Source organism: Grampus griseus (genome assembly GCF_964374135.1).
Source record: "Grampus griseus genome assembly, chromosome: 12".
NCBI classification, from domain to species: Eukaryota; Metazoa; Chordata; class Mammalia; order Artiodactyla; family Delphinidae; genus Grampus; species Grampus griseus.
In genome coordinates, this window is record NC_139006.1 from 71,231,500 (window position 1) to 71,755,138 (window position 523,639).

Consider the following 523,639-nt stretch of genomic DNA (forward strand, 5'->3'; position numbering starts at 1 on the left):
CAATAACTTTCCTTAAAAAGGAAGCCCAGATGGGAGAAAACTAAGTGTCTTCATCATTTTCTTTTCTTTTCTTTACCAATGCTCCTATTTGCCTCATCCAGGGAGTGAGCGAGGTGTCCCATCTCAGGGCACCACCTCAGTACAAGTCAACTACAGCCACTTTTTGGTCCTCTTGGCCCATCCTGAGGCTTGATAGACATTGACAATCGAACTTCCTGTTCATTTATTCAGCAAATATTTATCGATGCACCAACAGCTGAGGCATGTAGACTAATTATCTACGAAAGGAGAGAAGGAAGGAAACAAATGAGGAAAATGAGAGCCATAAATCTAAAGAGAGATGGGCTTTCATGGGAACACCCCGAAAGCCAGGCTATTTTCTAACTTCTCCATCGCTGTGTGGGTCCTCTTTGAATTTGGCAGTGCTACCCGTCCCCCCTTAATGGGATCATATGTAAAGAGTTAAGCATCAAAGAGGTGTCATGTTATAGAATGCATGAACCTTTTATGGGCTTGTGCAATGGGAATATTAAAAAAAAAAAGAGAGAGAGGAGGAATTCTCACACCATATCCAGCACAGCCGTGTCTCAGTGCAGGATGGGAAGGAGCGAATCAGTCCAGGTTGTGGCTGACCTGCCAGTTATTTGTACTCTGGGCCCCATTAACTTATACTAGCAATTTTGCAGAAGTAATTTCTGCTGCCAAATGGCAGCCCGGAAGTGACTCTTGGTGAGGGAAGAAGTCACCCCCCAGGTCCTTCCTGGCCATCCACTGGGGCAGCCCCCTTGCCTCACCCCACAGCCTAGAGGCTGGGTGGTAGGATCCACACAGACTATGATTGACTCATCTCCTTCGCATGACTTGTTTGTGAAGGTCACTCACAACAGCAGCAGCAGCAGGGTCCCAACTCCACTGTTGGTACGTGTCAAAAATGAGTCAAGATAATAAGGAACACTGAAGGAACACCTACAGTTGGGTAGGAGAGGAAGCAGTGTTTGTGACCGGAGGTGATATTCAACTGAGCGCTTCCATCTGCTCTTTGGAGAAACTTGACCCTTACAACAGAATCAATTCTTGGTTTACTGCTAGTTACTCAGTTGAGACCACAGACTCGTATTTACTCATGACTTTGCCAATCGTGATGACACCCACATCTTCTGTCAAGTTGATAGTGGGCCGGCCTCTGGTTCTCTGGGTCTCCTTGGTGCTGTCAATTATGAGAGGCAGTGAGACAGAGGCATCCCCAAACCTCAAAGCCAGATTAATCCTAATCCGTTCAGAATCTCAAAATCATCGAGAAGAAATGAAATAAAATAAGAATCAGAAAAGCTCCTAAGTGGTGATTTGTTCGTTAAGGAAGACATATCATAAAATAAAACAAAAGCAGACTGTCACTATCTTCTGTTGCAAACAAGGCTTGGAGTCATTCAAATAGACACAGAAAGAAGTAGTGGGGAATTGTTTGGAGAGATTTCCTCTAAAGTTGCGATGAACAGAGAGTAGCTCTAGAGGATTGTGGGGAATAATTTTCCCAGTAAATGATTCAGAAACTCATAGCGGGAGAGGGCAGCTGACACTTGTTAAGCGCTAACTCACGTCAGGCAGTATGTGACTATACATATCATCTTATCTAGTCTTTAAAAAGTCTTGTTTGGTAAATAGTATTATTCGCAGCTCGTAGATAGGAAAATTGGGGCTCGAATTTTTAACGTTATATGTAATATATCATGTGTAAGTATGGTGAACATTTGGTGAGCATTCGCTCTTTTTTGGCTCCCTCACAACCCAACAGCCTTACCGTTTAAGAGATCCTCCCCTGGGTGATTTCTGATGCTCCTATGAAAGCAGCCGCACCAAAGGAGCCATACATTCTCTCTTCTCCCCACTGGCACACAGAGCACAGGAAAATGGCAGGTCCATCCGAAGCTCCAACCCAGGACTCACCCCGTGAGTGTAAGACACAGAGGTACAGAGACAGCTGGAAATCACTCCCAGCAGTAGTGGCAGAGTGGAAAGCCTAGTTACAAGGCAGCATTCGGAATTCAACTGCAGAAAAAGTAACTAACAATATACACGGTGTATGATGAAGTACCTTGTATGATTAAGGCAGTATAGGAGATCAATAGTGGGAATTCTGAACTAGAACTCTCTGTATGGGTTGGAATAGTCAGAGGAGAAGTTGCTGGAGAAGCTGGGGCTTTGATCACACATTGAAGTATACACAGGATTTGGAGAGGGAAGGTCACCTGATCACCTGTCACCAATCAAGGCGAGCCTGGGTCTCCGGACTCTGAGATGAAACTAAAGCAAATGAGTGTGCTCAGGTCCACAGTGGGAGCAGGATCTATGTCATGGAGCTGCGCTGATCCCCTAAAGCAGAATAACTGCAGTACCGAAACATCTCCATTTTCTACTGGGTGACAAGTGAACAGATCACAAGAATCAGCTTCTACTTCTAGCCAGCACGTCTCTGACCTGCGTATGTGCTGATAGAAGTTAAATGAAGCCAGAAAAAAAAAGCTACAAGACTGTTGCAGGGCTTCCCTGGTGGCGCAGCGGTTGAGAGTCCACCTGCCGATGCAGGAGACACGGGTTCGTGCCCCGGTCCGGGAGGATCCCACAGGCCGCGGAGCGGCTGGGCCCGTGAGCCGTGGCCGCTGAGCCTGCGCGTTCGGAGCCTGTGCTCCGCAACGGGAGAGGCCATAACAGGGAGAGGCCCGCGCACCGCAAAGACTGTTGCAAAACACATTCGAAAATCCATTATTCCAGATTTGTCCATTCCACTCATCTGGGCAGATCATTGAAAGCTGACTGGGTTGTAAAAGGAAAATAAAGTATTGAGCGCTGTCTGTTGCTGCTTCCAGGCAGGGCTGATGGTTTGTGAAATGTACAAGGAATTTCCTTCCTTCTTCTATCCTTCCTCCCTCCCTCCCTTCCTCTCTTCCTTCCCTAACCTCCCTTCCTTTTTTCCTGACTAAAGAGACATGGGAACCAAAGGCAATGTGTGATTCTGCACTGGATGCTTTTGCTATAAAGGATGCTGTTGGGACAATTGGAAAAGCCTGAAAAAGGTCAGAAGATCAGATATTAGTAACGGCTCAGTGTTACCTTCCTGATTTTGATGGGTGTATCCTATCATGTTGGAGAATGTCCTGCATTGTAGGAATTACACACTAAAGTATTGTAATTGGAAGCCATAGCACACTGAGTCCGCAACGTACTTTCAGATGCTCTAGAACCAAAAACGTTCTTTATACTATTTTTATGCAACCTTTTTTTCAGTTTGAAATTATTTTAAAAGAAAACAGAAAAACATGAAAGTAATTATATTAATAAAAAGAAGTTAACCCTTGAGATTCCCTGAGTGTGCCCATCCCACCAGCCCTTCTATTCCTATTGGTGTTGATCTCCCTAGGGTGTCAGAGCAAAGCGGGTGGTCCACACAGCTCTCTGAACTGTCACAAAGTCCCTCCCACATAGCCTGTACATCCCTCTCCCCTCTCCACTTGGTCCCTACCTCTCAGGATTACAGCTCAACCAGGGGTCTTCATCAGAGGCTTGGCCCTCATGCAAGCCCAGCTGCCTTCTCCCAGCAACCACTGCGTGCATCTTGTTTCTTTCTTCATGAACATTTCCATTCCTGCACATCCCTGGGCCTCCACCTTTTATGGATCCAAGATTCCCCATATACTATCCCAACGGATTTTTCTCTCTCCTGGCTTCTCCTCCATTAATCTCCTTAACAGATGCTGGGTATCAGCACACTGCTCCCTGCCTGCATTCCAGACAGACCTTGGAGTCCTCCTTATCTGGAATGTTCTGCCCCTTTGGACCTTCCTCATCCTTCAAGGCCCATTTCAAGGGCCACCTCCTCCGGGAGCCTCTCTTATCCTCTCCAGTCCTCCTCTGACTTCCAAATTGTGTCTCACTTGGCTCTAAACTCAGCTGGCCCCCTACTGCAATGTTACCTTTCTCTATACACCTTGACTCCTCTATGAGATGAAAGTTTTTTACAAAGCAGGCATTATTTCTCACACCTCTTTATACACCCAATCTTAACAACCACTGGTTACTAAGAACAGACTGACTCAAAAAGTTTCTCATTCGTTTTCAACATCCTTCCCTCAGATCACTAACATCAATTGTCATCACTTATGGTGGGACCTCCCCCCCCCCACCACATACACACACACACATACTCTTCAGCCAAAATGGAAATCAACGGATGCGCCCTTCTTCCCACTTCATTCTCACACTGAGTCAATTTGATCCATTTTGATCTTTCCTATACTTAGAAAACAAAGCAAAGCATTTCATGAATCCTTCCCTCTGATTCAGTCTGAAACCCTAGTAAAAACTATGAAGCAGAGGTTTTGGAATCTTTCTGCCACCTGTACCATTACTCTTTTTCTTAAAGAAGACCCATTCCAATCCAGTTCCCTCCAGAAGCTTGTTCTCCCAAGAACAAGCTGGTCCACTACCGTTAGCAGCTGGTTAAGATACTAGTTGTAAGGTGATCAGCTCCCAGGAAAGTTTTATGATAAGAGAAAACTAAAAAATGGAAAATCTACAAAGGGCCATAAATGGGGCATGTCAGAGAATGGAGCAGGTAACTACTTAAGGCAACTATTTATTCCACTAGCTCATTCCTGTCCACACACTATATGCCAGAGATGGGAGCTAGTTGAGGACCAACTAATTAACAGAAAGAGAAGGGGAAGAATTTTTCAGAAGGCAGCCCAGAAGAACCTGAAAAATTGGGAAGAAAACTTCGAGAATGCTTATTACATTAAAACTTCTATTTTGATGGGAATTCCATGGTGGTCCAGTGGTTAGGACTAGGCGCTCTTACTACCATGGCCTGGGTTCAATCCTGGTTGGGGAACTAAGATCCCACAAGCAGTCAAAAACAAGACAAAACAAAACAATGTCTATTTTGAAAGAGCTCTAAAGAAAAGAATGATTTCACAGCTTGGGAGTATGAGGATGCATAATGAAGCCTAACCAAACCCCAGAAGGTAGATTATTGGGAGAATCAGCAAAGGGAGAGGCAAAGATGAACTATGGGAGCCCAACCCACAGCAGAGGGGCGCCCCAGGCGGGTACAACAAGCTCAGAAGGACACAGCTGTCCCTCTTGGCAAAGGGCAGCATTAGCTAATGCCATCTTCAATATCTATGATGCTAATTCAGGATTGCTCAAGGAAAACCACCACGTTCAGACCCATCTGATATCCCAATGACTATATTCTTTGCAGATTTAAACACAATTTCCAATACAAAAACTTTTTTAATGTACAAATCCATAAAACAGACCCTTAGCTATACTCTAAATTAATTTGATAATATTGTATATGTCATTGGCTTAATGGTATATGTGATGACCTGGGAAATGATTTGGTCACATTCTGATGTAATCACTCTGTAGGGCATGAAATCTTGAGCATCCCATTATATTTCAAAATCCTTCATAAAACTGGTCATTTGGCGACTGAAAAGAGTCTGGACACCCTTGCAGAAACATTTTCAAAGCTCATTCTGCCCACTGGCTTTTCCCAGAGTCCTGCACACCCGTGTTCCTTTCTGGATGTTCTTACCCCCTTTCTCTCACGCAAGAGAAAATAAGTATCCAGCTATTCAGATCAGACCCATCAGGTCAGGAATGAGTCAATGTCACACCACATCAGGATTCCAACTGGCACAGAGATGACTCTTCCCAGACTACAAAGTACTTCCATCTATATTATCTCATTTGAGCCCTGCCATTGCTCTCCCAAGGGGAAGGAAAATAAATACTTAATGAGCCACATGCAAAGTACGGTGCTGGGTAAAAACATTTTTTCTTTTATTTAATCTTCACAAGAACACAAAAAAGCAGGTGTTTAAATTCCCTTTCTTACAGATGAGGAAACTGAGACTCAGCGAGGTGACCCGTCTGACATGTCCCATAGCTATTAGTGGCCAAGTCAGGATGCACAATGAGATCACCAGGCTGCAAAGCCCACGCCCCTCTTTCTGGTCCACGTGCATCGGCAGCTATCTCTTTGCTGCTGCTGCCGCACAGTCTTGCTGCCTCCTGATGGGGCTTCTTCTGGGTCTTTGGATTAGTTTGGTAAAAGAGATCAGCACTGCAGGCTAAGTGTCCCCCTCCATTTTTCTGACCAGGGGGAGAGGGGGTGGAAATGCTGTTCTAATAACATCATGCTAAATTTTGTGAGCAAGGGGAGTGGGGTGGGCAGTAGGAAGGGACAGGGTCTTTCTGGCAAACAGGTTGGGCTGGCAGCCACGTTTGGCCCAAATGCCACAGGTTTCTGAGAACCTGTGTCCCAAAGCCACTTTATTATTCCCACTGAGTGCCTGCAATATTTCAAACTTCTAAGAAAAATGTATACCAATAAAATCATATTTTGTATATGTTATAGATTGAGGACTTATGTAATATTTACTTATGTAAAAAAAAAGATATCTGATGCTCTTCTTTTTCCTTCCAGTTTTATTTGGGTGGTTTCCAAATGTCTCAATACAGCACTGTATAAGTGTAAGGGGTACAGCCTAATGATGTGACTTACATACATCGTGAAATGATGATCACAGTAAGTTAGAGACCATCCATCATCTCATAGAGACACGAAATTAAAGAAAAAGAAAAGTATATTTATTTCCTTTTGATGAGAACTCAGCATTTACTCTCTTAACAACCTTCATCTGTAACATCCAGCAGCATTAGTTGTATTCATCACGTTGAACACTCCATTCTTAGTACTTATTTATCTTATAACTGGAAGTTTGTACCTTCTGACTGCCTTCAACCAATTCCATCCCCCCACTCCCACCTCTGGTAACCACAAATCTGATCTCTTTTCCTGTGGGTTTGTTTGGGTTTGAAATATAATCGACCTACAACACTATGTTAGTTCCTGGTACACAACACAGTGATTTGACATTTCTGTACATTAGAAAATGACCCCCATGATAAGTTAACATACCATGTGTCACCATAAGCCATTCCGTTATTATCAACTATATTTCCCACACCGTACACTTCATACTCATTGACTCATTTATTTTGTAACTGGAAGTTTGTACCTCTTAATCCCCTCACCTATTTCTCTCATCTCCCCATCTCCCACCCCTCTGGCAACCACCTATTTGCTCTCTGTATCTATGATCCTGTTTCTGTTTTATGTTTGTTCTTTAGAGCAATTTGGCCACAGGATGCTGGAAATGCTCACACCCAATGACCCAGGAATTCCTCTTCTAGACATATTGACCAAAAGACTCTCTCACATCTGCACCAGGAATCATGTACAGAGGTATTCACTACAGCAGCAGTTGTAAAGTGGACATTTGGAAACCACCCAAATATCTATAAATGCGAATGGATAAACAAGGTTGTGGTGTCTTCATAGAACAGGATACGCTTAACAGCCATCAAAGTGAACCAAGACGAGTAAATCTCATATGAGATTGTTGAGTAAGAATGGGAGTTGCTCAAAGACAAATATCATGTGATATCACTTATATGTGGAATCTTAAAAAAGGTACAAATGAAGTTACTTACAAAACAGAAACAGACTCACAGACATAGGAAACAAACATGGTTATCAAAGGGGAAAGGGGAGGGAGGAATAAATTAGGAATTTGGGATTAACAGATACACAGGACTATATATAAAATAGATAAACAACAAGGACCTACTGTATAGCACAGGGAACTATATTCAATAACTTGTAATACCCTGTAATGGGAAAGAACCTGAAAAAGAACATATATATTCAGATATGTATATATATATATATATATAACTGAATCACTTTGCTGTATACCTGAAACGTTGTAAATCAACTACACTTCAATTAAAAAAAATAAAAAGTAAAAATAAATTTTTTTAATTTTCTAAAAAATTTAAAAAAGGAAGTTGTCAAATAATATCTATAAACACGGTGTCAAAATTTAAAACCGTAAACTGCATAGATTTTTGTAGGTACAGCCTGTATTTGTTTTATTCCTCCAAAAAACAAGTGGCACAAATTGGCCTAATGCTGAGATTTTGACAAATCATAAGGTTAATATTCTACTCTTGTCTTTGTAATATTTCATGATAATGCTGTAAGAGATAAAAGAAAGTGTTTCTTAAAATTACAAAAAACAAACAAACCACAAGAGTCCTATTCCCTTGAGTTCATTAGTTCCTGAGTCTCTTAAATGTTTTTCGGCCGTTATTCTGTTCTGACCAGGGACCATGCAAGGTGTTGAGCGCACGCGCAGCAGGCCTTATCTCATTTCATCCACAGGTCGGCTCCTCCGGGCTCTGTGTTTCCAGAGTACACTTTCCCCTGATCCTGCATGCATCCATCCCTCCTGCCACTGTTCCTTCTCTCCTATTCAACAACTGAATGTCTGCGAAGACAGATGATGCCTTTGTGTTTGAGCAACAGAAAACTGGGACTGTTGGGCTCATAAAAAGATAATTAAGTCTTTAACCATTATTGAATGTGGCAGGGGGGAAAAAAACACAGAGCACTTACCCAGCCTTCACAGAGGCCACGCTGGGAGAATGAACAATTCTAGGAAACCTTAGGCCAGACAGGGATGGATTTAGACATCGTTACTTCTCCGGGCTTCTATCAGGATAGAACATTTTTCAATCTTGCATTTTTACATCACTACATTACCACGTTTTCCAAAGGGAAAATGTCTCTCATGAGGGGCCCTTTTCACATGACTAACACAAAATGTAGGACTCTTGGACTGAAATTCAAGACCTGAGTTATTGCACCCTTTAATCCTTTTGCTCCAAAGGCCAACACTTGTTCCCCGTATACACCCTACGCTACTGCCCTTTCTCACGTCGTTCCTTCGGGCTTAGATTCCTTCCTGCTCTTCTCTGCCCAGCTGCTTCCTACACCTCAGGCTGTGCAAGCAGGAGCAGCTCAAATCTTGCTTGCTTTTCAAAACCTTCCCCACTAGAAGTAATACTAAACTCTGCTTGCATTCTGCCTCTACATCTCTCGTGAATCAAAACAGATTTTGCCATGTATTATTGGGATTCATTTTACTTTTATTTATTTATTTTTTGCTGTACACGGGCCCCTCACTGTTGTGGCCTCTCCCGTTGCGGAGCACAGGCCCCGGACGCGCAGGCTCAGCGGCCATGGCTCAAGGGCCCAGCAGCTCTGCGGCATGTGGGATCTTCCCGGACTGGGGCACAAACCTGCGTCCCCTGCATCGGCAGGCGGACTCTCAACCACTGCGCCACCAGGGAAGCCCCATTTTACATTTTTTATCTTTCCGGTCATACTAAAAAAAACAGGGAGGTGGTGTCTTATTCATTTTGCAATCATTCATATTATCTAAAACAGAGCACATATTACATGTTTAATACGTATTTTTTAAATGAATAAATATTTCAATCTTTATTTCAGGCTACTTCATTTTCATTTTAGCAATTGGGATATGTTGACAAATTTGCTATGTAGGGGGAGTCAAGATAAACTTTTTGCTTTCTGGTGACCTAAATAGACCTCATTATAGAAATCAAAGGACAGAGATGATGGAATTGTTAACATATTCTCTTGACCAGTAGTTCTAGACCCTGGCTGCATTTATAACCACTTGGGGAGCTTTGAAAAACTACCAATATCGAGACCTCTTTGAAGCAGTTAATCTGGGATAAGGCCTGGATATCTGGAATCCAAGTCCCCTTCCCTTCCGCACCTTCCCCCCCGCCCCCCTACCGGAATTCTAATGTGCAGACAGGGCTGGGGACCAGTGCTCTGTAGAGCGGGGCTGAGGTTTGGGGGCACCAGCTTTGAAAGGAAACTTGAACAATGTAATAAGCAAAAGGAATGTCAACCCTATTTGCATCAAAGACCACAAACTGCTTAAGCACCACCTTCCCAGCAGTTTTTATTCAAACGATGGATGAGCTCATTTGAAGCACATCTTATCTATTTGTTAAAGCACTTGCAGGATTCTCTTAAATGCATAGGCAACTTTCACTTCTCCTTGTCCTGTCAGCAGTTACTGCCTGAATTTGAAAGTCATAAAACTCCTTTCCTTAAATAAATTTTTTAAAAGTTCTATAAACTATGTATCTCCTAAAAGAATATGAGGGCTGGACCATGTAGCTATAAGCAAATATGGACACAAAATCATGTCCAGTGAAAAGAGTGGAATATAAAATAGTACTAGATGCAACTGTATGCAAAGTAATGCAACTATTGGGTACTTTCATGGAATTTTTTCATTCATCAGGTACAACATACGATGAAGATTCCAAATTATTTTAAAAGTGTTCTATAACTCAGACATTTTCTAGAAGGTCAATTTAACACTAATTAGGGCATGTATTCATCAGCATTTTTGACGTTTTCCAGGCAAAAGCTACCCTGCGATTCTGTCTCAAATGAGTTTCTTTCTCAGTGGCTCTATTTTGGTGGTCTCCTGACTTGGGGTCTTTAGAGGGTTTTAGTTAGGTGATTGCTTTTTTAATCCTTCCCTTGAAAGCACCCCTTCTCCCTTTAGTGACATCACATACTTGGACAACTCTGGAACTACAGTCTTGCTCATCTTTTAATTCCTTGCAAACTGAGTACTTTTGTCAACCCACCATGGTGAAATGACACGCACTTTGCCTTAAAAGTAAGTCCTTTAACCTTGAAAAAATTTTATTTCCCTTTTGTCTTCCAAGGAAATGAGGTCACAACCTACATTCTTTACTTCACAGAACATGTGTTTTTTGAAAAGCAGGCATCAATCTGCTTGCATATTAAAACCGAAACCTAAAATTATGTCATTGGTAAGGGAATACGTTTTTTCTAAATAAAATTACTGCCCTTAATTAACACGAATAAATGTTATTTTTATTTTTATCTTTAACCTAAGCTATAATTCATTTTAATTCGAGTGGAAAACATCAATGTTCCAAGTTGATCTTCTTAACATGAGACCTCTTCAAAAATGTCGGACAGGGCTTCCCTGGTGGCGCAGTGGTTGAGAGTCCGCCTGCCGATGCAGGGGACACGGGTTCGTGCCCCGGTCCGGGAAGATCCCACATGCCGCGGAGCGGCTGTGCCCGTGAGCCATGGCCGCTGAGCCTGCGCGTCCGGAGCCTGTGTTCCGCAACGGGAGAGGCCACAACAGTGAGAGGCCCGCATACCTCAAAACAAACCAACAAACAAAAAATAATACTGACGCTTGCTGAGATGAAGAATGGAATCTGGAAGAAAATTAAGTAGGATCCTTATACCTCATACTTTAGAACAAAATGAATCCCACGTATATCAAAGATTCAAGCATTAAAAAAGAAACCACAAAATACTTGAAGAAAACATGGGAAAGTTTGTTACAATCTGGAAGCAGGAAAGGGACTTTCTAAAGAAAGTATAAAACAACCTAGAAGTCATAGAGTGTAGGTAGATAAATTTGACTACAACAAAATGGAACATGTCTAAGGGAAAACAAGACCTCCATAATCAAAAATCAAGACAATAACAAACTGGAAAACAATATTTGGATTTCATATTACAAAAAAACCCCTTATTTAATACAAAAAATCTTTACAAAGAAGTCTAACAGTTCAAGAGAAAAGTGGGCAAAGGATATTATCACAGTTTGCAATAAAAGGAATATGTGAGTGTCAGAGAGCAGGCACGCTCGCTCATAATGGTAGGAGTGTACACTGCTGGTGAGAATGTAAAATGGTATAGCCACAATAGAAACAGTACGGTGGTTCCTCAAAAAATTAAGAATAGAATTTCCCTATGGTCCAGCAATCGCACTTCTGGGTGTATATCTAAAAGAACAGAAAGTAGGTTCTCAAAGAGATACTTGTACACCCATATTTATAGCAGCATTGTTCACAATAGCCAAGAGGTGGAGGCCACTCTCGTGTGCATTGGTAGATAATTGGGTAAACAAAATATGCTCTATACACAAGATGGAATACTATTCGGCCTTAAAAAGGAAGTAAATTCTGACCCATGTTACAACGTGGGTGAAGCCTGAGGACATTACCCTAAGTGAAATATGCCAGTCACAAGAGAGGCAAATACTGCATAATTCCACATAGATGAGGTCTCTAGGATAGTCAAATTCATAGAAACGGAAGGTAGAACAGCAGCTGTTAAGAGGTGGGGGGGAGGAATGGAGAGTTTCCGATTAATGGGCACAGAGTTTCAGGGGTTTTTTTTCCTTTATTTAAAAATATTTTATTTCACATTTGAGTATAGTTGATTTACAATGTTGTGTTAGTTTCAGGTGTACAGCAAAGTGATTCACTTATACATATATAGATACACATAGCTATTGTTTTTCAGATTCTTTTCCCATTCAGGTTATTTGAGAATATTGAGTAGAGTTCCCTGTGCTGTACAGTAGGTTCTTGTTGATTATCTATTTTATATATAGTAGTGTGTATATGTTAATCCCAAACTCTTAATGGGCACAGAGTTTCCATTTGCAAGATGAAGAAGTTCTGGAGATTGGTTGCACAACAATGTGAATATACTTAACACTTCTGATCTGTACACTTAGAAATGGTTAAGATAATTAAGATTTTATTTTACCACGGTAAAAAATGTTGTAAAGATATTTAAAAAGAGTAGGAGTGTAAATTGACACAACTTCTGTTATGAAAATTTAGCAAATATCTCTTTATAAATATATAATACTGACAAAATTTTATATTCACATACCCTTTGACTTAATAATTCCACTTATAGAAATTGAAACTACTAATACACCTGCACATGTGTAAAATTAGGTACCTAAGAGGATATTCACTGCAACTTTAACACAGCAAAGAGACTGGAACGTTTAAGTCATCTGTGAGACCTTTAAGTAATACATTGAAAGAATGTCCTTAAATAACGTATCTTTGAAAACATTCCATAATAATTTATATAAACTGGTACATCCGTAGAATGTTAAAAGGGAAAAAAGGGGAGTAGCTCTCTATGAAGTTTTATGGAATGATCCCAATTACGTTGTTAAAAGGAAAAAAAAGCAAGGTACAAGTATGTGTTTACGGAACGCTACATATGTGGAGGAAAATGAAGATACAGTTGTATATCTGTGTACGCACATCTCCATCAAGATACACAAGAAACTGATAACTTAGTGCCTGGAGTACAGACTGAGAGGAAAATATACTTTGCAGGATGTATTTTTTGTACTTTAATTTTGTATCATGTGTTTTGAATTTGTATCATAAGATATTGGGCCTCAAATATCCGAGTCCTAAGAACAATTTTGCTGTCGAAATTCATTGCCTTTACCTGCTTCCTTCCCTCCCAACTCCCTACCTGTCTTTGAGCCTCACCCCTCACAGACACAACCTTGTCTCACCAAGTCCCAGCAGTTTGCGCATCCATTTGTTTCTTCCACAGAAAAAGGGTAAACACTTAAATATTCCATTTTTAAGAGTTTCACAAGAAACTGTAGTAAATATTTTCATTGCTTTCCTATTACTTTGGATGCAGGATCAATATTTCTTTGAATGCAACACAATACCAGAAGGGACCATGAAGGAGTGAGGCTTTATATATGGGTTCTACGTGCATAAATATTACCTTCTCTGACACACTCATAACATTAGGAAAGGGGATTGGTAATAGCCAGCCCATTTGTCATCAACTCAAATTCTTTCCTGTTAAATAATCAGTTAATATACTAATTTAAACCTTTAAAATAATGAGACAAGATATAGAGGATTAAGTATAAGGTCCAAAATTATAAAGATAACCAAAAGAATGAAAATAATAATATAAATATCAAACACTTGGACTTCCCTGGTAGTCCAGTGGTTAAGAGTCTGCGCTTCCGACCCAGGGGGTGTGGGTTCAATCCCTGGTCAGGGAACTAAGATCCCGCATGCCTCGTGGCGCAGCCAAAAAATTAAAAAAAAAAAAAATCAAACAGTTGGAGGAAGGAATTAGTAAAAATAAGGTAAATTCTCAATTTTCACAGAGGAGAGTCAATAATATTGACTAGTCTAGTATAATAATAAATTCAATAATATTGAATAGTCTAAGGTAACAAATCAAGAAAGAGCTGTGCAGGCAGATTATCTACGCTGCAGTTATGGAGACAACTAGTAATGGAACTGAAGGCTGAAATTGGTGCTAAGAAGTGAATCGAGAAACTGTTGCTTTCTATTATAAGCTCTTCTTTATTATTTGATGTATTATATGCATATTTTTTAATACATTTTTGAAACAATTTTTTACTGAAAAAAGTCTATTATAAGCCTACAACTTATAAGGATATATAAGCCTACAACAAGCATAAGGATACCCCCGAAATAGATTAATAAATAAAATTAATTTTAAAAATTTAAATTTGAGACATGGACTCTATCCTCAAGGAGCTCATGTTCTCATAGGGACAACAGTATTTGAATACATGTGAACACACACACATGTATATACGTCTACATATATATACACATGTGTGTGTGATCATACCTAAGAACTGAAATAGAACATTGTTTAGGGGCAGAGGAGACCCAGAGTTGGGGAGTAGTCAAGGGAGACTTCACTTAACAAGTGAAGGATGGCTGTTCTAGGCAGTGAGGACTTGAGGTTTGGTGGAGCAGGACACACCATGAGTCACTGAGGTACCTGAGTGGGAAAAGTGAGGTTGGTCTAACAGTGTGGAGATGATACTACCACTGAGAGAAGAGAGCCCAGGGTGCCAGGTAGAAGTAGGTGTGAGGTGATGATGATCTGCTCTAAGGGAGGAGGGAGGGAAACGGAGTCCTCCCCTTTACCCTGTGACTCTGACAGTCTGTAGACCCCAGATGGCAGCTCAGGATTTTGTATTTTTATAGAGCTAAATGTAAGGGGTTCTGATGCCAGCAAAGGTGATATTCCCCACCCTTCCTACAGACAGATGCCTCAGTGTCACATAAAGAATACTAGCAGAGTCAGTGGGCACAGGTTCAAACCCCAGCTCCTCCACTTACTAGTATCACAAGTGTTACTTAATCTCTCAGTTACAGTTTACTCATTTACAAGATGGTGGCAATAATGACTTTCTCATAGGAAGGGTGGTTCGCATGGGAAAATGTGAACAAAGCCCCTCCTACATGCACTCCATACACTGGAAGTTCCTTTCTCTGGCGCCTAGCAACCACTCCCGGGTCTGTTCTCAGTTCCAGTGTTTCACTGGATCTGACTCCACCCCTAATTCCAGGGCAGCCATGTGACCCAGGCCTTAGCCAATCAGCACATTCCATTCTCCTTGGCTGCCTGCGATTGGCTCAAGGGTGAGCATGTGACCCAATTCAGTTCAAGGAAAATTTAGGCCCAGGATTTTTTCATTGTTCAGCTGTTGGAGGAAAGTAAGCTATTTACCCACAGACAGCAATCTAGATTGATACTGGCCTGGAGGTAGAGGCGACTATTGTGCCAACATGTGGAGTTCAAGAACGAAGTAATCATGAAGGAGAAGAGAATGGAGAGATGGAAAGATCCATATTTATTATTGAGGCCCTGGATACACTTATTCCTGTAGCCAGGCTGTCCCTGACTTTTCTAGGGGGGAGCCTACCCATTTCTTTTCTTCAGCCATTTTGGGTTGGTTTTTCTGGCACTTGTAACCCAATGTGCCCTGTTAAATATTCTTTCCATCTCCCGCCTCTCAGTAACTATACAAGTTCCCAAATTTAAGTACTTCCGTGCAAAGGAAAAGGAGTTTTTCTCTTTGTCTTCCCTCTTCCCAGCAATAGAGCAACACACCAGAAACAGCTTGCCAAGTGGCTCGGACTTCCCTTCCCAAACAAGCACCTCTAGGTCCCATTGGAAGCAAATCCATCTAGCGTCAAAAGCAACCACCTGCTTTTCTCTTCATCATTCTTTTCTCATCAAGTTTCTCTACTACACCCACCCCCTCCGCCCCCGCTCCGGTTTCCCAGTCAATGAAGGTCCCCATATGGACACGCTGATTCTTTCCGCATCCATCTTTCCCAGTCTTTTTATCCCGCAGTGTATGGCCTCAGTAGCTACTGCCATACGTTTCCTCTCCTCCTCCATATTTCAGGGCCGGAAAACGCTTGGTAAACATTTGCTCCCAACACCTACCAGTGGATCTTCTTTTATTAAGGAGGGAGCCTTGTGTGGTGGCGAGAAGGTTTCAGTCAACCTTGAATTTATAAATAGCTAACACTCCAATTGGTTGTGAGCCTGGCAGAACGGGTAACATATGCATGCCCCCCATTTGAGTGGGCCCAGCTTATGTTATGTTGAGCAATTTTTTTCTAGAAACGAATAAAAATTAAATTATGACAAAATGCCTTCATTCCCTGTTATTCATCTCAGATGTTAGTTTTTAATCATGCACTCCATAACTTTAATCAGAATCCTCATCGTTTGAAGACTGATAGCAATTCTCTTTCCATAGAAGGGAGCTGCGAAATATACAGGTGTGCCCTGTAATTTGTTACAATGTAATAAAATTGTGGTTTGGGTTTACTTTTCCCCTAAAACCCTGAACTAAAAACAAAATGACCAAACATAAAGCAAAATGAATCCTCAAAACTGAGAACATTTTTACCAAATTTATTTTCTCCTTACTTTCCTTAAAAATATCATAAATCCTTTGGAAAATCCCACCAACCTTGCTGTAATTCCTGGTAATTAGGAACAGAAAGAGGCTGAACAAATAAGATTCCCCATCCACCTCACCTTATCTGTCCGAATTAATCTCCTCTCATGCAAAAAACAAAAACAAAAATCATAACTCCTAGGGATAGCCAAATTGACCAGCCTTGGGTTTTTCCTCTTCTCTCAGGAAGAAATGGCATCAGAGAAGCAAAGACAGAAAGAGAAAGTGAGAGTTGTGGCCACAGGCCTGGATAATCTACTCAGTTTCCAAACTGAAAAATTGGTTCCCGGACAGGTGACCTGGCTGATCTGAGTAGCTGATTAGCCCAAAGAAGAACATGCGCACAGACCTTGAGAGAAGCTGCAAGCAAGCCACAAAGGTTCTGTGACAATAGGGGGAAAATTCACCATCAAGGCGAGAAAGTCTCCCTTTTAAAAAAAAAGCATTTATTCTGTCTCATAATCACAGAGTGCGTGTTTCACTACCTGAAAGCTAGTTATTCCTATAGTCACGAAATGCTAACTGCCTGGGGTCACTCAGCTACTTAGTGACCACACTGAGGCAAGAGTTGGCCTCCTGACCTTATGGGTGGATGGCCCCCCATGATCTGCTCTTCCTATAAAATTTTTGCAGCGTTTCCAGAGATTGTCTTGAGTGGTGTGCTCTGACCATTCAAATATTTCTCTTTCACAGGAGCCCTCAAAGTGGATCAGAATGAAAAAATGGAGGAGAACGAATCTCCCAGAGAGAGCACTGGCTCAGGAGTCATTGGACCCAGTTCAGTGGTGGTTCTACAAGCCTGGCTGAGAATCACCTTCTCCTTCTCTGCTTTGCTCAGCTTTAAAATTAGGATTCTGCCATCATTAAAAAAAAATCTACAAACAATAAATGCTAGAGAGGGTGTAGAGAAAAGGGAACCCTCTAGCACTGTTAGTGGGAATGTAAATTGATATAGCCACTACGGAGAACAGTATGGAGGTTCCTTAAAAAACTAAAAATAGAATTACCATATGACCCTGCAATCCCACTACTGGGCATATATCCAGAGAAAACCATAATTCAAAAAGACACATGCACCCCAATGTTCATTGCAGCACCATTTACGATAGCCAGGTCATGGAAGCAACCTAAATGCTCATCGACAGACGAATGGATAAAGAAGATGTGGTATACATATACAATGGAATATTACTCAGCCATAAAAAGGAACAAAATTGAATCGTTTGTAGATACATGCATGGACCTAGAGACTGTCATACAGAGTGAAGTAAGTCAGAAAGAAACAAACAAATATCGTATATTAATGCATATATGTGGAATCTAGAAAAATGGTATAGATGATCTTATTTGCAAAACAGAAATAGAGACACAGATGTAGAGAACAAATGTCTGGACACCAAAGGGGGAAAAGGGGAGGTGGGATGAATTGGGAGATTGGGATTGACATATATACATTACTTTATATAAAATAGATAACTAATGAGAACCTACTGGATAGCTCAGGGAACTCTACTCACTGATCTTTGGTGACCTAAATTGGAAGGAAATCCAAAAAAGAGGGGATATATGTATATATATAGCTGATTCACTTTGCTCTACAGTAGAAACTAACACAGCATTGTAAAGCAACTATACTCCAACAAAAATTAATTTAAAAATAAATAAATAAAATTAGGTCTACTTTCTCTAGCTCATGAGAATGGCCTATGGGCAAAGAACACAAGCTTACAAAACATTCCCAAACTTACAAAACATTCCCAGTGCTCTTCTTTGACCATTTTGAAATTTGTTATTAAATTTAACAGCCTGAGACGCAAAGCAAAGGGCAGTCTTTATATGCAAGAATATAAAAATAAAGTTCAAATATAGGCTCATAGTATAACTACTTATGAAAACAATACAAATGTTGTTCCATATTTTTGGTTCATATATTTTCATATATTTTAGTGCTAAAACCAACCAATGTCCAAGCAGATGATATATTTTCTATTTATTTCTTTTATTTATTCTGTTTCTTTCTTTTCTCGTTGCTACCCATTTGCTCAACTAAGACTCCTATCTCAGCAGTTTCAGCATAAATGCAAGATTTGTGAAATTGAAATATAGTCAGGAGTTACAACCATTCTTCAGTGTTCTTATAACCAAGTAATGAAACAGATCTTCCAACAAGTAGCCTTAAAAATTGTCACATATTTTTTTAAAAAGTCAGATGTACGGGGATGCAATTTGTGAATGGGCTAGGTTATAAACATTAATGACCTTCAGTCTTTGGCCATAAGAAAAATGTTAAGAAATTAAGATATTGAATCTAAACTCCTTCAAACCCATTTGAGAAAGAAACAGGCTATATATAAATGCACAGAATATATATATCAAAACCGATTCCCTTCTAGACTTCCCCATGTCTGCCAGTTTTTTATTTAAATCTGTTCCTGACTCTGCCCCCTGCCCACCCTGCCCCAAATCCCACCACCACCTCGACTTCTGTCCCCCTCTCTTCTTCACGTCCAGACAGGCGTGCGACATTGCCTAATAGTATGGATTCTGGAGTCAAACTGCGTGAATTCAGACTCCAACTCTGCCTTGCATGGTGTGACCTTGGTCAAGTTATATAACATTTCCAAGTCTCCACTGCCTAATCTATCAAGTGCAAATAATAACAGTATCCACTAATGGGGTCATGGTAAACAAATGTGAAGTGTGGATCACAGTCCTTGATACAGAGAAAAGATCCAGTAAGTTCTAAGTATTGTGGTGGCGGTAGTGACGGTCCATGCTTCGACTCCTCCCTGGCATTCATCTCTGCAGCCTCTGCCCGCTTCAACCCCTATGGGGCCTTTTTGCCAGACCGTCTCCCTTACAAGATCCATGTTTCTTAGCCCATCGAGCCGATGGCAGCGGGAACAAGAGAGGTCCCACGTGGACTGTCTTTGGGCCATCTCATCTCCCGGGAGACACAGGCAATGAATCACAGAGGACCTCGAACTGGCAGAGGACACTGGGCAATGGCTGTCAGTGCAGAGCTGAGTAGCAAGGGCAGCTGGGCCCCCGCCTACACCCCAGCCCCCCTCTGCCCCGTCCTCCCCCAGCCCTGTCTCGTGTGCCTCTAATCTGGCTTCCGAACATTCAGCCCAGCCTGTCACACCACATTATTGACTTCTTTTTTCTTTTAATATTTTGGCCAGGCCATGCATCAGGCAGGATCTTAGCTCCTTGACAGGGATTGAACCCTCGCGCCCTGCAGTGGAAGCACAGAGTCTTAACCACTGGACCACCGGGGAAGCCCCTTGACTTCTTCTTCTTAGAGAAGAGCCTGTAAATAATCATCTTTGAATTGAATTAGAATAGGAGGCTCTCGAATCAGAACTTGAAACCCAGTGTCTAGTACGGCCCCTTCTGGAGCACAGTTCGTTCTAACTGATATTCGAGGCTCCTAAAATAAGCCATTCTCCCCAAAGACAAGGTCTTTTGAAAAGGTGGAAAGAGCCACAATACATGCTAGAGAAGATCTCTCATGGCCCTCCTTTTTTTGGAAATGAGGAGATTCCGGCCACAATAAGGTCATGATTCTCTTGAGGTCATGGTGGTTAGGCCCCTCCCAGGAAAGTCCATCTTGATTTTCTCTCACACGCAGACATGCATGTCAGTCAATGCCCAGCAAGTGACTGTCTTGTATAAAAATTCTCATTACTTTTATCGAGTAGTAATAACATAATAAGGATCTGTCTCTATCTTTTAGTCCTCTCTTCTATTTTGGGTGTGTTTTATTGTAGTTGTTTTGTTTTGCTTTTTAAATAGACTTACAGGGTCTAGTAGATACTCCAAGTATATCAGTAAGTTATGCTTACCAGTTTGTAGCATTTGTCTTTTACTGCTACTTTTTCATTCTTAAAGTTATAACAATTATTTTGCCTGGTAAACATATATATTAAAATATTTTTGAAATAAGCTGCATATATTTTTGATATAGGCAGATATTCATGCTATAATGTTGAGTGACAAGAGTGTACAAAATAATAGATATTGGGCTTCCCTGGTGGCACAGTGGTTAAGAATCCGCCTGCCAATGCAGGGGACATGGGCTGGAGCCCTGGTCTGGGAAGATCCCACCTGCCGCAGAGCAACTATGCCCATGTGCCACAACTACTGAGCCTGCGCTCTAGAGCTCACGAGCCACAACTACTGAGCCTGCGTGCCACAACTACTGAAGCCCATGCGCCTAGAGCCCATGCTCCGCAACAAGAGAAGCCACCGCAATGAGAAACCTGTGCACCACATTGAAAAGTAGCCCCTGCTCGCCGCAACTAGAGAAAGTCCACGTGCAGCAACGAAGACCCAAGGCAGCCAAAAATAAATAAATAAATAGATAAATAAATAAAAATAATAATAGATATTGTTTGATTTCCTATTCATTCCTTTTTGCACATTATAAAATCTGGAAGATTGGTCGTTAGAATACCAACAGTAGTTATCTCTAGGAAGGTAAGATTACAAGGGTTTTTTCCCCCTTATTTCTAATAAATTTATGCATGTTGTTCAGTTACTAATATAATTGAATACATTTATATTTTAAATAAGCACAAAAAGAATGTTCCCAAAGCATGTTTCATACCACTTCTCTCTCGTTAATTTCCTGTTAATGTCCTTTCCAGTTGGAAGGATGAGTCTTGCCCACCGCACAGAAGACCTCTGGCAGCCCGCTGATGTCATCTGGGATAAAACCCTGCCCCTGAGAACAGATTCTTCTTTTCCAGTCCCTCAGAATGAAACGTGGTAATGTATCTGTCTGCCTTAATCACTTCATGCCTCTGCCTGTAGGCTGTTACCTGCAACTCTTCTCTCTGAAGAAGAAAAAGATTTTCTGACTCTAACTGGCCATGATTACTCACTCACCCTGCAAGGTTCTGCCTCCCCGCCCGTCTGTGGCTGCTCTCTGCCCCAGCGGAATCAACCACCTCTTCTGCCCTTGCTTCAAACCTCTAGTGATATATTGAGCATGGCTTGCCCGTCTGCCTCCCCCATCTACATAGAAGCCCCTTGAGGACAAGGCCTGGGCCCTTGGGTTGAGCTGCTTTACGCCCTCCCTCCCAGCACAGTGTGTGGCCACAGCACTAGCTCAGTCCCTGTCGGCTCAGTGAATGTTCTAGATTAATGAACCAATCCAGCAGAACTTTCTCAGCTCCTCAGAGTAAACCTAGTTACAGGTGAATAGCATCTGGCAGGAGGGAAGGGTTAGATTCGTAAGACTAGAATCACAAATAATTAAAATCACGCTTCAAAATCCCCCAAATCGCCCATGAATTTAGTATACATGGTTTTGTGAATAAAACCCATTTCATAATACAAGGGTATAAATTTATAATATATGTGATAACACAAAGAGTACATATGAAAATATAGTTGTAGAGCATATTTAAGAAAGAGGAAGCAGACCATGCATGGTTTGACTTGTGAAAATTAAATATGATTCTGCTGTATGAATCCCTGTGCCCCGGTAGCACCTGGAGCATTCTAATCCGGTGGGTATCACACTGTTTTATAACTGATCATGTGACTGAGTGGAAGGACCATGTTTTTCTATTTGTCCTCAAGAGTTTAGCACGGTACCTACCCCACGTCATTAAAGATACCTAAAGCTTATTAATATGTGTCAGGCACTGTACTAGGTGTTTGTACATTATCTCATATTATACTTCAATAGTCCTCAAAAGATTATTATCCTAATCTTATGGAATGATTTAGTTAATTTGCATGAAGGGACCCAAGTAGTCTGGGAAAAGCCAAGATTCAAATACAGGTCTTATCTGCCTCCAAATCCTATTCTCATGACCATTGTCTTTACCATTATAAAGAATGTGATTTAGTGAGCATTTACTAATTCCTAATTACTTACCAGAGAGGCTGGGGACATGGCTAAGAAAATTAACAACAAAGGTGATCAATTAGAGTACAGTAAGAAGACATTATTGAAGTCTAATCAAAAATAAGAATAACATCAGAAAATATAATTCAGGAAGAAGATAGTCAAAAACCTGATTGCCCGCAATCCTTTGGTAACACATCCACTAGTTGAAGCAGAGAGTTGTATATATATGAACTACAGCTACTGTAGGAAAAAGCACAAGTTCAAGGGGGGTGGGATATAAGATTTAAGGTGTATTAGAAATGACTGAGTGGTGTAGGTATATTCTGTTTATGTCCCACTGTGACAGGAAAATGGTAGGTGGCATCAATCAAAAAGAAAAGAACAGAAAAGAAAGCATCAAGGTATGTTACTAATGTGTTTTATTTTCAGACAAGGAAGGAGCCAACCAGGAATTAGAAGTCAGAAGTGTAGGGCCCCTTCTGCCTCTAACAGTTAACTCCATGACCTTGGGCAATCCCTGAAGTTCGGGTTACCCATCTGTGACCTTGGGATAAATTAGAAGATGCAGGGTTGTTTGTCGACAGCCATATGCTTCTTTTCTCTATGTGCATCTCCAGTGGTCCTATCACAGGAACCCCAGCGTACGGCAGAGCACGGTGGAAAGCAGCCCAGCTCCTCCGGCCACAGCTCACCTGCATGAAATGTATGCAGGGGTAATTGAGTTTCCTTGGAAAAGGACGCTGGCGAGGTGGCTGGTGTGCTTCTAAGATGACTCACGTGCAAAGCGTGGAGTGCGTGTGAGCAAGCAAAAGCAAGGACTCACTAAAACAAGTATTCATATACTACATGTGCCCATTTATTAAATATAGATGACATTAAATATGTGTGCTATACACCCTGCAGTGCTCTGGTGTAAGCAAAAGTCACACCTTCTTGTGTTGCATACTTCATGCTTGGGTGAATTGGCTAAACAGAAAAAATGTTCAAAAATATCTTCTGGATCCACTTGAAAGGCACTAGAGGTCTGTACTTGGCTGGGGCAGTGACTAGAATACAGAAACCGGCAAAGGAGGCCACGTTCAGGGACAGCCAGGAGCCGGAAGGAACTCCTAGGCTCCGGGGTCACGCCAAGGCTGAGACTCCAGTCTGAGGGTGTCTCTTTTTCTCTTTCCCACCTGCTGCCTCTGCTTTAACTAGCGGACTCCTTCTCAGCATGGCAGGGAAAGGAAAAGAAAGAAATTGAAAACCACATTGACCAGTGTTGCTTTTCGTTGCCAGTTGTGAGAAAGTATTTAAGAGGGGGAAAAAGAAGAAGTTGAAAGTTCTAAACATATAAGCGTTTGCAGACGATTGGAGAATTTAGGTACCTACGCTGGGCTTGATACTCTCAACCTAGACCCCGTTTTGCAGAAAGGTCGCTGAGACATCAGGATCTATGCATGGCCTCCTCTGTCAGTGGAGTTCTCTGGATGTGTATTGGTTTAATGCCACCTCTTAAAGGCAGCCTGTCCAACAGTTCCCTAAAATGGCGGGTATTTGAAAACATATTGACGGTTAAGAAGGTTAAGAATGTTCGTGAATCAGAAGTGCATCTGGTGGTCCGGTAGTTAAGACTCCGCACTTCCACTGCAGGGGTCACGGGTTCGATCCCTAGGCAGGGAACTAAGATCCTACATGCCACACGGCGCAGCAAAAAAAAAAAAAAAGGCAGGGCATCCGAGTGGACAGAGAAAGACAAATGTCATATGATATGGCTTATGTGTGGAATCTAAAAACATGATACTAATGAATCATTTACAAAGCAGAAACAGGCTCACAGACATAGAAAGCAAACTCGTGGTTACCAAAGGGAAAGCGGGGGGAGGGATATATTAGGAGTTTAGGATTAACAGATACACACTACTATACATAAAATAGACAAACAACAAGGACCTACTGTATAGCACAGGGAACTATACTCAATATCTTGTAATAATCTATAAGGGAAAAGAATCTTTAAAAGAATAGATATATATGTGTATAACTGAATCACTTTGCTGTACACCTGAATCTAACATAACATTATAAATCAACTATACTTCAATTAAAAAATTAAAAAAAAAAGAAGTGCATCTGAGTGAACTGATTTAAACTAGTAATTCTGCAGATGTGCTCCTGACTAGTAAGTAAACTCAACTCCACATCTTTGGGTTTATTAATCATGCATTCATTCAGCTGCGTCATTATTTACCGAGCAAGCATGTTGGGCCAGTCGGTGTGCTTGCATCACACAGCAGCTTCCATAGCCACCTAGTCAGAGAAATACCCCACCAGCTAAAGAGGAGCTCAGAAACCATGGGGTCTTCTGTGGATACACGTTTGGGCAGGAAACTCTCTACACGAAAAGTAGAAAATGAGAAAATAAAGCTCATGCCAGCATCTGGGACACAAAGGGTGACCTCGATTCATGAAACGAGTACTGACTTGGGAGCAGTGTTATTCCACCACCCGTCTGCTGGAGCTTTGAGTAGGTTAACTTGTCCTTCTGCCTTAGCTTCTTTATCTGTAAAATCAGAGGGTTCATTGTACATAGTTCCTTTTTACCGATTATTTACCGCCCCCCCCCCACTTACTAAGAACAAAGTTCTGTGTTAGTTGGTGGCAAAGATTCTATTAAACTTACATGAAAGCACTCAGAAAAATATTCAAAGGTGCTCATATTGTTAAATAGTTAAATAGAATGCCAGAACATTCTATGCAATCTGAAGGCATAAAGAACACACTCCATGTGGCCGGGGAGAAACAAAGCTGAGAATGAGTGAGAACCAACGGGAATTTTCCTGGGGATGACAACAGAGGAGACTTTGAGGTGTCACAGCTGGATACACAGATCAGGGGGAGAAGAAGAGGATTCAAGTTTAGAGGCTGGCAAAGGAGAGAAAACTAGAAATGCCCACAGAAGAGCTTGCAGCAGTTTCAACACTGCGCTGCGACGTCATTGAAGCTTTTTAGAGCTGGAAGTAACTTTAAATTTTCCAATGGTCCAGCTCTTTTACTTAATAGATGAGGAAACTGGGGACCAGAGAAATGAAGTGACTTGCCCAGAAGTGGCAGCAGAATGAGGCCTTGAATTCAGTCACATGTCCTGACTGTCAGGCATCATTTTCCCAACCTGCAATAAACCTGCAATAAAATCTTAATACTTTCAGAGAGATGTTTATCATTTTATTATACATTGCTGAGCTAGCATTATTGCCCAACCCAAGAAGGCAGTGATTTTCATGTTTTTTTCTTAAACGGCAGGAACAAATTCTAAAAACTACGAGTAGAGCCATACAAACGTTATAGCAAATGACCACAGCAGTAAAGTTTTAAGTCATGGAGGCTTCTAAAAAAATCACTTAGATGGAAAAACAGGAGGTTACGGAAAGCCTTTTGGCAGGAAGGAAGAAAAATGGGTATTCTTTCTCCTACAAATATCACTGCTGCCATTTAAAAAACAACAACAGGAGGGACTTCTGGGAAGATGGCGGAAGAGTAAGACGCGGAGATCACGTTCCTCCCCACAGATACACCAGAAATACATCTACGCGTGGAACAACTCCTACAGAGCATCTACTGAACGCTGGCAGAAGACCTCAGACCTCCCAAAAGGCAAGAAACCCCCCACGTACCTGGTTAGGGCAAAAGAAAAAACTAAACAGAGACAAAAGGATAGGGACGGGTCCTGCACCAGCGGGAGAGAGCTGTGAAGGAGGAAAAGTGTCCACACACTAGGAAGCCCCTTCGCGGGTGGAGGCTTCGGGAGGCGGAGTGGGGGAGCTTGGGAGCCGCGGAGGAGAGCACAGCAACAGGGGTGCGGAGGGCAAAGCGGACAGATTCCAGCGCAGAGGATCGGGCCGACCGGAACTCGCCAGCCGAGAGGCTTGTCTGCTCGCCCGCCGGGGCGGGCGGGACTGGGAGCTGAGGCTCCGGCTTTTGTCGGAGCGCCGGGAGAGGACTGAGGTTGGCGGCGTGAACACAGCCTGCAGGGCGTTAGTGCACCGCGGCTGGCCGGGAGAGAGTCCGGGGAGAAGTCTGGAACTGCCGAAGAGGCAAGAGACTTTTACGTCCCTCTTTGTTTCCTGGTGCACGAGGAGAGGGGATTAAGAACGCTGCTTGAGAGAGCTCCAGGGACGGGCGCGAGCCGCGGCTAAAAGTGCGGAGCCCAGAGACAGACATGAGACGCTAGTGCCGCTGCTGCCGCCACCGGGAGGCCTGTGTGCGAACACAGGTCACTAGCCACACGCCCTTCCGGGGAGCCTGTGCAGCCCGCCACTGCCAGGGTCCCGGGATCCAGGGACAACTCCCCCGGGAGAACGCACAGGCGCGCCTCAGGCTGCAACGTCTCGCCGGCCTCTGCCGCCGCAGGCCCGCCCCACACTCCGTGCCCCTCCCTTCCCCCGGGCCTGAGTGAGCCAGAGACTCCGAATCAGCGGCTCCTTTAACCCCGTCCTGTCTGAGCAAAGAACAGACGCCCTCCAGCGACCTACACGCACAGGCGGGGCTAAATCCAAAGCTGAGCCCCTGGGAGCTGTGAGAACAAAGAAGAGAAAGGGAAATCTCTCCCAGCAGCCTCAGAAGCAGCGGATTAAAGCTCCACAATCAACTTGATATACCCTGCATCTGTGGAATACCTGAATAGACAACCAATCATCCCAAATTAAGGAGCCCTGTGGATGAAAGGCTCTTGGTGCTGCAGCCAGGAGTCAGTGCTGTGCCTCTGAGGTGGGACAGCCAACTTCAGGACACTGATCCACAAGAGACCTCCCAGCTGCACATAATATCAAACAGCAAAAATTTCCGAGAGATCTCCATCTCAACACCAGCACCCAGCTTCACTCAACGACCAGCAAGCTACAGTGCTGGACATCCTATGCCAAACAACTAGCAAGACAGGAACACAACCCCACCCATTAGCAGAGAGGCGGCCCCAAATCATAATAAGTCTACATACACCCCAAAACACACCACCAGACGTGGACCTGCCCACCAGAAAGACAAGATCTAGCCTCATCCACCAGAACACAGGCACTAGTACCCTCCACCAGGAAGCCTACACAACCCACTGAACCAACCTTAGCCACTGGAGACAGACACAAAAAACAACAGGAACTACGAACCTTCAGCCTGCAAAAAAGGAGACCCCAAACACAGTAAGATAAGCAAAATGAAAAGACAGAAAAACACACCGCAGATGAAGGAGCAAGATAAAAACCCATCAGACCTAACAAATGAAGAGGAAATAGGCAGTCTACCTGAAAAAGAATTCAGAATAATGATAGTAAGGTTGATCCGAAATCTTGGAGATAGAATGGACAATAGAATGGACAAAATGCAAGAATCAGTTAACAAGGACCTAGAAGAACTAAAGATGAAACAAGCAATGATGAACAACACAATAAATGAAATTAAAAGTACTCTAGATGGGATCAATAGCAGAATAACTGAGGCAGAAGAACGGATAAGTGACCTGGAAGATAAAATAGTGGAAATAACTACTGCAGAGCAGAATAAAGAAAAAAGAATGAAAAGAACTGAGGACAGTCTCAGAGACCTCTGGGACAACATTAAACGTACCAACATTCGAATTATAGGGGTTCCAGAAGAAGAAGAGAAAAAGAAAGGGACTGAGAAAATATTTGAAGAGATTATAGTTGAAAACTTCCCTAATATGGGAAAGGAAATAGTTAATCAAGTCCAGGAAGCACAGAGAGTCCCATACAGGATAAATCCAAGGAGAAATACGCCAAGACACATATTAATCAAACTGTCAAAAATTAAATACAAAGAAAACATATTAAAAGCAGCAAGGGAAAAACAACAAATAACACACAAGGGAATCCCCATAAGGTTAACAGCTGATCTTTCAGCAGAAACTCTGCAAGCCAGAAGGGAGTGGCAGGACATATTGAAAGTGTTGAAGGAGAAAAACCTGCAACCAAGATTACTCTACCCAGCAAGGATCTCATTCAGATTTGATGGAGAAATTAAAACCTTTAGAGACAAGCAAAAGCTGAGAGAGTTCAGCACCACCAAACCAGCTCTACAACAACTGCTAAAGGAACTTCTCTAGGCAAGAAACACAAAAGAAGGAAAAGACCTACAATAACAAACCCAAAACAATTAAGAAAATGGGAATGGGAACACACATATCGATAATTACCTTAAATGTAAATGGACTAAATGCTCCCACCAAAAGACACAGATTGGCTGAATGGATACAAAAACAAGACCCATATATTTGCTGTCTACAAGAGACCCACTTCAGACCTAGAGACACATACAGACTGAAAGTAAGGGGATGGAAAAAGGTATTTCATGCAAATGGAAACCAAAAGAAAGCTGGAGTAGCAATTCTCATATCAGACAAAATAGACTTTAAAACAAAGACTATTAGAAGAGACAAAGAAGGACACTACATAATGATCAAGGGATCGATCCAAGAGGAAGATATAACAATTGTAAATATTTATGCACCCAACATAGGTGCACCTCAATACATAAGGCAAATACTGACAACCATAAAAGGGGAAATCGACAGTAACACATTCATAGTAGGGGACTTTAACACCCCACTTTCACCAATGGACAGATCATCCAAAATGAAAATAAATAAGGAAACACAAGCTTTAAATGATACATTAAATGAGATGGAGTTAATTGATATTTATAGGACATTCCATCCAAAAACAACAGAATACACATTTTTCTCAAGTGCTCATGGAAGATTCTCCAGGATAGATCATATCTTGGGTCACAAATCAAGCCTTGGTAAATTTAAGAAAATTGAAATTGTATCAAGTATCTTTTCCGACCACAACGCTATGAGACTCGATATCAATCACAGGAGAAGATCTGTAAAAAATACAAACACATGGAGGCTAAACAATACACTACTTAATAACGAAGTGATCACTGAAGAAATCAAAGGGGAAATCAAAAAATACCTAGAAACAAATGACAATGGAGACACGACGACTCAAAATCTATGGGATGCAGCAAAAGCAGTTCTAAGAGGGAAGTTTATAGCAATACAATCTTACCTTAAGAAACAGGAAACATCTCGAATAAACAACCTAACCTTGCACCTAAAGCATTAGAGAAAGAAGAACAAAAAAACCCCAAAGTTAGCAGGAGGAAAGAAATCATAAAAATCAGATCAGAAATAAATGAAAAAGAAATGAAGGAAACGATAGCAAAGATCAATAAAACTAAAAGCTGGTTCTTTGAAAGGATAAACAAAATTGATAAACCATTAGCCAGACTCATCAAGAAAAAAAGGGAGAAGACTCAAATCAATAGAATTAGAAATGAAAAAGGAGAAGTAACGACTGACACTGCAGAAATACAAAAGATCATGAGAGATTACTACAAGCAACTCTATGCCAATAAAATGGACAACCTGGAAGAAATGGACAAATTCTTAGAAAGGCACAACCTGCCAAGACTGAATCAGGAAGAAATAGAAAATATGAACAGACCAATCACAAGCACTGAAATTGAAACTGTGATTAAAAATCTTCCAACAAGCAAAAGCCCAGGACCAGATGGCTTCACAGGAGAATTCTATCAAACATTTAGAGAAGAGCTATCACCTATCCTTCTCAGACTCTTCCAAAATATAGCAGAGGGAGGAACACTCCCCAACTCATTCTACGAGGCCACCATCACCCTGATACCAAAACCAGACAAGGATGTCACAAAGAAAGAAAACTACAGGCCAATATCACTGATGAACATAGATGCAAAGATCCTCAACAAAATACTAGCAAACAGAATCCAACAGCACATTAAACGGATCATACACCATGATCAAGTGGGGTTTATTCCAGGAATGCAAGGATTCTTCAATATACGCAAATCAATCAACGTGATACACCATATTAACAAACTGAAGGAGAAAAACCATATGATCATCTCAATAGATGCAGAGAAAGCTTTTGACAAAATTCAACACGCATTTATGATAAGAACCCTGCAGAAAGTAGGCATAGAGGGAACTTTCCTCAACATAATAAAGGCCATATATGACAAACCCACAGCCAACATCGTCCTCAATGGTGAAAAACTGAAAGCATTTCCACTAAGATCAGGAACAAGACAAGGTTGCCCACTCTCACCACTCTTATTCAACATAGTTTTGGAAGTTTTAGCCACAGCAATCAGAGAAGAAAAGGAAATAAAAGGAATCCAAATCGGAAAAGAAGAAGTAAAGCTGTCACTGTTTGCAGATGACATGATACTATACATACAGAACCCTAAAGATGCTACCAGAAAACTACTAGAGCTAATCAATGAATTTGGTAAAGTAGCAGGATACAAAATTAATGCACAGAAATCTCTGGCATTCCTATACACTAAGGATGAAAAATCTGAAAGTGAAATCAAGAAAACACTCCCATTTACCATTGCAACAAAAAGAATAAAATACCTAGGAATAAACCTACCTAAGGTGACAAAAGACCTGTATGCAGAAAATTATAAGACACTGATGAAAGAAATTAAAAATGATACAAATAGATGGAGAGATATACCATGTTCTTGGATTGGAAGAATCAACATTTTGAAAATGACTCTACTACCCAAAGCAATCTACAGATTCAATGCAATCCCTATGAAACTACCACTGGCATTTTTCACAGAACTAGAACAAAAAATCTCACAATTTGTATGGGAACACAAAAGACCCCGAATAGCCAAAGCAATTTTGAGAACGCAAAATGGAGCTGGAGGAATCAGGCTTCCTGACTTCAGACTATACTACAAAGCTACAGTAATCAAGACAGTATGGTACTGGCACAAAAACAGAAATATAGATCAATGGAACAGGATAGAGAGCCCAGAGATAAACCCATGCACATATGGTCACCTTATCTTTGACAAAGGAGGCAGAAATGTACAGTGGAGAAAGGACAGCCTATTCAATAAGTGGTGCTGGGAAAACTGGACAGCTACATGTAAAAGTATGAGATTAGATCACTCCCTAACACCATACACAAAAGTAAGCTCAAAATGGATTAAAGACCTAAATGTAAGGCCAGAAACTATCAAACTCTTAGAGGAAAACATAGGCAGAACACTCTATGACATAAATCACAGCAAGATCCTTTTTGACCCACCTCCTAGAGAAATGGAAATAAAAACAAAAATAAACAAATGTGACCTAATGAAACTTAAAAGCTTTTGCGCAGCAAAGGAAACCATAAAGAAGACCAAAAGACAACCCTCAGAATGGGAGAAAATATTTGCAAATGAAGCAACTGACAAAGGATTAATCTCCAAAATTTATAAGCAGCTCATGCAGCTTAATAACAAAAGAACAAACAACCCAATCCAAAAATGGGCAGAAGACCTAAATAGACATTTCTCCAAAGAAGATATACAGAGTGCCAACAAACACATGAAAGAATGCTCAACATCACTAATCATTAGATAAATGCAAATCAAAACTACAATGAGATATCATCTCACACCAGTCAGAATGGCCATCATCAAAAAATCTAGAAACAATAAATGCTGGAGAGGGTGTGGAGAAAAGGGAACCCTCTTACACTGTTGGTAGGAATGTGGATTGATACAGCCACTGTGGAAAACAGTATGGAGGTTCCTTAGAAAGCTACAGGTGGAACTGCCATGTGGCCCAGCAGTCCCGCTGCTGGGCGTATACCCTGAGAAAACCATGGTTCAGGGAGAGTCATGTGCCAGGGTGTTTATTGCAGCTCTGTTTGCAGTGGCCCGGAGATGGAGGCAGCCTGAGTGTCCATCATCGGATGAATGGATAAAGAAGATGTGGCGCATATATACAATGGAGTATTGCTCGGCCATAAGGGGAGACGAAGTTGAGCTGTTTGTAATGGGGTGGATGGACATGGAGTCTGTCATGCGGAGTGAAGTAGGTCGGAAGGAGAGAGACGGATGCCGTGTGCTGACACATATATATGGAATTTAGGAGAAGAGGGATGTCATAAGAAGCCTAGGGGTGAAACGGGAGTGGAGACGCGGACTTACTAGAGAGTGGACTTGGGGCTATGGGGAGGGGGAAGGGTAAAAAAAAAAAAAAAAAAAGAAATAATTATGGTAAAATAATTTATCTTATGACATGAATTTTGTACTCCTTTCCATAGAATTTACATAAATGTAAAAGCTCTACATTCTTTGCTTTGGTCACTATGTATGAAACTTGTAACAATTGTAAAGTTACAAAAATTTACTGTCATTAAAATATTTTTCACTAAAAACAACAACAACAACAACAACAACGACAACAGACAACCAGTTGGAATGCTAGAAGGCTGGAGTTCAGATTTTCTACTCTGCTACCAGTCATTTATGGTGCACCTTGGGGAAATCGTGGTCCCAACAATGGAAACTGTAGAAAGAAGGAAGCTGGTCAAATGCCCAAAGGTAACCTGGAAAATAAATCTAGTGCCATCAGTGAAAATGAGGAGAGAGGGGACCAGAGTGACAGCACACTGGCCATGGCAATGGCGCTCTGCCTGCTGGCCTAACTAGTAGGAAGAAAGCAGACCCCTCCCCTTCGTCCTTGAGCAATCTGGGAGTAGGATCTACAGGGTCCTCCCGTGAGAAGCGGCTCAAGCACAGGATCCCACGTCCAGATCCCAGCTCTGCCACTTAAGCTGTGGGACTTGGGGCAGATGGCCTCAGTTTCGTCAACGACGGAATGAAGATAATAACTGCCTACCTCATGTAGCTGAGATGAAGATGTTTTTCCATGAATGTGTGTAAAGCACTTAGAACAGGGCTTGGAGTATAGAAAACATTCAGTCAATTGTAGCTACGATTATTAGTTCCTGCACAGTCCTGAGCGTTTCTGCTCCAAACAATAACCAGTTGCAGTTCTATAACCAGTTACAGTTCTTAACTTGGACTTTAATTGAATTACACGACAAGGATACAACCGTAGCTATTGAAGATTGTACTTGGCAGTGAAATTGAACAAGGAATTGCAGGATTCTCTACATAAAACCATACGTTTACGGGTAGGATTGTGAGACCCAGTTCCTTGCAGCAAAGACGTGTCATCTCACACCATTTCTCCCAGTGTGCATGCCTGGGCCTCATGTTGGGGTCACTGGGGCCCAGGAGGATATCTTAATCCCTGCGCTCGCAGAGGAACTTGTACAAAACTCTCAATCCCCAGCCACTCAGACGGATTGCCTCTGTTGTAAATGCTTGGACGCTCACGCCCTCTGCTTCCTACTGTACCACACCGTCCCTCAGGCTGCTGCTGCTGCAGCTACCCCAACGGCTATGTCAGAAAAAAGGAATCGTCTCTAAGCATCTCAGCTCCCCTGGAAGAGGATCCTATTCCAAGGAACAGAACCCTAGAAGAAAAGGGAAGGCCTTTCCCTGCGTGTTTCTCCTGCCCTCTAGCCACCTCTAGCCAAATGCCTGGGGTCATTCATACAAGTTAGGGGCAGGATCCTGGGACCCCTAAGACAGGCCCAGTTCTTGCCCTCTTGGAGCCTACAGTTTAGTTTGGGGTAGAGATGAGATGCGTAAGCAGGCAATTACAGTGACACGTCCTAAGTGCCACCATGGTCTGGGGGAGACCTAGGGACTCGGGGGAAGGCTTCCAGAGCAAGGTGATTGTTAGGCTGAGGTTGAACGCAGTGACTGGAATTAGCCAGCCCATCGATTTCTGCCCCTCTCTTTCTGGCCCCTTTCATATTTGGGCAGAAAAGAGCTGGCTGGGGACAGTGCCACTGAGAGGTGATTTCACCGGGGGAAGAAGGGCCCAGGGGACACCCTCACCTACCCGTTCATGGTTCCATCATTCTTTTCCTTCCCCTCCTGAAAGCAAAGCAGCTGAATCTCACAGCTGAGACCCGAGAGTGGGCCCAGGGCCTCTGTCCAACCCGTGACCGTCCACTCCACATGCCTTAGAGAAGCAGGGCCACCTGACAGATTTTCCCTTGTTTGAACACAGGCTGATCTGGCCCCCTTACGGCCACCATGTGGCTACCTGCGCCTCTTGCAGCCAATCAGGCCGCATGTGGCCCCTCCCCAGACAGTCCCGTGTCTCCCGTGGAGGGCAGATGTCGCTGTTCCTTTTTAGACCTTGGCTCGAGGAAGCAGATTGGGATGAACAGGCCTCCCATCTCCTGGGGCAACACCAGGACCTGGGCTGCCTCTGTGCCTTGCCTCAGCTTTGGCTCTGAGTCCTCACAACTCCTTACAGCACTTTACAGTTTACAAGCTTCTTGCTCTCTTGCAGGCTGAAAAGCTGGGGATTTTGAGAGTCTGAAGTGGCAAAGATCACACAGTGGATGGGTGGCAATCTGTCCTGTAACCCAGCTCTTGTTTTAGTCCACGCAGAATGCACAGCTCTCAGCAGAACTAGAGGACGCATGCTCTAGTGATCTATTTTTTTCAATTAATTAATATTTTTATTTTTGGCTGCGTGCCAATATTTTTTATTTTTTAGGTCTTCATTGCTGTGTGCAGGCTTTCTCTAGTTGTGGCAAGCGAGGGCTACTCTTCTGTTGTGGTGCGCGGGCTTCTCATTGCAGTGGCTTCTCTTGGTGCGGAGCACGGGCTCTAGGTGCACAGGCTTCAGTAGTTGTGGTTCACGGGCTCTAGAGCGCAGGCTCAGTAGTTGTGGCACACGGGCTTAGTTGCTCTGCGGCATGTGGGATCTTCCCGGACCAGGGCTCGAATCCGTGTCCCCTGCATTGGCAGGCGGATTCTTAACCACTGCGCTACCAGGGAAGTCCCTAGTGACCTATTTTAAAGGAATAAACTCTAGAAGGCCATGATTTCTAAAACAAAAGAGGCATGTTATGTATACACATTCAGTTATGAGAGCAATTATATTTTTTAAAACCCTTAGGAGTTTGAGGGATAGAGATAGAGAAAAGAGTAGGGAATGGTAGAAAAAGAGAAAATTTAACATTTGTTTGATCCTCAGTGAAAGCTATACCCCTCATGCTTGACACACCACTGACACCCAGTAAATATTTATTGAATGAATAACTCCATTAAACATATGCCACATATAATAGAATTAGTATATAGTTATTTTGGCTGAGGCTTGACTATTAGGTCATGTTGACAATAAGAAAGACAGTCAACAAACTCATGAAGTAACTCTCTACTTCTGTTTTTATAGCTCAGTTTCAACAACAGTATACTTATATTCCTCTCTATCCCTTCTCCTAATATAGTTCAAGTTTGAAAGTCACAGCTGCGCTAGGCTGCCCAGTTATATATGACCCAAGAAATCAAATATCTTTCCTAACTGCTAATGTGTTTTTATACCTTAGAGGTCACTTTGGGTCTGTAATCAATGCAGAACTTGTCAGATAAACAAAAAGTTATCTCCTTTGCTTGAAGTTTAAGTGTAGACTAACAAATCAATTTATTATTTGTTCTCCATTGCTGTCAGCATTTGGTCTTTAGCTCTGATCTATATTAAAATCTACTGTGTGAATGGTGTGTGTGTGTGTGTGTGTGTGTGTGTGTGTGTGAAAGAGAGAGAGAGGACATGTAGCTCTTATATTCACTACAGAGACAAATGCAAACACATACAGCATAGTTTTGATTCCTGGGCTCAGTACTGTACCATATTCTTACATAGCTATTGAGATGAAACACACATACCCTAAAATTTGTACAGCTTCTCAGTAGGGGAAAGCTCCAGAAGCAGCATGAAAAGTCACACCAGCTGCTGAAGAGGAAGCTTCCTGGGCCTTGAAACATTGCTACAACTGGGCTAATGTCTCTGATATTATGTCATTAATAAAAATCTATCATCCCATCCTTGTGCATCTGAATCTCATTTTCAAAATGTGCTTTTAATTTTTGTCCCCAGACTAATCGGCATCTCCCAGGCCTTGTTGAATTCTGGGTGGAAAAAAGGGAAGAGACGGTTCACTCCCCCACTGGCCCAAAGTCCTCCAACACTTAGCCATTTTGTCTAGTTAAGAATGCAGGCAACAGAGCTACCTAAGAAAAAGACAAAAAGACTGGAGTGTTCCAGATCGTAATAACTGATGATACTTTATAGGTTAAAAAAAAAAAACTGAAACTTGTCTTTTATGAGCAGCTAAAACTCATCTTGTATTTAAGAACATTTTGAAATTTGTCCCTAGAATGTTTTCAATTAGAGGCTCTCTCGCATGTGCTGCATCAAGGGAAAAACAACACTTCGGGTTAGACCGAAGGTACTCATGGAGACAAATATGATTAATGGGATAATCTTGTAGATTACAATAGTTATAGGCTGGTCCCGCTCTTCCCTGCTCTCCAAGGACTGGGACTACTCACTCCCAGGCAAACAGCTGCACAGTCCTCAATACCATTATTACCCAATGCAAGGCTGCATTCAGCGTGCTCAAATTCCTCTAATATCCACATTTGGCAACTTCCTATTGTGCAACTTCAGTTTCAGGAGTTAAAGCTTCGAGTTCCATGTGATTACTTGATAGAGTTTACAAACGGAATTGAGCTTCTAAAGCGTTATTAAAGGTTGCTTTGCAAGAAACCAGACAAAAGAGTGCCCTGACCCGCAATACAGCTTTTATGTGGCTCATTGAAAACATAAAGGGCAGTCCTGTCATCTGCCAGTCAGTCCCCCAGAGTCCCCCTGAGGGGCAGGTGAATGTTTTTATTCCTGGTTTACAGGGAAGAAATAGCCAACAGAGTAGTTAAGAGAGTAGCCCCAGGGCTTGGTTGAACTGATGGCCGAGTTAGGATTAAGAAAGTCAAGTTCCCTGTCTCTGATGTCCATGCTCAGCCCACCAGGCAAGACGTCTCCTTCTAAGACAATTGCTGAGCCCCACAACGAGATCCAATGAGAAAAGCATAAATTCCCCTGTGTCTCTAGAGCAGATGCAAGCCATAGAGATATTGGTTGGAATTTGAATATAACCTTTTTCTTTTTTCTTTCTACAATGAGATAAAGCCTTCAAAGGATCCTTAGTAAACTTCTGGACACACAATAATTCCCTGTTACTTTTGTCCCATTCCGTTTCCCAGGTTAGGGTCTCTTCCTTATTATTAACATTTTGGAACGCAGTGACTAATCTTCACTTTTTCAACTCTAAGCAAAGACTCCTCCTTGTTTAATATGTTGAATCCTTCAATATTTTTGCTCTTTGCCCAGGAGTTTTTAGCCTCTCGACACTCCTCTGCAAATTGTCTCAGATGAACAAGACATAAAACTCACCCAGAGTAAAATTGTAACTCGAAGGAGGTTTGTACTTGGTGCCCTGCTCCCTCCTGGTGGCACTATCTTCCTCTCAAAAGCTGGAGAGATCCCTCCCGACCTGAAGGTCAGCGTCTTGAGTCCGTTTTTCTAGTAAAACCAGAAAAACATGAAACTGTTCATACTAAGATATAAATAACTGATGACAGCTTAAAGTGCTTGTAGGCATTTGCGTCTTGGAAGATCCATAGCTCTAAACTATCGCCAAGATGTTAGTCTGATGAAAGTTCAGGTGTGTAACAGGTGGAGGGAGATTTGAATGGTGTGGAGGGAGATGAAGGTGGGAGAGGTCTGGTAGAGCCTGAAATTATCATGTATATCAGTGGTTCTTAAACTTGAGTGTCTATCAGCATCACCTGGACAGCTTGTTAAACCACAGAGTGCTGGCCCCATTCCCACACTTGCTGATTCAGTAGGTGTGGGATGACACCCAAGAAGTTGCATATTTAACAAATTCCCAGGTGAGGCTGGTGGTTGGTGGTCGATGCTTGGAGTAGCACAGACATTGACGTTGCATGTTCCATGGACCCTGAAATACAGTCCCATCAAGAACTGTTCATGATGCCCAGAATCAAATAAATTAAGCTTTTAAAGAAAGGGTTTAGTACCCCAACTGGAGAAGGTAAAGTGACCCAGGAGAAGGTGGGTAGATAGATGAAGATGTTGGCTGAATGGCTTTGCTTTGTAATTCTTTCTGACCCAGGCCATCCAGGAACTGAGACTTGTGAGCTGGGGGCACTTTATCAAGGACAGCTTTGCAGGATGTTTAGCTATGAGGATTGTTAGCCAGCACTCTCATTGACTTCAGCTGTCACAATGGTACGTGGAGATGTAGCTTGGTACCCAGGGATCAACCGTCAGGGCTTTATAGATCAATAGCCACACCTTGAACTGCACTTGAAAGCAAATTAAAAGCCAGTGCGGACTGCACAGTGTACAACCCAACGTGTGAGCAATGATTTGCAAAAATTCTTTAATTACAGTCAGTAGAAAATGTCTCTTGCCTTTTTTTCTTCTATCCCACCTAGGTTGCTAGTGATTTTCTTGCTCTTTAAGACATCACAGATGTTCTTTAGAGGGACGGTGCAACACTGAGGATCAAAAAGCTGAGCTTTTATAAATTTACACAAATTGGAACCTATTACCACATGGGAAACATGTGAGTCAACTTATGTAGTACAACACCTAAGTAGAGAAAACCGTGACTAAAATCCAGCTGGTCTTCAACATGGGTATCAGTGATGTCTCTCAATGTCCTTTTTACAAGGAGGTTATACTGAGAGAGAGAGAATAAATATACAGGCTTCCTCCTTACCTCGCCACCTGTAGAAAAATAAACAACATGTTATTTCCATCGTGTACAGTGAAAAAAGTGAAGAAGAAATGTGAGGTTCACTTTCAGTGTTTGTGGTAGGTCCTTTGGTATAAAACACGTCAAAATTAATTTTTTGTCTCCCATGGAGCTGGAGAGCGCATCCTAGGTGTTTTGAATTTGGAAGAACATAGCTTCTTTCTGCTCCTCTCCCTTCAACAAAAAACTTCCTAAGGAACTTGAAAGGTAGGCTTGGCTTTGACTTCTGTTTAAATACACATCTAGAGTTTTGAATGAATATAAACATCTTCATTACATTTGTTTTCCTCTTTTATTCTTGCTACAGCTGCCATGGTTTCAGGCTTCTCAGTGCCAAGTGAGCAATCATTTTCTAAGTCAGTTAAAAGGCCTTTAGGTGGGGCTTCCCTGGGGCTTCCCTGGTGGCGCAGTGGTTGGGAGTCCGCCTGCCGATGCAGGGGACACGGGTTTGTGCCCCGGTCCAGGAGGATCCCACATGCCGCGGAGCAGCGGGGCCCGTGGGCCATGGACGCTGAGCCTGCGCGTCCGGAGCCTGTGCTCCACAACGGGAGAGGCCACAACAGTGAGAGGCCCGCATACCGCAAAAAAAGGCCTTTAGGTGAAGCAGTAATCTAGACTATAATTGTCTGTGGTGGTTTCCCAATACAGTCCTATAGAAGAAAAGAAAACATATCTGTCCTCTGAAAGTTGGCTTCTTTTTCCAGAGCCCAAAGTGCATTTTAGGTTCCTTACACAATGATTATACCAGAATTATACAACTGAGTGAAAAATTCAATCAATTCCTTTCTTTTATATATTGTTCATATTTTGGAAAATAAACAACTTCCCTTGTCTAAGCTGGGAAGTGTGCAAAAACGAATTGATACGTCAGTTTGTTTTGGGTTAAAATGTTTAAGTTTCCTGAGTCTATTTAGACGTACAAGTTAGAGTCAAGATCACCACCATCAATTCACTCTTGTAAAAATCCTTAAATGGAACCTTCTCTTCCTCGCTGACTTCTCTAAGCTAACATTCATTTCCTTTTGGAGGGACGGGGGCAGGGGATTGAGAAGATTTAAAATTCGAGTTTCCTGAAAATTATCATATAGTACAGCAGTCCTCAGCCTTTTTGGCATCAGGGAGTCTTTGATGTCTTTGTGGAAGATAATTTTTCCATGGACCAGCAGGGGGGTGGTTGTGGGGAGGGGATGGTGCAGGCAGCAATGCGAGCAATGGGGAGCGGCAGATGAAGCTTTGCTCGCTCACCTCCTGCTGTGCGGCCCGGTTCCTAACAGCCTGTGGGACCACCACCGGTCTGCGGCCCAGAGACCCCCGGTAGAGCAGTTTAACAGCATTCAGGAAACTGAACCCATTTAACCAAACAGTTAGTTGAGGACCCATTGCACGCCCAAAACTATGTTAGGTACAGGTGTGAAATTCAAAATCATTTAAAGAGACAAAATTAACACAAATGCAAATACTGGAGAATAATGAAAGATGGCATCTGACTATACGTTGCATTGTGAGATGCTGATTATAAGGAAGAATACAAAAGTTTAACCAGATAAAAATTCTGGGGTTTGTATCTAGAATCTTCCTTCACACTCTTATTTCTTACTTGGCTAAGAATGAATGAAAAGCAGGGTTGCAGGGTGGAGAGCGGACAGGTTTGACACTCCCGGCTCTAGATGTGTAAACTTGATCGAATTCCTGAACTTCTGCAAGCCTCAAAATTTTGACCCATACAAAAGAGATCGTAATACCTATCTTCCTACCACATGGTGTAGTGAGGATTTAATAACTCAATTAAAACCCACAGTATGGAGCTCACAATAGAAAGTAAGTGGTAGCTATTGTCATTATAATATTGTGATCCAATCCTTCTCATCATTTGACCCAATTTGCCTAGGGCAAAGAATATTATACCTCCCCAGGCACTGCTGTGGATACCCTGTGTGGGTCAAAAGACACAGGACTTTACCATCCTCTTCTGCTAAGTTGTTCCAGTTTGGATTTTATATACCGAGCATTCCATCCTTCACTCCTTTGCATATTTCTTCCTCAGCGCTAGATTCAGAACCTCCCTTCACTCTTTGGACCATACATTTAATCTTTGAAAGAAGAAAGAAACATCTTACATTGGAATGGGATGTCTAACTTTCCAAAGAGCCTGTAGGCCTCATCTCATTTAACTCTTATAAATCCTTGTGAGAGAGGTAAGACCTGCACTAGCTTTTTCATTTATAAAGTGGGAATAGGAAGGCACAGAGGAGTCACACAACTTGCCAAAAGTCACACAGTGAGACGCTAGCCAAGCCTGGATGACAGCCCGGTTCTCATCCACAGTTCTGTGCGATTTACCCAAAAATGTTGCATCTAGAGCTTATTGCATTATTTCATTACTTTACCTGGAAACCCTTAAGATCATAGCCTGATGTTGTACAGAATGTAGCACAGAATGTCTTATGTTCATTCATGTTTTCCCTCAACAAATATTTTTTGAGCACTAGTCACGTGCCAAGCATTCTCCTAGACACTAAACACTGCAGTAAATAAAAGAGACAATGATTTCTAACCTCATGAAGTTTACATTCTGCTGGGGGAGACAGAGAATAAACAAGTAAAATATTTGTGTTCTTAGATATTGATAAGGAGAAAAATAAAGCAGGGAAGAGGGATGGAAATTTAGGAATTGGTGTTGGTGAGTTCGTGGCGGGGAGAGGGGTGGCCAGGAAGAGGGCAGTGAGAAGGTGGCACTTGAGTAAAGGTGGAGGAGTGAGGGAGCTGGGCTGTGAGACATCCAGGAGAAGAGAGTTCTAGGGAGTAGCCAGAGCAGGTGCAAAGGCCCAGAGTTGGGACTCTGCCCCTGGAATAATTGGGAAAGAGCAGGTCGGCCAGTGTGATGCAACCCAGCGAGTTCAAGACAGGAGTGTGAGACAGTCAGAGGAACGGGGGGGAGGGTGGGCAGGAGCAAAAGCCACAGTGGGGATTGGAGGGTGGAAGGGCTTGTGAATCACTGTGAGGACTTTGCTTTTGCTCGAGTGAAATGCTGAGCCGCTGCAGAGATTGGAGCAGTGGAGTGTTAATGACGTTCCCAGCTGCTCCACTGAGCATAGACTCAAGGGGGATGGGGCAGGGTGGGAGCAGGGATGCAGGGAGGAGCTGTTGCCATAATCCAGGTGCAGGATGATGACACTTGGGTCGTGCCCTCACCTCACACCAGTTCCAGGATGAACCAAGGTTAACTCAGAGAGTGGTATTAATGAAGTCAAGGCCAAGGAATCTTGTGAGTATCCTTTGGGCCAGTATTACCAACCTGAGCTTCCAGATCTCTGGAAGTCCTCTACTGGTCCCTACACATCAATACTCCTAAAGGAAATCATTTCGAATGTTGCTTAGGCTAAACACCAAGTTTCTGTGTGTGGGCTTGCGGCACCCTGGCTTTCTATGCTGATCAGAAGGTTGGGTTGATCTCAATGCCTGTCTTGAAGGTTAAGTAGGAAAATAAATGAAGACAAATGGGGTTTCTTTTATGGACCTAAGTTTTCAAAGCATGGGGCCCACAGTGGGGGGCAGTTAATACATTCATTTCTTGGTGGGTAAAATAGGAAATCCACTGAGATAGAGGGTGGCAAAGCGATCCTATTTCAACTCCTAATCTGAGCGTGGCATCTCTGTTCTTGATTGCCCAGAATCTTGATTCTCTCTCCTCCTAGAGAGGAGACGAAGGTGTGCGCCTGAGTCAGGGCGGGTGTTTCTCTGCACTTCCAGAGTACACTCTCTGGAAAGGAGACAGTGGGGGGATGGGGGACAGGGAGCCTTCAGTCAGAACAAGTCACCGGGGCCTCAGTTTCCTCATCTGTGGAACTAAGAGATTGGGTTAAATAATCCACGTGGTCCACCCCAGCTCTAAGCATCTATGATACTGTGAGTGGCCCTTGTTCGTGGGGAACGAAGGAGAAAGGATTTCATTTAACACCTGGGCCAGGTAAACAGTCTAGCATTTAACTCTTTTGCACGCCTAGAAAACGTCAGCATGTGTAAATCTTTTTCACTCTTGGCCTAACAAGGAAATTTTAAACCCATCTGACAATCGAATCATGCGATGTCTTACCAAAGTCTGAATTTAGAAAAATGTTATAAAACCTGCTTTTTATTGAATGTATTTGGATCAACAATGAAGTCATGCTCCTGATTTATATTAGGGTCATGCACTATACATCAAGGTCTTGGGTGGGCTTAAGTTATATCTCAACTGTATTCCTTTTTTTTTTAAGAGCCAAGAATATGTGGAAATACTTTGTTTTGTTTTTATCAATCTCTGGAGCTCACGTGATATACTTCAACGGCCAGCCGTACTCTGGGGCTTATCCTCTTGGCAGAAAAGGCAACTGTTAGGAGGTCAAGCAAGGGCTCATTTCCTCTCCTATAGGCCAGTGGAGACCTTCCCTTCCCAGAGAGACTTTCATTCCTTTCGTGCAGCCTGAAGGCATTGTTCCCTAATAAAATGCAGCACATTGGGAAGATTGTCACTTGAGTTACCCCCAGATTTACTATTTGAAGACTGAGTCGAGATCAACTCTTGGTTAGGAGAGGAGAAGCAAATAGACAATGAGCATCTCGGATGGCGAGGACTGAGGAACCAGAGGCTGGAAGCACAAGAGTCCAAGGGTCCTTTCTTACCAGTGTTTCCCAGGCAGAGTCCTGCAAACCAGCACAACCATCATAATTCCCATATGGGGCTTCAAGAACCCTATTTTCCTTGGTTAAGTAAACTTAAACATTTATTTGGATTTACCCAAGCACACATTCCCAACTCTTTTCCTGCTGCCTTCTTGGTTGTTGAATGACTGACATCACTGAGTGTAGAATTGTGGCTCTGACACTCTTGGGTAAGTTATCACCTAGTCCAGCTTTCCACCCCAAATAGAGATTCTCTCTGGCCCACTGAGGGCCTCTGTCAATCCTTAAATCTTTCTGGTGATGAGGACCCCACTACTCCATAAGGTGCTGTGTTTAAATAATGTGCTATTTTATTTTTAGGAAGTTCTTCCTTATATTGAATCAAATTCTCTCTCTCTTTAAACTTCACCCATTCCATCCAGTCTTCCACAATGACTTTGATTAGTGGATCTCAAAGTCTAAATTCAAACATTCTCCCCTGATCATCAAGGCCCTCCCTTTATTGTTTCTTTCACTGGCCTAGTTTTAGGAAAAATCCTATGAAGTCTTGGTGACAGCAGATCTGACAAGCCATGCCTATCTCAAAAGGAAAGGAAGGCTGGAGGATCCAAAGCTAAGCTTAGTACAGAGCAGATTTTAGTACGGCTCTGCTACTCCATGTGGTGTATGACATTCTCCCTGGAGATATTCCCAGTGCTTTAAGACGATCATTTTCCAGATTTGATAACTGATCACATTTTCTAATAGTTTCTAATTCTTACTTAAAATTAATCCACAATGAATATTTTGACACAAACCCCCGCAAGGAAATTACTTCCTATCCAAATTAACTACAAAATCAGGAAAAACTTTAAATGGTTCTGTAGCCCACTGTGCTCAGGAAGATTGCTTACTGTATTTCACTGGGCTCTTCATGACATCTAGTGGTAAAGTCTGGAAGAGCCTACAGCTACTCATAAGGTGGGGAATATTCTTAATCTTATTTAACATTTATTCTTTGAATATTTTATTTTGTAAAATTGTAAACGAAATTCATTTTTCCATCCACTATAACGATATACTCATCTTTATTTTAGGCATCTTTACTACTTTATACCTTTTCTATCTGGGCTTACTTTGAAATCAATGAAATCTATTTTTTCACAGATATAGAAAAACAATCCTCCTTTTAAAAAAAATTATTTTGCGTGTGTGTGTGTAATTTTTACTTTATATATTTCGTAAAGGCATAGTTGATTAACAATGTTGTGTTAGTTTCAGGTGTACAGCAAAGTGATTCAGTTATACACATACATGTATCTGTGTAAAAGAGGCATTTTGGATAAGCATAAATAACTCAATTTTGGTCTGGAAGCATACTACAAAGATGTTTTGCATAAATGTATTCATCTTCAAATGTGGTTTTTAGACTTTGGATTCCTGTGAAATCAGAGTCATTTATAGCTAACCTTGAATGTATTGTTATTCACAATTAGAAGTAGATACATTTCACAGGCAGAGAAGCTGACAAGTCTTTAAGCCTTCACACTCAGTTTTGCAGGAAGAACTGAAGTTAATTAGAAGTGATTATACATACACTGCCTGTGTGTGTGCATTTGTGTTGTGCACACGCACCACAAAAGCCTTGGGAAGGTTGCATTTTTTTACGTTTTAAAAATAAACATAATCTCCTTCCCATGTGTTGCTATAAGCCCAGTAAATCTAGGAAGCTCAGCAGGATTGAACAAGGTCATTTCTTGTCAGGACTCCAAGGGGGAGCAGGAAGCAACCCACAGCATCAGATGCTGGCATCCTAATCCCTGCTCAGCACTGGCCTGGGGGACACGCTGGGCCAGCTCGACCTGCTGGCAGACTGCAGCTTGGATGCGAGCACAGTCAGAGTCAGGACTGTGGTCAGGACTGTGGCTGTCTTCCTACAGGGCCCCTTGTACGATGGAACGATAGCCCCGCTCTGCTAATAAAGGCAAAATCCCAACCAAGTTTGCTCTCTTCTTAGTTCTGGTAAACAGGAAAGTAATTGTGAGAAGGTATATCCAATCACTACCTTAAAATCAAAGAGGCTTTATTGATCTGTTCTGGGTTTTGTTGGGTTTAAATATATATATTTAATATAGTATATTTTTAATTAAATGTAATATATATTTAATTCAATGTCAAAGCCCTTCATCAGTTGGCTGGTCCAGAGACTCTGGGTGGACCATCCGGTGTTGTCCACATGGCGGTGGCCAGGGGGATCGGGGGAAGTGGAGGACCTGTTGCTCGAGTCCGTGGGCGGACAGTTCTGGTCCCCGGGTCAGCAGGCGGGGCAGGCCTAGTGCCTGAGGTCACAGAGACCAGATCAGAGCTAAGGAGAGCCTAGAGCCTGGGCCCGGGGAAGTTGTGCCTGAATTTGGGTCTGCCACGGGAGTGGCCCTGGAGCCTGGGTCCACGGGAGCTGGCCTTGAGGTTGGGGCTATGGGGACTGGCTGGGCGCCGGGGTGGGTGAAAAACCTGGGTCCGTGTACTTAGCCTGGTGCTGGACCTGGCTGGACACCTGGGTTCGCAGGCGTCCGCCTGGAGCCTGGCGTCACAGGATCTGGGGCAGATGGGGGCCCAGGTGTGCAGGAGCCACGGGAACTGCCGGAGGCTGCTGGAGCCAGTGGGCACCAGGGTGAACCAGCGGCCTGGGTCCATGGAAGCCTGCGGGGAGCCACCTGGCGCCACCGGTGTCGGCCTGAACCTGGGGCAGGCTGGCTGTGGGGCCGATGCGTTCACCACAATTCTCCTCCTCCCACAGGGACAGTGTCTGTCTCCACACTGGGCTGCCCAGGCTTGGGGGAGGGGAAGAGGGAGAGGGAGAGGGGAGCAGATAGCATGAATCTCTTTCCCACCCGCCTCAATGCATCTTTTCTTAGGTCTGCGCTCTACCCAGGTGCTGTAATCCTCACTTGGCAACCTTAGTTCCTGTGAAGGTATTTTCAAGTGTGGATAGTTGGGGGGGGGCGGGGGTGTGGAGGTGAGCACTAGAAATTCCTATGAGCCATTTTGCTGACTTCGCTCTAGCTTGTATTAGGAACACACAACTCAATAATAAAAATACAAATAATCCAAATTCTATTTTTTGGCTGCATTGGGTCTTCGTTGCTGCGCACGGGCTTTCTCTAGTTGCAGAGAGCGGGGGCTACTCTTCGTTGCGGTGCGCGGGCTTCTCATTGTGGTGGTTCCTCTTGCTGCGGAGCACAGGCTCTAGAGTGCACAGGCTTCAGCAGTTATCGCATGTGGATTCAGTATAATCCAATTTTTAAATAAAGTGTCCTATACTAAAGACATTTCTCCAACGAACTGGCTAAGAAGCACATGAAAAGATGCTGGACATTATTAGTCATCAGAGAAATGCAAATCAAAACCACAATGAGGTATCATGTCATATCTACTAGGATAACTAAAATCAAAAGTCATATAATAACAAGTTTTGGTGAGGATATGGAGAACCAAGAACCCTCATACACTGCTGCTGGGGATGTAAAATGATGCAGCCACTTAGGAAAAGAATCTGGAGTTCCTCAAATGGTTAAGCATAGAATTACCATATGAACCAGCAATTCCACTCCAAGGTATATACCCAAGAGAAATGAAAATATATGTCTACACAAAAACTTGTATATAGATGTTTATAGCAGCATTATTTATAATAGTCAAAGATGAAACAGCCCAAATATCCATCAGTAATGAATGTATAAATGAATGTGGTATAACCATACAGTAGAGTATTACTCAGCCATAAAAAAAATAAGTACTGACACATATGGGTGAACCTTGAAAAGATGCTAAGTTAAAGAAGCCTATCACAAAGACCATATATCATGTGTTTCCATTTACATTAAACATCCAGAATAGAGAACTCTATAAAGACAGAGAATAAATCAGTAGTTATGTAGGAATGAGAGTAATGAAGTGATGGGATGTTAACAGCTAAAGGGAGTGAGGTTTCTTTTTTGAGGTGATGAAAATGTTCTAAAATTGACTATAATGATGTCTGCATTACTTTGTGACTACACCAAAATCCACAGAAGTGTACACTTCAAATGAGTATGGTGGGGCTTCCCTGGTGGTGCAGTGGTTAGGAATCCGCCTGCCAATGCAGGGGACATGGGTTCGAGCCCTGGTCCAGGAAGATCCCACATGCCGCAAAGCAACTAAGCCCGTGCACCACAACTACTGAGCCTGCGCTCTAGAGCCCACGAGCCACAACTACTGAAGCCGTGCACCACAACTACTGAAGCCCACACGCCTAGAGCCTGTGCTCCGCAACAAGAGAAGCCACTGCAATGAGAAGCCCGCGCACCGCAATGAAGAGTAGCCCCTGCTCACCACAACTAGAGAAAGCCTGTGCACAGCAACGAGACCCAACACAGACAAAAATAATAAAATAAATACTTTTTTTTTAAAAAAAGAGTATGATATGTGAATTATATCTCAATAAAGCTGTTGTGTGGGGTTTTTTTTTAAGTATCTTTAAAAGTTTCTCCTATCTGAATCCATTCTATCGCTAAATAATATGTATCTTTCTTATTTTAATATTTACGTTTTCTTGAAGATTTTAAAACCCTATTTTTCATGAACATACATTTTTATCAACATAAATGCTGGTTAAAATATAGCTAGCACAGAGGGACCTGACTCAGACTCAAAACTATTTTTTACCATGGACTAAGCAATCTCAGGCACAGTCTATTAAAAAAAAAAGTGCCTTTATTCAAAACTTTTACTTCGTGTAATGACACCCTAGGTAATTCAGATTAGCGACCCACTGATAACAACTAAAAATGCTAGACAAAATTTTTAACATATTTTTGAAAGTATCAAAAGGTTAGCCCAAATCAACAAGGCCAATTTGCCCCCAGGGCATTTGCCAATCCTGGGGGAGAAGCTATATAACTGAATTGCATTTTTGTACCCTCCTGAGGAAGTAGCTATGAAGTTTGGAGCATATCAAAGGTAAGAACAATGAGAAACCATCCCCAAACTTGAGCAGGAACCACAAAGACGTGGTCCTTGGAAGAGGACGTGAAATAGAAGTAAACTTACTCTAGTCAAAAGAAAGCTAATATACTACATTAAAAAGAGACAAACTCGACTTTAAGGCAAAAATGCATGATTAGAAATTAAATTCACTCCCTAAATATAAGGGTTCAACTTACTAGGAAGATACAGCAGTTCTAAATTTATATGTATCTAATAAACTGATATCAAAACTAGAAATTAAAAACTGGCCAAACTTCAACAAGAAACAAACACACACATGAACTTGACCTAATAGGCATAAACTGTATCCAACAACTACAGAATATTCTTTTCAGGCATATTTTCAAAAACCACATTTATAAAACATTTACCAAAATATGTATTATTGTAACTAATTATATTAATATAAATTATATTAAATAATTTTATGTAAATGTATGTATTATTATACATACATAGGGCCATAGTCAAATTTCAACAGATTTCAACAGCTAAGTCATGTAGAATATGTTTTCTGACCTCAATGTAATTAAGCTAGAAGTCAAAAACAAACATATCTGAAAATCTCCATTTGTTTGGAAATTAATGGATATACTTCTAAATAGCTCATGGGTCAAAGAAAAAATTAGAAAACATTTGGTCAAGAGAGCAACAGATCTTGTGGTATACAGTTAAACCAGTTCTTAGAAATATAGATTTAAAGCATTTATTTTAAAAATAAAGCTGAAAAGTGAGATGTCTCCACTACAAGAAGTAGAAAAAAAAGTAAAATAAATATAAAGAAATCTATAGAAAAGGAAATATAAAAACATAAATTAATGGATCAGAAAAAACACACAAAATACAGACTCAATAAAACCAAATTTGTTTCATTAAAACAGCCAATAAAATTGATAAATCTTCAGTGAGACTGATTAAGAACAGCTCAAATTCTGACCAACAGGTGAATGAATAAATTTTGATATACACAATAGAATACTTCTCAGCATTGAAACAGAACAACCTGTAAATATACACAAAAACATGAGTAAATCTAAAAATAACCAGGTTGAAAAAAAATAAGTCAGAAAAAAGAGGTCATACTGTGTGACTTTTCATGTCTCTCCTTTCCAGATGATCACTTCTTTCTCCCTTTTCATGACACAAAAAATCCTCAGCAAACTAATTTAGCTAATTTAATCCAGCAATATATGAAAATAATAATACATCAACTACAGTTAATGCAAGGAAAAGGTTGGTTTAACATTTGAAAATCTATATGATTCACCATATTAACAGAATAAAGACGGAAACACACATAATCATCTCAATAGATGCAAAAAACTACTTGGCAACATTTATCACCTATTCATGATTTTTTTTTTTAATTCAAGCAATAGAAATAGAAAGGAACTTTGTCAGTTTGATAAAGGACATTTCTCAAACTAAAATCACTTAATAGTGAAACACTAAGTGCTATCCCTCTAATTCAAGAACAAAACAAGCATGTTTATTCTGACTACTTTTTAAAAAATATTTTTTATTTATTTGGCTGCGTGGGGTCTTAGTTGCGGCATGCAGGATCTTAGTTGTGGCATGCAGGATCTTTCATTGCAGTGCACGGGCTTCTCTCTAGTTGTGGCGTGCAGGCTCAGTAGTTGCAGTGTGTGGGCTCCAGAGCACACAGGATCAGTAGTTGTGGCACACAGTCTCTCTAGTTGTGGTGCACGGGCTCTAGAGTACGCGGGCATAGTTGCCCCGCGGCATGTGGGATCTTAGTTCTCTGACCAGGGATCAAACCTGCGTCCCCTGCATTGGAAGGCAGATTCTTAACCACTGGACCACCAGGGAAGTCCCTACTCTCACTACTTTTATTTAACACTGTACTGGAACCCCTAAGCAGGGCAATATGGTAAGAAAAAAAAAAAAGATACAAAGTTTAGAAAGGAATAATTAAAACTCTATTTGCATATGATGATTGTTCATATAGAAAATCATAAGGAATCTATTTTTTTAAGTCATTAGAACTAATAAGGGAGTTCACGAAAGTGACAGACTACAAGGTCAATATACAAAAATTAACTGTATTACTATATGCTAGTAGCAAACAATTGGGAAATGAAATGTTTAAAATTCTATTTACAATAATGTCAACAAACATCAAATAGCTATAAATAAATCTAATGAAAGAAGGACCTCCAGGGCTTCCCTGGTGGCGCAGTGGTTGCGAGTCCGCCTGCCGATGCAGGGGACACGGGTTCGTGTCCCGGTCCGGGAAGATCCCACATGCCGCAGAGTGGCTGGGCCCGTGAGCCATGGCCGCTGAGCCTGCGCTCCGCAACGGGAGAGGCCACAACAGTGAGAAGCCCGCGTACTGCAAAAAATAAATAAATAACTAAAAAGGACCTCCATATTGAAAACTATAAAACATTGCCTTGAGAAATTAGATCTAAATAAATGGAGATATACATATTATATAAATATGTACTATATAAATATACTACATACCATGTTCATAGATTGGAAGACATTATATTCAAGGCAATCAATCATAAAGCTTTTTTAGATAAGATGATTCTAAAGTGAAAATGCAAAGAACCTATACTAACAACAAAAAAATCTTGGTTATGAAGAAAGTTGGAGGAATTATACTACATGACTTCAAAACACAGTACAAAGCTAAAGTAATCAAAACTGTTATACCTAACAGTAGACAAATAGATCTACGGGACAGAACAGACTGTCCAGAAGTAGGCTTGTACAGTTCATTATTTTCAACAAAGGTGATAAAGTTATATGTCCATAAAAACAGGTAACTCCTGAAATGGCATGCATGGATTGGAGAGTTCTGATAACAATTGCATTAGGGTACTCTGAAAAATGAGTATGTTGGACCAAAGTTTTTAGCATTCCCGAATTCAATGGAGTCTATATTTTGATTAGCAAGTTAAGGAAGCAACAAAGCTTCCTCTTATATAAACTGTGGGTTAAAAAATTTTAACTCCAGGAATTTTTTTCTTAAAAAGTAAAAACGCAAACCAAAATGTGAACACCCAAATATCTTCTCCTTGCAGTGCTAGACTCAAGTAAAAAATCAGATGAAGTGACGCCTATTCACCTTACCTTTTAAGGGACACCTGTTTACTTCTGTACAAGCCTAGCCCAGTGGTTTGAGTTGGCCTGTACGCTTACCCCAGGCCCCCTGCCAATTACCCTTTTTTGAGTTACGTACCCATTTTTAAACTTAGAAGTCACCTGTAGTCAAGGCTACTCCCTCCTAGAAGCATTCCTAATGCTGTCAATGTGTTGACTCTTGAGGGAATTGTGTGGTCAGGGAAATGAAACTGCCCCATTATTTTTACTGTCCTTGGTCACGGGGAGATTATAGGGACCCAGTAAAGGAGTTCTCTATTACTGACTGGAAAACGCAGAAAAGCAGGTTTTAACCATTTGTACATTCAATATTACCCTATAAAATTAGAAATCTTATTACTAAGGAGTCTGACAGAGGAATTACCTTTGTAAAATCAAAAACTTTTAAGAGAATAAAAGTAGTCACGAAAGAATGTGCCAGAATGACTGATGGGACAAAAGTTATAATTACAAACAAAATACAGGAGAAAAAGCCCCTGATTATAAGGAAAGACTAAAGCCTTTAACAACATCTTCAAAGCAGTATTTCATATTCTTTTATGGAATGTTGCCACCAATCTCCATGCCTTGCTAATTGTCATGTAAAACTGTGTTCAATGATAGACTATGAAAGCTTCGCAATTCCTTTGCCGGAAGGGTTTCAGAATCCAGCTGTCTGCTGATACCACCTTCAACCAAAAGATTATTAATATAATTAATGATTCTAATAAGCACTACAAAGGTTGTTTCCACAGCTTAATGGATTGACAACTGGATATCCTTACTAATTTCACTATTTCTACATTTGATAATGATGTCTACTCCCTCTTGAATTTGTTTAGCACCACTTTACTAACTCCTGTTTTTCCTTCCTACTTAAGTCTGCTCTCAGGCTCCTCTTTAGCTAATTCTATATATTTTTTAGTTTTCCCTAGTATTTGCTCCTTAGTTTCCTTCTCCCCCTTTATATTCTCTCTAGATGCTCCCATTCATATACCTATTTCAACTTTCATGACCTAAATGACTCCTAGTTCCCTAATTCTAGCCCTAAGATCTAAAACCACGTTCCTGCCTGTGTACCTAATAGACAACTCCACCTTAAAGCCAAAAAAATCATGATACATTGCTCAAGGCAACGTTGTATCCAAAACTATATTCATCTTCCCCTCCCAACTTGCTGCTTTTCCTAAGAACCAACATTTCTACATATAAAAGTGAAACACTTTTGCATCATTGTGGACTCCTCTCTGCTTCCTTCTCTTCCCATAAACTAAGGATAGCCTGATCTCTTTCACAAGAAGAGCTTCATGCCATGGTTTCTACTTGCTCTTCCAGCTTCATCTCCTCCCTCACCTCAGAATTCTCAGCCTTCTTATGTACACAGCATGCGCTCTTCCTTTACTCTGCTGAGCTCTCTTCCTTACCTTGCTAAACTGCAGATTCCTACAACCTCTCAGATTTACCTCCAGCATCCCCTCTTGGAACCTGAGAATTGGTTCGATACTTTACTGGTGACAGAGACCAAAGTAACTTTGGTTTGGTACTAGGGACAAGTCCTGGCATTACTGCTGATAAGCCTATAAATAAGACTACAAATAATTACAATGCAGTTTGCTATGTACCAGGGTGCCAGGGTGCTGCGGCAGCAGAGGAGGCTTACACAATCACTATGTGTTACTTCTATCCGTTTTTCTTGTACTGAGCCTTGTAGATAAGTAGGAATTTGTCTGGTGGACAAGTTAGGTCAGAGGAAGGCATTAGATATCAGAGTACATTCTGGTAACTGCACCACACACGGGGAAATGAGTGGGGTTTGGGGGATAGAGAAGGATGGAGAGGGAGGGCTCACAGGAAGACCTCAAAAGGCGAACTAGCAGCCATGTGGAGGACACATTACAGAGGCCAGGTCAGAGGCTAGGAGACAACCAGGAGGCTACTGCACTACACTTAGCAAAAAATGATGCCCCAAAGCTGTGGCAGCGAGATGGGGGAGCAGGGCACAGAAGACAACTCTTTATCCTTGATCCAAAGTAAAGCCATTTCATCTTCACAAGAAGCCTAAGAGGTAACGTTCCTATTTTTAACTCGAGGAAACTCAAGCTCCTAAGGATGTTGCTCGCTTGACATGACACAGCTTAGAAGTAGAAGCAGAGATACAAACTTCAAAGATGCTGCTCCTGAGTAGCACGTGTCAGTATCTTAAATGTATGTCCGAGTATAAAACAATAAATCATGTTTCACAACTAATTCTGGCCTGTTCAACTTACCAGGATTCCTAAGTAAACTTCCTCTTCCCATGGAGAAGCATAGCAAGTATATAGAGGAAGGAGAAATACCCGAGCAGATTTAGGGTTACATAGCAAGATCTTAATATTATTCTAAGATCTGTACAATTTTAGTAGAATATACAAATTCTAAAGTTACCTTATGGGCCTAGTTTAGTGCTACATTCTCCAATTAATAATTTTGCATGGACCACAGAGTTGAAAAGTAATTTTATTTGCCTGTAAAATCTCCACTCTGCCCACTTAATCTTATAGAGGTAGGACATATTAAAAAAAAAGAATATAAAAATAAAACAATATAGAAAACAAACTTATGGTTACCGGGGGTAAGAGGGGGGAGGGATAAACTGGGAGATTGGGATTGACATACACACACTACTATATATAAAATAGATAATAAGCACCCACTGTATAGCACAGGGAACTCAATACTCTGTAATGGCCTATATGTGAAATGAATCTCAAAGAGTGTATATATGTATATGTGTAACATTCACTTTGCTGGCCACCTAAAACATAACATTGTAAATCAACTATACTCCAATCAAAATTAAAAAAATAAAATTTTAAAAATAAAAGAAAAAATCTAAAAATAAAAATAAAACTTGATGTGAAAATATGCTTAAAATGACATCAATATTCTGCCTTAGGCAATAGGCTTGAGAAATAAAATATTCAATATTTTAAAATCACTTACTTAACAAACATGCTACATGTATATTACAAAACAATGTGTTTGGCAATCTTTCTAAAATACAGAACATCACCTCTAACCAATGAGATGTTAAAGCTAAGTGAACACGATATTCCTCAAAGTTCTCCTTTAGTGTTCAGGGAATAGATTTCTTATTCTAAATTACTTTTCTAAAAAAAAAAAAGAATCTAAGGTTAGAAATGACCAATTTCAGAAGAGATATACACCTACACAAAACGTAATCTACCAAACTATATAAATATTAATACAAGCAATATGGGTAACTCCTAAATTTCTTTCATTCTTTAAAACTCACAAAGGAGAGAGTGTAAGTTTACTAATCTACTTAACTCCAATGCTTCCTTCTCATTACAGAATTAAAGATTTATGTTAGACATTAAGAGGAAGATAGGAAGATTTGAACTGTTTTAGGTTAAAAAGCACCCTCGCCATGTCAAGTGTATTGATGGCAGCTATAAATAAAATACTGAGCCCAAATGTACAGTAACAGCACACCTGTAAATGCTGCAAGAAATGTAGTATACATCCTCAGGCCTTGAGACAAAGACAGCAGACAGGTTTCAACTCACACGTCTGTCAACTCCAGCAGATTAAGTAGCTACCTACAACAAAACGAGATTGGGGGATAACCTGACCAAAATGGAGCATAAATGTCTTCCGTGGGCATAAGAGTATGGTAGCCTGCGTGCTACTCTTTGCCCTCAGCCTTATGCTGACAAAGACTCTGTACTGAAATATTTTTGTTTCTATTATAGGTAGGCTATTTCATTATTGTTTCACACCAGATAATGCATCCTGATGTAAAATATAAGTCAAATCAAGAGAAAAGTTTTGTGGGGTATTTGTGGTTTTGTTCTGGTTTTTGCTATGTCTGACAAAACAGACAATAAACCTAATATCTGTTTTCTAGAAAATACTATGTAATGGATGGCTACAATTACAATACAATAAATGCTCTTCCTATTCATCTGGAAAATTCAGTGTTACATATAAATATGTATATGTGTGTGTGTGTGTGTATACACACACACAGTTTTAGGAGAAAACATCAGCATTTCAGCTTGGTAACTTAAATAATGTTAACTATGCATGTTTATTTGTAAAACTTCCCATAGTGAAACATGTTACAGTTACCTATAAACATTCATTTCTCACTACTTACAATTTGAATAATTATGAAATGTTTGTATATTGCAAGCAAGTTATAGAAAGTCACATAAACAATATAAATCTGATGCCCAGTCCTTTACAGATATGAAGTTATTTTCACTGGGTTTTCAAATTGTCAAGTATAAATAGGATGAGGTCACCAATACTTAAGATGAGGCACTTGAACAATTACCCAAAAAGGTTGTTAAGTGTACAAAAGTGTAAAACAAAACTTTTGATATTAATCTTACTCAATTTCAGACGTGATAATCTGAGATGGTCTATATTAAGAAGTGTTATAAACTTTTATTTTATTTCTTGCCCTTCTGCTTCCCCTTGACCCAAGGCAACATAACTGTGAAACAGACATCACCACAGACCAGTTAATGTGCTTCCATACAAAGAAACGAAACATTATTTAATGACATTGGGGTTTCAGAAAGTGACTATTTTACCACAAAAACTTGTGCATAATTTTTTTCAGACACATGGATAAATACACTGGTGACTCAAAGGCAAATCAGTATCTTGACCAAGTCCTAGACAAATAGGTCCTCAAATTTATTATCAACTGAATCAAAATTTTAAGTCTTATGTACTCTTTTTAAACACTGAATTTTTAAAATACTGAGAAATTTAAAAATTTAATTTTAAAAATAGAAAAATTAAAAAATTAAACTTATTAATATTTTCTAGATTACAGTTTAAGATTTAAAAAATAAGGAACAGATGCTTTGTCTTGCCAGCCTTTTGTGAAAGACCTTTTAAACATATATATGTGGCTAATTCATTTTCAACCTTAACATGTTCTCTGTATATTTACACTGTATCTTTTGGTAGTTAAAATATTAAACGCTTGATTAAAAGAGATCAATTCCTGTTGCTTCATGAATTCATAGTACTATATTTTTCCCTACTGTCAGATTTCAACATACCTCTACTAGTAAAGAAAATAACTCAAATTTTAAAAGTTTATCCAATAGGGTTTAAAATCTGTGGTCCCATTAACTAATAGTTTTAGGTGAGAACAGTTAAATCTCATTAAACTTATTTAATTCTGATAGTTTATAATTTGAGTAATTTCTATAGCCCAGATACCCAAATGCTGTTTAACAAACATATGAGTTAGTTACTCACTGGAACATGGTTAGCCATTCCAAGTCCACTTATCAAAATCACTTCCTGTGTGTGTGCACATGAGCGCACATACACTCCTTAATTCCCTAAAACAGTTCTGCTCCTCTAAAGAGAGAAACTGTCTTTTGATCAGTATGCTACCAGACACCTATGTCTCTGCTAAAATCAGAAGATGGCCAATTTTCAAATAAATGGAAAGGGAAAATACTTATTTAGAACAACAAAAATTAAGCTTGGCAAAAGTAGTTACTTTTATTTACAATTGCATGTATTAAGATTACAAGAGAAACACTAGTGATACCATCTGAACAAAAGCAATGATTTATTGGTAATGGCAATGAACGAAATATTGAAAGTCTCTGGTGAGAATCAAGCAATTATCCAGGAGCTGTAGATCTGACTGCAATATGGTCTTCCAGTGTCTTTTGTACCTTAGTGGCTTTCTCCTTTTTTGCCAACTACCTAGGAAGAACAAAAATAACTTTATATGTACTTCTTATTGATTTAGAAATATGAGTTATTTTAAAAATAATATTACAAATTGTAATCATTTTTAAAAGCTGGTATTAATTTTTATCTTTGCAATTTTTTGGCATGCAGTATTATCTTCATTGTTGAAGCACACTGTGACCCTCCCTCCCTTCCCAGACTCTAGAAATTAAAAATAAAACACATGCAGGCTATTTTTGGTTTCCCACACTGTTTTAAGAAAAAGTAATGCAATTTTTCAAAACAAGGTTGACAGTTTAGAGAAGTTAATAAAAAGATGATGCTACATGAGTGAAACATATTTGGCATACTATTTTTAGGCAATGAGATATCAAATGCCTGCCGATCATAAAATAATGTACAATTAAAAGAGTATGCTAAACTTATGTCTTCATGCCCAGGATGACAGGTTTCTAGACTTTTCTATCAATATGCAGACATGCAATGAAAACAGATTAAAAATGACTAATTTGGCCTAGTTTCTATTTTTAAAAAACCCTGATTGCTACAATGTACTACTGAAATGATAAAGAATAAACCTTGTTTCAGGCAATGACTAGAAAAATTCTCTACTGAAGGGTTTAAAAAATGTTCTAGTTGCTATAAATGTAGCAGATTAAAAATATAAAGAATAAATTTGGTTTCTACCAATAGTTCTAGAAAACAAATCCTCTGTGGGAAGGAAGGCTCTAAAACTACATTCTAATCAAACAATTTACTTTAAATCTAAAGTTTATAACAATGTATTCTCATGGCAGAAATTCCTCTAAGGAAATCTACTTGCAAGCTATTGAACATATATTTGTATACAAAAAAATTTCTATGTATGTCTGTAAATATAATTTTCATATTTTAAATTGATTCTGGTCCCAACGGTAGTAATCTGAATCAAGTAAAACTCACACAGGTCTTCAGTACAAGTCTGGTCTAAAATAGAACATGGCTGGGTCAATGTCATTCATGGGAAAAGATTATAAAAACCCTTTCCACTGAATTCCTAATCACGTGATGCTAGAAATGCTGTTTTCCCCATCTTGAGGAAAATCACTTTTACTACTTTAAAATAACTCCTCTCTGATCCAAGGAAACCATGTGTTAAAAAGCCCAAGATGCCAAAAAGATACAAAAGGTAGTCTCATAAAAGAGTACGTGGATGAGAGTTAAGAAATTTAGATTTTAAGAGCTGGGGGGAGCTTTCCTAAGAAAGAAGGGGAGGGGGCACTATCTGTACCACAAATGGATTTAAGCAGATAAACACTGAAAGCATTATTGATCATTATATCCCTTGGGAACACACAAAACACAGAGCTATTGGATTAAGCAAAAGAAAACAAAAACAACTAATATTAAAAATTTAAATTTTAACAGATGTGACACAGTAGAAGACATGAATCTGCATACTGTTTCACAGGTTGATAACTCTCAACTTGCCAATGTGTATTCTCTGTAAAAAAGAAGAAATTCAGCATTCCAATATGGAGTTTCTCACCCCAAAAGTAAAGCTCTTTTATTCATTTTTAAGTCTTTATATTACACCTCAGACAAACAAAAATTTTGGTACATCAAAATTAGATGTCAAAAATATTTATTCAGTAAAGAGTCCATTGATCTTCTATGTTAATATTTTAACCCAGCCTAACATCCAGTCCATAAGTCTTTCAACTGGCCTTGATCTCACTTGTGTTGGCAAAGCACAGGACATGCCCACAATTAATCAGCAAAAAGATTTTGGGGCTACAGTTCCAATGAGAAAATAAAACCCACGTCTCTCAAATTCAGCCTAATCAATATATTACACTAGTACTGATATAAAAGAACTTGATGAAACTGCTCGTATTTGATTTCCAAAATGATTCTATAGTTCCTAAAAAATAAAATTTAAACTTCAGATCAGATTAAAACATTAACTAGTTAAATCTAAAAACATTTACAACAATGTAAGTTTTATTGCAAAATTATTTCTCAAAATGTAGCACAAAATTAAATGAGACAGGAGAAAGTAAATTAAAAAAAGTAACAAAAAGTTGGGTGAGCAACCTGGTATGGTAATGAAATTAAAGCACCTAGTTGCAAGCCCAGAACAAAAACAAATAAAAGGCCAACTGAGAAACATGACTAGAATGAGATCTGAAGAAGAGACAGTTGAGGAAATTTAGGTAACAAGAAGGCTGATCCAGATGATAGAAGCTGTAGAAATCTTGCCCCAACAATGGTGAGAACATGAGAAGGGTGAGAGCAGACAGGTGCAGAGAAGCAAGGAGGGGAGTAGAGTGAGATAATGTCAGTCTTTATATTACTTCATTTTTAAAAATCTTCTGGTTTTAGTTCATTTGAGTTGGATTAAAAAAGCTGAAAAATAAACAGACAAAAATGTTACAAAAATAGCTGATACAAGTGAATGGCCAGTTAAGAAAAGTCTATTTTTATTAGTCATAGAAAATCTGCTCTGCCTTTCAAATGCACCTCATTCCCTAAGAAGCAGAAGCCCCTTCATTTTTGCTCAGTTTTGTATACTTATATTATTTTTGTGTTCAAATAAAGCAATCCATGTAAAGAGCATATTTTAGCAAAGAAAACATCTACTTCCAATTAAAATGGCGAGCTTTTTTCACGCTGCAACACAAAGAATCCATTTACAACAGAAAGCCTAAGTATATATTATAATCTGGGCATAATGCTTCTTTTGAGCCAAAAACAGACCAGTGGAAGGTATGTTCTAGTCTCCAAAATCTGAAAAGTATAACCTTCTAAAGCTGTAACAGCATGCAAGGTGGTCTCAGATTTCTAGCCACATCCAAGATTCACCAGCATTACCTTAGCTCTGTCATCTTAGTGACATAAGGAGAAGATCAATGACATTCTGAAAACTAAAATTATCTGGAAACAACTCATACAACATAAAAATGTAAACTGAAAACGCTACCAAATTCTATTTTATCATCCATTAAAATCATTTTACACAGCTCTCTTCACTACACAGAGGTATCAAAACTTTCCTCTCTGTGCTGATAAAATACATGCCCAATCTATATTGAAATTTTAAATTCCAATTACTATGTACAATTCCTTTAAAATTCAGACTGACTAAATAAAGGAAAGAAGTGCCATACTTGACCCATCCTCGAATGAAGGACCTGCACCTTCCCACTTCCATGCCCAAGGTTCCTGTTTTCCATTCTACCTAGAGTGCCCACTGCTATCTTTTCCTCTATCCATTTCTACTCCCACAGCTTAGTTCTAGGCCCTTTTCCTCCACAAAACATTCTGATATTTTCCCAGCCATTCTTGGGAAGAAGGAAATATCACCAGGCTGGGAAAGGATGAGAATACTCTGTAGAGGAAGAGAGCCGTGAACTAAAGCTTTGATTAACTTTGATTAGCATTCCAAATGTTTGTGCATTACCCTTTAACAATATAAACTCGTTACTGGCAGAGCTTATGACTATACCTAGCATAGTACCACAGGGACAACAAGTACCATACCATGTATCGTTTATTTCCTTTACTAGAAACACCAAGCTCACTGATAGTTTTTAATTAAGTGACTCTACACAAGGCCAATTTCAGTTAAACATAAGCTAGCTTTTTAATTGCAGTTTTCCTACACTGAAGTTGTTGACTTAGCACAACATGAAGAAAACTGAAATATTAGCTTACTCTTGAAGAATAACCCTAGAGTTCAATGAATGACACGAGAACAAAACTCATTTGGAAACTACTGAAAGAAAATGTAATATTAATATATATAAGAAAGTCATTCAACCAATTAAAATTTATCAAACATTAAAAGCAATGGATTAAGAAGTCCAGAACACGAAGAAGGGAGTCCATTATAGCATTACATTATTTTCACAGCAGTTCTCAGTGTGGTCCAGGCTGGGCATCCCTGAGACCCTTTCATGGAGTCTTCAAGGTCAAAACTATTTTCATAATAATGCTAAATTGTTACTTGCCTCTTTAACTAACTCTCATTGTCTCACAAATGTACAATGAAGTTTTCCAGAGGTTACATGACTTACTATAGCAAAACTGACTGAATGCAGAAGCAGATATGAGAATGAGAGGATTCTATTAAGCTAGACTATAAACAAATTGGTCAAAGTGTAAAAACAATGCTCTTCTTCTCACAAAATTAGTTTTTGTTTTGAAATATATATATTTTAAAATATTACTTGTGTTAACAGTGATTTTATTTGTAAATAAATATTTTTTAAATTTCTCAGTTTTAACTTCTAAAATGGTAAATATTAGATAAATATTGGTCCTCAATAATCTTTAGTACTCTGAAGGGGTCCTGGGACCAAGAAGTTTTGAGAACTATTGTTCTGCCATAATTTTCAATAAGGTAAATAGCATTTTAAAACAAACACAAATACTCTCAGACAAGAAAAGAAAAATACCTTTGCTATCCTGAAGACAGTCCAAAAAAGGTAGTTTGATAGTCAAAAAAGAGAGAAAATAGGCTAGAAGGGATGTGAGGTGGGATGTTAAAAACAAAGAGGTGGAGACATCCTTAGATGGACAATTATTAATGCACATTAGAAAAACTATAACTGAATGGCAGGCTGGTAAGAAGATGGACAAGATAGAGTAGGGGTTACCTAAAGGAAAAATGGAAATCAAGTAGCATAAGCTGAGGTGAGAAGCAGGAAACCAGAGCCGAATTAATGATATGAGAAAATAATAGGATTTAGAATAATAGATCTTAGGAAAGAACTGAGCTAAAAAGAAACTATGCAAGGCATGGTTAAAGCCAAATCCAATGGCATTTAATTCAAACAAGCAAAGTAGCAAAGCAGGTGGCCAAAACGACTCTGTTGCTCACAGTTTCCCAGTGCAGCATATTTCATATCATAAAAATGTAGATGTTTAATCTCTGCTTCTTCTGATCTGTCATTATGTGCATGTCAAACATTTGACATGACAGATCTAATAACTGTTTCTAAACCTCCCAAAAGTTAACTATGCTGTGAGACAGAAAGATAGCAGTTGGAAAATGACATTAAAATATCTATTGTCAAGGTTATCAATTTTGCAAAAACAGCGTACAATTTTATAAGCTCATCCACCGTTATGAAATTTTATGAATTTTTCTGTTATTGGATTAAAATTATATCTGCAGTGCCATCAAAAAGAATACGCTTTCAGGGTGTTCCATGGCTCCAATTCCCCAAACAGGGCTCTAAGTTTTAAGCCAGGTGCCTCTTCCTCCAGGCATTGACAGTGCTAGGGAAACTCTTCCTCTCTTATAATCACCCCAAGTTCTAGACTGCCCGCCAGATGCAGCCATCAGAAACACAAGTAAAACCTACATCTACGGTGCTGCTGCACATTTAGTCTGTGTACAGCAACCGGGTTCTGTACTGATAAATACATCTATGATCTGTGGTTGTATATTTTAAGAGTCATCCTAAATGAACTGTTACCAATTAGAAGTAGTTCCAAGAATGAAAAAAATGTTCTCTTTCCGAAAGGTCCCATGGAACTTATAAATTCTTTCACAAACTTTGGGACTCTGTCCTCAAAAACAAAAAACAAAAAAATTCACTGAATACATACATATATGCCTGTTCACTGAATAGTTATTTGCTGAAATGTGTTCTTTCAGCACGAAGACATGGTTTGAAAGCATCTCAGTGTAGTAAAACTGAGTCCATTCTTTTTGATTAAAATTGTCATTTTAAATATGTTTTCATCAGAAACAATGATAATCAAAATCTTAATATAAGCAAGCAAAGTTCTTAAAAATTCATTAATAATGATTTAACTTACTACTACTATTTTTCATTATTCCTAACTACTTTCTATAACCAAACAATAATTTTTACCCCTCTTATTTGGATGCCATTCATTAATAGACACTATAACAGTAGGACTTATTTTTATTAGAGATTTCGTTTAGTAAGAAATCTAAAAATGTGATTAGAAGAACCTACTGTTCTGTTTAACCTTATAAAATTTCATGACATATGATTTTGACAGCTTTAAAATTATTTCCTTAAAATTGTTATTTTTATTTCTCCTAGCTATCATTTAAACAAACTTACTCGTTTGAAGTCATTCATATTTGTTGCCTGGACTGGAGTCCCAATAAAAGTAAAATATGAAATTCTTGTTGTTTCTTCTTCACCCTGATTGGACTGAACAAATATCTACACACACACACACACACACGCACACACACACACACACACACCAAAAAAGGAAAGAATTTTTACATTAATGATTACACTCCTTCTTTTATAAACATGCTTTAAATTTAATCAATTTCCTTAGGTTATTAATAAAAATACCTTCCATTCTTTGTAAGGATTAATCCAAATTACATTTAGACTAGTACTCCTATAGCATTATTAATTCTATTGTTTGCCCAGCTATTCTTACCTTCTCCAGGGATGTCATGGCAAGACACTCACATACACAAGTTCTTGATGATTTAGTGTGATGGTGTAGAAGGGTCATAGTTAAATTATTTACAAAGAATGTTGAAAGGGTATGAAATTCATGATTACAATGGGCAGAGTGTTACTGAAACTTTACTAAAATTATAATTTTTCACTGAGAAAAATCTCTGCAGTTATATTCTTTCTGATAATCCTTCATTCATTCTATTTCCTACAATTTTAAAAGAAAAAAATAGTACTGGAAATAGGGTCCTAAAACTATACTGTGGCTTACATGTTTTTTCAAGTTTGGCTCTTTACCCTTTCTATTTAAAAACTCCCCTCAGCACGTTAGGAGACAGAAACTTTACTCATAGATCCTTTTTCAATATACTTTTTAAAATTTGCTCTATTAAAAAAAAATAATACTCTACATGCTGTCTACTTAAGATTATTGCCTCTCTTGAATTCAGCAACATACTTTTTCCATTCTCAGATGGCACTAAGCAATCAGTTTTTGTTGTTTTTACAGGAAACCACAGATTCATCTCAAACTGAGCTATTCAATTAAAAACTCTAAGTCTATAAGTGGACTATTAAACTAGCTATCTATTTATTTGCAATGCTTTTTTAATCTAAGCACAACAGTTTATATTTACTGCTTTTAAAATCCATCTACTTATTCTGATTAGACTTCCTGATCAAAGCTGTCATTTCAATTTCAATTTTATCACCAAAAAAAGTGACAGGCATGCTTTCTCTGTCGGGATTTAAGTCTGACTAAAATTTTGATTTTGATAGGACACAGTGAAGACTGTTAACCTATCACAAGATAACTATGTTCAATGATTCTCAAAGATAGAGGAGATTATATTAGGATCTCTGGGTTTAAAGGGCTTTTCCAATAAACAAATGCCTTCCTCCCATCACTAAATAAAGTAACAGGTGTTATTAACTGAATGTTACAAATATGAGTAAAGTCAAAAAAATATTTCATAACCAGTGTTCCAGTATAGTATAACCATTTTCTGTAATTTCATCTCGGTAAAATATTTCAACTACTGAAAACTCAACTTTATATAATCTTTCATCTTACCACCATCTTACCATCATATACGACAAGTATATTCTGTGAAATTCTACTTTCTGAAAACCTCGTAAAATGAACACATGCTATGGCATTCTAATTTACAAAAACCAGAATCCACTAACACAAAGAAATCACATTAGCTTGGCATGCCTTGTTCTCAAGTGACTCTGTGCTGGTTCCTACTCCTTTTTCTAGGTATTCTACTATTCTTTTATAACCCTCCTACCCCCTCCTCTGAAGGAACGGGCTAGGGTGGACAGGTGGTTTAGGAGCATGTGTTGGGTTTTAATACTAAAATTCACAAAAGCAATTAATAACTGCTAAAAAGCTGCTGCTTTCTTAATGTAAATTAAGATAATATAAAACTATCTTTTAAAAGCCATTTTTACTGAAATCGCGGCCACTACACTATTAAAAACTCTATATTCTAGAAAAGTAAATTGGACTTTACAAAGGTATCATCACTCATCACCAGGTATGAAGGAAGCACAAATATCTTCTATTTAAGTATAAATGTTCTAGAATAAACTTTTAACAACAGTTGCCAAAGATGTATACGTAATATATATATATGTAAACTGACAAATCCACAAATTAAAAAAAAATCAATCCGTCTTTCCTCTTTAGGGCACACAGATGAATTAGAAAGAAGAAAATTCAGTTAGCTCATTAGACATGTTTATGCATTTCAAACCAAGTGGACAATTATTACTTTTAAGGATCACTTGGAATCAGCTAGGATACTAAAGATGGCATGAACTGTCACCCACAACCCGTTAAATATATCTGAATGAAATATTACTTACAGTTACACTGTTAACATTCTGAAACTTTACATAACGAAGTGGGACAATACCATCTTCTTTAATATCATCCTCTGTTAGTTCCAGAGCTTGAGTTGGCTCACTTCTTTCTGCCTCTTCAAAATCCATAGACCGGGGTAGATTGATAAAAATTTTTACATACTTAGGACCCTGACCTATAAAATGGTAGAATAAAATTAAATGCTAACGCCAAACATATTACTGGTATATTCTTGGCCTGCTAAAACTATACTAAGTACTAGGAATACTAGATGAAAACACATACATATATATGTGCATGCATAACATATACACAGAGTTCTTGCCCTCAACTATAAAAGACATACTATGATACATGCACAACTCTCAGTGAGGAGGTACAGGGAAGGTGGCAGTGGAGTCTGACAGCACATGCAGGCTGACAGAAAGTTTCATAAAAGAAATAACATTGACATGGGTCTTGCAGTTGCCATCAGTTGGTACATTTTGTTATTTAGGAGGAAAGCACTATCAGTGACAACATTTAGCCAGAAGGAAATTAATTACACAAACTACCAAAATTCATCTTAGGGATTAGGATGTGCTCAGTGGTAAAATCATATTGATAAAGTGTCTTAGTCCTTTTAACTTCAAACCAGTGTTTTGTGACTGATTAAGGAATCTTAAGATGGTCACACTGCTTAAATACTCATTTCTATAGCATTTGCTTTTATAAGTACTTTGTATTCTCAGAATAAAGAAACAATTTTATTAGTGAAAAGTCATTAATACACGAAAATTTAGAATAGCAAATGATAAGGGAATGCTACCTGATAAGCGTACTGCTTCTCCCCACCAACTAAAAAACCAGAATCCTAGTCCCCACTGCCCACCCCATGCCCCCACCCCTGCCCGCCCCAACCAGCAAAAAACACTTCAGTAAGAAACAGAAAAAAGGGGGTGGGAAGGTGAATAGCACAATTCTTTATTTAATGAAAAGAAAAATGCCAAGTTTGTACAATCATGTTTACAGCATCATAATATGTATAAAGAAGATGAAACTATAATTAGAGCACAAATAGGAAGATCCAGAGCCTGTCTTATCACCTATAACAGGAGGAATGTGAAATAATTCTCCCAGTTCTGATCCTGAAAAACAGCTACCTCAACCCTAGAATCTTTAGTTGGAAGAAAGGGCTACCTCGTTTTCAGATTAAAAGGGAACTTAAATTCTAAAATAAAAAACTTTGGAAAAAGGGTAAACGTTTCTTTTTTTATTACTTTCGGTCCAATAATCTCACATTATTTGCCCACTGCTTTGTTCTAAGAACAATTTCACTCCTTCCCAAAACAAGAAATCTTTACCTCTATTTAATAAAAAGTTTTAACCTAAGTGTCCATCAACAGAATGGATAAAGAAGATGTAGTAAATATATATACAATGGAATCCTACTCAACCATAAAAAAGAATGAAATTTTGCCATTTGCAACAACATGGATGGACCTGGAGGGTATTATGCTAAGTGAAATAGGTCAGACAGAGAAAGACAAATGCTGTATGATATCACTTACTTATATGTGGAATCTGAAAACTACGACAAACTTGGGAATATAACAAAAAAGAAGCAGACTCACAGATAAAGAAAACAAACTAGTGGTTACCAGTGTGGAAGAGGGGAGGAGGGAGGAGCAAGATAGGGGTAAGAGATTAAGAGGTACAAACTTCTATGTATAAAATGAATAAGCTACAAGGATATACTGTACAACACAGGGAATATAGCCAATATTTTAGAATTACTATAAATGGAATAACCCTTAAAAGTTGTGAATCATTATGTTGTACACTTAAAACTTACACAGGAGTATATATCAACTATACCTCAATTTAAAAAAAAAAAAAGAAAAAAAAGAAAAGTTTTAAATATGTGCTAGCAGGTCTACAGAGCAGAAAGTTAAAGAAAAGCTGCCCATTACTCACCATTATCCGGCCCTTGAAATTTCATTGAATAAAGCTTGACAGGCTGATTGAATGCCACGGTAATAAGTAGCTGTGAAGAAAATAATAGTTTCATTTTTAAAGGACTGTTGAACACCTTAAATAACACAATAGCTAAGGAGATTTAAATAATTAAGCAGCAGACAAAATTTAATTCATCTAACAAAACCAATGTAATACAGAATATCAGTAAGTTGAAAGTAACTTGATTAGGTTGACATTTAAGAAATACATTAATGTATTATTCGTATAAAGAAATAACAACAAAATTTAATAGAATTAACTAAAATTATATGTAAGAACCTAAAGTCTTGTAACCTAAAACTGATAAGCAATCTGCTTTCCAAAAAAACAAACAAAATCCCGAAATTAAAATTTAAACTATATATTTTAGCATATTAAGCTTATTATTTTGCAAAACAATTTATTTGTGGAAGCATCCACCCACGTCACTTGACAATTTGGAGACAATGCACACAGGCTACGTGGAGAGACTAGACCTCAAATGAACTCTATTTGATCCAAAACTCAAGAGAACAGGACTCACAGCTCTAACAGTAACCTCCAAACCTCCATCTTAAATTTATCTGACTAACTGAATCTGAAAAGCCAGGTAAGGGAGCTGGAACACAAAACAATGCCGAAATGCCTATCTCTGACTCATTCACTCAATCTTCTTTCCAGCTAAAATTCTGTCTGATGTAGGTACCTATGCTTCTACCCTGGGAGGAAGATTTCCTTGGCAGGAAGATTTCAGGGAAGCTGCAGCCAGTCCTTCTGATATGCATCACCACATTATTTCAGGGCACCATTTACAAGGAGCACAATGTGAATGATATTCTCAAAGCTATACAGTAAGGTAGCTCTGGCTGGAGCAAAGAAAGATGGGATTTGGATTTATGATTTCAAATCACTGTGGTCTATTTGCTTAAGAAAATACTTAAATTACTCCCTTTGGTTATATAAGTACCTTTTATACTTGACCTGTAATTGTGTGCCAGAAAATAAGCATGACATGCTTAGAGACTTGAACCACAGGTGAAGAGGATTATGAGAGTAGAAAGCTAGAAGCAGATAAAGTCAGCAAGAATACGACACCTTCTTCCTGAAGTCACTGAAGAACCATTTAACTCTTTTAAGAAAAAGAAGCATGATCAGATTTATATTTTAGAGAAATAACTTTTGTGAACATGTAAAAGATGAACAGGAAATGGGGACAAAGCAGAGGCAATGGAATAGAAATTAAATTAAGGAAAATAACAGTCAAGATGAAGACAGAGATGGCTTGATAAAGGCAGTACTATACTACACTACTTCCTCTGGAACAATAATGCTGGGAATTATAGGGAAATACAACGTTTACATCTGGGAGTGAGGACTAGACATACAGGGAGGGCTCATCTAATTAGTTTCTATTTCTCAGGGACAAAGTCGTGTAGGAAGTATGAAGGCAAGTCAAGAATGAACAAAAGGACTTAAGAAGAGTGAAGGCTCAACTCAGCCTTTGGGGCAATCCAAGAGATCGGTGATTCTCCGCAGTGCAGCTAGCATAGAAGAACAAAGAAACGAGGGGGGTCTGCAGGGTCAAAGGACAGGGGTGAAGTTATAAAAAGGAAGAAAGAAGTGAGCATCTGGAAAAGAGAAACATGAAATCCTGAGATGGAAACCTGAACAAGAAACAAGAGCAGGCATAAATACTGATAATCCTTACAAGCCTTAAGCATTCGGTTACCTGTTCATCACAATCAGATTCCAAGAAGGTCATGTCTTTTCGTAAACAGTTGTCAAATCCATGCTCGTCACTTTCATTAAGACATTCACAGCCAGCTTTGTTAATAAAAGGCATTAAATCCATCTGAAAAAAATTAAACCAAGACTTTAGGCAAAGCATTTGGATTTGGTATAAAAATCTTAATAAGAAATGTAAATATGTGATTCTTTTTTTTATTGTACAATATTATGTTTCCGGGGTACAACATAGTGATTAACAATTTTTAAAGGTTATATTCCATTTATAGTTACTATAAGACACTGACTATTCCCTGTGTTGTACAATACATCCTTGTATGTGATTCTTTTTTTCCTAAACTTTTTATTTTATATTGGAGTGACTCTCTCTTGATTAAGCAATTTTAAAGAAAACTTATATCTCATTTAAAATAGTTACTAAAACTTTTATAATAACCCTTTCATTTGAACTTCTAACTGACATCTATCACTAATAATTAAAGCCAAATTTAGGCTTAGCCCACTTAATAAGAATCCAAAATCAAGTCTTTAACACAAAGATTATTAAATGTTGACTTATACGTTTTTTAATAGCAGTGTTTTGAAGTGGAAAATATGCAAATTAAAATATCTACAAAATATCCAAAGAAAGCCTACCTCCCTCTTCTAGTATTCATGCACTCTTTACCTATATCCGTGAAGAGTTTAAAGATGAATAGCAAATAACTATTTAAAAAATTTTTATCATGGAAAATTCCAAACATACACAAATAGACTAATACAGTGAACCACAGGTATCCACCTCCCAGCTACAATAATCATCAACTCATGCCCACTCTTATCTCACCTTTACCCTGTAACCATTCCCAACCTTTCTCCCAATTATTTTCAAGTAAATTTTAGACATTTTTTTCATTTCATTCATGAACATTTCAGTGTGTTCACAAGAGATAAGTACTCAAAAAAAAATCCTCAGTATCATTATCACAACTAAAACAATGAATAATATTTTAATATCATCAATATCAATGTTCAAATTTCTTCAACTGTCTCATAAATGTTTTACAGTTGAAATTACTGAGTCTCAGAATAAGAATCCAAGAAAAGTACAAATACCATATTTGGTTAATGTCTCTTAAATCTCTTTTAATCTAGTCATTTAGCCTATAGATTTCTTATATTCCGGATTTTGCTGAGTGCTTCCCTGTGGCGTCATTTAACATTTTCCTGTATGTGTTTTGGCTAATACTTCCAACACAACGCCATAGAGCTGCAGTGACAGTGGTCATCCCTGTCTTGTTTCTGACTTCAGTGGGAATGCCTCCAGTACTTCCCCATTAAAATTTTATTGAACACTTTAGGAATAAATAGATATTGCACTCTGTCAAATGCTTTTTCCCCATATTAGGAAATCATGATTTTTCTCCTCTAGATTGAATTTTGTTTACTAATATTTTATTTAAGATTTGTACACCAATATTCCTAACTGGAACTGGTTGGTAGCTTTCTTTTTTGCTGCAAACTTTGTCAGATTCTGGGATCAATGTCATAACTTACTTCAAAATGAAACTTCTAAGTTTTCTCTCTTTTTATACGGTCTTGAGTAGTTGCAGTTAACACAAGACTACCTGATCTTTAGAGATTTGGTAGAATTTCCCTGTGAAGTCATCTTGGTATTTATGTAAGAGCTCTTTTACTATCTTCTCTACTTCCTCAATGGTGATTGGTCTATTTAGGAGTTCTGCTTCTAGTGGAGTTGATTTTGAAACTATTTTTCTAGAACAGTATCCATTTCACCTACTAAACAAAAACTGTTTTTAAAGTTTACCAAGTAATTTAAAAAAAATAAAAAATAAAAAAATAAAGATTACCAAGTATTCTAAGTTATCAGATACATGTTCACCATTCTATCAGTCTTCATTACGAATACTAATACACATACTAATACATGTGTATATAGTTCTGAAAGACTAAAGAAAACTTTACATTTCAAATAATTATCAATATGGTAATAATCCATTAGAATATACCCTTAATTATTCATAGACTAGCCTAGATGCTTCCAAAGCCAAAATATTCTTTTCTATTATATCAAATGTTACATTGCATTAGATGTTAAATGTATTACTCAGGGTAACATAATGTAGCCAATTCAAAAAGGGAGGCAGGAAGAAAAGGAGCACTACACAGCTAAGTTCTACTACTACAGAATTATTCTGAACTTCTTGAACATTTGCCTTGAAAATGTGACAAAATCTTTCAAATATTTGCCTACCATCCTACCGAGATGCCTCTTCCATACTATATGCAGGATCAAGACCCCAGGCTTGAAGACAACATTGCAGTCGTACTTCCAATACCTTAATGATGAAAATAAACTAAATAGGTAAATAATTTAAAATTGCTTTTTAATTTATCATGGGGCACACAAAACAAGTATCATATTTGAACAGTTGCATTAAAGTGCTCTGTTTTACAACACTGTCTGGGACAAACTGGCATAATATTGTATACTTGACATAACCGCAAACTGACATATTTGGAAAATATGTAATTGGAAATAAGTATCACTACTTATGCAATCAACTTGCCAATAATGAGGAAAGAATCATGAGAACACAATCAGACAAATCCAGACTGTGGGACACTGTGTAAGACAAATGGTCCAGACCTGCACTGTACAATGAGACAGCCATTAGCCACATGTGTAAATTTAAAACTAAATCAATTAAAAATAGATAAAACTAAAAATTCAGTTCCTCAGTTGCCCCAGTCACATAAAAAATGCCACATGTGCCTAGTGGCTACTACAGTAGACTGGCGTTGCTTTAAACTTTAAAAAAAGGCAGTCATGGGACTTCCCTGGAGGTCCAGTGGTTGGGACTCTGCGCTTCCAATACAGGGGGCTCAGGTTCGATCCCTGGTCAGGGAACTAGGATCCCACATGCCACATGGCACAAATTAAGAGGCAGTCATGAAAGAAAAAAGGCAGAGAGAAGTTTCTAGACTAAAGAACACTAAAGAGATTGACAACTTAAATGCAATGCATGACCCTTGATTTGATCCAAGATTGGGGAAAAACAACTATAAAGTATATTTTGGAGATATATTAAGGAAATCTGAATATAGGCTGTACATTAGGGATAGATATCATATCAATGTTAAATTTCTTAGAAGTGATAATGGTATCATGGCTATACAAGAGAATGTCCTTGTTCTTAGGAGCTCCATGCTGAAATATTTACAGATGAACCATCTAGATGCCTATAACTTACTCTGTAAATGATGCTGCAAAATATAAAAGCAGATAAATACATATCAAGATAGAACAAAAACAGGGAAATATTCACAACTGATGAACACAGGTGAATGACATGCATGTTTATAACACTACTCTGTCAACTAGATTTTTTGTTTGCTTGAACAAATTTCACCTTTGGGGGGAGGAGGTGAGTGGAATCCAACATGAGACACACAGGAAGTTAGAAAGTTTTTGGTTAAAGAAAAATCTGTCCTACCTACTACATAAATTAGGGACATTTAATGTTTATTTTGATGAATGTGACATATTTGTAGACCAAAACCTACAGGTCAGAGGTTGGAACACTGAAATACACTAATAAGTCTCAAGATTTAGAACACATGTAAATACAAGTTTGATTCCAGAGTGCCTAGACTGCAAACTTCTAGAGAGGAAGACTTGATATTGATAGCCCCCTCATGTGATTTGAAGCCATACTAGGTACTCTTATAAAATATGGGATTGTAAAGCAATTATACTCCAATAAAGATACCTTTAAAAAAATAAATTATGGGGGCTTCCCTGGTGGCGCAGTGGTTGAGAGTCCACCTGCCGATGCAGGGGACATGGGTTCGTGCCCCAGTCGGGGAAGATCCCACATGCCGCGGAGCGGCTGGGCCCGTGAGCCATGGCCACTGAGCCTGCGCGTCCGGAGCCTGTGCTCCACAGCGGGAGAGGCCACAACAGTGGGAGGCCCGCGTACCGCAAAAAAATTAAAATAAAAATAAAAATAAAAATAAATAAATAAATAAATTATGGGACAGGAGGGGTGGGAGGGAGATGCAAGAGGGGGGAGATATGGGGATATATGTATATGTATAGCTGATTCACTTTGTTATAAAGCAGAAACTAACATACCATTGTAAAGCAATTATACTCTAGTAAGGGTGTTAAAAAAATAAAATGAAATAAATAAAATTTTAAAAATAATAAGTAAATTAAAAAAAGAAAATAGGGGAGAGAAAAAATAGAATGTTTAAAACTTTCCCAACTTCTAAAGAGATACTTGGGGCAGAGACTTATTTTTTTCTTTCTGGCTGCGTTGGGTCTTTGTTGTGGCATGTGGGAGCTTTTTTGTTGTTGTGGCGCATGGGCTTCTCTCTAGTTGTGGTGTGAGGGCTCCAGAGCATGCAGGCTCTCTGGTTGAGGCACACGGGCTCAGAAGTTGTGGCGCTCGGGCTTAGCTGCTCTGCAGCATGTGGGGTCCCAGTTCCCAACCAGATACCGAGCCCGCATCCCCTGCATTGGAAAGTGGATTCTTTACCACTGGATGACCAGGGAAGTCCCAGGGTGGGGAATTTATAGCACTAAATGCCTATATTAGGCAAGAAGAAAGGTCTCAAATTCGACCTTAAGAAACTAGAAAGAGAAGAGCAAATTAAACCCAAAATAAACAGAGAAAAGAAAATAATAAACATCAAAGCAATGAAATGAAAAACGATAGAGAAACTCAATGAAATCAAAAGCTGGTTCTCTGACAAGATCAGTGAGTTAAGAAACATCTAGCCAGAGTGGTCAAGACAAAAAAATCCCAATATTAGGAGAGGTGACAGTACTACAGTTTCTTTAGATATTAAAAAAATGAGAGAATATTATGAACAATATTTTGCACGTAAGTTCAACAACACAAATGAAATGGACAAATTCCTTGAAAGACACAAACCACCAAAGCTCACTCAAGAAGAAATAGATAACTGGATTAATTGTTTACCTATTTTTAAAAATTAAATTTGTAGTTAAAAGTCTTCCCACAGGGCTTCCCTGGTGGCGCAGTGGTTGAGGGTCCTCCTGCCGATGCAGGGGACGCGTGTTCATGCCCCGGTCTGGGAAGATCCCACATGCCGCGGAGCGGCTGCGCCCGTGAGCCATGGCCGCTAAGCCTGCGCATCCGGAGCCTGTGCTCCGCGACAGGAGAGGCCACAACAGTGAGAGGCCCGCGTACCGCAAAAAAAAAAAAAAAAAACAAAAAAAAAAACAAAAAAATCTTCCCACAAAGAAAACTCCAGGAACAGCTGGCTTTACTATTAAATTCTAACAAATATTATAGGAAGAAATAGTACCCATTCTACACAAACTCTTCCAGAAAATTGAAGAGGAGAGAATATTTACTAATTTAATGACACCAGCATTACCCTGATACCAAAACATACAAGAAAGGAAACTACAGACCAATGTCCCTCATATACATAGAGGCAAATATTTTAAACAAAATTTTAGCAAACCTAATTCAACAATATATTAAAAGGATAATGCATCATAGTCAAGAGTGGCTAGAGTATGCTAGGTTATGGTAGGTTGGTTTAACAGGCAGAAGTCACTCAATGTAATTCACCATGTTAAGAAACAAAATGTTGAAACATGATCATCTCAATGGACACAGAAAAAAATATTTGTAAGAATCTAATACCCATTTCTGATTTTAAAAAATTCTCAACAAATTAGAAATAGAAGAGAATTTCTTCAACCTGATAAAAGGCATATATGAGAAACTTCCAGCTAACATCATACTTAATAGTGAAAGACTGCATGCTTTCCCCCTAAGATGAGGAACGAGTCAAGGATGTCTGCTTTCAATACTACTGTGGAATAAGTCACTATAGTAAGATAAGAGAAATAAATAAAAGACAACAGAATTGGAAAAACAAAATTTTTTCGAACTTCAATAAACATATTAAAAACTCAAAGTCATGATGTTTACAAAAACACTGTATTACTTCCGATTTTTGATTCTTAACCTTTTGAGTATCATACCCTACATCTTTTGTAATATCTCAAACCCCTCGAAGAGAGATATTTCTTTCTTTCACTCTGGCTCCAGTCAAATCAGGAGTTTCAAAACTATAGGATGTGTGAAATCAATAATTATATAGCCTTTTAGCATTTAAACGTAATGAGAGAAAGTCTTTATTCTAAGAAACCTAAAATTTTATTTTAAAATTGTCAATACATTTTTGTAATACTTATATTTAAATCTACTTTAAGATACAGGTTTTCATTCAGTTTCCATTTGTGTTGTGAAAACAATGCCGTTCTTGGGAACACATTACCAGTTTTAAATATTTAATGACCCTATAAGACCTATAGTTCAAAACTTTTAAAGTCTTCATTGACACCTGATGGAAAAAAATGAAAATGTTTTTAACAGCTTTTTACTTTGTATTCATAACATCTGGATGAAATTAAATGTCTTATTTCCTAAAACGTCATTTTTCCCTGCTTATTTCCTACCCAAAGCCAAAACCCTGATATCACACTTAGCTGATGTAAAGAAGTATCGCTGCAGCTAAGCAGCCAAGACTGTTGTGCCCATAAGACTTTTTCATGCAAAAACCCTTACTAATAAAGGAAAAAATACAAAGAAGTAAACACAACTGTTTACAAATGATTTCCAAAATTTTCCAAAAGGCGTCATAACCCTGACTTACACATGTTCACACTTTCTAACTGAATATTACCATTTCAAATTATCATATAACAGTTCTATTTTAAATAAATATTAATTATTAAGTCCTTAACTTAAAGTAATTAATGCCACTACCACATGTTAAAGACACTTTCTGAAGACACAACTCCCCCTCCACCCATAAACACAAAAAGAATCTCTCATATATACCTGACTACAGGTTCTCCTTATTCAACATGAATTTAAGGGCCTTACATAATGACTGGTAGCTCCATGGCAGGCCTGTTTTAATGTACTTGGTGGACTTCCCTGGTGGTCCAATAGTTAAGAATCCTCCTTCCAATGCAGGTGACACAAGTTTGATCCCTGGTCAGGGAACTAAGATCCCACATGCCGTGGGGCAACTAAGCCCGCGCACCACAACTACTGAGCCCGCAAGCTCTAGAGCCCGTGCACCACAACTAGAGAATTCATGTGCTGCAACTACTGAGCCTGCACACTCTGGAGCCTGCACACCACAGCTACAGCCCACATGCTGTAACTTCTGAGCCCACACGTTCTAGAGCCCACGCGCCACAACTAGAGAGAAGCCCTGACACCACAACGAAGAGGCCGTGTACTGCGACGAAAGATTCCGCATGCCACAACTAAGACCTGACTCAGCCAAATAAATAAATAAATTTAAAAATTTTTAAATGTACTTGTTACACATGCTTTCATATACTAGCTTTAACTTGAGGTAACACTTTTAAAAAAAATCATTTTTAATCTGCCAACACAATAACTTTATAACAAGCAAAATTAAAAAATATATATACAAATATTATTTTGGTAGGCAGGTTTTACCAATTTGCATAAACAAGTCAGCTACCATGAAGTGGTACTTCTGAATTTTACTTCCTTCCTGAATAGCTCTCATATGATAGACACAAATTATGACTATTCATATTATATAGTTTTCAAAAACTTTGACATTCTTAAGTCTTCAAGTTACTATTTAGAATAATAACTCTTAAAAGTTTGAAAAACATATCCAGTACTAAAGTCACATTTGGTTTTAAAACAAAATCAATAACTAGGGTTTTTAAATAGATACATTTAAAAAGAGGGAGAAAACTTTAGAAACCAGCAGAAAAGGGAGTTCAGTATGTAATGGTCATACACTAAAATTTACATGCCATTTTACACAATTGTCAAAAAGTGAAAAATTTTTCCAATGAAAAGTTTTTCACTTTGGGAGGGAAAAAAAGTAAAAAACAAACGTATAAAAATGGCTTTTGGGACTTCCCTGGTGGCACAGTGGTTAAGAATCTGCCTGCCAATGCAGGGGACACAGGTTCAAGCCCTGGTCCGGGAAGATCCCACATGCCGTGGAGCAACTAAGCCTGTGCGCCACAACTCCTGAGCCTGCGCTCTAGAGCCTGTGAGCGACAACTACTGAGCCCACATGCCACAACTACTGAAGCCCGTGCACCTAGAGTCCCTGCTCCGCAACAAGAGAAGCCACTGCAATGAGAAGCCCGTGCACCGCAACGAAGAGGAGCCCCCCATTCACCGCAACTAGAGAAAGCCCGCGCGCAGCAACAAAGACCCAACGCAGCCAAAAATAAAATAAAACAAAAATAAATAAATAATTTTTTTTAAATGGCTATTAAAATAGTTCAGAAAGCAGATTAAAAAACAAGTGGCAGGGCTTCCCTGGTGGCACAGTGGTTGAGAGTCCGCCTGCAGATGCAGGGGACACGGGTTTGTGCCCCGGTCCGGGAGGATCCCACATGCCGCGGAGCGGCTGGGCCCGTGAGCCACCACCGCTGGGCCTGCGCGTCCGGAGCCTGTGCTCCGCAGCGGGAGAGGCCACAACGGTGAGAGGCCTGCGTACCACAAAAAAATAAATAAATAAATAAAAATAAAAAATAGTTTATGATGGGGGCTTAAGGTTATAATACACACAACACAGACAAAATCAAATAGTCAGCTATTACATTTACTTTTGAAGTTCTTAACTGAAAGTATTCTTAACTAGCAAAAGACAAAACATGAAAACAGTGAACTTCACTTCAACCAAATAATGACAAATGCAAGACACATCATGATTTCACTTTTAATTCTACATACATAGCCTTTTGGAATATCTGTGTCCTCGTTGCTTCCAGGGTCGTTTTCCAAGTGCTGCTTGATCTTTTCCTCTAGTCCCACAGCGTCTGCTCCTTGATATTGATCAATTCTCACTTTGTTTCGAAAAAATAGAAATGTAGGTGTTGCTGATATATTGTTGGTGGCAGCTGTTCCCTAGAATTGTCAAGTTAGATAGCATTATAAATCAAAACTAATCTTAAACCACTCTGAATATTCACTCTACATCTCTATGGAAGTTAAATATCACAAGCATGAACTAAAAACATGTAAAATAACTTACTCCTAATTGTTACTTAAGAAAAAACAGGCCTATTCTTAAGGGGCACAACTATATTACCCTTATGTCCGCAACAAAGAATAGCCCTGCATTTTTGTTTTGGTGTTAAGTGCTTCATCCAATAGAACAATCGGCTTCTAACACAGAAATTGCACTTTACAACACCAGACAGTTCTCTCATAAGTACAGACTGTTTCTCAAATGGAGAACCCCAGAAGGGTATTGAGATATGTCAACACAAACCACTGCTACTAGGAAAAAGTACACATCTGAAAAAACAGTAGCCCATCTGTCCGTGAAAAGGAGGTAACATCCTTTGCACTGCAATCCTCATCTAGTTCTACTCTTTTTTTTTTTTTTTTTGCGGTATGCGGGCCTCTCACTGTTGTGGCCTCTCCCGTTGCGGAGCACAGGCTCCGGACGCGCAGGCTCAGCGGCCATGGCTCACGGGCCTAGCCACTCGGCAGCATGTGGGATCTTCCCGGACCGGGGCACGAACCCGTGTCCCCTGCATTGGCAGGCAGATTCTCAACCACTGCGCCACCAGGGAAGCCCTAGTTCTACTCTTAAAGAAATGACTTCTGGTCTTCCATCAAAAACACCACAATGGGTATCTTTTTAAATTCTGCTCCAACTCCACGAGATCATAAGACTAGCTACCGAATGAAAATTAATCAGTCACTGATTCATTAAACTCATTAAACTCTTCATGAGCAGTGTAAAGAAAATAGTAAAATAAGTATGTCACCTTGCATATTCAAACACTAGGAAGAGGTACCACTATATTGTTTTTTTAAAAAAAGCATAAAGTTTACAGAGATGTCTTCTCTAGGCCTCATTTAAAAAAATGACCTTTTAGAACAGTGCTGTCCAAAAGAAATATAATACAAGATACAAATGTGAGCTACACATGTAATTTTAAATATTCTAGTATCCACAAGAAAAAAGTGAAGAGAAACAACTGAAATCCATTTTAATAATTTATTTTAGCAAATCCAAATATGCAATTCAACATATAGTCAATGTAAAAAGTTAATGACATACTTTACGTATTTTATTTCATATTAAGCCTTCAAAATCCTATGTGTATTTTACAGCACATCTCAATTTGGACTTGCCACACTTCAAGTACTCAGTACCCAACCACATGTGGTTACTGTACAGGACCACACAGCTCCAGAAGACAGCACTTCCAGATCAGAGACAGTGAATACCTAAAATAAGGCAAAATAAGGCCAGGGCTGCTGTCCAGAAGTATGCGATATAAGTACTAAACAATAAACGTGTAACATAGAGTTTGCACCAAATCCCCAAAATACTTATCTGCAAGCTATGTAACATTCTAAGATTTTTTTCCAACCCAGAAATGTATCAAAGACAAAAGCTTCACTGGAAAAAAAAAAAAAAAGTTACAGAGCTGTTATTTATGTATGTCAAAAGACTACATTTTTAGTGTTGGAAGAAGCCTTCAAAAAATTTTTTTCTCTAACAATTCCTCCATACATCTAGATATGCAAATGCAGAACTGTCACACAGCCATGCTGACTAAGTAACCAGGGCAATCTACCTACAACACTGTGGCTCAATCAATAGTAACCAACATTTTAAACTTTCTGCTGAGTAAGCAGCTTTGGAGCTAGGGTTATAACTGATCAATTCAAAACAAACTATATCCAAGAATTCTCTGCCATGGCTTTCTAATCAACCAGTGTGTCTGTAGTACAAGATATAATTTTAGATTTACAAAAAAATAAACAATGAAATGTAAAACACAGAACTGCCAGGTGACCTATTAACAACATAATATTAGTTTTGTACCAGAAAAATATTAGCAAACCCAGAAGCAATTAATATTGGACTACCCTTCTTAACTAATGCAGCCATAACAACATTTGTAATAATTACATTAACATAATATTATCCTACCTTCAAAAAAATAAGTACTTAGTGCATAAAGAGATAAAGGATGAAATTAATGCTGAATTTCAAATCAATTTATAAATAAAAAGACATTTTTTTAAGGACTCTTTGCCTTACCTGACACTGATGTACATCTACTTCCAAGAATACTGCTTGTGGATACTTATTACTCATAGAACTGAATGCTGGGGCAATCCTTAAACACGGTCCACACCTGTGAGAAAAGTAAGAGATGCTTGGTAAAATAACACCCAAGATTGTACTAATTTATACTCTAAAGATCTTGTCAATTAAAACGCAGAATTAAAAACATTCTGATGAACCTATCTTTAGACTTTCTTGTCTTTTCCACTGTACTATTTAGATACACTTGCATCAGTACCACACTGTCTTAATGACTACAGATTTATATTAAGTCTTTAAGTCTAACAGTGTTGTCTTCCAGCTTTCTTCTCACTGAACGAAATTAAAGATCTAAATAAATGGAGGAATATACTATATCTATGAACTGGAAAACTCAACACCGTCAAGATGTCAAGTCTCCTCAATTTGATCTTTAAAGTCAATGTAAAATTCCAACGTTTGCTTGGAAAAATTAACAAATTTAAATTCTAAAATTTATAGGGAAATAAATATCAAGGATAGCCCAAGCATTTTGGGGTTCAAAGCTGAAGAAAGTACATTACTAGATATTAATAACTACCAAAAAGCTTTATAAAATTAAGAGTATAAAGGATAAACAAACTCACCAATTTTAAAAGAAAAGGGTCCAAAAACAGACCCATCCCATACACAGTAACCGAACTTCTGAAAAAGCTGACACAGCAGTACAGTGGGGAAAGGATGGTCTTTTCAATAAACAGTGCTGAGTCAATATGGATATCCACATGGGGGGGAAAAATAATAAATCTTTACCCCTAACTCACACTGTACACAAAAACCAATTCCAGATGGATTATAGATCTAAATGGGAAAGGTAAAACAACAGTTTTAGGAAAAAAATACAGAGGATACTTTCAAAACCTTGGAGTAAGCAAAGATTTATTTCTTAAAACACAAAAAGCACTAAAGAAAAAAGGGAAGAATTGATATGTTGGGATATACTTGATAAGCTGGAAAATATTAAGGTTAAGACCTTTTGTTCATCAAGATACCACTTAGAGGGTGAAAAGACAAACCACAGACTAGTAAAAAATATCTGTAAAACATATCAAACGTAGGACTTATACCTCTAATATGTAAAAAAGCCCCTACAAATCAATAAGAAGACTGACATTCAAAAGAAAAAAGGGTACTCTCAAACTGGACAAATGAGGTTATCCAAACAGTCCATAAAGAGAAAAAGACTTCCTCGGTCACTATGGAAACCAGGGAAATGCAAATTTGGAGACACAAGAGGGAGGAGATATGGGGATATATGTATATGTATAACAGATTCACTTTGTTATAAAGCAGAAACTAACACACCATTGTAAAGCAATGATACTCCAATAAAGATGTTAAAAAAATTTTTTTAATTAAAAAAAAATAAAACTACTCCCACCAAAACAGCTAAAACAATAGAGAAGGAAGTACTGTCAAGAACTTGGAGCAACTGACCTGTTAGTGACAGTGCAAACTGGTATAACCACTTCAGGGGGTAAGAAAAGAAACTGACAGTATCTGCTAATGCAAGATTTATGCCTACTTATGACCATTTCTAGGGTATATAAAACAGAAATGTCTGTATATGTTTGCCTTAGGGTTTTTGAAAAAATATTGGTAGTAGCAATATTTCTAATGGCCAAAAACTGGATACCACCTAAGTTCCTTTCAACAACAGAATAAGTAAACTAACTGTAGTTACTCACATACTGGAACACTATACAACAATGAAAATGACTGATGTAAAACCTCATGCCAAAATATGGATGAATCTCACAAATAACACTGAGAAGAGAAGTACACTATATGATTCCATTTATGTACAGTTCAAATACAGGCAAAACAAATCAATGGTATTATAAATCAGGACAATGGTTACTTTTGTGAGTTAGTGACAGGATAACGGCATGAGAGAGATTTCAAGAGGCTAGAAATGTTCTAATTGTCCAGAAGCTGATTAAACGTGCATGTATATTCAGTTTGTGTAAACTCTCTAAACTATACATTTATAATTGTATACTGTGTATATCTCAATAAAAGTTCCAAAAAATGAGAAAAACCTTGGCTTTAGCAGATAGGAACACAAGGAAAAGCCAACTCTAAAATACAAGATTTTCAAATTCAAGCTATGATTCTCTCTCCATTCTTAACATTTTAATCAGCATTTTCACCTTTTGCCATCCTTAAGATTCATACCAAAAAGTTAAGAAAGTAACTCTTAATTTCTTAAATATTAAACTTGATCCTTCTGAAAGTAAATTTTTGGATCTAACAATGCTGAAATAGGGCCTGAGACTAAATTTTAAAGGAACAAACATTTACAGTCGACAAAACCTATGTTTAGTTTAGCAAAATACTTCTGGTTATTAATAAGTCTTAAACACTATGGATGGGAGTACAAATTGGTAGAGCCTTTTTGAAGGGCCATTTGGTCATTATCTACCAATTTTAAATGAACACAACCCAAGAATCAACAATCTCACTTCTAAAAGTCTATCTTATCTTAACACTTACTCAATTTCACAATAATATGTATAAGGAAGTTCAATGCAATGTTTGAAATAGTAAAAATAATAATAATAATCTAAATGGCAATCAATAGAAAACTATTTTTTAAAGTTATAACATATAAAATAAGTTACAAGGATATATTGTACAATACGGGGAATATAGCCAATATTTTATAATAACTATAAATGAAGTGTAACCTTTAAAAACTGTGTATCACTATACTGTACACTTGTAACTTACATAATACTGTACATCAACTATACTTCAATTAAAAAAAATTATGACACATTCACACCAAAGGATAAGGATAATTTATACAGTTTAAAAGAAAACTAAGTCTCATGATAAAATATTTTCTATGACCACGTTAAAAATATGTATTTATATATGTATTTATATGTTATATATGTACATAAATATATACTGAAAAGTTAGGTGGGTCACACAATAAACAATTACTTCTGTAAAGTGGGACTAGAAAAGGAAGGGAGTTTAGGGGAGATTTTTAAAACTACTTATACTTCTGTATCCTTTGCTTTTATATGATAAACAGGTATTTTCATAAAATATTAAATTGCAAATAGAGAATTGAATGTTAACTGCATTTAAACAGTAGTCATGGATGAAGCACAGGTATCATGCTGTACCACAAAATATACCTGGTATACACACAGTATCAGGTTTTCTCATTCCCGAAAAACCTTCTTTCTGCAAAAGCGTGCCTTCGAAAATAAGAAGGCTTATGGAAAAAATAAAAATTTAAAAATAAAAATTTAAACCCATGCAACTTTGTAAAAACATTCCTAAGAAAAATAGTAACTAGTATTCAGGAAATACCTGGACAGACAGACAGGTGGCTCAGACCTAGAGGCTACACCTCAGAGGATATTTAAAATGTACAAAAACAAACGAGTGGAAGTGCCCGCTTACAGGTGCTGTGAGTATCCAGATGGAAGGGGAGCTCTGAGTCCACGGGGCTGCCATCCAGGCAGGGACAGGAAGAAGCAAGCACAACATGAGAATGACTCCCGTTGGGGACCAGGAGCTGGCTGCAGGAGCTCAGATGTAATTTTATTAATTTTGACTTTCTTAAAAGGAACCTGAAAGGGAGCCTGCCTCTGTGGCTGAGGGCTTTTCTCCTTCCTGCTAAAGGTTCTATTTCTATTCCTGCTCTTCACTACCTAAGAAAAATAGAATATGAACCAACCTCACCTCCACACTGTACTGACATAATCACTCTACTCATCAATCAAGTATGAGCTACCTGGAGTTAAAGAAACTCTTCTTGAAGCTAAAGAGACTGTACTAAAATAATGGCTACCTTGAAAATAAGTGTTCCCTTTCAAAATTTAACCTTATCTAGATCCTTTGTTTAATTTTAGTTAGCCATCATAGGTTGGAACTTTAGTCAAAAATCAAAATAAATCATAGAACACAGAAGCATAGATATATACAGCAGCATACTTTCACATTATAATCACTCAAATGAACTGATTGGTTATTTTAAGTAAGATGTTTTCCTAGCTTACCCCTAGCATTTAAAAGTAAACTTAAAGTTCCATTTTTTGCTGAGATCATGAACAAATTATTTGATTTCTCTGTATAAAATGAGAAGGGACTAGATTCTTTAAGGACCTTTCCTATCTCTAAAATATTTTTCTCCAAGTATGCCTAAATTTCAGGATTGTACTTTTTTCTCTTGCACAGCCCTTGATTTGCAGTCTTTAGACAGTACATAACCTCAGGACCTTTGAACTTGTTGTAAAAGAGACCAGACCATCTAGTCCAGAGGCTTAAATAAGAAAGAAAGAAAGAAAAAAAAAAAGTTCTTTTTCCACCTCTGAACTTCTTTTTGATGGAAAGCTGATCTGTTAGGTCCAATATGTAAGAAAGATTCTGACTTATGCTTTTTGAGAAAAACCTCAGCAGACAACCCTCTAGCTATCTGCAAAACGTAAAGAACCAAACCCACAAAACTGAAACTTTAAAACTGACCTAACCTAACACCATTATTCAATAAATGAGAAGTGAAGACCAGAAAAGTTGAACGACTTGATCAAGGTCAGACATTCCAGTTAATGGCAGGACCACAACTAGAAGAGTCAAGTCCTAAAGCCAATCCAAGATCAGCTTTCTTTGAAAGCACCACGTTAGGTTCTTAGTAAGATCTGTGTTTACAGTTTTTCATAGTCTGCTGAATTAGGTATTATTTATTGATAAAACCTAAATACATAAAGGCTTTATATCAAACTAAAGATGTTAAAAAACCTAGCTGGGACAGAGAAAATGGAAGGAAATTGTTAATAGGCATGTCATTTTCGGTTATGAAATCTATTTTTAACTTTTTAAGTTATAGAAAAGTCACTATGAAAATTCTTCATTCCTGTCTTCTGATACAAGCACCTGGTACCACACAGCTACCATGAAAATATTCTGTAAAAATTACTTTTAAGAAAAACTCTGCAGGATAAACAACAAGGTCCTACTGTACAGCACAGGGAACCACATTCAATACCCTGTGATAAACCATAATGGAAAAGAATATGAAAAAGAATGTATATTTATGTATAACTGAATCACTTTGCTGTAGAGTGGAAATTAACACAACACTGTAAATCAACTATACTTCAATAAAATAAATTAAAACAAAAAAATGTGTGTTTACTGTCATAATATAAATAGATTTTATTTCAAGAACTTGCCATTCTTTCCTATTTGCTAAAGTAGTCAGTGCTCCACCTTGAGCAGTAATATGTGTAAACACATTCAGCTGGTGTGGGTGTGGAAAATGTATGTGCTTTCTGAAGACATATTTTAAGTTTATTTTTCTGCGGGGCGTAACTTTAAAACAGGTAATTTCTAGATGTCTTATATTTACTAATGGACAGGCATAACCATAACTGGTCCTATTACTAACACAAAATAGCTAACGTTCATTAAGCATTTATTATATGTTAGGTGACTTATAAAACGTTTAAATTCATTTAAGCTTTACCATTCCTCATTTCAAAGACAAGAACAATGAAGTACAGTGCTGAAATTTGATCACAAAACCCAACTCTTAACTGCTATTTCAAAACCCCCAAAACAGTGGCCTACATTGTGCTTTTTTTTTTTTTTGGTTGTTATTTCTAAATTAACTGCCAAGATTAAGACTATTTATATGCTCTTGAAAGGAATCCAGACAGATTACATACTATATGATACCATTGTTATAAAGTTCAAATACAGACGAAATTAGTCTACAGTGTTAAAGTTCGAGAGTGATGAGAAGGAGCCTGCAGGAGGTTGCCGGGGGTGGGGATGTGACTGTGCTACGCTGCTATTCCTGACCTGTGTATTGGTTAAACAGGTGTGATCACCGCGAAAATTTATCAGACTCTACACTTAAATGATTTGTATACATTTTTGCGTGCCTGCTATACTTTTTTAAATAAAAATATTTTTTAAAATTCTCTACATGTTCTCTAGGGCCTCACCATTCGCTAGTTATCTTACAGCCACCCACCTCACTCCCTAATATTATCTGCCCAGTCCTTATGAACTGTTGGGCCTCCTAACTCTGTATTATGGTAAAGTACCTTCAGTCCACAACAATTTTACAATATATAATTAATACTATTATACAATGTATTATTGGGACAAACTAGCATAATCGTTAGATTTCACCATCCTAACGTACACTGACATTCTAACTGGATGGTAACAATAACACCTAACCAACTACAAAGTAAGACCTGCTTTAAGAAAACTGAGAGAACCTACTGTATAGCACAAGGAACTCTACTCAATGCTCTGTGGTGACCTAAATGGGAAGGAAATGCAAAAAAAGAGGGGATATATGTATACCTATAGCTGATTCACTTTGCTGTACAGTAGAAACTAACGCAACATTGTAAAGCAACTATACTCCAATAAAAATTTTAAGAAACCCAAAACTGAATATATGGTAAACATATCTACAAAAGTGGTACACTCATGAATTCAAGATAAAAATCACTCATTGCTGAGTTTCACAGGAAAGAAAATGCATATCCTTTTAAATTTGGCATTTACCCATCAGTGATAACAAAACTAGCACTGTTTATGACCACTTAAGTGTATCCGGGTATATTTAAGAAGTAATAGTTTGGAGATACCAGTTACAAAAATATGTTACCACAGTATACAATGCACATATATAATTTCATTCTCTAAACGATATGGTTAGTCTACATGTTATTATTCCCACTTTACAGGTAGGGAAATGAATATCAGAGTGTGAACTGAACTAACTTCCATCAAAGGATTTTGCAGGCAAAGCTTATTCAAGGCAACATTTACTGAAAAATGTCAGGCTCCATGCAATACAGAGGTGAACTTGCATGTCCCTTCTGCTTAGGCTGGGAAGAACAGGACAGCACTTCACAACCCAAAGAGTACATTCAACACTGGGACCTTAAACAAGTCATTTAATCTCCTTCTGACTCAACTTCCTCATTTGTAAAATGGAGATAATTTTAAACATTATTTTGAGGACTGCAGAAGTCAATAAGTGCTCCAATAAGTCCCTTACACAGACCAAATTTGATGTGACAACTATTTTAATTGCTTAAAAAAATACTGGAGAAGGGTGCCATTCAATGGGTGAAAGACAGTTTTTTCAACAAATGGTGCTAGGAAAACTGGATATCCACATGCAAAAAAATGAAGTTGGACCTTTACTTAACACCATATATAAAAATTAACTCAAAATAGATCGAAGACCTAACTTAAGAGTAAAAACTATAAAATTATTTGATGAAAACATAGGGAGGAATCTCCATGACACTGGATTTGTCAATGATTTCTGGAATATGAGACCAAAAGCACAAGAAACAACAAAAGAAAAAACCATAGATAAATTGGACTTCAGCAAAATTTTTAAACTTTTGTGCATCAAAGGACATCATCAAGAAACTGAAAAGGCAACCAATGGGAGAAAATATTTGCAAATGATATATCAGAAAAAGGATTAAGACCCAAAATATATAAAGAACTCCTAGAACTCCACAACAAAAAAACAAACAATCCAATTCAAAATGGGCAAAGGACTTGAAAAGACATTTCTCCAAAGGCAAATAACCAACGAGCATGAGAAAAAATGCTCAAAATTACCACTCATCAAGGAAATGCAAATCAAAACCACCAGATACCACTTCACACTCATCTAGGATGGCCACTAAAATATAAAAGAAGTTGGTAAGTAGAGAAATGGGAACTCTCCTGCATTGCTGGTGGAAAGGCAAACTTGTGCAGCCACCGTGGGCAAATAGTTTGCTGGTTTCTCAAAAAGTTATATACAGAATTACCATATAATCTAGCAATTCCACTCACAGACATATACCCAAAAGAACTGAAAGCAGGGACTCACAGAGATCCTTGCACACCAATGTTCAGAGCAGTATTATTTACAATAGTCAAAAGATGGAAACCCAAATGTCCATCAAAAATATGCGGTATATACATACAACAGAATGTTGTATGTGTATATACATATACATATATATATGTACATATACATATACAACAGGATAATACTCAGCTTTAAAAAGGAAGGAAAATCTGACACATGCTAGAACATGGATGAATCTTAAAAACATTATGCTAAAATAAGCCATAAACAAAAGGACAAATATTATATAATTCCACTTAAATGAGTTATCAAGAATAGGCAAATTCATGGAGACAGAAACTAGAAGAGAGGTTACCAGGGGCTGGGGGCAGTGGAGAGAAGGTATGGGAATTACTGTTTAATGCGTGCACAGTTTCTGTTTGAGATAATGAAAAGATTCTAGGATATGGATGGGGTAATGACAGTACAACATTGTGAATGTACTAGAACTTCCCCGGTGGTCCAGCGGTTACGACTCCACGCTTCCAATACAACGGGCGCGGGTTCGATCCCTGGTTGGGGAACTAAGATCCCACATGCCACGCAGCGCGGCCAAAAAGATTAAAAAATGTGTGTGTGTGTGTGTGTGTGCAGTGATTGTACTTAATGTCACTGAACTGTATATTTTAAAATGGCAAATTTATGTTACATGTATTTCACTACAATTAAAAAACAACCGAAATACTGGAGAGCCACTGAAGATTCTTAAACAGAAGAATGACAATCTGTATAGTGTTTTAGTAAAAATAATAGGATGGACAAAGCACGGCAGGTGAGAATAAGGAATAAGGCTTCAAGTAGGGATGGAAAGGAAATGGAAAAACAGGTGGTTGAGAAAACTATGTTCTTGGCCTCAAGTGGGATGACAGTAACTTTTCTCACTTCATATAAATCATGTATTACTCTTCATCTCTCCCCCTGCTATGGTTAAGGGGAAAAGAGAGTATATCATTGAGGCATAAAAGTATAAACACTCCCACTAACTACAATTAGAAAAGTGAACTAAAAATGAGGTTCGTTGTTAAAATCATCTCTTCCTTTTTCCAACTTCCACCTAGGACTTAACAAATGTATATAGGTATTCCCTCATATTAAGAATGGTCATGATAAAATCAACAAAACTGGGAAGACGAACCTTAAAATCTAATGTATCCCCCCGTTTCCAATTCTGTATGAGAGAGATTGGTCCCAAGGTAAGTCCTAACTTGTTTTCATCTCTACCTACATCCCTCCATCCCCTAAACCTAATCTAATCCTAATGCCACCATCTGTATATTCAACATTTATAGAATCACGTTCGATAGGTTTGAATCACTTTTTGCTCTAAGACTCAAAACACTGCCTTATGTCTATACAGTTACCTGGACAACAAAATGTGTTGCATAAACAGTGGTATTTGTAGTAGATTTCTCCAAGTTAGTCTAAGTGTAAATAACACCAGGGGGTCAAGGTAGATCAAGAGGAGACTTCTAATCCTTCCCACTGGACACTGACATACACAAGGGGAGGTAAGCAAATACACAAGCTCGCTGAAATCTTGGTTCTGAATGTCTATTTCCAGCACGTCACTCTCATACAGGGACCCAACATGGAAGAGCCGCCAGCTCTGCGACCTATGAATTATGTTGAGATTTACCAAAGCCAGATAACATCTTTCAAGTGCCCTATCCTCTTAAATCATCAAGTCAAAAATGGAGTCAACTTGGTCAAAGCCAGATATCTGGACACCTGTCTACGTGTACTGTATATATATACCGACTATAATTTCCGTGATCAGATGCAACTTACACAAAGTGGCCTAACTTACAAACTTACAAATCAAATAAGTAACAGAAACGTTAAGAAAATTAAAAAGCATCCTGACCCAACATTAACTTAATTTAAAATACATTAGCTTTAGGTCTAAGCACTCCGCGGATTAGTTGGGTAGCTGAATCTTCCTACAGTTTTCCACATATGCAGGTGGTGAAGAGAATCAAATCATTTGGGTAAATTAAAATTTGCAAGTTTCTAAGATGCAAGTGACAGCTGTATCCCGGGAAAGAAGGGGACAGGCGCAAGCAGGGGCGGCTGTGGGAGACTCCCACAGACAAGAAGGGAAAGAGCCGGCTCACCCCCAAGAGCAGACCCCTTCCGAGGACTCAGAAACAACGGGCGGGGATCTCGCGGGCTGGGGAATGCGGTCGGCCAGGCCTCCGAGCCTACCAGAGACGCCCCGGTGCACAAACGGGGGTTCACACCCAGGAACTGAGGCCTAACCGGGCAGTGGCCTTGGGCTGCGGCCAGCGCCGGACATTCCGCAGCAGAACATGACCACAAGGCAGGCGGGATCGGGAAACAGAGAAAGAAAAGCACAGACAGCCGGGACTCACTAGGCTCGGGCCCGGACTCACCCTCGCATGGTGAACTTGACCACAGCGAGTCTGGAGCCCGCGCCGCTCAGCTCCGGCTGGAAATCCGGGTCACTCCCAACCGGCTTCACACCCACCATTCTCAGAAGTCTGGCAGGGCCGCAGCGAAGCCACCGGCTTCAAAACTGAAGAAGACCCGGGAGAGGAAGGAGGGAGGCTCAGGAAGGCCGAGGCCTGGGCAGAGGAGGTAGCGACCGCGGAGTCTTCTCCCGGGGCTCTCAATGCCGAGTCACGCCAGGGAGCGGAGCGGCCGTGGGGGCGGGGATGGGAGCGGGGGTAAAAGGCAGAGGCGAGGAAAGGGAAGGCGTGCGGCACCCGGCAGCCACCGCGCAGCAGGGCCGCCGGCGCTTACGCACCTTGACGTCATTTCCGCGCCGTCCGTTTGCTCCCACTGTCCAATCCTAAAGCGCAACCCGTGGCCCCACCCTCGACTGAGGAGCTCCTCATTGGCTGGAGCGGCGCAGGCGCAGAAGAGGAGCGGTCACAGGCACAGGCGCAGGCGCAGATTGCACTTAAGTGCGTGTATTCCTCCGCGGTTCGGAGACCAGGGTGTTTCACCGAGGAGTTTCCCTGTGGGAAAGTGAGAAAAGAATCGTTTTTTCTCCGGGGTTCTTGGCTGTTGCCTAAGGTATTAAGTTCCCTCCTGGAAATACTTTGAGTATAGTCCTGTCTCATATTCGGGACAAGTCGCCACACTAGACAAAGTAGACTTTAGGAACATTTATTTAGGGATCTCATTACACTTGGGCGCTCTCTGGATAGTCATGCGGCAAATACTAATGTTATTCACCTTTCACTTGTGCCTAAAAACATGAAAACACCGTCTCTCCTTTAGGAACTCACAGTCTGGTGATAGACGCAAACAATAGTTACAGTAACAAAGAAGTTTGCAAAGGAAACGGTGGAAACAAATGAGATAGGATGGGGCAGGATAAATTTGCTAGGCGATGTGACCCCTGAATCGAATCTTGATAAGGAAAAAAGAAGGGCATAGCCAGATGGTAAGAGATGATAGGGTACTCCAGACCGAGAAAGCAGCAATGCAAATGCAATGCATGGGTTGAGAGGGATGGGGATGATGATGATGATAATAATAATAATAGTTAACAAATTATGTGCCAGGCAACATCCAAGCTCTTTATGTGTATTAGCTCATTTAATCCTCACAACAGCCCTAATTTTCCAAAGTTCACACACCTAATGCAGAGTCAAGCAGGTGTTCAAGTTAAGGCGGTCTAACACCATAGTGTTCATTTAAATATTAGGCTAGGAGACAAATCAAGTAATTTACCTTTGCTTTTAGCTGGGGTGATGAAATTGAAGAGGAAGGTGAAGGTCAGATAATAACTAGGAAGGAATTTGTATTTTAACATGAAGACAATGGAGTGGTCACTGCAGGACAATTTTGTGGTTACAAGTGTCTTTAGAAAAAGCACGGGAGGGCTTCCCTGGTGGCGCAGTGGTTGAGAGTCCGCCTGCCGATGCAGGGGACACGGGTTTGTGCCCCGGTCCAGGAAGATCCCACATGCCGCGGAGCGCCTAGGCCTGTGAGCCATGGCTACTGAGCCTGCGCGTCCGGAGCCTGTGCTCCGCGACGGGAGAGGCCACAACAGTGAGAGGCCCGCGTACCGCAAAGAAAAAAAAAAAAAAAAAAAAGCGCGGGAGGTAGCAGTGAGGACGAAAAGCAGTGGAACTCCACTTTAGGAGTTCACTGTGGTACTCCAGAAAATGACGTACAGGAGCAGCTGCAGTCAAATGATATACTTGAGAAACAATTAGAAGATAAAAACCACAGGGTTGAGTGAGCAGTCAGACCAATTTGGTGAGATGACAAAGGAAGGAGTCTAGGATAATGCAAATATTTCAGTCTTCTGGCTCTTTTTACTGATATGAGATGCCAGAAGGACATCCAGGTGAGGTGTATGTTAGGTAGTGGGAAGGATGAGTCTGAAAGTAAAGAAAGGAGTAGGCTAAAGCTGCAGAGTTGAGAGTCATCAGTTTGGGTGGTAATTGAAGCCCAAGAAATGTGAAAAGAGAAGCCTAAGTGTGCTGCAGAAACATAATTATTCCTAACTGAACACAGCCAGAGCCTTAGTAACTCTGTTCCTTTCTCATGTGATACCAAAACAGTGTAATGGCTTTAGACTCAAAGAGACAAAATGTTCAATAATAAATCTCTGCTACTTATTATTTTGTGGCCATGGACAAGCCACTAACCTCTCTGAACTTCACTTTCTTGTCCATGAGAATTGGATTAATAATACCTACTTTCTAGGATTGTGAAGGTTAAAAGTAATAGTAGATGAGGTACATAAAGAACTAGAATATAAGGTGCTCAATAAAAGATATTTATAAATAGTGGTGTGTTAGGGCTGCCATAACAAAATGCCACAGATGGGGTGACTTTAACAGAAATTTGTTTTGAAGCTCTGAAGACTGGAAATCCAATATCAAGGTGTCAGCAGGGTTGGTTTCTCCTAAGGCCTCTCTTCTTGGCTTGTAGATAACCACCTTCTCACTGTGTCCTCATGCACACACACAAGCATGTACACTCCTGATGTCCCTCTTCTTATAAGGACACCAGGTCTATTGGATTGGGGCCCACCCTCATGACCTCATTTAACCTTATTACCTCCTTAAAGGTTTTGTCTCCAAATATGAAGGCTGGGAGTAAGAATCACTCCTGCCTGTTAGTAGAACTCCTAGCCTACTGAGGCTGTCCTTGGAGAAACACACTGCTGTAAGAGATCCTAACACAATCCGGAGATGCAGGCCAGGTGACAGTTGTTGTCCCTATTCTACTGATGACAAGACTGACTTTCGAAGAAGTATGTAAGTATTATACAATTATGCACTGCTTAGCCCTGTCAAGGTTATGCTCAACATTATACAGAAACAGACTTTATATATGTAAATGGAAACATTTAGCAGATGTTATTACAAGGTGATGCTCTTAGGGGTGATTTTTTTCTCATCAATATTTTCTAAATTTCTTCACTAATTATAAATAGTATATGTAATAATAAAAAAAGAAAAAGGGCACATCTAGAAAAAAATCCTACACGAGAATTCTACAAAGGTCCAAGTTTCTTCCTTGCCCTATTAGTAATAACTAAAACAAAAATAATATTCACAGTTAATCGGTCTCCCTGTGTCATTTAACTAATGCTTAATTTCATTAAGTAAAAGAAGATTTTAGTGGATGGAATTTTCCCAAAAGATGTTACTGTTTTTCTTCTAAATTTGTATATGCCACCCTGAAAATCTGGAATTACCATGAAAAAAAAACACAAAAAACCCAAATTACAAACCCTAAAACCTCTGCAAGAGTGACTTGTGATTATCCTTATCTCTCCATTCCCGAGATTAACATATTCAGAAATGTCAAATATGCTGCACATAAACTCCTCCTACCCCTTCCCTGACTTGGCCATGGCATACACCACTATTAGAGGCTACGGTTTCCCAGAGTCTCTGCCTCAGAATTGCGTTTGGCCCCCATTACCAGAGTCAGCCCTCAAGATAAAATCTGTTTGCCATCCCACTCCTTATTATGACTGTCATACCCTGAAATTCATAGTTCTCAAACTGCAGTGAATTCATTAACATGTGGGTTCCCAGTTTCACAGCCAGAGATTCTGATTCAGTAGAGCTGGAGCATGGCCCAGGAATCTAAATTTTAAAAAGCACCCAGGGTAGCTGATGCAAGGGGTCCATATTTTGTGAAACATTATTCAATGATGACTTGTCTACTATTATATAACATTTACCATTCACTTACTATGTACAAGGTACTGTGATGATGCTTTTTTTTTTTAAACATATTTATTGGAGTATAATTGCTTTCCAATGGTGTGTGAGAATGCTTTGAAACACCACTCCTCCAGGGACATCACAAGGGAGACAAGACATTTCTACAAAAGCTAAAAAGGTAGTAAGTGCCATAGCAGAAATATAGATAATATATCATAGTAGTTCCGAAAAAGTAGAGAAAATTTTCAGCTGGAATGAGTATATAATGCTTTATGAGGGAAGGTGTTCTACTAGTCAGACCTAGAAAAACACAGGAAGGAAATGCATGAACTTCTTCACTTCACAGAAGTGACTCGTGACTTTCCTCTTAACTCATCAATAATATAATTTGCTTCCAACTCACTTGTTCTTACCAAGTTCTGCCACTCAGTAGAGAAAGTCTTTCTGTCATGACTTGTAGCTGCCATGGTTCACTTTAACTGATTTTACAAATACATACGTTAAAGATATATCATACGTGGCTTTATCTCTCCCATAGTCCTTTGCACATAGTAGATACAAAATAAGTATTGGTCAAATGAATGAATGATTAGGAAGCATAATGAGTATGAATCTCAGTCCACAAAAATCAGGTGTACAAAAAATATTACTTTGTGTTGTATAACTCAATTTCATTTTGACTCTTAATTCCCGCTCTCTCACCACATCCAACTAGAACAAAAACTTAACATTCTCTACTCCTCTGCCTACATCAGAAATTGTACCAAATTTCTGGGTTTCGGTTGGGAGTGGGGCTTTGGAGTGCAGCTCTCTAAAATCACTCTCTCTGTCTGCTTACTCTCTGCGGGTCGAGCCCTCCCTGCGTCATGTGACCACTTCAGCAAGCAGGACATTTGGCTGAGGCTGCCTATGGACCCAACTGCCTGGATACACCAAGGTTAGGGTCAGGGTTAGGGAACGGGTACGGTTTAGGGTACAGGTTAGGGTACGACAACGGTTAGGGTTAGGGTTAGGGAACGTGTTAGGATACGGGTTAGTGTTAGGGTACAGGTTAGGATTAGGGTACGGGTTAGGGTAAGGGTTAGCGTTAGGGTTAGGGTTACGGTTAGGTTTAGGGAACGGGTACGGTTTAGGGTACAGGTTAGGGTATGACAATGGTTTAGGGTTAGCCTACGTGTTAGGGTACGGGTTAATGTTAGTGTACGGGTTAGGATTAGGATATGTGTTAGGGTAAGGCTTCAGGTAAGGGTTAGGGTTAGGGTTAGGGAATGGGTACAGTTTAGGATACAGGTTAGAGTATGACAACAATTTAGGGTTAGCATACGTGTTAGGGTATGGGTTAGTGTTAGTGTACGGGTTAGGATTAGGGTACGGGTTAGGGTAAGGCTTCGGGTAAGGGTTAGGGTTAGAGTTAGAGTTAGGGTTAGGGTTAGGGAACGGGTATGGTTTAGGGTACAGCTTAGGGTACGACAACGGTTTAGGGTTAGCGTACGTGTTAGGGTATGGGTTAGAGTTAGTGTACGAGTTAGGTTTAGGGTACGGGTTAGGGTAAGGCTTTGGGTAAGGGTTAGGGTTAGGGATAGGGTCAGGGTTAGGGAACGGTATGGTTTAAGGTACAGGTTAGGGTACGACAATGGTTTAGGGTTAGCGTACGTGTTAGGGTACGGGTTAGTGTTAGTGTACGGGTTAGGATTAGGGTACGGGGTAGGGTAAGGCTTCGGGTAAGGGTTAGGGTTAGGGAACGGGGACGGTTTAGGGTACAGGTTACAGTATGACAACGGTTTAGTGTTAGGGTACGTGTTAGGGTACGGGTTAGTGTTAGTGTACGGATTAGCAGTAGGGTATGGGTGAGGGTAAATCTTCGGGTAAGGGTTAGGGTTAGGGTTAATGTTAGGCTTAGGCTTAGGGAATGGGTATGGTTTAGGGTACAGATTAGGGTACGACAACAGTTTAGAGTTAGCGTACGTGTTAGGTTACATGTTAGTGTTAGTGTACGGGTTACAATATATTTAGGAAAAGCCCCATTCTATGTATTGGTCAAAATTTTTCAATGGCTTTTCATTGCCTTTAGAATAAAGTCCAGAAAGCTTATAAGGGCAATGAAGGCTTCTTGTCATCTGAACTTATTCTATTTCTTTCCAGGTTATTTTTTATTACTGGGTCTAGGCCCACTCTGATAAAGACTATATCAACCTAAGAGAGAGCTCCAGGGCAAAGACTGCCTGTTGAAGGAGTCCTTCATGGGGCAGAAATAGCTGAGTCCTAATATCACATTTTCTCGTTGTGTACATCTACTTTATGTCCTCTGTACTTCCCCTAAATTTAACTTTCTCTTTATTGTATATACTCATGTTTTACATTTCAATACTAGCAACAAAGGTGTTTTCCTTTCCCAGTTTTCCTATTCTAAATCCTACCCATTTTTCTAGACTTCCATAAAATCAAATGTGATTATCCCTCCTCACCACAACCTAGAAGCAATTTACCTTTCTCCACTATTTCTGCTTCTTATTATTTTTTTTTTAAAAAATACATACTCTTTTGCTACTGGTCTCCCTTTTTAAAAAATTAATTAATTAGTTTATTTATTTTTGGCTGCATCGGGTCTTAGCTGCAGCACTTGGGATTCTTCATTGCGGTGTGTGGGCTTAGTTGCCCTGTGGCATGTGGGATCTTAGTTCCCTGACCAGGGATTGAACTAGCATCCCCTGCACTGGAAGGTGGATTCTTAACCACTGGACCACCAGGGAAGTCCCTCTCTGCTACTTCTTATGTTGTGTATTGGCAGCACTATATTACAGCCATATATTGAAACCTTGGTGGACATCTGTCATTCACTTTAGCTGCCCAGCATCCAAACACCTTCTGATGTTTAGGGAATTCCCTATTTTATGGGAAGCAGAGCCTGCCTTCCTCTGTAGAAATTAAACCTGCCAAATTCTTGCTTTCTCATCTTGCTTTTCAGTTAGGGTTCAATAAATATTATGTTGAATCAAAATTTTTGATTATTTAAATGTTTTAAGATTTTGTGTAATTCCTCCAGGGTTATGGTTAGGTTAGAGTATAATATTGAAACGATTAGCATGCTGAAGGCAAAAATCTTAATTTACAGGAAGATTAAATGTGTAAAACATATATATGTGTGTATAAAAATGTGTGAATTTTTCTGAACTCATTAATATTTGAAAATTTATTTTAGTCTTGTGGCTTAGGAGATACACACATATATAGACTTTGGCAATAAATTTTGCAAACTTGGTGGAGAGGGGCCAGAATGTTAATAGTCTGAAAGCTTCTCATTAATGTTCCAATTAACCTTTGTATTCCTAGGAAGGTATTTGAAACATAATGTGTTCAATTAATATTTTTTGAATAAAAGAGTCAACTTTATCTAGGAAAGAGAACTGATAGATTTACTTTATAAACCAAACAAGCTTTAATGTAGCCTAAGATTATCCTTTGGTAAGCACTCTGTGCTTCCTATATTTCCAAAAAGTCCTTATAAAGTGTAAAGGGGATTATGAATTAAACAGCTTAAATGTATTCATCATCACAACAGATAGAGTAAGTATACTGGACCCAGCTGGCAGAGGAATTAATTTCTTCTAGTTAACAGCATTTCCCTCTTCCCTGATGTGATTGCCAGGCAGTTAGTCAAAAGTAAAAGAAAATCACAGAATTCCAATTTTCAGTATAAGACAATTTCAGAATTATTGATTTTCAAGTGTTCCATTGACAACACTCCCTTGGTCAATATTATGATTTAGTTTTTCTCATTATGGTGACAGCAGAGCTGGTCTCTACAAATTGACAGCAACAGCATATAAGAAACAACACCTGAGACCTAGAGGATGCTAAATGGCCTAGTGAAGGAAAGGGAGGTATGCCATCTAGGACACTGATGGGTCTGTAATGTGTTGCTGGAAGGAGGATGTCTAAGATGAGGAGAAGGGAGGGGGAAGTTTGCCATTAGCAGCAGTAAACAAAAAGAACAAAGAGTCTCTCTAATCATCCAGTTATACAAAGGGTTAAGTTGCAACCCACTGTAGCTGCCCACAAACGGTGCACATTGAGGGGAATTCAGAATGGAGAAAAATAGGATAAAGTATTCCGTTTTGGATATACGGGCCCCTAGGTAGTTAACATGCATACCTAAGGAAGAATTTCACTGACACCCAGACTCTTGCATCTTCCCATACTTAGAAAAGCACTAAAATCATTAACTTGAGATTATCGGGGGTGTGTGTGCCTGTGTGTGCATGTGTGTGTGTGTTTAGCAGTAATCTTTTTACCAAGATGTATGTTTAACTACATGTATTCCCAGCCAAAAAATTTATATATAGATATGTATATATATATATATACACACACATACATATATGCACTTCTTCCCTTCTTCTTTGGAGCAGTCCCCTCAGAGTTACACAGAGGTTGTTTCCTGGACTACAGTCCTCAGTCCTGTCCATGAATAAAACTTAACTCACAACTTTTACGTTGTGCTTTTTTCTTCCAGTTGACAGTTTTGGTGACCACAAAGGGTCCTAGAGCTGACTTCTCTCCTTTGCCTAAACTCTACAAGGGTCTGAAGCCTTGCTACCAGCAAGGGCCCCTTGTGCCTGTTCACCTCTTAGGTGAGTCCACATGATTCGGTGAGTTTCTCCTGGTCTTGGATTTCCTGTCTTGGTTGATGATCCTGATTCTTCTTCTGTGGTGTATAAACTCCACATTATGAGCTAATAGTTTCCCTGAACTTAAGGTAGTTCAGGAAGGAGGTACCTTGAATTCTAAGTTGAAAGACACTGGGAAGATTTTGCTCAGTTGAAAGACACTGAGGGGATTGCTCAGTTGAAAGACACTGGGGAGGTTTGGATTGGGTGATTAGGTAGGAGACTGGTCTATTCTTTTCCTTGAATTGGTTACTTTAACAGAATTTGTTGGAATAAAAGTGAAGATACCATATGAGAGCTTTCAGTTCTGAAGATAAGGGACAGAACTCCTCCTGGCCAGTTTACATCTTTCTCAGGCAACTGGGAAACTTGCGGGAGTGGTAGAAGCAAGTCTTCATATAGTGCAGCTGTCCCATAGTGAAACCCATTTATTAATTTAAAGAAACTTGGTTGTCTGGGGATGCACACATAGGTCTGGCCATCCAGTGCTCTGAGCACCCATGGCAGTTTTCTACTACAGGAGGGAGAAACCAAGACATGTAAAAGAGCTGAAACAATTCTAGGTTCACACCTAGAGGTATTAAGCTCACAAACAGCACAATGACCCATTACACAGCTTTCAATAGTAATTTTATCCAAACCTGACATAGGGAACAAAGCTTTGAAAACAGAAAAAAGAGGGGTGACAGATTGCCAACCTCCAACTAACAACCCAGAAAAAAATTACACTGAGATAACCAACCAGAAATTGCTTGGGGGCAACAGTTAAGCCAATTAATCAAGTTAAAGATAGACAAAAAGCCTGGTTCCCTTAGCTTGACCCCTCACTGTGGACCCCAAAAACCTTTTATACAAAAATAGATAAAATGGCTGGGGGTTAAAAAAGGAAAATTTCTGGGACTCCTTGTAAGACCAAGGAGTCATGGAGTCCTAATGGAGACTAAGGTTAAAGGTATAAGAGTTGATAGATGGGACTTCCCTGGTGGCACAGTGGTTAAGAATCTGCCAGTCAATGCAGGGGACATGGGTTCAATCCCTGGTCTGGAAGATCCCACATGCCGCGGAGCAACTAAGCCCGTGCACCACAACTACTGAGCCTGTGCTCTAGAGCTTGTGAGCCACAACTACTGAAGCCCGCACAACCTAGAGCCCGTGCTCTGCAACAAAGAGTTGCCACAACTAGAGAAAGCCAGAGCGCAGCAACGAAGACCCAACGCAGCCAAAAAAAATTAAAAAGATTAAAAAATAAAATTCAAACTGCTGGAAAGGCTCCCTCACCCAAAATCTAATTCAAAGCCTCCTTAAGGTTTTGCCAAGGATGAATGCAAATCTTAAAAGTCTTTTCTGGGAATTCCCTCGTGGTCCAGTGGTTGGAACTCTGCGCTTTCACTGCTGAGGGTGCAGGTTCAATCCCTTGTCAGGGAACTAAGATCCCATAAGCTGCACAGAACGGCCAAAAATAAAAAAAGTCTTTTCTGCAAGTAGCAAAAAGCCTTAGCCATTTGAGCTGATAAACTTAACTTATTCCACTGTTATTTATAAACTGTAAGTTTTATATTGTAATACATGTTTCTTGACTAAGTTTTAAAATGAAGCTGTGAGATCTCTGGTTACAGCTGTTTATCTGTCTCTACCTCCAGATGGTATTACCAAATCAATTTGTTAAAGAGCTCTATTTAATTTACTTAAAAGTAGATGTTTATAAATTAAATATTTCTAAATGTTATACCAACTAACCTAAATGAATTTCAACTTTATGTGATCTGGGAGATATTCAATATTAAATTAATATTCAGTATTAAAGATTAAGCTTATTGGTTTAATTAATACAGACATGTCTTACTTGTAATGAACCTAGGTTTACTAAAAGTTTTCAAATATTATCTCTGTTATGAAATTTATTGCAAGGAGAATAGCTTGGGATAAGGGCTGACTTGGTCTAATATCTCATGAAATTTTCATGCATAAGCTAAACATAATTGTTGGGAACAAGTAAATTAAATAGATATAAATGGGGTAAGAGCTTTTAGGTGAACTCTTTAAAAGTAATTTTGTTTTATGGCATTGTGTACAGGGAATGTTGCCTGCCATTCCAGTAAATAAAGAATGTGGCTTGCCATTCCAGTAAACAAGGTTCAAGTCATCAGCCACTGTAGCCCCTCGAACCCCTCCCCCCCAAATGGTGCACCCTGAGGGGAATCCAGGATAGAGAAAGACAAGGAGCATTATTTGCTTTGGATACTGGCACTAGATAGTTAAGATGCATATCTAAGGAATAATTTCAATGAGCCCAGATTCTTGCATCTTCCCATAGATAGAAAAGCACTAAAATCATTAACCTGAGGTGCCTATTTTTGTGATTAGCTGTAATTTTTTGATGTTTGACTATGTGTGTTTTTTTTTTTTTCCCTCTAGCAAAAGACTCTTATATATCCTGGCTCTTTTCTTACTTCTTTGGAGCAGTTTCTCAGAGCTATTTGAGAGGTTTCCCCTGGGCTAGAGTCCTCAACAAGGTCCCCAAATAAAATATAACTTGCAACTTTTAGGTTGTTTTTTCTTCAGTCAACAGTATGTCTACTTAAAAATACCTTCTCCAGATTTTTGGTAACTTGAAACCTTAAAGTTTAGCTAAGTTCAGTTAAATGATAGAAGTTTATTAAATATATAGATGATTACCAAGTAAAATAAGATACTGAAACATTAATTACTGAACATAGGCTTCCTTTTACAGAGAAACTAAAGATATTCAGGACTGTTTTTGTTTGTTTGTTTTATGGCCGCACTGCGCAGCATGCGGGCCCTTAGTTCCCTGACCAAGGATTGAACCCATGCCCCCTGCATTGGGAGGGTGGAGTCTTAACCACTGGACCACTAGGGAAGTCCCAGGGCTATTAATAAGTATGTTTGGTGCTGCACTGAGAAATTTTCTATAAAAATTTTTTTTTAGAAATCACAAATAGTAATTGTAAGTTTGCCAATCTATAGAATGCGAATGTAAAAGACAATTCATAATCACTTATTTCTTAATTTTCGCTACAAATTAAAGTTTTTAAAGGTTAAGAACTCTAATGTCTAATTAATTAAATTAATAAGGAAAACATCTTCAGATGCAAGGAAAAAAGATATAAAGAATAGAAATGCATTTTGTTAAGGGAAAAGAAAGTGATTTTGTCTTAAATCTGGTTATTTCTAAATGGGGGGAAAAGGGACGGACAAATAAAGACATAAAACATTGTAAAAGGTTTGTGAGAAAGAAGGAATCTTTAGAAAGTAATTCTATGTGGTCAGGACTGGCTAAGAGTAGAATAAATTTAAGTATGTAAATAAATTTTAATAATAAAGGTAAGGTGGTGCAAAACTAGAATTTGATTTTCTCTCTTTGTTAAAAAGAAAAAAATTTCTTAAAATATTGATCTGCTTTTTGATAACATATTGAAAAAAGTTTCTTTGCCTTTTAAGTGATGTTAACTTTCTGTATTTTGCCTTTAAAATCTTTTATTGTCACTTTGGTTAACTGAATAAGTATTGTTTCACAGTGAACTATGATTCTACTTGACAAGCTTCCCCAAATCAAATTCTAAATGAATTTCTTTTGATCTCTAGCTCACTTTGGGATGCTTCAGAGGGCTCCTGAAACATCTCAAAGGGAGATACTACATAATTAGGGCATATTTGGTATGTTAAATTATATAGGACACATTGTCAAATAGTGATGATAAATCTACTTAGTTTATATTGTGTGGATAAGTGTTATTATATGAAATTACTAAAATTTGGATATGTCCTGGTATGTTATCAATCATAAATCTAGTTATTATCTTAATGTATTGTGTCTCACAGAAATAACCAAATTTCCCTGTCAATTGTATTGTAATTAGATCTTTAACCATGCCATTTTCACTCTTCTGTCATTTATAGACAGTTGTTGTTTTACTCTGATGATTTACAAGACTGAAGATCTTCAGGAAGATTCATAAAAAGGACTTTTTGACACATATAGGTTTCTGATAATTTTTAGATTATACCACTGAACTGAGTAAGAAATAACAAAACTGTAATGGAAAACCTGATGGCTTGTGAAACTACTAACAAAAGACCTAAATCAACAAGAATTAATTACATGTGACTGAATGAACTGATGAGTAAAATTTACAATTTTACGACTTTTTCTCTTAAATATTACTGGCTCTTACTATTTTTTTTCCAGATAAGAGTAAAACTTTCCTCTTATGCCAACTATGATGAGCAGCAAGTTGATAAATTATACCTTTGGAAATGAAGATAAGACATTTATCCTTTTCTCTCTACCTGATCTTTCCAGAATTTGGCTTCTCTACCTGGCTCCCCTCTGGATTTGTTGGCTTATTGCGATCCTGATTACAACTAGTTATACTAATCAGTGTTTTAATTTTTTCTCTTTGTTGTTTTCAGACGTTTTGTGTCTCTCGCTGCTATACTATGACCTTATTAATGCTACTACCTATATTACTTATATCCTATTTTATAAGATAGTTGTTCCTTGTTGTTCCATTACTTTATGTGTAACCAGATCTCTGACAAAACAAATGATGGCTAATTGTCGTGAGGCAATTGATCACATATATAGCTCTATACAAAATTACCTATAATAGTACAACTCTAGTTATAGGAAAAAGCAACAAGGGAGAAACAATTCCTGGATCATAATAGACTAGTAAAAAACATAATCCAGAGAATTTTTAGGTTATTAACAGGGCCTAATCCAGATATAGCATTTGAATAGCCTTTCAACAAAATCCTTGCCTGACCCAGGAATGAGCATTCCTAGTGCTGTGGGACAAATTGGTCACAAAATGCCTCCCAAAACATGGTCAACTTTATGACCAAAAGGAGGGAATATCTAAACAAAAAGAAGAGTCTTGGGGCTTCCCTGGTGGCGCAGTGGTTGAGAGTCCGCCTGCCGATGCAGGGGACACGGGTTTGTGCCCCGCTCCGGGAAGATCCCACATGCTGCGGAGCAGCTGGGCCCGTGGGCCATGGCCGCTGAGCCTGCGCGTCCGGAGCCTGTGCTCCGCAATGGGAGAGGCCACAACAGTGAGAGGCCCGCGTACCGGAAAAAAAAAAAAAAAAAAAAAAAAGAAGAGTCTTGCTCATCATCCAGTTATATTAAGGGTTACTATAACCCACTGCCCTGAGGGGAATTCAGAGTGGAGAAAAATAGGATGGAGCATTCTGTGCTTTGGATGTATGGCCCCTAAATAATAAAGATGCATTTCTAAGGAAGATTCTTGCATCTTCCCATACATAGAAAAGCACTAAAATCATTAACTTGAGATACCTTTGTGTGTGTGTGTGTGTGTGTGCGTGTGTGTGTGATTAGCAATAACCTTTTAGGAAGATGTATGCTTGACCCGTGTATTCCCCAGACAAGGTGCACTCAGCCACCCCTCCACCCCCTGTCCCCCGCCCCCCTCGCTGCATAGCTTGCGAGATCTTAGGCTTGTGCGGTCTTAGTTCCCTGACCAGGGATTGAACCTGGGTTATTGCAGTGAAAGCACCGAGTCCTAACCACTGGACCGCCCGGGAAGTCCCCAAAATTTCATTCTTATAAACGCTACTCCCCAACCTCTTAGGAGCAGTCCCCTCAGAGCTACTGAGAGGCTATTTCCAGGTCTATAGTCCTCATAAGTTCCTTGAATGAAACTTAACTCACAATTTCTACGTTGTGCATAGAGCAGGAATAACAAAACATTCCTTTTGTTGGTTTTTGACCAAACCAACACTTAGCTCTCTTTTGGTAAATTAACAAAGAAATGATCCAGTCTGAAGGAGTTGTTTCTCTGTTCTGATGCCTTAATTGGCTGCTTCAGGGCCCATCCAAGAGGACTTTGCTAATCAAGGTGTGATCCAAGGACCAGCAGGAATGGGCATTACCTGGGAGCTTGTTAGAATGGGAGAATCTCAGACCCCACTCCAGACCTACGGAATCAGAAACTTCATTTCAACAAGCTCCCCAGGTGATTCATACACACAGTAACTTCTGAGGACTGCAATAGAATTCTTACTTGTCCTATAAACCCATTAGTGAGATTACAAAGGAAAAACAAAGCCAGGGAATGAATATATTGTCTATCTTTTTAACACAACTGACTGTTGGTCACCAGCATAGCACGAGTTTTTTCCTTGGTTACCATTCATTCATTCACTCATTCACCAAATATTTGGGAGGCAGATAAGCAAGCATAATAAGTAATTAACATCTATTGAGCTTGTTTAACCTTCTAGACATCCACGAGGTTATTATGCCTATTTCGTATGTGGGGATATTGAAGAGAAAAAGCAAGATGCCCCAGATGACACTAACAGTGTGCAGTGGAGGAACCGGGATCCGAATACATGCCTCTCTGAATGCAGAACTTACGTCCACCACTCTTTGCCGCCCACACGAGTGTACATTCATTCTCTCCCCTGTACAGGAATGTTGCACAAGGTCAGACTTTCCCTAGTTAAGTAGCCGAGTTCCTCCTCTGGCCCTGTGCATCGGGGCCAACAGCCAAGATCGGGGTCAGAGGAAAACAGTAACCAAGTCCCAGAGCTAACACTTTCCAGGAGTCTGGACCGAGTCTCGGGAGCAGAAGACTAAATCTGCAACATCCTGGTCACAGGGCAACATCCTGGTCACAGGACACAAACACCTAGACTTGCCATTTCATCCATCCCTCCATCTTGGTCCTCCCAGCATGGGACTCCGAGGCGAGAAGAAAGCCTAGACAAGCCTTCCCATAACAAACATGGCTGCCATACACTCCCTGCCCACAGCTGACATGGTAGCCTCCGTTTGGTCTCCATGGTAACGCAGGCCGCTCTTTTCGAGCCGGCCTAGGCCAGGCTTGTAGGGAAATGAGGGGAGTTTCCCTCCCCCTCATTTTTGCGACAGTTGCCGGGAAAGTCACGGCAGTTGGCTGGTGTCAGCTGATTTACTGCAGCGGCGGTGGCGGTGGCGGCGGCAACGGCAGCTTGCAGCCTCTCTGGAGAGACGGAGGCTGGGCTGGGGTTACTGTTCAAAGTTTTCCCACGAGGATTTGCCCACCCCACCTCCTCTCTGGATACGTCCTCGCCTTGTCCTCGTTGCCAGGACGCCTGCAGGTGGTGGGACAGAAAACATCGAGGCATAAGATGAAGCTGTGACAGGTAAAGGGCTTTCGAGCTTCCCCGGGGCGGGGGGGACCCCAGCGCGGAATGTGCCCTTAACGTGAAGGTCAGAGGCCGGGGTTCAAGGGTCACAGCTCCGCTCCAACTGGGGGCGGTGCCAGCTGTCAGAGCGCAGCTGCTGGAAGCTCTGGTCTGTGCGGCGCCTGCAGGTTCAGGCCCACGACTAGGCTCCTGTGCCTGGAGCGTGGGTCCTGCCAGGGGTCTCTGGGACTCCTTGGCCTAGTGAGTGACATTTGCTACTGGTGACACTGGCTTTGGTCTTGAGACGGGACTGCCTTGCCCGCAGTGGCAATCTAAACGGGGTGAGATGCTTAATGTTGATGGGTGGGTGGTTCTTAACAGTGCTTTTGGGAAATGCTGTGCTTGCTTTTGGGGTACACATAGCCTCTCCTGGTGCTCTTTAGTTTGCCCTTGCCTAAGGTACTGAGACGTCTGTTAGTACACCTGCCCACTCTCATCCCTTTGCCCTAAGACTTGGTCTAAGAGGATTCCTGCTATGCCTGCTCCCTTACTAGTGGGTCCCAGCGTTCTGAAACTATATGTTTGGAGTTAGCAATACCCTGCCTTGGATTCAAAAATTGCGTTTTATGTTTTGATTCACTTGCTGTGTCAGTTTCTCAGGTCCTACAATTTGAAACTATGGCAGCTACAGTTGCATCACAGACAGCACTGGAATTGTTGATGCTGCTGATTTAGGGTTCAGTGAGAGCCACAGCTTGCTTTTGCGTTAGCATTTGCCAGGAGCCAAAAAAGGCAAGCTGTGACTCTTTCCGACGTTTATTGTTTAGGGCTTTATGGGCAGGATGTCAAGAATTGCCTGTTATATGAGAGAAATTGATTGAGTTTTTGAAATATACACACACACTTCTTTATAAGTAATTTGTGACAGTATGGAGGTGGAGGACAGCTTAAAAGTGAAAATAATGTGTTGAAATGCCTTTATTATTTCAAATCGGGCAAACAGAACAGTATAAATACGTAGTAAATGCCTTGTTAATTTCCTTTTTTTAAAAAATGTATTTTATTAAGGGACTTCCCTGGTGGTCCAATGGTTAAGACTCCCTGTTTCCACTGGAGGGGGCGCGGGTTCGATCCCTGGTCGGGGAACTAAGGTCCTGCATGCCGCGCGGTGTGACCAGAAAAAAAAAAATTTTTTTTATTGAAGTACAGTTGATTTATAATGTTGTGTTAGTTTCTGGTGTACAGCAAAGTGATTCAGTTGTACATATATATAATAGTTTGCATTTGCTAATCCCAAATTCCCAATCTATCCCTCCCCCCCCACTCTCCCTCTGTGCAATCACAAGTCTATTCTCTATGTTTGTGAGTCTGTATCTGCTTTGTAGATAAGTTCATTTGTGTCATATTTTAGATTCCACACATGCCTTGTTAATTTTCAGAGATTATTGTGAGAAATTCATTTAAGTGTCTATATTTTAAATTTTGTTAATTTTCAGAGATTGTTAATTTTCAGAGATTATTGTGAGAAATTCATTTAAGTGTCTATCTTTATTTTAAAAATACTTCAAACCCTACTTAACAGCAAGACCGGAGTGTACACTTTGTTTTTTCTTATTGCCACCTGTAGCTAAATTTTAAAAGATCTTGATAATTGGATAACTCAAAGGGACTGGGCTTTGCCTTGTTTGAATACCACTGTGGGAACTTAAATTTTGAGATAGTTAGCCTTTTCTTTTTTTTTTTTTTTAATAGGGGGGAATACCAACCTTTATTTACACTTGGGTTCAAGTTCAGAGCCTTCTTAGTATAGCGAAGTGGTAAAAAGCACAGATCCTGGGACTAAGGTTCATATTCCAACACAGAATAATAAGTAAGTGATAACTGGCAAATGTTACCCACAGTCTCTTCAGTAAAGTGGGGAGAGCATCACCCCAGCTTCTAGCAGCTATCATGGCTGCCTCTGCCCCAGTGTCCACCCTGGGTACTCCACCTCGGAGGCAGGTCAGCTAAGAGAGTGTGGGCTCTGCAGGTCTCAGCTCAGAGATTAGGGTGGGACTCAGTGAGTTACTGAACCTCGGAGGTAGCCCCTCACTCCAAGACATTTCACCAAAGGCAAGAAACAGGAACGTGGACTGGTTCAAGGACTGAGTGAGATCTTACAATTTCCTTTGGTTTTCATTTGGATATAAGCAGTGTTTTGAGGCAGAGGAAGCGAGGTGGTCTATCTGTGTGACAGGCTTAGCATCGCAGACTCTAAAGGTAGCGAGCTGGTTTTGTGCCTTTGCCATCGGAAGGTAGGGTGACATTTAGCCTTAGTGGTGTCCTCTATGTTAGGTGAGTCCTTAAAGTTTGTTTTGTACCTCAAATGCAGAGGATTGAGTTAATTTCTTCAATTCAGTCATCATCATTGGGCTGTTCAACGTGTATCTCCGGTTTTTTTCCATTCACTGTCTTTTACATCCGGTTTCCACTCCCTCCCCTTGCCCACCAACCCGTAGACAACCATTCTGACATGTAGGATGTGTATCCTTCTGTTGGTATGTTATTAAATGTGTGTTGTTTTGGGTGCCCACATTTTATATAAATTTATTTAATTATTTGTTTATTTTATTTTTGGCTACATTGGGTCTTTGTTGCTGCGCCAGGGCCCTCTCCGCCGCGGCGAGCGGGGGGTGGGGGGGCTGCTCTTCATTGCGGTGCACGGGGCTTCTCATTGCGGTGGCCTTTCCTGCTGTGAAGCGTGGGCTCCATGTGCGTGGGCCTCAGTAGTTGTGGCTCGCAGCCTCTAGAGCACAGACTCAGCAGTTCTGTCGCACGGGCCTAGTGGCTCTGCGGCATGTGGGACCGTCCCGGACCAGGGCTTGAACCTGTGTCCCCTGCACTGGCAGACCGACTCCCAACTACTGCACCACCAGGGAAGTCCCCCTGGGCACCCAAATTTTAAATTTATAGAGATGATATCATGCATGATCTCATTAAAGTTTTTTCGCTCCCTACTCTCTACTATTTAAGGATCTATTTGTGTTGCTGTCCATTGCTTCTAACTGATACACAGTACTTCAGAATTTCCATCTACTACAGTTTACATGCCAACTGTCCTATTTGTGGATACCCATGTAACGTTCATTTTCCTACCACTGTAGGCAATACTGTGATAAACATAACTTTTAGACCTCTGTGATGCTTTCTTTGAGATACATATCCAGCAATGTGATTTCTGGATCATAGGGTTTTCATATATTTTATTGAAGGATTGCCAGATTGTGTTCCAGAACAAGCTGCTGTGGTCTCTACACCTGCAGGTGGTTCAGGAAAGTTTCTGTATCCTTGTAACCCCACCAATGCTTAGTGTTATCCAGCCCTCTGCTTTTTCCAGACGAATGGATGCAAAGTGAAATCTCATTTTAAATTACATTTCACTATTACTCATGAGTTTGAGCCTTTCTTCATGGGCATTTTATCTTTTTGGGTTTTCCCTTTTGTAAAATTGTTTATTCCTTTACCCATTTTTATTCTGAGGTTTCACGCCTTGTTGACCTTCACAAGCTCCTTGTATTTCCTAGATACGAGTCCTTTAAATATTGTATCTGTTCCTATTCTGTCATTTGTCTATAACTTTTTTTTATGATGTCCTTCATTGAACAGAAATTTTCTACTTGATATAATCAAATTAAAAGTTTTTTGCCTATGGTTTGTGTTTTGGGGGTTTTGTTTAAGAAATCTTTCCCCAGTTCTGTGTCACAGTTACCTATTTTATGTACTACTAACTTTATAGTTTTCCTTTAAATTTATAGGTATTGAATACATCCAGAGTGTCTTTTTACATGTCACAAGGCAGAGATCCAGTTTATTTTCCATATAGTGTGCCAGTTTTCCTAGTGTCATTCTCTCCTTTTCCCGCAGATAAGGGGTACCACACTTACTGTATATTAACCTCTCATAGAAGCTCTGAAAACTGCCTTCTGTTCCTTTGGCTTATTTGTTTGCTCTTGCTCTAATATCATGCTGTTTTAGTACTGTGGCTTTGTATGGTTATTTTTTCCTACATGAGTAAGTTTTCCTATTTATTTTGTTTTAGCTTTATTTTGAAATAATTATAGATTAAAGAAGTTGCAAAACTAGTACAGAGAGGTCTGGGTTCCCCAATGGTTACATTTCATATAACTTCACCCAATTTCCCTCAACTGTTACATTTTATACAACTATGGTGAAATAGCAAAACCAAGAAATTGACATTGGTACAATACCTGTATATAGTTCTATGCCATTTTATCACCTGTGTGGGTAGATACCTGTAACTACCACTGCAGTCAAGATACAGAACTACTCTATCACCACTAAGACCTCCTTTGTGCCACCCCTTTCAAGTCAGTTCCGTCTCCCTTCCTCTATTATCTCTAACCCCTGTTCACTAGTCAATTTTCCATCTATACTTTGATCATTACAGGTGTGCTGTATAAATGGAATTAGACAGCATGTGACTTTTTGAGATTGAGACTCATCTGAATTGTTGGGTGAGACAATTTTTGAGACTCATCTAAACAGTTGTGTAATTTGGGTAGTATTCCATGGTATGTATGTACCACAGTTTGTTTAAACATTCACTGGGACATTGGGGCTGTTTTCAGTTTTTTGCTATTACAAATAAAGCTGCCTATGGACATGCTTGTACAGTTTTTTTTTTGTGGATATATTTTTTCACGTCTTCTGGGATAAATGCCTAGGAATGTGATTGCTAGGTGGTATGGTGAGTGTACGTTTAGCTTTTGAAGAACTTGCCAAACTGTTTTCCAGAGTGGCTGCACCATTGTACATTCCCACCAGCAATGTATGAGAGATTGAGTTTCTTTGCATCCTCGCCAGCATTTGGTAATTGTCACTATAATTCACTGTGGTCTTAATCTATGTTTCCCAAATGGCTAATGATGTTAAATTTCTGGTAAGGCAAGTTTTCCATTCTTTTTCCATTTTCAAAGTTGGCTTAGCTATTTGTGGATTTTTATTCTTTTCTATATATTTTGGAGCTAGAGTTTCTAAAGACAGCACAACTAAAATTTTGATTTAGTATGCATTGAATTTATATGTTTATTTTGGGGACAATTGACATTTTTATAATACTAGATCACCCTATCCAAGAGCATGGAATGGCTTTCCATTTATGACTGAGCAGGAAGAAATTCTTTGCAGTTTTAAAAAATATCGTGAATAGATACTAATTTAAAGTACATTATTGCTGATAGAAGAAAATGCTACTGATTTTCATATATTGATATTCTACCTTTGTGTGTGTGTGTTCTACTAGACAGAGATCAAAATCCATAGTATAAATCTTGAAATAGTTTTGGTACTTGTAGAGTTAGGCCTGGAACTAGGTAGTGCTTTTATTCCTGGTTTATCTGTTACATTTCTCTGTGACACTGTTTTGTTTGTTGCGATGGATAAACTCAATGATTAGAGTATGGGGGTTTATAGGTTCTAGTCCCATTTTGTCCATTCATTGTTGCACTTTACAGAGAGTTCGTAATCTTACATATATGCATGCCAGTGATCGTGGGCAAAACCAACTGAGAGCTTATGTATGGCTCAGTGAGATCCTGTCATCAATAAGAGGATACCTTACCTTTCTACTTATAGATACTATGATTGTGATGTTAACTTAGAATTCGAACTCTGTGCACATTCGTTTGCCTTGATCTGTATCTGATACTTAAAGCCACTTTGCTGATAAGAGCACAAAAGCTATTATTGGAAGAAGTCCTACACCATGACTGCATTCAGAAAGTCCTGTCCAAGTGGAATTTTTTTGTTTTCTATTAAGTAACATATACACGATATTCATAAAATAGTAAATATTCTAAATAAAATTAGGCATCTTTTCCAAAATGTGTTGGTGATGTTTAATGAAAAGGTAGGTTTTTTTGGGCTGATGGTTTCTTGTGTTAGTAGTCGTCAAAAAATGTTGGAACAATAAAGTGTTAGGGCCCTGGTCAGTTCAGGGCGGAGAAAATTTCTGAAGTACTGGGAGTTATTCTGTAGGCTCTTGTAGAATAGAAAACTACTGGAAAGACGTGGCTTTTTAACCACTGCCTCCCATTCAGTTAGCAATTGTAATTTATGACCCTTCAAACTCACTGAAAACATTTTACTAGTGTTTTGCACATACATATTTCTCTCTGAATGTTGGTAGTTAGTATATGTCAATGATAACAGATTGATAGAATGTGCCAGTTACCTTCTGTTCTCACATTCAAGTTGTTTATTTGGCTGTCTTCCTTAAGGGCTCTTCTTTTTTCTAAACATTTCAAATACAAACAAACAGTAAAAAACCACCATTAATGGGAATGAAAAGTTCGCTCTAATGCAATATCAGTTTACTTAGTTTGAAACAGTTTTGTGATTCCCCAACAGGCCTTGGTGAGTGTGGTAGCGATTAAAGTAAACCATGTTAGGTGATTTGCTGCATAGGTCCTAAGACATGTCTTGTTGTGTATGTGTCACAGAGTAAAAGAGGCTAGAATATAGGTGCAACCTGCAGCTGGGGAAAAGCAATTAGTACATTAACAGGGAGTTGATTAAGGAGACTTGTGTTAATTGTTGGCACTATTATAGAAAAACTCATTGAAAAGAAACTCTGAAATCCGATGCATGTAAAATCAAGATGTATTTTAATTTATTGATGGGTACAACATTTTTAAAGCCAAGCAAATGAACGTCATTCATTACTTTGTTCAGTTATTCAGTAAATATTTGGGTACCTCATATGTGGCAGAAATTCTAGGCGCTGGGAATACAGTATAGAACAAAACAAAAATCATCACCTTCTTGGAGCTTGTGTTATAGTGGCAGATTCAGACAGGCTATAAATAAGTATGACACTTGGTATGTTAAATGACTGTAAGTGCTCTGGAGAAGTATAATAAAATACCATGGGAGTGGTGGAGTTTGCAATTTATGCTGGTCAGGAAAGGCCTCACTGAGAAGATGACATTTTAGCAGAGACCTAAAGTGGTTGAAGGAGCTCTAAAGATGGACTTGCCATTACTTGAGATGCGGAAGACTGTGGGAGGGGCAGATTTGGGGAAGAAGACCAGAGACTCACTTTTGAACATGTCAAGTTTGAGAAGCTTATTAGCTATCCAGACGGAAATGTTGAGTAGGAAACTGCATATGTGGAATCAGAAGAGAGCCACCAGCTAGAAATTGGGAAATTGTTAATGTATAGCTGGTATTTAAAGCTGCGAGGCTTGGTGAGATCACTGAGGGAGGGAGGGAGGGAGTATTGCCAGAGGAGAGAAGTCCAAGGACTAAGCTCTGGGTATGCCAATATTTAAAGGTCAGAAAATGAGGAAAAATAGAGACTAAAGCCATGGACTTTAGCCTGCTACTAAAGGTAGCAGGAAAGTGTGAAGACTTGGGGGCCAAGTGAAAAAGTGTTTCAAGGAGGAGGAAGTATGAACTATGCCAAATGCTGTTGGTAGGTCAAGAAAGATGCGGATTATGACTTGACACTGGGTTTAGCAATGGGGAGGTTTTGGTGACCTTGTCAAGAGCATTTGTGTGACAGGTGGAAACTTTTCTATGATCTATGCATTGATATAAGGAGGGGGATAATGTTACAAACGAGGACATTCTGATTTGGAAAGAGGTACATATTTCCTTAAGGTTACAGTTAATAAATGGGGGAGCTGGGTCTGCCCTAGTTAGTGTGACTCTCAAATCTTCATACTTACTCAACACAGCTTACTGATCCCCATATTGTGACAGTTCATCTTCTATTTGGGAAAGCATGTTTGTTTTTTCTTCTGGGTATTTTAATTTATGAACAATGAGAAGCTTCAGTGCTCAGTTTAGAGTTTTGATGACAGTGTGAGGGAAAGCAGTAGGAATGGTTGGGGATGGAGGTGAGATTAGAGGTGGTTCGGGAGATAAGGTTGAAGTTGGTTCTACCAGATGGGATCTGTTTACCTAAAATGTAGGGACTTGGTGGGCATAGTTTGCTTTTAGGTTAATCAGTAACTCTTGAAACTGAGGCAGGTTGGTGATGGATAGAGCATAATTAGCTGCAGAAATTTAAAACGTGATTCATATGCCTCAAAATCTATGAATCATTTTTAAAATTGTGATTTATTTTTGACCAGATAGCTCTACAGTTCTTCAAAACCCAGCTCTTGCTTGCTCAGGGCTGTCTTAGCAATGAGAAGTAAGTGTAGTCTTCTGTTGCCATCTGCTCATGCCACATGTTCTTTTGAAACAGAATACTGGAACTTCCTTTAGCAAAGCCATCCTGAAGTGTCAAGTTCACTGGGAGGAGATTTCTTGCCATTCAAATAAGAGAGGATTATCTTGTCAACTTAGCGACAAGCTTGGTGTTCAGAAGGTGGTGTCCCTCACAGCTGTTTAATTCCAGACACCCTTTGTTCTGAGGAAGCAGCTCAGTAATTCCTTCATGCATTTTATGATCTAGCTATCTCATTGCATTATAATAAACAGTCTTCATTACCTGATTCAGTGTTTTCTAAGTCTTCAATGAGTTGATAGCAAAGGCACAAGCACAAAGAAAATTCATAATATTAATGACTACTTCCTTCATCAAACCATGAATTTGACTTGAACACTTTTGACAAATGATGTAGGGATGTTCTGAGAATCTGAATAAACCTTTAAAGATTTCTTTCTTCATTCATTGCAATGGTGGCAAGTAGGTTTAGTTGTTTAGTCTGTAGTCCCTGCTTTTCATAATCCCCATTGGTAGGTGGGTAGTGGAGGCCTGCTTGCTCTTGTTTATGTGTGTCTGTTCTCATGAGAGAGAATTTGAGTTTGTTTTTGTCTGCAGGTCTCAGAGGGCCTGCCTTGGGGCACAGGAAGCAAACAGACCAAGACAGTATTGACTCTCTGGTGAAAATGCCTGTATTCCTGGGCTAGAAATACATCTTGCTTTTGCATTTGAGCATTAGAAAGGCAATATAGAGAAATGAACATTGATCTGATACTAGATTTTTCATATGTAATCTTTTTTTATAGCTTTTAGAAATCACATGGGATACCAGTATCCCATGAGATTTTGCGAACAGTATGGTCTTATCAGAGTATCACTCCATAGGTTATTCATGGTTTTAAAGGGGAAAATAGCCTTAGTCAAGTGGTCATAGGTGGCATCACTGATAGTGGGACAGTGTGATGTTACGTCTCCTGTGGTGATGCAGCGTGAAGTGTACATCACCTATGAAGGATACTTGCCAAACATGTTTCACTTGAGTTCGATGATGCCTTTAGATCCAACTTCCAGTTTATAGGAAGAAGAGGAGATAGATGAACATGTGATAAATGACATTGTAAATAAAATCAGACAAATATAAAATCTGGAACCTTCTACAAGCAATTGGTTTTGTTTATTTAAAGTGAATATGAAGAGTGAAAGTTAATATGAAAAATGAAGTAGGACTCTTCTAGAACTAAAGAGTAAAGAGGCATCACAACCAAATGCAGTCAGTGAAACGTGAATATTTTACTTACTGGTTTTAAAAAAATTATAAAAGATATTTTTTAGACAGTCAAAGTAATTTGAATATGGACTGGATTTTAGATACTATTAGAGGATTATTATGGTATTGATAATGGTGATTGTGATAATGGCATTGTGTTTATGAAGGAAAATGTTCTTATTTTTAAGCTTGGTATTTAGGGGTGAATTGTCATGATATGTGTAGGTTATTTTCAAATGGCTCAGCAAAAAAAAATCTCTCGCTTTATATACACATTATTGACAAAGGAAATTTGACAAAATATTATTTATGGAGTGATCTTGAGTGATCTTTATACTATTTTCAAACTTTTTGTATATTCAGCATTTTTTGTAATAAAACGTTGGGGAGAATCACAAGGGGAAAAGTAAATATCATCTTAAGCCTTTTATTAAAAGAACAATCAAATTTCAAAAATATTCCCTTGGGGGACTTCCCTGGCAGTCCAGTGGTTAAGACTCTGCACTTCCACTGCAGGGAGCACAGGTTCTATCCCTGGTCCGGGAACTAGGATCCCGCATGTCACACGGTGCAGCCACAAAAAAGGATTAATCTCCAAAACATACAAGCAACTCATGCAGCTCAATATCAAAAAAACAAACAACCCAATCCAAAAATGGGCAGAAGACCTAAATAGACATTTCTCCAAAGAAGATATACAGATTGCCAACAAACACATGAAAGGATGCTCAACATCATTAATCATTAGAGAAATGCAAATCAAAACTACAATGAGATATCATCTCACACTGGTCAGAATGGCCATCATCAAAAAATCTAGGAACAATAAATGCTGGAGAGGGTGTGGAGAAAAGGGAACACTCTTGCACTGCTGGTGGGAATGTAAATTGATACAGCCACTATGGAAAACAGTATGGAGGTTCCTTAAAAAACTACAAATAGAACTACCATACGACCCAGCAATCCCACTACTGTGCATATACCCTGAGAAAACCATAATTCAAAAAGAGTCATGTACCAAAATGTTCATTTCAGCTCTATTTACAGTAGCCAGGAGATGGAAACAACCTGAGTGTCCATCATCGGATGAATGGATAAAGAAGATGTGGCACATATATATAATGGAATATTACTCAGCCATAAAAAGAAATGAAATTGAGTTATTTGTAGTGAGGTGGATGGACCTAGGGTCTGTCATACAGAGCGAAGTAAGTCAGAAAGAGAAAAAAAAAATACCGTATGCTAACACATATATATGGAATCTAAGGAAAAAAAAAAAGGTCATGAAGAACCTAGGGGTAAGACGGGAATAAAGACACAGACCTACTAGAGAATGGACTTGAGGATATGGGGGGGGGGAAGGGTAAGCTGTGACAAAGTGAGAGAGTGGCATGGAAATATATACACTACCAAACGTAAAATAGATAGCTAGTGGGAAGCAGCCGCACAGCACAGGGAGATCAGCTCGGGGCTTTGTGACCACCTAGAGGGGTGGGATAGGGAGGGTGGGAGGGAGGGAGACGCAAGAGGGAAGAGATATGGGAACATATGTATATGTATAACTGATTCACTTTGTTATAAAGCAGAAACTAACACACCATTGTAAAGCAATTATACTCCAATAAAGATGTTAAAAAAAAATAAAGAGCTCATCTCCACTTTTGTAGAGCAGGAGGGTGAATTTGGAGCTGAGAAACAATAAATTGATAACTGGCACTGGGGAGGTCTTTTGATGACACTTGTATCAATTTTCATCTGAAAGTTTCACCCCCATTCTTGATAAAAATTTTGCTGGGTGTACAATTTATTTTTTCCTCAGCACTTGAAAATATCATTCCATGGTCTTTTGACTTGAATTGAGAAGTCAGCTGTCAAAAAAAAAAAAAAAATTCCCTTGGGAGTTCTGTGGTTGCCTAGTGGTTAGTATTCTAGGCTTTTACTGCTGTGTCATTCAATCCCTGATAGGGGAACTGAGATTCCACAGGCCGCTGCAAGGTGCAGCCAAAAAGGAAAAAAAAAAAAAAGTCCAAATCTAGTGAAAAACAGGGATGAAAGATCCTCCCTTGTTCCTTGAAGTTTTCTTAGAGCTTTCTAGGCCTTCACATAGCTAGGCAGAATAAAGCTGAAAAAATAGGAAGAAGATAATTGGGAGAGTACGCTGTACCAGAAACCAAAGAGAGAGGGTTGAGAATTAGCAAATGATCAGCCGTGTCAAACTAGTAGCTGTGTAAGACTGAATATAATGTAAGGACTGAGTAAGATGGTTAGAAAGAGTAGGTATCAACAGTCCATTAATGTCAAAGAATCCTCTCTTTCCTCACTTCTCTCCTAAGGCCTTGCTTCTCTCTGCAATATTGGAGAGTTCTTTCCTGGAGTATCACATTAGAGAAATGTTGACCTCTTCATGTAGAGGGAGGGCAATCTTGAGCAGCCTTAGATTAGGTGTGTTTGAAGATAGAACCTAGATTACATGAGGCCTTTTGTAGTAAGGAAATGGAAACACTATGTTTAAGACCGTGGGTTTCAAGATGTTGATTGTAATTACAGTGAGAGAAACAGAGAGATAAAATGAGAGAAAGAATGAATGAGAGAGAGAGAGAGAGAGAGAGAGAGCGATTACTAGATTTACAAGCAGAGGCTATTAACAAGTGAAAGTGTTTTGGACAAAAATGAGATGTGAACATGTTTGAAGGACAAAGCCTAATTTAACTGAAAGACAGATGAAATGGTAGACAGTGAAAGGATAATTAAGGGAGTAAGATCCTTCAAAGAGTCCAGGAAGAATTAGATTTAGCAAAAAAGATGAGATAGTCCTTCCTCAGAAATATCTTGCTTGGCACACAGTGAAAGCTTAATAAATGCTAATTATTGTTATTCTCTGTTTTTTCATTCAGTAAGTACATATTGGTCACTAGTAAAAGTCTGTAACTATTCTAGGTGCTGGTAAGTCACCTCAAATCCCAGTGAAATGCAGTTTGCTTGATAATGATTAAATAACAAAGATGGTGGGCTTATGTCGATGATTTGGTTTTACTCTTCAGGGAAAGAGATTTTAGTGGAATGGATGCATTTGTAAACAAATAACTACACACAAAGTAACGAGTGTTCTGCACCAGTGTGTAGAAAATCTTGTGAAAACGTGGTTGCAGGAGCAGTGAATCACAGGTTTGGGGACAGGGCACTCACAGCAGAGAGGAGCTAGTGTTGGAACAGGTTATAGGCTAAAGACAAATACTTGTTAAAGTTAAACGGTTTTTTGAAAACTCCATGTTGTGTGTGTATGTGCATCTTTAAAATAAAAGAACCTGGTGAATCACGGCCATGGATTTTATTTTATTTGTTTATTTATTTTGGCCCTGCACATCTTGTGGGATCTTGGTTCCCCTACCAGGGATCGAGCCTGGGCCCCTTGCAGTGGAAGTGCGGCGTCCTAACTGCCGGACCACCAGAGAAGTCCCGTGGGCCATTTAATTTATTTATTAAACTGTCTTTTGGAATACAGTGAAATACCCAAAGGCCGGGGGAAAAAAACCCCTTAAGACCAAAGGATTTATCTTGAGAATCAGGATTCCCACACAATCCAGTCTCTTACTTCTCTTACTCTTCCTTTTCAGAGGTAGTTTTCATTACTTTTTTTTTTTTAAATTTGGTATCATTACAGAATTATTCTAAACGTTTGTGTGTGTGTGTATTACAGATGTGTGTAGATACATATATATATACCCCTTTTAGAACCTAAAATGGGAATGTATTTTATACACTGTACTGCACCTTTTCATCCCACTATATATTTTGGAGATTATTTCATATCTCATGCTGCAGTGTTCCATTGTAAGACTCTAATAATTTATTTAATCCCTGATTTATGGACACTAAAGTTCTTTCCATGTTCCCATTAACAATTAGAGAAATTTTCAAGCACACAAAAACAGTAAGAACAATGTAATGAACACTCTTGTACTAAAAGGAACCTCAACGTTTATTTTTACAGTTTGGGTTCCCTGGCAAGCAGATTCTGAGATGGAGATTAGCACTGAGGTTTCTAAGGGAGTGCTTTTAGTCCCGACACCTGGGGAAGGAAGCAGGTTTGGCCAGAGGGAGAAGTTGAGCTGTAATGAGTCTCAGCGGAAGGAATCTCAGTTGAGCCTGGGGGTAGTTCCAAAGATGGAATGACCCTTCAGAACTATACTGAATTGATATGAGGGGGCCTGGCCTTTACTGTTTATCCCTGGATTGATCAGTTGTTGGATGTGGACTGTCCTACTGGAAGGCGGCAAGGTGTCTCCCTTTGGCTGGGGCAGTCGTTAGTGGGGGCTGACAGCCCAGTGCTCTCAGTGGCTGGGGTAATAAGTCCTTTATTCCCGAGGTGCATCTGGATGAGTACCACCCATCACACTTATGTTCCTGTTTCATCTTCATCCCTTCCAATACCTCTTACCCCCTCTTCCCCTCCACCATCTCTCACATGCCAGACCCCAGACATCAGATCATTTCATCCCTAAATACTACAGTTCTACTTACCTTTGAGTAATGTGTTTTAGTAAAATCTTGATTAACCAGATTGACTGGAGAATGAAGTTTTCTGGTAAATGGAATTTTGTGGTAAATGCAGACAACATAGAATAAGGAAGGGTATTTACTTCATTAGGAATCAGGAGGTCTGTGTGTGCCTCTGAGCTCTGAGATGAGTTTGCAGTGTAATTTTGAGAGAGTTGCTGAAGGACCTAAATGTGGCGGGCGGGAGGAGGGGCTCAGCGGCCCCTTCCCATAGTGAGTAGTTATGTTTAGGCAAAACTTTGTAGTCTTCTTTCCCTTTTATGGCAGATTTTGATAAAACTGCGAAACAGGGTTTAATTTTCTTTTCTATCAGCTTTGAATTTGGAAAATGTGAGCAACTAAGCTCTTCTGTGCCTATTTAAATTAAGGGAAAAAAAATCCACTAAGGGGATTGCCGCTCACAGAACCTGAGAATAAAACCTCTTAAAGTGGGGTTTGCTCCAGGGGCTGCTAGATAGGTTTACCGTTCTGGCTCCCCCAGGCTTGGAGTCAGCGCTGATGTTACAGTTTCACAGTCCAGTCACCAACACCTTCCTTGCCTCTTACCCTGGAGCCAGTCTGTTCTTGGTAACAGTGAGAAGTCCGTGTTCCCACTTTAGTGACACCTGGGTTGTTTGTTAAATTATCTTTAAGGAGGAAGGGCCCCATTGAAGGGTAAACTTGTAATAAATTGGAATTTCAAATATTATGTACTTGTGTTTATAAAGAATAAATAAATAAATATCCACTCAAATAGATCTCTATAAGATAGTAACGAGCTATATACTTCTCTCCATTTCTATATTAGGAAGGCAGTTTTTTTTTTTTCGTCAGTTACAAAAGCCTTTCTTTTACAACTGCTTAAATATCAAAAACAAAAGCAAAACAGCAGGAGGTTGACCCATATTTCATCAACTTTTGCAATGACTTGGTTCACTGATACAGGCAAAGGGTGATTGGATTTTTCCCGTTCACGTGGGACGATTTTTGTTGAGTTCTCTGGTGCCATTTTGTGAACATATTTCCTGAGCTCTAATTTCTCTGAGACCAGATTATGCCTCTGTTTCTCTGTTGCCTCATTACGTTCTTATTTTCCTCTCTCCCTCCTCCCTCCTCCCCCCACCCCCATGCTTGCTTACTTTCTCTTATCACTCTGCTTCGAAAGTAATGTTGCCTAATCTGGCTCCCTGTGCACCAATGCTGAATAAAAATACGGAGACAGAGAAATGGAAGATAAGAAATAGAGAGGCTTTTTATTTTCTTTGCCAGGCAAAGGGAAGGCATAGCAGGCTAGTGCCTCAAGAACTGTGCCCCCCGCTTCCTGGGGAATTACAGGGATTCTTATAGGGGAGTTCTGATAAGGATCAAAATGGTGAAGGTCTTGCATTCTTCTTCTTGCATTATTTCAAAACAGTCATTGCTGGAGTCAGGCAACCTGGTAATTGGGTCCGTTAGCCTCTGGGTTATCGGTCTACATATGACCTCCTTTTTGAAATGCAGACAGCTACAAGGGGTTATTTGCTACAAGTTTATAGGCAGAGTAAAGAGTAAATACCAGGTGCAGGGTGTAAATTACCTAAATTACACAGGATTAGGGGTGACAGGTTAGTTTTGTGAAGGACAAATCTAACTATAGACACTACAGATTAGTAACAGTTAAAATAAAACTAGGATTGATTAACTCATGCCAGTTTATGTTTCTTCTCTAGCCTGTTCACTGTTCCCTTTATTTTCCTGGTTATCAGGAGAGGAAAAACCTCATTTCTATTTTTGTTGCAACAGTAATAGTCATTCATGTCTTTTTCTTGCCTCACGCCTTACATATTTCATCAAACCCAATGATTTACTGTTCTGCTATAATGCCTTATATTTTCTTTTTCTTTCAAAACTCTCATCATTTTAGCCAGGTTCTTATCACTGCAGCCAGGCTTATTGCAGTAGCATCCCATTTGCTTTTCCTGTATACTATCTCAAATAGTCTTAGCATACTGCTTCTCTGCTTAGATGGATATATAGTTATGGGACCATTAAGTCTCTTTAAACTCTGGTCCTGCTCAAGACCATTGTGAAACCTTGTAGTATCTTCTTACTTCTCAAAACCTAAATTTGTAAATTCCGGTTAGGTGTATAATAATTTATCTCACATATGAGAATCTGAAATTATTGATGACTTCACTGGGCATCAGTATCATAATAATAGTGCCTATTCTTTATGTAGAGGGCGTTTAGTATTTTAAATTGTTTTCTCTTTACTTTTGTTCATGGAGTACCTTTGTGTAAAAAAACTGTATCGAAATTTATGTTGTGTTTTTATCAATTTGGTGTGTTGAACACCAAGTCCTATCTATTGTATATCTAAAATAGCTCTCATATTCATCTTATTATTACCATTTTCACCACTGCTACCCTTCATCATATATTTATTAAAGACGTCCCATATGGCAGACACTATGCTCCATCCACATCATATGGTGGTAAATACATCGATGTGGTTCTTGTTCTTAGGGAGCTTAAAGACTAGTAGGGGAGACAGCCATTAGACAGAGAAATCCAGAAATAGTAATGAAGTTGTGATACATTTAGGCACCATCTCTCTTACCAGCAGTACTGCAGTAGCCCCACTGGTCTTCAAACCCAGAGTTTTCTCCCTCCCTTTTGTATTGTAGCTAGAGGGATCTTTCTGAAAAGCTAATCAGATTTAAAACAGTTGACCTGTTTTCCATTGCTATCAGGTTAAACTCCAAATTCCTTGAGGTGGGTTACCAAGTTCTTATGATTTGGTGCATGTGAGCTTGTTGTTTCTTGTCTCATTCTGCCTTTGTGCTCTGAATGCCAGCCCTGCTATTTTCACTGTCCAGAAAGAACTGAGATCTCTCACCTTGGGGACTTAGAATATGCGATTCCTTGAGCCTCTTCCTTGGGTAATTACTACTCATTCTCACTCATCATTTCTTCCAAGAACCCTTCCTGAAGTATAGGTTAGGATATCCATCTTTTGTGTCTCCATTAGGTCTTGAGATTCCTCCTGTATCACACTCTGTGGTAGTTGTTTGCATGTGTGTAAGCCCCATTGTGTAGGTCCATGTGTCTATTTTATCTCCTGTTGTAATTCCATGGTATAGACACAGAATGGAAACTTGGGAAATGAGATCAGAATTTAATTTGAAAGCTGTCTTAGTATTGGGATTGGAGTTTGTAGTATTATTTCTAATAACGTCATGCAGAATTGAATTGTCATATTTGCAGATAGAATTGTTTGACAGGCATATACAGTAGTAGTACTTTTTTTTTTTTTTTTTTAGTAGTAGTACTTTTATATTGTGTCAAAAAGTCAGTGAAAGATAGTAGCCTCTTGAAAAGGTACAACTTTATTAAATGTTAAGCTACAGTGCTGAAAGAAATCAGTAGATGTGGAAGCAGCATGTGAAGAATAGCAGAATCTGTGTTTTAAAAAAATTAATAGTTGCTGATCATCTGCCATGTGATGGATATTTTACTGGTTGCATTACATATATGATCTCTCTTAACCTTTATGACAGCTTTCTGAAAGGAGGGTATTATCGTCCATCTTTTACAGATGGGGAAGCTGAGACCTAGAGGGGTAACTTTTTCAAGATTGCATAGAAGAGTCAGGATTTGAATATAGTTCTTCTGACTGTAAGTTCAGTGTTTTTTCAACTATTATTTTTGTTGTTGTTTTTAACTGAAGTATGGTTTTATTTCTGTATAGAACTGAGAAATAGGTGCAATTAGGTGAAATAGAAATACATGAAATTAAGGTAACCAAAAGAGATGACTTGATTTTTTTATCTCTCAGACCCCTGCTCTTTATGATTTGATTTCTTTGACTTCAAAATGATTCAAAGTTAATTTCATAACTACCTCTTGATGAGAAAACCAAGCCTCAGAAGTGAGATGATACGCTCAAAGCCTGCATGGTTGGTGGCAAAATGAGGGGTAGAATCTAGAACTTCTATTATTTGACTCTAAAGCTTTTTCAGTAAAAGAGTTTTATTTAATAGCCAATGTCTAAATATAAGTTTAAGTCAGATTTGATACAAACATAGATGAAAATTGAATGTTCTTAGTATTCTTCTGTTTTTAGGAGTATCTAGTCGTACAGCATATTTATTTATAACTCTAAAATTTGAAAGGTGGTATTTCCCCTTAATGTATTAGTTACAAAATATGAGTATATTGTACACAATATTTTGGAGAGTTAGTAAGAATTTTCTTCAGAGTTTCTATTACAGTTAATACTATATGGCACTAATCATTTATTCAGTCACTTTTGATTTGGGCCTTTTCCAGAAAAATGTGATTTTTTTTTTTTTTATCCCAATGAATCCCTAATGTCCTTGGATATAGAGCAGTGAATTTTGAATTCGATCCCCCCTCCCCCCCACCTTGGTTGGACAGAACTTCTTACCTAATTCCTCAGATAAGCAGTTGTAATAGCAGATAAGCTGATGTAGTATGATCCCCTGGAAAAGATATAGTGAAGTTCTGTAACATTATTTCCTAAGGGAGAATTGCTTTTTGGATAATTAATTTTAGGCTATGTTCTTTTATTTTATTTATTTTTTTGCAGTACGCGGGCCTCTCACTGCTGTGGCCTCTCCCGTTGCGGAGCACAGGCTCCGGACGTGCAGGCTCAGCGGCCATGGCTCACGGGCCCAGCCGCTCCGCGGCACGTGGGATCCTCCCAGACCGGGGCACGAACCCGTGTCCCCTGCATCGGCAGGCGGACTCTCAACCACTGCGCCACCAGGGAAGCCCTAGGCTATGTTCTTTTAAAAGGACATTTCCCTGCTATGAGTTGAATTGTGTTCCCCTAAAATTCGTATGTTGAAGTCTTAACCTCTAGTACCTGAGAATGTGCCCTTATTTGGAAGTCTTTATAAAGGTAATCAAGTTAAATGAGGTCATCGGGGTGGGCCCTAACCCAACATGACTGTGTCCTTATAAAAAAAGGGAGAGACGTGTACGTAGGAGAACACCATGTGAGCATGAAGTTGGCCTTCTACCAGCCAAGGAGAGAGGCGTGGATCAGATCTTTCCCTTCACAACCCTCAAAAGGAACTAACTGTGACACCACCTACTTTCAGACTTCTAGCTCAAGAGCTATGAGACAACAAATTCTGTTTTTTAAGCCACTCAGTTTGTGGTCAGGGCAGTTTTTAGGAAACTAACACAATGTATTCCCTTATGAAGATTGTTAATTGCCCTTAATGAGAATTCTTCTCAGATTCTGATTGACTGTCAGTTCCTGATTTTCGTTAGAATGTGGATTTGTTTTAGTTTCTGGAGAAGCTGAGTTAGAGATGGATGTGTCTTCTTGTGTTTTCCAATACCTTTATCATGTTATGGGCGATTATTTTCACTTGTTTTAAGAGCTATGAAATGTATTCTTCTTCCAGGTTTCCTTGAGCTCCTTGTCACTTGAATACCAGAAATTTCTTTCCTGTTACATCAGAACAGACACGTCTCCCTGTCACACACATATTCCTTAGTGCTGAATCTGTGTATTTGCATTCTCTTCGAGCTAGGCATATGCATCGAATACGAGTGCTCAAATATCGAGATAAATATTCTTTCCAGATCTCACCATATTGTGTTAGATGCTGTGAGCTTATTTAATTGAGAGAAATCTTTGGTGATATAGCTTAAAAATGAATGCTGTCACCATGGAAGAATGAACTCCTTCCAGATTCTCTTTTTGAGAAAGTCACTGTTGGATATGTTATTCAGCCAGGAACATGCTGTACCAAATTTGTTAAAGTTGGCTCAGTGCTTTGTTTCATTTTCTGATATTAAATAGGAATATGGAAAGAATTGTTAATGTCATAGTAGTCTATGAACTGCTGAACATGATACATAAATGGTTTTATAAATAGGAAGGGAACTTGGAATTTTTCCCAAGTTGTAGCAAACAACTTTTACCTGTAGCAAACAGATGAAGTTTTGGGGGAGGCAAATTGATGAAAGCCATGAATTCTAACAAAAAATAAAAGATGTAATATACATAGACTGCGTTTGGTAAACATCATTCATAATGTTTTACTTGCCTAATTTTCTTTCCAGGGAAAGGGATTTTAGTTTTAGTTTTATTTATTTGTTTAAAGAGTGTAAGTAGTGGATTAAAGAAAAGACTTTTGCTAAAAGCAACCAGCAGTAGGACCATGGGTATTAAACTAGTTTCTTTCATAGAAAGTGGTTACTCCTTTAAGTGTCTCTGAAAATTTCTTAGGACAATCTTAGCGTTCTAAAGAGTCTACATTGTATGTATATCTTTTGTTGCCACGTAGAAACCAAGCCTATGAGTGACTCCTAGTGTCTCATAAAGTCTGGCAGAGTCTCTGTCTTATATGGAGCCCTCTCTGATTATGCCAGTTTTCATGTCTCTTGAACTTCTCTGAACTAGTATTTAAGTCTTTAATCACACAGTTTGTAACACCTAAATCTAGTCGTTTCACTAACTAGATCTTAATTTTGTCATCTCAAATTTAAACGCCTTTACCAGAACTAAATTTTTATTATTCAGAAATGAGTTTAAAGTTCTTTATCCCTCAGGTTTCAGAGTTTAGAATAAAAGACATTTGTGACTTTGAGACATAATAGGTTTGTACTAAATATGGTGAATGAGTTTCTCAGTGGGCAATATTCTTTTTAATGTTTAGGACACTGTCAAAAACTCTCAGTTTTTCTTGGACATTGCTAACTATTATTGGTTTGGAGACTTAACAAGATTTGGAGACCTCACTTGCCTTGGTAGCGTAGCAGGGTGAGTAAGACCCCGGGTTCTAAGTCAGGCTGCCTGGGTCTTGACTGGGGCTCCATTTCTTCCATTTACACTTTGCAACTCTTTATGACTCACTGTCTTTACATGTGAAAGAAGAGTGCTAATAGTACTTACCGTGTGATTTGTTGTGGGGATTAATTGAGATTTTAATTAGATTTTATATACTTTTATGTATGTGTCTGTTTTATTTATATATATAATGTTTAGAGGAATTCTTGGCACTTAGGAGGTTCAAGTTGGCTTCATAAGAAAAATGTGTAATATGTTTTAGAAGGAAATATAACATTTGACATTATTCTTATAACATTTCCAGGTTTGAAAGCACAATGGCAGGAAACAGCCTTGTTCTACCCATTGTTCTTTGGGGTCGCAAAGCACCAACCCACTGCATCTCAGCAGTACTTTTAACAGATGATGGGGCCACGATCGTGACTGGATGCCATGATGGGCAAATATGTCTCTGGGATCTTTCAGTAGACTTGGAAGTGAGTGTTTGAAGTGCCTATTGTACTTTTCACATACAATAAACTACTTAACAAAAAATAACACAGTTCCAGAATAATTTGACCTCATAATATATCTTCTGTGAGATATATTTTGACTAAAATTGGTATTCAGAATGATTATTTACATGATTCATCAGAGTTGACTTCTGCTGGCTTTTGGCTTGATTTTCAATTATAATATCTATCCTACCTGGCTTAATATGTTACATTTAACATTTTTCAGAAAATTTCTAACCATATTGAAGGAGGTTTCCAAAAAAGATATTAAAAAACAATTTTGAGCATTTATACCTTCTAAGGTCAATGTCTTGAAGAGAGCAAAACTTTTTGTAAAACTGTTTGTAAATTTTGTCATATTTATTTTAAAAGTCGCTGTGTATTTTTTGCCATCCTTTCCTGGTGTGGAATGCTCAGTGTGCTCTGCTTCTGGGCGCTGGCTCTCTGTGGAGAGACTGTCTTTTTCCATATTTTAACCTCCAATCTCTGACAACTCTCCCCAGGAATTTTTCTGTAAGGGGGAACAGAGAAAATGGGGCGGTAGCTGGCATGGAATGTAGAGGCAAGAAAGTTGATTTTTTTAACTAAACATTTTTTTTAACAGCCTTATTGAGATAAAATTTACACGCCATACAATATACTCTTTAAAGTGTACAATTTAATGTTTTTTTACTCTGTTCACAGAGTTGTGCAGCCATTACCACAGTCAATTTTAGAACATTTTCATCACCTTGGAAGCAAACCTTGTACTTTGTAGCAGTTACGCCCAATATACCCCCATGTCCCCTGGGCAACCACAAATCTATTTCCTGTCTCTATAGATCTGCCTATTCTGGACACTTTATGTAAATAGAATCATTTAGTATGTGATCTTCTGTGATTGGCTTTTTTCACTTAGCATAATATTTTCAAGGTTCATCCATGTTGTAGCATGTATCAATATTTCATTTCTTTTAATGGCCAAATGATATTCCATTGTATAGGTATACTGCATTTTATTTGTCTGTTGATCAGTTGATGGGCATTTGGGTTGTTTTTACTTTTGACCATAGTGAATAATGCTGCTTTGAACATTTGTGTGTGAGTTTTTGTGTGGACATATGTTTTTGTTGCTCTTAGGTATTCACCTAGGCATGGAATTGCTAGAACTGAAAAAATGATCCACACACTTGGATGACATGTCAAGGCTAGGGTTACAGTTTGGAAAGTGACTGGAAATGAGTGTTGTAGAACGTGATATGCCTTCAGGATTGATAGCAAACTAAATAGGAATCAGCAGTGTAGTGATGAGGAGAACAAAAGCCCACCACATTTTATTGGAGTTATTTGAAGCAATAAGATTTACTTGTAAGATCTTAGAAACCATTCTTTTACTGAATTTTTTGCATGGATTTCACTAGAATGTTATATTTATTTAAATTCAAGTAAGAGGGATTAAAGGGGGAGAGGAGACTGACTAGGAGAGAAATACATCCTTTGAAAGATACTAAGAGAATTGGACTGTTTACCCAGGGGAAAAGAAGGCTGAATAAAAAGTGGCTTGGTTATTGTCTTTTGATTCATATAGAGGGCCTTCTTAATGTACTTTATAGCAGTCATTTATGCCTATGAAGGACCAATAAGTCATATAACATACAGAGTGGGGAGGGCACAAAATACCTTCTCTTGAGGTCATGGTGTCTTCCCTTCTTTTGTTAGGAAAGGATTCAGAACTGTAGCTAGAACTTTTGCCATGCATATCTTGGTCTCCTTTTACCTGTGGAAAAGGGCAGCCTGGCCTAACATGGTGGCAATAAAATATCTGAGAGATATTGCAGAAGCAGTAGTTTAGTGAGTACCTAGACAGATGGTGATAAGAGTAAAGGAGGGAACCTGTTAATGCAGGTATTGTCTACAGTATAGTGTTTTAATGCTTCGACTACCTATAAAGCTGTAATTGCAGAGAATTAAACTATAATTGCAAAGAATAGTATAATACATGGCATTAATGAACGAAGTGAAACATTGTGGTAAGAGCTCAGATGTTGCAGGTGGGTGAAGTTGGCTTCATTCTTGGCTCCTGTAGTGTCTAGCTGTGTGACTTTTGGCAGTTTTTAACCATTTGATGTCTAGGTCTTGCCATTTTTCAAATAGGATCAACTACACAAGGTTGTGGTAAGGATTCTATGAAGGAATGTGTATTAAGCAGTTATCACAGTGCTTGTACATGGTAAGGATTTAGTTAATGAATGTAATTGTAGCATCTCAGGTAGTAGAAAGAAAAAATTGCTAAAGGGGGAAACAAAAGGAGTGCTGATTGTTGGCTGACTATAGAACTAGTAGCCTCAAAGTTCCAGATTGGAACATTGATGTTAGTGTTTACTCTTAAGAACTGACACATCACATCATTTTATTCTAAACATCACACCTTGCCACTGATAACTGTCACTTTTGAACTGTGGTCTTTGATGATGGATGGTTTTTTGAATATGTTGAACAGATGATCTTTGTACTGATTATGTGTGAAATGTTTATTAGTTAATAACTACGACATAAATTTTTATGGGATATGGTGAGATATAGATAAAAGGTATAAATGTAACAATATGCCATATTTTTATTTTTCCTCCAGTTATATTAATACTTACTGTGTGAAGCCTCCAACTTTGTTCTTTCTCAAAATTGCTTTGGCTATTTGGTGTCTTTTATGGTTCCACACAAATTTTATCATGGTTTTTCTATGTTTCTATTTCTGAAAAACACCGTTGGAATTTTGGTAGGATTGCATTCACTCTGTAGATTGCTTTGGGTGGTATGGACCTTTTAATAACATTAATTCTTCCAACCCAAGAACGTGGGACATCTTTCCCACGTTATTTATTTCTTCTTCCACTTCTTTCATTAGTGTCTTATAATTTTCAGAATACAGGTGTTTCACCTCCTTGGTTAAATTTATTTCTAAGTAATTTATTCTTTTTGATGCTATTGTAAGTGGGATTGCTTTCTTAATTTCTCTGTCAGATACCTTGTTGTTATAGAAACAACTGATTTTTGTATGTTTATTTTGTATCATGCAACTTTTCTGAATTTGTCCATTAGTTCTAACAGTCTTTTGGTTGGAGTCTTTAGGATTTTCTACATATAAGATCATGTCACCTACAACAGAGACAATTTTACTTCTTCCTTTTCAATTTGGATGCTTTGTTTGTTTAGTTTTTTGCCCAATTGCTCTGGCTAAGACTTCCAGTATTATGTTGATTAGAAATGTCAAGAGTAGCTATCTTTGTCTTGTTCTTGATCTTAGAGAAAAGGCTGTTAGCTTTTTACTGTTGAATATGATATTATCTGTGGGCTTGTTGTATATGGCCTTTATTATGTTGGGGTACATTCCTTCTATACCCAATTTGTTGAGAGTTTTTAATCATGAAAGGATATTGAGTTTTGTCAAATGCTTTTATTGCCTCTATTGAGATGATTATGTGATTTTTATACTTCATTCAATTATTTTTGTTCATTTTTCTAGATTTTGGTGGGAATACAGTCAGTTCTAGTTACTCTATTATGACTGAAAATGGGATTTTCTAGCAAAGCCATGTACATTGAAAATAAAACTAACAATTGGTAAATTTGATTTTCTTGGGAGAAATTAAAGAATTGACCAAGAGCATTTTTTTTTTTCCCCCAGTGGAGGAACACAGAGTCTCTGTATAGAAATGGGGTTGGATGTCTGAGAAAATTTTGGATGTATGAGAAAACATTCTAGGCCTGTTCTAACCATAAACAATGATTGTATTTTTCTTTTAATTATAATTATGCAAAATAAGGCTAAAGTGATTTTGATTCTTTGCAAAATGGATATCATGAAAGGGGCTTTAAAGGTATTAATCATATTCCGTTTTTTTAAACTGGGTATTGAGTATGTGGTTATGTATTTTTTTTATGTCTTGTACACGTGTTACAAATATTATTTGTATGTATTAAATGTTTAAGAAAGATATCCTGAAATTACGTAAGGCCTTGAAGTAACCTGAAATGATAGCTTGCAGTTTGGTACAGAGTAGATGAATTTGGGGGCTGATTGCTAGACTATTTTAGAATAGTGGGTATTAAGCCGTCCTTTCATAAGGCACTGTGGCACTAAATCATTAGTCTGTGAAGGTCAGTCTGGTTCCTGATAGTCAACATTGATATCAGCTTTTGGTAGGGTACCTATTCTCTATTTTTTGTGTTTGGGGATGTCAGTCTAGAGACTCTAAATGTACTTTCAAATCATGCAAAGTATTATTTTAAAAATAGGTGAGGTTAAATTATTTTATATACTAATACACATTCTTAACCTGATTTCTCAGTGTATTGGAGCTTAGTGCTAAACGCTGCCCTGCTTTAAATCCTGGTTCCATCATTCTCTGCGTGATACTGGGCAAGTAATATCACCTCTTGGTTTTCCACTTTTGACTTTAGAACTACGTGGTGGGATGATTGTGCGCATTAAATTGGTGGGCGTCAGTGTTTTGCAGCTCTTAGTTTTTGATGTTCTGAGCAGTTCTTCTCAAATCTGTATCTATATATTGTACTGAATATTTAACAGGATTCCTAAAAATGATTACTTAAAAAATTTGGTACTAATATCAACATATTTGTGTATTTCTAGGTTAATCCTCGAGCACTGTTGTTTGGTCACACAGCTTCAATCACCTGTTTATCTAAAGCTTGTGCTTCTAGTGACAAACAGTATATCGTGAGCGCATCTGAGAGTGGGTAAGTATTTTCATATTCACTTTTCTCCTCATAAGTCTGTACTGCAAATAGTACCACTGTATTAGTAAGTAGGAATTTTTGTTTTTCTTTTGGGGTGTCTTTTAAATAAATGCCTCAGTTGTTTCAACATAAAGATATTTGAAATATGGTTTTCAAAATGAATTTTATCTTTATTAATGATTTTTATAATACTTTGTATTTTATTGTAATTTATGATTATGTTTTTGCCTTGCTTTTGAGAAACTCAGAATACCATAAAATTTAAAGAATGATCATTAATCCCCAAGGCATTTTTGCTGAATTGGCCGACAACTCTGAGAGTTTTAAAAAACCTCAGTGATGCTAGGCTAGCATAAATTTGGAAGACGAAGCCACGCAAAAGTTTAAACAGTTATATTGATGTACATTAATGCACTAATATGGCTACATGTATTCCTAAGGCTCAGAATAGAGCTTGCTTTTAGAGACGTAAGTCATTGAACAGTATTTGTAGGGTCTAGAGTGTGGGGAATTAAAAGAAAAAACTTTTAGAGTGTTTAGAAAATTGTATATTTACACAATATGTTATTGAAGGGAGTTGGGGAACTGGAAGAGAATTATTTAAGAACTTGTCCCTTCTACTCCTCATAATTTATGAATTTGAAAAGAACCTTGTATAACTGAAAGGCAGCAGCAGGTGAAAATATAGTACCTTTTGGCCAATTAAAGGATAATTCATATTAGAGTGAATATTCTAAATAGATCGGGTGAATTTCCTTTGAAAAATTTATACCATATGAGATATAGGAAAAGACATCTTAAAGAATACCCTAATATCAGGATCATTACATTTTATTAATGTTGTCTTCTGTTAAATAAATCTTAAATTTATTTCTTTAAAATACAAGGCATATTGACATTTCTAATTTCAAATGTTGTATCTTTAGTGTGAGATAAAGCTTTTTTCTTTTGGTATGCATGCAATAAAACTTCTGCAATAAATATGGAATTAAAACTGGAATATTATATTTAATTTGCAAAGATTTGGAATTCAGTTGACCTTAAGTTTTGCTTTTTGCAGTGCTAAGTTTTCTAGTAGGTTGATAACCGATGGAAAATTGCTGTGGTTTAAATTAAAAGTTTATTCCTAGTTTTTGCCACTTGCCCTTCATATATCACTTAGGGCTGTGCTCTGCTTCATAATTCTCCTTGCTTTGAGGCTGAGGGTGAAGGAGCCGCCGCTATCTGGTATAGAGGCAGAGGAGGAGAGTTCTGGAGGGTCTCATATCAGTTCTGTTCAGAACTACTCAGAAGACTCCACCAACTAAAAGGGAGCCAGGAGGTGTAGTCCTCCCAGGTGCCCAGAAAGAATGTGGATCAAGGTGGGGGTGGTTAGGTTGGAGGGGAGTTTAGGACGGTGGGTGGGAGGACCCGAATTTTTGATGAACAGCAATAATGACTATATACTATCAATACTTTTTCAGAAATATGTCAGTTTTAATGGAAGATTAATTTTCAACCACTGTGACAAAGTTGAACAGTGCTTCCAAAACTCAGATTTAAAGTCAGCTGTTATCTTATTTTATAGAGAGATGTGCCTCTGGGACGTGAATGATGGCAGATGTATTGAATTTACAAAATTAGCTTGCACACATACTGGCATACAGGTTAGTATCAATTTCTGTAACTGGCCAAGTCAGCACAATTTATTATAGGTGTACAATTGAAAAAATGTTTTTTAAACATTGAGTCTATATTTTTATATGAGAAGTGGGTGGGGATGGGTAATAGGACAGGAAGACTAGAATTAGAGTAGTAAAAGTATTTTTCATAAGACAGTGTAGTGGGGGAGGAAAACAAAGACGAGGAGACTAATGTTGAAAGATGTAACGTAAGCCATTGTCACTGCTGCTTCTGCTCTCTCTATCCTGGTTACCCAGGTGAGAGACCTTTTACTGGTTGGGTAAGTGTTCTAGATCCTAAATAATGGAATTCTCTCTTGCTAAAGCCTTGGTAATTCCACTCATGATTGACACAGTCCATTTTGGGGATGATACCCTTTTCCTTGCTTGTGCAGTTGGTTCTTGAGTTCGTGTTTTGACTTCACAACTCTGTAAAAGAAAGGACCATTTCATATGACTGGCTGACACAGGAATTTGCACAGGAATTTATAGCTTCTCACTTACATTCCTGGTATTCTTCCTTATTCTTTCATAACTGTCAAATTCTTTGTGCTTCAAATTACTCATCATTTACTGTGTTGAGTGTTGGGAAATTACAATGTATATAGAAAAATGTGATTTATGTTCTCAACGGGGAAGAAGAGGGAAGAGAAGAGAACTCACATTTATAGCAAATATTATATAGATGTTTCTTGTATGGTTTCTCATTTAGGCCTCCCCACATCCTTACAAATTAGGTAAGAGTATATCCTTTTATGTATAAAGAAGCTGATAGCCGGAGTGATTAAATGACTTGCCCCAGTCTCACAGTGAGTCATTCCTGGCACTAGGATGCCAAACCAGCTTTATCTGACTCTAGGGACTGTTCTTTCTGTTACATCATACTGCCTCCCTTAAAACAAGTAAAATCATTTGTTGAGAAAGAAGACCTTCTGTGCTAACACAAGTTAGACAAGCAAAGGAAAATTTTCACAGATGGTTAGTGTGATATAAATCTTTGGTGACTACTTATTACCCTGGCAAAGTCCTTTTAAAAATTGCTTCTTCAATGCTGTTACGGCATATACTTTTTATTTAAAGGGCCTGTAGTATTTATTTTTTATCATATGAAGAATCATCAAGATTTATAAAGAGAAAAGGGATAATAAAATCATTTAGATTCATTGACTTTATAAATAATTTAATTGGAAAATTATACATAAGTATCAAACTCATTGGATATAAATATTTTAACTGTTGTATAACTTTATGATTTAAACACTTTCGGTTTATATTTTAGGAAAAATTATCTTTATTCAATATATTTTCAGTGCCTGCTATTTATCGGATCCTGTATTAGGCCTTCTGTATTTAGATTGGCAGCCATCTCTAAGTAGAAGATGCTTTCTGGCATTTACTAATGTGTGTGACAGGTGTTTCCTGGGTGATCCTCACCCTCTCAGGTTCAGAAGCAGGTTTTTTTTAAAAAAAATTTGTTTATTTATTTCATTTTGGCTGCGTTGGGTCTTCATTGCTGTGCGCGGGTTTTCTCTAGTTGCGGCGAGCGGGGGCTACTCTTCGTTCCAGTGCGCGGGCTTCTCATGGCAGTGGCTTCTCTTGTTGCAGAGCACAGGCTCTAGGCACGTGGGCTCAGTAGCTGTGGCTCGTGGGCTCTAGAGCGCAGGCTCAGTAGTTGTGGCGCACGGGCTTAGTTGCTCCGTGGCATGTGGGATGTTCCTGGACCAGGACTTGAACCTGTGTCCCCTGCATCGGCAGGCAGATTCTTAACCACTGTGCCACCAGGGAAGTCCCCAGGTTGTTCTTATATATGTAGAAATGATGAACCTTGATGGCATTGGCACTTACTGAAATCATAAGGAAGTGCTAGCTTATTAAATTATCATGTGGGGGTGTCCCTTTTTAATATTTGGAAAACCTGTTTCTCCATTGGGGCACCTTTCTTGCCCGTATCAAAGTGTCTTGGAAGCTAAATCAGCATCCGGAAGATGGTTTGAGAATATAACTTTCAAGCAAAAGTGAGAGGCATTTAGTCAGGCATATCTAATAAAATATCCCTGCCCTCAGGACAGAGCTCTTCTCTAGTGACTGCGGTGCACGTGGCTTTCCTGGCTGGTGCTGAGTGAGCGCTGACAAAGTTTGCTTACATGCACCCATCCCTTTCTCCTTCACACATCCTCCCCTTCTGTGGGTCAAGGCTACCTATGGTCACATTATTATATGCATGCGAGAGCCTGGCAATCCCTGGGAGCCCAGATCGTGTGTTATGGATCAACCTGAGATCTAGAGGTCCCTCCTATGATAGTCTACATTTTATTAGACCCCTCTCTGGGGTTTAGTGGTGCTACCTTGCACTTAGTTAATGTGCTCCATGCTCAGTGCTCATGTTTAAGAAGTTGTGCTCCTTGTGCAGGGGACTTCATAGTTGAGAAAAGATTGTCTTCCTTCACATGCAACGTTGAGCTCTGAGCAGTGGGTGGATGAGTGTGGGAGCAGGCTGGACCTGGGTTTCTTACTTATCTCCCCAGTTGTGGAGTGGTTACAGCATTGCCCCTTGTGCGGTGTCTAGCTTGCCCTCATGTGATTTATATAAGGTCCAATCCCTTGGAAAGTAGTAGTCTGCTTTCTAAAAATCCTCTAGGAGAATCATTCCACTAAGAGAGTCACTTTTTTTTGTTTTTTTTGAGGCTAAGAGAATTCAGAACCTTTGATAAGTTGTTGGTCTTAGAGTCATTCTTTCTCTGCTCTTTGCTTGATGGAAACTCATCTTATCCTTTTATCCTTGGCATGAGTAACACCATTGTACTGGTTCTTCCTCTATTTTTCTTCCACAAAGTATAAATGTGCTCTATGAGAATGGTTTATAATGGTTGTTTCACACTCTAATCTAAAATAACACACTTAGATTACTCAGAATTTACTTCAGAGAATATTTGAACAGAATCATCCTTGCTTCTAAATTTTATTTGGTCATAACTAGTAATTATAAACCTATACTCACTGATTCTCATTCATCTCGAACTCATATTATTTTTGTGACCCACATGGGCTACACTTTTGCTTTGATTTGTGAAGCTGATTTTATTCAGGTGTTTTATTAATTCATTCAACAACTCTGTTTTAGGTGCTACAGGAGGACAAAAAAGAATTATCATGAATTCTGCTCCAAAATAGTTCAAAAAGGAAGATAAGATATTAGGAAGAAAATAATTTTGTTAGATATTTTGAAATATTAATGTAACTTGATGTCTGCACATGTGTAGACCTGTGTATATGTAGACGCATGTAATATATACCATATAGTACATGTCTGGAAATATTACTGGAGAAATTGAGCATCATAATAAGCTTGGTGAATCCATGTGAATCAAGTATCTCAAGTAAAGAACATTTAAAAATCTTCTTCCTTTTAGTTCTACCAGTTCTCTGTTGGAAATCAGAGAGAAGGAAGGCTTCTGTGCCATGGCCATTATCCTGAAATCCTCGTGGTGGATGCCACCAGCCTTGAGGTGTTGTACTCCTTAGTATCAAAGATCTCTCCAGATTGGATTAGCTCCATGAGTATTATTCGATCCCATCGAACACAAGGTCAGTGTGCCCTTTAGGAGTTTCTACACTATGACTGAATGGTTAGTTTACTGTAGAGTTGTATGATGTGTCACATGTTAATATACTTTGTTATATTCTTAGGTTTAAGAAATGACTTCTCTCATGATTTATGGTCTGTCTCTACTTTCATAAAGGAGTCTGATTTAAGTCTGAATTAAGATTTAAAGTGTTACATTATCTCCATTCCATGGAATAGATCACTAGTTTATGGCTGTCTTAGAGTGTGTCAGTGATTTTCTGAAGTGGAAGAAGAATGTCTTAACCCCTTGGAGGTATGGTGGGAGGAACTGTAGTTTATCTGTGTATTTCTTGGGCCCGGTTTTGTCACTTGCTGAAGAGGCATAGGAAGTGTTTCCATTTTTTGTGGAGATGATGAAAATGGAGGGGATTACACACAATTAAATTTAATGAAAGGTCCTGGTAAGTGCTTGGTGTGTAGTTGATGCTCAGACAAATACAAGTATGTTTTCTTCATTTCCGTTGAAACCTTTCAGTAACAATTGTGAGAACGAAAGTAAAATTGTTCAGGACAAGAACAGTAATTAATACTGAACATGTATATTCCTATATGTCTCTTTTGGAGCATTTTTTTCCTCCCAAATGCCTCATAGTTGTGTGCTCTTCTGTAAAGGCTGACCTGTAATTAGCACCACTGCCACCGCCGTGAGACTTCATTTACTGAGTGCTCACAGTATCGGGCGCATGCTGAGTGTTTACATGTGGTAACAGTTCTCACAGCACCCAGTGGGATAGGTACAGTTGTCTTAGGATGTGTGGGTGAGGAGATGGGTGAAGTGTAGCATGGTGGAGTCTTTACTTAAGATCACAGAGCAAGTCTGTGGCTTACTGGTGCCCAGATGGACCCCAGAGCAGTTACTTTACCACTGTGTTACACCACCTCCATTGGTGAACTGCCTTCAGTTTCATGGGAGATTTCCTTTATTATCTCTTATGGTTGGAAATCAGCACATAGCTTTTTATTCAACAGCCATTCAGCAGATATTTATTGAGTGCCTACTGCCTTCTAGGCACGAAGGATTGAACTACTGAAAGGACTCAAATTCTAGTAAGGGAGGATGATATATAAACAAATGGCAGTTCAGGGTGTGAAATGTGATGAGATAGAGAAATAGCACAGAGGCTAGAATTAGTGAAGGCAGTGAAGGGGCTTTGAGGGCAAGTAGGAAGGCTGCCCAGATTAGATGAAGTCTCTAAAAATAGTTTGTACATAGGTACAAAAAGCATTACCTAGGTATGTGTGGGAAATATCCACATGTGAAATATACATGTACACACTGGTCTGAATAGGATAGAATGTAACTTTAATGGAAAATTTTGTGCTGTGCATGCATTTCTAAGTGTTGTCAGTTTATAATGTTGCTAACATACACAATTTTTAATCTGCTTTACCCTATTCTAGTGTGTAGATATTTGAGAATTTTAGATATATTGGTATGTTGCACTTTTACAGTAATTGACAGACTTGTGAGTAGTTGTTCTAGCTTCTTCGTACAGAGATTGTGGAATTGTAATCAGTGCATTTCAGTGCTTTACCTTGCCTATGGAGCCAGGCAGTACAAATAAAGTTTATACTGAAATGTAGCAAACACTATTTTTTAAATAACAGTAATAACTTATTTTTATTGATGTGTTGAGGGCTATACCTGTGGTGTGTCTTAATTCTCATAACAGACCATTAACGTAGGTACTGTCATTACTTTATTCATTTACATTTGCTTACAGATAAGCAGATTGAATTTAGGATAGGTTAGTTAAGTTATGCACAGCTCGTTGGTTAATTAGTGAAGAAAATGTGATTTTAACGCATACTCGCTCACTCTGGAGCCTGCATTAGACTGCTATCTAATGCCCCTCCTCTCGGAGTTCACGAATATTACTGTCGTGCTGTGACTGCTCCCTCACCCGAAGCTGATGAATTTGGGTTTTATGTCATGTCTTTCTCTTGATCATGGCCTATGGAGGGTGTGGTGTGCAATAAAATGGCGGGCAAGGGAGGTGGGGAAAGGGGAAATGTGTGCCCTGAAGAAAGAAAGTGACTGTGCTCCCCCATGACGAATAAATAAAAGTGAACTTTGAAGAATAAAAGTTGTGTGTTTGATTTTTAGTTTATTAAATTCTTAAATTTTTTTTTAAAAAGTAATTTTTTAGCATAGTAATCAAGAACACTTGAAATTATTAAAACTTGTAAGTTAGAAATAAATGAAGCAGCTAAAAAAAACTTTTCCTTGAACTCCAAATTTTTGATCATCTTCATTAACCTGTTTTGAAATCAGTTCTCCGTTATTTCTTAAAATATAGAATTAGGTTTTCATGCTAATTGTAAAACATGCTATTATTTAATTTCATTAAAGCAAACCACACAAGGGAATCCCCATAAGGTTAACAGCTGACCTTTCAGCAGAAACTCTGCAAACCAGAAGGGAGTGGCAGGACATATTTAAAGTGATGAAGGAGAAGAAACTACAACCAGGATTACTCTACCCAGCAAGGATCTCATTCAGATTTGACAGAGAAATTAAAACCTTTACAGACAAGCAAAAGCTAAGAGAATTCAGCCCCACCAAACCAGCTTTACAACAAATGCTAAAGGAACTTCTTTAGGCAGGAAACACAAGAGAAGGAAAAGACCTACAATAATAAACCCAAAACAATTAAGAAAATGGTAATAGGAACATACATATTGATAATTACCCTAAATGTAAATGGATTAAATGCTCCCACCAAAAGACATAGATTGGCTGAATGGATACAAAAACAAGACCTGTATATATGCTGTCTACAAGAGATCCACTTCAAACCTAGGGACACATACAGACTGAAAGTGAGGGGATGGAAAAAGATACTCCATGCAAACGGAAATCAAAAGAAACCTGGAGTAGCAATTCCTGTATCAAACAAAATAGACTTTAAAACAAAGACTATTACAAGAGACAAAGAAGGACACTACATAATGATCAAGGGATCCATCCAAGAAGAAGATGTAGCAATTGTAAATATTTATGCACCCACCATAGGAGCACCTCAATACATAAGGCAAATACTAACAGCCATAAAAGGGGAAATCAACAGTAACACAGTCATAGTAGGGGACTTTAACACCCCACTTTCACCAATGGACAGATCATCCTTAACACCCCACTTTCACCAATGGACAGATCATCCAAAATGAAAATAAATAAGGAACCACAAGCTTTAAATGATACATTAAACAAGATGGACTTAATTAATATTTATAGGACATTCCATCCAAAAACAACAAAATACACATTCTTCTCAAGTGCTCGTGGAACATTCTCCAGGATAGATTATATCTTGGGTCACAGATCAAGCCTTGGTAAATTTAAGAAAATTGAAATCGTATCAAGTATCTTTCCTGACCACAACGCTATGAGACTAGATATCAATTACAGGAAAAACTCTGTACGAAATACAAACACATGGAGGCTAAACAGCACACTACTTAATGAGCAAGAGATCACTGAAGAAATCAAAGAGGAAATCAAAAAAACCTAGAAACAAATGACAATGAAAGCACAACAACCTATGGGATGCAGCAAAAGCAGTTCTAAGAGGGAAGTTTATAGCAATACAATCCTACCTTAAGAAACAAGAAATATCTCAAATAAACAATCTAACCTTACACCTAAAGCAATTAGAGAAAGAAGAAAAAAAAAAAACCCCAAAGTTAGCAGAAGGAAAGAAATCATAAAGATGAGATCAGAGATAAATGAAAAAGAAATGAAGGAAATGATAGCAAAGATCAATAAAACTAAAAGCTGGTTCTTTGAGAAGATAAACAAAATTGGTAAACCATTAGCCAGACTTATCAAGAAAAAAATGGAGAAGACTCAAATCAATAGAATTAGAAATGAAAAAGGAGAAGTAACAACTGACACTGCAGAAATACAAAATATCATGAGAGATCACTATAAGCAACTATATGCCAATAAAATGGACAACTTGGAACAAATGGACAAATTCTTAGAAATGCAAAACCTTCCGAGACTGAACCAGGAAGAAATAGAAAATATGAATAGACCAATCACAAGCACTGAAATTGAAAGTGTGATTAAAAATCTTCCAACAAACAAAAGCCCAGGACCAGATGGCTTCACAGGCGAATTCTATCAAACATTTAGAGAAGAGCTAACACTTACCCTTCTCAAACTCTTCCAAAATATAACAGGGGGAGGAACACTCCCAAACTCATTCTACGAGGCCACCATCACTCTGATACCAAAACCAGACAAAGATGTCACAAAGAAAGAAAACTACTGGCCCATATCACTGATGAACAGAGATGCAAAAATCCTCAACAAAGTACTAGCAAACAGACTCCACAGCACATTAAAAGAATCATACACTATGATTAAGTGGGGTTTATCCCAGGAATGCAAGGCTTCTTCAATATATGCACATCAGTCAACGTGATACACCATTTTAACAAATTGAAGGAGAAAAACCATATGATCATCTCAATAGATGCAGAGACAGCTTTCGACAAAATTCAACACCCATTTATGATAAAAACCCTGCAGAAAGTAGGCATAGAGGGAACTTTCCTCAACACAATAAAGGCCATATATGACAAACCCACAGCCAACATCGTCCTCAATGGTGAAAAACTGAAAGCATTTCCACTAAGATCAGGAACAAGACAAGGTTGCCCACTCTCACCACTATTATTCAACATAGTTTTGGAAGTTTCAGCCACAGCACTCAGAGAAGAAAAAGAAATAAAAGGAATCCAAATCAGAAAAGAAGAAGTAAAGCTTTCACTGTTTGCAGATGACATGATACTATACATAGAGAATCCTAAAGATGCTACCAGAAAACTACTAGAGCTAATCAATGAATTTGGTAAAGTAGCAGGATACAAAATTAATGCACAGAATTCTCTGGCATACCTATACACTAATGATGAAAAATCTGAAAGTGAAATTAAGAAAACACTCCCATTTACCATTGCAACAAAAAGAATAAAATATCTAGGAATAAACCTACCTAAGGAGACAAAAGACCTGTATGCAGAAAATTATAAGACACTGATGCAAGAAATTAAAGATGATACAAATAGATGGAGAGATATACCATGTTCTTGGATTGGAGAAATCAACATTGTGAAAATGACTCTACTACTCAAAGCAATCTACAAATACAATGCAATTCCTATCAAACTACCACTGGCATTTTTCACAGAACTACAAGAAAAAATTTCTCAATTTGTATGGAAACACAAAAGACCTCGAATAGCCAAAGCAATCTTGAGAGAGAAAAACGGAGCTGGAGGAATCAGGCGCCCTGATTTTAGACTATACTACAAAGATACAGTAATCAAGACAGTATGGTACTGGCACAGAAATAGATGTATAGATCAATGGAACAGGATAGAAAGCCCAGAGATAAACCCATGCACACATGGTCACCTTACCTTTGATTAAGGAGAAAAGAATATACAGTGGAGAAAAGACAGCCTCTTCAATAAGTGGTTCTGGGAAAACTCAAAAGCTGCATGTAAAAGAATGAAATTAGAACACTGCCTAACGCCATACACAAAAATAAACTCCAAATGGATTAAAGACCTAAATGTAAGGCCAGACACCATCAAACTCTTAGAGGAAAACATAGGCAGAACACTCTATGACATAAATCAAAGCAAGATCCTTTTTGACCCACCTCCTAGAGAAATGGAAATAAAAACAAAAATAAACAAATGGGACCTAATGAAACTTAAAAGCTTTTGCACAGCAAAGGAAACCATAAACAAGACGAAAAGACAACCCTCAGAATGGGAGAAAACATTTACAAATGAAGCAACGGACAAAGGATTAATCTCTGAAACATACAAGCAACTCATGCAGCTCAATATCAAAAAAAAACAAACAACCCAATCCAAAAATGGGCAGAAGACCTAAATAGACATTTCTCCAAAGAAGATATACAGACTGCCAACAAACACATGAAAGAATGCTCAATATCACTAATCATTAGAGAAATGCAAATCAAAACTACAATGAGTTATCATCTCACACCGCTCCGAATGGCCATCATCAAAAAAATCTGCAAACAATAAATGCTGGAGAGGGTGGAGAAAAGGGAACCCTCTTGTACTGTTGGTGGGAATGTGAATTGATACAGCCACTATGGAGAACAGTATGGAGGTTCTTTAAAAAACTAAAAATAGAACTACCATACGACCCAGCAATCCCACTACTGGGCATATACCCTGAGAAAACTAGGGGGAAGCAGCTGCATAGCACAGGGAAATCAGCTCGGTGCTTTGTGACCACCTAGAGGGGTGGAGTGGGATAGGGAGGGTGATGGAAGAAAACAAAACAACAAAAAAAGCAAACCATGGTCCATGTCACTGTTGTAACCATATTATTGTTTAAAAAGAAAGCATGTTGTGCTTGTAACTGGCTGCTTCTTCCTTCTTGGTGTAGAGGACACTGTGGTGGCGCTCTCAGTGACGGGCATCTTGAAGGTGTGGATTGTTACCTCGGAAATAAGTGGCCTGCAGGTGAGACAAATGAGGCTGGAAGTCAGTTCTCTGTTTCTGTTCTTATGGAGTCTTACATTTTAGGCCCCTTCTCTTTTTTACTTAAAGAGGAAGGAAAAAGCTATTCTTTTCAATAGTCTTATTGACATAGTATAGAAGAGTCCCCTAGTATGCTCTCTCTGTACGTGAATTTTTTTTTTCCCTTTTGAAGATAGATATCTGCCTTATCAAGGATGCAAAACAGAGAAACATGCAGTGCAGGATCTGAAGTAGAGAAACACAGAAGAGGATTTTCCTCAACTGCTTCTGTTTAAATTTGAAGTTAAAAGGTAGTTTGCTTGATGGGGAAAAAAAAAGCAAATGACCACAAAGAAGATATAAAGCAGGTTTTAGTCCTCTGAGTTCTTTGGACTTGAATTCCTTGTTACTTTTTAGCAATAAGAAAGGCAGATCAATTTTCTGGCAATATAGATAGTAATATCTTCAGTTAGGGAAATTTTAGACATTGAATCTGGGAGAAAGTGCAGGAATTGATGAGTTTTTTTTAACCTACAAGCACATGTAACTATAAAAGTTAGGATTGACTCAAATTTTTATCATCTGTCATTGCCAGTGATGACACTCTGACTCACATTAGTATTTTAATCTTAAGTAGCTTTGTAGCAAAGATGTTGTACCCAGATGATTTTAGAGTATATCTTTGCTGCTTTTTACTACCTTGGTTCTCACGTGAGGGGCTAAATTGATGAACATATCAAGAGATGCCTTTATTTCATTTTGTTTTCTTTATCATTGTGTGATAATTTTCACTGACGACCCAGCCAATCCTAAAGTTTTACAGATCTTTCTCTTTTCAGGATACTGAGCCAATATTTGAAGAGGAGTCCAAACCAATTTATTGTCAGAATTGCCAAAGCATCTCTTTTTGTGCATTCACACAGAGGTCGCTTCTGGTTGTGTGCTCCAAGTATTGGAGGGTAAGATAACTACATAAGTAAGAAATTGTATTTTTGCCCTTCGTGATATTGGTCTATCAGACTTCCGAAGAAAATTGTAAGGCGGAGCTTGGTGTTAGAATATTTGAGACATTTGGTCTGATTTTGATATCATATTTTGAGGTATGGAATTTGGCTGTATATAGTTGTCTTTTTTGTTTTGGTTCATAGAATGATTCAGTTAATGGTTGTTAGTTCTATTGATTTTAATTTCTGCCTTTTGCTACCATATTTTTCATTGTCTTGTCAGTACAGCATGGGCCATGGTGGTGAGTTTTCTGCAAGTTGGCTGTATCTTTGTAGGTTGTTATTATCCCAATTGCCATTCTTTTCTGACATTTTGGAGTTGGCAAGGTCTTCTTCTGTCACTAAAGAGCTAATGATGGAAGGTATATATTACTTTCACATTGCCAGACTTTAATATTTCCATAATAGGAAAAGAGCCGTCAAGTATTGATCACTTGCTCTGCTCTGTGCCTAGCATACTTTTCAAAGCTTTCCATGTATTATTTGGAAAAAACTCTCCAAGGGGTGGTATATTAGTTATCTAATCCTGCGTAACAAATTACTTCAAAAGTTAGTCACTTAAAACAACAAATATGAATCATCTGTTTTTGGTCAGGAATTTGGGTTTCTGTGGGTCAGGAATCTGGGCATGGCTTGGCTGGGTACCTCTGGCCCAGGGTCTCTCGCAGACTGTGTTGAATATTTCGACCGGGATGACTACCTCATCCCACGGCTCACCTAGGAGAGGGTCCTGCTTCCAAACCTACCTGGTGGTTGACAGGCCTCAGGTCCTACTGACTGTTGGCTGAGACCTTAGTTCTTTGCCATGTGGGCCTCTCCATTAGGACAGCTCACAACACAGGAGCTGCCCTTCCTCAGAATAAGTGAGTCAGAGTGACTTCCTTGGTGGTCCTGTGGTTAAGACTTCATGCTCCCAATTCAGGGGGCACAGGTTCAATCCGTGGCTGGGGAACTAAGATGCCACACATGCTGCACAACGTGGCCAAAAAAAAAAAAAGTGAGCAAGAGAAGGTGTAGCCAAGACCCACCTAATCTTAGAGCTGAGATCCCATTACCTCTGCCACATTCAGTTCTCTAGAAACCGTCACAAAAGGCCGCCTGTACTCAAGGGAGAGGACTACCTGAGGATCCTAATACTACCAGGAGTCAGGGATCGGTGGGGCCGTTTTGGAGGCCGCCTGCCACGGCAGGGATTGTGGCTTTGCCCATTTCGCAGATGAGGCAACTGAGGCGTAGAGGGGATAAGTAACTTGGCTAAGGTTATACAAGTGGTGGTGGTTGTACAAGTGACTAAGGTTATACAACTCAGGCAGCCTGACTGCAGCAGCTGCTCTCATTACTACTGCGCTATCCTGTCTCAGAGTGGACAGCCTTACCATATGATTGTTGTTTGGGAATAAGATTAGAGAAGAAAAGCTAGCAGCTGCTTAGTTGTAGTAGGCCATATGGGATCCTTCCTTTGTCTTAAAACTTAAAACACATCCAAATAGAAATAAAACAAAGTGCAAGAGGATACAGTGAAACATATACACCCTTTTCCCCCAGGGCACTTCCCTTCCCCTCCCCAGAGGCAGTAGCTAATACCAGTTTCTTGTGTGCCCATTGTCACCATTTTATAATCATGTGAGATCAGCCTTCTCTTAAGTGCACACACAAGAGTGAAAAGACTGGATGAATGGTACAGGGTAGAATGCCCAGAGATAAACCCACGCACATATGGGCACCTAATTTACGACAAAGGAGGCAAGAACATACAATGGAGAAAAGACAGTGCTTCAATAAGTGGTGCTAGGAAAACTGGACAACTACATGTAAAAGAATGAAATTAGAACACTACCTAACACCATACACAAAAATAAACTCCAAATGGATTAAAGACTTAAATGTAAGACCAGATACTATAAAACTCTTAGAGGAAAACATAGGAAAACACTCTTTGACATAAACCACAGAAAAATCTTTTTTGACCCACCTGCTAGAGTAACGGAAATAAAAACAAATATTAAAAAATGGGACTTAATTGAACTTAAAAGCTTTTGCACAGCAAAAGAAGCCATTAACAAGACAAAGAGACAACCCTTAGAATGGGAGAAAATATGTGCAAATGAAACAACAGACAAAGGATTAATCTCCAAAATATACAAACAGCTCATGGAGCTCAATATCAAAAAAACAAACAATCCAGTTAAAAAATGGGCAGAAGACCTAAATAGACATTTCACAAGGAAGGCATACAGATGGCCAAGAGGCACATGAAAAGATGCTCAACGTCACTAATTATTAGAAAAATGCAAATCAAAACTACAATGAGGTATCACCTCACACTGATCAGAATGGCCATTATCAAAAAAGCTAGAAACAATAAATACTGGAAAGGGTGTGATGAAAACGGAACCCTCCTACACTGTTGGTGGGAATGTAAATTGATACAACCACTGTGGAAAACAGTATGGAGGTTCCTTAATAAAACTAAAAATAGAACTACCATGTGACCCAGCAATCCCACTGCTGGGCATATACCCTGAGCAAACCATAATTCAAAAAGAGTCATGTACCACAATGTTCATTGCAGCTCTATTTACAATAGCCAGGAGATGGAAGCAACCTAAGTGTCCATCATCAGATGAATGGATAAAGAAGATGTGGCACATACATACAATGGAATATTACTCAGCCATAAAAAGAAATGAAATTGAGTTATTTGTAGTGAGGTGGATGGACCTAGAGTCTGTCATATAGAGTGAAGTAAGTCAGAAAGAGAGAAACAAATACCATATGCTAATGCATATATATGGAATCTAAAAAAAAAAAAAAAGTGGTACTGATGAACCTAGTTGCAGAGCAGGAATAAAGAGGTAGACATAGAGAATGGACTTGATGACATGGGGTGGGAGGGTGAAGCTGGGGCGAAGTGAGAATAGCATCGACGTATATACACTACGGAATGTAAAATAGTTGACTGGTGGGAAGCAGCAGCATAGCACAGGGAGGGAGGCTTAAGAGAGAGGGGATATGGGGACATGTGTATGTATATGGCTGATTCACTTTGTTGTGCAACAGAAACTAACATGGTATTGTGAAGCAATTATACTCCAGTAAAGATGTATTAAAAAAAAAAAAAAAGACAACCAAAGAGTGAGAGAAGATAGCTATGGTGTACACTCTGATGAGGGACTCGTCTGTTATTGATAAAAAACAACTTCTACAGGTCAAGAAGAAAAACACCGACAACCCAATAGGAAAACGAACAAAAACATTTCACAAGAGAGGAAAGCCAGGTGACCAGTAAATGTATAGAAAGGTGTTCAGTTTCATTAATCGTCAGGGAAATGCATACGAAAACAACATGTAGATGGTATTGCAACCCACCAGCATGACTTTCTCAGTTACTGCCAAAAAGAGGTTTTCAGTTTTTACATGGTTAAATTGTCTTATTTTGTTTTATGGTTTTTAAAACGATTGCGAATCTCTTATTCCTCGTAGGTATTTGATGCTGGGGACTACTCCCTGTTGTGCTCAGGTCCGAGTGAAAATGGACAGACGTGGACTGGAGGTGACTTTGTCTCGGCAGATAAAGTCATCATTTGGACTGAAAATGGGCAAAGTTATATTTACAAACTACCTGCCAGGTATTCAATAAATAATGTTAGGACTTTAATTGAAAGCAAAAGTTTCCAAATTTGGGGTATAACCTGAAAGTATGAAAATGTAGAAAGTATAAATATTTAATTTAGGTAAAAAACTTGAGAACTTAAGTTAGATTTGTAATTGAGGTTTAACTTCTAAGCACAAAAAATTAGGTGGAGTTTTTATTTGAAGTAGGGTATGTTAGTAACATTAATTATTTAATTTCACGCCGATACTAAATTAACTATAAAACATCCATATTTTGTCCATTGTCAAAAAAAGTCATCATATGGTATGATAAAATAGTTAATGTCAGTATTTTTACTGAATGTTGTAGTTTTCTCATTTTCAGTTGCCTTCCAGCTAGTGATTCATTCCGCAGTGATGTGGGGAAAGCAGTTGAAAATTTAGTTCCTCCGGTACAACATAGCCTCTTGGATCGAACAGATAAAGAGGTAAAATTCTTCAGGTATCATTTATAATTGGTAGTTATGTTGAAAAATTTTTACAACTATATTTATTGGTGTCTTTGGTAGCTAAGCATTTGAAAGATTCAGTACAATTCAAGGCTGTGTGTTAGATACTCTAAAACATTTTGACATGGTCAGTTATTATAAGCACAGTTTTCAGATTTGCTTGTAATACGCCTATAATGTAGCAGTCACTTTTCTCCAGGAATAAAAATGGTCTTATACTGATTACAAAGTGGCAATGACTTTTTGATAAAATTCATATTGATGGTATAAATTGATTTTATACTCATGCAGTTATAAACATAGTGAGAGATGTAATTTTAGAAGCACAAAGATAAGTATGTAATAATGCTGACTGATTATTATTTGAACAAGGTATTACAGTATCTCCCCAAAACCATGTAGTGATTTAAATCATTAGGCATTAGAAATAAAGAAAAAAGACATTTTTTCCCCTATAAAAACCAAATTTATTATGACTTCTAAGAACCTACTTAATATCAATTTAAATTTGAAATGCACTTAGTACTGGGTTTTCAACTCTCTATTCTTTGAGCATTAAGAAAGAAGCTTTGGTTTTGGAAATAAAGTTTCCTTTACTCAAGTTGTAGGTTTCCACAGCTTTTTCATTCTGAACATTTTGTTCCATCTTTGTGTGGAGAGATGGCGAGGGGAAGGGAATTAATTTTTACGTGAATATTTTGAATATATAGAATTTATATATCCATGTACAATTAAGATCCTCTATGACCTGTCCTTTAGTCTCTTAACTTAAACTCCTACTTACTGCTCTCCAAACGAGATAGTCACTTCTATTTAAATCAAGAGATAATGACTTATGTAAAAAACATACATGATGGGATTTCCCTGGTGGTCCAGTGGTTTGGACTCAGCACTTTCACTGCTGGGGCCTGGGTTCAGTCCCTGGTCAGGGAACTCAGATCTTGCAAGCTGCTTGGCCCAGCCAAAAAAAAAAAAAAAAACCATGAAACAAAACAAATACATGCCATGTTTCTTTATGTATCAGCTCCCCAATACATTTTAAATTAAAATATATGTACTGTGTGGTGTTAGATACACATTGAAATATGAAATACTGGTTATTACAGCTGTTGTAGCAACTTTTCCTAGTTAAGCATGTTGTTTATCAATTAAAACTTTTAGTAATTTTCAGGCTTTAAGTTAAATCAAGTAATTAACTATGCTTAATGCATATAATTTCTATAGGATAATGCTTTTTAGGAAACAACTGATACCGAATACGGATTATCTGTTAACAATATGTTTAAACACTGAAGTCTATTTTTTTTTTTTTGCGGTACACGGGCCTCTCACTGTTTTGGCCTCTCCCGTTGCGGAGCACAGGCTCCGGACACGCAGGCCCAACGGCCATGGCTCACAGGCCCAGCCGCTTCGCGGCATGTGGGATCTTCCCGGACCGGGGCACAAACCCGTGTCCCCTGCATTGGCAGGTGGACTCTCAACCACTGCGCCACCAGGGAAGCCTCCTGAAGTCTATTTTTTACTGCTTTTTAGGATGAGCTTCTATGCTTTAATGCTCCAGTTTTAGTATATTAATAATCTAAACTTTAAATTTAGGAGTCCACCACTATTTAGTATTTTCAAATAAGTGGTCTCACTGAAGACACAGGATCTTTAGCAGAAAAATAATTTGTTTTAAAAATGAAAGTATGCACAACACCCTAATGAATGGTTTTTGTTCCTAGTAGTTTATAGCAAACATACCAGGCTAGGTTCAAGTGGATTATGTAAATGTCATCAAGTTTCATGCCATTAGTTGAAAAATATTCTCATAAAAAAAAAAAAGAGTCCTCTAGTTGTACAAGCTTGGTAGTTTAGATTTGCATCTACTCTTGGAGACTAATCAGGGATGGGCAGAAAGCTCAGATTAGCCTGTTCTCCCCTTTTGACCTTTTAAGTGGAGAATTTTCTTTTTGGTAATGAGGGGTATATCTTTGTATTAATTGCTTAATAGCAGACAAATAATTGCATTGTGGTTTTTATAAAGCGGAGAAAAAGAATAAAAATATTAATTCTAGAGAAAGACTATAAATTTAGTTTTCATTTGTGTTCTATGTACCGGATTTGGGTATTAGTTGATATGTGTTTCAGTGCTACAAAATTAATTAAAATATTATTGAATACTCATTCTATAAATGCACTTTTTTTTTTAACTCTGGTACCGAGGCAAAGTACTTAACACCCTAATCTGAAAAAATGTTAATGTGTGGAATATTTTGTTTAAAAAGATATCTAAGGGTATTTGAACAAATTTTTTTTTTACAGTTGCTAATTTGTCCTCCTGTTACTCGGTTCTTCTATGGATGTAAGGAATACTTCCACAAACTATTGATTCAGGGTGATTCTTCTGGAAGATTGAATATTTGGAACATATCAGACACACCTGATAAACAGGAAGGTACAGGAAGTACTAGTAAATCACTTGCAGTAATTTCTCAATTTTTTAAATTTAACAACCTAAATACCGGCCACTGTGTAGCAAATTCATAATGTACATATGTCAATTTCTTCTTAGAATTATAGTTGATGACAGTTATTCTTTGGTATATTACTGAATCATCTGTAAGCACATTTATTTTTATATGTTCAATGTTTTTTCTAAAATACTTAAATGTTTTTCTTTTGTACCAAACAAAACCTCCACAGAGCTGGAAATGACAACTTCTGTTAGTTTGCAAGAGGCATTTGATAAACTGAATCCTTGTCCTGCCGGAATTATAGATCAGCTGAGTGTCATTCCCAATAGTAATGAACCTCTGAAGGTGACCGCAAGTGTGTACATACCAGCCCACGGGCGACTCGTTTGTGGCCGTGAAGATGGAAGCATCGTTATTGTACCTGCCACGCAGACAGCCATAGTGCAACTGCTGCAAGGGGAGCACATGCTCCGCAGAGGTATCCTGAAGATCTCCTAGTGTCTAAAGTGTTTTGAGAACTCTGTAACCATGAACTTGACAATGTCTACACTCTTTGTTTTTAACAAATACAATGAATCCGTGTAGTTGTTAGTGTGCAATGTAGTTGGGAGAATTTAATGTGCAGTTAATAAAATACACTCCAGTTGACCCTTGAACAACTCGGGGGGTTAGGGGCACTGACCCTCTGCACAGTTGAAAATCTGCATGTTACTTTACAGTTGGCCCTCTGTATCCTTGGATTCAATCAGCTGCCCCTGTGTAGTACTATAGTAAATACTTACTGAAAAAAATCTGCATATAAGTGGACCTGTGCAGTTCAAACCTCTGTTGTTCAAGGATCAACTGTACTTAGTGTCTATTATTGGAATAAACACCATGTAATGACTGTAAATAAAGAGGTATCTAATTTTATCTCTTTGATATGTGTTAATAATTCCATTTATTATTGGGTACCTATATAGTGTAGTAGTAATTATCATATTATCAGTAATACTGGTAATCTTTTGGAACAATGCTGTCCAGTAGAACTATATATGTAACAATATAGGTGATTTTCTAATAGGCACATTAAGAAAAGTAAAAATGAAGCAGGATAAATTAATTTTAATAATATATTTTCTTTAACCTAGTACAGCAAAACTATTTTCATTTCAACTTGTAATCAATATAAAAATTACTAATGAGATATTTTACATTTTTTCGGTGCTAAGTCTTTGAAATCTCATGTATATTTTACATTCGTAGCACATATGAATCCACTCTAGCCACACTGCAAGAGTTCAGTAGTCTCATGTGGTATGTAGCTACTGTATTTCTAGAACTACAGAGCAGTTCTAGAAAACTAGAAGCCTTTTCAATGATAAAATGTATAGCTAAATCCAAAACCTCGTTCACAGGTTGGCCACCTCACAGGACACTCCGTGGTCATCGGAACAAAGTCACATGTTTGTTGTATCCGCATCAGGTCTCAGCTCGTTATGATCAAAGATATCTGATATCTGGAGGCGTGGATTTTTCGGTCATAATTTGGGACATTTTTTCTGGAGAAATGAAACACATCTTCTGTGTCCATGGTGGCGAGATTACTCAGCTTCTGGTTCCACCTGAAAACTGCAGTGTAAGTTGATCATGAAAGATTATTTCACTGTGGTAGAGTCAAGTTGTGTTGCTATCAGGCTTAATATAAGTGAAATCCAGAGTAACTTAAAATGTGACAGGAGAATTAAAAAATCCTTTTAATTTAAAAACTAAACAGTGGTAATGTGATGTTTAGACAAAGTTACAATTATTACCATTGGGCACATAGACGTAGAAGATGCACATAGTTTTTTTCCTGTTATTAGCTCCTAAATAGCTTGTCCCCGAAATGTAGTAGTAATTTAGAATATGTTTACTGAAGTTTCAATTTTTTGTTCTAAAGTAGTTTAAGTATCCCCAAAGTCATTCTCTAATCTCATTATTTTCAGCTTCATCTGAGCAAAAAGATAGTAAACGTATACTTTGGTAGTTTGAAGCAAAATACTTCTCATTACTTATAAATAGAGTTCGTTTATTTTGATATTTTTTTGTGGCTGCGCCGTGCAGCTTGTGGGATCTTAGTTTCCTGACCAAGGGTCAAACCTGGGCCCCGGCAGTGAAAGCACTGAGTCCTAACCACTGGACTGCCCGGAAATTCCCTAGAGTTCGTTTAAATAAACAATTATTGTGACAAGAGAAAGTATAACAGGCACTGAAAATGATTTTGGAAAATTTTGTACATACCTTTGTGAAAGCAGATTGCTTTCTTAGTGATGTGCGTGTAGGTTAGGCCATGATGTCAAATATAAACAGCCTAATAATTTTAGAAATAGGAGATTTTAGGAGAACTTAGGATGGATGAATAACAGACCCATAATTTATATTACTGTTTGTTAATCATGAACTTGTTCATGTGATTAGCCACTTCTGTTGGCATCATCACTATGCCCACACATTCACACGTGTGTGTGCACACACATACACAAACACACAGACACCGTCTTCTTGCATATATATTTCATGCTTATCATAATCCCTACAGCATCACCAGTTATGGTTTTACTGAAATGAAAAGCATTTGACTTCTGTATCTGATCCAGTATTCACAAGGAGTCTCATTTCAAAGCTCAGAAAATCTTCCTTGGCCTTTCTACTTACTTAATCTTCCTGGTAATGTGTGTTATCTGCCATGTTCTGCCAGTGCTAGATTTCATTTGACTTGATCCTGGTGGTGTTATAGGAGGTTCTAGTACCAGTGTCTCTCTCTCTCTTTTTTTCCCCTGCCAGATTTGAAAATTCAGATACTTAATTATCCTCTTCCTTCTTTTTAAAATGTTTTTGCCTTTTTCTTGCTTCCCAGTTGGTTGTTCATTTCTTCTAATCTTCATCACTGAGAAAAATTATTGTGTATTTATTTAAATAACCAATTGTATGTCTATTTTAGTGAAATACATATCATTGTCATTATACTAAGTTATAGCACTGTTAGAACCCCTGCCCTAAACTTTATTTAACACTACTTAATGCCCCATACTAAAACATGAGTTTTTTGATCTCTGACTGCAAATTTGGGGAAATATCTAATTTTTTGATGCTGACATTGATAACTTAGATTATTTTATTTCAGTTTAGTGCAACCATTTCTAATTTGGCTGGTTTTTGTTTTCATAAGAATAAAACACTGAAAATTAACTAGAGTATGTGTGTGTGTGTGTGTGTGTGTGTGTGTGTGTGTGTGTTTAATTACAGGTATTAAAAGGAAAGTTTTTTTGAGTGGTTTCCATAAGGTCATGTTTTCTTTTTGAACTACATTAATATATTTTTAAGCTTACATATTTATATGAGAACATTTTCTGGTTTCTTTTTAAAAATTTTCAAGTGGGTATTTAATATAATAAATTTTTTTTGATCAACTGTATTTAGAAATAATCTGTAGTGAGTAAAAGCTACCTAATAGACATACATGCAACTAAATAGAAAATGGTCTCCTTACTAGACTAGGTGCTCACCAGAGGTGCTAGTTGCCTGGGAAATACGAAGAAGAGAGACACAGACAAGGAAGCCTGGTACTTGGAAAATAATTTACTCATTATAGGCTTAACAGTAGAATTTTCTTGTTTTTAATTAACTTTCAAAAGTACTGATTAAGACAAATTTGCTTTTAGCTTTGTGATAATTTGACAGTAAATAATGCCTGCCTAGTTATTAAGCTGTTCATTTAGCTGGTAGTTTTAGGTCCAGCAGCTAATATGTTTGAAAATCAAAGAGCCTAACTGATTAATAAAAAGCTAAGAGTTTGATATTTGCTAAATGTTTAGCAGATGACTATTTTGCTGAGATTAGAGTTAACATCATATGCTGATTTTAATACTAGAATTGTCCTCATAAATTGATCCAGTGTCATTTTCTTTTAGCAAAAAAAACTTTTACTTTAAAATGATCTGGTAGTTGGAAGATTATAAATATTTACCAACTGTAATGATTAAAGATAAATACTGAAAAGTTTGTCATCTGCTTTTTTGATTAGAATAGGGTTTTGGTTTTTATCTTGGGTAGATTGGGAAAGAAGTTGAGTTTTGATTTCTTGCAATTTTTTTTTTACCCCAGGAAAAGATGTTCTAAAACAGAGAAATGTTGGTTGCGTTTTAAAAATGACTTAAATTGTAATTAAGAATGTACAATTATGATGAATTTTTCTTTCTTAATTTGTGGTCGTTTCATGTTTACCAAAATATAGGAAGTTGTTAAGACTGAGCAAAATCATTGTCTCCTGGCTTTGGTAGACAGTGAATGAAAAATGAAATCCTGCCTGCTGGGTAGAAAGGATGCTGCGGCTGGAGATGAGCTTTGAGGACAGACTATACGCCCTTTCACAACTCCACACACATGTACATCTTACTTGTCTACTGTCTAGGTGTTTCTTTGTCATCCTTTCTTTCCCCACTCCTTCATTTTTGTGCTCTTTTAGCATTTTTTTACCTGAAATCTTTCCAAATTCTTGCTATAGATTAGTATTACTTTAGTGCCAGACTCAGTGGTTCTATACACTTTATTTTTAATAAACTATTTCTCTATTCTTTTATTAATGGGAGTTTTAATTATTTAAAAATTTTGACATGTTCATAGATGATAAACATTTCCTGTAGTGTTATGTAGAGTACCTGCATTGAATAGATTTTGTGTTTATTGTACATTGAAGGTTTTTGTTTTTCATTTTTTAGAGGAATTTTATTTATTTTTTCCCAAATAGTAAAGCTCCATTTAGTCAAAGTGCTTTGAAATTGAGTTTGATTCCCTGAATAGTTGACTGAGATTTAACTTTCATATGATACAGATTATTTTAAAGAATTAAAATACAGTAAGAAAATTTAAAAGTTTCCTGAAAATATCCTTTGAGATAGGAAATATTGAAGTAATTCAGGATTGTATAGTGCCAAAGAGTTATTGACAAAAATTCTACGAGTTCTTTTTGGCAGTATTACTATCTGCCAAGTAATGCATTTCAGTGTTCCAAGAAATATGAACTTATATTTTAGGAGGAGAGTCAGGCAAGTATTTAAGTAAGCCTGTTACAAGACTGACTATAAATGGTAAAGGAGAGATCCTAACCAAATGCTTTGGTGGATAAGGGCAGGGGCATATCATAGGTACTCAGAGAAACAAAGAGCTTTGGTAAACTCTCAAAAAATCCTGTGAGATTTGACTAACTGTATATTGACTTCATGAGGGGTGGTAGAACTTGCAGTTTTGAGGTCTCTGTTATTAGGCTATGTGCTGGCTCTGTTTCTTTCTCCTTAAGATTATGGAATGTAGAGGAAAAAATTAAGTTTGAGGTGGCTTTTTTTTTTTTTTTGTGGTTCGGTTTCTTAAGAAAACAAAATGTACTATCCATACATATGAAAGAAATATATACATATAATGTATATAGGTATGAAAGGTATGTGTACTATATATATATATATATGAAATATATATGAAAGGAAACAGAAGTGAAACTATCTACTAAAATAGTATTTGAATATTATATAACAATACAAAATATATACTATAAATATAAAAGAAAGTTCTGTGCCATTTTTGTTTGTCATTCCAAGTTGTGCTTATTGCTTTTAAATGAGTGGTTTTGATCTTATATATTGCTATTCAGATGTGATGGTTCTTAGGCAGTTTTAATAGGATTCAAATTTAAAATGGAACCTTCATATTATTATTAAATAAGACTGCCACTTCAAATACTCATATAGAAGACTTTTTAGAAAATTCTTTTTAAAAACAGGCTTGTTAAAATTTTAAGTGCTTTACTGTTTTCAGTTTTCATCTGCACTTGGAATATTATTTACTGTAATGTCTTAAAATATTTTATAAATAGGTATATAAAATGCAAACGGTATTAAAGGTTATCAATAAAAAGCAAGTCTCTTTTTCCCTCTTGTTCTCCAGCTATGTCATTCCCTTCATCCTGAGTGTAATATTTTATAATCCTACAGAGACTTCCTATACTGTTTTTTAAAAATTTTAAAATTTTTATACAGTTTTTGAAGGTTACTTTCCATTTACAGTCACTACAAAATATTGGCTATATTCCCCTTGTTGTACAATATATGCTTAAGCCTATCTTAACACTCGATAGTTTGTACCTTCCACTCCCTCACTCCTATATTGCCCCTCCGTCCCCCTGCCCACTGGTAACCACTAGTTTGTTCTCTATATCTTATACTATTTTTTAAAATATTTATTTATTTGTTTGGTTGCGCTGGGCTTAGTTGCGGCAGGTGGGCTCCTTACTTGTGGCTCTCAGCCTCCTTAGTTGCGGCTCACGGGCTCCTTAGTTGGCATGCAAACTCTTAGTTGTGACATGCGTGTGGGATCTAGTTCCCTGACCAGGGATTGAACCCAGGCCTCCTGCATTGGGAGTGCAGAGTCTTAACCACTGTGTCACCAGGGAAATCCCTATACTATGTTTTAATACTTCAGAACTATAGCATTTTAGTTTAATCTTATTCTAATAACTGAGACATTTAAGCAACACTGAGAGGTTAGAGATAGAATGATTTCCAGATTTGAATAGCTGTCAGAGGTAGGCTTGGGTGAATTTCCAAAATCTGAACTCTAGGCTAGGGGAGGCCAAAAGAGTGTGCCCAATGCCTGCGGAGTCTGAGGAAGAGAGCAGCTGAAAGGGAGGGCAGATATTTTTAAGGCTGCTGGTAGTAAAATTATTAAAATTGAATTGGAAAGATAAATACCAAATTCAGATTCTGTTTGCTTTTGAGAGTGACGGGAATGAGTACTGAAGGGAACAAAAAATGTGACTTTTTAAAGTGTTGTGTTTTATTTACTTTTAGTAAATATATATCTAATATTACTTCCCTCTCCCATTGGCATGGATGATTAGATTATCACAGCTTTTTGCTGCTGCTAGAATTTTATTCAGAACAGAATTTTTCAAAAATGTTTCAAAATAAATTTTGAAGCATATATAATATATATGTTTCTCAGTGTGAACATATAGCCTAAGTTCTCTAACAGATTAGTTAAAAATGATTACTTTTCATTATATCTTATTAAACTTGTATTGTCACATGCCTCCAAAATTTTCCAGAAGGGGGCAGCATGGGTTTGTGAAAATGGGAATATCAGGCACCTAACCTGTTTGTTCCTTCATCTGACAATGTTAATAAATTCCTAGCTCTTGCGGCAGCTATGATAATATGTATGGTATATGTGACTGTATGTTTGTTAGTGCGTAATGTTCGCTGCCGGTAAGAACAATTAACAAATTAGGTTTTCTTTTTAATATATTATCCTTTCTTTCTGAAAAAGTACCTAAGCTTCTGCCTGAATTAGCTCTTATCTTACCTTTTTGAATTTGGACTTGTGTTACCAGTTTAATTGGATGTTACATTTAAAAAGCAATGTCTAGAATTATGGCATAGTCTCTGAAGCCAGAGTAAACTTTGGTGATGTAAAGGAAACAAAAGCAGAAAGCAGAAGTAATCTTTTTCTGAAATATATCACAGTGTACATAATGTTCTGTAATATTCTTTTTCCCATAACACTTAATTCTCTTAGATTTTGAGACTACTTTCATATGTTTTATATATGCAGCATCATCTTTTTGAAATTAATTTTTATTTTAAAAAATTACATAACACATTGTTATGGAAAATACAGATATTTTCTAAAGATGGTCTAAGTGTATTCCAACATTTTTAATGATAGTCTGTCATTTAATTTTATTCAGAAATGTCAGAATTTTACTTTCTAATTTTTTTTTCTCTTATCAACCGTGGGGGTTGAGAATTAAGATAACTAAATAATTTTGCACATCTGGAATGATTCTTAGGGTAAATTCTTAAATGTGAAATTGCTTTATAAAAGGGCATATTAATTTTTAAAGTCTTTTGAATACATATTACCAAATTGTCCTTCAGAAGCTTAGGAATAGGTTTGTACCACCTATTTACCTTCATAATTCTTCATCATCCTGTTTGTAATCTTTCAAATGTAGGTAACTTTCTAGACTTATAAGTAGCTGTATGAAGAGTATGTATAAGCGTATAGCACTCATTCTCATTTTGAAAGCACGAATGCTTTAATATACCAAGACTGTATTGGTTATCCATTGTGATTGCTGCATGTTTTCCAAATTTTTACTACTGTCATATTTTATTCAAGATAAAAAATTAATTTTTCCTATTATGGATAGTGTCTAAATATTCAAATATCATAGTACACCCTGTCTCTCGTGTAGGAAGCTAAGAGAGTCAATAATATACCAAGAGACTGTCAGTGAGGATCCCTTCAACAGTAATGAGACAGATTGCCTCCCTATTCTGGCTGTGCTAATATTGTGTCAAACATTTTAGAAATTCATTTATTTATTACCTTTTTTTTTTTGCCTTAGGTTTATAGCAAAGTGACTCCGTTTTTTTTTTAAATAAATTTATTTATTTATTTGTTTGGCTGCATTGGGTCTTCGTTGCTGCGTGTGAGCTTTCTCTAGCTGAGGTGACCAGGGGCTACTCTTCATTGCAGTGCGCAGGCTTCTCATTGCGGTGGCTTCTCTTGTTGCGGAGCACGGGCTCTAGGTGCGCGGGCTTCAGTAGTTGTGGCTCATGGGCTCTAGAGCGCAGGCTCAGTAGTTGCGGCGCATGGGCTAAGTTGCTCCGCGACATGTGGGATCTTCCCCGACCAGGGCTCAAGCCTGTGTCTTCTGCTTTGGCAGGCGGATTCTTAACCACTGCACCACCAGGGAAGTCCCCAGTTTAAAAAAAAAAAAAATATATATATATATATATATATATATATACAAACATACATATATACATATATATGTATGTATATATTCTTTTCAGATTCTTTTCCATTATAGGTTATTACAAGATATTGAGTATAGCTCCCTGTGTTATAGAGTAGGTCCTTGTTGTTTATATATATAATAGTGTGTATACGTTAATCCCAAACCCCTAATTTATCCCTCCCCCACTCCACAGAAATTTAGATATTCCTCTGTTTGGAGAGGTTTCTTTAGACCTTTAGTCATATTCTTGGTAGCAAAGAAGATTACATTGGGTATGAAATTTATTTTTAGTAATAGAAATGATTTGGTGCTAAGCATTGTAAATGAAGTGATTGATTAAATTGACTCAGTGGTTGAAGAGAGTTAGTATGGCACAGAGCAAAGACAATTTTTCTTCAGTAACTTAATCATAAAGCAATTTTAAAATGAGTTAAAATTTATTTTAAGATGGCAGAAATTGTTAGAAAAAAATGAATGACTTTTTAAGGTGACTGTTCAATTAGATGCAATATATATCTGAATGCCGACCATTTTCCAGGTGCCTTCAAGAGCCGGGTGTATAATAGTGGGGGTTCGGTTTCTCTTGTGTTCTTTGATATAGACTTAAAAAGCAAGCCAGCATCCTTTGTAAACAAAGAGGTATTTTTAGAATATATATTCTAGTAATTTATCTCTAGGAAAGATACACAGACTCTTTCAGTTAGAAAATCTCTGGTTAGAAAAATGGGGACAGTATCAACCCGTTTGTTTTCATGAGAAAGGAAAAAAATGATATTCCATAGTTATGTCAGAGGTATTGTAAATTCAGTGTTTATTTCTTGTAAGGATACTGGTATGAGCGGAATAAATAGGTTGAAGCCAAGCAGGCAGATTGAGAGTTACTAGGTCAGATGGATGGGGCCATTCAAATTCAAAGTAGGAGGTAGAAGTAGAAGTGTGGGACCAGCAGCCACTGGGAGTCGTAATTCAGTGCATGCTGAGAAGTGAGGCCCTTTGTGATAGAAGATGTTAGTCCCTGAACGTGTGCAGCCAAGGTTTGGGTGTGGGGTGGACAATAACTGGGGACAGCTGACTGCTGTGGGGAGAGGGTGAAAGGGTAGCACTTTTGAGTTCCTTAAAAAACCTTAGACTATCTTCAGAGTCTGCAGATATGACTATCTCAGTCTCTAAAAGCCATAAATATGTAATTGAAATTAAAGAAAGCACTTTGATGTTTTAAAGGCATGAAGTAAAAAATTATCAAGTAAATTCAATGGAAAAAGATGTGTGAGGAAATATTCAGGGAACAGTGGAAGGTGGTCACTGAGTTGTTGGATTGAGAGCTTTTATTGACTCAAATTGTTAAAAGTGCTAAAAACTTCATTAATGTGATTTTAAGGTAATACGTGAGTGATGGTAATGATCATGTAGGTGGAACTATTCAGATTAAATTAAAGCAGAGCTATTAATATGAGAAGAAAACATTGAAAAGGGGAAACTAACCTAATAGAAAAATTATGAATGTCTCCGTATTTCCTGGTGAATACCTAAACGTTGGCAACTCCCTCAGAAAATGATACAACTACATTATAAAAAGTAGAATTTATGGTATATAATGACATAATACTAATAATGGTAAAGAGAATACTAACTACCATCATCTTTTGTATGCATGATGTATTAGTCACTGTGCTGATTTCTTTACATATATTTCATTTAATTCACCCAGTGCTTCTGTGAGGCCTAGTAATTGCTGTTAACCTCATTGTACAGAGAGGTGAGGCTCAGAGAGGTTAAGTAGCTTGCTCAAGTCACACAGTTAGCAAGTGGCAGAACTGGAATTTGATCCTAAATAGTCTAACCTGAGGGCCTGAACTTGACCACCAAACATACCACCTCCTACTAGGTGTAACTGTGTATTTAAAAATAGTTGCATTTCTCCAACTTTGACTATATATGTTTTATTACTGATTTACGTAAGTAAATATGATTTTGATACTTAATTTTAAATACCTAATTTATTTAGTATCTTTCAATTTGTAGATCAAAACACAGCCATTCTTTTCAATTCCTGTATTTCAAATTTTTCTTTAGAGAATTGTGCATGGCTCAGTTCTTCGGTAATTTATGTTTTAGTTTTTCATCTTTGATTATTTAGGTTTGGATTTTCTTAGTTTTAGCTCCCTTTCATCTTCTTTTACTTGTCACACTTTACTTGCTTTTAAGAATATGGTGTAAGATTTAACTGCAATTTTATAAATTTAACATATACACAGTTAAAATTTTTTGAAAACAGAGGTAGCTAAGAAGGTAAAAGGTCACCTGTTACCCTTCTACATAAAAGAGAAACACAGTTAACATTTTGATATTTTTTCCTCTAGCCTTGTAAAATTCACTTACTATGCACTTGTGATTATATTGTATAGTTATCTATGCACATTGCATCTTCATTTAATATTTTAACAAATACTTTCTCAAGTTATTCTTATTTGTGAAAGTAATTTTTAGTAATTATATAACATTACATTATGTGAGTATACAATATTTACTTAGCAATTCTCCTCCTTTGGATGTGTAGATTGGTCCCAATTTGAACTATTGTAAATAATATTGAATATCTTTGTAAAACTTGTTTTCATTTATGATTATTTCCTTGGGTAGATTCCATGAATATTTTTTGGATTAGAACCTCAGAATTTTGGGGTAATAGGTTATTAACATTTTTAAGTCTGTTGAGATCGATTACCTAATTATTTTCTACCCTCAGTGCCTATTTCATTGTCCCTTGCCAACACAAGATGTTTTTATTTACTTCCATGACTCAGTTTCCACATCTGTAAGATGGAAATAATAATAGTATTTACTTCAAAGGGTTGTTGTGAGACTACGATGAATTACTGCCAAGTATTTAGAATAATAGCTGGCACAGAGTAAGAACCCAATAAACGTTGGTTGTTTCGTATTATGTAATTTCTACAGTCTTTGGCTAAATTGATAGGTGGAAAGAGTATTTTATTGTTCGAATTTGCATTTCTTTGATTACTAGAGGTAATGAAGTTTTTCTCTGAGGATTTTAGTGAGTTTGTTTGTTTTTTTCATTTGAGACATAGATTGTCCTTTGCTCATTTGTTTCTGTTGGGGATATTAGTGCTTGTATGAGTGCTTAACTTAATTGAAATATTAAGCTTATGTGCTTTCTATTACTGTTGTTGAAATTTTCTTCTGGTTTATTATTTACTTTGATTTTTTAATCTACAGATAATTTACATTCCTATGTAATCTAATTTATCTTTTTCCTATTTAGCTTCTTTCATATTTTTGAATCCTGGGATCTTACCCGCCCCCCCCAGAAATTTGGTGAAATTTGATTAAAAAGCAATGGCTGGATTAAAACAAACATCAAATACTTTAATCTATCTGAAATTTATTTATGCATGTGGGGTGAGGAAAGGATAAAAATCATCTCTTCTTCCCTAAAGTAACGGATTATCTCAACATCATTTATTAAATAAAATTTTCTTTGATAGGTAATGTCTTCTTAATCTTACATTAAATTCTTCATATTTATTTGCTGCTTTATTAAGAAGGAAGCAGTTGAAGAAAGATGGAGCCCTGACTAGCCCGCTATTTCTTCACTGTTGTCTTTTGTATGTAGTGAATGGACGAAGATATTAAAACTGGTCCCTAAAAGTCTTATTTTTATGTAGAACATAACTATCCTAATAGATGGTTAGTAAGTGTTTTGGTTGGACCACATGGTCTTATTTTCTAAAATAGCTATTAAAGAAACAGCTGTCTACCCCACCCCACCCCCTTCTTTTTAAAAGAAGGATGAGCTATGGATTTCTGAAAAAAAAAAATTTTTTTTAATCTAGTTTTGTGAAAGTGTGGACACGGCATTAACATTTGTAGGCTCTTTTTTCCCCTTCAGGTAGAATATTTAAAAGTGATAAATGATGCATCTTAACTGCATATTTATGTTCCAGAGAAGGAGTTCTGAGAAGTCAAGAAATAATGATTAAAAGAATAGTAGGATTGATTTATGAGTGAAAGAAGCTGGTCATTTATAGCTTGTCTAATGATGGGCATATTTAAAAGGAGAGACAATAGTTAGTGTTCATAGATTTAGAGAATATTCAAAGAGAAACATTGTTTTGGGCAGGAGATTGCTCCTGGAATGATATGAAGAAAAGAATAATTTAGTTTAGGAAACAAATTGGCAAAAGTAGAAAAATATATATATATGTATATAATTTACACTGGGAACTGTTGGAAAGCAGAATCATCTCCCCAGAGAGCTAGTGTGTGGGATAAACTAGCTGTCTCTAGTTTCTGTAATTCATGGCAAATGCTTAGGAACAGGTTACATAAGAGGTTTCTGGGAATGGTTTAAAATGAAGTCTTGTAAAATGTGTAAGGTCAGGCTGGATGACCTAGGTGGTACATTCTGACTCTGTCAGATCTTGTGATAGCTTGTGGCATTCCCCTGCTCAGCACTAATGTACCGTGAGGATTATTTACTGGCAAATTCAGTGAGTGCTTACTTGGTTGAGGATCAGAATTGCTTGAAAAATAATAATTGGTCTTGGAATGTATTTGTTTTGATCTGGTATCTTCCTCACTTTCCCTGCCCCAATTAATTTTTTCACCAAATCAAAGTAAATATTAAATATGGTTAAATATTCTGTTGCTTTTTATTTCTCCTGCTTTTAATTACCTTTTGATAACATTGGTGCATTTTCCTTCTAGGGAAGAACTAATACAGTGTTTGGAACATGATTTTGAATAATTTTCACCTGTAAAGTACTGACCAAGTTGATCATATGCTCAATCCATGCTGTACAAGTTCTGTTCCATAACAACAAAAAAATGTTTTTAATGGTATATGTATGTTACACTCTTTAAGTCAGTTGATAGCAGTGGGTGTTAAAGTGGAATCTGTGAGACAGTTAACTGGGACCTGGGAATAAAATATTAAAGCTCTTCTTTCTTTGTTTTTAAACCTTAACAAATTGAGCTTATGAACATTTACTAGATGGAAGGACGTTGGTGCCTCACTTGCTTCATACATCAGATGGGCACATATCACCTGGGCCAAGAGTGGGCCTGCCACCTCCAGGAGGGCGACCTCAGTGCCCTCACCAGGTGTGCTTCCAATGAAAATATGTTTGCTTCGGAGAGTTGCAGATTATACTGTATAGGTCTTAACCTAACCATCACAAAATGGGCAGAGAAAATAGTAATGGAAGTCTTTCCGATGAAAATGAAATATCTTTTCATTAACCACGTAACGAGGTTCAAACAATGATCATTTGATCAATCTGGCAAGAAGGCAGCCACAAAATTCATGATTATATAAAATATGTGTTTACATCTACTATTGTTAACAGTGAAAACTTTCTAAAGATACAGTGCTTTGAGGTATTGGCTAATGCTAATATAAAGTTATTAACATTAGCAAGACATTTAAGAAAATATTTCATTTTATCTTAAATTTGTTTATTTAAACTGAGTCATCCTTTTAAAGTATATATTCTGTGCATGTTTTACAATGTACATGATATATTGGCACAAAGTACATATACAATGTATAAATATACACATAGTGAGAATGTATTACAGAGTTTTTTAAATGAATAAGTGTGTGATTGAACAAGTTTGGAACATAAATACTTTTCAGATAATTTAGTTAAAGATATGAGGTTCACATTTTTTATTTCTTGTATTATTATTCTAATTACACAATTTAAATGTCTTATAAAAATATCCTCAATGTTACGTCATGTTTAGGTAACTTTTTCAGGTTGAGATGGAAGAAAGCAAAGTAGAATGGAATTAATCAAATTATAGAATCAGTCATTGTGGGTGAAGTAAGTGTTCAGTAACCAAGATGTCTAGAATTTAATAATTTAATAATAAAAGAATTATGCTAATTCAACTCATTTGTGAGGACGCTGCATCTAAATCAAAGAGAGTTTGGTGTTATCTAATATTCTTTAAGAAGTGCTTCTTCAATAGTTTTGAGCACAGATAAGGAGAAACCAAGTTAATTGTGTTTCAGCAAATCTTTTAAGTGCTTTCATGTAACAGGTAGCTGAGAATTATTTATTACTCTGTTCATTGTTTGAATTAAAATTAATACCAAAGTGGTGCTTGAGAATGGTCTTTTTCCCTTTTACATTTAAATAAGCTAGACATTTGCTTTGTTTATACCATTAATTTGTTTTCACAGAGCCTGTGAAGGTAACCATCAACTCAGAATTAATTAGGGGAATCAAAATTAATGAGGATTTACTGTATTGGGCCATTTCCACTCTAGGCCAGTTTTCTTCACACGAGTTGGACTAGCAGTTTCTTGAAAGAAGAAAAATTAGATTTATTTAAATCCATATTTAAAAAGCAGAGAACCATCTTTTCTTGTGAGTTAAGTACCTCTAATAACTGTGCTTTCTTGGACTTAGTAATATTGATTTTTTTTGTTTGTTTCCAGTCTTGATTATTTTGGCTATTTCCAGACCGTTGTTCATTACAGTAAAGCTAGACTTAACTCTTCAGATGCTTATTTTCATTTACATGGAAGGTATAACATTTTTGTTTGGGGCCAAACATTTTTTTGCGGTTGAGGCATGTCATTTGTCAGTTTTCATCATTATTGCACTATACGAATGAAGAACAGAACTATTCTTTAAAAGATATTGATGTAAATATATATGTTAGAAGAGAACGCGTCATGTGGGACTGAAAAGCTAGAATTTTTGGAATTCATTTTTTCCTTCAGAAAATTACATCCCATAATCTACTTTTTAAAATACACCCTATAATATTATTTAATATTAGCTTTGTATGTTCTTTGTTTTTACTAATAAGAGAGAGAACATGAAGTAGAGCTTTTCAATCTTTTTATGAGGTTGGATTGCATTTTCTTGAATTTTAAAAAATTATCCACCTCATATAAATGGCAAGGGTGAAAGTTCAGACGGCGAAACTTATGAGGAGTTGATGCCGGAGGTCAAGTTCCTGGTGGGAATAGGGAAGCCTTTTTTGTTTGCTTAAGTCTGCAGTCCTCTCTCTGGTAGGTTATAAACTGCAGTATGAGATATTTGGCAGAGAGAGAACGCGTGGGTCAGTGCTTCTCAGTGGTTTTGTTGTCACCTCAGGTGTTGAGATCTACCAGCAGAACATAATTTGAAAAACACCAAACATAGTGAAGAAGATTGGTAAAAAATCACCTTTTAAAAACAAACAAACATCACCCTGACTCATGCCTCGTTTTCTCTATGAAAAGGAATGACAAGAATTATGTGAACATTAATGAAATGATTGTCAACTTGGGGACTGGCAAGTCGGCTAGTTAGGTCTACCGCATTAATTAAGGATTAACTCATTTTAAAGATTTCAGAGAGCTTGTGAGTCATAGTAGCAGAATCAAAAGTAGTGACAGGGGTGAGTACTGTGGCAGATCAGTGCCTGATTAAAAGATGTGAATAGATGAAAAGGAATGCCGTTTAGGACTCATTCTTTTTAGTGACTCATACACAGAGAAAAAGATTACTATTAGATTTATTTCTCTGATGAGAAAAATAAATAAAATGACCATTTTTTAGCAGACTCGTGTTGGAAAATAGAAAATAGTTAACCATTAACGTAGCAATCATCCTTTTTTGTATATTGAGTGATGGATGTATATGATAAATACAAAGTCTGTATTAATGATTATCTGTAGAAATGCAAAGCCTCCATTGTATTAGACTGTCTGTTATCCTTGCTTAGCAACGTACATCTGGTGAAACTCAAAAATATTTTTATTTATTTTAATATTTATTTTATTTATCTATTTTTGGCTGTGTTGGGTCTTTGTTGCTGCACATGGGCTTTCTCTAGTTGCACTGAGCGTGGGCTACTCTTCATAGAGGTGTGCAGGCTTCTCATTGCAGTGGCTTCTCTTGTTGTGGAGCACGGGCTCTAGGCGCGTGGGCTTCAGTAGTTGTGGCACGCGGGCTTCAGTAGTTGTGGCACGCGGGCTGAGTAGTTGTGGCTCTCAGGCTCTAAAGTGTAGCCTCAGTAGTTGTGGCGCATGGCATGGGCTTAGTTGCTCCGCGGCACGTGGGATCTTCCCGGACCAGGGCTTGAACATTGGCAGGCGGATTCTTAACCACCGCGCCACCAGAGAAGCCCACTCAAAAGTATTTTATGTGGTGTGAAGTATAATAACTGAAAATAAAGGCATCATGTTATATTTCTGCCATGTTTTATTCTAACATTGCCTATATTTAAGTGATATTTTTGGAGTTTGCCACTTTATTTTGACTTATTGCTTAATTACAAAGCAAAGTTTTGCATGCCATAGTCAGCTACTCCTCAGTCCTTAATGTCTTTTTAAAGAAAGAAATCATGTTTTATGTTTCCATTGAATGCTTATCAGGTAGCATGAAATAAATAAGCTTAACAAATGCTTAAGAAAATTCTATATGTTGTTTTAGTAAAAGTTTATAACATGATCTTCCTGAACTTAGTTTTCTTAACTTTTAAAATTAATAAATACCTACTATGCTGATTATAGTTTTTAAATCATTATGAAAGAAAACGTACAAGCTAACAGAACCAAAGATTAAAACACCTGAATTTAAGAACAAAGTAAATAGTTAAATCTGACTCTCTTTTTTAAAATTAATGCTCTGCCTCATTCAAAAATTGATGTTAGGTTGTTTACAAAAATAAACATTATTCAGTTAGTTAAAAATAAAGCTAAATCATGGTGAAGAGAAAATGAAAGAAAAAGTAGACAAGACCACCTAGAGTCCACATTCAGAAATGTATGCCCACGCACCCCACAGTCATGGATAGAAAATTCAGTCCTAAGTTTCTTAGTATCCAAAACATTGAAGGAATCCATTGTAGCAGCTTTCCCCAAAGTCTGTTCCTCAAAAACTACGTCTTAGATTATGATGGTCTTTATTCCTGTCCTGCCCTAGACAGGAATAAAGATGCAGATGTAGAGAATGGACTTGAGGACACGGAGAAGGGGGAAGGGTAAGCTGGGACGAAGTGAGAGAGTAGCATCGACATATATACACTACCAAGTGTAACATAGATAGCTAGTGGGAAGCAGCCCCATAGAACAGGGGTGGGATAGGGAGGGTGGGAGGGAGATGCAAGAGGGAGGAGATATGGGGATATATGTATATGTAGCTGATACACTTTGTTATACAGCAGCAACTAACACACCATTGTAAAGCAATTATATGCCAATAAAGATGTTACAAAAAAAAGGATTATGATGGTCAAATGAAATTATATTCATGTTAGCATGTTAAAGTTTCTTAGAAGTTCTATGGACAAAAACAACTGTAACGTGTTTCCCATGCACATGTGGTCACACAAACACGCCCACCCCCCACCCCGCCCCACTCTTTTTCATCTGATACCTGTCAACGTTTCCCATTGAGATGGACCAATCAGGGAGATATATCATTCTTTAGCTAAAAAACGTCTGCTTAGGCAAAGCCCAGCTGGGTGACGTTTGAGAAGTTTCTCCTCTGGATCCCACAGAAGGGGTAATATGTATGTGGTGCCGTGGGCCTCATCCTCAGTAAATAGCCACAATTTACACAGTACGGAGCTTCAGATGGCTGTTTTCATATGGTTTCACCTCAGTGTGATCCGGAAGCACAGTCTAATAAATCACTACAAAGTTGTAAGTTGCTTGTAAATTGTCTTCCAAACCTATAAAGACGTTAATTTTTAATTTTCTAGGTTATGGATTCAGTTCTCTGATGCTAGTGAAAATCTTTACCATCTTTGATTATTTCTATTATATTCCATCTTGTTCTAAAAAGGAATGGAAGGGCGCAAACTAGAGATGAGCAGGAAGTACAGAGCAGGATGTTTATTGGGCTCTTGTATGTTAGCTGAGGTGGTGTGCCTGCTGGCATTAGAGACAGAAGCTGTGAAACACATCTACAGGTGATACAGACTATCGGTGGCTCTTAAGAAATGATTGTGGCAGAGGGACCTTGAGGGTATTGTTTTTGAGCAAAGGAGCAGGGAAGAGCATGGGTCTAAATGATAGAGTCACAAACAGAAAGGAGCACTGCAGAAAGCAGCTCTAGCTGCTAGCACGGGGAAGTTCAGACAGTGGAAAGGGAACACATAATAACAGATCAATTTTTTTCCCGCTTTGCCTGTTCATATATAGCAATTATTTTTAGTAAGGTCGTCTTCAAATTTGAACAGCAGATTTTCCTAGGCGTCTTTCTCTTCTTTAATCTAGTGTTAATTTAGTATTTTTCAAAGTGTTGTGATGATTGAACTAGGCGTTTTATGTATAATGTAAAAGAAGAAAATTGTCGACACATCCTAATGTCGTGGTTAGTGTTTTCAGCAGCAGTGAATGTATAATTAATTTTGATTTAATTGAGGACAAGATCCATTTTCTTCTGAATTTAATCTAAGTGTAATTAAGATTTATTCTTCTTTTCAGGCAAGAGTGCAGCACTGCATCTGCTCTGTAGCCAGTGACCACTCGGTAGGACTTCTAAGTTTGCGAGAGAAAAAATGCATTATGCTGGCATCTCGTCATCTTTTCCCCATTCAAGTAATCAAGTGGAGGCCTTCTGACGATTACCTAGTAGTGGGATGTTCAGACGGCTCCGTGTATGTCTGGCAAATGGATACCGGTAAGAAAAATGTTGAGAGAGACTAGAAAATTAAATGAGTATATTTGACTTCCTAAATGAGAAATCTTTTATATGAGGAAAAAACCCCTGAGATGTCAAAAGTTTGCTACTTTTATTTCTCACCACTGCTTTTTATAAGTGTTCTTATCATTATCAACAAAGAAATATTTAGATGTCCTCTTATTTGTTGTACTATCTGGAGCACTTGTAGAGTAGTTCACTGATCTTTAGAGGAATGTGGTTGATGACAGTATACAGATTAGGACAGGCATGCAGACACCAGACAAGTAAGTGATTTCTATATAATTCATGGGCAAATTGTAAGATCAAGGAACCATTTTTGTCTCAAGTTCAGAAACAGTGGAAAAAGATAAAATTATCTTCTATTTGAAAAGCAGAAAAACCATACAGGGCCGTTAATAGAAGGAGGTAATTGAAATGAAAGTTTTAAGTTCTAGAGAGAACATTTAAAATTTCAAGGTTCAGAAATTTTATGTATGTGGCATGATACAGAACAAGTAATGTTTAGCTTAAAGGTATAGGCCATGATATATAAGATTTATACACAGAATCTTCTGGTTTTCCCTGAGAAATTTTAAAGTATGTAACTAAATGTTTATTAGTTTGGGCTTTTAAAAACACAGCTTATTCTAGTTTTACTATCCTGAGTCATCATCTATCAGTGATTAAAACCTTTCTTTACATTCCTAATTGTGCTATATAATATTTCTACTATTTTTTTCTTCATGAAGCTTTTTTCATTTTTGTTTTTAAATAGTCCTTTTTGAAATCAGAGTATATATATATTTTTGCTTGTGCTGTGGTGCAGGAGGGAGTGTTCCTAGGTCTTTTTGGAGCAAGTAGCCATAATCTTCAGGTATCTTTCATTTATAGTTCTGGTTTTATCTGGTACTACGTAGGCAATTTTGACAAGAGGAAGCGTTCTTGAAGAGTGTCAAACTTCTTTGCTTTTGTGTTTAACATTTCTTTTTCTCATCTGATTGTAAAAGAGTTTCTTACTTTTTTGTCAAATTTTGAAAGCACAAAAGTGTTAGAAAAGAAAGATGAACTCAAATCCCATTACTCAGTGGTGAATTTGGGCATATTTCTCTTTAGTCTCATTTCTGTGCATTTTTAAAAACAGAATTGCTGTCATATTACATGTAAAATTTTGTATCTTACTTTTGTGTTCCTTTTTGTTTCATCCTGTCTGCTGAGCAGCACCATTTCATGTTTGCTGGTTTGGTCCACCCTACAAACTAAATACAGTTGACCCTTGAACAATGTGAGGGTTAGGGCACTCACCTTCTGCATAGTTGAAAAACCGTGTATAACTTAAAGGCGGCCCTCCATTCCCATGTTTCCTCCATATCCGACATTTCCCATCCTTGGATTCAAATGACCGTGGATTTTGTGGTACTGTAGTATTTACTGTTGAAAAAAATCTGTGTGTATGTGGACCCGTGCAGTTCACACCTGTGTTGTTCAAGGTCAACTACATACAGAGTTTGTCTTGGGCTCTGGAGTCAGACTCCTTGGTTTGAATTTAAGATCAACCATTTGAGGGCCTTCCCTGTTGGTCCAGTGGTTAAGACTTCGCCTTCCAATGCAGGGGGTGTGGGTTCCATCCCTGGTCGGCGAGCTGGGATCCCACATGCCTCATGGCTGAGGAACCAAAACATAAAGCAGAAACAGTATTGTGACAAATTCAATAAAGACTTTAAAAATGGTCTACATCAAAAAAGAAAAATATCTTTAAGATCAACCATTTGATAGCACTGTGATCTATGGCAAGTCTCTCAATTTACTCATCTGTAAAATAAAGATAATAATAGTTGCCATTTTATAGTGTTTCTGGGAGAATAAAATGAGAGAATATTTACCTTGTGTATAGTAGATGTAATGTAAATGTGTATCCATGTATGTTTGCGTACTTTAAGTTCGTGTGTATACTTGCATATGTGTATATTTCCTATTATTGTTATTTAACAAATATGCTTGTTACTTTATTGAGCTTGGGGATATGACCTTACTTACAAAGAAATATTTTCTATGAGAATTAGTATTAAAGAAAGTAAGTTATAGTGATGATAGTTATAAAACACTATTTTAAAATACTATACATATTAAATTAGCAATTGATATATTTTAAATACAAGAGTGTGGTAAACATGTGTAGGACTTAAAACATTAATTAATATGATAAAGGAAGAGTATCATTTTCCTGAATTTCTTAGGTGCTTAAATATATGATACTTGACTACTTCAGATACTTTAAATACATCTACAAAGAATATGAACTTCTTTACAAATGAGACCTTACTGGAAGACAAAGTTACTTTTTCAGTAGTTTCCCTAGTAGGAAATGACAAATAGCTCCTGACTGTATGTGTACTGGAGGATGTTATTTTTATAACCAGTTTATTATAATTAAGCCCAATACATAATATTGCAATTTAACAATTATCTTCTGACCTTCAGGAGGATTTTGGTAAATGATCAGTCAGTAATGGCATTCTTAAATCAAGATAAAGATAGAGAAGCAGAATAAATTTTGGACTTCAACCATAATAGGAGGTGTACACTATTTTTCCTTCTTGCTGTTCAGGCTTTAGCTAGTGATATAAAGGTCCCTGAGGAGCCAGTAAGGCACATCCTGAAGGTATTGACATTATTTATTTATTAAATAAATAAAAAATGAAGCAAAATAAATCAGATTTGGCCAAGGTTTGATGTATGAAATGTATTTAAACTCTGAGAAGATACTTTGCCCCTCTACTTAGTGTTTTGGGAATGTATTTTTACAAGTGAAGCCATATTACATTAAAATTACACATGCATTTTGTGCAGTTTTCTGTTTGCCATTTTGAATTATACTGATGTTTCTAGCTTAAAAACACTTAAAAATGTCTTGACTATGCTTTTATGCAGCATTTTCTTTTAGTTGTTTTTCCCTTCAAATGGGTAGTTTTTATTTTCAGTGTTTATTTCCTAATGACATGAAGTTGAAGCTAGTAATATAAAACTTAATTACAGAGGTAGAGGTCCAGAGTCTTTTGTTCTTTTATTGTACCATCTTAATTATATGCAATAGTGCTAAATAGTGTTGTAGAGGCCATGGAAATTATTATTCTTTCACGTCTCTGGGTAGTTAGAAAATTAGTCAAACAACTAGCAACAAGATTTGGCTGGCTGGACCTTTTGACTCCTATTTAGGAACTTATTAAAAGTGGGTCAGCTGACCTAGATAGTGGCTGCTTCTCCATGGAGTTATGTTCTGTAGGGATCAACTCTCCATTCTTCACATTTGATGTTCCCAGTAAGCATGCAGTGGTGTTCTCACAGGCCTATGACAAGGTCAAAATCTTGTCTGTTTGGGAAACAGTGGCATGCTTTAAAGTAATGAGTGGTGCTACAAGACGTTCTTCTTATATGACTATTTCCAAGCCTTAACACCATTCTTATCTGCACATTTTTATCATCTTTGCTACATAATAAAAGTGATTCATCATATACCTATTCCTAGAGGGACAGTTATTAGGTGTTCTTGTACAAATGCAAACACCAGTAGTGATTGCCAAATATTATTAGAAATTCGTGTATGAAGTCTTAACCAATTTACTTTGTTCTGTTATCTTTTTTCTTTTCATTTATTTTCTGTCCCTCCAAGTTTTCTTAAATATTCCTGTTTTTGCAATAACTTCATGAAATATGTGTTTGAATCATTTTTTAAAACTTAGTTATACAATAAAATATAACAGAGAATATGAACTAATGTATATTTGTCTACTGGCACAACATGTATAAAGCAACATATATAAAGCATGGATATCAAAAAAAATTAATTTTGATTTATTTATATTGATGGTTTTGTTACTAAAATAACCAAAGAGAATCAGGAGGTGGTACTTCAGTCCAGTCTTTTTTTATTAATAAAGGGTTTAGTAGCAAGTATTTTCTTCACATATTTGACCTTTTGCCTGCAGGGTTTAATACAATAGAGATTTGATTTTATGTTTCTGTTTCACAGCATATGGCATTACATCATCAACTTTTCTATATCTTCTATGTTTTTGTTTTTCATTCTATTACAACAATAACATAAGATAGGATAGGCAAAGACACAAAGGCTGAAATGGTTAAGAAAAAATAGGTACTTTTCTAAAATCTCAGTAAAACCTAAGTATAATCAGTTTCTTTTCTCCCTTTGGATTCACTTTGAAATTTTGAAGGAAGAGGTTGTTAGAGTGGAAATATGACTATCTTTTCTACTTTCCTCCTCATAAGTCCTCTGTGCAGTTAATTACTAAGTCCTTCCCATTAGGTACTCCTCCCCTCCCTTTTTTCTTTCCAGTGTACTATTCTTATATAGGGCTATATTTTTTCACACCTAGGCTATTTTTATTGGTTTCTCTGTCCTCTATTTCTACCTTCTAATCCATCCTGTACTCTGTTGGCAAATTAATCATAGGAAATAAAACAATAACAATCACACTTGGTTCATGCCACGGTCTTAATGAAAAAAACGTAAGTAATTTTAGTTCACGTAGCCTTTAAGAAAAGGCCCTCCACAGTATGGTACACTCCTACCTTTGTCTTATCTCTTACTGTTCTTTTACACAGACATGTTACTCTGTGTGAAGAATAGTTCTAATCAAGAATAATTGGGTCACTGTCTACCACTTCTTGTCTTTTGTACCACCCATATTGTTGCTCATGGTTTTCATTCATTTGGAACATTATTTCTTTCTATTTGCTTATTTGTTTAAACAGTATATTATCTTTTAAGGAAATTTGAATATAGAAACAAAATTTTACATATTTTCCCCTGTAGTTACCATTTCTGTTGCTCTTCATTGCTTTGTGTAGATCCAGATTTCCATCTGGAATGATTTCCTTTTTGCCTAATATTTAATATTTCTTGTAGTGCATGACTGGGTGATTCTTTCAGCTTCTGTATATCTGAAAAATTTTTTATTTCACCATCATTTTGAAGATTTTTTTTTCTGGGTATAGAATTCTAGGTGGATAGTTTTTTTTTTCCTTTCAATATTCCACTATCTTCTTGCTAGTATTATTTCCAGTAGAAAAAAAATCTGCTGTCATCCTTATCTTTGTTCCTCTATATATGCTGTCTGTTTTTTTCTGACTTTTAAAAGTTTTTCTCTTTATTATTAGTTTTGAGCCATTTAGTTATAGTTTTCTGCATGTTTCTTGTGCTTAAGGTTTGTTGTACTTCTTGGATCTGTGGGTGTATAGTTCTCAACAAATTTGGAAGCTTTTGGCCATTATTTATTCAAATATGTTTTTGATGTTTGATATCCCCCCTCTTTTCTCTCTTTGGAGACTCCAGTTATATGCCTACTAGGCTACTTGAAATTGCCCACAACTCTAGGATTATTTTTTCATTTTTAATGTTATTTTTTCTGTGTCTCATTTTATAATTTCTAGTCTATGTTTTCAAGTTTACTGAGCTTTTCTTCTACAATGTCTAATATGCTTTTGTTCCCATTGAGTGTATTTTTCATCTCAGACATTGTAGTTTTCATCTTTGAAAACTACAGGTTTGATTTTGGATATCTCCCATGTCTCTCTATTCAAACTTTTTGAACATCTGGAGTACAATTATAATAACTTTTAATGGTTTTGTCTGCTAATTTAAAAAAAAGATCTGTTTCAGTGGTTTTTATTGATTTTATTTTTCCCCTCATTATAGATTATATTTTCCTGCTTTTCTCCAGAATAGCCTAAAGGTGGCTCTAGGGTGGAAGCAGGGAGATTAGCTTGTATGCTGTTGTCCCTAGGCAATAAACAATGGTGGATTATTACACTAGAGTGATGGCAGTGGAGCTGGTGAAAAGTGGTTGAAGTATGAGTATATTTTGACGGTAGAACCAGCAGGATTTGCTGATAGTTGGATGAGGAGCATAAAAGAATGAGATGGGCCAAAGGTGACTCCAGGGTTTCAATCATGAGAAACTTGAAGGATGCAATTCATTTTAAGATATTGAGAAGCCAGAAGGAGGAGTAGAGTTTGGGAATATCAGGAATTCGATTTTGGATATATTAAGTGGAGTTGAATATTAGATATTCAAGTAGAGATGTTGATTTGTAAATTGTACAGTTGATGCTTGAACAACACAGGTTTGAACTGCCTGGGTATTTTTTTCTATAGTAAATACCACAATACTACATGATCTGCAGTTGGTTGAATCTGCAGGTATAACTGTGGATACGGTGAGCTGACTATATAGTTACATGTGGATTTTCAACAGCATGGAAGGTTGGTTGCCCCTAATCCTTGTGTTATTCAAGGGACAACTGTATATATGAGTCAACTGTATATATGAGGGTCAACTGTATATACGAGTCTGTAGTTCAAAGGAGGGAAGTCAGAGTGGGTGGTACAAATGTGGGAAATCTTAGCATATAGAAGATATGTAAAGTCATGACACTGGATATATCACCAAGGGAATGTAGGTTGATAATGGTTGGGGCACTCCAGGGTTTAAATGTGCTTCTGTGATGTAAAAAACCAGCAAAGGAGACTAAAATGGACCTGCCAGAAAAAAGAAGAAAATAAAGGATATGGTTGCCTGGAAGCCAAGTGACAAAATGTGTTTCAAGGTGTGGAGAGGAAGATCGAGAGCTGCTGACAGTAAATGATAGTAAAATGAGGACTGAGAACTGGCTATTAGATTTAGCAATGTGGAGAGTAGGTTCTGTGCACATTTGGTGTAAAATCTGATTTGAGTAAGTTCAAAGGAAGATGGGAGGAGAAAAATTTGGAGGTGGTAAAAATAGGCAGCTCTTTAGAGTATGATTATGAAAAATGGGATACATACCTAGTTAACCCACCTGGCTTAACTGTGTGTGTGTGTGTGTGTGTGTGTGTGTGTGTGTGTGTGTGTGTGTTTTAAACAGGTGAAATAATTGCATGTTTATAAGCTGATGGGAATGATCTGGTAGATAGGGAAAACTGATGAAGAGAAAGAGGAGAATTGTTGACATGGTGTCTTTTGGCAGACAAGAGAAGGATGGGGTGTAAGCCACAGGTGTGTTAGGTAGGAGCCTGGATAGTTCATTCATAATTATTGAGTAATGTGACTGGAGATGTGGTAATGGGAGTTTGTGGAACTTCTTTTTTAATTGCTTCTTTCTCTGTGAAATAGGAAACAAAACTTTCATCCAGATGAGGGCAGGAAATGGAATGGTGGGATTGGAAGAGAAAGAAAGTGGAATAATGAACTAGGAGAGTAGGAAAACGAAAGGTCTGTGGAAATGTGGTCACTATTAAGGGCCCACCAAGATCAGTGGTCAGGAAATTCAAGTGGATCTTTTAGTATGTTCATCATTCATGTCCATCTTCATTGTAAGGTGCAGAGTAGGTGGAGAGTTGAATTCAACTAGTGTTGAAGTGATTCTATAAGATTGACATATAGTTTTAGAGGAAGGTAAAATTATAGAAATTGCTGTTTGTAATAGACTAATGATGTGGCATGATCAAGGAGATCATCTTGGAAGTGGAAAGAAAGTAGAAAAGCCTGGAGGAAATTGTTGAAATCTTGGCTCTGAACTTGAGTTTATTGGGAAGTTGTGGTAGGGCCTTACGGAAAAGGAAATGATTAAGGTAATGCTACGTGGAAGATCATTAGAGGAAGGAAATAAACAAGAAAATGTTTCTGGGAGGCACTGATAAAACATATTCCTACATTTAAAAATGTCCATGCATTTTCCTTTCCTAAAAATTGACTTAGAGTCTTCCAGAGTTGTGTAATGATTGTGAATATATATGTCTTCCAGGTGCACTGGACCGGTGTGTGATGGGGATCACAGCAGTAGAGATACTGAATGCTTGTGATGAAGCAGCTCCCGCTGCCGTTGACTCACTTAGTCACCCAGCAGTCAACTTAAAACAAGCTATGACACGACGTAGTCTTGCTGCTCTTAAAAACATGGCCCATCATAAGCTACAAACTCTTGCGACTAACCTCTTGGCTTCTGAGGCATCTGACAAAGTAAGTTTTGTATGTGGGCTCATGTCCATTCAACTTCATTTAATAATGCAGCTTTGGCATGTCTTAGGGAATCATTTTTGGGAGATGACACGGGTGAAAAATAAGCTTCTGGTTTTTATTTAGGTTTTCCAACACAGTTTTTAAGTATTTCACGTATTTGGCAGTCTGAAAAAGTGACTTGTTCTTACCATTCAAACTGTTTTAAAATGATTACAACAGACTTAAGTGACTTCAGTTTCTGAAATTAGAGCAAACGTTTTATGTATAATCTGTCTTTCTGACAGTCTTCCTGTAGAAAGGTTGAGCACGAGCTAATATCTTCAGGAGGAAAAAGTAACAATTTAGGCATAATTCGGATGTTTCTAATTGTGGCTTATCTTTTATTTTAAAAGTACGTTCTGATTTTATTAAGGTGGGGCCATTTAAAGACTTAAGAAAATATGTGAGAGTAAGTATGGTGAGGTTGCACAAGTGCTGGCATTTTTCTGCAAGACTGAAACTCAATCACACTTTCCTTACTGACACTTAAAATCAATGCATCTGTTACTTCTTCAGTTAACAGAAGATTTTCCTACTAAAAGAAGAACAGTCAACCCCACTTCGTTAATTGGCTACTTGTGTTTAGTTTTGTAGAGACTAGTCACTATTTTGTTTGTGGTATTTGTGTTCTGTGGTATTGTTAGAACTAGTTTGTCTCTGGTAATGGATAAATGAATCCTAGAGACCATCCCAGTATTTTATCTGAATCACTACTAAAATTCCTACTTGCATCTTAGAATTCATTAGAATTATGAATGGGTAACCAAATACCTTTATTTTCATTCTCTCTTCTGATTCCTATTTTTTAGATGATGAGATGTGGAATAAATAACAAAGAGGTTGAAAGGGTCATCTACAAACTTGAAAATTTGCCCATGAATTAGCGAGTGCTAATGACATACGAAATACTATAGGCAGCTCCACTGACCCATATCCTCCAGTAATTGGCAGTAATATTTGATCATTCTGTCTTTCCCCCAAATATTAATGTTCTATTGGCTTTGTTATATTGTATTTTCATAGATTAGAATTGTGAAATCCTTCTGTGATATTTTTTCGTGCTTTCTGTTCCATGCTCTAAAGTTTGAATAGAAATCAGGCTTAAATGCATTTGCCATGCCTATAATTTCTTTGAAGAGGTCATGTGGATGTTCCCTAGGAATTCAGTGTTCATAGCACATTGTCTGATGTTCTATATAATTTTAATATTGAGCAAACTTATAAAACATTACATTCAAGCGCAAGCATGTATGTTTTGTAATTCGCAAATTTATTCTTTTTCTTGTTGGTATCCCCTAGAAGTAAAAATTTGGAAAAATAATAATATAACTAGAAAATTAAAGAAAAATAAGTGGTACAGTAACATTTATGAATGGCTTTTGTAAGTGGTCATGGTTCATTATGTGATTTTTACAATCTTGTTTGTCCCTGTTTTAATAGCACATTTTATAGTGCAATTAGTGATAAAAGCACCAGATATCAGGGACAGTACACTTATGTATTGTAAAACATATTGCTCGTGAACCTCCTCAGTCTTGTAGCAGTGGTAATTGTTGCCTGGCCTACAAGGAAAACAATTATAGGAGGGGAAAAGGCTTAGGAAGCTGAGGCTGCAGGAGGATAATCACTTTATGAAAAATGTATGTTGGCTGGACCATTAGGGATTTCTCTAACTATTTTCTCATGTTGACTTAGAGTCTCCTTCTGAGGGGAATATTTAAAGAGCCATCCTCTGGATGGCTTTCTAACCTCAAGAGAAATGAAGCCCATGCAAAGTTAAAAAAAAAGTAACCAAACATAACTAAGAGCCTCTCTGTGGTACAGGACTTACTCTAGGGTATTGGATCTGATTTTTTTTCATGGGTCTCTCAACGGAAAGTGAAACCTCTATGGGAATACTCTATATAAAGTATCCTTGTTTCCCTTGTTAGAGTAGTGTTAGCAACTGGACTATTTGGAAACAAATATTTTACATTGTTAGTTAGGTTAATTATGCCAGACATATACAGCTTTACAAGCAAAGATAATTTACTGTCCTGTGATTTTTTTTTTTTCTTTCACTGGAAGAGCAAGAAGGTGTTAAGTAGAATTATCCTTTATTATTGCATCTAATCTTTGGAAGGTGTGTGTACTCAAAACCCTGTGTACTCCACTTATGACATGTATCTTATATTTCTCCTTGTATTATAATAACATATATACTTACCTAATTCTCCCTACTGAAATCCAGTCTTCTTTTTTTTTAAATTAATTTTTATTGGAGTGTAGTTGATTTACAATGTTGTGTTAGTTTCAGGTGTACAGCAAAGTGAATCATTTATACATATATACACTCTTTTTTAATTTTTTTATTTTTTTGTGGTACGCAGGCCTCTCACTGTTGTGGCCTCTCCTGTTGCGGAGCACAGGCTCCGGACGCGCAGGCTCATGGGCCCAGCCGCTCTGCGGCATGTGGGTTCCTCCCGGACCGGGGCACGAACCCGTGTCCCCTGCATCGGCAAGCAGACTCTCAACCACTGCACCACCAGGGAAGCCCTACACTCTTTTTTTAGATTCTTTTCCCACATAGGTCATTGCAGAGTATTGAGTAGAGTTCCCTGTGCTATACAGTAGGTTCTTATTAGTTATCTATTTTATATATAGTAGTGTATATATGTCAATCCCAGTCTCCCAATTCATCCCCCGCCCCTTTCCTCCTTGGTAACTGTAAGTTTGTTTTGTACATCTGTGACTCTATGAAGTCCAGTCTTCTTGCAGACAGGAATTACGACTTATTTATCTCATCTCTGTGTTTTCCCCATGACATCTCATAGCAGCTGTGCAATAAATATTTGTTGAATTGGATCGTGTGTAACAGAAAGTGCTGATAGCCTCTGCTTCAGCCTCTTTGCCCACCTCTTCTTCATTCCTCTCACAGTTGATTGTTCTGACTTGACAGTCAAATCTCTCCCTATTCATGAGACTCTAGATGTGGAGTGTTTATTAGGTACTTTGCCCTCTGTTCAGTTTTGCATTCTCTCCGTTTGGTTTTGGTGGGCAAGTTGGTCCCAGCATAACTCATTCTCCTTCCTTGCCATCTCTGTATTTTCAAACATCCTGAAATTATCTCAACTTCCACGCCCTCCTTTACTCCTGTTTCTTGTGGCTCTAGGCTAGTGTTGCTTAACCCCAGCACTATTGACCTTTTGGGCTGGATAATTTTTTGCTGCGGCGGACTGTCCTTTGTATTGTAGGATGTCAGAGGAGTATTTTTCCTTTATCCACTGCATGCAAATAGCACCCCCTCTCCCCTAAGCATGACAGTCAAAAAGACTTTTAGACATTGACAAATGCTTGCTGGGGGGCAAAATTGCCTCTGGATTAAAAGCACTGCTTTGGAGAAGAAAAGTTGAGAAATGGTAAAGATCCTACATCCTCTTTTTGTGTCTTTCTTTTCCCCTCCTCAGTTTTCTTCTTTAATATCTCTCCTCTTTGTGAATGGTGAAGTCAGCCTCAACCCTCATCCCTTCTGCCCACTGTGGCAGAAAGAGTTCTTGCATTCTCTCTGGGCTCACACCTTTCGGTTCAGACCTTTCCTAAAACACTTCACTTTGTGTGTGGTATTTTTTTTTTTATTTTTTTTTTGTTTATTTATTTTTGGCTGCGTTGGGTCTTGGCTGCTGCGTGCGGGCTTTTCTCTAGTTGCGGCGAGCGGGGGCTACTCTTCCTTGCGGTGCGTGGGCCTCTCATTGTGATGGCTTCTCTTGTGGAGCACAGGCTCTACAGCGCAGGCTCAGCAGTTGTGGCACACGGGCTTAGTTGCTCCGCGGCATGTGGGATCTTCCCGGACCAGGGCTCGAACCCATGTCCCCTGCATTGGCAGGCGGATTCTTAACCACTGCGCCACCAGGGAAGCCCTGTGTGTGGTATTTTTTTGTTTGTTTGTTGAGCTTCTTGAGGACAGGAGTTGAGTTTCTCCCCCTTTTATTTCCAGTGCTTAACATCGTATATGGAGCATAGCAAGTACCCAGGAAATGTAGTGTGAAGTTAGTTTGCAAGTGTAGATTGGAGTCATGTGGAATCAACTCGAATGCAAAGCCGAGGACTTAACTCAATGAGTAATGACACGATATTGGGTAGTCTTAAAAGGAGATATTTGTTTGTTTAAGAATGATTTTCCCATGTCTGACACTTATATGCAGACCACTTTATAAATGTTGACTTGGGAAATGAATTGTGATGTTCCTGGGATGATATAGTGAGAGGTGTGGGAACTGGAAAGGATTAGGCAGTGCAAATGTAGACGAGGGATAACTTGTAAGCTGTTGTTTAGGTTGAATAAATAGGACTTCACAAATGAGCAAGAGACGATTTGAGACATAACAGGTTGATTTCCAAGATCCAAGCCTAGGTAAAGGGAGAATGGTGGAGCTGTTAACAGAAATAAACAACTCATGGCATAGGCTTTGAAGTTGATTGTAACAGGAGACATTTGCCTCTTCTGTGTAGTGTTGAGAGATGGGGTACATGTGGCGGGAGCAAACAACCTCCAAGAAAGGAATGATATGATGCTGGGGTAGAGTAGGGATGGGATTTTATTTCCTAAATGAACACTGTAATGGAGTGCCTGAACTAGACTGCAGCTGACATTTTGGGGTGCCTACTATCATTAGATTATTCCAGATATGCTGTTCTCCTTAATTCTCATTACAAATAGATGAGTTAGTTATCCTCAGATTTGCAAATGATGAACCTAAAGGACATTTGGTTAGAACAGAGATTGGCAAATGTTTTTCTGTAAAGGGTTAGATAGTAAAAAAAATTAGGCTTTGTAGACCATATTGCTCTGTCACAATGATTCAACTCTGCCATTACATTGGCATTAAAGCAGCTATAGACACTGTAAATGGACTGGCTCCCAATAAAACTTTATTTATGAAAACAGGCAATGGGCTGGATTTGGCCCCTGGGTCATAGTTTGCTGACCCCTGCATCTGAAGATGGCATTATTAATATCAAGGTTGTGGGTACAGTTCCCCCATGGAATGGCCTTTGCTTCATTTTTGAAAAGTAGTTCAAAGGAGTGGTTTAGAGCCCAAGTTCTAGTCACAGGCGTATCTGTTGTCCAATTGCATCTCTGTAACTTCCTGCCTGTTGGTGACCTTGGACAAGTAACCTCCAGTGGCCTAGCTTACACATATAATTGAAAACAAATCTTTGTAAAGGAAGTAAAGGTTGACAGTTGATCAGAGCAATGAAATAACATCAAGACTTGGGGAATAAAAAAGAGCGTATGGAGTTAGTAAAGTCATTGGTCATCATTAAGAGCTGTTTGGGTAGAATTAGTTGGGTCAGAAGTCAGGATACAGCGAGCTAGGAATGAGCATGAGGTGAAGTGGAGGCACAATGTGTGGAAGAAGTTTGCTTTTGGAGAAATAAAAGATTAGTAGCTTCAGTGGCTGCAGGGTTAAGAGCAGAGTTTATGCTTTGGGAGCTCACTGAACACTTTTGTTGGTGGAGGGAGTGATTGGTGGGGCCATGGAAGAGGACATGGTGTTGAGAATAGAGTTGGAAAGTTTACCCTTATTAGAAATGTTTCCGTTTAATCCGTAGTGATGAAAAGAGGGAGGTGAATATAACAAATTATTTTCAGTGGAAGAAGAGAAGAGTAGGCTGTGTAATCTGTTTTAAAAAAAGGAAGTGGTTATAATCCCTTGAAGGTAGAGTCATCTTCTTTTCTTTTAATCCCTCATTAAACTCAGAAGAAGTAGTATATTGGATTAGAAGTTTGAGGACTTGTAAGATATAAATGACTAGGAGATCATAGCTGGCATATCATGGCATTTGAGGAATGCATAAATGAATATGTCAAGAAGAATGTCTGGGCATATCAGGTGATCTTTTTGACAAGTTTTTCTACAGAGTATTTGCCAGACACTGGTTCTTGGTGAGGAGATCTTGGTGGATGCCTTGGGCCAATGGGATTTTAATAGTAAAGCTAGAAAGCCCTTGCAGCCATGGAATTCATTTTTTAGGCCTACTGTGTGTAATTTTTTATTGGGCCGGGTTACATCTTGGGCATTGTTGTGTCAATAAGAATCAGCCTATTTATATTGAAAAATGATGAGGTTGAAGAAATTGAAAATTGACCAGGATGATTTATCTTTTACCTTCCATTTCTCTCTCTGTCGTCTAATTAGTCAAAACCCTGAAAAAAATGGACTATATATGCAAAGGTCAGTGACTTTGTATTCTGTGTAACTAGGCAAGAGAATGGAATTTACAAGTCAAATATAACCTGCTGAGAACATACTCTGTGTTTTTTGCTTGCAGAATTCACTCTGTTAAAAAGAAAATTGTACTGATTGAACTGACTTTATGATTCACTGTGAAAAGGGCACTTATAAGGTACAGACGGAGACAAGCCAAATGACGTTATGTACAGCGTACCAGGCCTTGTCTGGTGAACTGTTTTCAGCCTTAGAAAAATTCTTATGATAAGCCTGACCTTTGAAGTATCAATTAAACTTGCTTAACATTCTGCTCCAAAAGTTTAATGAATATTTTAAAAGAAAATATGAATATGTTAATGGTATATTTATTATATACTTGGAAGTATATATGAGTTCAGTTTTGGATTCTTCTAAATGGTTATTAAGACAAAAATTTTATATTACACTAATTGTTGTCTAATTGTTAATAAAATTAAGGAGACTTAGCTAAGCTGCCAGGCCTTAAGAAAACAAAGGAGTGAATGTCTCTGTAGGAGGAGAATAAACGTTTATTAAATGCCTTTGTGACCAGTGATTCCCTTTGATGGAGGATAATAATTAGAAACTGAATCCAGATGCTGTGTGCACTCATTGCTCCTGGGATGACGTTGCATCCGGGCCCTTTCAGTAGATAGAGCTAGGTAGTATTAGGTATGTTTACATGAATACACACTTACATAAACATGTACGTCTTTAAGTGTCTCTCTATCTTCCTAAATATATTAAATACCTTGGGTTAGCACCATTACCTCCAGTTCCAACCAAACACCACAGTGTTGGCTGTAGCCTCCCCTCCTGGCTTGTTGTAACTCGCTTCTTCACCTGTGAGAAACCTCTCCCAGTATTTTCAGTGTATTTATTTGCTCGGTTCCCCCTTTGTGTAAACAATTTCCCCTTCACCCCAAATCTCTTTTTAGGTGTGCCCACCAAAAGCTTGCCTCTCACAAAGGAAAAGAAGTTTCATTTCTTTTTGTTAACATTTTCTTTCTTTCCACCTTCTGCTTCTCTTAGGCATTATGAATTGTATTCATTCATTTTTGTGTTTCTTTCCATTGAAGCTTCTTTACTAAAGTGATGTTTTCTTTTTATTTTTAATTCTTTTTTTTAACATCTTTATTGGAGTATAATTGCTTTACAATGGTGTGTTAGTTTCTGCTTTATAGCAGAGTGAATCAGTTATACATATACATATGTTCCCATATCTCTTCCCTCTTGCATCTCCCTCCCTCCCACCCTCCCTATCCCACCCCTCTAGGTGGTCACAAAGCACCGAGCTGATCTCCCTGTGCTATGTGGCTGCTTCCCCCTAGCTATCTATTTTACGTTTGGTAGTGTATATATGTCCATGCCACTCTCTCACTTTGTCCCAACTTACCCTTGCCCCTCCCAGTATCCTCAAGTTCATTCTCTAGTAGGTCTGCATCTTTATTCCCATCTTGCCCCTAGGTTTTTCGTGACCAGTTTTTCGTTTTGTTTTTTTTTTTACATTCCATATATATGTGTTAGCATACGGTATTTGTTTTTCTCTTTCTGACTTACTTTACTATGTATGACAGTCTCTAGGTGCATCCACCTCAGTACAAATAACTCAGTTTCGTTCTGTTTTATGGCTGAGTAATATTCCATTGTATATATGTGCCACAGCTTCTTTATCCATTCATCTGTTGGTGGACACTTTGGTTGCTTCCATGTCCTGGTTATTGTAAACAGAGCTGCAATGAACATTTTGGTACATGACTCTTTTTGAATTATGGTTTTCTCAGGGTATATGCCCAGTAGTGGGATTGCTGGCTCGTATGGTAGTTCTATTTGTAGTTTTTTAAGGAACATCCATACTGTTCTCCATAGTGGCTGTATCAATTTACATTCCCACCAACAGTGCAAGAGGGTTCCCTTTTCTCCACACCCTCTCCAGCGTTTATTGTTTGTAGATTTTTTGATGATGGCCATTCTGAGCGGTGTGAGATGATACCTCATTGTAGTTTTGATTTGCATTTCTCTAATGATTAATGATGTTGAGCATTCTTTCATGTGCTTGTTGGGAATTTGTATATCTTCTTTGGAGAAATTTCTATTTAGGTCTTCTGGCCATTTTTGGATTGGGTTGTTTGTTTCTTTGATATTGAGCTGCATGAGCTGCTTGTAAATTTTGGAGATTAATCCTTTGTCACTTGCTTCATTTGCAAATATTTTCTCCCATTCTGAGGGTTGTCTTTTGGTCTTGTTTATGGTTTACTTTGCTGTGCAAAAGCTTTTAAGTTTCATTAGATCCCATTTGTTTATTTTTGTTTTTATTTCCATTTCTCTAGGAGGTGGGTCAAAAAGGATGTTGGTGTGATTTATGTCATAGAATTTTCTGCCTATGTTTTCCTCTAAGAGTTTGATGGTGTCTGGCCTTACATTTAGGTCTTTAATCCATTTGGAGTTTATTTTTGTGTATGGTGTTAGGCAGTGTTCTAACTTCATTCTTTTACATGTAGCTGTCCAGTTTTCCCAGCGCCACTTTTTGAAGAGGCTGTCTTTTCTCCACTGTATATTCTTGCCTCCTTTATCAAAGATAAGGTGACCATATGTGGGTGGGTTTATCTCTGGGCTTTCTATCCTGTTCCATTGATCTATACTTCTGTTTCTGTGCCAGTACCATACTGTCTTGATTACTATATCTTTGTAGTATAGTCTAAAGTCAGGGAGCCTGATTCCTCCAGCTCCGTTTTTCTTTCTCAGATTGCTTTGGCTGTTCGGGGTCTTTAGTGTTTCCATACAAATTGAGAAATTTTCTCTTGTAGTTCTGTGAAAAATGCCAGTGGTAGTTTGATAGGGATTGCATTGAATCTGTAGATTGCTTTGGGTAATAGAGTCATTTTCACAATGTTGATTCCTCCAATCCAAGAACATGGTATATCTCTCCATCTATTTGTATCGTCTGTAGTTTCTTTCATGAGTGTCTTATAATTTTCTGCATACAGGTCTTTTGTCTCCTTAGGTAAGTTTATTCCTAGATATTTTATTTTTGTTGCAATGGTAAATGGGAGTGTTTCCTTAATTTCACTTTCAGATTTTTCATCATTAGTGTATAGGAATGCAAGAGATTTCTGTGCATTATTTTGTATCCTGATGCTTTACCAAATTCATTGATTAGCTCTAGTAGTTTTCTGGTAGCATCTTTAGGATTCTCTATGTATAGTATCATGTCATCTGCAAACAGTGGCAGCTTTACTTATTCTTTTCCAATTTGGATTCCTTTTATTTCTTTACTTCTCTGATTGCTGTGGCTGAAACTTCCAAAACTATGTTGAATAAGAGTGGTGAGATTGGGCAACCTTGTCTTTTTCCTGATCTTAGTGGAAATGGTTTCAGTTTTTCACCATTGAGGATGATGTTAGCTGTGGGTTTGTCATATGTGGCCTTTATTATGTTGAGGAAAGTTCCCTCTATGCCTCCTTTCTGGAGAGTTTTTATCATAAATGGGTGTTGAATTTTGTCTAAGGCTTTCTCTGCATCTATTGAGATGATCATATGATTTTTCTCCTTCAGTTTGTTAATATGCTGTATCACGTTGATTGATTTGCGTATATCGAAGAAGGCTTGCATTCCTGGATAAACCCCACTTGATCATGGTGTATGATCCTTTTAATGTGCTGTTGGATTCTGTTTGCTAGTACTTTGTTGAGGATTTTTGCATCTCTGTTCATCAGTGATATTGGCCTGTAGTTTTCTTTCTTTGTGACATCTTTGTCTGGTTTTGGTATCAGAGTAATGGTGGCCTTGTAGAATGAGTTTGAGAGTGTTCCTCCCTCTGCTATATTTTGGAAGAGTTTGAGAAGGATAGGTGTTTGCGCTTCTCTAAATGTTTGATAGAATTCGCCTGTGAAGCATCTGGTCCTGAGCTTTTGTTTGTTGGAAGATTTTTAATCACACTTTCAATTTCAGTGCTTGTGATTGGTCTATTCATATTTTCTATTTCTTCCTGGTTCAGTCTCGGAAGGTTTTGCATTTCTAAGAATTTGTCCATTTGTTCCAAGTTGTCCATTTTATTGGCATAGAGTTGCTTGTAGTAATCTCTCATGATCCTTTGTATTTCTGCAGTGTCAGTAGTTACTTCTCCTTTTTCATTTCTAATTCTATTGATTTGAGTCTTCTCCCTTTTTTTCTTGATGAGTCTGGCTAATGGTTTATCCATTTTGTTTATCTTCTCAAAGAACCAGGTTTTAGTTTTATTGATCTTTGCTATCGTTTCCTTCATTTCTTTTTCATTTATTTCTGATCTGATCTTTATGATTTCTTTCCTTCTGCTAACTTTGGGGTATTTTGTTCTTCTTTCTCTAATTGCTTTAGGTGTAAGATTAGGTTATTTGAGATGTTTCTTGTTTCTTAAGTTAGGATTGTATTGCTATAAAGTTCCCTCTTAGAACTGCTTTTGCTGCATCCCATAGGTTTTGGGTTGTTGTGTTTTCATTGTCATTTGTTTCTAGGTATTTTTTGATTTCCTCTTTGATTTCTTCAGTGATCTCTTGCTTATTCAGTAGTATATTGTTTAGCCTCCATATGTTTGTATTTCTTTTTTTTTTAATTTTTTTTAATTTTTTTATTTATTTTTTTTATTTATTTATTTTTTTAACATCTTTATTGAGGTATAATTGCTTTACAATGGTGTGTTAGTTTCTGCTTTATAACAAAGTGAATCAGTCATACATAAACATATGTTCCCATATGTCTTCCCTGTTGCGTCTCCCTCCCTCCCACCCTCCCCATCCCACCCCTCCAGGCTGCCACAAAGCACCGAGCCAATATCCCTGTGCCATGCGGCTGCTTCCCACTAGCTATCTACCTTACTGCGTTTGTTAGTGTGTATATGCCCATGACTCTCTCTCGCCCTGTCACAGCTCACCCTTCCCCTCCCCATAACCTCAAGTCCGTTCTCTAAGAGGTCTGCGTCTTTATTCCTGCTTTACCCCTAGGTTCTTCATGACATTTTTTTCTTAAATTCCATATATATGTGTTAGCATACGGTATTTGTCTTTTTCTTTCTGACCTACTTCACTCTGTATGACAGACTCTAGGTCTATCCACCTCATTACAAATAGCTCAATTTCGTTTCTTTTTATGGCTGAGTAATATTCCATTGTATATATGTGCCACATCTTCTTTATCCATTCATCCGATGACGGGCACTTAGGTTGTTTCCATCTCCGGGCTATTGTAAATAGAGCTGCAATGAACATTTTGGTACATGACTCTTTCTGAATTTTGGTTTTCTCAGGGTATATGCCCAGTAGTGGGATTGCTGGGTCATATGGTAGTTCTATTTGTAGTTTTTTAAGGAACCTCCATACTGTTCTCCATAGTGGCTGAACCAATTCACATTCCCACCAGCAGTGCAAGAGTGTTCCCTTTTCTCCACACCCTCTCCAGCATTTATTGTTTCTAGATTTTTTGATGATGGCCATTCTGACTGGTGTGAGATGATATCTCATTGTAGTTTTGATTTGCATTTCTCTAATGATTAATGATGTTGAGCATTCTTTCATGTGTTTGTTGGCAGTCTGTATATCTTCTTTGGAGAAATTTCTATTTAGGTCTTCTGCCCATTTTTGGATTGGGTTGTTTGTTTTCTTGTTATTGAGCTGCATGAGCTGCTTGTAAATTTTGGAGATTAATCCTTTGTCGGTTGCTTCATTTGCAAATATTTTCTCCCATTCTGAGGGTTGTCTTTTGGTCTTGTTTATGGTTTCCTTTGCTGTGCAAAAGCTTTGAAGTTTCATTAGGTCACATTTGTTTATTTTTGTTTTTATTTCCATTACTCTAGGAGGTGGGTCAGAAAGGATCTTGCTTTGATTTATGTCATAGAGTGTTCTGCCTATGTTTTCCTCTAAGAGTTTGATAGTTTCTGGCCTTACATTTAGGTCTTTAATCCATTTTGAGCTTATTTTTGTGTATGGTGTTAGGGAGTGATCTAATCTCATACTTTTACATGTACCTGTCCAGTTTTCCCAGCACCACTTTTTGAAGAGGCTGTCCTTTCTCCATTGTACATTACTGCCACCTTTATCAAAGATAAGGTGTCCATATGTGCATGGGTTTATCTCTGGGCTTTCTATCCTGTTCCATTGATCTATCTTTCTGTTTTTGTGCCAGTACCATACCGTCTTGATGACTGTAGCTTTGTAGTATAGTCTGAAGTCAGGGAGCCTGATTCCTCCAGTTCCTTCTTTCGTTCTCAAGATTGCTTTGGCTATTCGGGGTCTTTTGTGTTTCCATACAAATTGTGAAATTTTTTGTTCTAGTTCTGTGAAAAATGCCAGTGGTAGTTTGATAGGGATTGCATTGAATCTATAGATTGCTTTGGGTAGTAGAGTCATTTTCACAATGTTGATTCTTCCAATCCAAGAACATGGTATATCTCTCCATCTATTTATATCATCTTTAATTTCTTTCATCAGTGTCTTATAATTTTCTGCATACAGGTCTTTTGTCTCCTTAGGTAGGTTTATTCCTAGATATTTTATTCTTTTTGTTGCAATGGTAAATGGGAGTGTTTCCTTAATTTCACTTTCAGATTTTTCATCATTAGTATATAGGAATGCCAGAGATTTCTGTGCATTAATTTTGTATCCTGCCACTTTACCAAATTCATTGATTAGCTCTAGTAGTTTTCTGGTAGCATCTTTAGGGTTCTCTATGTATAGGATCATGTCATCTGCAAACAGTGACAGCTTTACTTCTTCTTTTCCAATTTGGATTCCTTTTATTTCCTTTTCTTCTCTGATTGCTGTGGCTAAAACTTCCAAAACAATGTTGAATAATAGTAGTGAGAGTGGGCAACCTTGTCTTGTTCCTGATCTTAGTGGAAATGCTTTCAGTTTTTCACCATTGAGGATGATGTTTGCTGTGGGCTTGTCATATATGGCCTTTATTATGTTGAGGAAAGTTCCCTCTATGCCTACTTTCTGCAGGGTTTTTATCATAAATGGGTGTTGAATTTTGTCAAAAGCTTTCTCTGCATCTATTGAGATGATCATATGGTTTTTCTCCTTCAATTTGTTAATATGGTTTATCACATTGATAGATTTGCGTATATTAAAGAATCCTTGCATTCCTGGAATAAACCCCACTTGATCATGGTGTATGATCCTTTTAATGTGCTGTTGGATTCTGTTTGCTAGTACTTTGTTGAGGATTTTTGCATCTATGTTCATCAGTGATATTGGCCTGTAGTTTTCTTGCTTTGTGACATCCTTGTCTGGTTTTGGTATCAAGGTGATGGTGGCCTCGTAGAAGGAGTTAGGGAGTGGTCCTCCCTCTGCTATATTTTGGAAGAGTTTGAGAAGGATAGGTGTTAGCTCTTCTCTAAATGTTTGATAGAATTCGCCTGTGAAGCCATCTGGTCCTGGGCTTTTCTTTGTTGGAAGATTTTTAATCACAGTTTCAATTTCAGTGCTTGTGATTGGTCTATTCATATTTTCTATTTCTTCCTGATTCAGTCTTGGCAGGTTGTGCATTTCTAAGAATTTGTCCATTTCTTCCAGATTGTCCATTTTATTGGCATAGAGTTGCTTGTAGTAATCTCTCATGATCTCTTTTATCTCTGCAGTGTCAGTTGTTACCTCTCCTTTTTCATTTCTAATTCTATTGATTTGAGTCTTCTCCCTTTTTTTCTTGATGAGTCTGGAAGTGGTTTATCTATTTTGTTTATCTTCTCAAAGAACAAGCTTTTAGTTTTATTGATCTTTGCTATTGTTTCCTTCATTTCTTTTTCATTTATTTCTGATCTGATTTTTATGATTTCTTTCCTCCTGCTAGCTTTGGGGTTTTTTTGTTCTTCTTTCTCTAATTGCTTGAGGTGCAAGGTTAGGTTGTTTATTCGAGATGTTTCCTGCTTCTTAAGGTGGGCTTGTATTGCTATAAACTTCCCCCTTAGAACTGCTTTTGCTGCATCCCACAGGTTTTGGGTCGTTGTGTCTCCATTGTCATTTGTTTCTAGGTATTTTTTGATTTCCTCTTTGATTTCTTCAGTGATCTCTTCATTATTAAGTAGTGTATTTTTTAGCCTCCATGTGTTTGTATTTTTTACAGATCTTTTCCTGTAATTGATATCTAGTCTCATGGCGTTGTAGTCAGAAAAGATACTTGATACAATTTCAATTTTCTTAAATTTACCAAGGCTTGATTTGTGACCTAAGATATGATCTATCCTGGAGAATGTTCCATGAGCACTTGAGAAAAATGTGTATTCTGTTGTTTTTGGATGGAGTGTCCTATAAATATCAATTAAGTCCATCTTGTTTAATGTATCATTTAAAGCTTGTGTTTCCTTATTTATTTTCATTTTGGATGATCTGTCCATGGGTGAAAGTGGGGTGTTTAAGTCCCCTACTATGAATGTGTTACTGTCGATTTCCTCTTTTATGGCTGTTAGTATTTGCCTTATGTATTGAGGTGCTCCTATGTTGGGTGCATAAATATTTACAATTGTTATATCTTCTTCTTGGATCGATCCCTTGATCATTATGTAGTGTCCTTCTTTGTCTCTTTTAATAGTCCTTATTTTAAAGTCTATTTTGTCTGATATGAGAATTGCTACTCCAGCTTTCTTTTGGCTTCCATTTGCATGGAATATCTTTTTCCATCCCCTTACTTTCAGTCTGTATGTGTCTCTAGGTCTGAAGTGGGTCTCTTGTAGACAGCATATATATGGGTCTTGTTTTTGTATCCATTCAGCCAATTTGTGTCTTTTGGTTGGAGCATTTAATCCATTTACATTTAAGGTAATTATTGATATGTATGTTCCTATTACCATTTTCTTAATTGTTTTGGGTTTACTATTGTAGGTCTTTTGCTTCTCTTGTGTTTCCTGCCTAGAGAAGTTCCTTTAGCATTTGTTGTAGAAGTGGTTTGGTGGTGCTGAATTCTCTTAGCTTTTGCTTGTCAGTAAAGATCTTAATTTCTCCATCAAATCTGAATGAGATCCTTGCTGGGTAGAGTAATTTTGGCTGTAGGTTTTTCTCGTTCATCACTTTAAATATGTCTTGCCACTCCCTTCTGGCTTGCAGAGTTTCTGCTGAAAGATCAGCTGTTAACCGTATGGGGATTCCCTTATGTGTTATTTGTTGTTTTTCCCTTGCTGCTTTTAATGTGTTTTCTTTGTATTTAATTTTTGATAGTTTGATTAATATGTGTCTTGGCGTGTTTCTCCCCTGATTTATCCTGTATGGGACTCTCTCTGCTTCCTGGACTTGATTAACTATATCCTTTCCCATATTAGGGAAGTATTCAACTATAATCTCTTCAAATATTTCCTCAGTACCTTTCTTTTCCTCTTCTTCTGGGACCCCTATAATTTGAAATTGGTGTGTTTAATGTTGTCCCAGAGGTCTCTGAGGCTGTCCTCAATTGTTTTCATTCTTTTTTCTTTATTCTGCTCTGCAGTAGTTATTTCCAGTATTTTATCTTCCAGGTCACTTATCCGTTCTTCTGCCTCAGTTATTCTGCTATTGATCCCTTCTAAAGAATTTTTAATTTCATTCATTGTGTTGTTCATCACTGTTTGTTTGTTCTTTAGTTCTTCTAGGTCCTTGTTGAACGTTTCTTGTATTTTCTCCTTTCTATTTCCAAGATTTTGGATCATCTTTACTATCATTATTCTGAATTATTTTTTGGGTAGACTGCCTATTTCCTCTTCATTTGTTAGGTCTGGTGGGTTTTTACCTTGCTCCTTCATCTGCTGTGTGTTTCTCTGTCTTCTCATTTTGTTTAACTTACTGTGTTTGGGATCTCCTTTTTGCAGGCTGCAGGTTCGTAGTTCCCATTGTTTTTGGTGTCTGTCCCCAGTGGTTAAGGTTGGTTCAGTGGGTTGTGTAGGCTTCCTGGTGGAGGGGTCTAGTGCCTGTGTTCTGGTGGATGAGGGTGGATCTTGTCTTTTTGGTGGGCAGGTCCACATCTGGTGGTGTGTTTTGAGGGTGTCTGTGCCCTTATTATGCTTTTAGGCAGCCTCTCTGCTAATGGATGGGGTTGTGTTCCTGTCTTGCTAGTTGTTTGGCATAGGGTGTCCTGCACTGTAGTTTGCTGGTCGTTGAGTGGAGCTGGGTCTTGGCATTGAGATGGAGATCTCTGGGAGATTTTCATCGTTTGATATTATGTGGAGCTGGGAGGTCTCTTGTGGACCAGTGTCCTGAAGTTGGCTCTCCCACCTGAGTGGCACAGCCCTGATGCCTGGCTGGAGCACCAAGAGCCTGTCCTCCACACGGCTCAGAATAAAAGGGAGAAGAAAAGAAAGAAGGAAAGAAGAAGATAAAATAAAATATAGTAAAATAAAATAAAGTTATTAAAATAAAAAATAATTATTAAGAAACAAATTTTTTTAAGTAATAAAAAAAAACAAAAAGAAACAGACAGACAGAACCCTAGGACAAATGGTAAAAGCAAAGCTATACAGACAATATCACACAGAGAAGCATACACATGCACACTCACAAAAAGAGAAAAAGGGAAAAAATATATATATATGTCGTTGCTCCCAAAGTCCACCTCCTCAATTTGGGATGATTCGTTGTCTCTTCAGGTATTCCACAGATGCAGGGTACATCATGTTGATTGTGGAGATTTAATCTGCTGCTTCTGAGGCTGCTGGGAGATACTTCCCTTTCTCTTCTTTGTTCACACAACTCCCGGGGCTCAGCTTTGGATTTGGCCCCGCCTCTGCGTGTAGGTCGCCTGAAGGCGTCTGTTCTTTGCTCAGACAGGACGGGGTTAAGGAAGCAGCTGATGCGGGGGGCTCTGGCTCACTCAGGCCGGGGGGAGGGAGGGGTACGGATGCAGGGCAAGCCTGCGGCGACAGAGGCCACAGTGACATTTCACCAGCTTGAGGCGCACCGTGCGTTGTCCCTGGGTCACGGGACCCTGGCAGTGGCGGGCTGCACAGGCTCCATGGAAGGGGGTGTGTGGAGAGTAACCTGTGCTCGCACACAAGCTTCTTGGTGGCAGCAGCAGCAGCCTTAGTGTCTCATGCCCGTCTCTGGGGTGTGCGCTGATAGCCGCGGTTCGTGCCCGTCTCTGGAGCTCCTTTAAGCTGCGCTGTGAATCCCCTCTCCTCGCGCACTGCGAAACAATGGTCTCTTGCCTCTTAGGCAGGTCCAGACCTTTTCCCAGACTCTCTCCCGACTAGCTGTGGCACACTAACCCCTTCAGGCTGTGTTCACACAGCCATCCCCAGTCCTCTCCCTGCGATCCGACCGAAGCCCGAGCCTCAGCTCCCAGCCCCGCCCGCCCCGGCGGGTGAGCAGACGAGCCTCTCGGTCTGGTGAGTGCTGGTCGGCACCGATCCTCTGTGCGGGAATCTCACCGCTTTGCCCTCCGCACCCCTGTTGCTGCGCTCTCCTCCACAGCTCCGAAGCTCCCCCCTCCACCACCTGCAGTCTCTGCCAGTGAAGGGGCTTCCTAGTGCGTGGAAACCTTTCCTCCTTCACAGCTCCTTCCCCGAGGTGCAGGTCCTGTCCCTATTCTTTTGTCTCTGTTTTTTCTTTTTTCTTTTGCCCTACCCAGGCACGTGGGGAGTTTCTTGCCGTTTGGGAGGTCTGAGGTCTTCTGCCAGCGTTCAGTAGGTGTTCTATAGGAGCTGTTCCACATGTAGATGTATTTCTGATGTATTTGTGGGGAGGAAGGTGATCTCCGCGTCTTACTCTTCCACCATCTTGAAGCTCCTCCCCTTTAATTCTTTCTTGAGTTCAGTCATTTCATTTCTGATTTTTCTAATTCTCATTTGTATTGTTCTTTCATGTTGAGTATCATTTTTAAAATGTTCTTTAGCTTGTTTTGAAATAGTACATTCATTTCGATCTGCTGCTTCAACATGTCTGTTTTTTTTCTGGTTCGTATTCTGTCTCTCTCTTTTTTTAATAGAGACCCGATTTTTGTTTAAGATCCGGCATGCAGGATCTTAGTTCCCCATCCAGGGATCGATCCCATACCCCGTGCAGTAGAAGTGCAGAGTCGTAACCACTGGACCTCTAGGGAATCCCCATTCTTATTCTCTTTTTACTTGCAATAATTTTGACCTCAATACTTTTTGTTGCTCACTTTGTGAAATGATGTTTCCTGGATTTTTTTAATGATTAATTCAGAGAGCTTTTCTAACTTCACAGAACTCCTTCTGTTGTTTCATGTGGTTCAATAATATGGTGGCTTGCTTTCTGATAGTTTCTGGCACTGTTCCTATCCTCCCTTTTTTATTTATTTATTTTTGTTTTTTAAATTACCTGTCAATCTTGACTGCATTCTTAGTAGTTTCTCCTTATTGCGGGATCTCTTCCTAGAAGGGAGTGTGGATACATCAGTGTGGTAAGGGCCCTGGGAATCTGATGTGCCAGCCCCCTCAGATCTCACAACTGCAGGCCCTTGTGTTCACTTGCTGTTGAGGTAGGTAAGCTCCTCCCGGGTTCAGCTGCTGTTTTCAGGTTTAATTTTTGGTTAAGTATCTGTTGGCTCTTCTAGAGTTTTCCTGTCAGAGCTGTCAGATACATTCCTGCTTCTCCTTCCTCCTTACTACAGGGATGCCTGATACCAGGTGGATTTTGTAGCGGCTCTTCTAGAGTTTTCCTGTCAGAGCTGTCAGATACATTCCTGCTTCTCCTTCCTCCTTACTACAGGGATGCCTGATACCAGGTGGATTTTGTAGCTGTTGGTGGGTTTTCCCATCCACTTGAATTTCGGGATTTGTGGGTATACTTCATCACTTAATTTTGTTGAAAATGTTCTCAGTGGGTTTTGGTTATGCTGCCTAGTTGCTCTGTCTCTTTTTATGAGGGGGTTTGGGAAAATCCAGTAACTATGCTGGCGTTGTTGCTATGATCTTCCCTTTGGGTCTCTATAGTCTCAATGTTAAGTGTAGAATTCAGTGAAATGAATTAGTTAAGGAGAAATATTAAACATTCATTTAAAAATCATTCATTTAAAAATCTTACTTACAAGTAAGCATGTTTACAAACATGCTTCATTTGCCCTAGATGAAGCGTGTTTGTAAATATCTGTCGTTTTTCTGGATTACACTGGTAAGATACCAGTGTGGGTTTGAACTGAAAGGAAGCGTACTTTGTTTATGCAAGAAGATCCTTAACCTCTTGGCGGGTGACAGTTGCCCTGAGTCCATCAGCCTGGATTGAACTTCTCCTCCTGTGCTGCCGAAATCTCATCACATGGTGGTTAGTGAGACTGACTTTTAAGGTCTACGATGAGCAGTCAGTGACTTTGTTTTGCCATTACTTCCCTCTCTGTTGTTTGTCATTTGGAACTTCAAAAGTTCTAGAATGAAAATTTTAGAATTTAACATGAAGCTTTGGTAAAGAGATTCCTTAAGGAATGAGCTTAAGAGAAGTTTTTTGGAACCACAAATGTAAAATTAAAAGATTTAAAGTAATTAAGGAGGCACAGGTATATAGGGCAAGTAATAGGGTTAATTTCTGGATGTACATTATTGCATTAGTTGCTGTTATCACAGACACAAGCAAACACAGAGCAGTCCATGAAGTCCTGTTGGCCTGCCTCTCCGCCCCCTCCCTCTTTTCCTCTCTTTCTCCATCTTTTCCTCCCTTCCACAGGCTATTCATTATATTAAATTAATCATTCATCCTCATCTCTGTAAAAATGGTTCACATTCCTCTAATGTATTTATGTCCTAATTCTGTTTTTCTTTCTTCATATTTGCCTCACTTTCACAGTACTCTCACACGCACAGGAAAGTACAGTGTATGTAGTTTGTAAGTACATGTGCTCCTTGGTGTGTGTGTGTGTGCGCGCGCGTGTGTGCACTCACCAGGCACGGATATTTCATAGAGTTTGGGATGAATGCTTTGAAGATTTCCAACTGGTTGATTTGGGGATGAATGCTTTGAAGATTTCCAGTTGGTTGATTTTCTACCAACTTTTTCTCCAGTTTGGGGGAAATGAGTGTTAGGTTACTGTGAATATAATACGACTTATTCCATTAAGGAATGAAACTAAACTCTCAAAACTAACTACATATTTAGTTCATATTTACTAAATTTTTTGGTGACTACAGGGTTTTTATTTAGCTCTCTTTCCTTTTTAAGGATTCTTGAATTAGAAACAACTGGATTTATGGTGATCATTGTATAACACCTTCGAATAATGACACATACAAGGGAACTTGCCTTCCTGAAACTTAACCAGCCCCGTGGCTCTAGTGCCTTATTGGCCCTGTGCCTTGCGCACAATAGGTGTTCAGCGGATTTATAAATGGAATTCATAGTTCATATTAAATATAATTCATCATATTATTCTGAACCAAGAAAAAGCCATCTTGTTCTGTGATGGTTTTAAATTCTGAACAGTTTTGTTTTTCCTTGGAATGTGAGAAACAGCAAAGGAGAAATTTCCTTCACCATCATTTCCCCATCATTTCACTATCTCACATAATAAATCCAATGGCAGACTGCTGAGAGAATAGGAACACTAGCTAGATCAAACCCTATGACCTCGGCAGCCAGAACTTTCTAGCCCTTGTGTGTGGTACTTTATATCTAACTCTTATTTGGGAACCTAAAGGTATTTTGAAGTAATTTGATAGAAGTGTAAAGATTTGTGACTAAAAATTAATATGTTAGTACTCCTGGTAAGAAATAATTTCTTCTAATGTGCTTGAAAAATCTGCTCTTTATTGGACCATATAAAAGATTTTCATACTTCCTGACTTTTATAGCCTCTGTTAGAAAATAATTGAATCAGTCTAGTTCAGTAAACATTTATCGACGCTTAGGTGCTGTGTTAGGCCCTTGAGAGTCCAAATGAATAAGACATGATATTTACCCTCTGGAGATATCAACAGATAAATACGATGCAGTGAAGTAAGTGAGGTGGCTGAGGAAATGCAGAAAGTATTGCAGAAACCTGGCCTAGCGTGAGGTGATCAGGACTGGACTCTTGGAGGAGGAGACATTGAAGATGAGTGGAATATAGTCAGGTGGCGGGTGGAGGTGGCTTACAGTGTGTTCTGGGAGTAGCGGGTGGCGGATGCAGAGAGGGAGCAGGGGAGTGCCATGTGTGCTCTGTAGGGCTGGAGGGTCAGCTGAGGAGAGACAGGCAGAGGCGGGAGGTGAGGCCGGTCCATGCGTACCATGTGACGGCGCTAAAGCATTCTCTCAGTGGCTTTCAAACTTAAAAAATTAGCATTAGAATTCTTCCCTCAAAAAGAATTTTATCTGGAAGCCGGTATGTATAACAGATATGAGGAAATGTAGAGGAGAGTTTAAATTGAAGAATTGTTTGTGAGCCATATTTGGCAGGACCTAATGATTCATTAGGTAGAGGCGGTAAGGGAGGCTGACTCACAGGCTTTCTGACTGGATGACTGACTAGAAATGGCTCTCTCCAGCGTGAGATTGATTGTAGGGACAGGTTTTGTGTGGGTGACGATGAGTTGCTTTGCATACAATGGAGGGGGGACTTGAGGGAGGCTTGTGGTGATGGGTCTACAAATTGAGGAATCCCCAGCGTACACCTGGCATTTAAAACCATGGAAGCACACAAGATCCTTCAGAGATAGCCAATGGGCTGAGATAGACTCTCGGGATACCACCTGAAGGAGAGGGAGAGGAAACGATGCAGAGAGGAAGTGGTGTGAGGAGACCCAGGAGGATGTGCTGACTTGCAAACAGGGAATCGGGTGTTTCAAGAAGGGTGGAGCGATCAATTGTGTCAAACGCAAGAGCTGAATGTTAGAAGGATTGAAACGTGTGTCAGTGAGATCATCAGTATCCTTTTTCAGAACTGTCTCCCCACGATGTGGGGGGCAGCAGCTTGACTGTGGTGGGTTAAGGAGTGAATGGGAGGTGTGAAAATAGAAGGAGCCAGTGTGGAATACTTTTGAAAAGTTGGTATGATAAGGGAAGTAGAAGGAGAGTAGCCAGAGGGAAATCCAGTCTTGAAGACAGGTTAAAGTGTCTGTGGATCAAGGGTAAAGAGCCAGTGGAGAGAGGCAGGTTCATGATCAAGGTGGGGAGGAGACAGCTGATGAAGCTGGGCTCCACAGCGGGTGACAGGGTGGCAGAGGGAAGGCACTTGGCTTTGACGTGGAGAAGGACAACTTCATTTCCTCAAACTGAGATTTAAGGAAAGAAGCCATCTCCATAAAATAAAAGTGCAAGTACTGATGTAGACGCTGCAGAAGGTTCTCCAGATCATTTGCAAAGGTGGCTACACTAAACGACAGACTTCCAACACATGAAACAGCCTTCTTTTGGAAGAAGACGTCATCTAGGACTTTCATAGCTGGAGAGGAGAACTTAGTACCTTGGCTTCAAAGTGCCAGAGGAGGACTTCCCTGGTGGCGCCGTGGTTAAGAATCTGCCTGCCAATGCAGGGAACATGGGTTCGAGCCCTGGTCCAGGAAGATCCCACATGCCGTGGAGCAACTAAGCCCGTGCGCCACAACTACTGAGCCCACGTGCCACAACTACTGAGCCTGCGCTCTAGAGCCCGTGCTCTGCAACAAGAGAAGCCATTACAGTGAGAAGCCCGTGCACCGCAAAGAAGAGTAGCCCCCGCTCACCGCAACTCGAGAAAGCCCGCGTGCAGCAGCGGAAGACCCAACACAGCCCAAAATAAATAAGTAAATAAATAAAAGTGACTACAGGCATGTGTTTTAAAAAAAAACGAAGTGCCAAAGGACAGGCTGATTCTCTTGATCGGGGCTGGTGCAGCTGGTGACTTGAAGCTGAAGCCAGAGCTCATATACCATTCTGAAAACCCTAGTGCCCTGAAGAAATAGGCTAAATCTACTCTGCCTGTGCTCCACAGATGGAACAACAAAGCACCTCTGTCTACAGCAAGGTTTACTGAATATTTTAAGCCTGCCATTAAGTCATGTTGCTCAGAAAAAAATGATTCCTTTCAAAATATGGCTGCTCGTTGACAGTGCACCTGGTGGTTACCTAGGAGCTCTGATGGAGGTGGACAGTGAGATTCATGTTGTTTTCATGCCTGCTAACACAACATCCATTGTGCAGCCCACGGATCAAGGGGTAATTTCGACTTTTAAGTCTTATTATTTAAGAAATACATTTTGTGAGGATATAGCCGTCACGGATGGTGATTCCTCTGATGGATCTGGGCAGAGTAAATTGAAAAGGTTTCACCATTCTAGATGCCATAGGACGTTTGTGATTCATGGGAAGAGGTCGGAATATCAGCATTAATAGGAATTTGGAAGAAGTTAATTCCCACCCTCCTGGATGACTTTGAGAGGTTCAAGACTTCAGTGGAGGAAGTAACTATAGATGTGGTGGAAATAGCAAGAGAACTAGAATTAGAAGTGTAGCCTGAAGATATGACTGAATTGCTGCAACCTCATGATAGAACTTCAGCAGATGAGGAAGGAGTGGTTTCTTCATAGGAAATCTGCTGGTGAAGATGCTTTGAAGATCGTTGAAATGACAACAAACGATTTCGACTAGGACATACACTTAGTTGATACAGCAGCAGCAGGGTGTGAGAGGATTGACTCCAATTTTGAAAGAAGTTCTGTGGGTACAATACTATTAAACAGCATAGCCTGCTCCAGAGGGATCGTTAATGGAAGGAAGAGTCATTTGATGCAGCAGACTGCACTGTTGTCTTATTTTAAGAGATTGCCCCAGCTGCCCCAGCCTTCAGCAGCCGTCACCTTGATAAAGTCAGCAGCCACCGATGTTGAGGAGACCCTCCACCAGCAAAAAGATTTCGACTTCCTGAGGGCTCAGATGATGGTTAACAATCTTTTAGCAGTAAAGTATTTTTAATTAAGGTAGGTGCATTTTTTAGACACGCTATTGCACAGTTAATAGACTACAGAATAGTGTAAACATAAGTTGTATATGCACCGGGAAACCAAGAAATTCATGTGACTCACTTTATTGTGATCTTATTCGCTTTATTATGGTGGTCTGGAACCGAACCCACAGTGTCTCTGAGGTGTGCCTGTATATTCAGAGATCTTTACGTTGCCTTCCACACATCTCTCTCTTCTTAGTTTGTGTAAAGATACCTGTTTTTCTTAATCACAGTCACACCTCAATAACAATCACCTAGCAGCAATTAGCCTTGGTGAAACTTACATTTTCTCAGGGGAGTGGATGGGTATAAAGGAAGAGGTAGAAAAAAGAGACAAAAGGAGGGGATTCATCATCATAAATCAGGATTTTAGTTTTTTACAGTCTAATGTAAATTGGTTCCCAGTCTTTTTCACCTGTATTTCAGTAAATGTAGTATATACAGTTGACCCTTGAACAACACGGGTTTGAACAGTGTGGGTCCACTTATATGTGGATTTCTTTTCAGTCGTAAGCACCACAGTACAACACAATCCAGCGTTGGTTGTATTTGTGGACATGGAGGAACTGCAGATATTGGAGGGCCGACTATAAATTACACGCAGAGTTTTGACTGCATGGATGGGTCGATGCATGTAACCTCCGAGTTTTTCAAGGTTCAGCTGTACTTACTATTTGTTGTGTCTGGAGTGGCCTTGTTCCATGCCCCCTGCCCTCTGAGCCCGTCACCTAGCTAACTCCCACTCATCTCAGGAACCTCAGTTCTATGACCATTATCTCCACAAAGGTCCCGAATTTTTTCAGGTAATGCTGCTAAGTTTAGCAGAGTCAGTTGAATCTTCTCAGATTCTCTGGCACTTGGCTTATGTCTCCATCCTGGTACTTATTGTCTTGCACCAGTATATGGAAGCAAGGACATATACTTGTTTACATGGCTATTTCTCTGTATCAGGGTTTCTTGACTTTAGCACTACTGACATTTTGTGCTGGATAATTCTTTGCTCTGGGGGCTGCCCTGTGCACTGTAACATGTTTCTCAGCATCCCTGGCCTCTACCCACTGGCCATTAGCACCCTCTCCTAATTGTGACTAACAATGATGTCTGCAGACGTGGCCAAATGTCCTTTGGGGCTGGGGGGAAAACATCACCCCTGGCTGAGATCCACTGCTTTATATCAGACTAAGAGCTCCTCCAAGGACCATTTGATATTCCTCCTTGTGCTTCCAGTGCCCAGCACAGAGTGTTCACTGAACTACTGTGAACGAAGCAGTGTTCGAAGGTTGATTAATGTCGGGTGGACTCACTTTTTCCCTCACCCCCACCCCTCCATCTCTAGAGTCTCTACAGTACGAACGCTGAGAACCTCTTGATGTCTAGAATCAAACGTCAGGCAGATAGAGGAGGACCTGGGCTTCCTCCCATAACTTAACCATTGACGAACTATAAGACCTGTGTGACTGACTGACCTCTGAGCTTCCATTTGTTTTTAACTTTAAGGTGGGGAAGGGGTGTAATAAGGTTGTAATGAAGTTAAATGAGCAACATGTTTGAAAACATTTATCTCAATAGGTATTCAGCACACACTTGTTTAATACTCTGATTGATTGGCTGCATTCATTCAGCACATACTGAGTGTGTACGATAAACCGTGCCATGCGTGAGAGCAGTTGGAGAGTGCATTAATCACACCCACACCCACCAGACTGTGGTGGAGTTCCTGCTCTGATGTGGGGGACAAGCGTGCGGTTCATTGTGGTGAGCGCTCGACTAGACTGTATGAGCTGAGTGCGACAGAGACCTAGGAAGACGAGCTGACCTGCAGAGTTGTTGGGAAGGCTCTTCCGAAGAGCCATTTGTGTAGAGGCTTGACATCAGGAAGCAAAGTGGGCAAGAACATCCCAGGCAAAGACAACACCACGTGCAGATGTGGGTGGGGATGGTGTGTGGGCATAGTGAGATAGTGCAGCGTGTGCCGAGGCCAGCAGTGGTGGGAGAAGAGGGTTAGAAACAAGCTAGGATCTGCTTGAGTGTGAATACTTCTTAGTCCCAGGGAACTATGATCCCACCAGCTGCACAGTGTGGCCAAAAAGAAAAAAAAAAAAAAAAGAAATACAAAAAGTGTTTATATTTAACACTTATAATTAACTTTTGAGTAATTTACATTTCATTTATGTCATATGAAATAAATTACCGTACAGTATAAAACCTTAAAACCTCTCAATAGCTAAACTACCTCTCTTTGGTTTATGCTTATTAATGTACTTGTTAATGAAAACACATGACAGGAAGTGAAATAACGTCAAATCTAATGAGTATATTGTAATTCATACCTAATCATAAAATCCTTTTCTATCCAAAATCAAATATTTAGAATAAGTATATTGTCTAATTCCATCTTAAAAATGGATTCTCTGAGAGAGCTCATCTCGCTGTGTTTTCCTAACCATTAGTATTCAGTAACAGCAGTATGGCAGCAGAGGGCACCAAATATCCATTTCAGTCTTAGACATTTTCTTGATAGTTACACTTTTTGTGTTTCCCTCTCCACTCTCCCCTGCCTCCTTCTCTTCTTTATTCCCTCCCTTCCTTCCTTTTTCCTAATACTTAAAATCATTAACATTAAAACCATACTTTTTTTTTATAGCAGATGATGGGATTTTTCCCCTTAGCTAATTTTAGAATGTTTTAGAAGTACATCAAGACATCAGTGTGTTTTTATTTGTTGAAATTTAACATTATGCGTCAGAATTTCAGAAGTTCTTTTAAAGATTCTTATTCAATAAAATATCCTATCCATAATCAAGAGTAAAATTATTTTTCTTACCAGTATATTTGTAGGTAATAAACTAGTTCTTTACACTGTACTTAGGAAATTAAAAATTATTTAGAACATGCATTATAAATGATATCTACCTAATTATTTTATAAAATATTATTTAATATTTTTCAATACATATTTTTTCTTGTATTCTATTTTAGACCTCAGTATTGATATTTATAGAAGTGTGTGTGTGTGTGTGTGTGTGTGTGTGTGTGTGTGTTAGATATGTAACATTTCCTAGTCTTATTATTAGTATCCTTGATCGCTGTTTTCAAAGCGGATTCAGATTTTTAAAAAATCATCCACTTTTCTTCTTTACACTTTAGCATCAAAATCAGCCGATATTTAATGCTCACTTCATAAATCAACTTTAGGTAGAGATCTGAACTGTTTGGTATTTCATAAATCAACTTTAGGTAGAGATCTGAACTGTTTGGTATAATTATAGGTTGGTCTCAAGGCTCTTTAAGGAAAAATAATAAAGTATTTTACCAGGTAACCTTAAAAATAGTCCCCGAAACTATGGCATTAAAAAACAATTCAGAAATAAGTAAGCTTTTAAGTTGGGACCATTGAAGTGAATGGTGCAAGAGTAAAATTATTGCCTATGTTTTAAATATCTCTTAGTCATTGGATAAGATGAAATAAGGCTAAAATATTATTGTAACACTGGTTTTAGGGGACAAAGCTATCAGGTGTTTCAGCAGACATGACTTAACCTAGCATGTATTCAAATATTTAATAACAATACATGCTGTAGCAAAGCTATATCAGCCTTTTCTCCTCTGCAGATTGTATGATATCGCTTTGTTTCGTTTGTTATTGTTGCTGGAGGCTTCTGCCTATGCTGCGCATGTGTGTGCGTGTGCTGAAAAATACCCGTGCTTGAATAAGGACTAGTCTCATGATCATGGTTCTGTCACTTTGCTTGGGTTTTCACTTGAGACACAATTTTACCTGCTACTCTTTCTGTGATTGTCACAGGTTCACTTTCAGTGATGAGCAAGTAATCCAATAATTTTTTCCTCTTTTTGCATTTCTGTAATATTTTAAGTCAGGTTCCTTATTTAGTATCTGAAATGGCTAAATCTGTGTTTTCTTCTACACAGAAATCATAAGGTTAGAATAGGCTTAGTACTTGCAATGAAAATGTCAAATATATCTGTCTTATTAGCTTCTAAAGTGTGTGTATATGTGTTTTACATTTACCATTGAGTTTTACTAGCAAATTTGAGACCATTTCATTCGTATATACCTTATGATTTAGCTTTTCTGCTGGCCTTTTTCAAGTAAGTTTTTAAGTTATAGCCTTAAGTACAGAGGCTTTATTTTCTCCCAAGCATATTGCATAAAATGGGTACTTCACAAATATTTATTGAATTGAATTGAATCTTTCTCCGTGATAATGCAAACATGAGTTTGTGAGCACACATTTCAGATGTTCTTTAATAAAGGTGGCAGAGCAAATATACTAACATTCCTGTTAAAGAATTTCCAGGATCAGATGGCCTGTCCTTGAAGTTGTTAGGAATATAAGATCATTTGAATGAGTTAGTTTGCTCTAGATGTGTATATCTTATGATTAAGCCAGGAGACCCTTGGAGTTTGGTAGATGTTTCTGTTCATTTTCCATTAGCTAATCTTAGTGTAACATACTAGATACCACACATATCAGTGATCAACTCTGTCATCTTCATGTATGTAGCTAAAATGTTACCCTCACAACTTTGCTGGATATCTATATTTTGTGGTAATGAGACTTTATTATTGTGAAGTCAGTAAAATCCATTGTCAGGCATTACAGGTCATATGCAGGAGTTAGTTAGAAATTATAGTTGACCTACAGGACGTGGGGATGAGACATTTTCTCTCCTTTCCTTCAGTCTCCCTCTGTTCTCTTCTCATCTGCTTTCACTGTTGTATTCCTTCTTTCTTTCTTTTTCCCCTCTCTTTTCTGGCTGTGGATTGCTAATAGATACATTTTTTGCCCCAGTGACACAATCAGTAGGACCAAGAGGCTGATAAGAGGAGTTGCACACAGTCACACCCAGATACCGTGGTACCAGACGCTAGATAACCTTTCAGTTGTCTGAGCACACAGGCTGTCTGCTGGCATACCTCCCAGAAAGAGGCGGACACCTGGGGTGATCCCGGGGTGCTGAAAGGGGCACACTGTGGTTGACGTCAGAGGAGGGAGCTTAAAAGCCAACCTTGTGTCCTCACTCTGGCCTTTTTTTCTTCAAGCTACTCTTGCTGCTTCAATAATTTCCTTATCAAACATGTCTAATTTTTTTTACTCTTTGGTAGTAATGGTTTCTTTTTCTCCTAAAAAAATTTTGTAGATTTTTTCTGGAAAGACAGTATTTACTAAAGCACTGTGTTTACCTAATGTTGTTGTTATTATTCCCTCAGACCAAGTGTCATGTCTGTCTACCTAATATTTTACCCTTTGCTGTGACATAACCAACCCTAATGCCTAGCATAGTACCTAGGTCATAGCAACAGATTAGTATGTGGCAGCTATCATTGTTAGTAATAATTTTTATATTAGTAGTATATTAGATATAATGTATTTATTATAAATATATAATTTAATGTATCATTCAGTCCAGTTAGTGTCAGCAGGTACAAAGCATTAAGCGTAGTGTTTTTTGTTTTAATAAATCTTTATTGGAGTCCAGTTGCTTCACAATACTATGTTAGTTTCTGTTGTACAACAAAGTGAATCAGCCACATGCATACATATGTCCCCGTATCCCCTCCCTCTTGAGCCTACCTCCCATGCTCCCTATACCACCCCTCTAGGTCATCGCAAAGCACCGACCTGATCTCCCTGTGCTATGCAGCTGCTTCCCACTAGCTATCTATTTTACATTTGGTAGTGTATATACATCGATGCTACTCTCACTTCACCCCAGCTTCCCTCCCTCCCACGCCATGTCCTCAAGTCCATTCTCTATGTCTATATCTTTATTTCTGCCCTGCAACTAGGTTCATCAGTACTTTTTTTTTTGTTTTTTCTTTTAGATTCCATATATATGCGTTAACATATGGTATTTGTTTTTCTCTTTCTGTCTTACTTCACTCTGTATGATAGACTCTAGGTCCATCCACCTCACTACAAATAACTCAATTTCGTTTCTTTTTATGGCTGAGTAATATTCCATTTTATACAAGTGCCACATCTTCTTTATCCATTCATCTGTTGATGGACGTTTAGGTTGGTCCTGGCTATTGTAAATAGTGCTGCAATGAACATTGTGGTGCATGTCTCTTTCTCAATTATGGTTTTCTCAGGGTATATGCCCAGTAGTAGGATTGCTGGGTCACATGGTAGTTCTATTTTTAGTTTTTTAAGGAACCTCCATACTGTTTTCCATAGTGGTTGTATCAATTTATATTCCCACCAACAGTGCAGGAGGGTTCCCTTTTCATCACACCCTTTCCAGCATTTATTGTTTCTAGCTTTTTTGGTAATGGCCATTCTGACCTGTTGAGGTGATACCTCATTGCCGTTTTGATTTGCATTTCTCTAATAATTAGTGATGTTGAGCATCTTTTCATGTTCCTCTTGGCCATCTGAATGCCCTCCTTGTGAAATGTCTATTTAGGTCTTCTGCCCATTTTTATTTATTTATTTATTTATTTATTTATTTTTTGCGGTACATGGGCCTCTCACTATTGGGGCCTCTCCCGTCACGGAGCACAGGCTCCGGACGCGCAGGCTCAGCGGCCATGGCTCAGTGGCCATGGCTCAGCGGCCATGGCTCATGGGCCCAGCCGCTCCGCGGCATGTGGGACCCTCCCGGACCGGGACACAAACCCGCGTCCCCTGCATCGGCAGGCGGACCCTCAACCACTGCACCACCAGGGAAGCCCCCCTTCTGCCCATTTTTAAACTGGATTGTTTGTTTTTTTGATATTGAGCTCCATGAGCTGTTTGTATACTTTGGAGATTAATCCTTTGTCTGTTGTTTCATTTACAAATATTTTCTCCCATTCTGAGGGTTGTCTCTTTGTCTTGTTAATGGTTTCTTTTGCTGTGCAAAACCTTTTAAGTTTAATTAAGTTCCATTTTTTAATATTTGGTTTTATTTCCATTACTCTAGCAGGTGGGTCAAAAAAGATCTTGCTGTGGTCTATGTCAAAGAGTGTTTTTCCTATGTTTTCCTCTAAGAGTGTTACAGTGTCTGGTCTTACATTTAAGTCTTTAATCCATTTGGAGTCTATTTTTGTGTATGGTGTTAGGCAATCTTCTAATTTAATTCTTTTACATATAGCTGTCCAGTTTTCCCAGCACCACTTATTGAAGCGGCTGTCGTTTCTCCATTGTATGTTCTTGCCTCCTTTGTCATAAATTAAGTACCCATATGTGCGTGGGTTTATCTCTGGGCATTCTATCCTCTACCATTGATCTATATTTCTGTTTCTGTGCCAGTACCATACTGTCTTGATTACTGTAGCTTTGTAGTATAGTTTGAAGTCAGGGAGCCTGATTCTTCCAGCTCCGTTTTTCTTTCTCAAGATTGCTTTGGCTATTCAGGGTCTTTTGTGTTTCCATATAAATTGTAAAATTTTTTGTTCTAATTCTGTGAAGAATGCCATTGGTAGTTTGATCGGGATTTCATTGAATCTGTAGATTGCTTTGGGTGGTATAGTCATTTTCACAATATTGATTCTTCCAATCCAAAAACATTGTGTATTTCTACATCTGTTTATGTCATTTTTGATTTCTTTCATCAGTGTTTTATAGTTTTCTGAGTACAAGTCTGTCGCCTCCTTAGGTAGGTTTATTCCTAGGTATTTTATTCTTTTTTGTTGTGATGGTAAATGGGATTATTTCCTTAATTTCTCTTTCTGATATTTCATTGTTAGTGTATAGGAATGCCAGAGATTTCTGTGCATTAATTTTGTATCCTGCAACCTTACCAAATTCATTGATTCGTTCTAGTAGTTTTCTGGTAGCATCTTTAGGACTTTCTATGTATAGTATCATGTCATCTGCAAACAGTGACAGCTTTACTTCTTCTTTTCCAATTTGTATTCCTCTTATTTCTTTTTCTTCTCTGATTGCCATGGCTAGGACTTCCTAAACTATGTTGAATAAGAGTGGTGAGAGTAGACATCCTTGTCTTGTTCCTGATCTTAGTGGAAATGGTTTCAGTTTTTCACCATTGAGTATGATGTTTGCCGTGGGTTTGTCATATATAGCCTTTATTTTGTTGAGGTAGGTTCCCTCTATGCCCATTTTCTGGAGAGTTTTTTTCGTAAATGGGTGTTGAATTTTGTCAAAAGCTTTTTCTGCATCTATTGAGATGATCATATGGTTTTTTCCCTTAATTTGTTAATGTGATATATCACATTGATTTATTTGTGTATATTGAAGAATCCTTGCATCCCTGGGTTAAATCCCACTTGATCATGGTGTATAATCCTTTTAATGTGCTGTTTGATTCTGTTTGCTAGTATTTTGTTCAGGATTTTTGCATCTATGTTCATCAGTGATATTGGTCTATAATTTTCTTTTTTGTGTGATATCTTTTTCTAGTTTTGGTATTAGGGTGATGGTGACTTCACAGAATGAATTTGGGAATGTTTCTCCCTCTGCAGTTTTTTGGAAGAGTTTGAGAAGGATCAGTGTTAGCTCTTCTCTATGTTTGATAGAATTCCCCTGTGAAGCCATCTGGTCCTGGACTTTTGTTTGTTGGAAGTTTTTCAATTATGGTTTCAATTTCATTACTTGTGATAGGTCTGTTTATATTTTCTAATTCTTCCTGGTTTAGTCTTGGAAAAATTGAACCTGTCCAAAAATTTGTCCATTTCTTCATGGTTGTCCATTTTATTGGCATATAGTTGTTTGTCGTAGTCTCTTATAAACCTTTGTATTTCTTCAGTGTCAGTGGTGATTTTCTCCTTTTTCATTTCTAATTTTATTGATTGGCGTCCTCTCCCTTCTTTTCTTGATGAGTCTGGCTAAGCGTTTATCAATTTTGCTTATATTTTCAAAGAACCAGCTTTTACTTTTATTGATCTTTGCTATTGTTTTCTTCGTTTCTGTCTCATTTATTTCTGCTCTAATCTTTATGATTTCTTTCCTTCTACTGATTTTGGGTTTTCTTTGTTCTTCTTTCTCAGGTTGTTTTAAGTGTAGGATTAGATTATTTATTTGAGATTTTTCTTGTTTCTTGAGGTGAGATTGAATTGCTATAAACTTCCCTCTTAGAACTGCTTTTGCTGTGTCCCGTAGGTTTGGGGTCATCGTGTTTTTGTTGTCATTTGTTTCTATGTATTTTTTAATTTCTTCAGTGATTTCTTGGTTATTTAGTAGCTCACTGTTTACATTCCATGTATTTGTGTTTTTTACAGTTTTTTTTCCTGTAATTGATTTCCAATCTAATAGTGTTGTGGTCAGAAAAGATGTTTGATGTGATTTCAGTTTTCTTAAATTTTCCAAGACTTGATTTGTGACCCAAGATGTGATCTATCCTGGAGAATGGTCTGTGTGCACTTGAAAAGAAAGTGTATTCTGCCACTTTGGGGTGGAATGTTCTATAAATATCAATTAAATCTATCTGGTCTATTGTGTCATGTAAAGCTTATGTTTCCTTATTTATTTTCATTTTGGATGATCTGTCCATTGGTGAAAGTGGGGTGTTAAAGTCCCCTTCTATTATTGTGTTACTGTCGATTTCTCCTTTCATGGTTGTTAGCATTTGCTTTATGTATTGAGGTGCTCCTGTGTTGGGTGCATAAACATTTATAATTGTTATATCTTCTTCTTGGATTGATCCTTTGAACACTATATGTAGTGTCCCTCCTTATCTCTTGTAACAGTCTTTATTTTAAAGTCTATTTTATCTGATACGAATATTGCTACTCCAGCTTTCTTTTGATTTCCATTTGCATGGAATATCTTGTTCCAACCCTTCACTTTCAGTCTGTATGTGGCCTTAGGTCTGAAGTGGGTCTCTTGCAGACAGCACATATATGGGTCTTGTTTTTGTATCCATTGAGCCCGTCTGTGTCTTTTGGTTGGGGTATTTAATCCATTTACATTCAAGGTTATTATCAATATGTATGTTCCTATTACCATTTTCTTAATTGTTTTGGGTTTGCTTTTGTGGGTCTTTTTCTTCTCTTCTGTTTCCTGCCTAGAGAAATTTCTTTAGCATTTGTTGTAAAGCTGGTTTGATGGTGCTGAATTCTCTTAGCTTTTGCTTGTCTGGAAAGCTTTTGATTTTTCCATGAAATCTGAATGAGATCCTTGCTGGGTAGAGTAATCTTGGTTGTAGGTTTTTCTCTTTCATCGCTTTAAGTATATCCTGCCACTCCCTTCTGGTCTGCAGAGTTTCTGCTGAAAAATAAGCTGATAACCTTATGGGGATTCCTTTGTATGTTATTTTTTGTTTTTCCCTTGCTACTTTTAATATTTTTTCTTTGAATTTAATTTTTGTTAGTTTGATTAATATGTGTCTTGGTGTGTTTTTCCTAGGGTTTATCCTGTATAGTACTCTCTGTGCTTCCTGGACTTGGGTGACTTTTTCCTTTCCCATGTTAGGGAAGTTTTCCACTATAATCTCTTCAAATATTTTCTCAGTCCCTTTCGTTTTCTCTTCTTCTTCTGGGACCCCTATAATTCGAATGTTGGTGTGTTTACTGTTGTCCCCGAGGTCTCTGAGATTGTCTTCAATTCTTTTCATTCTTTGTTCTTTATTCTGCTCCTTGGCAGTTATTTCTACCATTCTGTCTTCCAGCTCACTTATCTGTTCTTCTGCCTCAGTTATTCTGTTATTGATTCCTTCTAGTGTAGTTTTCATTTCAGTTATTGTGTTGTTCATCTCTGTTTGTTCTTTAGTTCTTCTAGATCTTTGTTAAACATTTCTTGTATTTTCTCAGTCCCTGCCTCCACTCTATTTCTGAGATTCTGGATCATTTTTACTGTCATTACTCTGAATTCTTTTTCAGGTAGATTGCCTATTTCCTCTTCATTTATTTGGTCTTGTAGGTTTTTACCTTGCTCCTTCATCTGTGATGTATTTTTTTGCCGTCTCATTGTTTTTTTAATTTTTTTTACTGAGTGGGATTGTGTTCCTGTCTTACTCGTTGTTTGGCCTGAGGTTTCCAACACTGGAGTTTGTAGGCTGTTGGGTAGAGCTGGGTCTTGGTGCTGAGATGATGACCTCCGTGAGACCTCACTCCAATGAATATTCCCTGTGGTCTGAGGTTCTCTGTTAGTCCAGTGGTTCGGACTTGGAGCTCCCACCTCAGGAGCTTTGGCCTGACCCTCAGGTGGTGAACCAAGATCCCGCAAGCCATGTGGGGTGGCAAAAAGAAAAAAAAAAAAGAACAATAACAAAGTAAAAAATAAAATTAGTCTACGAAACTAACAGATACGTTAGAAAGAACATAAAAATAAAAATGTATACGAATCAACAACCAGAAGGTATATTGGTGCCACAATAGTAAAAGAGAGGAGGGAAATTTAAAAAAAAAAGGAAAAAAAAAGTGTTTTAAAAACAAGGGGGGAGGGCTTCCTTGGTGGCGCAGTGGTTGAGAGTCCACCTGCCGATGCAGGGGACACGGGTTCGTGCCCTGGTCTGGGAAGATCCCACATGCCGCGGAGCAGCTGGGCCCGTGAGCCATGGCCGCTGAGCCTGCGCGTCCGGAGCCTGTGCTCCGCAACGGGAGAGGCCACAGCAGTGAGAGGCCCGCGTACCACAAAAAAAAAAAAAAAAAAAAAAGGCGGGGCGGGGGTGGGTGGGAACGCCTTGGCTGTGGAGGGCAGGGTGTAAGCAAGGGTGAGGTTTGGTGGTGGGCGGGGCCTATGCTCCGGAGCCACAGGGCTGGAAAAGACCCTGGGGGCTGTTGGGGGTGGGGGTTAGGCTCAAGGAACAGAACGGGCCCAGGTGTGCCCCCCACCCCTGGTCTCAGTGCGTGGGAGGACCTCACCTGGGAGACCACTAGGTTTCCTGGGCTGGAGTGGGCAGGGCAAATGCCCTCCACTCCTCTCCCACTCCTCCGGGAGGGCCCCTCTCCCTGCCTCTGCTGATCTCTCTTGCCTACCTCCTGTGCCCCAAGGGACCCACGCGGCCTGGGTGGGGCCTTGGAGGGCAGGGGACCAGCCTGGGAGCTCAGCAGGCTCCCTGTGCCTAGGTGTGTGGCGCAAACACCCTCTGCTCCTCTCCCACTCCTCCTGAGGGCCCCTCCCGCCTGCCTCTCCTGATTTCCCCAGCCTCAGGGGCACCAATCCTGTCTGGTCTCTCCTTCTCCTCCCCATTCAGTCCCCCATTTCCTACCAGTTCACTTGGGGGTTCCTCCCACTTCCTTGGGTGTCAGAGTTCTCCACCAGCGGCCGGCAGGCGCCCTAGTTGTGGAGAGATGCTAACTTGGCGTATTCCCACACTGCCATCTTCTAAACGTAGTGTTTGACATTACACATTTAGTGTTTGAAAAAGGAAATACTAAGCATGGTAGTGTGAGAAATAAAACATTAGCGTATGCGTCCTTCAACCCATCCCATCTACATTTTCAGTACTATTGCGTACTTTTATCTTCCCTCATCTGGATGGCTTCTGTTTCCTCCAGGTTTATATTCATAATCCTGATCTTGCTTCTTTTCAGCCAACATTGCTGGTGGATAAATAGTTATAAAATTAAATTTGATCATGTTACTCCCCTTATTAAAGCCGTTAGATAGGAGCTCTCATACTTTACTGTATAAAGCCATCTAGGGTTTCATTAGGCAGATTCTGATCCATTCCAAGAGACATTGATTCAGGTCTGATATCAGGCCCAGGAACCCGTACTTTAACAAGCATCCCTGGTGTTCTGAGAGAAGCACTGTTTTAATGGCTCCTAAGCCTGCAAGAGAAAGTTCAAAAGCCTTAGTGTGGACATCTGTGCTCTCAGTGAACCATGCCTTGCATTCTTTGTCTTGGTCATCAACATCAACACCCATCCTGTGATGTTTCCATTTATCCTTTTTCACATCCTGCTGTCTTTCACATCCTGCTATCTTTCTGCCCTTTCATACCTCAAGTTATCCCTTTGGTGAGGTTCTCCCTGATCACCCAAGGTGGAGCTGGTACTTTCTCTTTCTCTGTTGTGTTTCTTTTTGTTTTTTGGCTGCATCAAGTCTTCGTTGCCGTGCACAGGCTTTCTCTTGTTGCGGTGAGCAAGGGCTACTCTTCGTTGTGGTGCGCAGGCTTTTCATTGCGGTGGCTTCTCTTGTTGCAGAGCACAGGCTCTAGGTGTGTGGGCTTCAGTAGTTGTGGCGTGCAGGCTCAGTAGTTGTGGCACATGGGCTTAGTTGCTCTGCGGCATGCGGGATCTTCCCAGACCAGGGCTCGAGCCTGTGTCCCCTGCATTGGCAGGCAGATTCTTAACCACTGAGCTACCAGGGAAGTCCCTTTTTGTTGTGTTTCTTATTGTACCTTCCAACTACCCTTTATTTGTAGCACCATTCATCCTACATAGTAATTTCATTATTCATTAGTTTTGAGTTGCATGACTAGAAAATCGTCTTATTTATCTTTGTATCCTTAGTGCCTTGCACAAACATAGGTAAATGTGGAATGAATGAGTTAAACAGAGGAATGAAATTCAGAAAGTCTTGATTTTTTTTTTTACTTCATATTTTGTGTAGTGTAAATTGATCTGTGCTGCTTATGCACCTTAGGTTCTTAAGCTGTAGTATGGAAATAATATTTATTTTCTACCTTCCTTTAAATACCATTTATTCAATTCAGAGCAGAGGTTTATACGAAGGAAGCAGAATTAGTGGTAATTCTGGAAATAATTTTTGAAAGAGCAGCCACTTGAGATACTTCTTGAAGTTTGAATAGAAGTATGACTTGAGTGGCAGCAGTGAGAATGAGAAAGGAGCATGATCCTGGCATAAGAAATGCAAAGGTACAAATGTCTGCAACTGCATGGTTCTGGAAGGCACAAGTGGTTTAATTTGGTTTCAGTAGAAGATGCAGGGTTGTGGTTAGACATGGAATTGGGGGAGTCGGCAGCAGTCTATTTTGGAGGCTGTTTTGTACTTTGCAAAGAAGTCTTTGCAAAGATTTTATCCTTGGGTTATAAAATGCTGTTGAAGCCTCTTAAGCTGGAAAGGAACATAGTCACATGGGAGGAGGACTGAGACAGAAGATAGACCATTTAAAGGGACTTAGTGTAATTTTACGAGTGAAGAGTTGATTAGCCACTTAAAATAATTTTATGAAGATTTTTATGTTCTTTTTTCATTCTGCCAGGTACTCTGATACGCATGGGGTTACACAAGATGAGTAAGGTATAGTTCCTGTAGAGTACAGGAAAATGTAAATACATAAAAGAACTAATTATATAAATATAGCCAAGGCTTACAGGTTTGTGATATATAGTACAGAAAACGTTATGGGAACTGGGATCATTGTGGGCTAACTTTCCTGGGAGAATTAGGGTCTTGATGGAAGAGAAGGGATTGGAGTAGAGCAAAGAAGAATATTTTGGGTAAAGAAATAAATAAAGGGATTAATGGGTGAGGGAGTGTGGTTATGGTGCTAGAGCCTGTTTGTTATAGCTGGAAAATATCTGGTATCAAATTGTAATGGGCCTTGAATGTTGTGCTGAAGGATTTTGTATTTTATCCTAGAGCATTATTTTCTAATTATGAAAATAATACATATTGATTATATACAATTTAAGAAATATATGGAAATATGAAGAAAATGTAAATCTGATATGACTCCATCACAAAAAGTGGTTGCTATGAACATTTTCATGTATTTCTTTCCAGTGTTTGTCACTGTGCTCAAATGCATACTTGGGCATTAAATAAATGAAATCAGAATTATACTCTGTTGTATAGTGTGTGTGTGTGTGTGTGTGTGTACGTATGTGCACATATGTAATCTTATCTCACTTAAAATTGGAACATGGGCATTTTGCCATGTGGTTAATCATGCCCAGGAAGCATGATTTATAGTGATTACAATATTTATTACATGGTTATGCTTATTTATCTCTTTATTGTTGGATTATTTAGGTTGTTTTCAATCTAAAATAATGGACACTGTTTCACTGAACGTCTTTGTATTTCTGACTATTTAGGATAGGGTTCTAGAAATAAATGTACTGGATCAAACAATCTTAAGGGCTCATGCTGTATTTTGCCAAATTGCTCTTCCAAAAGGCTCTATTTAAATTCATGCCTGCAGTGTGTGGGTCTGACTTTCATTGTACTCCTGGCTAAGTATTTTTTGTGTGTTTACTGTTTGCTAATTTTACAAGTGGTATCTTGTGGTTATTGTTATTTCCTCGACAATTCATTTGAGTAGGTTTTTCCTTATATTCCTTGACTATTTGTCTCTTTTACTGTGAATTGCCCTTGACCTTTATGGTATTTTTCCCTTTTCTTTTGGTATTACTATTTTTTATATAGATTATAACTTCATTAGTCCTATTTCTGGCACATTTTTCTTCCTATTTCTTACTTGCCTTAACTTTTTATAGTAGTGAATTTTAAATTTAAGTGTGTTTGGCAAGTCCTTTCTCATCTTGAGATCTAGTCACCTATACTTTGATTTAGTTTTAATTTTGTATTTTCCATTTCTCTTAATAACCCATGATAATGGCAGTGTTTGGCAGAAGAGCGACATAATTAGATTTGTTCTTCAGAAAGCAGTCTTGTGGCCTGTGAAGGCTGGATGGGAGTAAGGAGAGACTAGGGGCAGTGACGTCTGTTTAGAGGAGAGGAGATAAGGGTCTGAACATAGTGATGGTGATGGTGGGGATAGATTAGAAGAATGATTCTCAACCAATGATTTGGGAGATGCAGCAGGTTTAGTGGGAGGGTGGAGATTAGGACAGATTAAGTACAAGGTTCTATGGGACATCCAGATACAAGCAGTGGGAATTGTAGGATTGAAACTCTTTCAGGAGCTGGTCTGGCTGGTGATGGAGATTAGGGAGCCACCTGCATATAGGTGATAGTTCTAATATGGGAGAAAGAATGAGTTTTCAGGGCAGCTGACTGAGAAGGGTGGTCAGAACTAGAAGGCTCATTAAGAAGGTGTTCTCTGGGAAGCTCTTTTTATACTTTCTCTCTCTTTCTGTCTCTCTTAGCAAAATCAACAATGTCAGAGATTATGGATATGGTCAGAGATACTGCAAAGAGATTAACGAGGAGAGGGACTGAAAAGTTTCCACTGGATTAGTCTACTACTTTCCTTAAATGTGGCTAAAAGGGGCAGTAGACTGGGAAAGAAATAGAAGAAGGAACATGGTCAAAGGATAACACTTTTAAAGACTCTAAGTAGACTTGAACATGTTCTCTATTGAGGGAAAAGAATTTATGGAGAGGGAGAGATTGAAGGTAAAGTAAAAAAGGAGGAATTTGATGGTGCAGCAACTTAAAAGGATGAGTAGCTGTGATGAATGCATTATTCTTTCAGGTGGAACAAGTAGTATTACATTCCCAGAGATAGAATTTGCATATAAGTTATTGAAACAATTTTTAATCTGTTCTATGAGTAAAAAGACTCCCTGCTTCAATAATTAACTTTCATTTTCTTTTTTTTAGAAGATTAATTGACAGTCTTATAATTGTTTCAGCGTAAAGTTCTTCTAATTGTTTAAGTTCATATCTTTTATATGCTGCTGATTGGCAGAGTTAGTGTGTCACTTTTAATGATATAGATACCTAAAAAGGCAGCTTAATAAGCATTTAAATCCCTTTGATTATTTATTGTTCATTAATGAATGCATGAAATTAAATACTTTGAATTATAGCCATCTTTTAAAAATATTTGTTGCAGGGAAATTTACCTAAATATTCTCATAACTCCCTGATGGTTCAAGCAATAAAGACAAACCTAACAGACCCGGACATACATGTGCTTTTCTTTGATGTGGAAGCGTTGATTATTCAGCTCCTGACTGAAGAAGCCTCTAGGCCGAATACTGCGCTTATTTCCCCAGAGAATCTGCAAAAAGCATCTGGCGGTTCAGACAAAGGGGGCTCTTTTCTAACTGGAAAACGAGCAGCAGTTCTCTTCCAACAAGTGAAAGAAACTATCAAAGAGAACATAAAGGAACATCTCCTTGATGATGAAGAGGAGGATGAGGAGATAATGAGACAGAGGCGGGAAGAAGGTGATCCCGAATATCGGGCCAGCAAATCTAAGCCGCTGACCCTGTTAGAATATAATCTGACTATGGACACAGCAAAATTGTTCATGTCCTGCCTTCATGCCTGGGGTTTGAATGATGTTCTGGATGAAGTCTGTCTTGATCGCCTTGGAATGCTGAAACCCCACTGCACAGTATCGTTCGGCCTCTTATCGAGAGGGGGTCATATGTCACTGATGCTTCCTGGTTATAATCAGGCTGCTTGTAAACTATCACATGGGAAAGCAGAAGTAGGAAGAAAGCTGCTGGCGACGGAGGGAGTAGGAAAGGGAACTTACGGAGTGTCCCGGGCCGTCACCACACAGCATCTCCTGTCTATCATATCTTTGGCAAATACCTTAATGAGTATGACCAATGCAACTTTTATTGGTGATCATATGAAGAAGGGCCCTACCAGGTGTGACCATGATAGTTTGATTTTATTCTTATGTTTCAAAAAAAAAGAAACCTGTTTTATTTTTGTCACTTCTTACTACCTTTTTTTGGGGGGTGGGGCGCTCTACACACCTTGGCATTTTTGTGTCATCTCAGTGTTTTCCCTTTAAATTTTAAATACAACATGCATGACAAAATATTATCAAATTGTACAGTTTTATCTATACTCAGACATATTTAGTAGCTATTTAAAAAAAACTTAGAATGAGGGAGTAGGTCAGAGTTTAGCTTTAACAAATCATAGACTAGCTCTTCAGTAAATATAATCTTAGATTGTATCTATTTACAGTTTGCACTAACATTTAATTCAAATTGTATATTTGGTTAAAATGTGTGACCCACGGTGATGAATGGTAAGTGTTCAGCGCCTGGCTTCAGCATTTTGTGAGAAGTATAGTCAGAATTTCTCTGGGAAAAGAGGAAACAACTTTTTAAAGTGCAGGAGAGTATTCTTGTAATATTTCTACATAGTTAACCTGAGTTGCTATTTCTCATTTTCCAGAAGTCATGAAGACAACTTTCTAAACTCTGGTTTTATTATACTTTATTGAGAGCCGACCACATTTAGGATTTTTTAAAATCTAACGTACTAAAGTAGCACTTACCTAGTGTCTGGCTCTGTTGTAAGCACGTTACAGATGTTACCTCCTTAATGCCCTTACCCCTATAAGGTAGGTACTTTTATTATCCTTTTGCTACAGATGATAGAGCTGAGACACAGAGAGGTGAAGTAACTTGCCCAGGGTCACACAAGTAGTAAAATGGTAGGGCCGGAATTCAAAAGGGGACAGTCTGCCTGTGGAGTGGAAGATTTCTTAATGCCTTATTACCTTTTTCAGATTGTAGGGCTGAATTTTTTGAAACTCAGTATATTGTTCCATAAGTTCATTTGGACCAATGATGTGGGGTGGGCTGAAATATCAGCATGCTAATACTGAAGAATGAAGGGTTAATTATGATATTTATCTGTCAGTGGTAGTAGATTAAAGTGTTCGTAAATATTTCTTAAACTAGTTTAAAGCATAAACTGTAGATGTAAAATTTTTACTTGCTATTTGTTAATCATTTAATTTTCTGTATTAAAATCTGAAACGGAAAATGTTAATAGGTACAAAACAAAAAACCCCTATCTTTTTGGAACAGCAAATTGAAAATGTTCTGTTATGTGTTTCTTTTGCAATTCATTTGGAACTAGAAAGCTTAATATTTTAAATGGCTCTGGAATTATGAAACTATGAATGTGTGTATATACGTGTATTTTCTTCTTCTTTTTAAAGGCCACCTAGACCAGGCACCCCAGACCTTTCTAAGGCAAGGGGTTCTCCTCCAACTTCCAGTAATATTGTGCAAGGACAGATTAAACAAGGTAAAATTAAATCTTATTAAGTAATTGACATGACATTTCAGCTCTAGAAACTGAGGAGGCATAGCTAATGTATAATCATAACATTTTGTTTGTCTCAGGTTGTTAAATAGAGAAAAGTTGTTATATTCCAGATGTAAATATGGATAATTAAGATGTTAGTTAAAAATAAATCAGATTTATTTAGAAATTGATAAATGAGCGTATTTCACGTAATTTTATTGTACTGTCTTTGGCCTAATTTTTATGCATTAGGGGCACCTTAACTTGACAACACTAGTGCCTTAATGTGTGTATCTTGAGTCTATAAGTTATGTCTATTTTTTAAACTACATTTAGAAATGTTTAAATTCATACTTCCATACTATAGCTATTCTTGTGTCGTTTGCCAGTAGTTCATGCATTGTAATCCGCAGTGGAAATAGTTTCTTTTTATTTAGTCATTATATACTTTAACTTTTTGTTCATAGCTTTTGTTTTGTTAGGGGATAGAAGAAAGATTGAGTTTTTCTTCCTTTATTTTCTTTTACACTCATTTTAGGACTTGACAAGAGAGTTCAGGGGGGAGTCACTTCTGCTTAGAGAGCTTTCCTTTAGGCTAAGTTGAAGGTTGTGCTTGTAAATGGTGACATTGTAGGATGTTCTTTTTTCAAAAAATTTGTTTAAGGTGTTAAAGAGTCAGTGAACGGTTCCACAAAATTTGTTTGGTGAACAATAGGCCTCCAACTTCATGCCTACAGTTTTCCTCTTTCCTAGAACAAGTCCTCTGCTCTCTTAGCTGATTGTTTGTCCTAACTTTAATATCGTTAAATGGTATACTTGGTTTTTAGTTTTAGGTACTGTGTCGTAGCTTCTCATTATGGAAGATAAGTTATCCCACTCTCTATGCCACTCCTATCCTTCATTTCCAGCCCCATGTGGTCACCTCTCTTATTCCCCTGTCTTCTCATCAAGCCTTTATACTCATTTTATAATAGTCTATATGAATATATATAAAAGTTTTAATTAGATAACTTTATACTTGTGTATGTGTGAAATACACACAGAAAAGTGCACAAAACAAATATGCAGCTCAGTGATTTTTACAAGCTGAACACCCATGTAACGATATCCCTGGACAAGAAATAGAACATTGCCAGTACTCCTGAAGCCTCCTACATGTTCCCTCCCAATCAGTATACCTTCCTCTTCCAAAGGTAACTACTATCTTGACTTTTAGGAAATCATTTCCTTGCTTTCCTTTATGGTTGTACCACCTAAGTTTAAATCCCTAAACACTATGATTTAGTTTTGCCTGTGTTTTGAATTTTATATGCGTTCAGTTAGTCATGGAGCATGCATTCTTTTGTGTTTGGCTACTTTTGTGAGATTTATTAGTGTTGTTGCACGTGACTATAGTTTGTTCATTTTCATTGTTCATTTTATTGCCGTATACTATTCTGATGAATGAATAGACCACAATTTTTTCATCCATTTCTTGGTCAATAGACACTTGGATTACTTCCAGTGTTTCATTTTCATAAATAATTCTGCTATGAACATTCTTGTATTTGAATCTTAGTGTATATTAGAAGCGTTTCTGTTGTGTATGTAACCAAAAGTGGAATTTCTGCATATATTTATCTTCAGCTTTAATTGTGGATAATGTTAACATGTTTTCCTAAGTGAGAGACATATACATCCATCATACTGGCTAAGGGGAAAAAGATGGAAATTGTTGTGTTAGCTGGGATATGGATCAGTGAGACCTCTCATATATAGCTGGTAAGATATCCTAGCCAACACTTAATATTTTCCATGTTTTTCACTTTAGCCATTTTGGTATGGCTAGTATATCTGACATATCAGTATTTTCATTCCTGATTAATATTTTTGTGTCCTATTTAAGAAATTACCCTGATATTTCTACTCTGATATGAGGATATTCTTCTTTATTTTCTTTTGGAAGCTTTCTTATTTTACCTTTCTCATTTAGGTTTATAGTCTCCCTAGACCTTAATTTTGTGTATTATGTGAAGCAGGGGTCCTGTTTTGATTTTACTTCCATATACCAAATTGGTACAGCATGATTTATTAAAGAGAGGATTCTTTCCCCACTGCTTTGCAGTGCCATTTTTGTCATAAATATAATGTCCTTATATATGGTAGTCTATTTCTGAGCTGTTTGAGCACTTTGATTTGTTTGTGTATCATTGTGCCTTAATTACTGTAGCTCTGTAATAAGACTTGATATTTAATAGATCAAGTCTTCCCACCCATTCTTCTTAAAGAATGTCTTGACTATTCTTGTCCTTCTGAATTTCAGTATAAATTTTAGAACTGTTTTATTATTATCACAAAGGCCTATTGTGATTTTAACTTCGATTTTATTGAATTTGTAGATCATTTGGGGGAGAATTATTTTCTTAATGGGGTTCACTCATTTAATCCATCAACTTGATATATCTCTACATTTATTTAGGTCTTATTTAGCTATCATAACTCTGTATAGTTTTCTATATAGAGGTCTTATATTTCTTTTGTTAGATTTATTCCTAGATATTAGATTTTTAAAATACTCTATTTAATATCTAATTGATATTAAATTTCTTCATTTTCTGTGCCCCTGATATAGAAATGCAGTTGACTTTTGTATATTGACCTTATATCAAAGAATCTTGCTAAATTCACCTATTAAAGGTAATACTTTTCTGTAGATTCTTTTGATCATATGGACAATCATATGGAACAACTTTTTTATTTCCAGTATCAAAGGGAGAACTTTTAAGATTTCATAATTGTGATAATTCCTATATGCTTTTACAGATAATTTAAGAAATTAACTCTTCTGTTCCTTTGCTAAGTGTTTATCATCAGTGTATGTTGGATTTTATCATGCTTTTTCTGTATCTATTGAGGTGACTATATAATTTTTTTTTACTCTATTAATGTGATGAATTTACAACCCAATTTTGCATTTCAGAATAAAACCAATCTTGTGATGTATTATTATCTTATACATTGTTGCATTTAACTTAATATTTTTTATTTAGGAAAACGTTTTCTTCTAATATTTATGTAAGGTTTTACTTTATTCAAGTTTCGGCAAATGGATTGGGGAATCTTCCTTTTCCATTTTTAGGTAGAATTTGTGTGAGATTGGCATTAATTATTTCATAAATGTGCAGTGGAATTTGCTGGGGTTAGACCTAGAGTTTTCTTTGTGGGGAGTTGTAAAATTCTGGGTTCAGTTTCTCTCATTGTTATAGAACTTCAAATTTTCTGTTTCTTTTTGTGTCAGTTTCATTAAGTAGTACATATTTAGGGATTTTTCTAGTTCTAAATTTTCAAATGCGTTTGCATTTGAAAAGATAACATCTTATCTTTTTAATTTCTGTAGTATCTGTGGTGATGTCTCCATTTTTATTCCTGATATTAATCATTTGTAGCTTTCTTTTTTCTTGATCAGTCTTACTGGGGCTTTATCAATCTTTTTAATCCGTAGTGCCTTTGTTTATCCTTTCGAATGCATATTTTTTCCTGTTTCACTAAATTCCGCTCTTCTCCCACTTCCTTGGGATTCAATATGCTGTTATTATTAATTTTTTAAATAAGTTTATTTATTTTATTTATTTCTGACTGCATTGGGTCTTTGTTGCTGTGTGTGGGCTTTCTCTAGTTATGGCGAGCGGGGGCTACTCTTCATTGCGGTGCGCGGGCTTCTCATTGTGGTGGCTTCTCTTGTTGCAGAGCACGGGCTCTAGGCACACGGGCTTAAGTAGTTGTGGCTCACGGGCTCTAGAACACAGACTCAGTAGTTGTGGCACACGGGCTTAGTTGCTCTGTGGCATGTGGGATCTTCCCGGACCAGGGTTCAAACTCATGTCGCCTGCCACTGCGCCACCAGGGAAGTCCAGTTATTATTAATTTTTAAAAACTTTTTACGATTGATGGTTACTTACTGATGTTGAATTGAAGTTAGAGCAGACATCCTTGCCTCATTCCCAATCTTAGGGATAAAGCATTCAGTCTTTTACTATTAAGTATGATGTTAGCTATAAGTTTTTCTTAGATGAGCTGGATGTTGAGGAAGTTCCCTCCTATTCCTAGTTTGCTGAGATTTTAAAATTATGAACGGATGTTAGATTTTGTCAGATGATTTTTCTGCATCCATTGAAATTATCAAATGAATTTTCTCCTTTATTTTCTCAGTAAGTCCAAGAACATTGACTTCTGAATTTTAAGAAACCTTGCAATCCTGGGATAGATCACACTTGGTCATGATGAATTATCCTTTTTATAGATTATTGGATATAATTTGTTAAAATTTTGTTAAGAGTTTTTATGTGTATGATCATGAGGGATTTAGGTCTAGAGTTTTTCATTTCAATAATGTGTTTGTTCAGTTTTGGTAACAGGATAATGTTGGTCTCACAGAATGACTTAGGATGTTATCCCTTTTCTTGTTTTCTGGAAGGGCATGCGTAGAATTGATACTATTTTTTACTTGTTTGATCTGTTTCACCAGTGAAAATATGTGGGCATAGGGTTTTCTTTATGGGAAGATTTTTTTAACTACAAATTTAAATGCTTTAATAGATACAGAGCTATTTAGGTGTTTTTTTTTTTTTTAAATTCATCTTGGGTGAACTTTGGTAATTTGTGTCAAATTTATTGGCAAAAAGTTGTTTAATATTCTCTTATTTTCCTTTCAATATCATATCTGTAGGATTTGAAATGACATCCCCTATCTCATTTCTATTATTCATAACTTATGTTTTTTCTCTTTTTTCCTGATCAGTCTAGCTAGTAACTTAGCAGTTTTGTAGTTCTTAACCAGCTTTGGGTTTCATCAGTTTTTAATGTTGTTATTCTGTTTTCTATTTCATTTATTTCTGCTTTGCTTGTTATTATTTCACTTCTTTTGCTTTAAATTTGCTTGTATTTTTTTTTTTTTTTGTGGTACGCGGGCCTCTCACTGTCGTGGCCTCTCCCATTGTGGAGCACAGGCTCTGGATGCGCAGGCTCAGCGGCCATGGCTCACGGGCCCAGCCGCTCTGCGGCATGTGGGATCTTCACGGACCGGGGCACGAACCCATGTCCCCTGCATCGGCAGGCGGACTCTCAACCACTGCGCCACCAGGGAAGCCCTGCTTGTATTTTTTATTTTTATTTTTTTAGAGTAGAACCTGAGGTCATGGATATAAAACTTTTCTTCTTTCCTAATATAGGCAGTCAGCACTACAAATTTACCCTAAGTACAGCTTTAGTAGCATCCCACATATTTCGATATGTTTTCCTTTTCCTTTTTCTTTCGACTTTTTCTTTTATCCCTGGGTAATTTATTATTGAGTTAAATTTGCAAACATTTGGGAACTTTCCAAGGATCTGTCTGCTATTGATTTCTAATTTGTGGTCAGATAATATACTTTGTGTGGTTTGGATTCTTTGAATATTGAGACTTGTTTTATGGCCCTAAATATGGTCTTTCTTGGTCAGTATACTGTGTGCACTTCAGATGACTTTGTATTCTGCTCTTGTTGGGTGGAGTGTTTTATAAATATCAGGTCACGTTGCTTAAGAGTATTCAAGTTTAGCATATATTAGCTGATTTTTCTGCCCACTTGGTTCTATCGTTTAGATAAGGGTATTGAATTCTGCAGCAGTTGTGGATATGTTTATCCCTCCCTGCATTTCTATCAATTTTTGCTTAATATATTTTGAAGCTCTCTTTATTGGGTGCATAAACCTTTAGAATTGTTATTTCTTATTGATCAACGATGCATTATATATTTCACCACCATGATGATATTGAATTTGCCCCCTTGGCCAGATCTGAGGATTTTAAAGTTGGAGTGCTTTAATGTTGCTCCTCTCGGAAAAGCCTTGAGTCTTGAGAGCAGCGAAGAAGGAACTAAAAATTGTCTTTTTCTAAAGCATTTACTTAAGGTGATAGATTTAGGAATTTCCATTTAGAACAGCACAGACGCTTGTCTATATAAAGTAAATGAAGGTTAGCAATCTGTACTGAGAATTACATAGTAAAATGCTTTAGGATGGCATTATAAAACTCATTTTCTATTTGAATATTGAAATGTAATATTTCTTTAACATATATTTGTTAAGCACTTTTGTTTTTCCTCCAAACAACTCTATTTGGGGTACAGAGGGATTAGTCTAGTGTATACTGTCTTGAATAGTTTATGTCTATCTAGAAGATAACACACGAACATAACCAATGTAGGGTAGGAGGTGGTGCTGTACAGATAAAGGGCTTTGATTCCTTGACTGCTCTTCAGCAGGGTATTATTTAGTCTCATCTATCTACTCTGACTTCTTTTACACTGGTTTTCTTTTAAACATTTTCATCTTTCCTTATGTTTTCTTTTCCTGACTCCCACTGTAGCCCACATTGACTCACAATCTATTTTCAAGTTGGATTGCAAACATGAATATGCTTCTTTTCGATAAACTGTCACTTTATGTTGGTTAATACTTGTTCAGCTCCAAAATAATCTATATGGAATAAAGACTTTAGCTGGGAATTGGACCTTTTACAGGCATTTGGGTCTGAGAATAAAAACGATATAAATAGTTTTGCTAACATAATTTCTCATAAACAATATCAGGGTATTTCATGGGCAAATAATTTCTTCACAAGAAGTTTATTTTGTCTAGCAGTTGGCTTGTTAATTCAGTGTTTTACAATAATTAACATTTACTGACAGTCGTACTTTTTGATAGAGACAGTATTGATTTATTAGATACTTGATTTTGCAGTTTATAAAATATCTCACTTGAGGAAGGGATCAGAGATGTCAACCAAGTAAATTTTTGTTCATGGTCATACATCCCTGAGTCTGCCCATGGCTTTAGGCTTTTCTATATTCTGACATATTGTACTTCTCTTTATCAATTCAGTAATTTCACAGCGAAAGTCTTTGGTCTGTGCCTCTTGTGCTTATCTTGACTGTGACCATATCTTTATGTTAATGGTTACATCTTTACTCAGGGGTAGGTGTGGAGGTAAGTCTAGGCAACTTAAAGTTATGTTACATTATTTGCAATTTTATTTTTAAGAAGTGGATCCAATTTAGGTTGTCTAAACTTAGAAGTAAGAGGTAGTTGTTCCTAAATTATAACCAATAGTTACTCACCATCCTTTTCCAGGATCTATAGCAAAAAACTAGGAGTACCCATGTCAGGCTAACGAAGAGGGCTGCGAATCCCTTAAAATTTTGTGTTTGAACTTATGTGCCCTTTAAAAAAAATTGCTATAGCTATAATTTAATTGCAGAAGCTCTAACTTTGGTCTGCTTTGGAAGCTCAGAGGGCAAGGCTGTTTTTTCTTTTTTGTTCACTGATCTGTCACAAGTGCTTGGAACAGTGGCTGGTACATAGAAGGAGCTCAGTAAATATTTGTTGATTGAATGAATCTATAGATACCTACTCTTTATGCTTCTAGAGTCAATATGTCAATAACTAGGAGCTGAGGCTGTAAGGGCTGACAAGAGATCCCTGCCTTCAGGGAGCTTATATCTAGTGGAGGAGATCAGAGGAGTGCAGTTTATGATTTTAGCTGGCTGCTTATTTGCTTTTCCTACCAGACTCTGAGTACTTTGAGAGCAGCATCTTGGTCTAATCTTTATGTTTTTATATGCTTAGCTTAGTACCTGGCATGGAGTAGGCACTGATTACATTAATCAAATGAAAGAAAATTTTGATAGCCTTCATACGTCTAATTCAAGTTAGTCTTTATATTATAATTTTATCTTTCACTATACTGAACTCTCTCCACATGTTTTTTATCTTGCTCATTTATTTATTTTGCATGTTAATGGAGACCTTTTACAAAAGGTTGCGTTTCTTTTGGTTTTTCTTTGTTTTGACTCTTTGATTGAAGTTATAGGCCAACATAAAACTATCACTCCCTCTGAACTTACTCCAATTCTAATGTAATCCAGTGGTGATCTAGAGGCAAGTAGTGTTACTGTATTTTTTAAACATTATCAACACTTTCGTATTTTGCCTTGATGCATATCTGTCTGTTTGTCAGAGTACCATCCTGGGCTGTTTACTCATTCTGATTTACGGTAGCTCCTCCTCCTTTCTCCTTCCTGGAGCTTTGTGTTCCCTTAGTGCCCTTAGCTATTCGTGCTCTTCTCTTACCATGTTTTAAGGGTATCCTTTTTTCCTTATGATGTTTGGTTAATGATTTATCCTAATGCTTCATGTTGATTTAAAAGATGATGAGAATGCCTGTCTACCTAAGATAAAAGTGTAGACATAAAAGAAGTTTACAGAAAGGCAGATGTTGCTCTGAGATCTCTGTATTAGATGGCATACCCAGTGTGGAAGGCCTTTGTATTAAGTACATGGTGATTGACTGTGTTTCCTCATTTCTGATTTTTTCATGTTTTCTCCTCCTCTATCCTCTCCCTCTCAAAGCTTCATGATTCTCATATAACACTTCAGATAAAGTGATTCATTGTAAAATAATTTTATTTATCTTTTTAGTGTTTAGCTTTGAAAAAACTTCCTTTTTCAGCATTGCATTTGGTTTTCTGTACCTTCTAGGCTATCTTTTTTTTTCTTCTGAAAAGTGTATTGAGAGGGCTATTTGTGTATATCTGCTGGGAGGGTAATGAGGTTTAGACCAATATGTAGGGAGCACTTGCTACCAAAAGTATGTTTGCTTTCTTCCCTATATAGATTTTTCATATCACAATGGCGATTGGCAAAAACGGAGCTTAGATTTAGATTTCAAAGGAAGACTGAGGTAGACCTGTTCAAAGACAGAAACCATGGCTATTGTCATTTTGAGTACTTCTATATATGCCATTTAAAGGGAAACCAGAGCATATGTGTGCACATATATGTTGTCACACATGTTTATCTTCATCTGTCTTTTCATGTGAGAGTAAGCCGTTGTGAAGAGGCTCTTAGCTGCAACATTACCTAAAGAACTTTCTCAGGTAAAATAAGAGAACTTGTGTCAGTTCTGTCACCATTTTGAAGCTGTGCTGAGACTATTTTCCCTTGTGTTTTACTGATCCTTAATAAGAGGAGCACATTGGTAAGAGGAGCAAAAAGTTGACATGGCAACTTTTCTATTTCAAGAAATTAAATGCTTGCTTATGTTTTATGGTATAAATCTTCGATGTTCAGTGCCATACATAAATTATTCAGATTTATTTTGTGTCATTAAATCTTGAGCTTTTTATTATGGTAGTGTACTTTTTTCTTCTAATTTCTATTGCTGACTTTTCTATACGTGGACAGTTTTTAAAGCCGTAGTAGAGTTTAATTTCAGTATTCTCAATGAATTATGAAAACAGTTCTAGATTCTGCAGTTTCAGTTATGAGGTAGTCTGAATAAAGTATTTCTTGATGATGATGCAGAGATTTTTAAAGCATAGTAAATCTGATTCCTTGATTTCTATTACAGTATTTTTTTTTATTTTAAGTGCCCACAGAATTTATTAAAGGAAAGTGTAAAAGGCTTTTTCTACATTGCAATACCATTTAAACAGGACTCCAGAAATATAATACTCAGAGCATCTGTTTATTTCTCTCATTACAAATAAAGCTATATACATTGAACATTATTCTATTAAGACATATTCTAGCAGTTTTGCCAGTAGCATTTCTAGTGTCCTTTCGCCTTGTGATTTAGGGAAAACATTATAGTTTAATCCCACTCCTTATTTGACCTAGCTAGGGAAATGATCACTCATTCCTAAACTTTGGTTTGTTTATATTGAATTTTTTCACCTTACCATTCTAGTGTCCTTTCAGAATTAATGATAAAGTCAGACGAAGTTAACCCAGACTTTTCAGGAATAATAATTTCTCCTTTATTTAAAGTGAAATTATAGAAAACCCCAACTGTTGGAAACCACCAGAGGAACTTGCTCAACAATTTTGGTGGCATGAAAGCTAAAACCTGTAAATTTACTCCTTGCCACCAAAGGCTTACCAACTTTTTGCATGGGGAATTGAATATTTTATAGGCCATAATTACTGAATTTGTATTTAAAAATGATTTAAAAATGAGAAATTATTCAATGGAATATGTAGAAATATTGCGGATTTCTTTGCAAGATTACAATGGAATTCTTAGATCTTATGAAATATACAATTGAGAGTAATTCTAATCCTATCATAAGTATAACATTATAAAGTACTTGTAACTTCATAAGGAACAAAAAACAGGTCTGTTATAATAAAAAGAATGATAATTTCCCAGATAAAATTTTCATGTGTGCAAGAGGTGCTTCTTAGGGTTTATGGAGTTGGATTTTCTGTTTTTTATTACTGCTCATATACTTCTTTTAGTTCTCCGGTTTACCTCACACGTGTCTGATTGACATTATGATGCATTCGTGAGGAAATTATGAAAAGTTGTTTTCATGCAACTGTCCTGTAGTTACAAAAGAACTTCACTGCATGAAAAGCAAACATATCATTCAGCAGACAATGCTTAATCTGTTCAGGAGCCCAAACCTATTGCTGTTCAATGACAGAAGAAAGGAGAGGGATTAATTTGAAGATGCTTGTGCATGACATATGGTAATTTCTCCATAGGAAGGAAGTGTCAAATGGTGACCTCTAAATCTTAACGTTGACCTTCAGTTGTAGAATGTGTGCACCATACGGTCCTTTTGCCTTTTCATGTGATAATTTAAGCTGAACATTTTCCTGGTAACATAACTTTTTGGGGGGAGGGTGGGTGTTGTTCCACCTATTCTATGAGGATTATAGCATTCACAGTAATTATTTTAGAATATAAAGCATTTGTATCATAAAAATATTTTTTAAACTGAAGAATGGAGCTATGTTAGGAGTCTTCTAACAAGAGTTAAGTATATTTAATTTAACTTTAAATTGTTATATTTTAAAAGTTGTATTTTACAAGTTGGTATAATTTAAATTGAGTTTTTATAAAATGAGTAATAAGTTGAAATGATCTCAGTGAATATTGGTTGGAGAGATTACAAAATAATTTAGGCATAATGTTAGGAAATAAATTATTAGAAAAAAATGACAATCCGAAGACCAAAATAAACTTTTCATCATGTGATACATTTTAAACATTGAATTACATTTTTGTGAATTCTTAATATGTTTATTGTCATTTTTTTCATTGTAGCCTTAGTTATTTTAGAACTTCTTTTTATATTAGATGACACATCATTCAACTATAAATAGATTTTGGTTTGAACTACACTGTGATTGCTATTCAATAAAATATATCATTTTACTGCCATAATCCTTAATGATCATACCTCTCTGATTAAAGCATCATTTTTCAGTTCTACATTTACTATATTTTGCCAACCTTGTTCTTTAGTATTCACTAACACTGAGCTTTTTTTCAGAAACCGCTGTATCTCAATTCTCTCCCCTTTTATTTCTTCTATTTTCTGCTGCAAGTTGCTGCACCTGTCGTTTCTGCTCGGTCTGATGCTGATCACTCTGGCTCTGACCCTGCTTCTACTCCTGCTTTACATACCTGTTTCTTAGTAAATGAAGGTATTCTCTCTCAACTTTCTAACAACTTTCTTTCAATCTGTGCTTTATTCTAGTATATGTTCTTTTTATCTAATTTATACATTCATCTGCTTTGTTATGTGTGAGATCCTAAAGTTTCCATTTTATAACTTGATTTGCTAATGTCGGTAATAAGGGTCGATTATAAAAATGTAATGTTATTCCTGGTTGGTATAAACCATGTTTCCTGTAATCTAGAAGGCTATTAAAGGAGTGCAAAGATGCTAATCTATGATATGAAGTAGGCATTAAAAAGGGGGTTGGTTTTCATGATGATGTTTGCCGTGTGATCTCTGGTGTTAGAGCTAATTAATTTATTTTACATGTATCATTACTCTGTGACAGACACTCTTTATTCTCTGTACACAACATGTGCCCTGGTTAGAGGGGAAAGTATTTTTGGAGCTCTGAAAATGTTAATGGAATCTACAAATCTTTATTCCCCAAGAGCTATCTAGGATTATTTATACTGACTGGAAGCTTAACGGAACTTGTGAGCTGTGAGTTATATCCAGTCTCTTCATTGTGGGCTCAATCTTCACCAGTTTATATAATATAAAAATGAGTAAATTTACAAAATCTCATATGTAACCCAGAATGATTCTAACTCTTCACTAAAAGCAATAATACCAGTCTATTCAAACAGAAAGAATGATATAATATCTACAAAATACAGAGCCCATGTTCTAAGTATCATTCCTTCGGAAAGAAAACATGGTACCATAAAAGTATAACACATTTTTTGTTTGGTTTCCTTGTCATAGACCTGTACTAAGGTTTGTATGTTAAGATTGGATTTTAGCAAAAATAATTAGGGTCATATTTGTTAAGCTATTGTGAAAGGTAGTAATTCGTTGATTCAAAAACAAGCTGTTGACTTTGGACCATGGTGAGAATCATCTTCATATTAAAATTTAGCTCATTAATACACTTCATACTTTTATGAGACATTAAAACATTTAAGACGTTACTAGGTAGTAATTTTTTTATATATATTTGTGTATGTATGTATGTATATGTATGTATATATATTCCTCTGTTGAAAATAAATTATAATCTAAAATGTGTGTGCTCATCACCTTAATTAACGTAATTATATATTCTTAGTTGTTGAGAATTTCCTTACTGAAAAGGTGAATCTTTACATAGGTAGCTTGTCTCTCTCGCTCTCTCTCACTCATACCCTCTTTAACAATCCCAATAATCATTTTGAGTTCTAGGGTAGGGTTTTTGTTGTTTTTGTTTTAGAATACTACAGCTTAGATTATTTCAGAACACTGATTTGCTAAAATTTTGTGGTCACAGATAACTCACCCTGTAATATGAACACTTTTAAAATAGGGTGGAAATGATTACTTGAGAATGTCTGGATACTAGTTCTTTTAAGTATTGCAGTGGTTTACATTGTTATCTTTATATAATCAGTTTCCATATTGTGGAATAGAATTTTGGAAAAAACAACTTTTGTTCCCATAGATTAGAGTTAATGATACTTAAAATTTTATAAATTTTAGATTGTTTTTATTTGGGGGAATGTAGGAATTCATTTTTTCCTCTCAAACTTGGTGTTAGTTTACTTAAGTTATGATTGTGACTAAACTTCTGATTCATTTTGTAAGAAAAGGGATCAATAAGTACGTTAATTAAAGGCCCTCTGACAGAGAATAGAAAACATCTCTGTTGACTGATACGAAGGTAATACCAGATGGCCAGGCCTTAAGTGACATGAACTTATCTTTGGATATCTGTGTGAGGGCCCTTTTAACTGTCAGTAGGTTCAAATCTAGAGCTCTGGTATGTGTTTATTTCTGTGCTTTTCTAAACCTGAATATATGTCTTATTTTAGAGGGAATGTTTAGAAATGTGTTTTTCTTGTGGAATTGGTATATACTTAATGTGGAAATTTATTTTTATTTTTTTTAAAACTTTTAGAGTTCTTAGAGCTGAAATTCGAGAGGAAATACATTTAGAAATGAAATACATTTGTTATATCTTTGTACAAAATATCTAATAATAAATTGAAATCATAACATAATTGAGCAGATCTCCCCTTTTGGGTTTAGGTTTGGTATACTTACATGCAGAAAAATATTGGAATTAGGGGGAATACCAAAGCATTTATAATATATTACATTTTAACAGGATGGAGTCAGTTGGCTGCTATGCACTGTGTTATGCTGCCAGACCTGCTGGGATTGGACAAATTTAGGCCCCCGCTTCTAGAGATGCTGGCTCGGAGATGGCAAGATCGATGCTTGGAGGTAATATCGAGGTGATGTGGATAGAAAACAAAAACATTAAAAAGGCACTGGGCAAGTGTAAATTTGAAACAGAAATGTTATTTTTATCTAACTTCTTATCACCTGTTTATTATGTGATAGAAAATATGGATCCAATGATTCTAAACAGTAATGTTTCAACTTGCATATTTGTTTACTTTTTTTTTAATCTAGTGAGTATTTGACCAAAAGTTTTATATACTTATGGAACAGTTTCTTAAGTATTGATTTCTGTACAGATCATACACATACATACACACACACATACATACAGCCCACCTCCCCCCCAGATTGCACATTCAGGTATAATCACATCAATCAAATTCTAAGTGAATAACCATAGTCCAGTGGAAGGTCCTGTGTTATAATAGAAGGGGAAGGTCTTTGGAATTAGAACAGACCTGGGTTTAAAAATCAGTTCTGCCAGTTATTAACTTTGTGACCCTAGGCAATGTACTTAACCTATTTGAAGCTCATTTGTAAAGTGGGGATAATAATATATTCCTCACAGGATTGCTGTCAGGATCAAATAAGATAATGCAAGTAGCACAGTAAGTACAGAGCCTGACACATGGTAGGAGCTCAGTAAATGGTAGCTGTTATTTTGTGTTAATGGACTTGTGTGGTATTAGATATTGCTTGCAATATAATATCACCAGGGATTTGGAAATGTTTTATGGAGATTTTGCTTATTATAGCATTTGACCCGTATAGCTATAGCAGTTTATGTCATTCAAAAGTTTTAATTTACCAAATTTAAATCATCCTGTCCCTTCCCTCAACTCCAAGTGGAATTGCAGCATACTGAAATTTTCATGGTTTTGCATTTGAATAATGTTTGAATTCACTTCAAAAGTTAGTTATAGTTAAAAATAATTTTTATTTGAATTCTTATCAGGTGCTACCGAGTTATCTCTTCAATTATAAATACTCAATAAATTGATTGGTACATACCTTGACAGTTGTCTAGCTTCTTTGAACCAATGGGTGTGGCACTTTGGCCAAAATAAAACAAAACTAAACTAAAACTGCAACATAAAAGTGTGTGCCATGTTGAAAGAAAAATTGAGATAATATAATTTTGAAAAATAGTTTCCTTTTATAGAATTAATGCCATTTCATAGGAATATATTTGCTTGTTTGTTGAAAACAAATTGTTTAAGCCAGTCTTAGGTATACGTGAATTGTGTGGATTAATACATATATGTTTGTGTAAGCAATATCTATTTAGCATTATAATAGATAGAAATCCACTAGACAATGTTAAATTTCTTCAGGCTGAAAGAGAAAACATTTAATAATTCTAACAGTGATTTTTTAACAATAATATTTATATGGAAATTAAAAAAATTTAAAACGCCAAATTAAAGTACAAGAATATTTTTGTGCAAGCCTTGGAAAATGAAGTTTTAAACCCCAAACTGATTAAACGTTCAAACATTATTCTATTAGTGTTAAAGTATTTTTAAGTGAGATCATTAACTGAAAATCTTTGATTTGCTTGCATCCAGTTTATTCAACTTTAGTACTTACTTCATTGTTTGGTTAGTAGTGTTTCTCATGTAAATAAATGTGGTTTGTATATTTTCTAGCTTTCTTTCATTATGAACTTGCTCGTGTTTAAACACCTCACTCACTGGTCTGCTTCCGTTTTTTGCATTTGGTTCTGTGGTCTTAGGTCAGAGAAGCCGCACAGGCCCTGCTTCTAGCAGAACTGAGAAGAATTGAGCAGGCGGGACGGAAGGAGGCCATTGATACCTGGGCTCCGTACTTACCTCAGTACATGGACCACGTCATGTCACGTAAGAGCTCTCATGCTTTTCTACAAAGCTTTTCATGCATGTGTAAGAAAGTACCAAAACTTGCAGTTACGCTTGCTACTGCCTATTACCAAAAGTGAATCATTGACCTTAAGGTGAAAACAGGGGATCCTCAAATTCTGCTCATTCATTTTCTGAATCCTTACGGTTTGGAGTTTGGTTTTGTAAAAAGTTATGTAAAATAAATATCTAAATATTCACAAATTCACTGACCCTTTATAAAGTTAACCCTGAATTGAAAATTCTACCCTGTTAACACTAGCATCTGTCTCTGCCTATTTCATTATTATGATTGTGGGTACCAACTTTTTAGATATTGATCTGATATGTAAGTACAAATACAAGGCAGATCATTCCAAGTGGAAGTTGGAATTGTGAATCCTTAAGAATCATCTGGTAGGTTTAGACCAGTTGAAAAAGAGAAAAATAGCAAGGATTTTGACTGAAGAATCTTTCAAAAGAGTATAATTTCAATGGACTGGGAAAGATCATGGGAAAAATTGTTGAAATTCTGGAATAGCTTTTGTAAAGTAAAACCTTTGCAATTATGCTGCTAGGTCTAAAGTGCATTGAAGAAAAGTTACAGTGCACTGTGATAATTTTTTTCTTTTTAGGAAAAGTATGCTTCATTCCCAACTCATCATTTAATTCGTTCTTTATTCTTCTAAAGCAGAATTCAGAATTAAAAGTTTAGCCTGTTATACTGGGTATAAGATAAATCAGTTTCACTTTTTTAAAAGGATAAAGTCTCAATGAATCTTTAAAAAAACTTTTTTACTGTGGAAATTTGTCCTGGGTATAGGTGCATTCATTTTAAGTGACCTTTTGTCCATACCAGTTATTCTCATTTATGAGATACTCATTATACATGTCAAGACAAACAATACATGATTGTATAAGATAGAAAATGAAAATAAGATTCAAAAAGGGTTATAATTGTTATAACTGGTATAAGTCTACCAGGTGTTTGCCAGTGGTGACTATAGTGGTTGTTTAATTTAGTATGTGACCTTGGACACTTAACCTTTCTTCAGCCTCAGTTTTGTCACAGATGAAATGAAGATGATATAGTAGGACTTTATAGGATTATTTTGAGTATGTAGTGAGTGAATCTTTGTTAAGCACATGGAACAGTACCTAAGCAGTCGTAAGCTCTATATATTTGTTAAATAAACACATTTATAATCTATAAAAATGCAAATATATATTTCACATATAACCAAAGCATCACACATTAACAACTCTAGTTACAAATTCTTTAACCTAGATAATAGGTAACAGACTGTTTACTGAGAGAGTATTGGTTTTTATTTGCTTACTGGGAACTTTTCTATTTTAATAAAAGGAAATTAAGTTAAAAATCCCAGGGTCTTTAGACATATGGACTCTATGTAAGGTATTCGGCTTAAAGTTCTTATTTAAGTATGTATAGGTTTAAAATTTTGTAGAATATAAAAAAAAAATTGGGATGAAAAAAGCTCTCCTTTTGAGTATTTGGATAGTCTGGCTGGTGCTCTTTGTTCAGTATCTTGTGGCTATTAACTTCATAGTATTCGAGAAAATAGAATTAGCTCATCAGCTCATCATAAACCTTATTGAATATAAGATGCTCAAATTTAAGGACAAACTATGAGTATAGTACTGTAAAGTAGACTGAGGATGAAACTAAATAGCAAATTGCTAGAGATTCTTTTAAGAGGAGAACACTATGGAAATTAGGAAATATGGAGAAACATTTTCAAGACCCTTTATTTAGAATGGACTAGTGTAGAGTGGAAGATTGATTAAAGAAGAATAAGTAGATGGGAGGCTGTTACAGAAGGGGGGATATGGGACCAGACCAAAATGTAGATAGGGGAAGAATAAAAGACAATTCTAAGCCTAAATTACAGATTGCATATAAAGGTCTAAGGAAAACATGAGAGGTTAGTACAGTGTTGTATTTTTGACAGTTTGGGAGAGAGGCGCCATTAGCAATGGTGGTGGATGCCATTTTATTTTATTTTTCCTGGAAAGAAGAGAGTGGTTTTTTCATCACTGTTTAAACAAGCACAAACTGGATTGTTCTTATGTCAAATTTAAACCTTTCCATTTACGTAAATTAAAGTTTTTGGTATTTAGCAACAGTATCTAGGAGGACTTTATAAATTAACAGAAGGCTGGCTAACTTAAAACTTTAATCTTATCACTTACTATAAAATTGTATTTTTAGTGAAAGAATAAACAAATAGGCATTCTGCATGTAACTAAAACACCTCATACTAACAACCCCTGCTATAATATGTTAGTCTATTCTGGAACTTTTACATTGACTGAGTGTAAAATTAGTCTTAGTTTGCTTTACTGAGAGCTTTCTATTTTAATAAAAGGCTGTCAAGCTAAAGGAGTAGGGATTCTGAATGTGTGAAAGGAGAAGAAAGCCTACAAAAAATGAGGAATGACCACATAGGGCTGTTGGACAGATTTGCTGTCCAAAGGGATCAAAAGGTTCTGGAGCCAGCTGGTGGACAGCCCACGCCTGCCATCAACCTGCTTGTAGCGAAATCGCTCTACCACGGCCATTTATGTTTGAGGAAGTGATTGCTGTGGCAAGTGGCAGCGTAAAGCGTTCTTTAGAGACTGAACGCCTCTTTCTAGCACAGAAATCCTTTTAATCACTGAAGTAGGTAAAATATTAAGCAATACGTCTGGTAAATACACCGTACATCAGATATTTTCTTATAATTTAATCATCCGAGCATTAAAAAATATGCATTAATTGCCTAAGCAATATGGACAGCTCCTAAGTTATGACCGAGCTTGGTCTAAGAGTCTCTTTGTTAGATGTTTGTCTGAAACTCAGAAACTGCTTTTACCTGAAGAGCGGAAGGTCATCCTGGGCTGATGGACTGTGATAGCCCTTCCTCTTAGAGACCTGGCGTCTGGAGGTAGTAACTAAAGTGGGTAGGAACTTGCTCTGACTTCACACTCAGTAGGTGATTGAGCTGGGACCAAGATGACAATTCAGATCAACTGGGCGTTACTGACTGGGATCTTCTGGAATTTTATTTAGGTATATGATGCAGTAACAGCCTTTTGTAGGTTTGTCTGAGAGCCTAAGGAAAGCAGTGGGTCAGAAACCAGTTGCTTTTCTTAGGACTGTTGAGAGCATTGGAGGAGAAGCTCTTTGTAAAGCATACAGCACAGTACATGAAACATGTAGTGAATGCTGGTTGGCGGTCCACTTCTCTTTCCTGTATTGGTTTCTATAGTTTTGTTCTCCTTATTGTCACCACCTCAGAATTCACTCTAATTTATATTGCCCAGGGATTCTGGCAGTAAACCAACAATCACTGGGGAGGAAAAAGAAGCAATACTCTGCCTTAACTGAAAATCCAGTTCACAAATTTTTATAAAAGCCAAGTCCTAATTGAGTGATATGAGAATTTTGCTTCCGATAATGAAGCTCTGTCCTTGAACCTGTTAGGGAACATTTTATCCCTTACAAATGCAGACAGGATGTACACTTTTTTCTCTTCAATTTATTTACTTTGGTTGCACCAGGCCTTAGTTGCAGCAGGCGGGCTCCTTAGTTGTGGCTCACCGGCTCCCTTAGTTGCGGCATGTGTGCTCTGTAATTGCGGCTCGCGGACGCCTTAGTTGTGGCACGTGAACTCTTAGTTGCGACATGTGTGTGGGACCTAGTTCCCTGACCAGGGATCAAACCCACGTCCCCTGCGTTGGAAGGCGGATTCTTAACCACTTAACCTTCGTTGTGGCATGTGAACTCTTAGTTGCGGCATGTGTGTGGGATCTAGTTCCCTGACCAGGGATCGAACCCACGTCCCCTGCGTTGGAAGGCGGATTCTTAACCACTGCGCCACCAGGGAAGTCCCAGGATGTAAACTTTTTTTTTTTGATTTATTTATTTATTTTGGCTGTGTTGGGTCTTCGTTTCTGTGTGAGGGCTTTCTCTAGTTGTGGCAATTGGGGGCCACTCTTCATCGCGGTGCGCGGGCCTCTCACTATCGCGGCCTCCCTTGTTGCGGAGCACAGGCTCCAGACGCGCAGGCTCAGTAGTTGTGGCTCACGGGCCTAGTTGCTCCGTGGCATGTAGGATCCTCCCAGACCAGGGCTCGAACCCGTGTCCCCTGCATTAGCAGGCAGACTCTCAACCACTGCGCCACCAGGGAAGCCCCAGGATGTAAACGTTTGATGCCTAATTTCTGATTGGAAATTTGGGGATGAGTGCACTGTGATTCTTATTCTGGTTACAGGATCAGAATTCTAAATGCTGCATACATTCTTGTGATAGTGACTTAAATAAATATTGTAAATATTTTCTGAGTTCTCACTCTTCAGCATGTATTCGTAACCACTTTTAAGTTCCAGAACACTTTTAAAACATTTTACTGATTGTTCTTACTAAGGACGGATTACTGTTATTTTGTGAAACTGTTGTATTATGATGCAGGTGAAGGTAAAATGTTATGAGTTGTCTCAGATTTATTTTGAAGGGAAGATATTTTGCAGAACCCAATTTTATAGTTTTCTTATTTGTGACATTCTACATGTAGTGTTTTGATAATTGACTTTTTTTTTTTTTTTTTAATGAGGTCAAGCACCTGCTAGTTTATGAAATACACCCACACTTGCCCTTCATTCCGGGCAGTGACTACTTGGAGGTAAATGCTGATGCTTCCTGATTTCCTTTGGCCTGTGTTTCAGGGTGACCTTACAGGGCATAAGGTCACAAGCGTAATTATTTCTTGTACGTTGTGTTCTGCTTGCTCACAGTGGCTCATCTCCTTTAATTTCAGAAACATTAAACACCTAAAAGTTACTACCATTATATAAATCAAAATCTTTTCCAAAGAGGGTGCTATTGTAATTTTATGCAGTTATGGCTGGTGTAGTATTAATTTGTAAATTTATCATCTCAGATATTGATAAAAGGATGTGTAACACATCGTGTTTAATATGTATTGATGTCATCAGAAAGAACAATCCTTTGTTCTTATCGAGTCCCTGCCTTTTTAGCTTCCTTTTGTGTTAAGGTTACCAGGGTTAGGCTAGTCTTTTTATCCCCCTTGGAAACAGAATAGGATTTCTTTGTTCAGTGAAAGACACTCCTAGTAAATGTTTTGGGTTTGACTTTCAACAAGCTACACTGTAGTACCTATTTTAACCTGGAATTGAAGTCACTTTTCTGATGGTTATAAAGTAGTGGTCATTCTGAGCACAAATGTGGATGGACCAACACATACAAGAAGGTAAGATGGAACTATATATTACAGAGGTAGTTGAAAACTCGTTTGTAGCTAGAAAAATAATTTAAATATTAGTGCATTCTTTGGTAGGCAGGTATTTTCAGGGTTTGCTGGTGGGGAGAGGATAGGGAAAAGGATAGTGAGGGGGTTTGATTTAAGTGAATCTCTCCACCCCTCCCTTCCTCCCGAAAGGCCTTAAACTACGCAGCAGTCCTTCCTTCTTTTTTCTGTATGCCTCAGTTGTTTGGACTTCTCTAACAGTCTTGTTAGGAATGACTTTCTAGATAACTGAGGGTTTAAAAATCACTAGGTGCAGATTCTAAAATAAAAAGTAACCCTTTGTGTTGAAATATTTCAAAATGTCTCTGGCTTATTGAACATCTTCTCAGTAGCCAGCATTGTTGTTTCGGCCCAGGCTGTAAAATTACCACCATTTGATTATTAAAGGGAGTATTAGACTTACCTGAACGTAAAAGTACCCAGATTGCTATGCCTCTTGCATTTCATATTCTATTTTTAAAAATAATTTTTCTTTCTCCTCTTTTAATTGTCTAGTAATTGGTACCAATTTTTATTGCGGCCGGGCTGTTTTGTCTCACCCTGAATAGCTCCTGTCCTGATTCCTGATTTACCGTTTCCAGTGTTGTGAGGTGTGCAGAAAAGCCAAGTTAACAAACTTATTTCAGTTAAATTTAAAATAAGAGTAAATTGGCTGAGAGTAAGGTCTCTCTGATGAAAAGAAACCCCCAAGCTTTAGTGCAAGCACTTTGGGGAGCCCCTGTTGGCACCCCACCTTCTGCTTACTTGACTGCTTTCTCGGGTCTTCTCTGGCATTCTGCATGTATGTATCTTTTGGAGAAAAATATTCTAATAAAATTGGGGAAAGAAAGGTGGAAATCATTTGGTTGTTCACGAAGAACTGATATTTCTAAAAAGACCCCTTTTATAACCAATGCCTGTTTTGTGAATCAGCTGAAATTAAAGCATGAGATTTCCTTAGAAATCTTTGTAACAGTTGTCTTATGGCGTTCACAAAACCAGTTGGAAATGATTGTGCATTGTGATTAGAAAGGGAAAGTATTAAATTATGCCTAAGTGATGTACGTGGAAAGTATTTCATGTTCTGTGGGAGTTCCTGTATCGTGAGGCAGAAAGGGTTTGTCTTAAGACAAACTGTATTATGCACAGCGCACTGTAGTTGTAATATATCTGTTTGCAGTCGTTTCACTGAGACCTAAGGGATTTGTTCCTCTTTCTTCTTCCGGAGTGCCAGAGCTGTTGAGCTTACTTTTAAGTACTTTAGACTGATCATGTGTTTAACAGCTTAAACTGTTCTACTTATCTATATTTGGCTACTAACCTAAGAGAATAAGCGAAATTTCTTCTTAATCGGTCACAGCTATCTAAAGGAAAATCCTTTTGTTTCATGTGACTGGAGTTCTTTGAGGCGATATTTAATTGTTTTGTAATTTTCCTATTATCCTTTGAACAAGTTTTGGAACTTAGAGTAGTAAAGTGGTAAATGAAAAATGAAAGCATTGTTGGATTGATTGGTTATTTAGACCTTACTGGTAAGTAATAAACAGAAAACTCTGTCACCCAGTGAGGCTGTGGGTTAGGAACTCCGCAGGATTAAGCGTGAAGTCCTCTGTATAAGAGGCTATAATGATATAGCCAGCAGTCTGGTTTCAGGTTATCAGTAGGAGCCTGGTGACAGTTTTCCACCTTGTGGAACAAAGCAAGGAGTGGAGCGGGAGGAAATTCAATAACTCGTTCCTTGGTGAACGGTGAGGAGTTGAGATTCCATCGAGTGTGAGGCTCCTTGCCTGCTCCCCATTCCTCCCCATTCCATTCACGGAACCCTGGTTATCAACTGGCTCCCGTGGAAAAGCTTCTGGAGTGGAAAGGATTTGAAATAATTTCGGTTATTTTCTCATGTCCCCCGCCTTCTCCTCTTTGACAGGCCTCCCACTCTCCCTCCCTTCAATGCAGAAATTAACTCTGCTAGAGCTGTAGTCCATGGCAAGGCCCCTAGGAGGCATGGCTGGCTTTCTTTGAGGTGTTTGTACACTTACTACCTGCTTTAAGAAGTTGAAGGTACTTAAGCCTATGCAGACAACTTATAAAAGAAAAACTCATTCAACTGGTGACACATTGTTTTACAAAAATGGTGTTCAAATTGAAATGCCTGGTATACCTTTAGCAGAGGTTCTAGTGGCCTTTGCTATAATCAATGACTTAATATTAGTTGCTATGAAGAGTATGATATTGATTTGTGCCGTTAGTCTCTTGCTGATTTGCTGAAGAACAAAAATGTATAATGCTAATGGAAATAAAGTACTTTACAAAACACTGCGCACGAATACTGGCCCATGTCTTTGTAATAGAACAAGTGTCTAGTAAGCTTTTGAGTATAAATTTTCTTTATTCTCGTACAGATTATTTCAGTACAGATACTTAGAGTCCTGTTGAACTTGCTTTTACAGAGCAAAAAGCTGAATTGATGGTCTTGTGATGTATTAAATCTTCAGATACTGAATATGCACGAACAAATCCAACTTGGATGGGATGTGAAGCGTTTATAGTTTTGCACCACATTTCTAATTTTATTATCGCCTTATATTGACTGGATATTATGTATAATTGCATTGTTTTAATATTTTAGTTCAAAGCCTTGCTATGCTCTGCATGTGACTGAATAGATCTTACCGTTCGGAAGGAAAACAGTAATTGAAAGTTATTATAAGAAAAAATTACGTGAACCTATTTTGCCTGTACTATTTATATTGTAATAGCAAATGGTAGATTTTGTTCTAGTGTTGTTTATAAATTCTGGGATTAAAATTATCAAATTATGCTAAAATATTTTTGCCTAATTCATTCTCCTTCCTGTTCCCTGCTTTCTGGGGGAAGAATGATTTTTTTTTTTTTTTTTGCGATACGCGGGCCTCTCCCGTTGCGGAGCACAGGCTCCGGACGCGCAGGCTCAGCAGCCATGGCTCACGGGCCCAGCCGCTCCGCAGCATGTGGGATCTTCCCGGACCGGGGCACGAACCGGTGTCCCCTGCATCGGCAGGCGGACTCTCAACCACTGCGCCACCAGGGAAGCCCAAGAATGATATTTTATATTTTATTTCTCCTTAGTAATATTGTCCCAAAGATTTATTATGTCTACTATCTATTTTTATTAAGCAAGTTTTGATACAAACAAGTATTTTAAATGTGTTTTAATATTGTGCATGTGCATGACATTTGCAGGCTTGGTTAGTATTTTAGCACCTCTAGTCCACAAACATAAAGAAAAAAAATTGTTTTATTGGTTTGAGCACCCGGATTGACCCCAGCAAGATTGAGATTGATCTGCTTTCTTTCAGCCTGTTAAATGCCAATCCAGTCGTCTGTAACAGTACTTAGTGTTTTTGTAATTTTTCTGTACATATTTTCTGTGTTTGTCCTATAAAACTTACCCATCACTTGAAAAGATTCTCCGTGCTTGATTTAGAGATGAAAACAACCACAACCACCTATTTGATTGCTTTTTGTTTTTAAAAATTGTCTCTACAGTTAATGTCGGTGTTCTAATCACAGTTCTTTTATGTAATTCTTATGAAAGGACTTTATATTTTACCAGGAAAAGATGGTGAGACAGACTTACATTTGAAATGTGTACCTGGACTAAAGAATACTTAGCTTTGGGGAATGGAAATAGAAGAGGAAGGATGGGTCTTAATATTTGAATATTCCCACTGATTTTTAAGAAATATAATTAACCTACATCCCTCTGGTAATTAAACATTATTAAATAAGTTCTGGCATACCTTGTGGATACAAAGACATAAATTTAGCTTATTTCTGAGATTTTTTCTGTCTCAGGCATGAAGTAAAGAAGGCTTTTTCTTTACTTTCTGCTAAGGGGTGGCTAGCAGGTCTTACTCAGGTTTTGTTTTGTTTCATTTTGTTTTGATTTTTGCTTGCTTGTTTTCTTTCTCCTAAAGCAAAGGTGAGTCTTCAAAATAAATAATATCAGAGTTAGAGCAACTAAACTAGGAGTGAATCTCTGAACCTGGATGATGGGTAGAGGATTGGGCATTTATAGTCTTAATCTGAAGTGTCATGGTGCTTTTCATAAAATACTTACATAAGGTTGAAAGTGACCACATAATTTGGGGTATAATCTATTTTATGGTATGATCAGGATCCTGAGACCATCCCAAGCTCTCCCATATAGAAGTTGGATGGGCACTTGGGACCGGAGGCCTTTCCCATTCCATTTCATCACTTCTGTGTCCACTTCTATGGAGAAGATATTCAAGCATAGTGATTCTCAACAGGTGTAGAGTGAGAGGCAGGAGAGATGAGTTTCAAAAGGTGATTCTCCTAAACATTACTTCCTCCTCAACCAAGCATCTATAATCATTCACTTTGTAGTTGACATTAATTAGGTAGTAAAATACTGTTTTTTCGAAGGATTTTTCTAATGATGAATAAGCAACAAATTTACTGAAGCTGATTATTAGTTGGGAAGTCCAATGGAAAGAGGGGTGTTGGAAGGTCTGGCAGCTCTTTCTGCTTCACCACGCATTAGCCGTGACCCCAGAGAGATCCCTAAGCCTCTACGTTTCCTTATGTATTTCACAGTTTCTATTTATGTGAAAGGAGAAGAATGAACAAATCTGTGTTTTTTTAAACCTTTTTGATAGTAAACGTCTATGTGAAATCTTAATCAGAGTTCCAAACTATAAAACATTTTTAAAAATTAAATAATTTCTTTAGGCAGTTTAAATCTGTGTGTGTGTGTTTGAAAAATCATTTCTTGTGCATTGAAACCCTCATGCTCTTCATTTGTATTCTGACATTTGTTGTCGAAAACTAGTTAACTGTCTGTTCCCCAAAAGCCTCTTGCTCTAGCCAGTGGCTCCCCTCCTCCATGCTCCCCGCCACCACCACCAACACACACAATGGTACAGGGCAGAGTTACAAACTTTACCTTGATAAACAGAATTCCTAAGTTTTGTTATCATGCAGAATGACTTTTGGTTTCTATATAACCCTTACCATTCTGTATGGCTACCTGTGAAATATGTTCTACTTCTCCAGCAGATGACTGTGTTCTTAATAGAGCTTCAGAGTAGCTTGTACCTAGTAGGGTGCTAGCAGAGTGTGGGCTTTAAACGTATTGTCTGAAATGCTCCCCGTTTTGTGTGCTCCTCATTTTTTTAATTGGTTGTGTGGTGTTCCATTTTGTGGGTGGACCATGTTTTATTCAACAATTTTCCTGTTGATGGGCATTTGGGTTGTTTCCAGATTTTTAATATTATGGACAGGGCTGTAGTAAATAGACTTGTGCATATGTCTTTTCATTTTTTGATAGTGTATCTTGGCTACGTTCCAAGAGGTGAGATTGCTGAGTCCAAGGATAAATGTGTGTCTAATCTTGTGTTAGATATTGCCAAGTTCTTTGCCATAGAGGCTGTACCATTTTGCATTCTCAATGATGATGTATTTGAAGGCCTGTTTCTCTACATCATTTCCAAAAGAGTATACTGTCATGCTTTTGGAATGTTGTGACTCTGATAGATGAGAAGTGAAATGTCAGTGTTGTCTTATTTTGTATTTTTATTGTTAAGAATGAGTTTATCATCTTTTCATATATGTGTCTTGTATTTCTTTTAAAGTAACAGTTCATGTCTCTGGCTCATTTTTATATGGGGTTGTTTGATTAAACGCTTTTGATATATGGTTCAAGTATTTCCTGGTTTGTTATTTTTCTTCTTACTTTGCTTATGATGGTTTTTTTTTTCTCATCACCCAATTTATTGACCCTTTCTCGTATTGTTTCAGGATTTTGTGTCAAAATTATGGAGTTTTCCTTGGTATTGGAATTCCCCATATCGTTTCCAGTTTTTTCCTTACGTGTCATTTGGAATTGGTCCTGCTTAAGTGTGTAAAAAATGGATATTATGTTTTTCCATATGGCTGTTTGTCTCCAAAGCACTTGGTAAGAAACTACCAAGTTTCTATATGTAGTTTTGTCTGTTTTCTAGTTTGTTCCGTTGGCCTGTAGATAATTTATATTTTAATATTTAGTAATTTTGGCTCAAGCCCTTCTTTTTGAGGCTTCTCCTGGCTGTTCTTGCTTGTTTGTTTTTCCAAATGAACTTTGTAATCAACCTATTTAGCTCTAGGAGGGGAAAAACCTGATGGCATTTTCATTGGGATTCCATCTAATTTATAAACAAACTTAGGGAGAACTGATTTTTTTATAATGTTGGATTTCTATCCAAGAATATAGAATGTCCTTTATTCAAGTCTACTTTTTTGTCATTCGGGAGATTTAAAATTTTCCTTATGTAGTTTGGGACATGTATTAAGTTGTTGCTTAGGTAGTTAATTTTATTGTACTTCCATTATAACATTTAACTGGCTTTTGTCTGTATACGTGAATACTGTTGATTTCGTTAGTTACTATTATAAAAATTTCTTACTGATTTTATAAGTGTTTCCATCGATTCTTTGGGGGTTTTTCAGATATATATAATTATATCATTTGGAAATAGAGACAGTCTTCCCTCTTCTTTTTCAACTGCTCTGCCTCTGACTGCTTTCTCCTATACAGTTGTATTAGCCAGTACCTCCAACACAATGTTAAATAGGGACTATGATTATCAAAAAGATTTTATTATATAGTAATAATGAGTTTCTGTATTTTGAAGGTAGAAGTTTTTAGTTTGCAGTTGAAGCTATACCATTCGGCTAACTCATATTCTCCCAGTTGGTGGGGTTTGTAGGACACCTATACACATAGTACCACTGGGAGTGGTGCCCCTCCCTCAGATTACTGAGGGACTTCACCGGGAGAGTGTCTGTCTCTTTCAACTCCACTCGAAGATTTCTTTATTACCCCACCATCTCACTCTCCCTTCTCCCTACTACTCAGGTGGTCTCATGACTTTGGGGAAGTAAATCTAGTTATTTTTCATCTAAAAATGGAGTACCTTTGAATCACAGATATGTATGTATCTACTGATTATGTATGTTTGTTCAAGACTATTGATTTTAAAGTCAACCTTTTTAGAAAACTCAACAAAAAGTCAGCTGATATAAAAAAGATGTCTACATTGATAATATGGTAGGGTTTCACTTGAAGTATGCTAATGTTTCTAAAATTTAAATTTCCACCAAAAATACTTAATAGTGTTTTACTACTAAAAATGAGATACGATGATCTAATATGTCATCTGTCATCAAGTTTGCAGGAGGATAGCTTTGTCTCAGTAATTATGTTGAATAATACAAAAGGAGAAAAAAATCAGATGCCTCCTAAATCCATGCAATGTGGTAGGTGCTTCTACATTTTCTTCAATTTCATTAGATTAAAATGTACTGATGAGTGATCTAAAAGGTAAGCATTAAAAGGGAAGGTAAGAAAATCAAGACCATCTCCACATTTTCTGCTGTAGTTCTTAAAGTAGTTTTTTTTTGTTTGTTTGTTTCTTTTTGGTTTTGTTCTTGTTTTTTAGTTAGAGAAAGAGGAAAGAAATCAAACCGCAGTTGTACCTTCAAGGATTGAAGCCCCTTCCCTTTGTTTGAACCTTAATAGTGGAATCTTATATGCAGGAGAAAAAGTCACCCTCTAGTAGTTTATTGGAGATAAATGGAAAATTTAGGGGGTTAGTCTCTGATTGGTAATTAATTAGTTCCACACGGTTTTAAAAATATAATTGACATACAACAGGTATAAATAGGATACATAGGAAAAGGGGAAGAAGCAATTAATTCTGACTGAAAACTAAATTCATTAAAACATTCCAATTTCAAATTTCTTTACCAGGTTGGTGATCATTCTGCAGGTACTGTATCTCTTCATTAGAGTAATAGATTTTTCCCATTCTCAAAGAAATAACCCCATCTCTTGGTTTCATCAGAATAAACTTTTATCAGTCTGTCTCACAATATAGCCAGCAAAAATGTAAAGCAACGTTAAGTCATTTGACCAAATTGTATTGTACACATACTCAAGAGTATGACATTGTTCTAGATGCTGGATATTAAAAAAAAATGATATCCCATTTAATTCGGTGGTCTCCATCTCCACTCGGATGTTTATAGCTACTTTAAACCTATCATCTTCATCTATAAATTTTCTTTTTTCTATTTTTTTCTATCACTCTTTGTCATTGCCACCCATTTTATTACATACATATGTATCTCCTAGCTAAATATGCACTAATTTTGGAAGTGTTCCTATAATCTATTATGTGATGATTGACGGTTTATTAATGGATTAAAGACTAAAATATTTCTTTGGTTAAAAGCATTTTATTTTAAAAGATATCATGATTTTATTTTATTTTTATAATAGAAAGTTTAATCGTAATAACTAGATAATAATCACTATATGGAGAAAGCATCTCAATCAGCCTTGGTGTGGAAGAGCACATTTCTATCAGTAATAGTGATTATACGGTGGGGGCAGGGCGAGTTGATGTTGATAGGATCTCTTTGGATGAAATATATCTCACTTCACCTGAGTTGGAGGTTTTGACTAGGAACTCTGAGACTCATTAGACTTGAGCAGTGCTTCCTAACCCAGAACAATTTTGCACTCCCACCCCTACATTTGGCAACACTTGGAGGCATTTTTGTTTGTCCCAACATACGGGAGGGTGTGATACTGGCATGGAGTGGCTTATCCAATGCAAAGTATCAGTAGTGATGAAGTTAAGAAACCCTGGGCTATAGTAATTAAAAACGGTAAATTTGTTTCCTTCTCTCCAGTTACGTTTATAAGATTATATGCATATGCTTACGTGATTGGGGTTGATACAGCAGTTGAGTAGATAATATTTTTCAATGGTGTTTATATAAAATTAAATTACCTAGTATATTTTCTTTTGCGTTTAGAATTTTCTGTTTCTTTTAAGAAAAACGGTTTTCTTTCTTTCTTTCTTTCTTTTTTTTTCTGCTCAGCGACTTGCGGCATCTTAAGTTTCCCGACCAGGGATTGAACCCAGGCCTTTGGCAGTGAAAGCTCAGAACAGAGTCCTAACCATTGAACCTCCAGGGAATTCCCAGGAAAAACAGTTTTCTTAATATATACATTATATAATGTCTATGATAGACTTTTAGACTCCTAATAAGAGTATATAAAATAGATATCATACATAGGGCATATGCTAAAACTTCCTTTATGAACGCTCTGCATATTTAAATGATAAAAGATTAAAAAACAACTGGAAGTAAATGTCCTCCTCAATCTGTATATCACAGCATATTTTTTATCTTTTCTCCCTCTTTCGTTCCCTTCCTCATTCAGTAGCTATTTATTCAGTGCTAAACATAGCTGTGGGCCCTGGGGAATATAAAGACGCAAGAGGTGGTCATGGTCCCTGTCTTCATGGAGCTTATTGTCTCTTTTAGGAAGGCAGGTAACCAAATGAGCAATAAAACAGGATGGTAAGAGCTATTATAGAGAGAGTTTACAACTATGGGAATGGCCAGTGTAGCCAAGGGCAATGACGTGTCAACAGCTGGAAGATAATCACAGTATGTGGAAATGACAGGGGCTAATGTCAAAGAATGTATTCAGAAGGCAGTATTAAAACTATTTAAAAGGTTGGAGCAGTTTGAACTCTATGAAGTCATTTTAATTTTATATAAATTGAGAATTTCTTTTTATGCAGCGTAAGTAAATAAGAAGGATAAAGAGAACAGAATGACAATATCTTAATTAAATTTAATTGAGGTCACATATTTGTGTTGTTTTTGTCAAATATTTTGGTTCTACTTCTTTATTCATCAGAACTGTGATTTTTTTAATACTCATTACAAATACTCAAAAACTTATTACAGTATTGCTGGCACTATTTTAGGTGCTGTGGAAGTCATAAAAGAGCTGAAAACATGCAGGTATTTATAATATAGTTGTACATATGTTTCATATAACATTTAATGAAGCATTAATATATAAAGCACTTCTTAGAAAAGTGCTTGGTACATACCAAACATTTTATATTTTTATATATTGGCCTCTATTTTATTTTCATCCCAGTTATTATTGTAAGTAAGGAGCATTTGAAAAGAATGTGTGAACCTGCCTGGTAACGTGTGGATATATACCTGTTTATGCTGAAAGAATTAAACATATTTTAACGATGTGCTGTGGAACCCTCCAGGCGAAATTAGTGGTGAGGGCGGAGCGGCTGCAGAATTAGATTTCCTGGATTCTCGTGACACCAGGTGGATCGGAATCATTCATTCAGCCTTTTGAAAGCACAGTTTTGTATTGTCGGCATTCTCTGCAAGAGTGGTTGATTTACTTTGTTAATCTTCTCAAGTTTCTTTAATGATAGTTTTTTTTTTTTTTTAGTGATTCTGTAATTCCTTTCCTGGTTCTTTCCCACCCCCCAGCACCCACCGCCTGCTGCCAGACTAGGGGAAAAAAATGTGATTTGTAATCTCAGAGTGGCTGCTTAATTTTAAAACATATTCAAAATTTTGTTTTTGGTGGAATTAATTAAAAAACGAAAGTTTATATTCTCCGTACATTGTAGTTTCTTTGCTATCTTGGTACTCATCTGACTCATTTTTCATTCTTTTTATAACTTTGTTTGCAAGTTAATTCTTTAAAAGCTCTGCCAGAGGCAATGATTGGTGCTCTTAGTTAATTCAACTTTCCATCCTCCTCTAAATCATTGGCTAGATATGAATAGTCTTTAAAATAAATTGTGAGATTTAATCAGTGTAATGTAGCAGAATAATGATGTGCATCTCTAGAGGCGTTCTACTCATTCCAGTGCGTGGATGTTTATATCTTCAGCAGTTTGAAGCCATTTTATCATGTTTCCAGGCTGAAGTAAACATATTTCATGCGCCTGCTTACTTAGTTTTCTTTGAGGTCTAGCATTTTACTTCTTTCTTTATATTCCATGAATGAATATATAATTACAGTTTGAGACATGATTTGTGTGTCATTATGATAACGAAGTAACACAGTCTTCATAAAAATAAATATATGTAGTAAGTACTGCATTTTGATGTCCTTCGGGCTAAGGTCCAGGACCTTATTTTTTGTTCCCAAATGACCCAGTACCAAGCTCTTAGCAGGCACTTAACTGAGGAATAGACCTTTTATTTATTTACATTTATTTAAAAAATTTTTTTACTTTTTAAAAATTTATTTTTTATTTTTGGCTGCGTTGGGTCTTAGTTGCAGCACACGGAATCTTCATTGTGGAATTGCTCGGTCATTTGGTAAATGTGAGTGTAATTATAAAAAAAAAACCTGCCAAACTGTTTTCCAAAGTAGCTGCAAACTTTTACGTTCCTGCCAGCCGTGAATGGTATTTCCTGTTGGTCTGCATCCTTACCAGCATGATATAGTCAGGCCTTTTTTTTTTTAATTAAAAATGTTTTTTGAAAATTTTGGTCATTCTAAGACATGCGTAGTGATGTCTCATTGTGATTTTAATTTGCATTTCCCTAATGACTAGTGATGTTGAGCTTGTTTTCACATGATTATTTGCAATCCATATATCTCCCTTGGTGAAATGTCTGTTTAGGTCTTTTGTCCAAGTTTCTTTTTCTTTTAGGTTGCTTGTTTTCTTATCGTTGGGTCTTTAGAGTTCTTCGTATATACAGGTCCTTTAATAGATATGTAATCTTTTCAAATATTTTTCTTCAGTCTTTGGCTTGTCTTCATTTTCTTAACAACATCATTTATAGAACAAAAGTTTTAAATTTTGATAAAGTCCAATTTATCAGTTATATCTTTCATGACTCACGCTTTTAGTCATCTAAAAACTCATTGGCAAGCCCAAAGTCATGTAGATGTTTACTTCCAGAAGTGTTGCAGCTTTCCATTTATATGATGACTTGGTTTTTCCATTTGTTTGTTTATAAGTAGCATTCTTGCTTGTTTCATCCTTTTTAACATATAGCATATCTTCTACCATATCTTAACTTACTATCCATACTTAAAACAGCTTAAGGAGTTTTGCCTCTAGTCTCACAAGCCCTTGTTTATTTACTATCTATACTTATCACTTCTTAATGGGTTTCATCCATCCAAATGTTTTTCTTGTTATCTGGAGAAGAACTTAATATTCTCAATAATGAAGTCAGAGCATATCACAATATTTATCTAAGTTAATACTGTGAGAAATTATTGGCATATCACAAATGCCTTTTGTGTGATCTTACTTCAGAATATTGCTACCAATTAAATGTGTCATCTACTAGGATAGTATTAAAACGAGTCCTGTGTCTTTATTTTCAAATCAATTATTCATTGTGTGTTAAGAGATTAAGAGGTCAAAAGCTTTCCTACTTATGTGTGTAGGATTGGCAATAACAGAAGTAATCATAAGATAAATTTGTTCTTTGAAATGTAAATATTCTGTTTTTGACTGCAAGTGACTTATATATAAACAGATGTCCTAAGGTGTCTGCCAATGTAGTTCTAAAAGGAGTGAAGCAGCGCTTAATAAAAGTTTAAAAAAAGACAACTAAATGAGTTCATGAAATAGAAAAAAAGGTCGAATGTTGAAGGTAGTAAGTACTTCTAGAGAAAAACATAATTTAATAAAATAAGCCAAAATTAGTAATAATAAAAGCAATGGTAATAGTATTAATGATATAGTATTAATGATATTAATAAAGCTGTTCATTGAGCACTTATTATATCCCAGGTACTACACTAAGCTATACCACTTGTATCCATTATTGAATTTAATAGCTAATGTACCACTGTCTCATGTCTTGTTTTCATTGAGTTGCATACGAGGATACAAGGCAGCTTGACTGAGTTGCCAGAAGTTATTACTTTTCACTGGTTGCCTTTTTGGGACTGTCTGCAAGTATAGATCAAACTCTCTGCCTTCATAATTGACTTCAAACAGCTTCTTCTGGCTCTATACAAACTAAATTTCTGGACTGCGCTGACGATGAGAAAGAGGTGTTATAGGGTTACCCTTACTTGTCCTAAAATCTCAAGTCTTAAAGTTCTTGTTTACTGTCATTGCACGGCCACCAACCCTGGCAGTCTTGTGGTTATATTTACCACCTGTTGACCTGTTCTCTCCATGTACCATGCTGGAGCCTTAAAGAATAAAACATATTCCCTTCCTGCTTCATATTTTGTTAGCACCCTGTTTCTCATTGCCTTTAGGGCTCTCACCTTAACTGACCTTTTAGCCTCATTTTTGCCTCTCCACACACCTCGTATGCTTTTGCTACCCACTTCTGTAGCTGCATCAGGATCCTTTAGCATATTGTCCTGTCTTCCTTGAATTTTTTTTCACTTTTTGTCATTCCATGGTAAATTCTCATATATACTTTAAGATGCAACTCAAATATTTCCTTTCCATGAGGTTCTTTTTGACATGTGCTCTCTTCCTCACCCCATCCCAAGCAGACTTAATTGATTTTTCTTCAGATGCTCACTGTGTTTTCACTTTAAAAATCTATATTTTCCACAAAGCTCTACGTTTCTCTAAAGTCCTTGAGTTTTCCCCTTTTCATTTTTATCCCCTTTACCTAGCACAACCATCATTCCAAAAAAAACTCGAAGACTCTTCCCTCCTTGTCCTTCCCTACGTTCAATGCCCCCCCTCAAAAAAAACTCTTGATTTTCTCCCCATTTATACCATCTTTATTTAAAAAAAAATCTAGATCATTGGTTTTCAAACATTTGAAACAAAGTGGTATCCTTTCTTCAAATGAAAACTTGCATACACTGTGCTTGCGCACACACTCTCACAGATAAAAAGGTAAAGCTGGGGACTTTGGAGGCTCCGTGTTCCTCCTGGCACTTCTAGGGAACTTGTAAGAGCTCCAAGAAGTAAGGTCTGCTACTTCAGAAAGTAGAAAGTTTTACACTGGCCTTGTTGCTATGTCTGTTTTTGAGTCCTTCCACATCATTCTTCATGGTGTTTCAGGAGCGATCTTTCTAAAACACAAATCAAATTATTACTCACGCTTATATTTTGTTAATGAGTCCCCATGGCCTCACCTCACATGTGAGCTTCTTGGGAGGTAAGGGTGTCTCCTTCACTTTGTGTCACCTGGTATGGCTAGTTCCTGGCACGGGCTTGGTATGTAGTAGCCTGGGTGTTGAAGAGAATGAGGGAACTTGGCACGGTTACCCATTTTCTTCATATTTGTGGCTTTGCTTTACTCAGATTGGCAGTGCCAGCCTCTTTCTTATTCAGATCCCTCCCATCTTTCAGGCCCAAATCTTCACTCCCTATTTCAAAGCTGTCCTTAGCTTTAGCAGCTTTTATCAGTTTACCTTTCTTTGATTTCTAAAGCAAGTTAATGTGATGATAAAGAACAACATGCTGATTTATTTAGTGCACTTTTTTGTTACCGCGTGGTGGTATAACCTCTGTCTGGGTAATCCTAGCAACAACAACAGAAGCCATAAATGGTTTCAAAGGTACTTTCTTATCCAGGAGAATATACTTTACCCAGTTTTGAGATATATACTTTGGGTTTCTCAGTCAGCCAGAGGTCATTATTTTAAGTTTATGCTTTAGTACAGTTGTGTGTCAAGACAGATTTGCCTTTGTTTCTCAACATGTTGTAGGTTGAACAATAAATCTTCGTTTTATTGTGTCTTCTGAAACCAAAATTGCTGTTGAGTCAGCTCATAGCCTGCAAATCAAACAGAAATCTTTGAAAAAGTACATGCAATGAATTAAAAGCATTAGGTGTGATTTTTACCTTGGATGTGTTTCAGGTTCTTGTTGGGAAAGAGGAATAATAAAGCTTTATCCCCTTACATTAATATTCTATTGCTATAGTATACTTCCTAATTATGTTTTCTGTTCCTTGTGTATGTTTCAGTAAGTGTGTTTCCTCTGTTGCTTTCAGAATTGTTTATAATTGCATTTCGTGTGAGAGCAGTTTTCTTAAAAAAAAAAAAAAAAGAAAGTGCTAACTAGGAAAAATGTATTTCATCCCATTAAAAATAACTATCAAAACTTATGTTACCAAATGACTATTATATTTGTATTCAGGCTTGAAGACATTTTCTTTATTTTTAACTATATTTTTCATTTCTCTAATTGCTCTGTGGCCTTTATTAAACTAACTTGTTTTTGATAAATTGAAATGATCTCTATTTAGATTTAGGGATAAATACCTTCACCATTTCTTATAGGAAGGCTTTTCTCTGAGACATCTATAATGTTATATTTTATATTTTTGATGTTATTGGGGAAGGAAAAGTGGACACTGTGTCTTTAATGGAAAGCAAAAGGTTATCTTTCTCTGGCCTTTGTGTGTATGTGCTGATGTGGATGTAGGCAGCCAGACAGGCAATGTGTGCAGAGAGACTAGGGAACTGGCTGCGGATCGATAGACGTGGTGTGAAGTGAATTAATGCGAGGCAGACCGTCTGTCTGTCATAAGGATTGCGGGGAATGCGGAGCGGTGTGGTCAGTCAATGAGGAGATCTGCTTCCAATAAATTCAAGCCTGCTGCCTGAAAATAAATTCTAGATATGCACCCCCTCCCTTCCTTATTGTGAAATTTTACTTTATTCAGAGTAAATATGTGTATCAGATTCTTGCCTCATGTACTTTAATTGGACCACTGGAAAACCACAGTTGGGAAAAACTGATGAAATAAAAATACCTGCTATTCTTTTAGATCCATTTTTCAGTCTCAGTGGAAATCTATATTTTAATGGGAATCAGAAATATAATGTTTGTTAATATTTGTAAATATTCTGGTATACATTTTTCTTTCTGAGTCCTAGGAATATTGTTTAACACTTCCCTCTAATCGCCAATAAAATAATAATGAATTTAAATGGTTTTATATTGCAGTACTGGTTAAAGTGCTGTGTTTTAAATGTTATTCTATTAAAATTTAGTATTTAGTCTTTGATTGTTAAGTTAATCACATGACACTGAAGTCTTCTGAGTTCACATTATTAATCATTACTCAGATATTATTAGCCAATAGGAAAAAAATGTTTATAAAGGTATTGGGTTGACCAAGAATTTCCTTGGGATTTTTCCATAACAACGGAAACCCAATGATTTACAAGCTTTTGAAAGATAAATCTTATAATAATGGACCTGATTTTACAGATGGGAAGAGGCAAGTGCAGTTTTATCTCATTGATTTTGAAAACTGTATTTCCATATTTACATTAAAAAATGTTTTTCTAAGGTGATTAAAAATATTGCATACAAATGGGACAGTTGTCTATATACATCTCTCACAATGAATAGTGGTCTAAGTATTTAGAAATCTAGATGGCGTGAAGATCTCATCATACTCTTCCCTGTCCTCTGTTTCTTACTTCTGCTGCTGCCACAGCCAAGCCTCCTTCCTTTCTCTGCTGTGTCCAAACTTACTGATAACAGTTTTCTCCTCCGTTCCATTTTTTCCTTGTTCTCCTTCTGATTCACAGCGTAGAACCCATTTATACCCATTGTCTGCATAATGTGTGTTCATTTTTTTTATTTTGTGAATCTGGATTTGGTTTTTTAAGTACCTCACATTTTCCCATGACTTCTTTGTATCTTTTTTTATTGTATCTCTTTGTTGCACCTTTTTATTGTATGTCTTTCACCAAAGCACACTTACTATTATTTTATAGTATATTTAAATAGCATAATTTGTGTCATGGGATTGAAGGTATTGAGTTCTATTCACGATGTATTTATTGAATCTTTATGAGATGTTCTTTACTGCCAAGTATTTTGTGGATATTCAGAAAATGAATGTCTTAGATTTTATGGCATAGTTTGACAGATAAGATCACTTACATCAAGTACGTACGAAAATAGCAAAGAACTACCATATATTTAATTGACAGTGCTTATAATCTTGATTATCAATATGCAAGAAACTGAAGCCTCCATGTCGGTGTCCTAATATTTCTCAGGAATATTTCATCATCTTACTGATAGTGGAGAGTGATGAGGTGACTTTTATGTTTCAAAAAAGTTTAGTTTTTTAATACCAGGAAGAAAGTGATACATTTTTTTTCTGGTCATTGTGTTTCATTGCAAATAGCATTGTATTGTGGCATAACCTCAATTCTTTTTAGTGACAGTGATGTAGTACCTTCTATTGTATCTTTTTTTTTTAAGTTAGGTTTATTGAGTATAATTTATATGTAGTAAAATTCACTCTTTTTAGTGTACAGTTCTGTGAATTTTTAACAAATGTAGATAGTCATATTTCTACTCCCAGAATTAAAATATAGATTATTTTCGTTATTCTAAAATAGTTGCTTAGACCATTTTGTAGTCAGCCTTCCTATCACACCCCTAGCCTCTGGCAATCACTGATTTGATTTGTATCCTATAGTTTTGCCTTATGCAGAATGTCTGCTGTCTGTTATGTCTGCCTATTATAAGATAGTAATGTAGCATGTAACTAAATACTGTGGAGATCAGAAATATGGAGGTTATGGTTGGGAATTTAAAAAAATGTTTCTTTTTTTTTTGGCAGATAATGATTACCATGCTTAGAAGGGTTAAATAATGGGTTTTGCTCATCTTTTACCATAACTTTATGGTCCAAAAGTTCAAAAGGAAATCTTCTATCATTTCCTTAAAACAAACTTATTAAAATTAGCTTTAAATGATCTGTGCCATTTGTATTTGATTGTAGTAATTTGGCCTTTCCATTCTCAGTATCTCTTACCTTTATATCTTCCAACAAAGGTTGGAATCTTAGGTATTTTGTTATCATGACAATGCCCAGTTAGACTTCAAGTTAAGATATTTTAGCTGATCCTTAAAAATGGAAATATATAGAATTTTGAAGTAACCAAATCAATCTTTTTGTATTGATTTGTAAACAAAATAACCCAGAGAATTTGACTATAAGAACTAACAGAATGAGTTACAAATATGGTCAAAATCAAGAATATAGTTTAATTTTTTAAATTAAAAAGGGAGGGCTTCCCTGGTGGCGCAGTGGTTGAGAATCTGCCTGCTAATGGAGGGGACACGGGTTCGAGCCCTGGTCTGGGAAGATCCCACATGCCGCGGAGCAACTAGGCCCGTGTGCCACAACTACTGAGCCTGCGCGTCTGGAGCCTGTGCTCTGCAACAAGAGAGGCCGCGATAGTGAGAGGCCCGCGCACCGCGATGAAGAGTGGCCCCCGCTCGCCGCAACTAGAGAAAGCCCTCGCACAGAAACGAAGACCCAACACCGCCGTAAATAAATAAATAAATTAAAAAAAAAAAAAAAAAGGGAGCATTACTCCTTCCTGACACAAGAAAAACATTCAGGGTGAATTTGTTTTCTTATTGCATAAGTGTTCTATGTGGCCCTTGTCTCCCTGTTTTCTTCAGCTACACGGCAGAAATGATACCAAAAGAGTACACAGAAGCGGTGTGGATTTCTTGGTTGATCTGGAATGGTAGAAAAGCAAACTTTTTTTTTTTTTTTGCGGAACGCGGGCCTCTCACTGTTGTGGCCTCTCCCATTGCGGAGCACAGGCTCCGGACGCGCAGGCTCAGCGGCCATGGCTCAAGGGCCCAGCCGCTCCGCGGCATGTGGGATCTTACCGGACCGGGGCACGAACCCGTGTCCCCTGCATGGGCAGGCGGACTCTCAAACACTGCACCACCAGGGAAGCCCCAAACTTTATAAAAACAGCTTCTTTGAGATATAATTCATATGCCATTAAATTCACACTTAAAACGGTACAATCCAGTGGCTTTTAGCATATTCTGAGTTGTGCAGCTATCACCACCATCAATTTCAGAACATTTTCATTACACCAAAAAGAAACTATAGACTCATTAGTATAACTAGATGGAGTCATGCAACATGTGCTCTTTTGTGGCTGGTTTCTTTTACTTAGTGCTTCATTTCCTTGTATTGCTGATTAATATCCCATTGTATGACTTTATCACAATTATCTATTCATCAGTAAATTGTGATATATTTATACATTTATTCATCAGTCTTTGGACATTCAGATTATTTATACACTCTGGCTTTTATGGGTAATGCTGCTGTGAGCATTCCTGTACAAGTCTTTGTGTGGACATATGTTTTCATCCCTGGCAGTGGAATTGCTGGGTCACAGGATAACTCTATGCTTAACCTTTTGAGGAACCACCAGACTGTTTACTGTAGAGTGCTGAGAGTGCTTTATACAGTCTAGGTACTAGTCACTTGTTGGGTATGTGATTTGTGAATCTTTTCTCTTAAGTCTGTTGCTTGTCTTTTTAACCTTATAATAGGGTCATTTATAGAGCAAAAGTTCTTAATTTTAGTGAAGTCCACTTTACCAGTTTTTCCTCTCATGGATTGTGCTTTTGGTGTCAAGTCTGGCCTCAGGTACCAAAGATTTTCTCCTACTATTTTTTTTTTTAAGTTTTATAGTTTTATGTTCTACATTTAAGTCCAGATTCATTTTGAGCTGATTTTTAAATAAGGTGTGAGCCGTAGTTCAAAGTTCATACTTTTTGTGTGTGGATATCCAGTTGTAGCAGCCCATTTGTTGAAAAGGCTATCTTTCCTCCATTGATTTGCTTTTTGCACCTCTGTCAAATAACATTGGACATATTTGTGTTTGTCTTTTTCTGGTTTTCTATTCTGTTCGCTTAATCTAAAACCAAATAGTTTTAATAACTTTAAATGATAAGTCTTCAATGGGGCTGGCTGATTTTTCCTACCTTATTTTTTTTTCAAAAATTCTTTTAGCTATTCTAGTTCCTTTGTCTTTCTATATAATTTTAGAAATATTTGGCTGTATGTACAAAAAATCGTGCTGGGATTTTGATAGGAATTACATTAAACCTGTATACAGAAAATTGACATCATTACTATGTAGAATCTTTCAACCTATGAACATGGTATGTCTCTCCATTTCATTTATTTATACCTTCGATGTTTTGTCAGTGTTTTGTAGGTTTCATCTATTTTTTTTTTGTATTTACATCTTTTCAGTCTTTTTTTTACAGTATTTCAGTCTTTTTTGAGCCAGCGTTACTAGTATTTTTCTTTTAAGTTTAGGTGTCCACGTATTCATTGTTAACATATAGAAATATAATTAAGAATTTTTTTCTTGTATTTTGCAGCCTTGCTGTACTCACTTATTAGTTTGCTTATTTTTTGTAGATTCATTTAGATTTTCCACATAGACAGTTATTTTTTCATTGAGTAGGATTACCTCATCCATTCCAAACTGTATGTGTTTTCTTTTCTTGCTTTATTGCACTGGCTAGAAATTTCCAATGCTGTGGGGTTTTTTTTGTTTTGTTTTGTTTGTTTTTACATCTTTATTGGAGTATAATTGCTTTACAATGTTGTGTTAGTTTCTGCTGTATAATGAAGTGCTATATGTATACATATATCCCCATATCCCCTCCCTCTTGCACCTCCCTTCCACCCTCCCTATCCCACCCCTCTAGGTGGTCACAGAGCATTGAGCTGATCTCCCTGTGCTATGCAGCTGCTTCCCACTAGCTATCTATTTTACCTTTGGTAGTGTATGTATGTCAATGCCACTCTCTTACTTCGTCCCAGCTTCCTCTTCCCCCTCCCTGTGTCCTCAAGTCCATTCTCTACGTCTGCGTCTTTTTTCCTGTCCTGCCCCTAGGTTCATCAGAACGATATTTTTTTTTAGATTCCATATATATGTGTTAACATATGGTATTTGTTTTTCTCTTTCTGACTGACTTCACTCTGTATGACAGACTCTAGGTTCATCCACCTCACTACAAATAACTCAATTTTGTTTCTTTTTATGGCTGAGTAATATTCCATTGTATATATGTTAAATAAGAGTGGCATTGTGGACATCTTTACTTCATTCTTGATCACAGGAGGAAAGCATTCAGCCTTTCACTGTTAAGTATAATGTTAGCTGCAGATTTTTAGTAGGTGCTTTTATTAACTTGAACAAGTTCCTCTCTCTCTTCTATTTGTATTTTTCTGAGGGTTTTTTTAAATCATGAATTGGTGTCAAATTTTATCAAGTTATTAACATGTTCATATGATTTTTTTTCTTCTTTAACCTCTTAATATTTTGGTTTACATTGATTGATTTTTTGAATTAATGTAAGGATCGTGTTACACTGATTCAAAAATCAATGTAATACTTATATTTTGTCAAGGATTTTTGAGACTATATTCATGAGAGATATTGATTTGTAGTTTTATTTTTTTTGTTGTTTGTACGGTTGACCCTTGAACAACGTGGGTTTGAACTGAGTGGGTTCACTTATATGTGGATTGTTTTCAGTAGTAAATACTACAGTACTACATGATCTGTGGTTGGTTGTATCCATGGATATGGAGGGCCAGCTATAAGTTACACCCAGATTTTTGACTACACAGAGGTTTGGTGCCCCTAACCCCTGCATTGTTCAATGATCAACTCTATTTTCTTTTTTTCTGACAAGATATATAGGATTTTATAACCCTTACTTTGTTTTGGAAAGCATCGATCAAAGAACCAGTTTCAGCATAGATACTTCTTGGTCTTTCAACTTTGGTTACTTTGAGATATCCACGTTTGCTTCTTAAGCTCTGTTCCAAAATACTGAATGCCCTCAGTTGAACAGTTGTCTAGTATAGCCGTTGAACAGTTGTCTAGTATAGCCCAAGAACACCATGGAGGACTTCACAGTAATTATACTCAATATCATGGGATTCCATGACTTCTCATGCTTGTGCTGTGATATTCTGTCATGCCTCCTATCCTGCCCTGAGCAACTCAGTCCCTGGGAGGACTTACTGGTAAAAGGATATTGGGGTTGAAATCGGAAGATCTACACATCAATACTGGTTCTTGAATTTAGTAACTGTGTTATGCCAAGCAAGTACTTGACCTCTCTGATTAAATGAGATAAATTTAAATGGATTTATAAACTTGTTACACATAAATACTAGCGTTATTTTCATGGAATCCATTAATTTTACAGGAAAGGAAAATACTACTAATAAATGATTGTTGCCATCTAAACTGTTCCTTAATATCATTTGCCTGTTTCTTTGATCATTTTCAAAATTATCAACTGTTAAGCATGGAATGAGACTGAAAGATTTCAGAGATTTATATTTTGATTTAATAATCTGAAACAACGATCTTTGATTTTGTGCTTAAGCAGTAAGTCTGTAGAAATGTGGCGTTTACCTTCTTATCTCTTCTTTGTGATTATTTTACTGATAACCATCTTTAATCAAATAACATAATATTATTTTTCTAGTAGTTCCTCTTTATTTTAAAATTTTATCTTGAAAACCTAACAACAAAAGTGATGCTGTAAAGGGATGGCCTTTGTCATTTTTTGTTATTGGGGACCATTCGTTTAGCACTGTTCATTCTTTTGTTGGAGCAATACTTAATAAAGTGCTTGCACTAAAATGACGTTCTCCTCCCCAAATTTAAATTGTTAGGCCTTGGAACTGCCTACTGGTAGGTCTACTTCTGGATCATTCATGGTGGTTAATGACTAAGATTCTTCCTCTTGGTGCCTTTCATAAACCTGAGGCAGCAAGGTTGAATTTCATATAGAAATTCAGTTAATGCATCTTGGAAGAAAAGAAATCCTGGAATATTTGTAGCTTCTGGTTTTAAAAATATTGTGTTAGATTTTATATGTGCAGTTATCGAAGTACTTATTAAGAAGATTTGATTAAAATGTTCAACTCCTGAAGTAAGTTCCAGTGGGTGACATTTTTCTATACCATGATTGAGCAATACCTCTTGGTAACCATGTGTAAAATATTGGACACCCCCTCCTATCCATTGCCTAATTAGATGCAAATTGACAACAAAATATAGGCATTCTCCTCTTTTTGAAAGTTTGCTTTACAACCCTTCACTTTTATGAAAGATTGTCGTCAGTACCTGTTTTTGCTGATTGAAAGATAGCTCAAGAGGATTTTCGCTTTTATGAGAAAAGACAAAAGGCAATAATAGCACTCAGCGTTTGTTTAGCAGTGAGCTGTCACAGAGCCAGGCACACCAAGAGCGGCTTAGAGCGGCACCACCAAGCTCCTTCCCTGGGAACTAGCTCAGCATCTCAGCATCAAGCTGCCATGGGTTTGAACTGTGTCTGTGAGCATCTGTGCTTTGTCTTGAATTCTGTGCATTTGTTAGGAAGATGTGTCCTAAGGTGATTGCTCCTTTGCTTTATATCATTCTGGCTTACAAAAGGTTTCACAGCAGTGCTCTACTTTCAGATAGTGGAGGGGGGGAACCCATGTATCATCAAAGATGGGAAACTAGGTAAGTAAGGAAAAGACCTTTGTATGAACTTTCAAATTCTCAGGTGGTTTACAGAATGGAAGTTTTTGGTGCCCTGATCTAGTTCACCTGTCTGCTTTCAGTTAGGTTCTTTCAGTTCCATAATTATCTGACCTCATATCTAATTCCTTCAGAGACAGAGATATTATGCTCTTGGGGCAATGCATTTCAGGTCTTTTACACAGAATCAGAACACAAATCCCTCTTTTGTCATCATCCGTCTTCCCAACCCCCAAATTATAAGCAAACTAATATTAAAGAGAAGTAAACTTTTAAAATAGTCCTTCACTCTCTAGGTTTTTTTCTCCCTCTTTTTAGCATAATTATGTCTAAATTTGCTAAAGTAACTGTAGCAAAAACATTGAAAGGAATCAAGTAAAACTGTAATTTACTTCATCATTTTTCTGTTCCCAGATCTTAGTTAAAAGTCAGTATAGTTTGCATCCATGTACATATATATATATATATACACACACACACACATATATATATATATAAAGCAATAGAACACACATGAATATTTTGTTCATTAATTTCTGTCTCTCCCTAATTTTGGTGAATATATTGTATTTTTTTTAACATATTGCATTTGCATCCAGTAAGTCAATTAAAATGCTTTAAGAGTTTTGGTCCACCTTTCTTTTTTTTTTTATATATTTATTTTATTTATTTATTTTTGGCTGCGTTGGGTCTTCATTGCTGCGAGGGGGCTTTCTCTAGTTGCAGTGAGCAGGGACTACTCTTCTCTGCAGTGCACGGGGCTTCTCATTGCTGTGGCTACTGTTGCGGAGCACGGTCTCCAGGCGCATGGGCTTCAGCAGTTGTGGCTCGCCGGCTCTAGAGCGCAGGCTCAGTAGTTGTGGGCTCTAGAGCGCAGGCTCAGTAGTTGTGGTGCACGGGCTTTGTTGCTCCGCAGCATGTGGGATCTTCCTGGACCAGGGCTTGAACCCATGTCCCCTGCATTGGCAGGAGGATTCTCAACCACTGCGCCACCAGGGAAGCCCCACCTTTCTTTTAGTTTTTAAAAACTAACCCTTGTGCTTCCCATTTGTTTTAGCTGGGGTCTCAGCAGAAGCCATGCAGACTATTACCACTGCTCCTGATGCCTCAGGGCCAGAAGCCAAAGTCCAAGAGGAAGAGCACGACCTTGTGGATGATGACATCACCACTGGTAACCATGATATCTTTAACGTCCAGTATTGGAAAATGCTTTTAGGTCGTTTACAGTGGGGTTAAATATGTTGATGGAAAGGATGGAAACTTGCACTGATGGAGTCTTTAGTTTTTGATACCCTTTAGTGCCCTTTTTGATACTGAAGTAGAAAGAAGCAGACTGTTTATTTGGTCCAGGTTTGCTCATTGTTGCTATAACAGTGAACCTGCTAGATGTGCATTTGATTTTCTGAGAACCTTCTAATTCAGAGGCTAGGATCATTACTAAAGCCTTGGAACATGTAGAGGAATACACTTATTGTGTTATGAAAAGTTCTGCAATTATAGTAGGGTAAACTGAAAATATCAAATTTGTAATAGCAATTTATGCAACACAGGTTACATGAGGAAACTTACAGATACTCTTTGTACCTATACTATAGAAATGAATGCTGCTTTTTCAAATTACTTACATTGTTTGGGTATTCAACATTCTTATCTGTATTATTTTTCACCTGATCAGGCATAATGTAAAATTTATGAAAGCCGTATACTGCATATGTTCAGCCTATCTTTTTATAGGCTTAAAGCAGTTTCAATTACTGGATCTCCAAATGCATTCAGCTCAATTTCTTTCAATGAACAGAGGATAAAAACAACCTAGTATAAATATTTTTATTGGTATTAAGAATGATAAACTCTTATTTTTGATGCGTATGGTTAAAATGTAAAATCTGACCGTATAAATCTACAACTATTGTGAAGCAAGAAGCATTAACTTAATAGTAATCAATAATTTGAAAAGAAGCATGCCCAGTAAATATCAGTAAAATTTTTAACAATAATTAAAGGGAGGGAAAAAAACAAAAAACAAAGGGAAGTTGTATTTTTTTTCCTCTCCCTTTTTCCTTTTAAAGCTCTGTGTAGCAGAGCTGTTATCACCTGACTGCCCTTAAATTTCTTTCACTGGGAAGAAGTTGAGGGAGCTTTATGATCTCCCTTGAAAATTTACAAAGCCTATATTTAAAAACCTATAGACTTGTGCCACTGCTGCAAATAAGTAGTTGACTACATTGAGGAGCATCCGGTTTTCTGCAAAAATGAGATGATGGTGGTTGCTCTTACTTTTTAATGTATCAATTCATTGATTAAAAAAAAAATCATCCACCTTAAATATAAATTATTTTGCAAACTTCCAACTTTGCTGAAAGTCATTTGTACTTCACAATTATGGAACTTGTTTCAGCAGCTACTAGAGGAAATTATTTCATTTAAAGATTTTTAAAAACTATTTCTTGCTTTATTCAGTTTTCACTGCTTTTTTAAAAATAATGCTATAGATATGTTTTGTTATTCCCTCTAAATTTTAAAGGTTTTCTTGTCTATAAAAAGTTGTGGTTTAGGGCTTCCCTGGTGGTGCAGTGGTTGAGAGTCCGCCTGCCGATGCAGGGGACACGGGTTCGTGCCCCAGTGCGGGAAGATCCCACATGCCGCAGAGCGGCTGGGCCCGTGAGCCACGGCTGCTGAGCCTGCGTGTCCGGAGCCTGTGCTCCGCAATGGGAGAGGCCACAACAGTGAGAGGCCCGTGTACCGCAAAAAAAAAAAAAAAAAAAAGTCGTGGTTTAAATAATAGAAAGAATTTGCCTTTGCAGTAGTAGAATAGCTCAATTTGCATTCCAGAATAAAAGCTGAATTTTTGAGCTCTCGAGTAAGTATTATTAAATCAGTACATTGAAATTTTGAATTATGCTGTGCCGAAGTCACGAGACAGCATTATAGCACATGACTGTGTGCTTATTTTATTGTTAAAAAATCAAGAAAAAATGAAAAATCTAGTTTGGAGAGTCAGTTAATGCTATGTAAACTGGGCGTCCGGAGCCTGTGCTCCGCAACGGGAGAGGCCACAACAGTGAGAGGCCCACGTACCGCAAAAAAAAAATAATAATAATAAATGAATAAATGCTACATAAACTATATTTTAATCTGTAAGAGTTCAGTTAAATGTATGTGATGTATGGCTTTTATCAGTTGATTTACTCATTTCATGCCATGAGGACTAGAAGCAAGAATGCTCAATAGCCAAAGAATTTAAATGACGCCAAAGGCTCCCTTAACATGTTGTCAGAGCAGCGAGCATGCTGCCGCCTGTAGATCGTTCAGGCTACCTTTAGATTGTGTGGCTTGATTAAGATGTGGTATAGATTTCTGTGAGGGTTTAGAAGAAAACCATATTTCCTTTTATTGACTAGAATCCTATATAAATTGCATTATGAAAAATATGGTAGATGCATTGAGAGAAACCTGTTTCAAGCAAAATAATCTTATTTTGGGATAACCAGCATTGTAGAGCACAAGAGGTACTACAAAAGGGAAAACTGGCCAATTTAGCCATTCACTTTGAAAACTCTGATTTTTCCCCTGGCTGTTTAAAAGGAATTCCTCTAATAATATCACCTCAAAACAAATAGAAATCGGGCTTCCCTGGTGGCGCAGTGGTTGAGAGTCCGCCTGCCGATGCAGGGGACACGGGTTTGTGCCCTGGTCCGGGAGGATCCCACATGCCGCGGAGCAGCTGGGCCCGTGAGCCATGGCCACTGAGCCTGCGTGTCCAGAGCGTGTGCTCCGCAACGGGAGAGGCCACAACAGTGAGAGGCCCACGTACTACAAAACAACAACAACAAAAAAAACCAAATAGAAATTATATCATGACAGATACTTGCTTGTATTTTGAATGAATTCTTATTTGAATGCTGTAGCTAGGCTAATATACATAGTTGTATTAATTTTATTTTTGTAGTAATCTGGGGCTTAATTCTTCAATTAACTGAATTCAACAGCTGACCAAGATAGCAATTAAAATATGAAGTATAATTTAGTGCTTTTGTACAGGCAGAATTTCATATTTGAAATTTTTCTTTTGAGTAAGAGCAAATGAGGTATGAATATTGTCTTAACGACACTTGGATCTGAGCTTGGCAGTCTTTGTGTTTGCTGTATAAAAGTAAAGAAGCATGGATAAAGCTGTGTAAGTGTTGGCGATGATCAATTGGAACTCATTAAATTTATTTGAAATGAAGAGTCTTAACTGGAAGAGGACAGCTGGAAAAACTGGGAAGAAAAATTGAGTCTTGATTGAGACAATTTAAACCTTCACCCTGTCATTTAAAAAATATGCTGCAGCTTCTTTCTAAATCTCTCTTTTGAAAGCTAGTATCTATTGATCGGCTCTACAAAGTAATGCCAGTGTGCCTTGGTCAACACACACCCTCGGTTGTGCTTAGCATTCCAGCCTAAGGTTTATCAGATTCTTTCCTTTAACCAAATGTCTTAAATTACATATCAAAGCCTTATTAGCCACTTTCACAGATTAATACTGTTTTATGTAGGAAAAATATTAAAACCTATTCCTGATTTTTAAAAATATTGTATAGTATGCATGGGAAATATACTCCCTCCTCCAAGGGAATTGTTTCAGGTTTTGCAATACTCTGTATATTTAAAATCTATTTTAACAACAATAGTAGTGTTTTCTTGAAAGTAAAAAGAACGGCGTTAAGATTGTTTCTAGATTATTTATCATTTTAGAGTCACAAGAATATTATTCTGTACCTGTGCATTTGCTTTTGTATGTGTACTTTTATTTTTGGTATTGCAGTTTAAATGTTTATGTAGATATATAGTCAGTATTTGTAAATAACATGTTATTTTCATTACAATATGAAGAGGTGATAATTATGTTAATGGAGTAAATCTCACTAAAAACTGATAGACATAGAAAAAATTTTAGATAAATCATTGTTTTTTTAAGGTAGACCTTTTAGGTGAGTTTGTTAATTATCTTTATGCAGTTTTCATTGAGGTAAAGGATGGCATTCTGTGTGAGGATGAAGCTATACATCCCCTAAATGTGGCATTTTAAAACATCTTCCCTTAATATCAGGTTAAAAAGAATTTGGGAAGGGTTTCACTCACAAACCTGTATGGACCCCTTTAAGAAAGTCACTGTATTCTCCTGTGGGTCATACTATAGTGTCCTACCCCTTGTTCAATATGCAAGGACACAAACTGACCATATAACAGTGATAGTCAGGAGCCACTGACATTGTCAATAAGAGACAACTTGATACTAGATCAGCAGCACAGTGGACAGATTCAACTGCTCACAACAAATGCAACGATGATACATGTATTTGGATGGGTGTGTTGACTCGATATTTGTTGTATTTTTTGTAGCATTTAAATTTAATTTATAAAAAAAGATGAGAAATGCTATGGAAAAAGAAAAAATAGAGAAAGGTGAGAAAACTTGAAAGCAGTATCAATTGTTAACTTACTTTGTACCAACCACTTTATTCTTGACACTAACAGCATTTCTTTGAAGTGTGTTCTAGTATATTTGTCCAGATACAGAGATGAGGAAACAAGCTCAGGGGAGGTCATGTTCATGGGACTGAAAATGAGTCCTGCCTGACTCCAGAGCTGATGTGTAGGCTTGAGCACCACCCTGCACTGCCTCATAGTCTCCAACTCATTGAAGTTTGGCATCTTTTCACTTTCTTTTGAAATGGGAGATGATGTCACCATCCACCTTTATTGCTTACAATAGCGAGCATAAGCCTGATATTTGCCGGCTATATTATTGCCTAGAAGGCAAACTTGTTATTCTAAATTTAGAGCAAGAGATTATCTCCCTAAAGGGGGAAAATCAGCACGTATTTGTTCTTTAAATGTTCTTTTAAAATTTGTTCTTTAAATTATTTAGGACTGCTATCATGTTAAGACCATAAATACAGTTACTGTTCATTACTAAACAGTTATTATATACAGGTAAAATGAAATTTGTATTGTTCTGTCTAGCTTTTTGAAGTCACCAATATAAAACTGACACCTTAACATAGATTCACACAGCAGAGTCAACATTTCTAGTATATTAAGTTAGAGCTGAAAAGCACGTCTTGTCTGAGACTAAATATTGATTGATTAATTTTACCATTTACTGAGGCTCTGTTCATAAAATGTTTATACATTTGTTTTGACTGAAAGATAGGAATTCATCCTGTTAAAGATAAGCTCTAAGGAACAAAATTTAGGGCATTATATATTCAGAAATCAGAAGCACTTTCTTAGCAGAGAGACAGAGGCCTTATAATTCGTAAACTAGAATAAGACTTTCTGCATTGCACCATTTCCCTTTCTCATTCTTTAATTTATAACTGACAGTCTAAAAACAGTACAGATCTATGTGAATTTTAAATCGTTTGTTTTAAACTGTTACCGGTACTCTTGTGATTGACTTCAGAATGTTAGCTACTACACAATATGGGTTTACTGTTATTAAGATTTGGGGTAATTATAAACGACTAGTGCTGTGGTTTACTTACCATGCACTTTTCTTTTTTAAGAAAAATAAGTGTGAATTTCATAGTTTTCTGAAATATGTCTTCAAGTAATTTACCTTTGTATACATTTTTTTTAATCTGGGAGAAGAAAATTTAAATTAAAATATTTTTGCTGTTTAGTGTTTAATACTCAGTTTTAGTTATACGTTGATAGGATGTTAAGTAGAATATTTCTAAATATGGTATTTGAGAGTTGACAGGAATATTAAAATACAGCCCAAAGTATGGCTTTTTGTCATTCATTTTCTCTTTTCATATTTTCCACTCTGGGTGACTGACTTTCCCTTTTCTTTGGTTTTAACTACCACATCCACGTTAAAGACTATCAAATCTGTATCTCCAGCCTAGGCTTGTGTTCTGAGTGTCAGATTAATATGTCCTCCTGCCCAAATGCCCCATAGATACCTAAATACCAAGTCCAAAGTGAGCTCATATTTATTTCTAAAACTCATCTCCTTTTATATTTATATCTCATAAAAGGCATCACTGAGGGTACCATCAACTGCCTAACACCCCAAACCAGAAACCAAGGAATAATCCTGGCTTTCTTACTTTCCAACAGGGTCCACTGGTAGTTGGTACCAGTTCCTATAAACTATACCTCTTAAATATCTCCCAATGATTTTCCCCTTCTCCATTTCCACAGAGAATACCTACGTCCAGACTTTAATTTTTTCTACTTTGGATTATTATTATATTCTCCGGTAAACATCTTGCTGTCTCCATTCCCTCCCCTTCCAGTTCATGTCTTTCATTACTATGAGAGTTTCAGAGGCCACTTCATCACCTTTCACCCTCATTAACTGCTGCTTAATGGTTTCCCATTAATTATAGCACAAAACCCAAACACCTTAGGAGGTATCTAGGGCTCTTCGAATACCTGACCCCTGGCTCTAGCTTCAATGGCTGCTGTAGCAACTGAACTTACTTTCTACAGAGTACCCTGCTGTTTCATGACCCTTACTTTGCCTGTGCCCCTCCATCTGGCTGCTATGCTCTCAGTTCTCTCACATGTGAGGTGAAGTTCTGAGAGTTCTCTTCAAACCCAGCGTAAGTGTCACCATCTTCCCGAAGCCTTCCTGGACCCCCTTATGTAAGATCTCCCAGTTCGTTGTATGCATTTCTGCTGTTGCACTCTGTAACACTGTTAAGTGACCGTTTACTTATCCTCTGTGAGTCACGTGTGTGCATATGACTTTTACCTCTGTATATTTCTAGCACTAAAACAGTGCCCTGGTCCATAGCATCCTCTCAGTAAATGTTTATTGAATGAGTGATTGAATTAGTGAAGCCATATGATCACTCATTTCAAAGAGCATTCCTGGGCTTCCCTGGTGGCGCAGTGGTTGAGAGTCCGCCTGCTGATGCAGGGGACGCGGGTTCGTGCCCCGGTCTGGGGAGATCCCACATGCCGCAGAGCGGCTGGGCCCGTGAGCCATGGCTGCTAAGCCTGCGCGTCCGGAGCCTGTGCTCCACAACGGGAGAGGCCACAACAGTGAGAGGCCCGCGTACGCAAAAAAAAAAAAAAAAAAAAAAAAGAGCATTCCTTATATACTATTTATTTATTTATATTTACTATTCTTATGCAATATATATATGTATCTCCCTAACCTCCCCACTTTTCCTTAGTGGGTATTCAATGGCACAAAAAGTGTTTGTAACAGGTCAGTGAAGGAATATAGGCTTATTTCTGGATAAACTGTCTCTTGACTTTGTGAAAATGAGATTTGGAGAAGATTTAGGAGCATAAGCAGAGAAACAGACTCTTAGGACTCTCAGAGAGTTCCCTTTTTGTGGCCTGCACTGACCAGACAGTGGCAATGTGCTTATAAACAGTGGTCTGAGTTGTCTCTTGAGGCACACTTTTCCCTCTGGGTGTGTCTCTCCCGTTGCCCTGGGAGCTGTGCCACCTCATTTCTAGGCTCAGCTCTGTCAATGAAAACAAAAATCTCTTGTGTTTTTTCTGGAACTAGAGGTACCAGAGTACCTGTTATCCAAGAGATCCCTCTGGGGCTTGGGACGCCACCGCTGGAGAAGCAAGGTGGCTTGTATGGGAGTAGGGGAGAGATGGGGAAGTGGGGAGATGCTCACAGGAGGGAGAGAAATACAGAGTTTTTCCAGGAGGCCTGACATTTAACCACACGCCACTAAAGAATGAGAGTGTGGAATCCTGTTGTGTGATGGTGCACGTAGTGTTTTTGTGCCATTCCCCCAGGTGTCTGCAGTCAGTCATTTAGCACTACGAAAACTTGCTTTTTATTGTCCATTGAAAATTGCAAGTTAACATGCCCAGATTTATTGTGTTTAAGCTTATGTTTAAAAGCTTGGCCTGGGGTTACTGGCCTGCAGAAAAGCACAAAAGGAAAAGAGGCAAGAACAAGGACAAAAACATGGCTAATAAGTACCATTAGAATCTTCAGTTTCACTTTAAAACTATTTTTAGACTCTTATAGATGGAAAATCTGCTTAATATCAATGTATTTTGACCAACAAGGTCTTGGTCATTTAATTCATTTAAATGAATTAAATATCATAAAGAATCGGAAGTGCTATAACATACATTACTTGAGATAGCTGTTACATTGGCACCAAATCTTTTATAATGATATTTTCTAATAATAGCACTTTTATTTTTTTTAATGTGTGTGTATTGACTGCATATACTACTTAGGCAAGGGATTGGTCAGGTAAACAGTAATTGATACCATCTTAGGAAACTGTTCTAAAATAACATATTTAAAAATCAGGAACTTAATAGCTATCACAACAGCTCATTAGTATTTACTAAGTACCTAATAAGTATCAGGCTAGGCTCTTTTTAATCCTCACAGCTCACTGTAATTGTCCTCATTATTGCTCCTGTTTTACAAGAGAGGGAAATGAGGCATAGAGTAACTTTCCACATAAAGGCCACAGATAGGAAATGGCAGAGTCAGGATTTGAATCCAGGCCATCTGCCTTTAGAGCTTGTGCTCTTAAATGGAAGTAATTATCAAAACCAGATCATTTAAAAAATCATATAAGAACAAAAAGAAACAAATATATTCATTATGGCATGTCGTTTTCTCTTTGTGTGATATAGAAAGTTCTATTTTAATTTTTAATAGAGTTTAATTTTTAACATAGTACAAGGAAATATTCAAAATGTGTAGAAAAGACATGCTGTTTTCTTAAAAAATAAACATGGATAATTAGTATAGGAAGATAATTTTACATATTTTCTAGATAAAATTAGGATTATTTTATGTTTGTGTAAAACCACATACATAGTTACACTAACATGTACACAATATTAGATCATAAAGACTTAAGGTTTGGTTTTTGGATTTAATAGTGTATATATTTTTTGATAAACTTAGACTCAATAGGAACAAAGAAGAAATATTTAGTTGGATAAGAATGTTGTAGCTGTTAAAAAATAAAAGCCCTCCATGGGAGTGAATAACCTTCAGGATGAACTTAAAATTTGGCCTTTTGTGAGCTGTGTAATAATACCTCACGGATAAGAATGAATTTCATTAGATTGTGGCACACTATTATATATCTGTATATTACGTGAATTGCCCTTATAATTGATATCAAACCCGTATGACCAAAAGTTGTAATTCACAAAAGTAATGACAGCAATGTCTCATAATTCACAGACTTTATGTCATACCTGTGAATGATTACTTTTACGTGCAAGCCATGTTAAAGGGGAAAAACAGGTTTTAAAACGGATGTGGAATTTTGAAGAGTTCTTCTTCCTGATACTTTCTAGTCACTTTTAGTATGCAAAGAGATAAAGTGACTACTATCCTTGAATTTTCCCATGATTTCTTGGATTAAAATTAATTGTCATGCATAAAGGCCTTTATTCTTAATTCGAAATTTTAAATCATAAGTGGAAGTTAGTATTTACTATTTGAGGTGAAGACAGTCATAAATCTGAATGTATTTTCTCCACATGATGTAATACACTAGAAAGAGGAGCCTTCCCTCACAGGTAGGATAAAATCAAGTGAGAATATTTACTCTTTTTTTTGGGGGGTGGGGGTGGGATTATGGTGTATCCTAAATAAAAATGCATGAATTAAATGAAGTAAACCTAATTTAAAAGGATTCAGAGAAACTGAATTAGCTACTCTCTCTTTGCCCTTTTTGTATATACATATTTTTTCTAGTGTCGTTGGTATCCCCTGAAAGAAGTGTGAGGAATATCCAATTTGATTCAACAAAACATTAATATGCACCTTGTATTTTTCTATCAGCACATTCTGGGGAGGATATGACAGAGCAAGCATCCTAGTTGAGAAGCTGAAATTTTACAGAGAGGCTATATATTCACACGTAGCTCTACACACACGCACACACATATGACATACATGTACCGAGGACAAACTTTAGGTCGGAGAATTCAGAGCACTGGGGATTAGGTAAGGGTAGGAATTGCATTTGAGGTAAGCCTGCATTTGTGACAGAGGTGGAGAGACACGGGAAGAAAAACTTTTGAGCTAAAGCTGTTCGTTTAGAACTTGGTTTGAAATGAAGGCTCTGTGGAGGGCTGAGAAGAGTGGCCAGGCTGGAGCTGATGGCCGGGCAGTACCGTCCGGGATGGAGGGTCTAATGTCAGGTCAGGTGTGTTCATGTGGAATGTAGCAGATTCTACATCCTGTGCTATGTGTTACTTTAAAGCAGGGCTTATTATTAAAGGGATTTATGATGTTGATGGTGGGTATCGGCTTCATGCCCAATGTGCGTAATTCTACTCCCATGGCTTTTCTTTTCATTCAACAGTTAGTTTTGATCACCTTCTAGGTATTGAGTACTTACTAGTTGTTGAGTGTAGGGTGGAGTTTGTGCTTCAGAGGGCAGCTGATGACTGGTTGTGTTTATTGTTTTGTTGGGAAATTTTTACCTGAAGAACTGTTATTCATGAAGGTATAATAAACTCCTGTTACTGTGAGGCAAAACTTGCATTTCATATGTATGTCTAAGAGTGAATCCATAGCTTTCATGGAAACAGAAAAACAAAGTGAAATCAGCTGAATGAAAAGCGGGTCTGCAGTAGTAAATATGTAATTAGAATATTTTTAGAATAAATATGGTTACAGCATAGGCCCTGATAGCTCATTCTCTGTGTTCACATTTCAGCTTCCCTGCTTACTCACTGTGTGGCCTTGTGCAAGTTACATGACCATGCCAAGCCTCAATTTTCTCTCCTGAAATCTGAGGGTAGTGAGATTGTTAGAGGATTAAATGAGATGATGCATGTAACCTTCTTAGCAGAACAATTGGCACATAATAAGTGCTCAAGAAATATTATATGCCCCCTCCCTTCCTTCTCCCCCCATTACCACCATCATCCTTAAGTGATTCGCTTTAATAAATAGAATAAATGGTTTGTAACTAACATAACTCATTTATAAATTAGTTCTTCCTGATGACTTGATGATGTTTTTTCTAGGTAGTTTGATCATCACTCCCAGGGATATAAAATTACTAGATAAATTTACACTTTATAGATAGAGAAAAAAGCTGCATCCAAATTTGTGTGCATGTTTTTAGAAATCCCTAAAAGCTGGCTCACGAAATACAGATGAATTATTATATTTTCTTAAACACTTTTATATGGCTTCTTTTACCACATTTATTGCCTGAGTTGAATCTGACTGAGAAGAGTGAATGATTTATAAAATAGAAATAATGACAGCTGTAGAAGATACTTAAGGTAGCTAAGGGAGAGTTAATTTGCATATTCAAACCCATGTTTGGCCACTGGTGATCAGTGAGGGATGGGAGAGAGACAGTGATGCTGAAAAGCTTTCTGAGGAATCTGATGCAGCCATGGAGCTGAGAGTCACTGCTAGACTTAGGAAAGCATATTTAAAAGATGATAAAACTAACACAACATTGTGAATCAACTATACTCCAATAAAATTTTTTAAAAAGGTGATAAAACGTAAAGGATAGGGCTTCCCTGGTGGCGCAGTGGTTGAGAGTCCGCCTGCCGATGCAGGGGACACGGGTTCGTGACCCGGTCCGGGAAGATCCCACATGCCGCGGAGCGGCTGGGCCCGTGAGCCATGGCCGCTGAGCCTGCGCGTCCGGAGCCTGTGCTCCGCAACGGGAGAGGCCACAACAGTGAGAGGCCCGCGTACCGCAAAAAAAAAAACAAAACGTAAAGGATAAAAGGAAATCTTCACATACTGTCATTAATAGTCTTGCCAAGAAAGAAAAAGGAGAAACATTTAATGCAGCTGTCATACTTGCAAAGGATGCTTACGTTTTAGCTGAGGCTTTTAAAAGGTATGTCCTAGATATTTGGCAAGCTCACGTTTTACTTCCCAGGCTGGCTTGATTTCTCCTCCCTAGCCTGTTTCCCTATATTCCAGATTTGTACAACTGGGTGAGATTTTGGAGGTAAATTATTGAAAGATATAGAAAACCAAGTTAAGAACAGCAACAAAAGATAATTATTAACTGCACGGAAGAAAAAAAAAATAGTACTGAAAAAGTTATCATGATTGACCAACCACATGGTTAAACTGTGAGTAGCATGCACATCTTCATGAAAATGTAAGCATTGATGATGATATCATAGTTTTAATAAGAATTATGATAAGATAAATTGGGAGGCAGAGGAAGAAGGCAGAAGACAGACTGTGTGTGAATGTGGTGTGTGCGTGAGTGAATCTGTGTGCGTGTGAGAGTGAATATCGGGGTGTGTGTGAATGAATGAGACACATGTAAGTAATATGTGAAGGAGAACGTAGTTTTCATTGACTGTAACGGGGAATCATAAGCCTAAAGATAAGATAAGCCTAAAACTGAAAAATTAGAAGTAGCAACATGGGATTTTCTAAAAGAGCCCAAAGTGGTTGTTTTGGCAGAGTGGAAAACGGGGATGGGATTGAGGGGCTGTTGCTTTTTTATACTAACTTGTGGAACTGTTTGACTCTTTAAACAGGTAGAGTTTCATGAAATAAAGACTACATTTAAAAGTAAAAATAAAAAATTTAAAAACTAGGACAAGGGAGCACATAACCAAAGGTAATAGTGAAAAGTGACATGAAATAATGTCATCAAGTCTAAGCCAGAATGAGCTGGAAACAAGCAGTGTGTGTTTCTGCCCACCCCCCTTTCCATCTTTTTTTCCCAGCTGTGTTCCAAAGAAGGGGAAGACGAGAGAGAGAGAGAGAGAGAGAGAGAGAGAGAGAGAGAGAGAGAAAGAGAAAGAGAAAGAGAGAGGGAGAGAGACACTGTGGTGTGAGCTAGTATAAGATGGAAAGAGAGCGGGGAGAGACATTCAGAAAGCTCAGCTGATGTAAGGAGAAGAGTCAAGGGAACGTAGATTTTTTAAAGTCAGTTTCTTTTCGTGATCTAATGAACAGTGTCCAAGGGTCATGAGAACTTGCTGCAGTGAAGACAGGATGGTTGGTTGATTTTGAAAATGAAAATGTGAAGAGTGAAAATAAAAATCTACAAACAAAAGTCTTTATTTTAAAAAATGAGGGGAAATTGGATTTAAGAAACTCTGAATTGGTTAGTGTACTGTTCAACTATACCAAAAATTTGCAGTGGATTTAAAAATATGATTTAGAAGCACTTAGAAGATGATGTGAGAACCAGTACAAGGTGTCCTGAGCCTTCCCACACACTTGACTTTTCTCACAGTGTTTCAATTGTGTTGATTTTGTTACTATCCATCACCTAAAATAATTTTTCTGCTTTGGTGTAAGATGTATACTATTCATCGTAAAATGACTTTTATACTCTTCTGTGGGCTTTCACTGCATATAGTGGACAATGGAATGGGCTATTCTGTTCATGGAAAGCTATTTCTCATGATGAATTTGGATTTTTTAGAATTTGGCTTGACATCACTTGTTACTGTCATTACTTACACAAGTATCATTGCTAATGCCTTACTCATTATTCTCTCATGACGAATTTATCAAATGACTTAGGGATTAGGGAAGAGAACTTCTGAAAAATAGGAAACAGTCTATAAAGCAAATCTCAGCAGTACAGCCCAAGATTCAGCAGGATAGCAAATAAACACATCAGTAGTAGCAGTCAGTGCTCCCATGCTACCTCTAAATCTTATCTCTGGATACAGCCCCTTGCACCTGTTATACTTGTGATACTAAGGTATGTGTCTGAGTCACTCATATATATTTATGTGGAAATTGCTGCCCATTGTAGCAGACAAACAATCTTTTAGGTGACCTGGCTTGAGGTCCCAGTGTACTTTTTACTGTTTAATGTGCAGAAAGTGGCATTTACTCTTGGTAGCACATCTGGCAGATGTCTGCCCCTGCAGAAGCATGGTCCTCAGTGTAGCCAGCCAGGCCTGGGAGAGTCCTTGTGAGGGATTTATGACATACTAGTTGAACATCTTTGCACTTGAAGGAATTAACCAGGTAGAAAGGGGATAGGGAAAGGCTTTCCAAGCTGAAGTCAAGGTTTGCGAGGCTGAGAGGCAGAAGTGGTGCAGCATTTTGGGGGAAGTGTTAAGTGGTTCACTGTGTATGTGTATGGGATGGGGCGGGACCAGGACTGACAAGAGATGATGCTACAGGGGAGGCCAAATGTTGAAAGGTAACAACGAACTAAATTTAACACTCTAAGTCACTTTTCTTAGAGTGGTATTTAAGTTTATTTAAAATGTTCTGCTTATTTAAAATCCTTTAGGTTTACAATTAAAATAAGCTAATTGTTACCTAATATTCCAATAAAACAGAGCATCCCAGCAGGATGAATGCTTACATTTACAAATGTCAACTGAAGCAAAATGATTTATGTTGCTGTATAAGTGCTTTATTATGAATTTAGTGTAGAGAATATTAGTGTCATTCATGTACCATACAAAAGTCCCCTCCCCCCCCATTTCTGCTATATTATCATGGAGTTGGAAAGACCTAATTCGTAATCCAGTAGCCAGATTCTAGACCAGTCTTTTACCTAGTACAAGGAATTCCTCATCACTGAACTTACAGGTTATCCGGCCTCTAATGGCACACTATAATACTATTCTACTGCTGCATAATAAACTACCACAAATATTGCATTTTAAAATAATCTCACAGTTTCCGAGGGTCAGGGAGTCCAGGCACGGCTTAGTTGTGTCCTCTGCTGTGGTCTCACAAAGCTGCAGTCAGAGTCTTGGCCAGAGTTAGGTCTTGTCTGAGTTAGGTCTGGTCTTCCAATTTAACATGCCTATTGGCAGAATTCAGTTCCTCGCAGTTGCAGGACTGAGGTCCTCAGCTCCCTGCCATCCACGGTTCCATGCCACGTGGCCCTCTCCATGGGCATTTCCCATCAGAGCAGCTTGCTTCTTCAAAGTCAGCAGGGGAGTCTCTCTATTGTAACCTAATTATGAGAGTGCTGTACCATGTGACCTAATTATGGGCGTGGCATCCCATTACTTTGCTGTATTCTGTTGGTTAGAAGAAAGTCCCAGATCTCTGCCTACACAAGGGCGTAACTCATTGGGGGTTACCTTTAGGGTACTCCCACCACACACACTTATCCAGTTACGGGGTTCACTGCTTGCACTGTCATTCCTTCCGTATTTTGTTTGTTGTCTGTTTGTGTGTGTGTGAGAGAGAGGGAGAGACAGAGGGAGAGACAGAGGGGGAGAAAGAGAGAGAGAGAGAGAGAATTTCTCCTCCCATGTCCTCTTTGTTCTTCAACAGTTTTTCCTGTGACCTAACTTCTAGACCTTTACCTCCTCCAGTTTTCTGTACCTACTCCATTTGTCAGTGACGTTCCTCAGAACTTAACATGCCGAACTGACCGTGCTACCACTAGCAGACCAGTCCAAGTTTTATGGGACTTTTGCTTTCCCTTACCTGGATTCTATAATTCTGAAATTAAATTGGTTTTCTTTAGATGGCATCCCACATTTTTGACTGCTACTAAATATGAAATCACCTAAGCTCCATTTTTACATGAAGGGCTGTTAATTCAAGTCTTCCCAATTTAGAAACAGGATTGATATTTATCTTTTTTGATTTCTTTCTTGTTGGCTTCAGCCCATCTTCCAGACTAGGAATCCTTTCTCTGCTGTTTAGTGGATTAGTTATACCTCCAGCTCCGTGTCCTCCATGAATGTGATGGACAAGCCTTCTACATTTTCACATACTAACTAGTTAATTGTGGACCAGGCCTCAACAAGATTCCTGCAGCACATGGTTAGAGAGCTGCTCAACCTAGTTACCAGCCCTCACGTGACTACATAGGTTTGGTTTTTCAACTCAGTACAAACCAACCTTTTTGCCATGTCACCCGATTCAGATTTCTCTATCTTGTTCATAGAGACTTGTTCATAGAGAACAAGTTCATAGAGAACAAATCTCTTGTTCAAGAGATTTCTTCAGATGCCTTGATGAAATCAGGATACGTTGTATTTATGGACAGTATAGGTTTAAGATAATGAGTTTTAAATTTGTGGTATTGAGTCTGACCTACAAGCATTCAAAGGGGTTTTAAATCATCCTTGAAGTACATTGAGTTGTAGTGTCATTGGAGATACGTAATTTTTAATTAGCAACCAGCAGCAGTAATCATTCTCGGGATTTTCAGGGGTCACCTTAGTCCTTATTGACTGCATGATTGTCATGTGACGGAGTAGATATAACCCTCTGGCCATGGCTATCAGGAAGTCACGTATATCTCAGTAATATGTAAAACTTTCTGTTTCTGACTTTGCATGTGCTGTGAAGTTCTTAACAAATACTTATTGATGCAGTATTCATAAGAATGTGTAAATGCTTGATTTGTTTGATTTAAAACTTAGATCTTGTGTTACCAGGTTTTAAAATTAGCAAAAGGGTATATAGTAAATCAGGTACATATAAGATTATTTATGTACTATATTGTGATAGAAAAATAAGAATCCAGGGCCCTCTGGTATTAATATTTTGATTGTTTGAACTTTAGATATTTGCAATTGAATGCATATAATTCATGAAATATGTAAAGGACCTTACATATTTATAAACATATACTTTCTGAGAATAATTTCTAAATAGATATTTTTTAAAACTTCATGATTTTAATTTAAAAGAAAATGTGAAGACTAATAGAGAGCGTCGTGTGGTCCGCGTATACAAAGTAGTCAAAGCCAAACTTAACAGAGTTTTCCTTATTCTCTTCCAACTGGAGTTGGTTCTCTTTGAAGTAAAAGCAATCGGTGCAGTAACGGTACTTTCCTCTCATCTGTGGCCAGGGTTCCCCTAAATTTTGGTGAAGAGTGAAAATATAGAACAAATGAAACCATCTGCCACTCCCAGCCAGCTAGCCCCTAGCCCACTCTTGGGGCCAGTGCTGGTGCCACATGAGTCAGCTCCTGGACAGGATCCTGCTGGGCCTCATTTCAGAGGTTAGGGCACATCCTGTCAGCACAGATTTCAGGATGTGATTCCCTCACTGGCCAGTTGTACAGAGATCAAAGGAGCTTTTAATTTGCGTTTAATTCCTCCTTGAGAAACCATCCACCATATCCAGCAAGGGCGATTGTATAAAAAACAACCACATAAGTATGTACTTTTTTTGAAATCTGAAATAGACTTAACCTCTTCAAATGCTAAATATGAATATATTAATTCGTTCTTGGATCTCTCTTAATCTTTTTCTCATCAAATTATAAGTAAAAGAAGATAGTGTGAACAGAAAGGACGACTTTGTTTTAGATGATTTACACTTTGTAATAATTTTCATTTCTTTGGAAGAAGCCTTTCAAATAGAACTTCTAAGAAGATGGTTTAACCCATTTGTCAATCGGAATTTTTATACCAACATATAACTTCAAATTATATAAATTAATACTATTTTCCTGAGACTTTTTATTAGAATTTTAATAGGATTTTTTTATTTGTGTGTTAATTCTTTTGTGAATCTTTACAGCTTACAGGAAAATCGCTAGGTGTCTTATAGTCAAAGGTGACTGCTCAGAGCTGTGACTGATTAACACCCGTCACACAACAAACTTGCATAAGCTACTTGTCCTTTGTCAGGTTTATGAGTTGACATCTGTTTGGATGACAGATGTCAGTGCAGTTAAGATGCACTTTAATTTGGGGGTGCTAATCTAAAAGAGGCCCACACTTCTATCGTCTGCATTTTAAAAACAAATGTAGCTATTGCCACTGATATAGTTGGCTCCTTCTTTGGTGAGGAAGCATAACACAACACTAGTAACTCTTTGCATCAAGCTTTTTATGGATAGGACCTGTAAAGAGATCTCAAAACTAGTCATTGTGACCATTTTGTGAGTCACTGTGACCAGTCAGAAAAGAAGTCTATCGATCAGCAATGGCTGACATTTCAAAATGGCCGTGTAGAAAAATGTTATTGGATTTATTAATGTTTCTCATCAGCTGTAATCACCAACAAATTTAAGTAAAAATGTCACAAGCTGAATCTGTTTAACAATTTGCTATTGTGAAAATTCAAACAAGTTTTATAACCTCTAATTTTGATTAGTATATTAAAAATGCCACTTTTATCAAATCATTACTAGTGGACTTAAGAAAAAAACATGGGAAAAGTAAGTGAAAAAAGCTTGGGAATTCGGTTTAGATATTGAAAGATTTTGATTTATTGAGAAGAAACTCACATAACATAAAGTTAACCATTTTAAAGTGAACAATTTGATTTAAGAATTGAAAGACATACTATTATGTGAAAAAATGAGTAGAAAGAGCTGACATACTAACTGTTGCATGACTGATATGTCTGGATATCAATGTAAAATGAAGATTGTATCAATGTAAATTTCAGGCAAAATTCTGAGAGAGATATTTAAGCACTTGTATCTCAATAACCAGCACTATAAACAAAAATAAGGATATTCCAAAAAGCCGTGTGATAATGATGATGGCGAACATCATCAAAAAGAAAATCTGGGTTTGCGTGAATTAATTTTAAGGAACTCAGCAAGCACTCAGCATGGGCGTATAAGCTGAAATTTCTGTATCACTATAGCTTTATTTTGTTTGCCTTTTACTTCTTTATACATGGAAGCACATTCTTTGATTCTTATTTAAGTTCTCAGGCATTTTAATCTAAAGTAGGGATATACTGCTCAGAGATTGTTATGTCTAGATTCTCTGCTGTTTATTGAACAGTATTGAACAGTATAGACTTGTTATGCCAAACTGGACCTACCACCTTTGGATGATTAAATGACAAGAGGAAGTTAGAACGGTTTTCCCTTGACATTTTGGGGCATCTGAATTTTGGTCATGTGAATGTTAATGACTAAATTTTTACCTGCTTCTGAATTTATATATTTTATATTTATTTAATTTCAGCCCCAGGGCACACCCAGCATTGTGGACATCAAAGCTGTCCCTATAGCAGAAAGTATCCCCCCACATTTTTTTTCACTGATTAAATTACTTGGCAGTAATTTCAGTTTCGGTGCATGCACTCAAAACTGGAAAAAGGTGAGACACAGGCTGTGTTTTAAAAGTCAGACACAGAGATTCTCATGGATTGGAATTAGAACTGAGTGATGTCTATGCAGTCTCCAGTTGAAGGAACTTAAGCCAAATATGACATCAAATGATTTACATATTCCATATGTAGACTGTGTTAACCATAAACATCACTGAATGGTTTTATGCCATTAACTTCAGTTTTTTGTTTTTTATAGTGAGATACCAGAGTTAAATGTAAAAGCTAGAAATATATAAAATGTGAAATACTTTAAAGCAAGACTTCTATTACTTCAAGCAGAGACTGTATATATGCTTATTTTGAAGGTTATAGATTTTCTCTGTAACTGGCATACATTTACTCACGTGAAAACCTCAACTCATCGACCGTTGCCCACTTTGTTTGTATTCTATGCTTACTTAACCGAGCTAAACACAATGAGACCCAGTTTAACTCAACATAAATTATTTTTATTATGGAAATTTTCAAGTGTACACAAAATTAGAGAGAATTATGTAATGAACATTCCTTTACTGATTTCCTACTTCAACAATTGTCAACATAGAGTCAGTTTTATTTCATCTGTTTTCCCTTCCACTGGATTATTTTCATGCAAACTCCAGATATAATTTTATCATTAATACTTTTATATGTATCTTATTGACAATGACTCAACTGTAATGTAGTCATTCAAAATTATTAATATTATTTCTTTAATATTGTCTAACATTTAGTCATTGTATTGACAAATTCTGCAGCATTAGTCAAAAATTAATAATCTAGATCCTTCTGTACCTGAAAGTCTCATTAGAGAAGAAAATAACAGTATAAAGCAGAAAGCTTTGGTAATTAGCCACTTACCTTTTGAGGCTGACAAACTATTTATGACATACGATTGGGTATACCTGGTTTTGTCTAGGTGGAGTTTTATACGGTGAGGTGAGCATATGGAAAAAGATACCAAAAGGATTCATAATGGCAAAGAAAGAAGCTGTGTACCATGTCTGCTAGGGCATGGAGATGAGCGGGAAGAGGATTATCCTGAGACAGAGACAAGGGGCAAAATGGAGAGATTGTGAAAAGAGAGTCATTTGTGACAGTGAGTTAGGGGGTTTCTCCAGATAAATGATGAATTCTAAAATGGAAGAGTAATGGAGAATAATAGAAAATAATTAGTGAATCAAAATGATCAAGAGGTGGGCTTCCCTGGTGGCGCAGTGGTTGGGAGTCCGCCTGCCGATGCAGGGGACATGGGTTTGTGCCCCGGTCTGGGAGAATCCCACATGCCGCGGAGCGGCTGGGCCCATGAGCCATGGCCACTGAGCCTGCGCATCCAGAGCCTGTGCTCCGCAGTGCGAGAGGCCACAGCAGTGAGAGGCCCACATACCGCAAAAAAACAAAACAAAACAAAACAAAAAAGATCAAGAGGTATCAAAGAAAGAGAGATGTAAAAAAACGAGAGTAAAAATGTTTAAATCAGTGCTCTAGGAGGGGCCTAGGCCATGGCTTTAGTTCCTCTTATTGCCAGTCTCCTTCACAGGGAAGACATATTTTATGGCTGCAGTCATAATTTCTGGCTCCAGGTAGTAACCAGACAGGTACCTCAACAGTTGGACTTCATGACTTGACTTCCCGATGTGCCCAAGGTCACAGGTTTTTATGAGTGTGAAGTCCGGCCATGTAATGGTAACAGGAAAACCTAGTTCATTCTCAAACAGGGCAGAAAAGGAATTTTTGTCTTCATTCTGGTATTTTGAGTTGCTGAATAAAAATATGTTGTGTCTGACTACATCACGGCGTGTCTCTATAATGTGTTTGTTTAGAGACTCTACTTGTGTTGGCAAAACAACACCATCTTGAACCTCTTAGAATTATAAGCAGAATGTTGCTTTTTGGGTTTGGGGAAAAGGAAACAAAACTTTATTTACACTTAAACTAAGTCCAGCTTATTACTTTTAAAGATTTAACTAGAACTTGATTTTGCCAATAATCTTTTTGTTAATTCGTGAAGTGTTTGTAACACCTCCAAATATAGGATACTGTTTTCTGTTTTGATGATAAAATAATCATTGTTACTATTTGTTACATCTCTCGCATTATAAACTAGATGCCTTATCTTTTCTCTTTAATCCTAACAAATTAATCAGATATGTTGTGTACATTTTAGAGTTGAGGAAACTCAACCTCAGAGAGGGTCAAGTATGTTAAAGTTCACTCAGCTTGTATGCAGAAAGGCTGGAATTCAAACTTGATCTTGTAATGCCAAAGCGTGGACTCTTTCTATTATGTCATACCACCTAATTTGTGTAACATACCTAGTATAGTGCCTGGGACATGATGGTTATTCAAAAATGGTTATTTTTCTTACCACAAATGTTGGAAAACTGATACTGGTTCTCATACAAACATATGGTCACATATGTGTAAGTAACCCTGGAATGGCACAGGAATATTTTTAGGCTCTTTCTAGCCAGCTGGTCCTTCAGCTGACGAGAGAGTCTGAATTAGAAGTTACTTATAATCTGTCAGTTCATTGAGTGTGTTGTATAAGAAAGCACCTTAGGTACACCCTTTCTAGTGAGAACAATTGCTATCTGTTTTAGTGTCCATCTTAGAAATTTACTGCATTTTAATATTCACTCAAGTAACAAGAGGATAGTATTAGTTACCTTTTTTTATTTTTTTCTTCTCGATCCAGGAAAGCTGTAGCTTTTTATTGGGCTTTTAAACAAACCAGAGGACTTTTGTCTCTAGTTGGTTAAAAGGGAATATTGCGCATCCTCTCTACTGCTTCTCTTTTTTATTTTTATTATTTTAACATCTTTATTGGAGTATAATTGCTTTACAATGGTGTGTTACTTTCTGCTTTATAACAAAGTGAATCAGCTACATATACATACATCCCCATATCTCCTCCCTCTTGCATCTCCCTCCCACCCTCCCTATCCCACCCCTCTAGATGGACACAAAGCACCGAGCTGATCTCCCTGTGCTATGTGGCTGCTTCCCACTAGCTATCTGTTTTACAGTTGGTAGTGTATATATGTCCAAGCCACTCTCTCACTTTGTACCAGCTTACCCTTCCCCCTCCCCATCTCCTCAAGAGCATCCTCTACGTCTGTGTCTTTATTCCTGTCCTGCCCCTAGGTTCTTCAGAACCATTTTTTGTTTTTAGATTCCATATATATGTGTTAGCATACGGTATTTGTTTTTCTCTTTCTCACTTACTTCACTCTGTATGACAGTCTCTAGGTCCATCCACCTTGCTACAAATAACAATTTCGTTTCTTTTTATGGCTGAGTAATATTCCATTGTATATATGTGCCACATCTTTATCCATTCATCTGTCGATGGACACTTAGGTTGCTTCCATGTCCTGCCTATTGTAAGTAGAGCTGCAATGAACATTGTGGTACATGACACTTTTTAAATTATGGTTTTCTCAGGGTATATGCCCAGTAGTGGGATTGCTGGCTCGTATGTCAGTTCTGTTTTTAGTTTTTTGAGGAAACTCCATACTGTTCTCCATAGTGGCTGTATCAATTTACATTCCCACCAACAGTGCAAGAGGGTTCCCTTTTCTCCACACCGTCTCCAGCATTTATTGCTCGTAGATTTTTTGATAATGACCATTCTTACCAGTGTGAGGTGATACCTCATTGCAGTTTATATTTGCATTTCTCTAATGATTAGTGATGTTGAGCATCCTTTCATGTGTTTGTTAGCAATCTGTATATCTTCTTTGGAGAAATGTCTATTTAGGTCTTCTGCCTGTTTTTGGATTGGGTCGTTTGTTTTTTAGATATTGAGCTGCATGAGCTGCTTGTATATTTTGGAGATTAATCCTTTGTCTGTTGCTTCATTTGCAAATATTTTCTCCCATTCTGAGGGTTGTCTTTTTGTCTTGTTTATGGTTTCATTTGCTGTGCAAAAACTTTCTTTTCTTGTCTTTAACATCTATTGGAGTATAATTGCCTTACAATGGTGTGTTAGTTTCTACTTTATAAAAAAGTGGATCAGCTTCATAGGTCCCTTTTCTTTATTTTTGTTTTTATTTCCATTTCTCTAGGAGGTGGTTCAAAAAAGGATCTTGCTGTGATTTATGTCATGGAGTGTTCTGCCTATGCTTTCCTCTAAGAGTTTTACAGCGTCTGGCCTTACATTTAGGTCTTTAATCCATTTTGAGTTTATTTTTGTGTATAGTGTTAGGGAGTGTTATAATTTCATTCTTTTACATGTAGCTGTCCAGTTTTCCCAGCACAGCTTATTGAAGAGGCTATCTTTTCTCAATTTTATTTTCTTGCCTCCTTTATCAAAGATAAGGTGACCATAGGTGCGTGGGTTTATCTCTGGGCTTTCTATCCTGTTACATTGATCTATATTTCTGTTTTTGTGCCAGTATCATACTGTCTTGATTACTGTAGCTTTGTAGTGTAGTCTGAAGTCGGAGAGCCTGATTCTTCCAGCTCCATTTTTCTTTCTTAAGATTGCTATGGCTGTTCAGGGTCTTTTGTGTTTCCATACAAATTGTGAATTTTTTGGTTCTAGTTCTGTGAAAAATGACATTGGTAGTTTGATAGGGATTGCATTGAATCTGTACCTTGCGTTGGGTAGTACAGTCATTTTCACAACGTTGATTCTTCCAACCCAAGAACATGGTATATCTCGCCATTTGTTTGTATCATCTTTAATTTCTTTCATCAGTGTCTTACAGTTTTCCTCATACAGGTCTTTTGTCTCCTTAGGTAGGTTTATTCCTAGGTATTTTATTCTTTTTGTTGCAGTGGTAAATGAGAGTGTTTCCTTAATTTCTCTTTCAGATTTTTCATCATTAGTGTATAGGAATGCAAGAGGTTTCTGTGCATTAATTTTGTACCTGCTACTTTACCAAATTTATTGATGAGCTCTAGTAGTTTTCTGGTAGCATCTTTAGGATTCTCTATGTAGAGTATTGTGTCATCTGCAAACAGTGACAGTTTTACTACTTCTCCAATTTTGATTCCTTTTATTTCTTTTTCTTCTCTGATTGCTGTGGCAAAAACTTCCAAAGCTATGTTGAATAATAATAGTGGTGAGAGTGAGCAACCTTGTCTTCTTCCTGATCTTAGAGGAAATGGTTTCAGTTTTTCACCATTGAGAATGATGTTGGCTGTGGGTTTGTCATATATGGCCTTTAATATGTTGAGGTAAGTTCCCTCTATGCCTACTTTCTGGACAGTTTTTATCATATATGGGTTTTGAATTTTGTCAAAAGCTTTTTCTGAATCTACTGAGATGATCGTATGGTTTTTCTACTTCAATTTGTTAATATGGTTTATCACATTGATTGATTTGTGTATATTGAAGAATCCTTGCATTCCTGGGATAAACCCCACTTGGTCATGGTGTATGATCCTTTTAATGTGCTGTTGGGTTCTGTTTGCTAGTATTTTGTTGAGGATTTCTGCATTTATGTTCATCAGTGTTATTGGCCTGTAGTTTTTTTTGTGTGTGTGGCATCTTTGTCTGGTTTTGGTATCAGGGTAATGGTGGCCTTGTAGAATGAGTTTGGGAGTATTCATCACTCTGCTGTATTTTGGAGGAGTTTGAGATGGATAGGTGTTTGCTCTTCTCTAAATGTTTGAAAAAATTCGCCTGTTGAGCCATCTGGTCCTGGGCTTTTGTTTGTTGGAAGATTTTTAATCACACTTTCAATTTCAGTGCTTGTGATTGGTCTGTTCATATTTTGTATTTCTTCCTGGCTCAGTATTGGAAGGGTGTGCCTTTCTAAGAATTTGTCCATTTCTTCCAAGTTGTCCATTTTATTGGCATATAGTTGCTTGTGGTAATCTCTCATGATCCTCTATATTTTTGCAGTGTCAGTTGTTACTCTTCCTTTTACATTTCTAATTCTGTTGATTTGAGTCTTCTCCCTTTTTTTCTTGATGAGTCTGGCTAATGGTTTATCAATCTTGTTTATCTTCTCAAAGAACCAGCTTTTAGTTTTATTGGTCTTTGCTCTCGTTTCCTTCATTTCTTTTTCATTTATTTCTGACCTGATCTTTATGATTTCTTTCCTTCTGCTAACTTTGGGTTTTTTTGGTCCTTCTTTCTCTAATTGCTTTAGGTGTAAGGTTAGGTTGTTTATTTGAGATGTGTCTTGTTTCTTGAGGATTATATTGCTATAAACTTCCCTTTTAGGGGCTTCCCTGGTGGCACGGTGGTTGAGAGTCTGCCTGCCCATGCAGGGGACATGGGTTCGTGCCCCGGTCTGGGAGGATCCCACATGCCGCGGAGCGGCTGGGGCCATGAGCCATGGCCGCTGAGCCTGCGCATCCAGAGCCTGTGCTCCGCGACGGGAGAGGCCACAACAGTGAGAGGCCCGCGTACCGCAAAAAAACAAAAACAAAAACAAACTTCCCTCTTAGAACTGCTCTTGCTGCATCCCGTAGGTTTTGGGTCGTCGTGTTTTCATTGTCATTTGTTTCTAGGTATGTTTTGATTTCTTCAGTGATCTGTTGGCTATTTAGTAGTGTATTGTTTAGCTTCTATGTGTTTGTATTTCTTACAGTTTTTTTTCCTGTAATTGATATCTATTCTCATAGCGTTGTGGTTGGAAAAGATACTTGATTCAATTTCAGTTTTCTTAAATTTACCAAGGCTTGATTTGTAACCAAAGATACGATCCATCCTGGAGAATGTTCCATGAGCACTTGAGAAGAAAGTATAATCTGCTGTTTTTGCATGGAATGTCCTATAAATATCAATTAAGTCCATCTTGTTTAATGTATCATTTAAAGCTTGTGTTTCCTTATTTATTTTCATTTTGGATGTTCTGTCCATTGGTGAAAGTGGAGTGTCAAAGTCCCCTACTATGATTGTGTTACTGTCAATTTCCCCTTTTATGGCTGTTAGCATTTGCCTTATGTATTGAGGTGTTCCTATGTTGGGTGCATAAATATTTATAATTGTTATATCTTCTCCTTGGATGGATCCCTTGATCATTTTGTAGTGTCCTTCTTTGTCTCTTGTAATAGTCTTTATTTAAAAGTCTATTTTGTCTGTTATGAGAATTGCTGCTGTAGCTTTCTTTTGATTTTCATTTGCATGGAATATCTTTTTCCATCCCCTCATTTTCAGTCTGTATGTGTCCCTAGGTCTGAAGTGGGTCCTTTGTAGACAGCTTAAGTGTGGGTCTTGTTTTTGTATCCATTCAGCCCATCTATGTCTTTTGGTTGGAGTATTTAATCCCTTTACATTTAAGGTAGTTATCAATATGTATGTTCCTATTACCATTTTCTTAATTGTTTTGGGTTTGTTATTCTAAGTCTTTTTCTTCTCTTGTGTTTCCTGCCTAGAGATGTCCTTCGGCGTTTGTTGTAGAGGTGGTTTGGTGGTGCTGAATTCTCTTAACTTTTGCTTCTGTGTAAAGGTTCTAATTTCTCTGTCAAATCTGAATGAGATCTTTCTGGGTAGAGTAATCTTGGTTGTAGGTTTTTCCCTTTCATCACTTTAAATATGTCCTGCCACTCCCTTGTGGCTTGCAGAGTTTCTGCTGAGAAATTAGCTGTTAACCTTATTGGGATTCCCTTGAATGGTAATTGTTGCTTTTCCCTTGCTGCTTTTAATATTTTTTCTTTGTATTTAACTTTGATAGTTTGATTAATATGTATCTTAGCATGTTTCTCCTTGGATTTATCCTGTATGGGACTGTGTGCACTTCCTGGACTTGATTGACTATTTCCCTTTCCATATTAGGGAAGTTTTCAACTATAATCTCTTCAAATATTTTCTCAGTCCCTTTTTCTTTCTCTTCTTCTTCTGGGTCTCCTATAATTCGAATGTTGGTGCATTTAATGTTGTCCCAGTGGTATCTGAGATTGTCCTCAATTCTTTTCATTCTTTTTTCTTTATTCTGCTCTGCGGGAGTTATTCCCACTATTTTATCTTCCAGGTCACTTATCCATTCTTCTTCCTCAGTTTTTCTGCTATTGATTCCTTCTAGAGGATTTTTAATTTCATTTATTGTGTTGTTCGTCATTGTTTGTTTGCTCTTTAGTTCTTCTAGGTCCTTGTTACAAGTTTCCTGTGTTTTCTCCATTCTATTTCCAAGATTTTGGATCATCTTTACTATCATTACTCTGAATTCTTTTTCAGCTAGACTGCCTATTTCCTTTTCATTTGTTTTGTCTGATGGGTTTTTACCCTACTCCTTCACCTGGTGTGTATTTCTCTGTCTTCTCATTTTTCTTAACTTCCTGTGTTTGGGGTCCTCGTTTTGCAGGCTGCAGGTTCATAGTTTCCGTTGTTTTTGGTGTCTGCTTTAAGTGGGTAAGGTTGATTCAGTGGGTTGTGTAGGCTTCCTGGTGGAGGGGACTGGTGCCTGTGTTCTGGTAGATGAGGCTGCATGTTTTCTTTCTGGTGGGCAGGACCACGTGTGGTGGTGTGTTTTGGGGTGTCTGTGAACTTATTATGATTTTAGGTAGCCTCTCTTCTAATGAGTGGGTTTGTGTTCCTGTCTTGCTAGTTGTTTGGCGTAGGGTGTCCAGCACTTTAGCTTGCTGGTCATTGAGTGGAGCTTCGTCTTAGCTTTGAGATGGATATGTCTGGGAGAGCTTTTGTTGTTTGATATTACGTGGTTCAGGGAGGTCCCTGGTGGACCAATGTCCTGAACTCGGCTCCGCCACCTCAGAGGCTCAGGCCTGACATCCGGCCAGAGCACCAAGACCGTGTCAGCCACACGGTTCAGAAGAAAAGGAAGGAAGAAAGAAAAAAGTAAAATAAAATAAAATAAAGGTATTAAAATAGAAAAAAAATATTTAAAAAAAAAGGTAATAAAAAAAAGAAAGAGAGAAAGAAAGAAGAGAGTAACCAAAGGAAAAAACAGATCCACCAATGATAACAAGTGCTAAACACTATACTAAAAAAAATAAAAACCAAAAAAACCCAGGGAGAACCCTAGGACAAATGGAAAAAGCAAAGCTCTACAGACAAAATCACACAAACAAACATACACCTACACATTCACAGAAAGAGAAAAAAGAAAAACAATATATAAAAAAATTTAAAAAGGAAGAGAGCCACGAAATCAATAAACAAATCTACCAATGATAAGAAGCTCTAAATACTAAACTAAGATAAACATAAAACCAGAAACAAATTAGATGCAGAAAGCAAATCCCAAGTCTATAGTTGCTCCCAAAGTCCACTGCCTCAATTTTGGGATGATTCGTTGTCTATTCAGGTATTCCAGAGATGCAGCGTACATTACGTTGATTATGGAGATTTAATCCGCTGCTCCTGAGGCTGCTGGGAGAGATTTCCCTTTCTCTTCTTTGTTCGCACAGCTTCTGGGGTTCAGCTTTAGATTTGGCCCCGCCTCTGCATGTAGGTCGCCTGAGGGCGTCTGTTCCCCACCTAGACAGGATGGGGTTAAAGGAGTGGCTGATTAGGGGCCTCTGGCTTACTCAGGCTTGGGGGGGAGGGAGGGGTATGGAATGTGGAGTGAGCCTGCGGTGGCAGAGGCCAGCATGACGTTGCAACAGCCTGAGGCGGGCAAGTGCGTTCTCCTGGGGAAGTTGTCCCCGGATCACGGGACCCTGGCAGTGGCGGGCTGCACAGGTTCCCGGGAGGGGAGGTGTGGAGAGTGACCTGTGCTCGCACACAGGCTTCTTGGTGGCTGCATTAGCAGCCTTAGCATTTCATGCCTGTTTCTGGGGTCCACGCTGGTAGCCGCGGCTCACGCCCATCTCTGGAGCTCGTTTAGGCAGTGCTCTGAATCCTCTCTCCTCACGCACCCCGAAACAATGGTTTCTTGCCTCTTAGGCAGGTCCAGAGTTTTTCCTGGACTCCCTCCCGGCTAGCTGTGGCGCACTAGCCCCCTTCAGGCTGTGTTCACGCAGCCATCCCTGGTCCTCTCCCTGGGATCTGACCTCCGAAGCCTGAGCCTCAGCTCCCAGCCCCTACCGGCCCCAGCGGTTGAGTAGACAAGCCTCTCGGGCTGGTGGGTGCTGGTCAGCACCCATCCTCTGTGCAGGAATCTCACTGCTTTGCCCTCTGCACCCCTGTTGCTGCGTTGTCCTCCATGGCTCTGAAGCTTCCCCCCCACCCACCCCCCATCTCCACCAGTGTAGGGGCTTCCTAGTGTGTGGAAACTTTTCCTTCTTCACAGCTCCTTCCCCGAGGTGCAGATCCCATCCCTATTCTTCTGTCTCTTTTTCTTTTTTCCTTTGCCCTATCCAGGTACGTGGGGAGTTTCTTGCCTTTTGGGAAATCTGAGGTCTTCCACCAGCATTCAGTAGGTGTTCTGTAGGAGTTGTTCCACGTGTAAATGTATTTCTGATGTAGTTGTGGGGAGGAAGGTGATCTCCACGTCTTACTCCTCCGCCATCTAGAAGGTGCTTCTCTAGTATTAGTTTTCATATTGCCAGAATAATCCTTAAACTTTTAAGTCATTGTGGGGGCACATTGATGTAAAGGCTTAAACAAGTATATTACAAGTGTAAGTGTAATTCATATACGTAAAAAATATATATACACACAAATACATACACATATAAATGGATACATGGAGTAGAATATTTAGGTTGCCGAACATCTGTAAATATTTTACCTTCATTCAAAATGAAAATGTAAACATTTTTGCTGATGAACTTGAAGCTCCAACTGAAAAAGTACTTTAGCTTGATTTTATTTTTAAAAAAATTTCTGGCACTTTGAATTATATTGAAAGTTGACATGTTCGCAAGTGTTTGCAAGTTCTAATATTAAGTTGCCATGGTCACACAATTTGTTTGCCCTACATAAATATGCAAATAGGTTTAAATTCATTGAATTATTAGTAGACTTGTAAACATTAGTTACTGGTTTATAGGGAAATGAAGAGCTCAGGCAAATTATGTAAATTACCTAAAAGATTTTTTTTGTACATATGAACAGTTTTAAATACTTTTAAAAATTACAAATGTAATTTAAATTACCTTGCAGAAATTTTATAAAACAGAAAAAGTAAAGAAATATGGAATACCAATGTCTCAGCACAGTAACTGTTAACACAGTGGTAAATTTCTTTATTTTTTTCTATGCATTTTAAAAATTATCAGAGGGAATGCACAATTTTGTATCCTAATGGTTTATCTTATACTTAACCTTATATCATAAGCATTTTTCTTAACCTTGATCTTAATGGTTTAAAAGGTTGCATGAAGTATATACAAATAGTTTACCTTTTCATTTCCCATTTTCTTTCAGGCTGTTTCCCCTCCTTACCATAGACAAACAATCAAACACAAATGAAAACGTTCATCATTGATCCATTGAATTAGAGGACCTGTTTTATTTTACAGGCCTAAGTTTAAATATATTTTATTTAATAAATTAACTGATTTTAATTACTATGTCGCACCTGAACTCACCATACCACCCAAACCAAGAACTAGAATATTGCCAATCATTTATATCTAATTTATATGTACATGTGTTTTTGCCCCATCATATCCTCCTGCCTGCTCTTAGAGGTAACCACTCTTTTGAATTTTTTGTCTATTGTTTCCTTGCACTCTGTTTATTTGTTTTGTCTCACACACAGTAGTGCCTAAACAATATATCGCTTAGTTTCACTTGTTTTAAACTTTATAAAAAGGTAACAGTAGATATGATCTTTTGGTACTTGCTTTTTTCACTTATCATTGTATTCCAAAGATTCGTTTTGTATGTGGCTGTAGTTCAGTCATTTTTACTACTTACTAATAGTAAATAGGGAAAAAAATCCTAATTTGTTTATTCATTTTTCTGCCAATGGACATTTGAGTTACTAGGAATTTTTGTTTTGTTTTTACTCTTACAAACAGTGCTGTTATGAAGTTATCCATGTCTTCTATACACATGTGTACGATTTTCTCTTGAATATATATCTAGGAGTGGAATTGCTGTGTCTTAGCATATACAAATGATCAACTTTATAAAGTTAATTCAAATTCTTATCCAAAGTATATGACAGATTCTGTCAATCTTCATCCTCTCCAACACTTGACATTTACAATTTTGCCAATTGAAAGAGTAGAAAATGTTATCTTATTGTGCCCTTGGCTTGCATTTCCTTGCTTACTAGTGAGTTTGAGCATGTGTGTTTACTTTTCTGTGAAATGCCTGTTCAAGTCTTTCGCCCATTTTTTCCCATTGGATCATTTGGCTTTCTTATTGTAGAAGTTCTTTATATGTTTCAAATGCTAATAGTTTGCCAGTTGTATTTATGACAAATATCTGCTCTTGGTTTGTATCTTATATTTTCATTTCTATAAGGTGCTTTTGATGAAAGGAGTTCTTAATTTTATATAATTGAATTTATCCATCTTTAGGCCTAGTGCTTTTAGGAACTTAATAAATCCTTCCCTATATCATCATCTGTGTTTTCATCTAAAAGTTTTAGACTTTTGCTATGGATATGTAAGTTCTTAATGCACCCATAGTTGATTTTTGCTTATGGTGTAAGGTAGAGTTGCAGTTTCAGTTTTATTCATGTAAATAACCTTTTTTTCATGATACATGTGTATGTATCCAGACCCTGTTTTTTGGCTCCTTATTTTATTCTATTTGTAAGTTTATCTATCCCTACACCAAAGCCATGCTGTTTTAATTACTGTAGCTTTATAATTAGTCTTTATATCCAGTAGGGCATATCTCCTCTCTTTTACTTCTTCAGAAGTGTATTGGTTATTCTTGGCCCTTTATTCTTCCGTAATACATTTTACAGTCAAATCAATTATTCATCACAAGCTGTGCTGGAAAATCTCTGCCTTTCCCCTTTGTGCACCTGCTTTTATAAAACTCGTGACTTTGAGAGCAGAGCAGAATGTACACTCTTTTCAAGTCAGTGTATCCCAACGAGAAGGGAAGGGGCTGAGCTACTAATGACCAATTCCGTACCCTAAACTCATCCATCAGAAAAGTCACTGTAGTACTCTTGGGAAACACTGAGTGAAGGATGGGCCAGGAAGCTGGGAGAGCTTAGGGAAAATTTTTTCAAGGAAACTGAGGTGTGTGACTAAGACCTCCCTCGACTTCCAACAATTTTCTAAAATTTCCAAGACAGACTCTGTGGAATAAATCAGTGTGCTCAGGCATACTCTGACGCATAGCAGATGGTCCTTTGTGTACATTTATCCTACTAAAGAAATCAGCTTCCATTTTTGTGAAGATTCTATAACTTCTAAAATCTTTTTTGTTTTAAATAAGAAGAGACATTTTACTGAAGTAAAAGATTTATTGTTAGTTTATGTTTCTAGGCTATTATCCTACAATTACTAAGACTTTTCTATATTGATACCTATGACATATAAAAAACTATTGACTAGCCTTCTGCACCTCCTAAAATTTCTTTAAGTAAAAAAAACAGTACCTTGAAGCAAGGTAAAATGCCATTTTACTGTCATCCCTTACTCTTACTCTGGTACATTTTTGAAAAGTAGAGGTTATCAGCAGAGACCACAGCCATTCCAGTATTTTTGCTTATGGCCACATTTCCCCCTTATATAATTCTTTTTATAACCTAGAAGGAGAAAGTTATGTAATATGAGGGAAATGTCTGCCTTTATCGCTTCTGATTACTTCTTTGTTAGCTTTAGGCTAGCACTGAGAATCCTGTAAGTGTGTGTCAAGTATGTCCCTGGGAATGAGACAAATTCTGTGGGTAATATTGGCCCTATAATACTAAAATCCTCTGTTGGTTCTTGACCAAACATTCCAGAGTAATTACGTTCTTTTGAGGCAATATGTACTGCTTCTTGGTTCTTTTGTACTGTACTAGAGAGAAAGGAAGGTACTAAGTAGTGGCCTGTGATTTAGTATTTTCCCTCAGAGCATGGAAATTTTCGTGGACCGGGAACATACTGGCAGCATGAAACATTACACACATTCAGACACACATAAATACATACGGATTGGAAGCACTAAAGCTTATATACATACTCAGACACACATATATACATATAAATATGATCATATGCACATACATACGTGTGTGTGTGCATGTGCATGCACCCTGGGGTACCCTAGAATGCATTCTGAGGGTGTAAGGGGTAAAAGATGTATAAAGTGACAATCACACAAAGCCTTTTAATGCTACCGTGAGGCTTTGCCCTAAGTGTGGGAGCGTAGAGGACAGGCCAGCCAACACCTGCCATTTCAGGTTGGACTTGAAAGACTGTGTAAAGATTTGTCAGAAGAAAAAGGTAGGAAAGGGGACTTCCCCTCTTAGAGTCTCTCAGGCTCCTTTTTTGTCTCCTAAAGTTGAGTAGGTTTTTCCCAGGGTTCTATGCTCAGTCCTCTTTTCTCTCTCCTTTTCCTTGGTAAGCTCAGCGGGTCCCACAGCATCACTTAACACCTGACCAGGAGTAACTTCCAGCTTTCTCTCCAGAGCTCATCTCTCTGCAGAGCTCTGCAGGCTTTTATTTTCACCTGCTTGCTAGATTTCACCTCGATATCCTTAAGAGACTTTAAACTCAGTTATGTTTAAAATGAGCTGATTTTTATTAATGGCACCCTTCACCCAGATTTGAAACCTTAAAATGATGTTTGACTCTTCACCCCCTTGTGCCTCTTAGCTCCATTAGACCCAGATGCACACCACAGAGTTTTTTATTGTTGTTTCACATCTCTTCCAAGTTCACTGCCACTACCCTAGTGTGTAGCTTTCAGTATCTGTTGTCTCTCATATCTCAGATCTCTTAAATGGCCAGTTGCTGGATTGCTCATCCTAATAATCACCATGTGATTCTAACTTTTTCGCTGCCTTTCCATTGCTTTTAGAATATAATTGAATCTCCTTAGCTTGGTATTCAAGACCTCTGTATTCTAAAACTACTTCACATTCTAGGCTCAGCTCCCATTTATTGCTTTCATGATCTCTATCTGGGACCAAAGCAAACTGGTTCCAGTTTCCTATGTGTGACCAGAGCGCTTCTGGTTGTGTGCTTTATTCATTAATTCAACAAATATTTATTAAGCATCTGTGTGCCAGGCATTGTTCTAGGCCCTTCATCAACATCCGTGAACAAAATGACAGAAATCTCAATCCCTGTCCTCACTCATCTGACCTTCTAGCAGGGAGAGGAGGTTAGGGAGGGGGCAATAAATATAAGAAATTAATATATCTTATAGTACATTAGCAGGCGGTAGGTACCAGGGGAGAAAACAGAGCAGGATAGAGGGTGGGGGAATAAAGAGGGAGGCTGGAGGGGGAGAATGTGATGGTGTTTGAAAATAGGCCTCTAGTTCTGCTATAGTTTCTTATTCTTTAGTCCCCCCACCCTACCATTTCTTCTTGTCAAATCCAAATGGATTTGGGGATCTCTCTCCGGTGGCACCTCCTCTGTGAGGCCTGCCCTTATCCCAGCTGAGGTCAACTTCCCTAAGTATCCATGACTTTCTCATTGTTGTTGCCCCTGCTTAGTGACAAGTATAGTTTCTTCCTTGGGTTTCTCAATTATTTGTTAATTCATCTTTGCTTTCCTATTAAGAGCTGAGATCTTTGAAGAAAGGGTTTGTTACACTGACTTTTATGGTTTCTTCAGGGTAGTGGTTAACAGCACTGGCTTTAGAGTCTGCCTGGATTTGCATCCCGGCTCCATCACTTACTAGCTGTGGGACCTGGACGACTTTCTCGAGCTCTGTGCCTCAGCTTCCTGATCTCTGATCTCTCCGTCTCAAGTGGATTGTTTTCTGCCTGGTTTTCTATGTCATTCTCTGTTTGTCTTTTACATTATCACACTTTCTAAATTGTGGTTATTTGTGTGTTTGCCTTCCTTCCCTGAATGTAAGCTGCAGGGAGGTAGAGAGCATTGTCTTTGTTCCCTGTTTGTCCCCCTCCCACTTGAAATGAGTAGATGTCTGTATGAGTAATGTGAAGGTGTTTGGAACACCTTGTGTCCTGTATATTTATATAGGATTAGGGTTAGGGAAGATACACAAATATACCAGGAGATGGACAGTGAACATTTAGGACCATTGAATACAAATCCTTTGTTCATACTTCTTAATGATGAAGAAAAAGAATATCCCCTTTCCCATGGTTTCTACTTTGTCGTAATCCCTTAGAAATCACATAGGCGTTCTCTCCTTTAGCATCTTTATGTTTATGGTTTTGGTAGCATCGATTTTTTGTAAGGAATAACCTGTACATGATTATAAGATATTTTGCGAATCTAAATGCAAAAAAAAAATAGTATTTTATAATAATGGATGAGAGAAGAGAGAAGGATAAAGGGTTTTAACACTCTTCTATTGAATTTCAGCCCCTGAACGGGTGGTAGTTCCTGGAATGATGGTAGTCAGTACTGATTCCCAAGCCCGTCGCCTCTGCTGACTGGAAATATAGAGTGATGGGTCCAGGCTTCCAAGAATATGTGACTGTCCTGGAGGGAATACTAAAATTAACCCGTATTCTATCCAAATTCTTATAAACCATTAATACTTTATAACCATTAATCTCCATATTATTTCCCTATGTAAATTAACCCTGAGTGTATGGTTTAATATATTTACTGTTGAAGGTCTAACATGTAAAAAGAACTATAGCACATTTCAGCCAAAGCAAAATGGTTCAGTTTTACCATCCCTAAAGTTGATCTATGTTTACATCTGTTTATAACATCTGAGCATCCCCCCACCCCCCATCGACCTAATGCTTCAGTGCTCTCTTCTAATAAAAAAATCAATATACGCATCCAGCACTCATGAGTAACCCTGTAATAATAAACAGAATACATGCAATTGAAAAAAATAATTTCAGGAAAAAACTGATTAGGACTGTGCTCAGCCACAGTCTTTTTAAAAACTAGATGTTATGCAGTATTAGGAATATAATAATCCTTTTAATTTGATTATACCATTTTCTTGAGAAATCCTCAATATTAAAATGATATGTTTTGGTGTTCTTTTCCCTTACCCAATTAATGATGCAGTTTAATCTAAGGAATTCTAATTAAGTTGTTTTAAACCTTTGACTTAATTCAATTCTATAATTCTATTTCTGGCTCTCTCTTTTTTTTTTTTTTTACATCTTTATTGGAGTGTAATTGCTTTACAATGGTGTGTTAGTTTCTGCTTTATAACAAAGTGAATCAGGTATACATATACATATGTCCCCATATCTCTTCCCTCTTGCCTCTCCCTCCCTCCCACCCTCCCTATCCCACCCCTCTAGGTGGTCACAAAGCACCGAGCTGATCTCCCTGTGCTATGCGGCTGGCTCTCTTTTCTGATGAACATTTATAATGTGAACATTTATAAAGGAGTGTTTATGTTCTGAATAGTCAATTTGATATCAAATAATACATGAAAATATTTCAGATAACAAGTGTATCTTTTAAAACAGGAAATCTTTATTTTCCTAGAAATACAGTTGTTCTATTTTTAAGCTATGTTGTATTGGTAATTTTCCATTTCACAAAATTTTTACATTAAAAAACAAAATATGCTTTAAAATATGACTGCTTTAGACCTTTGCAAACACATCAACTTTTTACGCAAAATAGGGAATATACAATTCAGATTATTCACTCTTTTACTAATCTTTGATGGTTGCACTTTGATAAATAAATAGATCATCTAGGATTCAATAGGCCAATTGCAGCATATAATAGCTATTCAGAGGCAATTAAACTGCCTTTTTTCATGCCGGTGTGTGAGCTGCCCTTTACAACCTTCAACTTGATTCGTGGTGATTCAAAATTAACTTAAAAGTCTTGTTTGCTGACAGCTTAAAGCTTAATTGACTGAAAGCCAAATAGAGTGTGTTCTGTATTCAGCACTAAGGCTATTGATAAAGCCGTGTGTAAATTGCGTATGGTGAAAGACAGCGATTGGGCCTCCTGTTCTTGTATTAGTCCACAACTTAGCATTGCTGCACAGTCAGAATTGCTTTGTCAAGTCTTTTATCACACCAGGTTAACTCTCTCTGGAGCTCCTCCAGCAGCCGAGCAGTCCAGTACTGAGCTTCTACGATACAGTGGGGCCTGTGATAATTCTGTTACTTATTTGTGGTTTCATTTTTTTTCTTTAATATAGTATTGGCCTTTCATTTCTGAACAGGACTGTCGGTAGCGTATTTCAAGAACCTACTGATTTTCTGTATTTGTCACTTTGGGAAAGAGCAGGGTGTTTAGGTTTAGGGGTTTTGAAAAATATTTTGAGAAAAACAAGTATCATAATATTGATGTATCTCTCTTATGAAAATTAAATCTAGCCATTTTGAACATTTAAGTAGGCTAAGGAATGCATGCTTAATAGTTTCGAGTATAATGTGACTGTTACCTTACACTAACAATTACACTGTCGGATTCTTTCAATACTTTTACACAAAAAATATATCAGGGATTATAGGTGCCTTATAGAGATGTACATGTACATTTTTAAATTGATCCTTAAGAAGTAAATGAGGTGGATTATTAATATATACTAGTATATTCTATAAAATTTCATAGTTATACCTTTTTCCAAATAAACCTAAGTAGATCCAGTTGTATAGGAGAAGGTAATTTGCATATAAGTATGCATTAACAAAGAATGAAAAATTTAGAAGCAAAGCTAAAACAGTTCTCAGAAGCACTTTACTGTTGTCAGCTATTATGTTTATATATCTTGGAACTCTGTATGCTTTATTTTGAAGATTTTGATCTGGTATTGATTTAATAACTTAGCAATGTGAGTTTACCATATAATCTGTTTTGAAGATATTTCATAAGTAGCAATTAAGTTTTAAGTTTGTCTTTTTGGATTAATTCTTTGTACAGTGACATTTAAATATGTTTGTCATGAACTCTCCCTTCTATTTTTTATTTCTTATCTTAATTTTATACAGTCAACTCTTAGATTCAATAAGCAGATTCCCTACCTTTTATGAAATTTTTTTCATTTACCTTATGTTGTCTACATTAGTTAAATATTTGAAATGTGATAAAGCTGAAATTGCCTATTTTATGTCCTTACATTTTAGTGTAGTTGTTTTAGTGTTTAGGACATTCAAATGAAAAATATAAAATAAAATCCAGTTTTGATAATGATTTTGTTGGAAGTAATGCATATAATAATGAAAATGTCTTTTCACTATTGTGTATATCAGATTATACATGATGGCATTGAAAATATCTTCTGCATCTTAAACATTTGCTTGCAAAAAGGTCTTTTTAATTTCTGTATCTTTTCTTTTTACTTTAACAGAAGACTTAAAATTGTATATTGCTATCTCTTAATGATATTCTGGGAACCATAGCTATCTAATTTTACTTGCCTTCCAATTGATTTCCAATAAGAACGTAGTCTATTCATAAAGAATCAGGATAAGTTGCAACTTAGTTTCAAAATGACTATAATTTAAAATAGTGTTACTCCTATATACTTTTCAATAAAATGGTAATCATGCTTCAAAATGTAAAATCCAGAAGAGTACCGGTTTTATTGAAGTTTCACCTATACCCAGTGAGATTTGAAAGTCAAGAATGAATTGCTTTTATTGATCATGTTTTTGTATTAACAGTTAATCTAACATATTTTTAAAGGCATGAATTATTTGAAAACAGCATTTTGTTTATTTTTCGTAACATAGTTGTTTAGTATATACAAAACAATTGTATTGTTAGGAAGGGCAAATAAAATTCCTTTTCTTATTGTTACCTTAAAAAAAAAAGAAGGCTAAATTTAATTGTAGAGATAATAAATCAATTTTGTTTTAAAGTAATTAAACAATTGTAATGATGAAAAAGCAAAACTTATTACTTAAAATTTAGTGTAGCATAAATGTTGATTGGTATAAATATATGGTATAAATATTGATTCTGCAGTCAGTAAGAGATTAGCAGTGAGAGATTCGTGGTACACATTCTGAAAGGGATGAAAGCACTTTGTCAGGCTTTGCTGACTTTGCCAGCACTGTTTTGTAGATTAAAAAATGAGAACTTACCTGAGGTTCTAAAAGAGTTTACCTGTTTCAAGGAGGGTGAGGTCAAAGTCAAGTTCAGTGGTACAAATTTTATAGATTATACATTTTAAAAAATACTGCATTTTCTGGCAAATTGTTATAATTGCAAAACTTTATATTTTTATTAATTTATTGCAAAACTGTTTTTAGATTTCTTTGACATTCAGGGCTCTTCTAGGAAAGTGTGACTAATTTATATTCACAATATTGATGCTAACTTTGGATATTCTCCCTTTCTCTTTTTATCTGCACATTATACCTTTACATAAGTTGATGTTTTACTTTTTTTTTTTTTTGCATTTTTCCAAAGTTTCTCCTTTTTATAATGACTGGACTGTTACTTGTTTGTAGTTAACTGATTGCTCAGTGTAACTTTCAAAGTACCTTAACAAGTGAAAAAGAATGGCAATTTTATATTCTATGGTATATTGAAAGTATATTTCAATGCTGCATGTAAGGGAAAATTTGGCCATTAAAAATCATCTGTGATGAGATTTGGTTTTATATTACCTTCTTTAATTTCAGTGTTTTATACATTGAAATATAATATTGTGATATTACATTTACCAAACTCTCCAAGGAATATTACACTTGTTTGTATCTCAGCAATTGAAACTTTATTTTGGGGTATTGATAGAAACATGAAAAAGTCATAGATCAAATGGGCAGATAATTAAAAGGCTAGAAAGTTTCTATTACAGTTTATATTTGTACTATGTGTATTTGGCATTTTAAAGTACCTAAAGTATCTATTAAGCTAAAAGAATATTTTTGTTTAGTTATCTGAATACTCGGAAGATATCAAATGTCATCCAGTTAAATAAAAAATGTTCATATAATATCATGACTCTCATTTAGGTTGAAATCTGTATAAAAATTGAAAGTGATAAGTTGTAAAACTGTAGATAAGATCATAAGTATCTGGCTATATATATATATATATATTTTTTTTTTTTTTTTTTTTTGCTGTACGCGGGCCTCTCACCATTGTGGCCTGGCCCGTTGCGGAGCACAGGCTCCGGACGCGCAGGCTCAGTGGCCACAGCCCACGGGCCCAGCCGCTCCGCGGCATGTGGGATCCTCCCGGACTGGGGCACGAACCCGCGCTCCCTGCACTGGCAGGTGGACTCCCAACCACTGCACCACCAGGGAAGCCCTGGCCATATATTTTTATTTGAGCTTTTAAAAAAGGAGAATGAATTAATGTCTTTCAGAAATGACATTTTCATTAATATTAGCTTGAAATTGAGAGGATTAGTTTAATAGCGTACAAGAAATAACTTGTATAAGTACAGAGGAAATTACCTTGACCATCAAATTTATGCTAAAGTCCAGTAACATTACTAAATAATATCATTCTATATTATTTACTCAATCTTTCAGGTAATAGAAAGACGATAAATATATCCTAATTTTATCTCTACCTCATGATATCTAAAATAATGCAGGGCCCATTATAGTTGATACTCTGCAATTGAGATGATCATATATTGAAAGAGATATGAATAGCACTGATAAAAGAAGCATTATTTTAAAATACTTTTAGGATCAAAGCCAAGATTACTTCCTGATGAATTCTCTGTTGTGATTAACTTAATTTTATGTGATGGTGAATTATATATGATGCTGAATGCTAGGAAAGACATCAGATTTTATTTGGATAGATCAGACAGGAAAGCATTGATAGTAACTCTGTGGGTTATGCCATGTTATCCAAAAGAGGCTGATCACTATATTGATGTCCTTTTTACTAATCATTTGAATAAATCACCCTCTAATCTAATGGTAAATATGTATTAATATTTGGGAGTATTTTTAGATAAGACAATGCATGGTTAAACAGAGTGGTTGAGACATCCCTGAGTGCTAATGAGTACTTACTTGGTAGTCTATACTAATGCTTTAGTGGATGCTGAACAAGTTTAGATGTTAAGCTTTTTAGGAAGAGTGAATGATGGCTAATGATTATTTAATGACAGATCTCTGGACTGAAAGGCATTTAGCACTCAAAGTATACTGCAAAGCCTATTTCTCAAAGCTTCAGACAGGTTTATTTGGTCTCACCTTGAATAGAACAGTGCTGTATTGATTTCATTGGTGTGGATTTAAACACACTATCGGCTTAGAATAGCACTAGTATGCAGTAGAAAATGATTGTCTTAACCCTTATGGAGACCCTAAGCTATTCTCTGATATTACGACACGAACTTTGGAAATGATCACGAACTTATTTGCAATATTTGGCATTTAGTATGTGAGTTTGGAAAATATTTGCGCATGTGAGCTTATAGTAGACATTGACTGACATGGAGGCTTATGTAGAGGTAACTAAAACTTAAAGTTATATTTTTAATTAGTCTTTTCCGCCATATACTGAGCATAAACATTATTACTATTCAGAAACCAAATATTAAAATAATCTGCTATTCAACAGGGTAACAGTTGTTTAGTACTTTGTATTTTTCAATATGCTTCAATATGCCATATATATATATATATATATTCCATATAAAATCCAATTTAATGTAGTTGCTTCATATGCTTAATAGAATAGCTTCCCCCAAATTTTTACATTTGTTATAGACAGCCCCAGTAGAAAATAAATATAACATTATTAGATACTATAGACTAAAACTTATTTTGACTTTTTTCTAATTATAAATATTGTTTTCTTGTTAATTTTTTAAGAAATGTTTTGAATTATGCAGCATTTGAGGATACCTAATATAGATTTATCTTGGAGCAGGTGTCAAATATTAACTAGTTTCTATGCAACAAAACACTAACTTAACAGTCTGAAGATTCTAGAGCTCGAGCTGGAATGATGTTGCCATGAGTGCCCACTCTCTTTGTGCCCTTCACCTTGTCACTTGAACAATTAACCTACTTGACCTTCCTTATCTATAAAATATGGGTAGGTTCGGTTTGAAGAGCTCTGTGATCTCCTTTTCCTCTAAAATTCTGAAATTTCCCATTAACAGTCATCTAATCTTGGACGTAGGAGATGTTTTACACATGCTACTTCTGGTGTGTTTTCTTTTCCTCTTAAATTCTTAATGGTTTATCTGTTTTTGTAAAAGAATTTGGAAAGTGATTGTAGTAGCATATAATTATGTCATTATAACAATATTTTGTAGAAATGAAAAACATTGTATAAAATATTAGAAAAAATATTCAATTTTTCTTTTGCTGATAGGAGAAACAGTTTTATTTGAGAAAAATTGTAAGCCTAAAACATCAATATACATCAATATACATCAATATACATATGGAAGTATCTGTCTTAATAAAAGATGAATTAAGATAAGAGAAGATTATAAAGCTATCTCTTCACAACTCCTGAGTACCCTAATGATTTGAGCAAGTCAGGCAGAATTTTGAGGAAATTATTATGTATTGTCATGAAACAGGAGCAGATTTTTTTAAAAACCAGTCTTTTAAAATAGCATGACATCTTAAAAACCTGAGTATCTCATCACATAGATGCATAGGTAAACATTAAATTTTGCTCTCAGTGTTCAGTTAAGGAGTGGTAGCTTTTCCCAATCCATAGTTGTTAACTAATCAATGACTTCCATATCCGGGATGCCTAGGTGTATATGCTTAGCTCTTTTCAGTTAAACGTTGGAAGGATTTTGTAAAAATTCAAGGCTCAAAGGCTGTTTTAGTTTGATATGTGCAAGATAGGTAACTCAGATCCAAATTACAAGTAGAATTAACTAATTAATAGGAAATCACATAAAACAGTTACATGCTTATTTGAGAAGGTACATAATAAAAGAAATCATGTAAACAGAAAAAAGGTCTGTGACCAAAGCATTTGCCAAATAACAACTAGAGTCAATTTGATAGACTAGTTATCCCCGTCACAAAACGAGGAAATGTAAAATAATTTTTAAATTATCTATAATAATTTAAAAGACACATAATTCATATGTAGCTTAAAAAAATGATGAAAGCATAAAAGTGTAAAGAGAGCAGAAATGAAAGTCCTCTGTAGCTATCTAAGCAATTCAGGTTTTCTTTTTCTTCAAGGCTCTCTGAAGCGACGTAGAAATCTCCTTGAAAAAAATGGGCTAATATGTCATTTATACACATCTGTATTCCTTTGGCTATAGATGGTCTATTTTTTCTGTAGGTTTGGGCTAACAATGAGTATACTCTTAACAGTTTGAGGCTGTGGCTTATTTTGTCAATGGCTTTTAGACTGTTAGCACAAATGCTCAGTTAACTTGTGCTTATTTGCTTTTTTCTTTTTCAAAGCTTTGCTTTTTTGATCATTTATTAATATGATTAGTAAATTAAAAGTTGAAAATGTCTTTGATCTTTTTATTTCTCCTTTAAATTTCTTTACTTTTCTCTTCTTATTTTATTTCTCCTTTAAATTTAAAAATATTTTTCCTTTAAATTTCGATATTTAGTTGTTAGGAATTGTATGTTAATCTATATCAAATTTTACTAACACACAGGAGGCTTTAAGAAAAGATAAAATCTTCTGTATTTCTGCTACATTTCTGCTAAATGTGGACTAGGTTATTAAAGTCTTTATTATAAAACTTTACTTTTGGCTTAACCACCACAACTTTTCCTAGATCTGTTACTTCAAAGGTGTGGCCATTAATTCCCAAGATATTACGTTACCCCTGACTATGCATTCATTACGCCTGCTTAACACTTATAGTGAAGAAGGCAGAAGAAAAAATAACATGTGAATAAGAAGATTATTTCTCAAAATTGTAGAAATGTTATAAAGTAACCTACTGAGAAAAATAAAAGCAAGAAATCCCTTAGAAGTTCTAATTTACTTTAAACAAACATTTTTAAAAATGGTAACTTTCAGTTACCTGTCATTGTTTCATTATTGTGACCAAATGTATATTTAATTCAAAACTATGAATACTACAAATACTTCTTATAAATGAACAGATGTATGTGTTAACTTCTTAAAGGTAGAACAAGGCAGTTATCCCTTTTCATCTGCTTTTATATCACTGAGTTGATAGAAATTACCTAGATGAAAATGTTTTTCAAGTGAGTCCAGTAAATGATTTGTCATTTTATGAATAAAAGTGACCTCAGGTGTAACAGTTTATTTCTCCATGTGCTGTAACACACAGGTATAAAATCTTCATAGAGTGTATTCTAAGAGTCCACCAAATGTTGTCTCATGTGTTCCATTTGATCTTTTAAAGAAATACATCATCATGTCTATTTCAGTATTGTAAGTAAATCTCATTGCAGAAATTGCCTTTTTCTGAACATTAACTGTATGAAAAAAATTGAGAATTATTTGCTATGTTTTCAGATTTATCTAATTTTACAAGCCACTAACCACTATTTCTGAAATATTTCTTTCCTCATGAAAAAACTAATAATGGTCTTCTTAATGTTAAAATTCGTGGTTTTTAAAACTTGACCTGTATCTCAGATTCACCCTTGAAAGGTAAAGTGAACCAAGAATTGAACATTATTCTTGATAATTATTAGCTACAAGATTCCTGATTACGTACATGCCTTAGATAGATATTTGGAATTTTTTAAATCCAGTTTTCTTCCAAACTGAGAATGTTCGCACTAAAAGGAAAAGGAAAAGGAAAAAATTAGATTTTTTTGATGGTCAGGTAGAGAATAAGGAGAAAAATAAGATAATGCAGATCGTGGAACATGGGTGTAGAACTTGTCTGTGTTAAGAATAAGAAATTGTTACAAGAACTGCTCTAAAAACATACAAGTTGCTCTCAAAGCTTAAGGTTTCTAATTTTCAAAATAATTGACATACCCCTAAGACAGTGATAATATTAAATTCCCTTTGCAAAAGAGCATCATTTTGGAGTGTGCATTTCTTCTGCTTTTATCTGATTTTGTAGAAAATAGATGTGAGGTATTTTCTGAAATGCACACACACACACACAATACATCTATGTGCGAGAGGCATTATTTTAAAATGGCTTAATCAGCAGCCGTAGAAAGATGTATGCATTTGCAGAACCTATTATGGTCCAGCAGGGGGCCATCGAGCATGCATACAAATTAATAGCATGTTTGTTTACTTCAGTTTTCAAGTCGGGGTGCGGGGCGGTGGGGCGGTGGCGTGCGGATAGAGCAGCAGCACCAAAAACAGCAAAAGCCTCATACGTTTGGGGAGCAGCTTCCATGTGCCCCGTCAGTAGGTGTGAGGAAAGCACTGGCAGATGTGTCACAAAGCAACTAAAAAATATTTTTAATGCAGTGGAGGGAACGCTTATGCTGACGGTGGAGTGAGAGTATTCTACACAACATATACTAGCTTTGGTAATAATATGAGAGTTTAGAAGTAAATGTTGAAGTTCCCCATGATGGTCATTTTTAATCAGTACATCTGTTTTTCCCAAGGAGGTAGAGAGGAAGATTCAAAAACTTCCATGTTTTATTTTATTTTATTTACATCAGAAACACAGGTAGAAATTTACATGTTGGCCATATAACCATCTGCCATTTTATTGTTTTTCCATATTATCAAAATTTAGTTGCCACATTTTGTAAAAAATGGAAGATTTTTCAGTGTTCTAAGTTGTGTCAACAAAAGTGAAAATAATATTCATACAAAAGCACGTGGCTTAAGAAAGGGAACTTAATTACATAAGTTTTCAACGGCATAGACTCAGATTCTCTTTGTGAGCTTATGAAACCTGCATTCACCACCAAAGAGAGTGACATCTTTGAGTTCTTTTTCACATGCTGATTGTCACCAATCTATGTCTTTTTATGTTTCCATTTAACAAATTCATCTTTGAAGTATTCAACTGAAAACTGTGGTATATTGGAAACTTAAATCTAATTAGTGGAATACTATACCATTTTAAGACCAAATTGTCTTAAAAATAAATTAATATCAAAAGATTTTTCCTTATTTTAAATATTGTGTTTTTTTAATACATTTATTTATTTTTATTTATTTTTTTGGCTGCATTGGGTCTTCGTGGCTGTGAGTGGGCTTTCTCAAGTTGCGGTGAGCGGGGGGCTACTCTTTGCTGCAGTGCACGGGCTTCTCACTGCGGTGGCTTCTCGTTGTGGAGCACGGAGTCTAGGTGTGCGGGCTTCAGTAGTTGTGGCACAGGGGCTCAGTAGTTGTGGCTCGCGGGCTCTAGAGAACAGGCTCAGTAGTTGTGGTGTGCGGGCTTAGTCGCTCCGTGGCATGTGGGATCTTCCTGGGCCAGGGCTCAAACCTGTGTCCCTTGCATTGGCAGGCGGATTCTTAACCACTGCGCCACCAGGGAAGTCCTTAACTATTGTTAATAAAGCTTATTTGGAAGATTACAATTACATATGGAGTAAAATTTGACATTTTTATGGCATTGTACTTTATCCAGTCTTAAGCAACCCTAAGAGTAGCAGCCAATAGGTATGGGGAATGCTCTGGCTAAACATGTGGAAACAATTTATTTACAACTGTGAAAATGCCACCGAGGGCCAACATTTTTCTCATTATGATTTAAAACATAGATTAAAACATAGATTTTAAAATTTCAAAAATATGCTTTTAGCTCAGGGTATCAAGACACTAAAGCTAAGAATGTTGTATACTTAATGTGTGTGCATATAATTATGTACACCAATGTGTATATGTATTTGTAAAATTAATGTTTTTGATTAGCACAGTATAATTATTTAAAAGGCATATCTTAAAAATAAATTAATATTCCATTAGGCAACTAGGTATATTAATTTAGATAGTAGTCAGTCAGAAGTAAGTAGAAATTATTTTTATTAAAGTACATGTAAGAAACAATTAGAACTCAACTCACATTTGAAGATCTAATTTCTTTTAGGTACTTCTGTTGTTTAAGTTCCGAAATGTATTAAAATATATTTTCATTTGACATATTTCACTGTCCTGTACTATTTAAACTCATCTTTACCTAATATACAATTTTATATATGTTTTTCCTAATATCTGCTGATAATACCCCATCACGTTTAAAATGTCAATGGGGCTGAGAAAAGAGAAACAGATAAAAATGAAAATTTGGAAGAATATTTTATTGGTCTGAAAAAAGAAAGAAATTTTTTGTACTTTTATTGGCTAATATTTGTAGAGCTTCACACTGTAAATAGTAAATCATGTGTCTTAATTCTGAAAGTTCCCTTGTCTTTAAGATTGCCTGTGTTAACAAAGTTCACTTTGCTAAATTTACTTTTGTTCTTTAATAATTAATCATAACCTAATATTAGCAGATACACTTTACTGCACATAAAAGAGTTGTAAAGAACTACAGTAGAAACTATTTTCTAGCTTCATCCAAATTATTATTTTAAGTAGTCTTTACATGCTGCCCTTTGAATAGTTTTCTGCTGTGAGATCTTGCAACTTACTTTTTCCCAGTCATTCCTATAAAGTCTTACAAAGCCAGTTATTTAATAATATACTAACACATATACCTATTAACTATGAATTGTATTTTTTGCTTTGCTAGGCAGCTCATAGTAAAAGCAATTTATTTTTCTATTATATAGTTCCAAAACATATTGTTAAATAATGAAAGAGTGAAGAAAAAACATTTAAAATTGTACTTCCATTTTACTATAATAAATAGACATTTCTGAATTTTGAGAGTGATGTTTTAGAGTATATTGAAATTTATATCAAATGCAGGAAATATTTGTATCATTATGAGTGTCTCTTGGACTCTATTATTGCCAGGAATTTCTAGCATAAAGTTGGTGTGCTAAAATTAATCTGAATGTAATGTTTTGGTTTAAAAAACCCTAATGATAATGCTTGTAATACAGTTTTAAATATAGTTATAATCTCGAAGTGAATTATGATGGACTTTACATCATTTCATTAATTTTTACTAGAATTATAGACATTGTAACATAGATAAGTCAGCTATAAAAAGCATTCTGATACTGAATCCTAAACAAAGAATCAAATTTTTGACGGCAATATTTCCAGATCAAATCACCCAATTCTTAAAGTATATTCTCAGAGTAGTAATTGGTGGAATATTCTTCTCTAAGGTTTTAATACCTAATACAATAACAGAGCTCCATCAATATATGGCTAATAGCAGATATAAAGTATCTGCTGGTAGGCCATCTCTCATAAAACCGCCCTTAGCCTTAATTCAAATCCATTGATTCCTATTCCAGTTAAAACTGAAGAACTTAATATGTCTTTTAATCCTTTTATTGTAAGCTAGGATAAAATTAATTTTACCCTGGAACTGCACAAAGCCAATTAACATGATCTTTAGAGTTATTTAGTAAAGTGCTTCAAACTGTTAAATTTATCTTGACCTCTTGGTTGCACTCTCTGACTGCTTTTTAAATGAAGTAATCAATATCTCGCAGCCCTTTAAATAGCTTAAACTTCTCAAACATTTTACCTGTGTTCTAGTTAAGCTGTAAGTAAAGGATTTACTCCTGCTCCTGGAAAGCTAGGGTCATTTATGCTAAATCTAAAGACAATTATGTACTTTTGAGGAACACTGTATGAATTAAATGGTTGTTTTAATAAAATCAAAGGCTCATATTTTGTTTAAAGTAACCCAATAATGAGGAAACATTATTTTCACACAGAACAAGTATTCTGTCTGCAACTTCAAATTTAGAACATTTATGTCCTTTACCATTGCAGGTAGCTTCTGTTTTCCACACAGGGCTAGTTGAAGGTATTAATTTTCTTACTGTGATAGGGTGATCAACCGTCCTGTCAGGAAAATGGATCTCCGTGTCACCCTTTAGCATGATTAAATGGAGGCATGTCTCTGTGAAAAAACACCAAATTTTCATGAGATGAATGAAACTGTAGAAGGTCTACTTTTGCAGAATTATCTTATTTTTAATATCTCAGAATCTCCTATTTGGTTGTCAGTTTATTTGTAGGAAAACATTGCAGCTAATTGTGTATATCTTGTATTATTTAGGAGAAAACACAGGCGAAGCCAATAATTTTAAATGTTTCCAAATTTGAAAAAGAATAAAGAATCAGAAATTGCTGTGTTGTTGTTAGAATAGTAGCAGGGATGGGCATCTGTCACCTTATACATTTACTAATCAGTCAGTGTCTCTTTTAGGGGATCCTTTTCTTGTTCTTACTTCTTTCCATGTTAACAAAGAGCTATCATCTTTTCAGCCCTGAGCACTGATAAAAATTACATACCATAGAATTTCAGCATCAGTAGTGTTCATAGCCAGTTGGACAGTGTTCTTATGAGCTTGTGCACATGCCAAACTTTAAGTTACACCAAGAGATGTACTTGACAGCTAATTAAGATTTCATATTTTGGCCACTTAGCAGAGGGCACCTGTTAGGATTCTTTCTATTAGCTTAAGAATAAAATTTACAAATGGCAGTTTTAAAGGACATTATTAAAACTTCCCTAAAGTCTTAATTCCTTCCCAGGAAGTGGGAGTTAGGACAAGATGGAGGTAATTAAACAAAAGGAACGCAGAGGAGGAGGGGGACCAGGGTGGAGGTGGAGCTCTCCAAATGCCCCTGTTGTTTAATTTCCTACTGGAAGCAGCCCATGTGTGCTCCGTGCCCCCTCCCCCTTCGAGCATGGCTGTTGCAGAGGCTGACCGGCTGGGGTCAATGCCTTGCCTATTGATCAGTATCCCTGCAGTCCCTTGCTCCAGCAGCTGCTTCATTGGCTTCTTTCAGGGCCTGCTTCAGTACATTAGAATAGAAATCCATAACCAGAGCTGTGCTCATCCAAGCAGGGGAAGAAACTAAATTAAATGGTATAAAACAATCTTGGATCAGGAGTTTGTGCCAATTCATCTTGATCTAAGATGTCACACCGGGCTCTCTGTCTGAGCACCTGGGCTAGAGGCAGCCATAGTGAAAATAGATGGAGCTGCGATCATTCATTTGTCAGCTAAGGAGCAAGGCAGCGGTTAGCAATTCCCCTCTGCAGAGGTCAGCTGACAGAACAATCAGTGCAACTGCAGAATAGAGCTTTCCTTTGAACTATTGTTATGGAGCATGCTCTTGCTGAGACAAGGGGGGAGGGGAGCTTGGTTGGCTTCCTGTTTCAAGAAGACTATGTAAAGAATAAAATATGTACTACAGGAATCTAGATGTAGTTGCCCAGAGCTCTTACTCCTTGTGTCTGTTCCTGTACAGAAATAAAGTTGGTTTTAAATGCATGTGCTGAGGTATAGATTATCAAACTGTTAAATATCACTTTGTCTAGAATTAGGGTCTATTTTCATCCTTCTAAACACAGAGGCAGTGATTATTGATTTTTCTTCCTTTTTAGTATGGTTAAGCTTTTAGGGTGTTTTCCCCCTTTGGTTACTATAAACTATCACAGATCAGTGTCATACTTTGAATCTGTACTCACGTGTACATGCTAATACTTTTACTAACATTTCCTGTTTGTCTTTAAAAAGTTAGAAAAAATATCCATGAAGAGACAGAAATGCATACTATGGTATCAGATTGGAAGATTTGTCTTATGTAACTGAAATATTCTTAAACATTTTAATTGAAGCTTTTTACAAGAAATGTTAATTCATGAAATATGACTTTGGAAGTTATAAAATAATTTTATAACATTGGGGGAACATTATTATAAAGTTGTCTGCATGTAATTTGAAATACACCAAACATAATAAAGCAAATTAGGAAAATAATAGCTAAAATTTTACATGAAAGAATTAGAATATTTTTAAAGATGGATCTATTTTCTGTTGTCTCATTTCAGATTTTGTCTTTCTATACATGCTTTAAAACTAATGGCAATTTTCCTAAACTAACTTTTTTTTTTAAACAATAAAATGTGACATGCAGAAGCTAAGAAACTATAGCAACAACAAGAGCAAATCTTTTTCGTTCTCAATCGCACCAAAATTTTCTTGGAATTCAAATAAACAGTAACTACTCTTTGACGTTACCACCTCAGCTTCCTAGATAACTAATCGCCCATTTTTCCTTAAGAGCTTTAATGCCACTTTTTTACTCAATGATTCCTTTCCAACTCTTCACATCTTTGTAATATCTTTCCATTTCCATTTCTTAGATTCAGCTGGGTCTTCTTGCCCACATCCTATTCTGTCTCTCAGCACAGCTAAATAAATGGAATTTAAGTATACTAAGAAGCCTTGTGCTCTAGGTATTTTTTTTTTTTTTTAATTTGGCTTCTGGAAGGGCCAGACTTACCTCTCTTGCAAGGGTTTTAAAAATTTTGTTTTACTTTTGTTTTAGTTAATGAGGATTTTTTAAAGGATTCAGAGCATGACACCAAATATCTTTCTGTAGTGTTTCTATCAACTACCCAGACCTCACCAGGATCCGGAAGCCATCCACTTCTCTGCATCTCCTATTTAACATCCCAACACCAAACCAACCTGAATCTCTCACTTTCATTTCTACAATACCCTGTTTATTGCTCATCTCATTTCCAGCATTCTTCGTACACGCTCAGAGTGTTTTTCTAAAACCCTAAATTCCGTTGTTCAAAGGATTGAACAATGCGAATATGACCAGTAGAGTCATCTATGATTTGCCCCTTTCCTGACTGTCGCCTCACGTTCTACCATTCCCTTCTTGCTTGTAGCATTCCAGCCCCATGGCCTACTCTTGCAATAGAAATCAACAAATTCTTTATGCTTTAGGTTCTTACACGTACTGTTCTCTTAGACCATAAAGTTCTCATTGATTTTTCACCTTTACATTTCTAATTCCTGTTTAGTTGCCTCTAAATTCAATGAGGACAGGGACTTTGCTTTTCTTATCCCTATTAATTCATCTTAATTCATCCCGTATCAATTCATTAGTTCATATTTGCATAATGCCATGCACACACTCCATCTTTGGTCCTTATATGCTGAATGACTGAGTAGCTGATGGAATGAATCATGAATTCTGCCACCACTGGTGCTCACTGTTTTCCACTTGACCATTGCATGAGCCGTCTTTTGCTTCTGCTTGACACCAGTCTTGCTTTACCTCACAGTCCCCCTCCCATACTACTGCTATCATAAGCTTTCTGACAATAAATCTCAAGTAACCAGTTTATACAGAATTGTTCAGTGGCTTTCCATTAGCCTAAAGTTAAAAGTCTTCAGCTTGCTCTACAAAGGCCTCTTGTTTCAGTACCTATTTAGCTTACCCTTTTGTCATTCCCTGCCTTACTTGCAGTAGTATAGAATGACAAAAGGAAAAAAAGAACCTTTTTATCGCTGAATAATATTTTATTGGATGGGTGTAGCACATTTTGTTTAGACGTTTATCAGCTGATGGACTTTTGAGTTGTTTCTACTTTTTGGCTCTTATGAATAATGCTGCTATGGACATTCATGTACAAGTCTTTATGTGTACGTTTGTTTTCACTCCTCTTGGGTAGATACCTAGGAGTGGGATTGCTGGGCCATATGTTATAACTCTAACTGCCAAACTATTTTCCAAAGTATTAATAGTTGTATCATTGTACATTGCCACCAGCAATGCATGAGAGATTCAATTTCTGTACAGACTCAGTAATACATGTCATGGTCGGTCCTTTTAATTGCAGCCATTCTAGTAGATGTGAAGTGGTATCTCACTGTGGTTTCGATTTCCATTTTTCTAAGGACCAATGATGTTGAGCAGCTTTAATATGCATATTGGCCATTCATATATCTTTGGAGAAATATCTATTTAAATTGGTTGCTCATTTTAAAAGTTGGATTTTCTAAATATTGAGTTGTAAGAAGAGGTCCTTAAGTATTCTGGATACAATCCCTTATTAGATATATAATTTGCAGTATTTTCTCTCAGTCTGTATGTTCTTTTTACTTTCCTAATTATGTCATTTGAAGCTCAAAAGTTTTTAATACTGAAGTTCAATTTAAAAAAAATTTTTAATTACTCATGCTTTTGCTATAATATCTAAGAAATCATTGTGTAACCCAAGATCATGAAAAAATATACATCTCTTTTTTTTTCTGTAAGTTATTTAGTTTTAGCTCGTATATTTAGGATTGTAATCCATTTTGAGTTGATTTTCTTACATGGTGAGAGGTAGAAATCCAATTTCATTCTTTTGCACATGGAAAACCAGTTGTCCCAGTGCCATTTGTTGAAAAGCCTGTTCATTCCTGAGTGACCAATCTGGAATGTGTTTCTTATCATATGTATTGATAGTCTTTTAATTTCTATTCTTATGTTTTGGTTTTCAGGTTGCTTATCAAGTGTCCCACAAATGAAAAAAATTTCCACATCTTATGAGGAAAGACGAAAGCAAGCTACTGCTATTGTTTTACTAGGAGTAATAGGAGCTGAATTTGGTGCAGAAATTGAACCTCCTAAACTGCTGACCAGACCTCGAAGCTCTAGTCAAATTCCTGAGGGATTTGGTTTGACTAGTGGTGGATCCAACTACTCACTGGCCAGACATACTTGTAAGTTAAAAATTCCTAATGCCGATCTATTGCTTCTCGGTACATATTACCTGTTAACAAAATCTCAGAATATTGAACATATCCTGAGTTTTAGCTCAGATAGAATGCTTAAATGACATTGGAAAGCAGCACAATCTATTTGGCACATTACCCTGTAGTTATAGTTCTGGGACTTCTTTTTAAAAGTTAAAACATGGTCTTTTAAATGCTTTTCTTAAAATAACACATTTCTGAGCTTTGTGTTTCTACATTTTGGTCAAGACTTTAGCCAAAACTTCTAACTTCTAAAATAATTTCTGAAAAACTATGCATCTTGTCCTGAATGTGATTTGAAAAGTCAGGGGTGGAGAACCAATTTTTTATTTTTTAAAAAGTGTGTGTGTGTGTGTGTGTGTATAAATATATATATATGTATTTTAAAGAATGTGAATGAGGAACTACGAATTACTTTTGTAATTTAAAAAGTATTCCAATAAAATTATTCCAATAATGACTAAAAAATTACATTCAGAGCTCAAAGGGTTTGTGTCATATTGCTACTTTTGGTTCTGTGGTTGGTATGTTAATAATAGGTAAGTGTATTTTATAATGAGGTCTTTTGGTCCTTTAGTGGCAGAACTCCCTTAGGTAAGGACAGAATGTACCTACCATATTGCAGAATCATTTCTAACAAATGTGCCATCTTAACTACCAAATAAAATCCTACCGATTATATCAAGATATTCTTTGTAGCGTAAACTGCAGTGTGTTCTTTTGGGGTTTTGGCTTTTAAGCAAAGGGGAAAAGATATAGGCTACTTTGTTAGTTATGACAGCAGAGAAGTTCACCAGATCATTGTCACATACTTCTCCGGAGAAACCAGGGAGCCATTTTGGCGGCTTTATTATTAAAGCCCTCCTACAGACTTAGCGGCCTGCCTATCCTCCCTCCCCACCAGACCCCAACCCCTTTTTAGATTCTTAATCCAACAAATACGTATTAGTGGTTGGTAATCTCTTGACCTCTGTTTGACATTGAGAATCAGGGAGTAATAATAGGAATACCACCACCAACAATAATAAAGCAACCACGTAATTCTTTTGAGCATGATTTTAAGCTCTTTACATGCACTAACTCACTTAATCCTCACAATAACCCTATCAAGTGGGCTGTTCCTCAATTATATCCATTTTACACATAAGGTTTCGTTAACCTGGCTGAGATCCTTCCTCCAGGAAATGGCAGTTTTTCTCTTAACACACGCTGTTGGTTCTAGAGCTCATGCTTTTGACCATTGTGTAAACTGCTACTGCTCAATGGTTTCTGCGGAAAAGGGTTTAATGACTAACATGTGCTATTAGTTTATAATTTAAAAATTTATTTTCTGTCTCTTCGTTTGATCATCAAAATAGAAATGAAGATTTCTTCAAAGTAGCTCAGCCAAAATGTAGTAAAACCTGAATTTGAACTCAAGCTTCTTGCGACCTGAAAACCCACACTCTTCCCATTTTCCCCCCGGGCACATCCACTTCCCCTCTCCTGCAGAGGCCTCTTCATCTTTTCCCAGGTTCTTCAGGTTCCCTGTTTTCCATTCATAAAACCCTGCTCAAATCTCACCTTCTCTACCAAGGGCTCTTTAATGGCCCCAACCTTTCTGTGTCACTCCAGATAGCCTAGGACTTATATAGAGAGAGCCTTATTTAGAATCTTGACATTAGAATACTAGAGGTTAGTGAAACTTTGACATGATTTAGTCCAGTGGCTTTCAAACTTTTTTGCTCACCATCTCTCTAATGAGTATCAAGAAATGTTAATCCCTTACACATTTTTATATTGACAACTAAAACGTTTTTGTTTTTTTAACATCTTTATTGGAGTATAATTGCTTTACAATGGTGTGTTAGTTTCTGCCTTATAACAAAGTGAATCAGCTATATGTATACATGTACCCCCATATCTCCTCCCTCTTGCGTCTCCCTCCCACCCTCCTTATCCCACCCCTCTAGGTGGTCACAAAGCACTGAGCTGATCTCCCTGTGCTATGCAGCTACTTCCCACTAGCTATCTGTTTTACATTTGGTAGTGTATATATGTCCATGCCACTCTCTCACTTTGTCCCAGCTTACCCTTGCCCCTCTCCATGTCCTCAAGTCCATTCTCTATGTCTGTGTCTTTATTCCTGTCCTGCCCCTAAGTTCGTCAGAACCTTTTTTTTTTTTTTTTTTTTTTAGATTCTATACATATGTGTTAGCATACGGTATTTGTTTTTCTCTTTCTGACTTACTTCACTCTGTATGACAGACTCTAGGTCCATCCACCTCACTACAAATAACTCAATTTCATTTCTTTTTATGGCTGAGTAATATTCCATAGTATATATGTGACACATCTTTATCCATTCATCTGTCGATGGACACTTAGGTTGCTTCCATGTCCTGGCTATTGTAAACAGAGCTGCAGTGAACATTGTAGTACATGACTCTTTTCAAATTATGGTTTTCTCGGGTATATGCCCAATAGTGGGATTGCTGGGTCGTATGGTAGTTCCATTTTTAGTTTTTTAAGGAACCTCCATACTGTTCTCCATAGTGTGACAGCTAAAACTTTTTAATAGTAAGTTTAAACATTTGCAAAAGATATAATTTTGAGGCTATTGTGAATATTGACATTTAAAAATAAAACTATTGTTCTTTTAAATATATTCAGTAGAATATTCGGCATAACTGTTTGATATCCATAATCATCCATTAAAAAAACTGCATGACAGACTTTCCTTTAAATGTCAGAAATCTTACATCCTTGATTATTTTCCTTGAAGAGAGAAAATTTCTACTCTCACAGTTTTAGTGAAGGTGTTAATTTGCATATTTAGCATCCCAAAATCAATTCCTTTAAACTAACTGTGCCTTAAAACTACGTGTGCTTACAAAACTATGTGTTCCTTGAAAAGTTTTAAGATGCTCCCTTTTGAAGGGATTACTTATTTTGAAGGCTACTGATTTAGTCCAACATGTTTTATATAATATTTCAACAGCATTCATTTGTATTTTATATTTTCCTGCAAGGAAAGTAAACATAAATGTTGTTTCTCTGGAATTTTCATATAGCTTATTATCTTAGTATCTGTATATAAATGTAGGAACATCATAAATTAATGAATCGCTGACTGATTTTCATCCAAGCCATTGGTTGGTTGCTAGGCAGATTAGTTTACACCTTAGTTATCTAGACTAATACTGTTATCGTCTGTTTTCTAACCACAGTTTATCTTTATATGAAATTCTGATATTCATGAATTTGCTTCTGTAGGTCTTTTCTTTTGACTTATAGTTTCATCTGCAAATTGTTACTGCTGTAACTAGAAAAAGAGGAAATGGGTTAGTTGAAAAGAGGCAATTTTTTAAAAGCTATATAGCACAGTAGAAATAGAGATTTTTCAAAGAAGCCCTAGGAATTGATAAAAGAACCAAAGGGTCTTAGTATTGCTCTCTGGTTTATTAAAATTCAGGGAGCTGAACTACAGTAAAGGGGTCCCAAAGCCTATTTCTGACATGATGGAAACCCTGGGCTGAGCTGTGCTATGGAGGGACTTTTGCCTGGGGCTACCTCAACTTTCCCAGGCAAGGGAAATAAAATTTACCCAAACATTTAAAATAGTGAAGCCTTTTGGAATCAAGTTTGTTCTTTGAGCACTTTGGATAAAGAATGTAGATGTAGATAGGGCAGAAGGTAATGTTTCTTAGCAAATAATATTTATAATTCATTGTAACAAAAGACAGATTCTGAGAGGTTTCTTAGCAAGCAGAAATCATATATAAAAATGAATAATATAGTACCTATTGGAACAAGTTCAAAATGTATAAAATGTCCGTGTTATTTTCCTCTTATTATGGTTGCCCTATTTTATTTTAATAATTTTAAAGTATTTTCAAGATCTCCTGAGTTTCTTTTTTTTTGTTTGTTTGTTTGTTTTGTTTTTTTGCGGTACGCGGGCCCTTCACTGTTGTGGCCTCTCCCATTGCGGAGCACAGGCTCCGGACGCGCAGGCTCAGCGGCCATGGCTCATGGGCCCAGCCGCTCCGCGGCATGTGGGATCTTCCCAGACCGGGGCACAAACCCGTGTCCCCTGCATCGGCAGGTGGACTCTCACCCACAGTGCCACCAGGGAAGCCCCTGAGTTTCTTTTAACTTCCATCCCATTGTCCTTTATTTCCCTCAAAGGTCTTAGATTCCTTGGTGGTAGATTTGCGTACCATGGGGATTTTTAAGAATTGGGATGTCTTGATTAAATTTATGTTTATCAGTTTAAATCTGGCTCTCTTTTTAAAAATTTTTTTTGATTATTTGAAATCTGTAGATGGTTTATTTTATTTTATTTTTAAAATTTTTTGGCTGTGCCATGGGGCATGTGGGATCTTAGTTCCCTGACCAGGGATTGAACCCATGCCCCCTGCATTGGGAGCAAGGAGTCCCAACCACTGGACCACCAGGGAAGTCCCACATCTTGCTCTCTTGATTGGAAACAGTCAGATGTCTAAATGTTCTGTGTGTTACTTGGGCTCTTTTCAATGAGTTCTGTGTAATATTAACCTGCTATAATGTTAACCTGCCAGAAGTTACTGTATGTATCGCTATGGTATTTGTTTATGTGGCATTTAGAATGTATTGCTACCCTTAAACATTTAGTCTTTATGGCATCCTATTGAATGAGATAATAATTATTATCCTCATTCTGAGATAAGGCCATTAAGATACAATATTTTTTGAAGTTTAATTGCTGGAGTTCTAGCCTTCCTCGTAAAGCCATTCTGTGAAAACTCATAATGTAGTCAAATTCCAATTATCCACATTGATGGGGAGGGCAGGGAGAGACACTGATGCCTAATTCAAAAGTCATACATAGTTTTATAATACATTTTATACTTATGTTGGAATATATATGAATCTTTTGTGGATGTTACATTTTACATAAAGTGTCAAAATCACATACTGAAGACAAAGCTGAAGGACTCTGGAGATTAAGAGGCCTAGACCAGGCTACTCTGTGACCTTGTACTCTTGGGAAGCAAAGCGACCCTCTGGGTTGCAGTTTCCTCTTGTATAAAAGAAAGAGCAGGAACTGTTCTGTCTTTAAAGCCCCTTTCGGTCCAATTAGTCTCTGCTTCTGAAGTGAAATGGAAAACATCCCAGGAAATTTCCTTTCTTCATCTTCCCAGTTTCCTCTCCATGTAGGGATGGATGCTTTCTTGTGTCTCATCAACTCAACTTCAATAGGGACCTTCCTTAATTTTTATTCCAATCCGCAAATGAGGCATTGTTAGAATATCTTAGGGAATTATTTATAATGTTACCTTCTAGGTCTTTTGGTTCGTTCTTTCATTTGGTCTCTTCTGCTCATTTTATAATTGTGGAATGATGCTGGCGCATCTGTAGTAGGTCACATTTTGATCTCTCATTAGCTTTCTGACTTTGGGCAAGTGTCGTAACTCACTTCCCTAGGCAGCCAACTCTGAGACAGACTTGTGTGTGGGAGTATCCTTGGGATCAGTACCTTGAGGGAGTGAAAGAGGGAGGGTTGGGCAGAAGGAGAAGTTGAATTGCATTTCAATTGCCTAGAAATCTTCAGTGACCTTGGGAACTCTGGAGCTGGGATAGACTTTGGACTTGTCCTGAATTGAGTCTAAGGCCTCAGCCTTTAAGTCCCATGTCATTCAGTCATTGGGTCTGAGGTGCCCTGAGGAAGGGGTGTGATCTTGGGTGAGGCAGCTCTTTTCATCCTGGGGCAAATCCCACAGAAGGAATCAGCTGAGTCTTTTCAGCCATGAACAGCAGCATGAGCTTGGGGAGTGATTGCTTCCATCGTGGAGGGGAGGAGATGAGCAGCCTCTCCAGGCTTCTGCTCAGCATGTTACTCATTCCTGTGTGTCCCACCTCCCCCTTATGTCCACAGACGTGGAGAGAGGTACCACCATTTATTTAACACACCGTCTATTCCAAGTCCATATGTATCTCTTGTTACCCTGCAAGACAGATATTTTATCCAACATGAGGCACATTAATAATAGCTGATTCCTGAGCGTTTACTCTGTGCCAGGCATTTTGCTATGCTCTTTACATGTATTATCTTATTTAATCTTCAAAACATATCAATTAAACACTATTACCATTTATCAGATGAGGACACTGAAGCTTTGCTCAGTACTCACTGAACATTGATGAAGTTGAATTAAACTTTCTTCTTGCAGACAGTAAATTGAAGGCATAGGTCAAACGTTTTAACATCATACTGCTAAACAGTGTCAGGCCTGGACTTGAACACTTATCTTCCAAATCTAAATCAGTGTATGTTCACCATTTCACACAGTTGTCTTGTGTTATAAACAAGTGTGATTCAGAAGTGGTGCTGCACAAAAGAGGGGCATGTCGGCAAGCAGCAGCTCACCTGGAAATAGGAGCACTGTTGAGTCATTTGTTTAGGGATCTGCTGGTGCCACAGAGGGATAAACATGTACAAACTCCACATCTCCATACTTATGAAATGGTTTGCATCTATGTTGTGAAATATTTAGAACAGAGAAAGGAAATGAATTTTTCCCTGCAGTGGGTCTTTAGGAATTCTACAACGCCAGGGTTCTTCAGCTGGCCAAGGTGCATGGTGTCACTGATGTTACCTGGAAAATGCTATGTTTATGTGCACTTGCATTTCTGTTCTGGAAAAATGTTCCAGATTCCATTCAATTCTCAAGAGACAGTCATTAAAATAAAAACAGTTAAGAACCCCAAGAGTTTGTTGGAATAAATGGCTTCTTTGTTACTATGATTTTTTGAAACAAGATAGAGTTATGTTCCTCTTGATTAGTTCAGTTGGAATACCACCAAATGGAAGCTTCAGTTAGATGTTGTCTCAGGAATGTTTAAATTCTGTGAAACCTGTATCTAGAGTTCTACATTATTCTGGTGCTGTGCTTGATTTCACTTTGTTGTGGTCTACTGTCGTGAAAATGTCCCCCATATACTTTGTGTACTTTCTAACCATTCATGTTTTATTTAGTGACTGTATTAATATTGGTTGAAGTTGATGTAATAATGAATTTATTTCCTACATTTTAAGGTGAGAAAGTTAAGCAAAATCTCAGGTGTTTTATTCAGCAGGATTGGGACCAAGTCACTGAATTGCAATTAATAACAAGACTAGCAGTGGTGGCAAGTTATGAAAAAAAGCAGCAACAATGATGAGGAAAGCATTGTTGCATTTGCAAGGGTAAGCAGTGACCAAAAAAATGGACCTTTTCACTGGTCACACAAGAGCCATCAGATGGTGTTGCTGAGGTGCTGCTGCGGCCATAGAGGCTGCATTTCCATTTGCTTCCCCTTGTGTGTCTAACCTGGCCTTCCAGGCACCTGCGAGGGGACCTGCCTCCCTGCCTGGCTTCTTACCCCACTGTCCACCTCATTCTCTCTTCTCATTGTCCTAACTCAGCATCCCCTGTTCTTTACTGCCACTTCTCGCATGTAATTTTACCTTTGAAAATCATCCTGGTCCAGATGCCACTTGACTTGCGTTGCCATCATACCTCATTCTGGCTATGCTCTAACATCATATGTAGAATGTTTTAAAAATGCATGTGTCTGAGCCTCACCCTGGAGTTCCTATTCAGAAAGTCAGGGGTGGGGTTTGGGCATCTATGTTATTTTTAAAGCTTCATATGTGATTTTCATCTGTAGCGTAGCCAGAATAGAGGAACCCAGTAGAACGTAGAGTCCTTCACAGTTATTTTACATTGAGTGTTCTATGGTAGTCTGGTCACTAAACTACCTTAATGCACGAATTGTAATTTTCTTTATATTTTGAAGTGGAAGAGGTAGTGGGAACTAATCAGAGTGAATAAGTGACATTTATATTACTCTCAGAGCTAATTCTTTAGGTAGTTCAGCCTTTTTATTGGAATTTCATTATTCTGGATTGCTTGGGTTTGAATCTTGAATCACTACTCAGTAGCTGTGTGGCCTTAAATGCTTTTGCCTGTTTCTTTAACTAAAAAGTAGGAATAATAATATCACTTACCTCACAGAGTGAGTATTGTGAGGATAAGTAAATTAGCGTATGCAAAGCACTTTGAAAAGTGCCTGACGTACACATGTTAGTTGAACGTTAGTTATTATTATCGTTACCAGAATCGTGTATAGAACAATAAAGAAAGGAAATACATCTGCTATGTATTGGGACATTTATATGTGTATAGACGACTTTTAAAAATCTTCCTAAGAATCTTATAAGGTAGGTATTACTGTCAACATTTTATATATGAGTGAACTGATACTCTTAAAAATTAGATAACTTCCTTAAGGTTATCTGTCTTATAAAGGATATGAATCCAGATGCAGTTTGCCCCCAAAGCCCATGATATTATATTCTACAATACATACTGATTCCTACTGTTTGTGGCAATCTATATTAGTTCCCAGAGGATTTATATAAAAATGCACTTATCTTTGTCATATTATTATACTTGTGTTGAAATAAAACGCCAAATATTTTTGTAATTATTTATTTGTATTCTTATGTATTTGTATATTATTTACTTAGATGAATTTCTACATATTTATTACCTGTTTCTCATTTTAACCACATCAACATACTAAGCTCAGATCAAATGGGAAATTTCACTACTCTTGTTTTTACTTATAAATAATTCATGTTGTATAACAGCTTTATCGTTTTAACTGAGATCTGACGCTTGCATTACAGACCCTGTTTGGTGATGTAATCCCATCCTTGTTGTCCAAAAATAGTTTTAGTTTGCAACTCTTTTTGTTAATTTGCTACACTATGGGTTTTAGGCTCCTCTTCCATAAAACAAGTAAGTTGGACAAAGTTATTTCTAAGGCCACTTCCATCTAAAATTACACAGTTCTGTGAAATTATTAAAGTGATTTATTATTATTCTAACTACAGAGCTTGTGTTTATTACTGCCACTTGAACTTGCTATCTTGTTTTCATTGTTCTTTACCAGTTGCTTTTCTGCTTTTAAAGGTTCTAGTGTTCCACTGTTATGCCATGTTTGAAGCTGAGCATCTTTAAAGTATTTTTCTGCCATCCCTCCTTTTGGGTACCTCATATCAGCATACCAGGCTACAGCTATTTCCACAAAACTCATTCCCCACACGTGTCCAGCTTTGTGGACTTGTGTTATGTTGATGTAGTTGTACTCTAGACCACAGACCAGCAAACCATAGCTATAGATCAACCCTCGCCCCCTGCCTATTTTTTTCAAATTAACTTTTATTGGAACCCAGCTGTACCTACTTGTTTACATACTGTTTGGCATTTCACACTACAACAGCAGTAGTTGCTGTAGAGATTGTATGGCCTACAAAGCCAAAAATATTTATTATCTGGCTGTTTACAGAAAAAAAATTGCCAACCTTCCTGTACATTATTTGAAACATTTGTTAGTGGTCCTTTCTGTTAGTGGTTCATTTAATATACAAAAGGGCTTTGAGGTGACTTTGTTAAAAATATTTCAGTAGCTAAATATAACATCTGGGGTACTCTGAGATCTATATCCTTATAAGAATGTAGTACAAAGGCCTTATACCAATTTTTTGGTCTAGAATGTAATGCAGCATTGGTATAAATCTCTGCCAATCATCTAATGTATGTACTAGTTACCTTGATTGAGTTGCAGATTCAGTGACAGGTTTTAGCATTGTATTGCTAGTGGCAACCCTTTTATTTTGCATAAGACTTTATTATATCTGATATTTAAGTAACCTTGGTCTGAAGTTTTCTGACAGCTCTGCAGAATGGTTCCTTCACATTTGTATGTCCTATATATGTGTGCTCCAGGGTCGCTGTAATTAACATATTTAATTCTGTAAGTTCAAACAATTTTATATCAAAAAGGGACAAAGGAGAACATCTAGTTTAACCTTTTCAAAAGCTGCAGAACTTTTGATGGTTCCCTTAGAAAGCCTTTTGTAGGAAGTGAATAGAAACTTTTCGTAACCTTGTTTGTAGATTCCCTGCCATGTCCTTCAAAAACGCAGTTTCCAAGGATGTTGAATGGTAGGGAGCCCAAGACTGAGTGCTTTTTATACCCTAGCTTCCATGATCATACAGTAAGTGCTGGCGAACTTGTTGGTGCTACCCAGTTCAACTGGGAGCTTCCAGAGCCCGAATCTATTAGAGGACATGAATGCTTGTATGAAATCAATAAATGTAGAGCTCTTTCCTTACACCTTTGGTTTTCAAATTGTGTTCTGTAGAATCCTGGGACTCCATAGAGATGGCTCAGTGACTGCCTGGGCTCTTAAGTCTCCTTCAAGCACAGCAGCACTGACTTTTCTGTGTTTTAGAAGTTGAAATTTGGCATTACATTGTATCCACAAAGAGAAACTGACGAAAACAGGGCTAGAGGGACTTCCCTGGTGGTGCAGTGGTTAAGAATCTGCCTGCCAATGCAGGGGACACGAGTTCGATCCCTGGTCAGGGAAGATCCCACATGCTGCAGAGAAACTAAGCCGTGCGCCACAACTACTGAGCCTGTGCTCTGGAGCCCGCGAGCCACAACTACTGAGCCCGCACTCCTAGAGCCCATGCTCCACAAGAGAAGCCACCATAATGAGAAGCCCACACAGTGCAACAAAGAGTAGCCCCCACTCGCCACAACTAGAGAAAGCCCGTGTGTAGCAACGAAGACCCAATGCAACCAAAAATAAATAAATTAATTAATTAATTAATTTAAAAAGAAAAAACAGGGCTAGACTCTTAAAAGCAAAACAAAACACCAAATACCTGAAAACTAGAAATCACATATCCTTCAAAAATTCAATGATAATCAAAATTCTTCATTTGCCCACTCAAATTTGCTCTGCTTTCAGCCTTCCCCATCTCAGTTGATTACTTTCTTTCCAGTTTCTTAGAATCATCCCTAATTCCTTCCTCTCTCAGACAACATCTAATCCATCAGGAAATCTTATTGGCTCTACCTTCAAAATATATCCAAAATTCAGCACTTCTTACCACCTTTACTGTTATCACCCTGGTTGGAAACCTTCATTTCTCACTGGGATTACTGCCAAGCCATCCAGCTTCTACCCTTATCCCTTTATAGTGAGTGCGGTTTTAAACATAGCAGTCATGGTAGTGATGCTTTTAAGACCTAGGGTAGATCTTATCACTGAAGGGTATCCAGACAACTAATCAGCCACACAGATACTCAAAAATCAGTAGCTTTTCTTTATAATACTAAATAAAATAGAAAATATAGAGAATCATCATTTTTTGAAAGACCCTTCGAACTACTAAGACCCTAAAAACCAGGAAGAAAAAGACAGACAACCCAGTTAAAAAACAAAACAAAAACAGAATAGGACTATAGGCAGGCATTTTATCACGGAAGGAATGAAGATGCCAAAAAATACTCAGCTTACCCAGTAATTAAAGGAATTTGGGGTTAGGAAAAATTTACTAGAAACACTTGTTTGTTTAAAAGCATTTTTTTTTTTACGGTGGATATTCGTGTAATTAAAATAAAATGATAGATGCTCATATTTTACAAATATTTTAAAGATCTCAATAATAATGGCAACCAAAAGAAGCACCATAGACCATATCTAAGAATAAACTTAAGAAATATGGAAGAAACTACAATATGTCACTGAGGGAAATAAAATAATATTTGAGTAAATAAAAAGGCATGTAGTTCTCGGATGGATAAGATAATGGTAAATATCTCAGTTGTTCCCAAGTTAATATATAAATCTCACACAAACACTAAAAATCTCAACATCGTTCTTTTAATAGCTAGTCAAAATTATTCTAAAATTAACACACCAGAGATAAATGGAATATGTGATTTATTTTGTTTTATTCAGGAAACATATATAGCACTAATAATATACCAGTCACTATCTTAGGTACTTTATAAATATTATTTAATCCTAATTATAACCCCTTGACATATGTAATTATTAAAAAAGTCAACCTCTGCAGTACTGCAAAAATGTAAAATATCTAGGCATTAACTTAACAAAGAATATGCAAGACTTTTAGGAAAAATTTTTTTAATTTTATTGAAGTAGTTTATAAAGACCTAAATAAATAGGGAGATATGCACTTTTATGGATAAGAGTATCATAAGAATGTCAGTTTTCATAAATTCAATACCATTCCAAATAAAATACCAATAGGGTCTTTGTTATTGTTTTTTGTTATTGAACTTACAAGCTGATTCTCAAATTTATATGATAAGACAATGAGCTAAGAAAAGCCATGACATTTCTAAAGAAGAAGAACAAGGTGGAGGGATTTCCCTTACTTATATCAAAAGTTATTATAAATTTATAGCAATTATTATAGTGTTATCTTGGTAAAGAACAGACCAATAGACCTATGGAACAGAATAGACAGCACAGAAATGGTTCTATGTATACATAGGAATTTGACTCTATAGATCTAGCATTGTAGATCAGTGAAATAAGGGATAGACTTTTTGATACATGGTATACTTACCATTGGCTATTCATAAGGAAGAATAATGAAATCGGATCCCTCTTGCCCATCGTAGCCAAAAAATCAATTCTATATAAAGACTTAAATATGAAAGCTAAAACAATAATACTTTAAAAAGATGATATAGGAAAGCCTAGCCTTGGAATGGGGAACAATTCTGTAAACAGGTGACAGAAAGCCCAACCAAATAATAAAGAGAATGGGTAAATTCAACTACATTAAAATTAGAAACTTCTATAATCAACAATACCTTTTAGAAAGTAAAAAGGAAAGCCACAAAGAGGAAAAAGGTATTTATAACACAGGTCACTGACAAGAGATTGTCAAGCACACACACAGACACAGACACACACACACATACACACACACAACTAAGTAAGAAAAAGACAAATGCAGAGCAGAAAAATGGGTAAAGATTGAAAAAACACTCCACAAAAGGAAATAAAAATGGCTAATAAACCTATAAAAAGATGATAAGTCTTATTATAAGGGAAATGCAAATTAAAAGCCAAATGAACTGTCATTTCTCATCTACCAAACTGAAAGCTTGAAGTCTGACGTTATCAAATTTCTGCAAGCATTAGGAGCAACTAGAACTCCTTTACACTTACTGTGGAGGGTAAATTGGTTTCAGCACTTTGGAAAGTAATTGGGTGTACTATCCTATGAGTGTACTCTATTTTTTGCATTGTCTAGAAAAACTTCTCTATGTGCGAAGTAAATATTTTCTCCCGTTCTGTGGTTTGTCTTTTGATTACCTTAACAGTGTGTTTCAAAGAACACAGTTTCTGATTTCTGTGAAGTACAGATTATCAGTTATTTTGTTTTATACTTCATGCTTTTTATGTTGTAAGTAATATTTGCCGATCCCAAAGATTTTTTTTTTCCCTTTGTCTTTTTCTGGAAGTTTTGGCTTTTGCATTTAGCATTGTGCTCTGGTTTGAATTAATTTTTTTTTTTTTTTTTTTTTTTTTTTGCGGTACGCGGGCATCTCACTGTCATGGCCTCTCCTGTTGCGGAGCACAGGCTCCGGATGAGCAGGCTCAGCAGCCATGGCTCATGGGCCCAGCCGCTCCGTGGCATGTGGGATCTTCCCAGACCGGGGCACAAACCCGTGTCTCCTGCATCAATCAGCAGGCAGACTCTCAACCACTGCGCCACCAGGGAAGCCCTGAATTAATTTTTGAGTAAGATGTGACATAGGGTTAATTTTTTAAACATATATATACAGAAATTTAATTCTAGCAACACTTGTTGAAAATATTTTTTCCTTTTTGCCCCTATTCAGTTGCCTTTTTTGAAAATCAATTAATCCTAGATGTTTGGGTTTATTTTTAGACCCTCTCCTGTCCTTCATTAATCTATATGTCTGTTGACTAATACATGCTATGTTGATGACTTCAGCTTTCAAGTAAGTTCTGAAATTAGGTAGAAGGCTTCCAACTTAGTTCTTCTGTTATAAAATTGCTTTGACTATTCTGGGTCATTTGTGGTTTGATAAAATTTTAGAATCTCCATGCCAATATTTTTTTTAAAGCCTGCTAGAGTTTTGATTGGAATTGCTTTGAATCTGTCGTTGAATTTGGGGAAAGTTGACATCTTAACATTACTGAGCCTTCCAATCTGTGAACTTGGTATATTTCACTGTTTACTTAGATCTTCTTTAATTCCTCTCAGCAATATTCTGTGGTTAATTTCAAAAGGTCTCACAGATGCTCCAAAGAGGAGGAAACAGAAGAGTCAGAAAAAATATTTAAAGAAATAATGGCTGAAACTTCACCAAATTTGATGAAAGACATAAATTTACAGATTCAAGAAGTTCAGCAAACCCCAAACAGGTTAAATTTTAAGAAAATCATACCTTGAAACATCATAATGTTGCATAGTTTGTTTCTAGTCTTTATTATCAGAGATGCAGTATTACAATTGCCACTTCTGTGTGTGCTTATGCATATTTATGAATGTTTTGTTCAGTAACTTCCTGTAAGTAAATTCCTGTGTCAGAGTTTATCAGTATTTTAAATTTCAGTAGCTGTACCAGATTGTTCGCCAAGTTGTATGAATTTATTCTTCTGCTGTTTCTCTATACCTCTTTAATTCTGAGGATATTAATGATGTTTTTCTTGTCGACCAATACAACTGATGAAAAGTGATACTATTGTTACTTTAATTTGTGTTTTAACTCTTTAGATTGATTTTCTTGTTATGTGTTTACCATTTTTTAGTTCTTCTGTGAATTGCCTGTTTGTGTGTATGGGTGTTTATGGAGATGTAATTGACATATAACATTACAGTAGTTTCAGGTGTACAACATAATGATTTGATAATTGTATATATACTGAAATGATCACCACAATAAGTCTAGTTAAAATCTGTCACTGTATATAGTTGCAAATTTTTATCCTGTGATGAGAACTTTTAAGATCTACTCTCTTGTTTCCCAGACACGCAAAAGCTAAAGGAGTTCATCATCACTAAACTGGCCTTATAAGATATGTTCAAGGGACTTCTGGAAAGGCTATAACTAGAAACAAGGAGATTATGAAAGAAAAAATTCTCACTGGTAAAGGCAAACATAGTAAAGATAGTAGTAGATCAGCCACCAATAACACTAGTATGAAGGTTGAAAGACAAGAGTAGTAAAATCATCTATATCTAAAATAATTAGTTGAGCAATACACAAAATAAAAAGATGTAAAATGTGACTGAAAGAAAACATAAAACATGGGTAGGGGAGTAAAAATGTAGTGCCTTGAGAATGCATTCAAACTTGAGAGACCATCAACTTAAAATAGACTGCTATATACATAGGTTGTTATAAATGTATCTTGTGGGACTTCCCTGCTGGTCCAGTGGTAAAGAATCCACCTTAAAATGCAGGGGATGTGGGTTCCTGGTCAGGGAACTAAGATCCCACATGCTGCAGGGTAACTAAGCCCACATGCCACAACTACTGAGCTCATGCACCTCAACTACAGAGGCTGCGTGCCGTAAACTACAGAGCCCACGCGCTCTGGAGCCCACACCCCACAACTAGAGAGAGAAAACCCACACGCCACAACTAGAAAGAAGCCCGTGCACCACAACAAAGAGCCCACGCACAGCAACTAAGACCCGATGCAGCCAAAAATAAATAATAAAATAAATCTTTAAAAAAATGTATCTCATGATAACCATAAACATGAAAACATAACAAAAAAATAAAGAGAAAGGAAAAAAGAGATCTACTCTCTTAACTTTCAAATATGCAATATAGTGTTATTAGCTATAGTGACCATGCTGTACGCTATATCTGCATGACTTATATATCACTGGAAGTTTGTTCCTTTTGACCTCCTTCACCCATTTCACCCATCCCCCACCCCCTGTATTGTCATTTTTTGTATCAAGTTGTTTACTTTGATACTGTGGGTACTTTTTAAATAGAGAGATACATGTTATTTTCTTTTTTTTTTAGTTTATTGTTTCTTATTTATACTTTCTGGTTCTTTGTAGTAGGACATTTATAATTTTTATGTAGTCATATATTCAGTCTTTACCTCTATGTTATTGAAACAAAAAAATGGATATTAATGTGTACATTTTCATTGAATTTTGTAGTAAATAGTATGTATTCAAGGGTTCAAAATTATAGTGACTGAGGTAACTCTCACCATTACAAATGAGGAAAGGGAAAATGCTAGAATGAATCTTGAGCTAACAGTGTGAACTTATGGTTTTTAATATACATACAGAAATAAATAGAGCTCTGTGTGTATGTGTTGGTTAGTATGTATACAATGTCTCCTTTCTCTGGCCACTTAAGGGCTTGGGAACAGTGGCATCCCAGTACCAATGTGCATACCCAGAGCTCAGATATTGATTCTAAATATCATTCTCTTAATAAAAGGAACCAGGACTCCTTGGAAGAGTGGTTGGTTCTAGGGCTGGGGCAGGGAAAGTACAAGATGAACCCATAGCATCTGCAGTGTCAAAAAATAAGGAAGGGCTTAAAATGAATGGGGGCATGCCTATCATAAGGATATGGGAGCCCCTGCAGGTGCTTCCAATAGCCAAAACTGAACTGATCTGAGCAACAAAATAAATGATATATTTTGTGGAATTATAACACATAGAACAAAATAAATGCCCATGAGTCCATACTGATATAAATCAGTCAATCAATCAGTCGAGGAGAAGGGACAGCTCTTACAAAAGACTTTTAGTTAATAAATATAGAAGGAACGAGAGAAATACAAAATCTCCATTAGACAAATACAGCAGTAATAGCTGTCAAAGACAAAATCCACAGGTGGTTGCTAAAATCAGTATATTAACACAGCCTTAAAGGATCTCCTCCTAAGACATTATCAATTACAAAGGGAAATTGGCTTTCTCCACTCTAATTGGTTACCATGACCAAGTGATCAAGGTGAACCTTGGCAGTAATAAGACATATAGACAGCATTCTCCCTCTGATATGATGCATTGAGAAGGACACAACATCACTTTTGTGGTATTCAGCCAAAAATGCATGGCCTTAATCTAAATGTGAGAAAACATCAGGTTGAGAGACATTTTCCAAAATGACCGGTATTCATCAAAAGTCATGAAAGGCAAGGTTAAGTATGTGAAATTGTCTGTCACAGATTGGAGGAGACTTTATGGAGAGACACAACAACTAAATACAATGTGAGACCCTAGAGTGAATACTGGAAGAGGAAAAGGTCATTGGAAAATTCAAATAAAGTCTGTAGTTTAGGCAGTAATAGTCCACCAATATATATGGGTTTTTTTAATCTTTTTTTAAAAATTATTTTATTTTTGGCTGCGTTGGGTCTTCGTTGTTGCATGCAGGCATTCTCTAGTTGCGGCGAGTGGGGGCTGCTCTTCATTGTGGTGCGTAGGCATCTCGTGATGGTGGCTTCTCTTTTACGGAGACCAGGCTCTAGGTGTGCGGGCTTCACTAGTTGTGGCAGTAGTTGCAGTGCGTGGGCTCAGCAGTTGTGGCTTGTCGGCTCTAGAATGCAGGCTCAGTAGTTGTGGTGCATGGGCTTAGTTGCTCCGCAGCATGTGGGGTCTTCCCTGACCAGGGCTCAAACCCGTGTACCCTGCATTGGCAGGTGGATTCTTAACCACTGCACCACCAGGGGAGCCCTAGTCCACCAATATTAATTTCCTAGTTTTGGTTGTCATGCAGTGGTTATATAAGTTGTTGACATAAGAGAAAGCTGGGTGAAAGATATATGTGATTTCCCTTTCCTAGTTATATAACTTTTCTATAAGCCTAAAGTTATTTCAAAATAAAAAGTTTTTAAAAAGCAGTTTTTCCTAGGTGGTAGTATAAAGATAGATTTGTATTTTATAGTAGTGTAAGTGATACTGTATTTTAAAGTAGTTGAGGATGTTCAGATTTGGACATTGCAATTTTCCTTTTCTATGGCTTCCATCCCCAATATCCCTCTCCCTGCCACCCCAATTTCCAAGTGTGTTATACAACCCGTGGATAGAAAGTTTACTACAGTTTGATTCATAGATTTAAAAATAAAAGCATAATGATTAGACATTCTTAACATATATCATTGTATTAATAGGTAGGTTTTGGAAGACAAAGCAAATGTTTTCACATTTAGTTTTATTCCATGTCCATTAAATACCAATGCTTCTTACTTACAAGTCAGTGTTTAACTAGATGTGTTTTTCCCTGGGGTGTTAACATGAAATTAAGTTGAAGGAAAATATCAGAGTAAATATTTCCATACTCTGAATTTTGTTTATTGCTAGTCATAGAAAAAGAGGAAAAAATCTTTTGTAAGTTCTTATATTAGAGATGCAATAATGTGTTTCTAAGGTATCGTGCTACATTTCTGAAATTTTCAAGGCGTCTTCTATTTTTACATTTACAGTTTTTCTTCTGCTCGTGGCTACACAATTAATTGTTGTGTTCCTTGAACCTACATTTAGGGAAGCTGCCCTTGGAAATTAGGTCCCAGTACAGCATGCCTCTCATTTATTAACTTCAGTTTTGTGTTTTACTGTTAAAAATGTCATTCTAAATTGTGCAAGTTAGAAACTGATCTTGAACCATATCCAGTGTGTAATAAATACATGCTTTCTGTGTTAATAATTTCTGATCATAATAGACTATTTAAGAATAAATGAGTGTTTCATTTCCATTGAAAAGGTGCTGACACGTTGATAAACAGGCATTTTGAGAAATAATCTATGAGTAATTTTTTTAGTCATGTATATTTTTACTGTTATCAGAAATTTCATCTTGTCATCCCTAGGTTAAACTGGGCTGCACATTGGAGAGCTCTCCTAGTGTCTGAAATGTGCTACTTCCAATTATGTGAAGAAAGGAGGAAGTAGAATCTCCTTGAAGACTATCAAAGCTGCATAGTAGCTTCCACCCCAGAAGTAAAAGCAGTTACTTTGGCACAGTGTGATGTTGGTTCCTCATAATTCTTGAAGGGAGATGGGAAAGAAGGGAGGTGTATCAATCAGGAGACAGAAACCACAGCAGTTATCTGAACAGGAAAATGATGCAGGATTGCTTATAGTAGGAAGTGTTTGACTATTAAAAGAGGTATAAGAGACTCTTTGCAGTCCGGGAGCATGTGCAAAATGTCAGCCAGCTGTCACCTCATCTGGGGGGGGTAAAATGGGTAATAAAGGGATTAAAGACCAGGAGAGGCCCTCCTTCAGTGTGGCTGCAAGGGAGACACCCCGCCTGTGGATGGTGAAGAAACTTGCCAAAGGGCATGGGCACAAGTGACCTGCTGTTGCTTGAGAGTGTGGGCAGCTTGGGGGTGGTCCTGAGGTTCCCGGAGGGCTGAGGGCTCCTCTGAAGCAGCCCCCTGTTGCTGGAGGGCACGGGCTGGTCTATCTCCTGGGAGGAGTCTGCCGTTTGCTGGGGGTTGGGCAGAGCTGCTTGAGAGGGAGTGGTCTTCCTCTGGCAGGATCAATCTGTTGACCTCTATTGACAAAGTTTATCATTCTGCCAGCTGGCAAAGGAGATGGTCAGAGTCTAACTCCAGGATTACAGACTGGGGTATGGGGGGTGGGGCGGGAGGGTGACAACCATGGATTTGGAGCTGAGATACTATCAATTGATAACTGGCCCAGAAGGATTAATTTATTATTATAATTCTAAGGTATAGTATCATAAGTCAGAACTCTCAAATAACTATAATTTCATTTTCTGCTTGGTGCTTTATGATGAGCTAATTATGTTTTCCATAACTATTTTTTAGTTGACTCATTATAGTTATTATTTTATGTTTTCAGAGACTGACCAAAACATTGTTCTCTACTTTGTATCTTTTTTCTGAGAAGTACCCTTATCATAGCTGTAATAGATCTCTAGGCAGTGTAGTCACACAGCTACTGACAGGGGTAGGTTTAAAACAAAACGAGACCCGGCCTCAAAAAACTGAACTCTGCCTGTGTGTGGGAAGCACAACTAACCCCATTTTGCATTTACGGATAAATAAATGATGCTTGGCGACTGTTGTCCCCAACTTTGCATTTCAGTGGCCTAATGATGTCCCATCACTTACCCACTACTTCCCAGGGATGTTAGTGATAAGGAATAATTAATGATTTGTTAACAAGATGAGATCTTTGATCATAATGTACAATAGATATACAAATTCTATATTTAACTTTTATTTGCCTTTTAATTGCTATGGATTTCTGGGCCTGCTACTAGCTACTTTATCAGACTGAAGAAATGGTTCCTATAATCTCTTATCCTCAGTCCCAGTGGACATTACAATGTATTTTCTCCAGAATAGAAAAGGCAGTCCAGTTCCATCACGTGCTGTGAAATGCCGCACAGCCATCCATTTTAGCCACAGTCGTCATTTCACTGGGACAGCATTCTGGGAGTTAAGAAAGAATAAAAATGGCAAGCAGATGATTTACTAGTGCTTTCGTGTTGAATGGTTTAAAGGCGGAATGCTACTGGCAGGTGGAGGATTCTTAGGACTTTTAAACACTAGGAAAGAATTTGGGGCCAAGAGAAGGTAATGTATTAATTAAGCCCAAGCTCATTTAAAATTCTACTTTGTCTGACTGACCATTAAGTTACAGAGCAGTCTGCTCCAAATGTCTCCACTGTCAGTTCTGTGACCTCCCAGAGCTTCATAAGGCCATTGGCTAGAGTGGAACAGGCCACTCTGCTTCTGGGAAGAGAAGAGTTCTGGGCAGTAGCACAAGTCCTAAAATATTGATGTGCCCACTGCTGAAGTACAGCAGTATTATATGATTATACGCAGTATGTCATTCAAGCTGTTTTCATTGCCCAGAAAGCATTATGCTGAACCTATAGGTTGTCAATCAAGTTAATTTTGGTCACTGCAAAACAGAGTTTGCCTTTGTGGACATCTATATAAGACATGTATGCGTAGTTATATAATGTACTTTTTCAATGGATGTAAAAGATTGAAAAGTTGCTGTCTTTCCTATTTAGTGCCTCCCTTAAAACTTGTATAAGTACTCACCCAGGTGCACAAAGATGGAAGCCTCTGTGACTCTTCTCTTTAAAGGCATACGTTGCTGGTATAGGAATAGTAAGGACTATGAAGTATCAATGATTATCTTGTATCTCATGAGCTGCCATTCTTGAAAGAGACGGTCAAATATTGGGAATTTCATATGGTTCAACCTAATACCAAAGTATCAGCTCTGCTATGGTATAGAAGAGCACCAAGTCATTAAAGCAAATTATATAAGCCAGAACTTAAATTAGCAACCACTTGTTATTAGAAATTGATGACAGGCAGAGACAGAAATGATGTCTAGGAAAGTATTCAATCAAACTGAGTGATTAAAAAAACCCAAAAAACTGAGGGATATATGACTCAGTCTGTACGGCAGCAGCAGAAGTGAGGTGTGACCCTCATCACTGTATTGGCAGAAAATATTTTGGTCAACAGATTTTTCAGTCTCTGAACAATGAGTTTTATGCCTAGGATTATATAAATCCTTGCAGATAAATCATTTGCTTATGTGGTTGCCTTCCTGACATACCTAGCACAGCAGATTTTTGTTTTAAACTCTTTGCTGCCTTTCTGACTTTTAAATATCAAGGTGATTGCCCCTTGGTGACATTGTACACTAGTGCCTAGGGTGGCGCTTTTGTTTCATACTTAATGACAGCCTTGCCTAAAAAGGATTAGAAAGTACCTCATCCATCCACCTTTAAGATTGTGCATTTTCTATTGGTCTACTTTTATATCCTAATATTTTCTAAAAATGAGAGCCACTGAGGTTTTTCAGCTCTGTGAGTGAAATGGTAATTAGTTTATTATTTTTAATAATCTTCATTCTTGTGGTAAGATGTATTTGTTCTTTTGAAAGTCGAGCTGGATAGTGAGTATCCATTAGTAGAACAGTGGCCAGTTGACATGTTTGTTTTTCTATTATTAGTGAAAGTTGGATTTGGGGTTGTTCAGTCAACCTCAAGACAATTGCTATGGACAGGGGAAGACCTCAGTGCCATCTCACTGGTGAGCAGCAGTCACAGTTTCCAATTATCCACATAGGAATTTATTTAAACATTTTGATTGCGACCTAGTCTGATTCAACTTTACTGTAGTTCACAATATATTTCAATTACAGTGAGCCATCCATAGAACTCCTTAGTAATGATTCACAACTTCCATTTAAAGTGCAGCTAATACACTGTTTATAAGTTAATGGGTTGATACTTATCTTGAATATGAAAATGCAATGACTAATTTTTAATGCAGTGGTATTTTTCAAAAGCTCAGTTATTAATGAAATTATTAATTAGAAGTGTTTTGCACTTAATCACTTACAAACACGGTAACATTAACCTCACCTTTGGGCAATGATGTGTTTTTCGTGGCCTTTTGATTCCAAGATACTTAGATGCTTTTTACATGGGGGCGTTATCATATTTTTCAAAACATACCATGTGGAAAGTAGAGATTGGCAGTTATTCCCGCCTCCCACGTGTGGAAACCAAGATAAGTAATGTAGTTCATTCCTGACAGAAAGGAACAATCTAGTATGCAGAGTCTTTTGTTCTCAAGTATGATAATTACGTGACTGTGTAAAAGTCCATGTTTGACTGTGTTATCTTACTGAGGAAACTTTACTTTCAAATATCCTTTTCTTTAGCTTCTTCTCTCAAAATGCCAGAATCTTCATGTTATGATTGTCTCTAGATGAACTAAAAAATGTTTTAAAATTTTCAATTGTTTTATAGAACAGTGGGAAGATTGGGAGGGATGGAGCGGGTTGAAGTAGATATTAGGGCAAAGATTCTGAATGCAGAAAATTGAAATGAAGCTATTTACGAGTAGAATAAGAAAGCATGTAGATAACCTCACAGATATTGAAGGATAAATATGGCTTAGAGGGTACGTAAAGGCAGAACTTTGATGAAAAAAAGACTGAAAGTTAAAATTAAACCTAAAATCTAAGATATCTAAAGCAACTGAGAAACTTCTACATTGTATTAATTCCCTTTTTGATTATAGATCATTTTTAGAGGTATTATTAAGGATTTCTGTTTCATTTCTAATTACTTTTATTCTAATGGATTTAGAGATACAAATGTTAGTCCACTACGAATTTACAATTCAGCACATACAATCTGTTTTATGTTTAGTGGTAATTATAATTACTTGAGATTTTATCTATATTTATTATGCAATCATATACGTGCTAAAAGAAGACTAATCTGATGTGGAAACACATCTGTGTATAACGACTCAAAATCCAAAAGCGATTTATATATTTATATTTACATAAGATACTATAAGCAAGGTTAAAAGGCAATAAAAGTAACAGCAGCAAATTGAAACAGAAACACGTCCATTTATTTTGATCCAAGAGTTCAAAATGGTGCTGGGGGGAAATCATACAAACCTCAGTGTCACTGTTGAATGATGCTAGAGAATTAACTTGTTATTTTGAAAACTGGTAAAGGGAAATAAACATTTATCTTTGTTTTTACACAAAGGTACCTCAGCATAATCAAATGGTCGATGAGAGAAAATTCTTCTTTATAACAGTATTTTAGCCAATAAATGAAGAAGGGATAATAGAACGTCACCATTTTGCTGCCCTAATTAACGGACCTGGGCAATAACTCCTAGTATCACCAAAAAAGAGACAGCCAGACATTATATACTTGATGGAAATACTTAACGGCATCTAAGAAATAGTAAAAAATTAAAAAATTCAGACCTGAATCTGTTCCTCCAATTTACAAGAAATACAAAAGTCAGAATGCTTTAAATATCACCATAGGGATATAATCAGCAGACTCCAGATTTTAGAAAACTCTAGGTACCAAAGAACTGATTTCTTCCAGGAAAGGGGGAGGAGACAACCTGTAGATTAAGAGATATGAGAGATGTATTTGGATTATGATTGGAAGAGACAAACATAAATAGATGAAGGAAAGAAAAAGAAAAGGAGGGAGAGAGGGAAAAGAAGGAGCGTTAGAAAGAGGGGGACAGAAAGAGAATCAATAAAATGTGAAGGCCATTTGGCTGCTTGATGATATTAAGGAACTATTGATAATTTTTGTTAGGAGTGATAATAGCATTGTGATTGTGTCTTTTAAAAGTCCCAGTCTTTTAGACATATATACTGAAATGTTTATGGATGAGGTTTGCTACAAAGTAATTCAAGGTGTTGAGGAGAGCGGGGATGTAGATAAATGAAACAAGATGGGCCAGGAGTTCAAAACTGTTGAAGCTGGATGATGGTTACGACAAGATTTATTATCCTTTTTCTTTCTACTTTTGTCTAAGTTTGAAATTGATGTCTAACAATGGAACTGTGTGTCCTACAGAGTAGTGAACTCCTTGCCACTGGACTCTGTTCTGAACCTGTAGGTCTGCAGTGGGGCCATGAATCTGTGTTTTCATGGAGCTCTTCAGGTGATTCTAGATATCAATCAGGATTAGAAACCTCCAGGCCAGATCACCTCTAAAGTTTCTTCTAATTCTGAGCTTTCTACCTCTGTATTTCTTTGAAGGGTATGAACAAGATGTGCTCCAGAAATTCAGGGACAAAATAGTTGGAGTGACCAGCAAAACCTTACTAAATATAGTGAAACTTACCCGAGACCTCGAAATATAGTTAAACTATGGACAGTGGAATGTGAATCAAGTCCATTCATTCATTCCAAAAATATTTTTAATGCTTCTCAGTGCCAGACAGTGTGCCAAGAGCTGGGATATAGCTGTGGTCAAAACAGTTACGATGATGATAATTTTGGACTTCCATTTATTATGGAAGCTTTGTGTTACCATAAAGAGATGCTGATTTCTGAGACTGGAGCTTTGACTTCGGGACCTGCCATATCACTTGCTCTCTAATTTAGAGTAAGACACACAGCCCTTCTGAGCCTCTGTTTTCTGATCTATTGTCACAAGAAGGTGAGACCATCCTAGCTCTTGACTTTTGTAAAAACATGATGCATGAAAATATTTTGCTCTATAGATCTTTCTGTATCTGTGGATGGTGTGGTATATGAGACCACATTTCTTTTCTTACCCTTTCAGTAGCCATGAAATTTACTTGCCAGTGGAGGCGGCTGGGAGTATCTTCCCTTTTTCCTGCCTCTGTAATACAGTTCTATAAACATACGTTTAAGATGGCATAATTAGATTCTCTCCATAACCTGAAATAGGTCTGGTCTTAAGCTCATTTACTGTCTTAGAACAGAATTGATCTTGCTTTCGCATTTAATTCACCCTCTACAGATTTTGAGAGGAAGAAAAATAGCATTGCTAGCTCAGTGTAACTAGGCCAGAGTTAACAGGGGAAAGTTGGAAAACCAGTGTTATAATATGTGTTTGCCTTTCTCTGTCTTCCTTTTAAGTATTAATATATGTCGATCATTCAGGTAAATAGTTCTGGCCTCCTTGAGGCGCTTGCCAGTTTGGCTTACTTCTCATACATGTTAAAATGATTCTACGCTTACTCAATTGTCATGAGCCAATTTACAGTTTCTGGGATTACCAGGAGAAAAACAACAGGATGTGTTTCATTTGCAGTATTAAACATAAAATCCCTTTGCAGATGTCATCTTACGTCTGGAATATGACATAGCCTATTCCTTTTGAATAAATATTATACATAATAGTGAACAGAACAGAGGATTTCAAGTCAGGGAAACCGTATTCTGACATTACTAACAGTATGACCTAGAATAAGTTACTTAAGGTTTGTGAGAAGCAGTTTTCCTTATCTTCAACACTGAAATTAATATCATATTCTTCCCTGGGTTCTTTTCAGAATGAAATACCACCCATAAAGCACCCAGCACAATGCCTGCCACCTACCAGACAGTCAGCAAATAAAATTTCCCTTTCTTCCTTTCTTTCTTTCCCTTTCCTTCATTCGTTTTACTATTTTTTCGTACCTTTTAGTAGAATGCTTTTTTTTTTTTTTTGCGGTACGCGGGCCTCTCACTGTTGTGGCCTCTCCCGTTGCAGAGCAGAGGCTCTGGACGCGCAGGCTCAGCGGCCATGGCTCACGGGCCCAGCCGCTCCGCGGCACGTGGGATCTTCCCGGACCGGGGCACAAACCCGCATCCCCTGCATCAGCAGGCAGACTCTCAACCACTGCGCCACCAAGGAAGCCCTAGAATGCTTTTTAAAGTATATTTTTAGAAGGACTGGAGTCCAAGTAGTTTTCCTCTTTTAAAAAAGTCTATTTTTGAAGTCTTAGTATAATATACAAATAAATATCTGTGACTGAAGAAAATAATTAAGGAACAATTTCTGTGTACTTATATACAGGGAGATGGAGGGACAAGAATGTATCAAGAGCCGCCCCTGTGTCAGGCCTGGTGCCTGCTGTATCTTTAACAGTCCTAATAATTCCAGAAATAGGTCTCCCCCCGCCCCTCCCCCACTGTATCTCATTAGATGAGGAAACTGACACCCAGTTTAAGTTACCTAAGATCAAGCTGTTATCAAATTGTAGTTTGGGGATTAGAATCCAGATACTTCATCGCTGTCTACTGCTATCCATGGGTTTTCAGTCACTGGAGAGAAGAGGGTAGCTTTTGCCTCCTAACTGGAGGGAAGCAGGGGCAAGGTGTGGAGTGGGGGACCAGATCAGCATCCCCGGGAGGACTTTTTCAAATTACACTCATGGTACTCTGCTCCCCCTCCATTTTGATACCCTTTTCCTGCCGTGGTAAGACATGGTTTGGTAGCATGTCATATTCTTCAAGTAAGTTGGGATAGACAGATTGAGCACTATTGTTCTGTGAACAATATGAATATGAAATTATCATGTAATTATATCAAATTAAATCCATATATGGATGTAAAGTTTTAAAAGTGTTTTGAAAATATTATTTATCTTTCTTTATTGCTCCCAGACCATTTAGAAGTATTTGACATTTTTATATGTGCTGTGCATAAGATCAGAAATAAATACTGGTATATTTTTTCAGGTTATACCTAGCTGCCAATGACAGTAGAATAGCTGAAAACTATTTTTTATTGTGGTTTACAGCATTACTTCTTTCATCTTTTATTGAAAATGAAGACTGGTTTATAGTGCTTTTCAATCTATATTTGATTATTAAAAGATTAACTAATGAAAATTAAGCCATGTATAGCTGTTTTGCAAATTTATTAAAAAAAGAAACTACATTTGAGGGAAAATTTTTAAAATATTAAAACCATACAGTAGCCAATAAGGTATGAGGCAGCTAATTGCTTCCTGTCCCTTTCGAAATTACTCAGCCTGAAAAAAGATAGCACGTATTGATTTACTGTATAGTAAATGTCCCATGTCTCTGCTCCTCTAATACCCAGATGCACACACACTACATATACCACACGGCAGTAGCAGCAAGGAACTGCATACCTACCTATTTCTTTCATCAAACTTCTGTAATAACGAAATTAGGATGGAACAGTTTCCTCCTTTGTGAAAGGAAATAGCATAAAATCATTAAAACTCAAAAAATGAATGGCAGTGTAGTATTATCTTGAATGCCTGATGTGTGTGTTTGCTTTAAAGCTCAAAAGAAAAACAAGTTTCCCAAGGAAAAAGAAATATTTCTTGATGATGTAGTATCAGTTAATTCATATGCATAAGACATTTGTATCAATTAATATATATTTTTTCATTTGTAATATTAGAAGCAATGTCAAAACTTAGACTATATTTGATCATTTTTTTGAAGTTAATATGAGATTATACAAATTCAAATTGTTCAAATTCAAACTCGCCAATATGGTCTTTTGCTTTATTTCAGGAGTGGTCCACTAATCTAGAGAATGGGAGTTTTATTCATATATGTTGTAACTCCTGCTGTTTGTGAGTTTTCTATAAGCATCTGATTTTTTTCCAACATAGACTTTGAAAATGCTAGTTTTGATTGTCCTAAAGCCAAATCAGTAAAATCAGTGAGAAGTTTAAAAAGAAAAATCTTATAGGCGAAGCTGTTTTGAAGGATAATCTGTAATTACTCATGTAAACATATATTTCAGGAGTGTAATAGCATGTGTATGTTTCTTTTTTGTTTTAAGTGAATATAAATTATTGTCTGATTTTTAGGTGTGATCATGGTTGCTTCTGTAGGTCAGATAGTTCAGGAATTCATTGTATTATAGTATATTATGCTTTATCTTGAAAGGATCAGAACATCCTTATTTGTAGAAAAGAGGGGATTTTGTGATTGGAATGACTTCTCCTTTATTAGATTGTATGTTACTTAATATATTTCTTTGTATCCTTTATATCAAAAAATATGTATCACCCCCACCTCCCCCCCCCACAAGTTTCTTTGGAAATATATTTGTCCCCTTTGACATTAACATCTATTCCCGAAAGAGCTCTGTTTGAGATTTTCATGGAGCTTCGTTGATGGCTGTCTTGTAAACCCACCAGCACCCCTTTCATCCCAGGATTCTGAATTCAGGCTTAGCTGCTCCAGCAAGGCTGCTGTTTACTGGCGAGTTCCCATTAACACAGCTACGACTCCTGGGTTAGATAATGGACTCAAAGGTTAAGAGCAGAGGATCTCAACAGCTCCAATCAGCAGGGCTTTTCCAGGGCTAATTACCTCTTTGCTGCGCTGACTCTAATGTGACATGTTTATTGCCTTAACTAACAACTCATTAGCTTAGTTGATGTTTTTGTCAATATTAATTCGTTCATTTAAGCCAAGTCAAAGCTTAAACAAAGATGTCCAGACTGAGAAACGGGCAGCAGAGTGACTTTTGTTTGCTCATCTTTTTTTTTTCTCCCTTACTCAACTTCAATAAAATAAATGTGTAGAAAGGAAACATTTAGAGTGCTTGTATTGAGAATGTTGGTATTCATTTGTCTGCATGTAGAACAATTCTGAATTTATTTCTCCTGTGGTTACTCTAGTCTCCATGTCACAGCTTACTAATATTTAGTGTCTACTAAGGGTGACTATCTCTACTCTTTGACTGTATATCTATAAAGGGTTAACGTACAGCAGCTTCTTGTTCCAGTTGAATGTTTTATTGTGGTTATTAGAAAAGAGATCAAGTAATTTTTCCTATGATTTTAATCTCCACTAGACTGCCTATAAAATTACTTTGAGATTTATCTTGTAACAATCACTAAGTTACTTAATTAGCCTGTGTGAATTATTTAAAAAGAGGAGGCAGTTACGAAGTTATCATGAAACATTTCAGGTTTTTTTGCCATAGTTTTGATTAGTGTTAATAGTATTTCTCAGAGAATGTCGTTGTTCTGATTTTATGTATTTTAAAATAATAATTAAATTCTAGAAGCTCTAGAATAGTAGAAATGGGTAAAATAGCTGAGCATGAGTCTTTGATCAAGTAGTAGGTCGATTACTTTGTGGAGGCACATCAGCATCCTCAGAACCGTGTAATACATTTAATTGGCAAATCCCTCTCACACGGTGTTTAATGGTGTACAGATGACCAGAAAGGGTTAAGATCAGACGTGAGCCGGGGCTGCAGTGTTAGGGGAGTTCCATCTCTAGAAAAAGGCCAGTCTCTGCTTAGAAGGCCAGAGATTCACTCTGATTGGTTGGTTCCTGGAGGTGATCAGGCCTAGAGAAGGCTGATAGAAACTGTGCATAGAACATGGTGAGAAATACGTGGCATATAAACCAGAGAAACTCCTATCTATTTCCTCCACCTTTCTGTACCTATAGAGTGTTCCGTGGACACCAAATTGTTATCAGTAGTCATGAGAAATCACTGTCCCAGAAAACAAAAATAATTTGTGTGATTGTTTGTCACCTTTTGCAGAGTCCTTCCCTCCCTATCACTTTCTAGGCTCTTACTCTGCTGTATTTTTCCTCACAGGACTTAGTACTACTCAGCATATCTATTTGTTCATTTGGTTGTTTTGTCCCAACTGGAGTGTGAGCTTCATGAGAGTACAGACTTGCTTGACCTGCACTTAGAACAGTGCCTGGTCCACAGCAGGCACTCAGGAAGTAATGAATGAAAGGATCACCCAGCTATTAGGTGCTAGAGCCAGAACTTGAACCTGGTGGTCTCTTGCTTCACAACCGCCCCCGCTTTGTCTTTGGGAACAAGACATAGAAGTATTTAGGTCATTCACGTAAAGATTCCATAGATTAATGGATTTTTGTTTTTTTACTTCTTTGACATCATAAGCCTCTGCTTCTACTATTTTACATCTTTATTGCTGACCCCCAGATTGTCAGACAATCAGCACTTTTTACCTTCCTTCAAGCGGAAAAGGGCCATATGCACTAAGTAATATCCTTTTGTTTATGGGAAGGTAAGACTCTTATTTTAGTCTGCCATCCAAAATACACGGAGTACCAAAAGCAAAATGAGATTAAATTTCACTGCATGACACAACTTAGTTAGTTTGAAACTCAGTCGAACAGAAAATAATGTGCTTTCAGTCAAGCAGCGCTGGATTTTATACTCTTCTGATTATAGGACAAGAAACAGCTACTTTCTTTGAATTAGGACTGTTTTGACTAAGCTGATATTAGATTAATGAGTTTTAAAATATCTTTGTTAAATTAACTTCCTAATTTAACAAAGTTACTTTATGCTTTTTATTAAATGAAATGATGACTTAGTTTTTATGCAATACAGGATGTAAAAAGTTTAAAAGTAGTTTTTCATAACTGTATTAATACAAAGCATCTCGTTTTAGAAGTGTTTATTAACTATTCCATATCCATGAATAATGCACACTGCATTGGAATTATTTTTAATCAAACCAGTTACCTATCTAAAGCAAAGGAATAGAATTCTAGATGGCGCTCTGCCATCCCTGTTCTTTGATGGACATTAGCAAGTGGGAAAAGGCTTCATTCAGTGGGTTACACTTTGAAATAAGTGGCCAATCATTATTAATTCATTTTGCACTCATTGTAATGGCATAAATCATCATAAATTCATTTGGTTTAAAGTAAATATAATATGTTCTCCCACAGGAAGTTCCTTGTAATTGAGCTATTAATTAGTACATTTTTTAATATGACCTTTTTTTTTTTCTCCTTCTCTACTCTTCAGAGCCAAGGCTAGTTAGTGGCCATTTCTTTACTCATGATTTTCTTTTAAGTATGATGAACCAGTTTATCTTAACTCTTAAGTAGGCCTGTTGACTGGCCTAAGAGGGACCAAAGCCCAGGAAAATGGTTACATATATTGCCTACTAGCAGGGCAACAGTAATAATTGTCAGTGATCTCTAAGGGCGCTTGGAAAATTCTCTGAAATGCTTTGGTTTTGTAATAATTCCAGTAAGGAAATTTCATTCTCTCTTGGTAAACATAGTTTGATTCTGGCTTCTGTTTTTTTTTTCTTCACTGTGCTTTGAACGGTGTGCTAACATTGTTCACTGTGCTGTGGAGAAGTCAAAGTACTGTCGGGTTCAGTCTCTACCTTTGCATTAGAAATGCAAAAGGGGAAAAAAGTGGAATAGCAGTATAAAAGTATCATTTATTATCGAATAATGCTGAAAATGATACCTGATTCTTATAGAAATATATAGCTATAGTTCTTTGTAGCTAATAAAGTGCTTTCATATAATAGGCACTTATTAAATGTAGAGTACATTAATAAAGTGAGTCTACACTTTGTGATAAGGATACAAAAATGATCCAGGAAACAAATTCATTATTTCCTAAGTAATAGCCTCAGAGCGTGTGTGTGTGTGTGTGTGTGTGTGTGTGTGTGTGTGTGTGTGTGTGTGTGTGTGTGTTACGGCTTGTATGTTAATCTTTTAAAAGAGCGGGTCATCATAACCATCTAGATAGGGTAAACATTTTTTTAATTGACATTTTTCCTTGGTCAGTTCATGACGGGACAACAGTCATCTTGCCAAAGCAACAAGTTAGCCATTGTATAATACTATAACCACAGCTTACGTAGGCTTTATTTTGCTATCTCTGTGTCAATCCTTTTCTCATTTTTAGCATTTTGCTGTTACAGCAAAGTGTAAATATTTTCTTGCAGCTTTGTGCCTTTGTAGCACTTTTCAAAAATGGTAAGATTAAAGTTGGGACACTTTAAAAAAAAAAAAAGCTTGAGATAAAAAGCTTGAAATAAAACGGCCCTAAAATATGAGCTATTATTATTACTCTTGACTGCACGACAACAGAGTTGCTTTCTCAACAGCTAGAGGGTCTGAGTTAATTGTGATTTATCCAATTCTGGATTTCCGTGCTTTCTGTTTTTTAAGGAGCTTTGTTTTGATTTGATTTGTTTCCAGAGTTCTGAGCCCGTGTGCATTTTGGTAGTTCATTTGCGCATTTGGCTAGACATACAGGGTGATGGGGGTGGGTGGGTGGTGCTACGCGTTATATTCTCACTGTAAAGCTGCCGTAGTGTCTGTACTACTTACCCATCTTACAGGTAGGAAAGGCTAATCATCTGATAACTGGGCCTTGAATATGGTCACAGATTGACTTGAATAATGCTGAATTCTGTCTGTTAACAAGTTGAGTTAGGAGCCTCTTGGCATTCTCAGTAAAGAACCAGTGACCAGTAATAGGACTTACCAGTTATGATCCTTATAGTGGGGAAGTACCCTTGCAGTTCCTCACAACAGTAAACTTACTACAAATGGCAGCTGTTTCCAAACTTTCCAATATCATGGGCCAGTAAAATTTCCAAAAATAAAATTTGGGAGTATTTAGCAGTGCTGTGTTTTATTTTGCTGAGTGCAAATACTAAAAAAATACCACTGTCTTTATCATTTTATTAAAGAAAAACCCTTTTATTCACCAAAAAAGTAGTAAGAACATAACCTTAGACTAAACACTCCTTTAAACTGAATAAATTTAGCTTCATGAAAAAGACATACTACATTGTTTGTGTTTTACCATTTCACCATAAAGCTATGGAAACTTTGCCATAGACCAGCACAGGTTTATAGCAGACCCTTGGAAATTTCTGATCTGTGCATAATTTTATTGACTCTGCTGGGCACATTCAATGTAAAGTAATTTTCAGTATTTGCCAAAGCAACAATTGTGTATTAAGTACTTACTGAACTATAAAGCACTGTGCTAAGCCTCATGCAAAAAAAAAAAAAAAAAGTTTTTTTATAAAAATTTCATATGGCCCAGGGAACTTACTCATTTAACAGATGTGGAAAGGTAATAAAATAAAATAAAAATAAATAAAATTAGCTCTGGACAATAGAATAAATGCCAAAGATGCTATATCACTTTGTTAAATGTATGGATAATAATTTTTCTATTAAAAAGAATAATTTCATTCTAAAGGAAGCAGGGACGGCGCAGAAATTGCCAACTACCAACCGCTATACGATTCTCCTTTTACACGTGAACAAAACCTCAGAATTGTTGCAGATGGCGTTGTGGTCAGATCACAAACTACATTTCCCACCCTTCTGTGAAACTAGGGGAATTATTATATAATTTTGGCCAATGAAATGTAATCAGACTTTACAAGGGGGCTTGACTTAACTGCCACATGTCCTTATGCCCTTCAGCCTTCTACCTCTTCCTGTTGGGAAGGTGCATGCAGTGCTGGATGTGCAATTAACCATTTTGTGGACAGGATGCAACTAAGATAGAGCCAAGACAAAGACAGGGATCTTGGTATGGCTGTATTTAGCTATTGAACCAGTAATGGGGACCTTCTCATTGTGTGACAAAAGATAAAACATATAATTTATTGAATCTTCTGTTTTGGTAGAGTGTCATGAATAAAACATGGTTATAAAGATGTAAGTTGTGTTCAGAGATGTGTTCTGGTCACATTACCCATGGCCTGGGCCACAGAAGCCTGCAGGTAACCACTTGCCTTCCATCATTCTCAGTTACATCAGACAAAACAGGAATAGATCATAGTTTTCTAAAGTCCTTTCAGTTCAAATATTCTGTGATTCTAATTAATCCATTTGGCTGGGGGTAAGTAGATCAGAATTTCCAAGGCAGTAGGTCTTGCCACCCCCATTTAACATCTTTATTGGAGTATAATTGCTTTACAATGGTGTGTTACTTTCTGCTTTATAACAAAGTGAATCAGCTATATGTATACATATATCCCCATATCTCCTCCCTCTTGCATCTCCCTCCCACCCTCCCTATCCCACCCCTCTTAAGTGGTCACAAAGCACCGAGCTGATCTCCCTGTGCTATGCAGATGCTTCCCACTAGCTATCTCTTTTCCATTTGATAGTGTATATATGTCCATGCCACGCTCTCACTTTGTCTCAGCTGACCCTTGTCTCTCTCTGTGTCCTCAAGTCCATTCTCTATGTCTGCGTCTTTATTCCTGTCCTGCCCCTAGGTTCGTCAGAACCATTTTCTTTTTTTTTTTGTAGTTTCCATATATATGTGTTAGCATACGGTATTTGTTTTTCTCTTTATAACTTACTTCACTCTGTATGACAGACTCCAGGTCCATCCACCTGACTACAAATAACTCAACTTCGTTTCTTTTTATGGCTGAGTAATATTCCATTGTATATATGTGCCACATCTTCTTTATCCATTCTTCTGTCAGTGGACACTTCGGTTGCGTCCATGTCCTGGCTATTGTAAATAGTGCTGCAGTGAACATTGTGGTACATGACTCTTTTTGAATTATGGTTTTCTCAGGGTATATGCCCATTGATGGGATTGCTGGGTCACATGGTACTTCTATCGTTAGTTTTTTGACGAACTTCCATACGTCCATATTGGCTGTATCAATTTACATTCCCACCAATGATGCAAGAGGGTTCCCTTTTCTCCACACCCTCTCCAGCATTTATTGTTTCCGGATTTTTTGATGATGGCTATTCTGACCGGTATGAGGTGATACCTCATTGTAGTTTTGATTTGCATTTCTCTAATAATTAGTGATGTTGCACATCCTTTCATGTGTTTGTTGGCAATCTGTATATCTTCTTTGGAGAAATGTCTATTTAAATCTTCTGCCCATTTTTGGATTGGGTTGTTGTTTTTTCGATATTGAGCTGTATGAGCTGCTTGTAAATTTTGGAGATTAATCCTTTGTCAGTTGCTTCGTTTGCAAATATTTTCTCCCATTCTGAGGGTTGTCTTTTTGTCTTGTTAATAGTTTCCTTTGCTGTGCAGAGCTTTTAAGTTTCATTAGGTCCCATTTGTTTATTTTAGTTTTTATTTGTATTTCTCTAGGAGGTGGGTCAAATAGGATCTTGCTGTGACTTATGTCAAGGAGTGTTCTTCCTATGTTTTCCTCTAAGAGTTTTACAGTGTCTAGCCTTAAATTTAGGTCTTTAATTCATTTTGAGTTTAATTCATTTTGAGTTTATTTTTGTGTATGGTATTCAGTATTCTAATTTCATTCTTTTACATGTAGCTGTCCAGTTGTCCCAGCACCACTTAATGAAGAGGCTGTCTTTTCTCCATTATATATTCTTGCCTCCTTTATCAAAGATAAGCTGACCATAGGTGCATGGGTTTATCTCTGGCCTTGCTATCCTGTTCCATTGATCTATTATTTCTGTTTTTGTGCCAGTACCATACTGTCCTGATTACTGTAGCTTTGTAGTATAGTCTGAAGTCAGGGAGCCTGATTCCTCCAGCTCTGTTTTTCTTTGTCAAGATTTCTTTGGCTATTTGGGGTCTTTTGTGTTTCCATACAAAGTGTGAAATTTTGTGTTCTAGTTCTGTGAAAAATGCTGTTGTTACTTTGACAGGGATTGCATTGAATCTGTAGATTGCCTTGGGTAGTATAGTCATTTTCACAATGTTGATTCTTCCAATCCAAGAACATGCTATATCTCTCCATCTGTTTGTATCATCTTTAATTTCTTTCATCAGTGTCTTCTATTTCTGCATACAGGTCTTTTGTCTCCTTAGGTAGGTTTATTCCTAGGTATTTTATTCTTTTTGTTGCAATGGTAAATGGGAGTGTTTCCTTAATTTCTCTTTCAAATTTTTCATCATTCATGTATAGGAATGCAAGAGATTTCTGTGCATTCATTTTGTATCCTGCTGCTTTACCAAATTCATTGATTAGCTATAGTAGTTTTCTGGTGGCATCTTTAGGATTCTCTATGGATAGTATCATGTCATCTGCAGACAGTGACAGCTTTGCTTCTTCTTTTCCAATTGGATTCCTTTTATTTCCTTTTCTTCTCTGATTGCTGTGGCTAAACTTCCAAAGTGATGTTGAATAATAGTGGTGAGATTGGGCATCCTTGTCTTGTTCCTGTACTTAGAGGAAATGGTTTCAGTTTTTCACCATTGAGAATGATGTTGGCTGTGGGTTTGCTATATAGGGCCTTTATTATGTTGAGGTAAGTTCCCTCTCTATGCCTCTTTTCTGGCTTGTTTTTATCATAAATGGGTGTTGAATTTTGTCAAAAGCTTTTTCTGCATGTATTGAGATGATCATATGGTTTTTATCCTTCAGTTTCTTAATATGGTTTATCACATTGGTTGATTTCTGTATATTTAAGAATCCTTGCATTCCTGGTATAAACCCCACTTGATCATGGTGTATGCTCCTTTTAATGTGCTGCTGGATTCTGTTTGCTAGTATTTTGTTGAGGATTTTTGCATCTATGTTCATCAGAGATATTGGCCTGTAGTTTTCTTTTTTTATGGCATCTTTGTCTGGTTTTGGTATCAGGGTGATGGTGGCCTCTTAGAATGTGTTTGGAAGTGTTCCTCCCTCTGCTATATTTTGGAAGAGTTAGAGAAGGATAGGTGTTAGCTCTTCTCTAAATGTTTGATAGAATTTGCCTGTGGAGGCATCTGGTCCTGGACTTTTGTTTGTTAGAAGATTTTTAATCACAGTTTCAATTTCAGTGCTTGTGATTGGTCTGTTTATATTTTATATTTCTTCCTGATTCAGTCTTGGAAGGTTGTGCTTTTCTAAGAATTTGTCCATTTCTTCCAGGTTGTCCATTTTATTGGCATATAGTTGCTTGTAGTAATCTCTCGTGATCCTTTGTAGTTTTGAAGTGTCAGGTGTTACTCTTCCTTTTTCATTTCTAATTCTATTGATTTGAGTCTTCTCCCTTCTTTCTTGATGAGTCTGGCTAATGGTTTATCAATATTGTTTATCTTCTTAAAGAACCAGCTTTCAGTTTTATTGATCTTTGGTATCAGTTCCTTCATTTCTTTTTCATTTATTTCTGATACGATCTTTATGAATTCTTTCCTTCTGCTAATTTTGGGGTTTTTTTGTCCTTATTACTCTATTTGCTTTAGGTGTAAGTTTAGGTTGTTTATTTGAGATCTTTCTCGTTTCTTGAGGTAGGATTGTATTGCTATAAACTTCCCTCTTAGAACTGCTTTTCCTGCATCCCATAGGTTTGGGGTCGTCAAGTTTTCATTGTCATTTGTTTCTAGGTATTTCTTGATTTCCTCTTTGATTTCTTAAGTTATCTCTTGGTTATTTAGTAGTGTATTGTTTAGCCTCCATGTATTTGTATTTTTTAGTTTTTTTCCTGTAATTGATATCTAGTCTCATAGCATTGTGGTTGGAAAAGATACTTGATACGATTTCAATTTTCTTAAATTTACCAAGACTTGATTTGTAACCCAGGACATGATTTATCCTAGAGAATGTTCCATGAGCACTTTTGAAGAAAGTGTAATCTGCTGTTTTTAGATGGAATGTCCTATGAATATCAATTAGGTCCATCTTGTTTAATGTGTCATTTAAAGCTTTTGTTTCCGTATTTATTTTCATTTTGGATGATCTGTCCATTGGTGAAAGTGAGGTGTTAAACTCCCCTACTATGATTGTGTTACTGTCGATTTCCCCTTTTATGGCTGTTAGCATTTGCCTTATGCATTGAGGTGTTTCTGTGGTGGGTGCATAAATATTTACAATTGTTATATCTTCTTCTTGGATGGATCCCTTGATCATTATGTAGTGTCCTTCTTTGTCTCTTGTAATAGTCTTTATTTTAATGTCTATTTTGTCTGATATGAGAATTGCTGCTGCAGCTTTCTTTTGATTTCCATTTGCATGGAATATCTTTTTCCATCCCCTCACTTTCAGTCTGTATGTGTCCCTAGGTCTGAAGTGGGTGTCTTGTAGACAGCATAAGTATGGGTCTTGTTTTTGCATCCATTCAGCCGGTCTGTGTCTTTTGGTTGGAGCATTTAATCCCTTTACATTTAAGGTAGTTATCAATATGTATGTTTCTATTACCATTTTTTAAATTGTTTTGTAAGTCTTTTTCTTCTCTTGTTTTTCCTGCCTAGAGAAGGTCCTTTAGCATTTATTGTAGAGCTGGTTTGGTGGTGCTGAATTCTCTTAACTTTTGCTTGTCTGTAAATGTTTTAATTTCTCTGTTGAATTTGAATGAGATCCTTGCTGGGTAGAGTAATCTTGGTTGTAGGTTTTTCCCTTTCATCACTTTAAATATGTCCTGCCACTCCCTTCTGGCTTGCAGAGTTTCTGCTGAAAGATCAGCTGTTAACCTTATGGGGATTCCCTTGTATGTTATTTGTTGCTTTTCCCTTGCTGCTTTTAATATTTGTTCTTTGTATTTAATTTCTGATAGTTTGATTAATATGTGTCTTGGCATGTTTCTCCTTGGATTTATCCTGTATGGGACTGTCTGTGCTTCCTGGACTTGACTATTTCCTTTCCCATGTTAGGGAAGTTTTCAACTATAATGTTTTCAAATATTTTCTCAGTCCCTTTCTTTTCTCTTCTTCTTCTGGGACCCCTATAATTCGATTGTTTGTGTGTTTAATGTTGTCCCAGAGGTCTCTGAGACTGTCCTCAATTGCTTTCATTCTTTTTTCTTCATTCTGCTCTGTGGTAGTTATTTCCACTATTTTATCTTCCAGGTCACTTATCCATTCTTCTGCCTCAGTTATTCTGCTATTAATTCCTTCTAGAGAATTTTTCATTTCATTTATTGTGTTGTTCATCATTGTTTGTTTGCTCTTTAGTTCTCCTGGGTCCTTGTTAAACGTTTCTTGTATTTTGTCCATTCTATTTCCAAGATTTTGGATCATCTTTACTACCATTACTCTGAATTCTTTTTCAGGTACACTGCCTATTTCCTCTTCATTTGTTTGGTCTGGTGGGTTTTTACCTTGCTCCTTCATCTGCTGCATATTTCTCTGTCCTCTCATTTTGTTTAACTTACTGTGTTTGGGGTCTCCTTTTTGCAGGCTGCAGGTTCGTAGTTCCCGTTGTTTTTGGTGTCTGCCCCCAGTGGGTGAGGTTGGTTCAGTGGCTTGTGTAGGCTTCCTGATGGAGGGGACTGGTTCCTGTGTTCTAGTCAGTGGGGCTGGATCGTTTTTTTCTGATGGTCAGTGCCACATCTGGTGGTGTGTTTTGGGATGTCTGTGAACCTAGTATGATTTTAGGCAGCCTCTCTGCTAATGGGTGGGGTTGTGTTTCTCTCTTGCTAATTGTTTGGCATGGGGCATCTGGCACTGGATTTTGCTGGCCGTTCGGTGGAGCTGGGTCTTAACTTTGAGACAGAGATCTCTGGGAGAGCTCTCACTGATTGATATTACGTGGGACTGGGAGGTCTCTGTTGGTCCAATGTTCTGAACTCGACTTTCCCATCTCAGAGTCTCAGGCCTGAGCAGCAAGATCCTGTCAGCCACACAGCTCAGAAGAAAAGGGAGGAAAAAGGAGAGAAAAAGAATAATAATAAAGTTTTTAAAAGTTTTTAATATAAAAATTATTTAAATGAAAAATAATAATAATTATAAAAAAAGGAAGAGAACAACCAAACCAATAAACAAACCCACCAATGATACAAGTGCTAAAGATTAAACTAAGATAAACATAAAAATCAGAAACAAATCAGTCGCAGACAGCAAACCCCAAGTCTACAGTTGCTCCCGAAGTCCACTGCCACAATTTTGGGATGACTTGTTGTCGATTCAGGTGTTCCACAGGTGCAGGTACATCAAGTTGATTGTGGAGATTTAATCCACTGCTCCTGAGCCTGCTGGGAGAGATTTCCCTTTCTCTTCCTTGTTTGCACAGCTCCTGGGGTTCAGCTTTGGGTTTGGCCCCGCCTCTATATGTAGGTCACCCTCTAGCATCTGTTCCCCACCCAGACAGGATGTGGTTAGAGTGGCAGCTTATTAGGGGGCTGTGGCTCACTCAGGCCGTGGTTCGGGGCGGGGCGGAAGGTGTATGGAATGCGGGGTGAGCCTGCGGCGGCAGCAGCCAGCATAAAGTTGCAACAGCCCGACGTGCGCTGTGTGTTCTTCCACGGAAGTTGTCCCTGGCTCACGGGACCCTGGCGGTGGCGGGCTGTACAGGCTCCCGGGAGGGGAGGTGTGGAGAGTGACCTGTGCTTGCACACAGGCTTCTTGGTGGCGGGAGCAGCAGCCTTAGCGTTTCATGCCCGTCTCTGGGGTCTGCGCTGGTAGCCGCGGCTCGTGCCCATCTCTGGAGCTCGTTTAGGCAGTGCTCTGAATCCCCCCTCTTGAGCACCCTGAAACAATGGTTTCTTGCCTCTTTGGCAGGTCCAGACCTTTGGCAGGTCCAGACCTGTTCCCGGACTCCCTCCCGGCTAGCTGTGGTGCACTAGCCCCCTTCAGGTTGTGTTCACGCAGCCAACCCCAGTCCTCTCCCTGGGATCCAACCTCCGAAGCCCGAGCCTCAGCTCCCAGCCCCCGCTCGCCCCAGGGGGTGAGCAGACAAGCCTCTCGGGCTGGTGAGTGCTGGTCGGCCCCAATCCTCTGTACGGGAATCTCTCTGCTTTGCCCTCTGCTCCCCTGTTGCTGCGCTCTCCTCTGTGGCTCCAAAGCTCCCCGCCCCCCACCCACTGCCTGCCTCTGCCAGTGAAGGGGCTTCCTAGTGTGTAGAAAGTTTTCCTCCTTCACAGCTCTGTCCCAGAGGTGCAGGTCCCATCCCTATTCTTTTCTCTCTGTTTTTTCTTTTGCGCTACCCAGGTACATGGGGAGTTTCTTGCCTTTTGGGAGGTCTGAGGTCTTCTGCCAGCATTCAGTAGGTGTTCTGTAGGAGTTGTTCCACGTGTAGATGTATTTTTGATGTAGTTGTGGGGAAGAAGGTGATCTACACATCTTAATTCCTCCATCTTGAAGGTCCCGTTGTTCTTGCCCCTTTCTAATCATGACAGCCTAAATGTTGATCTTTCTAAAATGAAAATCTAATCAAACCCCTCATTTGCTTAAAACTTTCCAGTTGTTCCCCATTGTCACCAGAATGAACAAACTCTTAGCATGGCATGTAAGGCCCTTTGTGATCAGGCTCTAATAACCTGTGCTGTCACGTGTCTCACTGTTATATTTCATCCACCTCGTCCTCTTCCCTCTTGTCCATCGCCCCAACCTCTTCTCTTTCCACCGACGAACTTTCCAGCCATATTGAACTATGTGTAATCTGTTGGTCTGGTCGTGTTCTCTCTCATCTGATGGTCTTTAGACATGCTATTCTCTCTGCCTAGAATGTTTTCTTTCCATACTCCTCTCCTGTGAGTGACAAAGTTTTACTTAGACTTTAGGGTTTTGTATAGAGGCCACCTTTCCCTGGAAGCCTTCTTATATCCCTAAGATTGGGTTAAGCGTCCCTTTTAGGTTCTATCTTGATACCTTGTGCTTATAAATGTTCTAACATTCCTCATAATATATTCAAATTACCTGTTTGCTCACCTATATCCTGAGCTACAGTGAATATTCTTGAGGGAAAGAACTGAATATTGTTCTCTTGTGTTTCCCCAGCATTTAGTATAATATCAATATAACAATACTCTATAAACAGTTCCTCAGTGAATCTTTGGATGGAAAGTTTGGGACCAAATTGTGGAAAGTGTTGAGTGAATATCAGGTCAATTTGTTGAACTTCTTAATACTGCCACCAGGAGAGTCTCTTACAAAGGACTCAATCGTGATGGCAGGTGGTAGCATCCTTCTCCATCTTGGTTACTCAGTGAGGCAATATTCCCCGATTGTGCAGTAGTGGGGCACTTACATAAAATAAGTAAATATGTGCCTTTGTACAAAATTAGATTCTATCTTGAAGAGATTAAAATACAGCCTTTATTGGGTACCTAAGATTTAAGAAAAGTTCTGAGAGATAAAACTTAAAATTCATAAAATTCCGTCACGAGATTTTTTTCTGTTAATAGAGAAGTGCTATCATTGTCTTAATTTTAGCTTTTTCATCACCTTGGCCCATATTGCAGAGCACCTATATTATATGGAGTCATACGACTTCCTAGATGTCAAGAATAACAGGAAAGTGGTAGATATTCTTGACAGTTTGAAATATCATTCTGGCAAACTGGGGCCAGGAGCTGCGTTAGAAGTGTACGTGCAGTAAAGGCAGGTCTCTTATCCATTTTAGGTCCATAATGTGTGCAAAGCATTGTGCTTGGTGGTTTGGGAGATGCAGAGTTATATGAAACATACTTCCTACCCTCAAGGAGCTAACAAACTTGCTGAGGAGAAGGGAAATGCACCAAAATGCTTATATTTAAAGATAACTTGTGAGAAGAGACACATAGGTACTGGCAGAAAATAGAGCATTGGATCTCTTTCTTTCAAGGGGTTTACATTTTTATGATCCACAAACTTGGAACTTTACATATTATATTTACATAGCTAAGTATGAGAGTAAAATTTTCAAATACATGTATGAATGAAGTATGAATTTCTACATGTTTTTCTCAAGGAGGCTTTCCATATCTGTGTACCTTTTTCGTTTACGGCAGGAGTTGTTAACCCAAGGTCCGTGGCCTCCTTGACATCTTTCTGCAGAATTTGGTGGATATGTATGTGTATATAGTTTCCTGAGGAAAGGACTGATGGCTTTCAACAGATTCTTTTTATTTTATTTTTTTATCTTTTAAAAACATTCTATTAGAATCTTTAAGGATTCTGTGACTGAGAAGAAATTCAGAACCACTGTATAGAGAGTGCGTTCACAGACTTGTCTCCGCTTTACAATATCTTTCTTTTCACCCCCATTTCAATCCATTCTCATTTAACAATTGGCTATAGCATAGCCAATGAGTAAATGCTTTTATTTGTTGAGTGAATTAAATTAAAGTTTATATGCCATGTTCTTAATTTTAAAAACAGACAAGTTCAACATGTTATTCAGAATGAGCCCTGACCGCCCTTCACTGAACACACGCCAGTGAGGGCACTTGGCAGTACACTTCATTGTTTAATTCATTTAACACTCTGGCCCTTCATGAGTGATAGCTATTATTATCCCCATTTTACAGACAAGGAAGCTGAGACTCACTGAGTATCTTCCTAAGCCTGCCCCCTAGTAAGTTATAAAATCAGTTAATACTCTGTCTTGAATCTGAAGCCTCTGTTCCCTTTAACTAGTATGTTATACAGTAATATGATTTATAAACTGTTTTGTTTCTTCCCCTCAAAAACCAACCAAACAAAAAACCCTCTTCTAAGTTGCAGTTTGTTCTTGACAATCCCTGGTGTTTTGTGTTTTTTTAATGTCAAAATGCCTTTGGCAGTAGATGAGCTTTTGTAGCTTAATGACCATTGGCTTAGGTATACAAACGGTTAGCTTGATCTTCAACATAAAGGAATACATATTAATTAAAATCTAGATCATTTCATCAGATTTAGAAGTAATATTGAGCTATTTTTAAAATTGCGTGACAAACTTATGTGAAGAATTTACCAGTACTTGACGTCATTGTCTGCTGTTGATACACCAGAATGTGGAGGAACAAATATGCTTGTCTGGGGCAGTGGCGGTGTGGAGTGGAGACTTTTGAAAACTACACAATCTACCTTCTCCATCCCTCATCCCTGTTGATAATCATTGCCTGTGATGAGACGTGTTACTGATGAAGCATTTCGCATATGAATTCTGTTAGATGCAGAAGAAAGATGAAGAAATACCATCTTACATTATTTAGAAGCATCTTCATTTTGCAGAATGCTGAGTAGGGAGAAACATTGTTTGGAAGTTTAGAATCACTATTATGTTTTGAAATTATATACACTTATTTAAATATAGTTATTATGTAATTACAACACTTTAGAATATGGTATAAAATATTGTAGCCTAACTTATCTCTTTAAAGTACATGGCTAAACAAACTGTAAACTTGAGATCTTTTTATAGTCTTACTATTCAAAACCCCTTGTCAGTTAAAGTAAATCCAAAGTGGTTTATATTTTGAAAATATGCTTCAAAGAAAACATCACAGAAGTAAAATTACTTTATTGCTCTGCCTTTTATTTTGTAATTTTAGGTAAGGCACTGACATTTCTTCTGCTGCAGCCACCAAGCCCCAAACTTCCTCCACACAGTACGATCCGAAGAACAGCCATTGATCTGATTGGACGTGGTTTCACAGTTTGGGAGCCTTACATGGATGTGTCTGCTGTCCTGATGGGGCTTCTTGAACTTTGTGCTGATGCCGAGAAACAACTTGCCAAGTACACGCTCCATTTCAGTTCATTTGGCTTTTATTGGTTTTGCTTGTTTTGTTTTAGTAGAGGTCATTGATTACTCTTTATAAATTGCATATGGAGAAAAAATAGACAAATATCTCAATATATGAAATTTTGGAAATAGACAATGAAAGGGAGATATGTTTCTGTCATTTTAACACAATTGGGATTTAGCTTTGAGCCAATGAATTATTTATCCACGGCATAGTTTTAAATATATGTTTATTGTGCCCTGAGATATTATCAGCTAATAATAATATAAACATATCACATATAAGGAAAATGATATATATAGTTGCTCAAAAATGTTTTACTGATACAATACCTGGCCAGTTTGGGGAATTACTCCTTTGCACTCGTGTTAATTTTTAAACCAACTTTATTGAGGTTTCATTTGCACACAGCAGAGGATCAGCCATAAGGAGGTTGCAGTGGTCCAGGGAGGCAGGGATGAGAATAGAGGAATAAGAAGAGGATCCAAGGCAGTTCCTAAAATGAAACTGGGGCTGGTGATAGAGGTTAGTATTGACTTGAGAACCCAGCCTCCTGATTCCTGGAGGGAGTCTTTTTTGTTTTGTTTTGATGGTATAATACACATCTAACAGGAAATTTACTACCGTATCCCTCTTAAAGGATACAATTCAACAACATTCTCTGCATTCACAGTTATGCAGCCATCACCACTGCACCACTGGGAACTACCTAGTTCCCAGTATCAGTCACCCCAAAGGGAAACTCCATACCCATTGAGCAGTCCCTTTCCATTCTCCCCTCCCACTGTCCCCTGACAATCAATAATCTGCTTTCTGTCTCTGTGAATTTGCCTATTCTGAATATTTCATATAAGTGGAATTATACAGTACGTGGCCTTTTGTGTCTGACTTCTTTCACTTAGCATAATGATTCCAAGGTTCATTCATGTTGCAGCATTTTTCAGTACTTTGTTTCTCTTTATAGTTGAACAATATTCCATTCTGTGGATATACCACATTTTATTTACCTGTTCATCTGTTGATGGCCATGTGGCTCGCTTCCACTTTGTTTGAACACCTAGTTTTCACTTCTCTTAGGTAGATACCTAAAAGTGGAATTGCTGGGTCATGTGGTAATTCTGTGTTTAGCCTATCGAGGAACCACCAAACTGTTTTCCATAGCAGCTGCACCATTTTATATTCCTACCAGCAGTGTAGGAATTGTCTTTGCATCCTCACCAACATTTATCTTCCGGTTTTGTTGTTGCTTTTTTAGTATAGTCATCCTAGTGAGGGTGAATTCCTAGTGGGAGGAATTCTTGAACTGTCCCATGATGCCTCTCTTAAGGTACAGGCAGACCTCATTTTACTGTCCTTCACTTTGTTGCGTTTCACAGATGCTGTGGGTTTTTTTTTTTTTTTTTTACAAATCAAAGGTTTATGGTAACCCTGCATTGAGCAAGTCTTTTGGCACCATTTTTCCAACAGCATTTGCTCATTCATGACTCTGTGTCTCATTTTTGTAATTCTAGCAATATTTCAAACTTTTTTATTACTATATTTGTTATGGTTGTCTGTAGTCAGTGATCTTTGATGTTATTTTTGTAATTATTGTGACTTTTTTAGCAATAAAGTATTTTTTAATTAAGGTATGTACATTGTAAAAATACTTAATGATATTGCACACTTAATAGACTACAGTATAGTATAAACATGCTTTTTATATGTTTACTGGGAAGCGAAAAGATGCGTGTACATCGCTTCATCGTGATACTCGCTTTATTGCACTGCTCTGGAACCGAACCTACAGTATCTTTGAGGTCTGCCTGTAAGTGTTATCACCTCTTTGATTTTTTCAGTGAATGGCATTTCATGACTATCATTGATAACCTTTTAAAAAACTAGGGTTCTCTGCCCTTTTCTTCATGGTTGCCTCTCTCATATCCCGCAGTTGCCTTATATTCTAGCGTGCTTTGGGCCTGTCGTCTTTCTGCTGGCTGCTCTATGCTCAGAAGTGGAGACCAGAGAAACAGCTGAAGGCTAGACTGGAATGCTGTGACTTTGTCCACAGATTGGGCATCCCTAGCCCAAAGTCCCAAGATTGACTGGTAGGGGAAGGGTATTCATTTCAAACCTAAGCAGCTGTCCTCCCCCTTCACCTGCTTCATACTGCCACACTTCCTAAACTTCAGCTCTGTGTCTCCCTAGCTATATACCCTTCAGTAAATTACTTCACCTCTCACCTCAGTTCCATTTACAAGTTGGGGCTAATTAAATACCTACTTCATAAGATTGATGTTAAGTGAGTTTATGTTTGCCAGGTGCTTAGAAGAGCACTTAGCACATGTTAAGAGATTGAATGGATGTTCCCTATATTGCGGGGGGAGGGGGTATGGATGGTGATGCCATTGTCATTGTCCTAGTGTTCAACAGGTAGAAGAGATGCCCGTTTCTAGAATAAACACTTCCACATAGTGACAATCAGGATAGTTTCTGGATGGATACAGGTGGCCTGAAGGTTCTCGATTGACTTAAAGGATTAGGAGGGAATGTGAGCCCATGAGTTGGCAGCAGTCGTAAGAGGCTGGCCTTTGTGCAAAGCCTGGAACGTATTTTCAACCTTTTACCCTCCGCTTGGCTGCAACTGCCATGGACACCCTCCAAGGAGTCAACAGAGTGGCTTCTTTTACCTCAGCTCTCCTGGTTACCTTGAGAAGCCTTTAATATTTTTGATTGTCCAGAATTTTACTTTGACCTAATTTTATAGCCTATTTTCAAATCTGATCAAAAACAATTTCAGTAGTATGCAGTCTCGTTTTGTTGCCTGGGAGAAGTAATGGGTTTCTATTTTAGACTAACCATCTCACATTTTCTTTTATTTTGTGTTTAAATAAGTTCACATGAAGCTTATATCAGCAAACGTAAAGATGTGCTGTGTTTTATCTACATGGAGTATGTCCACAGACACCAATACTTTAGCTTTCAGTAGGTAATTTAAATCTTGCTATTACATCCTTTTCTGTCATGAAGATTAGTATAACTCTCTACACACAGCTCTGAATAAATGAATGTATCAGCGTGTAGCCTTGAGGAGTCCAATGTAATTTTCATCATGATAAATTGTATAATAAGCAAGAAAATGTTTGCTTATTAGTCTATAACAAGATTTAGATTGAAAATGACCTGTTACATCCACGACACACTTGGTACAGGCTGCAGAAGGACTGAGATGGGGCGAGATAGAGCAGCAGGGTGACTGTGCATCTTACCCTCACAGTGCCTGTGGGGCCGCCCTTCTGTGCCCACTTCTCTGTGCACATGATAACACCGCTTGGCCGCCTTGCTGCCGACTGTGATCTTAAGCTTGCTTTATGGAGAAGCTTTTATATTAGGCTTGTGCTTTTTAAAAAGAAAAAAACATAAGCAGTGTTTCCTTCTTTATTTCAATTCTTGTGAGTTTATGAAGGAGGGGGTTCAAGGTAGGGCAGCTCGCTCAGGTTGGTATCTAGTTCTGAGGCATACATGTGATAGCAGAGTTTCTCTCTTTCCTTCTCTCCCCTGTGTTGACATCCTCTGTCAGAGATAACTCCTGAGAGGCCTCCTGAAAAACTGTATATGGCTCAAGACTAATAGAGCATTTTCCCAGAATTAATAATGCTTTTTTTTTTTTTTTTTTTTTTTGCGGTACGCGGGCCTCTCACTGTTCTGGCCTCTCCCGTTGCGGAGCACAGGCTCCGGACACGCAGGCTCAGCGGCCATGGCTCACGGACCCAGCCGCTCCGTGGCATGTGGGATCCTCCCGGACCGGGGCACGAACCCGTGTCCCCTGCATCGGCAGGCGGACTCTCAACCACTGCGCCACCAGGGAAGCCCAATAATGCTTTTATTTTAGAAATATGGCTTAGAATTTTATATCTTTGGAATCAAAATAAAACCAGCTGTTTTCCAGTGTTTTCAAACATTTTGCCCAATTTTAAACTACATTTATTAAGTAAGCAAGCATCTATTGAGTAGCTAATATGTGGAAGGGACAGTGTTAGGTACTATATGTAGTGACAAACTTTCATGAAACAAAGACCCTTCACGTGACTTGCAGTCTTACAGGAAAGATAAGATCTTACAGGAAAGAAGGAGAGTAAAAGGTATGGACCTTCAGAGCATGGCAGATGAACCACAGGGGTTACCCAGACAGTACCCAAGGAAGAATTTCATCTGAATCTTTCCTCTGAATGATTGTGAGGAGAGGTGGGGAAGAATAACTACGACGTGCAAAAGGACAGACGGGAGAAGCCCAGGCACACCCCAGAGAGGCTGAGGGACAGCTGCACACATAGGGACATGAAACTAAGCATTGTTTTTAGCTAATTTTATTTATTAATTTCTTGCAGAAATTAAACCCTGGGATGCTCCAGTCAAAAACTTGAACATAATTGCCTTACTCATTATCTCTGGGGAATAGAATTGGGTTCAAAGAGAGGATTGGTTTTACCTTTTTCTTTATTAAAAGAGTGTAAAAATGACTATAAAAGATCATAAAACGAATCTGAGACAGGTGCTTTCTCTTGTCCAGGAAAAGGTGAGGTTCAAACCCAGGTCTCACTGACACCAAAAGCCACGCTCCCACCCCTGTGCCATCTTGCATTTGAAATCTTATACCCAGAGAATTAAAGACCAACAGAGTACTAAATTCAAAACAACCTATTAAAAGGACCTAAAAGAGGTCAACTCAGAATTTTCAGCTTTTTAAAATCTATGTAATGAAATCATTTTCATCAAGAATTTTGTGCCTTCTGGAAACTAGAAGCCCATTTAAATATCAGTAAACTCCTTGACAGCTTGGGCCATGTTTCGATACTATGTGTTTATTCTTATGTATTCAAACACCTGTTATATGATTTGCCTTGTTATTTGCAATAAACATTTAATAAAGTCCTAGAATTTTAGAGACAAAAGTCTTCTTCAACAGCATGCAATCCAGTGCCCTTAATATGCTATTAAGTAAAAATAAGTTGTAGAGATTAAACAACTTGTCTGAGGTTACACTAGTCCTGTGAGAGCTAAGACTGTCACTTAGGTCTCCCGACTCCCATTCTGCTGCTTCCATACTGCATGGTTATGTCACCCTTTATATAATGAGAGATCCACAGGTAGAATTTTACGTGAGGAATTTTTAAGTTAATGGTTATGGGCTGTTCATTCATGAGGGACTGTTTAATTGAAAACGGAAGGCTGCACTTCGTTGAAATCATAGGTTAAGTCATCCCCAGCTGATTGTGAAAATAATAGAAATGTATGCAGTATTATCTTTTTTAAAAATCCATGGATTTTTAGATCAGCATGGTTATGGACATATGGATAAAATGTTAGAAACAGTAGAAAATCCTACTTTTGTTTTATGTAAAAGTACAGAAGAATCCTTGTGCTTTTGTATGTGTTGTGGTCTGTGATTCTGATTCCATTTTCCTAGTTCATGTTGCAGACCTTTACTCTGAAAGAGAACAGTAGAGCAGGGCCGGCCAAGCTGCTGAAGGTGCCAGACTCTCACCTCATACTGCTGTGACTGAGGGATGTGGATGAACTACACAGAGTCCATTGCTTTTCTGTAATATTCACAGTTGCCAAACTTTAAGGGAGAAACATACAGTCATTGGAAACCACACATGCTCTGATAACATAGATAAGCCTTATATGTTGGAAAGACTCTTTCTGGACAATATAAAATAGAGTTGGAGAAAAAAGAATTGACATTTTAACTCAGATCTCAATCATAATTTTTAGATTTGAGAGCCGGAGAGTAAAGATCACATCATACAAACATTAAGGTGCTTTAGGCTTCAATATTTAGATTATTTTTCCTATTCACATGACATTTATTTTTAATAGAAAGTTTATAATTGGAGGAAACCATTTAACTAAATCATGTTGGCATAGATTTTATTCATTGTAAATGTATACAATATATAGGAAATAGGTCTAAAAGATATGCACTTGGAGGAATTGCCACCTTTGAGTTTAGGAAGTTAGTGCCACCTGTGACTTATCAGATTTAGGTCCCACATGACAAAGAGGAATTGCTGATTCCCTATTACATTAAAGACAGTTGTTCATTAAAGACAATTGTTAACACACCTATTTTACCAGGGAGGGGTAGAATGGAATTCCCAGATGATACGTAATTATGTATTTTCAAAGTAATTTTAGTCTTTGTTTCAGATGGGGAGTGTTTTCAATGTTCTGTTACTGTTTGTCTTAGTTCACTTGGCCTGCCATAACAAAGCACCACAGACTGGGCTACTTAAACAACAGACATTTATTTTTCACAGTTCTGGAGGCTGGGAAGTTCAAGGTCAAGGTGCTGGTAAGACCTCATTCTGAGGTCTGTTCTCCTGGCTTGTAGGCTCTGCCGTCTTGCTGTGTCCTGACATGACTTCTTTGTGACCAAGATTTGAAGAGAGAAGTAGATCAAGCTCTCTGGTTTCTCTCATAAGGGCACTAATCCCATCACAAGGGCCCCACCTTCATGCCCTTATCTAACTCTAATTATCTCCTAGAGGCCTGTCTCCATATACCATCACATTGAGGCTTAGGGCTTCAACATCTGAATTTTAGGGAGACACAAGCACTCAGTCCATAATCGTGTTGACTGTGATTTGCAGGTTATCCTATGAAAGTTGTGTTCCCCCCACCCTGAATATTCCCTTATGGTGTTCCATAACTTGACAGATGGGTGAAGTCTGACAATTGTAGACAGTGACATTTAACTGAGGTGGTCTTACATGTAAGTTTTAAAAAGCTTTTACTGCCATGGAGTAAGGGTTAGAACAGGATTTAATGAGCAGTCAAGTAAGGATTGAGCTTGGCCTGAGTGGACTAATTTCTATTCATGGTTTTTATTTATAATATCTATCATCTCTGGTATTTCATATTGAATGTGTATACTGAAATGCTGAGTAAAACTGAGAGTGTGTCATATCATATTTTTCAGAATAAAGACTGAAACAAAGACCCACCCTATAAACCTATGTAACAGATGATCTGCATAAGAGCCAGATAAGCAGGATCAGGTGAAAAGAGTGAGTTCTGTGTTTACATCCAGATTCCAGAATAAGGCAGACATCCCCTTTAATTTCAAGCTTCTGATAGTATGATCCTTCCTTTTCAGTTAGAATTCCACATTAAAATATATCACACACCCAGTACACTTTTGACTTTCAAGATAACTACATGCAGAATTAGACTTTGTCTGTTGGGACCACCAGATCAATTACTTTGACTTCATTTCTTGGTCAATTCAGTCGAATAACTGGCTTAAGTGATTTTTTTTTTTCCTGCTGCATTTGCCAGGTAACTTCATTTACCTTCATTTAACTATTGAGCTACCACTATGTCCAAGGGCTGTACTAGGCACATTGCAGGGGGTAGGGGGTGGTACACAGGATTAGAAGGCATGGTCCTAACCTGTTCATTGGTTCACAGTATAAAACTAGTTCAGAATGAGGGTCAGTGCTAAGGGCCCGGAATGAACAGGTTTTGTCGTTGGTTGTTTTTGTTTCAATAGATGGTAATTGAGTGCTGTAGCAATTGCAGAATACCACGTGGGCTTCCACAAGAATTGAACAGAGGGGAGGGAGGAGAGTGTGCTAGTGAGGAAAGGGGTAGCAGAGAAGCTTAGCAAAATACTACGATTAAAAGAGGAATCGAATTTTAGGGACCAGCTTTGAAATTAGTCTGGCCTCGGGAGCATGGGTGTGGAAATGACTGAGTTATAAATTAGCAAAACAAGATTATGGAGGGCCTGGAATCTCCAGCCAAGGAGTTTAAGATTTTTCTAAGCACTAGGACCCAGTGCGGTTTTTAAGCAGGTTAACCATGAAATAAAGTTGGTGCTTTGGGAAGATTACTCTGGCAGGGGTGCATTCAAGAGGCTGCAGACAGGAGAGACAAGGTTTCTCTTCTGCCCCTGTTGCCTGGGCGACTCCTTTCTGTTATCACGCTCACAGCCCACCCGCTTGTGCACTGTGGATGCTCTGACGGTCACTGCAGAGCCCTGACCTCAGAGCAAGAGCTGCTTCCACATTCTGAAGTCCTGCCCTCAGACTGCCAGACACTGATGACAGGAATCACTCAAATGCACACGTTGGTGCCTCTACAGATTGTTGGGTGGTCCAGCTTCCCAACAGCTGGAATCCAACGGGCAGCACTTTTCTATGTCTTTGGTTCGCTTCCTTCCCCATTACCCCCACTTTATCACTTTTCTTCCTATAAGAAGTTTGCCAATTTCCCCAGATTCACGAGGTCATTTGCTGAGGAGGAAGGGTAATGTGTGACTAAGCCTTTAACTTGAAACTAGTGACCTGCCATTCATTGATCTCATTTTCTTTTCACTTTGTTTCTACTTGTAAGAGGCATCTTTGGTTGAGAAGAAGCACCTGCTGTACCTGTAACTGTCAGATGCAGGGCCAGATGTCTTTGCATTTGTTATCTCGTTCAATCTTCTCATCAACCTGGTGAAGTCGGTATTTTAATATAACCATTTTACTGACATTGTGCTTATTCAGTCTAGGGTGACCACAGGGCACAGCATGAGGGCAGGGGGACAATATCCACTTGTCACTGTGGCGTGAGCCTTGGAAGTCTGTCAGCTGACCTCCCCCACCCTCAAGTGCACACACACATGTGCATATCCATGTGTATTTATTCTTTCTCTCTCTTTCTCCCCTCTGCCTCGCCTCCCCTGGCCCCTTCTTAGCATCCCACTAAACTTTTCTCCTCCATGCAAGGAACAGAGACGGGGTGAAAGAGAGGACCTAGAGGTGGGCGGTGAGTTTGCAAGGATCCTGTTTATGTGAATAAAACTCTGCTTTGCAACTGCAAGAGGTCACGACAGCACAGCTGGGAATGGGCAAGACTTACACAGACTCCAGGAGGATGCTGTAACGCCTGTCCTGTGGAAGCCAGGCCCTATCTCTTAGTGAGAAACACATCCATGAGGAGGGCACCCGGAGCCAGGAACGGCAGCAGGGGCAACATCTTCTCTGTCCTTGTATTTCCCTTGATTCAGCCTAGCCCTGCAGGTAGCCAGGTCACCAACATACAGATGTCAGTTTCAAGTACAACAACCTTCAGGTCTGTTTCATAAGCTCAGCCGTCGCCTGTCCTATACCTGCCTGTAAAGTTGGTCATCGGTACCCACATGTAAGACTTCTTTCTTTAGCTGAATTTGATCTTTTTGAGGGTTTTTGATTTCCAGTTCTGCTATTTAGTACAGTTGCTCTCTGTTACAACTTTACCTCCATACCAGTCGATAACCATGCATCCTGTATCTTCATTCAATCCACTGTTGATGCTGAATAAAACAGACCGGAGGTCCATGTATTACAACATACCACTAGAAAGCTCTCTCAGGGATGCAGCCTAGCCAGGCATCCAAAAGTGCTGAGTTTAGTCGTGTTAGCAATTCATTAATCCAATTACCCACAGCATCGTCCAGCCCCTCCCCCTTAATTTTCTCCAGAGGTCGGCTGTCCTGAGACATTACGCTGCTACCTTGGCTCTTTCTCTGGACCTGATTTCTCCCTCGTAAAATGCTGATATCACCACCTCATAGGGATGTTCTGGGCAGATGCAAGAGGACATGAAGTAGCACAGGGAAGCTCCACTTCAACCCTCTACCTACGGTTCCCGTCCAGTTATTTTTCCTCCTCTCATGCCTCCCACACGTGGGGTGGGACGCCTTGGAAATGGCCACTCTTTCTCCCTGGCTGACTGCTTGGCAGGGATGTTGCCTAGGGGATCTTTCCAACTTCAACATCCTGTGGTTTTACTGATCTTAGGAAAGTTGATTTAGGTTTGTTCAGAATTATTCAATTAACATGCCATATTTGTTTGTTTCAGGCTTTCAATATTATCAACATCTATTCATCCACATTGATGACAGGAAACATCATAGAGTATCTGAAAAATTTAGCTTTTGAATTTTTTAAAACTTAGCTTAATAATGATCTAAAACTTTACAATAATTTTTTTTTACAATAATTTTTTAAGCAATCTAGCCCAGCACTACTCACCTAGTAAACATTTCTTTTCCTGAATTCTCAATAATAAAGTTTAATCCAGAAGAGAAACTGCTCTCCTGATGAGAATCTCTGTCCAGCCCCCATTGGGGCCCGAAGGCATCAGGACCTTCCATGGGGGTGACGCGCCCACCAATGCACCTTCTGTTTATTGCTCGATATGTGTGTTTGTTCTCTCAGCTCACATCTGTCTTTTTTGTGGTAAACATGAAAGGAAAGCTCTCCATCGTCTTCTCTGAGTTCCCACTTTGTGTCTACCCTCAGTTTGGAAAAAAAGAGTAGAGACAGTTATATTATCAGACAGAGACTGAGCAATGTAAAAGTCACAAAGAAATAAGGAGAATTTTCTATAATCAATTTACCTTTTAAGAATGATGGGAATACCTATGTGATGCCTCCTTATTTTCAACTAAAAGTTAAAATAATGATTCTTAGATCGATTATAGAGATACTTGTAAACTTCCTGAAAATTTTTAGTAAATGTAATTCATTTGACACATGAAACACAAAGATTATTTAATTGGAGCAGGACAGATCTTAATATAATTTCATATGGATATTTAAATACCAAGGTTATTTAACTAGCGAGAGAAGCTATAATGGATCTCTTACTGAGTAACAAAATAGTCCCTGTACACAGTTGATGTGTGGGTCACATGCCACGTTTTAATGAAAGAAAAGTCTTAATACTTTTCACAGTAGTCTATATAAAATAAAAGGAAGCTTACAAACAGAAGAATATTATCATTTTTATGTTTTAGGAGTGGCAAAGGTAAATATAGCAGCACTATCCTATCATGACATCCTCTCACTCTAGAAAGATTTATTTCATCATGTACATATTCTTGTATATAGCCTGGACCATGTCATGTGTACGTTCTTTATAGAGAGAGAGTAAGTATCAGTTAATAGAATTTTTTGCGACAATACTGAATACCTACTGGCAGAAAGTGCTGATTAGATTGGTTCTGAAAGTATTGAGTGTAGGGTAAACTAGCGTTACTGAGGGTATTTCAAACTAAAAATAATATATAAGCTAAAAATAATTTTGTGATTTTCAGTTCTTCGGTAATTTTATGGACAAGAATGAGTTTTGCTTCCTCTCAGATATAGGCCTTAAATACAGCCTTTCAACTTGGCCTTATAAACAAATTTTTACCTTTAAGTTTTTTAAGGGAAAAAATTGAAAATGCTCTGCACAATATTCTTTCTTGCCTTATTCGGAGCTATGTGATACGTATTCAGTACTAGTTCTTGATAATTTGTTAACAAGGCGTTTTTAACACTTTGGACAGATGCACATACTGTTTTCAATCTTCACGGTTAATTATTCGATTTTGTATGTGATGCCAGAACACCCTGACTCCTAATCACTGCTCATTGTTGCAAGTCCATTATATTCTAACTGTTTGAGTGCTCCCATTGACCTTGAACTGACATTATAAGCTGTGTCTAATCTTTTCAGTCTATATTTCTAATGCTTCTTTTCTTTCTTCCTTTTTTTCTGATCCCTGTTTAGCATCACAATGGGGCTGCCTCTGAGCCCTGCAGCTGACTCTGCCCGCTCCTCGAGGCATGCCCTGTCTCTCATTGCCACGGCCAGACCACCCGCCTTCATCACGACTATAGCCAAAGAGGTGAGAGGAACTTCTCAGTGTGCTCCATCTTCGCAGTTAGAGGAATTATCTCATATTGTGAGCCGAGGGTCCGTATCTATAGATAACCCTTACAGTTTGTTCTAGAACAATGCAAGTTAATAATTTAGGGCTGGGATGAATACGTATGTACCTGTGTGCATGCACACAGAATTCCACGGCAGTGCATTCATTACTTGTGCTTTTGTAGTCATTTCTGTTCTCAACGTTAATTCACTTGTAAATATTTGTATTTACAGTAATTTCTCAATCTGAAATATAGCAGGCTTGTTCAAATTAAAATATATTAAAGGTATCCACATTTTACAAGTGTAAGTATCTATCTATAATCAAAACAAAACTTATTTAACACTGGCTCTCCAACTGTAAACAAAAATGTAAGTCATAAACTTGCTAATTGTTTTTCCTATTACGTATCACAGATAAAGACTTGAATGCCAATTGATTCCCGAATTCTCAGTGCTCTAATTGCCCACATCTAACTGAAAAACTAGTAAAGAACAATGAACCAATTATAAGGTCTTTCCTATAGGTCTTAGTAGTGGAAGAAAAGGCAAGGAAGATAAACGCCTAAATTTTCTTTAAAGGTTTGTTCCATTTTAGCATGAATAATGTGCAGACTCAGTGTCCGTGGGGTATGGGCTCTGCCTGAGTTGTTTTTCCTGTAGCTAAGATGAATTTTTAAAATACTAAATAAATACCTCGGAGTCTGCCCTGATAACCTACAAACTACTGGGCCTATGTCTGCCCCAGAGCCATCCTTAATCGGCATGCAGCAAATATTTGTGACATGAATGTAGCTAGAAGGGAGGAAAGAAGGGCCTAATAGCAGATTGTATGGGTTTATATGAGGCAGTGGGACTTTGAATTCACACCTAAAATAGATTTGCAGACTAAGGGGCTATGTTTTTCTAATAGTGCATAGTGGTGCACTGAGAGTCCACTGTGTTTAAAATATACATATGTATATGTCTATATTTTATAGATAGTATATATTTTTATAAAGTATATGTATGTATAAATGAACAGATTTAATAGACGTGGGTTTTTTTTTTTTTTACCAGTTTTTCGTATCAGTGGAATATACAGAGATACTAATATTGAATATACTGTATAAGCCTTACATTAGTCTGATACAGATACAGGTCTTATAAAGGCCAGGCATTAAATTGCCTCTTTAAAGAGATAAACAAGTATTTTATATTAATTGTGTTTTTAAACTTAATTTTCACCATTTACATATGAGTATTTTTAAATGAACTGTTAGAATAGCCATGCTTGGGGTTTGTTCTACTCCAGCATTTGACTAGAAAGGTAATTTTTAAATATTTTAATGTTAATGGTCTAACTAATTGCCAATGATTCCCACATTCTTCGTGTTCTAACTAATATTTTAATGTAATAGTCCACATTTATTACCTTTTAAAAAAAAGTTTTCCACTTCACTTAGAGGTTTAGAGTAAAATACTGAAGTATTTCTCACCATGACAGCTGTCCCTAACCCCATCCCCATGCATGGCTGGCCCAGGGCCTGTTAATGCTGTTTCTCCTTTGAACTGTTAAGACTTACAATTTGTACAAGGAAGAAAAATCACACTGAACTTACATTACGGTTGACCCTTGAACAACATGGGTTTGAACTGCGCAGGTCCACTTATATGTGAATTTTTTTCAGTAGTAAATACTACAGGACTGAACATTCTTGTGGATGGTTGAATCCTTGGACACAGAGGGCCAACTGTAAGTTGTACACGGATTTTCAACTCCGTGGAGGGTTGGCGCCCCTAACTCCCAGCATTGTTCAAGGGTCAGCTGTGTTTACACAGTGTTCATTATTTTTGGAGGTATGTTTTTTTTTTAATTTCCCAACTTGATTATAAAGCACCTAGAACGGTGCCTGGGACACAGTAAGTGCTATGTAAGCATCATTTACCATTATTACTTGAGAACAAGAATCATGTCTTATACGCGCTGGTGTCTCCTAACTGCTACCCACCTCAATGCTGAATATGCAGGATTCACAAACCTTCTGTTTGTCCCTTTTTAAAAATGTCATGGTGATAGTGTATTAAAGTCTCATATAATGCCCAAGAACTAGAATTCTATTAGGGAATACATACTGAGTGTTTATTGTACTAAGTACTTTCTTTGTAATTAGAAGTGTTTCCTGACCCACCCCAAGACATTTGTTTTTGTTGATTTTTTTTTCTGTTGTATTAGTAAGTGAAAAACCAGTGGCTAGAAATGTAAAAGTCTATCAAGTGTCGACCATATCTGCAACATGGAAATGTTTTTCTAGGTGCACAGACATACTGCTCTTGCAGCAAATACCCAATCCCAGCAGAATATGCACACCACAACTCTTGCCCGAGCTAAAGGGGAAATTCTGAGAGTCATTGAAATTCTTATTGAAAAGATGCCCACAGATGTCGTGGATCTTCTCGTGGAGGTAAGAATATTCTGTTTTAAATTATATCAGTACATCCACAGCTAAATTAAATATTCTAGTGTCGTAATGTAAATCAGTATCTTTATTTCCAGCACCTCTAAAAGAAAGAGATGACTAAAATGAATGAACTTTTGTATCATTTCTGGAGACTTGATTTAAATTTCCTCAAAAATCAAAATGATTGCTATGTCCATTTACCATTCACATGGAATGGGCTGTATTAGGGTAGTTTTTAAAGGTTATAGTCTCTTCCGTAACTTTCACTATAAGTAAAACAGAACATAGAGTGTGCTTGAATAAAAGCTACCTATCCTGTACATAAATAGGAATTGCCTTTCAAGTAAACAAGTCTGGTTTCTTTATTTTACTGTGTGCTGTCTTTAAAAAATGGTTTTCACAGGTAAGAGAAAGGATGGGCTATAGTATAAAGTAAGTACACTGTAATTTTAGTAAATATACTGTAGTTTTAAAGTAAATATCAAAATCAAACTATGTAGAGTTTTAATGCAAATGAGGCCTAAGTTAATAATTTAAATTATGGAAAATTAAGTATTTGAAACTAATTTTAGATTTGTGTCTTTTCTGTAAAGGTTATGGACATCATTATGTACTGCCTTGAAGGATCTTTAGTTAAAAAGAAAGGTCTTCAGGAATGTTTCCCAGCCATCTGCAGGTAAAGAAGCCTTCAATAGCATGCAAAATAAATAATTTTTAGTAACAAATAATTTAAAACAATTTTTTGAGCAGGATGAGTTAGTAGTTGTGCCCAATTAGAATTCCAATTGAATTAATATCTGCTTACTTTCTAAAACAATTTAAGCACCTTATATTTAGTCAAAAACACAACTATAGTAAAACCACTGTTTGAAATTGTGTTGTGAAGAAGTTTTCTCAAAACCTAAAAAAAATGAGTAAGAGATAGCATCTATTAAATATGTCTGTATTCTTATATCCATTACTCACATTAGCTTTTACATTACAAAAGAGAGAGTTAGGAAGCTATAACTTAGAGGAGGAAGATATACTTTTCAGCCAATAGAAACCTTTATGCCAACTTTTTGCTGGTAAATTTTATTTTTGATATAAAGGCCAGCATTTGCATATTGTCCTACTAAGTATAGGTGTTTTCCCTCTGAGAAAACAGGCCAAGAGCAGTTCAAAGAAGTCAAGAACAGTTAAAACTTTTATAAACAATGTTGTATATATATGTGAAGTATAACTCTAATAATTTGTATGTGTAGAGCATTTAATTATTATGAAGTGAAGATTTTTTAAATGTCAAAATGTAGTCGCCTTATGTTTATTTTTCTCTTAAAGTAGTTTTTGGCTCTCAGAATGTTTATAGCTTGAGGTACATTTTGTTTAAAAAAATTTTTTTTAATATATTTATTTATTTTTGGCTGCGTTGGGCCTTCGTTGCTGCACGCGCGCTTTCTCTAGTTGCGGCGAGCGGGGGCTGCTCTTCGTTGTGGTGCGCGGGCTTCTCGTTGCAGTGCGTGGGCATCTCGTTGCGGTGGCTTCTCTTGCTGTGGAGCACAGGTTCTAGGCACCCAGGCTTCAGTAGTTGTGGCACGTGGGCTCAGTAGTTGTAGCTCGCCGGCTCTAGAGCGCAGGCTCAGTAGTTGTGGCGCACGGGCTTAGTTGCTCCGCAGCATGTGGGATCTTCCCATACCAGGGCTCAAACCCATGTCCCCTGCATTGGCAGGTGGATTCTTAACACTGCGCCACCAGGGAGGTCCCTAAAAATTTTTTTACCTCCACGTGTTCAGTAGAAAGAGTGTTAAAATCTGTTGAAGATAATTGTTTTTGTAGAAAACAGAGCAACCAGTTAGTCATAGTTACATAACATTTTTCTTTTTAAGACAAGCTCAATGCTATCCTTACTTGTTTGCTCGGTTCTGTGAGTATATTGTAGTGGAAGGCTTTATTTCAGATAAGTTTCCTGAAAGCAGTGGCGTTACACTATACATCTTTATGCCTTTTGTATTTCCTGGCATTTCAAAAATATTTGCTGAATTAATTGTATTCTGCGTCTTCCCATATCTTTCATCATATTTACAGTAGGTTTTACATCCTAGTCTCTTCATTTTGCTGTTTCTGATTTATACCATCCAGAAGTTAAATCAAGAACACATAGAAAAAGATTATGCTGTAGTATACATGTGTACAGATATTTTCTTGTGATATAGAGTAGGCATGTTAGGATACAGTAATTTTTTAACATCATGCCACATTAATTCTGGTTTGTGTTCTTTTCATTAAAAATTATATATATTAAATGCTTTTGTATAATTAACTGATGTTAAAAATACATGTAGTTGTTATATTCCCAGTCGATTATTCTCTAAGGAAAGTCTATGCAAAAATGGACATTTATCTGTCACTTAGTGGAGGTGAGGAAGCAGTTTCATTAGGGATTATCTTACTGAAGGTTAGCAAAGCATTGCTTACAGCACTCACTGCTGTGTAAATAACCCCCCTGGAGCTAACGTGAGGGAATTGTTCAACATGTAAAGGGCCTACCTTTGCCCTTGCTGGAAGCCTGACTTCTCCCCAGTTCCTTCAGTCACCTTACTTTCTGCACATCCACTTTGGTTTGCTCTTGTTTAATCACTGGAGAGCAAGGTTTCTGCTTGAATGCTAAGGAGGCAGGTGTCTAAATGGAATGCTCGGTACCAGTTCTTTTCTGATTTGGCAGAAAGCAATTGTATTTTGTTTGTTAATTTAATAATATTTATTGAACATCTACTGTGTATCAAGTGCTGACTAGGCTCTGGGGGTGCAATGATGAATGAGATGATGTCCTCAAGGAGCACAGTGTCTAATAGGGCGGGTAATTATTTTTTGTTTTGTTTTGTTGTTTGTTTGTTTATACTGCAGGTTCTTATTAGTCATCAATTTTATACACATCAGTGTATACATGTCAATCCCAATCGCCCAATTCAGCACACCCCCCCACCCCCCCGCGGTTTTCCCCCCTTGGGGTCCATACGTTTGTTCTCTACATCTGTGTAGGGCAGGTAATTATAAAGATAAGTAACGCCAGGGTGCTGTGTTATGTGCTGGGAGAGAATTACGTATGAGGGACAGGGTTGGGCAATAAATGTAGTGCTTAACTCTGGATATGGGAGGCTTAGAGAGTTCACAGAAGAGAAAGCAGAATAATAATAATAATAATAATAATAATAATAATAATAATAATAATGGAGTCTTGGAAAGTTTCACAAAGGAGAAGGCAGACTAATAATAATAATTTCCTTTTACTAAAGGAGAAAAGTACTTTAATAAAAGTGGCTGCCAAACGGAAGAAGGATTTGCCCTCCGCAGGGGTTTGGGGGGTGCTGGTAGGAGTGGTGGTGGGTTCTGGGAAAGCTTCACTGAAGAGTTGATGGGGTGAGCTTTGCAGAATAAGTAAGTGTGTGCCATCTGGAATTGCAGAAAGAATCATACTGACCAGTGTTTGGAGGTACAAAAGTATACAGTGAGTTTGGCAAATGCTCTGTGGTAGTGGCTGGAATGTAGGTAGGATGGAAGTCTAGCATAGGGCCACAGGATAGGGCTTTGAGTTCCATACACAGAAATTTGGTTATTATTCTGCAAGCAATGGCGAGTCAGCAGAGTTGAGCAAACACGTGTAATTCTCTTTCCAGAACATAGTTGATAAGATATAATCTCATGAAACATAGGATTTATAACAAGTAGTTATAAATTGAGGTAGTTAACTACCTCTTATTAAATTGTATTCGATATTATTAGAGCTGTGAAGATACAAGCCATAAAAAGTCAGTGCATAAACTTAGAAAGATGAATAACAATGTAAGGCTTGTACTAAATTAGTTGGAACAGATAATAAATCATGGAGGACTTCAGAGAACACTAAGCTTAGGTGGGACCTCCAGAGTTTTACAGGGCGATGCCATGCTACTTATTTAGGCTGATTTGTACTAGATTGATAAATGAACAACAACAAACATATTAACATATCAACAGAAGTAAAACTTATTTTATTGAAAACCTGCCATGTTTGTACCATTGTACGTGCCTTACAGCACTTATTTGCCCTCTACTTATAAATAAATGTCTTTCACTAAATATGAAACTCTAGTCAAAGTCAGTGATGTGAATATCTGTGGTCCAGTCAGGTGAAATTTGTTTTTAAAATCTTTATATAATGTTGTATTCTTTTTGTTTGTTTGTTTGTTTTCTTCTTTCGTTTGCCCTTTCTTAAAGATGCTGTGAGTTTTAGCTTAGGCTAACCTCTATAATGTTGCTGCATACCAATATTCAGTTCTTATGGTTGGTAGGTCATAAAAAACTATAAAACTTCATTTACTATTGTTTTTTTTAACGAGATGATATTTGTCAAAGCACCTAGCAGAATACTTGTGATTTAGGTATTCAGAGAATATTAGTTTCCAGGGAGGGGGGTCTCTCCATCTGAGCAATAATGTGAAAACCCAATATTTGTGTAAGAAATCAGTTAATATTTATTTTAAAGAATTTTATATGCATAAAAACTATAGGATGGCATTATTATCATTTTCATATATGTAAAAAAATTGGTTTACTTCCCAAAATATTAAATAAATTTTAGTCAATGTTATAAAGATGCTCTTCACATTTAAAGTTGTATTAATTCAATTAAGAACTATTCTAGTATCCTGAAGTCATTGAATATTTAAAAATCAAAAGTACTCTCATTTGGGTTATACATAAATTTCTCTATTTTCTGAGTACCAAGATGAAGTAGCATCGTCAAATGTGGAATGATCCTAAGATTGGTTTTCTTGTTTTTTAGATTTGTTTTGTTTTATAACCTTGACAAGTAGGCTTGTGATTCTGATATGCATCTGGGTTCAGAATTTTAAAACTTGAACGTGGTAATTTCTCTAAGATTTTCTTTACTGTTAGTAACTTGGCAGTTATTTTTCAGATTGTATTTAAAATTTCCACTTTATTGGTGCTATGAAAGTCTTGGCTTTAAGCTTAGGCTGACCTCTGTATTGTATGTTGCTACATACCAATAGTCAGTTTATTCAGGTTTGTTTGTTTATTCATTCATTTATTCAGGTTTATTAATGATTAAATGACTTAATATACAATTTAATGAGTGGTGAATCCATCCCCTGAAGTATGTTGTTAAGTAAATTTCTTTGTCCTCTGACATATTTACTCAAAACATATTTAAGTTTAAGCTACAAATTGTAAGTACAATGAAAGAAAGAAGGATTGATACAGAAAGTTTGATTTTTCTAAGTTTGTTCATATGATATTTTTCCGTCACTTGTTAAAGCTTCTTGTAAGATCTTCTGCTTGAAAACAGAAATGGATTAGAACACATGCCAGTAAAATTTGATATAATTCTGTCTTCTTACTGACCCGAAACTCACTTGTTGATATTAAAATATGAGGTTATAGACCGCAGAAATGAAGAATTTGCCAGACTTGAGCCATATGTTTGTATCTAAACTTCTTAGCATCCAGTGTGCCAAGAGGGGCAGACCATCAATACCTAAGTCACAATGTTCAGATGATAGAAATAGAGCAGTTGTTCAAGAGGAACATACCTGTTTGTAGGACTGAGATCACCGTGGAATTGAGAGTCCTCAGAAGAATTTCCATCTGCGGAGTGGGTGGTTGAATCTGCCGATGTGGGACCTGTGGAAACGGACAGCCAACTGTCATAAGGCCTTTCATGTAAGGGTTTGAACATCTGTAGATACTGAAGGACGGCCATATGCAGTTTATAGACTCAGTTGTTTTACAGATTTGGCGACTCTCAAGAATGTCTTGGGAAAGAGCTCACACATGTCAATATTAAAATACATTCAGTGCCTGTTAGTTGAGAGAACTAAGGACACTAAACACAGGTATTAAGTGCTTACTCTCTGTTAGGCCCTCTGGGGAATAATGATCTCTAAGTGTAGTTCCTGGACTATCTTCAAGAGAATTACCTGATTTCTAGGCTCCCCCTGAGAGCCACTGCATCAGACTGTCATGAAGCCTGATGATTCTTAGGCACACTAAAGTTCGAAAACAAGTGCCCTAATAATCCGAAATCAAGAAAACAAAACCTGAGTCATTGTCCTTTGTGACCATGTTCTGTTTATGTCAGAGCCTGTATCCTAGAATGCCTTTCTGTTTACATATTGAGTAAACTCAGAATTTCCAAGGAAACATCTAAAGACAGCCCTTCAGCTCCTGCATTCCAGTGATGCACTTAATTTTTAAAGACTTGCCCTTAGACAGTAGCACAGAATGCCTGCCAGAGACTTTAACTTCAAGCTGTTCATTAATTGACTTTTATCTAAAACTCCATTGAAAAAAACCAGAACAATTAGAAGTTAGTTTAAAAAACACAGGGTCCATTTATCCCTCTACATATTCTAGTTTATATCCCTAGATTAAGCTAAACCATCAGAGAGCTGCCTGTTTGGACCACATTGTCTGACCTCCTTCAGCGTTCCCTTCCCCAAGTTCCTTGTCAGTGTTTTGCCTGCAGTTTGCACTGAGGAACCTGCCATGTGAGTGTCTTAAGAAGGTTGACAGTGCAGTTACTGTAAGCGTCATACTGATGTCCATTGTTTAGGGTCCCTTCTGTAAGGACTCAATAAAAACATTTCTTTCAAATCCAGATGACAGGCATTTTTTGTTCGTTTTGTCCTAAGGAACGAGTATATGTTTTTTGTTTTTAATTATACTTAACCAGAGTTAATGTAAACATTTTGCTTTGGTCATTGGGCAGCTCAAAATCAAATTCCCCACCTCACTTTAGTAGTTATGGCTTACATCTCCATTCTCTTTATCTCATCATCACACCTCAAGCTTATCTTCCTTTTCTATCTTTTTACTGAATTATGTTCTATAAGCTTCCCTAAGTCCTTTCTGTAATATGTATGTATATATATGTATTTATGTACATATGTATGTGTATGTGAAATATAACACGTTTATAATTTTATTTCAGAGGCATGGAAACAAAGATAATCATTTTACATATAATACTATGATTATTTTCTAAAAATTAAAAAATCATCTTCTTTGTATTAATTGAAATATCCTGGATCTTCCTGGAGTCATTTATGTGTCTGTGGATATTTATCTATATTTTATTTAGTAAAAGATACAAAAATAACATAATTTTTTAAATTGAAGTGTAGTTGATTTACAATATTCTGTTAATTTCAGATGTACAACAAAGTGACTCAGTTTTTTTTCAGATTATATTCCATTATAGGTTATTACAACATATTGAGTATAGTTCCCAGCACTATACAGTAAATCCTTGTTGCTTATCTCTTTCATGTATATTAATTTGTATCTGTTAATCCCATATTCCTAATTTGTCCCTCTTTCCCTCCCTCTCCCCTTTGGTAACCATAAATTTGTTTTCATGTCTGTGACTCTGTTTCTGTTTCATATACAAATTCATTTGTATTATTTTTAATATTACACATGTAAGTGATATTTGTCTTTCTCTGTTTGACTTACTTCACTAAGTATAATATTCTCTAGGTCCACCCATGTTGCTGCAAATAGCAATATTTCATTCTTTTTTATGGCTAAGTTATATATATATATATATATATCTCACATCTTCTTAAGCCAATTGTCTGTTGATGGACACTTGGATTGTTTCCATGTCTTGGCTATTGTAAATAGTGCTGCTGTGAACATTGGGGTGCATGTATCTTTTCAAATTAAAGTTTTTGTTTTTTTCTGGATTTATGCCCAGGAGTAGAATTGCTGGATCATATGGTAGCTCTATTTTTAGTTTTTTAAGGAACCTCCATACTGTTTTCCATAGTGGCGGCACCAATTTACATTCCCACCAACAGTGTAAGAGAGTTCCCTTTTCTCCACACTCTCTCCAGCATTTATCATTTGTAGACTTTTTGATGATAGCCATTCTGACCAGTGTGAGGTTATACCTCATTGTGGTTTTGATTTGTATTGTTGGCCATCTGTATGTCTTCTTTGGAAAAATGCTATGTAGGTCTTCTGTCCATTTTTTAATTGGGTTGTTTGTTTTTTTGATATTGAGTTGTATATTTCAGATATGGACTCCATTTCAGTCACATCATTTGCAAATATTTTGTCCCATTCTGTAAGTTGTCTTTTTGTTTTGTTAATAGCTTCCTTTGCAGTGCAAAAGCTTTAAAGTTTGAGTGTGTTCCATTTATTTATTTTTGCTTTTATTTCGTTTGCCTTGGGTGGCTAATTTAAGAAAATATCGCTACATTTTATGTCAAAGAATGTTTTACCTATGTTTTCTTCTAGGAGTTTAATAGTGTCATGTCTATATTTAGGTCTTTAAACCATTTTTAGTTTATTTTTGTATATGGTGTGAGGAAGTGTTTTGATTCCATTGATTTACATGTAGCAGTCCAGCTTTCCCAATACCACTTGGCGAAGAGACTTTCTTTTCCCATAGTATATTCTTGCCGCCTTTGTCATAGATTAATCGACCCTAGGTGTGTGGATTTATTTCTGGGCTCTCTATTCTGTTTCATTGATCTATGTGTCTGTTTTTGTGCCAGTACCATGCTGTTTTGATTACTGTAGCTCTGTAATATAATGTGAAGTCTGGAAGTGTTATGCCTCCAGCTTTGTTCTTTTTCCTCAGGATTGCTTTGGGAATTTTGATCCATTTATGGTTCCATATTTTAAAAATTACAGTTTTAGCTGCCGTGTAAACTTTATAGTCAGATTTAAATATTTCCTAATATTTACATTTTAGTTCCAGGGATATTGTTAAAAATACAGTGGTATCCATTAATAATACAAGAAAATTACTTAGATTTCATTGCCTGTGAGAGACTATAGCATACATATCCTTCAAAACATAGTTATTCAAAATAGTTCTATCACCAGATTTTGCATCGCTGTAACAAATAAAGCTATTTTATTATATAGGAATTAAACTGTATTCTTTCTAGAACACAGATATATTAGCAACAAGATTGTTGCAACATTGAATTAATTTTGTGTTTATGAATAAGCAGACTAAGAAGTACAATAAGGTAACATTTAAGAAATGAATTTCTCTAGATTCTCTCCCATCTCATTGCACTTTGTTTTGCCTTTGTCAGTCTCCTAGATCAGGGGTCCCCAACCCCCCGGGCCATGGACCAGCACCGGTCTGTGGCCTGTTAGGAACTGGGCCGCACAGCAGGAGGTGAGCAGCAGGTGAGCAAGTGAAGCTTTATCTGTATTTACGGCCAGATGTAAATACAGATGAAGCAGTATCCCTATTGCTCGCATTACTGCCTGAGCTCTGCCTCCTGTTAGATCAGCAGCGCCATTATATTCTCATAGGAACGCAAACCCTACTGTGAACTAAACATGTGAGGGATCTAGGTTGCGCACTCCTTATGAGAGTCTAATGCCTGATGATCTGAGATGGAGCTGAGGCAGTGATGCTAGCACTGGGGAGCGGCTGCAAATACAGATTATCATTAGCAGAGAGGTTTGACTTCAGAGACACCATAATAAATCAATGCGCTTCATAGCACAAGGAGATCAGCCCCGTGCTTTTTGACCACCTAGAGGGGTGGGAGGAAGACGCAAGAGGGAGAGGGTATGAGGATATATGTATATGTATAGCTGATTCACTTTGTTATAAGCAGAAATTAACACAACATTGTAAAGCAATTATACTCCAATAAACATGTTAAAAAAAATAAATCAATGCACTTGAATCATCCCAAAACCATCCTTCCCCACCCCCCACCCCCACCCCGGTCCATAGAGAAATTGTCTTCCAAGAAACTGGTCCCTGGTGCTAAAAAGGTTGGGGACCGCTGTCCTAGGTGATCTTCCAGAAGGCATCATCCAGCTCTCTAGATGATTGTTGTTAGAGGCAGAAGTACAGAGGGTTCTGAGTAATTTACATTTAATTGCCGAGACTATAAATAATACAGCATCCTCAGTTAAAAATATCCTAGACACTAAGAAAGTAGAACTAACTTTTTTCGAGGTTTGGACGGGTAAACATCACTGAAGTTTCCTCAGAATTCATTGTTAAAATTTAGTTATCAGTTGCTGTGTTACTGAACTTGAATATCCTTGTGAAGACCCTCATATACAGACCAACCAGCATGGAGCATGCCATGCTTGACTCAGTTTGATTAATTATTTCTCTTTTGGTCACCATATAAACACTGACTCATTTTACACTACTATATTTGATGCAGTAGCACAAAATACAAAAGTGTAGAAATGCACAGATGTTAGTAAACTAAGAGAAAAGCAGTATAGCACACACACAAGTATGATATATACTTGTTCTGAAATGAATACTTTAAGGGTTTGTTATTCATTTTGCAAAAGTATTCTTCTAAAATTGAAGTATAGTTGATTTACAATGTTGTGTTAATTTCTGCTATACAAAAAATATTCTTTACTAATCTCAGAATAGAAAATTGAAGCTCTCATAAACTACTGACTATCAAAGCTCAGTTAGAAAGGAAGATAAAGTACCTCTGGAAATACAATGAAATTAAAATATAATTTTTAAATTTAAGGCAATTTTATTATGTTCTTAAGGGCTAGTAGTGAGATAATACATAACAAATAAAGGATTAGAGATTTTTTAATAAAATTCTAAGTTGATGGGAAAATATGATTAATTTGGAGAGTAAGAGGTTTTAGAATTTTTTCATAGCAAAGATTAGATATGCCTCTACATGGGATTTTTAGTCACTTACAGCTCCTCAATTATGCACATTATGAGTAGCTTGAAGAAAGGGGTTTTTGCATCCATTTCTTTTATTGTTTCCCATAGCAAGTAGTAGAGGGCTTCATCTGGCCAAAAGCCATATACCCCAGAATTCTCACATAGATCCTTTTATCATGCATTTTTATTCTTTTAAGTGGAGGCAATTTATTTGATGTATAACTAAGAGTGATTTGATTTTATGCCTATTAAAGACTTGTCAAATAAATTCATAGATTCCGAAGAAATCCTTTGTTGAGCTCTGTCCCAGTTTTTAGTTTAGAAAATCTGAACACTCAATGTAGGCACTCAATAACTGTGGTTGAATAATGATACCAGCTATGCTGCTTCATGTGTTTAGTCCTTAATTTCATCATAATAAATGGTACCAGTTATTTCACTTAAGCAGTGACCTTGCGGCATTATTTTTATAGAATTACAAGTTGTAGAATTTGGAATCTGCAAAGGACCTCACGTTATAAATTACCCACCTCTAGCCTTCATTTGACAAACGGACAAACTTACGAGCATTCTTGTGCTGACGATCAGATGAAAGTGAAGCCCAGCTTGACTGAACGGATCTCACAACTGCTCTGTATTCTGCAGGGCGGGGTGTGCACCTGCTGCATAGGCACCCACGTGACACAGTTGCTCCATCTCAGCAGAGGGTGAGATGGCTGTTGTTGTGTCCCAGGCCTCTTCCTTACTTCATCCTTCCTTTACAACCCTCTCTCAACTCCCCTTGCTCCTTAGATAACCCTTCTCTCAGTTTCTTCTTAAAGATTTTTTTTGATGTGGACCATTTTTTCTTAAAGTCTTTATTGAATTTGTTACAATATTGCTTCTGTTTTATGTTTTGGTTTTTTGGCCATGAGGCGTGTGAGATCTTAGCTCCCTGACCAGAGATCAAACCCACATCCCCTGCATTGGAAGGCGAAGTTTCAACCGCTGGACCACCAGGGAAGTCCCCTCTTCTCTCACTTTTATCCTCAACTTCTCTTGCTCTGTCTGGAAACGTGCTACTATCTCTCATTTGAATCTCTTCCTTCCCTCTGTGTCTCCTCTCTCCACTGTCCAGCCTCTCATCTCTCCTTGCCCAGGAAGAAGAGCGTGTGCTCTGTCCATTTTGTCACCTCTCCTGCCCTTCTCATCTACTGTCATCTGGTCTTTGCCCCCACTATTTTGCTACTCTCTCTCTCTCCCCCTGGTTACAAACAACTTTTTTTTTTTTTTGGCTGCATTGGGTCTTCGTTGCTGCAAGCGGGGGCTCCTCTTCGTTGCGATGCGCAGGCTTCTCATTGTGGTGGCTTCTCTTGTTGTGGAGCAAGGGCTCTAGGAGCGCAGGCTTCAGTACTTGTGGCATGTGGGCTGAGTAGTTGTGGCTTGCGGGCTCTAGAATGCAGGCTCAGTAGTTGTGGCACACGGACTTAATTGCTCTGCGGCATATGGGATCTTCCCGGACGAGGGGTCGAACCTGTGTCCCCTGCATTGGCAGGTGGATTCTTGACAAATGCACCCCCAGGGGGGTCCCTACAAACAACTTTTCTTTTTTTTTTTAACATCTTTATTGGAGTATAATTGCTTTACAATGGTGTGTTACTTTCTGCTTTATAACAAAGTAAATCAGTTATACATATACATATGTTCCCATATCTCTTCCCTCTTGCGTCTCCCTCCCTCCCACCTTCCCTATCCCACCTCTCTAGGTGGTCACAAACCACCAAGCTGATCTCCCTGTGCTATGCGGCTGCTTCCCGCTAGCTATCTATTTTACATTTGGTAGTGTATATATGTCCATGCCACTCTCTCACTTTGTCACAGCTTACCCTTCCCCCTCCCCATATCCTCAAGTCCATTCTCTACTAGGTCTGTGTCTTTATTCCCATCTTACCCCTAGGTTCTTCATGACCTTTTTTTTTTAGAGTCCATATATATGTGTTAGCATATGATATTTGTTTTTCTCTTTCTGACTTACTTCACTCTGTGTGACAGACTCTAGGTCCATCCACCTCACTACAAATAACTCAATTTCGTTTCTTTTTATAGCTGAGTAATATTCCATTGTATACATGTGCCACATCTTCTTTATCCATTCATCTGTTGATGGACACTTAGGTTACTTCCATGTGCTGGCTGTTGTAAATAGAGCTGCAATTAACATTTTGGCACATGACCCTTTTTCCTTTATTTATTTATTTGCAGTACGCGGGACTCTCACTGTTGTGGCCTTTACCGTTACGGAGCACAGGCTCCGGACGTGCAGGCTCAGCGGCCATGGCTCACGGGCCCAGCCGCTCCGTGGCATGTGGGATCTTCCTGGACCGCGGCATGAACCTGTGTCCCCTGCATTGGCAGGCGGACTCTCAACCACTGCGTCACCAGGGAAACCCGACTCTTTTTGAATTATGGTTTTCTCAGGGTATATGCCCAGTAGTGGGATTGCTGGGTCATATGGTAGTTCTATTTGTAGTTTTTTAAGGAACCTCCATACTGTTCTCCATAGTAGCTGTACCAATTCACATTCCCACCAGCAGTGCAAGAGTGTTCCCCTTTCTCCACACCCTCTCCAGCATTTATTGTTTCCAGATTTTTTGATGATGGCCATTCTGACTGGTGTGAGATGATATCTCATTGTAGTTTTGATTTGCATTTCTCTAATGATTAATGATATTGAGCATTCTTTCATGTGTTTGTTGGCAATCTGTATATCTTCTTTGGAGAAATGTCTATTTAGGTCTTCTGCCCATTTTTGGATTGGGTTGTTTCTTTTTTTGTTATTGAGCTGCATGAGCTGCTTGTAAATTTTGGAGATTAATCCTTTGTCCGTTGCTTCATTTGCAAATATTTTCTCCCATTCTGAGGGTTGTCTTTTCGTCTTGTTTATGGTTTCCTTTGCTGTGCAAAAGCTTTTAAGTTTCATTAGGTCCCATTTGTTTATTTTTGTTATTTCCATTTCTCTAGGTGGTGGGTCAAAAAGGATCTTGCTGTGATTTATGTCATAGAGTTTTCTGCCTATGTTTTCCTCTAAGAGTTTGATAGTGTCTGACCTTACATTTAGGTCTTTAATCCATTTGGAGCTTATTTTTGTGTATCGTTTTAGGCAGTGTCCTAATTTCATACTTTTACATGTACCTGTCCAGTTTTCCCAGTACCACTTATTGAACAGGCTGTCTTTGTTCCACTGTATATTCTTGCCGCCTTTATCAAAGATAAGGTGACCATATGTGCATGGGTTTACCTCTGGGCTTTCTATCCTGTTCCATTGATCTATATTTCTGTTTTGTGACAGTACCATACTGTCTTGATTACTGTAGCTTTGTAGTATAGTCTAAAGTCAGGGAGCCTGATTCCTCCAGCTCCATTTTTCGTTCTCAAGATTGCTTTGGCTATTTGAGGTCTTTTGTGTTTCCATACAAATTGTGAAATTTTTTGTTCTAGTTCTGTGAAAAATGCCAGTGGTAGTTTGATAGGGATTGCATTGAATCTGTAGATTGCTTTGAGTAGTAGAGTCATTTTCACAATGTTGATTCTTCCAATCCAAGAACATGGTATATCTCTCCCTCTATTTGTATCATCTTTAATTTCTTTTCTTTTTTTTTTTTTTTTTGCGGTACGTGGGCCTCTCACTGTTGTGGCCTCTCCCGTTGTGAAGCACAGGCTGCGGACACGCAGGCCCAGTGGCCATGGCTCACGGGCCCAGCCGCTCCGCAGCATGTGGGATCTTCCCGGACCGGGGCACGAACCCATGTCCCCTGCACCGGCAGGCAGACTCTCAACCACTGCACCACCAGGGAAGCCCTCATCTTTAATTTCTTTCATCAGTGTCTTATAATTTTCTGTATACAGGTCTTTTGTCTCCTTAGGTAGGTTTTTACCTAGATATTTTATTCTTTTTGTTGCAATGGTAAATGGGAGTGTTTTCTTAATTTCACTTTCAGATTTTTCATCATTAGTGTATAGGAATGTAAGAGATTTCTGTGCATTAATTTTGTATCCTGATAATTTGCCACATTCATTGATTAGCTCTAGTAGTTTTTTGGTAGCATCTTTAGGATTCTCTATGTATAGTATCATGTCATCTGCAAACAGGGACAGCTTTACTTCTTCTTTTCCGATTTGGATTCCTTTTATTTCTTTTTCTTCTCTGTTTGCTGTGGCCAACACTTCCAAAACTATGTTTAATAATAGTGGTGAGAGTGGGCAACCTTGTCTTGTTCCTGATCTTAGTGGAAATGCTTTCAGTTTTTCACTATTGAGGACGATGTTGGCTGTGGGTTTGTCATAGATGGCCTTTATTGAGGAAAGTTCCCTCTATGCCTACTTTCTGCAGGGCTTTTATCATAAATGGGTGTTGAATTTTGTCGAAAGCTTTCTCTGCATCTATTGAGATGATCATATGGTTTTTCACCTTCAGTTTGTTAATATGGTGTATCATGTTGATTGATTTGCATATATTGAAGAATCCTTGCATTCCTGGAATAAACCCCACTTGATCATGGTGTATATCCCTTTAAATGTGCTGTTGGATTCTGTTTGCTAGTATTTTGTTGAGGATTTTTGCATCTATGTTCATCAGTGATATTGGCCTGTAGTTTTCTTTCTTTGTGACATCTGTGTTTGGTTTTGGAATCAGGGTGATGGTGGTCTCGTAGAATGAGTTTGGGAGTGTTCCTCCCTCTGCTACATTTTGGAAGAGTTTTAGAAGGATAGGTGTTAGCTCTTCTCTAAATGTTTGATAGAATTCGACTGTGAAGCCATCTGGTCCTGGGCTTTTGTTTGTTAGAAGATTTTTAATCACAGTTTCAATTTCAGTGCTTGTGATTGGTCTGTTCATATTTTCTATTTCTTCCTGGTTCAGTCTTGGCAGGTTGTGCATTTCTAAGAATTTCTTCCATGTTGTCCATTTTATTGGCATAGATTTTCTTGTAGTAATCTCTCATGATCCTTTGTATTTCTGCAGTATCAGTTGTTACTTCTCCTTTTTCATTTCTAATTCTATTGACTCTTCTCCCTTATTTCCTTGATGAGTCTGGCTAATGGTTTATCAATTTTGTTTATCTTCTCAAAGAACCAGCTTTTAGTTTTATTGATCTTTGCTATCATTTCGTTCATTTGTTTTTCATTTATTTCTGATCTGATCTTTATGATTTCTTTCCTTCTGCTAACTTTGGGGTTTTTTTGTTCTTCTTTCTCTAATTGCTTTAGGTTCAAGATTCGGTTGTTTATTTGAGATGTTTCCTGTTTCTTAAGGTAGGATTGTATTGCTATAAACTTTCCTCTTAGAACTGCTTTTGCTGCATCCCATAGGTTTTGGGTTGTCGTGTCTCCATTGTCATTTGTTTCTAGGTATTTTTTGATTTCCTCTTTGATTCCTTCAGTGATCTCTTGGTTATTTAGTAGTGTATTGTTTAGCCTCCATGTGTTTGTATTTTTTACAGATCTTTTCCTGTAATTGATATCTAGTCTGATAGTGTTGTGGTCGGAAAAGGTACTTGATATGATTTCAATTTTATTAAATTTACCAAGGCTTGACTTGAGACCCAAGATATGATCTATCCTGGAGAATGTTCCATGAGCAGTTGAGAAAATTGTGTATTCTGTTGTTTTTGGATGGAATGTCCTATAAATATCAATTAAGTCCATCTTGTTTAATGTATCATTTAAAGCTTGTGTTTCCTTATTTATTTTCATTTTGGATTATCTGTCCATTGGTGAAAGTGGGGTTGTTAAAGTCCCATATTATGAATCTGTTACTGTTGATTTCCCCTTTTATGGCTGTTAGTATTTGCCTTATGTATTGAGGTGCTCCTATGTTGGGTGTATAAATATTTACAATTGTTATATCTTCTTCTTGGATCGATCCCTTGATCTTTATGTAGTATCCTTCTTTGTCTCTTGTAATAGTCTTTATTTTAAAGTCTATTTTGTCTGATATTAGAATTGCTACTCCAGCTTTCTTTTGATTTCCATTTGCATGGAATATATTTTTCCATCCCCTCACTTTCAGTCTGTATGTGTCCCTAGGTCTGAAGTGGGTCTCTTGTAGACAGCATATATATGGGTCTTGTTTTTGTATCCATTCAGCCGGTCTGTGTCTTTTGGTGGGCGCATTTAATCCATTTACATTTAAGGTAGTTATCGATATGTATGTTCATATTCCCATTTTCTTAATTGTTTTGGGTTTATTATTGTAGGTCTTTTCCTTCTCTTGTGTTTCTTGCCTGCAGAAGTTCCTTTAGCATTTGTTGTAAAGCTGGTTTGGTGGTGCTGAACTCTCTCAGCTTTTGCTTGTCTGTAAAGGTTTTAATTTCTCCATCAAATCTGAATGAGATCCTTGCTGGGTAGAGTAATCTTGGTTGTAGGTTTTTCTCCTTCATCACTTTAAATATGTCCTGCCACTCCCTTCTGGCTTGCAGCGTTTCTGCTGAAAAATCAGCTGTTAGCCTAATGGGGATTCCCTTGTGTGTTATTTGTTGTTTTTCCCTTGCTGCTTTTAATGTGTTCTCTTTGTATTTAATTTTTGATAGTTTGATTAATATGTGTCTTGGCGTGTTTCTCCTTGGATTTACCCTGTATGGGACTCCCTGTGCTTCCTGGACTTGATTAACTATTTCCTTTCCCATATTAGGGAAGTTTTCAACTATAATCTCTTCAAATATTTTCTCAGTCCCTTTCTTTTTCTCTTCGTCTTCTGGGACCCTTATAATTCCAATATTGGTGCGTTTAATGTTGTCTCTGAGGTCTCTGAGACTGTCCTCAGTTCTTTTCATTCTTTTTTCTTTATTCTGCTCTGCAGTAATTAATTCCACTATTTTATCTTCCAGGTCACTTATCCATTCTTCTGCCTCAGTTATTCTGCTATTTATCCCTTGTAGAGTATTTTCAATTTCATTTATTGTGTTGTTCATCATTGCTTGTTTCCTCTTTAGTTCTTCTAGGTCCTTGTTAAATGTTCCTTGCATTTTCTCTATTCTATTTCCAAGATTTTGGATCATCTTTACTATCATTATTCTGAATCCTTTTTCGGGTAGACTGCCTATATTCTCTTCATTTGTTAGGTCTGGTGGGTTTTTATCTTGCTCCTTCATCTGCTGTGTGTTTTTCTGTCTTCTCATTTTGCTTAACTTACTGTGGTTGGAGTCTCCTTTTCACAGGCTGCAAGTTCGTAGTTCCTGTTGTTTTTGGTGTCTGTTCCCAGTGGCTAAGGTTGGTTCAGTGACTTGTGTAGGCTTCCTGGTGGAGGGTACTAGTTCCTGTGTTCCGGTTGATGTGGCTGGATCTTGTCTTTCTGGTGGGCAGGTCCACATCTGGTGGTGTGTTTTGGGGTGTCTGTGGCCTTATTATGATTTTAGGCAGCCTCTCTGCTAATGGATGGGGCTGTGTTCCTGTCTTGCTAGTTGTCTGGCATAGGGTGTCCAGCACTGTAGCTTGCTGGTCATTGAGTGAAGCTGGGTGTTGGTGTTGAGATGGAGATCTCTGGGAGATTTTCACCATTTGATATTACGTGGAGCTGGGAGGTCTCTTGTGGACCAGTGTCCTGAAGTTGGCTGTCCCACCTCAGAGGCACAGCCCTGACGCCTGGCTGGAGCACCAAGAACCTTTCATCCACACGGAAAAAGAGGAAAAGGGGAAAAAATAATATATCTTGCTCCCAAAGTCCACCTCCTCAATTTGGAATGATTCATTGTCTATTCAGGTATTCTGCAGATGTAGGGTACATCAAGTTGATTGTGGAGATTTAATCTGCTGCTCCTGAGCCTGCTGGGAGAGATTTCCCTCTCTCTTCTGTGTTCGCACAGTTCCCGGGGTTCAGCTTTGGATTTGGACCCGCCTCTGCGTGTAGGTCGCCCGAGGGCGTCTGTTCTTCGCTCAGACAGGACGGGGTTAAAGAAGCCGCTGATTCGGGGGCTCTGGCTCACTCAGGCCGGGGGGAGGGAGGAGGATGTAGTGCGGGACGAGCCTGCGGCAGCAGAGGCCAGCGTGACGTTGCACCACCCTGAGGCACACCGTGCATTCTCCCGGGGAAGTTGTCCCTGGATCCCGGGACCCTGACAGTGGCGGGCAGCACAGGCTCCCCGGAAGGGAGGTGTGCAGAGTGACCTGTGCTCGCACACAGGCTTCTTGGTGGCAGCAGCAGCAGCCTTAGCGTCCCATGCCCGTCTCTGGTGTCCGCGCTGATAGCCGTGGCTCACCCCCGTCTCTGGAGCTTGTTTAGGCGGTGCTCTGAATCCCCTCTCCTCACGCACCCTGAAACAATGGTCTCTTGCCTCTTCGGCAGCTCTAGACGTTTTCCCAGACTCCCTCCCGGCTGGCCGTGGTGCACTAACTCCCTACAGGCTTTGTTCACGCCACCAACCCCAGTCCTCTCCCTGCGCTCTGACCGAAGCCCGAGCCTCAGCTCCCAACCCCAGCCGCCCCGGCGGGTGAGCAAACAAGCCTCTCAGGCTGGTGAGTGCTGGTCGGCACCGATCCTCTGTGCGGGAATCTGTCCGCTTTGCCCTCTGCACCCCTGTTGCTGCGCCCTCCTCCGCGGATCCAAAGCTTTCCCCCTCCGCCACCTGCAGTCTCCGCCAGCGAAGGGGCTTCCTAGTGTGTGGAAACCTTTCCTCCTTCACGGCTCCCTCCCACTGGTGCAGGTCCCATCCCTATTCTTTTGTCTCTGTTTTTTCTTTTTCTTTTGCCCTACCCAGGTACGTGGGGAGTTTCTTGCCTTTTGGGAGGTCTGAGGTCTTCTGCCAGCGTTCAGTAGGTGTTCTGTAGGAGTTGTTCCACGTGTAGATGTATTTCTGATGTATTTGTGGGGAGGAAGATGATCTCCGCGTCTTACTCTTCCACCATCTTCTCAAATCCTCCAAACAACTTTTTGATTGCCAAATGCTTTTCAAACTTGAGTGTAGTGGTTCTCAAACTTTTGGTCTCAGAACCCCTTAAAAATTGAAGACTGTGAAGAATTTTTGTTTATAAAAGTTGTATCTATAAATTTTTAATATATTAGAAATTAAAACTGAGATTTTTAAAATAATATTTATTGACTTATTTAATAATAAAAAACTCAATTCGTGTTGATATAAAAACTTATTTTTGTGAAAAATAACTACTTGCCAAAACAGAAAAACTACTGAGAAATGTAGCATTGCTTAACATTTTTGCAGATTTCTTTAATGTCTGGCTTAATAGAAGACAGATGGATTTTTATATCTGCACGTCTTTAATCTGTTGCCATATGTTGTTTTAGTTGAAGTTTATGGTGAAAATCTGGCCTTGCATAGATATATAGTTGAAAAAGGGAGTCATATTTCAATAGCCTTTTAAAATAATTGTGCATCTTCTTTGGTAGTTCACCAAAACTCAACATGTAATCGTTTTTTAAAGGTTAGCTGCAATGTGGAATTTGTAATTTTAATGAACTTTTCATACTGTTACGTTCCATCCATTGGGTGGATCTTTGAGTGGTTTTGTGAGTGTGTCTTTCACCCATGCATGATTTTATAACATTATGCACTTGTCTTTGGAAAATCTTGGTTTGAATTATATGTAAATTCTCCATATACTGTCACGTTGCAATCCACAATATCAGAACCTCTTATTTGCTAATATCGCTGCTGATCTCATAAAAAAAAAAGTCAGTGAGTATTGGGAAGCCAGATTCTATTTTCCAAAATTTCTACTTGAAAGCTTGAATTTTATCATTGGCAACAAATTCTGTCAGTTGCTTTCCTGGATGGGAACAAAGCAGTTCATTTTCAAGAAAATGTCTGCCAAATACCCGAGTCCAAATAATCATAGTTTCTCTGTTGGTTATACTTTCAGTGAAAGTGAAGAAACAGCTAGTTAAGCTTGCACCTCAGTCTTCCAAGCGTTTTCCCCTGAGACACCAATCCTATTTCCTTTGACATTAGAAGTGCTTTATGTATACTTCCCATTCTGTCACAGTGAATAATAAAACAACATGTACTCAAGGGTCAAAATTTAAATAAGATTAATAATTTTTACTGCTTCATCAAGGATATTCTTAAGTGGAAACACTTGGTTGTTTTATTTACTACCAGTGCATGGCAGTGAAATGTATAATGATGCCTAGTACAGTTTGGTGCCACTGCCTTGATTCAGACTGAAGTACCAGCAGTTTTACCCATCACTGTATACCATCAATGCCAGTTCAACACAATGAAAAGACCATATGACATCTCAGGAGTTTTACAAAAATAGTTTTGATCTCACACACTTCCCAATAGGAGCATAAGGCCCCCAAGGCATCCGCAGACCACACTTGGTGGAGAACCTCTGATTCAGTGGAACCTTTGGTTGCACTGAAATATGAAACTTACTTCTTCTTTCTGAAAACTCTTCTGTTTTCTGCATGCTCTGTATCCCGAAGTCATAACCTTTCCTAGGATCCAGTACTTGGGGAGAAGGTAGGGTAGACAGGAAGATCTGGGATTAGTTTTTTTGAGGCTCAGTACAAATCCTGAAACTTATTCTACTTACTTTAAAGGACTCTTCACTTTTCGGGGGATTCCTGGCTCTTCTCTCCTCTTTCTGGGGATTCCTGGCTCTCCTGGCTCTCCTCAATGCTGCTGGCCCCAGAAGGGGGCCTCCTTAAAGAATCCTAGATGTTTGGTGTTACCCACAGTACCGTGATACATGACACCTGGCAGCAAAACTGTGTATCATTGGGCTTACGTTACAGATGATATCGTATTAAATGTGTCAGGCATTCTTCAAGTCCCAATCTCAGTTCACTATGCTCAGGGCACATCAGTCATTTTTCTATTACTTGAATAAGGACAAACTTATTTCTACCTCTGTGCACTGTGCTAGGTTGGGCCAGTGTGGGCCGTTCAGCTCCATCCGGTCAGTCAGGGTCTCTGCCCGCCCTCAAAGGCCTTGAAGTTGGCTTGGCAGAGACAGAGCAGAAAATCAGAGAAATGTCGCAACACTATGATAGAAGGGTATCCAGGACACAGAGAAGATTCCCAGGTGCTGTGATGGGAGGGACACAAAGCGGGGGACCTGGCAGGTGTGCACAGTAGTTAAAAGGAGGACTGGTGATGTTTTAGCTGTAATGACCCATATGGGAAGATAATCTAAAAAAGAGGGGATATATGTATATGTGTAACTGATTCATTTTGCTGTACAGCAGAAACTAACACAACATTGTAAATCAACTCTACTCCAATAAAAATGTGTTAAAAATGCTAAAAAAGAAAAAGAGAAAAATAAAAAAAGATGAGTGATTGTTTATCAGCCAGAGAAATCCTCTGACTGCAAACCCTAAGCCATTTCCATATGCAAAATTGGCTGTCACTGAATGAAATACCATAGTAAATGCGATTATAAATCTCTGACCAATGAATCAATGATCACTTTGCAAAAATTATAGTGTGTATTCTTTTCCATTGCATATTTCACTGCTAAGAATGAAGAAATTCTCAATCATAGACCCGAGCAATATATTTGATGTCTTAGCTACTTGGACTTCTTAGTAGGTATTAAAAAGACAGGAGTAGGAGTAAGGAGGAAACTAACTTTAAAGAACTCAGGATGTAAATTTCTCTAATTTACTGTAAATGGATAAATCACCTAAGTCTTTGTAGTATAGACATTGAAATCTAAAGTATTTTTTATGGTTTTCCTGGATTTAACTGATTATCTCTCAATTGGCCTTTTAATATGATTTTCATAGAAAACGTACTTTATATTAAAACACTTTTTCTTTTTTTTTGCGGTACGCGGGCCTCTCACTGCTGTGGCCCCTCCCGTCGCGGAGCACAGGCTCCAGACACGCAGGCTCAGCGGCCATGGCTCGCGGGCCCAGCCGCTCCGCGGCATGTGGGATCTTCCCAGACCGGGGCACGAACCCGTGTCCTCTGCATCGGCAGGCGGACTCCCAACCACTGTGCCACCAGGGAAGCCCTATGTTAAAACACTTTTATTCACCAGCATCCTCTAGATGTAATTATTGCTTACCAACAGTTCTTCCATTGAAAGATACTGGCACAGTGGCATACCATACAGCCATTAAAAAGGTTGAGGGCAATCCATTTCTACTGACGTGGAAAGATGCCAGTGTAAGATAAATTTAAAGAGAAACTAGCAAAGTTTCAGAAAAGTATGTAAAATAAAATCATTTTTGAAGCAGAAAACTGTATGTAAGGATTGATATTCAGGCATGTACATGCAGATATACATATGAAGTGGGGAAAAAGTCTGGAAAGACACACCCCAAAGTGTTTCTTATGGTTACCTCAGGTGGTGGAGGCGGTTTGTCGTAAAGGATAACTTTCCTTTCTTAACTGTTTATTTTTCTATAGTCTCTGTTTCTTTTTTACAGTGTGTATTCCTTTAAAATTGGATGTACTATATTAGAATAATTCAAATTAAAAAAATCATTGGGAAAACATTAAAGCTATAACATAGATAAGATACAAAAAATTCAGAGTAAAATAAGTATTTAAAGTTTTGAACTGAATGAGGGAAAAAAATCCAGACAAAGAGTTAAAAGTCTGTATTTTCAGACATAGTTTACCTTTTCTTAAACTTTGTTATTATGTAGACAGACTGATTGATTCTGCTTTTCAAGTGAAAAGCTGAATCAGCTCTGTTCATTCTAAATGGGCACTTAAAATCCAGTAAGAAAATGAATACTGTCTACTTAGAACAGTGCATGAGCTCATTTTTTTAAAAAACCTCCTCCAAATCTTTGGTTTGTGCTTATCTTGGATGATGATAACAATAATGGGATGTAAAACAGCGTCTATCCTAACTTCCAGTAAAATTCTTAAATTAGTTACTATTTTATAGGATGCCTTTTATAATAAACATAGATGTTACTCCTACACTCATATGAGTAGAAATCCTTCTAAAACCATTTTAGTCCATATGCCTAGTCCTAAAAACTCCCCAACAGATGACTGTCTTTCAATATTAAAGTTCTTGATGAAAAAACAAATCTCTAAAGCTTCTGGAAGTATTCCATTTCACTGTATAACAGAAAGAATATTAAATTTTCACACTGTTGGAAATGATAGAGAAGAGTTGCAAACCAAAGTCTATATCATTTGTATTAGCAACTTTAAGCTGAAACTGAGATAATTTGTTATTATCAGGTTATATCTGCAAATCACAAGTGTTTAAGGAATAGGCAAGTTTAAACTATTTGGGGGAACTCATTTCCCTTATTTATTAGCATGTTATTAGCACTTACTTGCCCTAGAAAAATAGTAAAACAATACACCTTTTATATCCTTTCTGTGGTGTATATTCAGAGATGCAAATGGTGATGATGATGATAATTATTACAGCTACTAAAGTGTGTACTTACTATAGTAAGTACTTATTATGTGCCAGGAATGGTTCTAAGAACTTTACATGTATTAACTCATTTAGTCCTCATGACAATTATATCAGGTGCTATTATTGTTCCCATTTTATGGATGAGGAAGCCGAGGCATAGGTAAGTTACCTAATTTGCTCAAGGTCACACAATTAGTAGGTGGAAGAGTCAGGTGATAAGAGACGTGTCTCTCAGCCATCATACAATACACGCTTAACAGGCGTGGTATTTTTCCTTGCAGAAACTCTGCTTCCAGTTCTCCTTCTAACACCCCAGCTACAGCATGCCTATAGCAAGTTTTTTCAGAAGGAAAGTAGTTCACCAATTAAATACTTAGTGGTGGTGTTCAGGCGATGAACACCTATCGATGATTTTACAATGTGCAAGATGCTGAGTGGGAAGTTGTGACTCTTAAGTGGAATTTGCCAGTGTCCATCACCATCCCAGAATGAGGTCTCTTTACATTTTGTCTTTTGAACTAGTGCCCGTCACTGGAATGAAGCACTTCTAGAAAACATTCCCCCACCCTCCACTGCTCACACCCCCCAAAACTAACACAGGTCCCCTTGAGCTGATGCCTTCACCAAAGCCGCTTTCGTGTCTCTGAAGCGTTCAAACATCTTAGCAGCGTGGAGACCGGAGTTCTGTCGCGGGAGGTGTACAAACATGTCTGCAAGGTGTTTCCTCCTCTACAAAGCGCCCTCCTTGGTTGCAGCTCTGACATCCCTGAGGGCTGTTGAGCAGTGCTCTGAGAACCGACTCCTGAATCTTTTAGGCCGTGGCTTCTCACGTGGGCGCCCTCAGAAGAGCTCTTTCCCATCCCATCCTGGCCAAAAAGGGGACAAGGGTGTTGTCATTGGTACCTTCTCGTTGTCAAACTGTACGTTGCTCCACCACAGAAGGCCTGCCGTTCTTCCCTGCAGAACAGCTTTGCCTGTGTTGAGGGCTCAGATCTTGTCCAGGGGTTATTGGGAGCACATCATGGGTACTGAGGAGTCTCTCTCCTCATCGAGTAGGCACGATGAATAAAGGGAGGCAGTGTGTTGATTAGAGTTTCAATAAATTTTGTTTTCATTAATATAAAAAATCTGCATGCATATCCTGCAGAGTGCAATCAAATGAACCAATCTAAAAAGTTATTTCATGCAAATTAAAACAAAAATGTGATAGCAATTTTTCCTTGTATTGGCCAAAAAAGTAGAAAATTTGATAATATCAAGTGGGGTCACTCTTTTACGGGGAATTGAAGGTAATCAAAATTTTAAATGTGTGTATGCTTGGATTTCCCTGGTGGCGCAGTGGTTAAGAATCCGCCTGCCAATGCAGGGGACACGGATTCGAGCCCTGGCCCGGGAAGATCCCACATGCCACGGAGCAACTAAGCCCATGCGCTACAACTACTGAGGCTGAGCTCTAGAGCCCGCGAGCCACAACTACTGAGCCCGTGTGCCACAACTACTGAAGCCCCTGCGCCTAGAGCCTGTGCTCCACAACAAGACTAGCTCCCGTAGTAAGAAGCCTGCACACCACAACGAAGAGTAGCCCCTGTTTGCCGCAACTAGAGAAAGCCCACACCCAGCAACGAAAACCCACCACAGCCAATAAATAAATAAAAATTTTAAAATAATAAAATAAAATAAAATGTGTGTATGCTTTAATTCAGAATGTTGCTTTGGGGAATCTATCCTACAGAAATACTCACCTACGTATACAAGAATCTATGTTTAATATAACTTAAATGTCAGAAAGGGAAGAGTTAAATAATGGAGTATGAATGCACAGAGGTACAATGCAGGTGTGAGAAAGGATGACGTGGATTCATTTATACTGATGTGGGAGGATGTTCCATGAACTATTGAGGGAAGAAAAGGAAGTTGTAGAATAATAGATGTAATATGATACTATTTTTGTAATAAACATTAGAAAAAGCTGGGAAGATCCACCAAATTGTTAACAGTAATTAACCCTTGGTGAAGGAGGGGGTATGAGAGGAGAGACTTACTTTTTACTATACATATACATATATGTATACGTATACATATATGTATACGTATACATATACACTAATATATACATATACACTAATACATATTAGTGGTGGCTTTTTACAAGTGTATATTGTAAAATGCACTTGTATGCATACATATATGCATACATTATATGTATACATATATACTACATATACACTAATAGGTACATATACGTATACACTAATACATATTAGTGGTGGTTTTTTACAAGTGCATATTGCCTTAATACCTTTTAAACAAAGAGTCCAAAGTTTTTGAACCATTTTAAATCAACATCAAGAATTTGTAAAAGCAACTAGATAAGAATTGCTCCTAATACCTCAGCTACTCCTGGAAATACATATACCAGTTCTCAGGACAGTGCCTGTTACAGTTTGTCCTCAGTAGTAGTGACTTGTAACTAGTTATAAATCGTACTTATAGCTCATACATTCTATTCCTTACATCCTTAGATTTTAGATGGGCTCATTTTAGCTGGAGATGAGTTTTGGATTAGTTGAAGAGTGTTCCTTGTTGTATTTTAATGCTCAAGGACACTATATACAGTATTAACATCCTGAAATCATTGCAGATTATCAAAGTCATAGTTGAGAAAGTGATTTTACAGGTTTCTGTCTTTCTCCTAAATCATATCTCTGTTGAGAGTTGCATGTTTCCTCTTCCTATATTTTTCCAAATTGACATTTAAGTTTCACACAAATTTCTCTTATTTGAGGGCCATTTTTAATAAAAATAAAAAAGGTCATTAATTCAAGGGAGACTATAAGTAGAGAATACCAAAGTTGTTTAGATTTAGGTATTGGGTGCTTGGCAAACTCTTAAGCAACATGATTTGCTCCAGGATCCCACCCTGGAGTGAGTGGACCCAATACACATTTGTGTTTCACATCATAAACCGCCCAGTTATGGGTGGGTGGCACCCTGTTGTGTGTTACTTCTGAGGAGTTGATGTCACAAATATGCTTTGGAGAAATATAATAACCTATTCTATTATTTAGTAATGATCGATAGTTGATTATTTCTTTTAATTATGTTTTGTGTGATACCATGTTCAGTGAAATTTATGTGTGCCTATATAAATACCTGGCAAATTCTTAGAATAATTTTATTCCCAGAACATTTATACCAGAAATACCTACTTTATTGTATGTATCATTATTTAGACTATATTTGCCTTCTTGAGTTTCAGACCAAATAATCTTTTCTAATTCCCCAAGACACAATTAAATAATTTCCATTATGCAACCGTCAGTCTCATGCAATGTACTCAGACTTCAAGGGCCTTTACAGATATCTTTTTGCAAATCTGCAATTGTTTGTCTCAATTGAAAATACATTTTTTAGAAGGGTCATGGGGCTGCTTTCTGTTTCTTGATTTCTGCCTAACTTTTATAGACAGTTTTGATTTCCTTTGTTGTTTATACCAATTATTATTTTAGACCTTATGAAATATTCAGTGGTCTTAAAACTTGATATGTTTAGCCTAGTTTATAAAGCAGTCACTGAAGGAGAAGCATAGTGATTTGGACCTCCTACAGCATTAAACGTTGTACTGCTGTATGCTGCTTGATTGGACCCTGTTTATGTATTCATACACAAAAAAGTCTCTGATGCAGGGAAACAAGCAATAAACAAAAAATTATTGTTTAATGTCAAAAAGATGATAAATACAGTAAAGAAAAAATAGGATATTGGACTCAAGAGTAGTGGAGGAAAGGCTGCTGTATTAAATAGGATGGCCCATAAAGGCCTTCCTTATCGAGATAACCTTGGGACAGAGACCTAAATGAAGCAAGGGCACAAGCCCTGGAGATACCGGGCAGATGAGATTTTCAAGCAGAGGGAATAGCAAACGTTAAACTCCAAAGTGGGTACACTCTCGGAATATTCACGAAAGCATAAGGAGATCAGTATGACCAGAGCAGAGCAAGCAAAGGGAATAGGAAGTCCAAGAGGTGTTAGGGCCAGATCACGTAGGGCCAGATCTTGAAGGACGGTTGTGAACACACAGGAGAGGTAATCTGATTTATGGCTGAAAAGGATCACTCTGGCTGCACGTGGACAGTAATGAAAGCAAGGAGATCAGTGACTTCAAAATTTTTGGATGATGACCACCGCAGCCCCAGCAAGAAATACATTTTGCAACGTTATTCAATTCCACTTTATTCGTCTTTCATATACTTGAGTAGTAATGTTTCCTCTGACTTAACAGTTTCCTTGTTGTGGGCCGAATAGAGGAAAACCATTGTTGTAACTTGAGTATAACAGAAAGATTCGTGGCAGGTTGTTGCCCAAGAAATACTGCCCAAGTGCATGTTATCAATGCAGTGAACTAGAGATTGAGATACCATTTCCAGAAGGCTCAGCACAGGTGAACCCTTACTCTGAGAGCCCTCCCCCCAAATTTTGGAGGAATTCAAGACTCCCATGTGGGGTCAGGTCAAGACTAGAATAGTCTTAAGAACTAGGATGGATCCTGCTGTGCAGTCCATTGATCCTTTTTGGGGCAGGGTCAAGTAACGTGTATCGCACCATCCTTAAATCTTGACAGCCCCCCAGTGGAGAACTGCTTTCAGGAGAAGAGTAGTCTGGGTGCATGGTGGGCTCTAGAAACCCTCAGACGAGTTAGGCTCACTGCAGCCAGTCCCCAGAGTGGATACTTGGGAAGTGACTGCATACATACGTTGGATTTCCCCTGTCAAAGGAGAGACTGTTAAAGAAATAAAAGGTTTCACAAGAAATCCAAAGATTAAAAACATGCCATGAGACCTTCACTGTCCAGAATTCTTTAAGATATTTTAGGAGTATTAGCCTAGTAGTAAATTGGAAAGAATGAAAAATGCAGACCTGTAATATATGGTCCTTTCAGGCAGACTAAAGATTTGATACCAAGAATAGATTTGATCTTTTTTTTCTCCCATAAATAATGGTGTCTGTAGATAATATAGAAGGATGATATAGAAGGTTGATATCCAGAGCATAGAAAATGGTCAGTGTAACAAAACTTTTAGATTTGAGTTTAACTAAGTAAAATTTTGGTCAACATAAATGTATTTTACCAACGGTTTGGTTTGAAGAGGATTATTTTGAGGGGTAATTATATTCATGTTTCGCAGTAGGATTTGGGCAATACAACTGTTATGTCTGTGCAGAGTTTAATAGTGGACAACAAAATACCTCTGGAAATGTTATTTTCCTGTGGCTATTAACCTGCACAGAATAGATATTTGTTAAAACATTTGTTAGCTATTATATTCCATGTTACTCTAATAGGATTTAACTTGTGTGGGCTTATGTGTGTTTAGATGTAGATGTAGACATAGGCATACATATAGATATATACTGATGCCCAATACTTAGACCACTGTCATTATTGAATAACGTAATAGTAAACATTTTTAAATTCTTCTAAACCTCTTATTTTTGACTATGGAAACATTACATTTTGAATGCTGATTGCTGATTCCTGCCTTTTCTACCGAGGGCAGTAATAGGATGCTTTAGACAAGAAAAGCTTTTAAGAAACTTTTTACTAACCACTTAATAGTGGGGAAGCTTCATGTGTGTCAGGAGCCTCCACTCCCCTTCCTTCCCTTAAACCTGTATGCAAAGAGAACATCCCGTACCTGAGCACAGCAAAAACCAGCAGGACATCCTAAAGTAGTATCTTTCATGTAACTAGAAATGAAGCATTCATCTTCCACTGAAGAGGAAAAAAGTTGCCTCATTGAATGAGGCTTAGGGATAGGACAGAAGTATTATTGAATCCATTCCTTGGTAATAAGTATCAAACAAAAAGTTTAAACACTTAATAGCTTGTTTTCCAGATTTATAAAATATGTATGAATGTCATAATGTCTGTTAATGCCAAAATGGCTTTGTCAGACTGTCCCTGGTTTCAAAATGCTCACAAGTATCTTCTCTCCCTCTCTCCCTCTCTCTCTCTGCCTCTCTTACCAGAATTTCAGAAATGGAGTCCTATGCCCTACTAGTTTTTTTTTACTCTATATCAATCTCAAGAAAGCATTAGAGAAATGATATTTCTTTTCTGTCATTTGTTTTGCCTCCCCATCCTGTCTTTTAAAAAAATAATAGCAGAAAATTTAGATTAGTAGCAGGGAATCAAAGAGAAAAATGGCAAGGAATGTGTAGTAGAATTGATGTAATATCCTCAGAAATATTGAGGGTAGGCCCCTTATTTATCTGGGTAATGCTCACTGAGACAATAGGACTAGATAATGGGAAGGCATATTCAAAACTCTTCGGGGACATAAAATCATACCTTATTTACACTTCTAATAATTTTTATTCTTACCTTCCCAGGCTCTAGCCATATGGCCATTAAATCATAACAAAGCATAGATCAGGAATTCGAATACTTGATCATCATGAAAATTAATCTAGAAAAGTAAACAAATAAAAATAAATCAACCTTTTACGACTTTCAAGGCCTCCTCCCTAAATCCTATTTTCATGCAATGCCAAATCACCAAATATGCTTATTTTTACTACCAATAGTCACAGTTATCATTTAGATAAACTGATAAATGTGGAAATTCTAGAGAATTTGCCAGATAACTTCGTGGTGGATAACTTTCTAATTTCATTCTAAATTATTGATATGAACGTTTAAGCTTCATATTTATGCAGCTTTTTTATGACTGTCCTGCTGGAAAGTATTTTGCATTCCTTAATACTGTAATAAACCCTGAGAGCATAATTAGATTGAATATATAAGACTTTTCATCTTTTCTATTTCTGTTCAAATAGAAATATTTGCAGAATAGTCACTGTAGCAAAACTGAGTTTTCGTGTTTCATCTTTTTTGTATGTGACCCTTATCTCTTGTCTCAAAATTCAATGGTGTTTGTAGTTAAGAAGTTGTTTTCTATTGAAAATAATCGTTAACAGGTCTAAGCGGTATTCTGCATCATTTTTCTTTCAGTTGATTTTAAGAATTATTACAATGAAACATTTTTGAAAAATCTCAATATATTAATTACAGATATACATATAGTTATTTAAAAATATATATCAGAGCTGGCTTTAATCTTTGAAGTGTGTTGCTATCCACTTTGATGTGCAGGTCATCTCACCTGTTTTTTCTGTTTTTTTGTTGTTCAAATGTTCAATCCAGGTTCTACATGGTCAGCTATTATGAGCGGAATCACAGAATAGCAGTTGGAGCTCGCCATGGTTCAGTGGCCCTGTACGACATCCGGACTGGAAAGTGTCAGGTAAATAAATCATTATGACTTCCTCTCCATAAAGTGCGCAAGTTATTGAAAGGAGTGAGAGACCAGCACTTCACCAGTTGACGTGCTGAGCTGCTGGAACATTATGGATAATGCTAAAGGGATCAATAGTTTAATGAAGGACTCAGAGAATATAGACCCCTACTGTCTTTATTCACTGGGAATGAAGAGTTGCCACAGATGGGTTCGTAATAGAGCCTTGAGTAAGGTGGTACGCACTACTCACAAACCACTTTGCAATAAATCTTTTCTTCTTTTAAACAAAGTTTTCTGAATTTCTTATTTTTGCCTCGTTTTCTGAAAAAAAAAATTGGTGATACATTATTATGATTAGTGGCTAAACAAAAATTCGTTTTCTGACTATGTAAAATGAGATCTTTAGCGATTATAAGACAGTATTCTACCCAGAGTTCAAGAAAGGCAGAAATCATAATGGCATTTAGTGTGGATCTGTAAGGAAACTGAGTCTCTATTTGAGATATATTCCTCTTTTATACTTTTATAACTTTCTCTGCTTTTATAAAACTTCATTGTTTATGAGAAATTCTTCTCGGTCTTGATCTTGAGCCCTTCGTTCTCCGAATGTACCAGTTGGGTAGATGGAGCAGGTCTAGCTCCACTTCACATGTAAGTGAATCAAAGCTCCCAGACTTTAAATCTCTATTCCAGAGTCACACTGTTAGTTAACAGCAAAAGCAGGGCTAGGCTCCACCCTGATCATTGTGAATTTATTGTGGTCATTGATAAATAGTTCCAAGCTTGCTTTCATTACTGTCCAATAACTTCTTATTTTTCACTGTAGCATCTATCAATGCTGATATATTCAATCAGGAATTAGGAATTGTATTCAACCGTAGTATTAGATGGATATATTCAACTGTATTAGGAATTTCCAGAAGGAATATGAAGAAATACATCAGGATGTAGCTAAATTTTAAATTGCCTCTTAAATTTAATAAACTATTAATTAGTTCTCCAGAAGTTTCTCTGGCAGCTTTCCGTGAAATAGTTCTAAGAGATGGTAACAGGTATTGGGGGTAGAAGTTTCAGGGGTCAGACAAGTTTGGGGGTACTGTTCGAATATAACACGTTTCTTTACGCAGGCCTTCTCAGAGGCTCTAATGCGTGAGTGTGCATTGTGCATTTCCTGGAAGTGCGTGGAATATGCATCATTTGCCACACTGATGTAACTATTGAGTATCCTTTGCGTGATTTATTTTCTTTAAAAGACATTAACTCCTCATTGGTGACTGTATTTCTTTACTCTGAACTCTCACTTTGAGCAATGAAACCACTGTGAATACTTGCTTAAAAATGAAGTTACATATTGTCTATAACATTCTCTCCTAAGAGAGACAGATTCTTCAAACAGCATTTTCAGAATCTCTTTTGGTAAATCAATTTTTAAAAATTGGAATGCAGTTGACCCTGAACACCGCTGGGGTTAGAGGTGCAGACCCACATGTAACTTATAGTTGACCCTCCTTATCCCTGGTTCCTCCATATCCCTGGTTCTGCATCTGGGGATTCAACCAACCCTGGATGGTGTAGAGCTATAGTATTTACTATTGAAATCTGAGTATGAGAGGACCCTCGCGGTTCAAGCTAGTGTCGTTCAAGGGTCAACTGTATATTATCATTAGCCAACCTGAGAGAAATAAGGCACAAACAGCAACAGGGTAAAGGCAAAAAAAAAATTGAATAAGGGGACCTGTTCAACTTTCTTTAAAATAGAAGTGAGGAAATCATAGAGAGGACACTACTGCCACCAACAGAGAGAAGAGTGAGACAGCGTGAGCACGGTGACGAAACCCAAAGAGGAGTGAAAGAACAGCAATGAAAAACTAATGAGAAAGCAACAGACTGACCTGAGCATACATATCCTGACAGTTTTTTCCTCCTGCGTGGTCTCAGTGAAGATCTTGGTAACATGAAAGAAACATGAATAATTTGAATATCTTATTCTTTTTCACGAAATTATTTAAGAAACACTTACCAATCAATGACATTCTTTCTTAACAGGAATTTGTAATGTCATTCCTATTTCACTTTATTTTCTGTACATTATTTTATTACGCTTAGACATTTCAGTCTCCCCATGACATTTTTCTACCTCAGCTTCTTTATTTTGATACCCCAAACTGTCATTAGTGTCGAACGATGGAATAACCTTTACCTTCCAGTTCTGTGTGAAAGAGAAGGTTACCCTTTACTCTCATCATTCAGAGCATAAAAACAAAGCTAAATCTCTAAAATCAGTCTTAACTACTTTTGCCAGTTACCAGTTTTATCCAGTGACAATGAGCTCTTAAGGGATTCTCTTAATTCTTTTATGGTATTAGTGTTGTAGTGTTTGAAATACGTGAGTCGACAGTTGAAACAGAATACACAAGTATAGTTGGCATGTTCAAAAAATGATATTTTAGAGGTGAATCAAAGGACTAGGAATTTTGAACTAGGAATGTAGTAAAGTATTTTTTGAATTAGTTATTGGAATCAGTGAACAGAGAGAGAGGGACAATTTTCCTAACATGAGCAAAGACATAGAGATATGACATAAAAGATGTAGAAGGGATAATTAGTAAATTCACTGGACTCCAGGGGTAGATTCCAATTAGGTGGAAAGATAAGGGGCAACCACCTACATGATGAGAGTCACAGGTGATAGGAAGACCCACTGTGGCCTGTCCAGGATGCCAGAGGCTGAGGAAATGTCCCTGGGCCCAGTGGAAGCAGAGGACCCATGGCTGAGGGAATAGGGGGAGGAACATATAGGTTCCCTGTCATCATCATTCAATTAGTTGGTAAAGGTTAGATAGAAACGTCAAATCTCTTTCCCTTACCTTTTGGCATTGGCTTCTTTTTTCTTTTTCAAATCAGTTTTCTTATGACCTGTTCTCAGACTAGTACAGGCAATTATACAAAACCACAAGATAAATATGCATTCAGTCTGGAACAGGAATTTTACTTATTTTAAGAGTTTACAAGCTATCGCCCAAACCTGCCTGCCACCCATTTCAGTAAATATAATTTTACTGGAATACAGCCACATCATTCGTTTAAGGATCGTGTATGGCTGCTGTGACACTACAGTGGCAGAACTGAGTTGTAGTAGCCAGCAAAGACCATATATGGTCCACAAAGCCTATCAAATGTATTACGTGGCCCTTTACAGAAAAGGTTTGCTGACCTCTGACTTAAGCAACTAGAGGAGGAAGAGTTAACTCATTTAACTGAAAAGTGATTTAAAACAGTGTAGTGTAATATACTGGAGAAGAACAAATAGAAACTTGTGTGGCTTAAATCCCATGTCCATTTCATAAGCTTAAGAACATTGCTTAGGGCTTCCCTGGTGGCGCAGTGGTTGAGAGTCCGCCTGCCGATGCAGGGAACGGGGGTTCGTGCCCCAGTCCGGGAAGATCCCACATGCCGCGGAGCGGCTGGGCCCGTGAGCCATGGCCGCTGAGCCTGCACGTCCGGAGCCTGTGCTCCGCAACAGGAGAGGCCACAGCAGTGAGAGGCCCGTGCACCACAAAAATATATATATATATTGCTTTATTTTTCTGTGGTGAAGTTTCCTCACTACAAAATAGTGATAGAAATAGGGCCTATTATTGTGAGAAGTAAGGTAATTTATGTAAAATTCTTAGCAAGTAGTATTCAGTAAGTGTTGGTTATATTAAAATAAACTTGGAAATACATTACATCGCGATGAAATTACATGAATTGTGGAGATTTTAAAGATAAACCTTGAGACCTCAGAATGTTTGTAGATCGTCAGGGCTAGGACTCCCACCCCTTAGTTAGGAGAGCTTTGGTGGAAAAGTCTGGCAGCACTGCCGTAGGCCATGTGTAGATTTCCTCTCTAAAGGCAGCCCTTACCTGTGGTGTTGGGCTGAACCTCACTGACGATGGAAATCAGAACCTTTGAGGCAGTTCAGTAGTTAAAATCCTGCTGTGCTCCTAACTGTGTTTTTACTTGGCAACTGCTAGCAATTTAGGAATATACCTGACTTGGATTCTGCTTAATTTAAAAAAAAAAAAGGTAACTCCTGATGAAGTGCTTTAAGTTGCATTGGGAAAGCAGCCTTCTTGATAAGCAGGTTAATTAGGTTCCATGAATCCTGAGAGCTACAAGTGTGTGTTTGGTTAAATCAGCAATGCAAATCTTCCCTCTAACAATATTTGCCTTTGGTTTCGCAGACTTGTTATTATCTGTCTCTGATTTTCCAATCCTTTTTGGATGCGTTCTTTGTAATAATAACTGCTGGCTCTGTGCAAGATTCTCTTAGGTTCATGTTAGCTAGTTTTTCTTAGGAAGTTTGGGTTGTGTTACTTGGTGGTATCTAATCCACTTTGGTAAATCTGGGCACTTATTTTCTTACTTTGACATAACGCGACCAAAAAGGCAGTGATGTACGAGAGGAAGAAAGTGTGGCCAAAGTCTTATCTAAATCTTAAATTAGTAAAAGAATTTTATTATTGAAAATTTTAAGTAAATTCCATAAAGAACTCATTTTTGAAGCCCCACGTTTTCTAGTGCCTGCTACATAGTAGTTGCACAATAAAATTCATTCATGTCGATCAAACAAAATACCCTGAGTCTTTGGAGAAAAAAATATAGTAAGAAATATAATATGACATGGTAAATGAAAACAAAGTATGCCTCAATTCTATCAAAAATATATTTGTAATTTGGATATAGTTACATTTTAGTATGTCAGTAACCCCTCATCAGCTTGTTGTTGCTGTATAAAGGATAATAGAATGTCTTTTCAGAAATAGCATAGAGAACCTCTTTCTTGTGAGTCATGAATATACCTATATTTCAGTAGTGGACCATGACCAGACCTGCTATGGGTCAGATAATGAAGGAAAAAACAGAAGTAAAGATTGATTGTTATAGAATGGTAGTAACTGAGGTCTCACTATAGTCCGTTATAGATAGAGCAGGAGGTGGATTCTGGAATGCTAACATGTGCCCTATCACGCAGCCTAATGCTGTAAAAAGCAGTGAGCCTGCAGGCTGAGCTCCTCTGGCCTTACAGATTCCTTACTCCACGTGGAAAGAAGGAGGCCACAGGTTATTTCGTCCACTTACTTTACCTTTATCTCCTGAATGTCCTCTGCCCTGCTCCTTTGCTAATTCCATGGTATTGAAAGCAACCCTAAGCTCTGTTCAGATCCGTTTTCACTGGTCTTTAAACCTTAATTTATCCCATCATTTTCCAGCACGGCTTACCTTCATTCTTCAACCAGCAAGACCTCACCGACTGGTCCAGTCATGTTGTTATATGCAGGCATCTGCCGAGCATCTAACTAAGCTGGTGAGAAAATCAGAAAAACCACAATTACCTTTAAGCGATTATGCAATATGAGGACCACGGCCTCGTTGCTTTCCTGTCAGCCTCCTCTTCCCTTGTTCCCATTCGTCCTCAACTGCAAAGTAACTTTGAGAACTAGACTTATTACATTGTGAGGAGAATCTATTTCATTCATTAAGGCTCCAGGGCATGGGGGTTGGCCAAAAAGTTTATTCAGGTTTTTCATAAGATGTTACAGCAAAACCCAAACAAACTTCTTGGCCAACCCAATATTTAAGAAAAAAAAAAAATCAGAGGCCTGCGTAAAATGAAACAAAAACAAACTATAAATATATGTATATTTCATTAGCTTAGCTTCCTGGTAAATCCACCTTTCTGGCGCCTTTAAAAAATGCATTTCCTAACCCTTACTGTACCTACCTTTGTACTTCTCTGGTCTGTGACACCCCCTCTGCCCCACACCTTCTAGTTTCCACCTTGACAGAGCGACTGAAATCATACACTCCAACACACTAGGGTTGTCTCGCCATACCACTAGCAGCGGGCCCCCTGCCCCCTTAGTACAGTTTAGTACAACTGGTTTCCCTCTCTCTCAAATTCTACCTTCACTTCCATAGCACCACCACCTGACTTGATTTTCCTTTTATTATGTCCTTAGCTAGATTTCTTAATTTCTTGGGGTACCCTAATGTTAATTCTTACCACTCCCCTGCCCAGAGTACAGATTTCTTCACTTCTCTGTTCTTTTTCCTGACTTTGGCTAAGAATTCATACATTATAATTGACCCCATTTCCTCTGAGCAGGTGAGACAAATCAGGTCAACAGCCGGGGCTGTTGGATGATTTGTTGCAAACACAGTGAAGATTTCAAGAAATGCCCCTTTCCCATTACCTTGGGTTTTAGATTATATTGAAATGTCTGATCTCACTGAATATATAAAGTTACTGTGTACTCACAGGTGAAGCACTCCTGGTAAACAAAAATGCTGAGAATAAGTCACATTAAAATAGTGAATATTGGCTCCTTTTTTATTCATGGTTCTATTGAAATTTATTTCTGACCATCCTCTGAATTCCTTATACCCCTTTTAAGTTATGTGGCCGTCTCAAATTCTTGTATCCATATTTCTGACTCAGATAAATGCAGTTTCTTTGCTGGTATTTGTAATATACCAAATTTAATATTAAATTCTATTAGCAAGTTATTGATTTCCTTTTATTTATTAGGGAAAGCAGTCTTAGAGCAGATCCTGGAGCCAGACTGCCTTGGGTTCAAATCCTTGCTCAGCCCTTATTAGCTTCGAGGCTGAGAGCATTGTACTTAAATTCTCTGTGCTTTAGTTTTTTCATCTATAAAATGGACACAGTAACCGTCTTAGCATCATGTTGTAAAGGTTAAAAGAATATATTTATATATAAAGCAAACATCAGCCAATAATAAGTGCTTAAAAATGTTAGCCATCATAATTATTATTTAGTCATTGATTAAATAAGACAAAATCAGTCAGCCCTGAACTGTTTCCTCCTCCTCAGGTATACATGACTTCGTACCAGCTAGATCCATTACAATTTCTATTTTAGGATTTTTTTTTTTTTTTGCCGCTTTTTATTCCAGAACAATTTGATAAATCTTAAAAGTAGAATGAGTAGAATATCAAACCAAGTAATTAGCAAAGTTAAGATTATACTTACTGTTCTGTCCTCAACCATCCAAGTTTAATAATTATTCTTTTGTCTTTCCTGATTTTTCTATAGCATTAATCTATTGTTCTACTGATATATTTTTTAGTAATTTTTTGAAATCATTACAAATATTACTTTTCATGTTACTGCTATATTAGAATCTTTCTGAGTGAAGCTGATTTTTAAATATGGTATTCTCAATTGCCAGTATATTCCAATTTTTGGCCCATCTGTTTGTATATATTTAAAGTCATATGTTAACCACCACTGGGTTTTCTTCAAGGATTTTATTACTGTGTAATTTTCCACATCTGTTTTCTTCAGCATCCTTTTTAAGATAGGAAAGATTAGGTCAGTGAGTCAGCCATTTTATTATTTTCAGTTTCTCACTTGTTAGGCAGCATAATTTTCTTTGTAGTTTCTCTTGCTTTCAACAGGCATAGCTGTGAATGTTCTCATTCTCTCTTATTTGCATATCATTTATTCTTTATCCTTTCATTACTTATCTCTGTAGAAATTCAGTCTAGTTTATTTATAAATTTACCTCTTTGGATAAATTACAAGCCTTTTTATGCTGCTTAGATGGTTGCCTTTATAACTCAAAGGAAAACGGTAGTTAGGATCTTAAGGATTGTTGTTACCTTATTTGGAGTTGGTTGAAAATTTTTTCATTCTGCTTCATCTCTGGATCTGGCAAGCTGTGGCCAATTCCCAATCCTTCCTTCCTTCCTTCCTTCCTTCCTTCCTTCCTTCCTTCCTTCCTTCCTTCCTTCCTCCCTTCCTCCCTTCCTCCCTTCCTCCCTTCCTTCCTTCCTCTTTCTCAGCATGAAGCTTTGAAGCTTCCTGTAACAATTACTTTCTTACAGTAATTATTTTGTTTTCGTTGGCAGTAATGACCTACTGATACCTGGCCAGTCGAAATTGAGTAATTTCTGTAATTTCCATGAGAAGTCCAGATATAATGCTTGAATGATTAGCATTTACATGAGAGCAAGGGAAGAGGAAGATACATAGCGGCTGGTGAAGGAGCAAGTCAACCTCTCTTTTTCTCTGGAAAATGAATGAAATTTATTAATTGCTTCTTCAGATTATAAATGTAATTCATGCTTATTAAAAAGTAACCTCAAGCAATAATAAAATATTTAAAGTGGAGAGTTAAAGTCCACTGAAACCTGTCCCTTAGAGTTAATTCTTGTTTAGCTATATATTGTAAATACTTGGAGTCTTATTTCTGTGATATACAAATAATATTATTCCCTCCCTCCTCCCCAATAATATAATAGTTTTCTGCAACCCGTTTTATTTTCATCTAACAATGTATCATTTCTCCCTGTGAGTCCATATAACTCATTCAATGATAGCAAGTAGTGCCTACTATTAGTTGCAAACAAAGCAGGTGTGGATCCTGCCCTCAAGGAGCTTCTATTCCGTGAGAGAAGACAAGAAAATATCATGGAGTGAGATGATAATACAAAGGGACGATGGGTACCTACTTCAGGCGTTCAGGGGTGAGCGCATTGAGGGGGTTTCATTTAACCCAAGACTTTGTGACCATCTAGAAGAAGAGCATTATAAGGACAAGGGGCAGTCAGTACAATGACTAAGGTGGGAATAACATTGGAAAGTTCGGGGAACAGAAAACAGACAACCGCAAAGGGCATTCAATTTGTGAGCAAGTGGAAGATAGATTTGAGATGGGGTGTGATAAGAAGGCAGGATCTGATCATGAAGGCTAGGGTGGGGATCTCAGATTTTATTTCAGTGTGATGGGTTACCATTAGAAAATTTCAAGTGTGGAAATTATATGACATTACATGATTTTTTTTTTTTGCAGTTTGTTTCATAGTTGATTTCTAGTTTCATAGCATCATGATTGGAAATATATGATGTTTTTAACAATTATTTTTTGCTTGCTTTGCTTTTGAAAGGCTTTTGTTCTTTACTTCACAACTTTGGAATCACAAGAGACATAGTACTCTGCAGCCTAAAAAAAAAAAAATCTTAATAGTACATCATAGCTAAACTTCCAGGTCAAACACCATTGATCTAACATGTTCTTTACAAAATGTAAAATACTCTATCAAACTATTATTCTGTTGATGAACTATCCACATTAAGTCCAGCTCTGTGTTCGTACATACAGAGCTGCAGTGAGCATCTCTACATACTGCTGCTTTTCTCTCTGTAGGATGGATCCTAAAAACAGGAACTGGTTTGATCTGTTTTTACTTTAAAAGATTAATAGCCGCTGAGCTGGAACTAGGGTTGTTACAGTAGTGGTGGAGAAATGTGACACATCAAGGATATGTTTTGTAAGTAGAGCCAACACGTCTTGATGATGGTTCACATGTAGGGTGCAGGGTGTGGAAAGTTCAGGGGAAGGCAGTGGTGAGAGAAAGGAAGAGTTCAAGGGTGACTCATAGATTTGAGTCTTGAGCACCTAAAAGGATTATGGTGCCGTTAACGACTGAGAGAAAAGCAGGCGAGGTGTGGGATGAAGGCCAGGACTTAGGTTCTGGACATATTAAGTTTGAAGGGCCATTTTAATCTGTTCGAATGACTACATAATGTTCTAGTACACAGATGTAGAATTCATTAGCCAATCCTCTATCAATTACCATTTAAGTCCCCTACCCCCAGTTTCTCACCATCATAAACAGTGCTACATTGAATAGCCTTATTTATATAACTTTCTATGCCTATCTGATTTTCTTAGGGTAAATTCCTGGATTCACAGTGCTAGGCCCAAAGGTTTGTGCATTTGATCATCAGAATGCTTTGAAACTACTTTCCCACGGTCCATGTGCATTCATTTTTTCATACTTTCCCTAATATTCCTATGAATAACCGAATGACTCTTGAACTGCAATTATTCTCATAAAAAAAAAAGATGAAACTCCACAGTTGGTCTGTTTTGCCTTCTGTATTTTTCATCTTGGACCGTGGACTGTTTATTCATTTATTCATGAGTTATCACTTATTTTATTTATAAAAAAGGAAAATAAAAATAATTTTATGATAACTCTTCTCTGTATCAGATACCGTATTATGTGCAAGGGGTAAAAATAAATAAATATGAACTGTTTCTTATAAAATCCCTCAAGGAATTTATACTCTGATCTGGAAGACAGACGTAAACCCAGAGTTGAAATACTGTGATTGTCCTTTCCAGCAGGGCTGTCTAGAGTGCGATGGGAGAACACAGGAGGAACATGTGCACGGCTTTGTTTAGGAGTCTAGGGAGGATGGTCTGAAAGGGCTTTCTAAAGGAGAGGACGTCAGAACTGAGCCATTCACTATGAGAGTTAAGCAGGAAAGGGGAAGGGCAGGGCCATGATTCCAGGCAGAAGGCGCAACACCTGCAAAGCCCAGAAGAAGAAGAAATGTAGTGGAAGCACGCTTATCAAAACCTGAACCTGAGAGGTGTTTTCCCCATTATATGTGAGTGATTCACGTTACAGCAATCTTCAAATTGGCATTACCCTGAGAAATGTACAAATCTTAGGTGAAAAACAGTCATTCCAATAGGTAAGTAGAGACACCTCTTCTCTGTGACTTTTTTTTTTTTTTTGGGCCACGCAGCTTGTGGGATCTTAGTTCCCCCACCAGGGATGGAACCCATGCCCCCTGCAGTGGACGTGCAGAGTCCTAACCACTGCACCACCAGGGAATTCCCTCTGTGACTTAATGAATGCTAACTCAGTAACATAGATTTTGTAAATAAAGTTTACATGGTGTTAGCAAAATGTAAAGAAAGAACTGAATGCTGGCATTTCCTATAAATAATATTTGTAGGAAAAGTGGGCTTGGCGAGATATGAAAATGTTTTCAGCGTGGGATTCAAATCATTCTGATGAAAATAAACCAGGTTAATTTTCTCTAACACATTTAATTCTGGCAAGCGCTCTAAGGCTACTACATATGGAAAGAAAGCTAACAGTCAGGCTCAATAGCAATGTCAGCAAACACACCTATATGAATAGACGTTTGGAGGAAAATGTCTTCTCTCTAAAAATAACAAAGATTTTACTTCTACTTAAGAGGAGCAATGGGCCTTAGGGATCTGGGGGACAGTAAGATTGATGTTTCTTTAAGGCAGAGTTTTGAAGCTTCAGGCACAGTTTTCACTGAGCAGAAGTCCATAACGCTTATACATCAAGGGTACTTATGTGATGATTGCAAAAATTGCAGTGAGAATTGACTACAGTACTTAGGCCGACATTTTAGACATTTTCTTCCTGTTCTTTTCAGCAACTGGTTTTATGGCAGGTGCTTCCTATGACATTCGGGAGCAACAACCAGAAATATGGCATCGGGGTGATAATAAGATGAATGGTTGGAGAAGACAATGGTTTCCTGATGCTGTGTTGAAGAATTACCCAACAAGCTTCCCATTTTAAAAGTAAAATGCTATTTCTCTAGGAAGAGAAACAGATATCTGGGACAATGCTTGAAATTAGATCATCATTTATCTTGAAAGTTTAACAATTTTTAAAGAATTATTTTAATGGACTGAGTAGAGGTATATTTTTCTGTTGTCTGTCTGCCCCATCACTTACTGAGTATTTCTTATATCCCTGTTATACTTTGAATGGCAGTATTTAAGATTTTTACATACACCAAGAGAAAAAATTAATTCTTGGTAATATCTATAATTGGAAATACATGAGGTAGAGAGTTCAACTGTTTCCAAACCCAACAGTTATTACCAGCATTTCAACATCCTTGCAAAAGCATTAAGTAGACTGAAATGAATTTTGGTTCTCAAAATTCACATTTTATCTACACTTCTCAACGCCATTCAGTTTCCTTCCTAGCCATTCTTTTTTCTGTCAACACATAAAAAAATGAAAATACAAGTGTCTATTGATAGATAGATAGGTAGATAGATAGATAGATAGATTCTACATATATTTAGTCCAGAAAATTAAAGAACACTAGGTAGGAGAATCACAGTACATTGAATTCATTCTGGATTTGGCGCCTTGTATTCTTTTATCCACTCTTGATATATAAAGTACTTAAAGTGTGGCATATAGCAGTCATTGAATAAATATGAATCATAAATACTCTAAAACATATATAACAGGGACATGAGTCTGTAGTTCATGATAGGTTCTAAAGAAATGTTGATAATGATTCAAAGGAGCTTGTCAAAATTTGATAGCTCCTATCTCAAACAGAGCTCGTGACGGAGCTTACGTCTAGTCAGGGAGGATACACAGGTAACACAAAAGCCCTCTTATCTGGCACAGGTCAGCCTCCGAAGTTGCTCAGGTAGTCAAAGCTCTTGCTCAAGTGTGGAATCATATAAAATGATATATATCTTAAACGCCTCATTTTAAGTTCCATAAAGATAATTTTATTTTCCATCTCTTTTAACGTGATACCAAGGCCTTTTCTTTCTATAATTGGTCCATTGATTATAGTTCTACAACATTTTTCATCCTAAATCACACCAGCTTTGGTTTCTTTAAGTAGATTGAGAAATTAAAGATACTCAGAAAGCGGTCTCGGAGTATAATCCTAGATGTTTATGCTTTTCCCATTCTTTTATGGTTGTCTCACTTTCACCTAATTTCATGAGTGTGTGTATGTCTATGTCTTTCTAAAGCAGTCTCCCCCCTCTTATAATTTTATATAGTGTTTAATTCAACTACCTGTTTACACTGACAAGCAGAATTAGCATAGCTTTCGTTGACTCTGGGTCCCAGAGCTCACCTGGTGAGAGCAGTAGCAAGTGGGCCTGTTAACCGCTGGCATTCCTCACGTGGTGGGCGTCAGGATGTCTCACAGAGGGAGTACAGCGTATCACTTAACCCCAAGAGTCAGCAAAACTAGAAGTCAGTTAGAGAGATCCTAATACCTTCAAAGCATGGTGCCTGGAAATATTTCCATGGCACTATGAAATGCAGAAGGGAATGAGTACTCAAGTGGGCAAGGTATTTACAAAAGAGTAGGGATGACAAAGATGAAACAAATAAGTGCAATCAGGTGTTTCAGTGCTACAGTAGAATGATGTGGCATGCCACAAAGAAAGGAAGGCTGAATCCTGGGGAGGTGGGAGACAAGAACAGGAAAAGATCCACAAAGAAGGTGATATTTGAGCTGAGGCTTTGTGTATGGCGTGGGGGGAGAATAATTTTCTTTTTTCTATTGAAGTATAGTTAATTTACAATGTTGTGTTAGTTTCAAGTGCACAGCAAAGCGATTCAGTTACACATATTTGTGTGTGTGTGTGTGTGTATGTATACATTCTTTTTCAGATTCTTTTCCATTATAGGTTATTACAAGATGTGGAGTAGAGTTCCCTGTGCTCTACCGTAGATCCTTGTTTACCTATTTTATATATAGTAGTGTGTATATGTCAATCCCAAACTCCTGATTTATCCCTGCCACACACACACTATCTCCTCTGCTAACCATGAGTTTGTTTTCTATGTCTGTGACTATTTCTGTTTTGTAAATAAGTCCATTTGTGAGCTGAGTCTTGACTAGGTGTTCCATAGGCACACAAGGAGGAAGAAACCTTTTCAGCGAGAGGATAAAGAGCATAAACAGAAGCACAGAGACATTATTTAGCTTAGAGTGCATTCCGGGGACTGTGAAGTTTTTGCTATGCTGGAAACCAAGGTTGCAAAGTAGTAGAGAAGTGTGACAGAGGAGGAGAGAGAGAAAGCCTAGTAGTTAGGAGGGGGGAGATCACGGCAAGCCTTGCCTGGATAGATGGCCTCATGGGGTGGAGTCTTGTAGGTCAGGAGTAACAAACTCAAATGCCCACAGAGACCAAGCAGGTAGCATAAATTAATAAAATAAAGGTCAGCATTCTTGGTTAATCTTTTCTTTACCCATTTTGATAGCACCATCCAAGAAATATTTGTCTTTCTTTATAACACTACCCTCAGTAAAACAACAGTGTAAGCCTTCAGTAGAATGCCAGCCGGTACTGTACTTGAGTGTTAGGGACAGAATCAGGAGGGGCAGGGACCGTGTCAGACTGGCGAGCACGTGCTCCCTGTGAAGGGATCAGCCATGTCTCAGGTCCTCTCAGTTGGCGCCATGTGGAACTGTGGGCCTGATCTGATTTTTCAAGATAAGCTGAAAATCTGGGTTTTTATTTAAAAACCTCCCAAGTTTTAAATGCTAGTGACTGGTTTTGCAAGTTTTTAGAGTATGCAAATCAACACCACACTGAATGCGTAGTAGTGTATTCAGAGAAAGCCTTTGAAGAGTTTCGAGCACGGGAGCAACAGGGTCCCCTGTTCCATTTGGGAAGAGCCGGAGTCCAGAAGGTGAGCAGAAGACTTGCTCTTGGAGGTTTTGGTAACGGTCCAGGCAACAGTTGATCCGGACTTGAAGGGCGATGTGGGTGGCCGAGTGAAGAAAAGGAGCAGGAAGCGTAACATACGGCAAGTAGCTTATGATAAGCCTTCAAAGGCGGCATTTTATATCTACACACTAACTTAAAATAGAAATTGATGCCATAATGAAACAGGAAAAGCAACATTTTCTGGAGAAAAAATAAGAAAAAAAAAGTATGGGCTAGGTATGAACTGGTAGGGAAGATGGTCATGTAAAAGGAAAGATGTAGTTGAGGCATAGAGAGGGGAGTTTTAAAAATAAAAGAACTATGGAGTTGTTGGAAAGATTTAATCCTTAGGATATTTTATTTACAAAGTACTAGAAGCCACAAAAGAGGCTTTCCATTAAAGAATTTATTATTTCACATAACAGAACATCTAGAGGTGGCTGTTGAAGTGAGCAGCTCGATGGTATCGTGAAGGACCCCAGTGTTTGCCTCTCTTTCTCGCTGTATTCAGTGCATTGGTCTCTTAGGCTGGACCACCTCAGGATACAGGATGCTGCCACAGAGCCAGCAACCTATGCAGAGGACACCATCCGGAGGCAGAAAGAAGTTTTTAAAGCAAATAGGCCATCTGAGAAAGCCTGTTCTTATGTCTCGGTCCACCGAAAATAGTATCGCATACTCATTTTAAATATGTTGCTGGAAAAGAGAATGGAATTATCATGACTGACTAATTGAAGTTTACTCCTGAGATAGAAGGCTGTCACCTTTCCAGAACACAGGGGGTTGGCCTGACAAAGACAACCAACATTGCCTCCTCAAGGGAATTTGGTAACGTGGCCCTTGGAGTGTTGTAAGATGTGATAAACAGGAAGGTAGGTTGACGGTAGAGGCTTCGGAACAGATCTGGACTTGTGGACCTGCCCTTCCACCTACTATCTTTGAGACTTTGAACAAGTTACTAGCCCTCTTTCCTCTCCTGTAAAAAAAAAAAAAAAAAAAAAAGGGCATAATTTTAGGCCCTCTTAAAGATTAATTGAACCAACATATATAAGATATTTAGTTTCATGATTATTACAGTCTCAGTGCTCAGTAAATGGTAGTAGTGGGTTGATTAATAGTCATCTTTAAAATCCAGTTTTGAGTTTCTGAATTTGAAAGAGACTTTTGGTGTAAGACCAGAACTCTTAACGGGAAATATGTTAAAACAAAGTAGACTAATAGTAACATGACTTTAAAAGAATCAGCTTTCCCTTTTATTGGAACAGAAACAGTGAGCTAGAATGGTAAAGTACATGATAAGGCTCAAGAGACCTGGCTGTGTTCCCTTCTCATGTTCCGTCCAAGGCCAAGGGCCCCTTCCCTTCATCACACTAGAGGGAGAGGATTGCCCACGGTTACCTCACACTGTCCCTGTCCCCTCCCAGCCTAATTGGTCTTGTGCTCCATCTTCAGAATGAGCAGTTAAGCAGACTCACTTGAAGACAGAGTAAATGCTTAGAAATAATTTGCATTTATTCCTTGAATGTTTAGGTGTTTAAGTAATTCTGCTGTTCCCTAAAGTTATTTCTTTTTGTTGTTGTTGTGGTACGCGGGCCTCTCACTGTTGTGGCCTCTCCCGTTGTGGAGCACAGGCTCCGGACGCGCAGGCTCAGCGGCCATGGCTCACGGGCCCAGCCGCTCCGCGGCATGTGGGATCTTCCCGGACCGGGGCACGAACCCGAGTCCCCTGCATCAGCAGGTGGACTCTCAACCACTGCGCCACCAGGGAAGCCCCCCTAAAGTTATTTCTTAATCTAGACTATTTATTAATGCAGTGAAAGGCATTGAAAACATAGTTCACTTTCAAACAAATGTCAAGAGTAAGAAGTCATCTGTATATTGCCCATCACAGCAACTTAAACCCTTTTTCCTCATATATACTGAGAGTGGGCCTTTGTAGCCATAAGAAAGCCAGCTGCCATAAGCCTGTTGAATTTCTCTGGGTGAACATCCCGGCATATGGCATTGTGATTCTGTTGCTATAATTTATATAAATATGTTGCCAGAGATGAATTAAAACTTATCATTGTAAATCTACAAGGATACAGCTGTAACTCACACGGATTTATTACCTGTAGACATGTATATCAGGCCTCTGGAATTACAGCCTCTACTGTAGACAGAGGTTAAAGAAGAAGGTAACAACTTACACGCCATTATACATTTACAGCAGTTTGTCATTCATCGGTAGTGGTGTGAATACCAAATACAGCAGGTGGACCATCTTTCACCCAACGAAGTCTAATTGGCCAATTTCTGCAAAAATGCTGAACAAAAGATCACCAAATGAGGAGTCAGAAAATTTAGTCTTAGACGCAATTACTAAATTTGTTACTTAAATACTCTGAACCTAAGTTTACTAGGTATAAGACTGTTTCTCAAAAACCTGTTATTCTACCCCAATAACACTTTGCATGGTTTTTGTTATTTTCATTCATTCATTTAGTCAATAAACATTTATTGAGTGCCTACTATATATCAGGCGCACATCATTTTTTTAAGCTGAAAGAAGTAATTTAGTCCAGCATCCTTATTTTTGCAAAACAGCAAAGTGGGTCCAGAAAGATGAGGTGCTTTACGGAGGATAGGAAAGGGATTTTGAAAACTGCAAAATCCGTACACGAGGAAGTAATTATTAATTGTAATGCTAAGCTAGTATCCTTTGTAGGATAATGTATATGTGTTTAGTTCTCCATGGATGTTTTCATCTCTCTAGGAGTTCCTTTTATATAAATTCACTGGGCATTGTCATTTAGCATTGTTCTTTCCAAACCAGGTGACACATCAGAATCACGTAGGAAATTTCAAAATAGATTCCTCTTACCTTAGACCTTCTGAATTAGAATAGAATCTCTGAGGCAGGGACCCAGATATCTACATTTTTATTAGGTGCTCCTAGGTAATTCGAAGGCAGACTGGAGTTGAGAAACTCGGGGTTTACCAAACAAAATAACAGGTTATGTGAGGAGCAAACAATGTTTGGATTATTGTAAACTAACATTTTAAGTCCCCATGGTTTAGAAAATCAAATAATTTTAATATCAGGAAAAATAGCTTGCATTAGAGCTAGAATCACATAGACTGAAATGGAGCCTTGGGATGAGTGGAACTTGATTGGGGGGAGGGGTGTTACTATTGAGAAAGCAATGCAGCCACGTGAAGGGAAGGTTTAGAGGGGAAAGCCCATCATAATCCGCACCCCCTGCAAAGATCTTACATTTATATACTACTTATTCACATGTATAACTATTTGTAAGTATTTGTAATCATAATCTATACATCCCTAGATTTGCTTTGAAATATTACATAAAACCATAAAATTTTAGTTTATGAGGTTTTAGTTACTCCTTTCTATACCTAGATTTTCATACTGCATTTGAGAATTACCCTAGTATGTTATACCAACCCACCCTGACAGAGCTTAAGCAACTGCTGTTGGGTACACATACAGCCTCCTTTTCTCTCCACAGAACCCTTTCTGATGACTTTTCTGTTCTTCAAATTACAACTGTGGGATTTTCTACCAGATAAAAGTCACTAACAGAAAACTTGCTTACAGAAGTCCAGTATCTTGTTAACTGCTTACAGCTTTGTCCCTAATGGAGCGTTTCCTCCAGCTACTCAGATACAACACACGATTCAAGATTTCTGTCTCTCTGGATCTCTCTCACAATATGGTAGGGTCTTTTCTCTTGCTACAGCATCCATTCAAATCATTTATTAATTTAATAAATATTAAGTGTTTGCTGTGTACCAGCTACTATGGTAGTGCTACTCACTATTGAAATAACATATTTCTATTTAATGATTATGAGGAAACTAATCCTTCCTACAGAGACATACTATCAATAGAAGAACATTTTTAGCTGCCTTTCTTTTTGGTAATCTTTATTGAAGTATAATTGCTTCACAGTGCTGTATTAGTTTCTATTGTACAACAAAGTGAATCAACCATATGCATACATATGTCCCCACATCCCCTCCCTCTTGAGCCTCCCTCTCACCCTCCCTATCCCACCCCTGTAGGTCGTCACAAAGCACCGAGCTGATCTCCCTGTGCTATGCTGCTATCTATTTTACATTTGGTAGTGTATACGTGTCGATGCTATTCTCACTTCGCCCCAGCTTCCCCCTCCCACCCCGTGTCCTCAAGTCCATTCTCTAGGTCTACGTCTTTATTCCTGCCCTGCCACTAGGTTCATCAGAACCACATATTTTAGATTCCACATATATGAGTTAGCATACAATATTTGTTTTTCTCTTTCTGACTTACTTCACTCTGTATGACAGACTCTAGGTCCATCCACCTCACTACAAATAACTCAGTTTCGTTTCTTTTTATGGCTGAGTAATATTCCATAGTATATATGTGCCACATCTTCTTTATCCATTCATCTGTCGATGGACACTTAGGTTGCTTCCATGCCTAGCTATTGTAAATAGAGCTGCAATGAACATTGTGGTACATGTCTCTTTCTCAATTATGGTTTTCTCAGGGTATGTGCCCAGAAGTGTGATTGCTGGGTCATATGGTAGTTCTATTTTTAGTTTTTTAAGGAACCTCCATACTGTTCTCCATAGTGGCTGTATCAATTTACATTCCCACCGACAGTGCAAGAGGGTTCCCTTTTCTCCACACCCTCTCCAGCATGTATTGTTTCTAGATTTTTTGATAATGGCCATTCTGACCGGTGTGAGGTGATACCTCATTGTAGTTTTGATTTGCATTTCTCTAATAATTAGTGATGTTGAGCATCTTTTCTTGTGCCTCTTGGCCATCTGTATGTCTTCTTTAGGGAAATGTCTATTTTGGTCTTCCACCCATTTTTTAATTGGGTTGTTTGTTTTTTTGATATTGAGGTGCATGAGCTGCTTCTATATTTTGGAGATTAATCCTTTGTCTGTTGATTCATTTGCAAATATTTTCTCCCATTCTGAGGGTTGTCTTTTTGTCTTCTTTACGGTTTCCTGTGCTGTGCAAAAGCTTTTAAGTTTCATTAGGTCCCATTTGTTTATTTTTGGTTTTATTTTCATTACTCTAGGAGGTGGATCAAAAAAGATCTTGCTGTGGTTTATGTCAAAGAGTGTTTTTCCTCTGTTTTCCTCTAAGAGTTTTATAGTGTCTGGTCTTACATTTAGATCTTTAATCCATTTGGAGTTTATTTTTGTGTATGGTGTTAGGTAGTGTTCTAATTTCATTCTTTTCCATGTAGCTGTCCAGTCGTCCCAGCACCACTTATTGAAGAGACTGTCTTTTCTCCATTGTATGTTCTTGCCTCCTTTGTCATAGAATAGGTGACCATAGGTGTGTGGGTTTATCTCTGGGCTTTCTGTCCTGTACCATTGATCTATATTTCTGTTTTTGTGCCAGTGCCATGCTGTCTTGATTACTGTAGCTTTGTAGTATAGTTTGAAGTTGGGGAACCTGATTCTTCCAGCTCCGTTTTTCTTTCTCAAGATTGCTTTGGCTATTCAGGGTCTTTTGTGTTTCCCTAGAAACAGCAAAACTTTTTGTTCTAATTCTGTGAAGAATGCCATTGGTAGTTTGTTAGGGATTGTATTGAATCTGTAGATTACTTTGGGTAGTATAGTCATTTTCACAATATTGATTCTTCCAATCCAAAAACATGGTGTATTTCTCCATCTGTTTATGTCATTTTTGATTTCTCTCATCAGTGTTTTATAGTTTTCTGAGTACAAGTCTTTCGCCTCCTTAGGTAGGTTTATTCCTAGGTATTTTATTCTTTTTTGTTGTGATGGTAATTGGGATTGTTTCCTTAATTTCTCTTTCCGATCTTTCATTGTTAGTGTATAGGAATGTCACATGTTTCTGTGCATTAATTTTATATCCTGCGACCTTACCAAATTCATTGATTAGTTCTAATAGTTTTATGGTGGCATCTTTAGGATTTTCTTTGTATAGTATTATGTCATCTGCAAAGAGTGACAGTTTTACTTCTTCTTTTCCAATTTGTATTCCTTTTATTTCTTTTTCTTCTCTGATTGCCATGGCTAGGACTTCCAAAACTATGTTGAATAAGAGTGGTGAGAGTGGACATCCTTGTCTTGTTCCTTGTCTTAGTGGAAATGGTTTCAGTTTTTCACCATTGAGTATGATGTTTGGTGTGGGTTTGTCATATATGGCCTTTATTATGTTGAGGTAGGTTCCCTCTGTGCCCAGTTTCTGGAGAGTTTTTATCATAAATGGTGTTGAATTTTGTCAAAAGTTTTTTCTGCATCTATTGAGATGTTCATATGTTTTTTATTCCTTAATTCATTAATATGGTGTATCACGCTGGTTGATTTGTGTATATTGAAGAATCCTTGCATCCCTGGGATAATTCCCACTAGATCATGGTATATGATCTTTTTAATATGTTGTTGGATTCTGTTTGCTAGTATTTTGTTTAGGATTTTTGCATCTATGTTCATCAGTGATGTTGGTCTATAATTTTCTTTTTTTGTGTGATAAACAAGACCCATATATATGCTGTCTACAAGAGACCCACTTCAGACCTAGGGACACATACTGACTGAAAGTAAAGGGTGGAAGAAGATATGCCATGCAAATGAAAATCAAAAGAAAGCTGGAGTAGTAATTCTCATATCAGACAAAGTCAACTTTAAAATAAAGGTTATTACAAGAGACAAAGAAGGACACTACATAATGATCAAAGGATCATTCAAAGAAGAAGATATAACGATTATGTTTATGCACACAACGTAGGAGCACCTTAGTACATAAGGCAAATGCTAACAACCATGAAAGGGGAAATCGACAGTAACACAATAATAGTGGGGGACTTAAACACCCTACTTACACCAATGGGCAGATCATCCAAACAGAAAATAAATAAGGAAACACAAGCTTTAAATAACACAATCGACCAGATAGACTAAATTGATATTTATAGAACATTCCACCCGAAAGAGGCAGAATACACTTTCTTCTCAAGTGCACATGGAACATTCTCCAGGATAGATCACATCTTGGGTCACAAATCAAGCCTCAGAAAACTTAAGAAAATTGAAGTCGTATCAAGCATCTTTTCTGACCACAACGCTGTGAGATTGGAAATCAATTAAAGGAAAAAGACTGTAAAAAACATAAATACATGAAGGCTAAACAGTGAGCTACTAAATAACCAAGAGATCACTGAACAAATTAAGAAATACATAGAAACAAATGACAGTGAAAACATGATGACCCAAAACCTATGGGATGCAGCAAGAGCAGTTCTAAGAGGGAAGTTTATAGCAATACAATCTCACCTCAAGAAACAAGAAAAATCTCAAATAAACAATCTAACCCTACACCTAAAGCAACTAAAGAATGAAGAACAAAGAAAACCCAGAGTCAGCAGAAGGAAAGAAATCATAAAGATCAGAGGAGACATAAATGAGATAGAAATGAAGAAAACAATAGCAAAGATCAGTAAAACTAAAAGCTGGTTCTTTGAGAAGGTAAGCAGAATGGATAAACCCTAGCCAGACTCATCTAGCTGCCTTTGTTTTCCAAGTCGTGAATCCAGTGAAATTCCCAGGATGTGAGACACATCCATATTTAAGGAAAATTCTAAGCATTTAGTTTGTCAATATGTCCTTAATAATATACTAAAAGAAATTAAACACCAAAGAGATTTTATAGCAGAGCAACAAGAGACAAGACTGGAGAGATGGGCCGGAGCTAGGTCACAGAGGCCCCTGAGTCATGATGAGTGTTATCCTAAATGCAGTGGGAAACTATTAAGGGTTCTAAACAAGTGACTTGATCTGATTGAACTGTTGTGTGGGGAACAGATTGAAAGAAGACAAAAGTGGAAATGGGAAGACCAGTTAGTAACAAGGCTGTTCCAGAAGTCTTCCAGGCTAGAGATGACAACAGCCTAGGGTGTAGGGACAGTGAATATATCGTCTCAAATTGACCAATTTGAGATGAATTTGAAGATAAAATTGAACTTGTGATGAATCCGATGTGGTTATTGAAAGAATGAGGTGCTAAGGATGATTCTCAGGTTTTTGGTGTGAGCAGCTGAATAGATGGGAAATACTGGAAGAGGAGCAGATTTGTGGAATAAGTGTGGTGGAAGATTAATCACTCAGCTTTTGATGTTAGCTTTGAGATGCCTGTAAACATTCACGTGGTGCTGTCAAATATGTAGCTACAAGCTTGGCTCTGGAGATGATCATTTAGACGTCATTGGTGTGTAAATATATTCAGAGCCATAACAGTGGATTAGTATATAGTAAGAAGAGAAGCGGGCTGGGGCAAAGCCCTGAGAAAGTTCCACGTTTAGAGATGAGATGGAAGAGACGCATCCGCAGAAATGCGAGAATGTATGGTTTGGGGACATGAAGAAAATCAGAAGACTGTGGTACAAAAGAGGAGAATGTCTCATGGAGAAAATGCTGCTGAAAGGTCAAGTAAGTTAAAAATTAAGAGGAGGCCATCAGATTTGGCAACAGAAGGTCATGGGTGTCTCTAAAGAAGCAGTCTTGGTGCAGTGGTGGGGGTGGAAGCCTGGCAGCAGCAGAGCAGGCAGACTTGTGTGTACCACTCCTTCAAGAAAGCTCTGGAAAAATGAGAGAGAAGAGACGTGGCTAGGAGTAAATGTAGCATCAAGAGACTTGCTTTTTAAGATACATATTTTAAAATAAGCTATAGGATATTTGACCCCAGAAGGTGAACACCTGACTCACAGTTTACCAAAGCAGGACATTTAGCAGTAGGAAAGGGTTTAAAACAGATAATGAAAGATACTGTTTTGGATTGGCCCTGAAGAAAAGACCCCTACATGTTGTCTGTATACTGATATATTGTAACACTATTATTCTGAGCCATTTTAATATCAATTCAATGCCAACTCAGAGAACTCAAGTGGCATTAGGTCTATGCTAATTAGAGTAATGAAAGGGTCATTAAGACAGACCTTTGAAATCACAGCCTAAGACTAAGAGCAATGCCTTCGTACCTGACTTTAATAAGAGTCCTTTGTCCAGGGATTTCAAAAACATGTATTACTTGAAAATTAGTTGGATTTCAGAAGCACTCAGCTTCTGAGTATTATTAAATGAAATTACTCAATAATCCTGTACTTCTAGGATTAAAGGGCAAATCTTTTTTTGCCAAGGATGGAGCATTATTTGGCTCTCTGTGTGTCATACACATTTGATTTATCAAATATATTTGGTACAAATATATCATGGCCAAAGCATTCTTTTCATATTACCAAGAAGGAGGTATCCGTTTTAATGAGCACAGTTTTTAGAGGCTTTCTCTTAATTTTCTCTGGACAAGAGAGAGGTCGGTTCAGTTTGCATTTCTGAATTTCCATCAAGGAAATACAAGTGGCCTCATGGCTTGAGCTGTTTTCCTATGGTTTAGCCATTTCACTGAAGAAAACTTCACTCTGGTTTTTCACCTTTTCTATAAAGCAAATAGAGAGCTGTTTACAACAGCCTTTGTCTGGCTTTGGCATTGATTTTAAATCACCTGGATTGATCATGTGGTTATGGGACGTTAAAAAATCCCACCAAACACCAAAGCCTCTAAACACAATTAGAATCGAGGGGTTTTTAATCTGCTCGCATTGTGTCCATAGGAGTACATTTTAAATCCTCCTCAACTTCTGCTCGTGTTTGGTGAAAAAGCACTATCCTAATGTATAGCGTCTGGGGTTGTGTGGATGCTCTCTAAGCACATAAGAAATGTTCCTAGTTTTCAAAATGAGGGAGCATCTAAAATCTTTGTCCATCTCTGAGTGTTTCACTGCCTCGGCAGTTGCCTCAGCCAATAAGAGAGAAATATGCAAATAAGCCAGCTGTCATGTCACACGCTCCGCAGTCACTGGACAACAGCAGGACTGATCTCAACCAGATTTGACAAAGAGGTGGAAGGTCTAAAATTAAATAGGTCAACACAAGTTCTGTAATAATAGGTAGATGTGAAGGGACAATGAGGGATCCCATAGGAAAACTGCTTTTTAAAGACGGCTGATGTTATTGCCTTTTTTTTAGATCTCCCATCATCAGTGGCATCTAAGTCTGAACCATCTTATTTGATGATGAAAAACAGTTTCTATTTTTCACTAATTACTCTTTAGATTATTTCTGTAAGGTTAATGTTTTAATGAAATAAGTATTTATAAAGATTCTAACTATTTTAAGAAGCCAACTTTTCTTTTTTAAAGGCAAATATCATTCTGAGGCTTGCTCTGGTACTTCAATTTTGTTGTCATGGTGACTAGATAATATAACTTTTCAAAAATGGAAACCTGCTTTTAACCATGTTGTATCAACCTACTAGTCATAATGCAGAGTTCACAGTAGGCAATTTAGTTTCTCCCCTAGCTAAAGTCTAAATTAACAGACATCAGATTTCAGTAATTACACACACACACACACACACACACACACACACACAAACTCCCTGTCAGTCTCCAAATTGTACAACATAGTAAGCACCAACAAAGGAATTGTGGTTTTTGAATTCATATTCTTTCTAGTTTAAAAACTTGTGTTGCCAGAATATTAATTTTGGAGCATTCTTATGGTGGCACCTTGCTAAACAATATAGTACTGTTTTCCTCAATACCTGCAAATAATTGTCAGTGAATAAAAGAAAACAGAAACAAGGAAGTCTCTTATCAGTAGACTGAACATTCTTTTAAAATTCTGTAAGGATCAGTGCTTTGTTTCCTAAATTCACTCATAAGCCATTTTACACAATCGTAGTTTTTTTTTTTCCTTTTTAATGTTCTTTTAATATTCTTCTGAAATTGTAACGATAGGAACATATTGCAATCCTTCCTATAATATTATGTTGAAGGGGTGTTTACAGTATTTTACGCTTGAGCTAGTGCACATTTTAATGCTTAAAGATGTTATTTTATCTTCTTGGGAAAAAAAAGAAACTTTAATTGTGAAAAATAAGAACTAAACCTTAAGATATTTTCCACGATTCTTTTTCTTCCAGCACATTTTCTTCACTTTTCAAGAAAGATGGCTTTACATAGTAACTTAGAAATAACACCTAATGATTAACAGAATGATGGATGTGATGAATCACCTTTTTCTTGAGAAATAATAAATCAACATATTCCTACTCATAAATTTTTACTGAAAAACATGAAATATTAGCATCATATATTTAACAAGGTGTCAGATACAAAAACTGTCGACAGAATCTTGCCCTCATAACCAGTAAGATGAATTAAAATGTTATGTTCCGCTTTTGGAAACAATTAATTCAAATATAATTTACAATTTCCTAAATATAGTATAGTTTTATTTCTTGTTTACTCTTCTAATTGATAATGCTGCTTGAGCACAAAGTCTCCTGATATAGAATTCTTTACTCATTAAAATATTAGACCCCAAAGTTAAGGAACAAAGCCTCCTGATATAGAATTCTTTACTCATTAAAATTCTGGTTAAACTTTCATTTTAGGATTATAAACTGAAGATCAGGTTTGCCCTTCTTATATTTAAGTGATTCCATCCTGGCCCCGATTTAGGTAGCATTTTCTTTCCTTGCTCTGGTTTCATTTTTAGGCAGACTTTGAGGTTTGGATTTTTTGGGAGCCCATTGGAAGGGTGAATTTGTGATTACATGAAAGGTTAGTTGATTGTTAGTTGCCCAGCAAGTTTGCTTTATTTCCACTTGGAGGTGTTTTTCCTGGAGTAGCCACAGTGTATTGTGGGAAGTGGAGCAGGGCAATGTCCTCCCCTGGCTGTATTGATTTGCCCTTCAGCTGTGTGCGGTGCACAGCGAACCTCGGGCCTGGTTGTTGATTATCTGCATAGTGTCTCTGGGAGCACCATTGACCCATTGCTGCTGCCTGCCTGTGGCTCTTGATTTTTCATGCCGTCTCCATGACACTCATAATAAAACATACTATCTTATTGTTCCTCAGCTCTGAGAGCCAACTGATTCAGCCCAAGAACACCACAGTGTTTCTGAAGAACATTTATGTGGGGTAAAGTGTTGTAGCAATTTTAGGATTCTGTCTCATGTAGCTTTAATAGCTACCTCTACAGCAAGATTCTACACACACTTTATATTTTTATTGTCTTAAAGCAAATACTAGCTTTTCATATATTGTTAGCATGAAATTTTGCATTACTAGGCTTGACATTTTGCTGTAATATTCAGTTTCAAAAGTAAATTTTGAAATATGTCAAAATAGGATTATGCTATGATTTATTACTACAGTGCATGATGGTTTTTGAAGTTTCTGATTGTATTTAATTTACATATTTCTAATTTGCTATTGTCAAAATGTCCCCCATTGTACACTTTAACTTCTGATAGGGTCTCAAGTTATAAGAAATCAGGTAAAATCTTTCTTATTTATCTTGGAAGACTTTTTTCTATTTAAGCTATAATTGATTGTGTTTGAGCATATATCATATTGTTTTATATTGGAGGCTTCATGTATTTTAATATCAGCTTATTTTCATTTTTATTTCCCATGTATTTCTTGGTCCACAATTAACATTAATATTTCCTTTGTACCGTCTGTTGATTGGTAGTGTGGTGTTTCAAAAAGAGCTCAGAGATCCTGAGAAATAGGCTTTGAATCTGTTGGTACAGAGAGAATAAAATGTACATGTTTCTTAAAGATACTTTAAATATTTTAACCTCTGTAGGTACTATTACTGGTATAAACGGTGATATAGCTCAGAGGAGAGCAGGTACTCTATTCTTGCCAGAAATATCTAGACATTTTTCTAGAAAAGGTGAGTCAAAGGAAGAATTGCAGGTTAGGTTAATATTGATGGTTATTTCTTCTTGAAGTTGTTTAACTGAAGAGTGTTAATCATTAGTCAGAACAAACACATTTCTTAAACCTATTTCAATAAATTCAGATTTTCGCAATTATATTAAAGCTAATCTCTCTTTGTTAGTATGTGTCCAACTTCATGAATTCCCTGATCTCTAGGATCTGTTTCAAAAATGTCTGATATAACACCAATAAGGCTATGTTCAAATTATTAGTAGTTTACCACTGGAAAATGTATCAGTGAGTTTTGCCATTTAATTTTTTTAAACATTTTGGAATTATTCATTTGTGTTGGTTGATGGATTTAGTTTTTTTGGTTTTTTCGTTCCATTAAATTTTAGTAGGTAGGTTTTATGTTTTAAGAATACGTAGTTTTCTAAATGTATGCTTTTAAAAATATCAGTCATAAAATAAGAATTTTGTAATTAAAATTTTCAGCAAGTGTTGTTTATGGTGGCTGGGGGTATATAGTGTAACCTTGGTGAACTGTCTCTAGATGACGGATCTGCACAAAACCCCAAGCAACAAAGTTGTGTCTAAGTTGGAATCTAGTTGTTCTCAGCTAATTTACTTCTGATTTATGTCTAGTTGGTATAAATTGAACCCAATGACAGAAAAATCAGAGGAAAGGCATTTCACTTCTCCTTCCATCAAATTAATATTGTTCTTTCGAATTAAAAAATGAATTCTCTGTGATTCTGCACACCACACCTCATGAACTTCTAGGGCACATGATACTAACAGATGCCATAAAACCGTTTCGAATCTAGGTACACAGGCTTGGGCAACGTTTCATCACTTCTAGGGTAAATAACAGAGTACGTTTGTCACGTTGTTATGCAAGCACTGTTCTTTCAGAGCAGACTTTTACTTACGTGGATTTCACACCCCACAGTCTGTCAGGTTTGAATTCTCTGTGTAAGAGGCTAGTATCCAGTTTACAATAAACTCCGGTCATCATGGTTTTGAGCCCTCCCACCTGATGGTTTTCCATAGCACAAGGTTTGTGTTCCAATTAAGCATTTCAGTGTGTCTTTGGACATTCAGAACCACTTTAAAATGTGCGTAAAGCTTTCTCTAACTGACTCATAGTCATCAGGTATCGCAAAGGTTAAGCCTTATCATCAGCACCACCCCCCCCAAAAAAAGGTGAGGTTTCATCAAAAACTTCCATCCTCACAACCTTTCGACCACAATTTGATGATTATTATTGATTATTTCACAGCCTTTCACTCACACTCTGCCACTGCGGCCAGCCCTGATATACAGATAGGGCTTCAGTCCAGCTAAAATAAGACTCCATCTTGATAATGGACTGAGATGAGATACTGTTATTTGATAAAGATAATTGACGTTTCTCAGTGAATTGGCAAGCAGCTTCAAGTGCACTGTATTCGGAGCTATATTCTATGCACAAATATGGCAGCTGTTTCTGAAGATAGAACAAAAGAACTAAAGTTAAATATTTAGACATGGCTTTTTAGAGCGTTTGGTGCTATGATTTTTTTTTTCCATGTCTGATTATTTTAAGCTCTAGTGGAAAAAAAAAATAGAAAGGGGCATATCCCATTATTTTTCCTCTTTGGTTTCAGGTTAGTTTGTTAAAATCTCACATGGCATGGGTGTTATCGATCGGCACCCTTGCAGACTTCATACCTAAATCCTGTATTTGGATTATGATGAATCACTGTTGTGCATAAACTGGGTATCTTACGTCAAAGTTAAATTTCATGTTATCATTCATTTCTTGAACATTTTACATACTGCATGAAAACACAATTTAAATTATTGATCATAAACATCCTGTCTCTTGGCAAATGCAGTCCAAATAATCTGTGGACGCAGGTTGCGTTTCTCCTCATTTATTATTAACAAATTTCTCTAAAAATAACGTGTAATTCACTGTGTTTGTTCATTCATCAAGCTTCCTTCAGCCACCAGGTTTCAGTTGATTAAGGTATCATTCATCTTAGGTAATGTTCATCCAATTTCTTTTAGTCTTATCACCTTCATAACCCCTAATTAAGCAATAAGCCTTGACAGGGAGTATGGTTATCATGAGATAATGACACCCCAAGTGTGTTGAGCGGCACAAGGTTCAGCTGAGTGCTTCTAAACCTCTAGGGGTGTGATTATCTCACGATAAACATGCCAGGTTGCTGCTCATTGATACCAGTGTTGCACGCACACACACACACACAAACTGTGGAGTTGGGGGGAGATGGACTTGTCCTCACCCACCTTCTCAGCCCTCGAAATTGTTGATTTTATAAAATTATTGCTTCAGATCTCAGACTTATAAACCGAAGTTTGAACCCGTAAGCTTCTATTTTATTGTTTCAATAGTATCAGTTGACTTGCCAATTACATCTTTGAACAAAATATAGATATACTTTTTTTTAAAGGTAAAGTTTCCTCAGAAGAAGGGTCTCGTGGAAAGCGAATGTATCTTTTGTTGTTATAACTTTGCAGCAGTTAGTGGATGCCACTCCAGTGAATGGTGAACGATGAGGCATTCTTGTAAACTCAGAAAAAGCCTGCATGTGTTTTCATGCAAATGAAGTTATTGAATAGTTGAAAGTAATATAGGGAATATTCATTGGATTTTTGGTTCAGAAAATTCCTTTTAGCTTATCACAAGTAAATATCACAGTTAAAAATAGACCAGTGTGGAGGAGGAGAAAATATTAGTTTTATAACTATATTTTAATTCAGATTTCTTGTCAGATAATATTTAAGGGAAGAATAGTTTTTTTTAATATAGGCTTTAATTTGGTATTTAAAAGGAAAAATGGGGTTATCTACAGTAGTTTTGACCTGATTGTTAATGAGAAAAAGAGACTACCTTTTAGATGATAAATCTTCTCAAGAGTAGTGTGTATGTGCACACGCATGCGTGCGTGCACGTGTGTGTATTGTTGTTTTTTTAAAAAAAGGGAAATAATGAAAATACATTTTCAAATGTACATACATTATGTACAAATATATAAACGTGTATAGATATTTCTACAAATTCAGTTAAACCCTGTGGTTATGTAGAGAAAAAGAAAAAGAAAAAGAAAATACCGTGGCTAACTTTTGAATATTTTCAGTGTGAATTTAAGTTAATCATGTCTTATAAAACAAAACTATTCACTAGAACTTTCTGTGATGAAAAAAATGTTCTGTAATAACATTATGTTGTCCAATATGGTAGCCACTAGCCACGTATGGCTAATGAGACTGAGGAACTGAATTTTTAATTTTTATTTTAATTAATTAAATTTAAAATAGCTTCCTTTGGCTAATGGCTAATATATTGGATAGCATGGTTCTAAAGAAAAAAAGAAATTCCCCCAAAGTTAATTTTTCTTAAGCTCCTCCTAACATTACTAAGAAATGAATGACTTTGTAGCTTAAAAAATGATATTTTCCAAGTAATTAGTCTATCATGGTCTTTTTAAAATTTTAATGTTTAAATAACAACTGAAAATGTCTGTTAGTTTTATAAAGATCTAAAATTTTTCTTAGTAGAACTTCTATCTTTAATTGTATTCAATTTTTCAGAAGGTCCTGTCCAGTAGTTAGGTATTTGATGTATGTCAAAACTAGTAATCTGCTTATAAAATTAAAGTAATAGCTTTCCTGATAAAGTGACACATTTTTTTTAGGAAGAATTTCTATCAACCAAAAATGCTGGGACTTTTTTTTGCCTACTTATTAAATGATTCACAATACTTGATCGTAACATGTAGTTTTATTTATCCCATAGAGAGAAAATAAGTTTTTCTTAATAAGTGTAGTGCCCGAGCTTGCCTTTATTCTTGTAGATAGAGTTTCCTATTTTGAAAAGTTCTAGAATATTATTTAAACTTTGAATGTTGTGTTGGTGAGTCCAGCCTTCATCATTTTCATGGCCCTTGTGGCAAAATGGGCTGATCTGTGGACCAAAAGCTCATTTAGAAATCCTTTTGCTCTCCTAGCTCCCTGGTCAGAACCACTATACTCCAACACCTTAACATTTAATTTTACACAAGTGCTTTTTATAAAAAAACAGTAGCCAGGAGTTATTTTAAAATAAAATATCCTACAGATGAAATCATGTGATTTCTAGGGTTTTCTTCAAAACTGTATGAAAAGAGGAAAAGAAAATGGGTCTGGATGGAGCAAAATTAACCATGAATTGGTAATTGTTAAAGCTGGGTGAGGAGTCCATAGAGGTTCATTGTACTATTCTATCTGTTTTCGTACGTGTTGAAATTTTCCATACTTTTTAAGTGCAAATAAATATAACTACTTGGTTAATATAAATATTAATATCATTACTAATAATACTTATGAGGTAAAATTAACTTATATTATAGTTACTCTACTTTAAACTCCTACTGATGCTCCAGCCTCATCTCTCATCAGGCTCCCCTGCATTCTCTGTGCTTAGGCCTTTTCTCCCTCATACCCCAGGACCTTTGCACCCACTATTTCCTCATTTAGAACTTCTCTTTTTTTCCACACCACATATACCATCTCCTTCCTTCAATTAATTAACTACTATCCTCACTTGTTCCTAATTCCAACAATCACTCACTACCTCACAGTACATCAAACTGTACTGTTAGGGACTAGGTGATTCTCATTCAGTTCAGTACCCATCCAGAGATCCAGTTGCTCACCTCCTGTTCTCCTGAGATTAAAATCATGGCACATGCCTTTCTTAGCTTTGGATACAACACATGAAAATCATGTTTTATAAATAGTGGGAGAGAGACTTGTCAAATGAGATTTGAATTAATCTCCAGGGAAGTGAGAGACCATGGTAAAGTGGAGAGGGCCTGCCTCACTGGGGGAAGGGGGAGGAGAACTCTAAAATCTTTAGACATCATATGGACCAAACAAAGCCAGTTTGTGAACCACACTGAGCCTGTGGACAGTCTATAGACGTGGATAGAAACATGAGTTGTTATAGGCTGAGAAAGAAAAAGGAATCTGTTTCTGTTGAACTCTCAGTATCTTATACCTCTATTTTAAATGTAGTTTATTAGCAGCAGCTCAAGATGTTATTGAAAATGTGAATACCAATACCCTCTTTTAAAATGTGATCCCAGAGAGCTCTAAGGCAGAGGTCCCCAAAGCCCGGGCCGTGGACCGGTACCAGTCTGTGACCTGTTAGGAACCAGGCCGTACAGCAGGAGGTGAGTGGCGGGCGAGCGAGTGAAGCTTCGTCTGCCGCTGCCCATCGCCCCCCATCTCTCGCATCACCGCCTGCACCATGCCCCCGCCCCCCTACACCGTGGAAAAATTGTCTTCCACAAAAGCGGTCCCTGGTGCCAAAAAGGATGGGGACCACTGCTCTAAGGGAACAAAATATTAGTGGAGAGAGAAGGTCTGCATCTTTCAGTTCAGTTTCTCATTGTGAGTTCATGTATAATTTAATATGTTCAGACAATTCATGCCTTTCAAAATATATTATTATTTATGGTATAAATATATTTTGCCAGATTTTTAACGTTCCCCATTTCTTCTTCTAATTAATCATATTAATCAATTAAAATTGAAGACATGAGGCCTGCTCAGTGTAAAGTAACCTCAAGCCCATGATGTTTAATTTTATAAAGCACTCATAATGAAAAAGAATAATTCAGCTAATCACATAACAACTTCCTTTTTCCTTACCTGTCTTGATTAAGGCGGCCGGTCTTCCGAATCACTCCTGTAGCGTAAGAATCCATCCCAAACTAGACCTGTGTCAGTAGCAAAATGCATTAATGTGAATGCTTTAGAGTTGGGAAGACGCGGTGCCTGTCTTCTGTGTGAAATTAGCGACAGTACACAGCAACTCAGCATTTTGTAAATTAGTCTGTCTATGGGAAGAAACTGTATCATATCTTTATAAAGTTGAAGTTGTCTATGTGGAATATTTCTTAACAAACTGAGGTATCTCAAAAATGATAGAACCAGTGTCAAGACAAATATGGGATTTTGTGGGGCCTTTATTCACAGAGACTATTCCCAAAGGAGTGAATTTTCTTACACTAACTTTAAAATTTAAATTAAAGCCTGAATTTTGTCCAAAAGTAGAAAATAATACATTTCTAACATTTCTAATATTGAGCATACTAATTAATAGTTAGCTCTGTAAAGATCTGACTTAATTAGGAGTGTAAATTAAAAGTTTTATGGTTAGGCCCATACAGAACATATGGTGCTAATGGAGAAATATTTCAAGTAATAGGTAGTAATTATTTTGAAAAACAATGTAATTAATGCAAACATAGTCAAATGAAGGCCTGGAGGATCAGACTTTTCCTGTTTGCACCGTCTTCCCCAGCCCTGCCCTGTGACTTCTGAAGGCTAGTCCAACCTATCCCCAAATATTCCACTAAACTAGGAGTTCAGGGATAGAACGGTCGAGGAAACCTGTAGCATGCATTTATGTAAATTTTTCATTAAGAGGCACGTCCCAACTCTGGGTATTTATTTGCCTTTCATTTGGATCTTGAATGAGAGAAGTGGTTACACCGTACGCTGGTGTTACAATGGCTATGATTCACATGCTCTTCAAGCTGGTCCACACTGCAAGCTAACTCACTATTGTAATATCCTAGTATTTCATAAAATTATATGCCTCTCAAACTCAAATCTATATTGTAGTAACCACGTATTCTGTCTGTTTTTATGTATGTGACAAATAGGTTGAATGAAATAGAGTAATTTGGGAGGAAAAAGGAGGCACTTAGTAGGCTAATAAATTGACATCCTAAGAAGGAAAGTAGGAAAGCCTCTTCAGTCATTTGGGTAATACTCAGATCATTTAGATATGTATCTGTGAGCTTAAGAAATTATATCTGATAGCAAGAATTTGGAATTCAGAAAGGAGAACAGTTTTTCTCAAGTTTCTACCCAGTACTTAGCTCTTATCAAAGAACAATTCGGCTTATGGATGCCCAGGTTGACATAGTAATCAAGTTAATTTTTTTCTTTTCTTTTCTTTTGGAATGGTGCCATGTGCTGTAATGAGATGGGGCTGCCTGGAAAAATAGTAAACTTGCTGACCACTCTGTGAAGCCACATACAGTGATTTTAAATTTCTATTATCGCACAAGTGTGACGTCGTGTCTGGGGTAAAGGCTCTTAAAAAATTGAATTTGTATCAAAAGAAATGCAGAAATGTATCTAATTCACCTCTGTCTCCCTGGATAGGCCTTTTCAGCTTTTATTACCTCTGTCTCCCTGGATAGGCGTTTTCAGCTTTTAACTGTGTAAATGCTCCGTTTTAAGTGTGTTAGCAAAGCACTTTCGTTCAGGCTGTCAAAAGGAGCTTCTGTCTAGGGAAGACGGTGGGGTTAGGGGGCTGTGTATTTTTCCTTTTCACCCTGATTTATAAGAAACCCTTTTGCAGGCATGGTCTTTTCCTGGAAAGTGATCAGTCATCTCCCAGAATGATCCTCAGATTACTGGATACATATTGGCAGTGATCGGGCAAATAAATTGCTGTCAGTCAGTTGCATGGCAATTGCTTGGAGTAACAGACTCTTCCTTGCTAGTGTATCCCTTGTTTTACATTTTTGTTGATTAAAGTGGAACCAGTATGACTGCTCATCCATTACTACTTTTTATTAAGTCTTTATTGAATTTGTTACAATATTGCTTTTGTTTTATGTTTTGTTTTTGATTTTTTTGGTTTGTTTTTTTTTTTGTTTTTTTTTTTTGGCCGAGAGGCATGTGGGATCTTAACTCCCCAACCAGGGATCGAGGCCAGGGATAGAACCCACACCCCCTGCGTTGGAAGGCGAAGTCTTAACCACTGGACTGCCAGTGAAGTCCCTCATCTGTTACTATTTAAAGGGCATTTTTGCTACACTCTACATGTGTCTGTAGGCTCTGTTGAAGTAAACGGAAATCCTTGGAAACTCATGACTTTTGCTATGCTTATAGCATTTCTCAGTTCCTTATTTTTCAACTATTCTGTTAATTTTTGACTACTAAATATGATTCCTCATTTTTTTAAGAATAGGAATAATGTCCTGGGAAGTTTTTGGTTTTTGTGTGTTCCTTCCTAAGGTTTTCCCTGAATAATTTAATTGTAAAATCTCATGACACTGGCTGAGTATGTTTACATTTGCAAGCACATTAGTTAATAGATTCTGTGGTTTTAAAATAAAGTTTAGCAAGGTTTTCAGCATCCTGTGTTGGTAGACTATCCATGGATCTACCCCATGGTGACCATTATTAAGAAATAAAATCCAGGGCTTCCCTGGCAGCGCAGTGGTTGAGAGTCCGCCTGCCGAAGCAGGGGACGCGGGTTCGTGCCCTGGTCCGGGAGGATCCCACATGCCGCGGAGCGGCTGGGCCCACGAGCCACGGCCGCTGGGCCTGCGCGTCCGGAGCCTGTGCTCCGCAACCGGAGAGGCCACAACAGTGAGAGGCCCGTGTACCAAAAATTAAAAAAAATTAAAAAAATAAAATCCAACTGCAAGCTATTCTAGCACAGATTAAATCTTTCATATCTCATAGTGTCTTCATTCTACTATCCACAAAGTTCTAGGCTTCAGGATTGTGAGAGGATTTTACTAAACTGACCGTATGCTAGACAGTGTTAAATGTCTAGGCGATAGCTAGTAATTTATTAATTCACTCAACAAATGTGTCAGGAAGCAATGGCACATTACTCAGATGAATTAAATTCTCAAAGTATTAGAATTTAAATCACTCAAGTGATTTAGGGTTTTTTGGGTTTTTTTTTTTAGCTATTCATCAAATATTCTGTTGTAATAATTTGAGCTAGAGTGTGAGGGATAAGAGCAACTTCCTTTTGAAATTCAGACTTCTGGATTTTCAGAGCCTGGTGTAACGCTAAGGATACTAAATTCTGAAGGCAGTGACTTGTGTGCCTAGTATCTGCCTAGAGCTCTAGCTCTAGGATAAATGAAGATAGAAGAGGACCTTGAGAAAGCTGCCTTTGGTAAAATCCTGCCAGTTTCCTCAGAAACACACATTTTGCTTGAACTCAGAGTTCAAGTGTTTTGAGTTCCTTTTCAAAATGATTATTCTCTGGCAAAAACAAGTTGAAGCATATAAAATTGGTGACTTTTTTAAGCATGGAATAAATGATTACAGAATGTGTAGTGTTTATTTCTTTGGGGAAAGAAATCTGACTGATAACCAAAACTGAATCCTACTGGAACTAGATGTACCATGTACTCAAAGAACGTTCCAAACATAACTCATTCTGTCTACAGTAGATACCACTGGGATTAAATGAAATTACAGCTTCCTTCTAAATCATGCCCATGATTGTCTATTCTGAACCACACCTAGTTCCTCCTGAACTCAGAGATTTACTCTTCTTTCATCCCCCACCTGCAGTAATTCACTTCAGACTCCTAAAATGGAGTCTTTCATGCCAGAAAGCGTTATAGAGTTCTTTCGCTTGGGAGTTCATGAGAATTACTAGAACCCATTTGGATGCCTCCGATTTCTGATGTCCCCCAGCCCTACCTCCTGTCTATACAGAATCCCCACATTCAGTCACAGCATCAGCTGCCTGAGCATGTGTAATGTCTATACATTTCTGTGGACTTTTTTCCCAAGGGCTTTATCATGGAGATGGAACCTAGTCCGACAGTTAAAGGACATTTTGTTCAATAAGCCATACATAGAGAGACTCGGATCTACAAGGCAGGCAGTTGGAATTAATGCACGCTTGGTAGCTGGGCCGCTTGCTGCTTAAAGAAGATCCCACATGCCGCGGAGTGGCTGGGCCCGTGAGCCATGGCCACTGAGCGTGCGCGTCCGGAGCCTGTGCTCCGCAACGGGAGAGGCCACAACAATGAGAGGCCCTTGTATCACACACACACACACACACACACACACACACACACACACACACACACACAAAAGTGAATATTAAAATAACACACAAACATACATAACTATGACTATTATGGGAGTTAGGATTATTGGGGGTCTTTTGGCTTTATACATAATTAAATATTTGTATGTTTTTAATGAGCATATACTATTTATGTAGTCAGACAAAACTATAATCTAAGCACTTCTATGACTTCTTGCAATTACGTTTCAGAAACAACATATATTCTTCTCCATGGTCTCTAGCGGAGTGTTTTCAAGTATGATTTGATCAATAACCTCACAGTAGTGGCAGGTATAGAAAAGAATAAATGTTTATCACACTTGTAAACATCTGAGGCAAAGCTAAAGTATTGGTTGAAAAGACAACATCCATTCTTGAATTTCCCCACGGGTTGGGGCAGGGTTGAGAGGGGTGGCATTTACTATTGGATCTGTAAGTTTGGGTCTTAATGACTGGAACCAGAAGTTAAACTAAAAATGCAGTTTTATTATTAATAGCTCTGTGTTTCCTGGCAGGATGAAGTAAGTTGTACTGAAGTGTCCAAAGGGTGTTTCGTTTCCATGTGGACAGCTAACACAGATCTTGGCAACCAAGGGGAGCTTATTTGTGGCTTCTTAAAAACAAACAAAGAAACAAACAAACATAATCAAGCCTTTGAAAATCATTCCACTTCTTGTAAAAAAAATATTTCTTACTTAATCCATCTTGGGATATTTTTTGACACTTGGGCTGATCTCTAGATTCCAACTTTTTCAGAAGAAAGATGAATACATTACTTAAATTATAAGCAGACAAGGACAGGGCTACTGATGCCAGCAGGATGTGCACTGTTTATAGCAAGAGCCAAACAACCTTCCTCATTTTCAGTTGCCCTTTTATTCAGTCATGTTCCCTCAAATGAAATAGTGAATGTGTGTATGGTCTGTGTTTTAAAACTTACTCTCCTCCTGATTCTACCTTTAAAGAAGCCATCTTTCCTGATAATCTTTAGAGGAAGGATGAAGGGCAGAGGAGAAAGTTAACCCTTCTTATTGTTGTATTGCTTTCCTTACGTTCTGTGGATAACAAAAACAAAAGACTAAAGACAGAGCAGGTATACGCTGGGCAGGGTGAGTCTTCTAAAACCTGGGCAGGAGAGCGCCAAGGTCACAGGGCACTTCTGAAAAGAACAGTTTGATATCCAAAGCCCCAGTATTTAAGCAGTAAAGACCCAAGTATCCTGGGATTTTGTGTGCTTGCCTGCCCTGTGGACCTATGAGAGATTGGGTTTAAACTGCAGGTCTCTCGGGAGCCATGCATGTTCCCAGAACTCTTTCACTGGGCCTTAGGGGGCAAAGGTCAAGTGCTGCCATCTCTTGACATGTATATTTGACACTGCAGTTGTAGGCATAGCTCGAGGTTTTTTATGGATTCTATTTAATAAAATCAGGTTTCAGTAGACTCTCTTAAAACATGGAGGTGGGACATACTTCATGTGGGACAAAACAGTCTACAGCGAAAGAGTTGAATTCTGTCAGCATACTTGAAGCCAATGTGACCTTTAGTGGCTTTGGATTAATCATTTAACTTCATCCTTTACCATGTGGTTTGCTTTTGTAACCCCTCCTGTATAGAATTCTATTAAGGAATGATGAGTTGAAGCTGGGATGTCCATTTCAATGAATTAATCATCAAATGATACAATAACGGTGACAAATCTTTGTAAAATGTCATCAAAAGCAAGTCACTAAAAAATAAAATTTACTAAGTTGTACATATAGAAAATCATCTTTTTTATCCAAAGAATAGTATATTTGTGGACTTGAATGTGATTTAAATGACTGTTTACACACAAAAAATAAATGATAAATGAGCATATTCTACTTATAAAATGAGAAAATATCTTTTTAAAATCTAGAAGTATGGTATATTCGAGAAACCACAGGTCTTATTCTTGATTGTTCCAAGTTCTTGACAGTACATTGTAGCACTTAATAGCTGAGGAAAATAAGCTTTCAGCAGCAGTATCCCAACCTAGTACCAGAATGAATAATGTGTCATATAGAACGTATAATAATTTATCCCATGATTTCAAAATGTCTGTGAATAGCTTCTGCTGAAGAAGTCACAGTTATGAGAATATTTATGGAGTCTTATATTAGGAAATACAGCATGATAAACTTTACAGAGAAGGTCAGTGAAATAAAATCCTGACAGTACAATCCTTTAGTTTGATGTGAGACTTCACAGCCAATAATAGAGTTCAGAATCTCTCCATATTCTACAACACCCATCTTTGTATTGAGCGTGTTAGAAAAAACCTCATAAAGCATTTAGGATTGGAAAAAAGTTTCTGAATACAGAAATATAAAAAAGTTAAATTCATGGGATAGGTGGAGATAATAGAAATATTTTAGGAATAAATACATGTTAGGAAATAATATATATGAAATGGTGATAATGGATTATACATTAAACCTCAGTTGGGTAGAAAGAGTTGACCACAGAACTCTTTTAAACCACTTGCTCTGAGATGACTAAAATAATGGGAAAGGAAAGTAAGAATTCTTTTCAACCTTTCTCCATGAGGTCAGCCCCTATGTTAGTCTGGGGCATCTAAGTCCTTGAAAAATATCTAGAAAAAGGGTTCAGACAAAGAAAAAGTGTTCCAAAAAATGTAGGCCAGGAAAAAAAAAACTCAACAATAAAGGTTTTCTTTGAGTTGACAGCCAAGAAGAGATACAGATACATTCTGGTAGAGAAAACAATCAACGAAAAATAACCAAGACTAATGAGAATTTCATGCTTTTGCACTATCTTCTTATATAATAAGGTCAACAATACAGAGAGATAGAATGGAAGATGGAAAGAAAAATAGAAAACTGCAGATAACTACCTGAGTAGGGCAGAAGTAGGACTCCAGAAACCCTTCCAAGAGTATGAACCATTCCGCGGCCCTGCCAAGACATCTCCCTGAACAGAAGAGGGGTCTCTGTCCTCTGGCCACTACGGGCTTCTCTCCCATTGGCAAAATTCCATCTCCTGCAGTTCATTTGGGGCACAATTCGCTGTGGCACATTTCTGCCCTCTGGACCTGGAATAGCTCGTCTGCTGGCTGGCAGACCACTGTTCCTTGGGAACAGTCTTGACATGAAGAATTGGGAGCATCAAAATATTTATAGAGTCCTCTATTAGGAGATACAGTATGGAAATGTTTAGGGAGAATATCAGCAAGCTAAAGTCCTGGTAGTCTAATCCTTTATTTTATAAAGTCGTTTTAGAGAGATTTATTAGTATTTGTATTTAATTAACTAGAATTACATTCGTATTTTTAAAGGCCTATCATAAACCAGAATTTATTCAGTGACCAAGGAGAATTCTTTTTTTTTTTTAATTTATTTATTTTTGGCTGCATTGGGTCTTCGTTGCTGCACGCGGACTTTCTCTCGTTGTGGGGAGCGGGGGCTACTCTTCGTTGCGGTGCGCGGACTTCTCATTGTGGTGGCTTCTCTTGTTGTGGAGCACGGGCTCTAGGGCGTGCAAGCTTCAGTAGCTGTGGCACATGGGCCCAGTAGTTGTGGCTCGCGGGCTCTAGAGCACAGGCTCAGTAGTTGTGGCGCACAGGCTTAGTTGCTCCGCGGCATGTGGGATCCTCCCAGACCAGGGCTCGAACCCGTGTCCTCTACATTGGCAGGCAGATTCTTAACCACTGCGCCACCAGGGAAGTCCCGAGAAGTCTTAATGAATAGTACTCCAATGTAATTTCACTGATCCTGTATTATTTAATTTCTTGTTTTTCTTAATAGAGAAGGTGTGTATTAAGGATGATCCTAAATTATTTATGTTTTCCTTCCTTCAATGAATGTTATTTTCGTTTTCCATGCCCCTTTGTTGGGTGTTATTTTAATTTTAAGTACCATATTCTGTAGACAGATTCAGTTTTTCTAATAGGCCCTAATCATTTTGGTTTTCAGTGTTTTTATAATCTTCCTTTTTGGAAGAGAATTAGTATGTCGAAAATCGATTAGCTTGAACAGCAGCTCCTTAGCTGTATCACTCTCACAAGGCTGCAGGGAAATGGAAAGGCCTTTTAGATACACGTGCGTGTGAAGTGTGTGGCTTATTATTTTCTTATAGCTTGATTGTTCTTCTGGAAAACGTTCAAAAGTTTCCCTCATGTAAAAGCTGGATTGTCAGTTTCGGTACTAATGCCATCTATTAAATATAAATCTTAATACGTTTCTGGTATAGAATCTTTAATATGTGGAATTTTGTATTTGCAGATTTTAGAATTTAAAAAATACTTTTCTAAATCCTATGCCTTTTGAATTGAATATAATATTTATGGACAGTAACATATTAATTTAGGTATAGGACTTTAAAACAATGAAGTTAAGAATGGTTTGGCCCAGCAATCCTGAATCAATAGCCAGTATTATAAATGGAGCTAAAATGTACGGCTTATATTAAAAAGGAAGAAATGTCACTGGTGGCATACACAAAGCTACCCGAGGGTGATGAACAAGAGTTCTAGGAAAAGAACACTCCCAGCGGATTTACAAGAAGGGTATCCTTACTGAGAAACGGTAGGTTGTAGTTAAGTTTCCCCAGGGGAAATTGTGGGGTCACTGTCCATTGAGACTGTTGAAGAACCGGAGGATGCGTTCTGGGGAGCAGCCGGAGCCTCGTGCTCTAGGTAATTAGCCTTCTGCATGTCTGTTTCTCAACGCTTCCAGGCAATAGTGACAAAAGCATCAGTTATTACACAGCCCCCTCTTTCTTAATATGTCTGTTTTTCTCTACGTCCGTATTTGTAACTGATTTAACAAGGTGGAATTTACATGTAATAAATTCATCCATTGTCAGTGCACAATTTGATGAGTGATAGCAAATGTGAACGGCCTTGTCACCGCCACTACGATCATGATCAGAGCATATCCATCCCCCTCAAAAGTTTCCTTCTACCCCTTTGCACTTAGTCCTTGCCCCCTGGGAATCACTGATGCTTCCTGTCACTGTAGTTTTGCCTCATTGAGAATTTCATATAAGTGGAATCATTCAGTATGCGGTTTTTGTATTTAGGTGATTTCACTTAGCATCATGTTCTTATTCATCCACCTACCTGTATTTTCAGTCTGTTTCCTTACTAATCACTAATTTTAAACTTCTCAATACAAAGTCCCAGATACAAACTCTAACTAGAAAACTGGGCCCATCTACACCAGAACAGAAATTGTTTAGCCACATTAAATAAAGGAAAACTGAAACCAAACCATTATTGAACCTTTTTTTTTTTAAGTTTCGTTTTTATACCTTATTACTAGTCGTTGAGATTTATTATTTCCTTTGTCTTCCCCCTTGTAAGGTGCTTTCTGGTATCTGTATTTTTTAATTAAAAGGGAAAATTATTTTTGTTTTCAGCATTTTGTGATAATTCCACATCTCTTGTAATAAGGTACTGTGCCCTGAGGTGTCTCGAATCGTGACTGGAAATCAGTGGGTCAGAAAATCCTTATATGAAAAAATAAATTAAACATAACTGAAACCTCTATGTGACTGTTGTATAATTTTCTTTACACATATGAGTGTATTTCTAGTACAAGTAAATTATCTATGTGAATGTATCTTTTTTTGCTTCCTAGAAAAATGTAAGCTGTGCATTGAGACTAATTATAAAAACGTAAGACAGGAGTTAGTTACTCCCTTTAGCCAACTAAGAACTTTAGCTGAATTCTTCTTTTTCTCCAGCTCATCTCTAAATTGAGTGTTTACCTGCATCCTACACCTCAAATTATTTGATTAGAAAAGCAGATTGGAGGGGATATAAGAAGTTATTTTATAAGCAAAAAGTATCCTGTTTCTGAAACCCTTCCTTCCACAAATGAAAGAGACTAGGCAAGTGAGATAACTTGCTGGCTGTCACACTCAGTGATGTAATATTTAGAATATATAATTGGGCCTTTTACAAACATGTGTAAAATGTCCTGTAACACTTGAGTGGCTGCAGCTGTCATCTCATTTTTTCTGGATTAAGTTTGGTCAAGAAAGAAGCTGCCTCATTTTCTAGTTGTCATTTGCCCAGGAAGTAAAAGCAAATTGTAATGAGGGAATCACAGCAGGAGAACCTCCTAACAAATGAGAGGCATATATTGACTGGCAGCCAGCATGCCACTTCAGTGATAAATTTATTTTTATACACTGCTGTTCAAGGTCATTCACTGTTGTCCTTGAGTGTGCAGCCATCAAAAATCATGCTGTTCACATTCTAAGCAGTTCTAGTAATCAATGCAAAGATACCTTACTTAAAAAAAAAAATCAGTCATTAATTTTATAGAGCATTTAGATAAATTAAACACCTTTACATTTTTACAGTGGTTTTATCTTTTGTTGAAAATTGAAATCAAAGAGATCAAGGAAAATATAAATTCATGAGATGGTATGGTATATTTGTATAGATTTATTATAGTGTTCACAGAAGCCAAACTTGAATGTGGACAAATCTCAGTAATTAAATGTTCTTTGTTTTATGGTTCTGCAGTTTTTTTTTTTAATTTAAAGAATTTATAATCTAAGAAGTCCAGAAACACAACTATTTTCAATTTAAGACTTCTACTATTTGTTTGAAATAGATTTTATGTTAAAAATACTGAAAAGCTCATTTTGCTTTCAGATCTGCCCAAATGCCAAGAAAATGTTTTCACTAACTTTTTGAACATGTTAGTTAAACTTCAATAAGTACTCTGTTATTGTTCCATGAGAAAATGATCGAGTTATTCACCATTTTTTATTCAAAACTGAACCATACTTATCTAAATGTAAAATGACCAAAACCATGGTCATTTTAGATATGAATCTAGTATCATATGAATCTAAGTTTAGATATGAATTAAGTTTAGATATGAATCTAATATCTAAAGGTTTAGATATGAATCTAATACTAAATAACTATATTTTTAAAATTAAATTATATGTAAGAAGTGATGGTTTGGATATCACAACGTCTTCCAGTAAATATTGTTTTAAATATTATTGCTGGGTTTAAAAGTCCCTCTCACAGTATGTGTTCACAGTTAGTATATATTCCTTGAAAATCCCAAGGCCCTTTATGGTCTGTCTTCAGCCTAATTCTCCATCTACTTTTCTCTCTCTCCACTTCATCCCTTGTACCATAAGTCCTAATCATTTGAAGGTTTTTTCGTTTTTCTGGCAAGGTATACTCTCCCTTTCTTCTAGGCCTGTGATTATATGACATCCTCTGCACGGAACACTCTTGTAGTCTTCCTATCCCCCATTTCCCTGCAGCATACATACGCATAAACACACACACACACACACACCATCACCATCAATCCCCACCACACCACATAATCACCTGTGATTATTGCCCAGAAGATCTCAAAGATTTCTTACTGTAATCTCGTAACTTAAGTTCTACTGGAAGGTGTATGTAGAGGGGCAGGTAGATGAGTGTAAACTTTGGGTGAGTCCAATGTCTAGAGGTTCAAGACAGGTAATCTCATACTTTTCTCTGACATTCCACATACACTCCTGCTGGTTTAGTAACACATATATATGCCCCCATATATCTAAAGATGTTAGAACTTATAAGAGCCTGGTGTCTACAGTAGGTAATCAGGTTCCTAATGGCTGACTTGCACCTTGACATGCTTTTCTCCAGAGAAACTGTTATAAATAGTGCTTAGGAGATTGAACTGGCACTATAAATTCTGAAACATTAAGAATTCTATAGGCTTTTGGAAGCTAGCCTAGAAATCTGTTATTCATGGCATTGTTTCTATAGATAATTGTGTTCAGAGTTGCAAACAACCGAATTCCAAACCTCTTATTGGATGACTGCCTTTATGGAAATGCTGCGGCAGCCTGCATGTGAAAGTGTCTCTTGTGTGTGATCATTAAAAAAATTACCAGATTGCATATGGAATAACATGGAGTGACACAGCCTGTCTCAAATGTACAGAACTACGAACAGAATGATTTATTATTTCTTATATTTTAATACAAAATTAATATCAAGAATTAAAGAAGCAAAAAAGTTCTCATAACATCAATCTTTTTTTCACCTCCCGGGCACCACTTACCCTCCTGTGAGCTCTGACTTTGGGCTCTGACCTTTCAATATGTGAAAAAGGAAGTATGAATCAGAATTCTCATTAAGTTTTAAACTTTCCAAAGATCCAGAAATGGTCTTTTCTGTTCTGTATTAACTCAAACCTTGACTGTGAAGGTTTGCAGTGGTTTTAAGGAGTGCTCTTAGGTTGACTGGTTGTGTGCTCTGTAGTTTAAGTACTGTGTTAAAGCAGTTATAAACTCTGACTCCTGAAAAATCAGAAATTTAAAATCTATGGTTTATTGTGCAGTCTTAAACTACAGTGCCATACCTACATATTAATCTCAATTGACTGTTAAACTAAGACATTCACCATAAAATTATTATCATATTATATTAAAAAATGTTTCTTCAGCCATATTATTTCCTTTTTAAAGAACCCTCCGTTTATTTCTTTTCTAACATCTTTATTGGAGTATAATTGCTTTACAATGGCGTTTTAGTTTCTGCTGTATAACGAAGTGAATCAGCTATAGGTATACATATATCCCCATATCCCCTCCCTCTTGCGTCTCCCTCCCACCCTCCCTAACCCACCCCTCTAGGTGGTCGCAAAGCACCTAGGTGATCTCCCTGTGCTATGCGGCTGCATCCCACTAGCTATCTGTTTTACATTTGGTAGTGTATATATGTCCATGCCATGCTCTCACTTCGTTCCAGGTTACCCTTCCCCCTCCCCGTGTCCTCAACTCCATTTGCTACGTCTGCGTCTTTATTCCTGTCCTGCCCCTAGGTTCTAAAGAACTTTTTTTTTTTTCAGATTCCATATATATGTGTTAACATATGGTATTTCTTTTTCTCTTTCTGACTTACTTCACTCTGTATGACAGGCTCTACGTCCATCCACCTCACTACAAATAACTCAATTTCGTTTCTTTTTATGGCTGCGTAATATTCCATTGTATATATGTGCCACATCTTCTTCATCCATTCATCCGATGATGGACACTTAGGTTGTTTCCATCTCCTGGCTATTGTAAATACTGCTGCAGTGAACATTGTGGTACATGACTCTTTTTGAATTACGGTTTTCTTCAGATATATGCCCAGTAGTGGGACTACTGGATCATATGGTAGTTCTATTTTTACTTTTTTAAGGAACCTCCATACTGTTCTCCATAGTGGCTGTATCAATTTACATTCCCACCAACAGTGCAAGAGGGTTCCCTTATCTACACACCCTCTCTAGCATTTATTGTTTGTAGACTTGTTGATGATGGCCTTTCTGACCGTTGTGAGGTGATACCTCATTGTAGTTTTGATTTGCATTTATCTAATGATTAGTGATGTTGAGCATCCTTTCATGTGTTTGTTGGCAATCTGTATATCTTCTTTGGAGAAATGTCTATTTAGGTCTTCTGCCCATTTTTGGATTGGGTTGTTTCTTTTTTTGTTATTGAGCTGCATGAGCTGCTTGTATATTTTGGAGATTAATCCTTTGTCAGTTGCTTCATTTGCAAATATTTTCTCCCATTCTGAGGGTTGTCTTTTTGTCTTTATGGTTTCCTTTGCTGCGCAAAAGCTTTTAAGTTTCATTAGGTCCCATTTGTTTATTTTTGTTTTTATTTCCATTTCTCTAGGGGGTGGGTCAAAAAGGATCTTGCTGTGATTTATGTCATAGAGTGTTCAGCGTATGTTTTCCTCTAAGAGTTTGATAGTTTCTGGCCTTACATTTAGGTCTTTAATCCATTTTGAGTTTATTTTTGTGTATGGTGTTAGGGAGTGATCTAATCTCATACTTTTACATGTACCTGTCCAGTTTTCCCAGCACCACTTATTGAACAGGCTGTCTTTTCTCCATTGTATATTCTTGCCTCCTTTATCAAAGATAAGGTGACCATATGTGGGTGGGTTTATCTCTGGGCTTTCTATCCTGTTCCATTGATCTATAGTTCTGTTTTTCTGCCAGTACCACACTGTCTTGATTACTGTAGCTTTATAGTATAATCTGAAGTCCAGGAACCTGATTCCTCCAGCTCCATTTTTCTTTCTCAAGATTGCTTTGGCTGTTCGGTGTCTTTTGTGTTTCCATACAAATTGTAAAATTTTGGGTTCTAGTTCTGTAAAAAATGCCATTGGTAGTTTGACAGGGATTGCACTGAATCTGTAGATTGCTTTTTGTAGTATAGTCATTTTCACAGTGTTGATTCTTCCAATGCAAGAGCATGGTATATCTCTCCATTGGTTTGTATCATCTTTAATTTCTTTCTTCAGTGTCTGATAATTACCCTCATAAATATCTTTTGTCTCCGTAGGTAAGTTTATTCCTAGGTATTTTATTCTTTTTGTTGCAATGGTAAATGGGAGTGTTTCCTTAATTTCTCTTTCAGAGTTTTCATCATTTGTGTATAGGAATGCAAGAGATTTCTGTGCATTAATTTTGTATCCTGCTCCTTTACCAAATTCATTGATTAGCTCTAGTAGTTTTCTGGTAGCATCTTTAGGATTCTCTATGTAGAGTATCATGTCATCTGCAAACAGTGACAGCTTTACCTCTTCTTTTCCGATATGGATTCCTTTTCTTTCTCTTTCTTCTCTGATTGCTGTGGCTAAAACTTCCAAAACTATGTTGAATAATAGTGGTGAGAGTCGGCAACCTTGTCTTGTTCCTGATCTTAGTGGAAATGGTTTCAGTTTTTTACCATTGAGAACGATGTTAGCTGTGGGTTTGTCATATATGGCCTTCATTATGTTGAGGTAAGTTCCCTCTGTGACTAGGTTCTAGAGGGTTTTTATCATAAATAGGTGTTGAATTTTGTCGAAAGCTTTTTTTGCATCTGTTGAGATGATGATATGGTTTTTCTCCTTCAGTTTGTTAATATGGTGTATCACATTGATTGACTTGTGTATATTGAAGAATCCTTGAATTCCTGGGATAAACCCCACTTGATCATGGTGTATGATCCTTTTAATATGCTGTTGAATTCTGTTTGCTAGTATTTTGTTGAGGATTTTTGCATCTATGTTCATCAGTGATATTGGCCTGTAGTTTTCTTTTCTTGTGACTTTTTGTCTGGTTTTGGTATCACGGTGATGGTGGCCTTGTAGAATGAGTTTGGGAGTTCCTCCTTCTGCTTTATTTTGGAAGAGTTTGAGAAGGATAGGTGTTAGCTCTTCTCTAATGTTTGATTGAATTCGCCTGTGAAGTCATCTGGTCCTGGGCTTTTGTTTGTTGGAAGATTTTTAATCTCAATCTCAATTTCAGTGCTTGTGATTGGTCTGTTTATATTTTCTATTTCTTCCTGGTTCAGTCACGGAATGTTGTGCTTTTCTAAGAATGTGTCCGTTTCTTCCAGGTTGTCCATTTTATTGGCTTAGAGTTGCTTGTGTAATCTCTCATGATCCCTTATATTTCTGCAGTGTCAGTTGTTATTTCTCCTTTTTCCTTTCGAATTCTGTTGATTTGAGTCTTCTCCCTTTTTATCTTGATGAGTCTGGCTAATGGTTTATCAATTTTCTTTATCTTCTCAAAGAACCAGCTTTTAGCTTTACTGATCTTTGCTATTATTTCCTTCATTTCTTTTTCATTTATTTCTGATCTGATCTTTATGATTTCTTTCCTGCTGCTAACTTTGGGGGGGGGGTTTTTGTTCTTCTTTCTCTAATTGCTTTAGGTGTAAGGTTAGGTTGTTTATTTGACATATCCCTCATTTCTTGAGGTAGGATTCTATTGCTATAAAGTTCCCTCTTAGAACTGCTTTTGCTGCATCCCATAGGTTGTGGGTCATCGTGTTTTCTTTGTCATTTTTTTCTAGGTATTTTTTTATTTCCTCTTTGATTTCTTCAGTGATCTCTTGGTTATTTAGTAGCTTATTGTTTAGCCTCCATGTGTTTGTATTTTTTACAGTTTTTTTTCCTGTAATTGATATCTAGTCTCATAGCGTTGTGGTCAGAAAAGATACTTGATACAATTTCAATTTTCTTAAATTTACCAAGGCTTGATTTGTGACCCAAGATATGATGTATCCTGGAGAATATTCCATGAGCACTTGAGAAGAAAGTGTATTCTGTTGTTTTTGGATGGAATGTCCTATAAATATCAATTAAGTCCATCTTGTTTAATGTTTCATTTAAAGCTTGTGTTTCCTTATTTATTTTCATTTTGGATGATCTGTCCATTGGTGAAAGTGGGGTGTTAAAGTCCCCCACTATGATTGTGTTACTGTCGATTTCCCCTTTTATGGCTGTTAGCATTTGCCTTATGTATTGAGGTGCTCCTATGTTGGGTGCATAAATATTTACAATTGTTATATCTTCTTCTTGGATGGATCCCTTAATCATTATGTTGTGTACTTCTTTGTCTCTTGTAATAGTCTTTATTTTAAAGTCTATTTTGTCTGATATTAGAATTGCTACTCCAGCTTTCTTTTGATTTCCATTTGCATGGAATATCTTTTTCCATCCCCTCACTCAGTCTGTATGTGTCCCTAGGTCTGAAGTGGGTCTCTTGTAGACAGCATATATATGGGTCTTGTTTTTGTATCCATTCAGCCAGTCTGTGTCTTTTGGTTGGAGCATTTAATCCATTTACATGTAAGGTAATTATCGATATGTATGTTTCTATTACCATCTTCTTAATTTTGGGGGGTTTATTATTGTAGGTCTTTTCCTTCTCTTGTGTTTCCTGCCTAGAGAAGTTCCTTTAGTATTTGTTGTAAAGCTGGTTTGGTGCTGCTGAATTCTCTTAGCTTTTGCTTGTCTGTAAAGGTTTTAATTTCTCCATCAAATCTGAATGAGAATCTTGCTGGGTAGAGTAATCTTGGTTGTTGGTTTTTGCCTTTCATCACTTTAAATATATCCTGCCTCACTCTTCTGGCTTACAGAGTTTCTGCTGAGAAATCAGCTGTTAACCGTATGGGGATTCCTGTGTATATTATTTGGTGCTTTTCCCTTGCTGCTTTTAATATTTGTTCTTTGTATTTAATTTTTGATAGTTTGATTAATATGTGTCTTGGCATGTTTCTCCTTAGGTTTATCCTGTATGGGACTCTCTGTGCTTCCTGGAGTTGATTATTTCCTTTCCTGTATTAGGGAAGTTTTCAACTGTAATCTCTTCAAATATTGTCTCAGTCCCTTTCTTTTTCTCTCCTTCTTCTGGGACCCCTTATAATTCAAATGTTGGTGTGTTTAATGTTGTTCCAGAGGTCTCTGAGACTGTCCTCAGTTCTTTTCATTCTTTTTTCTTTATTCTGGTCTGCAGTAGTTATTTCCACTATTTTGTCTACCAGGCCACTTATCTGTTCTTCTGCCTCAGTTATTCTGCTATTGATTCCCTCTAGAGAATTTTTAACTTCATTTATTGTGTTGTCCATCATTGTTTGTTTGCTGTTTAGTTCTTCTAGGTCCTTGTTAAACGTTTCTTGTATTTTGTCCATTCTATTTCCAAGATTTTGGATCATCTTTACTATCATTACTCTGAATTCTTTTTTAGGAAGACTGCCTATTTCCTCTTCATTTGTTTGGTCTGGTGGGTTTTTACCTTGCTCCTTCATCTGCATATTTCTCTGTCTTCTCATTTCACTTAACTTACTGTGTTTGGGGTCTGCTTTTCACAGGCTGCAGGTTCTTAGTTCCCTTTGTTTTTGGTGTCTGCCCCCAGTGGGTAAGGTTTGTTCAGTGGGTTGTGCAGGCTTCCTGGTGGAGGAGACTGGCGCCTGTGTTCTGGTGGTTGAGGCTGGATCTTGTCTTTCTAGTGGGCGAGACCGCGTCCAGTGGTGTGTTTTGCGGTGTCTGTTAACTTACTACGATTTTAGGCAGCCTCTCTGCTAACGGGTGGGGTTGTGTTCCTGTCTTGCTAGTTGTTTGGCGTGGGGTGTTTAGCACTGGAATCTTGCTGGTCGTTGAGTGGAGCCGGGTCTTAGTGTTGAGACGGAGATCTCTGGGAGAGCTCTCGCCGACTGATATTACGAGGGCCCAGGAAGTCTCTGGTGGACCAATGTCCTGAACTTGGCTCTCCCACCTCAGAGGCTCAGACCTGACACCTGGCTGGAGCACCAAGACCCTGTCAGCCACACGGCCAGGTACGTGGAGAGTTTCTTGCCTTTTGGGAAGTCTGAGGCCTTCTGCCAGAGTTCAGGTGGTGTTCTGTAGGAGTTGTTCCACATGTAGATGTATTTCTGACATATTTGTGGGGTGGAAGGTGATCTCCACCACCTCCGCCTCCATCTTGAAGGTCCTCAAGAACCCTCCCCTTTAAAAGAGCACACCTGCCTTTTATTCCTTTTATTGTTTTACAAAAATAGTTAGTGAGTCTCTACCTTTTCCAAGCTATACAAGCAATTAAATGGGTTAAATAATGTTTCTCTTTTTTGTTGTTGTTTTTTAAAGCAGAAGCAGATTTGGGTGTGGGGGGGAGCATACACTCACCACATGGTGCACAATTTTAATTTTAACATTTAAAATGGTTTGACAACTACAAGTCTCATCTCTGAACAAATATTTTTATTAAAAAAAATAAAATAGTGTAGAGGAATACCAAATTGTTCATACTAGAAAAAAACTGCTAAACTTTATGATTTCAAAGACAAGCTAATAGAAAGTCTAGAAGGATGTATGCCAAGTGGCTCATGGTGTTTCTTCTGAGGCCTGAGATCTAATTAGTAAGAATAGTTGGGTAGGGTTTCCAGTTTTATTACAGGTACTTCAAAAAAAAAAGTGGTGACGTTACAGGTAATTCTTAGTTTCCTTTTTTTGCGTTATTCTCTTAAAGAAAAGCTCCAAAATAAAAATCATACTTCTATTAAAAATCATTTTTGCTAATGCAGAGTTCATATATATAATCTATTAAGCCTTCAGAAATGTGTCCATGCTGCCTTCTTTATATACTTACTCCTAAAAGGAAAATATTATATTAAATGGAGGGCTATTGCTTGAGTTTTACATGCTTTTGCTCAAAAGTGAATAAAATTAGTGTGCATACTATTAAGTATGCTTTTAATAGTATTTGTCATAAGTCATAGTGTGTTGTTTTAAGGCACACATCTGTGGGTTACATACATGATGGCAATTATAAGCAGATTACTAACAAAGTGCATTCTGAGTTATAAACAAAAAGCTTCAAAGGATTCATGTTTCCTTGGGAAGAACATAAATTAAAACATCAAAGCACTTGTTTCCCTTAAGGATTGTAGTTATTTGGATAGCTTGTCAGTGCTACAGAATGCAACAAGTGGGCTAGGGTTATTGATTTTCACCTTGTGTTACCAAAACATTTTTTCATTGACAAATATTAATTGCTTATTAAGTGCTAAAGAGTTTGATGGTCCTGATATTGAATTTCATAATGAATTGGCCTTTTAGTTTGGCTTATCATTAGACAATGTGATTGCATTAAAGATAAAAATGTTTCAGCCAGCATATCTCCCACTCTAGGGGTATCAAATAGATATTCCTGTAGAGCTTACTCTCAGCACGAGGATATTTAATTCATTTTCCTTTGTGTGTAAGTGACTTCCCTTTGACCAAACTATAGGGAGCGCTTGCTTAAATATGCATTGTGTGACTATAATTAGTAGTAAATTATCCAGTATATCTTGCATTGATTCTAGTTTATGAATCTAGTAAATCAGTGAAATTTCTATCAGAACAAAGTTGGTGATTGTGATCATTAATATGAGTCTTTATAAATCATTAATTTGGTTAAAATATTTCTCCTTTCATTTTTGAAAAGGATCTGTATATCAAAGTGAGCAACCAAATACATATGTGTGTGTATACATGCATACACACATACACAGGCATACAAGTTCCGTTTTAAATCCTTTTTATCTTTCCTTTTAATAGTATATCTTTTTTGTCTTTTTATAGTTATACTCAGGGAAGTCTTAACCCTATTGTATAACGACCTTTCTGAAATACCAGAATTTGTGGATAACTGATGAAATTTAAGCAAAGTTAAAATTAGCGAAATTGGACTGTCAGTTTTGTCAGTTGATTAGTATTGGCTGTTTGGAATTAGAAGTTCAAATATATGCTTTTGATCCTAGCAATCTGCCTTTTTAATAAATTATTTACTGATCTGAGTTAAATAATTACTGCTTGATAAAGAGTTATATTTAATATATAAAATTGTGGGCTTCCCTGGTGGCACAGTGGTTCAGAGTCCGCCTGCCGATGCAGGGGACATGGCTTCATGCTCTGGTCCAGGAAGATTCCACATGCCGCGGAGCGGCTGGGCCCGTTAGCCATGGCCGCTGAGCCTGCGCGTCCAGAGCCTGTGCTCCGCAACAGGAGAGGCCACAATAGTGAGAGGCCCGCGTACTGCAAAAAAAATAATAAATAAAATAAATAAATAAATAAAATATAAAATTGTTATCAAACTTCAAAGCAATTTTGTTGGGTATTAACTGCAGTGATTCATCGCAAAATTCTCTACCTGAAAAGTGACTTGTACGCTGGGGACAACTTTGAAATCTGTCACTTAAAAATATTAGTTAAAAACTGAGATTTCAAGTCTACAAATTGTAAAATAGACCAGCTCTTTCTTTTCTGCCCACGCCTTACACTGGTAGTGTCCTCTGTCATTTTAACTGCATCCTTTTGCTCCTTTCACTGTTTCTGCTCTTCATGGGTTATCTCAGCCCCTTACACTCAGTTATTTAACAGATAGTCACAGAGAGACTGCTGTGTGCCAGGAACACTGCCGAGTGCGGGATCTATGCCTTCAACGTCTGTCTGTGTGCTAATAACTCCCAAATCTGTCTCTCCTTCCATAAATCTTTTCCTGAGCTCCAAATTTTTCTTTCTCATTTTCTGACATATTTCCAACTACCTGCTCAAGCCCTCCACCTTAATATCTACATCTCCCAAACTAAGCTTATTATTTCCCCCTGATGATGTCCCACCAACCCCTCCCATCCCCACTAAAAACACTTTCTTTTTCTTATGCTTCCCTGTCCAGGAAACAGCATCACCACCCGCCCAGTTGGACCTCTCTTTCCTGCCCGCATCTGGTTCTTCATTCAACTCTTAATTTACCTACTATATTTGCCTGCCAACCATTCCCTTTTCTCTAATTTCTCTCCTCTCTCTGCCAGAATTTTCCAAAAACTGGTCTCATCTGACCATCCTCTTACTTTAAAACTTTGGGAAACTCCCTATGGAGTTTGGGACTATGAACTAAGTCCAAATTTCTTAGCACAAGAAAAAGGCAGTTTATAGCCTGGCCATAGCTAGCTTTTTCCCTCATCCCCAAACCTGTCCCTCCTCATCGTCCTCTGCCCCCTGACACTCCCAGTGGCAGAGGGACAATTCCTGGACCTCTCCCACATCTTCACTCTCACAGGTCTGCCTCACCTATCTGCTGGGATCTGGGCCTTTCAAGTCTTGTCCTTCAGGCCAACTTCTCCTTTAAAGCTCAACTCCACTACCACCTTCTTTCTGTATCTTGTTTTGACATCTACCCCTGAACAGAAATTGCTGCTTATTCATCTGTGTTTCCATGGCACCTAACACACATTTCTGTTATGCCATTTCGTATGTCACACACTAGTGCTTACTGTCAACCTGTCCCAGTCTCCTAGATTCACTGGAAGGGGCCATGTCTCATCTTTCTACTGATATCTAACATGGGGCTTATAACATAATAAGCTCTTGATAAACATTTTAAAGTACATTTCTCCAAAAAATATTGAATCCCATGAGGTAGGCAAGAAAGATATTATCCTTATTTTACAAATAAGCAAATTGTGTCTCAGAAAATTTTGCCCATTCAAAAGAGCAACAAGGTCAAATTTTAATCCCCTAGACAAAGATGGGGTAGTCTAAGAATAAGTCAGGGCTGACAAGTAGTATCAGTGTTATTTTGCCATAGTAATTGCCAGGGAATGTTTTAAAATTCAATTGCTATTTGGAAAAAAAATTTACATATATATTTTATTGTTTTATTACTATTTTAATATTAAAAATATGGAATGATACTTCAAAGATAGGAGGATGATTTTACGGTTTTCTAATTTGGCATGTCTTGACTTAACAAAAGAAATAGACCTTGTAATATAGGTCAGTATTAATTAGGTTATGTTCCAGACTAATCTGATTTTGTTTTAATAAGTTAAAGAAGCCTAATAAGCCACACATAAAAGTATAAAACTCTTGAATCTGTGTTTCTATTAGTGTATGTACTCTGTCATTCTCCAAAATAAATATAAGCCAGAAGATATAGTAATATATCGGATAATACACGTATGAATTTTAGAAATTTATGTAATGCTTTAGGTTTCGTTAACACTTTCAAGTCACTTCTCTTTTTGGAATGATGAAAACATTAGATCCTTTTGAAATGTGATTTTGAAAAATGTAAATTCCATATTAGTACAATCTGCATAAGACCGTTTTGTGTCACCAGGCACTGTACCAGGCCAAAGAGAGGTGGGAGAGCACCTGGGTGAAGGCCCTGTCCTAAGGCTGTAGCCAAAACCATCTTCTGTGTTCGCCTTAACTCAAATCAGAACCCACGAAAATGCTGAGGTCCATCTGGATGGACGATTCCTCAGGAATGTGTTTGCTGTCCCCGTTGGTTCACGTGGACACATGTCTGCTGAAGGTTGCTATGGAAGGGCCTGCAGTCTTTTGAGAGGGCACAGAGATACGACAGTCCATGTCCTAAGGAATTCCAAGTGGAAGCAATTGGGCTTTACTTTTGTGGCACAGTATTATCTTTAAGAATATTTTCTCCTGTCTTCTTTGAAAAATTATATAACCATTTTATGTTGGTCCAATTTCTCAGGAATCCTTTGACTATTTAACAACAGAATTTTTTTATCAGAATCTTCATAGTCTGAGAATACAAAAGCAAAACTTTGTTCATTTTAAGACTTCTATCATGTGTTTGAATAGATTTATATTAGAAATATGATAAAAAATACTTAGCTTTGGGTCTGAGATCTATAGAAAACATTTGAATATTCTTAAAAGCTACAGAAAGTTATACTTTAATAAATGTCTTACAATTATTTCATACCAGCAGTGTGAATAGTTGATAACAATTAATTTATTCTCTATCCTTTTTATTTGAAACTGAAGCACATTTATCTAAATCATATAGGTATTCAGTATTTGAGTATCCATAAATAATCTTTAAATATGACTCTATTTTAAAATGTTAACGTATATGAAAAATGTTACGGTTGGAATTATGTCTTAAACTAGATTTTTTTCTTCTGTTATCATTATTTAACTTGAAAGAGTCTCACACGCAACACAAACATACTACATCAGTTATTATAATTGAAGTGGGTATTTTTTAGTTACTGCATCCTGAAAATATTTGCTCTAGTAAAGCAGAAGACGGGTGTGTGTGTGTGTGTGTGTGTGTGTGTGTGTGTTTGTGTGTGTATACAGGTAAACATGTGTGGTCAGCTCCTGATTATCTGTAGCAAGAAAAAGAGGAAGAAAGACTAAGTGGTGAGACTTACGGAAAATTTATTTGAATCTGAAAAAGTTCCTCAATTGAATAGAAGGGAGTCAATGCCTAAGACCAGTAGATATTTTTTTTCATAGAGGTTGCTGTTATGATGGCTACAGTATTTTAAGATTGGAAATCAACTATTAAATGGTTACTCTCTACTTGTTCATTTGTAGATCTTCCTTTTTAAATTAATTTTGATAATGTATAATTGATATTAGTGAAAATATAAGCCTCAGTATCCTAAAAATCTGAAATTCTTACTAATGCCTAAATTACAATAGTGAAGCAATCTTGAGCATTTTTTGATTCTTACTATTCCTGGATAAGTGTGTTGTGCACACACATGTTGGTTATAATCCTCCACAAAGAAATTTCAAAAACGATTGCCTGTGTCTTAAGGATTACCAGTATGTAGATATCAAAAAAATCTCCTTTAATTCATCAGTGTCAGTCAGTTTATTCCCAAATGACATTTAAGTAACTTTCAGTAACTGAAAATGTACAGTAAATGCTGCAGCTATTTTTAGGGACTAAAGTCTGTTTACTGGAGGCATTATATCTTATAATATAACTTAAGATAGCGAACTTTATTATATTTATCCTTAAATCTGTTTTCCATTAAGATGTTAAAATGATATCATATCTACTTGTCCTTTGCCCTGAATATATATTCTTTTCAGTTAGATAGTGATAGAAAATAACTCAATTCATTGAATCATTCTGATACCCCTTGGATTGGCAAATGCCACAATGGGTTGACTCTATAATATAGAGTTGGCATAATGTGAATAAAAAATATTGGCTTGTCCCTCCATCGAGAAAAGAAATTATTGAGTTGAACAACCCATTTTCAACCCTCAGATCTCTGTTCAAAATTATTGTAGAACCACCAAAGGGCAGCATCGAGGCAGATATGCTTACACAGTCACGGATAGTACAGCCAGTAAGAGAAGCTGGGCTCCTTTCAATGCTAGGGGATGTTTGGAGTGCACTTCCCATTTACCTCCATTTTAGTCAATACTTTTAGTTTCCATCTTTTGTGTCCCAAGTGACAAAAAGCTGGGTCCCTAGTTTTATGATTCTTTCCTCAAGAAGTGCCTATTTACGGTACTTGTAGGCGGGTATTGCCTCTGTGGGGGCACAGGCGAGCTCATGGGAGGGTGAAAACCTTCAGGGCCCTAGGAAGAGAGACTGCTGATGAGAGCAATGGGGCCACCATCCACCTACTTCCCCACTCCCGAAGAGGGGTGAGGCAGCTTCTAATCTTTAAACCTCTGTTTAAGGTCAAGGAAAAGAGTTTTCCTTCATCTACCATGATAGCAGTGGGCTCAGGGACCCTGCCTCTCCCCACAGGTGTGAGGACTGCGGGGCGTCAGCTATCTGCAGGCCAACAACTTTACCAGCTTTTCCAGCCATGGTTGCAGGTTTGTGATAAAATAAGCATAGTCCTGGCCTCCTGCTTGGTGTTATGAGAAACTATAACGACAGCCAGTTGCCTGTTCCAGCACTCAGTCCGGTTTGAAATCCCACATTTTGAGACGTGGTTGACCTTTAAGATACCATCCAACTCTAAGATGTCATGATTTGAAAGCTTGGAGGAAGTTTAAGGAAAAGCTACAGAAATTATTTTAAGAGTTGGAAAATGAGACCTGAAAGGAAAGGTTACATGGTAGTCACTGAATTTTTTTTAAATCCTGAAAATAAAAAATAAATAAGTAAGAAAGGAGCAAGTTGCAGTAACAGCCTTCAAGGCTATAAAAGGTTATCATACTAAGATTGGTGACCAGCTGTTCTCCATCTCTACTGAGGCTAGAACAGAGGAAGCAGCCTACTTACACTGTAGCATTCTGGATTTAGATTTGAAAAAGGAAAATTTTCCTGACAGCACAGTGTTAAACACAGAAAGGGGGTTTGGCATCTTCTCTAGAGAGATTTGAAAACAGAATGGATTTTCATCTGGCCTGCTTTAAGGCAGCCCCGTGCACATACGAAAGAAAATGGGTGGCCTTTCAATGTTCCTGGCCACGTCATATGGCCTTAAGATCCCACACACAAAAGGGCTGCAGAAGGCTTAGTTCATAGTGGGAATTAAATTTGACTCGGGCCTCCTAATCGGCCATAGATGAGACTTTTTTTTAAATGTGTTATCATCTGCCTAAATCATTTGTTTCCTTGAGCAGGTGAACCTTAAATATATAATACAATTTTCACAAATTGGTTGCTTCGGAGAAAGGAAAGGGGTATTTTTTTCTTGAACATAATTAATTCTTAACTTTGCAACTCTTTTGAAATGGCTCTTTTTTTGATGAGTCTCCCCCTTGCCTAACAAACAAAGCTGTCAGAGCAATGTCTTTGTCTCCCCTCCGCCTTGAGCCGTTCCCTCCCTACCGGTCAGCGGGGAAATCAGCAGCCTGTACTGGGATGTCAGAAAGGCACGCAGATCAGACCCTGATCCACCTTCCTTATCCGCCTGTTCCTGACTTTGGCTGCTGTTGGGAAGAGATGCCAGATGTTGGGTTGGTGCTTCGGGTACAGAGGAGAGCGTGTCCTGAACCTCACTTTGCGTTGTTTGTTATCAGTAAAGGACCAGCCCTAGGAAAATGCAGGTATTTGTAGGTCTTTGCTGTTGCCTCTCCTTTTCTTTTCGGGGCTCGTCCTCACTTCCTGAGCACTCACTTCCCTGTATATCTGGCCTGTCTCCAGCTCTTTCCTGTGTTTGTACACAGATGGACACTTCATTCAGGCTCACCCTAAACTCAAGGCATCTGCCATGCTTGTATCTCATGAAAGCAGGTTTGTCCTGTTTGCTGTCTGCCAGAGCACATGCTAGGGAAAACGCCTCAACTGAAAGCACAATTGTATTTGTAGAAATTTCAGAGACCATGCGCAGCCAACTGGGGACACACCTGCAGCTCAGCTTCAGTCACCCCTCAGACTGTCGCTGCCTGTTTTCCTCCTGAGCCGGCCGTACTGCTCCCCAAGAAGGCCTGCGACCAGGGTGGCCCCCTTCCCTCTCAGGCCCTACAGACCCTGGGGCTGTGAAAGTTCGGTCAAAGTCCTTTTTTTTTTTATTTTAGTTTAGTAACTGTTATACAAAATACATGGGTCAGTCCTTTATAAGTCTTTCCCTTGTGATGGTGTTTATGATAGCAAAATTGTACCTGCATTTGGAAATCTCTTCTTCAGAATTTATGTTAAAAGTAGGAAATTTTGTTTGGCTGGAGTATTTTCCTCCCCTTTAAAAAAGTGACGAGGCCTGGAAATGACTAGATGTTCTCTTTGATCTTGTTCAGTCTGTAAAGTGGGTGCAGTAGAGTCCTACATCTTGGTTTCAATTCTCAAATTTGACATTTGGAAGCTGAATAGCAAGAACTCCAGGAAGAGAGAGCAGTTTTAGAGAACATTCTAGAAAGTCATAATTTGTATTGATGCTGACCAAATCATTTTGGAAATCTGTGTTTCTCCTCCTCTGTACAACAGGGTTAATTATATTCTTTGCCGAGCACATTGAATGTGCCTGTTAAAAACTGTTGGGTAAGTGCAAGTGTTGCTTCTTATTAATGAGGCCTCTCAGTTCCTTTTCTTTCATAAGAAAGAGGGGGAGAGAGTGTTTAACAATTCAGCACTCTGTCTCCTGCTAGGAATAATTGCTTGATTTCTTTTATTGTTCATAGCACTTCTTGAATTAGATTAATTTCTTTATATTCTATTTCTGTCTTTTCAAGACAGCAATTTTTTTGACTAAAAATATAACAAGGCATATGATACTCATCCACGTATAAAAAGTAAACCAAACCTCCTTTTATTTTGAAACCCATTGTTTTGGAAAATGTTCTTTCTAGTTGAGCGTTTAAGATCCCAAACCATTGGGTTTGCCCCATCACAAAGCACTTACAAGTTCACTGTGATCCGCACAGAGCTGCATCTCATGCCAGAATAGAGGGTTGAAGTCAGTTCAGGTGGTACCTGCGCAGATCTGAGAGAAATTCAGAGATTCTGAACAAAAGACAATGGCAACATTTCCATTACACTGGGGACTGAAGCACCTCTCAGGCTGAGCCTGTAATGAACTCACCAGATGTACCAAACCATTTAAAATAGTGAGCTTCCCTGAGCTACCATGAGTGGTACTTGCTTTCTTAGGAGACAACAGGTCTATCAGCTGACACTGCAGTCAGTACCCTGTGGTTTTTCTCTATGTTGCTTTGAAAGACAGCCTGTGGGGCACCTCGCAGTATCACACTGTGTGTGTGTGTGTGTGTGTGTGTGTATGTGTGTGTGTGTGTGTGTTGATGTGTTCTGATCTAAAGTATAGTTCCCCTTTGTTCAAAACAGACTTTAAAGAAACTAACACATTAAACTCAGTATCTCACCTTGACAATAAAAACAATGAAGGAAAACAGGACCGTGATTAGTCAAATGAGGAAGAAGTATTTATTACTAGACGCCTAGAATGAGCATAAATATAGTTCTGAGTTTCCTGGCAGGAAAGCAAGCTCGTGTGAGATTGTGTAATTATCTTTTCATGATAAAAGAAACCAACAAAATTTATCTGGAAAGATCAACATTTTCCTGGCAGAAAATTCCAAGATGAACTTAATTCACAGACACTAGATAACATAATGAAGAGTGTCTTCAGCTGACGTGGAAGTATTCAAGTTCCAAACACTATAAAGGATGAAGATATAATATGAATATTAGGAGCCTGTGTGCTTGGCTTTCTGCCTTTACTACAGGGCCACCTTAGCCAACCTCACGGAGGGGTATGTTAAGGAGATCATTGGGTTGGTACATCCTTTTGGACCTTCTGGGTTACAGCCTGCTCACTCTTGCACTCTCTTCTTATCTGAAGCACATTCTGCTTGCTGATTAGGGAGGGATGCTAATCTGAAGGAGGCAGGCTTAGCATTCTGCTTTGAGACTTAGGGGCCCTAACTCCAGCAGGAGGGTTGAATCCACCTCTACGTGGAGCTGGGCTTTGGTGGAGAGGGGGGCTTGCAAGAAGGGCAAGCTTTTAGAGGCGCTTTTAGTGTGCTCACACTTTTGATGCATACCAGGACCCCAGAGCATGGAAGAAACTATTTTGAATGAAATATTTTTAGTGGAAAGGTTGCATTAAATGCCATGAGGGACCAGACAGGAAATAAGGGAGTCAGGCAGTTGGTGTTAAGTACACAGACCCGCTTGAGTCAGGGCTGGGACATGAGAGCAAACGCCCAGGCCCACAGGGCACCTCCGCTCAGCCTGGCCCATGTTGCCACGTGCAAAGACCCAGGATTGCCAGAGTGGAAGCATTCCTGGGCTTTTCCAGGAGAGGCTAGAAATCTTGATTTTAAGTGATGTTTAATGAATTAGAATATAGGCTCAGAAACTGTTTTTAAAAATCATTTTGCAGGTCAAACCCAATATATGTATAATCTGGTTTCGTATATGATTTTTTGGGGGTTCATTAAGTGGCATACTCAAGTAATTGATTTTTGTGATTGTTTACATTTGTCTGGTCATGTTTTTTTTCAGCTTTATTGAGATATAATTGACATATAACGTGTAAGTTTAAGGTGTACAACGTGACGATTTGATACACTTATATATTGCAAATGGTCACTCACCCTGGCGTTATCTAACCCCTCCATACCATCATGTGACTACCATTTCTTTTTTGTGGTAAGAACATCTAAGATCTACTGTCTTAGCAACTTTCAAGTATATTCATCTGATCATCTTTAAATAAGGAGGAGTAACACAAATATTAATATTCATTGAATTCTTATTATGTGCCGTGCATTGTGCAGAGGGCTATATATGTACTAACTCATTTAATCTTCACAAAGCTCTTTGAGGCAGGAATTATCAGTGTCATTCTCAATATCGTTATCAACATCATCATCGTCACCTCTGCTTCATAGACATGGGTGCTCTTGAGGTTAAGGGACGTCAATAACTTGCGCCGGCTTCCACAGTAAGCAGTGGAGCCCGAGTGCAAGGCAGGCAGTCTGACTCAGAGCCGTGTCCTCTGCCGGCCCAAAGCCCAGTGCTACCAGTATAACATTTTTTTCTCTGAGTGTTGAAAAACAGGCATTATTTTGGATCCCACAGCGCCTTGTCTAATGACAGGAAAGAACGAAACCCAAGAAGCACTGAGGAACGTTCCCACACCCCCATCCCTGTCTCCCTTCCTCATTGTAATCACTCAGATATGAATTGTGAGAAGTGTCTTACTGAAATTCACAGTATGGGTGTGGCAGGGCGGAGGTGGAGGGGCCCTGAATCACGCAGTGAGCTTGAAGCTCCCACCAAGACTCAAGGCTCACAGTTCGTCATCAAGAAACAGCAGATGGAAACAACCCTTCCTAGCATTGCCTTAGTTTAAGGGAACACCTTTCCCCATTCTTTCCTAACCAAGAGGGGAGACCAACCTCCCGTTGTAAGCAGACTGAATATTGCTTCATGTGGTAGAGATACGGTCTTTAATAGTTTGTGTAGAAACAATACAGTATTACGCTAATTTGCTAAGTATTTCAGTCTTTTCGGTAACTATTAATATCATTAAACGTGAGTGTAATTTTTTCTTAGTAAAGACCTTTTATCAAAGACCGCGTCTAAAATACAACATCCTTTATTTTTTATTCATGGTTAAATCAATGATAGCTATTTGGCAAAGGCTCAGAATTATCCCTGTTAACTTGTTTTTAATAGCATTTAACTTATATGTGTGCTCAAACCTCCAATTCATGCGTGTATGTATGTGTACTAATCGTGACCATATGCATTTAAACACAGTGCTGTTGGTGGGAAGTGAAGCGTAAAATGTGAAAGATGCATAATTATTAAGGGGTTGGAATTATAGTTTTTGACTCCTTCCAGAGCGGGGATGTTACGACACAGCTTTGATTGGTTTTCATTTCAGATGAAGTTCCTGGGTAGATTTGGTGATCAGTTTTTCACCTTCCTAATTAATTGTAAAATTCTTCCGTCTCATGGACATAAATGAATTAACACATTGGTTTGCCCGTTAATATATGCTTTTCCTTCGGACTCATGCTGTCCTCCCAAGTAGGAGACAGGTGGACTCCTCAGAACAAGGTCAAAGCCCCTGGATGTATCAGTGAGAGAACTTTGGTTGCTTTTCCTCTTTTTCTAACCTAAATTTGAAGTAAAGAACGTTAATGGTTTCTAATAGCCATGACATAACTTTTTCAGCATTGAACGTATTTGCATCCGTATGCGTAGCAGCTCTGTGCAGTGCATACGATGAATGACTCTGAATTCTCTTTCAGACAATCCATGGTCACAAGGGACCCATCACTGCCGTGGCCTTTGCTCCTGATGGACGATATCTTGCCACCTACTCAAACACAGACAGCCACATTTCCTTCTGGCAGGTAAGTGAACATGCTGCAGGGTCTTGACGTGTGGTGCACGATCCGCTTGTGCTGGGAGAGGCTCCCTTGTGCCCTCCCTCCCTCCTTTCAACAGACATCAAGTACTTATTGCTTGCTGGTTATGTGCCAGCTGCCAGCACGCAGGGGCTACTGAGAATACAATTAGCAACCTAGAAGGAGGGGGTCTGCTCTCACCAAGCTTTCAGTCTGAGGGAGACGCAAGTAAATCAGCAAGTAACCACAGTACGGGGGGAACCTGGGAGTAAGGTTGTGGGCCGGCTTCACAGAGGCAGCGACACCTGAGCTGAGACATGGTGACATCAAGGAAGGGCCAGGCATTCAGGGTAGGGAGGGGTGGGTGTTTGGAGAGAGGTAGGCATCATTCAGATGTAAGTGAGGGCCTGGCCCGAAAGGAATTGGGGCACGGAGCACTGCTCAGGCTGTTAATTTACACAAGGCATCCAGACAACGCCAACAGGGCATAGGGGAAAGGGCAACCTCGTATTAACTTCATGCCCCATGTGTATTATCTCATTTGCGTTGGCTTTCTGAATTTCCACATAATGCTCTTCATTTCCAAGCTATTAAAACATTTTCAAAAATCTGAGTATCACTGACTGGCAGTACATGAGAACAGCTCTGTTCGATTATGATTACAGTGAATATTAATTTGAGCAACTGAGTTTTATAATAGAACTTGTTTCATCCTCAGTGATTAACCTCCATCGCATCTTCTTTTTTTTTTTTTTTTTTTTTTTGCGGTACGCGGGCCTCTCACTGTTGTGGCCTTTCCCATTGCGGAGCACAGGCTCCGGACGTGCAGGCTCAGCGCCATGGCTCACGGGCCCAGCCGCTCCGCGGCATGTGAGATCCTCCCAGACCGGGGCACGAACCCGTGTCCCCTGCATCGTCAGGCGGACTCTCAACCACTGCGCCACCAGGGAAGCCCCACATCTTCTTTTTAATTACCTTACTCCTGATAATTACAAAAAAGTTAAACATTACCAACTCCCCCCCGCCGCAAGTTAATATAAAATTCTGTTACCTATCCTAGGATGCAGGTATGTTTTATGAGATTCAGTTTATTGCTTTGAAAGCTAAAAAAGCAAATAAAAGTTTAAACAAGACTTCACAATGTGACGATTTTTAAAAACTCAATAGCTAATGTAATGTAAAACAGATACAATAAATTGCTTAATTAACCACATGCTATTGAAGCATGACAGCTTCCAGATCTGTCCTAGCTTTTTCTACTTTTCCTCTAATTTAGTTTTCCAGTCTGTTTTCTTATTATCCTTTCTTCCAGAATATATCTCCAGCATCTTAATTGGCTCATATTAAACTTTTCCTTAGAGATGTCACCGAGTCTTCATTTTTCCTAGCGGGTAACCCCAGGACTCGTATTTTATCCCACTGAAATCCCACAGCAAGTCCATAAACAACGCTTGCCCATTGGTCCTGTAGATAGTGTCTCTACCAACTGTTCTTTTCTGCCAACGCAGTGGTGTCTGTGACACCGACTGTACTTTGATACACATTTTCCTGAATTTCCTGTTCTCTTGAAATCCCGGAGGAGTGTCCATGTGAAACTCCCTTCATTTGGCGTGTATCTGGTGTGGAAGCGCGGGGTGCCAGCCTAGCTTTAGGGACATGGAACCAAGCAGTCTGGGGTCCCTGCTTTCCAGGAGCTTGTGTTCGCCCCATGCTTTATTCTTGGGAATAAACAAAACCAGATCTCTTCTTTTTTGTTGTTCAATTTTTCTTCCTGCTAAGAAAATATACTTCCTTATATAAAGGGATACCTCCTAAATTGGCCAGATGTGAAACTTTCCCCAGTATTTTCCTGAATGTCTAAGTGGTAAACCTTTTCCCCCTTATCTAGGTCTTCAGAGACCTATTTGGATATGTTCATCCCTTCCTTGAATCTTTTTCTATGTTTATCAGAGTTGCTGCCCGGCTCATTGATGGAATTATCGTTAGCATCTTCCTCACCCCAGAGATCAAGATTGTTCCTTAGATGCTGTCTTTTTGAAGCACCTCTTTCTGTCCTCCAGGCTCCTGCTGTTGCCTCCGGGCTTCGCCAAGTGCACTTAACCCTGCGCGTCTGTCCATGCGGCTCTGCCCAGCTCCTTTCCTTCGTCTGCACTCTCTTCTCCAGGGGCACCTTGTGTTACTTGCAGGGGTGGGTGTTCAGCAGACAGAGCACCCAAGCAACTCAGGCAACACCCAGGTCTTTCTTGCCTCTAAACCCAATGTCAGAATTTAAAATGTGGCCCATTTCTTCCCTACTTAAATTATACCCAGCTTGGTCTTAAAATCTAAGTGGAAGACACAGAAATATCATTTCAACTTTCTCAAGAAAATACAATAAAACCTCTTCCAGAAGTATAGTGGGTTTTTATGTGAATTAAAGGGAGTCCAAAAAGCAGTGTTAGATCTACCGTGGCTCTCCCCAAATGGGCTGGGCTGATTTATCTATATACGTATTGTTTAGGTCTAATGATGTATGATAATACTTTTATATGATTCCAGTAAATGTACTGCAATATATTTTGAAAACTTAATGAAGCCTTATTAAATATAGAGCCTTACAAAAGCCATCAGCTATTAAAATCTTTGCTGAGAAATGAGTGTTAATGAGAATTACTGGTTGGATAATTACTCAAGTGAGACTTAGTAAAAGGTTTGGGTGCAACATTACTTGCACTGAGAATAGCATGAAAACACTTCCTGTTTTGATGAATTACATCTGTATGTATGTCTGTGTGTTCAGAAAATAATCTTCTCAGAACTGGTCTTGTGAAGCATTATTTTTAAAGGGAAGGAAAAAGCCATGGTTGCCGTTAGTTCGTTTACATACTCAGCCGCTAAATGATGTAATTTGGCAATCTTTCAAGCCCTTTGATTCTCCAACAACATATTCCTACTATTTGAATATTTCACTTCAGTGTATCCATTGGTATGTGAGCCAGGAGAGTTTAGAAATGAAATACAACCATCATTCTGTCACCTGAACTTTACCACCACCCTCCAACAATTAAGTATCCTCTTCCAGGAATGCTAATAATAAATTAGATGGATATTGGTTTCATTTAGTTTTCTTTATTCCATCATCCAATAGAATACTGTTCAGCCATTTTAAAAGGATGATGTAAATCTATAGTCATTAACATAAAAAGATTGCCCTCAACATTTTGTTGAATGAAAAAAGCGGATTGTGCAACTGCCTTTTAATATGAGCCTGTTTAAGTAAAACTCCTTAAACCTGCTTCTCCTTATGTGGATATAGGCTTGGAGATCTGGGAAGAGGTTTACCAAAAGGTTAGTGATTGTCTCTGGGAAATGATATTTCAGAGGATTTTTGCTTTCTTTTTTATACTTCTCTTTATTATTTGAATTTTCCACGATGAGTATTTATTACCTTGGTAGTGAAGAAAAAAGCTAATGTGACCAAATATTATAATTCCATGTAGTTTTCATTCATGCAGGACTCAGATTGCCTTTACTTATGCCAGTAAATTTGTAGCCAGTCTCTGATCAAATATTAATATTGAATAACAAAATGGCTAGTTGTTTTGGTGAGAGTTCTTCAATGGAGCTTACTGGAAAAATCAATACCCACCCTTACTACTTCAGATTCATCTCTTATTTGAAGAGATCATAGGAAAAGGCTGGTGTGAGGAACAACAAATTATACTTAACATGAGAGTCTTTGTCTTTCCATCTGTTTTCTACCATAATCGTTATGTACTGTGTAGAATTTCACATAGCCCTGTTCTGAGGCAGGAGGGCTGTTTGACCCTAACAAAGCATTTATCAGTCATCTGAAGGATGATTCAACTTGCAAGGAGAACCCAGATATAATAATGGACTTTTTGGGGAAACCTTTCCACCTGTCACATTCCAATAAGATGTTCTCTCCCTGCCCACTTTAGCCTTCAGCCCACTTCTTGTACGTGGCTAAATTTGAAGGAAGGACTTAAAAATAAGGATGTGTCTGAGCCTATCGGATGCCCCTAGCTTTTTGAGCCACCAGCAGAAATCAAGCTTCATACACATTTTCATAGAAAATCCATAAAGAATGAAAAATACTTTGTAGTTATTTATCAACTGAGAAATTAGATTTTTTAAAAGCACAGTGTGCCTGTTGACGCCAGTTCATTTTAACCGGCAATTTTCCGCATCATTTGGATCTGCTCTGTAAGAGGACTAAACAATGATGTACTGTTACTCTTGGTACAAGTGAGAACTAGCAAATCAAGCTCGCCATCATTATTTATATTTAAGCTATTTGGGAACCTCCAGAAAGCAATAAGGCCCTGATTTTTATCTTTTGTGGAGTTTTTGGAAAAAGGAGGGAAGGACGCAAGGAAAGAGGTTCTTAGAGGATGACGGTAAGGTACTGCCTGGCTTTACATGTTAACTGCACTTTAACAGAAAGAGTTAATGATAATCGTACATTTGGTTTTAAAATGTGACCTCGTACACTAGTGATTTTTTTTCACCTCTGTGTTGTGTTCGGCACTATTATTAATGCAGGAAAATCAGTAACATTAGTCATCTTAAAAGGGTTATTACTCAAGATGATTTAAATTGTGAAAATGTCAGTGGAGCCTGCACGCGTCCTGCCAGAGATGCCATGATTTACACCCCCTGACACCATCCTGCTTCTGAGAAGGGCCAGGGAAGGAATGGCTTAAATATTTTGCACTGATCCAAATGCAGAGCATGATATCAGCAATAACACACCTTAAATGTCCTAGGACGTGCCAAGGTTTCCTGTGTCAACCGTGTGTACACATTGGAGCGTAATCTGCATGCTTGAAGCAAGTCCCTAGAATCACGTACATTCAGGTGGGGGTCCTGCTGGAGAGAAGAACTGGACATGAAAATTAGTGCAAAGAAAAATATTATTTCCAAGCCCTCTTTCCTGATGGTCAGTGTGCTTGCCACGTGATTTGCAATAGCACAAAAGGTGACTATTGAAAAAATGTTGAGTAATATTTAGAATCTAAAGGATTCTTCAGACTCAGTCGCTCAGATGACAGTTCACTTAGATAACGGCCATTCAGCATTTAGCACTTCAACATGAATACATAGTTGTTCATGAGCCATAATTTCCATGTTATTTTCCATTTACATGAACGAATTAAGAGAGCTTAAGACTCAAGTCAAAGCCAGAAAGGCTGCCCAAAAAGCAGAAATCACCAGCTGATTAAAACCTCCTGCCAATAAAGTGTTAAGAGTGTGCTCTCTTTAGCGCGGCCGCAGAGCAGTGGGCCACACATGCAGTGTTGAGAGGCGGCTGATTCTTGCTTTTTCCTTCAAAATAAACTAGCGCTTTCCAGAGTTTGGAGTTTTTAAAAAGCAGGTGAGGAGGGAAGGTGTGGTAGGTGGACAGGAGAAGGGGGGTAAGTTTTGAGCTTTGATCTGGTCACCTGTTACTCTACTGCTTATCTTTGCTTCATTTTCTCAAACTAATTCTAAGTCCCCAGACTTGCCTTTGGGGGCTCGTTCTTCAGGGGATGCAGTGAGCACCATCACTAAAGGACAGAGAAGTCTGCCATTTGAAATACCCGCTGTTTCCACATATTGTCTGATCGGGCCGTTTTATTAACGTGTGTCGTTTAGCCGCCTTCTTAAAGGTGGGTGGGCTTTCCTGCTGTCCGGTTCTACCCACCAGGTAAAATTCCTGCGGGTTTACGCATTTGCTGTAACAGCATCAGAACAGTTTCAAATACACTGAAAGGAGCCCTTTAGAGGTTAACAATAGACTCTTAGATGACCGTGAAGCCTCATGATGGAGGAGAAAGTGACCGCAAGGGTGTGTCGCTCGAACCCCTCTCTGTGGCGGGGAAAGGGAAGCGGTTCCTGCAGTGACACGTGTGCTCTCCTGTCCCCGTGTCCCTCCAGATGAACACCTCCCTGTTGGGGAGCATCGGCATGCTGAACTCGGCGCCCCAGCTGCGCTGTATTAAGACCTACCAGGTGCCCCCCGTGCAGCCGGCGTCCCCCGGCTCCCACAATGCCCTCAGGCTGGCCCGGCTCATCTGGACCTCCAACCGCAACGTCATCCTCATGGCCCACGACGGCAAGGAGCACCGCTTCATGGTCTAGGGCTCGTGTCTGCGTCCCCGTTCTCCCAGGTCTCCAAGCCCAGAGTCCCGTCCTTCCTCAGTGCCCACTCCTGCCGGGGTCATGGGGGGCACAGCCGGGTCTGTGTCCCTCCGCATGGTCCCCGGGGGCAGACTCCTGCTCGTGCCACCTATTGACTGAGGCATGCACACATCGCTCCGCAGGAAGTGGCCGTCCGGTCCCCAGGTCGTTTCTCACCGCCGCAGAGGGAGGGGCAGCCAGCAGTCCCGTTGCTCGGCGCACCAGAAGCCCGGAAATCAATAACCACTGTGATTGCACTGCCAGCCCGGATCAGCAGTTTCTTCACGCTAAAGCCCACCTCTGAATGCTGTTGGAAGCTGGTTGTTCTGACATTGGGTTTTGAGGTCATGTGGCAGTCCTAATTATTGATACCATTTTCCTTTGGATTTCCTAAAACGTGCTATTGTTTACCAGAAAGGTTCTGTGTTTACGTGGGGTTTTTTCCTCCGGGAGATTGCTAGGCAATTACTCAATCCAGTTTCCTAGGGTTTAGCCACTACCTTCTTTATTAACACCTAACCGATTGGAGATTAATGAGAAAATACACACACACACAAATTTTCCTTGTGGAGACTACAGTTTCCCAGACACCTAGCCTTCTAAAATGCTCATATCCCGCTTAAGTGATACTGTATTTAGTAGCTCAAAATCAAAATGATCACTACTTATGATCTAGTTAATATAATTATCCAGTCACTATAATCTCTTAAATGGACTTTTGTAATAAAGAACCAAGTTTGAAAGTATAGCGTATACCTGAAAAGAAGATTCCTTGGCTACAGATCTTTTTAAGAAAGAGCTTACCCCTTCCTTCCAGAAACTTCACAGACCTGCAGTTCCCATAAGTCAGCTATCATGTAATAGTTACAATTCAGCCTTCAAACTACTACTGATCAGTTAAAGGAAAGCTAAGACAGCATTTCTTTGAAACAAGTATCCTAGAAAGTTATTAACTACGGCACAAGCATTCAGGAGCATGCAGTCATCCTCAGTATCCGCGGAGGATTGGTTCCGGGACCCCCGAGGGTACCAAAATTCACATATACTCAAGTCCCTGATATAAAATGTCAGAGTACACGGAGGGCTGACCGTGTGTACAAATGTGGAGGCTCTCAGTCTTTCCGAATCTACCCGAACGTTGCAGTAGGGTGTTCATCACACTTCCAAGTAAGCTTTAACTCGGTCATTTTCTTCTCCTTATGTCAGATTATGCTGGTTCTTCCTCACAATAATGGAAAAAAAAATCTGTAAAATAATATTTTGGATGACTCGCTCCTAATAAACCTTGGTCTGTATATAGTTGGGGATTTGGTTGGTTGGTTGGTTGTTGATTGGTCGGTTAATTGGGCAAAATGGTTTATTAAATACAAAAATAGAAAATGATTTATTAAATTCAGAAAATATACGTGAAGTTTACAAAGCAACCAAAATGATAACGGGAGTGTCTAATTTAAAAAGCATAGATTGTCAGCGTTTATATAATATACAAAAAAAGTAGGATCACAGTCCAGGAACAAATACATCTGTTATTTTATTGAAACAGATTTCTAAAGAACATGTTAGGAAATTAAGACCACTAGAACATCTCTTTCATGTCGACATGAAGTCTGTCATTTCTAGTGATGGCAAACCCATCCTATACCTTGGTTTTAGACTTTAGGTATTCTTAAAGAGTGAATTTATGCCATATGCATGTGCAGCGTATGTATAAAGATTATGTATGTAGCTTCCCAGGAAGAAACTCAGAACTATACAGTGTAGACTTGCTTGTTTGGTGAACATGCTGTTGTGCCCGATATAGATAGAGAAACCTGAGGAGAACGAGGTGCTCTCGGTTTTTCCAGTGGTTTCCCGAGTCTTCAGTGCGAGTACCTGGCACGTGTTCACTTTATGAACTGAAATGGGGATTAATTTATTCTAGACCACAAAGCTGCTTTGGAATGATGAAGTGTAAAAGTATACCTTAGAGATTTTTTTTTTTTAAACAGAATGTTCAGGGCATCCGGAGGAAGGTGTGAGGCTGTGGGCAGGCCACCCCAAAGCATGGACGGCACACCCCATGGAGGGTTAGAACAAAGCTGTGAGGGCCCTAGGAGCCAAATACCTGGGCAGTGGGCCTCGGCCAGCTGGCCACACAGCCTGGCTGCACAGACAGCCAAAACTGTTGGCCCCTAGAACATCACAGTTGTAAAACTCCGGGGTGGATGGTATCTGATGGTGAGACAGACACCTCTAACTGCTAAACCAACATCTGCATTCTTGTTCACACCAATCTCTCCTTGGCTGTTTTGACAACCACAGTTGCAAACTTCATCACAGCTCAGATTTTCTCAGCACTGAGGTAAACTTTACCTTGTCATCCCAGTGTACGCTTTTGGTGTCTTATTGATCTTGTTGGCGCTGTATTTGGACCTGTCCTTGTAAACGTAGAGACGTATGTGGCTTCATTGGTAATTTACAAGTGAAAGATGATGTGATACCTGTATGAAAATGTAATGATTGAACTCGCTGTGTACAGCACGTGACGTAAGATGTCTGCCTCTCGAGGCATTTCTTGATGACTCCACTTAACAGATTCTATATGTGCTGAATGTCCCTGTGTACTTACGTGTGTTAAATAAAACTGAATTGTACTGAAGATTGTTTTTCTCATTAAAAACATTGTTCACTCTTAAACGTTCTCAGTTGAGATCCCTATGCTTTCTCCCAATTTTGGTACCAAATTAAGCCTTCTATTTCTGTCTGATTATTCATTTCCCTGGAGAGCTAGCTTCAGGAAAGGTAAACTTGTCCACAAAGGAGAGCAGAGCAGTAAAGGAGTCTCTCTCCCAGCTGTGGAAGTGAGAACCACACTCCTACCAAGACCCAACAGCACCCTCTGTGGTTTGGGCAAGGGAATTGCGTGCCTGTTGCTTTATCTCCACCTTAAATTGCTTCTAAATAGACTGTTAATCGCACCAAATTTTATCTTGTCAGATTTGATGACACGGCTTGACTGCCCTGGGGTGGGGGGCTGGGTTGAGATCATTAAATTAATTTCATTTAATACTCCGTTTGGAGTTGAATTTGAATCCCTGAGGAAAAGGGTATAATTGGTTTTCAGAAAAAGCAAGAGTAACAAAATAGGTCATCATCGCTCACAGAGGGTTAGTCATGTAAGCGGTGAATGTAGTTCTCTTTAATTTTCAGATAAGAATTAAATTGAGTCAATCATCATGTAACAATACAGTTTCCTTTAAGAGATAGACAAGCATTAAAGGAGTTGACTACAACATCACTGGCCCTATTCAAAGGCCTCCTGTCCATCCCAGGAAGTGTTTTAACATCTCCTGATATCTTGAATGTATCCTTATAGGGAAAACAGGGGCAGTAACAGTTCTTTATGATTGGTGATCACATAAACTGATCAAATGTGGAAAGGGCATGACATTAATAGGAAGGTAAAGCCAAGCAGTGCTGGGTGAACTTTCACCTTTCACCCCTTCGGCTGACTGACAGAGCTGAGTGTTGAAGAAAATCAATACTCTGGAGCCAGGAGGGAAATATTTCTAACCTCTAACTAGAGAATGCATTTTGACAAGGCCAAGATAATCCAAGCTGCACAGGAGAAAGAGAAAAGAAGATTCATTTTTAAAGCTTGACACTTCAAGGTGTTTTTGTACAACGGTTTAGAGATCGTCAATACATACAAATACCAAAGGTCAAAAAGAAAAGCCAGAAGAATTTCAAAAATTAGATGTTCAGTTCTTTCTGCTGTTTACAAACTAAAAAAGACTACAGAGAGGTTCGTGCTTGGAACCGTTTAAATGAACAGCGCTCACAGTTGTGTGCTGTAATGTTACGGTCCTCCTTTAACCAAATCTTAAATTTTATAGAGGCAGCAGTGTGAAATATTGAATGCCTAAAAAGTTGTTAAGATTTCTGGGTTTTGTACATTTTTTCATGGACGTGGATTGTTGTTGGAGTGGTTACATCGTCTTGTGGTAACATCTCAGAATCTTGCTTTTTTTTTTTTTTTTGCGGTGCGCGGACCTCTCACTGCTGTGGCCTCTCCCACCGCGGAGCACAGGCTCCGGACGCGCAGGCTCAGCGGCCATGGCTCACGGGCCCAGCCGCTCCGCGGCATGTGGGAATCTTCCCGGACCGGGACACGACCCTGTGTCCCCTGCATCGGCAGGCGGACTCTCAACCACTGCGCCACCAGGGAAGCCCAGAGTCTTGCTTTTTGATGCCTGTTGCTGCTGCCCTGATGCCACGTAAATCTTAGCTCCTCCGTCACATTCCCGTCAGTCATTAACATAAGAAAAGAGTGCCTTTGGAACTTGAATTGTTTCTATTTTTCCAAATCCTTTTAAGCAAATTATTTATACAAGTATTCTAATTAGTGCTCTTCAAAGTGAGGCTTACGCATCTCTAGGAAGTAGATAAGCAATTCACTCCACTCTTACCGCAAGATTAGATCCATTTGTTCTGTGGACGGATACCTCCATCAAATGGATATAGATTTGTTTCTTTCCTACAGATAAGAAAAGAAGTCGAATGGTGCCCATACCTTCCAGCCAAAGGAATCCTGAATACTTGAAGTATCTAAAGTAACACTCTGTTTCCTCAAGGACAAGCAACATCATGATTAAAATAACAGTGAAAATATACCCTTAATTTATATACCTTCTTTCTCATTAAAAAAAAAAAACTCTATTCTGCGTAGATCTGGTTGGAGATTTTTTTGTTTTATTTGTTTCAAAAGGAGAGCACAGCCAGCCAAGACTCCTCAATATTCTGAGATTTCCCAGAGAAGACCAGGAATCCAGCTCATGCCTGATTTGTAGTGAGTATCAAATATGTATTGCATCTGTTACATCCATAAGCATATGCCTGTAAAGTGCTTACAAGAGCGGCACACAGTAAGCCCTCAGGAAATGGGAGCTACTATTTTTAGTAGACATTTAGAAGTCCTTACTGAGCATGGATAAATAAGATTGTAAATTACATGTGTTCTTTGGAAAACACTGTTGGGTTTTGTATTGTATTTTATCTCTATGTAGACTCCAATAATAGGTCTGAACATCTTAACCCAAAGAGGAGTCTCTGTGGTTCCAACTGTATTCACCAGGCTCTTCGTCATGTTGCTGTGTGTTGCCATCTTGCTGCTCACCAAAACTTGTAGACACTGAGGAGATGCCGAAATATATACCAGCGGATGGGGCTGGTTGATTACGGCAGTTGAAGTTATGACTGATTCCTGAAAAAGGAAGTAGTTTGCCATCTTAGCATCAGGGATGACTTTGAGTTACTTATATAAGTAGCTTTGAAATATACATCCATCAGAATTGCTCAAGGCTCTGCACCAAGTATTATAGCTTAGGTTTCACAAAATCACCGAAGCAAAGGAAACAACGTGTAAGTTCTGTTGCCAATATCTTCTTGTTTTGACTAGCGTCAAAATGACTTAGCACAGGGCTTCCCTGGTGGCACAATGGTTGAGAGTCCGCCTGCCGATGCAGGGGACACGGGTTCGTGCCCCGGTCCGGGAAGATCCCACGTGCCGCGGAGCGGCTGGGCCCGTGAGCCATGGCCGCTGAGCCTGTGCGTCCGGAGCCTGTGCTCCGCAACGGGAGAGGCCACAACAGTGAGAGGCCCGCGTACTGCAAAAAAAAAAAAAAAAAAAAAAAATGACTTAGCACTTCATTTACCCAAATGTGAAATGTATTATCTAAAACGTGAGCCACACAGTGACACTTTAAGTTTTAGTGAAAATTTATGAATAAAGATACCACATGAAACATTATTCAGTCTACAAGCATTTACTGAATCTTAATATGTGCCAAGCATATGTTCTGTTTTCCTCTCACTGGTAAGCTCACAATCTAGCAAAGGGCCATAAACACTATGGGAAAAGTATGAAGAAAAGAGATGGGCAAAGAGCTATGAGAACACAGAGCTGACTAATTCTGGTAGGGTGGTGTCAAGTTAGGCTTCTGAGAGAGGAAGCATTCGGGCTGGGCCTTGAAGAATAAATGGAAATTAATTAGGAAGATGGAAGGTATGTTTTAAGATAGGAATTTATGGGAGTCCACGTTATTATGTGATTTGAGGGTACATGAACTACTTCACACCTACAACCTGAGGGGCATTGGTGGGCAGTACTGACAATCCAGGTACCTCTCCAGTTGCAGTTAATACAACTACAGAAAACGAGACTGCTGGGCTAGAGAACACCTGACATCTGAAAGTTAAAAACCCTAAAAATAATGATAATAGTTAGAGCAAAACCCTAGTGAAAGATTTCTCTGACTTTTACTAGTTTTCCAGATTTCTTTTTTTTAAAAAAAAAAGCTCTTTTGCTTTTTTTGAAAATTCAGAATATATATATATTTTAAATTTTTATTAGAGTATAGTTCATTTACAATGTTGTGTTAGTTTCTGCTGTACAGCAAAGTTTATCAGTTATACATATACATATATCCACTCTTTTCCCATATAGGTCATTACAGAGTATTGAGAAGAGTTCCCTGTGCTATACAGTAGGTCCTTATTAGTTATCTATTTTATATATAGTAGTGTGTATATGTCACTCCCAATCTCCCAATGTATCTGCTTCCACCCCCCAGCCCACTTTCCCCCCTGCTAACCATAAGCTTGTTTTCTACACCTGTTACTCTATTTCTGTTTTGTAAATAAGTTCATTTGTACCATTTTTTTAGATTCCACATATAAGCAATATCATATGATGTTTGTTTTTCTCTGTCTGACTTACTTCACTCAGTATGACAGTCTCTAGGTCCATCCGTGTTGCTGCAAATGACGTGATTTCATTCTTTTTTATGGCTGAGTAATATTCCACTGTATATATGTACCACCTCTTCTTTATCCATTCCTCTGTCAATGGACATTTAGGTTGCTTCCATGTCCTGACTATTGTAAATAGTGCTGCAGAGAACATTGGGGTGCATATATCGTTTCAAATTATGCTTTAAAAATAAGTTATGCATTCTCCTCATCCTGTCTTCTAGTACGTAGAAAGCATAGTGCGTTGGGTGCCTGCCATGTACACCGCCTAGATTCCCACCTCCCTCAACAATCACTCCAGGACTGAAGCATTTATTCCCCCAGCTACTGGGAGTGTTGGTGTCCTTAGACACTCAGCTCTCTGCTGAGTCCTTCCCTGGAGATTGCTTCACAGCTAGAGAACTGTCTGACCCAAGATCATGATCCTTCTCCTGGGGACAGCCACATCCAGCGATGGGTCAGGGAGAAAGTATAAAGCCCCAGCCTCTAGCTGTTTCAGAATAACGTTGAACGGCCATCCCAGCTCCAGGACTTCCCTTGGGATTGGCTGAAGCTTTCACTGAACTGCATCATGGTTCAGCTTTCCCTCTGCCTAACCCTGCTTCCTTCACTCCCCTGCAGTGTTGATCTCGAGAACACTGCTCCATAAGCTTCCTGTGTGCAGATCTCTATCTCATAGTCTGCACCCCAGAGAACCCAATTTATGACAGTTGGTACCAGGGGTGGTCCAAGAAAACGGGATCTAAAACATGATTTGGGAGCTGGGTCACTGGCAGTGCGGATCCCATCCCTGGCGGCAGGTGATCATGGGTAGCCTCTGGCATGCTGGGGCCATGCAACTGTGAAAACTTAATCAGGATGGCATACTGATGGAAGGGGATGCACTGGAGGGTACAACGTGGCAGGTGTTTGAAAAGTAGGGGGAAAGACATAAGGACAATGGATTTGAATGGTTCAGCACACTGAAAAAAAGATAATGAAAAGCTGAGGGTGTCGGGCTTCCCTGGTGGCACAGTGGTTGAGAGTCCGCCTGCCGATGCAGGGGACACGGGTTCGTGCCCCGGTCCGGGAAGATCCCACATGCCGCGGAGCGGCTGGGCCCGTGAGCCATGGCCACTGAGCCTGTGCTTCCGGAGCCTGTGCTCCGCAACGGGAGAGGCCACAACAGTGAGAGGCCCACATACTGAAAAAAAAAAAAAAAAAAAAAAAGCTGAGGGTGTCATCAATTAAAGGCTACATGTGAAAGCAGAGACACTCCTTGGCCACATCTCAGGAGAGCCTCATTTCCTGCAGCTGATGACAAGCTGAGAATGAGGCCCAGGACTTGTTTTTGGGAAGCAGAGCTCCAGAGAAGGCTGAAGTCCTAGCCTCCAAAGGTCTGCATCCCAAGGTCAGAGCCCTGAATGAGGTGGATGGGGCTCTCCAGGTTGACGCACTTGAACAATCTTGAAACCCCAGATTCCAATGAACCCTCCCTGACCTGCCCGAGTAGCCTGCTCCTTTGCTTGAGGCCGTGTGGAGGCCTCTCCCCTGCAGAACAGTACACGCCCTCAACCTCCTCTCCCAGCCACCAGACCAGTGAGCGCGGGTTCAGTAAGAATAGCGTCTGGCTGTCAAGGTTCTGGGCCTGCTAAGAGAGGAAAAGAACTAGATTTCAAAGGAGCTGTAGGACCGAGCCAACAGGACCCTCGAGGAACTGGGAGAATAATGGGGCTGGATTCTGGGTGCGCTGGGCAAGGGGAGAGAGAATAAGAAGTGAGACCAAGGAGAAATGACAAGGTACAGACCTGCTGCTCAGCTTGGAGAAGATGATGGCTGATACGAGGTCAAGAAGAAATGCCAGAAGAGCCGTGGCAGATGATGGAGGAAAGAACCAAAAAGCTCCGAGTGGTGGGACTGCTGGAGGAGATAAGGGGTGTACGGCTAGCAACTCGCCAGATGACTGCTCTGCGAGAAAGGCCAGAGGACGTTCTGTTTACCAACCAATAAGGGACATGCGGGTGAGAAGGGCCCGAGCATCTCTGTAGGCCCAGGCTGAGGGTAGAAAACGCCGCTACAGAACCAGGCCCTGAAAACGATGCAGATGATAGGCTCCTGAAGTAATAGAGACCCAGTGGGTGCTGTCGTCATGAGCAGCAAGGTTGGAGTGGTAGCCAAAGGGGCCTGCCCTGCAGAGATCTTTGGAAATGATTAATAAAGTATGTCATCCTTCCGGCAGCCAACAAGGGTTCAATCTCTCCGCCCCAAAGAAATCAAGAACGGATAACAGGAGGCTGAAGGCAGCCACCTCCCACCCCCGAAATCAAAATTCTTTACTTGGTTTGTACACCTGAAGGGTACGGTTATCAGGAGTTCAGACCCTCACGGGTGAGGTTCTGGGTTAGCAAGATAGTAAGTACCCAAGATTAGCAGAGGTTCTTGCCAAGGGGGAGGGGGGCTTAGAAGGGATAGTGGAAGAGACAGTGTGTATCGATGGTGGCCTCAGGACCAGCTGCAGCATCAAGGGTTGTAGTTCGTCCCACTCATATTTCTCTTATAAGTTCTCTCCAGAATACTGGAAGAGATGCTCCCAGAATTTATTTAAAGCAAGTGGGGCGAAGAATGACTGTAGTGGAGGCTGGTGAACCAGGTGCTGAATCATTGGCAGTTGACATCGCTCCGTTGACAGTTGTCCAGGAATTGCCTGGGCTGAAGACAGCTGCTTTCCTCAAGCCCCTACCCACCTTCCCAAGGCAGCTGCATCCAATGAGTGGTCATGGGAGGGCAAAGGCTCCACCCTACTGGCCTCGGTTTGGGACAGCTCCAAGGGGCCACCCCAGCTTCAAAGCTCCCAGAGGGTTTGGCTGAAACCTCTGTTGCAACTGAATCACAGCCCAACTTCTCCCTCTGCCCATTTTTGCTTGCCTCACTTAGGTGTTGATCCCGGGAACGTGTCTTGATCCACGTCCTTCCAGCAAATCTTAATCTTGGGGTCTCCTTCGCAGAAAATGAACCTGCCAAGGTTCAAGTCTGGTTCTGCCACTTATTAGCTGAATAACGCTCCCTGTGCCTCAGTTACTGGAATCTCCTTGTGCCCCAGTTTCCTCATCTGCAAAACGGGAATAAGTTCATCCCTACCTCATGGTCTTGTTATAAGGCTGAAAAAAAGAGTTAATATAGAGAGAGCACTTAGAACAGTGTCAGGCACATAGTATATTCAATAAATGCTAACTCTGCTAACTATTATTATCTTAAGCTATAATTATGAAATGTTTCAGGTTTTCTACTTCATTTCCTGCTTCTGCGTTACATAAAAGTATACTCTTCCATCAACTTTTTTCCCTCTGTTTTATTCCTTTCTTCAACCCAGATCAGAGTACCGACTTTTAAAAAGTGATGGAGAAAGGTGGAGGGGTGCTGACATTTCTGAGCACTTATTGTGTGCCAGACACTATATTAGCTGCATTCGTTATTCTGCTTAATTCTTAATCCAAAAAGCCATGAATTATTATCTCCCTTTCACAGATGAAAAAATTGCAGGTCACATAAGATAAATGACCAAGATCACACAGCTAATAAAAGCCATATCTAGTATTCGAATCCCAGCCTCTGTTGCCAAGACCCAGCCTTCTCTGTTCTTCCAAGTTCCCTCTTGTGACAGGAGTCGGGGAAGCCAGCCATCAGGGGACCTGGCCAGCCATCCTCTTTTAGAAGCAGAAGAAAGTGTGGTAGAACAGAAAAGAATGTTCATTCGTTTAAGCCATTAAAGCCATTATTTTGGGACTTCCCTGGTGGCGCAGTGGTTAAGAATCCGCCTGCCAATGCAGGGGACACGGGTTCGAGCCCTGGTCTGGGAACAGTCCACATGCTGCAGAGCAGCTAAGCCCATGGACCACAGCTACTGAGCCCACGTGCCACAACTAATGAGACTGCGAGCCACAACTACTGAAGCCCATGCGCCCTAGAGCCTGTGCTCTGCAACAAGAGAAGCCACCACAGTGAGAAGCCCACGTGCTGCAACTAGAGAAAGCCCGCACGCAGCAACAAAGACCTAACACGGCCCAAAAAAAAAAAAGCCATTATTTTTTTCCTTTGGTTTTACGGCCATTGTGCCAGATTTTAAAAGGACAAGAGCTTCCTTCTCAGTGTTGAATAATATGACTATTTTACCATGAAATGGTTGAGTTAAAATGCATGAGTTTGAATGTGCTACATTCCACAGAGTGATTTTGTTGTAACTCAGGAACCAGTTTTGCTCTCTTATGAAATGGATATCTCGGGAAAAATGGAATTTCATTTACAGAAATGGGCCCTCATTTTCACTGATGACTTAGCAGCCTTTGGTGCTGCTGGCCGGTCCCCCTAGCTCTGTCTCCTTACCTTCCCAGAGCCACATCTCTCTGACCTCTCCTCCCCATTGCTTTTGTTGGCGTCTCTTCTTCCTTAGGATATATAAAATGCACTTCTGAAACTTAAAAATTTTTAAATGGAATCAAAAATCAAATGCTCGGGGTGCACCTCGCAGGTGACTTGATCTCCCATCTAGACAGAAGTAGCACAAAACTTACTCCAAAAAGGAGTCCCTGCTGGGACAGAGGCCCCTCTAGTCTCTACTGTCACACATTGGGTCTTCATAGCCTAGGCTTTCTTGTCTCTGATGATCTCATTCCAGGAAATACTGGAATATATCAGAATTTTCTAGAGCAAACCAGAACACACCACCATGCTCACATCCTTTAGCCTCAGATTTGTCACTAGAGCACGTGCCAGGCCCTGACTCATGAGACACAAATCTTACGTCTCTTTCCTCGTGAGTCACAGGCTCCTCTGGGAGGGTTCTGTTGTGCTTTGCCTGTCCCTTTATTGCCAAAACATCTCCTCCTTCCACTTCCCACCCTTTCACACTTAGCGTTCTGCTTGTTGTTTCCAAACCTTTTAGAGGAAGGAGGTGGGTGAGTTTTCCAGAAAGGAATTTACCGTTCAGTTTGGCTCTAAATTTCTTAGCAGCTGGAGCAGAGGTGAGTTAGATAGTTCTAATTGTCTGATATAGGAAGGACCCATACTGGGCATAAGGAAAGACCAACTTCTTATTCTTCCTATATTCTGAGTGGAATGTATCGCCTGCATCCTTAAATTTAAAAATCTGAAGGAAAACGTAACATTTATAGAGACCGTGCTAGGTGTTTGGTATATATGATTTCATTTAAGCCTCTCAAAAGTCCCGTGAGTTAGTCTACATTCTTCTATAGGTTAGAAAACTGATATACTGACAGGTTAAGTAACCAGCCCAAGGTCACACTGCTAGTTAGAGGTGGGGCTAAGATTCAAATCCAAAGCGCTCTCTCCTCTCCATCAGTGGACGGTTCTTCAAGCCAGTTTTACAATAGCTGAAGAGACATGCTCCGTTCTCATATTGACCTCAGTGAAAAACCAAGGACCTCAAAATTCAATCTTCATTTATTTATTCCACAATGACTCATTGAATGCCTATTATTTTCCAGGCATTTCTAGAGAAGGCAAATTAATACAGCGCAGGCACTCACATTGCTCATGCATTTCAAAAGCTATCTAGCTAATGTAGTATATTTTGTGAAGTCCATTATACATATTGCTCACACACACACACACACACACACACACGCACACACAGCCCCTTCCTTCTGATGCTCTTAGAGCAATTCTCAGTGCTTGTGTTCAGCTAGGGTCCTCCATGGTGGACACAGGCTCTGGTCCTGGGTGGCCCCCCTGGGCGACCAGGACTCTGCTTTCTTAAGTGTTTCAGGCTCTGCTTCCCTGGATCACACCTGCCCGAGCCCCACTGGTCCCTGACTTCTTTCTTCATTGTTTTCTTCTCTTCTTCCAGTCCTTGTCTCCAGAGCCTCATTCCCTGGATACAATGATACAGCACAGAGAAGGAAGGAGTGAGGAAGGAAACCAGTATCCCGCCCCGAGAACGGGTCCTCTGAGCGTAGAGGAAGGGGGCTGACAGACCGTTCAGACAAACATTCCTTTGAATATACACACTCTGGTAGATTCTCCTGAAAAGTAAACTCATTCATTCATTTGGGAAATATTTATTGAACATCTCCCATGTGCCAGGCAGTGAACTAGGTGTTGGGACTACAGGGGTGAGTGAAACAATCGTCATACCTGCCCTCATAGGGCTTACGTTCTAGTGTGGGTGGGACGGGGCCGTGGCGATGGGAGGATCAACAAACCTCCACTTGTAACATGATCAATGCGGAGCGGAAGGAAAGGGCTAAGACCTGACAACCCGGGGATGGGGTGGCAAGGTCGACAGCAGGTCTCTGAAGGGAGAAAAGAGCAATCAGGAGGGGGAAGACCTTCAAGGTGAGGAAGTAGCACATGTGACGTCCCCGAGGCAGGAAGGAGCAGGGCTGCAGGTGGTGACCCAGGCTTTTGTCACAGGAGCAGGGAGTCCGGATCGTGTATGACCACGTAGACCATAGTCAGGGATGTCTTGAGGTGTGATATTTAGCTGGAAAACAGCTGCCACCTGGAGAATGGACTGGGGTGGGTTAGGGGGAGGGGAAAAATGAAAACAGGGAATATTATCTACTTTGTATAACAATATCACCATTAACTTAGTGGCATAAACAACACGCATTTAAGATCTCACAGTTCCTGTGGACCAGGAGTCCAGACACAGCCTAGTTGGAAGCCCCTACCTCAGGTCTCTCACAGGTTGTGACCACGATGTTGGCTGGGTTGTGCTCTCACCTGAACCTCGTAGGAAAGAATTCACTTCCAAGCTCATGTAGTTGTTGGCAGGACTCAATTCCTGCCGGTTGTAGGACTGAGGGCCTCACTTTCTTGCTGCCTGTTTGTTGGAGCCCACCCTCAGCTCCCACAGGCTTCCCACAGTCCTTTGCCGTTGTGGGGTTTCCCAACACAACCACATCCCACAGATGGTGGCCCTCTAGCTGGGTCTTGAAGGATGAATAGGAGTTGTCTAGAGTAGAAGGACATTTCAGACAAAGGGGAGACCATGAGTGAAGGCATAGAGGTATGAAAGCAGGTGGGTTTTCCATAGAGCCAACTGCTTATCCAAGAGCCATTTCTCCCTTCTTCCCTGACTATAAGCCTGGATCTGGTCCTATTCTTCACACCACATGGCCATGCGCTCAGGGTGGAATCTCTCATCAGTCTTGGGGATTGAAGCTTGATTAATTTAAGCCAATAATGCTAATTTAATTCCTGGTAGTGCTCAGGAAATGTCATTAATGGCATTCTGGTCAATGAGATATGAGAAGGCAGTTTGCGAGGGGAGTCCTTTGGGGAAAGGTTTCTCTCCCTGATAAAGAGAGTCGTTCAAGTAGAAATTTCTATCTGTGGACATAAGTGGGTGAGTATGTGACACCAAGGGCCACACAAGCCATCTTGGGCCCACACTGGAACTGACCTAAGGCCCAAGCCATCCCACTGGAAATTGCAGAGCAGAAAGATGAAGAACATTGGTGTCTTTGGTGACACCCCTGGGCTTCCAGAGTAGCCAGCCCTGCAGTTGCCCACCTTCAGCTTCTTGTTAGATGATATAATCAACTTCCCATTGGTTAAGACACTTGCAGCCAAAGCTGGAAAACAGCCTGTATGTTGTCCAGTGACCTGGCAGGAAACAGTGCCAGGCTCAGGAGCTGAGGCCAGCGGGAAGGTGTTCGTAGCCAGTGCTGTAAGGTTTGGCTTTCTCCTGTGCGGTTTGGTGAGATCTCAATAATTTAAGGGAGAGAACAATTCTGTTTCTTGGTTAATCCTGGGTGAAGAATAGATTAGAAAATGGAGAGAATTGTGGCAGGAAGACCAGGTAGGAGATGGCTGCAGCTGTAGTCAAGAGATTGTGAGAACTGCAACTACAGAGGGTGCAGTGGACACCAAAAGGAAGAGCTGAGGGACCTTGTCGAGGCTGAACCCAGGGGATTTAATAAGCTTAAATGTCACGTTTCCCCAGTGGGAGCGACGGGTAGCTAACTGCCAGCCCAGGCCATTCACGATTCCTGGAAAATACCATCCACGTTCACACTTCAATGCCTTTATCCCTGCATTCTCTCTCCCATGGGAGTAAATTCCCATTCACATAATCCTACGTGTAGCATTGCTGCTATGGGGAAATAAGATTCAGTTTACACCATTTGGACTCGCAGTACCTCGATCAGGAACACAGCCCCCAGGGGTGAGAACCACCTATACAAACTGCATTCAGGTGACCCTCCAAACCCTGCCACCCCTACTGCAACCCCCAGGGTGTGTGTTAGGCGGAATTGCTTCCCATATATTGATTAAAATCTTGTCCACAGAATGTAAAGCTGCAGTTTCACATTGGATCTGTTTCTTGAAGACAAAGGCTAAGCTTCGTTGTCGGCTCAGAAATGCACTTAAAACAATGCTTGTTGTGTTTCCCTTCCCAGCACTTATATTTCTTGCTTTTTGTAAATTACAGAACTCGATAAGAAAGGGGGGCAGGTGTGAAAGGGGAGCATCTACTTTCTTCATACTGAAAACCCGCTTAGAATGATTTTCCTGCTTGATAACAGCTTTCGTAAATGTTATTTCATTTGGGGCGTCTCAAATTAAGCTGAGTCATCCCTGCTTGATGATGGAGAGAGGGGCTCCAGCGGTTGTCACTCGTCCCCAGTATCCAGTGTCATGTTAGGTTCTCAGTGAGCTCCACTGAGTGATGGAAAAGAGAAACGAAGGAAGGAGTGGACAGCTCGTTCATGGCGGAACCGGGAGTGCACCTGGCCCAGGTGTTTTCAACTGGATGACTTGGTTGGCTGTGAGGCAGGAGGACAGGATCTCCCCTAACTCGCTGCTTTATAGAAGCTGGACCAGAGGAGGTGACTCTACCCATCCTCGACCCACATGAGGAAGGAGAGCAGAGACTAAAGGGACACTTAGGTTCTCTGTTGATGCTGGAAATGACCAGAAAAATTACCACTGATGGGGCACAGGATGGCAAAAGACGCTTCTGGAGAACCTGAGCCTTGACCCCCAGCGACCCCTACTGCCCTGGCCGTGAACTCTAAACACCAGGCTCCCAAGGCTAACCCATGAGGGCTCCGATCTGAAAACTCACAGTTGATTGGGTGTAAAAGGAATAAAGCAGACCACAGTTCCACAGACCCTTCTATGAGCCTGCACCATTCAAGGGTGCCGCATGGGGTGTACGTTCCTGCGGACTGACGCTTCAAAGCAAAAATTCATTCAGAAGCAAAAGGCAGGATGTTTGTTTCAGGTGTGTGACCTTGCCCAGGGCCACTGTAGGTAAACTGAGGCAGGAGAAGGATCTGGATCTCCATCCCTTACCCAGGATGGGAATAGGGGGAAACATCTCCCTGGATGGTTTTGATAAATTTAGGTTAACCATTGAGCACAGCTACACCAGAGGTGGGCAAACTACAGCCTGCGGTAAAATCCAGCTGCCCTGTGCTTTCTGTACAGCACTCGAGCTAAGAACGGTTTTCACAGACCAACATTTGCAACCGACTTGGTGGTGGGGCATGCTGAAGCCCAGTTAAATGAAATGTGGCCCTCCCCAAAAAAGGATCCCAGCCTTTTCATTAGTAGACCTGTATTACAAAAAAAAACATATTTAATTATTGTCATTATATTTTGAATTTCATCAATTAAAAAACGTCTGAAAACTTGTTTTCTCTTGTTATACAAGGACACAATTCTCCATGTCGCCTCTTGGCCCACAAAGCCTCAACTATTTACAAGTGTGATCCTTTACAGGAAAAGGTGGCTGAGCCCTGGGCTAGATCCGTCCCACTCCGAGCGTGGTCCAGGCAGCACAGCCTTAGCAGCGCCAGCATCCCCCAGGGCATGTTAGAGTCTCAGGCCCCACCCAGACCTCCTGGGGCAGAATCCACATTTTGACAAGTTCTCTGAGTGATTCGTGTGCGCATCATATTTGGAAGCACTGCGCTGGAGTCCACGCAAGAATCTCACAGGAGCTGTTGATAGTTTCATTAGGTTAAAGGCTCGGGATGGGGGTGGAGGCTGGAAATGGGCACCAGCAGCTACTGTGGGTCCCAGAGTGGATGCCAGGCCTCTCGCGCTGGGTGTGCTGCTCCTCCAGGAACTGCCCCTACGCTGGGCATCAAAAGCCCAGCAGGCAGGAGGCCTGGGGCCCAGACCCTAAGCCTAAAATGTGGTCTTGTACCCTCTCTGGGGCCTCAGTTTTCCCACCTGCATAATGAAGGGGTTTGAAGAGCTGACATCAGAAATCCAGTACGGTTTTATCATACGCCTTGTTTTTTGTTTGTCTGTTTCTTTTTTTTTTTTTTTTTTTGCGTTACGCGGGCCTCTCACTGTTGTGGCCTCTCCCGTTGCGGAGCACAGGCTCCGGACGCGCAGGCTCAGCGACCATGGCTCACGGGCCCAGCCGCTCCGCGGCATGTGGGATCTTCCCGGACCGGGGCACGAACCCGTGTCCCCTGCATCGGCAGGCGGACTCTCAACCACTGCGCCACCAGGGAAGCCCATGTTTCTTTTGTTTTTGTTCGGGATGGTTTGACAGGCTGATTAGTCCCACAAACATGGTAGGTGATGGAAAATATAGGACAAGAGCTAAAGCAGCTTCAAGGGGAGGCCAGTGTGTTGGGATGTTGGACTCACGATGTTTCATTTTACACAGACCCTATTCTGTTATTCTTTCTAGTTAGGTATTTCTTCGCATAATAGGAGAAAGTGCTGAGGAATCGGATTCAAGGGCACCCTGTGGCTTGTTGGGGCCCCGGGTGGCTTGATGGCTTTCTGCCCAAGTCCATCCAATCAGAATGCTGGGACAATAGCACAGTCACTAGTTCCGCTTATCTTATTCACCTTCTTGGTGCCCGGCACTTATGAGGCACCAGGGATGCAACTTTGAAACACATCAGATGCAATTCCTGCCCTCATGGGGCTTACATTCCAGTGGGAGAGACAAATATGAAGGGAAAAGTTAGAAGCAAAAAGGGAAAAGATGGATGAACATTACAGCCTCTAAGCAAGTGCCAAGCCTTTGTGTCAGGAGGGAGCCTGGCTCATCTGAGAAACCACCACCAGAGCCAGTATGGCTGAGGACACAGTGTGGGAGGTGGGGGGGGGGAGGAGGGAGGAGGGGAAAATGAGGCTGGGAGTCATTGCAAGAGGGGTCAGGTCACACAGGGCCTCCTGGGCTAGCAAAGGTTGCAGTGGAGGGGGCGCCTAGCAGGAAGAGGATGCGATTTATGGTCTAAAGAGACCATCGGGGCTTCCCTGGTGGCGCAGTGGTTGAGAGTCCGCCTGCCGATGCAGGGGACACGGGTTCGTGCCCCGGTCCGGGAAGATCCCGCATGCCGTGGAGCGGCTGGGCCCGTGAGCCGTGGCCGCTGAGCCTGCGCGTCCGGAGCCTGTGCTCCGCAACGGGAGAGGCCACAACAGTGAGAGGCCCGCATACCACAAAAAAAAAAAAAAAAAAAAAAAAAAAAGAGACCATCAGCTGACACGTGAGATTGGCAAGGAGTAAGACTCTTCAATCACTTCACGACCTGGGCACTTTTGAAGAGGACAGGCTTGTTATCTTGTAGACTGTCTCAAATTTGGGTTTGTCTGATGCTTCCCCGCGATTAGATTTGGTGACACAATTTTGCAAGAATACCATGGCAGTGATGTTATGTCCTTCTCAGGGCATGGCAGCAGGATGTGCATTCCTGGTGACGTCCACTTTGATCACCTGGCTGAGGTGGGGTCTGCCAGGTTTCTATGCTGTAAACTATGGAACTAGTATTTTCTCCTTTTAATTAATAAGGCTCTTTCGGGGAGATGCTTTGAGGTTATGCAGACATCCTGTGCTCCTTCTGCAGGCTCTAGGGGAGTATCTCTTTCCTGCCTCTTCTGGCTTCTAGAGGCTGCGCCCCTTCCTTTGGCTTATGGCCCCTTCCTCCATCTTCTAAGCTGGTGATGTACCATCTTTTCTCTCTGACTCTGCTTTCCTCTGCTTCTGTTGTCACATCACTTTCTTGCTATATATATGACCATCCTGCCTCCCTGTTATAAGGACTCTTGGGATTACATTCAGCCCACTGGGATAACCCAAGATAGACTTGCCATCTCAACATCCTTGAATTAATCACATCTGCAAAATCCCTTCTACCGTGTAAGGTAATGTATTCATAGGTTTCAGAGATTAGGATTTGGACATCTTTGGGAGTTCATTATTCAGCCTACCACATCCATCAGTACTGTCTTGGGCAGCTGCATTAGTTAGGATAAATGTTTGCTGCTATAACAGAGGATGAGAATGAAAGTGGCTTAAACACAAGGGAGCCATTGAATTCTCTCCCACAGGCAAGTCCAGACATGCAGGTGAGGGCTGGGATGGCGCCTCCGCAGCATCAGGGACCCAGGCTCCTTCTATCTTGTTGGTCTGTTGTCCTCACCACACAGCTTCTGTCTCATGATCAGAGATGGCTGCTTCAACTCCTACCATCATGTCTGAATTCCAGACAGTAGGAAAATGGAAAGAAGATGACAAGAAGCACTTTTTCTTCTTTTAAAGGCAAAACCCATATTTGGCACACATCAAGTTCATTCATATCCTGGCAGTCCCCAGGCTGTGCCCAGCTGCGAGGAACTCTGGGAACTCTTTAGCTGGAGCCATGTGGCTAGCTAAAATGATATTACTGAGGAATAAGGGGAAACAAGTAGTAGTCTTGTAGCCAAGGGAGATAAGAGGGCACAGTGATGCCTTTTGACTGATTTGATGGCCAAGAGAGGACAGACCAAGACAAGGGGTGGGAGGTGCATGCTGTGACTTTGGCAGAAAGGCTCAAGGTTAACTCTGAGTCGGACAGACAGGTGGAAACAGTGATGAAATTCCCTGGAATGAACCTGCTGCAGCCATATTGATACCAGCTCAGCATGGAGAGTGGAAAGCACATGCAGTTCAGAGACAAATAAAACTGGACTTGTACTTGGTCTCTTCTACTCCACAGATGTGTAAACTTCTTTGGGTCTCAGTTTTTAATAAATCAAGTGGGAATAATAAAACTGACCTTGGGGCTGCCACGAGGATTCAGTGAAACGTCCTAGCCCAAGGCCTGGCACACAGTAGGTGCTCAACCGACATAGTTAATTGCAATGTCCACACACTCCTCTATAGCCGTGGGCTGTTACCAGCTATATCTCAGCTCTTAGAGACAGACAGACACACATGATGTGGCCCTTTAAGCAGAAGGCCTTTGAGAGATGGTAGGCTGATTTGGTTCTGTTATCCTCCTATAATTTTTGTGTTTGGAAATTCGTTAAGAATTCATTTTGATGACTCCCAAATGCATGCACCATGAAAAACAATTAGCATTAATAGCGTAAAAGAAGGAGATCAATAAATAGATTCATTTTTAAACTGTAATAATTTATTTGCTTCCTGACTTTTGGGAAATACTGCATCTTCGGGTGACACGTTGACCATTAAATAGCCGAACTGCACTGATTTATGGGAGGAGGTTGATGCGCAGCACACAGACCCTGCCCCCGGGTTGGCGGCACCTGCACACGACCGGCAACAACAGAAAGGAAGGGGGCAGCCCTTTTTATGAGACAATGCAACTGGCCAAAATGTTCACCAGGCACTTATCCTTACACGCTTCCCGAATGCAACACAGCAGATGGGAAAAATTAAGGAAACTGGTGCACCAAAGATGGGGAGAGAAAATCTGGCATCCATCAGACAACGAGCAGGGGGGGGGGAAGAAAGAGCTATTTGAAGATGAGCTGGTGAGGCTCCAGATACAACACGTGCTGCTGCGGTGTCCGCCCTGGAGCAGGACGGCACAGGAAGGAATGCCTGGGTGAAGAAACGGGAGGTAGTTCTAGACTGAGAGGGAGGGAAGGGGCAAAAGAAGCGGGGGTCCCTCGGCGTGGAGGGGAAGAAGAGACATAGCAACATCCCTGACTCACCTCTCGCTGCTGCTTCATCCTTTCTCACGATTGCAAGTGAACGACAGCGACCTTTTACTCCTCGTACCTAAGAAGCTGGAGCGGGCGCTCAGAGCCGAAGGAGGCGAGGGTTTGCTTAGTGAAAAGGGGTGGAAGGCGAAACCCTGCTCTTCTGCAGCCTCCTGTGGGCTGTCATGGGGGCAGCCGTGGGTGGAGAGGGTGTGGGCTCTGCCTGGGAGGACAGTAGCACCACTGGGGCTTGGGAGGAGGGACAGCCCGATGGCACTGCCCGTGATGTCCGAAGGCCACCTGCCGGGCTGCTGGCTGAGCGGGCAGCAGGGCCGAGAGCAGCCTGGCTTGGCGGGAGGCTGCAGATGGCCAGGCCTGGGCTGGGAGCCAGCACAGATTACATTTTAAGGTGACATAGTCATCTTTGACCTTTGGGATGTCCCGGGCCACTGGTCATCCATCTTAGAGCTGCTGACCAACAACCTCTGGGCTATTTTTACGGCCAGCAAACATTGCCCATTGATTGAATTGATTGGAATCTGCATCTGGTTCGTGGAGAAAGGACAGGGCCTCCCAGCCCAAATGTGCAGCTTGGTTTTCTGTTATTGTCTCCGACCCTCCCTTCTCCCCTCCCCACCGAAGGGTGTGTGGAAACAGGGCACACACACAGAGACACACACATGCCAAACATGCACATACCCCGCAAACACACACACATACGCACAACCACAAACACAGATACACACTCGCAGCATTTTTTCCAGGCAGACTTCCTGGCTCGGTGCTCATTTCCTGTCAAAAGTTAAAGGGATCTTCAGAAGAATTCAGTTGAGAAAAAGCAGAGGTTGTTTAGTTCAGGGGGAGTCCACACAAATGCACACAGAGATCTACCAAAATGCTCGATCAGGAGCTTGAAGGGTGAAAAAGCAAGCAAACAAAACCTATCTGGGATAAAAAAAAAAAAAAGTCTGGTGAATTTGCCATGTGGCAACTGGGCTAGCTGAGCACCATTTCCCATCACTCCCTTTCCTGACTGGTTAGGGTGGAACCTGGGCGAGGTCCGCGGGCGCAAGGGAAGCAGCGGCCGGTGCACCCTGGCGGGTTGATGCAGGCTCCCATCCCCGGCAGGCAGGACCGCAGCCTCCCAGGGCCTCCCACCCAGGGCCCGGGCACAGCTCCAGGTGCACGGCCTCTTCCCCAGCGCGGCAGCCAGCGAGGACGGAAGCTGCAGGGGGAGAGGACAACACACTTCCCACCTGTTCTTCATGGGGCATCATCATCACCCTCTCATCTTGTAGTCCAGCCCGCGGGTCCTGGGACTCCAAAGGCATGGGACCCAACACAGAAGAGCCTGACCACCCCCTGCAGTGCTGTGAGGTCAAAGCACAGGCTTCTTTCCGTCATGCCTAGTGGTTCTGAGCCCTGACCCAAAAACATAGCATAAAAGGAAGACACTGACGCAGTCACAAGGCCTTTGTTCCAGGAAGTGACCACGGCTGTCGCGCTTACGTTTCAGACACTTACGTTTCAGACACATCAGCCTTGATGACTTCCTGGGCCTCTGGTCTGGGGTCGGGAGAGGTCCCACCCACGCCAGGCGTGTGCAGGCCCCAGCTCCGGCCTGGACTGATAGGCCCCGGCTCTGAGCATCCCGCCTGCCCACTGGACCATTTTAACGCCTCCCCTCCCCGGCCCTCCCCTCGCACCCCCATTCCCTCGCTCCCCACACACGGGAATGATTCGGTTCTGGAATACTGCTCCTTCTGAGGCTCTATCTGGGGAGCAGAACAGTGAGTCTTGGGAGCGGCACCCCTTTGCTGACTCAGAACCCACGTGGGGTGACAAGCGTGGGAAAAGGAAAGGACCCGAGTGGGGTTAGGAGAGGGACGCCCATACCTCTGAGGTGAAGCCAGGATGGTCTGCAGGTTCCTGTGAGGGCTTTTGCTAACAAGCTCCTTTCCTCTCCTCCCTCCTCTCTGTCCCCTGATTGGGGGGCGAGGGGGGCGGGGGAGGGGGTCCAGCCTTGTCTAGATCTGCATCCCCGTGGGAATCAGCTGCACGGCTCTCAGAAATGCACCCCAGTAGGTCCCAGTAGGTCGCACAGGCTACCCTTTGGTCCCTGGAAACGACTTTTCTGTAGGAGCCATTATTTCTGGATTGGAGGGGAAGAAAAATCCCTGGTGGCCCCGTTACCCCTTCCTCCAGTCCCAGCCCACTCCCCTCAGAGAGTGGAGGGCCCTCCCCCTGGGTGTGGGGGGGATGGGACCTGGGGAGCCCTGTGGCTGGAGAGGTTGAGGCTGGGTGCTTGGGGGGCTCGGTGCTCCCAGCGGGCAGGGACACGGTGGCGGCTGCAGGGTGAGCACCGCGGACTGGCGAGAAGCACTCGGTTTAAGCCCTTGATCTAACGCCAGGTTGAAGACAGGCTGCCGGGGATCCGCTCCTGCAAACAGACCAGAACAAAAAGCGAAACCAAAAGTATAAATAAATACATAAAATCAAAACAGAGTTTCGGGGGAATTTCATCAGTGAGAAATAAGGCGAATTGGCAGCGGGGAGCCCGGGCCACCTGGCGCTGGGCAGGGACCTGAGGGCGCAGCAAGCAAAGGCCCCAGAACCTGCTGGAGGTGGTGCGCGCTGCACTTCTCCGAGCCGCTCCACCCCAGGGCCCAGCCCCGCGGACCGCACAGGCCACCTCCCGGCTCTCCTCCGACTCTGAGGTGAACGGGGGCTTAGGAGCAAAACCATAGATCCTTGGAGCTGGACTGCTTCAAATGTGGACCCTCGTTCAAATCCCAGCTCTACGCTTTCTCGTCATTGTGATCCAGGGCATGAGTCACCGCGGCTGCCCTCAATGTTCCTTTCTGTACAATGGGCAGTATAATGTTATCTCCGTGGCGCTTGTGAGAAACAGCCGTGCTGACGCGCTAAGTACCCGCTGTGCCCCGCCTGTTGCAGGGCTCTTCACTGCTGACATCTGGGTGGATGATCCTCTGCTGGACGCGACTGTCCTGTGCTGTGGGATGTTTAGCCAGCCCTGGCCTCCACTCACTGGATGCCAGTCGCCCTCCCGAGTCGTGACGACCAAAATGTGTCCAGACACAGCCAAGTGCCCACCGGGGGACGTAATTGCCCGGTTGAGAACCGGAGCCCTGCAGAGATGAGGCCCCGCAACTCTCCACAGGGTGGACCACGGGGCAGAAGGCACTGCCCTCAACAATCACTCTCTCCTACAAGCTGGGGGCCTTGGACAAGCCCTCTGGTCTCTGTGGTCCTGTTCCTTCTCCTGTACAAAGGGGAAGTAACATACCCGCCACAAGTCTCCTAGAATCACGGGCTGATCTCAATGTAACAGTATTTATAAGTCAAGTGTTATTGGAAGGTAAGGCACTGTCACCGTTGGAATGGGGACCCCAGAGGTCAGGGATTTTGTCTGGCCCGTTCACTGTCACACGAGGAGCTTAGGAAACGGGCCCTGCCTGAGGGAGCGAATATTCCGTGTGCTGCCGGGGTCCGGTGAGCTGAGCTGTGCCCCGCGGCTCCTTGCAGCAGTGAAAGTCGATAACATTGATTCACCGTGACCCTTTGACCCCTGCAGCAGGGCTGTCACTGGGAGGTTGGTCTCAAACTGGAGCGTGCACGAATCTGCTGGGGGCTTGTCAGCATGGAGAGCACCAGGCGGTGGGCCCAGGGGGCCCAGGAACCTGCATTTGGACAGGGTTCCCCTCACAAGCAGACTCGGCCGCATCGCCACCTGCACTGTCACCACGTCCGGGGAGCAGTGGTTTCCCTAGCCCTAGAGCAGAGGTCCTCAGCCCGTGGAGCCCCTATTAGAACAGGTAGCAGCTTTCTGGCTCTGCCCTCTGTCTGTGGCTACAGGGCAGGACGATGCCCCCGGGGTATCTGCACGGGCCGGGATCAGGTATCCCAGTGGCTGAGCAGACTTCCCAGCAGGCTCAGCCCCCCACCTCTCCCAAGGGCAGTTGGGCACCAGTGTGGAGACCTTCAGCCCCTCCCCCAGGGCCCAGCGCCATCCATGGCCTCTGTGGGGCTTTTCTGTGCCCAACATTTGCTTTCTGATTTGCTTCATTTTATTGTCTTGGTTTTGAAAAAAAGCCGAAGGAGGCCCCCGGGTTCAGGAGTGTGGGCTCTGCTTTTGGAGGACACAAAGAGACCCTCAGACATGAACTGGGACCTACTGGCCCTGCGCAGCCTCTGTTGTTCCTGCTCTGATCATCTTCGCGAGGCAGGCTTTCCTTGGGTGTAGTAGGTCCTCAATAAATTTTGTTTTAAATGAAGCAGAATTCTGGAAACTTGTAAGCAATATCGCAGCTTCCCCCAAGGCCCCAGCTGTATGTAAATCCTCACTGAAGCTTTAAACCTGCCTGGAAGCCACCTCTGCCAGATTCTGAAGCACTCCCGGGACTCAGAAAGTTCCCGAAGCTCTCCCAAGCCGCCTCAGTTCTGCTTCTTAAGCAGAAACCTACAAGCTCCGTGAAAACACAGCGTGATAACCTCAATTTAAGAACCCTACTTTTTTTTTTTTTTTTTTTTTTTGCTATTCAAAAGCCTTAGTTAAGCTAATCTGGGTTCTTAATAGCTTCCTTGGTTACTGTTTTGCCACAAGACTTACCCAGGGCTTGGAACAGCTGGCTCTGGCACCCCGCGGGGGCAAACCCCTCAGCAGCTTGACCCAGGACTTCCAAGCTGCCTCGGGGCTCTGGGGAGATGAGCCCTGGGAGGGTGGAGGCACAAGCTTCAGACTCACTGCTTTCCAGGCACCAAGGGTCCCTAACTGGGCTTTCCTCCAACACCCTTTTCTGCATGAAACTGCTCCTTTTACAGAGAGGAACCTCTTCTTTTTGTCCTTTCTACTTTATCATGTTCTTTGCTCATCAGCGTTTCCATGCGTTCCTGAAGATTCGCAAAATACAGAGGGTAGAAAAGAGGCTTCTCGGCTGGGGTGGGCGGCTGCCCCGTCGCTCTCTGGTTCCTGTCGTCTCCGTGGCGAAATGGAAAGGGTTAACAATGTGGGTTTGGTCCTGAAACTTGGGGGACCCGGGTGGGAGTGCCTGGGGTTTCAGTAAGAAAGCTCTTCCTGCTTTTGAGCCACACTCAGTCCCCACTCTGTGTCCACCTAGAAAAGTGAAAGGGCGGCGGTCCGGATCGCAAACCTCCTGCCCTACAGGTAAAGACTTCTAGCGCCATGCCATGGACTTGGCCTTGGCTCTACGGTTGGACCTGGGAAGTAGGATTAGGGGGTGTTAGCTGGAGGGACAGCGACAGGGATGGAGCAAGGTCCACAGGCAGCTGCCAGCCCTGGAGACTAGACCCAGCAAGCAGGACCGGCGTCGGGAAGCACACAGGGACCCAGGCTGGGACTGACACTGAATGTTTACAGGTGAGCCAACTTATAAACACAGTTAGATGTCCCCCGGTAGGGCAGGTGGCCCAGCTGGGCTGGGATGGCAGCCATCTGGTCCCTGTGGTGTGAATGTGACTTTGCAGTGAAAGCTGACTTAGGTGGGCACGCACCCACTTCCTGCCCATCGCAGGTGGGAATGGCGCCCCACTCCTGCCTTTGAGAGCGGGGCTGAGTTTAGCTTCTAACAACAGATGAAGCACCTCAGTGGAAACCCCGAAAAACTAAAGCAGGTGACATCTCTGAAAATTAAACCTCAGGTGGCACGTCTGTAAAGACCTCTAGGGATCATCTCACTCGACGTCAAAAACCAAGGCACATGGGGACCAGTGTCTTATCCATCACAGCACAGCTGACTAGTAGCCTCGGGGCCCTTTCTCCTCCATCACCGTTCCTCAGCTCTACCAACCCCGGTGCCCACTTTACATGACAAATATCTTGTAATGACCTCTTACCTATCTTGATATCAAATTTATAGATAATATAACTTCCCTATATACATAATAAAAAATCAATATAACGCCCTACATGTAATATAAGGGAGAAATAAAAGGGAAGTAATTCATAAAGTAGTAGTTCAATAAACAGATACACAGGCACAACTACACTCGAAGCCCATCACCGTGAATGCCGCGGCTGGCTACAGGTGTAGACTGATAGAAATGTATTGTCCTGGTGACAAATACTTTTAGTGTTGTTATTGATTAAGTGATTTTCTGAAATGGCAAACAACTCTTGGTGAAGTTGAATCTCCCCTTTTTAGGGGAATTTTAGCCCAAGTTCCCTAGAAAACAGTATGAGGCAGGGCAGAAGGGGAGATGCTTTCTTTAGGAAGTGCAATCCCAGGGCAGCAAGAGTGAAAGATGGAAGGCCATACAGGATGATGTGTTCCTGGGTAAGCCACTTCCTCAGACATACTACAGGCTGAATGAGTATGCTCAGCCCCATAGGAAGTTTCCAGATAGACCAGATGGAGAAACCACACTTCAGAACAGTCCATCAGGAAGAGGAGAGGAGAGAGAATCCTCATGCCTCTTGGCCAAAGTTGGCCCCATGAGGAGTGAACTCTCCCGCCCCTCTGGGTTACATCTTCTGGCCCTCAAGGCAACTGTACCCTCTTGAGTGTGGCCTTTGGTCTGACTCCAGAAGCACTAGAAATATCCCGAGACTCTGGGCACGTGGGCACAGGGCTGGTTGGCCTCAGGTGTGGCACACAATGTCCTGCAGAGAGTCTGGTGGACCAGGACGCTGAGGGCCTGGGAGGTGGGTGCAGCCCAGAGGATCTGAGGAGGTAAATAAGCTGCCTCTGATACAGTAGAGGGATTGCATTCCTGCAGGGTCGGTGAATCTTAAAACCTTAAAAAAATCGCGTTGTGTTCGTGGTTTTTTTTTTAAGAGCTATGTTTCAGGCTCAGACAATGTCAGTGTTTGGTGGGACACTTGAAAGTTATGTAGAACACAGGACAAGTATGTGTGGTTAGGTAGATTACAGGGAAATGACAGCTGATGTTTATAAGATCCAGGCATTGTTCTAGGGGCTTTGTCCAGATTAAGTCGCTGAACGTGCACAGCAACCTTAGGAAATAGGCACGACTATTGATGAGGAAACTGAGGCCATACTCTCAGCTCCAGCAGCCCCAGCCTCATCAACTCACCGCCAGTCGCGTCTCCCACTGACCACGTGCCAATCAAAGCTCTCCTGCAAATGCCACCTCCCTCACGCATGGGAGCAGTAGGCTGTTCTCCATGGACCTGTTCTCTTCACAGACACACAGCCTGATAGGGTCACCGCTTTGAGCTCCAGGTTTACTAAGGGCGGGCAGGATGGGGATGGGGTGGGGTGTGATGGGAGGGGCTGTGTAGTAAAGGGATGGATGAAGGAAGAAGAGTTTGGACCTACTGCGTGAAATCCATTTCAATACACTTCTATATAGCAAAGCAGGCTGGCCCATCGGCCGAAGTCGTTGCTGAAGATTTTCAGGAGTTTTAACTGCTGTCGCCCAGATTCTGGCGGGGTAACAGAAAAAAATTTTTTGAAAGAGAGAAACCCAAACCCAAAAGCAAAGCAAACTTCTGTGTCTGTCTTCTTACAGCTCGGGCATTGCTCTTTGTGGCCAAAAGCCAGCTGGGTGTCACCAGGCCCACGGAGCCCCTGGTGTGCCAGTTGGACCCCATCTGAATCTCAGTTTCCAGGGCGCCTTTGAAACACAGCCGCTGCCAGAAACGTCTGCTGCTTGTGGCCGCGCAGAGCCTGAGGGGGCGGTTTCTCCCCGCAGAGCTTCTGACAGACATCTGCACCGGGAAATCTAGCCCCCAGCCTCCTGGCAGGTGGTCTCAGATCTGCCAAGCCCCCAGGCATGGGGCGCCCAGACCACTGGGGACAAGGGGTGGAGGGGAAGCTGGAATCCCCACAGCTAACTCCAGAGCGCTTCTTGGGTGGAGCGCAGCCCAGCTGTATCCTGGGGCCAACGCTGCCTTCCGTTTTCTCTAGCAGCCAAGATGACATCTGAGACTGTCAGCCTCTCACTCACTCCTGGGATAAATAAAACAATAATAACGACAATGGCCAAGCCTCAGCTGGTACCTCCTGTGTGTCGGATACTGTTCTCAGCGCTTTATGTATGTTAACCCCGGCAGCAACCCCGTGAGATGTGTGTGTTCATTATCAGCTACCCCCATTTTGCAGATAGGAGATCTAAGGCATGATAAGTTTAAGTGATTTGTCCAGGCTCATGCCATCCAGTAAGTGTCTCCCGGGCATGTTTCTAACCATCGCCCCTGGTGGCCCTCTGCTGCAATCCAGAGCAACACAGAGCCCCGGGACTCCGCTCCTGCCTCGCCACCAGCTCCACACAGAGCAGGGGACACCCAACAGGGCATCGGCAGCCCAGGATCGATGATCACAGCCCTCTAGGAGGCGGCGTCCATGCTGCCTCTCCCTACACCCTGGCCGGGCAGACACACCTGATTCTCTCTCTCCCACTCAAGCCAGACTGAGTCTTCATCACAGGGAGGAGGCCAGAGCGGTCTCATTCTTCAAAATCACCTTGGTCCCCAGGCTGACTCCTTCTTCTGCTCCACTCTGGTCCTTTCAGCCTCCTGCCCTACCTCGTCCCTCATCTCGCCCCTGGGCCCTTCACCCTCTACCCAGGGGGCCCTGCTACTCTTCATCTTCTGGGCTTGGGGCTTCCATGATACTCCACCTCTGTGCGCCTGGCCCTGGAATAACAGACCTCCTGGCCTGGAATTTCCTGGGCACTGGATGTACAAGGTCAGAGATGAGATGGTTGACATAGCTCAAAAAAAAACAGTATCAGTTCTCTTATTACAATGAGCAGCTATTTAATTTCATGCCAACTCACGAGAGTGTTCATACTCTAGAATAGGAAAAAAGAGAAGAAAAAAAAAGAGAAGAGAAACAAAAACCAACGTAAGGAGAGTTTCCATTTGGAATCAGCGAGGTCCCCATTTATCTGCACTTGAAATTCTGGAGTCAAAGGAATTCCAGGCTTCGCCGGCGGACACCGAGCCCTCCAATCTGCTCACGGGGCTGCGGGGGCCCTCGGGATCGGGGACCCCTCCCCAGAGCTGGCTCAGGCCCAGGCCGAGCTGGGGGTCGGCACAGACGTGGTCCACCCTGAACTGCTCCCAGACCCTCACGCTCCGCGCACCACTGCCCAGGAGCCAAGTGCCCAGCGGCCCTTTGTCACCCGCTACCCAATGTGCATTCTCCAGTGGGCACAGCGGGGACCCTGCCACAAGGGCCTCTGCCAGCGAGCAAGGACCGAGTGAGGGATTATGATGGGACGGGCCTGCCTGCAGCGGCAGATGGTAGCGCTTAGCGCTGAACTGCTCTCGGGTGCTTTGAACATCTTGAAAAGATTTCTTTAGAAGTTAAACTTGGCTTGGGAGCGACAATATGGTTCAGTCTGTGGCTTTGAAAAGGCCTGGGGGTGGGGTGAGGGGCGGAGGCTGTTTCATGTGCCCCCGGCCTCGCTTTGTTCACGGAGCCCTGTTTTTCACGTGTCCTGTGGCCACAGCAGCTCCTGAATTTTGACTCCATTGTCTGGGAGTCGTGTCTGCCCAGTCTCCTCTTCTGCTGGAAAGGCCAGGCTGGCTGTCCTGGGCCATCCTTCGAGGGCACAGTTAGATGCCCAGGGCAGCTGGACAGACCCACATCCTCAGGATACCAGCGAGGCCGGGGCTGTGTTTTGCTGGTGCCTTCGGTTCAGCCCACGGAGGGTTTGCTGAGCGTCCAAACAGGGCTTTGGGTCCCAAATCTTTTGGCACCAGCCAGGACCAATTTACAGCTTCTTGAATCCCGGAGCTTATGGCTAATTGCGCTGGAATAATACCCTCCAAATCCCTATCCGAGGCTTGTCCTATTTAACGAATCCTTTGAGAGACAAAGAGTTTGATCATCTCTGTGCTCAGATAATACCTCCCCTCCCACCCCACAATTTTCCTGTCCTCAATTTGGTCACTCTAAACTCTTTCCGGAAAGACCCAAGCTTTTCCCCAAGGAAGTCACCCAGGAGCATCTTAGGGGTGGGGGGAGAGAGGACTTTAAATTGGCAGAAAAGAAACGTGATCCCCAGCCGCCCTGGCCACTGCCGTTTGCAGTAGCCTCAGCAGCTAGAAGCAGCCTCCATTGACCATTCATGAGATGTCAGGTGGGCTACAGATGGGAAGACGGTGTTATTGATTTTTACTAGCCTGCTAAAATTGAAAGGAAAAAAAGACTCTCCTTAAAAGCTCCCGGTTAAGCTTTGTTTCCTAAATGATGATTCCAGGGCTCCGAGTTTGTCAAAGGCAAATTTAAAATATCAGGGCTGTTGGAGATATAATAAAATGAAATCTTCTTACAGCCATTAACTTCAGAGAGGAGGGGATCTCTGCTCAGGCTCGGGGGCCCCGGGGAGGGGAGAGAGCCTCACGGAGGAGGGAGGGCAGAAGCCCAAGGAACAAAACGGCAGCCCCTTTGATAAGATTGGAGGTGAATCTAAAGAAGTGAATTCCAACCGCTCTAAATTGACACCAGTTCCCCGTTGAAGCAATGACAAGGGATGGGGTCAGGGCACCTGATGGGCCCCATCGAGGGCAGTGACTTGGAAAATGGGGAAAATTTGGGGTCAGATGGATGTGCTCTCAGGGGAAGAAGCTGAGGACGAGGAAGCCAGGTTTCACCACCCACACCACCGCCGTTACTTATTTAGGGGTTGCTTTCTCTGTCGCTCATCCTTCCGAGACGGCACCTCTATCCAGCCATGGGCCCCCCTCCCCCCGCATCCTGGCACACTCAGGGCACAGGCAAGTCCGCGCAGGGATCTGCACCTCATTCAGCTTACTGGGTCTGTGTGGTGCTTTGTGCCCTCTTGCTGACCGCGTGCCCTGGATGGGTCATTTTCCTCCAAATCTTTTTTTTTTTTTTTTTTTTTGCGGTACGCAGGCCTCTCACTGTTGTGGCCTCTCCTGTTGCGGAGCACAGGCTCCGGACGCGCAGGCTCAGCGGCCATGGCTCACGGGCCCAGCCGCTCCGCGGCATGTGGGATCTTCCCGGACCGGGGCACGAACCCGTGTCCCCTGCATCGGCAGGTGGACTCTAAACCACTGTGCCACCAGGGAAGCCCTCCTCCAAATCTTTGAACCTGGCAAAGCATCTCAGGAAAACTCCCTGTGAGTCCCCCAAAGGGCGTGTGCTCACACGGTGGCCCAGGAACGAGGGTGCCGGTCACCCTCTCCTCCCGAGTGTGTGCGCACACATATGCCTGTGTGTGCCTGTGACGGTCTTTATCTACCTGCCAGATTGAGGTGGGAATGCCGTTTGGCCGGTGCCGACTGCCTCCTGTGCTGCAGCATTGTAGAAAGTACATTGATTGGTTGACTGATTGACATTTTTTGAAATTAAAAGAGCATGGAGCTGTGAGCCATGAGCTTGGGGATGGATGGGACCGATAGATCGACCAGCAGATATCCACTGAGCATCAGACAGCACGGTGCTGGGCACTAGGAGGGAGTCACAGAAGCAAACAATACCCTCCCTGCCCCAGGGTTACAAAATGTGTGTGCGAGTCATCAGTTTCTATCAGGCCCTGCAGTCACGGAACTGCAGAGTTAGATGGGGTTCCGGGACCCCTCGCCTGCCTTCTCACCTTGTGGACGAGGAAACAGAGGCTCTGGGAGTTCAACTGACGCATGCCAGGTGTCCCCGGTGTCCTGGATTCCACTCTGTGACGTTGAACAGCCAGACCACTCCACTTCTCCTCAAAGACATGAGCTCCATGCTCAAGTTGCTGACGGACCCAGCGGAAGTGTGAGCTACCTACCTTTAGGACTTCACTTCTATCAGATGGGGAGGGGGTCATTCACAGGTGCTGGGAAGCTCAGCAAAAGGGCCCTTGGGAACCTCTTTCAATCCATCACAGGGATGGGAGAGGCTTGGGTCCTACCTTATTACGGTGATTACACAACAGTTCCCTTTGCTGGCAATAACTAAACTCCAGGTGCTTTGTGGAGGACTCTTCACTCTCCATCTGTTTGAGTTTATTTTTTAGAAGTTTGCAAATTTTATTTTAATTAATTATTAATTAATTGATTGATGATTGATTAATTAATATTTCGGCTGCACTGTGCAGCTTGTGGGACCTCAGTTCCCCGACCAGGGATTGAACCCAGGCCACGGCAGTGAAAGCGTGGAGTTCTAACCACTGGACCACCAGGGAACTCCCACTCTCCATCTGTTTGAATTCTCAGAATAGCATCATGAAGCAAGTACACATGAGGACCCTAAAGCACAGAGAAGTGGCGTGACTTGCCCCAGGACACACAGTGCGTGATGACAGAATTTACACACAGATGCCAATCCTGATGGTCAGAGTATAACAAATTCAGCGACCCAGCAAAGGGTTTGTTTCTTTGCTTCCCGCTGACTGTATAGCGGTTATTTATTTATTGTTAAGGGCACTGGCTGTTTCAAGGTTAATGTTGACATAGTATGTTCCAGCCCCCCTTTATAGAGCCAAGGTTGGGGGATTGGACCCATTCATTTCTAGCGCATAACCCTGTTTCATGAAGGGTTGGCAGCCTCTTGCCAAGGCTCATAGGCACGTGACCAGAGAAGCTATAATTAAGTCTGTGCCGTAACACACGGAACAGAATGCTCCGTGACTGGAGTCACGTGGTCTGGGGAAATCTTTCCTCTCCACCCCCGAGAAAGACAAATGGCTTTTGAAGTAATTATATTTTTTTCCATTTTAGAAATTTAAAAAATGAATTAAGATTTTAATTGCCTATTGTATGCCTTGCACACAATTTCAAGGTGATGATCGAATTCCTTTCTTCTCTGGGGATGAAATCTGTTCTTGGTCAAAGATGGTCAACTTACAGGTATCGTGACGATCAGTCGGAAAGACACAAACAGTACCATGCACTGTACTCTTGTTTATTTAGCACTTCCCCCAATTATATAGCGTGTGAGCTGTTGGTTTGATATTGGGTGAGCTGTTTGTGGCAATGTCTTCAGGAATAATAGCATTTGGTTACCTAAAGAGAAATACCCATAGAGAGAGCAGAAGGGAGAGGTTAGTTGGTCTCTAGCAAACTGGGGAGTTTTACCCAGACTCCATTTTGAGGACAGGATTATGGAAGTGTTAGAATTTCCAGAACAACCTCTTCTACACCTTCCTCCGATCTACCCCCATCCCTGCCCCCTTTAATTAGGTTGATTGGTTTGTCCCTGACCGTAACCAAGGTAACCAGGGTCCTCCTGGTTCTCGTCTCCAATGAGAAGACGGACGCCCAGCAAGGGTTTAACTCAGAGGGGACCCTGGTGACCAGGGATGCAGAAGCCCCCTTCCCGGAGCTGCTGGGTCTGAGTGACAGCTGAAAGGCTGGCAGTGTCACTGGGAGACAGAAGAGGACCTGGCACTATGGATAGATTTTTATCACTCTCCTGAATACTTCCAATTACAGGCATTAGTTCCGAGGCTTTGTTTAGCAATTGGTACCACAGAAATTGGTTTTTGTTCATTGATTTACATGAATGCATATCGTAACTGGCTTCTCAGGGTACATAATTTGTGTTATTGCTTTTGTTTCATGGAACTCTTTAGGGACCATGGGAGAATGAAAATATCACAGGAGCGGCACTCTCCCCTTTCCTGATGAGTCTGGTTAGTTGTGGGAGACAACCAGACTCTCCTGGGCAGGGTGGGTGGGGGGTGGAGGGGGCAGGGAACAGGCAGGAACCCCACCCAGGCTTCTTTCTCACCCTGGCCCCATGCTCAGGGCAGGCTTTCTCAACCTCTGCAGTGTTGACATTTGGGACCAGATACTTCTTTGTCTGGGGCTGCCTGTGCCTTGTAGGAGGCATAGCAGCATCTCTGGGCTCTGCACACTAGATGCCAGCAGCACCCGTCCGCCCAGATGCGACACCCAAAACTGTCTCTAGATATTGCCGAATGTCCTCAGAGGGCAAAATCACCTCTGGTTGAGACCCACTGGCTCAGGGTAAACAGGGACTCAAACAGACCCAGACTTGCTACAAGCCCTGGTATAGGACTTAGAATTTAGGTCTCCTTAGGGACTCGAAGGTGTATGGAGATTGGGGAGGAGAGGATGAAGCTGGATCAGAGCCACCTGCTGGGAGGAAAAAGCTCTCCCCAGAAAAACATAAAATTGGCCTGTCGTTCTATAAACCTCACGGCAACTCAACACTTTACTGAGATTACCTAATTTAATTTTTACAATGAACTTATGCCATTGGTACTCTCATTCTTCTCCTTTTCTGAATGAGGAGACTGAGGCAAAGGGAATTTAAATAATTTACTCAAGGTCAAAAAAGCTGATGAGGAGCAAAACTGGGATTTGAACCCAGGCCGACTCAGCACTTTCTGTTTCGACCCAGGATTGTTTAAGACCCTGGAGAAAGCTGTGACTCTGGGACCTCTGTTTCTGCACGTGGACCCTGCTAGCTCCCTGGGGGATCCTTTTATTGCATCTGCTGCAGCTGTTCTCGCTGCCAGAGGAGCGGCTGGCCAACCTCATTGCATGACAATGCTCAGAAAAAAGAAAAAAAAAAAAAAAAAAAGAATGTCCCGCTTAGTGGCATCCAGACAGGGAAATGCTCACTCTCTCCGGTGGAGTCCTGAGAGCCTCGCTGGGGTCCCTGGTGGGCCCTGACCCTCCCCACCCCCAGGCCCAGTTCCTTTCTTCTGCCTCATCAAGACTCCCCGTGAAAAGTGTGGTTTCGTCAAAAGATGCACTTAAGCTCCCCCACCCGGGAGCCTTGTTTACTAAACAAAGCTGCCGCGGAGTCAGGGCCTCCGGGGAGCAGGCTAGGTGGAAGGGCAGGGGTCAAGCAGCGGGGTCAAAGAGCTGAGACCCTGGGGAAAACAGGAGATTAAACATCTTCCTTTTCAAATCGGGAGGTTTGGATAATTAATTGGTCCCCAAACATGAAAGCCTTTGATGACTGTTCTGGGCGGTGGCCGTTCAGGTTCCGCCCCTCGTTCTCCCTGGCAGATCCTTTCGGGCAGCACCAGGCCTGAGTCAGACCAGCCTGATGGCCAAGTGGTCGCATGGTCTGGCCTGAGGGGGACCTTTGCCAGCCGCTGTGCCCACAGTCCTCTCCTGGATCCCCGCTCACGTGGAGGGCTGTCCCCTGGAGGGACTGGGCTGCCCAGGGCAGGGACCCCAGATCGACGCCTCCCTGGCAGGCGTTGGTCTATTTGCAGCCTGGGGAGGGAGGAAGCAACCAAGGGGTCGCGTCCTTCACATGCTCTGGGCTGACCCGAGGGTGACTTGGTCCCACTTTCAGACCCAGAAACAGCCCCATGAGTGTTCTGGCCTCGCGGTGCCTGGTGAGAGCCGAATGACTACTTCCCCACAGCACGGTATGGAGATGCCCACTGGCCGCTCCTGGGGGTCCTGCCTGACGCTGCGGCGCCATTTTGCGGATGAGGAGACGGAGGCTCCTTGCGAAGGTGCTAGCAGAGCTGCGATTCTGTTTGGGGCTCGTGGCTGCACAGCTGTGCCTCTCTGTCTTCTGCACCCTGGAGCGCGGGTGTCTGCAGGACGAGCGGGCGGTGGCTGCGGGGACGAGGGCAGGCTTGCAGGGCAGAGGGCTGGGTTTTCCAGCGGCTGGTCCTGCCTGATCCCTGCGCGGCTCCAGCTGGGCTTGGGGGCTGCGGAGCCAGGCCTGGAAGTGGCCGTTCTGGGCAGGACTCCTCGGGTCAAGGGCCAGCTCCCATCAAGTCAGGAAGCCAGTTGGAAAGCCCCGAGAGGCTGGGGGCAGAACTGAGCTGCTGGGATTGGGCACAGAGGGCCTGGGGGCCAGAAGCCCCCCGGGGGACGTTAAGCTCTCCGTGGAGGGAGCAGACCCGCTGTCGCTGGCCAGAGTGGTCAAGGGCGGAGCAGAGAGTGAGGGACCAGGACCCAGGTGGGGTGGGGTTTGGGGGCATCCAGAGCGGTCGGTCGTTAAGTGCCCTAGAAATGGCGCGTGAAGGGCTCTTAGGTTTCCCTTTCTTCCTCCTGAAGAATCAATCCTGAGCCTCTGCCTTTGTGTGTGTGACAGTCCTGCTGTGAAGTAGACTTAAGGAATCAAGTTTTTCTAAAATTCGATAAATCGTTATCCTGGCCTTCTCCTCACCCCCTCCAAAATCACTCATCTCCTGAAATATTTAGTGATGCGTGTGTTTCCGTGCACTTGTAGCCTGAGGAGGGAGGGGGAGGGGGCAGAGGGGTCCCCGCACCTGTCCTGCTTCCCCTCCTGTCACCTGCACTGCGGCAGCCCCAGGCAAGGGTCTGAGGGCCGCTGGTGTGCTGAGGGCGAGTCTGGGTTATGGGTGTGAGGTGGGCAGGGCGGGAGGAAGTACGGATCCTTGGGCGGACTCAGTTCTTCCACAGTGAGAGTTTCAGCCTGGTTCCTCGGCCCTCGCTAGGGCTAGAAACTCTGGCACTTTCCAGAATTTTCCAACCCCCCCTTACCCCCCTGTTCTCTCTCTCCCTCTCTCTCCCTCTCTCTCTCTCTCTCTCTCTCTCTCTCTCTCTCTCTCTCTCTCTCTCTCTCTCTCTCTCTCTCTCTCTCTCTCGCCCGCGCTCTAGCACGTGACAGGGCAGACCAGAACAGACCACCCGTGTCCCCGGGCAAGGCCTGATTGATTTGCAGCTGCTGATCTGTTTAATGTCCCTTCTCCCTGGGCGCCCATCGCGGCGGCAGAGGTGCTACATTACCTCTCAGGCCTGGCTGCTAGCCATTGACTACCCACACCCCTGAGGACGCCTGGGGAGGTTACAGGTGCAACAAGCAAAATGAAAATCCATAGTTTTTAAACCTTTATGAATTGAGAATGTAAACCGGGAAAATGGATCTGGAGTTACTAATGGACAGGAGGTCTGACCAGCGCATCCATCCTCCAGGCGCTTGGCCGGGGGCCGTCCTGCTACGGCCGCTCCTGACCACGCAGCCCTGGCTTAGCCGTCCTTCCCTTCCCGCCAGTCAGAGGCAGGGAAACAGACGCAGGCGTGAGAAAAGGACCTGCGGATGACCTGCCGGAGGCCCAGCCCGTGTGCCCAGCTGAGGCCGGAGGAAGATGCCGGCATGAGGAACAGCAGTGGGCTTGGAGGAGGGATTCGGGCCCCGTGGTCTGGGCCAGGACTGTGACCCACAAGCGGCCATCATCATCGGGAGAAACAGAGAGCCCCGTCCCCACCTCTGACGCCAAGCGAGACCCAGGCCCAAGCTGGGTCATGAATATGCCTCCTCTGGTGCAGAGGGGGCTGTATCCCAGCCAAGCACACGCACTAGATTCCATAGCCTTGCTACTGGCGGGGGTGAGGGAGGGGCAGGGGCCACCCTTGGGGTCCTGATTGGTCCACAGGTGGGTGTGCTGACCCTGCAGGGCCTGCAAGCGTGCCGGGACCTCGTGAGTCACTACTCAGCTCTTCTGTGCACCATTTCATGCTGCTGCTGCCCCCACCCTGCATTCCCGACCCGCTGCCGGCCGTTCCTCCAGGGCTTTGCTCCCGTCGGACCTGCTGTGTAGGACGCAAGCTCCAAGAGGGCAGGGGTTATGGTCTCTCCTGTTCAGTGTTTTTCCCCCTCAGCAACTGAAAAGTTGCCTGGGATGGAGTAGGTGAATAATAAGTATGTGTTGAATAAATGAATATCTCGGAGGTGGAGGCTCTTCCTCAGCTTAACGCAGCGCTTCTGTCTCCATCTCCGAGAGGGACGGGGTCCCCCTTCCTGTTGCTGACCTGAGCCTGCCAGGACCCCCCTGCTTAGCTGCTGTGCGGTTCGTGCTTACCCCGTCCAGCCCGGCCTCATCCTCCTCCTCTGGGTGCATGACCATTCCCTGCCTGTTCCCACCTTTGCCTTCTCTCTTTTCTTCTAGACCCAAGCCCACACGTTTAGTAAAGAGACCTTACTCCCTGCACAGCCCCATCCTTCAGCAAGTGGCCCAGCTCAGAACACTTGGTCACAGCTGATGCTGAGCTGAAAGTTCCCTAAACGTCAAGATGGACTTTCTGTGCGACGGCGTGAGCCACCTCTCATCTCAGGAAAATGGAAACAAGGCGACCAGGTCAGACCTTTCAGGATTAAGCCATGAAATCCACCCATGGTTGATCAGGCAGAGATAAACAGCTCTGAGAAGATGGAGAAACACAAAATAGGTATCGACAAACGTTCCTTTCCTCCCTTTCCTTTCTTTTCATTTTTTTACCACACAGTCTGGGGCTCTTGTCAATCAAATGATGTAACGGACAGGACGAGCTAGGTCATGCTGCAGTAACAGAAAAGGGTCATCTCTACAATATGCTGCCGTAATGAAGAGTTATTTCTTTTCCATGCTGTACGTGGCCCGTGGCTGGGGGCTTTGTTCCACTTCTCTTTGCTCTACGATGCTGGTAGAAGAGGCGCCACCTTTAACATCCCCTGCTGTAGACAGAGAGCACATCACAGACTGACATTCTCTGAAATCTCCTGCCTGGAAGTGACACCTGTACTCCCACCCGCTCTTCATCGGCCTGAAAAGTCTCACAGCCACACTTAACTTCAGCAGAGCAAGAAGAGCAATCCTCCTGTGTGCTGGGAGCGGGGGCAGGGACGGGGAGCAGATCTACTAGGTGGACAACACTGGTGACTCCCACAGGTGAGAAGCCCCCTTCTGAAAGAGCAGGTGTACCTGACCGCTGCCCACACTTTTCCTGCGTGAAGACCTCGGGCGTTCCTGTCTCTGTCATTAGGCCAGACATGCTGGGGAGTGCCAGCTAACGGCTCAGATGCTGCCTGAGCCCCTCGACACCCACCTGCTCTGAATGCAGCCCTGGTTCTTTGCAGCCGCCTGACAGCCACGGGAAGCAGCCACAGGGCCATACGACTGCATCTGGACCGTTCACGTCGGATGGACTTGCTCCACAGATCCTTTCATGCACCCCCTGCCCTGGTCCCCTGTCCGCTCACCTTCAGCCCAGAGCCCAGCTAAAGGGTGCTGCTGCCCTGTTGAGTTAAGGGGAGGGCAGGAGGCCCAGGCTGCAGACCTCGTGCCAACTTCCTCAGCACCTGGGCCACAAAGAGCTGATTCTGATGGTACTGTCAGGTACCTGGCTTCCGAAGCTCAGGCCACAGAGAAGGCAGAGGGTGCCTTCCAAGTGTCACACTTGGTTTTTGGACTTTGCCTCTTTTTCTCTTTGTTAAAAAAGAGATGGCTGGTATGGTGAAGATGGTTGTATCAATACATCAAGCTCTCTGGTCCTTCTATCTTTTTTTCCCAGTTTTGTTGAGCTATAATTGACATAAAACATTGCATAAAACATTGACGTAAAACATTGCATCAGTTTAAGGGGTACAACATGATTTGATATACATATATATTGCAAAATGATCCCCACAGTAAGTTTAGTCAACATACATCACCTCACATAGTTACAATTTTTTCTTATGATGAGAACATTTAAGATCTACTCTCTTTGTAGTATAGTCTGAAGTTGGAGAGCCTGATTCCTCCAGCTCTGTTTTTCTTTCTCAAGATTGCTTTCGCTATTCAGGGTCTTTTGTGTTTCCATACAAATTGTAAAATCTTTTGTTCTAATTCTGTGAAGAATGCCCTTAGTAATTTAATAAGGATTGCATTGAGTCTGTAGATTGCTTTGGGTAGTATAGTCATTTTCACAATATTGATTCTTCCCATCTAAGAACATGGTATATCTCCCCATCTGTTTGTGTGATCGTTGATTTCTTTCCTCAGTGTTTTGTAGTTTTATGAATACAGGTCTTTTGCCTCCTTAGGTAGGTTTATTCCTAGGTATCTTATTCTTTTTGTTGCGATGGTAAATGGGAGTGTTTCAGTATGCTATTGGCACAAAAACAGAATTATAAATCAATGGTACAAGATAGAAAGCCCAGAGATAAAGCCATGCACCTATGGTCACCTAATCTATGATAAAGGAGGCAAGAACATACAGTGGAGAAAAGACAGTCTCTTCAATAAGTGGTGCTGGGAAAACTGGACAGCTACATGTAAAAGAATGAAATTAGAACACTACCTAACACCATACCCAACTCAAAATGGATTAAAGACCTAAATGTAAGACTGGACACTATAAAACTTTTAGAGGAAAACATAGGAAGAACACTCTTTGATCTTTTTTGATCCACATCCTAGAGTAATGAAAATAAAAACAAAAACAAACAAATGGGACCTAATTAGACTTAAAAGCTTTTGCACAGCAAAGGAAACCATAAACAAGACGAAAAGACAACCCTCAGAATGGGAGAAAATATTTGCAAATGAAGCAATGGGCAAAGGATTAATCTCCAAAATATAAAAACAGCAATCCTATGGTGTTTCTCCAACCATCTCTCACTCTTTCGCTCTTCAAAATTACTCATTCAGGACTTTGTCATTCCCTTCAAACTTTCAAACTCTTCTACCCTTGCGTCCCCCTCACTCTTGGCAGTGTTTCTCAATCATGTTATTCTGGAGGTAATCATGTTATTTGAAATAATGTTCAAGTCTCAGGTAATTCCTGAATAAATGTTTATTTAATCTATAGCTTAGGGTCCATTATCAGGAAACTGTAAATATTATAACCAAAAAGATTGGAATTGCTCTTTTGAATCAGAAAAAAAAGGGGTGTAGAGTGGGGAGAAGGAAACAAAAAAAGAGAGAGAGAGAGAAAGAAACGGCTGTGGGCCACAGAAGGCTTTGGGTATGTCAACCCTCCTTCAAATCAACCTTTTAATGAGTGAAGTGAGAAAAGAGCAGATGGAAAGGAAAGGATGTGCAATGCAGTCAAGGCAAATGTGTCTTCCTGGCAAATGCTTTTTCTAAGTTGTCGGTGATACAAAAACCTCTACGGAGTCGTTTCCTCATAAGAGTTCTGGTGGCCTTGAACCACTTAGCGTTTCAAAACGCAGCCAGAAGGAAGCTCCACAGGTGATGTTAGATTTCTGGACATTTGTGCCAGAGCCACCGTGTCCAGCAGGCAATAAATGGTTTAAAATTTTTAAATGGAACATTACTCCTTCCCAACACAAAAATATTCCTGGCAGATTTTGCTTTCTTATCGTATAAACGTTCAATGTGACACTTTCCTTCCTTTTTTCTTCAGCTACATGACAGAAAAGGTACAAAAAGGGCACACAGAACTGCCGTGGATACAGCAGTTGATCTGGAATCTTAGAAAGGATAACTTTTAAAAAACGAAAACAGTCGTATTGAGACTTTTTACAGAACAATTCATCCATTTAAAGTGTACAATTCAGTGGTTTTTCGTATGTTCACAGAGTTGTGCTTCCATCACCACAATCAATTTTAGAATATTTTCATTATCCCAGAAAGAAGCCCCCTATTTCTTGGCCATCGCTCCCCAACCTCCCCATCTCCCCCAGCCCTAGGAAGCCACAAAGCTACTTTCTCTTGCTATAGGTTTAGCTATTCTGAGCATTTCATATAAGCGGACTTGCAGTCCTTTGTGACTGATTTCTTTCATTTCGCACAGTGTTCCTGGGGCTCATCCATGGTGTGGTGTGGATCAATATTTTAATTTTTTTAAATGACAAACAATATTGCATTGTAGAGACAAAAGGCAATTTAAAAATTAGTTCAAAAACCCAAATGTGTGACTTAGGAGGAAAGGAATCATAATAGGTGAAGAAAAGAAACACACAGATATTTTAATACTAACCTGAAGTCTTCCAGGTGTGGGCTGACTTGAAAGGATTATACCCTCTAGAAGGGAACTATGGTAAATTTTTAAAAAGCATTTGGGTCAGTTGTTGATAAAAATCAGGGGTAAGGTTATGTAAGAAGGAACCACAAAGTTTTCTGAATACCATGTTTTATAAATATGATTCATGTGTTTATTTATTTGGAGAGGAAAATGGAAATATACATTTGTTTCAAGACTAGTCATTAACGTTCTTGGGACCATGTGGTTGAGCACAATATAACTCCACCAGCCCCCAGGAGAAGCATACCCTCATGTAAAAGGGAAAGGTCTTTGGGGTCTCTGAAGCTAGAAAGTGAAGGCAAATCCACAGTCTCCACCCAGATGCTGCTGCCCCGGCCATCTGCACGCTGCTGGCGTAGTGCTTGCTGGCGTCCAGCTCCTCCAGCTGCACAGGATGTCTATGCCCATCAGGGGTGTATTTAATGACCATGTTCTCAGGCCCAGCTCAGAGCCCAAAGATTAGAGACTCAGAGAAGTGATAGTTGCTGAT

General features: G+C 38.7%; 2 protein-coding genes across 7 annotated transcripts; one reads left to right on the forward strand and one right to left on the reverse strand.

The window, feature by feature from the left end:
• Nucleotides 1-56,387: 56,387 nt before the first annotated feature.
• Nucleotides 56,388-91,436, reverse strand: TXNL1 (thioredoxin like 1). 4 transcript variants are annotated; one of them, XM_082667408.1, is made up of 9 exons: nt 91,104-91,436; nt 80,760-80,856; nt 78,425-78,598; nt 69,610-69,732; nt 67,860-67,929; nt 65,906-66,078; nt 63,674-63,778; nt 59,028-59,070; nt 56,388-57,599 (listed from the first exon to the last, which is right to left on the reverse strand). In XM_082667408.1, exons 1-8 carry the CDS (start codon nt 91,199-91,201, stop codon nt 59,032-59,034), a joined length of 879 nt encoding a protein of 292 aa, XP_082523534.1. In that variant the 5' UTR covers nt 91,202-91,436; the 3' UTR covers nt 56,388-57,599; nt 59,028-59,031. The 4 variants fall into 4 exon arrangements, with proteins under 4 accessions (XP_082523534.1, XP_082523533.1, XP_082523535.1 ...); XM_082667407.1 differs by lacking the exon at nt 59,028-59,070 and having other exon boundaries at nt 56,388-57,595; XM_082667409.1 differs by lacking the exon at nt 59,028-59,070.
• A 15,090-nt stretch (nt 91,437-106,526) lies between these two features.
• On the forward strand, nt 106,527-483,436 carry WDR7 (WD repeat domain 7). 3 transcript variants are annotated; one of them, XM_082667902.1, is made up of 28 exons: nt 106,527-106,711; nt 127,827-127,998; nt 132,647-132,753; nt 134,321-134,399; nt 137,825-137,999; nt 144,485-144,561; nt 145,398-145,517; nt 149,046-149,191; nt 149,542-149,644; nt 151,970-152,102; nt 152,351-152,599; nt 153,519-153,739; nt 171,399-171,594; nt 179,398-179,612; nt 220,343-221,112; nt 222,428-222,516; nt 233,929-234,027; nt 236,188-236,306; nt 238,003-238,126; nt 267,693-267,806; nt 320,715-320,936; nt 365,073-365,259; nt 376,839-376,956; nt 379,274-379,423; nt 380,014-380,096; nt 410,644-410,743; nt 474,543-474,647; nt 480,561-483,436. In XM_082667902.1, the coding sequence occupies exons 2-28, from the start codon at nt 127,840-127,842 to the stop codon at nt 480,762-480,764; spliced, it is 4,464 nt and encodes a 1,487-aa protein (XP_082524028.1). In that variant the 5' UTR covers nt 106,527-106,711; nt 127,827-127,839; the 3' UTR covers nt 480,765-483,436. The 3 variants fall into 3 exon arrangements, with proteins under 3 accessions (XP_082524028.1, XP_082524030.1, XP_082524029.1); XM_082667903.1 differs by lacking the exon at nt 106,527-106,711 and adding an exon at nt 124,327-124,368; XM_082667904.1 differs by lacking the exon at nt 233,929-234,027.
• The last annotated feature ends 40,203 nt before the right edge of the window (nt 483,437-523,639 follow it).

Coding starts and splice junctions, on each gene's coding strand:
- WDR7 (XM_082667902.1), top strand. CDS start 127,840: ATGGCAGGAAACAGCCTTGTTCTACCCATTGTTCTTTGGGGTCGCAAA. Junction 171,595..179,397: donor TGTCTGGCAAATGGATACCG/GTAAGAAAAATG, acceptor TATGTCTTCCAG/GTGCACTGGACCGGTGTGTG. Junction 222,517..233,928: donor GCAAGGACAGATTAAACAAG/GTAAAATTAAAT, acceptor TTCTGCTGCAAG/TTGCTGCACCTGTCGTTTCT.
- TXNL1 (XM_082667407.1), bottom strand. CDS start 91,201: ATGGTGGGTGTGAAGCCGGTTGGGAGTGACCCGGATTTCCAGCCGGAG. Junction 78,599..80,759: donor TAGATGTACATCAGTGTCAG/GTAAGGCAAAGA, acceptor TGACAATTCTAG/GGAACAGCTGCCACCAACAA. Junction 69,733..78,424: donor CAGATATTCCAAAAGGCTAT/GTATGTAGAATT, acceptor AATTTTTTTCAG/ATGGATTTAATGCCTTTTAT.